Here is a 531,802-nt window from a genome sequence, read left to right on the forward strand (position 1 = left end):
GTGGTGCTGGAGGAAAGTGCTGAGAGTGCCTTGGACTGCGAGAAGATCCAACCAGTCCATCCTCCAGGAAATAAAGCCCAACTGCTCATTGGGGGAAGGATACTAGAGACAAAGTTGAAGTACTTTGGCCACATCATGAGGAGACAGCAAAGCCTAGAGAAGACAATTATGCTGGGGAAAGTGGAAGGAAAAAGGAAGAGGGGCCAACCAAGGGCAAGATGGATGGATGGCATCTTTGAAGTGACTGGACTGATCTTGAAGGAGCTGGGGGTGGTGACGGCCGACAGGGAGCTCTTGCGTGGGCTGGTCCATGAGGTCACAAAGAGTCGGAGATGACTGAACGAATGAACAACAAAACATATTTTGTTGCATCATCACATCTAGGGCTAGTTGAACTTATCCTCTGTTCCTCCCCAATATCATTTTGACAATCTTCTGACCTGGGAAATAAAGCCCGATTGTTCACTGGGGGGAAGGACAAGGTAAAGGTTTTCCCCTGACATTAAGTCCCGGGGAAAGACTCTGGGGTTTGATACTCATCTCCATTTCTAAGCCAAAGAGCTGGCATTTTCCATAGACACCTCCAAGGTCATGTGGCCAGCATGACTGCATGGAGCGCCGTTACCTTCTCACCGGAGCAGTACCTCTTGATCTACTCACATTTGCATGTTTTCAAACTGCTAGGTTGGCATAAGCTGGGGCTAACAGCAGGAGCTCACCCCGCTCCCTGAATTCAAACCTGCAACCTTTCCGTCAACAAGTTTAGCAGCTCAGCAGTTTAACCAACTGCACCATCGGGAGCTCCCAGGGCAAAAATGAAGTACTTTGGCCACATAATGAGAAGACAGGAAAATTTGGAAAAGACAATGATGCTGGGGGAAATTGAAGGAAAAAGGAAGAGGGGCCAACCATGGACAAGTAACCTATGAATGTGAGAGCTGGACCATAAGGAAGAGCAGGTGAAGAAAAATAGACGTTTTTGAACTGTGGTGTTGGAGGAAAATTCTGAGCATGCCTTGGACTTCAAGAAGATCAAACCAATTCATACTCCAGAAATAATGCCCGGCTGCTCACTGGAGGGAAGGATATTAGAGGCAAAGATGAAGTGCTTTGGCCACATAATGAGAAGACAGGAAAGCTTGGAGAAGACAATGATGCTTGGGAAAATGGGAAGGAAAGGGAAGAGGGGCCGACCAAGGGCAAGATGAATGGATGGTAGCCTTGAAGTGACTGGCTTAACTGGGTGACAGCCGACAGGGAGCTCTAGTGTGGGCTGGTCCATGAGAACACAAAGAGTCAGAAGCAACTGAACAAATTAATAACAACAAAAACAGAATTTGTTGGGTGATTGGGCTTAATAACAAAAGACCTTCCCCATAAATGTATATCAGAGCAACGCAGTGGCAGAAGTAGTGTGACCCAGCACCAATAGCCCAAAGTGATAAAAGAACAAATGACACAGACCAATGTTATATCTTCCACGGGAGGCTTTAGCTGCACTATTTACAATAACAATGTTTCCATAACACAGAAGCCTTTATACACTGGAGCTCCCTCACACAAGGCTTCTCTCATAGACTCCATCTCACAGACTGACAAGTTCCCTCACAGAAGCAAAACTAACTCTAACAAGCTTCAGCCTAACTCAGTGTTTAATTCACACTTTTGTAATAAAAAATATTCAGTTATTATTTAACGTTTCTGACAATATACCCACAATAGGCTCTCAAATTCTGCCTTATCTGTTGTCCACAAGTCACAGACATTTATAGGATTATTTTCCTATCAGTCTCTTCATTAATAAAGAATTGTCTAATGTTCTTAACTAATTAGCCGATCGTCACCTTGAGAAGAAAGAAGGAGCTTTGGCGCAACTGATGTCCTTGGGTACATCTACACCAGACATGGGCAAACTTGGGCCCTCCAAGTTGAGGGGGGAAAGGAAAGGGCCTGAAGCTGTTAGGAATGGTGGGAGTTGAAGTTCAAAACACTTGGAGGGCTCAAGTTTGACCATGGCTGATCCACACTGTTGAATTAAACTACAAACTACAACTCCCACAATTCCATAGCATTAAGCCATGGCAGTTAAAGTGGTGTCAAACTGCATTAATTCCACAATGCAGATGCATCACCTGAACATCTTTAGGGGGGAAAGCTCACGCAATACCTAGGGAGTTCCATTATGTCACTACATCATAATATTAATAACTTAATAAGCTTTTCAAAATTCTGATAAACTTTTCAAAAAGCATAACCTTTGAAGAAATATCACTCAGATCTGGTGTGATTGTCACTATTTCCCTTTTTAGATTTCAAAACAGCTCTGACTAACACAGACAGTGTGTGGAATGGTGCTTCGCTCTCCATGGTGCTGAATCTGGCGATGTGGCTCACATTGGCTCACAACATGTTTTTATCACGCAAATTTCAAAAATGGACTGTATCATTGTTTTTAACAGCTTTTTAATTCATTTTTCAATTTTATTTTAACTGGATTGTTTCATAATTGTCCTAGTTTAATTCTATTTTAATATTTACTTTTTATACATTTGAATGGCGCAGTTCTTTTTAAGGCTGTTTTGGGACTCAGTTCCTGAGATAAAAAGGTATAATAATAATAATAATAATAATCATCATCATCATCATCATCATCCCAGGTATTTTCATAGTACCAGAAGATTTTTGTGTACAGGAAGATTAAGACATAAATAAGTGTTCCTCAGATACCTAAGTAACAAAATATATAAGTAGGTGCATGAAATTCCTAGTAAATCTACAGATGTCTGTTCTCTCTCTCTCTCTCTCTCTCTCTATGAGATAGATATTAAAGTACAGGCCTCTGTAGGCTTACTAGAGATGTCACACACACATTTAACGTGCAATGCTGTCTCAACTGCCAATTTTATCCAGACCATTGCCAAAAAGCTAGAAAATAAAAATCTCTTATAACATGATTAAAAGGCAAACAGGGTCAAACTCCGACAAATCTCTAGTGAAGGAAGAAATCCTATAGTTCAGTTCCAACACTGAAATACCTTGTTACATTAATATCTTTGGAAAATGAACTTAGATTGTATCAAACTCCTATACATCTCTGTTTGATCTCAGAGGAAGGGTAGATGAATTTAGTGAAATGGGACAAAAGAAGATGGGCTAAAATGTTAAACTCAGTTCCTAACCTAAGCTAGAGCTAAGCTAAGCTACTTATTACCCCTGAATCTTTGATAGACCAGCACTTGGTTTTGTCAAAAAAGCCAATGTGGGATTAATGAGCAAACCGAATAAGCAATACAACATACTTTCAGTGATCCCATTATCTCAAGAAAAGGAGGGAAAGCCATTTCATAACGGAACATTTTTAAAAAAAACCTTAAATATGAAAGTTACAGGGATGTCACAGTCATAAGTCTAAATCCTGCAATGCCATCACCCAAATCCCTTGAAGCCTTTGAAATGTATGGCGATGCATTGCTGGATATCAACATCAGCTGATTATTCAAATGTAACAAATGGAATTGTGGGGCCACAGTTGCACATATGGTTAAACCCTTGTACTGCTGAACTGCTGACCTAAAGGTTGGCAGTTCAAATCTATGGGATGAGGTGAGCTCCTACTGTTAGCCCCAGCTCCTGCCAACCTAGCAGTTTGAAAACATGCAAATGTGAGTAGAATAGGTACCGCCTCGGTGGGAAAGGCAAAAAGACGCTCTATACAGTTATGAGGAGCCTGCATAGTCTATAGACAATGCAGGCTCCTCAGCTTGGAAATGGAGAAGAGCACCTCTCCCAGAGCTGGAGATGAGCATAGTTTCCAGAGCCAGAAATGAAAGAAGCCTTTGCCATTGTTTATGTATTTGTGTTTCATTGTATTTTACTGTAGCAAGGCATTGAATGTTTGCCTGTATTTGTTTATATGCTGTAATCCACTCTGAGTCTCCTCAGGGAATAGGGTGGAATATAAATAAAGTGTTGTTATTAGTATTATTATCTGTAGTATTGTCCTCACCAATTGATCACATTCCAAAACTCTTTAGACAAAATATACCGATTTAGTAACATTAGCTCTGTTGGTATTCCACCTACCTGTAACACAGCAAGGTGACCTTGACCATCAGAATAGTGGTTCCCATTGTCCTGTTGGCATAGATTCTATCGGTAGTGGTAGTAGTAGCCTGCTTATCTCTCAGGATTGAGACCCAAAGCAGCTCACAATCTTAAACTATACAATGTAAATACCTCATTTTATAAATATTTTTAAAATAATTGTTAGAATTAGTGTTACATAGACTGTCTAGTGGAGCTGTTGTATGTGGTAAAAGGTACCATTTACCTTCACTCAAAATCTTATCTATGTTATAATTGATAGGAATACTGTACCATCTGCTTTGCAGTTGAGAAGACAGAACGTTACAAGCCACAGAAGACATGAGTAGAATTTCTGCATATTTGTTCTGGTTTTAAGAACATATGAAGTTGTTATGTACAAAATCAGATCACTGGGTGTTCCATTCAATTTCTAACAACTTTTATTTAGGATCAGTTCTCTAAGGTTTTAGGCAGAAGTATTTCATGCACACATTTGTATGGATTATTATCTCTAAAAATATTGTCTGTTAATATCATTGTTATAGGCTAATATCCCTAGACATATCTTGTGCAGTAATATAAAAATTAAGTCAATGTAAGGGCAATTCATATTTTATTGGGAACAAAATAGTTACCAGAAATATTTTTCTTTAAATATATGGCACAGTATTCGTGTAATATAAGTTCAGGAAAGAAAAACTTATCCTGGTGCCTTATATATGGGTTTAAACAACTAATTAATGTCAAATATACACCATTAGGCTGTAATTCAATGTCTTTTTACTTGAACATATGTAAGCCTTATTGTACTCAACGCAATTTCTGTCTTGAGTGGACTTGCATAGCCTTGAGAAAGTACACAATGATTCCAAATATATTTACTATATTTACTAGGGAGCAAGCACACTGAATACAATGTAACTGATACATAAATGTTAAGATTTTGTCATTCATTTGCCAATATTAGCTGTTATGTTGTTTGTTTACTATCTTGCCTTTCTCATAATGTGGAACCAAAAGTGACTCTCAAAAGAGCTTTGAATAGAACACAACTAAAATCAGCCATAATATTTTAAAAATACTTAAATTAAAATAACTTTTAAAACACTTAAATACACAGCTAATGGTGAGGAAGTACAGCATAACCCTCATTACAAAAATCCTTTCACAGCAGCTAAGTACAAAAACCTATCTAAATAAGGACTTCGCCCAGCAGTAGGAGGTAGGCAGAAAGCAGGGTAGATTACCTTCCCATATTCCACAGTCTGAGAGAAGCCCAGGTCCTCACTTAATGTATCTGTGATGACAGTAGGACTAAGAGAACACCTTCCCGCAAAGATCTCAAAATTCAAACAGGTTATATGTGCAGATATTCTGGACTCAAGTTGTATAGAGCTTTTTAGGTCATAACCAGCACCTTGGACAGTGCTAGCAAGTGCAATTGCTGAGAACAAGCAAATTATGTGTTCCCTATAACTATAGTCTCTTGCAACTAGCTATTGTGAGGACCTTGCTACAATATTTTGTGCTCACTGATGTTTCAGAACACATCCCCATAGGTTTAACTATGCAAATGCACTCCTGGTCAGCCCTGAAACACGGAGATCTGGGCTCAGGAATGGGAGTGTAAGCGTGCACGCAAGCCATGAATCTGAGAATTCAGGAAAGACTTAGCCACATCCAGCACAGGTTGAACCCCTGTTCTCTGTCTTTTCAGGAAAGACTTAGCCACATCCAGCACAGGTTGAACCCCTGTTCTCTGTCTTTTCACTAACCAGGGGTACCTCTGCATTATCTGGATTAAGCCTCACTTTGTTCACTCTTATCCAGTCCATTACCGACCCAACTTCTATTTCCAGTGTTCTGCAAATCACGGGAAAATGACTCATGAATTGTAAACAATTCTTAATTTTAGTATTCTGGCCATCTGCTATTATTATCAGCCATCCAATATTTGTCATTTCCCCCCACTCAAAACTACACTCCTAGTTACCAGGTGAGAAAAAAAAACTGACAAATGCACTCAGCCTTCATAGACTTTTCCATCTTATATAACTATTGTTTATGAAAAGAGATAATATATATATCCAACAGCCAGGACTATGTAATAGTTTCAGCATTTGACTAGGACATTAGGAGACCATGGTTCAAATTCCTGCTCAGCCACAGAAACTTCCCAGGTGACCTTGGGAAGGTCGCATTCCCTCAGCTCCACAGGGAGCCAAGGACAAACCCTCCCTGAACAAATATTGCCAAGAAACCCATGGTAAGTTTGCCATTAGTCAGAAGTGATGAAGGCATGTGACAATAATCTAAATAGTTGAAACAGATGTTTTATATAGAACACCATCAATTTATCCTGCCTTTAAAGGTAGTCATATTAAATTACATTGACTTCCCTATTAATGTTCATTCAGAGAAAATATGATTTCCATCTCTCACCTCCAACATTTTGAACTGACAACAGAACTAAATATAGAAATCTTTCAAATTCTGGGTTCTTTTTTAAAAAAAAACAACTGCTGAACCGGCTGCCTCATCACATTGCGATCCACAGTGACATAAACCTACATGAGTTTGCATGGATAAAATTGTATGGTTTCAGGGGAATTTTTTTTTATAGATATTTCTGTATAACAGTATGTAGACTGATAGATTGTGAAAGCTACAATATTTTTCGGGGTTGAAAAGTTAATTGGTGCATGTGTGTGTGTGTGTATGAACACTGCTGTGCAACAACTTTTGCAGACAACTATTCTGAGAAACCAACATATAAACCATCCTCCAGACTCTGGAGCTCATCCAGTGTGCAATACTAAAGGATTATAGACAGAGGGCACAATCTACTGGGAACATACCTTGGGCAAAACCCATTGTGACTGGAACACCAAAAAGGGTATAATATCATCAATTAAATGTTACTAAGGGTGCATCCACTTTGCAGAAGTACTGCAGTTTGGACCCCTTTAACTGCCATTGTGCAATGTAATAAAATCCTGAGAGTTGTAGTTCGAGGATGCACCAGCACTCTGCAGAGAAGACTTTGAAAAACCACAATTCTTATGATTCCATATCTTTGAGCTACAGCAAGCTGTGATGGTTCAATGAGTTAAACCCTTGTGCTGCCTGAACTGCTGACCTGAAGGTTGGCGGTTTGAATCTGTGAGATGGGGTGAGCTCCCGTTTGTCAGCTCGAGCTTCCCATGCAGGGACATGAGAGAAGCCTCCCATAGGATAAAACATCTGGGTATTCCCTGGGCAATGTCCTTGCAAATGGCCAATTCTCTCACACCAGAAGTGACTTGCAGTTTCTCAAGTCACTTCTGACATGAAAAAAAAGCTACAGCAGTTGAAGTGGTGTTAAACTTGGAAAAACAAAAGCATTACGAGAACATATATAGTCTAGTTCTGAATAAAGAGGAAATGCTTACTAAAAATATCTTTAAAATGTATTATTCTAAAATATATATAATCAATGTTAAAGGGGACAGTGGAGATTCACTTCCTTTTATGCAGGTGGGGTAAGTTTTAGATGAAAATTATAGATGATAGAAACTAGTAATAAGATATTACGATTAATAAAATGTATATGTATGATGAGGCTTGTATTACAGTAAAAATGTATGTTTTGAGAGCAAAAGTGGATCAAAGTGAATTGTTGCTGAGTCAGGTAAGCAAGGAGAAAAATAATAAGTGGAAGAAACCAAGTAGTATGCAAACACGGAAAGTTTGAATTTTGGATAATGTAGTTCTGACAATCTCATTATTGGAACAGAAAGCTCGGCACACAAATATTTAAATAAGTAAAAATGAAAATAAAAATTGGAAAAATAATTCATTTGTGTAGCATGGACTTTTGATTGCTTTTGGCAGGCTGTCTTGGAATGCCTGTTTAAAAATAATGAAACCTTACAGATCTCCCTATTATTAAGACTCATACACTCAATTTTTCTTCCAAGGGGTTCAAGATTGACTAAATACGTAGTAACATCAGACAACATCTTATGCAGAGCCAGAACATTGATTAACATTACAGACATTACAGAAGATTGGTGAAGATTACAGTCTGATTTAAAGCTTTATTTGGAATGGCAGGAAACTTGAAAAGGTCAAAGTTTATTTGCAAATCTTTTCCAGGATGAGAGTTAGTGACTGTGTGGGTTAAGTTACACAATGAGTACATCTACACTGTAGCATAAATAGTTCGGCATCACATTAACTGCTATGGAGCTGTAGTTTGGAGCAACACCAGCAATCTTTGGCAGGAAACACTTAAGACTATGTAAAATTACAACACAGCAGTGTGAAACCATAGCATTGATCCATGGCAATTAAAGTGTCAAACTGCAGTGGAGCTGTACCCAATATCTCTCGGTAGACATTTTGAGCCTGAATTTCTCTACATCTAATTCAAAACTTTCCACCACACAAAGCCGAAGTTGTGAATAACTTAAAATAATGTACCCTCTCAACCAAAAGAACTGGCTGACTTAGGCGATCCCTCATTGTCTGAGTAAGATTGTCCTCCAAGTTTGGTGTCCTGGCATTGGGTACGTAGGTGACTGTGGAGCCCTATTCTTGACCTGCATGTTCTCCCGCAGTAAGGGCATCGGTTTCCAGGTAGAAGGCAATCCCAGTTGGGGTTGGCTTGACGCGCCTACTTCTTGGCACATTTCTCTCTTTCACCCTCCATTCGTGCCTCTTCAAATTCTACAGCACTGCTGGTCACAGCTGGCCTACAGGTAGAGCGCTCAAGGGCCAGGACTTCCAAGTTTTTAAGGTTGGCTTTGAACCCATCTTTAAATCTCTTTTCCTATCCTCCAACATTCCTTTTTCCATTCTTGAGTTCAGAGTAGAGAAACTGCTTTGGGAGATGGTGATCAGGCATTCAGACACCGTGGCCGGTCCAGCGGACTGCATTTTCCTCCTGCATCCATCTCTTAAAATAACTCTACAGGTGTGTCTACACTACAGAATTAATGCAGTCTGACACCATTTTTAATGGCTTTGGCTCAATTCTGTGGAATCCTGGGAACTAGTTTAGGACCCTTACAGACAGGTCCTAGGAGCACCCAGTAGCGCAGTGAGTTAAACCCTTATGCTGGCAGGACTGAAGACGGGCAGGTCAGAAATTCAAATCTGGGGAGAGCACAGATGAGCTCCCTCTTTCAGCGGGGACATGAGAGAAGCCACCCACAAGGATGGTAAAACATCAAAACATCTGGACGTCCCCTGAGCAACGTCCTTGCAAACAGCCAATTCTCTCACACCAGAAGCAACTCGCAGTTTCGCAAGTCCCTCCTGACACACACACACAAAGACAGGCACTATAGACAGGATCTGATTTTTTATCCCAGATTATCTGGCAGCAGGGATACATATAATCCAGTTTAATGCAGAAAACCTGAGATCAAATCCTGGGATATTGGGCCTATCTGGGGCCCCTTCCACATAGCTGTATAAAATTCACATTAAACTGGATTATATGGCAGTGTTGACTCAGATAACCCAGTTCAAAGCAGATATTGTGGGATTTTCTGCCTTGATATTCTGGGTTATATGGCTATGTGGAAGGGCCCTGGGTTATCTGAGTCCACACTGCCATATTTTGTTGTTGTTCATTCGTCCAGTCGCTTCCGATTCTTCATGATCTCATGGACCAGTCCACACCAGAGCTCCGTCGGCCGTTACCCCTCCCTCCCTCCCCCCAGCTCCTTCAAGGTCAAGCCAGTCACTTCAAGGATACCATCCATCCATCTTGCCCTTGGTTGTCCTCTCTTCCTTTTTCCTTCCATTTCCCCCAGCATCCTTCTCTTCTCTAAGCTTTCCTGTCTTCTCATGATGTGGCCAGAGTACTTCATCTTGGCCTCTAATATCCTTCCCTCCAATGAGCAGTTGGGCTTCATCTCCTGAAGTATGGACTGGTTGGATCTTCTCACGGTTCAAAGCATTCTCTGAACTTTTCTCCAACACCACAGTTCAAAAGCATCTATCTTCCTTCGCTCAGCCTTCCCTAAGATCCAGCTCTCACATCAGTAGGTTACTTCAGGGAATACCATTGCTTTTACTATGCGGATCTTCGTTGCCAGTGTGATGTCTCTACTCTTCACTGTTTTATTGAGATTGGTCATTGCTCTCCTCCCAAGAAGTAAGCATCTCCTGATTTCCTGGCTGCAGTCTCCATCTGCAATAATCTTTGTGCGTAGAAATACAAAGTCTGTCACAGCCTCCACATTTTCTCCCTCTATTTGCCAGTTATCAATCAGTCTGGTTTCCATAATCTTGTTTTTTGATGTTGAACTGCAACCCAGCTTTTGCACTTTCTTCTTTCACCTTGGTTAGAAGGCTCCTCAGCTCTGCCTCGCTTTCGACCATCAAAGTCGTATCATCTGCATATCTAAGGTTGTTAATATTTCTTCCAGCAATTTTTACTCCAGCCTTGCATTCACTGCCATATGTTGTTGTTCATTCGTTCAGTCGCTTCCGACTTTTTGTGACCTCAGCCCACACCAGAGCTCCCTGTCGGCAACCACCACCCCCAGCTCCTTCAAGGTCAATCCAGTCACTTCAAGGATGCCATCCATCCATCTTGCCCTTGGTCGGTCCCTCTTCCTTTTTCCTTCCATTTTCCCTGTTGGCCGTCACCACCCCCAGCTCCTTCAAGGTCAATCCAGTCACTTCAAGGATACCATCCATCCATTTGCCCTTGGTCGGCCCCTCTTCCTTTTTCCTTCCATTTTCCCCATCGGCTGTCACCACCCCCAGCTCCTTCAAGGTCAAGCCAGTCACTTCAAGGATGCCATCCATCCTTCTTGCCCTTGGTCGGCCCCTCTTCCTTTTTCCTTCCATTTTCCCCGTTGGCCGTCACCACCCCCAGCTCCTTCAAGGTCAAGCCAGTCACTTCATGGATACTATCCATCCATCTTCCTTCCCATCACAACTGTCTTCTCTAAGCTTTCCTTTCTTCTCATTTTGTGGCCAAAGTGTCATATGACTTAGTTCAAAGCAGATAAGGTGAACTCAGATAACCCAGGGCCCTTCCACACAGTCATACAACCCAAAATATCAAGGCAGATATTCCTTTGGCTGTGTGGAAGGGGCCAAAGGAAAAGAAACAGGATATGAACCCCGCAAAGAAAGCCTTTCAGCAGAATAGAGAGGGCCTTCTGAGGTCAGCCGACAAGAGGCGCGAGGGAAGGCGGGAGGAATCAACTCGGATCATCATCTCCCGAGTCGCGCTTTTCCCCTCAGGCAGCGGCTTAGACGCCTATTTTGCGCTGAGGACCCCGCCAGAGCGTTGCCGGGCAAAGGAAAGTTGAGGACGCCGGGCCTAGTCGGGAGGGCGGCGGCGTGTGGCTTCTTGTTATTGTGTGTTTGTGTGGCTCCAGCTATGGGGCTGGAAATGGACCCGCTGCTCCACGCCCTGAGCTACTTCAGGCGGAGGAAGTTCCAGCAGTGCTCGGACCTTTGCTCTCAGTTGCTGGAAAAAGAGCCCAGCGACCAGGTAAATCGTCATCCCTTGGAAGAAGGGAGTCCAGGGGCGTCACAGATAGGCCGGATTTGCAGGCCTATCGCGATATAGTGTCGCAGGGGGCATCTACGTTAGGCGTGGGCCAACTTGGGCCCTCCAGGTGTTTTGGACTTCAACTCCCACAATTTCTAACAGCCTACTACAGCTCCCAGAAGCCCCCAGCGAATGCAGGCTGGGGACTTCTGGGAGCTGTAGTAGGCTGTTAGAAATTGTGGGAGTTGAAGTCCAAAACACCTGGAGGGCCCAAGTTAGCCCATTCCTGTCCTATATCCAAACCACTCCGTCATGTTTTTAGTGTTTCAATGGTTTTAGGTGATTTTGAGCACACTTTTTTTCACACTCCTGTGTTTACTTCTGTTTTAATGTTTAGATGTTGTAGGTTATGAATGTTAATTTGTACTGTTTTATTTATTTATTTGTGACATTGATATGCTGCCCTTCTCACCCCGAAGGGGATTCAGAGCGGCTTACAAGTTATATATATATATACATACGGCTCCGGCCCAGTGTACCTGTCCGAATGTATCTCCTTCTACGTCCAACCTCGGAGTTTAAGGTCTGCTGGGGGGGGGGGGGGCTGCTCTCGGCCCCACCTTTATCACAAGCGAGACTGGTGGGGACGAGGGACAGGGCCTTCTCGGTGGTGGCCCCTCGCCTGTGGAATTCACTCCCCGGGGAAATTAGGACATCAACATCCCTCCTCTCCTTCAGGAAGAAGCTAAAAACTTGGATGTGGGACCAAGCGTTCGGGTAAGCTGGCAGATGGACAAAGACAACCAATAATGACCAGAGTAGGAAAGGACAATGACGATGCTAAATGGCTTACGGACTTGGATTTGGTGAACACTGACCACAAGATGTTTTATTGCTGCTAGTATACTGTCTGATGGTTTTAATTAGTTATGTTGTTGTTCATTCGTTCAGTCGTCTCCGACTCTTCGTGACCTCATGGACCAGCCCACGCCAGAGCTCCCTGTCGGCCGTTACCACCCCCAGTTCCCTCAAGGTCAGTCCAGTCACTTCAAGGATGCCATCCATCCATCTTGCCCTTGGTCGGCCCCTCTTCCTTTTGCCTTCCACTTTCCCCAGCATAATTGTCTTCTCTAGACTTTCCTGTCTCCTCATGATGTGGCCAAAGTACTTCAACTTTGTCTCTAGTATCTTTCCCTCCAGTGAGCAGTCAGGTTTTATTTCCTGGAGGATGGACTGGTTGGATCTTCTCGCAGTCCAAGGCACTCTCAGAACCTTCCTCCAACACCACAGCTCAAAAGCATCGATCTTCCTTCGCTCAGCCTTCCCTAAGGTCCAGCTCTCACATCCGTAGGTTACTACAGGGAATACCATGGCTTTGACTAGGCGGATCTTTGTTGCCAGTCTGATGTCTCTACTCTTTACTATTTTATCGAGATTGGACATTGCTCTCCTCCCAAGAAGTAAGCGTCTTCTGATTTCCTGGCCACAGTCTGCATCTGCAGTAATCTTTGCACCTAGAAATACAAAGTCTGTCACGGCCTCCACGGTTTCTCCCTCTATTTTCCAGTTGTCAATCATTCTTGTTGCCATAATCTTGGTTTTTTTGACGTTTAGCTGCAACCCGGCTTTTGCGCTTTCTTCTTTCACCTTGATTAGAAGGCTCCTCAGCTCCTCCTCGCTTTCGGCCATCAGAGTCGTGTCATCTGCTTATCTGAGGTTGTTAATGTTTCTTCCAGCAATTTTCACCCCAGCTTTAATTAGTTATAACTGTGATATTATATGGTAAATTTTGTGTATTGTATAGTGTATTGTATGTTGTAATTGTTAGGCATCGAATTGTGCCTTTTGTAAGCCGCCCTGAGTCCCCCCTAGGGGGTTGAGAAGGGCGGGGTAAAAGCACTCCAAATAAATAAATAAATAAATAAATAAAACAATGAGCACAGTACAATATCATCACTATACATCACTATATTGTATTATACAATTAGAATCATAGAGTTGGAAGAGACCTCATGGGCCATCCAGTCCAACCTGCTGCCAAGAAGCAGGAATATTGCATTCAAATCACCCCTGACAGATGGCCATCCAGCCTCTGTTTAAAATCTTCCAAAGAAGGAGCCTCCACCACACTCCATAGCAGAGAGTTCCACTGCTGAATGGCTCTCACAGTCAGGAAGTTCATCCTCATGTTAAGATGGAATCTACTTTCTTGTAGTTTGAAGCCATTGTTCTGCGTCCTAGTGTCCAGGGAAGCAGAAAACAAGTAATAAAAATATATAATACATATTGTCATTATTAATATTATACTGTATTACATTATAATATTATAAATATTATATGTATATACAATATATTATATTATTATAAATTAGCATAGCACAGGAGACAAGATGGAACTGTCCCCTGGCCTCCCCTGACTTCACTCTAGCTCAGAGCAGCGGTTTGTCCTTAGGGAGGGGTCTCCAACTGATGGGATATGCAGGAGACAAGATGAAACTGTCCCCTGGCCTCCCCCGTCTTCAATCTTTTTTAGTGTTGTGAGCCACTTTTCATAGAATCATAGAGTTGGAAGAGACCTCATGGGCCATCCAGTCCAACCCGCTGCCAAGAAGCAGGAATATTGCATTCAAATCACCCCTGACAGATGGCCATCCAGCCTCTGTTTAAAAGCTTCCAAAGAAGGAGTCTCCACCACACTCCGGGACAGAGAGTTCCACTGCTGGACGGCTCTCACAGTCAGGAAGTTCTTCCTCATGTTAATAAACTTATAATAATAATAAACTTTATTTATACCTCGCCATCATCTCCCCAATGGGGACTCGGGACGGCTTACATGAGGCCAAGCCCAAACAACAGATTACAACAAAATAAAACCAAAAACACAAGCAGCAAGCAACAATATTTTCCGGTCCCAATTCAAGGTGCAGGTGCTCACCTGCAAAGCCCTAAACGGTTTGGGACCTGCCTACCTGCGTGACCACATCTCCGTTTATGAACCCGCACGTTCCCTTTGTTCATCCGGAGAGACCCTGCTCACGATCCCACCTGCGTCGCAAGCACGGTTGGTGGGGACGAGGGACAGGGCCTTCTCTGTGGTAGCCCCCCGACTCTGGAACACCCTCCCCAAGGACATCAGACAAGCCCCTACGTTGGCAGTCTTTAGGAAGAGCTTGAAGACCTGGCTATTCCGGTGTGCCTTTCCAGAATAGGAAACTCCAGCAACACGTCCCAGAAGCACTTTATTAGAGATTAAGATTGTCCGCACATTGCACTTATCCAAAAACCCTTATATCTCACTCAGCATACTCAGCACTTTTTAATATGTACCCATTACATTTGGCCCGGCCTAGTTTTTATTGTGTTACGGTGTACTGTTTTTACTGCTTACTGTTATTGCTTTAATGTTTTGATTTGCTTTTGGTTTATGTATATTTGTTATATTGTTGTTCTATTGAGGCCTTGGCCTTTGTAAGCCACATCGAGTCCTTCGGGAGATTCTAGCGGGGTACAAATAAAGTTAATAATAATAATAACATCATAATTACATAAAAACATATGAATACATTAAGCAATATAAAATTACAATAAACACAATCACAGTGACAATGGGCGGGCCGCATGTGCAGGATAAAATGTTAAAAACTCAGGGTGAGATAAAGGAGGAGCAGGTTATTTGCAAAGGAGAGCTCATAAAAATGGGGTTGTAAAAACCAAACTTTCCCACGAGGGGGGGACGTGTACTCCGGTGACAGAAACATTGAGGGGAGCAATAGTGTGAGGTTGTGTACCTACTCACTAAAGGCGCAGAGGAAGAGACAGGGTGCATATGTAAGCATACAGCAGGTAAAAATGCTAAATAAGTATAAAACAAATCACATTAAATTATAACAAGTACTCCTGTCAACACATATAGCATAAGGGGCCCTTCCACACAGCCCTATATCCCAGAATATCAAAGTAGAAAATCCCACAATATCTGCTTTGAACTGGGTTATCTGAGTCCACACTCAGATAATGTGAGATTTTCTGCCTTGATATTCTGGGATATAGGGCTGTGTGGCCCAAGATCAAAATAATACAATTTTTAAAACAACAGTAGATAAAACTAATTGCCATCAATTCACAAAGTGCCAAGCATCAACTTCATATGAGCCCATTCAGCCTGCTTGAGGTCAAAAGGCTGTTTGAATATCCATGCTTTCAGGTCGGGATGGAAGGATTGAAGGGTGGGAGCTAAACCATCACAGGCGCGATTAGCAGGGACGAGAGAGAGGGCCTTCTCAGTGATCACCCCTCGGCTATGGAACTCCCACTCTGGCGAGATTAGATCAGCCTCTTCCCTCCTATCCTTCAGAAAGATGGTAAAAACTTGACTGTGGGATCAAGCCTTTGGGACAGAGCAAGAACACGACCACAAGATCTGGTATGACTGATCTGAGATGGTTTAAACCAGGGGTCCTCAAACTAAGGCCCGGGGGCCGGATACGGCCTTCCAAGGTCATTTACCTGGCCCTTGCTCAGGATCAACTGAAGTCTGAAATTACTTGAAAGCACACACCAACAAGAACAATCCTATCTCATCAGCCAAAAGCAGCCCCACACTTCCCACTGAAATACTAATAACTTTATATTTGTTAAAATTGTTAGTAATTTTAATTATTGTATTATTTTTAAATGGGTATTTTGCACTACAAATAAGATAAGTGCAGTGTACATAGAAATTCATTCATGATTTTTCAAATTATAATCCGGCCCTCCAACATTTTGAGGGACTGTGACCTGGCCCTCTGTTTAAAAAGTTTGAGGACCCCTGGTTTAAACAATTGTTTTTGAAGTGAATGAATGTTTGCCATACATGTTGTGTTCCGACCTGAGTCCTCTTTGGGGTTAGAAGGGTGGAATATAAATGTTTTAAATAAATAAATAAATAATCTTTTTGGGAGGGTTTTCCAGAGATGGGTGGCCACCACCGAGAACATCTCAAAAAGCAAAGCAGATGCCTTTTACATGCATATATAAATAAAGCTTTTTTTTCCTGTTGGTGTTACTAAAATTAGTGTGCATCCTAGAACCAATGTCATCTTAGAATTGATAAAATATAGTAATAATGCGTTCTCTAGCAATAGCTGCTTCTTTTATACGTCAGAGGTTAAGATAATTGGGGGAGACTCTTCTCACAGACCCATCCGCCTTGCAAGCGTGACTGGTGGGAATGAGAAACAGGGCCTTCTCAGTGGTGGCCCCTCAGCTATGGAACTCCCCAGTGAAGTTTGATGGCCCCCCTCCCTCCTGACCTTCAGGAAGAAACTGAAAGCATGGCTTTGGGACCAAGCTTTTGGTCAGTAAATTGAAGCAATGCAATAAGAGATTAGAAATAACATAGTGGCGACTAGGATCGGCCCTGGAATATGACTTGGATCATGAGATTTTAATTGATGTTTTATCGTTTGATGTTTTAATTGTTTTGGATTTTACTGCATTTGTTTTTTTAATCAATATATGTGGCATCAAATTGTTGCCTTTGTGAGGCCGCTCTGAGTCCCCTTTGGGGTGAGAAGAGCAGGGTACCCAAATTTGACTGCTAAGTGTGCACAAAGCAAAATATTCATATACTGGAGAATATAGTGTGTAATCCTGCAACCAACTGATAGTCTTGTCTAAATGTGGCAGTGCTGGTGCAAATAATAATAAACTAAGCCATACATAAGATAACCATACTCAGACTATCTTAGTTTATTCTTTAATGAAGTTCCCCTAAAGAAAGATACATTTACTCTTGTTAAGTATTGTTTTTGATAATTCTATATATTTTCTTGTATTGAAGCCCTCCAATACAGCAAGTATAATCAGTTCTTTTTAAAAAGGGAGAGGGCTTTTCATTTTCTCACAAACAATAGTAAATGGGTAGTTCAACCTATTAGGCTTGCCTGCTGGTTAGTATCCCTACTGGAATCAGGAGTCACTCACTATACCAGAGTAATTACAATGTGCATGTCTGAATTAGATGATATTCAGCATAGTAAGCTGTGTATGTGCATTCATGGTTGTAATCTACAAAAAGATTATTCTGAGTAAAAAGATGAGCAGGCTATCATAACTTGCTGTAAGAAAAATATTATTTGATAATAAAAATGCTACAGTGTTAACACACAATAGCAAACAGGACATATTGGAATTTATACATACATGTATATAATTCTAAAATATATTTAAGCGAGGGGAGCAGTGAGAGGGTGACAGAGATTAAACTGGCGACTACTGCCAGGAATCCTTTCATCATCTGCAGCAAATGCATTTTGGCTACAGTGTTTATAGCAGTACCATGACCTAGCAAGAACGTGCCTCTGTGCTGCTGTCTTCGTTGATCATCCTGATTAGTTGCCTAATCTGATTATTGTTCTCTGTCTTCCATATGTCATTTTGAAGGCAGGGAGCTAACGCTGGTGTGTATAGAATTGCAGTACACCAAACAAAATAGTGAATTTGCTATTGTTACATTGTTTCATAATGATTTTCATTTATTATTCATATACTGGTAATAATAATTAATTTCCAATGTTTCATTAAAAATACGACTTGAGTATCCCTTAAGTTTGGACCAAAAGTACTTTGATTTTTTGTGTTTTGTAATATCAGTATTTGTATACATGTACATAATCATATATCTTGGAGGTGGGACCCAAGTCTAAACACAAAATTCATCTATTTTCACATATACTTTATATACATAGTTTAGAGATAATTTGTATAATATTTTTCATAATTGTGTTCATGAAATAAATGCACTGAAGTATCAGAAAACAAAGGTGTCTCTATCTCAGCCACTCATGTGGACAATTTCAAATTTTGAGTACAGTTTTTTGGATATTTGAATTCCAGATAAGAGATTTTCAACACATCTTTTGCCTACTACTAGATTTTGTTATTGATATACTTTTCATTTGTTTTAAAAGGAAATGATTAGTGGCAAAGTATTAAGACAGTGATGGAGTGATATTGCCTTCTCAATATGTTTTCCAATTAAAAGGTTTAAATTCACACAAGAGCTTGTAGTATCTCCTAGAGTGGTTACAAATCAGGATATTCCTCTTTTCAGTCTCATCTCTATATATACTCAGACAAGCTACTTGCTTTCATCCCCACTGTAATAGTTGTGTTTACCATTTTAGTAAGGTTATATATGCTATTTTATTTGCAACTATGTAAAGTAGGGGTCTTTAGATGTTGCAGCACTGGAACATCATTGGCTACACTGACTAGGACAGGTGGAAGTTGGGGTCTAGCAACATCTGGAGGGCTGGACCTTGTGCACTCCGATCTATAAGTACTATATTTGGTCAGTATTATTTATCTTTGTTTCTAAGAAACCATAATCAGTTTAATTTTCATTCCCAGAATAGATTATTTCATAACCAATGAAAAGGAATGTGGCATTGTATTGTATTTATTCCTCATGTACTAATTTAATCCATATTCTTTGTTTTAAGAATAAGAGATTATTTCGATATCTTAATAAAATACTGACTGACTTGTATCTGAGACTAAGTATGTTGCATTACATCACAACAGGTGTAACTAAAAGGTTAAGGATCACACTGGGGGCGGTAATGCCAGTCCAAATGTAATTCATGTTTATTCCCTCCCCCAAATCTCAGAATGTAAACTGGATAAAACTTTCATTTGACTCTCCACTAGAGCAGTATTTTTAAGTTGGGTCACTTAATCCTAGCAGCAGACAGATGGCCTGAGAAGGGTGTGGTTCTGTGTTATTGATCCCAGCCAGATGGTATGGACGAGGGCTTTGGCACTGCCATCTCCCGCCAGGCCACAAGAAAAATGAAATGTAACCTGGGGTAAATTTTGGGAACTCCTTGTTTCTTTCTTTTTGCTTCTGACCCTTCACAGCATTTTTTATTGTTCTATAAGGGCTGGGGATCTTTTCTTCTATAATGCTTTGTTTTTTTTATGCTTTGGTCAGGAAAAGCAGTTTCTATAATTATTTACATGAAGTGACCTATATTAAAATGTTCAGATTAATTTTAATTGTAATCAGCTGGGTTGTCCTCAGTAATATAGATGGTCCTCTGTACCTACAGATTCTGCATTCCTGGGTTCAACCATTCTTTACATCCCAAAGGCAGATCTTGATTTTGCCCTTTTATATAAGGAACACACTTTTACGATGCCATTGCATATGTAATGGGAATTGAACATCCATAGATTTCGGGATCTATCTGTAGGTCCTGGAACCAAATACCAAGAGCCCGTTGTGATCATATATTTTGACAGACTATTACTAGAAAACTGCTTTTCTAATTGGGTTCTCATAATTCTGAATCCAGAAGGCTTTCTTTGATACATGTTTGAAATGCTTGGTTTGCAATACTGTAAGATATAACCAAGACAGCAAGGTGTTGTGGTTAATTGCTGAACTATGGCTATAGAGAACAAGGGCAAAACCTTTTTAGCCTTGGAAACCCACTGAATGACCTTAGGCAAGTCACACTCATTCTCAGAGGAAGGCAAATGCAAAGCCCGCTCTGAATAAATCTTACCAGTAAAACCCCATGATAGGGTTACCTTAGGGTTGCTTAGAAATGATTTGAAGGCATACAACAACAACAAAATTATGATGAAGAAGAAACAAATGGGAGAATTAAAAAAAACTTATTTTAATTTTAAGTGTTTTGATTTTAAATGTTTCCAATGTAGTGTTCTATATTGTGTCTGAAAAGGGGTCTCTAATTTGTGCAACAGGTCCATTTTACAATTCTAAATCTATTCCTTTACTTCTCTAATCTCATTACATTTTTGATAAAAATTAAGTTACCAGAAAAATGTTGTTGTTGTTGTGGTTGTCTGCTGAGACACTGGAAGTAGCCCAAGAAAGGAGGAAAGCAAAAGGAAACAGGGATAAGGGGAGATATGCCCAGTTAAATGCGCAATTCCAGAGGTTAGCCAGAAGAGATAAGGAACTATTTTTAAATAAGCAATGCATGGAAGTGGAAGAAGACAACAGAATAGGAAGGACAAGAGACCTCTTCCAGAAAATTAGAAACATTGGAGGTAAATTTCAGGCAAAAATTGGTATGATAAGAAACAAAGATGGCAGGGACCTAACAGAAGCTGAAGAGATCAAGAGAAGGTGGCGAGACTATACAGAAGATCTGTATAGGAAGGATAATAAAATCGAGGATAGTTTTGACGGTGTGGTGAATGAATTAGAACCAGACATCCTGAGGAGTGAGGTTGAATGGGCCTTAAGAAGCATTGCTAACAACAAGGCAGCAGGAGACGACGGGATCCCAGCTGAACTGTTTAAAATCTTAAAAGATGATGCTGTCAAGGTGATGCATGCCATTTGCCAGCAAATATGGAAAACACAGGAATGGCCATCAGACTGGAAAAAATCAACTTATATCCCCATACCAAAAAAGGGAAATGCGAAAGACTGCTCAAACTTCCGTACAGTGGCCCTTATTTCTCATGCCAGTAAGGTAATGCTCAAGATCCTGCAAGGAAGACTCCAGCAATACATGGAGCGAGAGTTGCCAGATGTTCAAGCTGGGTTTAGAAAAGGCAGAGGAACGAGAGACCAGATTGCCAACATCCGCTGGATAATGGAGAAATGCAGGGAGTTTCAGAAAAACATCTACTTCTGCTTCATTGACTATTCTAAAGCCTTTGACTGTGTGGATCATAATAAATTGTGGCAAGTTCTTGGTGAGATGGGCATCCCAAGCCACCTTGTCTCTCTCCTGAGGAATCTGTATAAGGACCAAGTAGCAACAGTCAGAACTGACCACGGAACAACAGACTGGTTCAAGATTGGGAAAGGCGTACGGCAAGGCTGCATCCTCTCACCCAACCTTTTTAACGTGTATGCAGAACACATCATGCGATGTGCGGGGCTGGATGAATGCAAAGCTGGGGTGAAAATTGCTGGAAGAAACATTAACAACCTCAGATATGCAGATGACACCACTCTGATGGCCGAAAGCGAGGAGGAGCTAATCAAGGTGAAAGAAGAAAGCGCAAAAGCCGGGTTGCAGCTAAATGTCAAAAAAACCAAGATTATGGCAACAAGAATGATAGACAACTGGAAAATAGAGGGAGAAACCGTGGAGGCCGTGACAGACTTTGTATTTCTAGGTGCAAAGATTACTGCAGATGCAGACTGTGGCCAGGAAATCAGAAGACGCTTACTTCTTGGGAGGAGAGCAATGTCCAGTCTCGATAAAATAGTAAAGAGCAGAGACATCAGACTGGCAACAAAGATCCGCCTAGTCAAAGCCATGGTATTCCCTGTAGTCACCTACGGATGTGAGAGCTGGACCTTAGGGAAGGCTGAGCGAAGGAAGATCGATGCTTTTGAGCTGTGGTGTTGGAGGAAAGTGCTGAGAGTGCCGTGGACTGCGAGAAGATCCAACCAGTCCATCCTCCAGGAGATAAAGCCCGGCTGCTCACTGGAGGGAAAGATACTAGAGACAAAGTTGAAGTACTTTGGCCACATCATGAGGAGACAGGAAAGCCTAGAGAAGACAATTATGCTGGGGAAAGTGGAAGGCAAAAGGAAGAGGGGCCGACCAAGGGCAAGATGGATGGATGGCATCCTTGAAGTGACTGGACTGACCTTGAGGGAGCTGAGGGTGGTAACGGCCGACAGGGAGCTCTGGCGTGGGCTGGTCCATGAGGTCACGAAGAGTCGGAGACGACTGAACGAATGAACAACAACAACTTCTCTAATCTCATTACATTTTTGATAAAAATTAAGTTACCAGAAAAATAAGTGGAGACAAAAACCTTACCTCAAGTTTTCAGCCATTAGGAAAAAGCTATTTATTATTCCTACGTGAAAAGCTCAGTTATCCTTCCCAAATAGCTTTTCAATCATTTTTGAAGTTTTTAATAAACACAGTGAATTTGTCTTGGTTCACAATATCACAAAAATCAATCTGCCACACAATACAACAGTCAACATATATTTATATTTATCAGATTTGGGTTTTTATCAGAGATGTAGAAAATGTATTAAAAAATCTCAGGATTTGTACCATTTAAAAGAATGTGTTTGGGATTTAGTGAGTATGTGTGTTTAAGATACAATCCTAAATTTTCAGTTTCACATTTTACATACAGCTCTCTTCCTTTGAAGCTGCTATTTAAAAAGTATTGAAACCAAAAGGTGGCATGGGCACCTTTTAAAAAGTCAGGTGAGAGAAGAATACCACACACACACTAACAATGTGTTTATTTTTTGAAGATAAACTGTGAGAAAAGTCAGATATAAAGATGGATTGCTGAATTGCATTTAATGGATATGAAATTATTAATTCAAAATAAAGCAAACATATATATTTGGAATTTTTGAAATTGCCTGTCTATAAAAGCAGTCCCCAAGTTACAAACAGGATAGGTTCTGTAGGTTTGTTTTTAAGTTGAATATGTTTGTAAGGCAGAACAAGTTCATTTTTTAAGTGTAACACCAGTCAAAAATATATGCATTTTAGCTTTGGATAGCAAACCCTGTGGTGTTTGAAAATTTGGCTTGTTGTGGAAACAAGGTTTGGTGAGAAAGCTTCAGTGGAGACACATTTTTCCCGTAATAATTCTTTCAGGAGTGAATTTCCCTTTCAAGGAGTAGGTTTCTCTCACTTCCTGTTGTTTCATCCCTGCTCTTAACTATGAATCAGTTGTAAGGTGGATGTTTATAACTGGGGGGCTGCCTGTATATTACTCGTAGTAGAGAGAGAGAGAGAGAGACTTCCTCCTGAGACTTTTGAGACCTCAGCCTTCTCTTGCCTGAAACAACATATAGAGAATGCCCTTTTTGCTCACATACGTGATTACAGTCATCCCTCCAGATTTGTGGTTTTAACTTTTGGCAGATTTGATTGTACATGGGTTTGATTAAAAAGGTTCTAAAAATGCAATGTCTTTATTCACATTTTTTCAAGTTAATGGGGGTTCTGTGCCTCTAATCATGGTAAATGAGGAGACCTGGCTATGCATACGTTTCTTATTTGCAACCCCCTTAATTCTCCAGTGTTAATGTAGAATCCAGCCAACATTTGCTGAAGGCTTAAAAGTCTACTGTCCCATTTATTTTTCACAGAGAGACAAATTTGCTGATCTGCCTCCATAGTATTTGCTTTTTGTTCAATTTGAAAAAAATGATTGAAGTCTCATGATGTGTGCTATTCTTGCTACTGTTGAATGCTTCAGGTTTCATAAGTATCATTGATCTGTTTTGGATGATGCAGGCCGCCTGGTGCTTGAAAGTACGGGCATTAACAGAAATGGTTTATGTGGATGAAATAGATGTCGATCAGGAAGGCATTGCTGAGATGATGCTTGATGAAAATGCAATTGCACAAGTTGCACGTAAGTGAAGTTCAGATGTTATATAGCATGTTGGACCACACTAGTTCATATTGCCTTTTCCAAAACATGACATTATTTCTTTTACAAGAATAGGAAGCTAAATTGATATTATCAATTGATGTTATCTTCCTGTGTTTTTTTCTGTTTAAATTGTTTTGAAACCTATTATTATTATTATTATTATTATTATTATTATTATTGCCTTACTGTTTGTGAAAAAATATCGAAAACAGTAGATTGTGTATATTATTATTATTATTATTATTATTATTATTATTATTATTATTCCTTACCTGCCTCTCTTCATGGCTTGAGGTAGGTGTCACAGAATAATTAAAACACATAAATATTGTAAAATTCCACAAATACACATATTAAGATGTATTTATATAAAATACATTTTAAAATACACAAAACAGAGATTAAACAAAGAATATCTGTTTAAAATTCATGCTTAAAAACTGGCTGAGTAGGCCTGCCAAAAGAGATAAGTCTTTAGATGTTTTTAAAATGTCAACAACTCACTTAACTGTTGAAGCTCTTCTGACAGGTCGTTCCACAGTCTTGGGGTGGCCAATGAAAAGGTCCTCTGGGTGATGGTTGCCAGTCGGGTTCTGGCTGGTTGGAGTAACCACCCCCCAAAGGACCTAAGTTTGTGGGGTGGAATGTACAGGAGAATGTACAGGAGAAGGCGATCAAAACCAACACCTTGAACTTTACCCAGAAACGAATTGGCAGCCAGTGGAGTGACTTTAGGATAGGTGTAATATGCACACCCCTAGATGTTCCTGTAACCAATTTGACAGCCATATTTTGAACTGACTGGAGTTTCTGCAACTTGGTACAAATATAAGCCCAATGTAAAGCACATTGCAGAAGTCCAACCTTGAGGTTACCAGCACATGCACTATCATCTTTAAGTCCTCCAAGTCTTGGAAGGGACACAGCTGGCGTATCATCTGAAGCTGATAGTATGCACTCCTGACCATCACATTTACCTGGGCTGACATTTGAAAGATAGATGCAGGAGCTCTCCCAAACTGCAAACACAGTCTTTCGGGGTGGGGGTGGGGTGTAACCTCATCCAGAACTGGTTGACACACCTCCATCCAGTTTCAGTTTGTTTTTCTTGATCCAGCCCATTACCTCCTCCAGGCAGTCATTCAGAGAAGACACACTATCATTAGTTGAAGCAGTTTTTGAAGGCATGGAGAAATATATTTGGATGTCATCATACTGATAATACCCTGCCCATGCCTACAGATGATCTCTCTCAGCAGCTTCATGTAAATATTTTAAAAAATAGGGATAGAATGGCACCTTGTGGAATACCACACAACAGCTCCATATTTGAGGAGCAGCTATCCTCAAGTGCCACCATCTGGAACCTTCCTGAGATGAAAGGAGAAAAATGTGAAGAGTAATAAGAACATAAAATGATATAATGTCTTTTTATAGGTCCTGGTACTTCACTGAAAGTCCCTGGAACCGGTCAGGGTGGAGGTCCCAGCCAGGCTGTCAGGTATTAAGTTCCCTAATAAAATTAGCTGGTCATTGTGCTTTATTTTTTTAATTCCAGGATGTGGAACGAACAGTCTTTAGGCTGCATGTAGCTTGCAGGCATCTGCCAAATTTGAAATGTTTGGGGGAAAGAATCACTCATAATTTCCTCAACTGCTGCGGGGAAGAATAATTTGTCTTGAGCAACCCCAAATACTAGAACCTGTTTGTTTGTTTGTTTTCAAAAACTAATGGGGAAAAAATGAAGAAGTAAAAAAAGGATTACTTTGCAAGTTCCTGCCTCAATTTTTAGAATTAAGGAATGGTCTTACCATTTAGAATGAAAATCAACACATTTATTAAAGCAATTAAATTAAAATATTTATACTTCATTACATTTTAGGGGAGGAAATCAAACGCAATCTATAACCTGTTAGTGCTATATAGATAAAGAAGATAGATTATATAGATTCAAGCATACAACTATAAAGAAAGTAAAATAAAATAAAGAACAATGTGACATAAAGGAGATGCTTTATTAAACTTTAGATGCACAATATTTACATTTCATACATTTTAGAACATTTTTGCAGTGTTATATTACAGTTAGTAGCTCTTTAATGAGATCCAGAATTTCATGCAAACTCCATTGAAATGCAGAACTGCTAATGCTGCAACGTAAGATGAAATGAAAGTCAGATTTACCCATGGGAGACATACCTCTTGTAATGTCTCTAGACTACCATATGTAGTATTGACTTGTTTATAACAGTAGAGAATATCATTTGATGCATGTTTTCCGTTTTTGTTGATCATTTCAGGCCAGTGACTCAGACAGGGAGGCCCCTTACAGGATTTGTAAGGCCTAGCACACAGGGTGGAAGACCAGGTACGATCGAACAGGCTATAAAGACTCCAAGAACAGCTCATACAGCCCGTCCAATGACTAGTGCTTCAGGAAGATATGTGAGGCTTGGAACGGTAAGAAACAGGAAAAAAAGAAATGGGAAGTTCTGTTGATACTGTATTTCTTGATTCAAAGATGCCGTTTATTGTAAGACGCATGTGTGTGTGTATATATATATGTGTGTGTGTGTGTGTATATATATACACACACACACATATATACATACTGCCATTCTAAGATGCATCCCATTTTTAGAGATGTTTATATGGGGCAAAAGGTATGTCTTAGAATTGAATAAAACAGTAGATGCCTGTCATTGTAATGTTTGAAAACTTGGAATGTTTAAGAGCATATGTATACATTAATTTCAAACAAGAAGTTGAGCTTTGTATCAGTTTTATTTTTTAATTTATTTTTCTCTTTGCCGTATTAAGGATTTTTAAAAAATCTTTAGAAGATTAGAAAATATAATACAAAATAAAATGTTTAAATAAATAATACGGAATATCTATCAGTTCTTGGTTTTATATTTTGTCCACTTGCAAGTAGACATGCATAAGGTTGCATTGTGAAGATGTAGTCTTAAGTAAACTTGCAAAAAAGTAAGGCAGAAGAAATGAAGGAACAACAAAGAATAGCTTTCCTCAATAGGAGCCTACCTTGTTTGACACAGTCACACACAGTGGCTTTCCTATTTCTTCTAGAAAATTATTGTATGCTGATTACAATCTCCCCTTTTTCTGATGGACCAGAAGCAAAAAAAAAAAACCAAAAAAACCCCCAAAAAAACCCACAAAACACAAGCTTCATAGACTAGAGCAGGAGTTTGAGCAGTTCAGTGACAAAACTCTGACAATTTCAGGTGTCAGGTCACAAAAGGTGAATTGTCATTCAAAACTAGTGTTGGAGGTATCTCAGAGAGCATTTAAAATGTCATTTTTCTTTTGATCATTCAGAGATGTCAGTCAGCACTTTTCTGGTTTCTTTGCTCTTGCAGGCATCTATGCTTACCAATCCTGATGGTCCCTTTATAAATGTTTCTAAACTGAATTTAAATAATTATGCTGAAAAACCAAAGTTGGCAAAGGTACGTGTTTCCTTGATATAATGTTCCTGTATCTTCTGAAATTCTTTATCCTTATAAAAGCAGATTCTTAGTTATTTAGATATTTCAGTTTGAGGAACAGTTACTTTCTAGCTGCTTTTGATTTAAGAGATGTATTTCTCAACTGAATGGGGTGGGAGTGATGATGAAGAAGAAGCTTGCTTTTCCTGAAAACCAGGGCACAGGTTTGTAGAGATGCTATGGATAGGCAAGGAAAAAGGCTTGGTCTTCAAAAAAGAAATGCAAATATGACCATTGCTCCATTGTGGACAATATGGAAAGTCCAGTATGGGCTTTCTGCCCCGTTTTTGTTGTATCCCCTTCACCACTCCAACAAAAGTTGTGGCTGAATTAGTCTTTGCTTTTTCGTGCAAATGAAAAAGGATTGTAAAAAATGAAAACAGGCAATTCTATTCTCCTCTAATAATGTATGCACCACTTTCTGCTCAAAATTCTTCTCATTTAGAATTTTTTCCTGCTGTGGTAAAACCATAGGCAAATGTTCATGTGAATTTTTTACTGCAGCAAACAATTTGTGTAAATGATGTTTGTGATTTTTATGTGGGCTACTTGACTGATTAAATGGCTTTTGTCTGTCTTTTCCTAACAGGCATTATTTGAATATATTTTCCATCATGAGAATGATGTTAAGAATGTAAGTCTGTTTGTCTGTTTTTCACTTATGGATTTTAATGTCACAGTTGTAGTATGATGGCTCCTTAACTTCTGTGAAGCTTTTAAAAATAATGCTGTTATTACCTATGGTTTAGGTTAAGAGATGTTTGCATGAGGCACATCCAGAACACAGTCATTCAGATTTCCCCATTCTTCTCTGTCCCATTTAAGATTCTTTTTGCCTCATGCTATTATTTCAGAAGATCATTAAACTTTCTCAAAACTTTCAGGAATCGGCTATATTGTGGGGTTAATCCAGGAAAGTCTGATTTTCAAGTAGTTCCAGTTGACTGTCTCTAAATCTATCCCTGCAGTGATATGTGTATAGTAGAGTTCACTTAACACTATACAGTAGGGATATTAAAGTTTTCTGTATAGGGAAATCGATATATTAAAAAACTTTCCATGTGTATGTAGTTGCAGTAATAGTTTGATTCTTTACAGTTTTGTGAAAATATTTTTGGATACTGGGTATCGGTACTATAATACAGTATTAAAAGAGGAAACATCTTTAATTGGTACACAACCCCTAAGCAATTTCCAGTGAAAAGGAAAATGATAACATAAAAGATAACACACAAATGATTAGCTGTTTAAAAGTAACAAAACAAAAACAAACCAACTCCAGTATACACACAGAACACAGATCATAATTATTTTGTTCTTGTGGGTTTTTTCGGGCTATATGGCCATGTTCTAGAGGCATTTCTCCTGACGTTTTGCCTGCATCTGTGGCAAGCTTCCTCAGAGGTGAGGTCACCTCACCTCTGAGGAAGCTTGCCATAGATGCCATAGATGCAAGCGAAACGTCAGGAGAAATGCCTCTAGAACAGTGGTTCTCAACCTGTGGGTCCCCAGATGTTTTGGCCTTCAACTCCCAGAAATCCTAACAGCTGATAAACTGGCTGGGATTTCTGGGAGTTGTAGGCCAAAACACCTGGGGACCCACAGGTTGAGAACCACTGCTCTAGAACATGGCCATATAGCCCGAAAAAACCCACAAGAACTGAGTGATTCCGGCCATTAAAGCCTTCATAATTATTTTCATAAATACCTGCATTTCTTCAATTCTAAGACACCATTGATTGTCAGACCCATTGATTTCAGTATCACCAACATATATGAGTCTATATTAAATCTGTGGGCCTGTTGGAGAGGCAACAGAAGGAAGAAGTGTGCATAGGGCAATTAGCAAACATAAAGAACCATCTAGCTGAGGCTGATGGCAAAATAGTGGGGGACTGGCCAAGCTGTTTCGGCTGGGGCCCTTCCTCCTCCTCCTCCACTTTTGGGGGCCAACTCAAAAGCCTCTTTTGGAGGCTTTTGAGTTGGCACTAAAAATACATCTTTGTGTCAGTGGAACTGCCAAAACACGTATCCACTCTATACTTACCCCAATGGCTAATGGTCTCTTTCCCCCCACCCAACTCTCCATGGGTCCTTGTCATTCTCACAGTGAGCTATGGGACTTTTGTGTGCATTTCCCAGGACAAAGAGGCTTATATTCTCTCTCCACTTTGTCCTTTTGGGGGACATCAACCTCGCAGAGGTTGCCAGCTCTTGGTTTCACAGGCTGTCAGAAAAAATGTGATTCTACCCTATTTTTAGAGAATCAAAGAAATATGGTACTTGTTGCACTGTAGCCCTGGAACACCCAACACCACACAATTTTCAGATAATCCAATAAGTAAAAGTTTATTAATAAATATAAAAGGAAAACAGCAAGTCAAAAAAGAAGCTGCAAAAATACAAAATGTATTTCCCAACGAGATCAAAAGTTCATCAGCTGGCATCAAAAGACAATCCATAAAGACTTGAGTTAACACAAAGCAAATGAATACTTAAGGTATTGTTCAAAAGTTATATCCATAAACATGAAAAAAGTAACACAAGAAAGGCAAAACCTCCAAGAACATGAAGTCATCAACAGGAATCAAACCAAGAATCTTGAAATACAGGAACCAGGAACTTAGGACTAGAAACCAGGAGTTGTTTCCCCTTTTTTACAGTGTTGTTCCCACTAAAGGCCTGAGAGCCCCAAAACCACTTAAAAGGCCTCAATCCCTCCCATGACATCACTTCGCACACACCTGCTTTTTCTCTCCTTATCTCTAAGCCTCTGAGAAAAATGAGTTTGTCTTGGTTTTGCATTCTGCCTCCTAATTTCAAAGCGACTTGATCTGGAAAAACCTTTGTCTCCCACATTCTCCTCCAAAGGCCACTCTGGCTTATTTTCATGGGAACTGATATTACTTTCTCCTGTTGCCTGGAAATGGGCTGGAGATTCCAAAACATTTCCCTTCAGGCCCCTGCTGTTTTCCACAGACTCCTCGGAAATTACAGGTTGCAACCCATCATCCCCTTCCTCATCCTCTGAGCACTCAGAAAGCTCATCCAATGCTTGCAAGGCTACAACAGTACTTTAAATAACCTTTGGGAAAGCATGTAAAGCTAGCTTAACATACATCTGATGTGAGCAGGCATCCATTTCTTTCAGAATCTCACTGTTCATACTGGAAATAGTTTTTCTGTCTTTGTTTTTTCTTGGAAATTATTGGAATCGCTTCAAATAGAACGATATATGTGAGTTTAGCTGAATATAAGTTTTCTGCCATAAGCAGCTAATCAGATGGTGGCACAGGCACACTGGAGATAATTGAATTTTAGTGATGTTGAAAATGCAGTCAACAATGAATGAAAGGCTTTGAAATGTCATATTAGAATGCCAGGACATGCGAGATCAAAACTGTTTCTACATTAAGTTGACGCCTTAAGGAAATAGAAATTTTTAACATAATTCCTATCAGAACATTTAGTCCTCGAGTGACAAAGGTTGAATTCTTTGAAACAAATGTTGTGTTCTGGCATCAGCAGCTGATTTCATATATTTCAGGATTTTTTATGAAAACCATGGAATCATAGTGTTAGAAGATACCCCAAGGGCCACCTAGTCCAACCCCAGTCTGCCATGTAGGAAAACACCACCAAAGTACCCCTAACATGATGGCCATCCAGCCTCTGTTTAAAAGCCTCCATAGAAGGAGACTCTCCAAGGCAGCGTATTCCACTGGAGAACAGCTCTAACCATCAGGAACCGTCTATCAATTCAGACTTTAATTGTCCTCACTTCAGTATAGGGAAAGCAAATCGGCATTTCTATGTTGATTTTCTTCTCAGGTTAATCATGAGCATTGGAATTAATGTGGGGGTGTGGAATGGATGTGATTTGTTTATAGTTCTCCACAAAATCCTGAAAGTGAAATTGAACACATCAGTTTGTACATGGATATCATATGCAATTCTTACTCATTCCAATATTATAAAAATGTACTGTCTATGAACCTTTGCTCTTTCACTTATATTAATGGACAAATGAATGCTTGTCAAGGCAGGACATTGTAGAGGGTCAATTCCAATTATATTGTCAACACATTCAATTCCTAGATATACTGTTGCAAAAAGTAATATCATTTTCCATAGAAACAAGTCACAGTTAGAAATAGTGGCCAATTATACAGTCATACTGAGAGCAATTTGGCAGTTACTGCTGGAACAATTGTTTTGGAGAAAATCTGTTTAAATTGGTACCAGCAAAATTGTACCAGCTAATGTTGGAAGCAATAAGATTTTTCAGGCACTGAATTTCAGGAGATGCTTTGGAGAAGAGAGAGACAAAATCACTTTATTTTTCATCAGCAAATGTAAAGGGGCTTTTTAAATTTTACTTCTTTCAAAAATTGTGCTTTGAAATTGAATAGAAACATTGGAATTAGGGTAAAATTTATAATTGTGAATAAAAAATGACAATAATATTCAAACAATGCATAGTGGTTTCTTTCTACTGTTCTACCATTTTGGCTCATTGGTTTGCAAAATGGAACTGCAATGCTGTATCCCAGTGAAGGTTAACTTCAAAAGAGGTTTTCACTCACTGCGTCCTTAATGAATGGGTCACAGAATTTTTCTTCTTTACAAAAATTTATATGGCTTTTAATGTCTTATTCGAAATTAAAACACAGTTGCTTAAGTATGTTTCTAAACTATAGTGAAGGAAGAAAAAACTTATTACAGGCGGATATGTATAATCCATTGTGTATTTCATCTTTCACCTGTAGACTGCTTGTCCCACTCAGAATAAAATGTTGTGTGGTATCAATAGTTCATTACACATCCTTTTTAAAATTAATATAGGTTTACTCTTTCATTGTTCACATAGACAAGCAGAGCTTATAAATGTCTGTATTAATATGGAAAGCTAAAATACAATCTGATTTAGAAATGATTCCATTGAAAATGTGAAAGAGTTGTTTTTGGCCCCTTAACAATTGGTTATATAAGGTAAAGGATGGGAAAGGAGTTGTGTTATTAAAAATGCATTGTCTGCAAGGTCTTACAACAAGAATTTATGACTTCTTCTTTTGCTGTTTTAGCTTACATAATATAATAGAAATAATGCAAAACACTCCTAGATCATTTATGTGATATTTTCTGTGGTTGGGATGGCTCTCTCAAAATTAAAGCTTTGTTTTTCCTCCAAGGCTTTAGATTTGGCAGCATATGCCACACAACATGCCCAGTTCAAGGACTGGTGGTGGAAAGTGCAAATCGGGAAGTGTTATTACAGGTAAACATCTTACTCTTTTTAAAACTTAAGATTTAAGCTCATCTGCATTGGCTTAATACTTGTTCTTATTGGTACCCTTCCTTGGACATAAGATTCCTGCTTCTTACTTCCCCTTACAGCATGGTTTGAGAAACATGATTGCATCTCGCACCTTGCTATCTTTTCAGTTATATCCAAATTGAGTAATACAGTCTATCAGATTTGGGGATAGGAATCTCTTTATCATAACAGTTTAGAACAGTGGTTCTCAACCTGTGAGTCCCCAGATATTTTGGCCTTCAACTCCCAGAAATCCTAACAGCTGGTAAACCAGCTGGGATTTCTTAGAGTTGTAGGGCAAAACATCTGGGGACTCACAGGTTGAGAACCACTGGTTTAGAATATGAGGTGTGGGAGAGGTAAACAGGCTCCATTAAGTCCTGTAAATATTGGTTCATAGCCGTAGTACATACACTGACTGAATTCAACTCCTATGGTAATTCAACCCCTATGGTATAATCTGAAGAAATTATTTGAATTGTTTTTAAACATGGTTCCGCCTCTCTCTGCAGTTGCCCACCCTCTTTTGAGCATGTTGACAACATTTTTCATTGTTTAGCAAAATTGGATCATGGATTATTATTATTATTACTATTATTATTATTATTATTATTTCCAAACTGAATCAACAAAACTATGAGAATATTAAAACCTGAAGCTAGACTGGTAGTTTCTACAAACTATAGGGCTTCTGTCAAAAAGGGCTCTCAATCCAGATGTGGCTGACAAGTAGAAAGTACTCTCGATTCATCTGTTTAGGAAATTGGGGTAGGGAACTATATCTGTTTCTGAAAGAACTGGTAAAACAAGTTGCTGAATGGAATTGTTATTATTTTCATCTCTGTTAAGAGTACTGAAGTGAACGTGGGGTTGGTGGTTGAGGAATGCCACACTTCGAGTTTAACTAATTTATATGCAGATTTAGTCTGGTGAATGAAAGAGAATTGCAATTTTAATAGTGACTTTGTGTGGCTAGTAAAATGATTTTAAAAGTATCTAGCAATGTGTAGTGACAGTAGGGGGGTAATTTCTTACATTTTTGGATGTCCTGGCCTGTTTAAGACTAAGGGGAGAGACTTTTTTTCCAAAACAGAATGACGTCTAGCTTGCGGAAAAGCTTCTCCTGGCTAAGATAATATCAATGGGTCTTCAAAATAATATTAATATTAATAATTATTTTATTAAAATAATAACAATGTATTGAAATCCTCCTCCATAGGGCATCTTATAAGCAAAAAACATAGGGGAATTTCAAACTCTACTTTTCTCTAAGAAATTATATCATAAACATGGGAGGAAGCAACCGATGCACCAAGGTTCAATCCAGGTTCAGTGGAGGCCATGTTCATTTCCTAGATGGCAGAGTAATGGCCTATTCAAATTAAAATATCATTTGCATGTTTTATGTAAACCTAATGAATACATTATGCAGTTTTTAAACCACATCTTTTTGTAATCTCACTGGAATCATTAAGAATTTACCAGTGTGAATATTTTTACTAAAAATATTTGATATGTCCAAAATAATATATATGAAATATTTAACATACAATTTCCTCACTAATGCTCACTTTTGACCTACCTTCCCTTTTGTTCTCTCCAGGCTAGGATTATATCGTGAAGCAGAAACACAATTTAAATCAGCTCTCAGGCAGCAGGATATGGTAGACACAATACTATATTTGGCAAAAGTAAGTGGAAATTATTTCAGATTAAGATTTTGAACTACAGTCTGACATGAGAGAGAGGACATTTTTCAATTTGAATAACTTTTAATTCATCTTTTATAACTTTGTCAAAACCTTTGCTTTTCCTGTTAAATGTTTCATTTGTTACTTCCTGTTTCTATTTCTCTTGTCTGTATTTCTTTTCAAAGACACTTTTTCTTTATCACCCTTATTATAAATGCATAGATTTTGTAATTTTAAGGCTATCTAAGGTTTCCCTGAAACAGTTAGTCATATTTGGCTATTCTGATTGGGCTGTGATTTGGTTTGGCTTGATTCAGACATGACTTGACCCAGCTTGATTTGGACCCAAGTAACAATTCGGAAATGGTTTATCTGCTACTGATTTGCATTCAGTATCTGTAACTTTTGAGGAGGGGGTGTTCAGTAAAGTGCATGAAATCTGGATGCATGTAAGCCACCTTCAGTGAAGATTAACTGCGAAATTACAAACGGGTCCAGAAGTTTTTGTACTAGCTACTTTTAATATGTAATATGTTTAATTTGTAAAGTGGTTAAAAGTTGATAATTTGTCTGCTGATTTGTCCACTGCGGTAATGTATGTAGCATATACTGGTGTTTAATTATTGATGTCATAACTGTTTTTAAATTGCTTTATACTTGTCTTGTGATGTTCTGCATTGATGTTGTTAACCGCTTTGAGTCGCCTGAGGGCTGAGAAAAGTGGTAAAGAAATAAAGTAAATAAATAAATAAATAAATATGTGTGCATCTTGTTCACAAAAACTGTATTTGTGTATATTGGACTCACACACATTAAGTAAAGACAAGGGATAAAGGAAAGAGAATGAATATTTCTACTAAACAACATAAGATGAAATCAAATTTAATCATGACCTAAAAATAACTTAGGCCAAAATTGGGAAGGAATAAAGCAGGTAAGAGAAGTGTCACTGTCTAATAAAACTGCTGCTCAAAGAATACTGTGATCAACATAGATCACAAAGTATTCAAATAAATATAGTATGTGTATTAGACATAAAGCAATCCTTTGAGACTAATGGGGAGGAAGAATTTTCTAGCAGAAGTTTTTGTGAACTATAGTCCACTTCATTCGATGCATGAAGAAAGCCTCTGTGAACAGACATATATTAACTTGTGTGTGTGTGTCAATATATGTGTATGTATGTGTATGTGTGTCAATATATGTGTGTATGTGTGAGAGAGAACCACCCCAAGTCCCTCTGGGGAGAGGGGATGAGATATAAATAAAGTTTATTATTCATAGGTTTGCAATACATAAGTGCTCTATTAGCTGCTTTTCACGGCGATCATTAAATCAGTACTTAACACCATTCTAAGATATGTTTTATTTCTATTACTTTTCATAGATACAATCATTTGTCTGTCCATAGAGACTTTACTCCATTCTCTGAAGTCCATAAAGCTTATGCTAGAATGTTTTTCATCCTAGTTAGTTTTAAAGGTAACACAGGCTTCTTTTTTATGTTTTAACAAATATGGAGAGTAAGGAAGGATTGGACTGGATTGGGATAGGTAAATTCATAGTTGGGTAGTTTTGTATTTACAAGCTCCGGTAAATACAAAGCTACCAATACAAAACTACCAAATTCCTAGAAAACTCTAAAACAAACAAATAATTTCCCCATTTATAAGAATCAACAAAATAATTCTCTGCACCATCCTTTCCCCAATAATAATGATTGGAGAGTGCTTTTGCCTCAAGCCTAGCTTAGCATTTTATTTTTATGATAGTGTTTTACAACCTTTTGGAGACATATTAGCTGACCTTCTTTTATTGTGTGCTGAAATCCAGATTGCAGAATCAAAATGGCAGTTTTGGTTTTGATTTCTCTCTACACCTTTCACTATTACTCTTAAATGCTGTCTGTTATTCTCATCAAGGTACTTACAGTTCTTGTTCATATAATAAGTAGCACATTTCCAAAACCTCACCATCACTGTAGCTACAGCTGTCTGTCCTTTGCCCTTACACCCAATATGCAGTCATACCTGTTGCTTTCCAGCCTTAACCAGCAAGGTACTAACCAGGTGTTAGGTATCTGGCACCATGTTTATCAGTTCTTAAATTAGCTGTTTACAAAACATTTCATTCTGAACTAATTTTGAAGGAACCACATTAGCAAGTCTTCTTAAAAAGTTCAGAGGCTATAATGTAATCTCAATTTATGTATAGATTTGTTACTGAAGCTGTTCATGGAAGGATGTGATTATGAAAATCTGTTGAAAGAATAAGTTCAGATAAAGAAATGAGAACAAGCATGACAGACACAATGAATGTATTCAAGTTTTTATACAAATATTGGTTGAGACAAATCCTTTGGGAATTGCAGTGCAGATTATAAACATTCATCTATAGTTAATGCTTTGAAGCATTCAAAGTCAATATAGTGTTGACGTCTAGGTTAGAACTTATGTGAGTGAATTTGTGCAGTGAAATGGCCTTAAAGCATCATACATTGAAATGGCTTTGATATGGTCAAAACACATCTTAAAAGATGACAGACGCCTAACAAGTCACATTTATTTCTGCTACCAGGAAACGTGTACTTTAAAAGACAGCAGGAATTATTTGGCAAATTTGTTATGAAGATCCTAATGTTCTTATTGCTGTTGTTAATTAATACAAATTTCAAGGTGTTCTGTGGTCTTTTAGTCACATAATTCTCGCTGTAAATATGTTTAAACTGATGCAGTTGTCTTTTCAAGAAAGATTTGCCTTTCAGTGCTAAATTTTACTGCAATTGTCTATAAGAAAGATTTACTATTATAACCAGAGTAATCCATCTCCTTTCTCTTGAAGTTTGGTACAGCTTGTGCCATTTTGTGCTGTGCTTTATTGCCTATCATGTGGATGAGAGCACCAGAGACAGCTGGCTTTCCATTCTCTATCCGATGTTGGCATTGTGTTATTTATTATGCTATTTCACTGGAAGGAATGGTCTTAACAAATTGTGCTCTCACAAAATGTATTTAATACTATGTGAAAAGGCAGTTACAGTGAAGAAATAACTTGAGTACTAAAATCCGTAGATCATTCAGATGCTCTGCCTCTTTTCATTGCTTAAGTGTAACAGAAGGGCCTGGTTTGCATGTGCATGGAAGAGTCAGCAGCATCTCATTCTTTTTTGAGATCGGATATCCTGAAGCTGTGGCAGTTGCCTGGCACAGAATCTGAAAAAAGATGCACATGTTGGAAGAAAAGCAAGCCAGCTTTGCAAAATGTCAGATCACCCACTGACTTTCCTCATATTATAAGTTACTACTGGCCTGGTCTATTTCTCTTTTCTTCAACATTACTATAAAGAGATTATTGGAAGATGTGACTTGTGCCTCATCCTGACCCACAAACTATATCCTGTGAAAACAAGCCGTCTTCATAAAGCATCTCATTTGTGCACACTGAAAATAGTTAAGATTAACTATATGTACCCTACCTCTGTGAATGTTTAACACAGCAAGTTAGAGTTAACTTAAAACAAAAGCAAACACTTCCAGTCTCTCCATAGCCTCACTGGAGAAATAAATCCATTTCATAATGTTAAATTATGATATAATGTTATGGGCAGACCAACTCTGTGAGCATCCCTGTCATTATTTCACATCATGTTTTGGTGGAGGTAAAGAAGCACTCAACATAATAAGGACATCAGAACAGATTGTATTAAACTTTATGGATGACTATGCATGAACACACCTTTTTTGGTAGCATTCCAGTGTGTTACAACATTGAATGCTGCTCTGTGAATGAAGTTATGGATTTCTGAGGTGCATTTGAGTTGCTCTCTGGAAGGTGTGGGGATGCAATGTAAATTTCAGTGTTTCACCTTTGCTTATTATGTGATTGTATAGATATAAGTAGGCAAGGTAAAATGTTTTAGGTGAATAACAAATCCAGATTGATGTAGCTGCACATGTTACTTGTTCGCTCAGGTATATTCCCGTTTGGATCAACCATTGACAGCTCTAAATGTTTTCAAACAAGGATTAGAACGGTTTCCTGGAGAAGTCTCCCTTATTTGTGGTATTGCGAGGATTCATGAGGTATGCAAACCAAGCTTTTGCCTTTTTGAAAAAGACTGATTTTCAGTATGTTCACTGTTGTCCTGAGAAATGAACTGCATTGGTTTCCACTATATAAGGAGAGGAGTAGGGACAAGACCAAGATCAACTTTGCCCTTAATTATAGTGATGTTGGGAGTCAGAACATCCATTCATCTTGTTCAGCGATTTCCAGGCTCTGGTCCTGCAGATATTTTGGACTTCAGCTTCCAGTACTCTCAGCCACTTTGGCCAGTGGTCAGAGATTCGGGAACTGAAATAAAACACACAGAGCACCAGAGTTTGGGAATCACTGATATGATCCAATCTGGGATCTTATACATGTTGTAACTCATTAGTGGGCTATAGATATAATTTTAACTGGAGCAGTGACATCTGCTGGAGTAGCATGCTGTGTGTAATTCAGTGTTTGAGATGAATCCATGTATAATCAAGAGAGCATTACTAGACAGTGACATTTATATGTCATCTGTCTCGAGTTATGTTTCTCTCACCTCCCTCCCCCCAGTTTATCAATGGTATTTTTCAAGCTGAGTAGGAATCATGTGACCTGCCAGAGGATGTTCAGCTTCACCTGTTTAACTTTTCTCACCATTGACTATACTGGCTAGGACAAATGAGAGCTACATCTGGAGGGCTTCTTGATTCCTATCCCTCATTTAAAGCGTGACTGATAAGCTTCAGCTTAAAGAATTTTGACTGTCAATGTCTCATCCCCATCATTGCTTTGGCCTTTGTGGCCAGGCTGTGAGACGGTCTGAATTGTTTAGATTCATTAGGAGGCAGCAATTAGACTGTCCTGTACATTATTTTATCGCAGGTTAACCCTCAGTAGTGAAGATAGTACATTTAAATTCTCAGTTAAGATTGGCTTTCACATGATCATTCCATTTTCCCACACTGAACTCAAGGTGGGCATACATGGCTATCCTCCTGACTTATATTCTTGTGAGATGGGTCTGTCTGTATGACTATACCAAAGTTACCTGATAAATTTCATGGTGAAGTAGACACTCCAAGTGTGTATCTACTCTGTAGAGCAGTGGTTCCAACCTGTGGGTCCCAGATGTTTTAACCTTCAACTCCCAGAAATCCTAACAGCTGGAAAAGTGGCTGGGATTTTTGGGAGTTGTAGACAAAAAACACCAGGGGACCCACAGGTTGAGAACCACTGCTGTAGAATTAATAGTTTGATGCCACTTTAACTGTCATGGATCAATGATATGAAATCCTGGATTTGGAGGTTTGGCAAGGCATTCTTTGGCTCTGGTGGTTAAAATCTTGAAGCCTTCTGCTCTGAAAGAGATCAGTTATAGCTACCTACTGTTAGATGCTACTGCAGGCTACAAACTCATTGTAATCAACCAAATTTGATTTATGACAGCATACCAAAAATACACATTCTCAGAGTTTCCTTGATACATGGAGGTTTGACAGTTTGACATGTGGTAGAGACTGGCAGACACACACACATATATATACACACACACTTTTATTAATATAGAAAGCATTTTATATCTCACTTTTCCTGCTCAAGACAGCAGACCACAATGAGATATATTGACACTGCATTACTTTATTTGTCTTTTCTTTTGTGAAGGCTGTAGGGAATGAGGATAGAGCAGGCATGGGCAAATTTTGGCCCTCTGGGTGTTTTGGACTTCAACTCCCACAATTCCTAACAGCTGACAGGCTGTTGGGATTTGGGGGAGTTGAAGTCCAAAACACCTGGAGGGCGAAAGTTTGCCCATGCCTGGAATAGAGCCTGTTCTTTAAATAACTACCCATGCTGTTTTAAAGCTCAATCTGTATATGCCTACTCAGATTACATTCCACTGAGTTCAATGATGTTTACTTTCAGGTAAATTGGTATATAATTGTTGCCTTGATTGGCCTGTCTGTGACTTCCAGTTCAAGAAACAATTCTTTCAACAGCTCTTTGGAAAGCTTTCAGTCGCAATTGACAGAGTAGATTGGGCCAACAATGAGGAAAGAGTATGTTTTCCATGCTACAGGAAACTGATGCTATTATCTTGTACTGTTTGCCCTGTGGCAGGCTATAAATAGCAAAAGAATCCCCGTGACATATGGTTGTTTACTCTGAGCAGGCTTGAAGAAAATGTCTTGAATCTAAGTTAAAATGGCTGTTTCATGATTACAGTATAAGTCATTAATACATGTGCATGCATTTTCTGCAGTATACTTGGGTTCTGCTAGTAAATGTAAAGCTGAAGAGATAAGTATTTAGATCATAATACATTACATACCATAGTGTCTAATGTAACTGTAAAGTTAGTCTAATACATATTTCAAATAGTCTACTTGTTAATTGATTTCAAAGCTTATTGTTAAAGTTATGCACCAGTCAAATGATTTTACAATTTAAATAAACTTTTTAATTTCTGATAGGAAATGAACAACATTTCTGCAGCTGCAGAATGCTATAGAGATGTTTTAAAGCAAGACAATACTCACGTGGAAGCCATTGCATGCATTGGAAGTAATCACTTTTATTCTGACCAGCCAGAGATAGCATTGCGGTTTTACAGGTAGTGTATCTGTGTGTCATTCTCTGTGCTTATGTAGGCACATAGGTGTTTTACAGCCCTTAATGCTAGTATTTTGAGCTACTCTTACTGGCCATCCATTTCCATATTTGAAGATATGGCAAACAATATTTCTTTTTCTGTTGCTATTTTTGTTCTTGGTATTATAATTGATTCTTTTGTCAGAACACCTTTTTGCTGTTGCACTATACAGTAGTTGCCTCCAGACAGAGAGATCTTCTCCTTATGCTTTGCCTAGCAGCATTTGCCATCCCTACTCTGAGTTTCCTGATTTTCTGACTCCTCAGAACAAAAGCAAGCAAGACTAGCTTTGCTTCTTAAGAAATGACATTTCTCTCAATTCCTTAAAAAAATGACTTAATGTTTGAATGCTGGACAAGATTAGTTGGGTCCAGAGTATTTGAAAAGCCTTATCTCCCAATATGTGCCTCCCATTCTCTAGGACCTGCAGTGAAGGCTCTCTCAGTCCTAACCACTATTCCAGGTATCTCTTGTTCAGACATGAGAGAGAGCCTTCTTGCTTGCTGCTCTCAAGTTATGGAACTCGCTTTCTTGGAAGGTCTAGTTGTATCCCTCTTTGCTGTCTTTCTTCTGGCAGGCAAAGACCTATTATTTAAATGTGTTGTGGAAGATATAACTTTTAATGGGGAAAGGGGATGTGTATTTTTATTCTACTACATTTTAAGGGCCTTTTAATGCTGCTTTTATTTTAAATGTGTTTTGTACTAAGACTTGTTTAACTGTACTGTGCTTCTAAAACATTGTATGCCAACTTGGAACATTGTATGCCATGCTGAGAAAAAGGTGGGATATAAATAAAATAAATAGGTCAAAACCTCATGTGAAAATAGGAGCTTTTAAAATAAACATGTCAGGTAATGAACAAAGTCTTGCTGATGAACTCTTGTCCTATAATAAATATATTAATGCAAGTCCCCCGGGACTTTATGAATAGTAGTTTCCACTACATCAGTAGAGTGTTCCAGAACTGCTGCAGTCACTAGTACTTGATCCTAATGGGGAAAGGTAATGGTGATTACTCCAGAAGACAGTTTTGGTCCATCTCTGTAACAGATTAGAGAGATGGGCCAAAACTAACAAAGTTAACTTCAACAGTGACAAATGCAAGATACTCCACTTAGGCAGAAAAAAATGAAATGTAAAGATACAGAATGGGGGACACCTGGCTTGACAGCAGTATGTGTGAAAAAGATCTTGGAGTTCTCATGGATAACAAGTAAAACATGAGCCAATAATGTGATGTGGCAGCTAAAAAAGCTAATGGGATTTTGACCAGCATCAATAGGAGTATAGTGTCTAGATCCAAGGAAGTCATTCTACTCCTCTATTCTGCCATGGTTAGACCACAGCTGGAATACTGTGTCCGATTCTGGGCACCGCAGTTTAAGGGAGATGTTGACAACCTGGAATTTGTCCAGAGGGGGGAGACTAAAATGTTCAAGGGTCTGGAGAACAAGCCCTATGAAGAGTGGCTTAAAGAGCTGGGCAAGTTTAGCCTGCAAAAGACCAGGCTGAGAAGAGACATGATGGCCATGTATAAATATGTGAGGGGAAGTCAAAGGGAAGCAGGAGCAAGCTTGTTTTCTGCTGCTCTGGAGACTAGGACGTGAACACTGGATTCAAACTACAGGAAAGGAGATTTCACCTGAACATTAGGAAGAATTTCCTGACTATGAGAGCTGCTCAGCAGTAGAACTCTCTACCCCAGACTGTGGTGGAGACGCCTTCTTTGGAAACCTTTAAACAGAGGCTGGATGGCCATCTGTCAGAGGTGCTTTGAGGGTTAGGGTTAAGGTTCTTGGCAGGGGTTTGGACTGGATGTCCCACGAGGTATCTTCCAACTCTATGATTCTATTATTACTGTTATTGGAAAGTTTCTGGTCATCTCTGACAGCTCTGTTTGGGTTACAGAGAATGGATGGAACCTCTTAATATTTATGTGAAATAAATGCTTTGTTGATGTTGACTAAAAATTCTTAGTGTTGATGTGACTGATGTATGAGTAGCGTACCTAGAAGGAGTTGATAAGAACATAGAAATCTGCCACAGTGAGTGGGAGGATTAGCCCATCTAGCCAGTATTGGCAGCAGTAATTGGCATTGAATCTCTAGAAGCTGAGTCAAAGCTTTTCCCAGTCTTATCTGGAGGACATGTTGATGTTCCTTTCAACATTTCCTTTGCCCACCTTCTAAAATATTGGACACATTTATGCCAACACTCTGAATATGGGTTCTTCATGTGTATCAGTGGTTCATAAGTTGATGTGGGAAAGAATCATACTACAACAATTTTCATTGCAGTAAATGTACCACTTGGAATCCTTAATTGATATGCCAGTTACTCAAGTTATATCAGTAGCTTGTATGATCTGTACTGCAAAGGTACAATTTTGAAATGTTTCTGTCTTGAATTAGACGGCTCCTACAAATGGGCATTTATAACTGCCAGCTATTTAACAACCTGGGCCTCTGCTGTTTCTATGCTCAGCAATATGACATGATTCTCACCTCCTTCGAACGTGCACTATCTCTAGCTGAAAGTGAGGAAGAGGCTGCAGATGTCTGGTACAACTTGGGACATGTAGCTGTGGTAAGAGCAATATTTGTTCAGGTTATTTTGTTGAAGTATGTGTGCAGAAAAATGATTTTTTTTTTCTCAGAAGGTTTTTAGGACAGCTGTGAGTACTGGAGAACAAATAATTTGACAAACCCTGTCTGATTGGTTTGAGGGCATTTTAAAGATCAAAAAGACACACACACATCATCTTGAGGAACGCAGAAAAAATCTTATGTAATTCTGCAGTGGCTAGAGGAAAAAAAGTAGTGGTGAAGTATATTTACCTACAGTGACTGCATTAATTCTCTCCCACACTGGTTCAGGTATATTTGGGCTAGTTTTTGTTCATCTGTCAAGAAATAAAAACATTCAGCATGAACAATTCAGTGATTTTGTTTTAGTTATTGCAGTTCTGAGGGCAGCCATTTAAAAAAAATAAATTCTGGGATTAGATTCGGCAGTGGTTAGTTGAGTACATTACATCACTATGACTTCAAAAGTCTTCCTCTTTGAAATTTCCACATCTCCGTAGATTGAAAGATGAACTGTGATTGACCCAAAGCTAAATAATCCCAAACATAAACATCATTCCCCTCTGGTTGTAGTGCCCATTCATGGTGAGATTCTTAATCTTGCTGAAAATCATAATTGCAAAGCCCTAATTCAGTAGAGCACACTTCTAATTCAATATTATAAACATATTTATGTAGAATTACAGTTACAGAACTGGATCTATTCTAAGGTGTCATCAGTTTCCTTTGACATGTTGATCTGAGGAAGAATTCAACCAATGATCTTAAGAAGGAGCATAACTTGCCTGGTTAGGTCCAGGGCGATTTATAACTAGCTGCCAGATGCAAAGGGTTATGAATATTTAAATCTATACACAGTTCTCATAATTTCATTAATGGTGCAAAAGATGCTTCTGAAAGACTGATCTAGTTCCTCCTGCTGCCCAGTGAGGAAAGGGTCACATGACTATGATTTTGGTTTTGTGGTGATCCCAGGCTTTTTTTCTGCCCTTCATTTATCTGTGCCTTAAAGAGGTAAGAACTGAGAGGCCAAGTATCAATAACCGAGAGTGGGTACTTGGCTCTAGCTCTCCCATTAAAAGCTCCTTGGCCCCTAAATGTCCCTGATGCTTGCACTTGCATGACCTGTTAAATGTCTTCCGTGTGGTCTTGTGCAAGCAGAGTGTAAAGACAGCTTAAAACAGGATTAGTTTCCCTTTCAGAAACTGTATTATTAGGCAGAGCCTGCCAGGTGAAATCCGAATAGCTAGTCCTTTGGTGAGGCAGTGTGATATGTCTTAAGGGTCCATAACTCTCCCTAGAACAGTGGTTCTCAACCTGTGGGCCTCCACATACTTTGGCCTTCAACTCCCACAAATCCTAACAGCTGGTGAACTGGCTGGGATTTCTGGGATTTGTTGGCCAAAATGCCTGTGGACCCACAGGTTGAGAACCACTGCCCTAGAGTATAGGGGACACCAAACCAGTGAATTATGGGAATTTTCTTTGCAAATATAACTGCAGTGAAGAGCAGTGTTCATTGCAAGGTTTAGTTCTAGCCTATAAGCCATGGAGAGTACAGAGCACCCAAATGTGTCTGCTTCTTTTCTGTGAAGCCGAGGAAAAACTCGATATATGTTTTGTCTGCATTGCAGTGAGATCTGCTAATGTGGTCCAAACATTTGCTAGAATATATCAGGCTTGTCTCTTATTAGGGGCTAAGGAAAAGCACTCCATCTGTCCCCTAAGTTGTATCTCCTCCCCATTCTCGATCCCTATTCCTAGGCTGGCATGTGTGTTGCCAGTGATCTTGCCTGGCTCGTAGAACAATGTCCTGTTCTGAAGATTTCTGGGATATGAGCCCTTGAGGGGAGCTCAGATTAATCACGCTTCCTTCTTTTTCTTCATTGTGCTGATTGAAATGTAATAGTATTGGCAATGAGCTTTTATTGCACTTGCAAATAATATATATTGGATGATATATTATTTACTTTTGTTTCCTAGGGAATTGGTGATATAAATTTGGCTTACCAGTGTTTCAAGTTAACGTTAGCCAATAACAATGATCATTCAGAGGCTTATAACAATTTGGCAGTACTGGAGATGCAGAAGGGGCGCGTTGAGCAGGTTGGTATTAAGTGCTAAAAGAAATATGGAACACTTGTCACTTGTGTTTCCAGAAAGCTATTACTTTATATAAGTGAAGAGGTAAATAGAATGGGGGACTACATCACAGTCTGTTTAGCAGATTCATTGCTTTGGAATTCCCTGTCCCCCACTCGGAGATTTCATTCTCTCACATCTAACATTCCCTTCTACTTCCGAGAAAGAGCTTTGATGTTAAAAAAAGAAGCAAATTTGCAACATTTTTGAGCATATGTTGTTTAAGAATTGTGAATGAATTAAATTAAATATGTAGCTCAATGAGGATTCCATAGAATCCCTTTGAAACCAAGTGATACTTGCTAGTACAATAGAATCTGGTGTGATTAGCTTTGTTGCATTAAAAAGAAGAGACAGTATTGGAATAATTTGTAAGTTGCTCTTCTTGATTATGTCTTACAGTAGCAAGAATTAAAGGGCATGGGCTTTTCTTAAAATGCTGTTAATATGTATCACTTCTGATGTGCTTTTTGTTAGCTGTGAACAGAGCTGTGGAAGAATTACAATATGAAATACAGCCCTGAGTGAAATCTCTCTAAAAAGCACGTCGCTTCCAGGGCTACCATATAAATATTCTATCAATTACCATGGCAACATTCAAATGAACTTGTGCATGATTTTCTGCTATGACAGATTATCAGTTTTATTGTAAAGCTATATTCATCTGGAATACAGTTAGGCTTCATTTGTACATTAATATATAATAACAGTGAGAGAAGTGATTTATTGAAAGCAATTTAAAAATTATCATTTCCTTTCAGATCTCTTCTTTCAACTTGTAGTTTCTGTTGTGATAATCATGGGGTAAAGTTTACTATCTAGGACTGAACTAGGTAATGTTGCCTTTCTGTGTGACCCATGCTTAGTCCAACACCATTTTCTAAAGTGGTTGGGAGAGCTTCCATCTTACTACAAAAGATGCGTATTCTGAGCAATTTCTTACTATTTCCTTGTAATTCCTTGTCAAATGATGTCAAAAGAGTAGAATCCCAAAGTAGCAGACTTATGATAACAATTATTCAAAATCAGATTTCACCCTACATTTGCCAATTGTCAGTTGGAAATTTCAGGCCACTTATGAACAGGCCAGTTTTGAATAATGTCATTTGCCTGCTGCTTTCCAGCATTGTGTTATTCAATATTACTGTAATAAGAAATTTGTAGACTGATCGGCAATATGCAACAAGCAGTCAGTAGTCTTCAAACCATTCATTCTAATATACCGTAGCTCCATTATTTAATAATAGCCCTGTGTTACTATTGAGGGAACCGACCAAGAAATGCATTTGTTTATCTATATTGACTTTTTGTTCAATGAAAAATTTCAAAAAAATTAGTGTTGTTAGTGTCTCAGAAGAGAACTACAGTGGTTGTAACTACCATACTTCTTAGACTGGGCAAATGAATATTGTACAGCTAGGGTGTAAGACTGCATTTATACACACCATCCACATCACAGCCTCTTTGTGACAACCTACTTTGTGAGCCTTCAAGGGGCCATGAAATAAAATGCTGCTTCCCAAGCACTTCAAAGGATTGAGCACTTGTCAATTTTACTCCCTTGCCATCACACAAAAATAAAGCTGTGGGATCATCAGAGAAGAAAAATAGCACTGTATCATGTTTTTTCATGAGTCCCAGCCCAGGGTTTTGGAATAATGTATAAAATCATTCCCTAATCTGGAGTGGGGTGCATTGCATATCTGTAGGTGTATGTAATGTTGATGCAATGTTATGTCCTTATATAACATGAATACAGCATCTCCTCCTGTGACTGTTGTAAATATTATGGATGTGGACGACTAAAAAAAACTTGCTTGATTTGCCTGTACAAAAAATGTGCAACCTTTATTTTCATTCTAAAATGTTTGGGGGAAATCATAATGGGTAAGTGTTGAAACTGTTACGGAGTTCCAAAAAGATCATTAGTTTTTTGCTGTTATTCACTCATTTGTGCCAATGGGGACATTGATGGGGCTCCTCCCTACCTCTCTCAGTTTTAGGACTATCACGATGAAACTTACTGTAATTGTAGCACACATTTACCACTCTTAAGTCCTCCAGTTGCAGAATGTTTTAAAATATGTTTGCGAACTTTTTTTAAAAAAAAACTACAAGATCTACCCCCTCAAATATCTTTAAAATGACACACCATAAGTTGGGCATCACCCCCCCCCCCCCCCCAGTTTTAGAAAAATATGAACATCCATTGATTTTTAGGGAATTTAAAATGTTTTCTTCTTTCTTTCTCCTAATTCCACAAAACAAAGATGGGAAAATCAAAATAATATAGTACTTCAACTGAAGGATTTTCCTCCTGACTAGTCAGTCCAGCACACATTTACTACTTACTAACAGTCCTCTTTGCAGATTCAATATACTACTTGGAACTTTTTCTTCCATTAAGTTGCTTTTTCCTGATGTGAAAAGAATTCTGTGTAATGTAGTTTAGGAAAACAAGGCCCCCTGTGGCAGAGAATTGAAAAGGCCCTGCCCTAAACTACATTTCCCAGAATTCTATTTGCGTTAAAGCCCCAATATGATGAGTTCGGTACTTCATACCCCTCTCCCTCAGCTCTGATAGGCTGAGGGGTATCATGTTTGGCTTCAACTTGATGTCCCTCATTTTGCTTGCAGAGAAAATATAAAAAGATGTAGGTGAGTGTTTCAAATAGTTAGATTTTTCTGTGGGCACTGCTTACATTTTGAAAATGGCTTTGAATGTACAGAATATTCAAAATACAAATGACATTTGAAGCACATATGACTTTCTGCCCAGCCCTAATAAATAGGTATATTACAATATAGCCATGCCACTTGAGTGAAGGTCTGTAGCTTTGAAGAAAGTCAAGGCTCTTCTGGACTCTTGGACCAGTCCTTAAACACACTTCTGGAATGAGCTTCATATATTCCAAGTAGCCTAGAACGTACTTAGTCCTAATCCCTTTTTATACTGATTTTAAACCACTTCATTGGCTGTGCTGCAATAGCAGATTAGTTTAGTGTTTATACCTTATTTATTTATTTGGTTATTTAATACTAAATGTTTATTTTACAAATGATATTTGTCTTTACTGTTCTAATGTAGCAAAAATCCTATGTAAAATCATACGTATTTTTTAACTATATTTTTATTTTTTCAACTTTACAATACTTTGCTTACACTTAGTTTCCATTGGTGCTCCATATAATTGCTTTTATCTGCACCCTCTCTTTTTATACATTCTTCTCTTTTAAATAAAGGGGAAAGGGAAAAGGGGAAATGAAAAATAGGGGGGGGGGAAGGGTGAAGATGGGTGACCTTACACTTTTCTCATATTACAACATCAACAATAAACTTTAATGTATTCTTCAAAACTCAGAATTGGCAAGACCTTCTCTTCTCTTCTCCTATGTAGCCCAATTCATTGGCTGTCCAAGAAAGGCTGCTATTATCAGTACTGAAAGAGTGATCTTAATTGCTAGTGCAGATCCATGGTTAAGACACGTTAATCTCCATCCCCCATGATGGAGTTCAGATCACTGTTTTCCACATAACTGCTAGAACATTCCTATTCTATACAAACACACAATTCAACTTTTTCTTCATTCTCGTCTTACTCAGGCCAGAGTGCTTCTCCAGACTGCTTCATTGATAGCACCTCATATGTATGAGCCACATTTCAATTTTGCTGTATTGTCTGATAAGGTAATGTAATTTCTCTTCTCTGCAGTATTCAGGTTTGCATTTTTAAATATTTTTATCCCACCCTTGTGCCAAAAAGAATCTTCATATGTGGCTTTTAAAGATCAGTAATATAGCCCGTCTTTGGGTTTACACAGTATAAAAGAAATAAATGAGGTAGAAAGAGGTAAGATAAAAAAGCAAGTTCATACACTGGGCCCTTGCTAGTTTTTATAGCTGTTCTTTCTGACAGGAAGGAGAGAAACAAGTCCCTTATAGCTGTTTTTTTCTGACTAATGGACAACTCCCTTACAGCTTCTAAATGACCCTTGGCAGTATGTTTCTCTGGAAGCCCTTCCATACAGTCATATAACCCAGAATATCAAGGCAGAAAATCCCACAATATCTGCTTTGAACTGGGTTATTTGAGTCCACACTGCCATATAGTCCAGTTCAAAGCAGATAATGTGGGATTTTTTTTTCAGCTGTGTGGAAGGGGCCTCAGATATTCCAGTTCAAAGCAGATAATGTGGGAACTGGATCATTGCTTGTTGGTCTGAAAACAGGGCCAAACTGTAAAGTAAATAAGGGTTATGAGTATTTTTAAGTTATTTATATTTTGTTGGCTGTTTAGAGGTGTTTCTCATGTGCTTGATGCAATCTGTGCAGGGCTAGAAGGCAGTAATAGGCATCTATTGAGAAAATTGGATTCTTTTTTCTTTAGTATGTCTAGGAAGAGTGGGAATCATATGGCCCTGTGGCAGCATGCAGCCCTGAGAGCAATTTTGTGACCCAGCAAGACTATCCTGGCGTCTCTGCCCAACCCTGATGTAAAAGTTTGTTCCTTAAGACTGTTAAGAAAGCTATCTGCCATACTGGAAAGCTATCTGCCATACTGAAATCAGCCAGAAAATGTGTTTGAATTTTCTTGACTCCTACTTACTTATTCAGTTTATGTTGTTATGTGCAATATTCTTCAAAGCTATATTGTCAAAAATACCATCTACATGGAAAAGTGGTGACTACTCTTCTAAAAGCAAATACGCAGTACTAATTCCTTGAGAGCAGAATTCTGTATGTGTTTAAGTATAAGTCTTAAAGACACATAACTGCAGGAGGCATCTAGAAGTGTAAGTTGTAGTCCATTCCCACCTATAAAATCACAATTGTCAGTAACATTTCTTTTCTATCTCTTTGTTTTGTAGGTTGGTGATCTTCAGAGGAGTTACATGGCAGCCCAGAAATCTCAAGAAATATTTCAGGAACATGTGGATACACAACAGCTTATAAATCAGTTAAAACAGCACTTTGCCAGACTTTGATGAAACTCCTTTTGTTCAAAACTGTCTTCTTCAGAGTTGTTAACTAGTGTAGACAAAGGGGATGAGTTGATACTTAATTCTCAGAATATTTTTATAGGAAACTTCCTCTAAAGAAGAGTCATCCACGAAACTTGCGTGTTTCTCTCCAGACTGGTAAGAACTGCTTCCTTAAGCAAAAGTGACTAAAATGGCATAATCTACTTGACGTGTCTACTAGCAGCGTTCTTTTTTCATATATTAAGTGAAGGGTTTGCTTCATCCCATATAAAATAATAGGAGCATTTCATGTAAGAGTTGCTAGAAAATGAAGCCTGCCTTTGTTCCTCTTTGTATATGTTTATTTCTTTTTTGAGGAGGTATTTTCCTTTTTATTCACTCTATGTGAAAATAGTTGCATTGCGTGGCACAATTCTGTTTCAGATAGGAACTGTTAGTTTGTTTTAACCTTTTTCCCACTGTGGCAACCTTAGCATATGATTCTTGTTTAAGAATGGCATTGCTTGCATTTTGTGTGTGTGTGTCAGGATGACAAGAGAAACTGCAAGTTGCTTCTGGTGTGAGAGAACTGATCATCTGCAAGAACATTGCCCAGGGGATGACCTGATGTTTTACCATCCTTGTGGGAGGCTTCTCTCATGTCCCTGCATGAGGAGCTGGAGCTGACAGAGGGAGCTCAACCCACTCTCCCTGGATTCAAACTGCTGACCTGTTGGTCAGCAGTCCTGCCAGCACAAGGGTTTAACCTATTGTACCACCAGGGGCTCCTATCCTTGCATTGAAGTCTCTAGTGATGTATGGTAGACCCTGATGTCTCTTGATGCCACTGCACTCCACAGCTCTTCATGATGATGGCGCTAACATATATTTCACAGCAAGAGTGTTATTTTCTTTGAACCTCAGAGTAGACATAAACCAAGCACAGAATGTGGAAATAATAAACATTGGATATGTAGAATGATATTTTGAGAATGACTATCTTAATGGGGCGAGTTCAGTTGAGCAGGAAAAGGAAGATGGTGGCGGTTGTGACATATCATACTGCCTTTTCTTGAGTTATCCTCATTTGTAAATCCTGGCTAACTTTCATTAGGTAGCTAGTGGAAAGTTGGGTATTGCTTCCAGCCTCAGAACTGAGAAGTCTGAAAATGCTCAGATTTATATACCTCCACTAAATGTTAAATTTTTACTAATTGTGATTTATTTTTCAGTAAAGTTGTTACTAGAACCAGTAGATATCAGCTGAATATGTGACCCTTGGAGCACTACTCAGCTTCATAAAGAATGAATATGTATTTTACATTGTTATTTCTCATACGAATTATCTTAGCAGATCTCAAAAGAATATACTTTTAACAGTGTCAGTGAGGCAGGAGCAGTTGCTAACACTGTTTTCCACACTTTTTCTTCCTGTAGTTCAGTTGTTCACAATCCTGTCCCATCTGCTGAAGCAAGCAGTTCTTTTTGTCACTCATCAGTTGCGGAGCAGAAAGGTTCTGCAAAATTCTTTAAATTGGAAGCAAAAACATTTCTTCCAATGAGCTTAGCAGTTGAAGAAAGAAACACATTTGTATTCTGGTTTCCACTATGCTACACAACAATTTACTGTGTTTCAAGCATTATTAAAATTCCATTTAACTTTACACTGCCATTTATTTAGCTGTGGTGTATATTGTTGAAGTTGTTTATAATAAAATAAAATATAGGTTATAAGTATTTAAGAGAGTGTGTTTTGTTTTGGCTTTTACTGTTTTTGATTGCTCTCAAACTTCAGAAATTCAGAAAGAACAAAAGCTTTAAACTGGAATCATTTCCTTGTTTACAAGGCCTAATGAATTTAAAGAAGGGTTTATGAGCCCATTTGTAGGTTTATGAGCATAGGTGTCAAAAATATCTAGTATTTGCATGTGCTACTTAAGAATTAAGTAACGCATAGTAACCTTTGGATGTGAGAGCTGGACCATAAGGAAGGCTGAGTGAAGGAAGTTAAGACGCTTTTGAACTGTGGTGTTGGAAGAAAATTCTGAGAGTGCCTTGAACCACAAGAAGATCAAACCAGTCCATACTCCAGGAAATAATGCCCAACTGCTCACTGGTGGGAAGGATATCAGAGGCAAAGATGAAGTACTTTGGCCACATCCTGAGAAGTCAGGAAAGCTTGGAAAAGAGAATGATGCTGGGGGAAATGGAAGAAAAAAGGAAGAGGGGACGACCGTGGGCAAGATGGATGGATGGTATCCTTGAAGTGACTGGCTTGATTTTGAAGGAACTGGGGGTGGTGACGGCCAACAGGGAGCTCTGGCGTGGGCTGGTCCATGAGGTCACAAAGATCTGAAGCGACTGAATGAATAAACAACAAACTGAAGAATTAATCGTCTCATCATTATTTTTGTAGTATCTACATATTTAAATGTTTATATCCACATTTTTGCAATCCTAAACATAATTTTCTGTATTTAAAATAGCCTGTGACCCTCGTTATCTCCAGATGCACAATCAATGGTCATGGTACCAGAGGGTGAGCAGGGAAACACATCTAAAGGGTCTCCAGGTTTAAAGGATAACCCACTTTGAAAGACTATATTTTGATGTATAATTAACCATTGAATAAACAAGAAAATAAGATGTGCTTGTTAAGGTTGTAACAGGTATCCTAGAATGAATATTCGAGGACTCAATGATTCATGCTCACAAAACATAAATTTTAACATTTTGAAATATACAATTTTAAAATTGAGTGAAATTAATTTGGTTAGTACTTTACCAGTGACTTCAAGCTGAAGATTTTAAATCAGTCTGGATTTGTTTGCATGCATATTTTGTTTGTTTAACAAGCTAGCTTGCTCTTTTTACCCTTTCCTTTGCCTCAAGCAAGGATATTCCAATATTTGCAGAGAGCTATGTGCTTAGTAATTAAATCAGATGTGGTAATGAGGACATGGCACCACCACTGCAAGAACAGTAGATCAACAAGCCAGGCAGTTAGTCATGGAGAGATGTCTCGGTTTTCCTTTAATTTGCGTGAGCACCAATGAGCAGGCAAATCATCTGGCCCTGAAGCAATCTGCCGTTAGTTAATTTAGTACGACATGGTATTGCACGATGCTTCAGAAACTGTATCCATCTCTGTGGGAGAGTTCTGTTAGGACGATATGACCTCCCCATCTAGTTGCAGCATTCCTGTGTTATAACAGTCTCTGTGCTTGTGTCCCTTTAACTTGAAACAGATCAAGTGTTGTTCAGTCTGTGTTCAACAAGCTACTGATAATTAAATAAGATCTAGTTTTCTCAGCTAGTTCAGGGACATGGCTCCAGTCAGCCCCAAAAAGGCAGAACTTGGACTATAACTTCAGTTTCTGGGTGGAGGGCTGTGTCTTTGTTGTGTCACTTGAATGAAGCTCTGCAACTTCAGAAAGAAAATAAGAAATTTCTACCACTGTAAGAGTATGGTTTTAAAGCTCTTTGTTATGCTGATATTTTGTATGGAAGGAGCTATCCATGCAAAGGAGCAATAAAAATGAGAACTACTTTCTGTCCTGTCTAGAATTTTACTTCCTCTGGTCTCCACCACTTTATTCTACTTTATGTGTAGATCAAGCAGTGCAGAATTACTGTTTATGGGAGCTCTTGGCATATGGCATTCACACTGCAGAATCCACAGCTACAGAGCCCCTTCTTACGATGTACAGATGACATGAGATACCTTTGGTCATATGAAGGGAGCAGATTCTATGCCTCTTTTTAGTCAAGCACTGTTTCATCATTTGAGGGCAGATATTAGAAAAATATAAGGATCAATGGCAATCCTACTCAAAGTCAATTTGTTAAAAGAGAAACATGAAAATAGGCCTGTACTTCCTATGGAGGCCCACCTCTTGCTTCCATCATGGTCACAGGCATGATTGGTGGGGATGAGGGAGAGGGTCTTCATAGTGGTGGCCCCTCAACTTTGTAACACCCTCTGTAGGGAGATCGGGCAAGCCCCCATGCTATCCTCCTTTTGCAGGGATCTGAAAACTTGGTTGTTCCATCAGGCATTTGAGAACGATTCATAAATTCCCAGTCCCTAGGTCACCAGATAGTACTCTGTTCTCTGCACCTTATCTCTGCCCTATCATACATTGTTTTGCACTATCCCATGCCCAACCTTTTTATAGCCTGGTCACATCCATTTTGTAACCATGTTCATTGGTTTTTCATTGAACACAGGCTGGTAGAGCCTCAGTGCTGTTTTCTCATATGTTTAATTGTGTGTATACGGATTATTGTATTTTACAATGTTCTTATTTTATTTTATTTTAGTGGTGGTTTTATTTTAACGGATTGTTTGCTTTTATGTCCATTGGACTTATTGTCCTATATGTACGCTACCCTGAGTCCCTTCAGGAAGGTGGTGGTGGGGTATAAAAATAAAGTTGTTGTTGTTGTTGTTGTTGTTATAATCTACAAGTTAATTTTTGTTGTTGTTATACTCTACAAGTTGCTAAAGCACATCCAAAAGAAAGAGAATATGTGTATGTATAGTACTCTGCAGACAGTCCCAAATATGTTCACTGAAATATTTATATTATAGAACACAACTATGATGCCATGCCTATTTTCCAAAGCCATTGCTTTTATTGGAATTGATATGATTTTTTCTAGAGCTTGAGAAGCCTGTTCACCATACAGGAAACCTTGCTTCTGTGCCATAGCCCTGAGCATCTACAACTCTTTCAAGGAGGGCAGCTTCAAGCATAGGGAGTCAGATAGAGACTTATACCAAAAATCTGTTTGGAAACAAACCCAGACTTGTTTTGTGATTTAAAGAAAAGCCCAGACTACAGCAGTTCTCCAGGACATGAGCCCCCACCGGCAAAAGCCAACAGCCTGGATAATGAAATGGTAAGAAAAGCTGCTTTTCCAGCAGGTGGTCAGGGTAGAAAGGAGAGCGAGCCCACTTACCCTGCCGCTTGACATTTTTATTAAACTGCAGGAGTTCTGCATGCTGCTGGGTCCCTGCAGGCAGATTGTTTTGTTCTTTTAGTTTGCATCCCCTAATTTGTGCGGTGAACTGTACTTTTCCCTTGGTTTTGCTCATTACTGAGAACTTGAGTGTGTATGAGAAAGCAAGAGCGAGTCTCACGATTCCTGTTTGCCTGTGAGCCACTTAACATGTATTATATGAAATGATGCGAAACAGAAATATGAATGAGAGTCTCTAGGTTTTTCCTGCACTTCTGTTGTAAAGTATAAGATTAAATTTGTCTGTCTTCCCTAAAACAAGGTCCACAACCTCCTGGTTGACTCCTGCAACTACAGCCCCCCCCCCCAAAAAAAAAACAAACCAAGCATTACAAATACTGTTTCACCAGTTAAGAACAATTAAGTGGCACTCATATGCTTTTGATATATCCAGTTCTTTTTCATTTACTGTAAGATGCCCACCTCCCCCCCCCCCCCCCCCGGCTCTTTTCTTCCTTTAAAGGAGCTTGATGAGCAGAAACAGGTCGGGTGTATCTTTTCCAAGCAAAGGATATGGCCAAAGTTAAACAGAATACCGTATTTCCTCGCATAATAGATGCCACCGCATAATGATCACACCCTCATTTTTAGGGTAGCAAAATTGGTATTTTGCCATTCCTCACATAATGGTTGCACCCTTTATTCGCTACTGCCACTTCCTGCATTCCCCTTCCCCTTTTTCAGCTACGGGATGAGATGCAGAGCCAATCTTAAGAAATGGGGCTACAGGGTGGAATCCTCGGTATGCGAGTGTGAAGAAGAACAAACCACAGACCACCTGCTGCAATGCAACCTGAGCCCTGCCACATGCACAATGGAGGACCTTCTTGCGGCAACACCAGAGGCACTCCAAGTGGCCAGATACTGGTCAAAGGACATTTAACCAACTACCAAGTTTGCAAAATCTTTGTGTTTTTTTTTTCTTTTTGTTTTTAATCTGTGTGTTTGCTCTGTTCTGTTAGAATTGTAACACAATGGTATGGTTGCTGATGACACGATAAATAAATAAATAAGCTACAGGACTTCATTTGGCTACCTGGAAGTTTTTTCACCATGTTATAGTTGCCACCACATAATAATTGCACCCGCTTTTTTAGCAAAAGGGACGAGTGCAACTATTATATTGTGAAATACATAGTTTTGCTTCATTTTGTAAATCTGCTGACTCACACTTAATTTTAAAAAACCTAGCCATCCCAAATATATGTCCATGGTCTTTAATGCACTTGTGTCGATTATTGAATATGATACAAAATACAGAAAGCTAAATAATGAAATAAAGGAGGCATCTGATGATGCATCTGAGGACTCTACAACTACAATATTAGAATTTTGAAGATGTTGCACGAATCTTTTATTTTTAATTTATTAAATAATTTCGATGCTAATTTTACAAACAAAGTAGCCCCCATTGGAAAATGGTCCAAATTTAGTTTTGTTCCTTTCCAAATGCTGACTCTAAACACACAGTGGCTACTTGATTCTTCCTGGATAATAACTCTTTAAAAAGCCAGCTGTTATAAGATAGATTGCACCAGATTTAATAGGAGAATTTCACTTCCATGTGATAGCTAAAGCGTAAGGAGAGGGTTTTTTTGTTTTTGTTTTGCTGTATTTAGATTCTGTTTATCTGAAGGCTTAAAATGTTTGTCTTGCTCACTTGCTTTTGGAGGGGGGGGGGGGAGTAGTATACTACATTATGCTTAATTTCAGACTGAAGCCTTGAGGGCCATTTGAAACCATGCAGCTTTCTTCAAACAGCAGTTGGAATAATGTATGGTATTACTTAACATATTCCAGTTTTTCTGAGATCATCTTCAGTTGAAAGCAGTCAAGTGAACCTAGAACAATGTTTAAATGAGACTGACCTATATGTAAGACTGACAGTGCTCAGTTTTTATAGGAACTATTATTATGCCAACATGCCTGATAGATTATTGCATTGCCATGCATGGCTTACTTCCACTGCCTCTAATATTTTCCCTCTCGTGTGGTGTGCTGTTACATAAACACTTATTAGCTAAAATGTACATTTCCTGTGAGATGCTGTTTCGGATATCATTTGCAAGTAGAACTGTATTTGTTTTAACAGGGAAAAAAAGAAAGCATAATTTGATGCAAATCACATGCCCACCAGTTTACATTAAAAAACTGATTACATCATTTAAAAACCTGAGTGATGCACTTCAGGTAATAATATCTTCCTACTTTATAGAATTCATCAATAAGAATCATTACATTGTCACTGGGTACCTCTCTGCATGAAATGAAACAAAGCAGTGAGGTGCTGTGAAGAAATATTAAAAGGTCAATTCCATTAATGGGTGTAAAAATCCACTTAGATGTCCTTGGGTGCCAGAAAATATATTTGTTAATAGTAGCTTAGTAAAGAAAAAATTTATGGTTCTGTTTGGAATATGTATTTTTAACATACCCATATTTTTACACAGTTAGCACATTTACTTCATGCCAGGAGTGTTCCCTGAAATGAAATGTTTTTGCTGTGATAATGTATTGAGAACATTAATTAACAAATCATGCAAATACTGATGGTTCAGATCATTCTGTAAATCATATCTAAAAAGTGAATGTACCATTATGTTCTCAAGAAAGCAACAATTTTCTATCAATTACATGGGAGTGAATTGTACAGTTTACATCTTAATCAAAAGTAGCACTCAGCTCCACTGGCTGCCAGTCTGTTTCTGGGCACAATTCAAAGTGCTGGTTGTGAACTTTAAAGCCCTAGACCAGTGATCCTCAACCTGTGGGTCCCCAAAAGTTTTGGCCTACAACTCCCAGACATCCCAGCCAGTTTACCAGCTCTTACAATATCTGGAAGTTGACAGCAAAAACATGTGGGGACCCACAGGTTTAGAACCTCTGCCATAGACAGTTCAGGTCCAAGCTATCTGGCCAATCGCAACCTCTTGTACGATCCTTCACATGCCCTGAGATCTTGGTGGGAACGAGACAGTGGGTCTTCTTTCTTGGTGGCTACCCCTCAACTCTGCAATTCCCTGCCCAGGGAAGCCAGAATGGCCCCCTCCCCGCTGTCATTCCAGTGGCAGGCTAAAGCCTTTTTATTCAATCAGGTTTTAAAGATGAAGGTGTTTAAGATCTAGTCGAGGGGTGCTGTGGTTTTTAACTGAATATGCTTTTGATGGATATTAACTGAATATGCTCTTGATGGATTTTAACTTAATTTTTAGTGCTGTTCGTGTTTAATTCTGTTTTAATATTTGTATATTTTAAACTGTATACCAAGATTTTTGTGTCAAGGCGTATTGTGTCCGCTTTGGGGGAATAAAGCACTTTGGGGCTTGACTTTAGAAATAATCTAACCATATCAATTTTCTGGAGATGATGTGCCCATCACAGGATGTCATTCTCAAACTCTTGAGTTTGAGAATGTCGTCCTGAGTGTGAAAGTTGTACAGCAGAGAAAACTAACAGGAAGAAAATGCATTTGAAATATGGTGCTGGATGAGAGTTCTGCAGATGCCATGGGCTGCTAAAAAGACAGATGATTGGGTCTTAGAGCAAATCAAGCCTGAACTCACTAGGACCCAAGAGGACTAAAATTCAGGCTATCATACTTTGGCCTTATCATGAGATAAGAACAATGCTTAATGAAGTGGAAGGAAATAAAAAAAAGAGGGATACTGCATTCCCCATAGATTGAATCAGTCCGGGAACCCATAACTCTTGGAGAAGCCTCTCATTCTCATAAATCCATGACAAGTAACAATGAAGGGGTAGAAAGAAGAGAAGAAAAGGGAGGGTAATGGAGAATGGAGTAGATTGCAAGTGCAGATGAAGATTCTCAATAAAGGACTCTTCTAGATTTGTCTAAACTAAAGAAAGTATGAGCTCTCACAATACAGCTCGATTTTTGATTAGTTTCAACAGTTCTGAAGAGTGTGACGTAATACTTTCACCAGAAGATTTTCTTATATTAATTACCAGAAAGGGTGTGGGGTGGATTTTTTTACACTTGAAATCAATGAGAAACATTTTTCTGTGTATTAGGCCTGAGGATTTTGATCCTTCCAGATTTTCTTGGACTCCAGTTCAGCCCAGTTGCTTCATTTAATGGTGAGGAATTTTCACTGACATTTGAAGGCCACATGTTTCCCACCCCCATTCTTCAACAAAATGAAGCTTCAGCACTTCTTGTCATATTCTAATGGATTTGTTCTTGAGGTTTAATAACATCAAATGTGCACCCCTATAAATACAATTGTTACTCAAAGATTTATCAGCTGAAAGTTCAAAACAGGTCTTTCATATCAAAGATCGGAAATTTGAAATCCTAGCTGTGATTATGGGCATAGGACCCTTACAAAAGTGGAAAAAACATAGATAAATACGCTACTGTATTTTACCACAGCAAATATATCTCCAGGAATCTCTAAATCTTCTAGTACAACTCTGATCAACATCTACCAGATGTTTGCCATAAAATCATGCTAGAGGACCAACAAATGCCTAGAGAATTATTCTTTCTAGGAATCTCTAGATTCGCTAATGCAGTTCTATGGTGGAAGTTAACTATCAAAACATTTCTAAAGAAAATAATCAAATCTATGAATAATTAAATCCACAAAAGTGAAGCCTGCAAATGTGGAATGGTGACTATACATTACACCAGGCTTAAATGTTGTTTTATATTTAAAGTAGGGGGGGCACTTGCCAACTTTTTGTCAACATAACAGGTAGAAATTTTACAGGTAAAGCACCATCAATACTTTTTGATGAGAGAAACTGACATGTAATGCAGTTATTCTCATTGAAAATCCCTGGCTGCAGATCCAGAAGCAGCAAAGGTTCTGTTAAGGCAGATGTGCTGAAGATAACAGCATCATGAGGGGCTGAAAATGAAGGGGAAAATGTTGGAAGTAATGTGATTTAATTGGATAAGCTTCATATGTGGAATAAAATAGCATGTAAGGAATAATTTCTGTGAGTGGATAAATAGGGATTTTCTGAGTATTAAAAAGCAAAGCCATAGCTCCATCAATTTCTGTCAAGGTTACAGCTGCTCTAGATATTTAATTTGGAGTGCACTTTTAAAGAGGAATGCAACTGTAATATTAAAGGCTGCTTTGTATGCTGTTTTTATTTTGTTCTAGCTTGGGTACTCTGCAATGCCCAGGTTATTTGAAAAAAATCATTTTGTGTTCTAGGGTGTCAGGTAATATCATTTAGTTAATTAGTAACACTATTTATTAGGAAAAAGCCAGAATGTGATTTTGCTTTTTATGAATTCCACATTAGAAAATGCATAATGATGTGGGTGAACTGAAGGTGTTTGGGGATCAATCCTCCCCAAACCAGCCCTGTATGAACAGTTGGGCATGTTGGGTCTGTGTGCCAAGTTAGGTCCAGATGTGTCGTCAACTGGGTTCAGTGCTCTCTGGTGAACGACAACTCTCAGATTACCAGGGCAATCACTGTCTAGGTAAAAGAGGGAAAGATATTAGGCAGGTGATGAAGGCGCCATCTCTATAATGGGACATATTTCATTGTACACTATTTTGCCCTTTATCATACTATCCCAGGGCAGAGTGCAATAAAATCAAATTTAACAGCCAGGGGCAGTAGTGTTTGTTTGGGCTACATGTTTGTGGTGCTTGCTGTAACCTGAAATGTCAGTGGAGGGAGTGCCATTGGAGGCTTCTCAGCACTTGGAACTCAAGCCCATTTGTGGAGGCTGCTTGTATAAGTGGACACTTCTGCCACATACACACGTGTATGTGTATGTGGATAGATAGATAGATAGATAGATAGATAGATAGATAGATAGATAGATAGAAGGCTGTACTGTGTATAGAGAAAGTAGGAAGACAGATCAATGAATTTACTTTAGCTGTTCTGTACACTGTAGAATCAATGCAGCTTGACACCACATTAATTGCCATGGCTCAATGCTATGAAATACACTCTTAGATCTACTACTATCTATCCTAACTAGACCCCTTCTCTATCCAAAGGTGCATCTACCCTGTAGAATTAATGCAGTTTGACACGATTTTAACTGCTATGCCTCAATGCTATGGAATCCTGGGAGGTGTAGTAAACTACCAACTCTCAAGATTGCATAAAACTGAGCCACTGCAGTTAAAGTGGTGTCAAATTGCATTAATTACACAGTGCAGACATGCCTTAAATAATCTTCCTTAAGGAGAAGACATTTTGCCTTATTTTGCAAAGATTAAGTGAAACGTGGCTCTGCATTTCAATTTTAAGTCAGACAGAAGTAGGATTCCTATCCTCTTTCTTGTCACAATGAATTCCATATGATAAATAATGGTTTTCTATGTTTACCTTTTTCTAAGTGAAGAGTCTGAACATGATTTCTTTCCAGGGTAAAGCCTCCTCCAGGGACTTCTAATTCAGAGTGCTGAATCCACTTAACTCTTTTTCAGTCTCTTTTTGTTAATAGAGTGGGATATCTACATGTAAATGCATACCACAATTCCGGGAAAACCAGAGCAGTCAGAATGACTCTCTGCTTCCCTATAAAATCTTCTCTAGCGATGCATGCCTCTTCTGTTGTCTTGGACTGAAATATCAGTCCCTCAGTATCTTCCCAGGTGGGACACAAAGCTAAGATAAGCCCTGAAACTGAGCAGGAAAGCAAATAGACAACCAACAAGAACTTTAGCTGAAAGAACTACCAGCATGGAACTATTGAAGAAAAAGGCAGAATGCACATGAGTAATATATAATGCATACAATGTAATTCTTTTCTTAAATGTATGTGACCTGTACAGAAAACCGAGACTGTTGTTTACGAGTATGTTCTCAGAATCTGGCACTGGGCACATGATATTGCAGTTACAGCATTTCTAGCATTGCACAAATGGCAGAGTTCAGCAAAACAATACAGGCCGCGGGTGAGATGTCAGCTATTCTCAACCTGGAGTTAATTAGGTTAATTACAGCAGGCAAGCTGAGTTTGTAATTCTTATTTTACTTGAACATTTCAAGTCACTAGAAATGTCTTGCAGTTCTAAGTCAACACACAAGTGCTAATGCAAGATAATGGCATTGGAAATAAGGGGAATGATCAAAGCGGTCGCAAGGACTGACCAAAGTGTGTTCAATTTGGGAGCTGTCAAACACAGCTATTGCTATTCCTAACATTTGCTGCCAGAGAACTGGCCCTGTTTTATGGAAGAGGTAATCTTTAGATGGTATCATGTGAACAGTAAGTCTGGCTTGCCATTTTTGAAGTAAGTGTTGGAAGTAAAGTGCAACCACTGCCTCCCAAAGCACACTCTGTCTGCAGATGGGAGAAAGGACTAAGGGTACATATGCATAGAAACTGGTGCTTGGAATGAGCAGTAAATACTCTTTTAAATAAAAATAGTAATGATATTTAATGATAATAATAATAATAATAACTTGGGAACTGCTATTTTTTAATATTTGAAAAGGAAATTGTTAAAATTACTCATTGCTTCCTTTGAGAAGAAAATTAGTGAAGAATTGCATCCCCGCAATTAGGAGAAAGTTGAGACTAGAGACCCCCTGGTATTATCTGTCTAGGTAAAAGAGGGAAAGATATTAGGCAGGTGATGAAGGCGCCATCTCTATAATGGGACATATTTCATTGTACACAATTTTATTTTGCCCTTTATCATACTATCCCAGGGCAGAGTGCAATAAAATCAAATTTAACAATATAAAACAGAAATAATTTAAATAGGTTAAAGGCATATTGAGCAGTCTAACACACTGAAATTCACATAACACAAATTTTAAGGCATTCTTTGTGCAATTGTGGTTGTATTTCACTCCCACACTTACTGTAAAAACAATAAACCCTTCTTGTGCATTTCTGCTCCAGAAAACTAGCTATATATTCAGAGATTGGGTGTATTCTTCATTCTGCTTAGTATATTCTTGGACTTTTGCCCTGACAATCTGCATTACTGTTCCCTTTATTCTGGTTCTGTACTTTTTTGAAGGAAATTTTCATGACCAAGTTAACGGCTACTTTCCTGCTATCGCAGAACTTTTTTGACTCAATTATGTTTTATTTGCAATGACAAGGATATCATTTGCGGCTGAACTGAATCGATCCCCAGTAAAGCGAAGCTTTGTTTCATGCAGGATCAAAGAAGGCCATGGTTTTGAGTGGCCAGCCAGCCCTCTCTTTCTGCTTCTCCAAAGCTTCTGTTTTTATGCTCCCTGCTTTGCTTTTCTCCAAAGTAGGGATTAGCCAGAGGCTCGGCCAAGGTTACAGTGTATTACTGCACTCAGCGATGCAGCTTTTCACAATAGATTCCCAAGCAGGAGCTGGCCTGAAAGGAAATAATCATCATCATGACACTCAAGAAGAGAAATGAGAAAAGTTCCTTCAAAAGAAATGCAAAGAAATAAAAGGAAGCCAACACTGATATAAATGCTTCAAAGTAGCATATCAGGAGCCACAATGTTTGCTGCTTAGGCTCATCTTACTAGGGCTACTGGTCCGCAGTAGTGTTAAAACCAGGGTCAAAAGTTTAGGGCAGACTGCGGCTGTGCCAATGCATTCAAAGAAGTGCATTTGAGCACAACACATGGCAGCACATGAGCTTCAGGAGTCAGAGCCCACGAACATGCAGCCAGTTGAAAAGGAGCTCACAAATAGAGCTGATTAGTGAAGGTAGAGTATAGGTGACAGGACAAGACAGATGCCATAAGCAGAGTTATTCACTGCTGGATGCTTTCTCTGAAAAAGGGAGATGAGCTGTGGATTTGTTCAGTGAAAGGTGCTGGCTGAAAAGCAAGTTGGCTTTTAGAAATTGGAAGGAAGAAGAGAAAGGGAGGTAATCCCAGCTCATAAACAAAATGATCCAGACAGAGCAAAATGCTGAGTAAATAGGAAATTATTGATTGATTGATCACCTATTGATGAATTGATCACCTAGATAGCTAGAGAATAGGTTCAGAACGGCTTAAAAAAATAGTTTGCTGACCTAGTAGTCAAAACCTAAGCAAGAATCTTTTAAATCTTTTAAATTTAGTATCACAATGCACTGTGCAATCAGGGAAAAGACTGGCATATATTGCTCCGCCCTCTAACATACTGCTTCTTAAACTGTGGCTTCATGATGGTGACACGCATATCAGCACCATTTTCAATGACACGTGGCTATATGTGGCTGCATACAGAGAAGTATGGGGCTGCATGCCAAGTGTCCAGGCCTCAGGATATATATTTACACACTTGTGGGAATGGGATGAAATCAATGCCAAATGTGACTAAAAAGGAAGCTGAGATGGAAGCAAAATAGTCTTGATTTTTACCTAGTGTGCTAACATTTTTACTGCCAAGTAGAAAATGTTTGAATAGCTTTTTAGTCTGGCCAGGGCATCCCATTATTTTCTCTACACTTTAGTGTCAGGAAGCACTATCCTTGATTAACCCGCAGCATATTAAGGTAAAATGAGCCACTTATCCAATACTTGTCCTTGAAGAAGAGGGTTGGATTCATCAAAAGCTTCCCATAGCGAGAACTCCTTCCATCAGCAGGAGGTTTTGATCTGCAAGAGAAGTTCCACTGGAAGAACAAGAGAAGAAGCAATTTTTGCAAGTGCTCTCTTCCTCCTGAAGGACCCTGTGTTTTCCCCTCAACTATTATGTGGGGTTGTGGGGCTGGCTGTGTTTCTGGAACCGTGTGAGAAGTGTCACTTGAGGGTACACAGGAATTAGGAAATTGATGATAATAAATTCCTCCATTTTCTTTCAGTAAGAGGGAAGCAGACATTTATTCTGGGATATTGCAGCTAGTGAAGTAAAAATTATGTTCGCTTCACAGAATGTGACAGTAAGGCTGTTCCAGCTGAGCTAGCATCTTGAAAATGTTGCCACTGGTGGTTTTCTTATTTACAGTTAAGGGAGAGATATTGGTAAAACAAGCAATTATTTGGTTTTGAACTGAGTAAATTAGAATATGAGATGCAATTGTATGCTAATGATGAACATTTCATTGCCAAGATGTATAAGATATTCTTGAAATTATAGACAGGCAAATAATGTCTGACAAAGTGGGCACGATATAATGTTTGATCAATGGGAGAAAATGTGGACTAAAGTGTTAAAATTCACATTATAATTTGAAAGAACATTATAATTTGAAAGAGAATTTCTATAAAACAATGTACTGATGGTATATGACTCCTGGAAAGCTTTCTAAAATGTTCAGTCAGGTTTCCAATACTTGCTGGAAATGTAAACATCAGTTAGGATCTTTTTACTGTATGTGATAGACATGTAATTATACCAAGAAATACTGGATTCATATATATAAGTTGATTCAGAAATTTTTCAGGGAAAATATCTAATTAAAACCTGAGAATCTCTTACTTGAACAAACTGATATAATGACTGTGGTAGATGGTTGCAATATATGATCATAACAGCCATATTACTTTATGCGCAGAAATTGAAGAAAGCAGCAGCAGCAACAAATAGGATAATAAAAACAATGGACTTGGCTGAGATGAATAAACTATCCTACCTATTAAAAGAAGGGATTTGGGGGAAATGTTTGAATGATTGGAAATCTTTTCTTGACTTTCTGCATCAGAAGAAAAGGATTTACCCATTTTAAGTTTTGAAGACTAATTTGAAAAGTGTTCTTACTTGAGAAAAAAAGTCAACACTAAGAAACCTGGGGGACGATGCTTATGTTGTTCTTTGTAGCTGGATGAAGATATATTATAAATCTGCTACTTTTCTTTCTTTTTAATCTATTTTTTTCTTTCTTCTTATATATGTTTTCTTTTTCTTGGCACTTTTTGTGTTAACGTTTTATACTTCTTGCCTTAATTCTTTTTTTAAAAAAAAACTTTTAATATAACTTTTAAATTTTTCAATAAAATTTGTCAAAAAGGGGTAAAAAGCTGTGAGTTGAGCACATTCAAAAGGACAATAACAATAGGAAAGGACTAATACTGTCTCCAATCTCCTGAGGGAAACTAGGTGCTGGGATATGCCAGACACAAAACAGCACTTTGATGAAATCTGTATAAATCTGTATGTTTTCAATTGAATTGTTTATGTTTGCATAGCCTCCACCCTGTCTCAGAGGTTTGCTCTTTTGGGTACACAAGGACTTACCTATACTTCTATCTTGGACTGATTACATATTGCCTTAAACTATTTGCCAAGTCCAGCCCTTTCCTCCTGGGAGGACCCTCCAGACAACTCCAGCTTCAAATTGACAAATGACAGCTCTTCATTTTTCCTGCCCAAAGGGAGACTCCATCCACCTCTGACATCACAGGGATTCCCCAGACAACAAGAGTCCAAATCCAAACTTAACCACTTTTCAACCAATCATAGGAAGGCACAGGGACTTTGAATTGCTGTCAAAGGGAATAAAATGTCTTGTACTGTATTGCATGTTATGTCCGATTTCTTTTGAGTGAAGACTCTATATTAGGCATCCTTTCAGGTCTGAAAGTAGTAAACTTCTGTTCCTGTTGCCTTCAAAACATTGGTGGGTAGCTGAGTTTCAGCTTCAAGAGTGTAAGTTCCAATATGTTCCATGGTCCAGGTACCCATGGGAGGTGTGTGTGTGTGTGTGTGTCTTGAAATGACATTCGAGTGGATAGCAGATCGTACTATATTCAGCTGTTTGTGCATTTATTGTGCAGATCGGGGTTAACGAACTATGGGAAATATTTTTTCCTTCCATTAGTTTGGATATATTTTATTGTGTCCTATATATCATGCACCAGCCCCAGTATTTTACTAATTGAGAAGTATAATAAATATGTCCAATGAAATAAGCACTTATTTATGAGAAATGATGACATGGGGAGTCATGATTCTTCCTTATTTAGGAAAGACAGACTTTAGGAGGCAGTAACCTTTCCTCTTTGGAAACAAATGGTGCATTTAAGACTAATTGACAATAATGTACTGCCGTTCTCCACCACAAGCAATATTCAAACCAAACAAGAGCACAGATGAACAGTAATCAAGGAAATGTATGGCCTGAAATACTCCATCCTTAGCCTGTCAAATATAATTGAAGCTCTGCATAGAAATTACTCCAGATGCAATCTCCAACAAGGCTTTGTATTTGTGACTGAAAGACAGACTAATATATTCTTTTCTGTCAGTTTATTCCTTCTCAGTTGTTTACTCCAGAACCAGGACCAGCCCTGCCATTGGGCAGAATAAAGCATCAGCCGGCAGATATTTGGGGGAAACAGTAACACCCACCTGTTCTTTGCTTCTCCCCAAAAAATCTTCTCCAGCTTTGGAGGATGGAGCTGTATGGAGGATAAAGATGTGTATTATTATTATTATTATTATTATTATTATTATTATTATTACTACTATTACTATTATTAACTTTATTTGTATTCCACCCTATCTCCTGATTTAGATAAAGCCCTGCATTATTCATTTCAAAACTAAATAGTATTTGAAATTGAAGGCAGTCCTACACATTGCTCAAAAATATTTCTGAGCCTTGCTTACCTTTAATGGCTCTCACCAAATTTATCCACATAGCATACATAAAACTGATCCTGGATTGGATTTTTCAGATTGAGGAAGGGATGTGTCTCAGAAGACTGAATGCTGCTTCTATATAAGTCTTTAGAAAATTAGAAATGAAGGGTTTTAATTTCTGTACCTAGGGCTAGTTTGCTTCAAAGACGAGCATGTTTTTATTACTGTCTGGAGGGATAAGAGTCAGGTACAGCTTTATTGCTTTTAACATTTATGTCGATGCCTTAGAATGCATAGTGTATTATGCTCAGAACTTTGGGTTTTGTTTTTTTACAAAGAATAATCCAAAGATGCAAGAAGTACCCGAAGTGATTCAAGAAGACAGCCGATCGATTCATTTATTAAAGTACTTGCTGCCACAATTTTGGCGCTACTGCTACAAACTTGATAAATATTGATCAGAGGCTTTTGCTCCACTTCCAACAGCATCCTAATGAGAAATTAAAATACATCCTTGTTTTAAAGCTTCACAGAAACAAATGAAGCTGAGCCTATCTACATCAATCGGAATTCCTTCTTCCTTTTCTCAAATCCCCCTCAAGATACTGAAGCTGTACAAGCACTGGCAGCACAGACTCGTTCTGTCAGTGACAGATAGCCTAGAAAACCAAAGTGGATTTATCTGGCTAACCTACTCTCACTTACTGTGCAAAAAGCATTAACCAAGGAATGACTTAATTAATGCTTCCAGTGCTCCTACTTGCAGGGATACAAGAGTCACGCAACAAATAAATGCATGGAACTCACTAGAATTATTTTTTTATTTTTTATTTTTTAGTACACTTGTATACCGCTAATATCTCAGCCTGTGCGGCGACTCATTGCGGTTTACAACATATTTAAAAATACAATATTCACTTTAAAAATATAAAATAAAATATAAAAATACATACATATACATACATAGTATTGGGCCACCAATACAGACCGGAACATCTCATAGTTAAAGTCGTAATCCAATTCGTTATCCTTGATTGCTAGTCCATGATCAAAACATCATCACATCGGAATTAGTTGAAAACTTGCTCGAACATCCAAGTTTTCAGTTTTTTCCGAAATGCCATTAGCGAGGTGGCTGATCTTATTTCAGTAGGGAGGGCATTCCAAAGCCGGGGGGCCACCACAGAAAAGGCCCTATCTCTCGTTCCCGCAAGCCGCACTTGTGAAGCAGGCGGGATGGAGAGAAGGGCTTCTCCTGAAGATCTTAGGGTCCTGGTGGGCTGATAGGCCGAGATACGTTCGGATAGGTATGTAGGGCCAGAACCGTTTAGGGCTTTAAAGGTCAAAGCCAGCACTTTGAATTGGGCTCGGTAGCTAATCGGTAGCCAGTGGAGCTGGTACAGCAGAGGAGTTGTATGCTCCCTGCGCCCTGCTCCTGTTAATACCATGGCTGCCGCCCGTTGGACTAATTGGAGCTTCCGGGCCGTCTTCAAAGGCAACCCCACGTAGAGAGCGTTGCAGTAGTCAAGGCGGGATGTAACCAGAGCGTGGACTACCGTGGCCAAGTCAGACTTCCCAAGGTACGGTCGCAGTTGGCGCACGAGTCTTAACTGTGCGAATGCTCCCCTGGTCACCGCCGAAACCTGGGGATCCAGGCTCAGCGATGAGTCCAGGATCACACCCAAACTGCGAACCTGTGTCTTCAGGGGGAGTGCGACCCCGTCTAACACAGGCTGTAACCCTATACCCTGTTCGGCCCTGCGACTGACCAGGAGTACCTCTGTCTTGTCTGGATTCAATTTCAATTTGTTCGCCCCCATCCAGACCGTCACAGCGGCCAAGCACCGGTTCAGGACCTCGACAGCCTCCTTAGTAGCGGGTGGGAAGGAGTGACAGAGCTGGACATCATCTGCGTACAGATGACACCGCACCCCGAAACTCCGGATGATCTCGCCCAGCGGCTTCATGTAGATGTTAAACAACATGGGGGACAGTATTGAACCCTGAGGAACCCCACAAAACAAAGGTTGTGGGGTAGAACAGGAGTCCCCCAGTGACACCTTCTGAGACCGACTCTCGAGGAATGACCGGAGCCACTGCAGAGCAGTACCTCCGAGACCCATTCCCGCGAGGCGTCCCAGAAGGATACCGTGGTCGACGGTATCGAAGGCCGCTGAGAGGTCGAGTAGCACCAACAGGGACACACTCCCCCTGTCGAGCTCCCGACGGAGATCATCCACTAAGGCGACCAAGGCTGTCTCGGTACCATGTCCCGGCCTAAAGCCAGACTGTGCCGGGTCTAGATAATCCGTGTCTACCAAGAATGCCTGGAGTTGTGAGGCCACCACACGTTCCATGACTTTGCCCAAAAAGGGAAGATTGGAAACAGGCCGATAGTTTACCAATTGAGTGGGGTCCAGTGATGGTTTCTTCAACAGCGGTTTTATCACAGCTTGCTTTAAGCTGGCTGGAAAAATGCCTTCCCGAAGGGAGGCATTAACCACCACCTTAACCCACTCGGCCAATCCCCCTCTGGCCTCCTTTAGAAGCCAGGATGGGCAGGGGTCTAGGATGCATGTGGTAGCTCTCATTCCTCCAAGCACCTTGTCCACATCCTCGGTTTGAACCAATTGAAATGAATCCATCAAAATCGGACAAGCAGATGCTCGTGTTACATCCTCAGAGACTGCCGTTAATATGGTGTCCAGTCCAGAGCGGATCAAAGCGACTTTGTCTGTAAAGAACCGAGCAAAAGCTTCACAGCGAGCTGCCGCGTCATCAGGGCACCCATCCTGAATGGTGGGTTTTAAAAGGCCTCTGACAACTCGGAACAGTTCAGCCGGACGGTTCTTTGCAGACGCAATAGTGGCCGCAAAGAAAGTTTTCTTTGCGGCTCTTATTGCCGCGGCATATGACCTTAAAAAGGACACAAACCGTGTTCGGTTTGGCTCGCTCGGATCCGAACGCCACACGCTCTCTAGTTCCCTCTTCTTTCGCTTCAACACTGCCAGCTCCTCAGTAAACCAAGGAGCTGGTTTAGTTCGGCTACTTGAGAGGGGACGTTCTGGAGCGATCGTGTCTATTGCCCTGGTCATCTCCCCATTCCAGAGAGCGACCAGGGCATCAACAGGATCACCAACCGAGGTGGCGGGGAAATCCCCAAGAGCCATCAGGAATCCTTCCGGATCCATAAGCCTCCTGGGGCGGACCAATTTAATAGGTCCTCCACCTCTGCGGAGGTTAGGGGGCGCAGTAAGTCTAAAGCTGACCAGGTGGTGGTCGGTCCATGGCAACGGAGAGATGGATAACTCCTCAACACCGCCACCTTCCTCCCATCCCTGGCAGAAAACCAAGTCCAATGTATGTCCAGCACTGTGGGTGGGACCAGATACTTGTTGGGACAGACCCATGGTCGCCATGGTAGACATGAAGTCCTGAGCCGCTCCCGTTAGGGCAGCCTCGGCGTGGACATTGAAGTCCCCCAGCACAAGCAGCCGTTGGGACTCCAATGCCAGGTCCGAGACTACCCCCGCTAGCTCAGGTAGGGAGACTGTAGTGCAGCGAGGTGGACGGTACACTAGCAGAATCCCTAATCTGTCCCGGTCACCCACCCTCAGGTGGACGCATTCAAAATTTGTTGACTGCGGGATGGGGGTCCTGGTCAGAGAAATGGAATCTCTATAGACTACTGCAACCCCGCCTCCCCGTCCTCCGGATCTCGGTTGATGCTGCACAGAGAACCCGGGTGGACAAAGCTGGGTCAAGTTTACACCTCCAGCTTCGTCCAGCCAGGTCTCTGTGATGCACGCCAGATCTGCCCGTTCATCCAGGATTAAATCCTGGATGAAAGTTGTTTTACCATTGACAGATCTGGCGTTCAACAGCACCACTTTCAATCCTGAGGGACCGCCATCCTGGTTACACCTACTTACCGTATCAGGAGACCGATTTGGGATTACTAATGTTGTTCCACGTTCCCTAGGCTGAATTAAAGGTCTCCTTTTCCCGTATCTCCCCTTCCCCACCACGACTTCTATGGGGGCTCCTCGGTTAACGGAAGCCTCTCCCTCCTCCATGACGCATTTGATGCTTATAATAATAAACCAAGGATCATTGCGGTTTGCATGCCATGTTACAGTTTCAGTTTGCCATAGCTTTGCCTTCCAAGTGGTCTTCGGTCCTGTTAGGCTGTATTCGAGTTCCCTCGTGCTATTCCATTTCTTCTTACCCACATATGCAATTAGCAACCAAATTAACAGATGCCAAGAAGTAGATGGTGGCATGAGTAGTAATTGTTAAGCACAGTCAGGGCAGGGTTAAGCTGTTAAAATACAGATGGAAACTTATTTCAGCGCAACACAGTAGAACAACAAATAAATGCGATGGCTTAAATTAACCCAAGGTGTTAACTAAAGTGCGTCATGGAGGCCTGATTCAACACTAGCTGTATCAATCGAATTAAAGTGCTATAGTTGGTTAAGTGCACAAAGAAGTAGTTTAAAGTGCTAATGGCATAAAGTGCAAGATCACAACAATTAATAAAATACACGATGTAACCAACTGGTCATGGAATCAAGATTAGTTAGCAACCATCAGGAACGGTCAGCACAAATTAAGATGGTCAACATAGACTACAATAATAGTCAATAAAAGCAGAGGTAATTGGCACCGTCAAGAATGATTAGCACACTCAAAAATAGATAGCAAGGTTAAGAAAGATTAAGGTGCTAAAGCTCATATAAAATAATAGTCCACTGATGTAATAGGTTAAGGTGCTGATAGTATAAATGCTAGTAACCCACAAAATTGGAGACAATGAGATGCCGGAAGATGGCAATAATTAAACCAAAACAAGGATGGCCCACACGGTTTTCCGGATTTGGTGGGTTGCCCGGCGAGATGATAAAAACTCGAGCAATGGCGGCGGATTACTCCCAGAGGGACGGAGGAGCTGGGGCGCTGGAAAACGGCAGGTCAGCGAACCGGCGCAATGAAGAACTCCCTCGAACGCCAGGCCGGACGTCCTTAATTGTTGGGCCGGAGCCGGAGCCGGAACGCCGGGCTGATGACCGAGCACCGGGTGGGTGACAGGAAGGGACGATCAAGTGTCCGGCAGAGCCGGGGCCAACGCGTCGGGCCACGGCAGGCAGCAAGCACACGGGAGACTGGCGCGCCAGAGATCGATGCGCCGTAGGCCCAACCAAGCGCCAAGTCGAACGGCAGCAACTGGGGCCGCGAAGGGTTGGCGGGGCAGGCGCGCCAAGGACCACAGCAACAGTTCCACAACGGAGGCCCTGCAGGACACCAGGCCAGAGGCACTAGCGGCCGATGGAATCGAGGCCAAACGCCGGCTGGGGTTATTGAAGGGTCGCGTCAATTGCCGCGGTAGCAGCACCGGCCGGGCAGGGGGCTACTCACCCTTCACAGCTCCCTGAGAAGGGGAAGGCTCCCACCGTGGCCTTAGCTGCGATGATGGTGGTGGCAGTGTCAGCAGCAATGGCGGCAGCAGCTCTCACCCGGTTGCTTGTCCCCTCCCGGGGGCAGCTCTGCCGCGGCCCAATCGGATGGCAGAGTGGCGGTAAAGGCCCAGCTGGAACACGCGGCGCTCGCGGCGGCGGCCTCAGAGGCGGCTTTGGCAACAGCACAGGCCCTGACACGTCCCTCCTCAGCACTCTGAGGAGGGGATGGACTCTGGCAGCAATTTCGCTGCGGCAAGGGCGACCGCAGCAGCGGCAACAACAGCGGTCTGTCTGTCTATCTCCTCTCGGTCTCCAGCACTGAGTTCTCAAGAAGTAGCTACACAAATAGATGTCAAAGGAGCAACTTCGTAGGAGTAGCTCCAAGCACTGAGTTCTCCAGAAGCAGCTACACCAATAGATATCGAAGGAGCAACTTCGCAGGAGTAGCTCCAAGCACTGAGTTCTCAAGTTCTCAAGAAGCAGGCAGGATGATAGTAAGGTGCAGCTGGGAGGCAGAGGTTTTAAAGCCTCCTTTCCTGGCTTGCTTATCTCACCAGTGTGGAGGCGAGGCAGCCAGGACGCCGACCCTCTCCTGTTCTTGCAGGCCGAATGATAGTCAATTGTGACCAATGTTGGATCTTGTCAGGACTAGTCTAACATATGTTGTGTATGTTGCAACCATCACTCAAAATATGATATCTTAACTCTGAAGCTACAGTGAACTGCCCCAATCTTTCAGTATACTGAACACTAACAATTTAATACAACTCTCAGAAAGAAAATGTAAATAAATACTATATCCACTATATCCATCACCCATGGGCCGGTTTGTAGCTAGGGGCTTCCAGATTTCACAGCCCTGCCCCTGTCACCACTCACCGATTGCCATGGGACTTTTGTGGGGTTTGCCACTTGGAAGATGCTTGTGCATGAGTTTGTGTGTGTGTGTGTGTGTGTATCGGTGCACAGTGATTAACACACAGTCTTCACAGAAAAACGTTCTAATCCAATGTCATGGGATTATTTTATTTGTTGCAGCCTTTGTCCACTTTCACAGCCATGGTAGCGTGTATAATATTATCATCTGCCTGTTCTGCTGTTGTGGACTTTCCTGAATTATTATTTGTCTGGTTCCTCCCCTGTGACCTTGCCATCCTGAAAGGCCCTGCTGGGAATACATGACTCCAGGCGGCCAATAATAATAATAATAATAATAATAATAATAATAATAATAATAATAACAACTTTATTTTTATACCCTGCCACCATCTCCCCAAAGGGACTTGGGGTGGCTTACATGTGGGACAAATGTCCATAAAACATAAAAGCAAAAACAATCCATAAAATAAAACACATTCAAATAGGAGCAGCATGAAATACAACAACCAAGATAAAACACACTAAACATAACAGAATAAAACAGATTGCATTACAGCTCCTATCAGATCACGTTCAATCCAGCAGATCTTAGAGCTCACTTTGCTTCCCTGAAATGCACATGTCCACTCACTGAAAACTTACTCATCAGCTGTGAGAATTCATGCAGCTCTCCAGATGTGGCTGACTATGACAGTCAGCTTTCCTCAACACTCTCTAGAATACAGGATGGGTGATACCTGGCTTGACAACAGTATATGTAAATAGGATCCAGGAATTTTAGTAGACCACAAGCTGAACATGAGTCAACAATGTGATGGGCAGTTTGGAAATCCAAATATGTTTCTAGGCTACATCAAAAGGAGTATAGAGTCTATATTGAGGGAATTCATAGTTCAACTCTTGCATCGGTCAAACCGCACATTGGATACTGTGTCCAGTTCGGGGCACATCAATTCAAGAAGGATATTGACAAATTGAAAGGTGTCCAGAGAAGGGCAACCAACATGAGCATAGGTTTGAAAGTCAAGTCCCATGAGAAGTAGCTTAGGGAATTGGATATGTTTACCTTGGAGAAAAAAGAAGGGTGAAAGGGGATGTGATTATCATGTTTAAATAAAGGATGACATTAAAGATGGAACAGGCTTGTTTTCTGCTGCTCTAAAGGCTAGGACACAGATCAAACTGAGACGGGGGAAGGGGGGAGAGAAAGATGATTTAATAATAATGATTTTAATCAGGACTGCTCAGACTTGCAGTCCACTAATAGCTGGAGAACCTCATGATTTTCATATCTGCTTTAGATGAAGATAAGGACTGAATCTGGGTTTTTGACATGCAAAGCATAAAGCTCCACCATTATCTGTGGCTGCTTTGGGGTTCTTCTTCAGTGATTCAGAGCAAATGAAACTGTTTAGTACTTTTGTTCTTACTGTATTACTTGTTAAAGAAACAGTTCCCATTTCCATAGGGTACCCAATGGCCTAAATCCAATTGTTAGTTCCAATTAAAGTAGATCCATTGAAACAATGAGATTTGCATAAGTGTTAATTTAGCAGCTTCAGTCTCATTTATTGCTCTACTTTGGGACTAACCGTTAGATTAGGTCTTTAGGCTTATATGTATCCCAGAGGTGTTTATTTGAAACTACCAGAGCCTTTGAAATTATCTTAGAAATAATTTGTTATAGCTTCAAATTAGATGACATTTAAAATTAATTCTGTACTTGCCTTGTTTTTCAAAAGTAACTAAAATGGTCACTTTTAATTATTTCAAAAGTTGAAATGTTCTAAACCTTTGTACTAAGGTACAAAATACACTTGCCCCTGATCGGCCTCATGGTTAGCTCAACACTCACACAGAGGAAAGTACAGCAGAACGGGGCAAACAACAGCCACCTTTTGAACAGAGTAATCTTCTCCTACATTTAGTGTAGTCTGTAAACGATCACAGTTGTACCACGATTGAAATGAAGTCATGCCCTATTGAGTTACAGTCATATTGTAACTTAGTTTTGGAAAACCAGAATCTCTATAACCTTTTGAAGAAAAATGGCATTCACAACCACTTGAAAACCATAACTTTTTATAAAAAAAATGATCTTCCAAAGAAGAGCCAAAAACTCGTTTAAGTAAAATCTTCTCTTTAGTGTTATATAATGTCATGGCTTTCAGTTGTTAGAGTGATAACCTAGTTGTCTCTCATCAGTTAGGAACAAAGATTATGCCAATATACAGAATATAGCAGTTCTTCAGAAGTGTTTTCTTCAGTTGCCCCCAAATACATCTACTTTCCCATAAAATATCTTATTTCTATATCATGCTCTAAAGAGACAAAATAAACTTTGTGAAGAGTAACATATATGGTTTACTCACATTCATGTATTCAGCATACAGGTACATAACTTGTCAATCCAGTTACAGATAGGTTTGAAGCAGTTTCTCTATACAGATAATACAGAGCATCTTTCTTATAATTAACAGCAACATCTTTATATTCTGAGAGTCTAATGGAGTCTGTCCTCTAAAATGGAATCCGAGCTCTGAGCAGTCTCAGATCTGACCATGTGGTCTGCAGCCCCTCCCACAACTTGTCAAGAAAACATAGAGTGAAGGAAAAGCTGCATACCAAAACATACATATATAATACAGAAAGCAAACTGAAAAATATACAAATAAATTACTAGTGGAGGCTTGAAGAAGGTTGCAATTTCCAACACTCACCCTGTAAGAGCTCTGATCACGACACACAACTTCCATGACAATTTGTTTGCAACACATTTCTTTGGTTTAAAATTGTTTCAAAAACAGCTAGCAATTTACATAAAAATTTGAGCTTTTAGATGTGCTGTATTGCTTTTCTGTGTCTTTGGGGGAAGGGATTAGTAGTGGAAGAATTTATTGGTGGGAGGTGAGCATTCTTGCCAGGAAGTGACTTTTCTTCATGATGAATTTTTAAAATTCTTTTAAAAGAAGGTTCGCATATGTTGGCACGACATACCAGTATATTCCGCTCAGTAGAGCAGAAATCCCATTTATTTACCTTCATGGGAAGGGGAAAGCAGAGCATCCACAGACATGTGGCTGAAAACAATGCAAAGAATTTGAAATGCAGATTGCCCTCTAACAGCAAGGGAAGTTCATCAGGGGAAATGCGTTGCCAGTTTAGATTGATTCCACTATGATGTATATGATGTGTGTTGCATTAACATGGTCACTGTAGGTAAAATGAGGTGCCAAACATTTTAAAGTCAGGTTAGACAAGTCCTTAGCATGTACAGTTAGAACTCTTTATTTATTTATTTGGTGCATTTGTTAACCGCCGCTCTCAGCCCTAGGGCGACTCGCGGCGGTGTACAACATATAAAAACACATTTCACAATAAACTACAACTACAAAAACAACATATCCCTAATACACTATCATCTAATTACACTAAATTAATCCGCTTCGTCTTATCATAGAATCATAACCAATCTCGTAGTCTACATTCCGTTCCAGTTGTCATTTCCAGTTACTGTAGCATTTAGTTAAATGCCTTCTCGAATAGCCATGTTTTCAGGCTCTTCCGGAAGGACATAAGGGAGGGCGCCTGTCTGATGTCCACAGGGAGGGTGTTTAACTGTCCTGGCTCTGTCCTATGGAATTCTGGCAGTTGTAGTTTGATGAGACCCTTAGAATTTTTCTCTAGAAAGCTATAGTCTACTTCTCTCAATTATGAAATCCTGCAATTTTACATAAGATGGAACCATGGAAGTTAACATGGCACCAAATTGTTACAAGTGTGTAGCTGGCTTTTGTATTTGATCACACTTCCCAAGTGTTTAGGACTGTGTGATGTATTGGCAAATAATGTCTGCAGATCCAAGTAGGGTGGGCTTTTGCAGCTGACAGATGGTAATTTTCTCAGCACCAATTGTTTTTGAGTGCAGGCCAAGGTCTTCAGGCACTGCACCCAGTGTGCCAATCACCACTGGGACCAACTTTACTAGCTTGTTCCAGAGTCTTTGCAGTTCGATCTTTAAATCCTCATATTGTGTAAACTTTTCCAGTTGCTTCTAATCATCCTGCTATCACCTGGGAATGCAACATCCATGATCCATACTTGTTTTTTTCCCATGATTGTGAGTTCAGGAATATTGTCTTCCAGAATTCTATCAGTCTGAATTTGGAAGTCCCAGAGTAATTTGACATGTTCATTTTCTGTAAGCTTTTCAGGCTTGTGAGCCCACTAGTTCTTTGTCACAGGCAGATGGTATTTGTGGCAGAAGTTCCAATGGATCATCTGAGCAACTGTTTTGTGCCTCTGCTTGCAGTCTGTCTGCACGATCTTCTAGCAGATGAGTATGTGATACATTGTTACATCTGCGTCCTTGCAGAGTCTTGGAATTTGTCGTCTTATTATTATTATCTTATTATTATTATCTTCTTCTTCTTGTTGTTATTTTTAGACCCCGCTTTATCTCCCCAAAGGGGACTCAAAGCAGCTTGACGTAAAATTTAAAATATAATGCATGCAGATATTAAAATCATAATACATTTTTATTTCCTAAAGAAATGCCATTTATTAGTAGAAACTTAAAGGGAACAAAACCCATCAAGAGCATGCAATCAGAGTTTGGAAAAGTATTTTTTAATAACAACTTTCTAAAGTCTCCATGGTGCCAGGAGTTCTGGGAATTGTAGTCTAAAAATTAACTTCCAGACTCTAAAAGTAACATTGAACACCTTGTTTTGGACATTAGTGAGCTCCAACCAGACTGGTTAGTACAGCCCTTTGTTGCCTGGCATTATCAGGGAAACTATCTTATGCTAGTGAATGATGAAAATGACATCCCAGGGGCCCAATCACACTATACAATTATAGTGACATTAATCCATTTTAACTGTCGGGGTTCTGTGCAATGGAAATCCTGGGATTTGTAGTCTGATGGGGCACCAGAGCTTTCTGGCTGCAAATTCTGACTATCCCTCCCTAAATGACCAATTTCATTATTCCATAGGCAGGTGAAGTGGAATAATAGTGCTGCTGATTGCTTCTCATTTCATTGGGAAGAGGAATATTACCCAAATAAATGTTGGGGAATATTCTTATTGATTTCTGATTATATGATTTGGTCAAGTTTCTGGATGCATCACTGCACAAGTCAAAAAAGCAGATGATGTAAAGCTCAAAGAGGATTGCAGGCATTAATGTAGCCACTTTGTCCTGTTACAATGAAAGAGCTTTATAATAGCTGTTCATCAGAGCAATTCCTGATTAACAAACATAACTATGCTTCAGCAGAAAGGATTTGGAGGCTGTTACTGAATGTTGCCTAGTTGAGTTTTATATTAATTGCTGCATTTCCCATCTTCTTCCAAATGGATCAAGCTGTTTTGCCTTCTATTTGGACTCTAAAGATGCTTCAGTAGAAAAACGCTGGAACAAGTGAGTTTATTTTGGGACAGGTTAGAAAGCAGAGTAAACAGCTGCTAAATATGAACATTTTGACATGGAGAAACTAGGCAAACCTCAGGTAATGCGATATTTTGGGAACCGCAGCAATTTCTAACAAGCTAATAATACAAATCTCCCTCGTGCATAGAAGTGACATTGTGTCAGATCCCGTTAAGTTATTCCTCATCATGTTCCACAGTGCCTACTGATGTGTCCTAATACCGTCACATGCAGGACCAGTGTCAAGTTACCAAAGGAAAAGGAAAAGGCCTTTTTGCTTTAGTTCATGGCTATGTTTGGAGTGTATATTACAATTTTTATTCATATAACAAATAAATAAATAGTATCAACTATGTTTGCATGAAGAAAGGAGACACATAATTTCCTAGAGACTATAAGGAGCAGAATTTGGAAAAAATATTTGTGGAGTTACTTCAGCCTCTGAGTTGTGATGATGTGATGCAATGATAAAGAGGAAGGAGACTCATTGATGATTGAAAATATTCCCCTCCCAAAACCAAAACTGAATATTATTTTATATAAGGGACACAATTTTACTACACCATTGTATATACCAGTGGTTTCCAACCTTTTTTTTGACCAGGGACCAGTTTGACCAGAGACCACTCTTCAACATTAGTACCAAAAGTTACGAATCATTTTTTTGGTCAACTTTAGATTTGGTTTGGGGTGTTGATTCAGAAAATTGCATTGGATAGACCACATCAGCTCTAATTTCTGATACAGTATATTTGCCATGGTCAGCAACAGGAAAGGAGTGGCAAGCAGCACGAAAGGAGCGGAAATAAAACAAAATAAAATAAAGAGGAAGGAGGTTCATGGACCAGATTTCATCCTCCCAGCCCCCTGGAGGTCCGTAGCCCACAGGTTAAGAACCACTGGTATATACCATAATAGAACTTGAGCATCCATGGGTTTTGGTATTTATGGAAACCAAACCCCAGGAGATATCAAGGGCACACCATAAAGAGAAGAGGTTCTTTTTAAATCATTGTTGGAACGATTAGGCCAGTTAGCATCATTTGCTAGCCAAAAGCTCTAGCCACTGGCAAACTCCTGCATGACTCAAGAACTGTGGCATCTACAATTACACTTCGTTGTTAACACAACAGTTAACAGTATAAGTTACAGTTGCTGGAAGCGAAGCTAGGAGCAGGAAAAGAATAAGATCCACGTCTATCTGTAACTGAAACTCCTTGCCAGCTAGCAAAGCTGATGTCAAGGCTATGACCTGTGTTTCCCAGCAAATGGAAGGATGGGCAGAAGTCAAGAATGCTCACATGGAGAGCTGGCTGCTGTTCTATACTTTCATGTGGTTTAGCAAGAGAATCAGGAGAAATATATAACCAAGCAGCTCCGATGTGCTGTCCAGTACATTCATCCCTTAGTAGTTAAAAAAAAAAAGATGCTTTGCTTTACATAGTTGCTTGTGACTACTATATAAGAACTGGATTTTGGATGGGCCACCCTACTGAGGTGGCTGTGCATTTCTAGAATGGTCAGTTCTATCTATGCACTTCTTGAGTGCTGTTTTTCTCCTTGAAAAATTTATGGGATGCCTGATTGGAAATCTGGAATAAGAAGATCACTGAAATCTTTTACTGCAGAGAAAGAGGTGCGGGACAATTTAATTTCAAGCATTAGAAACACACTCACACTGCCAAAACAACTGAAAACACTGGAACAAATAAGTCTATATTGTTTTCTACTCAGCCATGTAAGATCTAAACAAATGAAGGCAATAACTAGACAGATAAGAAAACGGCTCCCAACAGGAGAACTGAAGGAGTTTGCCGCAGTTGCCTAAAAATGCTTAACAGCTCACTGACTCAGCAGATCCCCTGTGAAATCATTTCCATACATAGTGTAGTTAGTTTGCCTTGCAAGCTGAGAAGAAAAGACAAAGCAAGGAACCTTCCTTTTCCAAATGATGTATTTGTCACAACTCTTCAATCTGAACATTCCCCAGAAAGAATGAATAGCAAGCCAATCACTGTTTTGATGTTTGACCAGTTCCTTTCAGTAAAGCAATGAATGGGTAGATTTTAAAAAAAGTTTTAATTTTATCATGTCAGAAACAACTTGAGAAACTGCAAGTTGCTTCTGGTGTGAGAGAATTGGCTGCCTGCAGAGATGTTGCCCAGGGGATGCCAAAATATGTCACCATCTTGTGGGAGGCTTCTCTCATGTCCTTGCATGGGAATGTGGAACTGACAGATGGGAGCTCACCCCATCTCACGGATTCAAACCACCAGCCTTCAGGTCAGCAGTTCAGCTGGCACAAGGGTTTAACCGATTGCTCCACTGGGTGGATGGGATGGCATTAATGTACCCATCTCTTGCTTCTGACCTCTGTGAAATCTATGTGACCATCAACATATGTGACCTCACACACAAATAAATTCACAGGATCTTCCTTGGCTATTTGAGACCTGGACTGATGTACCAATGGGCACCCCACCTCTCCTTAAAGATCTTATTTACTTCTTTCATAACTGTTCTCCCAAGTCCTACTCTTCTTCTGATTTCTTAACTAATAATAACTTTATTTTTGTATCCTGTCTCCCTCTTCCCAAAGGGACTTGGGATGTCTTACATGGGGCCAGGCCCAATCAAGACAGTTAAAATGTAACACATTAAAATACATAACAATAGTGTAAAACAAAATAAATAAAGACATTGTAAACAATATAAAACAATAATCAAAATCAACAACCAATAACAAAATTCAATTTATCGTCACAGGTGGGTGGACTGGTTCATCAATAACTTAAAGGATAGGGCTAAATACTAAAGTGCATGAGTCATATGGCAGCTGTAAAGATAGGGGCAACAGTAAAGTGTGAGAACAAGATTAAGGCTCCTAGCTAGGGCCAGCTATCTAAGGAACTGACCACTCAACAGCACAGCAGAACATAGCATATCTTTAACTCTTTGCGGAAAGTGGACAGAGAGGGTGCTAGCCTAATCTCCCTGGGGAGGGAGTTCCAGAGTCAAGGGGCAACAACCGAGAAGACCCCTTTTCTCATCCCCACCAACCGTGCCTGAGACGGTGGCGGGAGTGAGAGGAGAGCCTTTCCAGAAGATCTTAGAGACTACAGTCTCTATTTTGATTTGTGGGTGAGCCAAGATGTTTAACTACTTCAGTGTCTTCATTATTTTTGTAAATCATGTGGTCATTATTTCTCCTTTTAAAATGTTCAACTATAATCCTGCTTTTGTGCTTTTGGCATGCCTGACACCAGAAAATGCACCAGTCAATGAAGCCAACTTTTACCTCCTTACATGTGTAATGTAATACAGTATTTCCAAATAGTATTGCCAAGAATTGGAGAGCTAATCAATGAAGTTTATGTGGAAATGCCTTCATTCTGAAGCTTTTCATGTTTGTGATTTATGCTCTGTGATCACTCATCCTTGCTTCAGAAAGTTGTGTTTCTGCCAGGAATTCTGCATTAGTTTGTTGTATTATTTAAGTCTGCTGTAGTCATCTGTAATGTCACTTGACACTAAGCTGTAGATAAGAAAATGGAACATGGAATACTACTGGGAAATGAGGACAAAGAAAGGCTTTTATGAGGTTGTTTTTCTTATGGTAGAAAAGAGAAAAAGATCAAACAGAATAATGAAGAGGGGGCAGAAAGCAAATGGGATAATATTAGGACGTGGGGGGTCTTGAAGTAGAAAACATCTAAGAACTACACTAAAATAAAGCAACAACAAAATGATGTATCAAAACCTGATGGGCAACTGGACTGATGATGCCTGACTATAAAAAATCTGCAAAGCACATCCCATTTCCATTCCCAGACTAGGCAGACAAGCTGTTTCTTTCCATTCTGGGGACTGTAGTTTGTAGGTGAGGTACTGGATAATTCCCCAGCTGGGAGCTTCAAACGCCTTTCCCTAAATTGCAATTTCCATGATTCCATAGAATGGAAACATGGCATTTAAAGTGGAATCAATGTGCTAAAATTCTATAGTGTGAATGAAGTCTTAAAAGATGAGCGTATCATTTACTGTTCTGCCCCAGGCAGAAACATATCTCAGATTTTTGTGGATGTTGTGTCAAGTCGTTTTCAATCTAGTTTGACTCTAGATAATCCTGTCTTAGTGTTTTCTCATCAAGATTTGTTCAGGGAAGGCTTGCCATTGCTTTCCTCTGAGGCTGAGAAAGTGTGACTTGCCTAAGTGGATTTTCCCAGTGGATTTTCATAGTTGAGTGGCAATTCAAGTCCTGATCTCCAGAGTCATAGTTTATTGAAGGATGTGTCAACCCCATGTAATTGCCACATTCATGGAAATGAGGAGAGGATTATAAATCTAGAACTGAATAATTCAGGTGGGTCATTAAATAAATTTACTCTAAGAGTAAGCTCCACTGAAATCCTACTTCACCCCAATGCCATTTTATTACTTGCTCTTGCTACGTTAGAAACTACAGCAAAAATTATCTCCTCTAACTAGTAGGAATGCAACTCTTAGTCAAGGAATACTCAGAAGTGGTTTTGCCAGTTCCTTCCTCTTAAAACTTAAAACTAAACATCTTAATGGCAAGTGCTGTTTGATAATAGGACGTACTACCTTGAGCAGTGGCTGGTTTGCCTTTGTTGGGGCTTTTAAAGCAGAGGTCAGATGGCCTCCCATTAAGAATGCTTTTGATATGAAATTTAGACCACAATAAAATGAAAGGAAACTGCCTGGCAAGCATTGCTAACCATAATTAATAACCAAAGTTCCAGATTAAAGACTCACCAGGAAGCAAAGACAAAGGACAGAGGAATTTTATGATGTTCTTGGCCAGGAATAGATGCATGTGGGCTCCTGTCCGAAAGTACAAGCATAAAGGTTTGGGTTAGGCAAACAGAGATGTCTACCAAGGTGGGTGTAGCTGAGGTGTTGGGATCTACTGCCTATAAAATAATAGGCTTTTGTTATATTCTTAGCCTAGGGCTGAGAATGCATCCTTGAGCAACAGCCCTTTGGTTTGTCGGACTGTTCAGGTAGTTTCTTATATTTAATGCATTTAAGCATAAGGAAGAATAAAAGTAGTTTATACATTTCAGACTTGGGAAATAGATACATTCTATAAAAGGATAAAAGTTATACAGAAAGATATAGATACAAATATGGTAGATGATGATCTTAATTTTGTCTTTGGATGTCTGGGCATGGAGTTGATGGGATGTTCAGCAGTGGAACTCTCGGTCCCGGAGTGTGGTGGAGCTCCTTCTTTGGAGGCTTTTAAACAGAGGTTGGATGGTCATCTGTCAGGAATGCTTTGAATGCAATTTTCCTGCTTCTGGGCAGGGGATTGGATTGGATGGCCCACGAGGTCTCTTCCAACTCTATGATTCTATGGATTATGTAAATGAAAATAAAATAAACACAATATTTGAAATGAAGAACAATTTTAATCAATATAAACTTAGCAGTATTTCAGTGGAAAACCCCTGGGCCATTCAGTCCAGACTCCTTCTGTCATTCAGAAAAAACACAATCAAAGCACCCAACAGTTGGCCATCTGATCTTTCAAATAGTATTAGTAGCAGCAGCAGCAGCAATAATAATAATAATAATAATAATAATAATAATTATTATTATTATTATTATTATAACAATTATTATTATAACAATAGCAAAAAAAAAAACCCAGGTGCCACCCAGTCCTACCCCATTCTGCCATGGTGGCGGCAGCAGTGCTTGCCCTTGGAACTCTGCGGAGCACAGTTTGAGAACTGCTGCCCTAGAGATTCTTAGAAAGGTGTTTTGTCTAAAAAATCTTTAGGTCACATCTGCAAAAGGCAAATCTACAATCGTGGAGGGTTAGTCAAAAGAATATAACAGCCCTGCATTGTCAGACCAAAGGCCTATATCATCCACTGTTTTCCATGCAGCAGCTCAGATATCTATGGGATGTCTACAAACAATACAAGGATAAAAGAGTTTTCTTGATGGTATTTCCCAACCTTTGGCATCGTGCAGCATGTCGCCTCCAACTGCAAAAACAGAAAATTGTCATCAGGACTAGTGGCCTCACCCTTCATGAATCTGGTTACTTTTCTTGTGAAGCAATTTAGATTGGTGACCACAACCACAACATGTGGCCACAAATCCCCAAAGACAGATTTCTTGTAAGATTGTTTAGTATTTTTTCCCCTCTGGGATGACAAATCTTGAGAGGATTATTTGATGCTGACATTGATGAATATGCAAGATAGCTTTGTATGCAGTGACAACTGAGAAAATAAGACACAAGTGTGTTAAATCTGTTTTTGAATACTTTGTCAAAGTAATCACTTGGGGTAGAGTCATCATATTAAGAATGAAGGGTCTTATTGAAATCTATAGCCTCATTTGTATTCTATAGCTTGTCTTTGTTGTTTCAATCCCACTTGGATTTTTTTACTTAGCTGTGTTAAATTTTCCTTCTTTGCAAAGATCTATCCTTTTGGCAGATGACATGTTGACATATGAAATGCAGATTTTGGAACATAATGTGAAGCAGATATTTTATTTGATCAAGCAACAATCGTAATAGCGTGGGTGGCTGGTATCTCCTGTGACAGAGAGTGGGGAAGCCATCCCATGTTTTAGTTTAAACTTTAAAGGGCTATCCCACCATAAAAGGAGGTATCCAAGGTGCTGCACTCTATTCCCAACATACGAAAAGTTTTGCCTCCTTTGTCATAAAAAAGTTATGAATGAACATATAACAGCAGAAATTGCCACATATCATAGCCTGAGCTGTCCTCTATACAAAACTACAATTCAACATAGACACCATTAATTTGTACACATTTGTGCCATCATTTAAACCAGGCATCAAAATCATTTTGGAACAATTCAGGGTTTTGCTTCATGACCCATGCTTTTAAAGCTGTTTTAATGTCATTCAGGTTGTTGAATCTGAAACCACATACATTTGCTTTCAGAGGTTCAAACAGGTAAAAGTCAGAAGGGGCCAAATCACAAACATTCTTCAAGCAATTATGGATTTCCTTAGGTGCCAGAAATCCTTCTTTTGCCAGAAAATAAATGATGATTCTTTCTTTTAGCTTCAGATTCATGGTTCTAATCAGTCCATCAGAAAAAAGAAAAGACTATATCAGTAGAGTAAGGTTTCCTCTATCATGTCATTCATAAATAGTTCAGCAGCTGTGAAAGAAATAAAAGTTGACCCACTTTTGTATATTCAATATCTTGGATAGATCCTTTAAAGCTTAGAACAAAGCCTGGAATGGATTCAGTGTTTAATTGATCATCAATTGTCACTGTATACTAATGGAGGAAATAATGCTCAGTAGTAGTGCAAACATCCATGTTGGCATTACTATCACGTTTTTGAAGAGTCCCAGGATCTATCGATGGTAATTTGCCATTTCTGACTAATGGATAGGATCCACACTGCAGAATTATAGCAGTTTGACACCACATAAATGCCATGGCTGATATGGAATTCTGAAGATTTTGTTTTGTGAGTTATTTACCCTTCTCTCTCAAAGAGCTCTGGTGCCATAACAAACTACAAAACCTTGGCTCCCATAAGATGGACTATGACAGTTAAAGCGGCATCAAACTGCTGTAATTCTGCAGTGTAGACAAATCTATCACAAGTTTTCTTGGCCAGATTTGTGCAGTGGTTCTCAACCTGTGGGTCCATGGGTGTTTTGGCCTACAACTCTCAAAAAACCCAGTCAGTTTACCAGCTTTTAGGATTTCTAGGAATTTGAGGCCAAAATATCTGGGGACCCACAGGTTGAGAACCATTGTTTCAGAGCAAATGGGCTATTTCCTTTCTTCAAAGATGGGATCATAAGCCTTGGTTGAGGTCACCCAATATGTTTCCATCACAGAATGGGGATTCGAATCCTCATCTGCAGAATCCCTAGTCCAGCATACAAACCACTACAACACATTGGCTCTATCGACAGTAATACTAGAGGTGTATTACAGGGGGGCATGATTTATTGTTAATTTTTTAAAAAGAGGGATGTCATGCTTCAGTCATGTTTGAATACTGTAATTGCAATCTTGAGGTGTCCCCAAGGCAGGAAATCTGTCAACCGATTCAATGATTGTCTCTCCAGATTATTCCAGAGCACAGCTAACCTTATCAGTATAATTTGAACTCTACCCTTCAACAGTGTCAAAAGAACCCTGAAACTTGAAAAAAAGCATCCTTTCAGAATTTGATCTAATGCAATGCATTCACTCCAGGGAGAACACGAAATAATTCTAGGTTGACTCATTTTAATATGTGGAAGCCAATGTGAGGACACATTTAGCATAAAAAGTTGGTTTAGTGCTATAGGTTTTAACTTCATACAGAAACAATGCCTTCCTAGGAGAGAATAGGTAAGAAGAACACGACTTTAATATAAGAAATAATTCACTTAATCCCATTATATATTACATTTTTTACCTTCCACCTGTTTTCTGATAGTGAGATTTTTTCTGTAGAAAAAAAAAAAGATTAAGATTGTCCTTTCCCCTCACCTGATAATTTCTGTCAAATATGTATTCCCTTATTTGACTGTTTACATATATCAGACACTGAATGTTTTTGAGGTTTTTCATTTTTGGACTTAGCTTTTCTTAGCTGATGGCTTCTATCCCAGTACAATAAACATTTTTTTAAAATCCTGATTTAAATAACAAAGGAAGATTATTTATATTTATTGTGTCAGAAGTGAATTGAGGGTACAAGTTATAATGTTTTTATAAACTCAAACAAAATTAAAAACTTGGCATTGTACTAAATGTCCTTTGACCAGAAGCTGGCCACTTGGCATGCCTCTGGTGTTGCTATAGGAAGGTCCTCCATTGTGCATGTGGTAGGGCTTGGTTTGCATTGTAGAAGATGGTCTGTGGTTTGCTCTTCTCCACACTCGCATGTTGCGGACTCAACTTTGTAGCCCCATTTCTTAAGGCTAGCTCTGCATTTCATGGTGCCAGAGTGCAGCCTGTTCAACACCTTCCAGGTCACCCAGTTTTCTGTGTCTCCAGGAGGGAGTCTCTCATCTGGTATCAGCCACTAATTGAGGTTTCAGGTTTTAGCCTATCACTTTTGGACTCTCGCTTGCTGAGGTGTTCCTGCGAGTATCTCTGTAGATCTTAGGAAGCTGTTTCTTGAATTAAGGTTTGGCTTGCTGGCTGATATCCGAACAGAGGATGGGCTGGAGTTATCAATGCCTTGGTCTTTTCAATTTGGTTGCTACTTCCTGACAGATATCAGGTGGTGCAATACCGGCTAAACTGTATACTTTCTCCAGTGGTGTTGGGCGTAGATATCCTGTAATAATGTGGCATGTCTCATTAAGAGCCACATCTACTGTTTTAACATGGTGAGATGTATTCCACTCTGGGCGTGCTTACTCAGCAGCAGAGTAGCAAAGCACAAGGGGAGATGTCTTCACTGTGTCTGGTTGTGATCCCCAGGTTGTGCCAGTCAGTTTTCTTACAATATTATTTAAATTTAAATAATTTTAATAGCTACATCTTTTTGATATAATAGCTTTTCATCCTAAGAACAGACAAGCACCCTGAGCTGTGAGGATTACCTGGGAAGCAATCCCACTGGAGCATTGCAACACACCAAAATACCTGGGAGTTACCCTGGACCGTGCTCTGACTTATAAGAAGCACTGCTTGAATATCAAGCAAAAAGTGGATGCTAGAAATAAAGGAAGATGACAACAAGGTAAAACAGCTCAAAAGAATGTAGCTATTAAAATTATTAAAAAAATTTAAAAAACTTAAAGTACATTAAACTTTACAGATGTTAAAATAGCTCAACTTCCCACTGGAAGTAACCCAGGATTTCCACAATTAGAGTTGTGAAAACAACAAAGAAACATCTCACCCTTTATTGTATTCATAAATATTTTAATAATGAAAATTTTATTTACTTAATATTTATTCATTTGTAATTCTTATTGGGGTAAGAAAGAACCTCACAAATCGCACAGTTTTCAGGTGTGTGTGTGTGTTGTGTTTTTGTTATATTGTAGCGCTTTACCTCTAGAGGGTTAAAGCAAAGGTTTAACATTCCGTTTAAAGCACTGATTCAGCTATTCTCATAAACGTTTTCTTAAATCTAATCATATAGCTTAAATAAAAGGATTGTGAAAGCAGAAAGGGGTTTAATTTTTCTTCTAATGATGAGCCAAAATTAGTCTGCACATCTGGCATCCACAGAATGGACTCTTTTTATAGAAAACCAGTGTTATGATTTATTCAACGAATGTACATTTGGAGCATACATCAAAAGAGGAATTTGTATTGTTCCACTTGGCCTGGATGTCTCAAGATGTCAGTGATGCTTTGGTATACTTCCTCTGTATATTAAACACAATACATGTAATCATCAATAATTGCACATCCAGACAGAAAAAGAAATAATTTCCTTAAAAACAAAAGAGTGATCTGATGACATGAAGCAAATTAGGCACGCATCAGATAAAATGTTTTTTAATTACTGTGACAGCTGTTTATATTAAGAAGAGACAGTTAAATAACCAGAGCTCTGAAAAATTATTTCTGGACTACACTCCCCCAAATCCCTGAACCAAATGGTCATCTGGGCTCAAAGATTGTGGGAACTGTAATTTAGAAAAATAACTTTTCTGAACATGGAGAATAACTGTTTTGGAAACTTTGCAAATACTTTTTTAGAGGTACCAAAATCTCATTCTGACACAAAGAAACATACAAGAGATAGAAAACACACAGAAGAAAGCTACTTATTAAGAACAAGTATCATTAAAATTATTACCGCAAGCAGCTGAGTAATTTTCTTCAAAGAAAATAGTATTAAAGAATTAAAGAACATGGAAACAATGCCAAGCAAACTACAGTATCTTTACTGACTTATGGCCCTTCCACACAGCTGAATAAAATCCCACATTATCTGATTTGAACTGGGATATATGGCAGTGTGGACTAAGGGCACATCCAGACAGCCCCTTTAACGCAATTAAAAGGGGGGCTGTCCAGATGACAACCTAGAAAAACACGAATTAATTTGCCACAAACCAGGAAACCCTGGTTTGTGACAAATTAATTTGTTACTGGGTTTATTCTGCGCCTTCTTGGAAGGTGCGGGATGAACTCCTACTTCTGCTATCTGGACTGCTCCCTCATAAGTTCTGGGTTTTGAAGGGGCAGTCCAGACAGTAGTCTCAAAGTTTTCTGGGCTAAATTAGCCTTGAGAAAAATAGTGAGAACACAAAAACTGTGAGAACACAAACCTCCTTCCCAAAAGCCCCCCAAAGCCCTTTAAAAAATTAAAAAACTTACCTGGCCTGGATTTGCGTGGTGCTGGAGCTCTCCTAGTATGTAGAAATGATGCGCCAGGAGAAGGGTGGGTTCCTTCCCCCCTTTCTCCTGGCACATCTTTCCTAAGTGCCATGAGAGCTCTGGCACCACATGAATGGAGACTGGGTAAGTTATTTTTTAAGGGCTTTTGTGGGCTTTTGGAGAGGCAATTAGAGTGTCCAGGTGTTTTCCTGGAAAGTTCTGGGAGAACATCTGGACACCCACCCCAAAAAGCACGCACTTTCTGAGGTATGTGTGAATGGGGACCCGGGAACATTCATGTGTTAAAGGGCTGCATGGAAGTGCCCTAAGAAAACCCCGTTCAAAGCAGATATTGTGGGATTTTCTGCCTTGATATTCTGGGTTATATGGCTGATTGGAAGGGCCCTTTGGCAAATATCCCATTTGACAAAGAAGTCTATACTGCTTAAAAAACATGCAGAAGTTCTGGTTGCTCCTTTTCTCACAATTCCAAAAAATGCTTGAGGTGACTTCCCCCAAATTTGAATGCTAGATGAATTTCCAATAATACTCCTCCATATTGCTTTTGTCCTCATTTATGAAATTCTACTGTAATGCAAACAAACAAACAAATGAACCAACTTCCAGCTAAATAAAAGACAAGGTAGCTCATGAAAAAGACTTTGTAAAAAGAAACTTCTTTGTTAAAGACTTTGGGCCCTTCCACACAGCCATATAACCCAGAATATCAAGACAGAAAAACCCACATTATCTGCTTTGAACCTGGTTATCTGAGTCCATACTGCCATATATCTCAGTCCAAAGCGGATGATGTGGGATTTTATTCAGCTGTGTGAAAGGGGCCTCTGTTAATTGAGGTATGGGTGAACATGGCACCAATCTTTTTATTATACAGTGGGCTGTTATCCACTGAAATTTGGGACCCTTACACACAGCCCTATATCCCAGAATATCAATGCAGAAAATTCCACAATATCTGAGTATGGTCCTAGGGCCCTTCCATACAGTCATATATCCCAGAATATCAAGGCAGAAAATCCCACAATATCGGCTTTGAAATAGGTTATCTGAGTCCACACTGCCATATATTCCAGTTCAAAACAGATATTGTGGGCTTTTCTGCCTTGATATTCTGGGATATAGGGCTGTATGGAAGGGCCCTGAGTCCACACTGTCATATATTCCACTTCAAAGCAGATAATATGGGATTTTCTGCCTTGATATTCTGGTACATAGGGCTGTGTGGAAGCGCCTTTGGTTCCGGGATCTCCTCTTGCCTGTCATAGATACCAAAATCCATGGATGCTCAAGTCCCATTAAATACAATCATGTAGTAAAACAGTATGCCTTGAATAAAATGGCAAAATCAAGGTTTGCTTTTTGGAATCTTTTTGGGGAGAGGGAAAGCAATTTCATGTTGTGGATAGTTGAATTAGTAGATACAGAATCCATTGATACAGAGGACTAATTGTACATTTATAGTGTAGGTTCATCTCTATTATTTTTTTTCCTTTTCTAGGAAGGGCCTGGATGATAATATAAAAAATCCTGGTTACACACCAGATCTGCAGCCTATTCTATTTTTAAAACACGACAGATGCATTAACGGATCAGTGTTTGAAAGCAGCAGGGAAGAGGGAGAGCAAGAATGTCCAACAAGGCTCCTAATGAACGATTATGAACATCATGGAATTTACTAAAATATAAGCAGAGACTTTTGCTGTTGCGTCTTCCTCGTATTTTGTGTGCAACGAGCCTCTCTTCAGACTCTGCCCTCCCGCGCCTGCTGTGCTGCTGCTCCATACGGCTTTTCAGAACAAACCTGGGTCACTCAGATTATTGCTAAGGAATGAGTTGCTTCTGCTTATCATGGACATCCCTGCGTCATGGTAACTAAGGATGAGCGACTCCTCGCTTTTGCCTTGTGATGCTTTAATCTGTAATAAAGCAAGCATGGTGGGATTCTGAACCACTAATTCCTATCCTTGCAATCATCTCACAACAGAGAGACACTGGGGGGCTTCCTGTGTAACCATGACCTTTGAAAAGTACTAAAAAAAGCAGGAATGAAATCGTGGTCATCCAAGCAGAATAAAAGAAACACAATTTAGTGATAACAGAGAAATCTACCAACGAATCTGCCAGTGATGGATTTTCTCTGTTGCAAAAGAGATTGCGATTTCAAACTGCCTTGTCTCATCAAAGTCTGTGACCAGGAGGGAAGGCTTTGCAACCCTTGAATTTTGTGGAAATATTTTCATATTTTCCTTTGAAAAAAAGCTGTCTTCCTTTTGAAAGAGGCTGACAGATGAAAGAGATATAGAGAGGAGAACCACATTCCTGCATATATAAATGCATCTAAGTGTCTTTGTTTTACGATGAAATCAGTATAGTTTTGTGTATTAGTTTCCCTCCAAAAAATGCAAGCATTGGAAATAAAATCCAGAAAGACCAAGAATGATGGAACAGAGAGATGTACTCAACCTTCCAAAATGCATGTGGAACAGGTTATGAGCAGCATTCCGTCAGCAATATATGCAAGTGTGTCCATCCTGTAGCTGCATATGTCTTTCTTTGGCCATTGTGGAGGTTGTTGTTCTTCCTTACCCAACTACCAAAGCCCTACTAGGACGATGTATCTGCAATAGCATGCCCTTCCCACCCATGCACCTCCATCCCTGGGCCATTCAGTGGCTGCTGGAGAGTTGGGACCTCACTCTGTGAAGACTGTGTGTTGATTGGCTGTGCACTGACCACCACACATTAAAAAAAAAGACCTCACACATACCTTTCTTCAACTCCTGATGCAATTTCATCAGAGTTGCCTCTGAAAAATCCTACAAATATTTGAGGACTGGGACATCCGTAGGGATACCAAGGTGCTTGTTTATAAAGCTATGTCCCTCCCAACCCTGCTATACACTTGCGAGACGTGGACAGTCTACAGACGTCACATGCAACTCCTGGAATGATTCCATCAGCGTTGCCTCCAAAAAATCCTGCAAATCTCTTGGGAAGGCAGGTGGACAAATGTCAGCATGCTGGAAGAAGCAAAGACCACCAGCACTGAAGCGATTCTCTTACACCATCAACTTTGCTGGACTGGCCATATTGTCCAAATGTCTGATCACCGTCTCCCAAAGCACTTACTATATTCCCAATTCAAGAATGGAAAACAGAATGTTGGTGAACAGGAAAAAAAGATTTAAAGATGGACTTAAAGCTAACGTTAAAAACTGTGGCTAGACACCAAGAACTGGGAAGCCCTGACCCTTGAGCACTCTAACTGGAGGTCAGCTGTTACCAGCAGTGCGGCGGAATTCTAAGAGGCACAAATGGTGTGAGAAAGGGAGAAATGTGACTAGAGGAAGGCACATTAAGCCAACACAGGCTGGGATCGCCTTCCATCTGGAAACCATTGCTCTCACCGTGGAAGAGCATACGGATCAAGAATAGGGCTCCACAATCACCTATGGACCCACCGCCAAGACACTACACTTGGGATGCTATCATACTTGGACAACGAGGGATTGCCAAACAAGTAAGTAAGCAAGCTAGAGAATATGGAGGAGAGATGAGAGAAATACCTAGCTATGCCACCATAGTCAGGCATAAAGTGGTTACATTAGCCACAAAGGAACCCAACAGACAGGCATGTAGTCGGGGGGGGGGGGCTTGAGGGGCTTCACCCCCCACCCCAAAATTCTCATGGTGGTTCGCAAAAAGACCTTACTGGTGGATTATTTAAACTGTTATGTTTATTCATATCATGATCTGATCACCATACTCAATATATCCCATATGCACAAGGGTATTGGGGTAACGATACAAAAGATTTGCTAGGGTAGACCCTCTTTCACTCAGACTCAGCCCCCCCCCGAAACAAACTCAGCCCCCCCCCCCCCCAAATCGAAATCCTGGCTACGGGCCTGCCAACAGATCTCAATGAGTGATATTAATGTTTTGCATCTGTACTTTGTACTTTGTATTTTAGCCACATATTGAGAAGCCAGGAAAACTTGGAGAAGATAGTGATGCTGGGGAAAATGGAAGGTTAAAGGAAGAGGGGCAGACCAAGGACAAGATGGATAGATGGTATCCTTAAAGTGACTTGCTTGACTTTAAAGGAGCTGGGGGTGGCCACGGCTGATAGGGAGCTCTGGTGTGGGCTGGTTCATGAGATCACAAAGAGTCAGAAGCGACTGTACAAATAAACAGCAACAATGGGGACATAGCCAAATGTTTCTCTGATTCCACCCTGCTCTCCACCAATTACTAAAAAGTCATGGGGAGTAGCTGAAGCCAGGCCTGTAGCCGGGGTGTGGGTGGGTGGGGGGGAAGGTTAGGGGTTCACCCCCCCCCCCGGCATTTTTCAGGTTAAAAAAAAACCTGGTTTACTCTTGAATTTTAACTGGTTAACCAAATCCCCATGCTAAGTCTATGAGACGCAAAAAATTAAGAGTCCCTCCAGAACTGCAAGCACTATTGACAATTTATTCACATTGTCATTACTTGCAGCAATAGCCAATGTAGCGAAGCAACCAAGTTGGGGGGGGGGGGTGTTGAATGCTCTCATTAAGGAGGCCAGACTTGGTGGAGGTGGTTGACAAGGGCGGAGCTGCAGGCTATTGAAGGCTGCTTTGCCCTCTGCTGTGCTCTTTGCTTCAGCGTGAACTAGGAGGCAGGTTTCAACCCCCCCCCCTCAAAATTTTCAACCCCCCCCCCAATTTTTTTCTGGCTATGGCCCTGGCTGAAGCAGCTGAAGTCTGGAGTGGCAATGAGAGGAGAGCCATAGCATAGTTCTGCCTCTGGAACGCCGATGCTATGTTCTTTTCTAAAATGCAAACTCTTGACTTATATTAGATTCATTGTGCATTACTGGTCTGGATTACAAGGACCTTCCACACTCCGTTTCCTGTCATGCTCAGGGAGAGCATAAATAAACAGAAGGAGGTGGTTGCCTCAGATGCAGGGTCCATTTTTCTCTTTTGAACAACAGAGCTTTATTTTTCAAACAGCATATTAAAAAAACTCCCACCAGATATGGTGGAGAGGTTTGACCAAGTATCAGCATTGAACTAAGGTTCATCAGCCAGTCCAGATGGCTTCTTAAAGGGTGCGTGGCATCTTTTACTTTACCTTGGGCAGCAAAATGTATTGGATTGCCCTGGCCAGCTGCAGCCATTTTCTCAAACTGTCTTCTGATCATTGGTGCTCAAGGATTCTTGAAATCCTATCAATATCCCAGCTTTGTTTCAAATTATTCACTGGCAAAACTACAAAGACTTTGGTGAATTCAACCTCTCTGCTCCATACCCTCCATTTTATTCAGACATCTTAATTCAATTCCTGTTACAGTTAATATAATTGCATACAGATGCCATGCCATTTTTACAGCTGTTTTTTCTTTGTGGGGCAGGTCAATCTCTCTCTCTGTGCAAAGCAAACAGGTAATGAATCCCAAACACCTGTTTGGCACCATTCCACAACATCCAAAAGAGGTCAAGTTATGGCTTTATTAATTCATGGTAATGGGATCATAGGATATCACATAAAAGAAAGCCAGCTACTTTTAGCACCTCACACAGTTCTCTCTGCTGGCAGCACTTCACAAGTAACTGATACCAGCATGGCAGGCCCTTTAAATACAGAAACATTTGTTTGAGTATTAGCATTTCTTGAATACTGTGTCCCAATGTGACCTCCGGGCCCTTTCTTTCATTGCGTTACTACTCATATAAAAACATTTATTTATGGGTAACATGTGTCAGCTGTAGGCTATAAGGTGGAACCTTATCCTGTCTTGATACTGCTACCTCTAAGCTTCACCTTTAAACTCTAAGATCTTCAGGGAGGCCCTTTCCTCCACCTCAAATTCATTTGAAGGAATGTAGATGATGACCTTCCCAGCAGCTGCTCCCGTCCCTAGGAGGCTAGCCTGTCAGCTTAGGAGGGATAGGGGAAATGGTAAATACAGTGAGAAAGAACAGAATGATGTGCTCTATAGTCTACAGAACCGCTTGAGCCAACTTTGAGTACTTCAACTTTGTCTCTAGTATCCTTTCCTCCAATGAGCAGTCGGGCTTTATTTCCTGGAGGATGGACTGGTTGGATCTTCTCGCAGTCCACGGCACTCTCAGAACTTTCCTCCAACACCACAGTTCAAAAGCATCTATCTTCCTTCGCTCAGCCTTCCCTAAGGTCCAGCTCTCACATCCGTAGGTTACTACAGGGAACACCATGGCTTTGACTATGCGGATCTTTGTTGCCAGTCTGATGTCTCTACTCTTTACTATTTTATCAAGACTGGACATTGCTCTCCTCCCAAGAAGTAAGCGTCTTCTGATTTCCTGGCCACAGTCTGCATCCATTGTAACAGCAATGAATTGCTAAAGCAGTGTAAAATTGAATCAATATTTCTTTATTCGAAAAGAAAAATAAAACAAAAGGGCCCATTCCCAGGAATCTATTAAGTAAAGAGGCAGAGGAACAAATTATTCTGAAGGGGGAAAATCTAATAATTCAGCTTTCTGGTGTTACTGTTCCTCTTAAACTAAATCTAGTCCAAATGAATTTTGCCACTGGGATATGGATCTCCACTTTATCCAACCCCTGATGGGTTTAAAATTAAATTGGGCATTGTGCAACTCTAGTTTTTCATCACCGTATTTCACCCAAAGCTTAGAAACAGAAAAAAGATTAAAATTTCATTTTAAAAGAATGTAAAGGGATTTTAAATGACTTACCATGGAGGGTTACAATATACCTAAAAGAAGTATCTCTATCTTTCTATTTTTCTGTCACCCATCTCTCTCATTCTATCTATTTCTGCCAACCTACTTTGAAATTTTATGTGTAGTTCTGTTTTCTTTCTCATTATTCTTTTCTACTATGTTAAAATATCTTGGTATCATTCTGAGTGCTCAGTGTAGGACATGGAAATTCCACATTAATATGTTAACAGGGCATTTCCTTCCACTGATGCTTTATAGGATCTTATCTCATTCTCTTAAGTGCTTTTTGAAAACCCAACAAAAATGTGGGCATATGGTATTCATAGATTTCCTTTAAACAATACCTGTTCCTTACAGATGTCTTATTTCCCATTATCCACATTTTTGTTGTAATTATCTGACACAATCCAGTGCATATGAGCATGTGGATCTCATCAGATGCAGTGAGAGGAGCATCTTCTCTGCTGCCGGAATGGAATCCCAGGGAGCCCATGACATGACGCAGAGCTACTTCCAACGGGACTCTGTGGGGTTCCATGCCAGCAGCATTGCAGCAGTGGAGACCAGAGGAGTCAGGTGCGCACCCAACTCCTTATTTGTTATTTATTTACTGTATTTATATACCGCTTTTCTCACCCGGGGGGGGGGGGGGGCTCAAAGTAGTTTACAACAAATAATGGTAAACTTCAGTGCCTCACATACATATAAACCAAATCATAGATCTAAACAAAACATATACCGTAACTAAGCATTAAAATCAATAAGATAATTAAATATAAGATAAAACAACAATTAGACATGAAGACATATACATTGAAACCACCTAATAAAAACGTTAAAATCACCTGGTCCAAACTCATAGACCGGGTTTGGATTGCACATATTCCATACTTATTTCTTGTACTGAGTTACTTTACTAGCCAAAAGCTTGATTCCATCACTATGTCTTTATTTTCTTTCTGAAGCCCAGAAAGGAGGGTGCTGGGGAGAGAGTTCTCACTGGGGAGAGAGTTCCAGAGCAGAGGAGCCACCACTGAGAAGGCCCTGTCTCTCATCCTCATCAACCGCACTTGCAAAACAGGTGGGACTGAGAGCAGACCCTCCCCAGAAGATCTTAACCTCCATGATGGTTCATTGAAAAAGGCAAAAGGAGCCAAAGAGGAAGCGGTGACAGGTGGGGAAACTACTTGGAAAGAAAGACCACGTACCCTGATGGGAAAGAGCAGAACCTAACGGTTCCACTGCCCCACAATTTCCACACTGTCCCCCACTTTGCCCTTGCCCCTCTCATAAGGTCCAGTTTAATTTTTTAACAGTTTAAAAATTAACTGTTTTGAAACATATGTGTGTTTGTGTGTGGATAGATAGATAGATAGATAGATAGATAGATAGATATAGATATAGAGATAGAGATAGATATATTCATTCATCCATCCATCCTATTAGCTTGATTCCTTTGAGGGCTTGCCTACAACAGCTGCATCTCCCATCTCATTTTGCCTTAATACCCTTGTGTCCTAGAATCCAGAATAAAAACAAATGTTGATATCTTATTCAGTGCACACACTAGATCGCATTATACTATAGGTATGACACATTCATGCATAATTCTCCAGATAAGACATGGTTTGCAAATTTCAAAGGAAAGCCATTAGAAGAGTAGTCTGTGTCTCTATAATCCATGCTGAAAATAATGAAAACTCCACACTGAATACTGACAAATGATCTAAGAAGATCGACTAAGCCTTCTTAATGCCGAACTGCAGAATATTAAAACCCTGCAAAAACTATGACAACTGATTTATCGAACCATTGGGAGAAGGGCAAATGTATGAATATCCCACAACCTTCTCTCTCCCTTTTCCCACCCAAAGGAAGACTCATTGACTTCATTAGGATGCCAATGGGGTGCACTCCCAAGTAAGTCTTAACTTGTGAGTTGTGTATCCAATTTAATATGGATGCTATGGAATCCTGGGATCTGTAGTTGCTCTGTCAATGAGTGCTGGTGCCTCACCAAACTATAACTCCCAGTATTTCCTAGCATTGAACTATGCTAATTGAAGTGGTGTTTTGTCTTTTAGATCCAAGGATGTGGGATCTAAAAGGTTACCATAATTTGTCCTTTTAAAGCTGGCAGGGAAGGGAAGTAGAAGCCCCAATGGAGGTCATGTCCATCCCTTCTCTCCCCCACTCCCCAACCAATATCAGTGCCGTATTGCACAAGTGTTAAAGCTGTATGCAAACAGATTAAGGAGCCAAAAGACGGGTCTTGATTGTTTTCTAAAAACTTCCCTCCACCTATGTTTTGCCAATGAATTTATCACTGATAAAGACGCCATCAGATAACATCCACTTTTACATGTAGCGGAGGAAGCTATAATGCAAGTTAAAAGGCAATATGATAATCTCCTACTTCATGTAAGAAGTTTGAAGCAAAAGCAGGATTAATGCATCACTATAATGGTATAACAGCCTTGTGTGATGATATCCCAGGACTCAATGCCCTGCTTGACTATGATAACCCAATGGGTGATTTTGACAAGTCACATTCTTTGAGCCTTAGAAGAAGGCAATTGCAAATCTCATTTGGAAAAAAAAATGTGTCTAGCCAATCCCATTACAGGTTTGCCCCAGGGTAGCTATACATTGGAAATGACTTGAAGGCACAGAACAAATATTCTAAAGTAAATTTAAAAAGCATCTGATTTGTCAGTCCCAAGGTCCCAGGATTAAAAGGATAAGACCTATAAGTTCAGAGTCTAAAATTGTCTAACTGCACCAGTGATCCTAGTCCTATTTCCACCTCTAGGATAAACAAGACAAAAGCAACAATATTTTTGCCCCTGGGGCTTGTTCTGTTCCTAATAAGAACAGAGCCAGAGCTGTGGTGTTGGAGGAAAGTTCTGAGAGTGCCTTGGACTGCGAGAAGATCCAACCAGTCCGTCCTCCAGGAAATAAAGCCCGGCTGCTCACTGGAGGGAAGGATACTAGAGACAAAGTTGAAGTACTTTGGCCACATCATGAGGAGACAGGAAAGCCTAGAGAAGACAACTATGCTGGGGAAAGTGGAAGGCAAAAGGAAGAGGGGCCGACCAAGGGCAAGATGGATGGATGGCATCCTTGAAGTGACTGGACTGACCTTGAAGGAGCTGGGTGTGGTGACGGCCGACAGGGAGCTCTGGCATGGGCTGGTCCATGAGGTCACGAAGAGTCGGAGACGACTGAACGAATAAACAACAACAACAATCATCTGATTTCTTCTCCTTCTGCAACCTGCTTAGCTTTCATAAAAGAATAGTGAAGCCATCTATCATTGCCTTGAAATCATACTCTTAAGGGACACATGAACTTTGAGCTGCTTTTAAGCATCTGTGGCTTTATTTCATCTCTCATCTTCTTACTTAGCTGAAACCTGGAACGATGAATCCTATAATTGGAATGCAGCAATGGAGGGGCATAGCTTATTTCAGAGAAATAAACCAAGCAGGAGAGAAGAGTGGAGTAGCATTATATGTCAAAAATATTTACACTTGTGAGGAGTTGCCAGACTCCAATCCTGTAAACCAGGTTGAGAGCATCTGTGTAAGAATTAAGGGAATGACAACTGAAAAAGGTGTAGTTTATTATTTATTTATTCTTTATTTACTTCACTTTTATACCGCTCTTCTCAGCCCCCAGGCAACTCAGAGCGGTTAGTTGTGGGGGTCTACTACAGACTTCCAATCAGACTGAAGAACTGAATAAAGCATTCCTTGACCAGATGACTAAACATGCAGAAAGAAGAGATATTGTAGTAATGGGGGATTTCAACTACTCCAACCAGGCCCGTAGCCAGATACAGTATGGGTGAAGCCTAGCTCGACAACAAATACATGCAAAAGACATCTTGGATTCTTTGTGGATAGCAAGTTGAACAAGCAAACAATGAGATGAGGCAGCTAAAAAAGCCAATAGGATTTTGGGCTGCATCAGAAGGAGTATAGTGTCTAGATTGAGGGAAATCACGGTACCCTTCTTTTCTGCTTTGGTCAGACCTCACCTGGAACACTGTGTCCAAATCTGGGCACCACAATAGATATTGACAAGCTGGAAAGTGTTCACAGGAGAGCAATTAAAATGATCAAAGGTCTGGAGTGTCTTAAAGAGCTGGATATGTTTAGCTTGCAGAAGAGAAGATTGAAAAGAGGCGTGATAGCCAGATATAAATGGGTGAAAGGATGTCATAAGGAGGAGAGGGCTAGCTTGTTTTCCATTGCCCTTGGAGCAATGGGTTCAAATTACAGGAAAGGAGATTTCACCTGAACATTAGGAAGAACTTCCTGACTGTAAGTGCTGTTCACCAGTGGAACTCTCTGCCCTGGAGTATAGTAGAGACTCCTTCTTTGGAGGCTTTTAAATAGAGGTTGGATGGCCATCTGTCAGGAGTACTTTGAATGTGCTTTTCCTGCATGGCAGGGTGTTGGACTAGATGACCCATGCAATCTCTTCCAACTCTATGATTCTATGACATGCTCAGGGGCAATGTTTCATATCAAAAGCACCAGGAGCCCCCGGTGGTGCAGTGGGTTTAACCCCTGTGCCGGCAGGACTGAAGACCGACAGGTTGCAGGTTCGAACCCGGGGAGAAGCGGATGAGCTCCCTCTATCAGCTCCAGCTCCTCATGCAGGGACATGAGAGAAGCCTCCCACAAGGATGATAAAACATCAAATCATCCGGGCGTCCCCTGGGCAACATCCTTGCAGACGGCAAATTCTCTCACAACAGGAGCGACTTGCAGTTTCTCAAGTTGCTCCTGACACGACCGAAAAAAAATATATATCAAAAGCAGTAGGACTCTTTGTTTAACCTAAACATTCTCCGCAGCAATACTTTGCTTGCTATATATTTTCCATCTACGAGTGTTTCTACCCCACAGCCATTTTCTTACAGCTGTAATTACTGTATTCCCATTTTCTGCTGTGTGTGTGTTAAAGTTGAAGAAAACAACCAATTTAAATGCAGAAGCCACCTGCTGGCAGAACAATTAGGTTTTGTGTTCGCCTCTTGCAAGATTAAAGTGGTTTCCATGTTTGATCCACAAAGCCCTGTGCTTGCACAAAGCTCATGCACAATTCTCCATGGTGCAAAATAATGAGATGCAATTAAAACACTAAAGCAAACTGAAATAAATGGGGTGTTTAAGAGGCATAATTCACTCCAAAGGAGGTTTATTCAAAAGTTAAATCCCACTGCATATATTTACCAAGCAGAAATTTTCCTTGTAGACGTGCATACTTTCCAATTTTGGGTAATGCATACCATCATATGAATTTTGCTATAACCAGGTTCTAAAATAAGAGTTGGTAATGCACTAATTGGCACACATTAGTGCCTTTGCTCCAAATTCCATGAGATTTGCAATGAATCTCATGCCTAAGGCTACTTCAACACAGCAATTGAACCTGAGTCAGGACATAGATTAAAAAGAACTGTGGACTGCCTACTCGGGCGCCCCACAAAATGGTTCCAAGCTGGAATGGTGGCCACAAAGATCCTCTGATTGGGACTGATTTGATTCAAATAATTTTTCTCCTTATCTCTTCCAGTGGGATGTGCTGAAGCAGCGTGACTAATAAAAATTAGCACTGGAGGGAAGCCGGCAAAGCAAAAAAAAAAAAAAATACTTATCTGGGGATAAGTATTTCTTTGCCTTCTGGCCAAGCTGTGTATCCAGTTTCTTTCTCCGAATGCTTCAGCGTTAGCCCTGTTTTCTCAAGCACTCTGCATTTTGATCTCAGATTTCTGTTCCGCATGGTATATACACTGATTGGCTTAAGTGGTTTTCATGGCATGATCTGATTTTCTGGTGAGTTTTTAAAATATGCTGTTTCTGGCTGAATGTGTGTTGCAGCATGTATTGGGATGTACCTTTTGCAGACATGCTGACCTTAAGCTGGCTCCAAGCCAGTTTTTAGTGCCTATGTAAAAAAACCCTTGGACACCCCCAGACATCCTATTCCGGTTTTTAAATATATTGTACATTTTGAAGGATTTCCTGCTATTTTTTACTGTTCTGCTGGCTACTATAGAGTTTTTACTATTTGGGAAGAGTGATGTTGATGCAATTTGCTCTTTTCAAATAATGGTATTTATTTATTTATTTGTTTATCGAGACATCAGCAACCAGTCAATTATATTACATTTCTAACAGAACAGAACAAAGCAAACAAACAGACAAAATACAAAAATACAAAATACAGAATACAAAATTTGTGAGTTTGGTAGTTGATTAAATGTCCTTTGACCAGTATCTGGCCATCTGGAGTGCTTAAATAATGGTGATTATGTATTTTGTTGGGAATGTGGAGAATTATCATAGTACTGTAGAACTATGATAATTGTGTATAGTATTGTAGAACTGATTTGGCAACAAGAAACAGGAGTAAAACATGTAGTGATGAGAAAGGATGGGAGGTATAATCCAAAAACTTCTGGAAGGTCACATGTTTTACATCCCTGCAGAGCCAAAGCTTAGTGCCTGTGGGTTCTAATGTAAGATGTACAAATACCATGTGTCCCCAAAAATAAGACTTACCCAAAAAATATGTCATAGCAGGATTTCTAAGTTTTTGTGCAATATAAGCCATACCCAGAAAAAAACATATATATATGTAGAGAGAAAGTGAAATACAAGAACTTTCCGCAACAGAGGCGAAGGCAAATCCAGGCCTTCCTCCCTCTCACTTCCTGCCTCCTCTTCTTCCTTTTTCTTCTTCTTTTTCTCTCTCCTTCTGTTCTTTTTTCCCTTTGGACCAGGCCAGGCCAGGCAAAGCTTTCTCCCTGAATGAGTGAGAGAGGGAGTGAGTCACCAACTCCAATGGGGCCATGGTTGGTGGCACTGCTTCCCTTCGGCCCATCCCCTGGGAAGTCTCCTCACAGAATTGAGGAGCAGGACGCTCTGCTTTAGGTACTGTGTGTCCTCGAGGGAAAGAAGTAAAGCTGTGGCTGCCATTTTACTCAGCATTATATTTGAATAAATGTAGATTGTTGTGCCATGCTTAATAAAAACAAGACATCTCCTAAAAATAAGCCATAGTGTGTTTTTTTGAGGAAAAATAAATAAATAAAAACTTACCTTCTTCTGAGATTATGCATTTCATCTCTTTTTTTGGAAAATCAATACCTTACCAAATGTACCTATTTATATTATGAAACTACTTTCTCAAATCTACTTAGAACTCTAATAGACAATTTACTCCAGAATCTAAGTCCATCCCTCAAACAGAAAAAGAACATATAATGGGAAATATTGCAGGATATGTAAAGTAAGCCTGTACATTTTTATTTGCCAGTCATGTCTTGTTGAAGACAGTAGGAGTTATCTCCAAATTGAGCTCAATTTGCAATCTTACATACTGATCCAATAAATGGCTAATCAGATGTAAATTATGCCGTTCAGCATTACTTACTGCAAGATTCATAGGATTGCAGAGATACGCTAAATTTGTGGTCTTCAGAAATGGTTTATGCCATACACACAGAAATTGTAATTAGTACTTTTGGCACTAAACAGATTGCTACTGATAATTCATTTCTTTTCTTCTCTTTGTCACCATTATACAATATGTAAGACAAGATAATAAAAAATAATTTATTGTCGAAGGCTTTCATGGCTGGAATCACTCAGTTCTTGTGGGTTTTTTCGGGCTATATGGCCATGTTCTAGAGGCATTTCTCCTGACGTTTCGCCTGCATCTATGGCAAGCATCCTCAGCATCCTCAGACCTCACCTTTGAGGATGCTTGCCATAGATGCAGGCGAAACGTCAGGAGAAATGCCTCTAGAACATGGCCATATAGCCCGAAAAAACCCACAAGAACTGAAAAATAATTTAATTCAAAGCAGAAGTAGCTCCCAGAAGGAAGTCTTTCTAGTGACTATTGAATTCTTGCTTCTTCTATTTTGGAGTTTGGAATGGTTTCTTAGTCATGTTCTCAGAGATACTTCCTTGTATTTTACATCTTCCTGTGATCAAAAAACTAGTATTATCCAGGTCTGCAGCTCTTAGTCATAAAGTAGGTCTCAAGATAACAAAGTCTCAATATTTTTACACATTACAGTAATTGAAACACCTTATGAAAGAGAAGACTTATGTAACAAAGTTCAGTCAGAAACGCATTGGTTCTTGCTTGGTTGTACTGCAATGAGAAAAGAGCAATTATTTTTCAGAATACTGCCAACCAAATTACTTATTGCCTTTTCATTTATATTAAGTTTGATGGTCATTGCCAAAGTACTGATATAAAAGGCTCTAAATCAGCAATTTGAAAAGTGTTTTTCTTTAAATTTTCCCCCAACAATAATGTAGATGCTAAAAGAACACCTACCAAGAATGCTGACGAGCCCATTGAAAAGCCAGTAAAATGTGGCCTGAACAATGCTACAATTAAGTAGATTTGAAGGTAGCTGGTAGGCCCTACGAGAAGCATACTCATCAATACTTCATCCAACTGAACACAAGTGAGAAGCAAAGTGCCATGGCATTTTCTTCTGTGTCTTGAATGGCCCAGTGTCTTAATAATACTCAGATAAAAGAAGCTAGGGTTGCTCATAGAAATGAGGATCAGGGAATCATTTGCCTATGCCGGAGGTTTAGCACAGCTGGTAAATCATCAGCTGTTTAAGATCTATCAACCAAATATTGCAACTTCAAAACCCCGGGTTGGCATGAGCGGCCAACTGTCAGCCCTAGCTCATTGTTTACCTAAGCAATTCAAAAACAGCTTTAGCTGTGATTAGAGAAATTATGTACAGCTAAAAAAAAAACGGGGGAGGTGTTTTACGATGCCATAAAGAAGAAAGATCAGAGAATGCTGGGCGACCAAAAGGAAGGACGGCTCTTCATCATAGAGGATAGAGCAACAGGACTCCCTGGACTCAAGCCCAACCTTCCATGGCACCTCATTCTGTTCTGTTCTGTCTGCCTGTGCATTGTCTATACAAAGTGGCATTGAATGTTTGCCGTGTATGTGTACTGTATGTGTACTGTGATCCACCCTGAGTCCCCTTCAGGGTGAGAAGGGTGGAATATAAATAAAGTGTTGTTGTTATTGCTGCTGTTATTATTATTTGTGTTGCATCCTTTGAGGCTATCAATACAGTGCAATAATAATAATAATAATAATAATCATAATAATAATAATGCTTTATTTATATTCCGTCCTATCTCCACAAGGGGACTCAGGGCGGATCACGGTACACATACACGGCAAACATTCAATGTTGTTTGGACAGGCAAGGCAGAACAGACAGAAAGGAGGTATGTTGTGCTGACATCCAGCTTCTTAGCGCATTGGAGGTTGTGCTCAAACCCAGCCACAGGGGGGTCCTGTCACTCCATCCTCTATGACAAAGAGCCACCAGGACTTCTGGCTTCCTTTTGGTCACAGCATTTCTGGTCTTTTTCTTTTATGGTGTCATATACCTCCCTCGCTTTTTAACACTACCTAATTTCTCTACTTACAGTTCTAAGCTGTTTTTGAAATGCTTAGGTAAACAGTGAGCTGAGCTGACAGTCAGGTGCTCACACATACCCGGGCTTTGAACTGGCAACCTTTCGGTTGGTAGGGAAAGAGGGTGCATTTTGACATTTCAGGCATTTTAGAAGTATTGGAAAACTAGCAAAAAGTTGGTTGAATCACTAGTATGTCCTGCAGACCATTCTGCTTGCTCTACCACTTTAACTGAGAACTAAACTAAAGACATTTAGGCCCCTGGTGCCAATGCTGAATCTATGGACTTCTTCCCATGAATATGTAAAGCATTTGGGATAGTTGGTTTTCCCTTAAGCTTCACAAAGCCACATTTAGAAATTAAACTGATTATTTCCCTACCCCCATCACACCCTTTTCCTTCTCTGCTTTCTTCAGAATTTATCTGTTTGATTTACCAGCATATAGTTTCCTCCCACTGTCCTTCCCTGTTTTCTTTTTTTAAAAAAACTTCTGTCTCATAATCTTGGGGGTTTATTTACAGTTATTTACAGTATTTGTATACCGCTTTTTTCACCCCGAGGGGGACTCAAAGCGGGTTCAGTTTACAGCCTGAAAAACTCACAACATAGAAGGGTTAATCTTATGTTGCAGAACTGAGAACAGGAGGGAGGATAGAATTGAAACTTTAGCTCTCTTTTGTCTCTCTCTGCTAGCCTTTTGATAGGCAAAACAACAGCCTGGCAGTACAGCAGGAGTTTCAGAGAGGCAATTGAGTTAAAAAATACTTTTATGACACAAGGGAGATAACACAGGAAGGATCACTTAGCTTGTTTGTTCTTCCTCATTTTGATTACACCCTAAAGTTGCCTGATATACCTGTCCCACTTTTCATGCGAATAATGAAAATAGTGTAGGTATAAACAATGCATTAAAAATTCTGTCTTTTTCTATGCAGCAAATTGGGTCATCCCAGTTAACTTACAGCTTATCTTGTCATTGCTTGAACATACATAAGAAAGTTTATACTTTTAAAAAAACTCACAGAGAAAATTTACTTAAAGCAGCTTTAGAAGTCTTCTCTGACAGTGTTTTTTATTCCTCCCCAAGAAAATGCCAGCTGTTTTAAATAACCAAGTAATGCTCCTTCCAGCTTGAAAAATGTCACAGTTGCAAACTGTCAGTTGCATGCAGTTACAAAAGAGTCACAGCTAATTTGAACTCTTACTGAGACACAGAAAGTAAGTTCCTGCACAGGATACCATTGGAGGCTACAGCTGCCCAAGTAAGACATGACGATTGACATCCTCTTCACACAGCGATGAGATGAACTTGTGATCTTGTAATTTTGGACATTCTCATTTATGGTGGTTAACAACCAAACGTATCCTTAACGTTGTCAGGTAGGCAGCAATCATATAGAAGAGTTTCCAAAACATTGCAGGTTGAGGTGCTGGAAAATGACCTCTTCTACACAAATCTTCCCAAAATACCATGTGATAAGTTCACATTGGGGTCACCATAAGTAAGAAATGACTTTAAGGTACACAACAGCAGCAGCAATAACAACAACAGCATCAACAAAGGAATATTAGATTGAGACCAAAGCCATCGGTTTCAGCCAGAAATCTGATCTGAGACTCAACATGGGAAAGGTATCAATGCAACCAACATGGTAACAATTGTCACATCTGGATTTTTTACCAGATGTGCACATTTGTCCATATGATCGTATGCATATTTGAATTTATGATCAGATAATTGTGCAAAGACTTGCTCTGGAAAGAAATCACAACCTGAGTCTCATGGTGCCTGCATAGTCATACACTATGCCTTCCAAAAAGGATGTCTCTCTTTTACAGACTTTTGCTAAGCTATTTATAGTGTGTGATTGTCTAGCTGCATTACATCTTTACCTAGATTCTGCTTTCCAAACCAAACTGAAATCAAACCCTCTGGGGTGCATTAAAAGCCAAATGTAGTAACAAATAGCTATCAGAATACAAGAGGAGCAGGAAAATAAGCAAATGTACTCCAGCTAAAAAGAGAAACTATAAGCCTAATGGCTGGCCCATTTTCAAAATTATTCTTCTGTGAATTATTTATTCTGTAACTTATTTTGTCTACCAAAACTCATACTAAGAAGGAAAAAGCAGTATGTGTTTGCTAGGGAAATAACACTACAATCGAATATCTGGAAAGAAAGCCAAATGCAGATTTTAAAGTAGCTGCGAGGGAAATCTACTAAAGCAGCTATAAGGGTAGGTTTTATTAGACATAAGATTCACAGTGAGTAGTGATGGAAGCCCAAGGTGATGGGTTCATGGGTGAGAGGAAGGAGGAAAGTATTTGTTAGGATGTTGTAATGCATATGATTTGCCAGTTATTGTAAATTTTGTTTTTGCTTCTCACTTATATACAATAAAAGTAAAAAAATCTGGAAATAACACTACAGAGAGATCAAACAGAACATTGTTCTGGAAAAAGATTAAAGAAATGTTTCTCAACGTGGGGGTTGGGACCCCTGGGGGAGTCACGACGGATTGTCAGAGGCGTTTCTGTTGGTCATGGGAGTTCTGTGTGAGAAGTTTGGCCCAGTTCTATCATTGGTGGGGTTCAGAATGCTCTTTGATAGTAGGTGAATTTTAAATCCCAGCAACTACAACTCCCAAATGGCAAGGTCTGTTTTTTCCAAACTCCACCAGTGTTCACATTTGGGCACATTGAATATTCGTGCTCAGATCCATCATTGTTTGAGTCCACAGTGTTCTCTGGATGTATGTGAACTACAACTCCAAACTCAAGGTCAATGCCCACCAAACCCTTCCAGTATTTACTTTGGTCGTGGGAGTTCTGTATGCCAAGATTGGTTCCATTCCATACATTACATTACAATTCATAACAGTAGCAAAAAAGTGATAAAGTAACAATGGAAAAAAATTATGGTTGGGGGTCACCACAACATGAAAAACTATATTAAGGGGTCGCGGCATTAGGAAGGTTGAGAACCACTGGATTAAATCATTACACATTAAAACATTCTAATGTGTTTCAAAATTACATTTTTAAAAATCATGGGAACAGCACCATATTGTTACCCATCAAGCAGGGAAAACAGCTCCCAAATTCAAGGAAGGGTAAACATGATGCAAGTGTTGCTTGGATCAAGACCGAAGAGTTTATTCAGGCTTAAAGAGAAGCAAAAATTAAAAAAAAAAAGAAAAAAAGAAAGAAAGAAAGAAAGGAGGGGAGGGGGAAACGGCACATACATGTCGGTCCTAACCTATCTTGTATAGGAAGGACTCTGGCATCGTTTAGAATAATGGTTTTATAGTTCATCTTATCTCTATCAGCTAGCATAATCACATGACCTTTTTGGCCAATGAGAGGGGAGGGCGTATTGCTTTGCTTGGCCATCATTTATTGTTCTCTACATATGAGCATGTCTTAATAACATTATCTAATAACAAAAATACGCAAACTTGGGATAGCTAGAGCTATCTCCAAGCAGTCCATCCTTTTTGTGTAGTGGATTCATAAGACTCCATTTGTTCTTAATATAGCAGCAACAGCCCAACACCTAGAAGTTTGTAAAGTCCTGGAAAAACTGAAATGTTACCAGAAGGAGAACAAGGACAGGTTCTAATGTATTTTATGGTTTAATTGTTTATTGTTTTAATATGGTTATATTATATGTAATTATTTTTGACTGTATTTTATCTTGTGGGGCATTGATTGCCAAATGTAAACCGCCTCGAGTCGCCTTCAGTCTGAGAGGGGCGGCATACAAATATAGTAAATAAATAAATAAATACTCTCTCTAGGAAGGAAGTTGAAAAGTCTGGGAATAGCCGCCAATAATGTTTCTCCTTTGTTTCTATCAGGACGGCCTGTGAAGATCATAGGACAGAGAGAAGAGTCCCTCTGGACAATCTTAAAGCCTCAATGAGCTCATAAACAGAGATATGGCCCTTTAAATAAGGCTACTTGGATCATTTGACACTATACCATTAGAGAACTTTAACTGCCATGGATGATGGCAGCGTCCAATGAATCCTGGGGTAGTAGTTTGATGAAGAACAGGACCAAGATGGTGGTAAGAATGTTGCAGGAGCTACTGACTGGGAAAACCGTAATGAGGAACAGGATATTCACGGAGAGACAGACCAGCTTTAGGATGAGAACATTTGTTTGCCTGCTTGTATGATAAAGTCCACAACAAAAAAACTAGAGCAAGATCATACATCACATAAATGTCTGTGTGCAATATTATACAATGATTATGCTATGCAGCCTTTGTGCTGAAGGCAACATTTTACAAGTGACTGTACATGACCGAGCATATCAACAAGTTCATGTGCAATATGCAATATGCAAGCCGTTTCTGTAATTTCAAAGAGAATATGGGTGTACAGCATCAAACATATACAACTGCTTCTATAGGGAAATGTATGCATACATAAGACACCAACAATATTATAATCCTAATCTAACTTTCAGGCTGGTGTCCCTAAGCTGTCCATGCTGCTATAATATCAATGAGGAAAGAGCTAAAAAGGTCTTACACAATTTTTCTGAGAGATGTACATGTGATGTTCTTGTCTACACTCTGCACCAACACCTCATACATGCAGAGTCCATGCAATGAACTAGAGAGTCTCTCCGAACAGCTGGCTGCTCTGCCCCTTGTCCAGGCTGGAGGTTTAGATAAATATCACGCTGGCCCTCTGGACAGCCAGGGTGGTTGCCCTTGTGGGACAAAAGAGGAAAAGTCAAAGGACATGCCATTCCCATGTAACGGAGGCCTAAGCCTGAAGCAGGAGATGTTCTCAGATACAGAACCAAAGGGGAGAAGGGTAGCATCCAAACAAAAGTCAATATGCCCTTGAATCTAGCAGCACGCTACCCAGTTGTCAATGTTATAGTAGCCTGGGCAGAATGTCAGAGAGGTGATATAACTCTATGAGGAGTTCAATGGAGATAAAATGTAGAGGTGAACCCTGGTTCTCACAGAGTTCTGTGCATGAACTATTTCTAGCGCCATTGGATCATATCACTTTAAAGATATCAGGTTAGAACACTAGGAGGACCATATTGCATCAGGCAAGCCAGTTGACTATGCGAGGCCTTCAAGAAGGATGTGAATATAGCTGGAACCCCCATCTCTTGTCCCCATGCAACGGATAAATAGAGGCATTCAAATCTCCTGAAAGCACCTTCCAAAAGGTATCCAGGGATAATTTCCTTCTTTCTTCATCCTTCACTTTCTTTATGCTTTTCATTTTTATGGCAGTGTATCACATAGTTAAATTGTCATCCAAGACCCATCATGCAAGCATCACAGTGCCCCACCATATGAACATTTTGATGTTGTGGGAGAGAAGGAGGGTTGTCAGGGATGTATTCAGCTAGTTCCTTGTACTTGGATGTGCCATGACAGCTCTTCAGAGGTCTTTGGAAGGTCCCTGCAGATGATATCTTCCAGGGTTTCCAGGGCGCTTCCAGACAGCAGTTAATCAGGGAATTTAGTGAGGGCCAGGGGCAAAAAATCCCGGGATTTCAGGAGAGGTCCACATACAGACCTGTTGGTCCTGGGGTTGCTACCTCCATTGTCCAGACGTCATGCTTTATTCCAAGGTTTAGCGGCTACCAAGATGGCCACTGGGGGAGTCCTGCTGAAATCAGGCAGGTTTTTTTATTTAAAACCCTCATACATGGGGATGCAGATACGTGGAGATCCATTCTTTTGCCCTCCAGATGTTTCATGAAATATCTCCAACACAAACAAACCTCATGGGGTATGACCACTACTCCCTAAGTCAACAGTACACAAACAGGAATACACACTTTTAAGCCAGGAACAGAATTTTGTGATTATTGTCATTTTTTACAGGTTGCCTGGCCATCTGTCCAGATGGGTTTAGTAGTGTTAACCCTTCCTTATGCTATACAAAGCTACACACACACACACATGTATATTTATTTGATTTTGCTGGAGTTATACTTCAAAAATGTACCTGTTCGGACCTACATACTAATTCAATGTATCCTGTCCATGACGTTGGAACTATCTGTACTATGTGAATTAGTAATGAGAACATAGAGAGCACAGACACATAGATGGAAAGAAAAGATAAATGCTGGTAACCAGATGACTACTAGTGGATGAAGGCAAACATGTATAGTATTCTGGCACTGTAAAATATTTTAACTGGATAAGCAAAAGATACCATGGTACTGGTGGACTAGGGCCAAGAGCAAAATACTTACTTGTTGTAAATGATTAATGTTATGCTTTTGAATTCTTTGATCTACATTCTTATGCGCAAATTCCTCCTCTAAAAAAAATCTGACTCTGCCACACCACCTAGAGCTGTAAGGTAATATTGCTATATATTTTGATCTCTGGCTCTCCAAAAGCATTCAGGCCATATTGTTAACAGTGCTTTGGTGTCATAGCCATAATCCCTATGGGATATAAATATTGCATTCTCTTCTTCAATGCCACAATACATAATTTCTAGAGTTTAGGAAAGTTACTTTTCTAGATTCTGGCAATGGTTAGTCCTAGAGCAGGAGCATACTGTGGATGTCAATTCTAGTGCCTCAATCTTAATGGAAGTACTTCAACCAGGGTGCAAATATACGTAGGTTTTTGGGAGCATGTTGGGCTGTTCATTACAGTAAATATGCATCACAAGGAGTTATGATATCTTGTGCCCAGCATAAGATACCTTAACTGCTTAACAGATTGCCAACCTTCATATTTTTCAAAATTATACTTAGTGAAAATGTAAAATGAAGACATATAGACTGGCACCCTGTTTAGTACTGGATTTCACATTTATCTCATTGCACCATTGCAAAGGCCGAAAGTGCTCTCCAAATCCTGCAGGGTCCCGTTGTTTCCGCTTATTGCACTTGACCTCACTGCCAGGAGAAGACGAGATACTTCATTGCTCAATGCCTTGCTTTGAGCAATAACCCGGAAATCCTTCTGGTGATGGTGGTAGGGAGTTTCTTGGCTTCAAATTTCATTTTTTGGGAGATTTAAATACGATGGCGGAGCTCAATTGTTGTCGCTGTTAAGTCTCCCAATGCAAGATCATAGCCATATTCTTTGATTGTTAATTTATAAGTTATAATCCATTGTTAGAAATATGCTTTGACAAAATATATAAAAATATGCACTAGTCCAGAGTCAAACATGATGCATCAAAATGCACAGTAAAAAAAATAAATCTTGATTTTAAAAATGCACTGACATTGATTTCAGCTGAGTGCTGTCTACTTCAGCCTTAGTTAAGTTCAGCTTGAAAGGCAAAATAATTCAAGTTATGGGAAAAAACAGCATCTATATTTCACTTCTATTAAATCTGTCCCAGAAAGGTAGCATCATGTAAATATGACCCTTTAGATGTTTTTGAGCCACATGCGGACCCACAAGGAAACCCATGATGGAAGACCATCTTACTCGTCCAACGAGGGATCGCCTAAGTAAGTAAGTAATCCCACACCACTGGCTATGCTCGCTAAGGCTAATGGGTAGATGAACTGTTGGGTGAGTGGGCTTAATAACAAAAGACACTCCTCATAAATGTACAGCAGAGTAACTTATTAGCAGCAGCGTGACCCAGCACTAGTAGCCCAAAGTGATAAAGGAACAAAAACACACAGATCAATGTTATCTCTTCCACGTAAGGCTTTTCTTTGTATTAAAATAATATGGTTACACAATTTACAATAACTAGGTTTCCCTAACACAAATTAACAAATACATAGTAGCTTTAAACGAAACAGCCTTCACACTGGAGCTTTCTCATCTGGGGCTTCTCTCACACAGAGGTTTACCTCACACTGCTCAGGACAACACTTGGCTCACTCACTCTAACAGGCTTTGGCCTATTCACTTTCCTCAGGATGACACTAGCTTTGACCCACTGACTCTAACAGGCTTTGGGCTACTAACTCTTTCAGTAATTGACTCACACTTTTGTAATAAAAAAATACCCAGTTAATTTTTAGTATTTCTGACATGAAAGACATCTGCAAGGCCACAGTTGTCCATTCTTGCAGTAAGATAAGGAGAAGAAAATCATACAACAGTGCACACACACACACACATTACCTATATTCTGCTTAATGTAGCATTTTTGTAGCATAGAATGGACATTACATTTTGTAGCATTAGCTTCCATAAAGACAAATAGTCTCTTTTTATAAGAAGTTGTTACTCTACTCCCCAGTTATTTTGGTTGCCCATTTCTTCACTTTTGGGGCCACTTGTTCTTGAAGAGTCAGCTTTGGGAGGAAGGAAGTGACAACTTTCATTCCTCAGGAATCACACAAACCATAGATGTTATTCCTCTTATTTAGTTTAGGCTTTGTTGCAACAGGAGATCTATGATACTTTTCTTATGCCACAATTATAATTTTACCATCAGTTTAACTGGTCAGGTGGTAGAGAAATCAAAATCAAAATTCTGAAAAACTACAAATTCTAGGATTCCCTAAGATGGAACTGTAGCAATCAAAGTGCTAAAGCTATGTAGAGTGAAAAAAGACCTCCAAGCCAGCCAAATGCCAGTTGATGGATTTTACCTTTGTGGCTCATAAACAGTTTTTGTTGTAATCAGCAAGTTCCTCTGGAAGGAAAAGAGAGGCCCTGGGTTAGGGAAGAATTTCTACATTGTAAGGCATCTTTACACTCTTGAGAAAGGCTCTTGGGTAGTCAATGCTCTGGTTCCATAATCTAGGATGCATTTATATTGTAGAATTAATGCAGTTTGATATCACTTGGCTCAACATCTTTAGTCCAGTCTGCCAAAGTAAAGGCTAAAAGATTCCATAGCATTGAGCCATGGTAGCTTTAGTGGTATCACCACATTCAGTCTATGTTGTAGTTGTCCCTTCAGTGGTTAAATAGATCCTTAGGGCCCACTCTAACTGTCTTGGTTGCATCCTATGAAATCCTTGGGCTTGAATTCTGGTGAGGCTTCAGGGCGATTTGAATGAGAAATGTAAATGCCCTTCCCTAAACTCCAATTTTCAGTTTTCCATAGGTTGCTTCCATGGTAGTTAAAGGGAAATCATAGCACTATAATTTGGTATACTTTCCCTCCATGCCAACTGCCGCTGTCCTGGACTCAGAAGGAGAAAAAACTGGATGTATTAGGGGGCCTTAATTCACATGACACTGCCATTCCTTTTTCCTTGGGTACCGTGTCTTATTTAGTGTGTAAACCCGAGGGCACGAAGCAATCACATCAACAATTTGCAAACCTATCTGAGAGCTTTTGTAGCTGAAGAGCAAAATATAATTATATATATGCAGATGACACCCAACTCTATTATTCCCTTCCACCAAAAGCCAAAGATGCCGTCCTGAACCAGTGCTTGTCATCAGTAATGGACTGGATAAGGGCTAATAAATTGATATTTAATCCTAACAAGACAGAAGTGCTCCTGGTCAGTTGGAAGACAGATAAGGGTATAGGGATTCAATCTGTGTTGGAGGAGGTCACACTCCCCCCGAAGACACAGGTATGCAGCTAGGGGGTGATCCTGGATTCATCGCTGACCCTGAAGGCCCAGGTGTTGGCTGTGTCCATAAGTGCCTTTGCGTAATTAAAGCTTGTGCGCCAGCTGCACCCATATCTTGAGATGCCAGATATGGCTATGGTAGTCCATGCCTTAGTTATTTCCCATTTAGATTACTGCAACATACTCTACGTGGGGCTGTCTTTGAAGACTGTTTGGAAATTCTAGCTGGTTCAGAGATAAGCAGCCAGACTATTAGCTGGGGCTCCATACAAGGAGAGAACCACTCCTGTGCTACAGCAGCTCCACTGGCTACCAGTCTGTTTCTGGGCAAAAGTCAAAGTGCTGGTTATTACCTTTAAAGCCCTAAACAGTTCAGGCCCAAACTACTTGGCTGACCGCATCTCCGCATACAAGCCTGCCCAGGTGCTGCAATCAGCAGACGAAGCCCTGCTTTCAGGACCACCCCTGTCTCATGCATGGCTGGTGGGAATGGGAGAGAGGGCCTTCTCTGTGGTTGCCCCCCCCCCCCCCGGCCGCCTCTAGAACTCCCTCCCTTAGAAGAGCAAAACAGCCCCCTCCTTGCTCTCCTTCAAAAAACAACTAAAGACCTGGGATATAGAAAGAAGGATATATAAAACACCTGGCACAAACAAAATGTAATTGAAATCTTGAAATGGTTTGGTACTCTGGTTTTTCAATCTGATGTTTAATTTTAAATTTTATTAATTCCAATGTTAAGTTTTTGTCTCTAAATGTTATTCGTAAAATGTGATTTTATAGTTATTTGATGTCTAACGTATACTAATCTTTCACTGATGCCTGATGTCGATGTCCAATATGTTATTATCTAATTTCCAGTGTTCTTTGTTTTTGTTTGCACTTTAGGGCATTGAATGTTTGCCATTGTTTGTTGAGAACTGCCCGGAGATAGGGCAGGATAGAAATAAAGATTATTATTATTATTATTATTATTATTATTATTATTATTATTATATAATTATTCCAAATATATATATATAATGAAAGTAAAAATATGTATCTATGTATATCTATCTATGTATGTGTGTATCTATGCATATATATTTTTTCCACAGAGCCATGTCAGTCACACTGGTGAGGGATCTGGCCAAACTTGGCACAGATACCCAACTTAAAATATCGGGCAGGTTTGGGGGAGAGGTGCCAGCAAAGGATTATGGGAGTTGTAGTCCACCCACACCTTTAAGAACGTTGCCCAGGGGATGCATGGATGTTTTGATGTTTTACCATCCTTGTGGGATGCTTCTCTCATGTTCCCACATGGGAAGCTGGAGCTGACAGAGGGAGCTCATCCGTGCTCTCTGGAGATTCGACCAATAACTGACCTGTCAGTTATTGGACCTGCCGGCACAAGCGTTTAACACACTACACCACCGGGGGCTCCAGCTATCAAATAAATAAATAAATATGAAAGGGTAACTTAGCTTGTCAAGCACCAAATTCAAAATAGAACAGTTGCCTTCACACACACACACACACACACGCACATGCACACACACACACTGCATACCTGGCTCAGGGGCTGATTCAGACTGAGCCGGGTGTGCACAAATACTTCCCTCTCCCCTCACATGCTGCACTTTCTTTCCCTTGCAAAACCCTTGTGTTACTAAGCAAAGGAGCTTGATGCATCCTCCAAATGCAAGACTGCACTAGAGATTTTCCAGCCCCGAACCCTTGGGGAATGTTCTGACTTTCCAAAGAGGCAAAGAAGCTGATCAACAGGAGTCATTTAAGGTCATTTGCAGGAAAGTTGGTTTCCTTTTCCACCTGCAAATGAATGAGTTTTGAACACTGGAGGGCGCAGCTGTACTGTCACAAGCCTGTGAAAAAGGGATTAGTCCTGTCTGGTGAGTTTTTTCTTATGTGACCGACATAAATTCTCCAGAAATTGTCTGGAAGGTGCATAGCTGTGCGGATGTAATGAGGCCAATGTTAGCCCTGCTGTTTGAATTTAGAAACGTGCCCTGTCTTGATGGCTCTCAAGTTAACTTTGATGTAGGGTTGAGAGATCTCCAAGGCACCCTGTTATCAGCAGCCCTGCCCAGGTCCTCCAAACCTAGGGGATCTGCATTCCTTGATTGAGTTTATCAATCTGAAATGTGCTTTTCATTTTTCCCCAGAGGTCTTCTACTTTGCCAAGTATTATTGCTCATTTTGAGCGAGTCATGTCTTCTTATGACCAAAGTACTACAATCTCAGTTTTGTCACCTTGGCTCCTAGGAAAAATCCAGGCTTCATATTTCCAAAGTATAAGGTTTTCCCCTGACATTAAGTCCAGTCATGTCCGACTCTTGGGGTTGGTGCTCCTCTCCATTTCTAAGCCAAAGAGCCGGCATTGTCCGTAGACACTTCCAAAGTCATGTGGCCAGCATGACATTGGAAGTGTTGATATTTGGGTGTTGATATTTCTAGGACCCATCTATTTGTCTTTTTAACAGTCCCAGCTATTTCACTGAATTTTTCTCCAGCATCACATTTGAAATCAGGAATGGTCCTTTAACAATTTTACACTGTTTTACAGTTTTGCACTGCTTTTTATTTCATTGCATATTCTTATTCTTATTTATTTACATACATTAACAGCTTGCAGTGTAAACAGAACACAAAACAGTGAACATTTTACAAACACATAACCCCACCACCAAGACCTGAACAAGTATCATTTCCTTTGCCATAAATGTCAACCAATAAACAAAATGTCATATCCAAAATTCCTGACCAACAAAGTTGGTCCTTTTTCGCTCTCTGAAACATCTATATAAATAAAAATGTAATGTTCGTTTGTGGGATTAACACAACTAAAAAATCACTGGATGAATTGACATCAAATTTGGACACAATACACCTATCAGGCCAACAAATGACCATCACTCATAAAAACCCTGAAAAATACAGCAGAAGAGACTTAAAAAGCCAAAAAAATAAAAAATGCATTACAACGGATGCACAAACCCACATATATACACATAAACACAAATATATACACATATATACACATATACACAGACTAGGCCACAGCAATGTGTGGCAGGGGACGGGTAGTATTTAATAAAAACAGTATGAATCAAAATCTGATCTATTAGTTTCTCCTCTGAACACCCTCATTTCCATTAATAGTTTATCAGTTAAGGCTACGTTCCATACCTCCCCATACCATGCTTCCAGCATGAGATTGGTTGCTATCTTCCAATTCCTTGCAATTATAAATCTCGCCACTGTCAGTAAAATGCTCACCAATTATTTTCCATTTCTAAACTCAACTTTGTGGCATCCATCAGTAATGTTAACCTTGCATCCAGGGTGATTTTTAGTCCTATAATGTTACCTATTTCCATAAATATGTTACTCCAAAAACTCTTCAACTGGGGTCATTCTCACCATAAATGAAAATATGTCCCTTTGTGTATGCCACATCTCTAGCAGAGGTTACTTTGCTTCCTATCCATCTGGTGTAGGATAGGTGTGGTATACTTATCTTTGTACACATTTTCTTTAATCTTATTGACAGATTCTTAACTACTCTTCACTTTTCCAATTGAGATTCATCAGAGGCCCTAGGTCACCTCCTCCCTAAACCTTTTCTAACAGCTTCAGCCCTATTTCATCTTTCATTGCATATTCAACTGAATTTTTTTAACATTAAAACTTTTAGAAGTTTATCTTCAACTAATTTTATTCTTCTTGTAAACTATTCTGAATTTGAGGCAGTACCTCAGATCTGTACATAAATAAAGACACACACTTCAGTGAATTTATTGCACTCGCTAAAGATGATGGCAAAGTATACTATGTACACAAGGCGCCATAAAATTTTATTACTGACTGTAATAAATGTTGCCACCGATAATATCAAAGTTTTGTTTGTAAAATAATTTCAAAACTATCAACAGGTAATTTTGTTTCCAAGACAATTTACAGCAATTGTTTTCTACCTCTCTCCTTCAAATCTTTTTTGTAGCCAAGACAAAAAGAGTCACTTTGTGTTTCAATAACCATTAATAATAATATAATAATAAAACTTTATACCCCACTACCATCTCCCCGAAGGGACTCGGGGCGGTTTACATGAGGTCAAGCCCGTCAAATACAAATACAACAGTACATCAACAAAACAAGCATGCAAATAAAACAATACAAATGTATAGCTAATATATGCTCCCCAGAGTTGGGGGGCCACCATAGAGAAGGCCCTCTCCCTCGTCCCCACCAATCGCGCCTGCGAAGGGGGCGGGAGTGAGAGCAGGGCCTCTCCAGATGATCGAAGAGATCATGTGGGTTCGTAAACAGAAGAAAGAAGCCAAACAAATTTGGCTAGAGAATCTTTGTTTTATTCTTTTCTCCAAAAAGTAAATACAAAATATGGTCAAACAGTCCTCCTTGGTAGAAGGCAGCTTCTTGTCAATTTGTTTAGTTTTCAGATGTCTACTGAGCAACACAGTTAGGAGCTGTCAGAACAGCTTTGTAACTGTTGCTGTTATGTGCCCCCAAGTCGGCTCTGACTTTTGCTAACTCCAATTTGGGGTTTTCTTCTCCAGATTAATTCAGAGCAGGTTTGCCATTGCCTTCTTTTGCGGATGGGAGAAAATAATATGGCCAAGATCACTCAGTGGGTTTCCATGGCTTGAGTGAGTTTTATGAAATCCTAGTCTAACGACTTTATCACAGGAAAAGAGAGGCAATGGAGCGAATCCATCACCTCGCGTGCAGCTCTCTCTCTGTGACAATTTCACCATCACACATGGGAAGTGTCACCCTTCTAGGAAAGCATCCAATGGAGCCAGCACAACACTGTGTTATGAGGGTAGCGTCCAGGGTTTCGTGCAGGGCCTCTGCCAGAAATTACACAACATTGTGTGATGGCCAGTGTGGAGCTCCATCCCCAAAACAGTCTGGAAGCATTCTAGGATGCTGAATTTGGTGAGTGAGATGAGGTCATTACTCAACCCAATATACTATACTGTGTCTCAGAACATGTTGCATCCTTTATATTATTTATTTATTTACTTACTTACTGTATTTATATATCGCCATTCTCACCCCTGGGGGGACTCAAAGCGGTTTCCAACATACACATGACAAAATTCAATGCCAGACATATATGTATACACAGTAACAATAAAAATTCAAAACATTGGTAAGACAATGGAGAAATTGACAGACCAAATAGGAAAACGGGAAACAGTAGAGTGATAATTTTGAAGCAAACTGTCAATTTCTCAGGTATATATCTCCACAATTGATGTTATGTTAATGATCTAGGTATAATCTATACTGTAGCCTTTATTGTATAAATGCATTGAGGTCCAAAGAGTGTCCAAAGAGTGTGCCCATACCAGCAATATGTGATCTGAGGGCAGGGCTCATATGGGCTATTTTTAAAGACATACTTCTTTGTTGTAATGCATATGCTGTTTTTCTAGAGGAGGAGGAAGATGCAGAAGAGGAGGCAGCAGACCCCTGCAATACAGTATGCCAATATGTGGGATAGGCATATCCAAGATGGGAACGGACTTGGGGAAATATCAGGCTTTGCAGACTCAGATTGTTAGAAGGAAACACGATAGGAGAAGCAAACCTAATAACAGCTCAAGAAAGACTGGCAGATTTGCAAGGTACAAAATGTTGACTTATTCTTGGGAAGGGATCTATAAAACCAGATGAGATGTAAGAAGTAATGGAAATGAAGTCACCAGAGGAAGGGCATGTGTGATGGGCTGCTGTCCTAAACAAATCACTCCAGGCTGCATCACTCTGTTGCAGGCTTCCCTTGTGTAAAAAAATTAAAGAAATACACAACGCTTGCATTTTATATACATTCCAGAGCAAATAAAAACAGGTCACAAAGTGCAAACTTACAAATAATCTGGTACAGTGGTTCTCATGACATCTAATGTGGGAGAATGCCCCCCCCCCCCAGATGTGCTAGGACAGCATTTCTCAATCTGGGAATCAGGACCTCGGGGAGGGGGGGTTGTGAGGAGGGTGTCAGAGAAGTCACCAAAGACCATAAAAACACAGTATTTTCTGTTGGTCATGGGGGTTCCATGCGGGAAGTTTGGCCCAATTCTATAGTTGGTGGGGTTCAGAATGCTCTTTTGATTGTAAGTGAACTATGAACTATAAAACCCAACCTCCACCAGTGTTCACATTTGGGCATATTGAATATTCATGCCAAGTTTGGTCCAGATTCATCATTGTTTGAGTCCACAGGGCTCCCTCGATGTAGGTGAACTACAACTCCAAAGCTCAAGATCAAACCTTTCAAACCCTTCCAGTGTTTTCTATTGGTCATGGGAGTTCTGTGTGCCAATTTGGTCCAATTCCATAGTTGGTGGATGCTTTTTGATTGTAGGTGAATTTTAAGTCCCAGCAACTGTAACTCCCAAATGACAAAATCAATCCCCCCCAGCCTCACCAGTATTCAAATTTGGGCATATTGGGTATTTGGTTCAGTGAATGAAAATGCATCCTGCATTTCGGATATTTACATTACAATTCATAACAACTAAATCTGTCTCACAGTCCGTTCTTTTTGGAAATGATATGAATATCTTCAATTTGAAAGGACATACATGACTACCCTAGAAGCAATTATTGTATATAAGTGGGCTTAGGTTGTCTTTCCCCCATTTTCCAATCTCTTTTGAAATCTTCTTCCTTTTGAAAGGTGAACACCCAGCAGGTCAGGTTGAGGCTATAAAATCTAGTCAGCACAATCCCTGACGCTGCCTCTCAGGCCTTGGTCTCAAAGATCCCATTGGTTTCCCTGAGTACATTAGTATTGACAAGGCAAGTCTCTCAAATGCATTTTTAATGACCTTTTCATATGGTGTAATATCTCTGAAAATCTACTGCATTTATTTTTGTCAGTTCATAATGGTTGCTGGCCTTACGTGCAAGAATTTTCAAAGACGATTTTCCTTCCTCCTATTAAGGCATTTTTAAAGGGTCTTAAACCATTAATGCTGTGAATATTAATTGTCCAGCGGGCTGGAGGTGTTATCTGGCTCTGTGTGCACATTCGACAAAGATGGGAGCATGGCAAATCAAAATGAAGCTTTATACATCAGGAGCCAAGCCAAAACTGCAGACACCTCCGTCCACAATGGATGACTTATCAGTCAGCATTGACCTTTCATGTCATGACGTTAAAACAGAGATTGTGGAGGCTGCTTAAATATTTAGCCCAATGTCATCAAACCATCTGCCTTGAACCTCATGTCAGTGTTTATATATGCGTGTGCTTTCAAGTCATATATTGATTTACGGTGACCCAATGAATTTCGTAGAGTTGTTGTTAGAGGAGTGGCGTCTGGGTATGATCAGATTGCATTCCAGAGACAATTAATTCAAAAGGTTACTGTAAGACAAAAAGTGTGTGCTTCGCTATATGTCTAAGGGTGACGTATTTAATATTTTATGTATTTTATCCTCTTCATACTGGATGAGATACCTTGAGGACTAATTTTCTTACTGGGTTTACTAGTTAATTGCCATTTTTAAATACAAGTATATTGTATTTTTAAAAAGAGAATGGTTGAACTAGCATCTTATAGCCAATCCCCTGATTCATTGGGCAACAACTGCTATGAGCAATAGTGGTCTGTTCATTTCTTTCACATGTCATGGATTCTTCTGTCCTTTGTGCTGGAGATTGTTCAGGTAAAGCAGTGGTTCCCAACCTTGTTTTTATTTTTATTTTTACCAAGGACTACTTGAGCAAGGACCACTTTGACCAGGGACCACTCTCCAACATTAATACCAAAAGGGCTATGAACCAGATTTTGGTCAACTTCAGATTCAGTTTGGTTATTTGGAGTTCTGATTCAGAAATTTGTATTGGATAGACCACATCAGCTCTAGATTCTGATACAGAACATATGCCACCCAGTAGTCACCATCTGCTCACCCATAGAAAACCATATTTAATTATCTAGAGCTGTGGACTTTATTTTGGGTCTCTTGGCCCACCAGTGGGCTGCGGCTCACAGGTTGGAACCACTTAGGTAAACGGTGCAGAAATGTCGGGCTATTGTGTCGTGATAGGAGAACACACTTTCATTGTTCACAGTGGCTGCTGCCCAGTAAATTAGGATCGGAAGACTTTTTAATGGTACCTACATATTCCCAACATTGTTGAATATGTAGTGATAGTGAATACGTATCAGTTATGAATTTGTCACTCTAGAGTACACTCTTGTAATTGCAGTTGCAAATTCCAGCCATGAATTCTCTTTACTCAAATAAAAAACCTTTAACAAACACCGTACTAGGCAGCTGATCAATTTGTGGATCTTAGAAGGTTCTAATAATAGCAGCGCTCTAACAACAACAACAACAACAACAACAACAACAGACATCACAAATGTGGAAAAGAAAAAAGTTTGGATTTTTGACGTCACCATACCAGGTGACAGTCGAATTGGTAAAAAACAACAGGAAAAACTCAGACGTTATCAGGACCTCAAAATTGAATGGCAAAGGCTCTGGCATAAACCTGTACAGGTGGTCCAAAGATGGGAGCATGGCAAATCAGTGGTAATTGGTACACTGGGTGCAGTGCCAAAGATCTCAGCTGGCATTTGAAAACAATACACATTGACAAATCACAATCTGTAAACTGCAAAAGGCCACATCATTTGAAAATACATCACAAAGTATTAAATGCTTGGGAAGTGTTCAACTTGTGATGTTGTGATACGAAATCCAGCATATATATCTTGTTTGCTGTGTCATACTGTGTTTTTGTGTCAGAATAATAATAACAACAACAACAATTCATTGTTGCTATCGAAACACTGTCTACTCTCTTCTGTTATTGTTGGCTTACTGATACATAAATAAATGGGAGGCAAAAATGTTTTGACATTAATTTCAGTAACGACATAAGCCTTTTGCTCTATTAGAGAGTGAGTAAACGAAGTTGAAAAACAAAGCAGGATGATAAAATGAAGCTTGCATAAGAAGACAAGTTAGAGCACGCTCTCCTAGTTATGTCAGTCACTTTGACACACATGCTAGTGACTCAATTATGTAGGAAGTATGGTCAAGAGAGAATTTTAACTTTCTTTCGGCATTTAAATTATGAAGAAGTGTTTGCAAACCACTTACAGGTTACAAGCAGAGAGAGGAAGGATGGAGGCTGCTGATTTTTCATCTTACCTACCTTGTTATTTAAGTATACTCCAGGCTGTATAATTAAGAGGCTGGATTAACAAAAGCTGCTCAATGTGCATTATTCTCACATTCTCAATAGGTGGTTCTTTCTTCTTTTGGCTCACCACCTTATATTGTATATGAGATTGCCAAGAGTCTTCCAGGAGGCCCAATTGCACCTTTTACATCTAGGTAATCCTCCTCCTCCTAGTCTGAAAAGCCAACAATAGGTTAATTATGTGGCCACATTGTATGCCACTATTTGAAACTTTTGGGTTTTCCATATGTTTTAGAATGCAGTATTTATAATTCCTTAACATCAACCATGCTAGGTGGAGTATATGGGAGAACCAAAGTATCTGTGGGTTTGAGTTTTGGATTGCAGGAGACTAGGGTTCAAACCTGTACTTCAACATGGAATTCCACTTGGGCACAGAGGCGGCCCTAGGTAATTTTCAGCGGTAAGCAAACAGTATTTTGTTGCCCCCCCCCCCCCCCAACCACTGATATATATTTTCTGTTCGTTGTGGGAGTTCTGCGTGCCATATTTGGTTCAATTCCATCATTGGTGGAATTCAGAATGAATGTTCAGAATGCTCTTTGATTGTAGGTAAACTATACATCCCAGTAACTACAACTCGCATATGTCAAGGTCTGTTTTCCCCCAAGACTGCCTCAAGAGCGCCCCTGGGCAAAATCAACTATACTGCAAAGGCTTACTTTGCGTAATGGGTTGAGCCGCCCCTGCTTGGGCAAGTTATATTCTCTCATCCTACCACAAAAGTAATGGCAAAAGCTCCCTGACCAAATGTTGCCAAGAAAATGCTGTGATAAGTTTGTCTTTGGGTCACCATGCGAAGAGCTTCAAGCCACACAAGGAAAATACTCTATTATATGATCTCACACATTATATTATGGCTGTGACAGTGGGAGTAACTCTGAACTATGAATTGAGAACAAAATAAATCTGTCCTTCACAATCTTGTACATAATAGAAATGATCACTTCCCTGGTTTGATTGAGTTGTATCCTGATTTTAAGCATATTCTTTCAACAAGATCTAGCATCTACACTTATCTACACGTGTCTAAATTTGGCACATGCTTTTGCAGACTGGAACCCCATTCATTAGATGCATGGAGAATTGTCTCAGTTGGCAGATATTTATACACTCTATGGAGTAAGAGGATGCAGTGACTGGGCCAAGAGGAAATGGAAATGTAAAAAAAAGGAGGCATTTATCATTATCTTACCAACATTAGCATGCTACTATTTGATGGGAGATAGACATCCTCAAATAGACCAGCTGCTTAGCATGTACATTTTGATGAAAAGTCAAATAGCTGAAAGTTAAGAAGCACTGTTTTCTACTTGGACCATTCCTTTTTCCTCCAGTTTATTGCCATTTGTCCTTACATTCTTCTGTATCTTGCACTATGAATCAATTGCCAGTTACTCTCAGGGGCCTCCTATTTTCATAGACCTGTCATTTTTTGCCATCAGGGAAAAATGGATGGCAATAAAATAGCGAAGAGAAAACCACTGTGTGACGATTTGTTATTGTTGTTCTTCCTTTCTTTGTACTGCACTATGAATGAACATGCCCACTATACATGTTTCTCTCTCTCTATTAATGCCAACAGCAAACTTGTAAGGTGGATTTGCTGTGAGGCTCATGTACTCAAAGGCCACATAGTAAATTCCATGACCAAGCAGAGCTTTGAACTTGAGTATTCTTGTTCCCTACCCTACTCAGCACTTCCAACAGAACTCTATAGTTGTTTTCTCAGATCACTTATTATTGTAAAAACAATATGAAGGTTGAAGGTTGAAACAGAGTGGGGAACATGAATCAGTTATTTATTTACAGTATTTACAGTATTGATATTCCGCCATTCTCACCCTGCAGGGGACTCAGGGCGGATTACAATGTACACATATATGGCAAACATTCAATGCCAAAGACACACGACGTAGACAGACAGTCAGAGGCTATTTAACTTTTCTGGCCGCCAGGGGAGCTGTCACTTTCATCGTCCATCTGCAACACTGATGAAGTACTTCCACATTCCCCGCATGCTTTTGCTGGAGTCTTTTTATGGCCTCGTAAATTAATTAAATTAGCCTCCCCACACATAGGTGGTACCTAATTTTCCTACTTGACAGATGCAACTGTCTTTTGGGTTTCAAAGGTCGACAACAAGCTACACAATTGGTCGGACGCTCACTCTGACCCGGGCTGGCTTCAAACTCATGACCTTTTGATCAGAAGTGATCTTAATGCAGCTGACACTCAGCCAGCTACACCACAATCCTGGTGCATGATTAGAATTCAAATTAGAGAGTTTTGCATGGTTGGAATACTTCACATTATATCTAAATTGGTTGCCCAGATTTGAAAAAGTAGACCATGGCAACCCTAACTGGTCATGCATTTAGCATTCTGGTCATTACTCGAAAGGACATTCTTGTGCAGTCCTCAGTTTGAATGTGCATTTTTCTCAGTGCTGACTCTTGACAGCCCTTTGTGATTTAGTGTATCTGCCTTTTACAAAATTAACCATACCCAATTTCCTATGTGCCATTTGCAAGGCAGGATTTTTTTACTCCATTTTCACATTCCCATATTCTCTCCACCACCATGTTCTTGGATCTTATTCTACTTTTTCATTATGCCAAAAAGAAACCAGTGGACTAATACAGTATGAGTTTATGATAGCTAAATATTTCTTTCTGTGGGAAGAACAAAAGTGCCATTAAAGCAGTATTCTGTTTGGCTTGGGTCCAGAAGGCATAAAGCACATCGAACACTAATAGAGAACTACCATTATTGTTGACTTCAGAATGCCAGCAGGAATGTGAGATACTGAGCAAGACAGTCTGAGGCCTTTAGATGCTCTTTTAGAAGTTGCTTTGTAATTGGATAAAAATTCTACCCAATATTCTAAAGGCAGAACAGCCGTTTTTATTTAATCATGTACTCATGCAATTCATTTATATTTTATTTATGACAGCCAAGGAAATCTATTATTTAGGAAAAATACACAGATTCTTCTATTGTATTAGAATTTTGCTAACCTTATTCCAGGATTTTGATTTCATTAGCCAACCTGGTCACCAAACAACGGCCTCACTCCTGAAATAACTGCCGTAATCCTATATAACGCATTACATTCTGTAACTTTACTTCTATTAGCTTCATAGTAGAAGTGCTAAGAAGCTCCTTTACTAAATTGTGAAGATTTGTAACATCGGCAAGAGTGCCCAATGTGCTCATCAATGTATATCAAAGCAAAGGTAATGCGCATTAATGACCAATATTATTTAATTTATTTACAAAATATCTACCCCGCCTTTCTCCACCCCTGATGGGACTCAAAGCATCTTACAATGTCATAAAACAATTTATAATTAAAATAAACATTTAATAGAATTATAAAATACATTAAAACAATTAAAATAATTTAAGACAATATATTAACAATTAATCACGTAATCCGGGCCATTCCAATAGTTATTGCACATCATTCCATATCTATCTATCGTACAAGTTCCCCAAAGGCTTGGTCACAGAGCCACGTTTTCACTCTAGGAGGGAGGGGGTGGATCTAAAATCTCTGGGGAGGGAATTCCACAGCTGAGGGGCCACCACTGAGAAGGCCCTGTCTCTTGTCTCCACCAATCACACCTGTGAAAGAGGCGGGACTTACAAAGACTTAAGTCCACAACGGATTCTGGCCAACATATATTTTAGCAATATTTTATTTGCACCTCTACTAAATATTAAGAGTGAGACGGGGGGGGGGGTGTTGTAGGGTGCTTGATTATTTTAACTGTTTTTATCTGTTTTAAATTATTTTAAATAATTTCTATGTTTTTTTTTATAATTTAATATTTGCATGCTATGGATTTTAAATGGTATTGTCTTTTAATGCTATGAGCCACTTTGAGTCTCAATCAGAAGATAAAAGCCGGATGATGATGATGATCATGATGATGATAATATCTTGAAACTCATTTAATATATTAGGTTTCTGATAAATATACATAAAGAAAAAAACATTGCATTTCTACAAAGTTTATGAAATAATGACAAGGCTAGCACACATTTATACTATCCTAACAATTAGGGATTTACATGAAATGTCCCAGTTTTCTCCCTTTCTCCCACTTCCCGCCTTTGTGCCCAGCTTACTTCAAATGCTACAAACTGAGTTCAAAGTGCAGAGCTGGTTTGCATGTAATTAACCCAACAGAAGGGAAGTAATGTAAGCGCAGGGAAAAGCAAACTGATGGATCCTCTCCTGGTGTTAGAATAAAACACTTTAGGCCAGTGTTTTTTGACCTGGGTGTCAGAACCCCGGAGGGGGGGGGGGTTCATGAGGTGGTTTCAGAGGGGTCACCAAAGACCATCAGAAAACATGTATTTCTGATGGTCTGAGGAACACCTTTGGCAGAGAAGGCTGAAGATCCATTTCCCTGTCCTCTTTCTTTTTGGAAACTGACGGCAAATCCTCCCACCAAAAGCCCTCCTCTGCTGTGATTGGTTGGCCTCTCAGCCAAGGGGAGGGCTGTTTCTGAGACTCCAAGCGGGGAGGGGAGAGCAGGCATGTTCAGCACATGGCAGCATGGTGCGCATGTGCAGGTGAGGGAGAGTGTGTGAGGTGGGAGGGAGGCTCGCACCAGCAAGTCCCTTCAAGGCATGGCGGTTCTGTGTGGGAAGTTTGGCCCAATTCTATCATTGATGGAGTTCAGAATGCTCTTTGATTGTAGGTGAACTATAAATCCCAGGAACTACAACTCCCAAATGTCAAGGTTTATTTTTTCCAAACTCCACCAGTGTTCACATTTGGACATATTGTGTATTCAAGCCAAGTTTGGTCCAAATCTATCATTGTTTGAGTCCACAGCACTCTTTGGATATAGGTGAACTACAATTCCTAAACTCAAGGTCAATGTCCACCAAACCATTTTCCTTTGGTCATGGGAGTTCTGAGTGCTAAGTTTGGTTCAATTCCATCGTTATTGGAGTTCAGAATTCTCTTTGAGTGTAGGTGAACTATATATCCCAAGCAACGACAACTCCCAAATGGCAAAATCAATCCCCCCCCCCCCAACCTCACCAGTATTCAAATTTGGGTGTATCACATATTTGCGCCAAATTTCTTCCAGTGAAAGAAAATACATCCTACATATCAGATATTTATATTACTATTCATAACGGTTGCAAAATTACAGTTACGAAGTAGCAATGAAAGTAATTTTATGGTTGAGGGTACAAAACATCAGGAACTGTATTAAAGGGCCATGGCATTAGGAAAGTTGAGAAGCACTGCTTTAAGCTGTAAGGGTCCATACTGCTTTTTGAAGTAAGCAAGAAGTATGAATGCACCTTTCAAAAAACAAATAAGGGGAGTGCTTTGCAATAGTTAGGAGAAGATTGTACTAGGAGAAGTAGCTTTTGAACTCAATCACCAGCCAGATATCAAAGCCAAATCTTAAATACCAGAACAGAATTTAATCCATTTTTGCAACACCCCCGGCGCCAACCCCCCAAAGAAATGTGTTCATTTGGATTCTAAGAAGCTTTGATGAAGCGAATTGATCCAGAAAATATAGCGCAGAGAGAGTTCAGTGCATCTTCCCCCAGTGTCACTACTCCACTCAAACATGGAGCTACTCAATTCCAACTGCTTTAAAGTTAAAACACATCTTTTGGAGATTTTATCACAGATTGCCTACATCTTATCTGCTTTGGCCCAAGGCCTAGCTAATCCTACCAATGCAGGAAGTTCACTTAAGTGATCCACGACATACCCTCCTGTCATGGAAACAAAGGCAGGCAGGCAGACTTTCCCCTCCTGAGCTCTTGATCCCGTATCAGGAGGAAATCAGCTTTAAATTGAACAGAGAGAAAATATTTCCAGGAGATACAGAGTGACACACAAACATACAGCAGGAAATAAATCAAAATTCCTTGGGCAAATGTCTCTTGACATTCCCTGAGAAAAAGTGTTACTGGGCAAAGTTCATGGAGTAACATGCTTCCAATAATCCTTGTTTCAACATGATTCAGAGGGTTTCAGGATTTGGAGCAAGCACATGGTATTTCTAGTACTTGATTCCCCCTAGAAACTTGCTGGAAGATAAACAAGGAAACTTATTATCGGGTTCTAGCTACAAAACATTGTTTGAATTTCCCTTGAAATGTTGCCAGCTGTTTTGAGACCTGCAATGATTAAAGGGAGGGTGGCAATAAATAAACGGTTTCGATCCAGCTTACCTGTCCAAACGTATCTCTCCTTATGAACCATCTAGGACTCCAAGATCATCTGGGAGACCCTGCTTTCGGTCCCGCATTCTTTGCAGATGCGTCTGGCAGGGATGGGAGACAGGGCCTTCTCAGTGGTGGCCCCTCAGCTGTGGCACACCCTCCCTAGGGATATTAGATCAGCCCCTCTCTCCTGACATTTCGTAAAATGGCTCTTTGTACAAGCTTTTGCAAATGCAGTGTAACAGGTAAATATAGAACTACGAAACCACTGGACGATGTGACAGGAAAGTGATTTTAGTAAGGAGAAGCTGACTATTTATGTTTTTATTGGGCTTGTATGGTTTTTATATTATATGGTAAATGTTTTTAATTGTATTTTATGTTTGTTGGGGCATAAAATTGTTGCCAACTGTAAACCACCTTGAGTCGCCTTTGGGTTGAGAAAGGCGGTATACAAATATGGTAAATAAATAAATAAACCACAAGCAGAAATAATAGTTCAAATGGGATATAGATGGACCCTCTCCACTTTACAAGGGGAGTATAAGTATAGGCTCATAGGTACAGGGTTGATGGGAAACTCAGCAGAAATGTTGCCTGCCAAACTTGTGACTCAAGAGCAGGCATGGGCAAACTTGGGCCCTCCAGGTGTTTTGGACTTCAACTCCCACAATTCCTAACAGCCTCAGGCCCTTTCCCTTTCCCCTTCAGCCACTTAAGCAAAGGTGTTTAGAGTGGCTTGTAGGTCTTCTTCTGAATATGTGCAGACTACACTGTCACCAGCATATTGGAGTTTATTTATTTATTTACCATATTTATACACCCCCCCCCCCTCAACCCGGAGGCGAATTGAGGTGGTTTATAGTCGGCAGTCAATGCCCCCAAACAACTTAAATACAGTTAAAAACATTACATATAATATAAACCATATAAAAGCAATAAAACAATAAAACCATTAAACACAAGTCCTCAGCGTCTCATCACTAAAATCATTTTTCCGTCGTATCGTCCCATCGTTCTGTGGATCTCAATTAGTCTGTTACACTGTGTCTGCAAATGCCTGCTCAAACAGCCAGGTTTTGACTCTCTTTCGAAATGTTAGGAGGGAGGGGGGGCGATCTAATATCCCTAGGGAGGGCGTTCCATAGCCGAGGGGCCACCGCTGAGAAGGCCCTGTCTCTTGTTCCCGCCAATTGCATCTGTGAAGGGGGCGGGATCAAGAGCAGGGCCTCACCGGACGATCATAAGTGCCTAGATTTTTTTTTTGTCATGTCAAGAGCAACTTGAGAAACTGCAAGTCGCTTTTGGTGTGAGAGAATTGGCCATCTGCAAGCACGTTGCCCAGGGAACGCCCGGATGAATTGATGTTTTTTTTAATCATCCTTGTGGGAGGCTTCTCTCATGTCCCCGCATGAGGAGCTGGAGCTGATGGAGGGAGCTAGTGCCTAGATGGTTCATAGGGAGAGATGTGTTTGGACAGGTAAACTGGGCCAGAACTGTTTAGGGAGTTCTATAACAGATGTTGTTGTGACCTTGGATTTGGCTTTTTTTGTTGGACTGTGTTTACATCAGTGCTTCTTAAGCTGCTTGTTTTGGGGGACCAGTAGCTTTTTTCCACAATGTCCCAAGGACTAGCATCAAATTTGTGTTCATTTCTTGCCCACCACAGGCCAGAAGGCAACAGCTTACAGACCAGCACTGATTCATGGAACACCACTTCACATAGCGTTGATTTATATGACCCAAACTTCAGTAAATTTGGTGGTAATTGTAATTCTGGAAACACATCATTTTGACTTAATAATGAAAGACTTTGGAAGAAAATATAAGCTCTCCTTTAATGCATGCCATATATTTTGTCATTCAGCCTCTCCTAGCAAGGTATGAAAAAGTAAAGATCTCGAGCAAATAATTATGACTTTCCATGCACGTGGAGGGTAAGTCTGGCCCGGGAAAGCTTGCTCCATCAATCATATCATGCTCCCCTTTGCTATCAGGTCATCATATTTCCATAACCATTAATCACGTTGCCCAATAAATTCTTGTGCAATTATTTAAACGGCTTTCTTATCAGCGACCCGTTCTGCATACTGCCACCTTGTCTGCACATTTACCCATGCGCCTTTGATCTCGAGGCGGTTCAATCAGATCAACGAACGGAGCCAGGGAGGGAAGGTGCGTCGTCAGGGCTTCAAATAGGAACAAGGCATTACTTTCATGTGAAACCTCTCATTTCAGAATAAGCCTTTCAACTTTGGAGTTGAAAGTTTTTCTCTAGGAAAAAAAAGAGGGAAGAAGTAGTTGGTGATAAAGGGCTTAACCAACTGCAAAGATGCAACCCTGTACATATGCAGTGTGTTTGAAATTAGAGAAAATCAGCAAACAGGAGATGAAAAATAACAGCTGGGGAAAGAGACCGAGCCAGCTTAGCTTAATTCATAGCTGCCAAGTTGCAGTGCCTGCGAGGGGTGTTTTATGTAAATTATATAATTAGCTAATTTGCATGTTCAGAAATTATTTGCATATACACAACCCATTTAAAAAACCACCACTGGGTTTGCTAGCATCAGAAAACACCAGCATGGTGATAAATAAAATCCTCTGGTGGTGGAGGTGTTTTGCAGGTTGCAATGCAGAGACATGCACATTGATGGTAGCCTCTGCTTTGCCAAGCAAGCTGTGTGTCCCCAAAAGGCCCAGAACTATTTCTTTATCTTCAATAAAATATTGGCACCAAATTTTAATAACATGTCTGCTAACAGAGATTGTACGTATCTGGGTTAAGAAGCTTTTGCATCAGCCTCATGTTCTATTTATTTATTGGAGTTAAATGCCTGCACTAAAGTCTTTAGCTACAGAATGAAGCTAAAAAATGCCATCCATGATTGTACCCATCCCCTCTGATGTTAAATTTTGTTTAAAAATTGCTATTTATATGCCGACAATTTCCAACATGAAAATCAGCTAATTATATAATTTACATTAAACATCCTTCCCAGGCATTGCAACATGGCATCTATGAATTAAGCCAACTCTTTCCTCTGCTGTTATTTTTTGTCTATAATTTTGTCCCTGGTTTATGCTTTGGAGAAAAGGGGAAAAAATAGACTCATAGAATCATAGAGTTGGAAGAGACCTCATGGGTCATCCAGTCCAACCTACTGCCAAGAAGCAGGAAAGTCACATTCAAAGCACCCCCGACAGATAGCTATCCTGCCTCTGTTTAAAAGCCTCCAAAGAAGGAGCCTCCGCCACACTCCGGGACAGAAAGTTCCAGTGCTGAACAGCTCTCACAGTCAGGAACGTCTTCCTAATGTTCAGGTGGAATCTCCTTTCTTGTAGTTTGAAGCCATTGTTCTGGATCCTAGTGTCCAGCGCAGCAGAAAACAAGCTTGCTCCCACCTCCCTATGACTTTCCCTCACATATTTATACATGGCTACCATGTCTCCTCTCAGCCTTCTCTTCTGAAGGCTAAATATGCCCGGCTCTTTAAGCCACTCCTCATAGGGCTTGTTCTCCAGACCCTTGATCATTTTAGTCGCCTTCCTCTGGATACATTCCAGCTTGTCAACATCTCCCTACAATTGTGGTGCCCAGAATTGGACACAGTATTCCAGGTGTGGACTGACCAAGGCAGAATAGAGGAGTAGCATGACTTCCCTGGATCTACACACTATTGATGTAGGCCAAAATCCCATTGGCTTTTTTTGCCGCAACATGACATTGTTGATTCATGTTTAACTTGTTGTCCACGAGGACTCCAAGATCTTTTTCACACGTACTGCTCTCGAGCCAGGCGTCCCCCATTTTGTATCTCTCTAATCTGTTTCATGACTTTTTGAAAATCCAATTTTCTGTCCAAAATCCACATAACTGTGGTGGAATGAAAATCATGTGTAGTTAACGTCTTTACCAATCCACACACTGTCTTGCTAGAGAAAAGATATGACATGTGGAAGTTCAGTAAAGAATAAAGTGTTTACTCTTTATTATCCTGAGCAATATATATATACAGTCATGTGAACAGTTGTATTGACTCACACAATGTCCTTTGAGACATTGTCCTTGGAGAGAGTCAAATGTTCCTTGAGAGTCCATGTGAGAGATCTTCTTGCAGCAGCTAAGAAGCAGAAAATTCTACTAACTTGTCTTAGCAAGCTCCTTCACAGAAAACCTAAACATGTAACTGTTGCCAAAACTCCCAGGTTCAGCTAGCATCCCGGGAGTAGCCCAACCAATCAGCTTTGTGTTTTGCATTTTTCAGTTAACACTCTCACCAACTGATTTTTGCATGCTGCAACACTAATCTCATCTTTGTACCTCCCCTTTTTAAAAATCTTATATTGGAACCCTTCACTTTAGCAGGGGAACTAACAAAAAGCCAGAAGTACTGGGTTGCTGTGAGTTTTCCAGGCTGTATGGCCATGTTCAGGAAGCATTCTCTCCCACATCTATAGCACAGCAACCCAGTGATTCCAGCCATGAAAGCCTTCAACAGCAAGAAGTACTCTTTGTGAAAATCCAATGAGCCAGGCATTGGATAAAAAACCAATTGGAAAATGGAAAACATGTTACCTGTCTCTCATTAAATTAGGTTAGTGCTATCTCTCATTCAATTAATTCTGGTATTAAGTTAATGTTGACATTCCAACTTAAGTCAATTACATTTGTTTGAAAATACATTTAATTAAGTTCTACTTAGAAAATTTCCAAATTAATTGATAATTTAATTGATTTTTAACTAATGAATTCTATCTCAGAGCTGCCTGTCATCCTGGCAAATGGTAGAAGATAATGACAGAAATAGTTCATCATCCTCTTGAGGGCCACAGATTTCCCAACCCACATCTAGTTGCTACATTTTATCTTCATCCATGTGTTGGTAATGTCACAAAAATATAATATCCAGATTTGATAAATGTTGATTTGATATGTGTGGGTATGAATGGAATTGAATGGAATAAATGTTTGGATGGTATTAATAATTTTGGAAACGCCAGTAAAATATTAAAGCCTGCAATGACGAACTACCTGCTTGCTGGACTGTAATTAAAAGTTGCTAATAAAAACTGGAAAAGTAAACTATGATAAGAACTGTGACAATGGTTCTTTTAAGTTGAAGAAATGTTTACAACATTCCTTATGTAAAGAAGGAAATCAACACAAGGCTAACACCAACCAAGAATCAACATCTGCCAGGAGGTGAAGACTCAAGATAATTCCAAACAGGACAATTATTTACTACATCAGCAGAAATATTCCTATAAAAAACTCAATCAAATAATTCCCAAGTGTGGCAGAATGCAGGATTCTGTTCCCCCTGCTATGCTATGCTCCATAGGAAGGAGAGGGATAGTGTCCGCATGGAGAGTGGCAGATTTGCACTGGAGCAGTCTGGTCACTTTGACCTTCTTTCTCAATGGAAGGGAAGGATGGAAGGAGAAAGAGGGAGAGAGGGAAGGAGGGAGGAAAGAGGAAAGGAAGGAAAGACAAAAAGGGAAGGAAGGAAGGATGAAAGAGTGGAAGAGAAGGATGGAAGGAAGGGAAGGAAGGAGAAAGGAAAAAGGGAAGGAAGGAAGGAAGGATGGAAGGAAGGAAGGAAAAAAGTGAAGGATGGATGGAAGAAAGGAAGGATAAAGGAAAGAGGGAAGAAAAGGCAAAAGGGAAGGAAGGAAGGAGAAAGAGGGAGAGAGGGAAGAAAGAGGGAGGGAAGGAAGGATGAAAGGGTGGATGGAAGGATGGAAGGAGAAAGAGAAGGAAGGAAAAACAAAAGGGATGGAAGGATGAAAAGGTGGAAGGGAAAGATGAAAGGAAGGGAAGGAGGAAGGAAAGAGAGAAGGAAGGAAAGACAAAAGGGAAGGAACAAAAGACAAAAGGGAAGGAAGGAAGGAAGGAAGGAAGGAAGGAAGGAAGGAAGGAAGGAAGGAGAAAGAAGGAGAGAGGGAGGGAAGGAAGGAAAGGCAAAAGGATGGAAGGGAAGGAGAAAGAGGGAGAGAAGGAGGAAGGAAAGAGAGAAGGAAGGAAGGATAAGATGGTGAGAGAGAGAGGAGGACCTGAGAAAAGAGCCCAAGGGTTGCATCCGGCCCCTGATTGCATACCTGGTGTAGATGCACAAACCTCCAACTTTAAATTTGGCAGAATTATTAAACAGATTTCTTGTTAATCCAAAAGTATGGGGCTATAAGAATTTTTTTTCTGTGCATCTTCCATTTAAACTGGAAAAAAATCAGGCATACTAGAAGCCTGATCCCAAGTACAAACCCTTCTGCTCAAAACACAGATTTTGGATGGTAAAAGGAGAGCTCTGGATAGGAAAAATCTATGGCGTCAGTGGTCTTGCATTGTTGTCATGGATCCAAGCTGCTAAGTTTCCAAATATAGACGTTAGCAAGACTGCCCTCTGAATGGTTCAGGGAGTCCCAAGAGAAGCGGAAAGAAACAAAATATTCCGTTCAGCTTGATGTTTATAGACTAACACCGCTTCTAGGATCAAATTCAAGCCTGAGGATTTAAGAAAAGAAGGGAGACTGAACTTCAGCAGTGATGGATCCTGATCCCTCCTGCAAACCACAAAGCCATAGATGAACTGCTAAGTACAATAGAGACACATTTATGCAGCAGTGCCAATATGGAAAATGCATCTGCAGCCAGAAAATTACAAGTTTGGACTGGGAATTACTATTCCATTGTCTGAAATCCAATTTCCCAGTTTATTACTTAATGCTAAACTGCAAATTAATTTCCAGTAGTTGGGCACACAACAAATGAGTCACACCATATATTCGCATGCTGCTACTAAAAGTGAGGCAGGAATGTGGGCAGAAGGATGGGGAGTGGGGCGACGTTAATTTTAAGAGAGGACAGGACAAGTTTTAGGCTAATAGGTGTTAGTTTCACACTTAATGTGTTGCGCTGGGCCTTTTCAGTTTTCATTCCAACTGCTCTCAAAACACTGATAAAGCAACATGAGATGTGCCTGGTAAGTGACAACATTTCAAACTACACTCATTGCAATCTATATCCCACATTGTAAATAACTCTGGCCTTAATTGTCTTTTGAACCCCCTGCTCTGGAGCCTCCAGTCCCTCGGGTTGTGTAACGCAAGTCATTAATTTTGCCATGCACTGCTCAGCCAATTCTGCCTTGTTCTGCCCCTGAAAAATATCTAAATTTAAAATACATTGCACATAATTGCAGTCCAGTGAAGAGAGGCACTAAGCAATCATATTTTTGCACCAATACTGCAGATTTGCTGCAAACATCTTCTGTATATATTCTGATTGAATTTAATACAACCAAGTGTAAGTTATTCAGCATCTCATTTTTCAGTCAGCAACAACCTTGTAGGATAACTTTTACTATACATACACACGCACACTGCTGTTTTAAATATATTTTCAATCTATGGTTTGTTAAAACTCTACATGTGGAACCTGCATGTAGAGAGGGCCAACTGTAGATGAAGATCTACTGTATCCTTGGAGGTTCTCTATGTGGTCCAGAGTACTGAAAAGATCCCATAAAAATAATGACTCAGTAGGCCTAAGAAAGAATACTCATCATTCCAGTATTCTTTTATGCACATTTTCCCCTACTTGTCATACTTCACAGGCAAAGACAAGAAATGACATATTTGTTACTTTGATATAAAGAGATGATGCCATACTTCATCGGCATCAAAGAAGGAAACTGGTTAGATAATTTCTTTGGTCCAATATGTGTGTGTGTGTGTGTGTGTGTACCTTAAAAACAAGGCATCCCCTCCCCCACAATGAAGCAAATCAATAGCACTATAAATAGGCACAACTTAGATCTTAGAACAGTGGTTCCCAACCAGTGGTCTGTGGACCACCAATGGTCCGCAAGAAAGACAATATGGTCTACCATTACTACACCGTTGTCTTGAAACCACGCAGCAATGACAGCGACTGGTCTCACAAAACCCTCTTATACTGGCGAGATAACTGGGATGTCGGGAGGGGAGAGGCAGACTACCCATGAAAGGTTATTACTACCATATCAGCTCTAGATTATTAAATATGGTTTTCTGTGGGTGAGCAAATGATGAGTACTGGATGGCATATGTTCTGTATCAGAAACTAGAACTGGTAAACTGGCTGGGATTTCTGGGAGTTGTAAGCCAAAACACCTGGGGACCCACAGGTTGAGAACCACTGGTCTAACAGAATGGTTCCGTGGTAATGTCTGGAGAGAGATAATTATCAGATCATTTGATTTCCCAGTATTCAATAGTTTATTCATAGGTATATCATGGGAAGTCACTGTGAAGGACACTGTTGTCAGAGAGTTAACCTATCAGCTTCAGATTACTTTAATTCTAAGATATCTTAGGTTTTGTACTTTGGGAAAGTACTTAGAATTCCATAGGAGTGGCGAGAAGAGAGGTGCAGGGGATTAAATCTGTTTAATTCTGTCAAACAGACAGGCCTTTGAAGAACTTGAATTGTCATTCAAGGGAATAGACTTGAACTTTCTAACAGACAACCCTACTTCGCCAAAATCTCACCTCACATCAAATCCCAAGAATCCAATTAAACTGTATAACAGGGCAATATAGATGCACCACAGCATAGAAAATATATATAGCACAAAGTTATGCATTAATTTGTGCTATCCAAACAGATAGACCTATTGCTATCACTTAGAACACCTGTACTCTGATTTACCATTTTGGCACGAAATTCCCAAAGATTTAAAATGGATGCACCAATACAGCAATAATGTTAGCCCACTCCCTCTGTTTTGAAACTGAATTAGATTTGGAGGACATGGAAACTGATAAGGGTGTTAGCTTTAGAGTAACAACAACAACAACAACAACCACAACAACCACAACCACAACAATAACAACTTTATCTGTATCCCGCCCCATCTCCCTGAGGGGACTCCGAGTGGCTTACAACACAACTATAAAAAATAATTAATTAAGAGAAACTAGATAAACAAAATTAACTTACAACAGCAAAAGCAATGAAAAATAAAATAAAATAAATCAAAATATTAAATTGACATAACAACAACAATCATAAATAAAAGTAAACAGTAGTGATGTTAAATAAACCAATTTAAACATCCCAGCCGCTGATCTGGTTAAAAGTGAAAGTCCAATTAACTTAGTTCCATTTAAGTCCTCCGGGCGTTAGAAAGAATTCTTGTCTATTTGAGGCAAGTATGAATGTTGGAATTGGCCATCTCGATTAGCATTGAATAGCCTTGCAGCTTCAATGCCTGGCTGCTTCCTACATGGGGGAATCCTTTGTTGGAAGGTGTTCAACATTCACACGTACCTCTAGCACACAGGAGTTCTTTCTCCCAACCTGGACATTCCACAGATATATAAACCACACTTGCCTAGTTTCCAACAGACCTCACAACCTCTGAGGATGCCTGCCATAGATGTGGGCAAATCATCAGGAGAGAATGCTTCCCGAACATGGCCATACAGCCCAGAAAACTCACAGCAACCTAGTGATTCTGGCCATGAAAGTATTTGACAAGGGCTTTAATGTTTTCCCCACTTGTTTTTCTGTATTTACATCCTAATGTTAAAAAAATTCAGAAGGCAGTGAAAGTTGGAGCAGGGCTTTAGGAAGCTAAGCTTAACCTTCAGGCAAATTGTTATTGGAATTATTGCACGCGCATAAACAATTACTTGACAATAAGTCACAGAGACTTCTAAGTAAATATGCATAGTTTGAGTTGCTTGACTATGTGTCTGTTAGTGGCTCAACCTGAACTCTGTGGGCAGCACAGCAGCACTCATTAATAATAAATAGAGCTTACTCTTATCCAACATCAAGCCCAACTAGAGCAGATCTATGAAATCAATGGGCCTTAATTGCGATTAATTAGTTACATTAATTTAATGCTCTAAATAGGACTAATATTGATATAGCCCAAGTATCGCCTCCACACCTACAGTACATATGCCATTAGAAAATGTAACATTAGAAAATGTTGACCATTTCTGCTACCTTGGCAGCCACCTCTCCACAAAAGTCAACATTGACACTGAAATACAACACCGCCTGAACTCTGTGAGTGCAGCATTTTTCCGAAAGAAGTAGGGAGTGTTTGTGGACCGGGATATCCATAAGGAGACCAAGGTGCTTGTTTATAAAGCCATTGTCCTCCCAACTCTGCTATATGCTTGCGAAATGTGGACTGTCTACAGACGTCACATGCAACTCCTGGAACGATTCCATCAGTGCTGCCTCCAAAAAATCCTGCATATCACTTGGGAAGACAGGCGGACAAATGTCAGTGTGCTGAAAGAAGCAAAGACCACCAGCACTGAAGTGATGCTCCTCCGCCATCAACTCCACTGGACTGGGCACGTTGTCCGAATGCCCGATCACCGTCTCTCAAAGCAGCTATTCTACTCCCATCTCAAGAATTGGAAATGGAATGTTGGTGGACAGGAAATGAGATTTAAAGATGGGCTTAAAGCGAACCTTAAAAATTGTGGCACGGATACGAAGTCCTGGCCCTTGAGCGCTCTAAGTGGAGGTCAGCTGTGACCAGCAGTTCTGTGGAATTCAAAGAGGCACGAATGGAGGGCGAAAGAGAGAAATGTGCCAAGAGGAAGGCGTGTCAAGCCAACCCTGACCGGGACAGCCTTCCACCTGGAAACCAATACCCTCACTGAGGGAGAAGATACGGATCAAGAATATTTATTTATTTATTTATTTATTTATTTATTTATTTAGTACATTTGCGCCCTGTCCTTCTCACCCCTGGGGGGGGGGGGGGGGGGGGACTCAAGGCAGCTTTACAACAAGCACTCATTTGAGAGCTAACCACAGTCATAGACACATTTAAAACAGATCATTAAAAAACATTTGATCAAAACCACATCAATTTAAAAATCATTGAATAGGGCTCCACAGCCACCTACAGACCCACTGCCAAAGCACTACATCTGGAAGTCTATCATCCTTGAGCTACGAGGGATCGCCTAAGTACATATGCCATCTCTCCAGCGAGCATTTGGGTTCTTTCTTCACACATTTGAGCTTTGCCATGAATTCTCTTCTTTATTTTCATACTTCTGCCTTCTCCTCTGTTTGTTTATTATAATGCAGCCCCTGTAAACATACTCTAAAAGTCACAGTGATATGTCCCCTTCTCCTTAACCTATCTTCCAACTTCTCTTCCCAAAGGTCCATTATTCTGTTACATACCAAGGAACTCTCGTCCGGGCATTGGGTCTTGCAGATTCAATTTAATCAAGTTCTGTACCAAGACTGCTTTTAAGCAAACTATATTGATTGGTGAAGCTTTGGACCCACTTTAATCAAGTAATCTAAACAGGGCTTAAGCTTCAAAAGCCTGGTGAGGCGCCTAGCTTCAAAGCTCTTACTTACGGTGAATTAATTTATCCGGGATGTTCTAATACTCCCAGCAACCCTATAGATTTCAATGTTAGAGGCTGGAATTGCAGCACCGATAGTATTCCCTAAATTGAGCCTCTATTGATTATAATGTAAAGGTGGGGAGAAGGAAAGCCTTCGAAGAAACAAAGGGCTTTGATTTTTATTGAGCAAGACTGATTCATGCACTCCAGTGGTATTACTCTTTCAATATGGGATCATATTAGGAGCTAATTTAGTCTCTTGTTCAATAACGGCTTTATTCAGGGGGCGAGCATTTCATTTTCTGAGTGTTTCTTTCTTGTCTTCTCTATAGGCCAACACCCTTTCTTTTTCATATCAGCAAATTAAAAATGAGTTTTATCTACCTCCACTGAGCCAATCTCCCTCTGTGCCGTTTGAGAAATGGCTTGTCATCTTCTGCAGTTGTGACAAATTGCATTTTTTAAAAGAAGCACAAGAATGTTATTCTCCAGTGTGCCAGTGATAGTACTGGGGGTTAACAAGTCATTTCTGATCCCAATTCAAAGTATCGTTTTTGCTGTTTAAAGCCCTAAACTTTCTCTACTATAGTAGGCTTGGAACCTACTCCACCTATATATGGAGAGGGGTTCTTATTTCTTTCTTTCTTTATTTACAGTATTTATATTCCGTCCTTCTGTGGCTCGACAACAGTACATGTGAAAAAGATCTTGGAGTCCTTTTGGACAACAAGTTAAACATGAGCCAACAATGCAATACTGCAGCGAAAAAAGCCAATGGGATTTTGGCCTGCAACAATAGGAGTATAGTGTCTGGATCCAGGGAAGCCATACTACCCCTCTATTCTGCCTTGGTTAGGCCACACTGGAATATTGTGTCTAATTCTGGGCACCACAATTGAAGAGAGATATTTATTACATACATTTCTATCCTGCCCTTGTCCCCACAAGAGGACTCTTGACAAGCTGGAATGTGTCCAAAGGATAGCGACTAAAATGATCAAGGAGAACAAGCCTTATGAGGAGCAGCTTAAAGAGCTGGGTAAGTTTAGCCTGAACAAGAGAAGCCTGAGAGGAGACATGATAGTCGTGTATAAATACGTGAGAGGAAGTCATAGGGAGGAGGGGGCAAGCTTGTTTTTTTGCAGCCCTGGAGACTAGGATGCAGAACAATAGCTTCAAATTACAAGAAAGGAGATTCCATTTGAATATGAGGAAGAACTTCCTGACTGTGAGAGCCATTCAGCAGTGGAACACCTTGCCCCAGAGTGTGGTGGAGGCTGGGTTGTTGTAGGTTTTTTCGGGCTGTATGACCATGTTCTAGAGGCATTTTCTCCTGACGTTTCGCCTGCATCTATGGCAAGCATCCTCTGAGGTAGTGAGGTCTATTGGAACTAGGAAAGTGAGTTTATATATCTGTGAAATGACCAGGGTGGGGCAAAGAACTATTTCGCTGTGTTTTCCAGTGTTTTTATGAGTGATGGTCACTCATTGGCCTGATAGGTGCATTGTGTCCAAATTTGGTGTCAATTCGTCCCGTGGTTTTGGAGTTATGTTAATCCCACAAACGAACGTTTCATTTTTATTTATATAGATATGTTATGTTTATTGTTATGTGCACAATGCGGCATTGAATTTTTGCCATAATTTGTAAGCCGCCCTGAGTCCTCTTCAGGGTGAGAAGGGCAAGGTATAAATATAGTAAATAAGTAAGTAAGTAAGTAACTAAATAAATAAATGTAGCCTTCAGCAGCTGGTATTCATTTGCAGTCCTTCATCAAAATATTAATCTGGGCTGACCCTGTTTAGCGTCTAAGATCAGGTAGGTATTTAGGCCCTACAAAGAAAGTATGACCACTTGTTCCTTGCCATTACCCATGTCAAAAACATACTGAAGATTGTTTTAATGTTTTGCCACTTATTTTTTTGTCTTTTTTAAAAATAACATTCTTAAAGGAGAGAAAGGTGGAATAGTTGCTCAATGCCTTTTGACTAACAGTCCTGGGAGCGATCCATCTGGATGGCCTCTTTGACCGTGGCTGTCATTAATACAGTGTATATACTCGCATGTGCATCACAACTGGCCAAGATGAATCTGTGCTTACCAGTTCTGTGCTGCCTGTTTGGTCCTTTTATATAACTAGTCTTTTCTGATTCTCCCTTTTGGGACAGAATGTCCCTCTCCAGCCACAAGTCACATTTAATCTCTCAGAGTAAGCACACAGACTACATTCCATTCAGTCACCGCTGTCCTATGACTTCCAGACTCTTGTTTTCTCTCTCTGCTACGGACAGATGCCTAAGTTTCTATACTAGGGCACCTGCTATCCAATATATACTGAAGCACTTCTAACTAGGCTTTATTTAAAAGGTATTTCTACCTGTTACTCATGTTCTTAAAAGGTAAGTCACTGTTGATACTTTGTACAGTATTTGAAAAGATGGTTAATTGGATTTTATTGCCTACTGAGGGGGGAGTAGATTAATAAGAAAGCACCATCAAAATGAAAACATCATATTAAATTATCCCTGAAATGAGAGAAGCCCCCCACAAGGATGGTAAAACATCAAAACATCCTGATGTCAGCTGGGCAACATCATTGCAGACGGCCAATTCTCTCACACCAGAAGCAACTTGCAGTTTCTCAAATTGCTCCTGACACACACACACAAATCCCTGAAATGCCAAAAATCAAGATTAGAAATGGATTGAATTGGAATTTCCCACTATGCATGCCTGACACATACTGAAAGGTCTGCAATGGCTGTCAATCTGCTGTTCAGCCATGTTCCAGATATTATTATTGCTTTATGCAGGAATACAAACCGAAATACCACAAAGGCATCAGATCCTGCTGATCTTGGAAGCTATATGCGCACACATTTCCACATTTTTTGCATGGTTTAAGAGCCTCACACATACATTGTAATTGCATTTCATAAACTAGCCTTAAGTAATTCCATTCCATGGGATATTAACAGAATGAGACCATGTGGAGGTCGTATTATTTGCACATCAACCCCCCCCCCCCCCCCCAGTTGTAACTGTTCCCAACTATCCGGACTTTGGCAAAAGAAATGCATGGCAGAGGATATAATTTCAATTATATTAACAACTTGCAAAGGCAGATACTTTATTTTTTACTAGATGCACTGTCACAGGACATGAATTTCACGGCAGCCAAATTTTAAGAGAGTAAACATAACAGTAAACATTCTGCCCACTTGGGAGAGTTGTATGCCTCAGCAATTAGTTATTTTGTTCATGAAAACATCAGCAAACTGCCGACATTCCCTTATCTTTTCTGTTTTAATGAAGACGCAAACAAGAGCCCCAACATGGCCTGACATTTCAAGAGGTTGGAATCCAGCATCTTGAGATTATGTACAACAATTGTGTTCTAATGTGGGCATTTGAAGGAAATGTACATTCACCATTTGGAGCTGAACAGCTGCACCAGACCTTTGCAGGGTATTTGTGCAGGAATCAAGGCTGCGTACCTCAGTTGGAATGCGTGAGTGGCAGAGCTGTGTACCTACAGACCTTGGAAAATGGAAACAGATGGTTACAGATGTAGCACTCTTTATCAAATCAGCACAGTGTTATTTTTAGCTTCTTGTTTAATCACTATAGGTAGCTGACCACAGAGATCACCAGCTGAATTGTTCCCAATGCTGTTTGCTACTGTGTTCAAAACCAAAAGGTTATTTCTCCTTCTCACCCTGCTCCCCCTTTAAATCTCAGGAATATTATCAGTTTTCCATTATTTCAAGACTACTAACAGTGTCGTAACTGTTTTCTCATCTTTTTTTTACCTATTTGAAGGATTTTAGCAGGAGACCCCTTTCTGGTTTTTTCATCCCTTTTGAAAACTATTTTCTGACAAAGGGTGACTGACCCCCTTGATTTTAGGAAGACCGCTATATCTTAGTGTGTGTGTGTCAACTGTAAAATAAGATGCATGAAGCTGAGAAGTCAGGCTACGCACGGGGAGATGGCTAAGCTTGGGACTTTTGCATACTGTTACGTTTTCAGGCTTGTGCTTTGCAAGTGCTCGCAGAGAAGTACATAGAGAAGAGAAGCAGAGAGAGACAAAGTTTGGAGTAATGTATTGTCGAAGGCTTTCATGGCTGGAATCACTCAGTTCTTGTGGGTTTTTTCGGGCTATATGGCTATGTTCTAGAGGCATTTCTCCTGACGTTTCGCCTGCATCTATGGCAAGCATCCTCAGAGGTGAGGTCTGCTGGAACTGGGAAAAAAGGGGTTTATATATCTGTGGAATGACCAGGGTGAGACAAGGGCTTTTGTAAGTTGGGCTAGGTGTGAATCTTTCAACTGACCACCTTGATTAGCATACAATGGGCTGACTGTGCCTGGAGCAAACTCTTCTTGAAAAGTGATTGGAGTGTTTTCTTGCTTCATGAGCTGCTGAAGGAGTTTCTCTACATGGACAAAGAAATACCATCTTAAATGTCTCATAAAAGGACATTATGTGAGTTCATGCAACTGATCACATGATGGTAAATATGTTGCTTTGAATTATGAAGAGTAAACTACTTGTTCTTTATTGTTTGTTCATCTGCATGGCATATTTCCGTTCTCTGGAAAGGCAGTGTTGAGCTAATCAAACGTGAACTACATGTGGTTTATTTTACATTGTGTCACATGTTTGGTTTGAAATTGTCCACTGCAACTTGGATGACAACCAAAAACATTCTGATTTTGGGATTTCTAACTCATTTCCCTGATGAGTTACAGCTGCCATGAGAGAGATTTCTTTCATTACACTGACCAACACACGTTGTGGTGCCTCAAATGCTAGTCCTGTTTCTCGATATATTTGACCTTCCAATCCCAAAAATAACACCAGTTTGCTCCTATCAGTTCTTGAGATACAGAACATATGGCATATATCAGTCACCATCTGCTTGCCCATAAAAAAATCATGATAATCATATCTAGAGCTGATGTAATCTATCCAATGCAATTTTCTGAATCAGTGCCAGAAATAACCCCAGAAACAGACCTAAAAGAGGAATGGAGTGGACTGTAGTATCTATAGTTCAAGGAGGAAACAACGGAGAAACCAAGCTAGTACAAGACTATTCATAGTGGATCTGTAAAACCGTAAAAGCAATTGAAGCAGTCTGGGGTCTGAGTACAAAAACCAGGAAAAGCATAGTCAAGTGCCTGCTGGGGAGTTTCCAAAGAAAATGGTCAGCAGAGCAAGTAAATTAGGTAACTAGATCAGGTAACTAGAGTGTAGGGAATATCACAATGCCCAAGATGGAATTGGTTTTTTAAAATAAGTACAGGGATGATCTTGGATGCAGTGATTTATATCCAGTTGTCTTCAAAACACTTGGCCTAATTATCTCAGTATTTGCTTTTTAAGGAAGGCTTTATTCTTTCCTATTCTTTTGTTTCTGTTGTTTACTTTGTCATGCCTCAAAGGAGGAAGTAGCTCATCTTCCAGCTTCCTCTCTTTGAAGTCATGGCTACTAGACACTCCCTGGCTCTGAGTTGAATATTTTACCTGGGTCCACAACTTACTCTTTCTCATCTGAGATCTCCTCCAGGTAGGGTATGACAAAAGCAGAGGGTGGCAATTTGTAGTAAAAGCTTAACTTAACTTAACCCAAGTCATATTGCTTTTCTGAAAGTGTGACACACATGCCTCTATTTCCTCCTTTAGGTAGCCGCCTTGAGTCTCCTTTGGGGTAGAGAAAGGCAGGGTATAAATAGAGTAAATAAATAAATAAATAAATAAATAAATTCACAGGTTGGATACTAATGATCTGAATCAAAGCAAATGTTTTACTAGTTTTACAGATTACAAGCCAGAGAGATAAATTGTTAATTGCTGAAGCTTGCTGACCTACTTAAATATTTGAAAGGATGCCATTCTGAGGAAGGAGCAAGCTTATTTTCTGATGCATAGCAATAGATTCTCACTGGAGGGAAAGATACTAGAGACAAAGTTGAAGTACTTTGGTCACATCATGAGGAGACAGGAAAGCCTAGAGAAGACAATTATGCTGGGGAAAGTGGAAGGCAAAAGGAAGAGGGGCCGACCAAGGGCAAGATGGATGGATGGCATCCTTGAAGTGACTGGACTGACCTTGAGGGAGCTGGGAGTGGTGACGGCCGACAGGGAGCTCTGGCGTAGGCTGGTCCATGAGGTCACGAAGAGTCGGAGATGACTGAACGAATGAACAACAACAAGCAATAGATTCAAACTTCAGGAAGAGATTCTACCTAAACATTAACAAGAACTTCTGGAAGTTGAGTAGGGTGCTTCAGAGCATGATGGAATCTCCTTCTCTGGATATTTTTAAACAGGCTGGATGATCATCTATAGTAGTGCTTGCTTTACTGTAGCTGGCTGGGTTCCTGATGCTTGGTTCTGCAAGAAGTGCAGGTATCTGGAGCAGGCAGCATCCCACCAGGTGATTGGGTCTTCCTATATGGCCGAGGGTTGGACTGGATGGCACTTGTGGTCTCTTTCAACTCTATTTTAGGATTCCCTACAAATACCAGACTGATACTTCTGTGGAATGAAATCACAGCTTTACATCATAACTGCCCTGAGTCGCCCGAAAACCACCCTGAGTCGCCTGAGAAGGGCGGTATATAATAAATACAGTAAATAAATATTCCACCCAATGTTTTTGAATATAAACCCATTCAGCACAAGACGGTGAGGATAATGTACTGAAGAATACTATATGAATTTGATAAAATTCCCATTATTGTTTATAGTGAAATATTTTCCTGCTCCAAATAAGCAGTTCTGGGCTTTCTGAAGAATAGCATCCTCCCATGAAAGCCTGCCTGAGTTTTCAATGGAGGCTTTTTCTCCTGGTCCTTCCACCCATAGATACGCATATATGAGGATGCAAGAAAGGCTCTTCTTCGGCCCCATCTGCACTGTTATATAATGCAGTTTGACTACATTGAACCACATTATATGAGTCTACATAGACCATAAGGAGCCCCCGGTGGCGCAGTGGGTTAAAGCACTGAGCTGCCGAACTTGTTGATCGAAAGGTCGCAGGTTCGATTCCGGGGAGCGGCGTGAGCTTCCGCTGTCAGCCCTAGCTTCTGCCAACCTAGCAGTTCGAAAACATGCAAATGTGAGTAGATCAATAGGTATCGCTCCGGCGGGAAGGTAACGGCGCTCCATGCAGTCATGCCGGCCACATGACCTTGGAGGTGTCTACGGACAACGCTGGCTCTTCGGCTTAGAAATGGAGATGAGCACCACACCCCAGAGTCAGACATGACTGGACTTAATGTCAGGGGACTACCTTTACCTTTTACATAGACCATATAATGCATTTTAAGCTACTTTACATGGTAATGTAGATGGAACCTATTGAAAAGGATAACGGGTTTCTTTGGAACTACAAAGACTAGTATCCACTAATTGCAGTGATGCAAAAGCATCTAAACACATCAAAATGCAATGTATACATACAAATTCCGGTTGAATGTTGGACTCCACTCTTGTGTAATAAAGAAAATAGGACATTGACTGTGCAAGGATTTGGAGTCTACTCATCTGTAGTAAAGACACAAGAACCATTGTGAAGAGGATTGTTTTCCCCAAAAGATTACATTCTGTTGAATATGAATGTAACAATCCTGTTTTACTGACATTTGTATTGGTATGTATACATTGAATTTCTATGTGTTTAGATCCTTCTGCATCACTGCAATTAGTGTTTACTTTAGTTCACAGACTCTGGAACCCCTTTTCTAGGGAGCCTGCACTGCCTCCTTCCTTGCTATCCTTCCATTGCAAGGTGAAGTTCTTTTAATTCAAACAGACTTTGGAGAACTATTTTTTCAAGGAAAAGTAGTTTCTTAGTATGATGTCCTTTTTTAAACCTCTGCTTTTACCTGATTATATTTTAAATTCTATAGACAGTTCCAATATAAAGTTTTGTATGATTTAACAGTCTCTTTATGTGAGTTTTTATTTGTTCTTTTGTCTTGTAAGTCATCCTGAGTTGCAGCTCTGGGGAAAGGATGGGATGTTAAAAAGTAGATACAATGTAATGCTATGCTGGCTGGGAAATATGGATATTGTTGTCGGACGTGGGGGGTAGTTGCCACACAGATGCAGGACAGCAGGATTTTAATGTTGTGAGTAGTATTTGGTGAATGGAAATCAGACACATCAGGGTTGAAGAAATATGCCCTCTTGTTACCCACTTAAAAAAAAGAATGGCCCAGCATGGGTTTGCAGTAAATGACTTGTGTCTTGCTTTTGCTTGTTATTAATTTAAGTGGCTCTAGTAGGGAGAATATGTTGCTCTTTGATGAGTCAGAGGGACTGGTGTGCAGTCGAAATCAATGTCAAGAGCAGCAATTGACACCAGGGAGGGGCTTGCTGTAGTCATACCTGTACTGCCTAATCCATGGCAGTGGAAGGATAAGTAACATAATGTTATCAAAGCAGTAGGGGAAAAAAATCATTCAAGGTCCTGTTAGCCACAAGCACAGAAGCACAACTGTGAAAGCAGATGCTAAAAATAAATCCTCAACTTAACTTCCCCGAACTTTAAGTGTCAATTAGGTGCCAGCCGTTTTCAACAAATAGTTACAGAAAGCTTTCTTTTGAACCACTGGCCATCCTCTTGTGTTAAGGGACAATAGTGTTGTAACATTCAACTGTGTCTTTCTATTGATCAGATTATTTCATAGAATCATAGAATTGGAAGAGACCTCATGGGCCATACAGTCAACCCCCTGCTAAGAAATAGGAAAATCATATGCAAAGCACCCCTGACAGATGGCCATCCAGCCTCTGCTTAAAAACCTTCAAAGAAGGAGCCTCCACCACACTCTGGGGCAGAGAGTTCCACTGCTGAACAGTTCTCTCTCACAGTCAGGAAGTTCTTCCTATTGTTTAGGTGGAATCTCCTTACCTGTAATTTGAAGCCATTGTTCCGCATTCTAGTCTCCAGGGCAGCAGAAATCAAGCTTGCTCCCTCCTCCCTATGACTTCCTCTCACATTTTGATACACGGCTGTCATGTCTCCTCTCAGTCATCTCTTCTGCAAGCAAAACACGTCCAGCTCTTTAAGTCGCTCCTTATAGGGCTTGTTCTCCAGACCCTTGTCCATTATTTTTTTAAATCCACAGCCTTTAAAACAGTTCTGACTGGCTTTCTACTATCACCCTACCTTTGAAGTTAGTTTTTTTAACTACAACTCTCAGAAACCCTCCACCAGGATGGCCAGTAGCTGAGATATTAGCTGTAGGAGTTTCTGTCAGGGGTGATTTGAATGCAATATACCTGCTTCTTGGCAGGGGGTTGGACTGGATGGCCCATGAGGTCTCTTCCAACTCTTTGATTCTATGATTCTAATACTCATCTACAGATGTAGATAATCTTAAAGGGTCTCTGAATTTGGGAGAAACAATAGCTCAGTGGTACAGGCCACTGTGATTTTTATAAAGATCTGAACTTCTCCAATTTCTTTTCTCATACAGGATTCTGAAGACCTCAGACTGAGTAGATAGTAGTGGGCTAAAACCAATGGGCAATAGGCTTAGCTGGAATATGTTTCTTCTAACTGATCCATATATTTAAATAGCTACCTCTACATTAGGGCTGTGGTGGCACAGCTGGTTAAACTGCTAAGTTGCAGAACTTGCTGATCGGAAGGTCGGAAGTTCGAATCCATGTATGGGGTGAGCTTCTGTTGTTAGCCCCAGCTTCTGCCAACCTAGCAGTTCAAAAACATGCAAATGTGAGATCAATAGGTACCACTTCAGTGGGAAGGTAACAGCGCTCCATGTAGTCATGCCGGCCACATGACGTAGGAGGTGTCTATGGACGCTGGCTCTTCGGCTTAGAAATGGAGATAAGCACCACCACCCAGAGTTGGACACGACTAGACTTAATGTCAGGGGAAACCTTTACCTTTATCTTTATACCTTTACAATGGGTTTTTAAACAATTTAAATACATGGTCAAAAATGTTCTGATAAAGGACAATTGCTTGGTCATAGCACACAGGTTTTCCATTAAGGGCTTAGGTTCAACCCAAGTTATCTCTAACTTGCATTTAAGAGTTATCTGGTAAACAATACTAAGTTTTAACATACTCATTGTCTTTAAAATAAATGATTAAAGGTTAATATCCATGAGCTTGATCACTTACCTTTGCTGTGCCTTTTTATCCAATGTACCAATTTCCCAATTTTTTTCCTGCTTACCTTTAGTTGGGATTGTATAGAAACTGAAATAGGACGATTTGGTGCAATGATGTTTCATATATTTGCAGGAAAAGGACAAATGTGACAAACAAACCAAATCTAAATCCGACAATATCCTCAAGACATCCTCGCCTGGCTGTTTATTTTGAAAAGGTCCTGAGGTCATTTTTATTTGGCAATAATATTTTTAATTGGGTATCTAATTCAGTAACGTTTCCTGTCTTAAAGCAGGGCTCCGAACATGCTTGAAATAAATGACACAATAAAAGCCACCAGTCAAAAGTGCAATTATTCAATTGATGCAACTCAGTAATTTTTATTGCAACTGGAAGACAATACATCACAGAAACTTTATGGTAGGTTTTGGGAAAGTGTTATTTACAATAATAACTGATGAAAGAGTTTGTCTTTGGCAATATGATTACACATCAAGAAAATGCAAAATGCAAGTATGCCTCTAGATCAACTTTTTTTTTCATATTTCTGGCTGATTGCACTTGCCTTTTTACTGCTCATTTAGGTAAACACAAATACAACTTAATATCACTGTTTATGCCCCCGTCACAGTTCTCGTTGTATGTTAATGAAACTGGCAGTTCCATACACGTAGTACAGCATTTTTTTTAGAAAAAGAATTAAAAACTAAAAAGAGAAGAAGAAAAAAAGAAAAGGAAAAATGGCTTATTGCTGTACTAAATTAACCTATTGGCCAGTGAAGGTCTCATGACCCCTAAAGCATTGATATTGTACTTATTGGTCTTTTGATTGCTTCATCACTTTTTTCTGCAGAACAAAAATATTTCAAAAATATTACAGAAGAGTATAAAAATGTACAAGTTCATAATGCTTTTCATACACATAGAAATAATTCCCTACCCCTCTCCATTCCAACATTTGACACCAAGGCAGAGTGAAGTAGTGAGTGTGTATAATACAGAGGTGAAACCAGAAACAATTTCCCCCACTGGTAAGCTTGCAGTTGGGGGAAGCAGGTCATAAATGAATATTTTTAAAAAATGCATGAAATTCCCATTTTTAATAGGAACCAGTTCACAGGGTGAGGGGACCCAGGTTTCAACACAAAGTCATAAAAGTCCCGATATCTCAGTTATACTAGCTATATTATTTATTATCTTGATATGGAGCAATGAGTTTGTAGAAGGTATTGGTAAAGAGTAATATAAATGACATGCAGATACTAAGTTCAATGGGATGGTATGTAAATAAATTCACAATTCATTTTTCCTGTTCAATAGCAAGGATCTATTTTGTGCTATGTTATTACAAAGATTCGATTTTTACCAATTTGCTGTCTAGGTGGGGACAAGTGGATGGATTCAGCTCCTCCTGCTCCACGAAACAAATATTACCAGTGAACTTAAAACTTAATTCTAAAATTGTTAAATTCTTTTGTGTGTGTCCTTTTGGTCTGAAGACTTTGTAGACCAACTATGCTTATAGCAGTTTAACAGTGTGTTTCACTGCCAAAGCTCCATCCTATGGAACCCTGGGATTTCTATTTTATTGTGGCACCAGAGCTCTCTGATAGAGAAAGGTAAATAACTCACAAAACTACAAATCCCAGAATTGCATAGCATTGACCCATAACAGTGAATGTGTCAAACTGCTATAATTCTGCATTTTGGATACTGTCTTTGTGCGGGGTTCTTAGCATGACACTAGTTGATCAGAATTGCAAGAAAACATTTTCTCCCCTGTACTCCTTTGCAAATACAGTACAGTGAAAATAAATGAGTTTAGATGAGAGAATAGTGGCGAAGAAGAGGAGGATGAGGATGTAGAGCAGTGGTTCTCAACCTGTGGGCCCCCAGGTGTTTTGGCCTACAACTCCCAGAAATCCCAGCCAGTTTACCAGCTGTCAGGATTTGTAAAGACATCATTATGTTATACTTGGAAATAAAATTCCATTTTCAACTTCACGTTAACTCAAAAATACCTTGAGCCTACACAATTGTTAAAATTTCAGAAGTGGCAGAGGTGTTGAAGCAAAAAAACCTACCAAGGCAAAATTGTGACATATATGCACTAATCTGAACAGTTCTGGACAGTTTCTTCTCCCAAGTTCAATGTCACTATATAAAAACGTTGCAGAAAAAAAGGTTTCAAAACTGGGAGTTGAAGGCCAAAACATCTGGGGACCCACAGATTGAGAACCACTGTGGTAGAGGAAGAGAAGGTGGCTTCAACTTTTTATTTTGTAATTTGACTTTTTATTTTGTAATTTGAATTATAGACCTATGATATACAGCACCATAGACAGTTCATTATTTCAAAAAATGAGAGAGTTGGGGCTGGTAAACCAAACTGCTGAGCTGTTGAAAGATTGCGCTGATAGAAATACCATTATAGAGCAACTGCAGGTATGATTCTGTGCTTTAAGATAGTGAGTATCAATAAGGATATCCTACTCCCACCAAGAACAAAAGTAATGAATGGGGAGGGGAGGGTTATAACAGGAACAAGAGCAATGTTCATATAGACAGTGGCACAGAATATTCCGTAGGTACTTATAAAATCCAACTTAAAAAAACCCCAATCAAAACAATAAATCGATTAATACAAGGGAAAAAACAACAAAATGGTGTTGTTCACCACAGCCTTTTATTCTCTACAGTAGAAAGCAAGGAGATGGCCTAAGGTTGGCGGAAGGATATCATTGTAGCAAAGTATTAATGTATGTTACATATTCATATAAACAATAAAGTTATTTAAATTAGATCACAGTGCTGCATTTATGTGCATAACAGTGTTTACAAATTCCAGGGAAAGATTTTTTTTATGTATATATAAAAAACCTCACACACTTAACTACTACTCAACCAAAAGGATGAATGGCTCTGGATCTGGGAATAGAAGAATACTTAAAATAAAAAGTAAATAAACATTTAAACTTAGAAATGACTTACTCGGTGGCCAAGCGAGTATCGCCTTGCTAATCTTCTTATTGAAAACAACTGTTTTATACGCAAAAAATATATTTACTAACCTCAATAACTTTTTAAAGGCAATTCACAGCCGGGTAATGAAATAATTGTGTAAAGGAAGAGCACAGTAGCATTTCACACAGTGAGTTATTTGGCTTCCAAATCACTTTGCTGTTCTCCAATTCAAGGCAGAGAACTTGAATGAGTGAGGAAACAACTACCTGCAAGTGCAAACTGCTCATCTAAAGTTCACCTGCCAGTACTGTCATTCGGTATGGTTTAAGGTTCCCTCTTCTCTATGAAACAAAGGAGTAATAGCAGGATGTGCTCATATCAGCCCAATACAGAAATCTCACTGTATGCATGGCCCTTTGTGAGAAGGAATGCAGAAAACTGAATTCATGCCCCAGTGTTTTGAAAATGGCAGTGGCAGAGAAGTATAGAGAACACCACTCACCAAAGATCGAATGGGAACAACAGCATCAGTGCAGCAGCAGTCTATAAAGAGACTCAACTGGTTTAATTTCAGCCTGGCATCAAGGCAAAGAAATGTAGCACCATGGAACATAATGCTGGAATTACTACCTAGTCCCAACTGGAGTTGATCAAATGAATGACTAGAGTTTACATATTGCTGAATTTCTATTCAATAATTGATTCAGTGGGTCTAATCCAGGCATGGGCAAACTTTGGCCCTCCAGGTGTTTTGGACTTCAACACCCACAATTCCTAACAGCTGGCTGATAGGAATTGTGGGAGTTGAAGTCCAAAACACCTGGAGGGCCAACATTTACCCATGCCTGGTCTAATCTATCTGAGATTAGCAATTGGATTTATACCATTTATTATTGGTGAGTTTAACGTCTTTGCATTTCACAGATTAATATGTTCCCTCCAGGAATCTCTACGTCTATCCGAGCACATCTATGGCCAACTTCCACCAGAAGTGGATCACAAAGTCATGCTCAAGAAGGTAGAGATTCCTAGAGTGAACGTTTTTCTAGGAATATCTAGGTTCGCTAACATGATTCTATGATCAACTTCTGGCAGAAGTTGATCATAGTCACCTTGGAGGACCAAGAGATTCCTAGAGAAGTGTTTTGTCAGGGTAAAAAAAAAGGATTTTAACTTTTTCCTCAACTTTCATGGGGGCCCTGTGCCTCAAAACTCACTAAGTTGGAATGGCAAGGGGATGATGAAATTGGGATTTCTTGAGTGTTTAATCAGATGTGCCTATGATGTGAAGGAACATAAGACAAATATTTGATATTTGGTTCATAGGGATGTTGGGAGGAGTGGGAAATCAGGTCCGCCACTTGAATTGGTTCCCCATCACTTGGGAGAATACTACATAGTTAAAATTATATATTAACCTAAGTTTTTGTGACATCCACAATAGAGCAGTTCTCCCACTCATAAAATGACAATCCCTGCAATGAAATGCATGATGAAATGCATGTACAAATATAATGTGAACTTGGATTCAAATATCTATCTCTATATCACCTGCAAAAAGCCTGCAGGTCTATAACATTCTAATCCTCAATTTAGGCACAGGAATAATGGTGAAACTAACTTGCATAAATTGGTGTTCTTAAAAAATATTTTTTTCTAGGAAGGGGCATAAAGTAAATAAAATATATATATAAAAGAAAATGTCCTGATACATATAAGGATTTTTTCCCCAAAATGTACAGCCCAGTTATATTGTTAAATTTTGTTGTGGGCAGTTCCCTTTGGGGGAAAAGGGGGAAATAATAATAACAACAATAATAACATAAAGCACTACAGTAAAAACAACCCCAAATGAAATAGAATTATTGTGCACAAAGCATTTATGCTAATATAACTGATTATAAATTCAGAAGAAACTACTGAAATCACTTGGATTATTATAGTTTTACACTTGTGTTACGGACAAAACGAACAAATGTGTGCGTCCAGTTAAAGGATTGCAAGGCAAACTAGAATGACACACGAATTGTACTCAAGGTATGAAATACTAAACAGGCAGTAAGGTTTTCCTCTGTAGAAGACTTGTCAATATAATGGCAGTTATGAAAGGGGCTTCTACACTTCCACTTCCTTTTCAGTGGGACAAGGAGAAGATAGTTCTAAGGGAATTGCATATGAGGAATAGACAGGTACAATGGCACCTGAATCTGTAATGTGACTTGATTCAGTAGTGTCCAAGTACATTCCATGGAAGATAGGAAATCAAGATATAGGACTGTATTCTGAATCCACAGCTGCAATTTTAAATTTCTAGTCATTGGGGAAAATCTGGAAATTAAGCAAAGCCAAGTCAATCATGTAGCTCCTGTAGATCAAATTCAACTTGCAATTCAGAAAAGGGTTGGGTCACAATGTAGACTTCAACATGCTGCATTATGCTGTTAATCCCCTGGTGCTCTATATACGCTACAGTACATACTAAGTGCAATAATACTGGTAATTAAGCTACTATAATCAGGGTTCGGAAACCTCCTAGGTGTTAATTTACAAGTCTTGTGGCAGCATAATGTCTTCATTCCCCTAAACAGGCAGCCACATATTTTCATATCTCATAAGATTTGCTTGGCCTTAACCTGTCTCCATGGCAATATGAACAAGGATGTATATATGGCACTCTTGCCCAGAGAAAAAAAAGCTTTGTTAAACTCATTAACATGGTTTCTTTTCTATTTAGTTCTATGAAATGCTAATGTACCTTCTTAGCTGCATGTGTGTGATAAATAGATGTAATTCTTCCTATCTGTGTCTACTAGTCATGGACCCGAAATTTGTCCCATTTGTTTGATTTGTATTTCTGTTTTGTTCTGCCATTGGGATGGCACAAAATGGAAAGGCCCCTCCTGGAACGAAAATGCAAAATGAAAGGCAAGCGGGAGCGGGTACCACATTGATTACCTGGAGCCTGGCAGGACCAGAAGCCAAGCGCCAAATAAGGAGCACTCCTTACTCGGTGCTTGGCTGCAGGTCCTGCCAGGCCTGGGCATGTAGGCCCAACGTCCTCATCGGCAGGTCCAAAGTGTCTGGACCTATGGGTGCAGACTTTGAGCCTATGCACCCGGGCCTGGCAAGGCCTGCAGCCGAGCACGAAGTAAGGAGCACACCTTACGCTACACCCCCCCCCCCAAATGGGCTGAAAATAACCCCGGATCTTTCAGCCCCGAAAAACAAAAAACAAAATGGATTGGGGGGCCCTCCGAAAGCAGGGACATGAAACGGATCAAGGTAAGTCCCGAATGCACATGACTAGTATCTACATGTCAAATGTGTTCATAAAACCATAAACCATTTGTTGAAACTGCTGAAGGACCAAGTCCCATTTGACACTCCGTATTTGACCAATCTGTTAGAAGGAGCTTCCTTAATTCACTCTGTATGCACTCCATGGAACATAATATTTGCATCTGCTACATGATATTCTTTCAAACATGTCTTCAACATTTCTCCTTCCAGTCTAAACATTCCCAAGCAAAATCTCAGCTCTCAAAAACAACATCACTATCGCCACCATTTCCATTGAGAAAAACAGACCCATGCTTGCATACATCTACTGGTTTTCTTAACTCTTCCAATGGCAACCTGCTCTACTGCCTTTGTTTCAGGATGCCTGGTAGGTTGATAAGGGAACGGGGTCTTTGACACAAGCAAATTGCGTACAAACACCTTAGCCACTGAGTCTGAAAGTCATATCACGCTTATGGCATTCAATGCCAGTGTTTTCTAAGAGAAGCAAAGCAAAACAAAAGTAAAATATGGCCTTATTGCAAAGCTTTCAACCCATTTATAGGGTCGTGCAGTGCAAAACTGGTAGGGTTATAAACAGTGAGTCAGTTCTTCCGCATACTTTTGTTAAATTCACCTCATGAACATAAATAAAAGCCCTTTCATTACTTGTTCCCACATGGCAGACGAGCAGAGTAGTTGTGTGGTCATTGTCTCCCCTCAACCGAAATTGTATGTGATCATCCCTCCCCGCCCTTCATACAATTCGGTGTCTCCACGTGGAGCCTTCATCATACACACTCACTACTTGCCTTGCCCTCAAAATTATTGCGTAATGTTAATACATGTAAAGACAAAGAAAGGACAAACGTTTCGAAAAACAGAGAAGTAGGGGAAGGGGGCTGAATGTGCAGACAAGGCAATAAAATTCAACCATCCAAGCCCTACCCGAGCATGAAGTTTTATTTTTAATATTGCAGAGTAAGTTCCCCAACAGTCAGTATTTGTCCCTGAAAAAGGTTAAACCTTAAAAACACCTGCTTCCAAAAAAAGAGGAAAAAAAATCCAAAATGAAAACAAAAACCCGAAAAAACAAACTAAGCCTAAGGGCTTAAAAATTAGAGGCATAGCCTTTTCTCTATTTCTCTATATTTATATGAAAATAATTCATGCTTCATGCTAAATACATTATTTACCTTACAAGAACTTTTGTTATCTTTGAATTAAAAAAGGGGTTTTTATTTTGTACTCCCAAGCCCCTCCCAGAAAGGAATCCATGCATTTGTGGATCAGAGTTTGCTACAGTGGTTACAACTGGAAATATATTGTTATTTTTTGCAGAGATGAATCCTGACATTAACTGGGTACACCATTTTGAGGAGCACATTAAGGAGCTCTATGAGATATTACTTTCTATTTTTTGCCCAACCAACATGGATTTTTTTTGGAAAATAAAAAGTCATATAATACTAGTGGCAGGTTTTGTAGCATGTTTTCCCCTAGTGAGATCAAATATTTGTGACCTATACAAAAGATTTCTTCATTTTGAACCTCCTTAAATATCTACTCATAATTTTCTTTAGACTTGATTGCTTTTCACTCAGGCAGTTAAGAACTCATAGCTTGTTTTCCCATAATATTTTTGCAGGCAGTGCCAATCTTCAGGCTTATGGCTTTTGAAAAAACATTCGTTTAATTTAAATATAGAAGACAGTTAATTGATTAAAGAATATCACTAAACCCTACCCCTCCACCCCTTTCTCCTTATTTCACTGAAACTCATTGCATACACAGTTCAGTTTTCCATAATTTAAAAGTTATTAAGTCTTCACATTATAAGCCATATACAGTACATGAAGTACGAGTAGTTCATTACTGTACAGCAGCTGTCTATAGTGGCTCTTTCAAGATTTCTATGGCACAACTGCAAGCAGAGGCCAGGATACAATTCTCGATTCTGGGGACAATGTCTCGGCCTTCGACTTCCCCCAAATCTCTAGACAGGTTTACCCATAAATCCAATTATATGGCCTTAAAATAAATTTAAGAGCCCGGCCTGAACAATTTCCAAATTAACCAATTTCTTCTAGGTTTAAAACGATTTTCAAGTGCCGAATTTCATTCCGCTTGCATAAGCTGGTGACGTCAGATCATATTCAGCCATGTATTTCTGACCAAGCAGGAGAAAGCAATGGCAAATTTTGGCTTTTACTTTTTTTTTCTTTTTGTCTTCATGTCATGAAAAGCTTTTGTAAAATTAGTTGAGTATCAGTATGAGTTCTATGGCTTCAATCTCCTTTAAAAATAACAACAAAAGAATCTTAAGGGTTTCCGCAAAGAAACAAACACAAAAGAGAAAGAGGGAAAAGGAAAAAAAAAAGGAACAAAGAATATATTTGTTGATATTGCCACAAATCATTAGAATTCACCTGACGTGCTGAAACGAAATTGTTTTCTAAGTTCAATCAATGGATTTGTTCTCATTTTTTGTGGTGTCCTTTTGCTCTTTCTGCCCCTTCGCCGTCCGATTGGTGATGTTGTTCAAACAAGACCGAATCCCCGCCAAATGCAGGAGTGACCCGGCGGCTTCTTTCATTTCCTCGTCGTCACTCTCTGGGGGTTTCTCTGTGCGTCTCTTTTTAAGAGGCAGTGTGTCACTTGGTACTTTTTTTGCCTTCAACAAATGCTGCCGTTTCTTGTGCTGAGAGGCATATCCACTGTCAGCTAAAGAATCCTTGGTCTCTTTTCGGTTTTGTCTTTTGTCCTCCTCCTCCGCCTCACTATGGCTCTCGTGGCTATGGAAGCTGACCTCACTGCCCTCGCTACTGTCCCGGCTGCCTTTCGTAGCAAACTCGTAATGGTCATCGGCAGAGGAAGAGGAAACGGAGTCACTAGTGGGCGATGTGCTCCTGTTGTTGGAAGATTTGGCACTGCTATAGTTGTGGTCCTCCTTCGGATCACCGCTAACTACTGGAGAGCCACACGATGGTTCACTGTCTGTCCGCATGCGGCAGTTTGCTATCCCATTCCTGAAGGAGGGGAGAAGAGAAAACACACACTATCAAACCAACCCCTCTCCAAAAATAAAGCTCTTCCTGAAATGCAAACAAGAAAATTGCAAGAACTAAAACTTACTGTAGCCCATTTACGATTAAAATTCCAATAAACACATTGTATATCTTAGACATTGATTCAAATATCTGTAGAATAACAGTGCTCAAGTTCAATGGGAAGGGCTTTTTATCTCTTTCCCCTTGGCACCTCTTTCCTTCCTAAAGTGATACTAGTGTAGAATGGAGAACATCTTCAAAATAATTATATAGAATTATATGTTCTAGTAGAGTTTTCATGTAAGCAACAATAGACATCAGTTGTTACTTGCATAACATAAATGACAAATGTAATATTTGATCCAACCTTTAAAAATACCGTTCATAATGATGAGTGCATTTTTAGTGGTTCCCATTATTTCTTATGTTTGATTATATAGTATATAAGTTCCAAAATTATTTACTCTTATCTATTTTGTACTGGTCTATACATACGTGTTAACTTTTCCATTATTTATATTTTTCCACCAGCATTCTGCAGTTGCATGTCTTGTTTTTAGTAAATTCTGTTCTAGCCTTATATATCTAAAATGTGATTAATGTGTATGCTCTTGCCTAAATGCATCAGATCTGACTTGATCTCGAAAAGGTGGTTTGGTAAGTAGTTGAGTGAGAGACATTCATTAAATATCAGATGCTGTGGGCTATATTTCAGGTAAGGTATTGCCAAAACCCCTTCATTCCCTATATAAGAACTCTTGGGGTCACTGACAGGCAACTTCAAGCCACATACATAGTTTTGATTTACTCCCGTGAATACTGATAACAGCAGTAATTTTCCACAATATATTAGGTTCTGAATTATAATTTGCATAATTCTTGTAAATTATATTTCCCAGAATTTCTGAATTGCTGAACACTGTAGCCAAAGGTGAACTTAAGTTTCCATATATTATCTAGCACCAAAGAGAAATACGTACTAGTGCGCAATGTCAAATGCTACCTGTGCTGAAATGGATTTCAGGACCAGCTCTTGTCTGTTCCCCTTGGTTATGAGTGTTGTAATATCAACCTCCCATGTTAATTAGTTTATTTATTGAATATGTTTAGATCCTTCCTTTTCTCCCAGTTATGGAACTTGAGGAAGCTAACAACTTACTAAAACAATAAAGATTTAAAACTACACAAAATTATTTAAAGTTATAAAAGTTATTTAACAGTTTCAAACAATTCAAAACAAATGAAATTCATTTAAAGATGTATACAAATCAAGCTGAGGATACTAGAAAAATGCCCATCTAAGTTAGATAAGATTTTTAACTTACTGGCAAAAGGAGAGCAAGGACAAGGCTATATTTGCCTCTTTAGGAAGGGCATTTCAAAGATTGGGAGCAGCCACTAAGAAGGCCCTCTTCTTCGTTTTCACCAAACAAGTCCAAGAAGGTAATAAGACAGAGAGAAGGGCCTCTGATAACAACATATATCAGGCTGTCAAACATTTTTGTTACATCTCTGTATGATTTTGCTAGTAAGCCCATTCTATTTTTATTCATTACTGCATATCTGCTCAGAAATTTGTAAAAACTCAAACATTGGATTATGTGACATTAATATTTATACTAGGATGATTTTAATGCTTTGTCTGAATTTTTAAATTTTGTTTATGTGTTATTCTTAATAGTGTTAATGATTTTAAGTCATAGTTATATGTAGTGATTTGTTCTTTGTTTTACTGTATGTTGGCACTGAATTTTTGCCATTAGTATGTTGTAAACCGCCTTGAGTCCCCTCAGGGGTGAGAAAGATGGTACATAAATACAGTAAATAAATACAGTAAATAAATTATCTGCATGAGGAAAAGATATATGAAAAGAAAGTATGATCATCACTGAAGGGCAGGGGGAAGGCTAGGAGAAGAACACTGTGTGAAAAACTGGTAAACACTTCTGATCTCTTCCTTGGAATCAAGCATAGTAACTGATCAACGCCTCACTCAACTTTCACGAAACCCTGCACCAGGCATACCTGGTTTCATGATAGCTATTTAATTATTATTTTTGGGAATACAGACTCAACCCAATTAAAACCCCCTCCTCAGAAACCTCTTTGAAATCATCTTTATAAGGAAGTGGCATGTGCAAAATTTGGAGGTGTTTGGACTACAATTTCCAAAATCTCCTACTTAGCATGGCCACTGATTCAATATGAACCGTTTAAAGCAAATTAATTGATTTCAATGTTTTACAAAATATACCATCACAGCCCTCTGTAGATACAGATAATGTATCCATGGATTCAGACACCCACAACTTGAAAGTATCCTTTCTAAAAATCTAAAAACCAAACTTTAATTTTGTCATTTTATGTAAGAGACATCATTTTACTACACCACTGTATATAATGGGATTATAACATCCCAAGATGTTATAGCATCTTCTGTATCTTCATCCCAAAGTTAGGAAATGCTCCCTTTTGGTACCACAGCTAACAGAATCCCCAGCCAGCATGGGATTCTGGGAGCGGTTGCTTCATTCCCAAGATTTCAGGCTAGCTTTTCAGGGTGAGATTTTAAGTAGTTAGGAAGTTATTTCAACCCTCAAGATTAAAAGTAAGCGTCTAATAAACTACATATTAACATACTTAACCTAAAACTTGTAAATAACTCACCTATCCTGTAGTTATGAAAATGTGTAGTTGTATTGAAAATGCCTTCAATAATATTTTAAAGACTATTCGTGACTTTAAGAATGCTAGCAACCATTAACTATGGTTTTAATTGTTTTAATACTGATGCCATTCTTTTCTTCCAAGTACTCAAAATGTCATGTTTTTCCTTACACAACTCCAAAGTTATTTACTATGGTATGACTGTTTCCTTTTTACAAGTATAGTAAATAGTAGTATATCTACCTATTTTAGATATCCTACATTTCTAGTTTAAACAATCATACATCTATTCAATTTCATTTTTCATTAAGCAAATTTTGCTTTAAAATGCTCCATACAATTCAAATTCTGTTTAGCAATGCATATGAAAGTATTAAAGGCATATTTTAGTCTGTTTACATTGTTGTAACTGCATTGTATCTACTAGAGAAGTGCAAATTTTGGTAAAGGGCTAAGTGTTGATTTATACAAACCAGGCTTTTCATACAGAAATATGTAAAAATGAATATTCCAAAGTTTCCCTATGGAAAAGTATAATACAGACTGTCCCCAAGTTACAAATGTCCATCTTCCAAATGACTCGTTGTTAAGAAAGTGGCTGAGAAAAAAGGAAGTGAGAGAAATCTACCCCTCGGAAGGGAAAGTCACTCCTGAAAGAGTTATCATGGGGAAAAGGGGTCTCCACTGAAGCTTTATCACCAATCCTTGCAATGGGTTAAACGCTTGTGCTGGCTGAACTGCTGACTTGAAGACCTGAAGGTCGGCGAATTGAATCCGCAAGATGGGGCGAACTCCCAGTCAGCCTGAGCTTCCCATGTGGGGACACGATAGAAGCCTCCCAAAGGATGTAACACATCCGGGTTTCCCCTGGGCAACGTCTCTGTAGACGGCTGATTCTCTCACACCACAAGTGACTTGCAGTACATTGTCAGTTCACTTCTGACACAATAAAAAACCCCAATCCTTGTTTCCACAAGTCACATTTTTCAAAATCCAATTATCGCAGGGACAGAAAGTGAGGTGAAATATTCCGAACAAGGGCACACCAAGGGGGAAAATGTGCCTGTTCTGAATTACATACAAATTAAACTTAAGAACAAATCTACAGAGCCTATCTTGTCTGAAAATTTGGGACTACCTGTAGTGAGTTTTGTAGGGGAAGAACAATTTCTGGTTCCTGCATTTGCAAAAGTTACGAACAGATAATTAAGGATGTGTCAATAATTCAAAAGGTTTTCCTTGAAAAACCTAGAAAGAGATACACTTTCTATTTTGTCAATTTAATAAACCGGGGACCTGTGATTTACAAGTGCCTGTAATTCTGCCTCACTCGATTCTCAGAGTTCAGGACATTATATGATTAATCACTGTAGAGATAAAAATGAAAAACAATTTCTTGCCACTTGAATGGAGGTACTTCAAACTTCAATTCCTTATTACAGAGAGTGGTGTTTAAGTCTATTAGAACTACTGCTCTAGAGAGTACAGTAATGCCAATTCCATTATTCCTATATCTGATAGCAACCATTACCATAGAGAAGGTTTATCCGAACTGAGATTCTCTGAAGTTTTTCAACTACAATCCATAAGCCAAAAATAGCAATTGAAGTCCACAGCATCTGGAATTTGTTAGGTCAAGGAAGGCCATCATAGACAGAGTTATTGGAGAGCCTGGTTTTGTTTATTTTTCAACTTTTCTCTCAAAACCATACACAACATTGACTAAAATAAAATACAGATGCTAACCTTTCATATTAAAGAACATAATATTGCCATGTCTTAGTGGGGTCCTAAACCTGGATTCTCCAAAGTCTGATCTAACCTTCTGACCCCTGCACTTCACCTTCTCTATCAATGTTGCCTTTATTTTTCTTGAAATAAGTTCTAGTTTCAGCCATTGAATGGCCATGAATTGTACTGATTAATGAATTAAAAGAAAACATGTCCCCGGTGACACAGTGGGTTAAACTGCTGAGCTGCTGAACTTGCTCACTGAAAGGTCACAGGTTCAAATCTGGGAAATGGAAAGAGCTCCCATTGTTAGCCCCATCTTCTGCCAACCTAGCAGTTCAAAAACATACAAATGTGAGTAGATCAAAAGGTACTGCTCCAGTGGGAAGGTAACAGTGCTCCATGCAGTCATGCTGGCCACATAACCTTGGAGGTGGCTATGGACAACACCAGCTCTTTGGCTTAGAAATGGAGATGAGCACCAAACCCCAGAGTCGGATACAACTGGACTTACTGTCAGGGGAAAACCTTTACATTTACCTTTACCTTATGCCACCTTAAAAATAAAACCCTGAAATAGGACAAAATAAACCACTTACAGAATTACAGAATAATGTAATTTTATGGTAGAAGACCTCTCCCTTCCTTTGCCTTCAATCTGTTCTTTTTAAATATCACTAGAATTCTTTGCATCAAGGGTAAAACGTTCAACAGTGATATGGTCAGCCTCCTCCCTATTTAGGGAGAATGGAATAAGTACATGGATCGATTTCCTCCAATGAAATGAATATAAAAGCTAATTGATCCAAGGGGACTCCATGGTCCTACACCTGCAAAAGATATTATACTGGGGTGCATACTTATTTCTTTAACAAAAGGATATTCTTCTGTTCTTAAATATAGAAAAATTCATTAATTAAGGAAGTGGCACCTATGACAAAGTGTTATACTGCAGAATGCTTCTGCATATTATTATTATTATTATTTACAGTTTTTATATTCTGCCCTTCTCACCCCGCAGGGGTCTCAGGGCGGATTACAATGTACATATACATGGCAAACATTCAATGCCATAGACACACAACATATATAGACAGACACTCAGAGGCTATTTAACATTCCAGATTCTGGCCACCAGGGGAGCTGTCGCTTCACTGTCCATTTGTTACACTGTTGAAGTACTTCCTCATTCTTTGCACACTTCCTGGGGATTTTATGGCCTTGTAAATAAATTAAATTAGGCTCCCCACATAAGTGGTACCTAAATTTCCTACCTGACAGATGCAACTGTCTTTCAGGCTGCAAAGGTCGACAACAAGCGACACAATTTTGGTCAGAAGCTCACTCTGACCCAGGCTGGCTTCGAACTCATGACCCTCCGGTCAGTAGTGATCTTAATGCAGCTGACTCCCAGCCACCTGTGCCACAGTCCGGGTGAATAGTCTTCTCTCTAAGTCCTCTTTCAGAATTCTCCATAAAGCACCTTCTTCTACCTGGCTTTATGTTCTCTATCTCACAATAATTAGCATCCTGTGGCCATTTAAGATGCTTGACTTTCACTGAACTGTTTCACGGGTCCCTTTAGAATTTTCTGTATTTATACAAACCTTAGGACTCATTTAGTTCTGGTGATACTTCACTCTTATGTAGGGTATATCATGGCTACAGATGTTATGGTATCCATAGCTTCTTAATCTTAACTAGAGGAAATGTTGTAGAGTATTCAAACTGCAGACATTCTAACTGGGCTGTGATCTGTAAGACTCTCCCTACACATTTCTAGAAGCAGAGCACGGTAAGACGCTGCATATGTCATTTATTGACACAGCCCTAATAAACATAGTTATACAGAGTGTTTCAAAACGATGGACCCAATTTCAAAGCAGTATATTTCATGATGGCAACATATTACAACTGCACAAAAACTGCAAACCATTTAATGAGTTATCAAGTTATTATATTTAACTAACCATTTTGAGTGAGAAATAAATTTAAAAAATAACTTTGCAAATGCAGAATATTCCATTAGGCATTATGTTGTGGAGTTGTCATCTTGTGAATGACTGAGTCTAGGGGTTGCTTGTGCACTGGGAGAGGCATCTAGCCATAATTGTTTGAAACCCTATGCCCCACCCTTTCAAGAGACAAGAGTTTCATTTATGGGCAATTCATGGTTGCAGAGATATAGCTATTTCAAATCGGGTCCATCGTTTTGAAACACCAGATAGTTTGGTGTGATTTCATCACTGACATTCCATACTTAAAACCACAATTCATTTGCTAAAGCATGCTTTGCCTTAGAAGGGAAATGGTTTAGGTGTGAGAAACTGAAAGCAATCAACCAAATCAAGGGCTACTGGAGAAGAGCTGAAAACAAATGTGACTAGCACTGTTTCTAATGATGTAAGTTCCGACTCAAGCGGTTCAACTGCTGATGTGTGCAGAGGTGAAAGAAAGGTCTGAACCTGTACAGTGTATGTAGCATGCTTACTAAAGCAGAAGGGGGAGGGGGGTCTAGGAGGTCTCTCATTCATAGGGTTGCCAGAATTTTCCATTGATTGGTTGGCAAAGAATATCAACTTTGCCACAGTAGCCAAATGTGGAAAACTGCAGCTTACGAAACCACGATTCAATGAGTTCTGACACAAGACCACAATATTAATTGCAAGCAAATGCCATAATGTGCAAGTCTTTTGGCTTGCAGCAGATCCTATAAGTCAGCGTTTCTCAACCTGGGAGTCGGGACTCCTGGGGGTGTCAGAAAGGTTGCCAAAGACCATCAGATAACACTGTATTTTCTGTTGGTCATGGGGCTTCGGTGTGGGAAGTTTGGCCCAATTCTATCCTCAGTGCAGTTCAGAATGCTCTTTGATTGTAGGTGAAATATAAATCCCAGCAACTACAATTCCCAAATGTCAAGGTCTATTTTCCCCAAACTCCACCAGTGGTCACATTTGGGCATATTGAGTATTCGAGCCAAGTTTGGTCCAGATCCATCATTGTTTGAGTCCACAGTGCTCTCTTGATGTAGATGAACTACAACTCCCAAACTCAAGGTCAATGCCCACCAAACCCTTCCAGTATTTTCTGTTAGTCAGGGAAAATTTGTGTGCCAAGTTTGGTCCAATTCCATACTTGGTGGAGTTTAGAATGCTCTTTGATTGTAGGTGAACTATAAATCCCAGCAACTCTCCCAAATTACAAAATCAATACCCCCCAACACAACCAGTATTTGAATTTGGGCGTATCAAGCAAATTTTCCTCCTCCTGTACTGTACTGATGGGCGTGGCCTCATGTAAACCGCACCAAGTCCCCCTGGAGGAGATGGAACGGGGTATAAATTATTATTATTATTATTATTATTTGGTCAAGTGAATGAAAATACACCCTGCATATCAGATATTTACATTATGATTTGTAATAGTACAATTTTATGGATGGGGGGGGGGGTCACCACAACATGAGGAACTGTATTAAGGGGGTCATGGCATTAGGAAGGTTGTAACCACTGCTATACATGGTCCAAAATGCAGCTTAGTTTTATGCCTGAAACCAAAACTGCTAAAGAAACCTCTTTCAGTTAATGATCATGTTATACTTCCCCCCCTTCCCCCCCCCCCCCAAATAACAATGTGTGCATATAGGAAGATGGTCATGTTTTCAAGATCAAATGTCTGGTACAGTGACAATTTTCTGGAAAATAGAAATCAACAAAATATTTCAAATTTCCACCAAATCACCATCCCTTCTTGCTCAATAAAATGCAATTTTCTTGGACTTTAGGGGATAGTTTATGATCCATAAATTATATGCAAAACTCAGCAGGAGAAAAAAAGACAAAGACAAAGCACTCTCAATTATTAATAGCTAAACGCACCGCCATTCATGATAGTGCAGCAAGCCAGCTGCATTTGCTCTGTGGTGGTGTCACCACGGCAGGGGTTGTCATTAAGCGGTGCCAAATGCTTAAGAGAAGAAGTCATCCATATTCAAAACAATTGTACAGTGAATTTATAACCAGCTCCTTCAAATCATTCATTATAAAGGAAACAAGAGCTGCCTTTGAAGTGGCAGCTTTCTAAAGCTCAGACTTTTATGTTCTGATGAGAGAGGCTCAAAATTGCCACAATTTAAGAAGAAGCATTGATGACTTATTTATTTTCGTACTTATTTAACTACTTTTGTGATATAGCTAGAGTGATGCGTCTCAGTCAGGAGCACAAGGGGCTACGTTCTTGCATGACACAAGCAAGGGCAAGAACAGTGCTAATATAGGGGGGGGGGGAATGGAGTACAGTGGGTGGAAAGTTGCACAGCAAGGATGGCTCTTTAAGAAAGAATGAAGCATTGCAAGCTTTACAAATTAACCCTCATGTGTGTGTGCATATGTATTTTCCCCCCAAACTTGCTTGGGCAAGAAGTTTTATTTCCTTTATAAAACAACATGCACTGTCTCTTAAATACAAAACTGGACCATATTTTAAATAAGTTTAGAATTGGAGGAGAATGCTTGTTTGCCCTCTACAAAAGATGGAGAACAGCAAATGGAGAAACCAACCTAGATCCAAAAAATTGAGGCAGGAGCGAGCAGCAGGAAGATGCTTCCCTTTTGCCAAGTTCATAGGCGTCCACCTATCATCCCCACTGAGTTAACAGATGAGGAGTGGTGGAAGCAGGATTGCATGTTCAACCATCATGATCTGCCTCCACTTTAAGAGGACAGGTGATTTGCCACATGGCATCCAGCCAAGGTCTAGATATGGGGCATTCCCTGCTGTGTTCTTAACACTGGCAGTTGCTGTCTGCAGATTGCTCTTAGGACCATAGGAAATGGCTTCACACCAAGGGTCAGGCTGCTTTTCCCTGAGGCCAGCATTTTCTACTGTATCTGGCAGCTAGTCCAAAAAGTCTCTAAATGAAGTTGCCTTTTGTATGTTTCCACAGTTTAACTTGGAGACTAAGCAGCCCCAGCCTTCAGGCCTGTCCACTCCGTTCTCTTCTCATGCAACTTCCTTCTACCTGAAATCAATGACAATTCGCAACATGTCCCTGCGTCTGACCACGGCAAACTTTCACTTATCAAAAGGGTCCTAACCAATATTTTGAACAGAAAACGTTGGGGTTGAATCTGGTACTTTCTAAATATAAAGTGTGTGGTTCTGTCACTGAGCTGCAGCACCTTCTAACTGAATCTAAAAGAATATGCTATGTTATAATCTTTTCTTCTGCTTTGAGGAATACCTGATTTTTTTTAAGTGCTGAGATTTTAATTCAATGTAAATATGCTGTCATATGCTAAAAACAATTTAAAATAATTATTGTGAAGATTTTAGATTTAAGAAACTCATTTACCTAATATTTCCTGGTTAAGATGGGCAGCTAAACCAGGAATTCCCAATTGGATGGTCCATCCCGAGGATCTGCCTCCAGGGGCAAACCAAGAATGAGCAACTTGGAAGTCCCTGAACAGACTCAGAAGTGGAGTGGGCAGATCGAAAGACAATCTGGCAAAATGTAACTACAATACCTAAAAGAATCCCCCACCTTGTGCAACTGTGGAGCAGAACAAACAACTTCACAACTGTATGCGGGTCCACAATGCCCTGCCTCATAAACAGAAGAAGAATTGTTTTAAGCAGGGGTCCTCAAACTTTTTAAAGAGAGGGCAAGGTCACAGTCCCTCAAAGTGTTGAAGGGCCGGATTATAATTTGATTTTAAAAAACATGAATTCCTATGCACACTGCACATATCTTATTTGTAGTGCAAAAAAAAACACCCCACTTAAAAACAATACAATAATTAAAATGAAGAACAATGTTAACAAATATAAACTTATTAGTATTTCAATGGGAAGTGTGGGTCTGCTTTTGGCTGATGAGATAGGATTGTTGTTGTTGTGTGCTTTCAAATAATTTCAGACTTCAGTTGACCCTGAGCGAGAGCCGGATAAATGAACTTGGAGGGTCGTATCCGGCCCCCGGGCCTTAGTTTGAGGACCCCTGGTTTAAAGCTATAGACAATGTGGTTGTTGTTGCCCTGTTTTGGTCAAAAACTATTTAGCCGCTTGCATTCCTTCTATTTTTATCAGTTTTATACTTATGTATGCAATGCTTTTGACACGAAATAAAAATAACTTGATATTTTATTGAGCTATTTCTGTACAGAGGTGTGGAAAAGTTTCCATCTCAAAGTAGTAAAAGCATTTCTCAGGTACTTTTGTTAAAAAGGGAGTAAATTAAGAGTAAACAGTGTTCCCTCACATAATGAGGCCCTATCCCATAGGACTGAAACATACGGTCAATTCAACTCAGTTCGTTGTACTCTTGGCAGGAAATATGTACAGCAGGGATTTTAGAACCATAATTATACATGCGCAACCCCACTGCAAATACAGGCTGCTAAAAAAAGGCTTTGTCTTTGATCAGAAGAGATGTAGCATGAATGCAATTGGTGTGTGCTGTCAAGGATGAGAAAAGTTCGAGACAGTACCTTTGTATTATCATGGTGTGTGCTTTTCACATGCTGTAATCCCAAAGCATGTTTCGCATTGCAACCTTGATATGTTTTCACTGAACAAACAAGGTCCTTTTAATTTATTTGATTTATTAGTTAACAAAAAGAAAAAGAATACAAATAATACCAGCTTTCTTGTTTGAGAAGCTCTAGTCACTTACAGAGGATAAAACAAGAAGATGTGCACATGTCTGGAACCTATTCCATGCATTGAAATTGTTAACTGTGCTTTGATGCAGTTGGTTAACAAGACCATTTTTTTAAAAAAAGAAAGAAAATAAGAGAAAATAAATAATTACTTTATTTCTGGAATTATTTAGCTTATCTATAAACTAGTAGGTATGAATCCGGAACATAGAAGACAAGCCTTCTATGTCCTTGGACCAAAATATTCCCTTTTGGCCAGCCCAGAAGTGAAAAGGGAGCCTGGAAAAAGCGGTGTTGAGGAAGCTGTGAGTTTGGCTTACATTATGTAACACGATTTTTTGTTCCTGGGTTATAAATGTCATTTCTTGATACTATCATAAAACAAAAAAAGTTTATTAAACTGCAAAATATTTGTTTTTGTGGGACATCCTGCAGCACATTTTGCTATAGTTTTTCGATGAATATCTCATAGAGTCTCAACCAATACAACATAGTTTGTGGCAGCCATAAAAACAAAGTTTTTGGAGTATAACAACTACTTTCAAAGGAACTACTACACAATTAAACTGGAAATAACACTTTCAAATCAGAAACAGATTTTTTTCCAAATTTTGTTACACATAGTGTTATCAACAGTACCCTGTTCTTCAACTTAGTATTAGCTCTTTTAGAATGTTAGCTTCAGGGCATGAGCTGCCTTACTATGAATATTTTATTTCTTGACTACAGAGATAGATAAAATGGCTTGAATAAAATCAAATAGTACATTAGCCTCTGAACTACAGCAACTCCTAGTCTTATGGGGAATATCAACATGGGGAGAAAAATCCATGCAATTATTCCGTAGGTATTGGGTTTTGGCTTTTTATTCTTCCTGTTTAAAATGGTTTGCATCATTTAAAAGGAAGTGTTGCAAAAGAACAACCAGTCCCATCAAATAAAAAAGATGCAATCACACAAAAGTCTTTCCAACAATAACAACAACAAAAAAGCCAGAGACGCAATCTTCTGGGAAGGTTTTGTACTCAATCCCCAATTAAACAAATGGGAGCTGTACAAAAAAACTTTCCATTGGTAAGTGTTTTTCGTGTGGCTGTAGTTTAATGTCACGACGCAGGATCACATTTTAATCACAGAAAAATGTCAGGGACCTCTCATTTCACTGTAAAAATGTATCTGTAAAAATGGATCAAAATTGACCATGGACCACCATGTCACCCTAAGCGAAATCACTGTTAAAAGACAGGGGATCTTTTTCCTTCTTGTAAAAAACTGCATTCCCCTAGAGGAAATCTGTCTTGAACAAAATGCATATGATGGCGGATTGGAACTGAAATAGACAGGAACAGAATTGGAAGTGAGTGCAAACCTAACTTTTCTTCCTCTTTATGCCACTCTTTCTCTCTTTCTTCCTTACCATATAGAAAGAGGCTTAGGAAGGGGTAGAATATTCTTTACAGAGGCCTCATACAACCTTAAACCACCAACATGGGAGAAAGGTGGGAGGAAATAATAATAATAATAATAATAATAATAATAATAATAATAATAATACAAAGACTCTGGCAGTCAAGGTGGTCCCAGTGGTGATCGGCATACTGGGTGCAGTGCCTAAAAACGTTTGCCTGCACTTAAACACAATCGGCGCTGACAAAATTACCATCTGCCAGCTGCAGAAGGCCACTTACTGGAATCTGTACACATTATACGCCGATACATCACACAGTCCTAGACACTTGGGAAGTGTCCAACATGTTATCCAATACAACAGCCAGCAGAGTGATCTTGTCTGCTGTGTACTAATCTTTTTGTGTTTCAAATAATAATAATATAGCTGGCCTTCTACATTTACAGTTTTGCCTTTTGATTATTCACAGGTTTGATTTGAATGTTTTCTTTAAGTCCTTCAATGTGATTCTACACTCAGCTTCCAGAGTCATGCTGGAGGACGTAGTAATTCCTCAAAGTGTTCTATTCCAGTAAAAGAGGTAATTAAAAAATATGCTTATTGAGATTTATACTTTTTGTTTATATGTCTTTTTGTTGGCTTTGGATGTTTTCCATATATGTTGGAAACTGCCCTGAGTTCCTTTGGGGAGATAGGGTGGTCTATAAATAATAATAATAATAATAATAATAATAATAATAATAATAATAATTCAAAAAACACAATAAAACGACAATATTTTCATTTACAGTTTTACACTTTAACCAGAGTCCTATAGCCTTAACCCCAGTGAATGTGGAGGGCTGACTGCAATTCCAAAGGTTCCCTATTCCTTTTATTGCTTTGTTCATTTCAGCCATGCATTACTTACCACCAGAGTTTCACCTGTTTTTATTCGATTAATATGCCCTTCTTCCCTTGGACTCCCATCACACACACAATTTATCCTGCGATATATACTAGAAGTTTGCCCACACCTACTTTGAAGTAATACCTCATTTGGGTTTTCCAGAATCAACCATGGCTGAAAATAATATTCTAGAATTATTGGAATAATTTGTATGGGCATTTTCTGAAAAGCAACCAAAAGCAACAAAATAATGGCGACAAAGAGTAGTGTGAATACTGCTGTCAATCCCCTACTATATTCTCTTGAGTGGCTTTAGTGAGAGATAAGAATGATTTGTACACTAAAAATAGTGTATTTCCATTTACAGATTAGTCTGAACAAAAGATCTATTTATGTGGTTTAAGCCAAAAGGACAACAGCAGCATAATGACATAATCTCCCATGGCTAATCTCTCCTCATGTCAAGTGGCAAATTTGTCTTGGTTTGAGCATTTCTGAATAACACACATTATCCAAACAATGCCCATCCTGTTGCACCTTGGGCTGGACACCGGAAGGTGAAATGATTGTACAAGATCACTTACTAATTGGCTCAAGGGCCAGCAGCCAAGTGCACTTGTACGGAAACTAGGAAACAATGCAATTCATTCATTCAATTACAGTGTGAAAAGGAAACGGTTTTTAAATGGCTTAAGAGGGATGCAACTGTGAAATGTTATGCATTGGAAAACAAATACCAAAACCGAAAGTGGATTTTAGCATTTCGGTCAAATATTTTGCTAAAATGAAAGAAAAACCCTGCAAGCACGGAATGTAAATAATGTTGTGATCAAGCAGGTTGTCATTAATCTGTCATTAAAGCAATTCACCAATGGTATGTATATAAAGGACAAACAAGATCAAAATCCTAAACAAGAATTCAAACTTTCTAAGATCTGTAAAACGTTGGATGTGGAAGGCTTTGTCTTTTGCCCAAGATAACAGATGGATCCTGCAAGAATAACATGCTAGACTCATCCTATGATAAACAAATATGTACAGTGTATTATCGAAGGCTTTCATGGCTGGAATCACTAGGTTCTTGTGGGTTTTTTTCGGGCTACAGAGCCATGTTCTAGAGGCATTTCTCCTGATGTTTTGCCTGCATCTATGGCAAGCATCCTCACCTCAACTCACTACCTCTGAGGATGCTTGCCATAGATGCAGGCGAAACGTCAGATGAAATGCCTCTAGAACATGGCTCTATAGCCCGAAAAAACCCACAAGAACCTAAATATGTACAGTATAGGCTAGATACATTTGTCTGTTCGCAGGTGAATATTTTCTACGAATCTGATACAATACTTCAGGTTGTGCATATACTTCAGGTCCTTCTAATTGTACAACACTTCAGGTCCTTCTAATGTCAAGATTCTTGGTCACCTCAGGTATCATGACACCCATGACCTTAGAGGTAATGGAAATCCATCAGGGGAGATTCAAGTGAGCATACAGGAGTGGCACAAAGCCTTACCTTACTGCAGCAGCCATGCTTCCAATAGGATTTATTGGCAGTGGTCTAACTCCGGGGAAGATTCCTCTACTCAAAATACGAGCTCCATTCTGTATCACTCCTGGAGGAACTGAAGGCACATAAGTGGGAGAAAGAAAGAGAGGGAGAAAGAAAACATTAGAAGCATGTAAACAGGAACTACTTACTGAACAAATAGTTTTATATTAAAAAGGAAAGAAAGGAAAAAAGGGTTTAGTTTTATAAAAACTTTATGGAACAAATAAACCTGCAAGGAACATTGAATGTGCAAAGTTTAGCAGCATAAAGTCATTGCAAGTTAACCAAAGTAACTAACTGGCCTATGGTAAAAGATAGATTCCTAGTTCAATATACTCACCATGCAATACAATGCATGCAACCATCACCAAGTTAGAAAAAGATGTGCAAAGATGTACATTTGCTTAGAGTTGAAGCTGGAAAGCCATTATCAGTCAAATTATATACTCCTGGGCTACTATAAATCAAAGTAGTCTCATTTAGAAAAAAGTCAATCATGCGTATCTTATCTCATTCTCACTCTCCTAACTTAGCACAAGGAAATAAAAATTCTAGCAAAGCTTACAGGTCTGTTTGAAGGACTAATGGAAAAACAATACAAAAATGTGAGCATATTTGCACCAATACTTCAGCATCCCACTGTGTCACTTCCAGAGTGTCACCATAAGTTTTCATTGTTAATTTGTTAAATCTGTTTTGTTAAATTTTCCAATAAAGGTTTAAAAGTTTGTTATTTTAATTGTTAACCATGAACAGTGTTACATATGAACAATCATCAATCCTTTTATAACTTTAATTCAACAATTGTTGCTTTTGTTGTTGTTAATTTATCAATTTAGTCAACTAAATTAAATTAACATTAATTTATTTAGTTGACTGAATTGTTACATTAAATCTAACATTCAATTGTTACTGAACTACTGATAACACTAATATGACTGATGTTTCAGTCATTTCACATGCTGTTTTCGTTGATATCCTAACCTCTGAAGATTTTTTATCTGGGAACATAGTAGACAGGAGGAATCAGCAGACGTTTCTTCCTGCCTTCTTCCAAATGGACCTGCACTCATAGAAACTCTAGATCTATTCCCATATGTATAAAATATTTTAAATATTTTAGATGTAGTACATAAATGCTAAGTATGTTGTTATGAAGCAAGAAGACGTTATTCCAGCCAGCACAGAAAAGCTTCTGCAAAATACACAAATGGTTTAATCCAGCTCAAAGAGAAGCAATGTAGTGCTTGAGCATGACCCAACAAAACAGAAAAGCTTCCTGTTACTGTATCTTCTAAAAACTTTATCTGATATTGCAATCCCTTTTTTAAAAGCCAGAGACACATGAAGCCATATTAAGCACATAGTATTAGTTAGGCTTGTGCATTTTGGCTGAACCTCGATCCGTTTCTGCTTCCGAATTTTGGCAGACCCGCGGATCCATTTTTTAGTGTCTCCTGAAAACGGGTGGGTATCTATCAAAGCCACTTGCATGATATCCCAGACTGCTCTTTAAGGGTCCCACAGTCTTCATACAGGGTATGTGGGTGTGTAAACTCAAGGGGTCAAAGGAAAATAAAGGTACGCAGATGTGTGACTAGACTTACGTCAGACTATATGTGTAGTAAGATAAAGAATAATACAGATACAAAGCACAGTAATATGATCATAGACATTACAACATACCAAATATTTACTAAACATCCTATTTGAAATAATGGCTAACTTAAAAACCATCACACATTTTTACAGATTCCTTGAAAGACAAGGAACCAAAACTTTTGACCATTACCCAATCCTTTCTCCGAGTATTAATAAAAAAAACAGATAAGCGGAAAAGCAGGATAAGAGGTCTACTAATCACATTGAACTAAAGGACTGATACTTTAGTTGCGGCTGTTAACCAGTGGTACTATCATACATTAACAAACTAGAAGAATGTTTCATTTACTAGGCATCAGTGAGGAAATGCAGCCACATACATCCTATAAAATCTAATCAGGCCATTGGAATTCATTTTCTAGTTGCGATTGCCTCTACTTAATACCAGTGCATCTATGCATTAAATATATGCAATGCAAACAAAGAGTAATCTGTCTTTTGATGCCCCACCATGCTTCAAGTATCAGTTGAGAATCTGGAGATAATTTCTAAAAAAAAAAACCCCTATATGGTGTTCCGATCAAACATCAGGTCAAACTCATAAAAATGTCTTGTTTGGTTTTCTTCTGTGATTTCAGCAGATATTTTCTTGTATACTACCATTGTACAAGGGGAATCATTTGTGTGGGAAAATGGAATTAGGTTAAAGAAAGCCCAGTAAATCTATTCAAGAGCATCCCATTCTTTCATGGTGAAATGTCGCCTCTTGAGGCTCAGGCTTCATGATGCTCCAACTGAAACAGACATCAAACGCCCCAGGGCTGCTGTTGAACTGTGAACCACTTTTGCACTAATGACATTTGCTTTATTCAGGTGCAGATGTAATGTTCCCAACTCATATAACCACAGTGAGACAATTGGGGCACTGCCTGAATTCCTTGCCTTTATTATTACTGCCACCATCACTACTATCCCTCCTTTGTCCCAACAATTAAACTTAAAGTGACTTACACATGATTAAAAACAGATTAAAACATACAAAATATCAGCATTCTATTTTTTAAAAATTCAAATCCATCTATAGAGTTTAAAATTCATTGAAAGACAAATAAAAACACATGGCAGTAAATTCCTGAAAGTGTGTCAAAATATCTGCCAGTGGAAGGAAAGCAATCTGGGAGACATACTTGCTTCCTAGGGAAGGAGTTCCAAAGACTGGCAGCAGCTGCCAAAAATGCCCAACCAAACAAATGCCCAGAGGGCATTTTCATTAAGATCTTAGCATCCAATCAGGCTCATATAGGGAAATACAATCCTCCACATTGGCCAAACTTTAACTGTATTGGGCATTGTAATAATATTAATCACAAAACTTTATTTACATCCCATTCTATTTCCTCAGGGCGGTTACCAACAAAGGCAAACATTCAATGAATACAACAAAGACAATAGATCAGTGTTTCTCAACCTGTGGGTCTCCAGGTGTTTTGGCCTACAACTCCCAGAAATCCCAGCCAGTTTAGCTGCCGTTAGGATTTCTGGGAGTTGAAGGCCAAAACATCTGGGGACCCACAAGTTGAGAACCACTTCAATAGGTCATAACCAGCATTTTGCATTGTGCCAGGAAAAAGATCTGTATATAAGAGCATATATTCCTGCCACATGACCATGATTATAATATTCATATGGGGTATAACAAAGGTTAGAGCTAACCAGAGTTTCCAATTAACACAGAATTTGTAATCCACATTAAGCTATTGTTCTGGTTGCAATTAGTTCACAACCAAAAGAGGAAAACATGGCATCTGGCTGCTAGCTTGTCTAGTAAGTGACCACAGTTTGTGTTAAAATGATGTTTCCCGGGCTGTATATAATGATGCGCCAGGAATCAGAAAAAGCAAAGCTGAATCATACTCATGCATTTTTCCATGTTCCTCATACTACGTAATGCAATATAGGGATACTTTGATATTCATTTTCCTGAAATTGGTGTTGTCTTTTGAAAAACTTCCCTAATATTAGAGACATTCATCACAAATGCTCCCCCATTTTCTTATTTGTGATGCTACATGTTTTGCGGGATATAAATAGCATATATGATATATATGTGGTATATACCCCATAAATGAGAGTAAATTTAGCCTCATTCGGCTAAAAAAGATTGCAATGATTATGCCATAAAGGTGTTCTTTCTTTTCCCTATCTTTCTGTTTCAATATCGGTTAGATCTAACATTTTTGTAGAGATCAAAATGGAACTTCCATGCACTCTCCTTCTTACTTAGCCTTCTAACTGGCTCTGGAGGACTGTACAGTTTCATCATTTTGAGGGTGACAAAGAGGATGCAGTGAGGAAGGGGACTGCCCTTCTTCACAAGCTCCATCAACCTCTAGTGTTCCACCAGCAGATGTCCACTGTTGGATTCTGCCCCATGACTTTTCTCTGTAGTGTCTTTAAGTCCATTTCTAGAGTAACAGATACTGCCAATAAAACCTGGCATATGCACAAGACAAACTTTCTGGTTTTTGGCATGGTAGGTGACATTAAATGACACAAATTGATATTAATCTTTGAAGGCTGTGAACTCTCTGTGGCTTGCACCTCTGTAGTGCTATTATCGTGTTTTCCCGAAAATAAGACACATATTTATTTTTCCTCAAGAAGACACAATGTGGCTTATTTTCAGGGGGTGTTTTATTTTTTATTAAGTATGGTACAATAATTGTATTTATGGGATGGACTCTCTGGGTTCAGTAGCAGACACCTTGCTGAAGCTTTTCCCCTATCCCCTGGTGTTTGTGTGGGGTGAGGGAGACCCACAGACTGTTGCTGGTCAGTGCTAGGGAGCAGCAGCTTTACTGGGTGTGTATGCGAGAGACCCACACTATTGCTGGCTGGTGCTGGGGGAGAAAGTCCTGCAATGCTGAGTAAAATGGCAGACAGCTTTACTTCTTCCCCCTGAGGACACACAATACCTAAAGCAGAGCGTCCTACTCCTCACTGCACTGAGGAGACTTTCACTTTAGCTTTCTATGCCTCAGCTTGCAGCACACACAGAACAACTGAACCAACCTTGTACACTGCATAGCCACGCCCATCACTATGTCTTATTTTTGGGGTATGGCTTATATTGCACAAATGCTTAGATTTCCTGCTACAGCTTATTTTATGGGTATGTCTTATTTTAGAGGAAACAGGGTAGAAATAACAATGGTGATTTTGCTTCATATGCGAATGAAAAGGTGTTATACAAATTTAATAATCCACCAAATGTCTGCCATATGTTGTCCCGAACTACCTGTTCAAAACTAGATTATGTATGTTGCCCACCCTAAAGACATCCCATATAACAGACAGGTGTACCATGCAAAATTACTATCTGATCCTAATTGCTTTTGCTTTCCCTCTTGCTTCTATTCTCTTTTGTATACTTGCATCATGAAATGCTTTCTCAAACCTGCCTCCTCTTCTTATTATTTGCAACATTGCATGCAGTCCCCAAAGAAGCCCTGCATCAGCATGTCTGCACATCTGTATTACGCATCTGCATTTTATATTTATCTTGCCTTTTCTATTCTTATCTTTGTTGTGTTGACTATGAGACTTTGGGCTATTTTAAAAAGCTTGCAGTACTTTCTTGTTCTCTGTGCATTGTGTAGTCTTCATTAAAATCAAAACGAATAAAGTAAAACAAAAAAGATGTTCTTTTAGCAGTGCTTTGCATTCCAGTTAACATTTGACAGAATTTAATATATGAGCAAGTAGCTCCCCACAGTGGAATAAAGAGCAAGTGTCATGGACAACCTACTTCTATGGAGACAACACCCCCAGTGATAATTAAGACTGTCATTCAGAGAAGCAGAAGCAGAGATCTGAGTTTGCAGTAGGTATTTATACATTTCAAAACTGAAGTATCCCACAAAAACAATTTAAAATTGCTTTATGAAATTAATCCTGCTGTTACAACATGACTTACACTCTGAGCCATACAGTCTGGAGGATAATCTACACTGCATAAATGTAAGCCTGTGGAAGGGACTAAGTGGTTTCCTTTCACATAACCATTTAAAAAAGACTTTCAACCGAGCTAGTATATTTGATTATGTGGCAATAATAATCCTGAAGGAATCTTAGATAGATTCAGTGTTAGCGGTATCATCAACTGATTACTGGTATATTGGGTCATTTGCTGGTATCTCTAAGGGATCTAAGTCTCACTCACACTCATGACAGTAAGCATAATATTTTCCATACAGTCATCATAATAGAGAAACAGTTGCTAACGGCAAACATGTTTATTCTGTCTCAGACAAACTCAGACACAATTTTATCTCTAAAAAGTGAAAGCTGGCCAGAAGCAGAAAATACTTCTGGTGTTGTAAACATGATGACATAATCTATGTCTCCAAGTACTTGCTGGGGTGTGTGGGTATGCCTCTGCATTGGATGCCGAAGCCTCTCCCATATCCAGCCATCACAACCAAAATTACTGTGCCGTAAGGCAGATCAGGGTGTGGGATAACAGCCTATGTTGGATGGGGTCACGTTCCCCCTGAAGACACAGGTCCGCAGTCTGGGAGTGATCCTGGACTTATCACTGACCCTGGAACCCCAGGTGTCAGTGGTAGCCAGGAGCATCTTCGCACAGTTAAAACTTGTGCACCAGCTGTGCCGATACCTTGATACGCCTGACATGGCCATGGTAGTCCAGGCCTTAGTCACATCCCGTTTGGACTACTGCAATGCTCTCTACGTGGGACTGCCTTTGAAGATAGTTTGGAAATTTCAAATGGTCCAGAGATTGGCAGCCAGGTTACTAACTGGAGCGCCGTTCAAGGAGAGAACCACTCCCATGTTGCAGCAACTCCACTGGCTGCTAGTCTGCTTCCGAGCTAAATACAAAGTGCTTGTTCTTACCTTTAAAGCCCTAAATGGCTTAGTTCCAGACTATTTGACAAACCGCATCTCCCTCTACAGACCAAATCGGACACTGCGGTCATGTCACCGGAGGAGGTCTTCCTCTCAGTTCCACCCCCGTCCCAAGCACAGCTAGTGAGAACGAGAGAAAGGGCCTTCTCTGTGGCTGCCCCCACCTCTGGAACTCCCTTCCTATGGAGTTACCGATGCCCCCCTCCCTTTTCTCAAAAAACAGTTATAATTCGCGTTTATATGTTGGGTTGTATAAACTTTGTTAGTATGGATGTATTGTTGTTGTATTTGGGCACTGGATGTTTGCCTTTTATGTTTGAAATCTGCCCTGAGCCCCTTTGGGGAGATAGAGCGGAATATAAATAAAGATGATGATGATGATTATTATGATTATTATTATTTTCCAGTACAAATAACAACTTGCAAAGCTGTATGACAGTGCCCTGTGCTTCCCTGCATAAGTCAACTGATGTGGTACTCTGCAGGTCAGGAAAAGGTTGTGGAGTGGTCAAGGGCTCCAGGTAGCCACAGACTGCTCACCCCTGCCCCATCCATCCAAGTTTGGTTTAAAGTTAAGGAACAACCAGAGCTGGAAGTTGCTCATCTGATGTTAGCACCTGAAAGCAGGCAGAGTTGAACACTACAGATCACATACTTCTCAACCACAGCCAGACAGCTTGTACTGCTATTTAACATGCAATAGCAATTTGTAGATGTGTTCTTCACATTTTAGCTGATACAAATTTGATGTAAATTTGCACACTCTTTTTTGGTAATGTACTTCCTCTCTGTTGGGTGTTCACCATATTCTACTCTATTAAGCGTTACTAAGTACCCTCATGGATCATTATAGGTCTTTTATCATCACTAACTGAAAACATGCCACAGGGGCAATGGCCCACCTAACTTTATGATGATATGAGTCAAGATTACACCTTATTAGAGGATTAGCCCCACTATTTTGATTCTGGATTCATTTTAATAACTGTAAATAGAACTTTAAAAGTTGAAAGAGTGGCACTCTTTTGGAACAGGGATGGAGAACATGTAGCCTTCCAGATGCTGCTGGATTGCTACTCTCATGATCCTTCATCCCTGCCTATGTCAGGTAGGACTGATGGAAGTTGCAATCTACCAATATCCAAAGGGTCCTGATTTTCCCATTCCATATGTGCTAGAATGTTCTGTATAAGTACAGTGTATAAAACGGATGATTAAAAGTGTTGCAGTGCATCTGTGTCAAGTGGTTCTATTTTAATTTCATGGCTCTGCTTCCATGGTACACTTTCCCCAAGGAAGTCTGCCTGATGGTGACACTGTTATCTTTCTTGGCACTAGTCAAATATGCACTTACTCTCCCAGGCTTTCTGACACAAGAAATGGTGTTGCTATTATAAGCAAGTAGTTTTGTAGTGTTCATTCTAGGTTGTGGTGTGAAAGGGACACAGCTATTTGAAGTGGGTATTTTGTGGATGGACATCTGTAGCACAACATTGCAAACTATTTAAATAGTTGTTCTTTTTAAATAGGGTTTTTTGTGGCTGTGCATGTTTGCGTTGTTGTCACACAAATTTAATAAAATGAATGTGTGCACTTAAAAATTATTATTTAACTAAACTGTTCTTATCTGGAGATCATACATACTCAGAAGGACGATAGGTACAGGAAGCTTATTTATTTGACCTTGAAATATTTCTTTAAGGACAGTGCAAAAGCCTTTAAAATATATTTATTTGGAGCATACTTTCTTAGGAGACCATCAGAAGGATGAAGGAATAAAGTGCTTTCTCTCTTGCTATATACCTGCGTTTGAACTGAGACCTCTAGCTATCTTGAAACAGCTCCATTGGCATCTATGATGTTCTGGACTTCTGTAAATATGTTTGTAAAACTGTGTGCCTTCAAGTCATTTCTGACTGATGGTGACACTAAGATGAAACTTATCATGAGGGTTTCTCAGCAAGATTCCTCCAGAGCATTGTTTGTCTTTGCCTTTCTCTGAGACTGAGTGTGACTTTCCTAACGTCATCCATTGGGTTGCCATGGCCAAGTGGGGACTTAAATCCTGTTCTCTATGGTTACAGTCCAAAGCTCAAACCACTATACCAAAGCTCAAACCACTACACCTACTTTAGGTCTCATTCCTGGGAGAAACATGGGGTACAAATATATATTATAATTATCATTCAGTAATAAAATCACTACATCCTACTGACTTTCTGTCACCACTAACTGAAACCACAATTGTACATTTTATCTTCTGTTAAATAATTTTGTTTATACATGTGCATTTTCTGGAGTCACTACAGACAAGATTCGGTTATTGGTAAAATCAGGCATAGTGGTAGCAATTGCAGTTGCAACCACTGTAGACGTCTGTTGAGGTGAAAGGGACAGATCCTGCCTGATCTTCGAAGCTAAGCAGAATCAGCCCTGGTTGGTAGTTGGATAAAGGACTGCCAATGAATACCAAGTACTATATACTAAATTTCAGAGGAAGGATCTGGCAAAACTACATTGGAGCATTCCTTGCCTAAGAAAATTCTATGAAATGTATGGAGTTGCCAGAAGTCCACTGGCAACTTGAAGACATACACATACATGAATGTGCACGCACACACTTATTTAAAATATGATTCTGGAGAAGAGTTCCACAGATACGATAGACTGGTGAAAAAAAAACCCAAATACATAGGTCAGGGGTGTGAAAATCATGTTCATCGAGAGCCACATCAGCCTTATGGTTGCCTTCAATGAGCCAGTGAATCCATGAATGGAGAATCTGTGGATACAGAGGGCTGACTATATATAAACGAAGTGGCTCTGTCACCACAGACTGAAAAACGAAGTGGCTCTTCAGTTTTTACCCAGTTTGAGTCCCCAGATGTATTGAACAACAATACATTTTGACTATCTGTGAATAATGGGAATTTCAACCCAACAGCACTTGTGGCTAAGTCTTCGGAAAGGTTAAAGGACATTTTAAAGTCAGACATTACATCCACAAGCCTTCTATATAAATTCAAATCCTCACTAACCAGGATAAACTGAAGCCTTCCAGACGTTACTGTATCCCAAATCCTATCAGCTCTAATCATGATATGTAATGATGACAAACACAGCAGTTGTAGTTAGCATCTGGAGGGCCACATAAAATGACATGGTGGGCTGGATTTGGCCCATGAGCCTTGAGTTCAACATATGTGACATAGGACCTAGAGGAAATCAAACCCTTTCCAAAAGCCAAGATGACTAAACTGAGACTGTCATTCTGTGGTCATGACTCACTAGAAAAAACAACTGTGAAGTAAAGATAGAAAACAGTAGGAAAAAAAGAAAAGCATATTACACATGGATAGATTCATGCAAGGAAGCCACAGTCCTAAATGAGTTTTCCAGGTCTCTCATTCATAGGGTCACCATAAGTCAAAGTCGACAACACACAGATTGTCTATGGAATATACTATTCACAGTTATTCTTGTATTATCGTTAAGCATCAGTTGGGCAAAATCACATTAACATTTGGTGTTATATATATATATATATTAAAGCTGAAGTAATGTGTCATTATTTAGCAAAACATAAAGGTGTGCAGCCTTGATTGTATTTTACTTTGTCGTTTCAATTCACATTAAAAATAATAAGAGGCATGTGACTTCCCCAAAATCTTCTTGAACTGAGTATGTTAATCACAGCTTTAGCCCCTATAAATCATACACAATCACCCCTTAAGGACAGTTTCTTCAAGGACAGTGGTTCTCGTCATTTCACACTCACAAATCACTATCAAAGAAACTGAGTCCCACCACAAATGTAGGAAAATATCATTTCCCCAGAAGAACATTTATATGTTTACAAGGATTCTATTACTGTATCTAACTTTTACAGTACACTGGTGGACAAGGAATAGGAGATCAAAAGAAACATCAATTGTGCAAAATCAGTACTAGTTACAAGGTCAGCCCTGGTTAGTACTTGGATGGACAATATATACTTTGCTATAGGCTATATTTCAGAGGAAGGAATTGGCAAAACGACCTCTGAGTATTCCTTGTCTAAAAAAAAATCTCTATGATATTCATGGGGTTGTCATAAGTCACCCGACAACTTGAAGGTAAACACACGGCAATGTAATTTATGGTAGTCTGTGACACATCAAACTCTTGAGATGACATGGAGATTCAGCAAGAATGAGTTAGTATTAGTTAGCATACTACCGTGTCCCACAACTGATTTAGATGGAATAAGATCACAACCAATATCTTGGTGAAAGGCACTGTCACACATGATGTACCATTTCAAGAATGGTTTATGTGTGTAGAAAACAAAAGAGGAATTGGGGCAAGAATACTACGGTAAACTTTAAGCCAGTCAAAATCACTGATCCACACTGCCAGAAGAGTGCCCTTTATGAGATGGGATACAACTAATACTATGTTTAGGCAACATAGATGGACATTTTGATAGGATACAAAAGACTGGGAATCCTTTAAACATGATGACATGATGAAGAATCCTTTGGACTTTCTTTTCCATAGTATACGTATTTCAGTATGTATCAGGGAAAGTAGAAATTAATGTTTAAAATTAACAGGAATGTTAAGTAATGTCTGAGACATTTAATTATGAGAAACATCAGATAAGGCATTCTTTATTCAAGTGCTTCTATGGAATGATAAATATAAGTTAGTGTTTTCCATTAATAATACAGTTATCCGTATTTGTCTATGAGTCCCTTGTGGTGCAATGGGTTAAACCCTTGTGCCGGCAGAACTGAAGACCTACAGGTCGGAGGTTTGAATCCGGGGAGAACACGGATTAGCTCCCTCTAACAACTCCAGCTCCCCATGTGGGGACATGAGAGAAGCCTCCCACAAGGATGGTAAAACACCAAAACATCCAGGTGTCACCTGGGCAATGTCATAGAATCATAGAGTTGGAAGACACCTCATGGGCCATACAGTCCAACCGCCTGCCAAGAAGCTAGACAACCGCGTTCAAAGCTTCCCAACAGTTGTTCTTGCAGATGGCCAATTCACTCACACCAGAAGCAACTTGCAGTTTCTCAAGTCGCTTTTGACACACACAAAAAATGTCTAATGGTAGCCATAAAGAAAACATTAATCTTCTCTACACCTAGACATGCGAATGCATAGACCTGTACAGCAATGAAGGATGTCTATGTAAGCATTTCAAAGGCACTTGGGATAGATGAGGATGATGAAGTTAGTGCCTACAGGTTCTGACAAAGACATTATATTACCCTGGTCAACTGACTGTGTTTTTCTTCTTTTACAATCTTTCAAAGGAACACCAGAATGCATTCCTATTAAAAACACATATGGAAAAAATATATACAGAAATGAACATATTTTTGCAATCTGAAAAGATTCATGCCATGCAGTGTTTTAAAAGCTCCAGTAAAGTGTACACTAGTGTTTCAAAATGAGATAGCTATTTTTTTTATTTAGCACTGCACAGCAATGAAGAGCATTAGTAGCAGTTATATGCATGGGACTCCATCCCTGACTACCCACATATGCTCCAACCGCCTCATTTCCCATTGTGGCTTTCCACCCTCCATACTTACCAGTTCTTCCTTACACAATTTTGGTTCCTATATATCAAGTCATTCTTCCATTCACTCCCATTTCTCAGTTATTTCCAGACTATATAAACTCTCTGTAAGTTCTTCACTGATGAAGGAACTCTGTATTTTCCACAATGCCTTGGGCATTTTAACAAATATAGTCATTTTGACAATTCTTTCTCTCTTGATACCATTATATTTCTGGTGTCTTCTTTTTAAAAACACATTTATACCACACACAACATAAAGAAAAGTGTGGTTTTTCTCAGAATAATCTACAGCTCAACACACCAAACGTTTTTACACAAATTAACAACGGCCTCCATTAAATAATGTTTCTTTTCTTGAGTTCTGTAGAGGCAAATCGAACATAAAAGACTATGAAAACACTACTTTATTGGCCATTTTATCTAATTTTAAAATCACTTTTATTCTTGGTGCTCTTACTGTCTGATCTGCCACTTACCTGAGTTGATAAAGTCAATGATAAATGCAACACTTGTTTTGGTAATTGTCATTATTCTTTACTGTGGAATTGCACCTTTTAAGAGTCAGAGCACAATGTAAGAACCTCCAAACCAAAAAAAAAGTTCTAATTTGGAAAGCAACAGCTTTAATCTTAATTTTTCCAAGAAAGGCATCTGCTTGTAGATTGTTCCAAATGGTCAGGAAATCACCTGAAAAGACGTGGTGGAGAGTTGGAGCTAAAGATGAAAATCAAGATAAATGAGAAGGCTAGTTTCTGTTCCAGCATTACAGGATCCTAGCCACTGTGTTTTTCTGCCCTGAGCTTAGTTGATGAGGGAAATAAAACTAAGCTGTTTCCCAAGAGATTCCGATGCTACTATAGTATATGAAAGAAATACATACAACTAAAAATGAAATTAAAGAATATTCCTGGTAGAAGGTGGAGGCTCAGACCTGAACAACCCTTTGGAATGGATACCTCTGATGGAGCCCCCTGCTCGTTATCCATTACCCTCCTATTCATTTCTGTAGATGTGTAGATACTTCAGATTACCCAGAGAGACTGAGCAGAAGACGTGGCATACCAGTTTTTATTTCATGTCAGGTGTGACTTGAGAAATTGCAAGTTGCTTCTGATGTGACAGACGGGAGCTCACTCTTCTCCCCGGATTCGAACCACTGATCTTTCAGACAGCAGTCCTGCTGGCAAAAGGATTTAACCCATTGTGCCACCGGGGACTCTTCTGACCTTTTAAGTGTCCGAAGGCTATCGTACAAACTCCCCAGAATGTCCCTGAGCATTGTTTTAGTGAACTGTGCCCAATTACTAGGCAGTTGATAGACTATTTGTAAAGTGAGCTGGAGCACTTTAACATATGTTTGATAACACCTCTCTTACACTAAGAAGGAGGGAGAATAAGAATTGTTAATACTGTATATGTTGATTTCACAAGCCACTTCTATACACAGTAAAAGAAGTTCTTGAAAAACAGAGTGGTTGACCAAAGCCAGTCACAGGGTATTCCTAAGGCTGGGATTGTCCTGGGTTTACTATGTTGAAAGAAGAAGGCATCTACAACCTAGTTTTGCATAATGTATGCAAAAGACTCAACATTCCCTGAACATATGTTCATGGGAATGAGCCAAGTAGAAGACAAAATCCCGCATTTATACAAGTATTTCCCCTTATCATTGATGAAATATACCGAGGACTAGTTAAGTCAAACTGCTTGTAGAATTTACTGAATGAACTGGCACAGATTCTTAAAGATGTTATTGTATTAATTATTATGCATTGGAGCAGGCATGGGCAAACTTTTGAACTGGGGGGGGGGCACATGGTGGGCCAGAGCAGGGTGAGTGGGCCAGGAGGGAGGAAGTTCTCCCCAAGCGCCTTCCCTGCCCTTTCCTCCTCTACCAAAAGGGAAGGAAGAAAGGAAGGAGAAAGAGAGAGGGAGGGAAGGAAGGAGAGAAGGAAGGGATGGATGGAGGGAGGGAGGGAGAGGAAGGAAAGGGTAGAAGGGAAGAAGGGAGGGAGAAAGAGGGAGGTAAGGAAGGAAAAAAGAGAAGGAAGGAAGGATAGGATGGTGAGAGAGAGGAGGACCTGAGAAAGGAGCCCAAGGGGGTCACATCTGGCCCCCGGGCCTGGGTTTGCCCATACCTGTATTAGAGTGATAAAATCCACTCTTAATTCATAAAAATATTCTGAAAAGGAAGAGACAATAATTGGTCTATAATAATGCAGTTTCTCCTGTTATGGAAAAAGTCTGCATGATTCTTTGATGAATCCACCTTTCTGATTTGTTACAGAACAGACCTGATTTAATCATGGAAGCTTAATATTCAGTGTAAAGATTAGACATAACTTTAATTCTTCTTTCTTCTTGTTTCTGGTTCTTAAAGGAGTCTGTTAGTCAGCCACACTTTTAAAAAACCAAAACAAAAACAATTTTTTGATGGTGGCCCTGGGTATACTCCTACCTGTCTTACTGAAGAAAAATACTTAATACTCTATTATGAAAGGGATTACAATTGTATATATCTAAAACATACCAGTATCAATTAGGTATATACAACTGCTGTTATTCACTACTCATAAAATTTAGCATATAGGGACAACCATCAAAAAATTAGACTAACTAAAGAAATTAGCAAGGGTCCAATGGAAAAATCTTTTTTTCCATCAGAGCTGATTTTATTTTTTTAACCCGACAGGCTGCGGGCTAATGAAATAGAAGGTTAGGCTTACATATCTATGGTGCTATAGGCTATAGAAATATCTACTCACAACCTGCTTGTATCTCAGGGGGAGTATTCAAAAGCATCATGGCAGTGGCAGCATCAATGTCAGGATCTGGAAAAATCAACCAATAAATACATTAATTTACAAATGGGCCAATTTCCAACCCCGCTAGTTCATAGAATGAACTGAATTGCTAAAGAAAGATAAATCAAACAAGAATATAGTTGGATAAAGAAAAGAAGCCCTAATGTTTTTTAAACCAGTGGTTCCCAACCTGTGGGCTGCGAGCCAATGTTTGGCCACAAGACCTAAAATCAGGTCGAAGTGACATGTGGATAATAATACAGCCCTACCAAAAAAATATTTTCTTGGTGTCTTTTGTTTTTAGGTCTGTTCCTGGGGTTATTTGGAATGCTGATACAGAAAATGGCATTGGATAGACACCACCAGTTCTAGATTATAAAATATGGCTTTCTGTGGGCAAGTAGATGGCGACCACTAGATGGCATATGTTCTGTATCAGAAACTAGAGCTGATGTGCTCTATACAATGCAATTTTCTGAATCAGCGCCCTAAGTAGCTAAACCGAATCTAAAGTTGACCAAAACTAATTCGTAACCCCTTTGGTACTAATGTTGGAGAGTGGTCCCTGGTCAAAGTGGTCCCTGGTAAAAAAAAAAAGGTTGGGAACTATTGTTTTCAACATGTAAACATGGTCCAAAGGAAAGCAGCCTATACTCTAGTTTGTCACTGTTCTTCCTCCTCTCACTAGGGACAGCTGCATTTGTGATTCTTGTTGTGAGGTTGGCAGCTATTTTCTGGGCTGGTGTTATGATGAGAATGACAAGAACAAAATTACAGCTACAGCAGTGGTGATAGAGGAGGAAGGAAGAGAATGTTTGAGAGAAAAGCTATCCTGTGGGCTCCCAATTGCTTCATTTGCCTTCCTTGTCTCTGCACCTTTGCAAAAAGCACACTACTCCTGTGCAAAACAGACTGTTTATGCCAACATATAGCACCAACAAGACTTCAGCAAAAAGGCATTGGGGATCACCTTGGAGGCTGATGCTGTTAAATCTTTTCACTGCTGCAAAACATATGACTATTCTATATTCTGGGTATATGCTTTATGCTTCTGACAACTGAGATCAACGAATTTGTGAACACAATAGACTTGGCAATGGTCCACTTCCAAAGGCTCATACTGACTCCACATGCAGAGGATTTGGAAGATAGTTCAGATGAACCGTATTACCTCCATCTGAAGATAGTTCAGATGAATCATATTCCTTCTTGGAATGTGTTGAGATGGTTCATCAAGCCATCCTTGAAAAGCCCATTTTTGGAGAAAGACAGGATACAAATTCAATAAATAATTCCAGAGATCACCTCCCCTTTTCATGGATACAAAGTTGCTCCCAGACATTTTGCTGCTGCTACCCACCCAAATGAAGGTGTATCACACTCCTGATCCACCACAGGTTATTCCCATCAAACACAGTTCATTGATAGATGGCAAGTAAGGGATGTTGAAGGGGGACATGGAAAGAGCCTCCTTGAAGACTGAGTAAATACAGTTGGGCGTCCTCTGGGCAACATTTCTTGTAAACGACTAATCTTCCCAACCCAAAAGCACTGCTTTACAACATTTATGCAATGCTTTTAACACAAAATAATAAGAAAAGGGATGCCAAACAAAATACAATCTCTTAATAATTATATTTACATGTCTTTAAAAGTACTCATATCTACCTTTCTACATGGATGCATGCCAGACTGTCCCAAGACATTTTGCTATCCCAGCCAGAGAAGCAAATGGTGATGCTCATGTCCACCCTCTCAAATTAAGGGCCACTATAACAATGAAGTTATTTGGCCAAGTAAGCCACCCCCAAGCATAACTTCTGCTTCCCAGCAGTTAAAATAAAGCAATAAACAAGATAGGATGTTAATTAATCCACTAATTAATAACTAACAATTTTCCATATCTTCAAGACACCAAAGGTCTATTAATTCAAACCAAGTGGTAGAACTAGGTACAACTTGTAAAAAGCTCTATGATGTCATAGAGCTGTTTATGTGATGGGAGATTGATTATGCCCATGAATTATATTCTGAAATCTGTATAACGCCACAAAAACAGAGGAAGGGTATGAAGCCTAGGTAGTAAACTAGACAGTTTATGGAACTGTATGTAAGCTAAATGCAAATATGTAATTGGGACATCACCACTCCCATTTGTGGTGTCAATGAGAATTTAGAAAGTGCACCTGCATATGGAGTGTAAGTATAAAGAGAGAGAGAAAGGGGGAGGGAGGGAGAGAAAGAGAAAGATGGAGAAGGAGGGAGATCCTGGGAAGGCACCAAAGCCATTTGCATTGGATCATTGCTTGTCTGCCATTATCCTTAATCGGTTTCTGAATCCATCACATGCAGTTGGTTGACAGATGGCAAGTAAGGGACACAGAGCAAAATATGATCCTTTTATAACTATATTTACTTGTCTTTGAGAAGAGGCCGCATGGCTGCCATGGAAATAGAGGTAGTCATGACAACAGTAAACAACCAAGAACGGCCAGTGAATAAGCTGAAAAGAACATCTGCCCCGGCAAAGCGTCCCAGCTGCCCTCGGGCGAAACTTGCTAATCGTGTAGCGGTGCTGCGTGACAGAGAAAGCCGCCTATGCCATGTTCAAATAAATGAAGTGTGCAATTGAAGCGGACATAAAAATGCACACCCTTGCTAACTGCTGCCTCTGTGCTCTTAAAACTGAATGACTAATGGGCTCCGTTTTTTGGGGAGGTGGGGTCGAGGAGGAGGAAAATACTTGTCACTATTTATACTAAATTACATGCCACAAAATTCAATTTGCTGCTAATAGCTTCTTGGCACTTTATTTTGGATATTATGTTGGAAAATTACATTTCAGTGTTAAAAATACATATTTTGTATTTGTTATAAATGCAGTTCAATTTCAAGGCTAATAATGTAATGGTATATAAAACCTTAAAATCCGTTCATAAATGCAGACTACAGACAGTGCAAGAGATCAGAATGGCTATTTTTCTCTGTCTCTCTCACAAATAGTTTCCTTCACTTTTTACAGATGTCTTTCTTTGATGTCCATCCAATATATTTTTTTACTGGATGATGCTTTTATGTCCACTTTTAGGAAGCGCAGATAACTTTATGCCAATTAAAATAGAACCAAAATGGAACCACTGAGACAGAGGAGGATGTTATCACATAGTTGGGACATCCCAATATTTGCAAAACTACAAATTATTATGTCACAAAATAGTGTCAGAAAACCAAAAAGGGGGTAGATGGGCATGGGGAAAGTTTAATGAATTGGTTGCCAGAGACTATTTACCAGCCCAGTAAGCCATAGATGGCTGAAATTTTGAACAGGAGCACCACTGATAGCAGCTCAAAATACTGTACTACAATGCTTTCCTGCAGGTCTTACTAGTTGCTGCTGTTGTTGTTTTGTGCCTGCAAGTAATTTCTTAGTGACTCTAAGGTGAATCCAACACAAGATTTTATTGGCAAGATTGGATCAAAGAGATTTTGCCATTACATCCATCTGAGGCAAAGGGCTTGTGGCTAGCCCAAGGTCACCTAGTGAGTTTCCATGACTCCCAGTTCAACATCCAAACCATATACCACACTGGGTCTAGGCTCTCACTCACATAATTCTGATTACCATAACACAACAGAAATACACAAGCGAAGGACTGGCAATAAAAACCATTACAACTAGCCAGCTAATGCACTCTTCTTATGCCAAGGACATACATTTTTTTTCCAGCATGTTTTCACGATGTTATGTTTTATTGTGATATGTTTCTATTTGGTTTGGTTTTTATTTTATTGCACTACGTTTAACTCTGTGCTCTCCGGACTTGTTCCTTTGTAAGCTGCCCCAAGTCCCTTCGGGGAGATGGAGGCGGGGTAAAAAAATTAAGTTATTATTATTATTATTATCATCTGCATATTTTATCTTTTCTCCAAAAATATCCAGAAAGCAAAAAAAAATTGTAACACTCATTGGAAAAGAGCATTTGAGAAAGTTTTGATGGAAACATCACATAACACTAGGTTTTGAAGATCATCCCTATCTGACTACAATGATCATCCTTACTACAATGCAACCCGAGCTATGCCACATGCACAATGGAGGACCTTCTCACAGTGACACCAGAGGCACTCCAAGTAGCCAGTTTCTGGTCTAAGAAAATATAGTATAATGCCAAGTTTTTAAACTTTGTGTTTTTAAATACATTATAACTGTATCCGCAATTTGTTTCTGACATGACAAATAAATAAATAAATAATACCTTTCAAGAGAACAGTAGGAAAAGCTAGATTTTATTTATTTTATTTATTCCCTATATTTATATCCCCCTTCTCACCTCCCCCCCCCCGGAGGAGGGGGACTCAGGGCAGCCTCACAGAAGCACCATATGATGCGAGCATCAGAAAACATTCAGCAATACATTAAAAATTTAAAACAATAATTAAAACAATAGATTAAAACATGCTTATTAAAAATCAGAATCCAAAATAATTTGGATTCTGGATATGCATTTGTGGTATGTGGATGTAAAGGCTGTAGTGCACAGCAATTTTATAGCCTTCTACATTGGGAATGAAACAAAAGCAAAGCTTGCAGGTACCCGTATACAGTTCCATATTAAGATATGATCTTGATGTGAGGTAATGCATGAAACTACTAGCTGCTTTTTTGTTATTTCACTCTCACGCTATCAAAACAGTTGTCTAGAGCTCACTAGGCACAAATGCTCCAATTCCATCTGCTTAGGCAGTCTTAGACATTATCCACAATGACTTTGTGGGAAGGGGTACCATCCCTTCAGGCAGAGGGGATGGGAGGGAGTTACATTAAAATAGATTAAATAGTTTTCCACTGTGAACCAAGCAGTAACTTATAAAGGTAATAAGGCAATCGTTTATCTTTCTTCGGTCTTCCTTTTTGGCCAATGGATCCATCCCAACTCAATCCCTCAATGTTATTTTTTTCTATTGATAATTACCTATAAAGCTGTTCAGGGGTTTTCTGTAGTTCGATAAATCTCAGGGTTCACATTACATAATTATACTACTTCATTAGCACCTTAACTGCACTGAGTGCATGCCACGGACTTCTGAGATTTGTAGTTTGGTGAGGTACTAGAGCTATCTGACAGTATAGGTCCCAGGATAAAGTCATAGACAAAGCAATAGCGAAGTGCTATAACTGTGTAGTGTGAAAGATACTCAAGTTTACCTGTTCCTCCTTCCTGTGTGGAGTAATATAATCTGGGATACATTGCATAGGCATATTACCTTGAGGATTCAGACATAACATATTTGATGAAACCTCTGGGTCACAGAACTATGGTATTCTCTGTGACAGAACTGTTACTGAAGCAAGGGTAATGTCAAAAGGAAATGGTGTGCATGTTTAAAACCAAAAGCACCTGAGAACAGAAAACATGTCACCTGTTAAGATATGCTTAACATGTTTCAGTCTGCAAGAGTTTCCAATTTATATGAATACACCTTCTCCCCCACCCCATCAAAATTATCTATATGAGCATCAAGTTTTAATTTGCCAAATGAAGCAGCAATGTATTAAAAATAACCATCTTGCACAGTATTTTACCATTATGTATGTTTGTAAAAAATACAAACAGTAACAACACTATTTCACATTTCTCTTTTGAAAAGAGCAATCTGTTTGAAATTATTTTAAATGATTCCCAAATGTTGCAGTGCTGATGCAAAACATATTTCACAATTTAAGAGACAAATATATTATTACTGTACAAAATATACCATTACTAAACATAAGATCCCACAATTTCCCTTAGGACTATGAAGTTAGTTTGAAGTATAGATGATGGACATGTTGGAAAAAATCCAGCCTCTTTAATGATAAGTCCATACGGGGAGCATGCTTTTAAATTTTCTATACAGCTAATGCCATGCGCATCTGGATTATCTGGAAAAAAGAAGTCAGAAATCACGAAGTGGCATGACCAGGGCAGTTGCCAAACAACTTGCATGGCCATGATACACAAAGACAATCTAGGTTGATGCCTTCTTTGAAACCTGATCTCTTCCCAACTCCATCTCAGTTTCATGAATCGCAAATCCAAGAAATACAAGCCAACAATGGTAATGCCAAAGACTCTAAGCTATGTGGTTAAACACAAGAACAGCACTTCCAGACCAGAGCAATATATATTTATTCATCAGAGCAGACAAACGAATGCATCTGAGAAGTACATAGCAAAGTATGAAGCCAAAGAGTGTCCTCTTTAGCATGTCCTCTTTAGCACTTAGATATTCAGAGGTATTCTCGCTCCAAAACTGCAAGTTGTACACTGTATGGAGGAAAGATTTCTCAGAGAGGCTAGATATTGTGAATGACAGCCACTCATATACCAGCTCTTTGTATATGTGTCAAATTCCATTTTAAAGGCACTTATGTCCATGTTTATCAATGCATCCTCTGGCAAAAAAAGAACCTTAAATGGATTATGCAATGTCTTTACTATTTAAAAGTACTTTAACACGTAATTGCCTGTTAAAAATACAAAACTTTACAACTTACTTGCTACTTTTGTGTTATCGTTTGTAGGGAGCTTAAAGTAGGTAACAGAAATTTTGGGAAATTCCACACAAAATGTAAAAAATGCACCCCATACAAAACGTTATTTGCAACAACCAATAGCTCATGTCATTCCCACAAGTAGAAATCCTCTACAGGAAATCTGTTTTACTGGATGATCCTGAATTTTAATATTAGCCAGTATATTATTGGGTAAACCTGGGTCAGTTGCTCTCTTCCAGCCTGGCCTCCATCAGCTATGCACAATGTCTTGATCCAGAGAAACAGATATGTGACAAGTAATAATAAATGACCATGGGAGAAGGTAGAAGAAAAATTCTCCAGCCCCCTTTGTATATTAAAAAAGCTATATGTTTACATTGCAATGGACCCTTGGTATCCACTGGCGTTGTATTCCAAAACACTCCCCTTCCCTCTCCATACCAAAATCTGTGAATGCTGAATCCATGGATACGGAGGGTCAACTATAGATAGAAAGCCAACACTTCCATAATGATTTATTAGATTAGTTAAGGATATATATCACAGTATACCTATGTCTCAAACATCATGCTAAGTAACGTAATGCTAAGTAACTTGTCCAGTAATACAGAATAATTCAGGATAAGGTACACTTTTGTCCAAATATCCTTGTTTCTAGAGCAGGATTGTGACACAAACTGACATAAGCCACAATGTATAATAAATATTAAGATGTACACATTGATGTAAGATGTGCAACAAATTATCCTGAGCTGTGCAATGCTTTGACATTTACTAAGCTTTTCAAAGTGACTTAATCAGACAACATCATAACAGTTCTAAATTAAAACTTCATAATATGCTCAATCATTAAAGGATATTAGTTCTAATTGCAATGTATCCATTAGCAAAAAAACATCTAAACCAAACCAAACATTAACATGTAATACACGAAAGGACAAAGGTTATCTAACTACAACAAAGCACAATAGTTTTTCAATTGCCATTAACAACAAGAAAACATTATCTATTCTTCTTTTGTGTACCGCATAATAAAACTGTTGAGAAAGCACAGCAGCTTTTCTACCCTGCTTGTAATTTACCATTAATATTTACTAAAGTGGCAATTCCTAGGTTTGAATGAGACAGATTTAATTCTTTTAGAGCCAACTTTCCTAAAATTCATCATTGAATAATATGAAGTACTGATAACAGAAATCTTTCTTCTAGTTATTTTGTTACGTGTGTAGAAGAATAGCTGGCAAATTACATTTTGTACACAATAATAGAATTTTCATGCGATTTTTAAAAAGGGATGAAATTGCAAAATCTACTGTCTCTCTTCCATCAAGCCGTCTATGCTTTTGCCACAGTAGGTTAGCACTAGTCAAAATCCACATCAGTCAGTCCTTCAATTATCAGATATACCAACTAAAGTGAAAATAATCAGAACATGATCACAGAAGAGGAGATCATTGGTGGGTAGTGAACTGTTGGTAGATATGTCAGTGTTCAGAGGATAACATCTTTACTGAGAAGCAGATTGTTTAAAATGTGACAGATGTACATGGGACAGAGTGCATAATAAGAGGAATATAAGCTACAGGTTTTGAAATAATCTCTGCTATTTCCACCCATTTAATGTACAATATGGTTGTATCTGGCCTATTCCAACAATGACTGAACAGTGTAGCACTCTGTATTTGGGTCAGCAGGCCAGTAAATCCCTGCTGTTCAAAGATCTGTGAGTTCATCTGTATGTGAAAAAGACCTGGTCTTGCCCCTGTAGTTACCTAGAGAAGACTGTCAGGGAAAAGACTCTAACCCTGTTGTTCCCAAAAGTGAAGATGTTAGTTAAACCTAAGGTTTTTGTCAAGATTGGTTCAGCCATCACAGTCAACCAAGGTTATCTAGAATCTTGGCTTTTAAAGATGAGGCAAAGTAATGGTCTATACAACGTGATGGCTCTAACTTAGCTTGTAATGCAAGCAAGAGCTGCTACACAAGTAATGTGATTGGAAGAGACACTATATGTACTTTATAATGGCTTTGAAGCTGAACTAATCACAGCATAATTTGACAACCTCACCTCATTCTAAGTACCTTCCAAAACCTCTCAGATGGGTTGCCAAAGACCATGCCAAATATAGTGGCTATACCACTATGAGCTATTGATAACTCCTACTAACTCTAAGATTCCATAGTATATAGACTGGGCAGTGAAAGTGGAATTATATTCCTAGGACTGAAGAGTGTGAATGGCTCTCAGGTGGTTGCACATAAGCTCACCAATCCTGCCCTTCCATTTCTGCCAAGAGGCAAAACAGTCAATTTGATTGCAGAATGCTCTATCAAATCATGGCTGAGATTTCTTTGGTCTTAGGAGTGACCTGAGAAACTACAAGTTGCTTCTGGTGTGAAAGAATTGGCCATCTTCAAGGACGTTGCCCATGGGACACCCAGATGTTTGACCATCCTGTGGGAGGCTTCTCTCATATCCCCACATGGGAAGCTGAAGCTGACAGATCAGAGCTCACCCCATTCCAGGATTCGAACTGCCAACCTTTCTGTCAGCAGTCCTACTGGCACAATGGTTTAACCCATTGTGTCACCGGGGGCTTCATTATTCCTGGCTCAGATGATCTTAGACAGATCAACCACTATATCAATTCCTCTGTGCTATGATGCTCATAGCTGCTATATGAATGAAGTTGTAAGATAAAGCATGTTTTTGTCCAATATGATGTTGTGACTAGAGCAGACCAACTGACTCAATGGGAATTCATTTAGCCAAATTAAATTTAGGACTTAAAGTGCAATGATTAATACTATTATTTTAAAAAGGCACAAGACATAACTGTGATCCGCTGACAAATGTACCAGCTTGTACTGTGATGACTTATGCAGAAAATATAATACCAAATTCAAAAATGTGTAAAGGAAGTACCTATATATCGTTCTCTTCCTACCTGTAATTAGGAATAACTAATGCCAAGGCAGGTGAGTAACTGCAACGTATGGCCTTCAACCTTTTAAAAATGCTACTTCTTTCTTACACATATACATTAAAAGTTTTTTCATTGCCAAAGAATGTAAGACTCTTATTCAAACTTTTTGTTAAAATAGGACCTATTTGCTTTAAGAAAGATCACTAATACTACAAAAGTTAATTGCAAGTGAAGGTTTCACTCATACATACATCTTGTGAAAAGGTGATTGAACCCCTTTGTAACATATGGAGGGCTTCAGAATGAGATAACAATAGACATAGTTCTGTTATGCCAAGGTCCAGAAGGGGATGACCCCCCCCCCCCCGCTTTATCCCAACTGCTACTGCCCTCACCTTGGAGGGAGAGAAGAAGAAGCCACAGCTCCATCATGGCTAAGCCCAGACTCAGACGAAAGGCTATCCCAATGGTCACTGCCCTAGCTATGGAGAAAAAGAAACAGGCACAGCTCTATGTTGCCTAGGCCCAGAAGCAGATGAAACACCATCCTACTAGCCCAAGTACCTTCCCTAGTCATGGCGAGAGAAATGCAGACACACCATGCCTAGACCCAGTAGCAGTTGAAATGCCCTCCCACTATTCCAACTGCCATGACCCTAGCTATGGAAAGAGATAAGCAGGCATAGCCCTATGTTGCCTAAGCTCAGAAGCAGATGAAACACCCTCCCACTACACCAAGTACCTTAGCCTGGAGGGAGAGAAGAAGGCACAGCTCCATCATGCCTAGGTCCAGAAACAGATGAAAGGTCATACCACCACTATTCCAACTACAATGACCCTAGCCATGGAGAGAGAGAGAGAAGCAGGCACAGCTCTATCATGTCTAGGTCCAGAAGCAGATGACAGCCCCCCCCACTCCCACTATTCCAACTGCCACAACCCTAGCTATGAAGTGAGAGAAGCAGACACAGCTCCATCACACCTAGGTCCAGAAGCAGATGAAAGGCCCTCCCCATTGTTCCAACAGCCACCATCCTAGCCATGGAGAGAAAGAAGCAGTCACAACTCCATTATGCCTAGGTCCAGAAGCAGATGGAAGCTTCTGCCACCAACGGAACTGCCACTGCTCTGGCCTTAGAAGGAGGTAAGAAGAGACAGTATTTTCTGGAGTCTTTTCCTTTTGTGTAATGTGTTCTTGAGATTGAAAACCTTGATGACGGAAGGAAAGTGTTCAGTTCTTTTACTTGTAAAGCACCATGTACAGCAATGGTGCCATATAAATATATAAATAATTCAATACATGACTAATAAGCACCAATAGCCTGAAACACAAAGTCATCAGAACAGGTACTATGAGATCAAAGCCCATTTCCCACTGCAATGCACAATGAGCCTCATCTTGTATAATTGCAGCACTACTGAAGCCTGGAGATGAGGACCATATGCATTCAAATATTTCTTGAGAAGGGCTGCTGAGTGTTCTCTACAGGAATGATACTGGGATGATGGTGTCTCCCCCCCCCCCAAAAAAAAATCTTTTGACGGTGATTAATTGGGGGAAACAGGCTGAGAATCTAAACAGCAGCAACCTTGCATCAATTGAATAGCATCCTGGACTGGTTTTGTGAACATTTGGATATACTCTATCTCCGAAAAATTATTTGAACCAAAAGTTTTGAAAGCTCAAATTATTTCTAATGAAAGTATTGTTCTAAATTGGTAGTTACTATCAAGCCGATTAAAACATGCCACCAGCAAGAAGGGATTGCAACAAAATGTGTAACCTTTTTGGATGGCTGCCATCTAATACATACACGTATTACAGGTTCTACTGACATACAGTTTGCCAAGTTGCATGTATCGTATTGCTCTCTACTTTTACGAGACCATTCTCATAAAAGGCTGGCAAATTTTATAGGGATTTTTATAATGTCAGATTAGAAAATCTGCAACGAAAAACATGTTCGGTTCAGTGCATGTTCAGTTTGCGATTTTCCAGCACAGATCTTAATTTTCCAGTTGGATATCTTCACAATTGTCAGTGATTGGAAGGAAGATCAGTAACACTCCTGCAGATTCAAGCAACAGTTTAGAGGAGAGAGCTGCTCTTTTTAAAGGAGCAAAAGTAATCTAATATTGGATTGATGTAAGTTTTTCGGGCTATATGGCCATGTTCCAGAAGTATTCTCTCCTGACGTCTCGCCTGCATCTATGGCAGGCATCCTCAGAGGTTTTAAAAATCACATACCACAATTTGACAAATTCCCCCTTTCAGACTGTAGATGGAAAATCAGCTAGTTTAAAATGCAGTTTACCCTTCTGAGCCATGTATGACTGAGATAAAACAGAAATAAGAGCACCTTTGTCTACTGGATCCAACCCAAATACTGTTTGATATTAAATAATGATAAAAATGTATTTAACACACAACGGAAAGAATCAAGTGCATTAACCTCACACGCCTAATGCTACCTTTTTGAACCACTTTATCTTCCATGTTCATTCTTCAAACAAAATAAAATGTATCTCCAGAAAATCTTCATGACACAAAGCACACTCCTAGTTACCCTTTCAAAACGATTTTTTAAAAAATTGCCCAAACTAATTTCAAGAGAGAAAAGGCAACTGCCATTCCTAAGAACACAAGTGGCCAGCTCCTTTGTGCGTCCAGTAGGGGGTAGAAAAATCTCAAGTGTGCAATGAAGAACTCTAAAATATTTACATCCAAGCAACCTTCCTTAGATTGTGCTAATTCAGCCTTTTCTTCTATAAAAGAAAACCTAACCTGCGATCAGATGCTTTGGATCAGCAAGATGCTCTCCTCGGCTCCTTGGGGACCTTACTCATCATCTCCTGTGTCCTTTCAGTCCTCCAGAATCACCTTAACTGGCTCAACAAACACACTAAAAGTGAATTTTGTATTATATATCAGATATATAACCTATAACCAAGAACTGGATTCTTTTCTCTAATTAGGAAAATATAATTGATTCCACTGTATATAAAACAAAACGCATGGCAAATTCTGAACAAAATAACAAAGTGATACTGAAAAGTTTATAAAGGTAGATCACAGTGAAGAATTGAAGAATTTCAAGAGCTCAGAGGCTCACTGCAGTCTGCCCTTCTTCTAGAACTGTTATAAATAATAACAATAATAATCATCATCTATATAAATAAAAGTGCTCTGTTTGTTTGTGGGATTAACATCACACAAAAACCACTGGATGAATTGACACTAAATTTGGACACAATACACCATTCAAGCAAAAGAGTGACCATCACTCATTAAAACACTGAAAAACACAGCAGAAGGGACTCCAAAAGCCAAAAAGAGACTAGAGTGCATGCACAAAAACACACGATAGCATATCCACATTCCCTCCCGGACTACAGCTCCCAGCATCCCCTAGACCAGGGCCTTTAGGAGAGGAGGATGATCCAAATGCACTGCTTCCAAGATGTAAGTTTCTTCTCATTGGATTTCTTTAAGAGCATCCCAATACCTACATATTTCCAATTTCCTATTCATGGACTGCAACTCCCAGCAATCCTCCAGATAGATAGATAAGATAGTGATAGCTAGGTAGGTAGATTCATCAGGAGAATGGATGGGAGTTGCAGTCCAAGAATAGGTAGTGAACGAAGAAAGGGGAGAAAGACGAAGGGAAAAAAAGGGGAGAAGGAAGGGAAGAGGAAGAGAAGGAAGGAATGAGAGAAGGAAAGAAAAAAGGGAAGGAAGGAGAGAAAGAAAGGAGAGAAAGAGGGAGGGAAGGTTGGCCACAGCAACACGTGGCAGTTACAGCTAGTAATAATATAAAAAAAACTTTATATTCCGCCACCATCTCCCAAAAAAAGGACTCAGGGCGGCTTACAAAACAGCATATATCATGCCATAACACATAACTACATCAATCTCCATCATAATAACATAATAACAATTACAAAGTCAATGAACAAAAATAACACTTCCAAAAAATTGCTTTTTTACACCAAAACTCCTCCAGAGAATCAGATTCACCAAACCCACTGAACCCCAGATGGGGGGAGCAGGGTTGGAGGGGGCCATGCTTGATGGGGGTTCCTCCTAATCCTCAGGTGGAAGGAGGCAAGGCAAGGCAAAAGAAAGCAAAGGAAGGGAAGAGAAAAAGGAAGAAAGGAAGAGCAAGAGAAAAGAAGGCAAAGGGAAGGGAAGGGGAGAAGAGTGGAGGAGAGGAGAGGGGAGAAGAGGAGAGAAAGAAGGGCAGACAAGAGACAAGAAGGCAAAGGAAAGGATGGAAAAAGAAGGGAAGGGAAGGGCAAGAGAAAAGGCAAAGGAAAGGATGGGAAAGGAACAAAAGAGAAAAAGAAAAGAAAAAAGGGCAAGAGAAAAGAGGACAAAGGGAAGGAAGGGAAGGAAAGAGAAAAGGGAAGGGAAGAAGGGCAAGAGAAAAGAAGGGAAATGAAGGCAAGGGAAACTTATAACCCAGTTTACTTTTGTAATCAAAGGCACAGATTTTGCTACAGATAAATTTATTATTAAAATACAAGCACACAGAGAAACACTCCATCACTTACTCAAGAACTGATAAATTTAACCATGTGGTTGAAAAAATCCATTTTAAAAATGGGGTCATCAACACTGTGAGAGTGTTGTTGCTTCCTATTCAAGTGCTATGGGGCTTGCCAGTGGGAAAACTGGCCTAGTGTAGATTCAAGCTGTAGAATTAATGTAGTTTGACATCACTAGCTCAAAGCAATGGAATCATGGGAGTTATAGTGTGGTGAAGCACCAGCACTCTTTGACAGATAAGACTAATTACCATTTAAAACTACAACTCCCACAATTAAACAGTACTGAATAATCACAGTTGAAGTGGTGTCAAGCTGCATTAACTCTACTGTGTAAATGGTCCTCGGGATTAAATACTTTACAAAGCATCTGAATTATTAGTTTCCTATACTGGCTTTATGGCGTCAATGTGTTTTAATGTACGTAGCACTGGGTACGACTCTGGAGACCAGAGTTTGACACCCCACTCAGCCATAGAAACTCATAGGGTGAATCATGAGCCCAAGAAAACCATGTGATAGTTCCATCTTAAAGTTGTCCTAAATCAGGAATGGCATGAAGGTTTACCAACAACAACAACAACAACAACAACAACAACAACCTGCTTGGAGTTTCTGTCCCATGTAAAGGACGCTTTGGGTGCAAGGGACAATACTTTCTATACCAGGGATCCGCTTGCCTTGTGATTCTTGGGTTATAGGATCGAACTGGAAAGAAATGGCTTATCGAAAAGCTGGCATAAACACTGGTGTACAGGAGAAAGGCAGATTTGTTGAAGATTTCTAGTGCCCACTGAATAAAGCTGGCAATGGTTCGTTTATTAGGAAATGTGGCTTGGTGTTCCCAGGTGAAACTGTATGTTTTTATGGCAAGCCCTGGGAAAACAAATAGTGTTGCTATGCAATTCAAATAAAAGTCAAAGCAAAACAATTGGGCATAAGATATAAACAATGGGCTATGATTTCACCAGCAGGTTTAACAGAATACAGAATTTTCAAGCCACTTCATACATAAAGTACTGCTCTTGTTTGAGAAGTGGTCTCATCTGCTGTAATTTTATTATCCTTGTTACTTGAAATCCTTATGTTTTCAGTACCTGCTTTCTAACAAAGTGTCTCCCCCCCCCCCCCCCAAAAAAAAAACCTCTTCCCGGCACAGGCTGAGAGACAATTAACAAAATAATGATAAGAAAAGAGGTAATAAAGTAAAGATATTTTCCACAGAAGTGTGAAGAACTATTGGCCAAATGCCCTCAAAATACATTCCTTGGTGATGATGGAATTACATATTGCTTTATATTCTCTTTTGAATCTTGACATTGGAGAAAAACTCCTAATATTCTTAAATAACCTAAGAGTGCCCGTTATGATACTCTGAAGATGCCAGCCACTGATGCAGGTGAAATGTCAGGAGAAAATGCTGCTAGAAACCAGTGATACAGTCTGAAAACCATGCAACAGTCCAATGGGCAAGCATCAGTTGAGTGCACAACATTACTCTCGCCTGGTTGCAGACTATTTGGGTTATTGAGCTCGCCACAACTACATCTGTGAAATTCTGTACTTCAATCCTCTTTTCTATCTTTTTTTCTCTTCAGGAAGGAAGACATTCTACTTCCTGGTCTTTATGATGAAGCAATGTGCTGGGACATCCTGCCAAGCCATGCAAGAATCACATATCTGCCACTGAAATTTGGCAGCAACCGTAGTGGTAGCAACTTCAGTGAATCTTGGAGAATTTACTCAAAGAATTGCTAACTCTGGTCTTCAAATACCTTTCTGGACTATATAACTCATAATCCCTCAGTGACAGGTTATACTACCATAGACCAAAAACACCTGGAAGACCATAGTTAGTCATTGCTATTATAACAAAGAATCAAGTGTGTGCCCACCTTCCCAGTCTCCCCATCCTGAAACCCACACAAGGATAGTTTTAGATGTTTTTCTGTTTGTATAAAAGAAAACACTGTTGGTCTTCTCTATTCACCAACAAAAACAAACTGGATTAGTAGCTTATTCTTATTTCAACATTGTCAACAGGAAGGCTTATCCCCTTGACCTGAGAGCAACATGCCAGTTTGAAGGGGCATAGTAGGATGTGAAGGACATAGTGCTCTGCTCCCCAGAACACTTCACCCCACCCCTAGCATGGTTGTCATCTTCCCCTGCCTTGTCACATAACTGCGCACACTCAAAGGCTTTGGGAACCCACCAAGAATAAATAACCTAAAGGCACCAGAACCCATCTGATCTTTGAAGCTACACAGGATTAGCACTGGCTAGCACTTGGATGGAAGACCACCAATTAATACAAGGTGCCATGGGCAATATTTCATAGGAAGGAACTGGTGAAATCACTTTTGAGTATTTCTTGCCTAAGAAAACCCTATAAAATTTATGGGGTCACTATAAGTTGACTGTTCACTTGAAGAAACACACACACAGCTGTGCACTAGTTTCAACTCATGAAGTTCAAATTAACAAGCAGCAGGCAATTTAGGTTTGTTGTTTCACCATGTTTGGAGTTTATTTTGAGTAGAATATACAGAGCTTCGGCGAAAATTTTCAGCAAATATGGAAACATGGATAAATATTAAATCCCTGAAGGGCTGCCTAAAATTACAGCTTGGGTTTAAAAATAATGACTCAAATGCACATTTCAGCACTAACTCAGGCAAGTTCTATTTTGCATAGTGTATCAATTCTTTTTTTAAATTGCCACTGAAGTCGACTGTGTACCTAAATGTAGCACAAAAGGGGAAAGATGCTTCATTTCCATCGAAGTGTGAAAATCACTGCAGTATGCCTGCGCTCTCCTATGTGCCAGGCAGGATGCAACAGCAAATGGTGTTGAACAGTGACAAAGTGACTGATACATCTTCAATTATTTGGCACCTAGAGCCCTTAACGTTCATTTTTTACAACAATTCCCAGAGTAAAACAACCAGCATTCTGAAACATTATGAAGAAAGCCTTGACAAACAATGCCTGACTATTGCAAGAGCTTTGGAAACAATCCAATTTTACTGGCATATTATTGGGTTATATGCACAGGGCAATTCCCTGCTATGTTGGCAAGGTTGGTATCTTTGGGCTGTGAGTGTGGCTCAGTGAACAACACAGTTTGTCCTGGCTAATGACACCAATCAAGTCAACTCTTTCAGTTAGGTAATTGAAAAGAAAACAATAACTTGATCAGGTGATGCAACTAGTCACCAGGCAAGAGTCTCAGACAAATGAAGCAAACAGACATAAAGAATACTATGTGGAGTAAATCAAGAATAGTATATGGTGCAAATTAGCATGTTTTGGTGCCCTCCAGATATTTTGGACTGCCACTCTCACCATTCAAGTTATCCTGTAGGGAAGGACTAGTGAAAATCATTTTAAAAAACCTTTTTACCTCAAGGTTTGTCATGGCTTGCTGCGTATCACCTCTGGTGTTTGCAATGATAAATATTATGGGGATGCTGCTAATTGGACAAGCAAAGCTGGAGTTTGCAAGTTTATGATGAGAAGCAATTCCAGCTGCTAAGCCAATTGTCCTAACATGATTTTGAGTAACATTTGACTGCCTTTGCATTCCTAGGCTTAACTCTCCAGAGTGAGTTTTACCATTTGCCTCTATATCTGGGATTAACAGTGTGGCGTTGTGGTTTGAGTGCTGGACCAGAACACTGGGTGACCAGGGTTCAAATCCCACTGAGCCACAGAAACTCACACTCAAACCCTGGACAATTCACATTCTCTGTCTCAGAGGAAATCAAGGGCAAACCACCTCCTAAGAAATCTTGTCCAGAAAGCCCTGTGATAGGGCCACTTTAGGATGATAACAAGTCAAAAATGATTAGAAAGCTCACAGTAACAATAACCATGAACCTTGTGAAATTTATGGGATCACCATAAAACAACAGGTGACTTGAAGGCATGTGTGTGCATGCATACATACACCATATGCTAGGGAAGCTGTAAGTTTGACAACTCATCACTGATCCTGCACTGAGTTCAGACTTGAGGAGACAAGTTCCTTTCCTTCTTAGTTAATTTATGGTGAGTGAAGCAACAAGGTGAGCTGTGGACAATATGTATGATGCAATCATACCATCCCACAAGGAAGGGTTCTTAGATTCAGTATGTGAGTCCTTCCCTTTTGCTGAAAGCTGCAAGATAACTCTTAAAATAGACAGGGCATGCTCGCTATGTTGGTTCAGAAATTGTGGTAGTTGAAATAAACTTTCAAAACTGTTTAGACCAGGCATGGACAGACCTTGGCAGATGTTTTAGACTTCAATTCCCACAATTCCCAATAGCTTACCAAAACACCTGGAAGGCTAAAGTTTGCACATGCCTGGTCTAGAAGCACACTCAGAAGAGTTCCACAGCAGGTTTGGGAGCCTTTGAAACATACTCTTCAAATAAATTGTACAATGGATCTCAGAACTGAACCATTGCACTGACTGGTGGTGAGGGCACATGGATTTTGAAAGCATCAGCACAAAAGAGGTCTCTTCTTAAATCAATTTCTTTCCCATAAGAAAGCCTCCATAAGACCTCCCAAGTCAAAGGTGTGCACCCTCTTTCAGTTTAAGAACCAGGTTCAACTGAACAGATGTTCCCAAGGCCCATTAGCAAGTGGGTAATGACAAGGCAAAGGGATGGGTTAAAAAATACTGTGATATTTCAATTTAAAGCTGTCAAAATTTCAGTTAAGCCTCAAGAGAGGCACTATGGTCTTTCAGAAAGTGTATGTGTGTAACAGCACAAACGCTGGGAAACCATCAAACAATAGTGTCATAGGAAAGGCAATCTAGTAACTGTAGTGGGTCAAATAGAGCTCCATGGCCTGAAACTCCCTATCTTTGTACCTTAACCATGCATGCTCAAGAGAGAAGGAGGAAACCACAGAAAAAATATGCTATGTATTCCACCATACATAGCATGTTTTTTATCTTTCACACATTTGTCAAAATCTGTCTTCTGTTCAGGTGTTTGTTTCCATGTGCAGACTAAATATGTGGAATCGGGGAGCAGGACCACATTATCTAATCCTAACTCTCCAACTCTACGTCTGTGTCCTGAACAGTCTGTTTCCCTTTCTAGGATAGGGGCTTTATCAAAAACCAGCTGATAGTTATATACTTTCAAACACTGCCTGTTTTGAGGCCATTGTGAGTCCCTTTGGGTGAGAAGGGTGGGATAACAATGTGGGAAATAAATAAACAAGCACTACCACCAGCCAGAACACACTGCCCAGTCTACTTGACAGACAAGCCCACCAGTACAACTGCCTCTGCTCAGAATCATATGATATAACTTTGGCTTCAGAACTCATGGATTTCCAGCAGATGCTCCACAAACTATGATATTCAGCCAGTGAAGATTATAAAATAGCAATAACAAGGCAAGACTGGTACCTAGGGACAATCTACAGCTAGATAGACAAATAAATGGAAAATTATAGAATGACACAAGGCTGTCATCTACAGCCTAGACCACTCAAGTATTTAATGTATTGTCAAAGGCTTTCAAGGCTGGAATCACTCACAACAACTCACTCAAGTATTTCATCAATAAGCTACAACCAATTCTGAGGAATAATAATGATATCTCACAGGCTCTGCATAGTAAATTTAACATTTGTACAGACAGATCCAGCCTTAAACAAGTTGTAACCTACAACAGGCCACATAATATTGATAGAAATATAGGAAAGAGATCCTGTTACAAGACCAGAGATCAACTCTGTCTATACTGGCAGCAACATAAATAGGGCCTAATAACACCACTCACAACACCAGAGTAGTTTGTTCATCCTTCAATGTGATATATGTCATGTGCTGTCAGCAGTGCCTCCTCACTCTCAACACTAGACAAACGGGACACAAATTTGGACAGTCACAGAGTATTCCAATCTTGTTGGACATTCTTACCTGAGCTACTAGTAGGTATTTCAAGACAATTTCAAAAGGAGATTGGAGAGAGAAACAGCTGAACTTGAGAATGTTCAGAAATTGTAATCCATTAGCACAGGGATGCACAGAGATCCTGGTTTCTTGGCACATATGCACACTCATATATGGATTTGCATCATAATTACATATACAAAAATAATTATCCTCCCAAAAATCTCCTATTTCAATAGAACTGACTTTTGGGTAAACAGAATACAATGCTTTAATACCTTGAGAATAGCAGGATAGAAAGTTGACAGACTTAAATACATTTTAATAATTCTTTGAAGGTTTTTGGTCTGTGTTACAATCTGCATAATCCTGTATCCCATTACACTCTGTTCACACTCACATGTGTCTACTTAAGTAACTGTGCCGCTAATAGTGTGCTTCCTCGATGGATCCCTAGAAGTACAATTACATCCACAAAAGCTCATGCTAAAAGAAATCTGTTTTTTTCACAGATGTTGCTAGATTCCTTCTCTCTGCTCACCATTTTCCTTTTCACACATTTTTAGTATCCCCTCAAAGATCTTGCGCCAAACACATGTACATTGGGAGCAAGGCCGCCAAAGGCAAGTCCTTTTTCCTCCTCTACAATTTAGTATATATTTAGAGACAAACATATAAATAGTTCTTTGTTGTGCAGTAGGCCAATCTCTCATTTGGCTTCATATTATCAAAAGAAGCTACAACCTTATCTTTTTTCCTCTTGGCTCCTTCTATTCTTTCTAATACAAGGGCACACCAGAAAAAGGAAAAGCTACTGCATTTTGCTAGCCAACACTAAGTGCTCTTTGGAATTTACATTTCTCACATTATTGCCAGAGGCCTTTTTCGTCCTTACTTTATGCAAGAACCTAAAGGAATAACTACCTAGCAGTGCAATCATTCTACTGCTTTCTCTCCCCTCCTTTTTTTTTTTTTTTTTGCTGGCTTCACTTCATCCATGACATTATTCACTTTGAATATAATACTTCAGCTGTACATTCACTCATATTCAGTGGTTAGATGACAAAGATTGTGTTTTTGCTTTTCCCTCAAGAAAGACTCTTCTAGGGCTCCTGGGAGGTGGAATCCCAAAATGTTCAACTGTAATCAGTTTCCACCCAGTATTTTGGGTGAACCATAGCACTCTCTCTATATATACAACATAGGGATGCTTCTGAAAATGATACTCCCATCCCCACCATAAAATTAAGATCATTATGTCCATATGACAGCCAATATGCGGTAGTGTTTTCAGCACTCAAATTCTGGAAACAAGGGTTTGAATTTCTGCTTGGCCATAGAAACTCCCTGGGTGACCTTGGGCATCTCATATTCTATCAGCCTCAGAGAAAGGCAAGAGCAACCCTCCTCAGAACAAGCTCTGTAAAGAAAAACCCATGATAAGTTCATCGTAAGTTGGAAAATGCTTGTAAGCAAAACAAAAAACACAACACAACAATTCCATATTATCATCATGATGCAAAATTTTCTAGCCAATTCCTACTCCAGTCTCCTGCTTTTTGCATATAGGAAGGTTTACAGTTTTGACATTCTGTGATGAAGTAAAAGCTCCTAAAATAAAAGAGGGACTTTGCAAAATAAACTGTGTCCTATAGCATGGTAATGTGTACCTCAGCCTTATAGTCTTGAAGACCATCCTCATATAAAATAACACTTTTTCCAGGATGAAGAGTACAATTTCATGAAGTCAGAGATGCATAGCAGCAAGTGTGCTCTTTTATTATGTAATAGAATTCAATTTCAAGCTCTGGCATACTGTGCCAAGTGGAAAAAATAACTATCAGGAATGAGAAGATGTGTCTCACAAAAGAAGAAAAACCATGTGTGCATTCTCTCTCCGAACAAAGAGTTTCTAACCATCAAAGTGGTTCCCAACCTTTGGTCTTCCAGGTGTTTTGGACTTCAGCTCTCTCAATTCCTAAGAGCTGGAAAACTGGCTGGGAATTCTTGGAGTTGAAGTCCAAAAGAATTGGAGGACCGAAGGTTGGGAACCATTGAAGAAGAAGACTCTTAGAGGTGAAAGGGGCAGCAAGGGCCCTCTAATCCAATGATCAGCTATGTAAGAATAGTAAGAAAACTAAAGTACACAAGAAAGATGCCCAGTCAACCTCTGTTTAAAGACCTCCTAAGATGGGGAGTCTACTACCCTCCAAGGCAGTCTATTCCATTGACGTATAGCTTCCACAGTAGAAGAAGTTCTAATATTTACATAGTTCTCTTTTATTGTAATTTGAGTCCATTGGTTCATGTTCTAGTCACTGGAGGAAAAGAAAACAAGCTGACTCCGTATTATAATACTTTCCCTTCAAATATTTAAAGATAGCTATCATGTCAATTTGTTAGGGCATCTTTATTCCTCATATTGTTAGACTGAAAAATGTTGTCCATGGCTTAAACAGCAACAAAAGGCTCATTATTTCCACAAAATTATGAAGAAAGACTGATCACCCAGAAGCTTTTATTCCAAATGCTATTATTCTACAAACCTCAGGCACTACTTCTGAACAGCATGAACAAGGCAAGGGTTGGGTTCTTTTGTTTGGCTAAATTTTTACATCCTTTGGTCTTGCTGCCACAACAACTAAACAGAAAATAAGTGACTTGAGCTCATTTAATGGACTCCAAATTGGGAGTCTGCCTGCCTGTGCCATTTCCAACAAAGCAAAAGAGGGAGCAGAATGTGAGGCGACAGAGAGGTTTCTGCTGTACTCATGCCAAGCCATGGCTGTGAAAAGAAAGATACTCTTCAAAGTAGTTTGTGGGTAATCTAGCTTGTCACAAGGTCCTGTTTCTAACACTGCTCTAATAAAGGACTGATACACAAATGTACACCCATCCTTTGACTGCAGAAATAAGAAGCATCTTCAAAAGCACAGTGAAAAGGAATGTTTATATCCCACAATAAAAACTCCAACACAGTAATTTTTCAGTAAAGGCAGTACACTGGGAAGGGTCATCAACTGTTAAAGTAAAGTGATGAAAGATTTAATGAGAATATACATGACCATGATTTAATCTGCCAACAGAATCTATCCCACATATGCATGCAAAAGTCTAAAGATTTTAATAAAACAACACAAAACATTTGGACCAACTTATCAATGTGACTCCTTTACCTTTAACTCTTTATCAAAAAAGGGAACACCTCCTTCTCTCTAAGTAATAGAAGAGAGCTTTGAACCAAATGCCCCATCTCTTTCCGGTATGGTGCCATTTCTGGTCTTTATGAATATAGGCAGTTCATGAGTTACAAACATCTGACTTACAAATGACTCATAGGTAAGAACGAGGGAGAGACAACAGGTAGTGAGAGAAATCCGTCTCCACGTTTTATCTCCAATCTTTTCTTTCCACAACAAGCCATATTCTTCAAAACCCAATTATCACAGGGACAGAAAGTGAGGTAAAATCTTCTAAACAGGGGTACAGACAACAAAACAAACACCACATGGGTATTAACCCTTCCTTATGCTAGCCAAAGTGTGTGTGTGTGTGTGTGTATAGAAGTTGAGTCTTGGCAGTGAATCCATAAATGACTGTGAAGACCTATTCTGGAACCATATGGTTGTTCACATTGAGGACATAGATTTCCAGATGAAAGTGGCTAGGACTCTAAAGAAGTACTCTTATCCTGATCATTTTTTCAATGCATGCATGCATGTATCTTACACACACGTATGCACACTTTGCAACACCAAAACATGTGTTCATATTTACATTTTCATTTTAACGATGAATTTTACACTCATGTCTTGTGTTTACTGTATTTTAATTTTTGTTCTGTGTATTTTAATATATGCATTTCATAGAAATATGAGTTTTTAACTGTGTTGTGCCCTGCCTCGAGGAGAGGCAGGTAAGAAATAATAATAATAATAATAATAATAATAATAATAATAATTATTATTATTATTATTGGTCAGGCCCGTAGCCAGGATTTTGATTTGGGGGGGGGGGCTGAGTTTGTTTCGGGGGGGGGGGGGGTGAGTCTGATCATGATATGAATAAACATAATGGTTTAAATAATGCACCAGTAAGGCCTTTTCGCAAACCACCATGAGAATTTGGGGGGGGGGGGGCTGAAGCCCCTCAAGCCCCCCCCCCCCCCCCGGCTACATGCCTGGTATTGGTATTGATGCCATTTTATTTCTCACAAACATGACATAGTCATATTCCTTTGAGATGACCAATCAGTCCTTCAAATGTCTACAAAAAAATCATTAAAAGACTGCATCACAACAGTTTAGCATCTCCCTGATCCTCAATCCATACATTAAGCTCTTAAAATGGGTATTCAATGTTTCTAGATTAACAAATACTTTTGTTATATTTAAGAAAAAGAAAATCACAAAAAGCATGCTGCTAAGCAAATCCAAGACACATTTTGACAGGAAGCCAATGTAACATCACAGCACGGAAGCAACTATTGTTTAAAAGGTACATGCTGGCATGAACAAGACTTCAACGTTTTATTGATTTCAAACACCAAAAACAACTTTACATCATCATTAAACCCTGGCCTCTTTCTAAATGAGCAGAAATGGAGCAGACACCTACCTGGACTTGTTGTATAAAGAGATTATTCCCAAACGCTCAATTCTAGATACTTAAAACACAGCAAATGCCACTGTTACTCAAAAGGTCTGCTTAAAGCAATTTGCATTTAAAAAATGTCCAGGTTCCAGGAACAGCTCCTTTCCTTATTATATATTCACATAAACATATTGATGCCAATAACATTTTATTTAAAAAAAACCAAAATACATTTTACTCAAGAATCCAAAGGCCTTAAAAGTGATGTACTAAATGCTTACATTGCATATAACTCCCATCAAAGCTCTGATGTATCAAACGTAAATTCCCATCACTCACAATGGGTGAAAAAAAGTTCCTGAGACTGAGGAAAAAGTATAACATAAAACAATACAATTTAAAAATCATTCTTGCATGTTGAAGAAGTCAGTGGGATTCGAAAGGCAACCTGATATATAGCTATCATTACAATGGGTGTTTGGGATTATGTTTTAAGGTCAATATCGCCACCATTACATTTTTTCAAAGACATATCACCCTTATGTTCCCTCCAAAAAAGAAAAGAAAAGAAGGAAGCAAGGAAGGAAGGGGACCACCTTGGTGAAAAGATAAGACTGAAGACACTTTGACCATGACTCTGCTTTGATCAGATATAGAAACCAATTATACCTATATCCTTCAAGGAGCTCAAAGGTAGCATGCATAGCCATTCTCCCAATTTCTATCCTTGTAACAATTCTGAGTGATAAGCTATTTTGTGAGACTGTCATGGCCCCAGTGAGCTTCATGGCTGAGAGGAGATCTGAAAATGGGACTGCTCAATCTTAGTTCGACAAATGGCTGACTCCATGCTCAAATCTTGTTCCTTGTTGAATAGGCTCTAGGGAGAAGGACAAAATATTTGAAACTGCTCAAAAACGCTGAATCCGCCAGAAAGCTAAGAAGTGCCATATTCAACCACTTTAAAGAAGCATTTAATTTAACATTGTATACATACAGCAGCCTACCAATTGCCTTTGGGAAGCTCACCAACAAAACATGAGAGCAGCTATATAGCTGCTATACCCCCGTCTCATCTCACCTTCCTTCGTAATGGATATACAGAGGAACACTGTTTCTGATGAAGGAGATAACATGTAAACATCCTGTCTATTAGCGATATATGGCCGTAATCTTGATGAATATCTTATGCCCTTGTAAAATCATATGAGTTGGCAGCCATTACTGTATATTGCGGTAGTGAATTCCACCACAGTTCAACTATAGATTCAGAGATTCAGGGCGGAAGAGTGAAGCACTCTTCTGCCCCGAATTTCTGCTATTCAGCTGCTGTAGATGACCCTTAGTTTTTATATTATAGAAAAAAGTATCTGCTTTCCACTTTTTCCACCCTCATAACTTTCCATCATCGACATGTGAGTGTGGAGAAAAGTAAACCACAGACCACCTACTGCAATGCAACCTGAGCCCTACTACATGCACAATGGAGGACCTTCTCATAGCAACACCAGAGGCACTTCAAGTGGCCAGCTACTGGTCAAAGGACATTTAATAAACTACCAAGTTTGCAAACTTTGTGTTTTGTTTGTTTGTTTTTAATGCAATACAACTGTTTGGTTCGCTCTTGACAAGATAAATAAAAATACTTTCCATCATTACAAACCTTGCACTCCTAAGCATTTCATAGAATCATAGAGTTGGATGAGACGTTGTGGACCACCCAGTCCAACCCCCTGCCAAGAACCAGGAAAATCAAATTCAAAGCACTCCTGACAGATGGCCATCCATCCAGCCACTGCTTAAAAGCCTCCAAAGAAGGAGGCCCCACCACACTCCAGGGCAGAGAGTTCCACTGCTGAACAGCTGTCAGTCAGGAAGTTCCTCCTAATATTCAGGTGGAATCTCTTTTCCTGTAGTTTGAAGCTGTTATTCCATGTCCTAGTCTCCAGGGCACTGGAAATTAAGCTTGCTCCCATCTCCCTATGACTTCCCCTTACATATTTATGCATGGCCATCAAGTCTCGTTTCACCATTCTCTTCTTCAAGCTAAGCACGCCCAGCTCTTTAAGCCACTCCTCATACATCTAGACTTTAACAGGAGCAGAACTTTTTTAAACAGCCGTTGAACACTTAGAATTACTGTTAAAATAAAACTGGAAAATAAATGCACAGTGTGCAGTTCTCTAGGGAAGCAAATCATGAGATGGTGGCGGTTTCCCTTCCAAGCAGCTTCTCCAGAAAGCACTGCGAATCACACCATGTCTGCTGTCCATTTTGCTAAGTTTCTGTTTTCCAGCACAGGCATGTTTAATGTTCCATATTAGATAGGATCAAATGTTCCATATTGTACAGTCACTCCCCTGAGGTGTTCATGTAAAAGAGTCGGGTAAAATGAACATAGCATCTGCATTCTGTTCACTAATAAGCAATCATCATTTCTACTTTTCTCCAACCAGAAATGTTGTTGCTTGGAATACTAATGCATTTAAAAAAAAACAAAACCCTAAAATGCCTTTTCTTATCCATGTGGAAGTGTAGGCTTGTTTCTGTATATTAGAAGTTGGCAAAACGTAGATTGGGATGTCTCAGAATGATTTATAGCAGTGGTTCCCAACCTGTAGCCCGTGGACCACCATTACTACAACATTACAAAGGGAGTGACTGGTCTTGCAAAACCCTCTTATGGTGCCGAGGCTTATTAAATATGGTTTTCTGTGGGCAAGCAGATGGCAACTACTGGATGGCATATGTTCTGTATCAGAAGCTAGAGCTGATGTTGTCTATCCAATGCAATGCTCTGAATCAGCACCCCAAATAACCAAACTGAAAAAGCTGACCAAAAACTGATTTGTAACCCTTTTGGTACTAATGTTGGAGAGTGTCACCTGGTCAAAAAAGGTTAGGAACCCCTGATTTATAGTCAACCAAAAAGAATTCCTAACTCCAGTTTCAACAACCAGAAAAATGTCCCCCATCCTTCCAAATTCCAAAAACCTTGAAGAAAACTTCCGGGGAGAAACTAGATGTGATTTTTGTGATTAGACTGCAAACTAAGTTTTGGTAGAAAGATATTGACTGGCTCCAACTAAGAACCACTGTAATTACTGAATTTATTTATTTATTAGCTATGTGCTAGTTATATAGTATTCAGTATCCCCCCCCCCCCCTCCCAGCAATTGTTCAATGCAGCATGCTTGTCTGTTCCTCCCCATTTCATCTGCACATCACCAGGATCCATGTTCATAGTAGCAAAAACACATGAGCAGCTTCTCCTTCTCCCCTTCACCCTCTATTTTAGTAAGATTAAGAAAACTTATATTACAAACAATAAAAGAAGAAGCAGCTCAACTCTGGACATAACACCACAGGATTGTGCTTCAGCTTACAACACAACACCAAAAAAAGGCAAATATAAAAGATAGACAATGAATTGAAGGCTTAATGAGCATGAGCGGCTTCAAAAGGGTGAGAAATTAAACCTGAATCAGGCCACAGATCTCTACCTACTCCCCATTACAGCTGCTGAAATCCAATAGTGATGTTAACCTTGTAAACAACCTACTGGAAATTTAACTATCAGGAACAAGATAGTAGATTACGCATTACATTTTTTCTTCTTCTGTGCTCCAGCGCTGTGCAGACATAGCCGCATTGTTTTATATGTGAACAATGGGGACAGACTATGTAGTGGCAAAATGCCAGGTATGTGGTCTATTAAGAATTGCATTTTTCCTCCAGTAAAAGCAGGGAAGTGTAACCTGCAAGCTGTGCAAGTCCTTTAAAAATCTAAAAATAGAACATTTACAGTATGGCTTGCCAGGTTTTAGGCATTACACTGGACTTGCGAGATCTCCTGAGCGGATTCTCCAAAGGGCATTCATGCTGCAGTCCCATAATTCGATGCCTTTCTACAGTTTCAGCCATTTCCCAGTTCAAGACTTCTTGACGGTTGCATTTCCTTCCTCCGTGTAGGCCAGCTCTCTGTTGCCATGGCAGCCGGTAACATTTCACATACCACAAGCACTATATCATGCAAAACCGAGGCCCAACAGGAAATGCCACACTACACTTTTTAAAGCCACCTTCATTTGAAGGAGAAAAAGAAAAAAGATACTTGAGTCCCACTTGTTTATGTGCAATCTGGTACTGATGTGTTTATGGATGTGTTTATCTATAGATTTCAAAACTATGCATTAATCACCTACAAATGTGTCCTTTGCAAAACAAAAAAAAAAGCAATCCCACAAAAACAAAAATAAAAATGCAATAATTTCCCCTTCCAAACAGCAGTTGCCCCTAAGGTTTTGCTCATAAAATATTTACTTCGGTGTTTTAGTTGCATAAAAAACAGAACAGGGAGATTAATTTTCAGGAGCAAAATTGCTGTTCATTCAAGTTCACATCAGAATAGAGTTTTGCATACTATATTAACTGGTTTTTGTAATTTTGTCACCTGGACCTGTGTTTCAGATTAGGTAATTATTTCTAAGTTCTATTCTGTGATCCACTGATGAAAACACATATAAGTGTCTCTCTTCTACAAGAACATAGACATTATTCTGCAACTTGAATGCAGCAGTGAAAGAGATAGGAGATGAACCCATCAGTTAAGTGACGTTATATTTAATACAGATTTTGTAGGTATAAATAGGTACAAACACATTGCAAAACATTCCCATGATTGTTAGTCTCTATAAATGAGAAGGGCAAGTAAGTGTGTGGAGGCAACTCAAGACCACAAAGATATGGCAAATCTGAGCTCCTGAGAGAAGAGAGGGCATCTTCATTTCTTCTTTGCTCCAAGCTAAGTCCAACTCCTCATTCATGGTCTCAACCATCTCCCCATCTTCCTAACAGGTAATTCTGGTTTTGGCAACTTCCAGGGACGGGAGAAGGACACCAAACTGTGCAGGTGGAACTACAGTTGTCCCTTCACATTGGTGTTTTTGACCCTTGCACATTTGATTATTCAATCTAGGAATCCCCCACTCTTCCAGTGTGACTCAATAGTCAACTTATTTTGGACATGGTGGCAGACATAGAGATTTCTATAGGTTTCTGGGTTCTCAAGTGTGATTCAATGGTATGCTACTCATTTTCTCCAGCAGAAGTCTACCGTAGAACTATGCTGGAAGACTAGGAATTCCTGGAAAGGAAAATAGCAATTTTTTAATTCATGTGTTTTTACTTTCACAGGTGTCTTGTGCCCCTAACCCCAGTGAAAGTGGAGAGCTGACTAATGTAGGAACTTGGCTATCATGTGATACCTAATAAAATGCAAGGCTTGTAGCAAAGTTTTTGATGGGTTATGCAGTATATGATATACTTAGCACCTCATCACACTGGTCAATTTGCCTGTCATACATTGCGTACTCTCCATTTTCAGCATGGAGCCCTTCACATGATGCACAGGGACTTCCAGCTTGGCTCCATGCCAAAAGGGGAGACGAAGCGACACACGCCACCACCACAGCAACATGGGAGCCTTCCTATGTTGCCTTCCTAGCCTTCCAGCAATGGGAGAAGCTGGGTGGCAACGCTTCCCCCATGGAATGAGGAGCATGTTAAGGTGGGCGATGCTGGATCTGGAGTGACAGGTTCTCATGGATTGACCCCAATGCAGAGGGAATTAATGGGCCTTTATGATGAGGTCCTTAACTCCACTCTCAGAATGTATTTGGTTAACATGCCTATTCCTATGTGTAAACATCTGCAGCTAAACCAACAACAGCAATAACTCCTTTGACAACACAACCTAATGCAGCAACAAAGCAGATATATCCAGTCAGAACAAAGACATGTAGGGTGATCAAAAATATGTTTAAAAACAAACAAAAAGTAAGCAAGAAAGCACAATTAGGAAGGTTATCTATTCATATGGATCATTATATCAAAGCCCTCTCTATTATGCTGTTTACAATCCAATAACGAGTAAATGTCATAGCTTTAACTAGTATATTGAAAACACTGGAAAAACTGAAGAGATGTATTTCACTAGTAATGTTTCTCAAATGCAAATTCACTTATTTAATTTAGTAATGGAACACAGTTTTCTTTATAGGAAAATATGTATTTTCTCCTCTCTCTCCCCCCCCCCCCCCCCACTCTCTCCCTCTCCCTCCCTCCCTCTCTCTATATATATGAATACTATAACCATGAATTTGGAAAAGGTGCCTGTACAACCGAAATCATTAACCAAGAAGATATGGTATTTTGCAACTGAATATAACCAGTAGAGAAAACAATTTTAAAAACCTTTGGGCATTATATAACATCAAAAGTTTTATAACAGAAATAGTGATGCAATGTGAAGAATGGTATATCATTAACTACTTTGTAATAAAGGGAGTTTCCTTTAATGTGTCATACATCTTGGATGAGCATATATGTTTCCTGTGGATTAATATAAAAGTATTTGCTTTTCAAAAAATTGTGAGGGGAAAAACTATTTGAATATATAATAGATGTGTAGTCCTAAAGTCCAACAGCACAGACTTTTAAAAAGATTCTAGTAGCTTGAAAACTACAAAAAATACTCCCCACAACTCTATGGTTTCTCATATAGGAACAGCTTTTGCTCATTGCATCTGCTAAACTAATTTTTAAAAAGCTGCAGTATTAACTACAGCGCATGTCAACATGGCAGAATGCTGATGACTTGTGACAGGAGGCATTTGTAACTAAGCTGTTTTTTTTATAGAAAGCAGTACAATATTTCTTTGTGTGAAGAAGCTGCGAAGTAATGAAAAAAAAACCCTTCTCTTCTGTGTGTGCTGCCAAGCAAAATGATCCCAAGAACATACTCTCCATTCTTTTACTGAAGGAAATTACATTAAGAGAAATCCAGCACAAAAGATGTTTGGGGTAGTGAGTGCATCTTTTCATTTTATGTTGCACAAAACACCCAGAGAGATACATTTGACTGCCCTACAAATTCATTTCTCCATATACCTGATATTTCTGCTGAAATCAAACAAAACTTTCCACCCACCCCAGACATAACTATGACTGTTAAGAGCTTCTTGTGCACACTCAGTTTTCTCTTTCTCTCTCACAAACATACAAATACACACAGAGGGAAATCTGAGGCCATTTAAAGCCACCATTATCCAATATCCAACTTGACTGAATGTACTGAGTGGAATACTGGCCTCTGCTGTTAAGCGGTTATCATAATAACGTAGACTTTCAATTAACCAGAATTCAAACAACCAGAACTCTTAAGCAACCAGCAAAAGGAAATAATACAGGGTTAGTCAAAATGCATAGGCCAATAAGCCATTCAATTGAATGGCTTATTGGCCTATGCTTTTTGACTAACCCTGTACTTTATTGCACACTGCATTCACAAAGCTGTTTTCATCTTAATTTGATTTTAATTACTATATTTCAATATTAATATCAAGTCAGCACAGAGATTATGGTATGGCATAGTACGAGGTATTGTATTACTTAGACCTATTTTTATAGAAAGTCTCAAACAACAAGAAACTACATTTATCCGGTATCTATCAATCCAGCTGGGTAGACATATGTGTGAAATTAATTCCTACCATTTCATGTAGATTTGAACCTGCCTCTTGCCTTGGAAAGAGCGTGTGTGTCTGTGTGGAGAGGTGTGTAGGCAGGCAGGCAGGCCTGGAGCTCGGCTGCAGGTGTGCTCCAGGCCTGCTTGCATGCTCCAATACACACACACTCTTGGAGAGTATGGTGGGGTATGTGTGGCGAGGCATGAGGTAGGCTCACGCTCAGCTGCAGCCGTGCTCCAGGCCTACCTGCAAGCCCTACCACACACACATTCTCAGAGACTGTGGAGGGGTGTGTATGGAAGGGCAGGAGGAAAGCCCGGAGCTCAGCTACATGCTTGCTTCAGGCCTACTGCAAGTCCCACCACACATGCACTCTCAGAGAGTGTGGTAGGTGTGTGCGTGTGGCAGGGCATGCAGGCAAGCCCAAAGCGTGCCTGCAGCTCTATCCTAGAGTAAGAGGAACTTTGCTGCAGGCACTGGCAGGCACACACACTTTCTGGACCTGCCTGCACAGGTCCAGAAAGTGTGTGCACTCTTTTTCTAAGGAGAGTGTGTGTGTGGCAGGGCATGCAGGCAGGCCCAGAAAGCGTGCCTGTCTGCCAGTGCCTACAGCCGAGTGATTCTTTCTCTAGAGTAGAACAGCAGGTGCCAGGTAAGAAGAACACATGCTGGGAAGAGCAGCCAGTGAGTGGGACCCCCCCCCCTCCCAATAATGGTCTGATTTTTGGGCCCCAAAACAAAAGAACTCAAAACAACCCTCCCAATTTCGAAAGGCTTAAAAAATGGATTGGGGTCCCCAACAAAATCCAGAACATGAAATGGGACAAGGTTTCCCCCGAATGCACATGTCTACCAATGGGTGTTGGGTTAATGGAGAGCCTACTGTATGCAGTGCTTCTTTCAGATATCAGAAAATGAAGTGACTGTCGGAATGTTTTCTTTCACATCATATAGCCAGCACTTGTAAACCCTACAGGATAAGTAAGGATTCCACACCACCCAAATTATATAGTAGCATTATCCTTGTGGCAAATGGCTCACACCAAGAAGTAGGAAATGATCACTCACCTTCTGTAAAATCATTATTTTGGGAACTGGTTGATGCCAATGATTTTATTAAATGTTAGAGGAGAGGATTCTAATAGTCACTAAAAACTTTCCCTTGTTGATACTTCTTTAGCGGGTTCTTTAGCAAACTAGGATTTATTTCAAGCCACAATATCTAGATTGTAAGCAACAATAAATCAGGACTTGAGCAAAGTAAAGCCGAAAACTGGTTTATTCTTCCTTCTCCTGGTCAAATAGTGGGAGATTCATATATAACCATTTACTGGACATGAACATAATGGAAAACTATGTCTTGCTGTTACATAAGGGTGTAGCCACTGAGGTGTCAAATAAATTCAGTGGCCATTTTATTGCTGCAGATCAATTTTGCTGGAATGTAGCTAACATTCTGCTGTTTGCTGTACCCAGATCAGGCATGGGCAAACTTGGGCCCTCCAGGTGTTTTGGACTTTAACTCCCACAATTCCTAACAGCCTCAGGCCCTTTCCTTTTGTCCTTCAGCTGCTTAAGCTAACTTAGTGCACACCCATAAATTAAACAGGCATCCTGAAATGCTAACACCTGTGAGGCTTTCACTTAATCTATAAACATTTTGATCCAATTCTACTTTTATATACATTACCTTGTGTGCATACTCAGGATAAAACAGCTGCCATTATCACATAAATCAACGATCCATTAAATATAATTTTGTAGGAACAATTGACATAATTACATTCCAGTTGGTAGCTTTGTTCTGTGCTGGAAAGCCATGATTTTCTCTTCTTCAGCAATCATGTCAGAACTTTGCTTCAAACACATGTGCCATTTTTACCCATGCCAATACTAATTTGGGAAAGCCTCTATTTGTAAACAAACAAACAGGCACCAACCAATCACCAGGAACAGAACAGAACAGAACATGCTAAATCCATATTCAACTCACAAAGGCCATTAAGCTTTGACTTTAAATTAAGAATTTATCAATCTTTCAGTATAAAATTTCAGTGGAGGAAAACTAAACAGACACTTTCTTTGTGTATATCCAAAAAAACCTGAAAATTCTGCGAATAGACAGAATTCTGGTATATTGTGTACACTTGAGTTGTTGTGAAGTAACATTTAGCATGTGAATGGTTGATACACACAATTAAAAATGCACTATATTTTCCAAATATGAAGAGTATGAAAATAATTTCATTAAGTTACAATAAAGAGCATTATTTCTAGACTTTGTTTCCTTAATGGTTATTGCAAGATTGAACATTTCTAGGCTGAGCAGCTAATATTAGGTGCTGTTGTCCCAACATAGGAGAACAACCACGATCCTTCTACAGCAGAATATAAAATTCTACTAAGTCAATAATATTGACTTGAACAGACTTTGCCCCTATGTGGATACTGTCATTCTATGGTTCAGTCTCTAAGTGCACTGGACTTGCTTGCATCCAGATGGAGTAAATAATTTCTCCTTGATATTTATGCTGGGAAAGAAAAATAAAATCCTTGTCTAGTTTATTGACTGGGGTGTCCTCTAAGCCTTCCATGGGTGCATCTCCATTGTAAAAGTAATGCAATGTGGCACTGCATCATGATCACTATCACCATCATTAACCTTTCCTCCCAAATGACAATCTCAGGCTGGTACTTCTGCATACATTTGTTTGCTGTAGCATTTTCTCTGTTCTCTTTTCTTCAAAAACTAAGGGGAAAATATGTACTGTTGAAGATTTTCATGGCTGGAATCACTGGAGTATTGTGTGGCTGCCGGGTTGTTTGGGAGTGTTCTAGTACTATTTTCTCCTGATGTTTCGCCTGCATCTGTGGTTAGCATCTTCAGAGATTCTGGTGGTGTTAAAGAATGTGGAGATATATACCTATGGAATGTCCAGAGTGGGAGAAAGAACCAATGTCTATCAACTAAATGTGAAGGGTGCAATTAGCAAACCTGATTTGCAAGTGTTTGAGTGGAATCCATCCATTAGCCTGTGAGCAACCGAGAAGATTGCAGTCAATAGTGAGGGCACCTGTCTGGAAGTAGCCAGGCCTTTGTTCCCTTGGAGTGTTTATAGCCTGGAGGCATCCTTTGCCTGAGTGGTGTTCACTGGCCCTTGATAGCTTGCCATCTGAGGGCTTCCTGTATTTGGGTGGTGTTCATTAGTTACTGTCTTGATTCTGGCGTTTCTCAGTATTGGTAGCCAGATTTTATTTATTTCATGGATTCTTTCTTTCTGTTGAAATTGAGCATGTGCTTGTAGATTTCAATACCTTCTCTGCGTAGTCTGTCAAAGTGGTTGTCAGAGTGGGCCACAATTTCTGTGTTTTCAAATAATATTATGTGCCCAGCTTGGTTTATCATGTGTTCTGTTATTGCTGATTTTTCTGGCTGAAATAGTCTGCAGTGCCATTTGTGTTCTTTGATTCATACTTGGGTGCTCCATTTGGTGGTCCCTTTGTAGATTTGTTCACAGCTGTGTGGTTTGCAATAGATTCCTGCAGTGGTCGGAGGATTCCTCTTATCCATGGCTGACCGTAGCACTTGTTGAATTTTATTGGTGCGTTTGTAGATAGTTTGCAGCTTATGTTTCTTCATCAGCTTCTGCATGCAGTCAGTGGTTCCCTTGATGTATGATAAGAACATATTTCCTAGAGGTGGCTCTTTGTCTTTATTCCTGTGGCTTGTTCTAGGTCTTGCAGCTCTTCTGATGTCTGTAGTGGAATATCCACTGGTCTGTAGAGCCTAGTTTAGGTGGTTCAGTTCACCTTGAGGGAGGTGGGGTTCAAAGATACTGTTTGCGCAGTCCACCAGAGTTTCGATTGTGCTCTTTTTTAGTCCTGGATGATGATTGGAGTTTTTATGTAGACATCTAGCACTGTGCATGGGTATTCTGTATACAGTGTAGCCCAATTGTTGGTTTGGTTTGCAGGTGACTAGGACATCTAGAAATGGCATTTCCCTTCATTTTCTATTTCCATCATAAATTGGATGTTTGGGTGGATGTTGTTGATATGGTCCAAGAACTTTAGTTCTTCTCTGCGGCTCCAAATGGTGAACGTATCATCTACATAATGGAATCATATAGTGGGCTTTTGTTGCTGTTTCCAGGGATTGTTTTTCGAAGTGTTCCATATAAAAAATTGCTATTACCAGAAAAGTTCCTAGAAAATTTTAGGAACTTTTCCCCAAGTTTTTCAAGTTAATAGATGTAATTCTAAATAACAAAAACAGACTACTTCAACCTCACAGCTTTTTCCAGAATTTCAGGCAGAATGACAATTGAAAAGGCAAGGAATTCACACAGATTAGTAAGCGATCTGAAAAACAACAGCAAGGTTTGGCACTGATCCTCACATTAATATAACAAAATGGGTGAAATCACTCGTTGCTAGAACAGAGTTGACCCTTGTGCCAGATGTTCCAATTAAATTAAAAAGGTTTCAAAGCTACTATTCACATCCAGCTCAAAAGTTAATTGTTGGACTATATTTAATGAGCAGTTTATTAGATAAGGATCAACCAGTTGACGTCATAATACCGTTAAATCCTTCATCATTACATAACATATAAGGCAGAATTTACCAAGTTCGGTCTTACTGGTGCTGGGGGTAGGGGGACTTCAGCAAATCCTGTAGATACAATTCAGCTATTTTCCTAGCAAAACAGCACTGTTTACCGCATTATGACACCATATGAGAGGCTTTAATACTCCAAAGTGAGGCAAATTCTCAGGTTCAGATCTACCTTGACCTGTCCTTTTACCGACCATAGCTAAAATTTTAACTCGTTGGCAGAAATTATTCTCCTAATATTATGTGAGGGTTTCAAACTGAAATTAGTATTAGATAAGCTGCTCTTGATTTTTAGCCACAGATTTTCTTGCAGTCCATAGACTATTTCACAGTCCAGCACAGCAGCCTCCATGTTGGCAGTCTCAATGGTCTGGCCATACACAAAAGGGCACATTTTTTCAATTTCTTTCTTCAAACAGCCCCCAAGAAACACTAGGTATTGGGAAGTCTTCTAAGAGCATAAAAATTACACCAATGCAACAATCTCCTGCTCATGATTTCAAATAGGTTTAACATGCTGTTTCATTCTTAGGACATCCTGAAATCCTATGATAAAAGACAGGATAGATAGATGGCCAGATAGATGAGGTACAGTCGTATCTACAGTGGTCTGTGTTCCAGACTACTAATTGGAAGGCCTCAGATGATGACGATGACAACAACGATGATTATTAATACCCCGCTTTTTCTCTCCACAGGAGACTCAAGGTTTATGTACTTTCAGAGTCAGTAAATTGACTTAGTGTTTGAACCGATAAAAGCAAAGGATTTTCACATCAAAGTATACAGATGCAGGAAAGACTCTGATTCTGCATGTAAGTAAGTAAAGGAAGAAGCCCAGAATATGAGCTGACAGATTTGATTTCAACACTTACCTCCCTCTCACCGAGTGTATAATAATAGATACAATAGTTGAGAATGAGATCTCTATGTCTCCTGTTTATTTCTGGAATTAACAGTCTAACAGAACAATGGCTAAGACTCCTTTGTCTCAGATGGATCAATGAGCCACTAAGAAAAATATGTGCTAAATAAAGCCAAAAACACAACTGATTGCTGACTCTTCCATCCAATAAAGGTATAAGGCATTCAACAGAAACTCATCCATCTGAAATCCCTCGATTCCTGCAATCCTGAGAGATGCAATGTAACTGGTCAGGATGCAGATGTCAACATACCAACCAAGTTCAGTTTAGCCACTAAATGGTGCTGCAACCAAGAGGGCATTAAAAAGAGTGCAAAGCCCTGCTCCAAAAGGTCCTCTTTTCAAAGCCATGTCCAGTTTAAGTACAGTTTAATAGCACAAGTAAAAGGATTAGAAGGGCTTTGCAATGTCCCATTAACACCTGGATACTAGACTGAACTGGAGCCAAATATGTCTCCTACAGTGAATCTGCACTATAGCATTATATCATTTTGATCTCACTGTAATAAGGATTCTAGTATTTGTAGTTTGGTATGGAGTGTTTTTGCCCAGGAGTTTTCAGACTTTTGCCCTCCAGATGTTTGAGTCTGGTAAGGCTTCTAGGAGAATTAATACATCTGGAGGAGCAAAGATTAGGAATCACTGAACTAGTACATAGCACAGTAGTAGCAATGCTTAGGAAGGGAGGTCTAGAGCACGAAACATTACTATTTTCAATACTTGTTCGGAAAAACCCACATGTCAGACTCAAAAGTAAAATAAACTGAACAGATAGAAATAAAGTATGAAACACACTTTATTTTAATCAACCCTAAGCTTTAAGCAGATACTGTGTTGATAAATGCAATACAAATATCTAAAATGCACCAAAACAGTTTCTTTCAGAAGTGTGGTCGTTGCTCCGGAAAAAAAGATATTGGAACAGAAAGACAACCCAGTATTCGGCAAATGTGACTTGCAGCAGTAGCAAGATATCTGTAATAAAGTCTTGGGGCTCTAATTACAACCTGCTATAATTAAAGGTAAAGTTGTTTAACTGGCATGTTCTTTGGTGGAGAGTGGAGGTGTGGCTGTGTTTTTATAGCATACCCAGGTTTGTAATTCAGGACTCATGGAAACTACTGTAACAAACACCACAATCACCAACCAAGATCTTATGTGAACTTTGTCTGAACTATCTCATGACTGAGTAGAAGCTTGCTTTAACACAAGTTATTTGAATTCATTATGAAGAATGATGTAACTCACGTAACTTCAAATGCTACTGGTACGAAGCTTGATCAGAAAAATAATTTGTTATTATCAATATTATTACCCCATTGTGTTGCTGCTGAGGTTGCCATTACTGCTGAGTTCAGAGGTTCAGTTATGCAAAGTAGACCATGTGCATGATCTAGATCAGTGATTCATAATTTTTATTAGTTGTTTACATTTCCAGAATCGGATGACTGCCATGGACACAGTCTCTTGAAAAAAATGTACTTAAGCACAACTTTTAAAACAATTGGAAGAAAACTGAAGAGGACCCCAATTCTTTTTTCATGGATCCCCTGAAACCTACCTGTGAACCCTTGAAAGTTACAAGGATCACAGATTTAAAAACTCCTGGTCTAGATGAATTTTTGCAACCTTCTCTCTATTGTAAATCATCACAGGGGAAGAGTGAAGATAAAAAGTACAGACACCCCTCCAAACTGGTTGAGGTTAGTGGAACAGGACCTCCAAGAAAGGGGGAAAATACGAATAAAGAAATTGGGATTTTAATATGAGAGAACATCTCTCTATGAATTTCTAGATCTTCTAGCAGGCATTTATTATCAAACTTTATTACTTACTTACTTTTATCTCACTTGTCTCCTATGGATGGGACTCAAACCTTCACTGGAAGCTGATCACAGACTCACACTGAAGGACTTAAGAGTTTTCTAGAGATGTTCTCTCTAGAAATCTAGGGCCTTCAACATGACCAGAGGACATTGACCATAAAGTCATATTAGATCAGTGGTTCTTAACCTGTGGGCCGTGGACCACCAGTGGGCCGCGACGATGAAAATCTGGTCCACGAGCCTCCTTCCACTTTATATTATTTTATTTTATTTCTGCTCCTTTCACACCGCTTGCCACTCCTTCCCTATCACTGACCATGGCATATGTTCTATATCAGAAACTTGAGCTGATGTGGTCTATCCAATGCAATTTTCTGAATCAGCACCCCAAACTGAATCTAAAGTTGACCAAAAACTGTTTCATAAACCTTCTGGTACTAATGTTGGAGAATGGTCCCTAGTAAAGTGGTCCCTGGTTGAAGTGGTCCCTGGTCAAAAAAAGGTTGGGAATCATGGTATCAGATGAACTAGAAAATTCTAGAGAAAACATTTGTATTCAAATTTGTGAATAATCATATTCACAAAAGTCAAAACCGCAAACATGGAGGTACAAGTGTACTTTGGTGGAGATGACCTACTTGGTACAGAGGGATTCAGAACTCGATTTTTCAGGCACTGTTTTATACTAATTCCACAGACTACTCTCATTCTTTATGAATGTCTGTACTTCAATGCTACCTCCAATAATTTAAAACCACACACATACATCCTCCACATTTAACAGGTCACAACTATTAAAACTTTAAGGACATAAAAATGCAGTAGAAAAAACAAGTGGAAGCTCTCATTTATATCTCTAACTGACTGCACCAGCAACTATTTCATTGTTTCTAAATTTATTTTACAATTAAAAGAATACACATGGTAGCATTTCTATCATACAATGATAATTTTCAGAATTTATTTATTATCTTTACCCTAACTCAGTGCCACCCTTAAAATGTGTTGGGGTAAAAAATCCCGATAGGCCAACACATCTGGAGCACAATCAGTTGGGAAAAGCTGCTCAAAATGCACCCCCTGTGTTCCCAAGCAGTTGGTGTTCCAGTGTATACCCATGTAAAAGAGTGATTCCATTTAATGAAAACTAATCACATATTCAACTTATCCTAATTGCTTTGGCAGTTATACTCCTGTGAACAGATGCAGACGAATGAAAAGACAAGGAAAGATCACTTACGTGGAAGAGAACACTGTTGTCTTAATTTTTTTAGCACTGCATGCAGAGTCCACTAAAGACACCTAGGCACCATCTATGCTGTGTCCTTGTACAGCTTGCAGTCTTTTATAAGTGAAAAAGCAGCATTTTTTCTTGTCGAGTAAACTATTCTTTTGTTTCCATCCAATTATCTGTCTACCCTCAACAATAGCATCTGTTTGCCTTAATTGTTGAAGCAGCTCTGTATTCTGCATTCTGCACTCTTGCTCAAGAATTCAAACAGAAGTAAAACTTTTCTGTATCTTAACTGTAAAAAGAAAAACAAGAATGCATTGTTTGCTTAAAAGCAATTTCACAAAAAAGACTTGAAAACACCAGCAACTTGACGCTTTTTTTTGTATGTACTATGCTAGCAAATGAACTCCTAGGATGCTGCCTACTGATAGTGGCAAGTCACATCACATCTCAACCTATTATTAGCAAATCACATCACATCCAAAGCTATTACCAACATTCAACTGCAGCAAATCATAGTATCATACACTGTTAGTGCAAACATGTAAACCTCCAAAAATCTTGGATGACCAAGATCCTATTTAACATTTATGTCGAATCAATACCCACTTAGGCAGGTGTACTAGAATAGCACTACAGCACCAATGATCACGCAGTGAGGATATCAAACTGGTGATTCCTGCTGCACAATGACTTATAGTTAGAGATGCTGCTCAGAGTTTGGAGTGTTAGTGATTGCGCTCAGAGAGATGCAGAACTATTTGTGCAACTTTCTGCATGGAATAAAAGCACTTGTGCAAACACATTTGAGATTCCACCCTTCCAGAGAAAGGGCAATCACTGACACAACTAGAGTTGTGTCAGCAGAATTACACAATAAGGTCCTGGCCTAGAACCAGAAATGTCAAGTTTTCCAATGTTTAAAACTTGCAAGTGATACCTTAAGTCAGTGGTTGCCAACCTTTTTTTTTTTTAACCAGGGACCACTTTGACAAGGGATCACTTTGACCAGGAACCATTCCCCAACATTAGTACCAAAGGGGTTACAAATCGGTTTTTGGTCAACTTTAGATTCAATTGAGTAATTTGGGGTGCTGATTCAGCCAATTGCATTGGATAGACCACATCAGCTCTAATTTCTGATACAGAACATATGCCATCCAGTTGTCACCATCTGCTCGGCACTATAAGTCTCGGCACTATAAGAGGGTTTCACGAGACCAGTCGCTCTCATTGCAATGGTGTTGTAACAGTGAGGCTGCAGATCAACATGTGACCCTGCAAATTTAGTCAGGACTACAAGGCCCATTAGTCTTAGCCACCACAGAAAATGATGCAGGTTGATAGAAATTGCATTATAACATCTGAAGGGTCACAGATATCTCCACATGCATGCTAAGGTTGAACACTAGTAAGCCATAACTAATCGCCCTGTTCCACAATCCCTTCCTAAAATAGTTTTTAAAAAGAATGTCAAACTCCTGAGCTCATATGTGACGAAAAAAAGGAACTGTCAACACAAGAATGCAAGACAAATTGCCAAAACACAGTTCAATGTTTCTATCATTTTTGCCAACAACTAACAAAAAAAAATAGAAGCTAAAGCATACAAATACCATTTTTGTTATATCGGTTATCCACAATACAAATAAAGAGGCATGCTGTGGATATTATAAATCAGAACATTTCAAACACATGTTTAATGCAAGTGAATCCTGTTTAGAAAAGTAGTCATTGTTTATCCCAGCAACTCAGTTATTTTAACGCAATATTTCATATTTTTGTACACATCACTATCCCTTCCACTTTCTCATAATGTAAGTATATAATTTGTTAAGTTTTTCTTTAGATAACTGTAGCTAAGGAGTTGGGCATGGATTCGCAGGGAACAATGTCACTAGCAAAGGTGTTTTTCTTCTGAGCAGTTCACACAGAAGCCCTGGCTTCTGGCAAAGTTCAAAACAAACACAGCTCTACCTAACATTTGTGGTGTACCCTGACCTGCCCTCCTGAGTATTGCACCACTCCCATTGGTTGTCAAGGAAAAGTAAACAAAGGCAGCAAACTTTGCCCAGAAGAATTTACCAGAGGATACTCTATTCATCTGATATGCAAACAAAAGTCAGGTTGTGTTCCGAAAAACATTCTAAAAAGTATTTTGCTTTCTGCACAGAATATCTCTTAAGGTGCTAGTAATTTAAAGGAAACACCATAATAGTGCTGGCGGTTTTCAGTAAGCCACACTATCCTGTTGTTACGTGTGAATATAGAGTTAAGTTTGCACCCACGTATCTGGATATTTGTAGCAATCTGCGCATCTGTCCTACCATCTCTCTCTACTCCAGGGAATTCAAATTGGTGATGCCAAGAACTGGTCGTCTCTTAAATCTCTGGCCTTTGAGGACAGGAACCTGTGGCTCTCCAGATATGACTAAAGTACCCTTCCATTATTTTTCGCCACTGATCAAGCATGCTAAAAAAGCAGGATTGCCACAGAAAATTCCAATCACAACACCAGTTTTTCAAGTAAATCCTTAAGTTTGTTTTTTTTTCTGGAAAAAATGATATAGGACTGAAAAATCCCATTTAGCATAATTAAGGATAAGAAAATGCATTTCTGAGTATCCTCCACATGGAGAACTGGCAGGAGTCTTCATTCTACCAAAGCACTAAGAATGTGATTTCTTTTCGCTTTACAAAGAGGTTGAAACAGAGAAACCCTGCATATACTATCACATAAATTCTGACACAAGGAAGTAAATGCAATGATGTGTGCTTGAACCAAATTGGCATAGCTTTGTCTTTCTCCCTTCTTTGTCAAAGAATTCATTCCCTTCTATGGCATGCTAGATATCCCTTTATTGAGCAATGCCCTTTGTTTTTGTGCAGCCTTACTATAGTTCTCCATTTCACATTAGGCCAATTTCTTCTGTTTTTAATGCAATGTTTACATTATACATGAAAAAATGCAAATGTGTCACTTCCAACTAACACTTGCATCTTTGATAGGCAGCAGGTTCTTACAGTAAACTAACTGGTGTTTGTGTCTGTGCTTGGCTTTCAGGCAGCTGCTTAAGACACATCACTGCAACATGGCCTACCACTTCCTTGGAATGTTATATGAAAATAAAGCAATGCCCATCTTGGACCTGCCATTTAAATGTGTGACAATACTTTGGAGGAATTCTGTATGGGTGTGCTATGAGAAATAGCAGGAACTTTGGATGGTGGTTCCAAACCAACATGCAGTTAAGAGGGCTGAATGTACTACAGTGACATAAACTTCTAACCAAAGTCAACATCAATTGCATTATCAACTTGGGGAAAGGAGTAAAATATTTTACTGGAATCTGGTGGTTTCTTACCTGAAAAGTTGTTTTTAGATCCATGTGATGAATAGTCACTCAAATAGCAACATTTTAATATTCAAATGTGGATAAAAACCTTTGTAGTGAATGCAATACTATATACGTTCTTGCAGGAAATGGTTCCCCTGAAGTCAGTATGATTTATTTGCAGATACGTATCCACATGAATAAAGCTTTAATAAACATTTCTGTGATATTTCAGTGCAGGTTCTCCATCACATCCAGAACACGTGAAACATGTTGATTTCTTTTGAAATAGAAACCAACAACAACAGCAAGACTCCAAGCAGAAGTTTAATCAAGAAGTTGGCAACTACAAACTTTTTTAATCCTCTTCATCAATATTATAAATGTACTGAGCTCTAAGCAGTCAATGTACGGTGCCACTACTAATGAAAGGCAGTTATTTAAGACTCAGCGAATATTTTTCTCTGATCAATAATCTAGAAATCTGTAATATTATTATTTTGTAAGCATGATAACTGACATTACACCAGCAATACACTAGAACAGGGGTCCTCAAACTAAGGCTCAGGGGCCGGATACGGCCCTCCAAGGTCATTCACCCAGCCCTCGCTCAGGGTCAGCCTAAGTCTGAAATGACTTGAAAGCACACAACAATAACAACAATCCTATCTCATCAGCCAAAAGCAGGCCCACACTTCCCATTGAAATACTAATAAGTTTATATATTTTTAAAAATCGTTCTTCATTTTAATTATTCTATTGTTTTTAAGTGGGGTTTTTTTGCACTACAAATAAGGTATGTGCAGTGTGCATAGGAATTCATTCATGCTTTTTCCAAATTATAATCCAACCCTGCAACAGTTTGAGGGACTGTGTCCTGGCCCTCGGCTTAAAATGTTTGAGGACCCTTGCACTAGAAGATAATATAGATTACTGATCATACTATGGTCATATCGGCATTCCATAGAAACCTATTTGTAAGATTTTAAAACCTTCCATATTTTCTTGTTTTCATTTCACCCATTCCTCTTTGCTGTATATCCTGGTGATAGTAATGTACCATCTAGAGTGGTAAATTACACAAGAAAATAAATTATATAAATATAGAGGTAAGGCACTTCCTACTACACTTTGAACAAGAACTTTTTCTCCTCTTTCTGATCCTTCCCACTACTTACAATTAACTCTGGAATGAACCTTTTTGTGCCCAATATGTGAAGGCACAAAAATTGAACCAGAGTGTCAAGAAAATTGCAAAGTAAGTAAAACCAAACATAAGACTAAGGTGGTTTCCCCTTAATGTTGCCCCAAAGTGATAGTCAATTCTTTTTATGTATACGACACTTTGATGGTAGAAAATACCAATGGCTAGAATTCACCCTTTTTTGAACACTAATCCACAAGAACTACAATGTATTGTGGTGTATTTTTGGGCTATGCCACTTTTTCATTGTTTCAATGAGGTTTTGATAGCTGCTTGTTTTAACCTGTCAAGTAACATGAACCTTTGGGAAGAATAATATTATATAAACAATTTAAAATCAAACAACAACCATGGGCGAGTCCTATAAATTTCTATCCTACTCCACAACCATAAAGACTATGCAGAATGATCAAAAGGTAATCTGAGCATCAATTCATTCAAGCATCCTTCTTTCCATAAAGTATTATGTAAACCAGAACGTCAACCATGCATAGCAGATATACGCAAATACGTTTTTAGAAAATGTGACCTCTGAAAAGCACAAAAAGACAAGTCTTTCTGCATACAAATGGCATGGCAGCCAAAGCCAGCTGACAAGAGTTTCCATATTTGTCAATATTTATCATTTATAAATGAATAAATTAGAGAGTAAAGACAGAGATATTTTTGATTTGCAGTTTCATATTTAACACAATAAATCTAGAGTCATCATTGATAACAATAACCAAACAAGATGAAATATATCAAAATGAACTTATAAGTAAGTTTCCACGCATGGAATGCAGCAGGAGACAAGGGAACATGAAAATGCTTCCAAGTTTCATCAGAACTAATTTCAAAGTTATAGTCACACATTATCTAATTATGATTACAGTAGAATCTTGCTTATCCAACATAAACGGGCCAGCAGAATGTTGGATAAGCTAAAATGATCGATAATAAGGAGGAATTAAGGAAAAGCCTATTAAACGTCAAATTACGTTATGATTTTACAAATTAAGCACCGCATCATCAGGTTTGACAACACATATGCAGAGCCATTACCTTGACATTTTTTTTAAAAAAAAAAAACAAATACGATATCTTATTTTTCAATTTTTATTAACATCACCGACAGAGAGAAAATTCAGAGTCAAAATATAAACACAGATTTCAAAACGATGGAAGATGGCAACTTTATATCAACTGCTGTCCATCTTCCCCTCCTTTACAACTGGCAAACAAATGCTGCAAGAGGGATCCTTGCATTGGCACAGCAAAGAACAACGCTATTTTCTTCATCAACATAAAGTGAAAATTACCAAACATGTTGTCCTACAAAAAGTCTGTTAATTTTGCTATAAATGGGAGGAAGCAAAATCAGCAACATGCATGGGGTGGAGGAAAAGAAGAGGAGGAAAACTACATTTGCAGGTGACACAACCTTTTGAACTCACAAGTGGGCTATGAACACGCAGCAGTGAGGAAAAGAAAACAAGTATGTAAAAATAAAAATTCATTACAGCCTCTTCACTCTGGAAAATTTGTGAAAATTACAAGTGTCAAGACAAAAAGACAAGGGAAGAAGGAGATGGAAAAGCAAGAAAATTGAATCTATGACCTACCTTGCAGAAGAGCTCCATTTCTCTTGAAAAAGGTGCTTCCCGGCCAAATTGGTGGACCTGATGTGCTAAATGTAATAAAAGAAAAGAAACTAGTGTTAAAGAAAGCTCATCTACTTTCCTTGGTTCACAAGCTACCATAACTATGCATTTTTCTTTTTAAAGGGCAGTACCAGGTTTTTGATGTCAAGAGCACAACATTTTGCTTTGGAACAGCAGGGCTTTCCTCTTCATTATAAAGAATAATTTAACAATCACGAGAAAGCCGTCAACCTACAAACATTTAAGGAGGAAAGAATAAAAATATTTCTCCCACACAGATTTTTTCAAATTAAACTCATAGTACAACAAGGATACATTAACAGCATGCTTTGAAAAGCCAAATCATTTACTCTCATACACTTTAAACCAGATCTATGTTCCTCAAGGTAGCAGCCGAGGCTATTATCTGCTACTAAAGTGGTCCTGAGCCAGATGCTATTTTATTACATTTTACTCTTAAAACAGCAAAGATCAGGCATCTCATGGGATGTTTTCTTGAATATGAGTTATACAAGTGGTGGAGTCAATTCTGGGGGGTTTGCACATGCACACACACACACAAAAACCAATTCATGGTTGCAATGTCTATAAAGAAAATTGACTATAAATTACAGATAGAGTTTTGCTCACTCTTAAGGATCAGATTCACAGCCTGGGGATAATTTTGCATCAATCTTCATTAATGGAGACCCAATAAATTTCCAGGCACTGATTGTCTCTAGGATGACTACTGCAATGTAATCTATATAGGGTTAGCCTAGGAACTGCAGCTGGTGCAGCTAAGCTTCTGAATGAAGCCTACCTCTGGTTGTTCAAAATACCTCTACTGAAAGAATTGAACTGGGTATACATTTGCTGTGAGGTTAGGTTTAAGGTTTCATTATTATTGATAGTTTATAAGATCCTAAAAAACTTGGCACCTGAACTGCCCTTTCCCTTACAGATCCATTCAGTCTTTGTAGTCATGAGGAGAGGTCCTCCTGGAATTGCCCGTTCAACCATGGCATTCAGTGGAATGGAGTGGCACCAACTATGTGGAATGTTCTTTTATTACAACTGTGATATGCTCCAACCACAGTTAGGTATTCATACACATTAAAAGCATCCAAAGATGCCCAAGATCCTTTGAATTGAAGATCTCAAAATTTTTCATGCCCTTCAAGGTTTCTTCCCAAGTTTACCCAGGGATGACCTTTTCTTTTACCAGTCTCCATTTTCCGTAGCCAAACACAGATATCTATGCTTTTTTAAACATCCTGGGGGTTTCTGGTGAGGCAACTGCAGTTATACCAATAGAACTTCTGTGCACTCTCATTTTGTCTGTGTTTTGTTGTTCACATGTGCTCTGGAAGGGAGTCTGGGAACAGAATTGTTAAGATCAAGAACAGAATTGTAAGTAACTTCTTTGTTTTGTCTCTTCCAACTTTATTATTCTATTATTCAAACACCAATAAAACTAAGATCGTTATTCTGTCTCCCTTAGTCCTCCATGATGCCAAGTAAATGAAGTATTGTTTCTCATAAAAACAACAGAAAAGGAAATAAAGATATTATGTGAAATACCATAAATAGTCTTAGAGCTGTGATTCTTAACCTGTGGGTCCCCAGATGTTTTGGCCTTCAACTCCCAGAAATCCTAACAAGTGGTACACTGGCTGGAATTTCTGTGAGTTGTAGGCCATAACACCAGAGGACCCACAGGTTGGGAATGACTGTCTTAGAGAAATGTCTAGTTACTACACAATTTTTCAAAATAAAATGGAGGGAGTACATATATGAGCACTTCTCTTAAATATATTATCTCTCTCCCCCCCTCTCTCTATCCATTCATATTATAATCATTTTTTGGAAAAGAATGTATTTTAGGGAGGGTTGGGGAAACCCATTCTTTCTGATTTTTTTCAAGATTTTTCTATGCCCTCATGTCTTTTTATAGCTGCATGGTATACACAAATAGTGTGTGTGAGTGTGTGTGTGTGTGTGTGGGGGGGGGGGGGAGATGAGAGCCAAAGATCTAGGAAAGGATTCATAAAAAGAGTGTTCCTAAGGAAAGCTCGAGCTCTTTTGGGGTGACCTTCATGTTGTGTGTTAACCAGACCAGCTCTCAATTTCAATTTCTCTATCTCATGCTTCTTTAAAATCAGAATTGCACAGGGTGCCCTCTACTCTACTCCCTATTAGGATAATTTTTTGGAGCTGCTGAAATTGTTTGATGATTTGCAAGCTCTTTCTCCAGGGTTCCTCTCTTTGGGCTGATATGACCCTGTTCCTTGGTTTTTTCCTTTGAAATATGGGCCACACAAAACGTAAGAGAAGAAGAGGCTCTTCTGCATGACCTATCTATTTCCTGGCATTTTTTGTCTTCTCAAAAAGAATAACTCACAGAAGCTATCATGGAATAGTGGATGGCACTAGAACACAAAGCGCAATATATGCAGCAGAGCATATACCCCCTGATGTTAAATGCTGATGTAAACTCTCCCTGTAAAAGTGAAAGCTGTAACACAATCTATTGTCCTTCTTTTGTCATGCAATAAAATACAGCATAGAAGAATTAAGGCCATAACCCTGAGAGAACTCAAGAAAGATTGGTCAGCAATTCTGTTCCATAATCTCACTCATAAATTTGTCTAATATAATACTAGTGGAGGAGAGGCAGGACATGCAACATCCTTGAGCAGTTATTCAACAATGCATCTTCCTAATATCTATGCTGTCCCCTCTCTTTAACTTAGTCACCCACACTATTCCAATCAGTAACAAGTGGCTGAATCTAGAAAGCATCATTTTAGTTTCCCACGCCATCTAGGGTCCTTCCAGACAGGCCCAATACCCCAGGATCTCATCCCAGATTTTCTATATATCCCAGATTATCTGGCAGTGTGGACTCATATAATCCAGTTTAAAGCAGAAAACCTGGGATCAGATCCTGGGATATAGAGCTTGTCTGGAACGGCCCTAAAAGTGATTCTACACTGAGGACTATTAAATGCCATAACTGCTGGCAGTCACAGAAGTGGTGCTTCAAATATTACCACCACATAAACCCAATTTTTATTTTTATTTTTGATTAAAAATGATAGCTCAAACCCATATACAAAGCTCTCCTCTTCCTGACTTTTATCCTCTCAATAATTCTGTGAGGTGGGACAGAGAGAGAAAGTTGAAGCTCATCCAGAAAGTTTACAGCTGAAAGGAGCCTTGAACCATGAACTCTCACGTCCAAAAAGAAAGCACTCAAAACACCGTGCTGAGTTTTGGAATTATTTTCAAAGGGATTATCTCCTGAATTTTGGAATGAAAAAGAAATTTGGAGAAATCAGGCTTGTGTTTACATATTTATGCTGTTCCTGATCTGCAAAAATGTTAACAAATATGTGCATATATTTTTGGGTTCTACCATTGGAAGAAAACAGCAAATACAAAATTATCTTCACCTCCTTCAAATTATTCATGAACAAATGATCTTACCACAACTTAAGAACAGTATGTCCTCCACTTGCACAGGGGTTATGTGAAGAACCCCCACAAAAGTGGAAAAACCACAGACATACTGAGTGTCAATGGCACAACTGCAGCTAGGAGATCTTTTAACATGTGAGGACTTCAGGCTTGCAGAAAACTATCCATACTAAATCAAGTATCAAAAGACATCTGAGCCAATAGGCAAAGGCAGCCACGACCAGCTATTTTCCCAGCTTCACTACCCCTCTCTCCCTCGGGCTGAGAGGGGCGGTCAATAAATGCAAAAAATAAATAAATAAATAAATAAATAAAGAAATCAGAAAGTTCAACCAGGCGAAGTTTATGATTTGCCACGTTCCTGGTTTGCTTTGTATTAATTAGACAAAATAAACAACATCTAAGGAAATAAATTGAAGAACAATCACCACCTTTTCATTGAATAATAATCTATCTATGATCACTTTGCACAACATTTAGATTGATGATATGAGCCAACTTCCATATGCCCGTTACTGCACGGCTTACAATTATAGTTACATAACATGTACACACACCTCATAGGTAGGACACAACTCCAACAAAAAGGATGCCCTTTCTACATGCTGAGGGCTAATTTTCTCTACATTTTCCCTTCAGTTCCCATGGCTCAGCTGTATACAACTTTGTATTAAATCACTGGGAGGGCACATGATAAGGCTTGGAAATCTTGAGGTTAAGGGGCTGCATTGGCTCTCCAGAGGAACTTGGAGGGCTGCTCCCACAAACTGTTTTTTTTTTTTGTCTGTCCCCATTTTCTCCAGGGGTGGTGGGAAGCCATTCCAACATGTGGTTGGCTTTCTCTGGGCTTTTTTTTGGCCCAAGAGAAACCTTTCTTCCATTCATCTCTCAGTTATTGCTTGTTGAAAATGTTGTTTATTCTAAAATGGCCCGGAGAGGAATATGGTATTATGGTTCTTACAGTATATTTTGGGGGAAATTTCCAAACAATTGCAGGAGTCCTGATGTGTTTATTCCTCCCTCTGAGACTTGTGATATCCCTTAATATCTTTGCTTTTGAGTGGGGGAGACTCTTTAAAAAGGACAAACTAAGCAATGGTATATAGGTCCAAGTGGAGCCCCTAGTGGCGCAATGGGTTAAACCCTTGTGCAGGCAGGATTGCTGACTGACAGGTCAGCGGTTTGAATTCGGGGAGAGCGGGTTGCGCTCCCTCTGTCAGCTCCAGCTCTCCATGCGAGGACATGAGAGAAGCCTCCCACAAGGATGGTAAAGCATCAAATACATCTGGACATCCCCTGGGTAATGCCCTTGCAGACAGCCAATTCTCTCACACCAGAAGCGACTTGCAGTTTCTCAAGTTGCTCCTGACATTAAAAAAAAAAGTCCAGGTGACTTGCATGCCTGAAAGCTGCTTTGTTAACATATTCTTAAGAAGTCATATTCCAGATAATAAAGTTTTAGTTGGTTAACTGTACATTTTGTACAGGCAACTGACTACCTCTGAAACTACCTCTTGTTCAACCTACTGAATAGGAAACGGATTTTCATTTAATTTGAAGGCTGGCTTCATCCAGGAAGTGGGCAACTTGGCAAACATGCTGAGTTCTCTCTTTTTATATAAGCTTAAAGGAAACTGGAAATGAAAGATTCACCTCAAAATTATCTGGCTGTATTTATAATGTGTAGATTTATTTATTTATTGTGTCATCAGCAACCATTGTATTACAATTCTAACAGAGCAAAATAAACACACAGATTAGATAAAGAATGCTAACGAGTGGTAGTAATTAGGCCTGGGTAACAACGCAAAAATTTGTTTCTAAAATCGATTTGTATTTGGGTTTTTTTTTGTTTCGATATTTAAAATAATTACAAAATTTTCCTTTTAAAAAGTTCGATATTTATGAAATTTCGTAAATGGTAAAAAATTAACGAATCAATTTCCGAAACAATAACGAATCAATTCGTTAATGGCGGACGCGACCGCGAAATACGCTAAAAAACCTCCAAAAACTTCTGAAGCTTCCCTCTCCCTCTGTTCTTGACTGTTGGTGTGATATTATAATTTTTTTTCACTAATTAAACCATAAAACTGGCCCAGACATGCGGAAATAATAACGAAACGACCTCAGAACAATAACGAAACGAATACAATAACGAAATACGAAGCATTTACAAAACGTATTTAAAAATTCGTTTTTTTAAATAATTGCTCCAGAATGGTTCGTTATCGTTTTGTAATTGAAAAAATTAACGAATTATTAACGAATTACGAATTAACGAAATGAAACCGCCCAGGCCTAGTAGTAATCCTTCCTCTACTACAATATCCACAAAGGACACCCTGCAGCTTATCACATCTGGCATGGTCCAAGTTGTAAATATGACTTTGTCTCAAGGAATACTGACTTCTACAATGGGCAGGGCTACCTCCAAATGCAGCTGTACCAATACAACTTCTGCGCTCAAGAGTGCATGAACATGAAATATTGAATTCTGCATTGGAGCCGATCAAGGAGGAACGTTCCTGTGCCAAATATATATTCATCTGTTGAAACGCACATTAATTAATAATAATAGCATATGCATAAAATGTAAACACTCCTGCCCTCCAAATACAACTTGCAAAATACAACAGTACATTTGGGTATGAGTTGGTAAATGCAAAGGCTGTACATTTCCTGTGACAGAAGTACAGGAGCATTCTGGCTGTGAATGAGCAGAACAGACATAATGTACATCACATTACTCAAAGGAACCCAAAGTATCAAGGGAGTTGATATCCTTCATTCACTGTAAATACCAGTGAACTTTACTCAAAGCCTGCATCTAGTTCAGTGGTTTTTCACAACCTGTGGATTCCCAGATGTTTTGGCCTTGAACTCCCAGAATAGCTGGTAAACTGGCTGGGATTTCTGGGAGTTGTAGGCCAAAACACCTGGGGACCCACAGGTTGAGAACCACTGATCTATTTAATGCCAAGTTGACAAGGCTTCCCTTCCATAGCAGCCAATCAGTGAAACCACTGTCCCCTCAAACATCTGTTCTTGAATACCAAGTACTGGGGAACACTAATAAAATGGGGCTAGTGCATTCATGACCTAGTTGTGGGCTTTCCATATGCATCAGGATGGCTACCACGAGAACAGAATGCTGCAGTTGTTCTCATCCAGTACAGCATCTCCTTTGTTCGTATGATACAGTCTTTTCTTATGAATTAATTTTGCTGATGTTTCTGCCCGGTACTACATACTAGAACGCTGCCACAATGCCATCTCTCTCTCTGTGTCTCTCCCTCTGTCTCTCTCCCTTCATATATTTCCTCAAAAAAACAACAACTTTGCACCAAAAACCTCTTCTCATCTCCATAAAAAGAAGCCCAACTGAACTAAACATGGATTTGGAGGGGAGGGGGGTACCTTCACTTCCATCTTTTAATGTCATCCTATGTTTACACCTTCACCTCCATCTTTTTATTCATCCTTAGTCCTTAGGCTGTAAAAACTTCAGAGAAAGATCCCTGCCCACCTATTGTTCTATTAGGTGCCACTCCATTAATTATCTCACACCAAAATCAACAAGTAGAGAACATTACTGGAAGAAATCTTATACAATACAAAACATGCTTTTCAAAAATCCTATGATTATTATTCCTTACAATATAATTGTTTTAAGAAAAAGGAATTTATATAACTTCGCTTCTAATCTTTTCTTAGCCTGTCTGATTGAAACACATCAGACATCATCCACATTCAACAGAAACAAGCACCCTCTCAACTGTGAAGGATGTACATATATAAAATGTGATTCATATCATTTAAAAATACTCAGGTGTGAGGGTCTGATGCATGCCCACGTATCACTTCCATGTTATTTTAAGCGGCACGTGTGCTGCCTATGTTAAAATAAAAGCTATTCTGCAGGCTTGATAACTCTGCCAAAATGCTGATGCAATTTTTAAAAAGGCACTCTCACCACACCTCCTTCGCCAATGATTCTGGAGAAATATTGTGATAAGCTGTTCAACATGAACACTCATGTTCTAGCTGGTGACTCAGAGCTCTGATTTTGTCAGAGAGGCAATACATTGTGACAGCCACAATTGTCAGAGAAAGCTTGGAAATGGGAGTTTTTGGCAAAATCACTTCTGTAGTGTAGAGTCAGAAACAAAATGACTATACGGAAGGAATTAAAGAAGGAGAAGCATCTACTTAAAGAAAAGCTGGAGCAAAGTGAAGTGCTATCTTGATCTGTGTCTAGATCGTATGGGATTGGGGAAGGGCTGACTTTCCCACTTAGAGTAGAAGTGATGCCTGACACTTCAAGAAGCCTTGCTTATGAAGCATATGGGAGAAGCAAGACCCAACCTTAAAGATTGTTTACCTAATCTGTAGGGGGGAAAAGGAAAGTAGAAAAGCATGCATGGGGCAGGAGGGGGTGGGACTAAGCAGATATGGCTAGGTTCTCATAGAAGAGTTGGAAGAGACCATCCAGTCCAATCCCCAGCCATGCAGGAATACAGGAATACACAATCAAATTACTCTCTACATCCAGCTGTTGTTTAGAAACCTCAAGAGTAGGAGACTTTACCACCCTCCGAAGCAGCAAATTTTCCTATCGTTTAAATAAATTTTTTTTGCAATGTATTTATTTAAAACATTTATATTCCACCCTTCTCAATCCCGAAGGGGAGTCAGGGTGGAGTGCAACATATAAATGGCAAACACTCAATACTGGACATAAATAGATCTTGTACATACATAAGCATTAAAATCATGTATCTCGACCTTAAACATTGTTTAAATGGACTCAGTCATCCACATCAAATCTAGTTGGCATAAGGTTTCCTATTGCTGCCTTACTGCACTGTTCCAAAGGCTTGGTCCCACAGTCAAGTTTCTATCATCCTTTTGAAGGACAGGAGGGAAGGGGCTGCTCTAATCTCACTGAGAAGGCCCTGTCTCTCATCCCTGCCAGTCGCACCTCTGACAGGGGTGGGACAGAGAGCAGGGCCTCACAGAGGATCTTAATCTCATAGAGGGAGATGCATTCGGACAGATAAATTGGACTGGGGCCATTTGGGGCTTTATAGGCCAAAGCCAGCACTTTGAATTGTGCTCGGTAGCAAACTGGCAAACAGTGGAGCTGACGTAACATGGGAGTTGAGTGCTCCCTTGTATGCCACCCCAGTTATTAGCTTGGCTGCCTCTCTTTGGACTGTTTAAAGCTTCTGAACAGTCTTCAAAAGCAACAACATGTAGAGCGCCTTGCAATAATCTAGCCTAGATGTGACGAGAATGTGGACCACCATGGCCAAGTCTGAGTTCCCAATTTGAATCCGTTGTTCCATGTCCTAGTATTCAGAGCAGCAGAAAACAAGCTTGCCCCTCCACACTGTGACGTCCTTTCAAATATTTAAGCATGGCAACCATGTCCCCTCTCAGCCTTCTTTTCTCGAGGCTAAATATCCCAGCTCCCTCAGCTACTCCTCCTGGGGCTTGGTTTGTAGACTTTTGAGCATTTCGGTCACGCTTCTCTGCACATCTTCCAACTTATCAAAATCTGTCTTGAAATGTGGTGCCCAGAACTGGATACTGTCTTCCAGGTGAGGTCTGACCAAAGCAGAATAAAGAGGTTCTGCTATTGGCTTCAGTATAATTTTGCTGGGACAAATTGGAGTTTTTGAAAAAACAAGGTAGTGTTTTATGCTCGTATGTATGTGTTTTGAAATTCTTTAGAAGAGGTGCTGCCTGCTGTTAATCCATGAAGCCAAATCTAAGAAGATAAATATGCAGTCTGTTTGGAGGACAGGTCAAACAACTTCTGAGATAGAGGCTGGGATTTTGTTGCTAGGCTGGCATTAGCACTTCTTCCCAGTGTCGTATAGCGGTGGCAGAGAAAATGTGCCAATTCAACACAGCCGCTTTCTTGCAGGTCTTGCTTCCTCCACAGAGGCTGCAATAAGGGTCTTTTTCTTTTTGTTGCATCAATGTAATTTACACTGGCATGGAAATACAACAGGTTTCCAGCCAAAAATAGCCAATACGTTATTTGTCTTGCTTCTTGGTGATGGTGCCGGTATTACCTGTGGTCCATGATGGCCAAGTAAACACAAAATGCTTCTTTCATTTAAATGTGTTGTTCAGCATGGAGGGGGGACAGGAAAAGGAATTTCATGGAGGAAAAGAGGAGAAGAGGGCACTAGTTGATATTGCACAAGTAAAGTTGTAAAGTAACACACACACATGAACTGGGTGTCTTACAACACTGGAGTGAGAGACTAAGCTAATATTTAGATAACAGAGTTCTCTTGTACATAAGCCTCCATTTATTCAAGCCATTATGTCATTCTGTATAGGACCTAACTTTAGTTATTATGCTCATACAAATGCACTCAGACAAGTAATCGCAAACAACATTAAAGGCTTTCCTTCTAAAGAAAAGGTCCTGGTTAATTTAATTGTTCTACTTGCAGAACTGCTCTTAATTTCATGTAGGATAGAGGAACAAGCAGCAGAGTGACATTTAAAATATTTGTCATCAATTCCAACTAATGCACATTGTGGGCTATGGATAAACATAACTTTTCCTGGCCATATTCTTGTTTTATACTCAAAGGAAAATGGGAACAGCAAAGCTCAACAGGTGGTTCCTGCAGTTTTTTAATTTGCCACTTTTAAGGCAACAAGAAGAACAGCCACTATGTCAATACATCTTTTTGTGAGTTAAAGGGGTGGAGTAGTAAGTTTAGGTCATCCAAGAAATGACAAAAGTAAATACTGTACTGGCAGCATTCATTTACAACAAGTATTTGTTTGGCTTAGAGGGGAGGAAAGTCATCTGTACAGAATAGCCAACCACTTTCCAAGAAAGCTAAGCTCCACCCATCTGAACCCAAGAGTTCTTCGAATTCCCAGCACAGCTTCAAAGTTACATTATATGTACCAGGAAGCTTCATTACAACACTGAGCAAGTCCAACAAATCACACACTGGACAAGTTCAACAAATTAACCACTTCCATTTGGATTCTGATAACACATCGTACAGAAATATTCAATACATGTGTATCTCACAAGGCTTTTTCTAAAATGTATCCAGGAAATATTGTTTTCTTTCACCAGCTTCCACTTTACTTTTTATTTCAGATTTGCATGCTTTCTTAAACCTACTAGCACTAGGTGGTGAGGCATGTTTATTATATTTATCCAAGGCTGATTCTGATAAAAAGCATGCAGTTAGAGAGGAATGGGCAGAGACAAAAGATTATGGATATAGGAGGTATAGCTAGCTGACTGTCCCTCTTATATATATTGTGCACAATGCTGGAAGAGAGCAACACCCCAACACAGATCAGTCAAACAATAAATGGGTCAGAAAGCTGGTCTCTTGGAACTCTGTCATCCATTCATGAGCTCCAGTCAGCTCTGGGTCTGTGGCAGTGGCACCACCAGTAGCGGCAGCCAGGAACAAGCATCTGTGCTTGCAGGGCGTAAGCTTCATTTAGTTCTCCTATGCACAATGTGATACATGCTGGTGTGACCTAGAAACTGAAATCACTGACTCAGAAGAATGTTATCAAACATTAAGTATTTGTTCAAGAAGAAAACAAAATGGTATGCCAGCAATTCATGATGTAGCTGGAGTCATTTAATTTTTTTTTTTAAAAAAATGCTACATTTGGGCATTATCTTGGAACACGAAGCGTCTCATATGTTGGCAGAGGTCCTGACACAACAAGGCAACAAGAGTCCTTTCTCTTCTCGTAAAACTGTTCCTGAAAGCTGGCAGATCCTATGGCATTTGATGAGACTAAGGATGGGAGGAAATCTTGATGACATTTTAACATGAGATCATGCAATTCAAACCTCTTGAGCATGAATGTACTTTATTTATTTATTTACAGCATTTATATTCTGCCATTCTCACTCTGAAGGGGACTCAGAACAGATTACAGAATACATATAGGGCAAACATTCAATGTCGTTATACACTATCAAGACAGACACTGTACATAGATAGAGGTAGATATAGGCTTTCCCATCTTTGGCGTCTTGGAAGTTGTGCTCAATTCTGGCCCCATTTGGGAGGGGGGTGCTATTGCTCTGTCCTCCATCTTTCTTTCATCCTTGATTGAATCACCAGCATTTTTCCTTATGGGTGCCTTAATATCTCCCCACTTTTAAAAGTGGTACCCGTTTATCTACTCACATCTGTTTTTGGATTACTAGTTAAGCAGAAGCTGGGCTAAAGTTGGTGGTTAACCTGCTGCACAAAATTAAACTGTCCTTTTTGGCATTTTTAACCAAATTTGCAACATATATATAGAGAGAGAAAGAGAGCCTAATTTTTTAAAGATAGCCATTATGTGATATGAGTATCAAACCATTATCAACAAATAGTCTCCTTATTTAGTTTGCATGTCACTTTGTAAAAAATGTTTTTGATGTTTACTTTGCAGCTGAGTTTGCACTACAACTCACAAAACAATGGATTCAGAAAAAATGCATTCCTTCAAAAATGTCTGGTGTGAATCCCAGTTGGAACAATCTACTTGCTGAAGAGAGAGAGACAGAGAGAGAGAGGGAGAGAGGAGGGGGGATGTGGTTGCTGTGGAATTGTAGGGAGGAGTGGGCCATTGGGAAAGGGGTTTACAATCTGGCAGCAGAAGGAGACACTCGCTGGAACACCTCAGCAAGTGAGAGTCTAAAAGTGGCAGGTTCAAATGAGAGACTCCCTCCTGGGCACACAGAAAACTGGGCGACTTGGAAGGCGCTGAACAGACTGCACTCTGGCACCACGAGATGCAGAGTCAACCTTAAGGAATGGGGCCACAAAGTGGAATCCACGCCAAGCAAGTGTGGAGAAGAGCAAACCACAGACAACCTGCTGCAATGCAACCTGAGCCCTGCCACATGCACAATGGAGGACCTTCTTGCAGCAACACCAGAGGCACTCCAAGTGGCCAGATACTGGTCAAAGGACATTTAATCAACTACCAAGCTTGCAAACTTTGTGTTTTGTTGGTTTGTTTTTAATGCAATACAACTGTTTTGGTTCGTTCCTGACACGATAAATAAAAGCAGAAGGAGAGTCTTCATGGTGGGGAGATGAGAAACAGTGGGAAGTTGGTGCTTTTGGTAGGACCTGGAAGGACGGGTAGAGGGACAGTTGGAAGAGTGGGACAAGGAGACGAAATTAGTTAAGCAATAACTACAACCTTCCAAATAATTATATCCACAAGAGAAATCTGCAAAAGTGTGTGTATATGTGTGTGTGTGGTGGGGGGTCAACTGTGTATAAGTATTAGAGCCCTCTCGCTGATGAGGAATTATGTATATTTGCATGCACAATGGTGGGGAGCAGAGTAGGCATGGTCACATGCCTGAAAATAATGCAAAGAACTGAACTTGTGAGCCACAGACCACCAATGGGCTGTGAGGATGAAAATCTGATCCGTGAGCCTCCTTCCTCTTTATTTATTTTATTAATTTTATTTCCACTCCTTTCATGCCACTTGCCACTCTTCTGTTGCTGACAAGCCCTGCCCACTTGGATAGACCATATCAGCTCTAGATTATTAAATAGAGTGTTCTGTGCGCGAGCAGATGGCAGCTACTGGATGGCATATGTTCTGTATCAGAAACTAGAGCTGATGTGGTCTATCCAATGCAATTTTCTGAATCAGCACCCCCAAATAACCAAATCGAATCTAAAGCTGACCAACTGATTTGTAACCCTTTTGGGACTAATATTGGAGAGTGGTCCCTGGTCAAAAAAAAAAAAAAGGTTGGGAACTGCTGCCTTAGACCAAGTTGAGTTTGTTATTAAAATGTGTGGCTGGTTCTGGCAATCTCACCATAATGTGTGTGATATGTGTGGCCTTCACAGCATCACTGGGGACCCGGAAAATGCAGTGGAAAACACAATTATTCTTATCAGTGTAGACAAGCCTTAACTTTTTCACTAGTATGCTTAGCCATACGTACATAATATAGAAATTTGCTAACAAACCCTCTCAAATTCTAGATAGAAGTAGGATTAGAGGGAGTTTCTTAAACAGAAGTGCCAGAAAGAATTGCTAATGTAAAATCTAGTAGCAAGCCATTCTATATTACAGCATTATAATTTTTAAATTAAAGATGGAATATTTATGTATTGCCATCACTTTAGTAAAATTTGTTAACAAGATAAAAGAATTTACCATTCCTTCTGACAGCTGCTGGCAGCTAATATCACAATTAGGAGTTACCTAGCAACAGCTAGCAGTGTTCTTTGCAAGTCAAGGAAAAGAAGAAAAATGGAAAAGTAACTGAACTAATTAAAATGTATTTCAATATTTTAAAGTATTGATGCCAACTCATAGAGGGGAATATCCACCCCGAGTTAAGCACTTTTACAAACTCGAATAATGGGATAGATGTAAAAAATATGCTTGATGGCAACAGTCTTTAAAAGTGTTTGAACTCAGGCAGGATTGCTATTTTAGAGCAATGTGCTCTAGGTCAATTTCTTACTATTTCCAGAATCCTTGTCAACAAAAATATAAACATTAGAAAGAAATGCTTCTTCTATCTATACACTTTCTTAATGAATGTGGTTCTATTAATCGCATTTAACCTTCCGTTTTGCTTTTCCCATTTTCTCACATTTCTGTCCGTCCCTGACCCACAACCTAGAAGCAATTAGTGATGCCTATTCTAATTTCTGTGAAATCCCAACCTCCTTTTCAGTGAACAGAAATTATTATGCTGGTAAATTCTGAGCTCATGTTCCACATGTCAGCCTTGGTTTTGGGAAATGGTGAGGTATAAATAAAGTTTAAGATAAAAATAAAGATGATGATAACGATGTTGATATTCATTTCATGTGTCATCAAGAAATTAGATGGAGATGTTTCAAGTCCCGGTGCCTGTAGAGCAGACATGGTCAAACAGCCAGTAGGCTGTTAAGAATTGTGGGAGTCACTACCTCTGAGGATGCTTGCCATAGATGCAGGCGAAACGTCAAGAGAAAATGCCTCAAGAACATGGCCATATAGCCCGGAAAAACCTACAACAACCAATGATTCCAGCCATGAAAGCCTTCGACAATACATTGTGGGAGTTGAATTACAAAACACCTGGAGGGCTGAAGTTTGCCCATGTTTGCTGTATAGACTCCCACAGGATCATCTCAGGAAAAGAGTGCCAGTTTCCTCTTCCCTCAATGTATATTTTTGTAGATCAGCGTTTCTCAGCCTGGGGGTTGGGATTGCAAGGGGATGTCAGAGGGGTCACCAAACACCATCAGAAAACATAGTCTTTTCTGTTGGTCATGGGGGTTCTGTGTATGAAGTTTGGCCCAATTCTATTGTTGGTGGGGTACTCTTTGATTGTAAGTGAACTATAAATCCCAAAAATTATAACTCCCAAATGTCAGGGTCATTTCCCCCCAAAATCTACTGCTGTTCAAATTTGGGCATATTGAGTATTTGTGCCAAGTTTGGTCCTGATCCCTCATGGTTTGAGTCCACAGTGCTCTCTGGATGTAGGTGAACTAGAACTCCCAAACTCAAGATCAATGCCCACCAAACCCTTCCAGTATTTTCTGTTGGTCATGGGAGTTCTGTGTGCCAAGTTTTGTTCAATTCCATCATTGGTGGAGTTAAGAATGCTCTCTGATTATAGGTGAACCATAAATCCCAGCAACTACAACTCCCAAATGACAAAATCAATACCCCAAAACCCCACCAATATTCAAATTTGGGCGAATCGAGTATTTGTGCCAAACTTGGTCAACTGAATGAAAGCATATTCTACATATCAGATATTTACATTATGATTCACAACAGTCGCAAAATTACAGTTATGAAGTAGCAACAAAAAAAATTGTATGGTTGCAGGTCACCACAACATGAGGAACTGTATTAAGGGGTCACGGCATTAGGAAGGTTGAGAACCATTGCTGTAGATAAAAAAAGAGACGAACACTCCTTTCTTCCACTCTTGTTTCCAATGACTCCTTCTTCCTAATTTCTCCATTTCCTGCTTTCAATATGTCCTTTCCCATGTCCTCAGACATCAACACCTGCCTCTCAGAAATTATATAATCTTCACAGATTTTTTCCTTTCACCAACCAGTTCCAGAAAAAGATGACAACATCAAACAGCAATGTCAGAGATAATGCCAGAAGCAGAGCACATATACTTTTAACTGAGAACAAGGGAGGCAGACCTAAGGGATAATGTCTCCTTAGAAAGCTCCAGGCAATTACTGGAAGAAAATTCCACGTTACTACCACTATGAAACAAACCCTGCAAGTTAACTAACCTTCCTCCCAGCTCATATAACTGTGACCCCAGCTCTCCTCTTCACATCCTCCTCAAAGTGAAGTTCTGGAAAGACTATACAAGATTTTGATCATGGACTGTGAACTCCTTCAGTTGTTGGCAAGTATATCTGCATTGGCATCTTCCGCAAGACCCAACCAGGGAGACCATAACCAAGAATTGAGGTTCCTGATGTCATTGAGATATGTCAATATCACTGTAGCTCCTGTCACAGTTGCTGTGGTAGCTGCTATCCTGGGCCAGAGTTCTTCTAATTATACTACTGCAGCCAACACACTAATGTGTCACAACACAGTTTTGAAAGCTTACAAGCTGTTCTAAATGATGATCAGGAAGGGATGAATTGAACTATTTTTTATTTTTTTATTTATTTTACTTCATTTATATCCCGCCATTCTCCCCCTCAGGGCACTCAAGGAAGCTTACAACTCCGGTACAATTCAACACCGGTAAAATCAACAGTAAAACAACAACATACCCCCTCCATTAAAACAGTTAATAGTTAGTCAATAAACATATTAAACAGTAAACAGATTATAACATATAAAGTGTATAGTTCCATTTGTCCAAGATCCTTGTTCATAATCCATATTCAAACTGTTGAAACCCATAGTCACTCATTCTTCAAATGCTTGTGTGCAAAGCCTTGTTTTTAACTTTTTTCTAAAAACTAGAAGGAATGATACTTGCCTGATATCACTGGGGAGTTCTGAGGTGGAAGGGCCACCATTGAGAAGGTTCTGTCTCTCGTCCCTACCATTCGAGCTTGCAAAGAGAATGTGACCGAGAGCAGAGCCTCTCCAAATGATCTTAAAGTTCATACAAGGAGATAGGCTCCAACAGGTAAGTTGGACCAGAACCGTTTAGGGCTTTATAGGGTTTATTTATTTGTCATGTCAGGAGCAACCAGACAGTTGTACTACATTTTTAACAAAACAAACAAACTAACAGACAAAACACAAAGTTTGCAAGCGTGGTAGTTGATTAAATGTCCTTTGACCAGTAACTGGCCACTTGGAGTGCCTCTGGTGTTGTGCATGTAGCAGGGCTCAGGTTGCATTGCAGCAGGTGGTCAGTGGTTTGCACTTCTCCACACTCGCATGTCGTGGATTCCACTTTGTAGCCCCAGTTCTTAAGTTGGCTCTGCATGTCGTGGTGCCAGAGTGCAGTCTGTTCAGCGCCTTCCAAGTTGCCCAGTTTTCTGTGTGCCCAGGGGCGGGTCTTTCATTTGGTATCAGCCACTGATTGAGGTTCTGGGTTTGAGCCTGCCACTTTTGGACTCTCACTTGCTGGGGTGTTCCAGCGAGTGTCTCTGTAGATCTTAGAAAACTATTTCTTGATTTAAGTCGTTGACGTGCTGCTACTTCCCAGCGGATGTCAGGAGGTTGCAATACCGGCTAGACAGTGTAATTTCTCTAGTGGTGTAGGGCGCAGACACCCCGTGATAATGTGTCATGTCTCATTAAGAGCCACGTCCCCTGTTTTAGCGTGGTGAGATGTGTTTCACACTGGGCATGTGTACTCAGCAGCAGAGTAGCATAGCGCACAGGCAGATGGGTAAGACCATCTTTATAGAGTAAGACCTGCACTTTAAATTGGGCTCGGTAGCAAATCGGCAGCCAGTGGAGCTGACACAACAGGAGAGTTGTATGCTACCTGTACGCCGCTCCCGTTAGAAATCTGACTGCTGCCTGTTGGACTAATTGGAGCTTCTGACCTGTCTTCAAAGGCAACCCCATGTGGAGCACATTACAGTAATCTATGTGAGATGTAACAAGAGCATGGACCACTGTGGCCAAGTCTGACTTCCCAAGGTACGGGCGCAACTGTCACACAAGTTTTAATTGTGCAAAAATTCCCCTGGCCACCACTGAAACCTGGGGCTCCAGGTTTAACACTGAATCCAGCATCACTCCCAAGCTGCAAATCCATTATTCTCCAGCCACTGCAACTTTGCCCGATGTAGTCAAAACATTTCTGGTACGCCCTTGGCTAGAGATAACTGTTCTGCAGGATCTTGCATTTTCAAATGAAGGCAATATTGAGTTTAAAACTAATCAAACCACACTTACAGGTTTGTGAGAGCCTTGGTTATTATATCCAGCAAAGGCAGTGAAAGAACTGTCTGGTTCTTTTGCAAAATTCTGGCCTTTGCCTTTTTTTCTGAAGAGGTTTTTCAGAGAAAGTGAACAGGCTAAAACAAATTGCCGTCATTCTTGGCTTACTCAACTATCTATTGTTATTTGTGAAAAATACAATTTCTAAATCAAGCAACCTTGTTCAAAACAGCATTTGACCTAAAGCTGGCCAATCTTCTCACGCTTGCTTCCTGAAGTAAGGTTAACATTTATCAGAAAGCCTTTTCCTATCCACCCTGCCTGGTTTTACATTCAGCATACAACAGTAGTATTTGTAGGAACATTCAGCCAAGGGAAAATTACAGTGCCAGAAGTGCTTAATAAAGACACAGGTTAATGGCATCATATTGAATACAAAGTTTTTTTCCTGCAGAAAAAGAAATACGAAACTGTAATCCTTACAACGTACACAATGACTGGCTGAGAACAACCAGCATGTTTGTGACAGCAGCTGGATACAGATGGATAAGATACATTCATTGGTTAGAGAAAAAAACAGTAGAATCAGATCCAAAGGGGGAAAATGTATGTCAAAGAAGAATACAACTTGGAAGTTGGGTTGTTGTAGGTTTTTTGGGCTATATGGCCATGTTCTGAGGCAACCTCTGAGGATGCCTGCCATGGATGCAGGCGAAGCATCAGGAAAGAATGCTTCTAGAACATGACCACATAGCCCAAAAAACCTACAACAACCCAGTGATTCCAGCCATGGAAGCCTTCGACAATACAACTTGGAAATTGTTTGGCAAGGGGAAAAATATACTTTCTTGGACTAGAGCTCCCACAAACTCCAATCAGAACAGCCCATACTGGTTTTTTTGAAATACTTTGTGACAATAACAATAACAATAGTTTTATTTCTTGTCTTTCTATCCTTATGGCTCATGGCGGGTTACAGCATTACTAAAACATAGACAAACACATAATCATTTTAAAACACTCTGTAAAATACACATATTAAAACATACCTCCATAAAATATTATCAAAATACACAAAACAAAATCCAGGCGTACAGTGGAGTTTAAAATTCACCATTAAAACTGTCTGGATAGGTTTGCTGGAAGAGATAGGACTTCACTTGTATCTCTATATGCAGGTTTTTCCACAGTCGTGGAGCAGCTGATAAACAAATCTTCTGGATGGTGTTTGCCAGTTGCGTTTTGGCTAGTTGGAGTAACTGCACTCCAGAGGACCTAAGATTGTATTGGAGAAGGTGATCCTGTAGGTAACTTGGACCCAGACCATGTAGGACTTTTTAGGAATTGTTCTTTTAACTAACAGGGAAGGCAGAACTGGACTAAGTGGCCCCATACTTGTAACTGTGGAGTTGATTGCACAGTTCAAAATCAGGCAAGGAACCTAAATGAAGACAGCAAGTTTACCTGAAGTACAGAGAGCTATGGGACAGGTAAGTGGGAAATAGCAGAGAAGACAAAGACCAGTAAGCGCAACTGTTGATGTAAAAGGAACCACATGAGCAATTAATGGCCAAATGGGACTGAAGTTCCTCAACCAGTGATCCCAAGTACAGTTCAGTGCTCAGGAATGAGAATCATGCAATATTCTAGATATTATTGGAATGCAATTCCCAGCATTCCCCATCTCTGGCTATGTAAGTTAAGGCTGCTAAGAGGTGCTATACCAAAATATCTGGAGGATGACATGATCTAACTCCCGGTTTAGGATCTCAGGTTAACACATAGGGGTGACCATTGTGGACTTGTAGTTCACTTACATCCAGAGACACTGTGACCACCATAGACAATGGCTCTTGACCAAACTTGGAATACAGAACCCCTATGACCAACTGAACCTACTGGAGGGATTTGAGGGGACTGACCCACCATGGTGGGAGCTATAGTTTATCATGCATCTAGAGATCACACTGAACCCCACTAATGATGCATCTAGAGCAGTGATTCTCAACCTTGGGTCCCTAGATGTTTTTGGCCTACAACTCCCAGAAATCCCAGCCAGTTTACCAGCTGTTAGGATTTCTGGGAATTGTAGGCCAAAAACATCTGGGGACCCCAGGTTGAGAACCACTGATCTAGAGGAAACTTGCCCAAAATGACAAACTTTAACTACTGATACGAGTTTCAGGGGGTTAACCTGGCATGATGTGAGTTGTAGTTCACCCACAACTTTATGCATTTTGTAAAATAAAAAATGACTTTTTCAAATAACCCGGGCAATGCTGGGTACCCAAGCTTGTGTGTGTGTGTAATTAAGTCAGGTGAAGCACTAATATCTTTGTGGAATTTTAATCTAGTAGCCAAAGTCTAGCTAGTGTATACATACAGTGAGAGCTAGATGTAATTTTTGAAAATAAAAACATTAGCATCAAAAAATATGAAGCACAAAAGATCTCCCCAAAACTGGAGGAGAACAGGCAACAGCACCAGGAGATCCAAGCAACAATGAGCTCTATGCTTGCAAAACTCCCCTCTTAACACACGCATAACTGCACAAACTTACTCTATAATTACACTGATTTATTCTGAATAGGATATAACCAAGCAGAAGAGATTGTCGGAGACATAACAGAATGTTAACTGGAAATGTTAGATCAATAAGCCACAGCATTAAAAAGGCAAATATTTAACATTGGGGATTATAAGAAAGAGGCTGCATTTCTAAAATGTTTTTGTTAATGCTATTATGTCATTCTATGCCCATGTTTGGAATATTATACATGGTTCCAGTCATCTCATCTTAAAAATCATAATCTCAAAAGAAAGAAACATGGAAAAGATCCAGAAAAGCATAGCTAAAATTCCTGGAAAAGAAAGGATAAACAAAGTTGTTCCATTTTTTTTGTTTTGTCTTGTTTTTGTTTTACTTCTGAAAACAATAAAGAATGGCAACCAGTGGGAAGAGGACATGATAGATGTTAACACAATTAAGACTGGTGTGAGAAGATAAATTATCCTTTCTCTCTAGACACCAGAATCAGTGTTGCCCAATTAAATTGACTGACAATAGGCTGGAGTCAAACAAAAGAAGTACCTCATCATATAAGAGGTGAATGGCTGGCTTAATTCAATGTCGTGAGATTTTGCAATGGCTTCATGTGGAGATAGCTTTCAGAAGAGACTTGGACAAATCTACTCATGTCTATTATTTTTATTACACATTCTCCCTCTCCCTGCAACCCCAGAGTGGAATATATGAGCTTATATGTGTTCGTATGTGTCTTCAAACTGCCAATTGATGAGGGGTGACTCCATAAATTTATTTTTTTCTAAGAGTTTTCATAGGAAAGGAATACCTAGAGGTGGGGTTTTTTGTCAGTTCCTACCTCTGAAATAAAGCCTACAGCATCTGATATTCACTGGTGATCTCCCATCTAAGTATTAACCAGAGCTGAACCTGGTTAGCTTCTAAGATCAGGAGACATCTTACCCAATATTTTTCGTATAACAGCACTATGAGGTACTCTTGGCTAATACACAGCAACAAGCTGACCAGGGAGCTCCGTGACAAATGATAGGTTGAATTTAGATCTCCTCTAGTGTAATCCCTATCAACTGTATCCAGAGATACAGAGGAAAAGACAATTCTTGAGAAATAGGTAAATCATGGAACTTGTATCACCCTTGAGACTGAGAGAACGGTGTTTGCAGCATGAGCTTTTGTAGATGCAGTCTACTTCATCAAAGGCTTCTAATGAAGCAGACCGAGTCTACAAAAATTCATGCTACCTACACCTTCCTCTCAATCTCAAAGGTGCCACAAAATCCTTTTCACTGGGAACAAATATTGTGAGATCACTAAGGCCCCTTCTACAATGCCATATAAAATCCAGGTTACCTGCTTTAAACTGGATTATATTTATTTATTTATTTATTTATTAGATGCACTTATTGACCGCCATTCTCAGCCCTTACGGGCGACTCATGGCGGTGTACAGTACACATAAAAAGACAGTTACAGAGGCCAGTATCAACAACATATGACTATACAACAAATACAAACTACATAAAAATCCGCTTCGTCTCTTAGTAGAATCATAGCCAGTCTCATTTTCCTTATACCATTCCAGTTCTCATTACCGTAATGTTGTTGCTTAGCACTTAATTAAATGCCCTCTCGAACAGCCAGGTCTTAAGGCTTTTTCGAAAGGACATGAGGGAGGGCGCCTGTCTGATGTGTGCCGGGAGAGTGTTCCACAGCCGGGGGGCCACCACCGAGAAGGCCCTCTCCCTCGTCCCCGCCAGCCGTGCCTGTGATGCAGGCGGGATCGAGAGAAGGGCCTCCCCAGACGATCTCAAGGTCCTCGTGGGCTCGTAGGCCAAGATGCGGTCAGAAAGGTATTTTGGGCCGGGACCGTTTAGGGCTTTGTAGGCCAAGACCAGCACCTTGAATTGGGTCCGGTAGCAAATCGGCAGCCAGTGAAGCTGGGACAACAAGGGCGTTGTGTGCTCCCTGCTACCCGCTCCAGTTAGTAACATGGCTGCCACACGCTGGACCAGCTGAAGCTTCCGGGCCGTCTTCAAGGGCAGCCCCACGTAGAGAGCGTTGCAGTAATCCAGGCGGGATGTGACAAGAGCGTGTACCACCGTGGCCAAGTCAGACTTCCCGAGATACGGGCGCAGCTGGCGCACGAGCCTAAGCTGTGCAAATGCTCCCCTGGTCACCGCTGAAACCTGGGGATCCAGGCTCAACGATGAGTCCAGGGTCACACCCAAGCTGCGAACCTGCGCCTTCAAGGGGAGTGCGACCCCGTCCAGCACAGGCTGTAACCCTATATCCCGTTCGGCCTTGCGACTGACCAGGAGTACCTCTGTCTTGTCTGGATTTAGTTTCAGTTTGTTCGCCCTCATCCAGACCGTTACAGCGGCCAGGCACCGGTTCAGGACCTCGACAGCCTCCTTAGTAGCAGGTGGGAAGGAGTGACAGAGTTGGACATCATCTGCGTACAGATGACACCGAACCCCGAAACTCCGGATGATCTCACCCAGCGGCTTCATGTAGATGTTAAACAGCATGGGGGACAGTATGGAACCCTGTGGCACCCCACAAGTCAAAGGTTGTGGTGCGGAACAGGAGTCCTCCAAAGACACCTTCTGGGTGCGACCCTCCAGAAATGACCGGAGCCACCGCAAAGCAATGCCTCCAAGACCCATTTCCGCAAGGCGCCCCAGAAGGATACCGTGGTCGACGGTATCGAAGGCCGCTGAGAGGTCCAGGAGCACCAACAGGGACACACTCCCCCTGTCTAGCTCCCGGCGCAGATCATCCACTAAGGCGACCAAGACCGTCTCGGTACCATGCCCCGGTCTGAAACCAGACTGTGCCGGATCCAGATAATCCGTGTCTCTCAAGAATACCTGGAGTTGTGAGGCCACCACGCTTTCCATGACTTTGCCCAAAAAGGGGAGATTGGAAACAGGCCGAAAGTTGTCCAATTTAGTGGGGTCCAGTGATGGCTTCTTCAACAGCGGCTTTATAATAGCCTGTTTTAGGCTCGCTGGAATCTTGCCTTCCCGAAGGGAGGCATTCACCACCACTGTTACCCACTCGGCCAATCCCCCTCTGGCCTCTCTCAGAAGCCAGGATGGGCAGGGGTCTAGGATGGACGTGGTGGGCCTCATTCCTCCAAGTATCTTGTCCACATCCTCGGGTTTCACAAACTGAAAAGAATCCAACAAAATAGGACAAGCAGGTGCTCTCGTTACATCCACAGAGTCTGCATCTAACGCGGCGTCCAGCCCAGAACGGATCAAGGCGACTTTGTCTGCGAAGAACCGAGCAAATGCTTCACAGCGCGCGACCGAATTGTCAGGGCTCCCACCTGCAGAGGCGGGAGTTAAAAGACCTCTGACAATCCGAAACAGCTCTGCCGGACGGTTCTTTGCAGACGCAATAGTGGCCGCAAAGAAAGTTTTCTTTGCGGTCTTTATTGCCGCGGCATATGCCCTAAGAAAGGACACAAACCGTGCTCGGTTTGACTCGCTCGGTTCCGAACGCCACACGCTCTCTAGTTCCCTCTTCCTTCGCTTCATAGCTGCCAGCTCCTCAGTAATGGCAGTGTAGATGCATATAATATATTGTGGATTATCTGTATTGATAATCTGGATTATATGGCAGTGTAGAATGGACCTAGGTCCCATTATCCTGTCCTTCTGTGTCTCCTAAAATATTGGAGTAAACTCCCAGTAAAGATGGGAGCTGAGATTATGGAGCTCATTTTGCGTTCTCAGGTGGGAAAGGATTGACTCTCAAATAGTAATGCAGAAATGGAAAGGGTGCATCTGAGCTTTAGCAAGGCTATGACTTGTGTTTCCCACACTAACATTTAATGAACCACAGCTGAGTGTTATACAGTGATACCTTGATGTAAGAGTTTTATTTGTTCCGTGGGTGAGCTCTTGACTCAAAATGCTCTGATCATAAAGCAAATTTTCTCATTGAAATGGAATTGATCAATTCCAGCCCCCCGAATTCCCCAATTATTTTGTTACATGTTTTTAAATAAGAAATAATTTGTAAATGCACATTCATATGGAACAATTTTTAAAACTTCAACTTTAAATGGTAGAAGCACAAAGTTGTGGCAAGGAAGCATAAAGTGAAGAGGCAGAAGTATCATTTTTTTCATAATGTAACCATTCCAGCTTCCCTCCCTCTGTCTTCATGAAGCCAAACACACCAGTAATAAAAACCACACAAAATCAAGTAACCCAAAGTTCCTCAAAGTAGAAAAGAGGAAAGCAGACCGCAATCTCCCAAAGTGGATAAGAGCACGAGGCACAGAGGCTGTTCCCTTGAAGCCCTAAAGCCCTGCATTCTCATGCTAGCACTCCCTCCGGTGCTAGCTCTTAACTCAAAATGCTGCTCTTATGTCAAAGTTAAACCCAGGCCGACTGACAGCTTTTAACTCAAAATGTTCTTAAATTGGGATCCTCTTAAGTAGAGCTTCCACTGTATATACAAATACAGCAATTAACACATTCATTTATTTATTTATAAAAATTAAAATATATTACTTTTTAAACTACTAATTGTAGAAATACATTCCTATTGCATTAGTATTGAAGACATCCTTCCATAAAAATGATCTGAGCAATCAATATAGAGTGTTAAACCATATTTCTTGATTATTATGGCTGCGCTGCAGTGGAAAAAATGTTTGGGTTTTTTTCCAGCTATTTTTTCTCTCTTCTACTATTATATTGCTTGGGTCCTTCAATCTTCCAGATAGCACACTGGAAAGCAGCTTGTGCTGTTTATATTTCACAGACACATGCTTTGCATCATGTTACAATGATGGTATGCAGAGCCATGATGACAGTAAATTCTGTTAAGTGCTACTGATCCACAGGTCTTCCTCTTCCAGAAGGCCTAGGGTGTGGGCGAACAAACAGTGCCTTAGCCAAATAATTCCAAAATTATCTTAACTGTTTATAAACTAAAACCTATTTATAATATATCATTTAAAAGCACTATCCGTTATATTTTTTAAAAATAATAACTCTAAGGTATGTGCTCCTTAAAGAAATCACAGCAGCATATAATACATACAGGGAAGAGGTGCTTCCTTTGCTCAGCTGTAGAAAGTAAACACTGGAAAAGTTAAGCTTTCAGAACTGGGTCTGTAGAGTTTCAAAACGACTAACACAGTTAACAAGATTGGCAGGCATGTTCTGAACCAGTCACTCTTCAAAAGGATAGCCCAAGCAGAGCTCATTAACCTAGTCTAGAAGTTATTAGGGCATGAATGACGGTGGCCAACCTGTTCCGTTCCAAGAATAATGCATGCAGGTGGCAAACAGGTAAGCTGGGAGGGGGGCATGCTCCAGGACACATCTGCAATCCAACCCTCAAGCACTGTATATACATTGGATAGCTGGCATTTGGTTGAAGCAAGATATAATTAAAATTCTCTGTTTATTTTTGTCTTCTGAACTGCAAAACTAGCAAACTTATGGAATTGTCAGGTCTGTGTCCATGACAAATATCAATATACACACTAAATAACTCTGCAGCAATGTTTGGACAGTGTCAGAGTGGTGCAGGGACCAAAGCCGTCAGATCATAACTTAGGAGATGTAGGTCCAAGCACCTATTAAGCCTTGAAGTTCACTATGTGATCATGGGCCTGATGTATCTCACATGAAGTTCACTGGGTGAAAATCGGCCCAAACAGCCTATCTCACAGGGTGGTTGTAAGGATAAAGTAGGGAGAAAGACAGCCAGGTACAGTGGCTTGAGTTCTTAGAATCATAGACTCGTAGAGCTGGAAGAGACCTCTTGAGCATCCAGTCCAACCTCCTGTCAAGAAGAAGGAAAATTGCATTCAAAGGACCCCCAACAGATGGTCATCCAGCCTCTGTTTAAAAGCATCCAAAGAAGAAGCATTCACCACACTCCAGGCCAGAGAGTTCCACTGCTGAACAGCTCTCACAGTTAGGAAGTTCTTCCTAATGTTCAGGTGGAATCTCCTTTCTTGTAGTTTGGAGCCATTGTTCTGCACCCTAGTCTCCAGGGAAGCAGAAAACAATTTTGCTTCCTCCTCCCTATGACTTCCCCTCACATATTGATACATGGCCATCATGTCTCCTCTCAGCCTTCTTTTCTGCAGGCTAAATATGCCCAGCTCTTTAAGCCGCTCCTCTTGGGCTTGTTCTCTAGACCCATGATCATCTTAATCACCCTCTGGACATATTCCAGCTTGTCAACATTGCGATGCCCAGCACTGGACACAGTATTCCAGATGTGGTATGACCAAGGCAGAATAGAGGGGTAGAAATTTTCTAGGTCTCCACCTCTGTCCTGTGATATTTCTGTGAGTATGTTCTTCATTTCAATACATTTTGCTTTTATTCATGGTATCTAGGCAGGCTCCAGGAATGGGGGCCATACTGTTCTGAGAACACCAGAGCTGGTGAAAGCTTCAAGGGCTCTCTAATGAGAGCCCAGCTTTCACAAATCCAAAAGTTGGCTAATCTGAACATCTCAGTCTCTAAGATGTGGTGGTGAAGGTACTATTCTGTGGGCTTCAGACACTGGCATAGTTTTATCCTACACGCACACTCGATTTCTTATATTGCCTCTGAGAAGGCAGTCTTTCAATGCTTAAAAAAAAGTCAATACCCTACTGGATGGAAATAATCAAGAATTTGCCAAAAGCTGACACTTGTGTTTGATCACCACAGAACAGCAGTAGAATTCACTTATCCTTTGTATTTTAGTAGGAGTGTTTTGGCAAATGGCTTCTTCACTTTGTCCATGATGGCGTCAACTTCCTCCACACCGGCCCCAGTGGGCATCACGGACATTACTGGAGAGCAGTGGAATTGAGAAGACAGAACAAGAGGGATCACTTGAGCCAAGCCAGTGTATTCTTAAAGGAAATTCAGCAAGATTATATGTCTACTTTATTTTAATTGAAAATAGCATTTGGGGTGGTAAAAAGAAGGTCCCCTAGCAGTACATCCAATCTTTCTTATGGGCAGATTCATTCTTATTCACTCTAATTCTAAAATTACTGCCAACCTGCTGAGAATGCTGAAAGTCTATTTCCTCACTAACTTCATAGCACTTTATTACTTTTCTTAAGACAAATGACACTAATCATGCAGGTAAGACAGTAATTCATTAAACAGTAGTGACCTTTCCATAATTTATGCAGAAGAGGTCAACTTTCTCTCTGCTGCCTGAATTTTTTCTGGTGACTGATTAGTAAATTACTGAAAAGGGAGATCGCAAGCATCTTGACTAATCCAGTTCTTTCTCTCTCTCTCTTTCCAAAAAGACTATTATCATGCATGCTACATATTCTCCAAGGCAGCTCCTTGAAAACTTCTTCCACCACCTACATGCAAATCGCATAATTGTACTGCCTTCTTCACCTCAAACCACAGCAAATTGAGACTTCATCATCAAACACTTTCCACATTTTATAGTAAACTGTGCAAATCTATATTTGTGAGTGTATCGCAGAATCTGAATTGCCTAGCTGCAATTCACATCAACAACAACAAAGGAAGGTTTCCTAATTTATTTTATATCCACAAATCTAAAAAGTCATTTTACACTACAAAGCAATACAGTCTTTTGGCTAAAAATGTTCTTTTAAGAGCCAGGTTAGGATTGCCAGGTTGAATATGGGACAAGGCTCCCACTGATTTAATAGTTATCCTCAATCAGGATGATTTGCCATAAAGTCCCATCAAGAAAAACTATAACACCTTTCCTCTTCCAAGCACCCAACGTATACTTTAATTGATACTGCTCCCCTCACAGCTATTTATTGGCCAGTCGAAAACAAGAAGGAAGGGGGAGGGTCAATGGCAAAGCATGCATATCTATTCTTGTAACTAAACACAAAGTGATGGCATTATCCTTCAGAACCTTCCAAAAACTCCAATGAAATCACAAGAGGATGCCTATTACTGTTGACAGGGATGCCAAAATGGCCTTGTAGGTGCTAACTCCCAAAAATGCTTGCATCTCTATTATTTGTGTATCCTGGTGCTAGGGAAACTCTTCCAAAAGAACAAACTGACATTGTGATGGTTACATAGCATATTTTGCTCCCTGCAATGCCAAGAGACTGGGGAATGGCTGTTTACCTTACAGGAGGCTGTATGTGATCAACAGATGCTCGGAAGTTTTGATTTCTATCAACTATGTTAACCTCATGGAATTGCTCAGCACATGTGCTTTGCAGCAGTTACTTGGCAACACTGGCAAACTACTTTAGACTGTAAGAGCTCACAGCTTAGGGCTCCCACTCTCACCAGATTCTGGTTTCTCAAAGTAGGAAACAGAAATGCACTTCTTTCTGTAAATAATGTTGGATTGCCAGGCCTGGTCTTATAATTTCTTGTAGAATCACAGGGGAAAGAAACTCTCTGAGAGTCATAGGAGGGTGAGGGTGGGGTGCTTATACTAGCCAAAACATGGGCTGGATCATGAGACAGAATAGATGTTACAGTTCTCCGTGACATAAATTGGCAGTAAAAAAGCAAGAGTTCCACCAACAAGGACCAACAATTATTCATATAACTTCTTCATATAATTAAATATCCACACAATTGATTGGAGCCATCTTTTCAAACACTTAAAAGGTATTTTACATTTCTTATTACTATGGCCAATATATGCAGAAATATCTAATTCCCGTGCACTCAGACTTTAATATGGATTCTAAAGCCAATTTTACACAAATTCTGCTAGCATTATATAGGCACCAGGTCCTCTCTAATCTTGGATGCAAAACAGGGTCAGCTCTGGGTAGTACCTGGATGGGATTGTCATGTCAGGAGCGACTTGAGAAACTGCAAGTCGCTTCTGGTGTGAGAGAATTGGCTGTCTGCAAGGACATTGCCCAGGGGACGCCCGGATGTTTTGATGTTTTATCATCCTTCTGGGAGGCTTCTCTCATGTCCCCACATGCGGAGCTGGAGCTGATAGAGGGAGCTCATCCGTGCTCTCCCCAGATTTGAACCTGCGACCTGTCGGTCTTCAGTCCTGCACAAGGGTTTAACCCACTGTGCCACCGGGGGTTCCGATGGGACTGTCCATGGATACTAATTGCTGCACACTATATTTCAGAGGAAAGGAACTGGCAAAGTCACCTCTGCTGAGTATTGCTTCCCCAAGAAAACCCATTGGTTCATCATATGGCATATGCTGGCATATGCTATAGAACTAGGGACCTGAAAAACACTGGGACAAATAATGTTATACCTCAGCACATAATAATGAGCCCCCATTGACGCAATGGGTTAAACCCTTGTGCCGGCAGGACTGCTGACCATTAGGTGAGTGGCTGAGCTCCCTCCATCAGCTCCAGCTCCCCATGTGGGGACATGAGAGAAGCCTCCCACAAGGATGGTAAATCATCAAACATCCGGTCATCCCCTGGGCAACATGCAGATGCGTCTCATATCAGAAGCGACTTGCAGTTTCTCATGTCGCTCTGACACAAAAAAACTTACTAATCCACAGCTGATGACCCAAACTACATAGAAGTTAAAAGCTACAACTTTGCAACTCAGGAATTAAATGGCTGTTTCTTCATAGGCTGATCTTTTCCACACCAGCCGGGTCTTCAAGCTCATTTGAACTCCTATAGTCTCTATTGTGAGAAATCCAAGGATATTACTTCCTGCTCCAACACCCTGAGAATTCCCTAATTATAATGTATGTTTGAGTAAAATTTAACTGCAAGGCATCTGGGAATGAAAAGCAAAGTATACAAGTAAATAATTTAAATTGTAATGATTCTGAGGAGTGCCCTTGAGTAACCTCAACAAAGTAAAGATTTGGGCACAGATTATCCAGATAAACACTTTGATTTTCTCATCTGCTGATCCTGATTGTCGGCTGGCTTGGGATTTTGTTTTGAAGACTTGAGCTTGCTTCTGGGATAAGGATTACAGATGCTGTTCAGGAACCAGAAGTGAAAGTGGTCTGACATGGAACTCTTGTTGGGATCAAAGGTACAGAAAAGACCTTTTCGAAAGCATGACGATAGTTGTGGCATTATCCTTTTAAAGCAATTTCTGTGAGACCAAAACAGCCAACCAGGATGCTGCCAGCAATATTAATGGGATGCAACTTCTCTGTTTTTCTCTTTAAAGAAAACACTTTCTTGAAAGAGGCAAAGGCTTCAATGTTCGTTTTTTTAAAAGCTTGCTTGCTTACTTTCCAAGAAAATAAAAGTGTTGAGTTTTAACTGAAACTCACTTCATGACCCAAAGTGGGATCAGCTGCATTAGCAAACTGCAGGACACCGATCGCACACTTACAACTTTTCTAAACAGGATTGTTGCAGCAGCTTGGGACAAAACTGTTGAATTATTACCTTAACAAAAGAAAGGCACTTTTAGGTCCCATAATCCCATTTCAAATCTCTTTTATTCCACTCCCTACTCTTTTGGGCCTTGAAATTGCAATCCTCTTTAAGTAATCTCAAGACTAATTGGTGCCAGAACTCCAGTCTCCTGCCATTTCCACCCTTTTCTTGTTCTTCCCCCTCCCTCCTCCTTTTCTACTTTGTTCAGGTGCTCCTAAATGTCTTGAGCCGACTGACCCTATGTGGCTGCAATGGGGTTGTGATATAATAACAATCAGCAAAAGAAAGTTCTGCCTTTGAGAATTCCATATCTTGAGCACCAAGATTTTATGAAAGCATGCTTCACTGTCAATTAAGGACTTTAAGAGGTGAAGGAATTCAGAAAAGAATATTTTGCTATGTGTATTTTCAATATAGATGGCAACTGCAAATATAGTTGGAAAAGTTATATTTTAGATTATAACTCTCAGGAACACTGAACTAGCCTGGCCAGAATATGGTCATTGTTTGTTAATCTTTGACATTTCTTCTTCTCCAAACCAATTAAGGCTTACACTCTACATCAGTGTTTCTCGACCTTCCTAATGCCGCAACCCCTTAATACTGACTCACAAGCATAAAATTATTTTCATTGCTACTTCATAACTGTAATTTTGCTACTGTTATGAATCGTAATGTAAATATCTGATACGCTGGATGTATTTTCATTCACTGGACCAAATTTGATATCTGATATGCCCACATTTGAAAACTGGTGGGATTGAAGGGGATTGAGTTTGTCGTTTGGGAGTTGTAGTTGCCGGGATTTATAGTTAACCTACAACTAAAGAGCCTTCCGAACCCCAACAACAATGGAATTGGACCAAGCTTGGCACACAGAACTCCCATGACCAACAGAAAATATTGGAAGGGTTTGGTGGACATTGGCCTCGAATTTTGGAGTTGTAGTTCACCATCATCCAAGCAGCACTGTAGACTCAAACAATGATGGATCTGGACCAAACTTGGTACGAATTCTCAATATGCCCAAATGTGAACACTGGTCGAGTTTGGTGAAAATAGACCTTGACATTTGGGAATTTTAGTTTCTGGGATATATAGTTCACATACAATCAAAAAGCATTCTGAACCCCACTGACGATAGAATTGAGCCAAGCTTTCCACACAGAACCCCCAACAACCCAACAAAAAATACTGTGTCTTTGGCAACCCCTCTGAAACCCCCCTCGTGACCCCCCCCCGGGGTCCTGACCCCCAGGTTGAGAAACACTGCTGTACATCAAGGTGCTTTCAAAAGGAAGTAGAGCTACTTTCAACTGATTCTTCTCCCATCTTATTGGTAATTAATCCTCTGCTTCCATCTACTTCTGGAATCTTAAACAAAATAAACGTTCAATCTTGTGGCTACTTCAATTACCTCTATTACAGTTTTAAAGGAGTGCAACTTAGCTGGGAATTCATTTTCGCCTTATGGTAGTGGTATAAATAAAAATAAAGACATACATGACTTTGTAGTTTTCTCCTTTGTATATTTAGCGTTTTAAAGGAAAAAGAAGCATAACTTTTTGTTTCTTCAAAACACACTAGTTACCGTAGAGATGATCTTGGGGGAATATTCTAATAATATCAGTCCCACAGCAACATTTCAAGCAAAGCAGATGTCAGAGATGCCATCCCCTAACTTTACCAATGCCACCAAAACAGTATTTTGAGACAAATGTCCTAAATCTGAAAAGATAATATAAATGCTACAAAGGAGAGGCTAAAATTATAGCCACTTATGAACTGTGAATCACAGCATCGAAACTAGTGCCTCTCTTTGCAGGCTTGACATTATTTTGCTAAGGAAAATTATCACATCCACAAGGCCAAGACTGTCAATTATCCAAATAAAACATTCTCAGGTGCTGACTTTCAAGACAATTAACTGGTAACGTACTCTTAACTGGCTTCTCATTTTCAAATGCTATTTTAAAAAAAGATTCTCAAAAACAATACTGTTTGCTCTTCTACATAACCACTATTATCGCTAATGGATGTTTCAAAAGTTATCTGCAGGAGCAAGCTCCACTTCACCTAAAACAGGTTTGCTTGCAAACATGTCATTTATAGGAAGAAAAACTGTACACACATGGACCCGTGCACACAATAAACGATATATCTATTTCACAGGTGCTTTCCAACACAGAATTGATAGCCACGTAGGAATACAATCTTGCAACAAGAAGTCAAAAGCAATTACTTGATTGAAGCATCACTCCGAGAAGTCTCTTAAAATACTAACTCAGTGCTAATGAAAGTTACTTACTATTTGACAAGTTCCAGAATCTCAGCTAACATATCCAATTACAACCTGTTCAAAAAGTAACTGTTCCCAAATTTAAGTCTTCTAAACTCTTCATCATTTACAAGGTTTGCAAAAAGAGGAAAAGAAAATGAAGCCTTTTCATTCCAAGCTTTTCATTCATGCGGGGACATGAGAGAAGCCTCCCACAAGGATGATAAAACATCAAAACATCCAAGTGTCCCCTTGGCAATGTCTTTGCAGATGGCCAATTCTCTCACACCAGAAGCGACTTGCAGTTTCTCAAGTTGCTCCTGACACGACAAATAAATAAATAAAGCAGCTGGGGGGGAAAGGAAGGGGCCTGAGGCTGTTAGGAATTGTGGGAGTTGAAGTCCAAAACACTTGGAGGGGCCAAGTTTGCCCATGCCAGGCATAGATGCACCCCAGGGTTTTCTTTTCCATTGCTGAAAGCTTTGGTGCTCTAAAACTTTTGTTTTTAAAGAAGGAATTCTAAGCAGGTAATGTGCACTTTTTTGGCCAAATTACAATAGTGCACTTTTTCCCACTGTGCATTACATTCGACAGCAAATACTTCTTTTGGGTTTCAGGGTTTTGAAACTGAGGTGAGCATTAGATTCAGTGGCACATTAGACTCAAGTAAATACAGGTATGTTGTGACTATGAATTAATGCCCGAGATTTCTTCTTCCTTCCCATCTGTTTTCCTTTTAGAACATACCTTTAGGCCAATACCGATTTTCACAAGCCACTTGTAAGTCTCTATTTGGTTTAGAGTGGATTTTAAAAGCTCAGACAATTCTTTGGTTGCCTAGTTTTGCAAAAGAAACACCACTGTACTCACAACAGTAGGCTGGAAGAACTTTGTTTCCTTTTCCAGGTACCATTATTATCTGAATTCAACATTTTATTGATGATACCAATGTGAGAAAATATGACTAGAGTGCACTGCATATGACCATTTATACAGTGGTTCCTTTGTAACTGCTGAGATTTGTAAGAACCCCCATGGAAACCAATATTCATTATGCAGAAGTCCCTTTATCTACAATGGTGTAGGGAAATGGTGTTCTTCATATAAAATGCCAAAAGCAAGGTTTGCTTTCTGGAATTTAAAAAAAAACATTTTCAAGCCATGTATAGTTGAACTCATGGATATGGAGGGCTAGCTGTATACTGATTTTGTTTATTTGCTTTATATAGAGAATTGTAGTACACAATGCTATTTTCTGAAAGTTTTATATGAAAAGTCACATTTCTCCCTTGTTACATACAAGCAGGTTTTTGTTTTTACATGTATCAGTTCTGTGGAAACGAAAATGTTTATTGGGCCATGAGCAAGATGCAAGGTTTGGCTAGTTGTTCAGTAAATTTGCTTTAGCTCTGCAAACATTTTTATAGAAAGGGTGCACATGCTGTGGGACACATTCTGACCCAGTGTAAATAAACTCATTTCCCAGAAGGGAGTGGGCATTAAAAGAAAAGCAAAAGAAAAGTCCAGCAGTTTTATTCGCTGTATACCCAACAAATGGGATTGAAGACAGTTTACAATAAAGTGAATAATGCTTTAGCAGCTTGAAGCATGAAACATTAATTAAAGGAAACAGCTTTCGGGGAGGGGGAGGAAGCAAAAGGCACCACCTACTTAGATTAACTGTCCCTTTGAGAGCAGGCCAGCCTAAATGCCCATGGCTTTTCTAAGTATGCATTTGAGGGTGATGGCACTAAAAATAGGGCCTCCCCCTGAAGATCACAAAGTCTGATGGGGCCTATGTGGGAAAATATGGCCCTTTAGGCAATCTTTTTGAGTACAGACACTTGGAATAAAAGACAACACCAAGGAGAAGGATGTATAGAGAAAATACTTTGCATGTAGAAGTCAACCCTTGGCTATTACTAATAGAGCTGAGAAACTGTGACTGTAATCTTGCTGCAATGCCAAAAGGCAAACTACACAGAATTTGATGGGATCAGCAGTCTGATGCAGTTTGACCCCACTTGAACTGCCATGGCTCAATGCTATGGATTCATGGGAGTTGTAGTTTTACAAGGTATTTATTCTGTTCTGCCGAAGAGTGTTGATGCATCACCAAACTTCAACTCCCATGATCCTATAGCATTGTGCCAAGGCAGTTCAAGTGGTGTCACACTGTTTTTATTCTATTGATTGATTTGCCACATTTATACCCCGCCTTTCTCAACCCCGGAGAAGACTCAAGGTGACTTTACATATAGGCAACTATTTGATGCCTTAAAACAATGTACAATTAAAACAGACATTTTGAACTAGAATTAAAAACTCAGTGAGACATTTAAAAACATCACATTCACTATTAACCACACTATCCACAATTGTAATCTGGGCCATTCCACTAATCACTGTACATAATTCCATATCCATCTATTGCACTACAATTCCACTATGTAGAGCCAACCTTGATCTAAATTCATTTCCTACACTACTGGTTTCCAGACCAGAACTGGAAAAGTTATGTTCTGGACTATAGTTCCCATGCTGGCTGGGATCTTGGGGACTATAGTTCAAAATAGTAATTTCTCCAAGCATTAGCCAATACTCTCCTTGAAAGTCACACCAGACTGCAAGAGAATACATGCCCAGTAACTACAACATTCCAGGGAATAAGCTCTGAATCATTTTGTCTCTAAATTCAATACATTTGTTTCTCTACAAGGTTTGAAAGACACGAACAGTGGGTCAATTTGTCTCTGCGGGATCCTGCCAGCCGAGCCGTATAAACCTTGTAATTCCTTCTGTTAATCCAGCCCCCTAGAGGCATCTTAATATTGGGAGAATTAAAGTCATCTGCATGTAGTTTATTAATTTCAGTCACTGAGCTTTACAGCCAAATCCTTCAGTCTTGCAGCATTTGGGGGGGAAAGCAATGGAATGCTGCCGTGCAACTTTTCTTTAAAGATAACATCTGCACATCTAAACTGGAGTTTCACTTTTCAACATCATAGAGAATGCTGATTTGCAAGTGAAAATCTGCTCTTCCTTAGGTGATCACATTTCTCCACCAAAAAACAAAAACAAAAAACCAACAACCCTAGGTATACAAGTTTTCAGCACAGGGCAATTTGGACACAATGAATGTTTCACAGATATTTCTTACTATTATTACACAGACCAAGGTACCCTTGATTTGAGAAGAGATTGCCAGCACTTGAGAAAACAAGTTGTGTCTTAAAACAGCTACACCGAAAAAGTTTTTATTCAACTCTACAAGTATTTAAAGTCTCAGTAAAGAAGAAATAAAATGTGCTTGCATTCAGAAGGCTACCTAATCTCCAAATAGTGATCTAGCATTTTAAATAATGATACAAGTTTAACTTTTTTCAAACAAAAGGAAGGAAAAATACCTAGTAGCTTACTCTATTTGCCAGGACTTGAGGAAAATTAAAAGCTGCTACCCTCTATACCAAGAGCACAATGGGTTACACTGCTGACCTGCTGAATTTGCTGACCAAAAGGTCACCAGTTTGAATCCAGGGAGCAGGGTGAGTTCCCACTGTTAGCCCCAGCTTCTGCGAAACTAGCAGTTTGAAAGCATACAAATGTGAGTAAATAAATAGATACCACTCCCACGGGAAAATAACGCTCCGTGCAGTCATGCCAGCCACATGACTTGGAGGTGTCTATGGACAATGCTGGCTCTTCAGCTTAGAAATGGAGATGAGCACCAACCCCCAGGTGCAGACACGACTGGACTTAATGTCAGGGGAAAACTTTTACATTTACCTTTACTTACCCTCTATACCAGGCAAGGGCAAACTTCAGACCTCTGGGTGTTTTGTACTGGTAGGTGGTTAGGAATTGTGGAATTTGAAGTCCAAAACACCCAGAGGGCCAAAGTTTGCCCATGCCTGCTGTATACCCTCTATGTGGCATTAATAAAACAACATTGGTTTTAAATCCAATATTAGCCAAAGATAGCCCAATATAAAGTGGTACGAAGATTAGGAGTTGTACAACAATGCAACAATTTAGATAAATGATTTTTTGAACATTGCACAATCAAGACGGGAAATACAAAGAATACCTGTCAATTTACAATGCCATAGTACTTCATATGCTAAATTTAGAGCTGGCCATTTTTTAAAATAATAGCCAAACAACTGTAATTCATCCCAAATGCATAGCAGAAACAAAACAAACCCACAGTCATTTACCTTCAGGTTTAAAAGAGCCATTTCATCTTTAAAGCAATTCACATTGTAATGAAGGTGAAATGTGTCTATATACAACATCTTTTTGCAACACCCTAAAGATTATGGCATATCATTTTGTAAATTAGAGTCCACTTCATCAGACATATTATCTACATACTTTGGCAGCTGAAAACCTCTTACTTTCTAAACAGACTTGTAGCTACAAATGAATACATTTACTCTGACATATGCGTATGTGAACTAGGGTCCATTTCCTGAGATACATAAAGTTACTAAAGTGAAGATACAATTCCCTTCAGTTAGTATTTATATAAGGAAGAAGAAAACTGTACACACAATGAGGATTAAAAGTCAACAAAAGTGCTGAATGTGAAACACTTAAGGAATCCAATTACAACACATGTGACCAGCTCTCACGTTTAATCATATGTTTCTTGATTTAGAAATTTTACATTTAAAGTCGAAATGTTACTTTCTGTAGTGAGAAAGCACCACTCCTATGGTTGTTTGGCTCAGAGTTGCTTATGAGTTCTAACTTGACTCCCAACTGTTTAAAAGTAGTTGAACCAGTTGTTGACATAATGAGGAAATTCTCATTATCTCAGCCCTGGACTAAATCTAATTTTAATTTTTCAACTCTCTGGTTATAAAGAAAGAAATAAAAACAACATGATTCAAACAAATAAGTCATTCTATATTAAATCGGACTATACAATTTAATATAGTAATGATTACACTGTGTAACACTAGTTTTGTTCTTGTGTTATAGATGTCATTTTCTAATTGATCATAAGAAACAAGGAAAAGTTAATTAAACTGCAAAAACTTTGTTTTTGCCAGACATCCTGCATCATATTTTGCGATAACTTTTCAATGAATATCTCATAGAGTCTCAATCACTTCAACATAGTTTGTGGCAGCCACAACAATAAAGTTTCTGGTGTATAACAACTACTTTCAAAGTAAGTACCACACAATTAAACAGGAAATAACATTTTCAAACCAAGAACGGATTTTTTTTTTTGCATGCCTTTATTTTTAAATGCTCTGTTCAGACAGTATCATCTGACCTTCTGGTTGAGGTGGCACATGTAGCAACTGTCAGAATTACCAGAAAATGTACATTATGGAATTCCCATAGCAGCAGATGGACTCAAACATATGCAAAGTTCAAACCTTTAGACACTTTTAGAACATGAATGGTGTCAACTTTAATTGAGGCTGGAAACTTAAATGACCATCAGAGTGACTCCATCACCATCAGTCTAATGTGAGCACAGACAAAATGTGGCCCTGATAATGTTTTTGTGCTCTCTGACTGCCCCAACCATGTGTTTCTCCAAAGAAGGAAAAGAAAAGGGATGACCATTCCTAGAAGTCCTCAGAAACACTAGCTCATAATTTAAAGAGTCACTTGTAAACCTTAAAACATTCCTTCTCTTTTATATGAGAACTGGACTTCTCATTTTGGAGCCTTTTGGTAGTCCAGAGGGTCATAGAAGACTGTCCCATGAATCTACCAAAGTTGTCCAACTTCTAACCATTTGCACGGCAGTCAACAGAAGAAATGAGAAAAAGCTAATTTTTGGATTACATTTTCTAGGCAGCATAGCCACTGCCTCAGATTTTGGGAGCTGTAGTTCAAAATATAAAAATCTTCAATGATTCTCTAGCTGTTTTTGAAGAATCTCACGAAAAGCTCCAAGGAGTTCGTAGGATTATAAAGAGCTAAAAAGCTGTCAGTGCCAAGACATGTATGACATAAATTGGCTCCTATCACTTACACTAATCTCAATTCTCCAAGTGTCAGTCTCTGTGGAGTCAAAATGGCACCATTCACATATGACAGGAATGTACTAGGAGGCTTGGGGGGAATCCAATGCTTGCAGATGTAAAGGCTCCAAGATGGACAGTTAACACACACTGAACACACCTGGTTGAGAATCATTTAAAGTGATGCTTAAAACAACCTAAGAGGTGGACTTGTTAATATCAAAGTTATGTTATAGACTGTTTGTAAGGGAGAAAGGCTGTTTGCCTCAGATAATCTGGGGCTATAACAATATGTATGGTTATCACATGTGTCAAACCCAAGGCCTCTGGGCTGAACAGGGCCCTCCCTCCGTGTCATTTTTTTTTTTTTTGGCCCTCAGATGATGGTCTACAACTCCTGTATTCTTCCTCATTAGATATCATAACTTAAGTTGATGGGAGTTGTGATACAGTAACACTGAGAGGCTGCTATTTGTTCTGTTTAGTCAGGTGAGTGGAGTTTGGATTTAGAGATAAGGCTTGCAGATATGATGTCTGACTTGAAAATGTCCTTCAGCCTTTTCCCAAGCTCAGTCAGAAGTATTGCTAGGTTGCAATTCTCATTATCCCCAGTCCACATGGTGGATGATCAAAGTGATGGGAGTTGTCATTCAATTACACCTGGAGATCCACATTTAGTAAAAGCTAAGGCGCATCAACCACTATGTGTGTGTGTATCTATCTATCTACCTACCTACCTACCCCGCCCGCCCTCTGTTTCTATGAATTCTCCATCCATGGATTCAATGGCCCTTTGTAGGAAACCATAAGGCTGATGTGGCCTTAAGCTATGTAAGGCTTGGTTAATGCTAGAGGAGACACACCGGGAAAAATTAGAGATAGAGACTGAGGAAAGGAATCTGTGTGGAATATTGGAGAACCACTACCAGTTAAGAGTTGAGATTTTATTAGTATTGGTGCTTTAATCTTTGCTCTATGTTTTTAAATATATGCATTGTATGGTCCTTTGTTTTACCTATATATTTTAACTACATTGTATCTTGCTTGGAGCTGTGAAGAGAGGCGAGTAACAAATACTCCTACTCCTTTTTCCCCTACTCCTTTTTGTCTCCTCCTTCCCCACAATTTCTACCCCTGGTGTATACTGCCAAAATGTAAGTAACTCTTTGGGGGTTCAAATAGGTTAGGCCAGGTATGGGCAAACTTTGGCCCTCCAGGTGTTTTGGACTTCAACTCCAACAATACCTAATAGCCTCCGGCCCCTTCCTTTTCCCCTACTTAAGCATCTGGGGGGGGGGGGGGTAGGCTGTTAATTTTGGAGATAGTGATCTTCTCAAGCCTTCTCTATTTAATGTTTTGTCTGTTTATAATGTGTCATTTATTTCCTGAAGTGGTTTGCTGTTTTCTTAGTTCTATGCACTTAAGGCAGTGGGAGGGGCTGCAGACCATGGGATTGATTCAGTCTGGACCTGAACCATCTGGGGCTCTAAATGTCATAACCAGCACTTTGGGCCAGCCCCAGTAGAAGGGGATGCCGTCAGCCTGGACCTGAACCATCTAGGGCTTTAGAAAACTGTTGATGCTTGAGTCCCTTGAAAGTAGACTGTTATGAAAGAGAGCTGTACAGAGCAATATAGTTTTGAAGAGACTGAGAAAGACTATACGTTAAGGATACAAACTGAAATGTTTGAAAATTTAACCTGACAAGAAATGTGCATGTTTAAATACATGAAGTTGTGAGTAAAACATGTCATTTAAAAAAAAAGTCTACTTGAATCTTTGCCTGAATACAAACAAGATATTTACGTGCCCAATTATCATTCATTACCCCAAAAACTAAAGCAGTAGTTCCCAACCTGTGGTCCATGGACCACCGGTGGTCTGCAATAACGAAAATATGGTCCACATCCTCACCATTACTACACTGTTGCAATAAGAATGATTGATCTCACAAAAACCCTCTTATAGTGTCGAGGCTTATTAAATATGGTTTTCTGTGAGCAAGCAGACGGTGACTACTGGATGGAATATGTTCTGTATCAGAAACTGGAGCTGATGTGGTCTATGCAATGAAATTTTCTGAATCGGCACTCCAAATAACCAAACTGAATCAAAACTTGACCAAAAACTGATTCATAACACTTTTGGCACTAATGTTGGAGTGTGGTCCCCAGTCAAAGTGGTCCCTGGTCAAAAAGAAAAGGTTGGGAACCACTCCTCTAGACCTTGGTGCAACTACACTATAGAATGAATGCATTTTGACACAACTTTAGCTCCCATGGCTCAATGCTATGGAATTATGGGATTTGTAGTTTTATAAGGATTTAATGTTCCCTGCAAAAGATGCAGGTGCCATATCAAACTATAGTATCCAACTTGGATACTATAATTGATGCAACCCCAATGGATGTCAATGTGCCTAATCAATTTACTCTGATTTGTGACCTGAGTTTAGGAGAGAGACAGTTTTGTTTGACTCGATGGATAACCAGCAATTACTTTTTAACTAAAGAACTTGCTCATAATAGTTTTCTTGTGTTAATTTTCCTACAGGCTAATGTTGGGGAGTGGTCCCCGGCCAAAGTGGTCCCTGGTCACAAAAAAAAAAAAAAGGTAGGGAACCACTGAATTAAAGGAATGCTTCCAAAACTCTGCTACCCAATAGGTTATGATCCTAATAGGTTATAATCCATATCCCAATAGTTAGGTATTGTGGGAGTTGAAGTCCAAAACACCTGAAGGGCTGAAGTTTGCCCATGCCAGGGCTAGGCAATATATTTTTGGGTCAGGCTTAGCCCCCAGTATTTGGCTGCCTAAGAGAATGACCAAGATGGCTTCCTCTTCCAGTCTAAGTACAGAAGCTCCGCCACCTCTGACGATAGCAGACTAGTTTAGCAGAAGTAGGTCAGTGCATTTGTTGAGGATGTTTCTGTCCTCCAAGAGATGAGGCTGGCCAGGAGAACAGATGCGTCTCAATTGAGATAAAAGGAAGAAATGAAGACATACAATAACAACAATAATAGAGGTGGGGGGGGGGGGGGAGATGCCACCACTGCCACAAAGCATCTGCCACCGGAGGCAGTTGCCTTGCAGTGCCTAATGGCCCTGTCAGAAGTTAATATTGGTATAATAAAACATCAAAACATCACAATTATGGGATTATCTGCGAATAATGCACACTGTTTAACCTCCCATGTTGATACTGCAACTACTGCTAATTCCTTTACGTGCTGTTCTTGATACCTTTCAGTAAATTGTCTATTTTCTGACATCACTATGCCCTTGTACCAAGACTCTCGTTTAAATTAAAAACCCAGGTGGAATGCAACTCCCACCACTTTGTTTTATTTTATTTTCTTTCATCTTAGGTAAAAATGCTTCAAGCCCACTGTAGTTGCTATGTCGGGTTATCCGTCGCCACGGCAACAGCGTATGTCTTAATACTAATGGCCTGTCCTTTTGCCAGGCAACAAACAGCCTTGTGATGCAACTGCACCTGTCTCAGCTATGCGTTGCCATGGCGACGTTCCAGTTGCTATGGTTACCATCACGCTAATCGCCTAGCAAGGGCAGACATACAGCCGTCTCCCGCAAAAGCCCAGCTGTTCCTCCCAATCTCTGCCTGAAGATTGATTGTCTGGCCCATGTGACAGGAGGAGCGCCCGGCACAGCAAAGGCGCACGGACGAGTCACTCATGCTACCATCACGGAAATTACTTCTGCCATGTACCCCCCCCCCCCCTTTCGTTAAAAAGAAGATTATGGAAGTCTTATCATGGGGGTGGGAGGGGGCTACTCACAAACCTCCAATCCAAACCCAAATTAAACACGGCTGACTATCATTCAGGTCTACTAACACTAATCAGTCAGAGAGAGGCAACCGATGCATATGTGTATTTTGTTCAATAGTCTACATCACCATTTCTCAACCTGGGGGTCGGGACCCCGGGGGGGGGGTCACCAGGGGGTATCAGAGGGGTCACCAAAGATGATCAGAAAACACAGTATTTTCTGTATGTCATAGGGGTTCTATGTGGGAAGTCTGGCTCAATTCTATAGTTGATGGGGTTCAGAATGCTCTTTGATTGTAGGTGAACTATAAATCCCAGCAACGACAACTCCCAAATGTCAAGGTCTAATTTCCCCAAACTCCACCAGTGGTCACATTTCAGCATATTAGTATTTGTTCGAAGTTTTGTCCAGATCCATCATGGTTTGAGTCCACAGTGCTCTCTGGAGGTGGGTGAACTACAACTCCAAAACTCAAGGTCAATGCCCACCAAACCCTTCCAGTATTTTCCGTTGGTCGTGGGAGTTCTATGTGTCAAGTTAGTTCAGTTCCATCGTTGGTGGAGTTCAGAATGCTCTTTGATTTTAGGCGAACTATAAATCCCAGAACTACAACTCCAAAATGACAAAAACAATCCCCCGAACCCCACCAGTATTCAAATTTGGGTGTATTGGGTATTTGTACAGTGAATGAAAATACATCCTGCATATCTGAAAGGATTACGATTTGTAACAGAAGCAAAATTACATTTATGAAGTAGCAACTAAAATAATGTTATAGTTGGGGGTCATCACAACATGAGGAACTATAGTAAGGGGTTGCACCATTTGGAAGGTTGAGAACCACTGGTCTACATGGAATTCTCTTATTACTATTTTATAATATTCTGTTACCATATAGGCCAAGCATGAGCCAACTTGGGCCCTCCAGGTATTTTGGATTTCAACTCCTACAATTCCTAACAGCCTCAGGCCCTTTCCTTTCCTTTCCCCCCTCAGTTGCTGAGGCTCTTAGTGTTCGAGATAGCAACCTTCTCAAGCCTGGTTTAGCCTGTTTATAATGCGTCATTTATTTCCTGAAGTAGTTTGCTGTTTTCTTAGCTCTATCTACTTGAGGCAGTGGGAGGGGCTGCAGACCATGGGATTGGTTCAGTGACCAAGGAAGGGGTCTGAGGCTGTTAGGAATTGTGGGAGTTGAACTCCAAAACACCTGGAGAGCCCACGTTGGCCCATACCTGATATAAACCCATGTATGAGACAAGGGAAGGTTTTGCGGTCAGAACAATGGATTTTTTATATGCCCTGTGGATAAAGCAAGGTTTATTCTCTCTTAAGAGTCTCTTTTTTTTTAGAGGAAAAGGCATGCCATAAATAAATATATTAATAATAATAATCTGAGGAAAAGGGGGAAAGACAAGCACTTTTTGGCCTTTTAAAATGACTACTACCAGGTATTCAAAAGGGCCATAAGTGGCTCAGTGGCAGAGATGTTAGAAGGGCTCTGATCTCCCAGAAAGGACCAAGCAGGCCATGATTTTTTGATAAGTAAATGTATAGTATTCACATTGACCCATGCCATGAGTTGACCCAATCTTTTGGGGTGGATATTTTTGGCAAACATTTTTAGACCTATACGTGGGTATTTAGGGCAATTGTTATAGTGCAGTGGTTCCCAACCTTTGGGTCTCCTGGTGTTTTGGACTTCAGCTCCCACAATTACTGGCAGCTGGTAAGCTAGCTAGGATTTCTGGGAGTTGAAGCCAAAAACACCTGGAGGCCCAAAAGTTGGGAACCGCTGACATAGTGACTTGATCCTGAGTTCCTGGAAGAACTCAAGTCTTTCCGTGGTAACTACTCCAAGACACAGCAGACCTGATATCCCATAAGCATCTCTTTGCCCTTGCTTTACATAAACAAAGCAAACCCACTACAGGAGTACAACGTCTAGATCCAGGGAACTCATGCTACCCTCTATTCTGCCTTGGTCAAACCACATCGGGAATACTGTGTCCAATTCTGGGCACCACAATTTAAGGAAGATGTTGACAAGCTGGAATGTGTCCAAAGGAGGGTGAATAAAATGATCAAGGGTTTGGAGAACAAGCCCTATGAGGAGTGGTTTAAAGAGCTGGGCATGTTTAGCCTGCAGAAGAGAAGATTGAGAAGAGACATGATGGCGATGTATAAATATGTGAGGTGAGGTCATAGGGATGAGGGGGCAAGCTTGTTTTCTGCTGTCCTGGAGACTAGGATGCGAAACAATGGTTTCAAACCACAGGAAAGGAGATTCTATCTGAATATTAGGAAAAATTTCCAGAATGTGAGAGCTGTTCAGCAGTGGAACTCTCTGCCCCGGAGTGTGGTGGAAGCTCCTTCTTTGGAGGCATTTAAGCAGAGGCTGGGTGGCCATCTGTTGGGGGTGCTTTGAATGCAATTTTCCTGCATCTTGGCAGGAGGTTGGACTGGATGATCCATGAGGTCTCTTCTAACTCTATGAATCTATGATTCTTTTGAGTTCACCAGTCCTGGTTTGCTCTTTTAAGAAAGTGAACAAGAAGGCACCATGGCAACTGGCATAACCACTCTTGCCTCACAGAGGAGGTAACTACAACAAGAGAGAAAATAACTCAACAACAAAACTAACATTTAGTCACTTGGAAGCAAGAGTTTACAACGGACTTGATAACTGCATTGACAAAGCAATGCTACAAATGCCAAACTGTAAGAGAAAATTCACCAGCACCTTGCTCTCAGAAAGATGCAGATCTATTTGTGGGAGCAAGAAGAGGAAATCCTTGATTCTTTTCGCATATATTTTCTGAAATCAGCCACTGCCATGAGTACAGAAGAACAGATTTTTTTTTCTTCATGAGCACAGAAGCACTGAAAACGTAGAGCAATTATTGCAAACAACACCTGAGTTCTGCCAATAACGGTAAGAAATATTATAGATCTAAGCAAAAACTTAAAACATTGGTCGCATGGGAGTCTATTATACTTTCACAACCATCATATTATTTTAGATCAGGAACAGGAAAAGGATAAACTGAAATCTACTTATCCGTGACTGGAGCAGGTACAAAACTAAGTCGAACTTGATTTCAACTTATTATACTGTGAAGTAAGGTTGAAAATATAGGATCATTTATTACAGACCAATAATGTCTTAACTTTAACAAACCCAAGAAGGCATCTTGGCGAAACAGAGGGACTCTTAAGTAGATTGAAATCAATCCATTTTTTATTTTTATGTCCAACTAAGTATTAAAAAGAGATAGAACAACAACTTACATAATAGTATATTCACATTTTCTTACCTTTGATATGCCTGAGGAGATGCTGGAGGTGTGGTGAATACGTGTGAATAAGGATGATAGGGAGTCTTTTTCAAAGCCTGGATAAGATTTTGTCTGTATTCTGGGTCTATACACCATAAAGACCCCTTCCCAATACTCTGTGAAGTAGAATAAAAAAAGATTTAAAATTTAAAATGACATGCATTCCCTAAATTTCTCAGAAATAATACTACCTAATTTTCATGAACAACCAGGGATCTCACATTACTTTCCACAAATTTTTCGTTTAGATGCTACTTACTGTATTTGGGTTGTGATATTTTGAAGGGATTGGGGAATTCTGAGATGGTGCGAAAAACAAAGAAATGGTTGTTAACTTCGAATATGTTTAGAAGTTTTCCAGAAACCTTTCTCTCTCCGAGACACACAAACACCAAATCAAAATTATTCCTATTATTTTAGCCACATTGAAAAATAAATAAGCCTCTCTGACAGATGCCAAAACTGTTAATTTTCTTTTTGCTGTTGAAAACAAAATCAGAGATGGGCGGTTTTAAACTTCTAGCATCTAATTTTTAAAATACAGCAGTGCTAATCTAGTACCATTCTGCAACAAAAAATTCAGCAAACCAGCTTTTATCCCTGCATGATTAAGACCTCTACCTCCACAATTAATAATAAAAAAAAGTCTGGGGAAAAGACATATTCTGTCCTAAGTTTGTTTTGAAAGAGGAATCATATTAGTTTCTAGATGGAAGATGATAGACAGTGCAATATTAAAATCTCTGTCAAACAAATTATACTTTATATGTCCTAGGCCCAATGGTTTTAACCATTTCTTTGCTCTGGTTTTATAGAAGTAGCCATCATGACTTGTTTCAGGACAGATCACTATATGATGAGCATAAGAACAAACCTCTCTAAGAAGCATAGCTGTGTTTTGCCACTTTGAGTGCATAGTGGCTGGAACCCTGAAACAGGAAAAATAATCAAAAATAAAAACTGAATATAACCAAAACCAAGTGACTGGCTTGAACCTGAAGGAGCTGGGGGGAGTAATGGGCCGACAGGAAGCTCTGGCGAGGGCCAGATTTCTATAGGATGAAGCCAAAGAAGTGAAAATGGAATTATGGTGCTATCATTATATGGTGTGAAAGGACCCAATGTTCCATAAAATATGTGGTCTATAGATGTCCTAAAAATCCACTCTCATATGAGATGATTGCAGCGCCTCAATTCTCTAGCATGTGGAAACAATTTCCAAAAGCCAGCTGTTGGGAATTGTAGGAGTTGAAGTCCAAAACACCTGAAGGACCAAAGTTTGCCCATGCCTGCTCTAGGACTACCATCTTACTGCAAAGGGTTCATGCCAATGTCCTAGAGTTTACCCACGCTGCATGGCTATATTATTTTAACAATTTAGAAATAATTTTCAATACAGACTCAGCATCCCTTATCCATAATTCAAAATCTGAAATATGGTATTTGGACCTTGATCACATCTCGAAGATATTTCAGTATGTGCATATATAAAAATACAGGTATGAAAAAAGGAGCCGTGGTGGTGCAATGGGTTAAACCCTTATGCTAGCTGAACTGCTGCCCTCGCGGTTGGCAGTTCAAATCTGTGAGATGGGGTGAGCTGCAATCTGTCAGCCTCATCTTCCCATGCGGGGACATGAGAGAAGCCTCCCACAGGATGGTAAAACTTCTGGGCGTTCCCTGGGCAACATCTCTGCAGATGGCCAATTCTCTCACACCAGAAGCAAGTTGCAGTTATCTCAAGTCGCTTCTGTCACGACAAAAAGATATTTTAAAAAAACTAAGATCTAAAACATCTCTGATCTCAAGCATTTTGAATAAGGAATAATCAATGTGTACCTCATAAAATTCTATCCCAGGAATTTGGAGGATAGAGCCATGTCACTTAAAGTTGTATTGAAGTGCTATAATTATGTAGTGGGAATACAACCCTGGTCTTGACAAAGGCATGCTTGTAGTTTAGAGAACACTTCATCAATAGCCAGCCAAGACATTTTCCTAACCCTAGGGATATTCCTTATTTTCTATAGAACTGCTGCTTCGTAGGACATGAAGGCTAGGAGACTATTCCAGAATTCATTCGGAGGAAAGAAAGGTAAGACTCCTTTAACAGCATAAGATCAAGGACAATGATAAGAGGTTTGCACTTAAGGGAGGCAGGAGAATCAAAACGATCCGTTTTTGAAGATCTTATAGTTATTAGCTTAAAACGAACTACTGTCAGACCTCTCTATAGACTACTCTGACTTTTGGAAACTTTATTATTAGTGGATTTGATTAAATGTTCCCTCTAGGCATGTCTAGGTTCTCTAGTGGGTCTCTGTGGACAACTTCTGCCAACATTTGACCACAGAGATCGCACTTGATGGCCTAGAGATTTTGAGGTAAGTAGTAGCTAACATGGTAGTATGCAGGTTGTATTCTAATAATTTGCAGCAAATTTAATAGGAGAAATGTAGGAGAGGTGCGCACAGTGGTCACAGGAAATTTTATAATCTGAAGAACTTCCACCTCAAAAGGAAGTTCTCTTGATTTCTCAGTCTCTTTCAATTGAGATAGTCAGAATACTAAGAAGAAAATTCAAGACGGAAAGACACTTACTGCTTTAAGAATTATTTCAGTTGTGAAATATTCAAAGATTTTTTTTACAAAACCCCCCAATACTTTTGGAAAAATGTGAAGTGTATCTCATGTGGTTCTTTAAGAAGATGAAAAAGCCCTTCATTTTTCCAAATCAGTGGAATTCAGACCAATCACTTAGTGATTAATTTCCATCTTCTGGCATTTGGCATGCTGCTCACCAATTCTCCAAAGCCGTAAGTCAATAGTGTCTCTAATCAAAAGCCAGGAGGAGGAAAAAGGTTTGATTACATTTGTCTCCATGGCTACAAGAAGTGACTTTGGAGTGGATTAACGCCTCCCTGATTATTTCTGCAACAGAATGTTTCAACCTCCTTGAACACATCTCTTTCCAACAATTGGGCTAGTCAGCTACTCAGATTCTATAATTAAATCTCAATAATTAATAAACGACAACACATTTAATACATACTTCAACTAAGACTTCAAACTTCTAACTGGCCGAATAGTCCACAAAGTTCCTAATTATTTACTTGTCCATACCACAAATAAAAGCCACGGAACTCCAGGGGTTGAATCCCTACTTAGGCATGGAAACCTAATGAATGGGATTTGGCTCATCACACTCTCTCAGCCTCAGAGGAAAGCAGTGGCCATCATCTATCTGAACAAATATGTCAAGAAAACCCTGTGATAGGTTCACTTTAGACTCATAAAAGTCAGAAATAACAGCGATAACACAGATAAAATTCAACAACTTTTTTTACACTTAGAATTTGGTGAGTCTTAAAAATATAGAATGAAACAACAGATTTCTCCCTTATGTAAACACAGTAGTTAAAACTAAATTAAAAGGAAAATGAGGTATAGTTGCAGAGGTTTTAGGCATAATAATAATAATAATAATAATAGCAACAACAACAACAACAACAACTACTACTACTACTACTTTATTTTTATATCCCACCACCATTTCCATGAAGGGACTTGGGGCAACTTACAAGTGGGACCAAGTCCAGCACAACGAAGTTTACAAACTAAAAACACATTTTAAAAAAATAAAACACCTATAACAATCTGATTAATATAATTTTAAAAAGTAGAATATAAAAACAACAATTAAAACGAAACAAAACAAACTTCCATAACTAGAACCAGAGACAAGGTGGGCAAGTTCAGAAGTTGGAGAGAGCTATGCATGGGCTTGTGCAAAAAGTCGATTATAGGACTAGGGGTGGGATAAAGTGCTAAGTTCACTGTAATGGTCATTTTGGGCTGGACATTCATAGACAGAGGCCTAACTAACTATTATCAAACACACACTGAAACATCCAGGTTTTGAGGCCCCTGTGGAAGGTGGACAGAATGGGTGCTAACTTAATCTTCCTGGGGAGGGAGTTCCAGAGCCAAGGGACCATGACTAAGAAGGCTCTCTCTCTCCTTCCCACCAACTGTGCTTGTGACAGTGGCAAGAGCAAGAAAAGGGCCTCCCAGCAGATCTTAGGTTCCACGCTGGTTCATAGGGAAAATGCGGTTGCGAAGTTAGGCAGGACCTGAACCGTGAATTTGAATTGTGACCAGAAATGTATTGGCAAAATGTGTATTTTGTAGAGATAAAAACGTTCAAAATTAGAGTTTTGGAAAGCCAGCAGTATGGCATTCTAGCGCTGGCCTCATACCCCACCTCCTTTCTCTTTTCTTTTTTTTCTTCCCTTGCTTTACCTCATATACCTCCACCACCTACCTTCCTTCCTTCCTTCCTTCCTTCCTTCCTTCCTTCCTTCCTTGACTTCATTCCACTCCACTTTCTCTTGTTTTTCCCCTTTTCTCTTCCAACTCTTCCTTTAATCTCTTCTTTCTTCCCTTCCCTCCTCATACCTATTCTTCTTTTCATTCTTACTTCCTTCTTTTCCCTCCCTTGCTTCCTTATCCTTTCCTTTCTCTTCTTTCCTTTCCTTCCTTCCTTCTCATATATATGACACCCACCAGCAGCCAAGTCTTTCTTTGCCAGTGACAACACAGGGGGCCACTTCACCTAACCACAGCCAATCCACTTTCATCCTTTTCTTTCCCCCTGCCTTGGGTCCAAAAGGGATGGGTTGTTTTTTGGTTCAAGCCCTTCAAATATTTTAAGTTTGATAATGAAGGGTATGTCTGCCATGCTTGTTCGAGATCCATGAAGCCATGTAGGAATCCTTTGTGGTACAAACCAACAAACCAACATACATATTTTGACATTTATATATATAGACTGTGGTCTGTGCATATATATCTACTCTTTTGAAAACAGTATTTATGTATTTTTGTTACTTGTCCCCACAAAGCAAACATTATAGATACCAAATGCTTTAAAAAAATCACAAGCAAATTGGAACCATAATGTTCTTAATGTAGTAATCTTTAGGGTACAAAACAGGAAGGCTAATTCAGCTATTTATTTGAGACTGAAATTTGATGTCCATTAAATACACATAGGTTAAGTAATGTGGAATTGTATAAAGATACAAGATTGCAAGCAGATTCATGGGTTATGGACTTACACAAATATACACAGCCATAGGCATAAACCTTCATTTATCCAAAGTAATTTTGAGGTAGGAAAAACAAATTCCACTCAATAGTTCTCACTTTCATGGACATACTAAGCCCATAGCTACACTACTTTAGAGGTAACAAAGCTCTTTATACAACACTCATCTCCAATAAGAGCTGCTGTCAACAAGAGGGTAGGAAGATAGTTGGGGGCAACTTACAAACAAGACATTGGATTTGTGGCTCATGAAGGGTTTCTATATACCAAAGTCCTGAAAATTAAAAAAATATATACACACTTTCAGGACTACAAATCTGAGAACTCCCTTTGCAAGCATTGCAAAGTGATCTGAGCACAGAAATCTGGGTTGAATAAAAACCAAAAGGAAAATTAAATCCTTTACTGTGTAATAAAAGATGCAACAGTAATATGACTCTAACAGCAAGTTATTATATATGTAGTGATTTTTTTTTGGTTGCGTAAGTGGCTGGCACAGAATCCAGACATTCAAGAAAATACGCTTTTTACAAAGCAAGTTTTCCAACTATTATGTCTTCAAATTATACAATTGCCCAGTCACTTTCCTAATGAAATCTCTTAAAAGGCTCAACAGTAACTAAGAAACTACAATTATGAAACCCTAAATTGTGAAAAATAAGAGATGTTTAAACCCAATTTACATAATTTACACAGGTCATATTTTTCTTGGGTGACAGTTCCAATTGCCCAAATGGGAGTAGAATTTTAACTTCTTTTACACATTATGATTAAAAGAACACATATAGACTGAACTGTCCATTAATGTATTTCCATTAGTTCAGCATTTCTCAACCTGGGGATTGCAAGGGGGTTTCGGGGGGGTGCCAAAGACCATCAGAAAACACGTATTTCTGATGGTCCTAGGAACCTGCCTATCTTTCTCTTCCTTTTTGGAGGTGAATCCTCCCACCAAAAGCCCTCCTTCGCTGTGGTTGGCCGGCCTCTCAGCTGGCCCCTCAGCAAAGGGGAGGGCTGTTTCTGAGACTCCAAGAGGGGATTTGGGAGGAATTTACAGTGATTTAGGGTAGAACACCTGCTCTCCCCTACATCACTGTCAATTCCTCCCAAATCCCTCCAGTATTTTCTGTTGGTCATAGGGCTTTTGTGTGGGAAGTTTGGCCCAAATCTATAGTTGATGGAGGTTCAAAGTGCTCTTTGATTGTACATTAACTATAAATCCCAGCAAACTACAATTCCCAAATGACAAAATCCAACCCCCCTTCAGCCCCACCAGTGTTCAAATTTGGCCGTATTGGGTTCAGTGAATGAAAACACATCCTGCAATCAGATATTTATATCACAATTCATAACAGTAGCAAAATTACAGTTATGAAGTAACAACAAAAATAATTTTATGGTTGGGGGTCACCACCACATGCGAAACTGTATTAAGGGGTCTTGGCATTAGGAAGGTTGAGAAACACTGCATTAGTTGTCATAGAAGTGGGCAATTAACTTATACATTTAATACTGAATCACACTCTTCCATGTAACTTGTGGTGGCATACATGCTTTCTCTCTTTTTCTCACAGCAATGCTGTGAGATACTTTATACAGAGAGAGACTGACTCAAAGGGAGATAAATGAAGGACATGTCCAAAATATATTTCTCCATCATCAGGGGAATTCACTATCATGTAAATGTGTTCAACACCACGGTGATGGGCTACCCTTTCAATGGTGAATTCCAGGTGCATATTGCAGCACTACGTTCCATAGAAAATTTTGTACGACCATGAAAAACATTTCTGATGTGCTCCTCAATAGTGCTAAAGAAAGTATCTACTGCAAAATTGTGCCGCCTCAAGAAATATGATTATATAGATATACATATCAAGGTCACATACCATTTCCTCTGGCTTTTTTCACAGGTTTACAGAGTTCCCCTGTTAGTTTAGATCTCTACATGATCTCTTTGCTTCTGCAGATTTGGAGCTGGCAAGTTTTAACAATTTGGCACCTTCCATATATTTCTCTTGCCAGTTTGCATATGCTTGGAGAAATAATATTACAAATGTGAAATACCCAGATGGTGCTTTTCATAGGGGGAGGAGAGAGGAGGGGGGATGTCTTACTGCAACAATACATTTCTTTCTTGTACTCTCTCCCCCTCCATCTTGGTTGCCATCCTTCTGAAGTCAAAAGAAATGTGTTATTTGATATTAAATACAGTAAATATTCATGTATAAGTCAGGGTAATATTATGGATTTTGTTATAACTTGTGAATATGTCAAGGACCATCCTTCTTTTCAACCTCCCAGGATGGATTGGCTCTTGCCTTTTGTCACTCCATCTGAAGAAATTGATGGTTCCCTTTTAATAAGGGTTAAGATACTGTACTTACATGAGATAAGTCGACTCAGATTTTTGAAGTTGATTTTTTTTAACTAAAATTTCTAGACTTAAATTTCTAATATCCATTTGTGGTCTTAAATCCTGTTTCACATTTAGGAATTGAATAACAGGTGCAAGTTTTAAACTTCTGTTGTGTATGCTGCAGAACTACACACCAGAAGCCAAAATATAACTATATATACCCTTATATTGTAGGACAGCGTTCCTCAACCTTCCTAATGCTGTGACCCCTTAACACATATGGTTCCACATGTTGTGGTGACCCCCAACCATACAATTATTTTTGTTGCTACTTCACAACTGTAATTTTGCTTCTGTTACAATGTTATGAACTATCTGATACGCAGTATGCAATTTTATTACCCAATGCACCTAAATTTGAATACTGGTGGGGCTGGGGAGATTTATTTTGTCATTTGGGAGTTGTAGTTGCTGGGATTTATAGTCCACCTACAATCGAAGAGCATTCTGAACTCCACCAATGAGGGAATTGAACCAAATTTGGCAAACAGAACTCCGATAAACAACAGAAAATACTGGCTTTGGTGGGCATTGACCTTGAGTGTGGAAGTTGTAATTCACCTACATCCAGAGAGCACTATGGACTCAAACAATGATGGATCTGGACCAAACTTGACACGAATATTCAATGTGCCCAAATGTGAACACTGGTGAAGTTTGGGGAAAACAAACATTGACATTTGTGAGTTGTAGTTGTTGAGGTTTATAGTTCACCTACAATCAAAGAGCATTCTGAACCCCACCAATTATAGAATTGGGCCAAACTCCCCACATAGAACTCCCATGATCAACAGAAATTACTGTGTTTTCTGATGGCCTTTGGTAACCCCTCTGTCACCCCCTTGCGACCCACACAGCAGTCCCGATGCCCAGGTTGAGAAACGCTGTGGTAGGAGAACATACAGACAATGAACACATGAGATACGTAACTGTTTCAAAATGTTATAATTACAGCAAGAAGATAATGCAGATTCGCAAAGAAGATAATGCAGATTCGCAACATTTAAATACTTCAGCTTTTCAGACTGAAAACTGATCTTAGTTCCAAACCTGCTACAGAAGTCACTTTTTCTTTTCTTTCTCCCCACTTTCTGTTCTTTTTAGATTGTTGCTGTTGTGTCTTCAAGTAGTTTCCGAATTATGGCAACTATAAGGACACCATATTATGGGGTTTTCTTTGCAATATTTGTTCAGAGGCAGATTGCCTTTGCTTTGAGCAGTGATTCTCAACCTGTGGGTCCCCCCAGAAATCCTAAGAGCTGGCAAACTGGCTGGGATTTCTGGGAACTGTAGGCCAAAATACCTGGGGACCCACAGATTGAGAATCACTGCTCTAGGATTAGAAAATGTGACTTGGTTAAGGTCATTCAATGGGCTTGATTTATAATCCTGGTCTTCAGAGTTGTAGTCTAACACTCAAACCACTACACCATGCTGGTTGTTTTACATTTTACTTTTACATTATATATAATATATTAATGTAACATATTATATTACATTATATATTATTTATACCTTTAAAAGTATTTTTATTTCACCAGTGGTTTTGAGTGACAAGAGGCAATAAATACTAGTCATTGTATTACATTTTTATTACAGTTATTAATATCACAGTCGGGAGTTTGGGAAAGTGCTGGACTACAACTCCCCAAATGCACACTAAAGACTGATTCTTGTTGGTGAGAGATTCTAGGAATTGAAGTAACATTTCCAAGCTCTCAGGATACCAAAGAGGTTCCTCACAAGGTGCATCAATCATTAATGGCATCACAGCTCTCTTCTGAAAGAAAAAACAACAACACATTTTCAAGATGCCCCCCAATAGGATAGATACTGATAAACAGTATTGCAGGAGGGACAGGGAAATCTAGCATGTTAAAACAGTCACCCCATGACTGCTAAACAAATCACAGAAAGCAACACCAGCAAAATCAATTGAAGAGCAAACTGTACTCTTTTTTCTACACTCAATTACTTTCTAAATATCCATTTCCTCTTTGTTTTAAAAAAGTGAGAATGAACACTATGAATCATAAAAGAGAAGCAATAAGGAGTAATGAATAGAGGGCTGAGGAGAACTTTCTTTACCAGGCTGAACGTGCCCAATTCTCTGAAACCTTTCCTCATATGTTTTTCCCTACACTCCTTGTCATCCTTGTTGCTCTTCTATGAACCTGCAAGCTATCTATAAAGGTAAAGGTTTCCATTGATGTTAAGTCTAGTTGAGTTCGACTCTGTGGGGTGGTGCTCATCTCAATTTGTAAGCCAAAGAACCTGCATTGTCCATAGACGCCTCCAAGGTCATGTGGCTGGCATGACTGTATGGAGCACCGTTACCTTCCCACAGAAGTGGTACCTATTGATCTACGCACATTTACAGGTTTTTGAACTGTTAGGTTGGCAGAAGCTGGAACTAACAGTGGGAGCTCACCCTGCTCCCCGGATTTGAACCACCAACCTTTCAGTCAGCAAGTTCAGCAGCTCAGCGGCTTAATGCATTGTGCCACGAGGGGGGCGTAAGCCTTCTTAAAATGAGGCACCTTGAACTGAACACAGTACTTCAGATGAGGCCTAACTATCACAGATTACATTGGTTCCCTTGACCTGCAAACCACCATTTTATCACTGAAGGCTAAAATAGTATTAGCCTTATTTGCTGCATCATCACACTGCTGGCTCATGTTGAACTTATGATGGTCTAAGGTCAGGGTGAAAAAAGGTCTAACCCAGCTCACTAAGATTCACAACAGATCTCCCCGGCCCTACTCTTTAACCTACTCTTTAACACTGAGACTAGTATGTTACTTTGGGAACATACATGAACTGGGAAGCCCTGGCCCTTGAGCACTCCAGCTGGAGGTCAGCAGTGACTAGCAGTGCTGTAGAATTTGAAAAGGCACGAATGGAGGGCGAAAGAGGGAAATGTGGCAAGAGGAAGGCATGTCAAGCCAACCCCGACCAAGACCGCTTTCCACCTGGAAACCAATGCCCTCACTGTGGGAAAACATGCAAATCAAGCATAGGGCTCCATAGTCACCTACCTACCCACCGCCAGTACCCCAATCTTGGAAGACAATCCTACTCCGACAATGAGGGATCGCCTAAGTATGTATGTATGTATGTATGTATGTATGTATGTATGTAATGTTACTTTGGCTCACAAAACCATGCTGTATTTCAGTCCAAGACATAAACCCATTTTAAAAATACTAGTACACTATATCAGAAGATCAGCTACCCAAATTGACTGCAATGTTCCTTTTTCACTTTTAGTCCCATGTCAAGGCGCCTTTTTTTTGGTTTTGTTTCATCAAACTTCTGATTCTCTCTGTGTTTTGGATATCATCTTGCACAAGTTATTCAGATAAATGAAGCCATACTGCGCCCTGTGATTGACATTTTGGAAACTGAGCACCCAAAACGTTCAAGTTGAATTGTCTGCAGATCTGAAATACACATTTAATCATCAAAACAGAGGAGCCAGATGGATTATTCAGAGACGCTAACCACTTCAGTCTCCCATTGACTTCAGGCATTCAGCTGTGAAAATTTTGGCCATGCATCTGGTGATGGGAGCACTTTAAAGGGTTGCCATGAGAACGTGAATCTACCAGCAAAAGCCTGTTCACCCTTCCGAGATTTTAAAAGAGTGGCAATTTGTGTCTCCTTATTGTTCTATTCATATTGAATCCATTGCAGCTGCCATAAAACTAGCCTTAATGGCCCACCAAACCCAAAAGACATTGAGATTGGGGTTTGCAGACTGAATAGTCCAAAAGTCACCACTGGAGTATGCCAGTATCCATTATTTTACTATTTACTTTCCATCTGTGTTTTTCATTTGAATTATGGATGGACTTTCTAACTGAAGCTGTGTTTCTTTAACGTGTGAAGGCTTTTTTTCCCAATAACGTAGAGATGAATGCAACTCCAGGGGTATTTTTGTTGCTACCTTTATTAAAATGTGCATTTCATATCAACTTAGCCTTCCTGGGCAATGCAGCTTGGAGGAAACTGCAGCTCTTGAATGCTTAAAGAAACATTGCCTTAAGCTTTTTCAGTGCACCTGAGGCATGCAATAATCTCTCAGAAATGCACTTTGGGGAAGGAATGCTGGCTTAAATAATGCATCTGCTTTTCACTAAAGGAGAGGATGTGAAAAGTATATATATTAATGGGTTTAAAAGATGTAGGCTTCTTCCACTAGCATGTGCTTTGAAACGTGGGGAAAAGACCAGCACTCCTGGAAATAAGCGGTTCTACAGAGCAGGAATTCAACAAATCAAGCCTACTGTGACCATTTATGTCTTGTTGAATCAGCAACACAGTGGCCCAGGGGTTGCCAAGGGCAGGGAAGCTTTGCCACACACAAAAGGGAACTTGTGCAGGGATGAACACTCCAATAAAAAGCTAGTTCTGTCCTACTGCTTCTCAAAGAGAGAAAGAAAGAGAGCAAATCATGCTTCCCTTGCAGACATCTCTTCCTCACTTGAGCTCCATCAACTGAGCAAGAAAAAGACCTCTTTCGGGAACTTCCAAATCCTTCAGAGTGGAGATAGCAGGTTGAGAAGCAACTCATCCTACTTCCAAAGTAAAAGAGGTGAAAGTGTAGCCTTAGACATCATTATATGCTGGATATGGATGAATTCACAACCGCTGCATGTGATCCACAAAACAAAACCCGATTTCCGATTGCTTGTAAACTAATATTGAGAAATTGTCAATTTAATTAGAAACAAGTTGCTTCTAAACCAATATGGAGAATTTGGTAATCAAATTAGAAACAAGTTAACTGATCCTTCATTTAATTTCATATCTGGAATATTGAACATTCAAAGTAGTATCAAGATCCATTTCTGTTGCCATAAAATATAAAGCAGGAGACCAACCTACAAAACACTGCACTCTTAAAGCAGTTGATCTTCAACCTATGAACAATGAGGTGGTGATTGTATCCGCAAGAGATACATTCCCAGACTTTGAGTGGATACAGAAAACCATGGACAATAACAAACCCTGTTGAAGTGAAGATCCCTCTGACAAAAGAATATCATAGAATCATAGAATCCTTCAGTTGGAAGAGACCTCGTGGGCCAGCCAGTTCAACCTTCTGCCAAGAAGCAGGAGAATTGCATTCAAAGCACCCCCAACAGATAGTCATCCAGCCTCTGTTTAAAATCCTCCAAAGAAGGAGCCTCCACTACAATCCAGGGCAGAGAGTTCGACTGCTGAACACTCAGCTCTCACAGTCAGGAAGTTCTTCCTAATGTTCAGGTGGAATCTCCTGTCCTGACGTTTGAAGCCATTGTTCCACGTCCTAGTCTCCAGGGCAGCAGAAACAAAGCTTGCTCCCTCCTCCTTTTGACTTCCCCTCACATATTTATACATGGCCATCATGTCTCCTCTCAGCCTTCTCTTCTGAAGACTAAACAAAGGTCATGCTGGAAGACCTATTGTCAGACATGGATGAATGAAATCACAGATACCAGTCCTACAGATACTAGGATCATACTGTATTTATTCCACTGCACTCCCACTGTTCAGATAAATGTGCTACTTGGATTCTACTTCACATAAAGAGGCAACCATAAGGAAAGACATATAGCTGGAGTTAAGACACACTGAAATTAATTGGGCACATTTTTCAAGCAATGTATTTAGGAGCCCTCAGTGATGCAGCGGATTAAACCGCTGAGTTGCTGAACTTGCTACCAAGTTCAGAGGTTGGCAATTCAAATCCAGGGAGTGGGGTGAGCTACCTGCTATTAGCCCCAGCTTCTGTCAACCTAGCTGTTCAAAAACATGCAAATGTGAGTAGATCAATAGGTATCGCTGTGGCGGGAAGGTAAAGATGCTCCATACAGTCATGCCAGCCACATGATCTAGGAATGCGTATAACACAAAGACTGACCCTGCCACGGCTGCTAAATTAACTTAATTTTAAATGAAGCTCATTTAAACTCTACTAAGTGAAGATCTGAAAATTTCCTAACACTGAACAAATAAAACTGATGAAGAATTTTAAACCAAAACAAGCCAAATTCCCATTCATTACTGAAACACCAATTCAACTCCACTATAATCTCCCATAAAAACTAGAAATAACTGTTCAGGGGTCAATAGTTTTTCTATATTCCTCTCCTTTGTGAGCGCTCTAATAAAGGAAGGGCACTGTCTATATATTCCATCACAGTATTATAATAGAAACATTTTAGAAAACGTTACATAACGAGTGAACATGAACATTTTAATGCTTTTCCGTCTAAATCCACAATAATTCTTACATTGAGATAACAGATGTTATAATTCAGGCAGAAAAACAAACAGGAGACCGTGAAACTATTTGTTAACAAACCTAGGACTTTTGTCCTGTCCCCTGATAACACTCTGCATGTTGGGCATATTACCAAGGCAACATGTGACTAGGAATTGCAAGTTGCAAAATATTTGCTTGGCTTCCATTCTTCATGTTCACAAATACATAAAGGAGAACGGTACATTCATTTTTAAATTTCTCTGATTTTTTGCAATCCATTTCTTCACATTATTTTTGTCTGTTTCATTTATATCTTACCAATTTCCACTATAGTCAATGAGTTGGTTAGGGCTGAGAGAGAGTGACTGCCTTAAGGTCACCGGTGAGCTTCATCAGAAAGTGGGATCTTGACTTCAGGTGCCCAAATCTCAGTCCAGCATGCTGCTGCTGACTACTACATGCTTTCCCAATGAATACCCTAATTTTAAAATGATGTTCAAAAGCTCAAAATTAAGGGGAAATGCTTGCAAATAAATGGATATATTAAGGAGGATGGGTAGCAAAATATTGAGACCCTTAGAATTTTAATGAGTTTAAGAAAATACAATCACAATGATAAAGGAGACATATAGATCAAACATGTGCTTTAAAAAAAGTAAAAGTTTAAGAAAGCAAAAGGGATTACCCATTCTTTTATCCATCTCTATATGTGAGAGACTCGGGGTGCCTCTATAGAATTAATGCAGGCTGATACCACCATAACCACTATGGCTCAGCATTATGGAATCATAGAAGTTGAACTTTGGAGAGGTCCTGGCATAAATTGTGACCTCATCACACTAGAGAATGAACCCACTTTAAATCTAGTTTCTGCCTCCTGCAGAATTCTGGAGTTTGTCATTTAATGAGGCTGTTAAAGGCTCCTCCCTAAACTACAAACCCCAGAATTCTGCAGGAGGCAGCAACCGAATTTAAATTGAATTCATTCTCTAATGGGATGAGGTCATTGGAAAAGAAAACCAAATGCCTTGTAAAACTACAAATCCCAGGATTCCATAGCATTGCGCCTTGGCAGTTTAAATGATGTCAAATTGCATTCATTCTACAGTGTAGATGTACCCTTGATCTGAAAAGAGAGTCCTCATTTTGAACGTATTCAGCACAACTTCGCCTGGCTTTGAATAAGGTAATGATAGCAAATTCAAGCACTAAAATGACAGCAAGTTCATAGGAACACAATCAAATGTTGACCTAGGAAATTCAGAACCAGGTATAAGCCAATTGAGGCATCCTTGGAGCTTGTTGGACTAAATTGCACTGTACACACATTGGGGTTTCCCCTTTGCAAGGCAAGCAGACTATTTCAAAGCTTTCCCTTTATCAATAGGAGGGATGGGATCTCAATTTTCAATTCATATATTTGCTGTGTTACAACCGTAAGCAAGTCACACTAATTTCGTTAGAATTTCATGTTTCATCATAAGTCAATTGCAGACAGCTGTTGTTTGTTTTAAAAGAAAGAAAAGCAAATATCTTCATAAATATTAGTATACAACCATACTAATATAATTTCTTATTAAAATATTTGATTAGGCTTGCTTGCCACAAACTGGAGCATAAGAAAAATGCAATTCTATTTAATTCCTCCACAATGCATGGCATGGGAGTTCTGAGACCTGTAGCCCCAAAAAGCAACTTTCCCAAATTCTGTGGCCACAATAGACACAGGGGAAATTAACACAGTCAGATACCATCCAGACTATAATATCAGCCCTACAGAAAATTCAAGCAGAAGTGGGTTGCGTAAAACCTCAACAATGCTGTGTGATGTCCAATGGTAGTATGTTGGAAAATTTAATCCAAAGTATTTTGCTGGATTTTGGATGTAATTTTTAAAAGTTGGTAAGATGCAGGGCTTTTGTGGGTTAGCTACCAAAGGGACTGAAGTAGCAAATTTGCAGCTTTTTCTCACTTGCCCTAAATTCTACTTTGGCCAAGAACTGGGAATCAAAATGTTTCCCATAAAATACACTGAAAAGGAAAAGGGGAAAAGACTAAATTACACCATGTACACATTGGGGCTTATATCTTGATTTGTTTATATCTAGTTCTGAGTTTCCTAAGTCAGCATCTGATTGTGTGTTCCTGTGAATCTATTGTAATTTTTGTGCTTCGATATGCTATCTTTTTCCTATTCAAAGCCAGGTGAAGTTGTTCTGAATACATTCACAAAGACTTTCTTTTGAGGCCAAATCTATCACATGTAGGGATGGGAAACATTGACTAACATGCCTCAAACAATAAACCTGTTTCTGGGAATATTTGAACTGCTTTTTTAAAAAATTGCATCACTTGCCCTCTATCCATTCAAGGTTTTGAGACACCGAACATATGCCATCTACCAGTCGCCACTGTGTTCACCCACAGAAAATCATGATAACTATATCTAAGAAACTAGTACACATTTGTTCTCATAACCTCTGAGGATCCCTGCCATAGATGCAGATGAAATGTCAGGAGAGAATGCTTCTGGAACATGATCATTCAGTCCAGAAAACTCACAACAACCCACGTTCATTCTATCTGTCTTCAGACTTCTCAATGAGAAATATCAATTCTGAACTATGTATTACACGTAGAAGAGAATTTTCATATCCTCTTCTCCCCATTGCAAACCCCTATGTGCGCCTACAAGCTTCTCACAAGTGTCATCAAGGTACCACCAGGAGGGGACTGTGATGTGGAGTGAAAGGTACATGTTCAAGTGACATTTGGGAGGTGTGTATGTTGAGAGGTGATTCTTTTAGTATAACCATATCATGGAATAAATGTAAAGGTAAAGGTTTCCCCTTGACATTAAGTCTAGTCATGTCTGACTCTAAGGGGTGGTGCTCATCTCCATTTCTAACCCGAAGAGCTGGCATTGTCCATAGACACCTCCAAGGTCATGTGGCCGGCATGACTGCAGGGAGGGCTGTTACCTTCCCGCTGGAGCAGTACCTACTGATCTATTCACATTTGCATTTTTTCGAACTGCTGCGTTGGCATAAGCTGGGGCTGACAGCAGAAGCTTATGGAATACAACCCAGAAAATATGCATCAGATTCTAAGCTTTTTGAAAGTAACTTATTAAACTTCTGAAACATAGCAAGAAGCACCAAGATTCTAAATATTAAAGAAAAGAAAAAATGGGCCACTTATATGGTCTTGTTTTCAAAAGCATATCCAGCACAAGCTTTCATCAACAAGCAGCAAATTTTCACAACGTGTGGTGAGAAAACATTAGGCAGCAGCAAAATACCAAGATGCTTCACATCAAGAGGCTGCGTCCTGTCAACACAGAATTTCTTACTCTTCTAACATGCCAACACCATGATAACGTTCCCTCCAACCCTGTAAAAATATATCAAAGATCATGCACTGGCAGCAGAGCAAATTTGTGAGAAAACAATAATCAGCTTGATTGAGCTCTTTTATCGCTGTACAACTTCCAGTGCTTCAGAATCATTGGCCTCTTCTAGGATGCTCTTCTCCCATATAAAGGGTTTCCTTCTTCCCACTTGGGTCCTCAGCCATATATGGGATAATGTTATAATGTTGTCATGGATACCAAGATGCTACATCAATCTTGTAAAAAAAAAAAGGAGGAGATAAAATAGAACATAAGCCTGTATATCTTTCCTCTTGATTCAGTCTATTCCGGACAGAATTAAGTTTCAAAAATTTGGACATTGGTACCCAGAACATAAAATCATTTTGAAATATGAAACATCTAAATGACGATGACCTAGTTCACACACTATTTTTGGTCTAGACTGGGAAGGCTATCTTGGACATACTTGCATGTTTTTATTCCCCATGGGCTTGAAGACAGCATTTTAAAAGGTAGCGCATTTCAAAACCGAGGACAAGTTCCATGCTGTCTTATGCCGACTGCTCTGCTATGGAAATCCTGGGTCATGTTGTCATTACAGTGTGTTCTTAAGCCTAGGAGGACTCAAGTTCAAATCTCTGCTCATTCAAGGAGGTAAATAGGTGGCCTCGGGTCAACTACCCTCTTGGTACCTAAACACTGCCAGGTTGTGGGAACAATACGATTGAAGGAGATGGGAGAATAACTGCCTTGGCTGATTTGGAAGACAGGTAGCATACCATATTTCTTTGGTTTTAAGACACCTCCAATTGTAAGATATACACTAATTTCAATATCCCACCAGAATATATATATATATATATATATATATATACACACACACACACATACATACACACACACACACTAGACTCTAAGATGCACCCTGTTTTTAGAGATGTTTATATTAGAATAATAGAATCATTGAGTTGGAAGAGACCTTGTGGGGCATCCAGTCCAACCCCTTGCCAAGAAGCAGGAAAATCACATTCAAAGCACCCCTGACAGATGGATATCCAGCCTCTGTTTATAAGTTTCCAAAGAAGGAGCCTCCACCACACTCTGGGGCAGGGAGTTCCACTGCTGAACAGCTCTCACAGTTGGGAAGTTTTTCCTAATGGTGGAATCTCCTTTCGTGTAGTTTGAAGCCATTGCTCCGTGTCTTAGTCTCCAGCCCAGCAGAAAACAAGCTTGCTCCCTCCTTCCTATGACTTCCCCTCACATATTTATACATGGCCATCATGTCTGCTCTCAGGATTTGCTTATTTTCAGATTTCATTTCAAATATTATCTCTAGTAATCTCTAGTGTGACTCTACAGTCAATTTACTCCAGTCATACTGGAGGACCCGAGATTTCTAAAGAAACCCCATCTCTAGAAGTCTCAAGGTCTTCCAATGCATTGTCTTGTCGAAGACTTTCATGGCCGGAATCGCTGGGCTGCTGTAGGTTTTTCTGGCTATATGGCCATGTTCTAGAAGCATTATCTCCTGATGTTTCACCTGCATCTGTGGCAGACATCCTAAGAGGTTGTGAGGGTCAATGCGATTCAATGTTCAGCGTCCAGTGGAATGTTCTGGGTCTTGCAACATCGAGTCATGTTGCAAGACCCAGAAAAACCTAAAGGTGTTCTCTCCATTTACAAAATAGTGGTCTTTATTCATGTTTTTCCCCACTTTCATGGAGGGTCCTGTGCCTTTAACCCCAGTAAATGTGGAGGGCTGACAGTCATACTTAAAAAAAAAAAAAGAAATTGGCACTTTGTGCAGGATGCAATGAGCTCCCCCTTATGACAAAGCCTAAAAATTAAGAACTCTGCTACAGCCTGAAGAAAGAATGCCTAACCATTAGTAGCTTGAGGCAAAATTCTATGGCAGCCAGAAGCAATGTTTCTTAACAGGTCGGTTAACAGCAGGCTTGCTTTATTGGAAAATAAACCTTTCTATCTCCAAGATTTAGATCTCAGATTGAAAACCAGCACCTAATACTTTTGTCCTAGGTGAATGAATTGAGCAGTAATGAGCAGCAATACCAGACTATAATCTAACACAGGGGTGGGCAAAAGGTAGATCAGTAACTACGGGTAAAACTCCAGATGATCTGTCATAGACAGGTGAATATTTCTGATTTCCGACAGTTTAACAGCAGCTCAAAAACCCTTCTAAAGAATGCTCCTAAAAATCAGGAAAAGAGAAGTAGGTCTGGGGGAGGGAAGCAAAAGTAAGTATCTGAGAATTCTAGTTCTAATAACAAAACCAAACTGAGCTTGTACCCAGAAACACATTATTCTACGGTTCTATGCTCACCTTCCTGAGCTATTATATTTCACCTGGATCCCATTGGATGACCACAGGGAGCCCCGGTGGCGCAGTGGGTTAAACCCCTATGCCGGCAGGACTGAAGACCAACAGGTCACAGGTTCGAATCCGGGGAGAGACGGATGAGTTCCCTCTATCAGCTCCAGCTCCTCATGCGGGGACATGAGAGAAGCCTCCCACAAGGATGAGAAAAACATCAAATCATCTGGGCATCCCCTGAGCAACGTCCTTGCAGACGGCCAATTCTCTCACACCAGAAGCAACTTGCAGTTTCTCAAGTCACTCCTGACACAACAAAAAAAATCCCACTGGGTTCTAGATTTAAGGAATAAGATCCCAATAATTCTAGAGTATGTCCATCCCTGATCTTGTATCAGGGACTCAGGTAGTGGCAGAGGTCCTCCAAATAAATCATACAATAGTGCCAGCTTTCCCCACCATGGAAGAAAAGAGATGCATAATGGTTGGTGGGTTATTTTAGGGACTTAAACCAGGAAGAAGTGGGTGGCAATTTCAGGAACCAAAGACTCTTCATTGCTGTCAAAAAGTGGACAAGCTCTAGGAAGTAATTATTAATTGGAGTTGTAAAAAACCAGCAAGCCCAGGTGTTACCATTTCTACTAGAGAACCATAGGATGGGATCCGACAGCTCAAATATGTGGGATTAGATTTCATTGGTAAACTGACAGCCCTTTAACACGTATAGTGACCATCTACTAATCCCACTAGTGATATAAATGGTCTACATCCAGGTTCAGTCCCTGGCACCTCTCAATTAAAATGATCAGTGACAAGTAATACAAAATACCTTATTCTTCTCAAACCATGAGGAACCACTGCTAGTTATCTAGATGTAACAGAATTGCAAAATCCAGCCTTTCTCACCACTGGCAAGGCTGGTATGGGCTACTGGAAGCTGTAGTTCAACAGTATCTGGAAGGCTACACACTGAGATAGACAAGCCTACCTGGCTTTTTATTATAGCCCTCCAAAAAAACCTCAAAGTAAAAGAGAACACAACCAGCTACATTTATAATACTTCCAAGAGGTAAAGCATTGTGAAACATGCTATCAAAGAGAAGTTCGGCACACAAGCAGTCTAAGTGCTTATGACCTGCATCACAGGCAGTGTCAGTTTATAAGCAGACGCACCATTTGCCTGGGATTGCACTTGCTCCTTCTTTGACACTGATCTTCCAAGAATTAGGTCATAGGTGATCAAGACAGAACCAGAAATGGAACATGAGTAGAGAAAGGAGAAAGATGTGGATTGGGAGGAAAGGACTCCATTTTAGATTCCAGGGAAAAGAGTGGGAAAACTGTTTCTGAAGTTTCCACCATTCTAGAAGTTCAAATTTAAGACAGACTTTTGAGCACTGCAAACCCTTGTCTTTATCAAATTTTGTTGTTATAATTCTTTGCTTGACTTTATTTGTATAAGGTCTAGAAATTGTATTCAAATAAAAAAAATACCTCCCCCCCCCCCAAATTGGATTGCCTCATCCATAGGTCAGTGTGAGTACGGTACCTTAACTCTAGTCAAAAAGGAACCATCCCCTTCTCCGATCAAGAGTGGTAAAAAGCCAGAGATTAGTTCATCCCAGGGAAACCTAAAAGAAGCACTGAGCTCTTTGACTTTCTCCACCATGATACTGCTTATGACCTTTGTAAATGCCTTTGTGGAGAAAGGGCAGTGGTGGCCAGTGACAGAAGGCCCCCTGAGTCAGCATTGGTGTTTTCCCCCTCTCCATGGTATAATCCTCAACTTATCCACAGGGCATATCACATCTGGCTCCCAAACATGCCCTCGACTTGTACACAAGGTTAATTTATACATTAATATATATGTTATACTCCCTCATGACATAGTAGGTTAAACTGCTGAGCTGCTGAACTTGCTGACCAAAAGGTTAGTGGTTCGAATCAAGGGTGCAGGGTGAGCTCCTGCTGTTAAATCCAGCTTCTGCCAACACAGCAGTTCAAAAACATGTAATTGGTGGGAATGTAACGGCACTCCATGCAGTCATGCTGGCCACATGACCATGGAGATGTCTACAGACAATGCCAGCTCTTTGGATTAGTAATGGAGATGAGCACTATCCCTCAGAGTCAGACACGACTAGATTTAATGTCAGGGGAAACCTTTACTATATATGTTAATCCTTTTTCTTTTTTCTATTATTAACATTTAAAGGTTGTATTAAGGCTCAGGTGCCTGCTATCAGAATATTCAGTTGGACATTAATCAGGACTCCTCTCCTTCACCCGCCTTCCCTAAACTGAAAAAGTCAATGAGTCAATTTTACCTCCTAAGTGGCACATCTTAAATCTATCATTAGATCTACAATTAGAATACTGAGACTGTGAGAACTACGATGTTGTCGCTGTCTTCCTTTTAATTCTTAAGCTCCATAAATAGGATAACAAGTGTGCCTAAAAGCCATTGATTCCAGAAATCTTTTACTTCAACAGAAACTTTAGTTGATGCTACCAGAAAAATACTGTAGTAATCTATTCGTCTCCAGTCTCTTTTTTTGTCCCTGCTGATTTCTTCTTATAATATATACCTCAGCTGTGCAAAATGATGTCTCTTTTACTGACTCCTGAATGGCTCAACTGGCCAGTTGGAACTATTGTTTCTCTGTTTTTCCACCTGAGTATAGACATTTTCCCTTTTACCAGGTTTTTATTGGTTTGGGAGAGATTTGGCCACTTTGAACATTCCTACCATAGTCAATTTTTTGGAAAGCAGCTGACTTCTTGAGTACCAAGGGGGAAAAGGATATTTTTAGACAGATACTGGTCAAATTTTCCTCTGGCTCTCTGAACACAAAGTAACAAAAATAGAGATATTTCTTTTGCTATACAGATATGCCTGTGAAGGCAGTAGGCTTCTTGTCAAGAAAGATGTTGTTCTGGATTTATTTTTTATTGTTGTTTTATTGTTTTATCCAACTCCCACCCTCCCCTCCTTGTACATGCAATGTATACAGTAAATTATACAGCAAGTATTCAAGTTACTTTTGAAATATCAATCTCAGTCTTAATTTTTCCACTCCACATCTTAGCACATTCTCTAAATAATTCCTAACTGGGTTGTTGTGGGTTTTTCGGGCTATATGGCCATGTTCCAGAAGCATTCTCTCCTGATGTTTCACCTGCATCTATGGCAGGCATCCTCAGAGGTTGTGAAGTCCTCTGAGAAGGCCTGCCATAGAAGCAGGCAAAATGTCAGGAGAGAATGCTTCTAGACCATGGCCCTATAGCCCGAAAAACTTTTGTAACATTTTTCTCCTTGCTTCCCTTAATACATTGTACTTTTCTTTTGCTATATTACTTATTTCCCTTTGGATGTCTTCCCTTTCAATTTCCATGTCCATTCTCCATGTTTGGAAAATGTCATCTGTTATTTCTTATTTTACCGTTATGATTTGTTTATACAGATCTCCTGCCACCTTCTTCTCCTCTCTCAAACATTTCCTAATCACCTTCTCAAATGAACTATCCTGTTCTCTAATTTTTCCCCTCCGTCAAAAAACTTCCTGTCGTATAGCCCAGCTTTGAATCCAATTCACTGATCCCATCCAATTCTGAATTTCTTTTTGTTCTACAGGTTTTCCATCTACTGTATATAAGTCCTCCAAATGTGGTTCCGAATACTCTAAGTCAGGGTAGGAAAACCCAGCATACTTTGATGATGTGGACTACAACTCCCACAGCCCTGAGTGGTCCTGTTTGTTGAGGCTTTTAGGAGCTTTATCCAAAAACATGTGGCGAGCAGTAGATTGCTCAAATGACCTTAGAAAATGTGTTGGCGAAGGCTTTCATGGCCAGAATCACTAGGCTGCTGTGAGTTTTCTGGGCTGTATGACCATGTTCCAGAAGCATTCTGTCCTGACATTTTGCCCACATTTGCCAAGCCAAGAAAAAGTCAAGAAAAAGTCAAGGAACAATACATCACTTGACATAGTTACAGCATGATAAACTATACAGAATTCTGTTAACAGAATATTGTTTTCTTTCTCCAAGAATGCAGAAGTATACTTACCAGTATTAACATGACAGTTCCATTAAACTGGTTATCAATTTTACTTATCTGCAAAATACATTTTAAAGAAACACAACCAGTAAATGGCAAAACAACTGCATCTTTTAAACACACATACCTACAAAAATTAGGATTACTATTTTTATCTTGCTTTAAATGATGGATGTGCAAACACATCAAACAGCTTTGAAAAAAATGAGTAAATAGTACTAAGGGCTGTGCAATGAAATATCAGAATCTGGCCACACAACAACAATAAAGACTCCCCTTATAATAAGTTATTATCTTTATACACTACGTATAAAATATGACATTTGCATCTGCGGAACAAGTAGCTATGGTTTCATTTATCTGTATCTAACTAAATATGTGTTCCTTAGGCATTTTCTAGGTCTTCCAATGCAATTCTATGGAATTCTTAGGATGTGCATCTTTCATTTCTATAGGGTCACTATTATCCATGATTTTACACATCCACGCAAAGTCCAGGAGCATATTCTATCATGGATATGGAAGTCATTTAATACATACTGAGTATGCTTAAATTGTGGATAAATTACCAGATATATTCTCAGAAGATATACTTTCTAAAGAAAGAAAGAGACAACATCGTTCTATTAAACTGTACATTCCTTCTATTTCTTGAAAGGAAGTTGCAGAACAAGGGGACACAAATTGCCGAAGAAGAAGAAAAAATCAGTTTTTGAAAGTGGACAATATACTTTAAAGAGTCACACCTTACCATTTCTGTATTTTTTAAAAACTCACAAACCTATTTTTAGAAAGGATGTGAAACCAGAAAAAATGAGTATCAGTGTGTAAAAATATCTGCCAGAGTAGAAGGCCAAGATTAGTCAGAACAACACTGCTGAGTTCTTGTTTCTTTGGTTTTAATAACTGAATCTTCACAGTGATTTAAAGTTCAAGGCATAAAAGTATTCTCAGTATTCCATCTCATAAAATATTTGCATTTAACTGAATTCTAAGTGTGAGCCTCTCAACATAAACAAAATGAATTGTACAAAGTTGCAGACCATAAGAATGGACAATTCTATGGTCTTGGGAGGCTTAATTCTCCTATGCACCTTAAGTGACCCTTTGGAAGATTAAGTCTACAATCTTCACACGCTTTCGAAGAGTGTCTCCTTGAGTTCAGTTTGCAACTGGATAAACAAACACAGGAGTGATTGTTCTGTATTTTGTTTAAATAGGCTAAAATGTTTTTCAATCAGATTTTTGTATTAAGTACTACTGTATATAGCCAGTGACAAATCAAAGTAAGAGGTTTCCATATCTGGAGAAAGATGGTACAAACGTCCAACTGCTTCCATTATCATCTATGGCAATTCTGATCTAGAAACCTCTCTTGTCCATTATTATGTTCTCCTGAGAAGGATTAATTTATAATCAATGTACTTAATTTATCTATTCCTCTGTAGTATAATCTTCAGTCATTTCTAAGGGACTTTATAGAACTATAAAAGAACCGAGAGCTTCCAGAAATTACTAATTTGTTGAAAGGAAGTGTGGAGACTTTGAAACTTTTGGAGGAAAAAAGCTATTGATGGGAATCTAAAAGAAGATGGCAAACCTCTGAGTAAATGTTTCCAAGAAAACCACATGATAGTTTTGCCTTAAGAGTCACTATAAGTAGGAAATGACATGAAGGCACATAAACACGACACAATGCAAGACAGCCACAAGAAGCAAGTTAAAAGGTGCCCAAATAAATAGTAACTTTAATTATTATTTAGTTAGGATACAATATTCTATTGGAAATACAAGCATCACTATGGCCTTATGGCCTTTGAATAATAGTGTCACTAAAGATTAAGAGCAGACATGTCTTAGAATCAAATCAGGTAGCAAAGTAGTGATTCTTTATTTTCAGTTCCTCAGATCAAAACATCTAATTTACAAGGAATTCTGTCCACAGTGGCACACAATAGATTACAATGAGTAAATGCTGTACTTGACAATTTATCAAGGTACTCTCTGCTCCCATCTATGACATATTAAGATCTCATTATGGGTGCAAAGGCCAGGACACTCTGAACTCACCACAGAGACGCAGCAAGTGTTGTCCTTTTTCTAACAGATATGTGAATTGGGATTCGCAGATGTCACTCAAGATGTCTGATAGCTGTAGATGACTGTTGGAACTCACGGTTGGGTGTCTCACTTCACAGATTACAGAAGAAGCCAGAAAAGAACAAACATCTTGCTTCCTTTTGATAACATATCAAACTCTTTGCAAGCTGAATGGGAAATTTATGTTTCATCACAACCTCAAGTACATGCAGAGGGCGAAATGGGATCGTACTATCAGTTTTCACTTCCTCAACCTGCTCAGGCAATGATGTGTTCTGTCCACCAAATCATAGCTCCTTGAAAAGACAGAACCAACCTTAAGAAATAGGGCTACAAAGTGGAGTCCACGACAGGCAAGTGTGAAGAAGGGCAAAAACAGATCACCTATTACAATGCCGTCTGAGCCCTGCCATATGCACAATGGAGGACCTTCTTATAGCAACATCAGAGGTACTCCAAGCGGCCAGCTACTAGTCAAAAGACATTTAGTATATTGACAAGTTTTTAACTTTGTTTGTGTTTTAAATTCACTACAACTGTATCCTCAATTCGCTTCTGACATGCTAAATAGTGCCCTTAAGCCCCAGCATAAATGCTTTCCAAAACAGCTAACCCTACTCTCTCCCATACATGTGTTCAGCTGACATATGTTATTTTGCAAAATATATGTATAACTTAAGAGCATTTGCTCATGCATGCTCATTATATAGAAACTGCTAGTTTTGACTTCATAGTATTGGAAACCACCTTCATCCTTAGAACATTGTGTAGAAAACAAAAGTTTCTACACAAAATCAGCCTTTAAAAGTCTGTAATCACTTTTGTCTTCTTTCCTAAAATGTAACCTCAGGGTATCAGGATTCAGTAGATTGCAATATCCAGTTTTCCAAATTGCTGACAGACTTGGTTGCACCTAATCGTGTCCACTAATATCTAAACTAGGAACAGCGTTAAAAAAAAAATATGTATGTCACAAAGCAACCTGGTAAACTGACTGGGATTTCTGTGAGTTTTAGGCCAAAACACCTAGGGACCCACAGGTTGAGAACCACTAACGTAAAGCTAAAGCAGTGGTTCTCAACCTTTTTTTGACCAGGGTCCACTTGACCAGGGATCACTCTCCAACATTAATACCAAAGGGGTTACGAATCAGTTTTGATCAACTTTAGATTTGGTTTGGGGTGCCGATTCAGAAAATTGCATTAGATAGACAACATCAGCTCTAGTTTCTGACACAGAACATATGCCACCCAGTAGTCACCATCTGCTCACCCACAGAAAACCATGTTTAATAATCTTGAGCCACACACCTTATTTTAGGTCTCGCAGTCCAGCAGTGGGCCATGGTCCACAGGTTTGGGAACCACTGTGCTAAGGCAAAATCTACTGTAGAGTCAAAATTGTTTGCATACTCCTTGGCTGAGGCACACAAACTGTATTAAAATAAAGTTTTCCAACAGGTCAATTTCCATTAAATGTCAAATAGCAAATGCTCAGAAATCATTGATTACACTCCTTTTCCCCTTAGTTAATGATAATTCCATAATATTGCACCACTCTTTGGAAAAGTTACCTTTTTAGCCATTCAGAATTTTGTAGCGAGGCTATCCACTGTAACCATCCTGATTAGGAGATTTCATAAGTTGCTATCCAAAAATCTCACTTTTCCATTCTCAGTCTTTAGCAGTTATTTCCTTCACTTCCTAACATCTTAAATTCTTGAAACAAATAATGGTAAAGCAGGGTAGTAGGGGAAAATGCAATCAAAATGTCATTCAGGGCAGCAAAGTTCATGGAAGCCAAGACAAGAAGTCATGGGAAGGACAGTCGGTAGCAAGCAGGACACGGAGGAGACGACTAAAAACGGCACTATAAATTTATGGCTGGCAGTCCCTGGCCTCATAGGCTCCAAAGGGAACTCCCATCAGTAAGGAAAGGGCTGGGAACAAGTGTCCTCATGGTGAACTCTGTGTCTAACCCACTCAGGCCAACCCACAGGGTCTGAAGCCAAGTCTTTCCTTGCTATCCAAAAGCCCGCAAGGGCAACTGCATCAGTTTGCTGGCCTCCTCCCCCAAAGGGAGAGCTACAACAAAGATGCTTGCAAATCCCCTCCGCTACAGCAGGCATTAGTGGGGGAAGCCATAATTACGGCGGGCCTGCATAATGCAATTGAGCCAGCAGAGTCCTTTCCCCACAAGCAGAGGATCTGCCACATCAGTAACTCTGTTGCTAGGGCAACTGCTTACTTTCCATATCAACTGCACATGCGTTGCCAGGGAGACGTATATACAAGAAAAATTCCTCTCTATAGCCAAGGACCAGATGGCAGGGAAGCCAGTAGAGTCATGGGCTAAAGGGATTGTGCTAAATGGGACACATACTAGGGCATTCATGTCTAGGCACTAGAAAACAGGATGAAATCTAAGCAATTGGATGTGTAGGACTACCAATGAGGAGGGAAATAAAAGGGGGAAGCCTCTCGTGTCACGCTCACAATGCTACCATTAAGATTTAGTTCTTGTATATACTAGTTGACTCTCCCAGCAAGAAGTTTTGCAATGGTGCTAATGTTTCTTTGTCTCCCCTTCAACCACATCAAAGTCTACACTTCTAAAGCTACACTAAAGTTTCTAACATGCACTTTATTACTAGTGCAATCTAGGAATAGTAAAGTCTCAAAAATGCCCTATGCAATGACCCATTGTGATACATTAAGATGCTCTTTGGAAGAGGTTGGAAATAGGCACTCAGTGTTCAAAAATGTGACACAAATCAATGCACTAACCCACAAACCTAACACATGGGCCACGGAGAAATGTCAACACCTCTAGCTTATGGAAGCATTCCTATATTTCAAAGTAATATTGATTTTTCCCCCTCACATTGATTGCACAGACCGTGTAACTTCCTAACCCAGTTTACTCACACCAAAAGGCCAGCATACTGACTGGGATAATGGGAAATGTAGTAGAATATTCTTTGAGGGCCCCAGAGCAGCAGAAAGCTGTTGTAAAGTCATTCCAAAAGCAATACTCAGTTGCAACATTGTTCTTAGGATCACAGCTTTCCTTCCCTTAGAAGCTCTTTTGAAAATAATAGGATTAATTAAAATTAAAAAAGCATAAAAGGCTTGAGTGTTTTGGAATGCTGGCAAAAAAAAAAGATGGCAGTTGCAAAAAGCTTAGGTTTATTGTTTTCTTTGCCTTCATGTTACGTTAGGAGTGCTGCTTTTTGGTCTCTGGCATTTAGATGCGTATTTTGTAATTTGTAATTTTATATGCATGCATGTGATCCTTGATTTCATAAGCATGCCCCACATTCTCTTTTCAAAAAGTGGCAAGTTTTATACCTATCTTTACTAATTGGAGCTACGTTCTGCTGACTTATAATTTAGGACCAAAACAGAATTTGCTTTAACTGAAACAATTCATTTTAACATTGTAAAGCTTAGCTTAAATTTTGAAAACTTTACACTCTGAATATTTTGGACTACAACTACCAAGAGCCCAATGTAGCACCTACTGATTGAAAACCAGTCAAAAATTCAAGAGGCAGAACTCCAAGGCAAATAATGATGGTACAGCCTGTTGCAGGGATAAAAATGTCCCCCACTGCAGTTACTCACATATGCACTATGCCCAGAGAGAGAGAGACATTGCAAAAGAGTTGTTTGCAATACAGGAATAATGGATCAAGCCTGTGGTCCATGTCTCAAATTATGTTAACTTTGAATGGCGCCAAGGCCATTGTGGTTGCCATATAACTAGCAACAAGATCCAACTATGCTTAGCTTCCAAAGCTAGGTGAGATTAGATGTGCTAGTTAGGGCTTCTAGAAGCTGGAGGGTCAATGGTTTAGAATCACTGGGAACCACAACTATCATACATTATTTTAGACAAATCTAAGCATTATCATCTCTGACATGGAGACAGGCAAACATGTATTGTTCATACACAATTGGCAATGCTTACTAATGTGAGGGTGAAACATGAGTGCTGTTAGTCGGAAGCAATGTCTACTAGCCTGGAGGTACTGCACACATTTGTGGTGTTAACCTTGGATATGTGCACCAACCATTTTTTCCCCTTTTTTGTGTCAGGAGCGATTTGAGAAACTGGAAGTTGCTTCTGGTGCGAGAGAACTGGCCGTCTGCAAGGACGCTGCCCAGGAGACACTCTGATGTTTTAATGTGTTACCATCCTTGTGGGAGGCTTCTCTCATGTCCCCGCATGGGGAGCCAGAGCTGACAGAGGGAGCTCATCCGCACTCTCCCCAGAGTCAAACCTATGACCTGTCTGTCTTCAGTCCTGCAGGCACAAGGGTTTAACCTATTGCACCACCGGTGGCTCCTACCAATCCTACGGAGGTCTAGCTTACTTTGGAAGAAAAGTCCAAAGCTCAAGTCAATGTTAATGACTATGGCAACAAAACAAGCAGACATTTTTTCAGTGAACTCTGGGATGATCATATGGTTTTACTCTGGTTTCTACAGGGTCACAACTGAGATGGCCCTACTCTAATCAATCAAATCTTCCTTGTGGATCAAGCAAACTCTTGTATTTTGATAGGCTCATTCAGAGCAGGCTGCAATTACTATTCAAACAACACAGAGAGAAATGCCCCTACTGTGAATTGTAATGAAATCACATACAAAACCTGCATTTGTAACAAGTTAGGCTTATGAAGTTTACAATCTGCCCTCTCCCTCATCAACCCAGCAGGATCTGGGAGCTTGGAGGCTGACCTTAATGCTCTTGACCGAGCACAAACAAAAACTAACCTCCAATTGTCTTTCTCTGCCATCCCTCAGTTCTGTATTTGGTAGCATTTCAGCCACTCCTCCCCCACTGTCATCAAATGAAGATCTGAGGCTGCAAAAAAAAAAAAAAACACACAAAAGAAAACTCCCATGTTTTGACTAAGCTAGCTTTCACGTTTTTAAAGGGGGGGGGGGTGTTGAAGTGCACTTCTGAGCATGCTCAGATAACACTGAATAAACAGTTTATACACGGGTCCTGCAACACTAAGCTCAATGCAATAATTCAGTTTTTCTACCGGTCTGCCTGCCTTCTTTCAGCACAGTCCATTCCATTCCTTCAAGCTATCTATTTCCCCTTCCAGCAAACAGCAAAGTTCTTTGTGGCAGGTGAGCATGCTCCGTTTTCATTCAGCTGTTCGGAGTAAGGAGGAATCAAGACTTTTATCCTTTGGAGTTTTGTACACTTTGTTGTTCCCACAAGCCTGCTATCCTTGCATGCTGCAGCTTGTGCATGGTTCGTGTCATTCCAGCTACACAAGGATCTGAAATGTAAATTTTCAGCTGGCAGAGACTAATGGCATTCTCCTCCTTTGCAAACTTCTGGGTATATTGGAAACAGATTGTTTAGTTGTAAATCTCATTCAGCAGACAGGCATATTAAATGGTAATCTGTGGCAATGCACTGTAACAATGAATCTATACTTTAAAAATGAAATGAATGGAGGGAACATAAATTCAACCTCCACGTTACAGAAGAACTTGTAAATCAACCTTAAATACAAAATACTGTCTGGAAAGGAAGTGGAAAACACACTGCGTTCTTCTGGTTAACTGACTTTATTGGACCATATTTTGCTTTACGCCCAGCTGTTCCGCCATTTCTGGTCTATCAATTGTGTACCATACATCAAGAGGGAGTGATATAAGCTAAAGTTATATGGGAATTGCAGTATCAGGCTGGGATTCTTGGAGCTTATGCAAAGAGTGAGCAACCACATCTTCACTACCATCTTCATCAATGCCTCTGGCATGAATCTCCTCAGATAGGCACACATTCAGCCATGTTGGTTGTGCAGGAGAAGAGCAAATAGCCTTCAACTAAAAGGATCCTTAAGGCAACCAAGATTCTGTGCTGAGACAAGTCACCAGGTTAGTGGAAGACGAATGGATTAGGCTGTCCCTTCTCTAAACCAAACAAAGAAACCAAGCAGGCTGCCAGTGAAAGGAACTCCCCTTCTCCATTCATGGCAGAAAAATTCAACCTTTTGTTCATCCACTATGAAGGCTACAATAGGCTAATAAAATGTAGAGGCTAGTAAGCTTTAGGGCAGGAGGGTTACTTATAAAACTACAATGCATTCCCACAAAATGGAGCACTTTGCCTGGAAGATAAACTAGCTTCCAAACAACCTGACTAGCCTGCAGAAAGCTGTTCCTATCATACATCACTCTACATTGCTACAGAATATCACAAAATGTATTTTAATAGTTATATGCTGAAAATTTTAAATTGGATTGTTTAATTGTGAACCACTTTGCATTGCATCACAAAGATAAAAGTTGGACACATAATAAAAGTATTAACGACAACAATGTGTTGTCAAAGGCTTTCATGGCTGGAATCACTGGGTTGCTGTGAATTTTCCTGGCTATATTATGAAATAGGAAGAATGAACATGGAATGGCTGGATGCTGCTGCTGGATAATGAATTTAACAGGACGATATCGGTGATTATATGTTTTTTAATGGTTTATATATGCTTTTTAAATACTGAGTCGAATATTTTTAACTGTATTTTTATGAATATATGGCACTAAAATTGCTATTTCTGTGAGCCACCTTGAGTTGCCGCAAGACTGAGAAAGGCAGGCTAGAAATGTCTCAAATAAATAAAATAAATAAATATGGCCATTTTTATATATGGCCATACAGCCCGGAAAACTCACAGCAACCCAACACAAAGAACAACAACCCATTAACAAGCTATACTTCTGGACTTTTTTTTTTTTGCATTTTATTTCAAACATATATACACTCTGAACAAGATTAAAGATTCCAATAATAGAGAAGAGTTGTGAAATTACAAGCTTAACTTGAAGTGAGGTTTGCAACTCTCTGTGTCAACAATGCAAACAATGAATTGCTGAGCAGGGGCAACACTTTACATTAAATTGTAATTTAAGTTGGAATTTGTAACTGATTATAGCATTTATTATTTAATACAAATCTATTTACTTAGCCTCAAATAATCAGCATAGCTACTATTAGCTGTTAAATACACCCTTTTGGGACACCTTGTATATAAGCAATACAACAATTCCTTCAGGTTACAAGCAAGGGGAAAAGCAGAGCCTTGCAGTTTCCCGCAGGCAACCCTCTGGCCATAGAGGAACAGAACACTGAACTAAATAGGCCTTTGGTCTGATCCAGCATAGCTCTACCTAGGTTCTTAACTTTCAAAAATTGGTGTCTACACAATGCTCCCCCCCCCCACACACACACACACACTTCTTTCCACCACCACCCTTTCCTGGAGTGCCATGTCTTCTGAGATGTGAAGCTTGAAGGCAGGGGATTTGTTTTTTACTATCAGTCTTTGTAGGTCACCTTTTGGACAAAGGAGAAGGTAAACTGATTTTAATGAGTACTACACCTTTTGTAATGACTGAACAAATGAACAACAACACACCTTTTGAAAGATGTTTCTAAAATCTTCTCCAATGCATCAAAAAGGTGATGGAGGGCTAAATGATACAGCCTGAAATCTCTTCTATCTCACAGCTCTTGGAGTAGGCTGCTGTGTTCTGTTTAGGAAGGGAATCATCCGACCTGCAACTTTGATACTGAATAGACAATTTCTATATAAGTTTGTGTCCTCTTGGTAATAAAATAAAAAGAAGCTTAAGTAAAGCATGTCTTCTACATAGCACTGCCACAAGGAAGAAATGGGGGAGGCCAACTAGAAGTTTCAACATCAATTAACAAATGCCCACAATTCTCAGAGCTGATAGAATTTTAAAACCCTATTTTGCATCCACTTGACTAGAGCTTCTCAAAGATTTTAGGAATATGTCATATGCTGAAACATGGCCCCTTTTATTTATTTAGTGAGTATTAAACATTACATACATCAAACTCAGCAACTTTAGGGAAGTAATGCTGAAGGCGTTTGGGGTCACATGGTTGGTTAAGTGGAATAGTCCAACATGAAACATAGAAATGCCTTTGGTATTCACAGATATATCAAAACACCTCCACTAGGGAGAAACTGCCAGTTGTGGAGGTATGTATTTGAGAGGCCATGCACCATGCCCTTACCATACACACAGTTACTTCCACAGGAACCAAAAAAAAAAAAAAAAACTCCAGCTGAATGAAGGAGGGATGTGCAACAATAGGAAAAATGATATCAAATGCATCCTGAAGAAAGCAAAAATGTGGTTGGTTCAGGAAAAGGAGGCATGAAAATAATGACTCTTTGCATTTCCCATATTTTAATACAGCCACAGTTGCTATGAATACTAAAGGGAGTCGTTTACGTTGTGTAGCATTGGCTTATATGGTATGCTATAGATCAGGGGTCCTCAAACTTTCTAAACAGAGGGCCAAGTCATAGTCTCCAAAATTGTTGGAGGGCCGGATTATAATTTGAAAAAAATGAATGAATTCCTATGCACACTGCACATATCTCATATGTAGTGCAAAAAACCACTTTAAAATACACTAATTAAAATTAAGAACAATTTTAACAAATATAAACTTATAAGTATTGCAGTGGGATGTGTGGGCCTGCTTTTGGCTGATGAGATAGGATTGTTGTTATTGTTGTGTGCTTTCAAGTAGTTTCAGACTTAGGTTGACCCTGAGCGAGGGCCGGGTAAATGCCCTTGGAGGGCCGCATCCGGCCCCCGGGCCTTAGTTTGAGGACCCCTGCTATAGATACTCCCTCCTCTGAACTGAGGCACATAATCAAATATTGCGCAACAGTGTGTCCAATTCCATCCTGTTCTTCCACAACTATCAAACTTAGAATACATTCCCATCTATTCACTGCTTCAACAAAGTTTTAGGGCCCACTAGGTTTTCCCATTAATTTCACATGTAAACTATCTCCCTTGCTATAATGATACTCTATAATGCAACTACGAGCAAATAGACCAAAAAGCCAGCCAGCTAGTATTTTTAGGCTTTACTCATTCTAAAAGACCAGTAGTATTGAAGACTTGGAAGCTGCTTCTTCCTAGCCAAGATGGTGAGTTCCCCAATTTTCAGGATACTCTTCTATTCCAGAGATAACCACCATCTGCAAGAAGAGATGGAGGGAAGCTCTCTTCTGCTAAAAGTATCCTACTCCATTTATGAAATTAAAAATGTTTGGATTCAAACCATTTTATAGTGTTCACTTTTCATTGTATCTCTTAGCTTCTTCCTCAACCTGAACCCAATCATGGTACATGTAACCAAAATCGATGTTAATACAAATAACCAAGGACAAATACATTCAGATACTCAAAGGATCTTGAGTGGTGTTAACTGTAACTTAGTCTCAGCTATGTTTTGTCTCTTTGGGATACTCTGTAAAGGAAGTACACCTCCACCCTGTAGAAAACAAACTTGAGACATCCAGGAAATTATAAGTGTTTGTTTTAGGGAATAACTCCTTCAGGTTTTGAACCAAGACAATCAAAGGCAGAAGAGTAATCTCTTACTTTCCCACAAGAAAGGAGAGAAACGTTCAGTACTAGATGCTGAAGATAAAACACCAAGTTACCATTTAATGGCATGAGAGAGCTATCAATAGTGAAAAAATTGTACTAGTGCAAGAAAGGCTAGATAGACAGACAGACAGATGAATAGATAAACCTTGTGGCTAAACAATGAGCTACATAACATCTGGTTCTTCTCTGCAAGATAAATTTCAGTTGTAAAAAAGAAGTATCCAGGGCATACTGTGGAAAACCAAAGCCATACAACATAAAGAAATGCCATTTCTTAAATATATAGGAATTATGGGCTACAGTTACCCACCCACTTTAGTTGGGGTTAGGGGAACAAGAACCTAGTGAATGTAGAAAAATAATCATCATCATCATTACTATTATCTTTATTTATACTCCTTCTGTCTCCCCATGCGGACTCAAGGTAGCTAACAATCTAAATTAGACAAGTTGAAAAAGTGCAATACAAAGGTTAAAAAGCAATTAAGTAGTAACACTGTGGTAAAAACAGAACTAAAATAAATAAATACACTAAAATGCCCTTTAAAACTTCTAAGCTCCAACATGAATGTTACAGGCTCCTTCTCTGCCAAGAGCCCCAACCACACCACAATAATGCCTCAGCCAGCTTTTCAAGACACTCCCAGTGATTCAGTTCTTGCCCAACTCCTTTTGCTCCAAAATCACCATCCCTTTACTCCCCAGACACCCTGGCAATTTCTAAAACTACTCCAAGCAGATCTAATGGCTCAAACAACTCTTTTTTACTCCAGTTTACACAATCTCCTGCCAGCCAAAAATCAACTTACACTACTCCTAAGACAACCAAGTCATTGGATTCACTGGGAGTAGGTTCAAAAAGTTGCCGAGCTCCCTTAGGAGTAAGAGGCTGATAATTTTGGATCTGCCAGGAGCAGAATTAAAAGGTGGCAAGGGTTTGAGAGTAAAGGTGACCTGGGCCAAGCAGGAGATAGAGAGGGTTAAGAGATTCAGATGTAGCAGCTACAAACTCGAGAATAACCAAACCTGTGAAAGAGAAACCCACAAAAGTGGAGGGTCAACTGTAATTAAGATATATAATATGAAAGGAAAATCAACGTGGTTGTTCTTTCCTGAACCATTCTCAGATAAAACAAAAATTTGAAGACTTTGAAGTTCTAAGAATTCTTTATTAGAAATATTTTCTCTTCAATCACCCCTTACTGCACAAGTATTAACAGGAGGTTGCTAATCCAAAGAGTAATATAACATTAGCACATATACCTGCCAGTGCCAGATTACTGCATTTTTCAACAATTCAATTTTTACCAAATATGTAATTTTAAAATGTCATCTTAAAATTAATTTTAAAATGTCATCTAAAAATTAATGTAAAATTAATGTAAGCATGTTAACACATAGTCTGTATTCATCTCTGAAAACAGAAATAATAACAACCTGGGGATCACAACCAGACATGGTGAAGACATCTGGTCTTGTACTTTGCTTCTCTGCTGCTGAATACACGTGCCCAGTGTGGAATACATCTCACTATGCTAAAACAGTGGATGTGGCTCTTAATTATACATGCCGCATTATCACAGGATGGGAAGTAGCAGCCAATAATGAAAGGACCAAGACATTGACAGCTCCAGACCATCCCCTGTTCGGATATCAGCCAGCAAGCTCAATCCATGACTGATACCAAAAAAGAGACTTGGAAGATGCTGAACAGACTGTACTCTCGCACCATGAGATGTAGAACCAACTTTAAGAAATGGGGCTACAAAGCAGGGTCCACAACATGCAAATGTGGAGGAAAACAAAACAAACACCACCTAATACAATGCAGTTTGAGCCCTGCCACATGCACAATTTAGGAACTTCTTATAGCAACACCAGAGGCACTCCAAGTGGCCAGCTACTGGTCAAAGGACATTTAGTATAATGCCAAGTTTTAAACTTTGTTTGTGTTTTTAAATACATTACAACTGGACCCTCAATTCACTTCTGACACGATAAATAAATAAATCTCTGAAAACTAAATCCATGAACCATTCTCTAATATATTTCCATTTTAAAGGCTGTTTTTTCTAAACAATGGATTCTGGTTAAAATATCTGCTAATTAAACTTACCCATTAATGGCACAGTAAGTCTGCATTTTAAAAATTATTTTGTGGGCTTAAAAGGAGGAAGCATGAGTCCCCCCTGGAGGGGGGGGGGGACCAACCTAGGTATTAGGATTAAACCTCTGTCTTTCGTATTTTTAGATGCAAATTTCTCTGAAATTACATTCCTGTTAAGTTGCAATTTTAAAGGGTCAGCACTCCAGGATCCTATGTGTGGGCATTTTGGAAAATAAACATTCACCATCAATTTTTCAATCATCAAGCATATGCTTTAGATACGCATAACTTTATATTTTATAGATGTCAGTTACAAGATTTTTTAAAGTATGGTGAGTTTATCCTTCAATCTATGTCTACCTTTTTATCTTTTTCTTTTTGAATTTTCATTTCCCTTTTTGTAATCATACTTTGTGGGGGGGGGGGAGGAATGAACCAATCCTTCACTCAACAGGCCTATATGGAACAATCTTGTGGTCATATTTAAGCTCACTAACTAGCTAAAGTTTACAATTTGCTCAGTTTTTGAAGGAAAATACATAATATACACAATATTATTACTATCAATTATCTTTCGAGCAACTACCAGTGCTTCATTTTTGCAAAAATGCTAAATTATTAGTCTACAGGTGAATGCCTTGGTCGTGGTTATTTTATACAGATCTAGAATAGAGGTGTAGAAGTGGCTCAACTGCTACTCAAAGCTGAAGGCAGTATAGACAAGGGTGAAAAAAAACACTAGAAAAAAATATAGTTTAACAACATCTGGATGGCCACACAATTCTCACTTCTGGTCCAAAAAGGGGGGGGGGGGGTCAAGCAGAACTCTACATTTTAAAATAAAAATACACTAATTGAAAATCACATGTAAAAATAAATCATTATGACCTGCTTTATGACCTTCTCGCCATACACACACCGTTGAAAACACTATGAATGAATTAGATTATATCACGCAACAGAAGAAAATAGCCACACTAAATCAGATTGAATACCTATCTAGTATATCAGTCTATCTCATACAGAGACCAGTCATTACCCTATGGGAATTTCCCCAGAAGAATAACACTGCGACTGCACCTCTTTCTTGTATTTCCCAGCAACGAAAACACAAACACACATACATACACCCTCTGATATTGGAGTCAATACACAGCCATCCTGACTCATGGCCACTGGTGACTCTAAACCAGTGGTTCCCCACCTGTGGTCCATGGACCACTAGTGGTCCCCAAGAACTAAAGTATGGTCTGTGGCCCCACCGTTTCTACACTGTTGGAACGAGAGTAACTGGTCTCGCAAAACCCTCTTATAGTGCCAAAGCAATGGGGATGTTGGGAGGGGAGAGAATGACTACCCACAAAAGGCATGACAACAAGCCTCCTGACTGCTGCTTCTCCTCCTCCCTCCCTAAGTGGAGCCATTCCACATCTTGGTGTCTGTATCAGAAACTAGAGCTGATGTGGTCTATCCACCCTAAATCAGCACCCTAAATAACCAAATTGAATCTAAAGTTGACCAAAAACTGATTCATAACTCTTTTAGTACTAATTTTGGAGAGTGGTCCCTGGTCAAAAAAAGCTGGGAACCACTGCTCTAAACTCAATGTCCAGTCCTCCTTTAACACTGGCAGACATCACTGTACACTGAAGCAGAAATTCTAGTTTATCTATATACCAAATGAAGTACTGGCACATCTCAGTTTAAAAGTAGACATGTTCTTGGTCACTACTTTAATAGAAAATTTTGTACAGCATGAGAACAATAAGGATAGGTTCCTATACCACATCAGAGGGGCAGTTTAACCAGTTTCTACAAGAATTTTATTCATAACTAACAATATACACATGAAATAAAACAACCAAAGATGATAAGCCTTGCACAAGTAAATCAAAGTAATTTTTTACCTTCTAGAGACCACTTGAAAGATTTTTTCCCAAAATGTATCTAGGAATGTTTTTTCTCTCCCTTTTATCAGCCTTCACTTCTGGTTGCTTCTGGATCCATTGAGTCATTACTGCTCAAGCAGGGAGCTTTGAGATGGTTGAACAGAAGCTCTCCGAAGCTCTAGGTGCTCTTACTGCCTATTACAGGGAAAACCAACTGATCCCTAATCCATCTAAAACACAGCCTTTCACCTTAAGAACAGACAAGCATCCCGAGCTCTGAGGATTACCTGGGAAGGAATCCCACTGGAGCATTGCAACACACCCAAATACCTGGGAGTCACTTTGGACCGTGCTCTGACCTACAAGAAGCACTGCCTGAACATCAAACAAAAAGTGGGCGCTAGAAACAACATCATACGAAAGCTGACTGGCACAACCTGGGGATCACAACCAGACACAGTGAAGACATCTGCCCTTGCGCTATGCTACTCTGCTGCTGAGTATGCATGCCCAGTGTGGAACACATCTCACCACACCAAAACAGTAAATGTGGCTCTTAATGAGACATGCCGCATTATCACAGGGTGTCTGCGCCCCACACCACTGGAGAAATTACACTGCTTAGCCGGTATTGCACCACCTGACATCCACCGGGAAGTAGCAGCCAATAGTGAAAGGACCAAGGCAGAGACATCTCCAGCTCATCCCCTGTTTGGGTATCAGCCAGCACGTCAACGACTTAAATCAAGACATAGTTTTCTTAGATCTACAGAGACACTCACTGGAACACCCCAGCAAGCGAGAGTCCAAAAGTGGCAGGCCCAAACCCAGCACCTCAATTCATGGGTGATACCAGATGAGACTCCCCCCTGTGCACTCAGAAGACTGGGCGACTTGGAAGGCACTGAACAGACTGCGCTCTGGCACCACGAGATGCAGAGCCAATCTTAAGAAATGGGGCTACAGGGTGGAATCCTCGGCATGCGAGTGTGGAGAAGAGCAAACCACTGACCACCTGCTGCAATGCACCCTGAGCCCTGCCACATGCACAAGGGAGGAATTTCTTGCGGCAACCCCAGAGGCACTCCAAGTGGCCAGATACTGGTCAAAGGACATTTAACCAAATACCAAATTTGCAAAATCTCTGTGTTTTTTTCCTTTTTCTTCTTAATCTGTGTGTTTGTTTTGCTCTGTTAGAATTGTAATACAATGGTTGCTGATGACACGATAAATAAATAAATAAATAGCCTTCACTTTTCTCTACTTATCATTTCCAATTTGGTGGCCAGACTTGTCGATTTGAGCTTTTTAAAAAACATAATGGTGGTATGTTTTGTTGTTTATACATGTCCAGTAAGGAATTTTGGAGTTGGTTGCTGCTTATCTTATAAACCGGCCCACAGAAATATGATAGAATTAGATAGAATATAATCCCACTCTTTCTCGGCTAAAGCTTTATCACATCGTGTACTGCAAGAATGCTATACTGCGACCTCCATTAAGAAATCTGTGTTACTCCCAAGGTAATCTTGGGCAAGCCACAGTCTCTCAGCCTCCATGGAACTGAATCATAGATGCAGAGCTGGAAGTGACCACAATGGCCATTCAAGTTAATACCCTACCATCCAGGAATACACAAACAAATATACAGAAAGGTAAGACCAAACCCCATCTGAGAAAAATTCTGCCAAAAAAACCCTGTTATAGGTTTATTTTATAGTCACCATGACTTGAAGTATACAACCACAATTTAATCACCATCTTGTAACTATTATAGCAATAACTGCTATACATATTTTCCAAGCAATAGCAGAAGTAAGAACATTGCCAATGTGCAACCTGATTTTGTCCCACAATTTAAAAATCAATTCATCCCACTCTACCTGATGTTGCAGCATCCTAAAAACCTTCAGCAGCCACTTTTAGGTGGAATTTTTATTCAAGCTTACTAAAGAAAGAAGATTGCATGGTGCAAATGGATGAAGGAACAGAAGAAAAAACATTGCAATACAAAATCACTCTTCCTTAGCAAGAGCATACATGACACTGTTCAAACTACTACTTTTATATAAAACTCTTCCACCTTAAGCTAAAAGCATTTTTATGGTTATACTGAATACTATGCGAACGAGAGTCATACCTAAAACAGGGTGAAAAATAAACTAAAGAAAATACCACAAGGAAACCCAGCTTGCAGTGTTGCTAAAAAGTGCCTTCATTCCCTGACACAATCCAGCATCCTGAAAGCCAGAGCAGACACAGCACAGTCTCTCGTGTCAGGCCTGCAGAATTATTTGCCAGAATGTCATCTGCTTCTCTCTCCCCCTCTCTCTCTTTTGCAAACACGCCCAAACACATAACATGGCATTTCCAATTTCTACCTTTTTGGAGAAACAGGAAGTGTAAACATGAACCTAGCCAAATAAAAACAAGGCCTGCTGTTTATTATATGACAAGTGCTTTTAGCTACCTTGGATACAAGGACGGTGAGCCTGCCATATCCATGGGATTTGGTTCTGGGACCCCATGCTGACACGAAACTTCATAGATGATCATGTACCATATTTATAAATGGCAATGACATGAATGTGCATGCTTTAGCATGTCTGTGTTGGAAATAGCAACCTTCTCAAGCTTCCGCTAGTTGTTTATTATATATATAATTGCTTACTGTATTCTATGTGTGTATTGGTTTGCAATTTTACCTAAACTCTTTGTTGTGGGAGGGGCTGCAGACCATGTGATCAAGACTGGACAAGTTCAGGACTAAGACTTCATTTTCAGAAGAGTGTTTGCTTTGAGAAGCTATGTAGAGAAGTGTGTGTTTACATCAGAAGCAGTGAGTATAGTTATAAAGTTTAGACTTCAGCAAGATGTATGCTTAAAGACTCTTTTGGACAATGGACTATTGTTTCTAAAGAAGATGCCCTGTGTTGCCTACACAGAGAAACTACTTAAAATCCTATTGCAACTGGATTAATAAGTAAAGTGACTGTATGCTTTATACATGAAGTTTTGTGAGTAAACCAACTTTGTCACTTAAAAAAAGACTATTTTGTCTCTTGAGAGCATGATTTAAAGGCAAATATATTTTAAGAGATAGGAGATGTTTTTGGGCAACTTCAAAGAACACTTCTGAGACTGCTGAATATATGTTTTTGTGCATTGGCATGTCTTTGTCCCTGGCAGTTCAAAGACATATCTAGATACATCACTTTAACAGCTGAGAGACCAAGCTGACTTGCATGAATGCTTGTGAACATCACTTTTCAAAAGGTTGTGACTTCTAACAAGGTCACACCTTTCTTTTGATCAGTGGTTTTCCAAAAAGGTTATGAATCCCATTTCCCAAATGGTTATGGAGATTAACATTTTCCAAAAGGTTATGGCATCATTTTGCCAAAAGTCTGCATTCAAATCCCCACCATTAACAGTTCTTCCAGGTGTTGAGTGTTTAGTATACAGAGTTTTTCCAGGTATTGGGACATATCTACAAGAAAGTTGCATATATTAACTACAATTCTACAAAACAATTTACTCCAACCCCACCTTCATAAATTATACCAATAAAAAATCTATGTAAATGAAAACATTCACCAAAATATTCATCAGAGGTTATCATATGTAGCTTTACAAGGACAGAGCTATGAGGCTGGCATGATAGCAGTACATTTAAATTATCCACAACAGAGTGCCAGGTAAGATGTCCCACTGCACAACAGGGGCTCCCATTGTGCAACAAGACAGATTGTACAACACTTACACTATTGGCTCTGTTTGCACAATGATCTTGATGACTCCCATCCTTAGAAACTGAACACTGTGCAATGACAAGATTCAACTTTATGTCTTTGGACAACGGTTTACAATTATGTAACTTCCCAAAAGCATGCCAGCCATTGTTTCTGAAATCATGTGACTCTCTTGGGAGAAACCACAGAGAGACACCAGGTCATAGAAATAGTCAGAAGAAAGAGCTGAAGTCATCTGATATGAATCAATAGCTAAAGCTATGGGGAAGAATTATAGACCTCAGTGGTAGTGCACATGTTTGCAAGTAGAAAGTCCTACTTTCAATTTTTGGCATCTCTAGATAAAAGGACCAGGTTGTATTTGTCACCCTTAAACTAGAAAGCAGTTGCTACTCTAGAAGTAGAAACTACCAAGTTAGGTGAACTAATTGTAAATCTTTATACAAAAGAGTTTCCAGCATAGGACTAAAAGGTTCTGCATCTCAAGCAATACTAGAATAGCAAACCCATATGAAAAACATTCTGAGCTCCTTGAGGGTATAAATATATTATTACTTCAAGGGGTAGATAAAACAGCTAAGTACTTTAAATGCATTTTCTTTTGCGGGCACTAGACTTTCACCTCATCTCAACTGAAGTATGTGCCCTAATACAAACGTGAAAAAGTGCAATCCAAGCACCTATTCTCCATCTCAGACTTTTCTTCCAGATGCCACGAGACGGAGAGTGGATGGAAAAGGAGGTGCAGAAAGGCAGCTATGCTGTAGATTGAAGAAAGTGTGGACCCAAAGAGCCCCTTGCAGGTGAGAACAGAAAAAGCCCAATGCAATAAATACAAAGCAACAAACAGAAAACTGAAGACAAAGTCTCCAGGTGGCGATAAATGTAACATTAGAAATAAAAAGCTGGGCATGTTTTCAAGAGCTGTCTCCATGTTTCTCTGATACCTTGTGCTGCAAACCAACTATCTAAGGAGGATTTTTTTCAATGTATTGCCTAAGTGAAGCCCTCTGTACAACCCACTCTATGTGATTAAGTCCATCTTCTATCTCTGGAAACCATTAGCAGAGCAGAATAACCACAAAATCATATTCAGTACTGTACATGGAGATACAAGTTGGCATTTAAACGCCTATCCCATACATTTACAAAAAGATCACTGTATTAAAGCTGTCTAGACAAAGATTTCAACGCCATCAAAAATGAACCATGTGAGAGCAAATACTTGCTTTGTGAATGCAATGAAATAAAACTGAGAGAATGGGGAGAGCAGACAGACAGGGCGGCTTGTTTCATTTTGAAAAGAAAGGAAAGAATAAAGGTTGCATGGGTTATACAGACAAGAGGAGTCGCATTATTCCAGTCTCACCTGACTTCTGTCTTTGTCCACCTTCTTAAAACACTTATTCAATGACAGATTATGCCTCACAGAGTTTTTCCATCCAGTAGGGGCATTTGCAAAATAAGGGAAGTGTTCCAAAATCCAGTTGTATATATCCTTAACAGGCAGCCGTTTGGTTGGAGAGTCTTCAATGGCCATAAATATGAGGCAGCTAAAGGAATAAGGTGGTTTGCAGTTGGGATTCTGCTTGGCATCATAGGGCATGTCAGCGTGAGCGGGAGACGGAGGGGTGTCATCATCAACGTCCTGCACTGGGCTAACGCTCCTTAAGACTGAGTCGCCAAAACTTTTCAGCAAGTTCTTGCTTTCGTGCAGCCAGTTCAAATTGGTTAGTTCTTCATCCTCCATAGGACCCTTTTCCGACCGGAGAGCAGGCAAAGCAAAGTCTAAGTCCTCATCATCCTGGAGCGTCTTTGATAAGTCTCCATCCCGGTAACACTGGCTCAGTCCGCTGGAAACACTAATTCCTGAGCCCTCTGGTTTCTTACTGGGAGGCATAACTGGACCCATTTAGACTGAGGCTCCTGGTAAAATAAATCCAAATGTTTAAAAAGAATGTTAGCTGGGAAAGACACAGACAGCATTACAACTCTCTCTGATAGCAGTTCCCCAGTCTGCAAATCTGGCCTTTCACAACATTTACATTAAAAAACAACAAAAAATGCAGAACAATAATAATCTATCCAGACATAGAGAGAGACCATAGGAAAGGAACAGGATTTCAAGCAATGGCATAAGGCTGATGAAATTCCTGATGTGAGGGGAGAATCTGCACATGAAGTGAAGAGAAAATAAGGAAAATGTATGTTCTAGATGTGTTTCTTAAGGCTTAACTGAAGGGCTCATGCTAGTGAAAACAGTGAGACTTAATGTCTAAGCAAGCATACGCAGAGGTTTCGAGGGGAGTTTTGCTGGCCTTGTCACTCTTACAGCTTGTAACAAGCACAAAAATTGAGAGCTTAAGACCAGTTGCTTCAGATTAAGTTCAGCTGTTTCACTTCCAGTATGAACACAGGCACATTATAATTATAGCCTCTCCGGCTCTGGCTGAATGCGCAAGCAGGCAAAACTCCATGTTTACACACATACAACTAAGCAATCATTCTCAGCAGCTACAAGTTCTTTTTGCCTCCAAGAGAATCTCAGAGAGAATTGTGGGTTTAGAATGAGGATCTAGAGATTCAAACAGAAAATTGCAGATGGACGACATGAAAGAAAGAAAGAAAGAAAGAAAGAAAGAAAGAAAGAGTAAGAGAGATTCCACCCTAGTGATGAACATTCAACTGGGAACAGAGCGAGCAATGAATGTGATAAGCGTGACTTAGAAGAAAGCATGCAGAGTGACATCATATACCAAGCAGTAGAAACTTTTGTTGCTATATCGGGCCTCACAGAAGACTACGTTTCAAAAAAGTTAAAGGTGTATTACATTTGAATTATTCCAAAATAATGTTTTCAAAATCTAAAAACACAAAATTAGAGATAACAGACAATGGCTTGAATTCACACAGAACAAAAGTAGCTGCATGGACTGTTTCAAAAACATCAATTAAAGCAGTGTTTCTCAACCTGGGGTTGGGGCCTGTGGGGAAATCAGCGGGGTCGGCAAAGACCACAAAAAACACATATTTCTGAAGGTCTTAGAAACCCTTTTGGCAGAGAAGGTTAAATATCTCTTCGCCTGTCCTTTTCTTTTTTTCTGGTGTTGGTGATCTACAACTTCCAGAATTCAAAAACAGCCCCCCCCCCCAACTCCACCAGTATTCAATGTTGGCCATGTAGGTAGTGTGGCAAGTTTGGTGCAGATCCATTGTGGGCTGGGTTCAGAGTGCTCTTTGATTATAGGTTAACTATAAATCCCAGCAACTGCAACTCCCAAATGACAAAATCAATCCCTCCCCCAACCCTACTAGTATTCAAATTTGGGCATAATAGGTTGAACCATTGTGCTGGCAGGACTGAAGACCGACAGGACGCAGGTTCAAATCTGGACAGAGTGCAGATGAGCTCCCTCTGTCAGCTCCAGCTTCCCATGTGAGAAGCCTCCCACAAGGATGGCAAAACATCAAAATAAAATCCGGACAATGTCCTTGCAGACGGCCAATTCTCTCACACCAGAAGTGACTTGTAATTTCTCAAATCGCTCCTGACACAAAAAAAATACTGGGTATTTCTGCCAAATTTGGTCCAGTGAATGAAAATACATCCTGCATATCAGATATTTACATTACAATTCATAACGGTAGCAAAATTACAGTTATTAAGTAGCAATGAAAATAATTTTATGGTGGGGGGGGGGTCACCACAACATGGGGAACTGTATTAAGGGGTCGCAACATTAGGAAGGCTGAGAACCACTGAATTAAAAGCATCACTGTATCACAATACATATCTGCTCAACACTCCCATTGTGAGCATTAAGCTTCTTGATATTAACCAATCAATTCCATATCAACTTTAAGACTATTTTCCTCTTCAGCAACAGCTTGGCTCACAACAGTTCAGCCTTCTACCAAAGGATAAAGACTTTTCAAGAAAATAATCAGTACTTCTCTAGTGATCACGTTCATTCACTGAAGAACAGATAAGCTGGACACAATTATAAATTTTGTACAACTTTAAAGTTTGCATTATATTAACAATAGTGCCAATGTACTGCATCCATGCTGACTAGGTTACGGAAAGGGTTAACAGGAAGTGAGGGATACTATTCAAAAAAATATACCCCTCCAGAAGAGGAAGGCTTTAGTGTACTTCAAGAAAAAGTATCTGGAAAATGGAGCTTGTTTTTAAAAAGCACGGAAGCAAACTTATACCAGTAATGAGAGGAAAGGTTTTCAGCAGGACTTCTCTAAATTTTAGAAATACAGGACACTGAACACAAAACTTCCTAAGAAACTCGATTGAGACTGTCAAGGAGATACTTAGTAATAACCAGGGAAAGTTGTAATTGCACAAGAGGTCATTGCTGGAAGGGAATGAGCCATAGGATACAACCTGGATAAAAATGGACAATAGTGTGACTGAGTATCCAAAATTTCTGCTGCAGAGCCATTATACAGTGCGGTTGTTTCACTTCAGTGGTAAACACGAGAAGGAAAAATACTGAAAGCTGTAAAACCAAGTTAAACCAAAGGTTGGAAACTGCAAATCTTTACTGTCAGCCACATTCCCATTGTAAGCTGCCTTGGGTCACTACGTTGGAAGAAAAAGAACTCTACCTCCCACATTGGTTTTAAACGAAATGGTTTGGAAACACCACCGTGAAGCTACCATATCCTGGCTGCTCCGTGTGGCTTTTTCAACTCCGTATGAATATTTAAATTGCATTCCATAATTAAAATGTAAAGAGAATTTACATCAGGAAGCGTTCACGATGGAGAGCACTATTAAAAAGGAAGCGATGGAGGGGGAGCTCCGATGCTCTGACTGCATGGAGAGAAGAGTCCTCTGAATGATACATATATATATATTTCCACAACATTGCAGCTATTTCCACTCCTCTTTCAATTGGGAGCACTGCAGCCAAATGAGTTCAGTACAAACAGAACTCCTGTCCCAGGAGCGAGCTTTTAAATAGGAAAATTATATCATGGCTGACAACATAATTTAATTGCTCTGTTGCTATGACGACATGCTGCTCTCTTTCAGTTTAATTTGCTTACTTGCCAGCGTTCTCCCAAAGGACTGTATCACACCATCAATTTTTCACACAAAAACTAGTGACTCTTCTTTGAAAGCTTACGGTAAACTGTTGGAAGGGACAAGAGGATACTGTGGCTCCAACACTGCAACTCAACAGCGCTGGCCAAAGAAGGTTTACAATCCAGCCCTCAGAGTAACACAGGAGTAACTTCAACATATTTGTGGTTTTTTAAAGCATGGATTTTTATAGGCCCCTTCCACAGAGCTGAATAAAACCTCACATTTTCTGCTTTTGAACTGGAATTTATGGCAGCATAGACTCAGATAACCCAGTTCAAAGCAGATACTGTGGGATTTTCTGCCTTGATATTCTGGGTTATATGGCTGGGTGGGTTATATAGGTGTGTGGAAGGACCCAGAGGCACACTATCTAAACATACTGATCAAAGGTAAATGCTACTGAACTCAAAGGGATCGACTTTAGGGATCTATTCTAAATGTCCTGCAAGTTCTAGGGATATTATACCACTTATGGCTGTGTGGAAGGGCCCTTAGGGCTCTTCCACACAGCCACATAACCCAGAATATCAAGGCAGAAAATCCCACACTATCTGTTTTGAACTGGAGCCCATTCCACACAGCTGAATAAAATCCCAAATTATCTGCTTTGAACTGAGATATATGGCAGTGTGGACTCAGATATTCCAGTTCAAAGCAGATATTGTGGGTTATTCTGCATTGATATTCCAGGTTATAAGGCTGTGTGGAAGGACCCTGGGTTATCTGAGTCCATACCGCCATAGATTCAAAGCAGATAATGCGAGATTTTATTCAGCTGTGCTGAATGGATCTTGGGCCCTTCCACACAGCCCTATATCCCAGAATATCAAGGCAGAAAATCCCACATTATCTGAGTGTGGACTCAGATAACCCAGTTCAAAGCAGATATTGTGGGATTTTCTACCTTGATATTCTGGGATATAGGGCTGTGTGGAAGGGGCCAAAATAAGCATGATACAGTAGTCTCTCAGGGCCCTTCCACACAGCCCTATAACCCAGAATATCAAAACAGAAAATGTGGGATTTTATCCAGCTGTGTGAAAGGGGCCTCAGTTAACCGGAACTCAAGCAAATTTAAACTTAAATTGCATATTTTATTCTCAAAGCTGTTTATATAATAATACAGTAAAACTGGGTTATATTAAGAATGCTTATCTTTATTAGTCTTCATTTGTCATTGCTTGATTTTAATGACTGTATTTCAATGCTAATATCAAGTCAATTCAGAGTGTATGATATGGTAAAGTATTTGTTGGGCCTATTTTTAATAGTAATTCTCAAGCAACCAGAAACTACATTGATGTGGCATTTACAAAATCCCCATGCATTATTTAAATAGCGGAGAGTTTACTATACAATTACATTTCAACCACAACTGGCTTATTTTTGAGTGTGTTATTTTATCATAATGTTACTAACAGAGGAAACAGAAATGCTAGAATTCTGGAAACACCATGCTTTTAAAAAGCTGGAAAAGGGATCCAAAACACAGCTGAAAGTCTCACACCTTTCCCTGAAAAACCTTACAATCCAGGAACCTCACATCACAATCCGACGCACTGACGACAGCCAATGTTCCCAGCACTTTAAGAGGAACGGCCAGCAAAACAATCCGGCATCTTAAATTACAGTTACATTACTCAGTACAGAAACCCTGGCCCGGATTTAACAGCTGGGGAAATACAACTGATCCTTACACAACTGGGCTCCAGAGAAGAGTATATTTGCCAAATCGCTTGGCAAAACTTCATGGGGTGCTACAATTCGGCAAATATTTTGCAACCAAGATCTGCTCCATCTGATAGGCCCACGACCGGGTGAGTACGAATGCAAACTTTCTGGCTGCACCCTTTTCTTGCACGTCCCAAACTGATAGGACAAAAAAACACACAGGAAATGGGAGGGGAAGGAGAAGGAAACCAATGACTGACTGACTACTTACTAAAGCCTTCCAGAGAAACTACAATATACATACACAGCGTTACAGATCAGGCTCCAACGAAGACGGGAGGAAGGAGAAAATAAGGCAGATGGTCATTTTGTAGGGAAGACAAGAGCAATCCGGGAAAGGACAGTTTCCTCCTCGCTGCACTTTGCTACACTCCCTGCTCTACTTGTCAAAAACATTTGAAGGGGGAAAGGAGCCTGCTGATTGGTGCAGCGTCCAATCCATCACCCGTGTTGCTAGGAGACTGGCAAACTGCACTTTCTTCCTACACAGGGCCCTTTGCAGCAAGCATACCTTCAATGCTGATTAGATGTCATAAAGCTCGCCTTGGCCTTTCTTCTCCTGAATCGTGCCATAATAAAAGGCGGAAAAAAGGGGAAACGAACCCCACAAGACTGAAGATTGTATTTCAGGAACCAACAACAGGGCTTTTTCTTCCCTATTTCTAATTATAACCCAGTGGGTTTAAAAAAATCAATGTTATGCTGATTCTTTTCTGTCAGGAAATACGGATAGGAAAACAAACAAACAGGTAAACAAACCGCCCTTCAAGGATCTAGTTATAGTGAGGGAAAGGCTTTGTATTTTTTGCAGAAATACTGAAGAAAATGGGAGTTTTCCTCCTCTGGGCACAATCAGTTCCTAACTTTCAAACTGACAGAGTTTGAGCAAAGCAGACAAAACAACAACAACGTTATATATTATATAGTCCAGTTGTGCCAGAAAACTGCATGCTACAGTGTAGATCAGGCATGGGCAATGTTGGGCCCTCCTCCAGCTGTTTTGGACTTCAACTCCCACCATTCCTGACAGCCTGCTACAGCTCCCATAAGCCCCCAGCCTGCATTGGGCCCTCCAGTGTTTTGGACTTCAACTTCCACCATTCCTAAGAGTCTACTACAGCTCCCAGAAGCTCCCAGTTTACATTGGGCCCTCCAGTGTTTTGGACCTCAACTCCAACCATTCCTAAGAGTCTACTACAACTCCCAGAAGCTCCCAGTTTACATTGGGCCCTCCAGGTGTTTTGGACTTTCCTCACAACATTCCTTAGAGTCTACTACAGCTCCCAGAAGCCCCCAGCTTACATTGGGCCCTCCAATGTTCGGGACTTCAATTCCCGCCATTCCCGAGAGCCTACTACAGCTCCCAGAAACCCCCAGCCTGCATGGGGCCCTCCAATGTTTGGGACTTTAACTCTCACCATTCCTAAAAGTCTACTACAGCTCCTAGAAGCCCCCAGCCTGCACGGGGCCCTCCGGTGTTTTGGACTTTCCTCACAACATTCCTTAGAGTCTACTACAGCTCCCAGAAGCCCCAAGCCTCATACTACAGCTCCCATAAGCCCCCAGCCTGCATTGGGTCCTCCAGTGTTTTGGACTTCAACTCCCACCATTCCTATCAGTCTTCTACAGCTCCCAGTAGCTCCTAGTTTACATTGGGCCCTCCAGGTGTTTTGGACTACAACTCCCGCCATTCCTAACAGCCTACTACAGCTCCCAGAAGTCCCCAGCCTACATGGGACTTTCCTCACGACATTCCTTAGAGTCTACTAAGCTCCCAGAAGCTCCCATCTTGCATTGGGCCCTCCAGGTGTTTGGGACTTCAACTCCCGCCATTCCTAACACCCTACTACAGCTCCCAGAAGCCCCCAGCCTGCATTCGCAGGCTGGGGGCTTCTGCGAGCTGTAGTAGGCTGTTAGGAATGGCGGGAGTTGAAGTCCCAAACACCTGGAGGGCCCGAGTTGGCCCATGCCTGGCGTAGTTGCAGACCCCCCTTCTCCCCCTCCCTTTCTCTCTCTCTCCTTGCCCTGCACCGTAGTTCTCCTTTCCCCCTTTCCCTCTCCTTCTTCCAATGCAGGGGAATCTTACGCAATGCTTCCCAGGCCAACGCCACGCAGCCTGCATTCCGCCACTCACTCCTTCCCTCCTTCGCTCACTCACTCACCTGCCTGGGGAGGGCTCTAGATTTCCCTGGTGGCTGCTCCTGCTGCTGCTCCTGCGTCCGCTTTCCTTGCGACCATGACGCCAAACTTTTTCACCCGGAGGAAGGGACGAGGAGGCATCGCTGCTTCCTGGCGCCGGCAACACTGTATCCGGAAGGGGGCGAGGAGGGGCATGGGGACCCTCTCTGGGCTCCGGGTCCGCCTTGGGGGCCCCTTCTTTCCCCCTACTACTAGCCTGGCCCCTCTTTCTTTCCCTCCCTCCTTCCCTCCTTCCTTCCTTCCTCCGTCTAGACCCCTCCCGAGCGAGCAGCGCCGCCGCCAAAGGACGCCGCCGCCAAATTGTTTCCACTGCAAACAACAAAAAAAAGGCAACACATGACCGCGGGAGGGAGGGAAGGAGAGAGGGAGGGACGAGGAGGAGGGGGAGGAAAGAGAGATTGAGAGAGAGAGAGGAAGAGGAGGGACCCTCTCGCTGAGTGGAACTACGCGGCAGGGAAAGCCCGGCAGCTCTCTCCGGCCGCCAACACAGGCCCGAGCAAGGGCACGGGTGTTGCAGCTTCCTTCCTCCCCCTCCTTTCTGAGCCTCTCACTTACTTTGCTCCCTTCTCTCTTTCTTCTCCTCTTCTCTGTCTTTCCTTCCCTCTCTCGTCTTTTTCTCTGTCTTTTTCCCTCGCTTTCTCTGGCTTCTTTCTCTCTTTCCCACTCTTTTTTCCCCTTCTTTCCTTCTTCCTCCCTCTTTCTCTCTCTTTCTTTCCCTATACTCCATTCTTTCCTTCTATACTCCTCTCTCCCTCTTTCTTATCCTATTTCCCACTTTCCTTCTATTTTTCCTTCACTCCCTTTCTCCCTCCCCTCTTTCTTTTTGCCTCCTTCTCACTCTTTCCTTCTCCTTTCCTTCCTTCTCTCTTTCTCTCTCCCTCTTCTCTCTTTCCCTCTACTCCACTATTTCCTTCTATTTTTCCTTCCTTTCTTTCAGTCTTTATTTCTGTCCTTCTGTTTTTCTTCCCCTTTCTCTCTCCCCTCCCTCTTTCCCATTCTTTCTTTCTATTTTTCCTTCCTTTCCTTGCTCTCTTTCTCTCCTTTCCCACTCTTCTATTTTCCTTCCTTCCCTCCTTTCTGATCCTCTCACTTACTTTGCTCCCTTCTCTCTTTCTTCTCCTCTTCTCTGTCTTTCCTTCCCTTTCTCGTCTTTTTCTCTGTCTTTTTCCCTCGCTTTTCTCTGGCTTTGTTGCTTTCCTTCTCTCTCTCTCCTGTCTCTTTCCTTCTCTTTTTTCCTTCTTTCCTTTTTCCTCCTCTCTTTCTCTCTCCCTCTCCCTCTCTCCCTCTTTCTTATCCTAGTTCCCACTTTCCTTCTATTTTTCTTTCACTCCCTTTCTCCCTCCCCTCTTTCTTTTTGCCTCCTTCTCACTCTTCTCCTTTTTTTCCTTACTTCTCTTTCTCTCTCCCTCTTCCTCTCTCTTTCTTTCCTTCTTTCCCACTCTTCTATTTTCCTTCCTTTCTTTCAGTCTTCCTTTCTTTCCTTCTGTTTTTCATTCCCTTCTTCTTTCTTTCTCTCTCCATTCCCTCTTTCCCACTTTCATTCTATTTTTCCTTCCTTTCCACTCTCCCTCCCCTCTTTCTCTTTCCCTCTCCTCTACTCCATTCTTTCCTTCTGTTTTCCTTCCCTCTTCCCCTCTCCCTCTTTCTTATCCTAGTTCCCACTTTCCTTCTATTTTTCTTTCACTCCCTTTCTCCCTCCCCTCTTTCTTTTTGCCTCCTTCTTACTCTTTCCTTCTCCTTTTCTTCCTTCCTTCTCTTTCTCTCTCCCTCTTCTCTCTCTGTCTTTCCCTCTACTCTATTTCCTTCTAATTTATTTTCTTTCCTCTCTCTTTCTTTCCCACTCTTCTATTTTTTCCTTCCTTTCTTTCAGTCTTTCTCTTTCCTTCTGTTTTTCATTCCCTCTTTCTCTCTCTCTCCACTCCCTCTTTCCCACTTTCTTTCTATTTTTCCTTCCTTTCCTTGCTCTTCCTCTCTCTTTCTCTCCTTCTTTTCCACTCTTCTATTTTTCCTTCCTTTCCCCCCATTCTCCCTCCCTTCCTTCCCTTTCCTTCTGTTTTTCTTTCCTTCCCTCTCTTTCACTCTCCTTTCCCTCTTTCTCGCTTTCCTTGTTTTTCCTTCCATCCTTCCCTCTTTCTCTTTCCCACTCTTTCCTTCTATTTTTTCTGCCTTCCCTCTCTCTCTTCCTCTCTCCCTTTCTTTTTCCCCTCTTTCTCAGTCTTTCCTTCTATTTTCCCTCCCTTCTTCTTTCTCACCCTTTCCTTCTGTTTTTCCTTCCTTCCCTCCCTCTTTCTCTCTTCCTCTCCTCTTTCTTTCCCTTTGTCCCACTCTTTCCTGATTTTCCTTCCTTCCCTCCCTCTTCCTCACTCACTCTTACTTTTGCCCCTCTTTCTCACTCTTCTTTTTTTCTTTTCACCCTCTTTCTCTCTCCCTCTCCTCTTTCTTTCCCTTTCCTTCCTTTCCTCCCTCTTCCTTGCTCCTCCTTTCTCTTTCTCACTCTTTCCTTCTATTTTTCCTTCCCTCCCTCTTTCTCTCTTTGTCTCTTTCCCTCTTTCTCACTCTTTTCTCCTATTTTCTATTCTATGTTGCAGTTTTGCAACATTTTTAGTATATCCCATGAGTTGCCAAATTCCCTGGGAAAGACATCCTAATGTGTATTATTCCTTGTTTTCAGTGAAATCCTGTCAATAAATGATGACACACAGTGTCTATAGCAGGAATGAGCAAATTTCGGCTCTGGGTGTTATGAACTTCACTCTCACAATTCCTATCAGCCAGCCTGTTAGGAATTGTGGGAGGTAGAATCCAGAACACCTGTGGGGCCTAAGTTTGCCCATGCCTGGTCTATAGGACTACCATTGTGTCTGCTCTGTTTTCTCACAGTCCTTCATTTTAAAAGAGTGAAAACGGAAACTCTTGTGACCCTTGACACCTATTTCACACATTTGCTTACCCACCCTCCCCCAACTTCCAGCACCAGGATTGATTTCCTTGAAGGAGAAAGCAGATATTTTATGGGAGTGCCTTTTTTGCACAAGGTAAATGGATCTAGAGGATGGTACACTCTAACATTTTGAAAATCTTTGTAACAGTGAAAGAAACAAAGGAGGCGCACTGTGCTGCTAAAATATGATGTTAAAATGTAATTCTACAATCCTATCCATATTCCTGAAGTGTACTTATTTATCATGTCAGAAGCAAATTGATGTTAGAGGAAATGATGCATTGACACTACTTTAACCACACACCCATGTTCTGGAATCACAGGAGCTGTAGTATTACTAGTAGTAGTTGTGTTAGCCACCTTTACTGAAGAATGCTTCTGCTTCACCAAACTACAAATTCCAGCATTCCATAAAATTGAGCCATGGCAGTTCAATGGTGTCTAATTGCATTAATTCTACAGTGTAGATCAGGCATGGGCAAGCTTGAGCCCTCCAGGTTTTTTGGACTTCAACTCCCACCATTCCTAACAGCCTCAGGCCCCTTCCTTTTCCCCTTCAGCCGCTTAAGCGGCTGAGGGGGAAAAGGAAGGGGCCTGAGGCTGTTAGGAATGGTGGGAGTTGAAGTCCAAAAAACCTGGAGGGCTCAAGTTTGCCCATACCTGGTGTAGATGCACCTCAAGTCCTTCCTTCATCTCTCTTCCCATCTACAGGTGCATCTTTATTGAGCAGACATTTCCCACTTAGCTTTGTCATATATCAGTAAAAACAGAAGGCTTTCCCCCTCATTCTTGGACTGATTTCTGATGCTGAAAAGAATCCGTGCTTCCAACCTGAACCTAACATTTCATTTCATATAGAAACTAAAAGTACCAGGACAGATTATTCTATATTTCTTACTTAAAGTTACACAAGAAAGATAATATCTGAGAAACATTCCCTGGATGGTACTGTCAAGAATTTCTCAAAACAGATTTGTACAGATAGTCTGTCTTTTCCCCCTTCACTGACTTTCTCTGCTTAAGAAAAAAAAAAGCAGGCAGAAAGAAAAGGGAAATGCAGGATCCCCCATAGACTTCAAGGAATGGAACAATCTGAATACATGAAAGAAGCGCAATGAAGAAGTTCCCTCCGCAGTGGTTCCTCAGAAGTTCATGAAGTTTTATAGGCGTTGACTAAGTGTTCCTTTCTGAAGACTACAAAAGAGTAGCAGTCAGGTCTCTGATTCACATGTTTGCAAGCTTTCATTGGGAAAAGGAATGCATTAGTTGCGATCAACAAGTTCTAGGCAATGAGAAGCACCTTTGACTGCAATTCACTTGCTGAGAAGCAAATGGCATTGAATTAATAATAACCAGGTCAATTTGCTTAAGGTCAGAGGGTCTAAGATCGCATTCATTGTAATAGGAAAGTCAAGGTCAAGCTCTGAGTTGTTCTCATATACATAAGGCAAGAAAAAAGAATTATGCACTAAGCTAGAATGCTAGATCATGAAGACACAGGCATGTAGCCGGCTTCAGCCCCCCCCCCCCCCCAAATTATCATGGTGGTTTGCGAAAAGGCCTTACTGGTGCATTATTTAAACTGTTATGTTTATTCATATCATGATCTGATCACCCTAATCAATATATCCCATATGCATGGGGGTATTGGGGTAACAATACAAAAGGTTTGCTAGGGTAGACCCTCTTTCACTCAGACACCCCCCCCCCCCCAATCGAAATCCTGGCTACGGGCCTGTGAAGACACCAACTAGAACGTCTTTTAAAGGGGACTGGACTTATTTATACAAATTATACAAATTATATCTGTCTATGGCAGGGGTCCCCAAACTGTTGGAGGGCTGGATTATAATTTGAAAAAAAGAAGGAATTCTTATGCACATTGCACATATTTATGTAGTGCAAAAACAGTTAAAAACAATACAATAATTAAAATGAAGAACAATTTTAACAAGTATAAACTTATTAGTATTTCAGTGGGAAGTGTGGGCCTGCTTTTGGCTGATGAGATAGGATTGCTGTTGCTGTTGTTGTTGTGTGCTTTCAAGTCATTTCAGACAAGTTGACACTGAGCGAGGGCTGGGTAAATGACCTTGGAGGGCCATATCTGGCCCCGGGCCTTAGTTTGAGGACCCCTGGTCTATGGCTATCAATTGAAATAAGTTTATATTACTTCTGTAGGGTTGTGCATTTGGGTAGAATTGCTATCCATTTCTGCTTGTTTGTTTCAGAAGCCCCCATATGCGTTTTCTAGTGCCTCCCGAAAATGAGGCACTCCTGAAAGGGGTTTTCATTCAGCATCCAAAAAACACCGGTTCTTTTTGGCCCATTGGCAGCAACAGGGTTAGGAAAGTACACATTATGGGCAGGATTTCTCACAGGCTCCCCTTCCATATCCTTCATTAAGACCTGGATGTCAAAAAGCATCAGTTACCACTCTTTTTGTATCCTTTCCCTTTTAAGAGAAGGAGATGAGATTTAATGCTTCTTAAAGCTGTTCTACTCTAGAGGAGAGGCAGGACGGAGATTGACTTTGAGGCACCTGTGGCACCCGGTCCATCTCCCCAAGATAGAGGCTGAGGGAGGGATGGGGGAAGCCCTTGGCTGCATGCACTCAGCCTTGATCCCCCCCCCCCTCCTTCCGCCAATGTGAGCTGGAAGCTTGGCTGCTGCTAAAGTTTTCCATATTGGTGGTGGTGGAGGAGGAGGTCACACCTAGGAGGGTTAAAGATACCCTTCTTTCCGGGATTGTTCTAATCCTTCATTAAGAACTGGATTTAAGAAAGCATAAGAGTTATCACTCTTTCTGGATCCTTTCCGTTTGTAGAGAAGGAGACCGGGTTAAATGCTTCTTAAAGCTGTTTCTGCTCTAGATGAGAGGCAAGTGTGCCTGCTTTCTCTCAACAGCACCAGAAGCCATTAAGCTTTCCAAGGGAAGGAGGAGCTGATGACCTGGAGTTCAGTCTTGCTATGAGCACCAAGCAGAGGGAGAACCAGTTATCGGTTCCCGCTTGCTTTTGTGTTGAGCTGACTTTCGTACCGGGAGGAAGCTTCTTGTTACGTGCTCCCGAAAAGAACGAAAGAAGGGATGAAATGGGAGAAAATAATTCCATGCACAACTCTAGTTACTCGTGGCAATATGTGTATCATTTGCTGGGCAACATGAGCAGGATGGTGTTCTTGTACTTAAGTCCTGCTTTGGATATTCTTGCAGGCATCTGATTGGTTACTCTGGCAATAAAATATTACACTAAATAGCTTTTTTCTTTTGATGAAGCATAGTACCATATTTTTCACAGGCTCTATATGGAAGTTACTAACACATAGATACACACACAGAACTGCGTTCTCCAGACCATATGTTACTTATGCATGTTTTTGCCCAGAGTACTATAAAAAAATTCCACATGCATAACAGTGCAAACCAAAGAAAGAAAAACAAGTACCTGCTTTTTATTCCTTCCAATCTGTCACATACATACATATACTGAAATGAATTTTCAAATTTCAGTCCTCCTATCTGCAGATTGTGCATCCATGGATTCAGCCATCCACAACTTGAAAAAATGCGAAATTCCAAAAGGCAAAGCTTGATTTTGTCATTTTATATAAAGGATGCCATTTTACTATACCATTTTATATAATAGGACTTGAGCATCCAATGATTTTGGTATCCATTGGAGGTCCTATAACCAAACTTTAGCAGATACCAAAGGGCCCACTATCTAGACTTGATTTATTAAAAGAAAATTGCACCTCTGGTTGATATCTAAGATTCTGCTATAAAATCGGCCTCCTATAAGAATGTGGATGATCACAATCATGTTCATAACAATGCCAGGAATCACAGCAGCCCTTTTCCTTTTGAAATGGACAGGGGACCAGGACAACGTTACTGGTTTGCCAGGCCTGCAGCAGAGACTAAAAATAGCTTTAATTTCAGTCTTATGGATTGAACATCTCCAAAATGGCACCTTCACAGTTGAATTAACTGCCTGACATTAAGTCTAGTCATGTCCAACCCTTGGGGTGGTGCTCATCTCCATTCCTAAGCCGAAGAGACAGCGTTGTCTGTAGACACCTCCAAGGTCATGTGGCCAGCATGACTGCATGGAGCGCCGGTACCTTCCCGCAGAAGCGGTACCTATTAATCTACTCACATTTGTATGTTTTCAAACTGCTAGGTTGACAGAAGCTGGGCCTAACACCAGGATTTGAATTGCCAACTTTTTGGTCAGCAAGTTCAGCAGCTCAGTGATTTTGAATTGCTGATTGGCAGAAGCTTGGTCTAACAGCAGGAGCTCATCCTGCTCCCCAGATTTGAACCACCAACCTTTCGGTCAGCAAGTTCAGCAGATCAGTGGTTTAACCTGCTGTGCCATAAAGGGGCCATACAATTGAACTACAACTCACATGATCCTTACACAATAGGAAGCATAGGGATTGTGCCATTTGTTGTCCAACGCAAAATGGGGAAAACTAAATTATGGACTAATAGTGCTGCACCTATATGAGAGAGTCCTCTGAAATACAGCTCGGTGTATGCTTTTTTGTCCCTGAATCTTATAGGTTAAGAACAATAGAAGTTTATCTGGAATATTGTGTAACACATTCCCATGCTACACAAGCCAACTTGGTGCTTCTAGCCAATCTTGTATCTTCCCAGTGACAGGATTTAATAATTAAAACAATGGCCCTTGTAGAGCAAAATACCATTGTTCTTTTATCCTTGCTTGCCTTGCAAGCACAGTCTGTTTACTTAAAGCTAAAGCGGAGCTAGAATTATTGAGTCAAACATCTCTTATCTCGTGGCCATTTCGCTGTTTTCAACACACAATCCAAGTTACCAAATACTGACCCCACCCAGAGAAATGCATGCACTCAAAGAGCTCTGAGAGTTACTTCAGAGCGACACAAGTAGGTAAATCAACAAGAGAGGAGACATTCCCTGCCTGTTTGCTACCAGTGTCAAAAGTCAAGTGTCTCAAAAAGAAGCATGTAAGGTAATCTAACAGCCAGTGTTTTCAATGGCAATATAGAAGCACTCCTCTGGGTTGTTTTGATTTCTATTTTTAAAAAAAGGCATAGTCAAGAGAGGGAAACATGGAACTGTCCCATTTATTAAGGGACTGGATCTATGCCACTTGATGTTAACAGAGAAGAGACATTTTAATTTAAAATGAAATTAATTGGCAGTTCTGGAATCTAAATTACAAGAGAGGAGTATGAAATTCACGTGAGATACAAGAATGACTCTCAAGGTCTGCCTGACAAAGATTTACATTCTAACAGCACAATCTCGTGCATGTTTACATAGAAGCCTCATTCTCACTATGTTCATTGGGGCTCGTGGCTTGGATGACAGCATTATCCTAGCAAGTGCTGAGTGAATTAAGTTACACACAGCACCAGGTTTGATTGGATAAAGCAATTACTCTACAAATATCTTACCTCTTGCAAAACATCTCTCACTAGCTCATAGGCAAAGCATTCAATAGGCGTGGACAAAGAGTGAACAACATATGGTCCTCCAGATTATATTGGACCGCATTCCACATCAGCCCTATTTATTTATTATTTGTTTACCACACGTCACATATCAGCAACAATTCAATGGCAGAAAAACAACATACAATTAAATATTTACGTTAAAAACCAAGGAATTCAAACATCTAAAACAATTACATCAATTATTAAAATCACACAGTCCAAGGTCGTAATCCAGAGCCATTTCAGTTGTCATTGCACAGATTTTACATTTATTTATTTTACTGCAGTTATTCTCCAAAAGCTTGATCGCATAGCCCTGTTTTTACTTTCTTTCTGAACGCTAGGAGAGAAGGAGCTGATCAAATATCACTGGAGAGTAAGTTTCACAGCTGAGGGGCCACCACTGAGAAGGCCCTGTCTCTTGTCCCCTCCAACCGCACCTGCGAAGGAGGTGGGACCAAAAGCAGGGCCTCTCCAGATGATCTTAATCTCCAAGATGGTTCATAGAAGGAGATACATTTGGACAGGTAAGCTGGGGCAGAACAATTTAAGACTTTATAGGCTAAATACAGCAATTTGAATTGTTCTTGGTAACAGTCTGGAAGCCAGTAGAGGTGACACAATGGGGGGTTGTGTGCTCTCTGTACACCGTTCCACTGAGGAATTTGGCTGCCGCCCACTGGACCACTTGAAACTTCCAAACAGTCTTCAAAGGCAACCCCACATAGTGTGCATTGCAGTAATCTAGTCAGCACAGCTAATAGTGTAGTAGCCTTAGTCAGCACAGTGCATAGTGTAGGATGATGAGTACCTACAATGCTACATCTGGAGGACCATAACTTGCCTAACATTGTATTCCTAGCAGCCAGCATGGTTCAGTGATTTGAGTGTTGACTACAGTTCTGGAGACCAGGGTCTAAATCCCTGCTTGGACCTTGATTGGCCTTGGGCAGGTCAGTCTCTCAACCTCAGAGGGAGGCAATGGCCAACCTCTTCTGAACAGATCTTGCCAAGAAAACCTGTGATAGGTATGCCTTAGGATGTCATAAGTCAAAAACTATTTGAAGGCACACAACAACAACATGGAAACCTGCTCAACTATGGAAATCCATTGGGAGATGAGTCACATTCTCTCTACCTCAGAGGAAAGCAATGGCAAACTTCCTCTGAATAAATATTGCAAAGGAAGTCCTATGAGAGAGTTGTCATAAGTCAGAGTCGACATGAAGGCATGTAACAACAACCATGTGTATAGATGAATTATGTATTATTTTGTTTATGTCCTGCCATCCTCCCAGTATGGGACACTTTTATAACACTGCATCACTTAAATATGTTTACTAGGGCTGGGCGGTTTCGTTTCGTTAATTCGTAATTCGTTAAAAATTCGTTATTTTTTTTATAACGAAGCGATAACAAACCATTCTGGAGCAACTTAAAAACGAAACGAATTTTTAAATTCATTTCATAAATGCTTTGGATTCGTTATGTATTCGTTTCGTTATCGGTTTGAGGTCGTTTCGTTATTATTTCCGCATGTCTGGGGCAAGTTTTATAGTTGTTTTTTGTTTAATTAGTGAAAAAAATATATAATATCACACCAACAGTCAACAACAGAGGGAAAGGGAAGCTTCAGAATTTCCCCCTGTCCCATTTGGAGGTTTTTTAGCGTATTGCGCGGTCGCGTCCGCCATTAACGAATCGATTCGTTATTGTTTCGTATTTGTTTTGTTAATGTTTCATAATTTTTTTAACATTTACAAAATTTCGTAAATATCAAACTTTTTAAAAGAAAAATTTCGGAATTCTTTTAAATATCGAAACGCAAAACCCCCCCAAAAACGAATCGATTTTAGAAACAATTTTTTCCGTTGTTACCCAGGCCTAATGTTTACAGAGAGAGATAATTTATCCCATTGGCTTATGCACCATTGTCACATAGCCTAAGAATGCCTTCACGCAAAGTTTCTTCAAGAACACGTCAGCTGTCCTTATCTTTGTTACTGATTAATACAGGGTTGACTATAGAACATAAATTGATCGGAAAACCTTCATTAGCTGGAATATACAATTGCATAAAAAGAGACAGAAAAACATACTAGATCTTTCACCCTTCCTTCCTTACTCCAGATTTTCTTAAAGTGAATGAGTGAGAGGAAAGAAAAATACAGAAAATAAAGGAAAAGGAGTATTGACTTTTATAGACAAATCCTGGTTTTGTATTTAAAAAACATATAATAATTACAGTTATTTTTTTTCAGTAATGAAAGATACAACTCGTATCTACTTGCACGGCTGCATCTCTGAAATAGTGGAATTTTTTTTTGTTCAGTTGTGGAAGGAAAGAACTATTGATTGATATCAATTGTGGGAGGAAAGACCCATTGGAAGGGGAAAATTATCTCAATGTAACAAATGCAATTCTCAAGTTAACATCAGGGAGAACAAACTAAGTACCTGTATAACTTTTCAAATATTGGCCATGCAGGAAAAACACAACAAAATCCAAATTGACAAAAGAGTGATACCTATGATCAGCTAACCAAAATGCAGAAAGTACATCATGCACACTTTTGAAGGTTCACGAATTGAGTTCTTTGCTTGATAAAGAACTCAATGAAACGTTAAAAACCTGCAAGATGTGCTTTCTGCATTTTGGTTGGTTAGTAAAGTATGGCCCTTTTTTAGATTTGGTTGTGTTTTCCTAATGTCGGTATGTCCAGGAATAGAGAGCAATGCCAATTTCACATGCTTATTCTGAAAGGAGATGTGAGATTGTAAGAAATAGTAATGTACTCTCCCTTCCTCGCTGCATCCCTTATTGAAAACTCACTTGTTTTCTTTCGCCCTCTGCCCCCAATGAAAAGCACCTTAGAAATTAACTAAGGGCCCTTCCACACCACTGAATAAAATCCCACATTTTCTGCTTTGAACTGGAATATATGTTGTTGCCCCCCCCCCCCCCACCTCCAGTCAATGTTGTACATCTTTTCACAATAATAGAAATCAGGAACAGACATGTATAAACGAGGAACAGCACCCTATCTGCACAGATGGCCCTGCAGCTTATATTACACATGAACGGAACGTATACAATGATTCACATGTTTGCATTTTATTTTATTTTTTTAAAAGCGCACATCAAAATTTCCAGCAGAAGTCCCATGGCAGCCATCTTGGGGGCTGCAGAATCCCGCGACAAAGCAGAAAGTGTGGAGGATGGAGGCAGAAATCCCTGGACCAATAAGTTTGTATGTGGATGTTCTCTCAGGTCCTGGGATTTTTTTTGCCCCTGACTAAAACCTGCAATTTGGTGCTGTCTGGAACCGCCCTGAGAGAACCAAACCGATGGCATAAGACATCAAAGACTGAGGCCCCTTCCACACACAGCTGAATAAAATCCCGCATTTTCTGGGTTGTTGTAGGTTTTTTTCGGGCTATATGGCCATAGTCTAGAGACATTTTCTCCTGACGTTTCACCTGCATCTATGGCAAGCATCCTCAGAGGTAGTGAGGTCTGTTGGAAGTAGGAAAATGGGTTTATATATCTGTGGAATGACCAGGGTGGGACAAAGGACTTTCATCTGCTGCAGCTAGGTGTGAATGTTTCAACTGACCACCTTGATTAGCATTTAATGGCTTGGAAGTGCCTGGGGGAATCTTTTCTTTTTGTTGAGAGGTGATTTGATATGCCTGATTGTTTACTCTCTGTTGTTTTGCTGTTGTAATTTTTGAGTTTTTTAATACTGGTAGCCAGATTTTGTTCATTTTCATGGTTTCTGTCTTTCTGTTTAAATTATCCATATGCTTGTGGATTTCAATGGCTTCTCTGTATAGTCTGACATGGTGGTTGTGAGAGTGGTCCAGCATTTCTGTGTTCTCAAATAATATGCTGTGTCCAGGTTGGTTCATCAGTGCTCTGCTATGGCTGACTTCTCTGGTTGGAGTAGTTTGCAGTGCCTTTCATGTTCCTTGATTTGTGTTTGGGCGCTGTGTTTGGTGGTCTCTATGTAGACTTGTCCACAGCTGCATGGTACATGGTAGACTTCTGCTTTGAACTGGGATATATAACAGTGTGAACTCAGATAACCCAGTTCAAAGCAGATATTGTGGGATTTTCTGCCTTGATATTCGGGGTTATATGTCTGTGTGAAAGGGCCCTGAGTCTACTTCCTTAGGAACATGGTCTAGAAACAGGAAGATAAAGACAGGAGGGAAGATGTTGTCTAAAGGCAAGATGAGTGAATAAGGTGCTTAAAGTTCCCTTTGCATACTGAGATTCCAGACTAAAACAGTCATATCTTTGAATTAAAAAGCATGAACAGCACTCTGACCAGAAGCAGAGGTAGTTCTTCCAATGCAAGCCATTTAACATTGGACTGACAACCCATAAATACATAGCAGCCTTTTCTAATCTGTTGTTCTCCAAATACAGCAATAATATTGAATGGGAATGATGGGAGTTATAGTCCCAACCATAAAGAATCCAAAGTGCTATACTGTATTCTTTGTCACAAAAGAAACAAGCAGTATAATTTCCCCCCCTACAGAGGTTTGAAGACAGTCTATTCAATATCCATTGGAAGTAATTCTAGGAAAAATGTTTGTTCCAAGCGAGAAAGACTGCTTACAATAGTCAGAAAAGTAGTTCCAAGTATTGTCTAAAAGAAATAAATCACATGTAGGAAGATTATCTTTTTACATTTCTATAGCCCTACCTGATGCTTACTGCACCTTAAAGTATGTGAGGGAGAAAAGAAGAGATGAGTTATCTGTATCGAGGCCTGTGCTATATATCATTTTCCCAGAAGAGATGCCTCCTTGTGTTGAAATATATTATGCTCATGGAGTGAGAAATTCCTGAGGTGCCGCATTGGCCTGGTTTGGTTCTCTTTGGAAAGAGGTTATTGTAGCTCTTTGGAGTTCTATCTACAACAGTGCTTCTCAAACGGTGGCTCCTAACTTCAAATGGGTCCTTAGCACAATACTGGTGTCCTGAAAAGATTGGCAACAATAAAGGTTTTCTGAACATCACCTAGTGGCTGTTTTAGAATTTTACACAAATCTGTTGTGCAGTGTTTACAGAAGATGCTTCAGCTGTACTTCATAAAAAGGAAAATCAGCCTGTTTAGCAAGCCTTATGAATGTTGACTTGTAATTAGTAAATTTTTGATTTTTATACCTATTTTATGTACATATATACCCAGGACTCATGAAAATGTCTAGGGCCAAAGGTTTACCCAAGTGGAAACATTTAAGAACCCCTGATCTACAATAACAATATCATTTGATGATATTGAACATATACATACATATATCGGTGATCACTCATGTTCGAGTATGATTGCCTTCCATGTGTAGGGTCTTGGCAGTAGGTCCATAGGTGACAGTAGAGCAGTGGTTCTCATCCTGTGGGTTCCCAGATGTTTTGGCCTCCAACTCCCAGAAATCTCAGTCAGTTTACCAACTGCTAGGATTTCTGGGAGTTGAAGGTCAAAACATCTGGGGACCCACAGGATGAGAACCACTGCAGAGACTTATTTTTGACCTGCATGCAGAGCTGGACATAGATGGATATGAAACGTATATCAGGAGAGGGAAATGGGTGACTATGCAGTTATTTTCGGACTGAAACCATCACTCCTATACAGCAGCACAAATGTGTATGCCATAATGAGAACTGTAGTTCAGAAAGACCTGGAGGTTCTCTGTTACTGGATTAAACAATAGACAAACAAAGCCCACTGCTTCCAGCTATATGGATGCACCTATACTGTAGAATTAATGCAGTATGATACCACTTTAACTGTCATGGCTTAATGCTATAAAATCATGGGAGTTGTAGTTTTACAAAGTCTCTAGCCTTCTCTGTCAAAAAGTCTTGGCACCTCATCAAACTACTACCATCGTTAAAGTGGTGTCAAACTTAATTAATTCTAGAGTGAAGATGAACCCAAGCCAACTCCTGATCTAAATGGACAGCCAACAAGCAATGATTCCTGAGTCCAAACACAGCTCCCCAGCTCTCTGTGTCTGTCTGACTCATCTAACCAGATACAGGCCAGTTTATTGACAAACAACCTTGCATTTGGATCACTTCCATGACATATTAGTGTATAATGAGCATTATACAGTCGCCCTATTGCTTTCCGTTAAGGACTATTCAAGTTCTCATTTACACTTAAGCTACAGCACAGGAAAATCTACAGAGACCAGAATTTATTGAGAAAATGAGCGTCGCAGCAAATCTTTAAACAAGTGCATATGAGGTTAACAACAATCAGTGGAAGTAAATTATATGTCTGGAGTTTCTACATTTTTGAAAATACCATTTTCATGCCATAAAAATGCTGTGAAATATTTTGTGTAACTGTCTGCTGATCATAACTGTGATAGATGTTGCTATTCTAGTTACATGTGCTTCCCACTTATAATGAGACGCTGTATACTTTGCTCTAAAATTATACACTTTAAGCACATTGTCAGTAAACATTGCAAACCTAATCAAGAATACATTGACTCATGAATGATGGGAAACACACACACCAATCCTTGCGGGGCAGAGATAGGAAAAACAGTCAACTTGTCCAGATTTCTTGTCAAAACACAAAAATATTAGCCTGTAGGAAAATTAACACAAGAAAACTATTATGAGCAAGTTCTTTAGTTAAAAATAATTGCTAGTTATCCATCAAGTCAAACCAAACTGTCTCTCTCCTATACTCAGGTCACAGATCAGAGTAAATTGATTAGGCACATTTACATCCACTGGGATTGCATCAACGATAGTATCCAAGTTGGATACCATAGTTTGATGCAACACCTTCATTTTTCGGCAGAGAATGCTAAATCCTTATAAAACTGCAAATCCCATAATTCCATAGTATTGAGCCATGGCAGCTAAAGTGGTGTCAAAATGCATTAATTCTATAGTGTAGATGCACCAAGGTCTGGAGCAATGGTTCCCAACCTTTTTTTGACTGGGGACCACTTTGACCAATAACCACTTTGACCAGGGACCACTCTCCAACATTACGAGGTTACAAATCAGTTTTTGGTCAACTTTAGATTCAGTTTGGTTATTTGGGGTACTGATTCAGAAAATTGCATTGGATAGACTACGTCAGCTCTAGTTTCTGATACAGAATATATGCCATCCAGTAGTCGCCATCTGCTTGCCCATATAAATCCATATTTAATAATCTAGAATCACAGACCTTATTTTAGGTCTTGCAGTACAGCAGTGGGCCGTTGCCCACAGGTTGGGAATCACTGATCTAGATTGTGCACCAGTGGGTCCAGATACTTAGGGCAGACCTACGGTTGCCATAGCAAGCATGAAGTCCTGACAAAACCTCAGCCGCAGATTTCAAAGGGAATCCAACACCAACTCTGAAATCACCCCATCAAGCTCAGGAAAGGAGATTGTTAACAAGCATTGTAGGTGGTATGGCAACAGAATCTCTATTCTGATTCAACTACCCACTTTGAGGTATACACTCTGGAAACCTGCAGACTGTGGGACAGGACACCTAGTCAAGTGGGTGAAATCATGATAGATCATTACAGCTCTATCTCCCAACCCACCCAGGTCTCCCCTGCTGAGTACAGAATAAGATCTGCCAGACAAAGCTCAAAGTGATATTCTCCCCCCTCCCACCTCTCTCTCACACACAGCTTCATCTAGCTGGCTTTCTATGGTTCAAGCTAGGTAAGCGTGTGTTCATTGAGAATCAAGTCCTAAATGGCACCTCTTTTCACCCATTCACCAACTTGGCAACCAACAGCAGCATTTTCAACCCAGTAGTGTTTCTGTTGTGCTGACAGATGTACATTATTTATTGCAACTTTTAGCATTTAAGATTTTTGCTTATTTTTGGATTTGTATTGTCTGGATAGTATAAGGATGCATATATGAAGCATTCATGTCAACAACATTCTTTTAAGTGGCAAGAAAAGGCTCAATTAAATAACTGCTACTTTCTCTAAGGACACTAATAAATGAGTTAGGAAACAAAAAAAAATGTTATTAGGCCAGATCCTGAAATCCTCACCATGAAGAAAGCTAATAGATTTAGGTAGAAATATTGATTTGAAAGAATGGGAACATTTGTGGGAAAGGGGGTTTAAATCTTCAGTGGCCAGCTCAATTAGAGAAAATATGTTAAAATGTTTTATAGAACTTACATAACTCCAGAATTATTGGCTAAAAAACAGGACAAGGGACTTACTGGAGATGTAAGAAAGCAAAGGGATCATTTTTCCATGTATAGTGGACTTGTAATATAGTTAAAGAATTTTGGAAAAAAGTAGTGAAAGAAACAAACAATATGATTAACAAAAAGGTCAAGAAAAACCCAGAAATATGCCTATTAGGACTATTTAGAATGTGTATCAGTGCAGAAGATGAAGAAATTTGTCAATATTCCTTTGTAGCCACAAGACTAATAATAGCCAGAACTTGGAAAGGGGAAAAAGAGTGATCTATTAAAGATTGGAGAGATAAATTAGTAGATTATATCCAAATGACCAAGCTGACAAATAGCAGCAGAGGAGGAAATAATGAAGAATTTGCAAACAAATGGAGGCTGGCACTTGGGTATTTGGAAAAGAAGGCAAAGGTAAACTTGAAGATTGCCATAAAGGGTATTCAGTGAAAGAAGATATTTGGGTAGTTACTGATTAGTTGTGTGATCCTTCTTTGAGGTGCTTCGGAGGTCATGGGGTGGGGTTCACGGGTGGGGGGATAGAGGGTTAAGAAATGTTAAGGTATAATTAATTGAACAGCCAAGTCTGATTGTTCATATCTTTAACGAGCACTCAATGTACACTCTTTTGTAATTTTTTTCTTTTTTTTCTTTTTGTTCATTTGTTTTGTTTCCTATATACACTATAAAACAATTAAAAATTTAAAAAAAGAAGAAAAAGAAAGCTGATAAGAAGAAGATCAACTCATTTGCAATGTGTTGTTGGGGAAAAGTTCTGCGAATATCATAGACCGGGGTACCCAAACTAAGGCCCCAGAGCCGGATATGGCCCTCCAAGGTCATTTACCCGGCCCTCGCTCAGGGTCAACCTAAGTCTGAAATGACTTGATAGCACACAACAACAACAACAACAACAACAACAACAATCATATCTCATCAGACAAAAGCAGGCCTACACTTCCCATTGAAATACTAATAAGTTTCTATTAGTTAAAATTGTTCTTCATTTTAATTATTGTATTGTTTTAAGTGGGGGGTTTTTTGCACTACAAGTAAGAAATGTGCAATGTGCATAGGAATTCATATTTGTTTTCAAACAAACAGTTTGAGGGATTGTGACCTGGCCTTCTGTTTAAAAAGTTTGAGGATCCCTGTCATAGACTGACAAACAGGCAAACAAATGGGTCTCAGAGCTAAACACACTTGAACTTTCCATGTTTCTCAATGAAGACATTGAGATCGTGAAAGATTTCGTAAACCTTGGTTCAGTTATAAATGTGGTCGAGAAATCAGAAGGAAACTAGGAAAACTTGGAAGGGCAGCTCTGAGAGAAATGTCTAAAGCAGTGTGAGAGTGGCCGGACCAGCGTGGGGCAAACAGAAAGGGGAGTTTGAATAGGACACAAAAGCAAATCCAGCTCTGAAAAGAGGCAGCCTTCCCTGCAACAAGCCAGCCAACTGCCAAACTGTCATTTCACCATGCGGCTGAACAGAAGGCTCATGTAATGACAACCACCAAACTCATTTAAACCCTGAAAAGGTGACTAATGAGCTCATTCATAGGGCCTATAAATTATTCACTACAACACTGACCCCACTCCAGGCAAACCGCAAAGTAAACTTTAAACACAGAGATCTAGGGCTCCCAATGAGCAGGAGTGAGGAGAGACGCCTGCAAAGGGTGTTTGCAATGAAACAGATAGTGGGCTTCCTTCTGGCCCTTTGTCCAGAGCCGGTCTTGTGTTTGCACTTTTTTAGGACCTTTAATCAAGTTAAAGCAGACACAGCTGTTACACATTTATTTCTCTATTACAGAGGGCCTTTCCCTTTCGGCCCCATCTCTCTCCCCCCCACGTCCACACAGTCCTTCTTTTTCTCCCTATTAGTTATTACAGGCAATCACAAGGCTCTATAAATAGCTTTAAATTATATTCTCCAGAAATTGAAGGGTGACCTTAAAATGAAATCCAGCTCTACAGATGCAAGAATACCGATACAGACACGTGATTAATGAGAAGCGCTAGGACCAAAAGAGAAAGGACTCAAGCGACCGTCACTTTCAATTATTGCAGCATTTGATTGCCCAATTGTACATGTTCTTCAGCTCTGTGTCGAGTGTTTAGCTGAGAAATAGCCATATCCCTGCCAAAGAAGCACCTTACACTCAATATAAAACAATAGAAGGAGGGTCAGATTAAAATTTTAGATTCAAAATGAGCAACAAACGGAATATTCCTGCAATAATCTTGCCTTTTGTAGATTTCAAGTAGACCCAGAATGCACCTATACTGTAGAATGAATGCACTTTGATGCCATTTTAACTGCCATGGCTCAATGCTATGGACTCATGGGAATTGTAGTTTTACAAGGTCTTAAGCCTTCTCTGCCAAAGCATTTGATTGACATCGCATTGAGCCATGGCAGTTAAAGTGGTGTAAAACTACATTAATTCTACAGAGTAGGTGCACCTCTGATCTATGAAAACTTAGGCTACAAATGTCTTTCTCCCCGTTAGTCTCAAATGTGATACAAAATCCCTTTGCACACTGATACATAGTTATTTCTTTATTACTATCATGAAAAAACCCCTAAATTTGCTAGTTTCCCCCCTGTGATTAAAAATGAGAAGTACTGCAGAGTTTGGAAATGTTACTTTTTTGGATGACAAACCCTAGTGTCCCTAGCCTGTATTGATAGTGTGCTTCTGGGTGGATCCAGACAGGCCTTTATCCCAGGAGAATCTGCATTTTAATAACACAGATTTTCCTGGGAGCCTGTCCACACCCACTCCAGAAAGCGCGCCCTTTCTGGGGTGGTGTCCAGACGTTCTCCTGGAACTAACCTGGGAGAATGTCTGGAGGCCCTACCCCCCTCTCCTGAAGCACCTAGACCTTTTTGAAAAATAATGAAAACTTACCCGGTCTCCATTACAGGCTTCAGCCAGCTCTCCCAGCATGTAGAAATGATGCGCTAGGAGAGCAGGGTGTGTGTGTGTGTGATTTTTCTCCCTTCCCCCCTCTCCTGACATGCCATTTCTATACACCGGGAGAGCTGGCCGAAGCCTGTAATGGAGGCCGGGTAAGTTTTCATTACTTTTCTAAGGGGTCTGGGGGCTTCGGGGAGGGAGTGGGTATTCCCACAGTTTACCGGGCTTATTTAGCCCGATAAACTGTGGGAATGGTGTCTGAACTGTAGTCCAGACACCAGAAATAGTGAATTTATCCCGTGCTTTCCAAGAAGGCGCAGAATAAACCCACTATCTAATTAATTCGCTACAAACCAGGGTTTTCCTGGTTTGTAGCGAATTAATTTGGGACTGTCCAGAACGTTGTCTGGACAGCCCCTCTATTATAAAGGTAGATAATGTAATAATGTAACTGTCTGGATGGGCCCAATATTGAAGCAAAGCTTGAAAACATTTTTCTTGATATATGCTGATTGTAGAATTCTAGAATCTATATCATCATCATCATCATCATCATCATCATCATCATGTCTATTGTTGTTTTTGTTGTTGTTGTTACTATTATCCCCACATAAAAAACCAACAACTCTGATCAATAGCTGTTTTAACCAGGCAGCTGCATCCACTTTGCTTGCGCCTCATGGCCTCATGACAAGCAATTACTTTCCTACCTGCTCGTTAATTGTGTTTTGAAAGCACCAACACAATAGACATCTTTTTTAAGCACTGCAAGCTAAAGTATGTAAAAATTTTATGTAAAAAAAAGACCCTGTCTCAGATATGGCTGGTGGAAAAGAGAGAGAGGGCCTTCTTGGTGGTGGCTCCTCATCTCTGGAATTCCCTCCCTAAGGACATCGGAATGGCTCCCTCTCTGTTGTCCTTCAGAAAGCAAATAAAAACTTATCTCTGAAAGGAAGCTTTTGGGGAAGACAATGAGTAATCATATTAAATGACAATGGATTTTGACTATGTCAATGAGATGGAACGGGTTTTTAATGTAATAGCATGAGTTATGGCAGTTAAAAAGGGTTCCGGTTGCATTAATTCTGCAGTATATATGTGTCCTTCATGCAGAGGTTGATACATGTATGGTCCATCTGCATTGTAGAATCAATGCAGTTTCATACCACTTTAACTGTCATGGCTCACTCCTATGGAATCATAGGAGTTGTAGTTTTATAAGGTCTTTAGCTTTCCCTGCCCAAGACAGCTGGTGCCTCATCAAACTACAAATCCCTGGATTCCATAGGATTGGGCCCTGGCAGTTAAAGTGGTCTCAAACTGCATTAATGCCACAGTACAGTGGCACCCTTAATGTCCACAAAGCAAAATAGCTAAACTGCAAAGGCAGCTGTTTGCTTAACTAGGACTTTGCCCCTCAAGTTGAAAGCTCTTTTGGGAGGCCAAACAGGATTCTCATGTGACTTTCAAAACGTTGGAAGCTTAAACTTTGGGAGGGTAAAGTGAAAAACGAAACTAAACGCTAACTAGTCCTCTACGAAGTCAATAAAACTGGCATCCAGGCTGGAGAGCAGACACTATCCCGAGGAGCAGGAATAAGACTATAAAAGCCACAGAAGTGTTTGCACTTTGGAATTAATACAGTTTGACACCACTTTAACTGCCAGGGCTCCATGCTTTAGAATCCTGGAAGTTGTAGTTTGGTGAGGCACCAGCACCCTTTGACAGAAAAGACTAAAGGCCTTGCAATTCCATAACATTGAGCCATGGCAGTTAAACTGGGGTCCAACTGTGTTAAGTCTACAGTATATGTACTCTTCTTTCCATGCAAAGGGAGAAGCCTTGTCTGATCATTTGGAATGTGTTTTGAAAAGGCACGGATCCCGTCTTACCTATCACCACTTTAATTCCTTCCATCCAGGATTTGGAAGGGAGAGGAATACAACCCTTTGGGAGATTTTAAGTCCCATTTTGTAGGGAGAAAGTGAGGCAGCAATGCAATGTGGCGCAACTTTGGAGCACACGCGAGTCCCAGCATGTCTGAAGCTCTCTGCCTGACATGCGTCTCCTGTCTCCTGAAGCCAAAAGGGTGTGGGCAACTGAGCTGGTGTCCATCACATGCCTTTCCCCATAACCTGTTTAACCAGCAAGGCTTCCCTCCCCATTCAGAGCTAGGAAATGGAGGAGCTTGCTGCTCTACCCTTCCCATAGCTACCTGAAGAATTTCTTAATGTTCCAATCACACTTATTAAGAGTGCATCCACATTGGAGGATCAATGCAGTTTTGCACCATTTTAACTGCCATGACTCAATGCTATGGAATCATTGAAGTTGTAGTGTTACAAGGACTCTCGCCTTCTTTGCCAAAGAGTGCTGATGCCTCGCTAAACTACGAATCTCAGGATTCCATAGCATTCAAGCATGACAGTTAAAGTGATCTCAAACAGCATTAATTCTACAATGTAGATGTGCCCAAAATAGTTTCAAATTGCCTTAATTCTAAACATAAATATAATAATAATACACTTAATTTATATTCCGCTTTATCTCCCTGGAGGGACTCAGAGCGGATTAGAATATACACATATGAGGCACGCATTCAATGCCTTTTACACACAGTGAACAACGACACACAACACAGTCAAAGCTAAAGTCCTTCCTCTTTTTCCATCTTCGGCGTCTGCAGGCAATGCTCAACTCCAGCCATGGGGAGGACCTCTTGTTTCACTTTTCCATGCTGAGTAGCCTGTTGTCCATAAACATCTCTGATTGTGTTGCTGGCATGTCTGCATATCTGCATGGGCTGCCCTTTTACCTTCCTGTTGAGGCGGTACCTATTGATCTACTCACATTGCATGCTTTTGAACTGCTAGGTTGGCAGAAGCTAGGGCTGACAGACAGGAGCTCACTCCAACTCACGGCTTCAAACTACCAACCTTCCAGTCAGCAGATTTTCTGCAGCTAGCAGTTTAACCCACTGTGCTACCACTGCCCAAATGAACTCAAAATAGAGTCAAACTGCCTTAATTCTGAAGTGGGGCAGATGCACCTCTGGCAAAATAAGGGGAATGTGTCTCCTGAAAAATATAGCTGAACTTGAAAGGGCATCTACATTGTAGCATTAATGCAGTTTGACTCCACTTTAACTGCCATGGCTCAATGCTAGAGTCCTGGGATACATAGTTTGATGAGGCACCTGCATCCTTTGGAAGAGAAAGCGAAAGACCCTGTAAAACAACAAATCTCATTGTTACATAGCTGCAGCCAGCCATGCCTGAAACTAGCAAAATTTCATTTTTTTAAAAAATTCTACCGTTGTTGTTTCTGGTAAAACAGATTTTAATAGTTTTTACTTTGCCTCAGAAATCTGTTTGACCCACATCCTGGGGTACAAAACAAGAAATGTACCCCAGCAGAAAGTATCTTTGAAAGGACTTTCAACTTTTAAAAAAAGTTCCAAGACTTTAGCCGCGGTGGCGCAAACATTGAGCTGCTGAGCTGCTGAACTTGCTGACCGAGCACCAGGGCCCCCTGGTGGCAATGCAAATTAAACTGCTAAGCTGTTGAACTTGCTGACCGGAATGCTGGCAGTTCAAATCCGCGGGACGGAGTGAGCTCCCACTGTTAGTCCTAGCTCCTGCCAACCTAGCAGTTCAAATCATGCAAATGTGAGTAGATCAATAGGCACTGCCTCAACGGGAAAGTAAACAGTGCTCCATGCAGTCATGCTGGCCACATGACCTAGGAGATGTCTATGGACAACACAGGCTCTTTGGCTTAGAAATGAAGGGAAGCCTTTACCTTTATCTGTATATTTTATTATCATTTTGAGGCACTGAATGTTTGCTTGTGTCTGTATATGCTGGAATCCTCTCTGAGTCCCCTCAGGGATATAGGGCGGAATACAAATAAAGTGTTGTTGTTTCTATGGGGGGGGGGGGGGGGAGAGAAAAAAGAAAGAAAACTTGCAGCTTCTTGGAATCTATATTTCAGGAAACAAATAAAATGTCGGTGAGGTCACAACATCTGAGGATGCCTCACAACCTCAGAGGTTGCTTTTCATAGATGAGGGAAAACGTCAGGAGAAACTGCTTCTAGAACATGGCCACACAGCCCAAAAAACCTACAACAACCCGGTGATTCTGGCCATGAAAGCCTTCGAAAATCAATCAAATGTCTTCCTGCAAATGTTTATATTCTGATACAAAACCTGTATCTTCATAAAGCAGAAAAATGAATAATGCCCATGTTAGTAGTGACATCCACAGAACATTTTGCCATGTCAAATATTGATTATGGAAATAAGAGCCATCATCAAATCTGTCTTTGATACAACAATATTGTAGTAAATCAAAGCAACGTACACTTTCCTGCTTTTGCCAACCACCTTTTCTGGTCAGGCTTTTCAATTTTCAGACTTGCCTAACAGCTTATACAAAGTTAGCTACTAAGTCACTTCTAACCTACAGCAATGAAAGATGCATGCGCAATGCCAGGGAAGAAGTTGGCAACCTTATGAAGATGATGGAGGTTAAAAGTCCACTGCAATGCAGATGATGCAGATGAGTCAGATGATGTGCCATGGTATATAAAGAACAGATTGCCTTACCGTTAGCAAACTAGCATATATTTCTGTGTCTCTGATTCAACAAAGACACATTGTTCTGTAGGATATATCCAGGGTCAGCTGCCTGTATCACATGGATAATAATATTACCTGATAAAAGGTACTATGTGATATCCAAAATACATTTGGGAAAGGGCCATAAGCCAGGAGGCATATCAAAGGTCCTGTATTCAGTCCTTGGATCTGAACTATGAGAAAGAATACTGTCAGCTCCATATATATAAATACACAAACACACACACACCTTGGTTTGGCCATTTTATATACGGCACACACTTTTACCACATCATTGTACAGGGTTAGTCAAAATGAATAGGCCAGGTTAAGATAAAGATCAATGGGTTATTGGCCTATTCATTTTGACTAACCCTGTATATCATGGGACTTGAGCACCCATGGATTTTGGTGTCTATCGGGAGTCCTGGAACAAAACCACAGCAGATATCAAGAACTTACTGTACTGTTCAAAATACTGATCAATTGATCATTGATCAGTTAGTGTATAAAGCTAGTCCAAATGAATCTGTGGCAGGATTTGTACTCATGTCTTTATACTAACAGCTGCATGGAGGAACTTTTTAATCAAGTCACACAGCATTGTCCAGACTAGGCATCCCACGTTCATGGAATCTCATCTAGACCACTACTATATTCTATTCTGCCAAAATTATTTATCTCTGTACAACTTAGGAAAGACAATTATGAGACTAGAATCTCTTAGCATCCTCAAGCCTAGGGAGGATTGCATGAAGTTGCAGTACAATAAATGGATTTCCCAAGCACGGCTCTCTTGTCATTCTGATCATTTGATGCTTCATGTTAAATGCCTGTTTTGGCTTCCTAATCATGCACAGATATAGTACCTGTGACTTGTCCTTATTTTTATAGCTTTTCATGGCATTATCCCCTCCTCTTTACACCTGTCATTATCATAGAGTAGTAGAGGTGGGAGAAACTTCCAGGGGACATCTAATTATTTATCTAAACATTCTCAAACAAGTGAGACTGGTGGGGACGAGGAGCAGGGCCTTCTCGGTGGTGGCCCCTCACCTGTGGAATTCACTTCCCGGGGAAATTAGATCATCGACATCCCTCCTTTCCTTTAGAAGGAAATGAAAAACATGGATTTGGGACCAGGCGTTTGGTAATCTGACAGATAAATAAAGGACAATGACAACTGATAGGAATGGACAAGGTGGAATGAATTTATGGACTGAGTTGGCGAACGTTGAGCATGAGATTGATTTTTTATTGATTGTGAGTTATAATTTATTGTTTTTAACTGTTATAATTGTTTTAATTGCTGTTTATATATGTTTATCTGTATTATTGTGTAGGCATCGAATTGTGCCTTTTGTAAGGTGCCCTGAGTCCCCCTCGGGGGTTGAGAAGGGCGGGGTAGAAATATGCTAAATAAATAAATAAATACATTTGCATTGTTAAATAGCCATCCAAATTCTATTTGTCATTGAAGGCTTTCATGGCCAGAATCACTGGGTTGCTGTGAGTTTTCTGGGCTGTATGGCCATGTTCCAGAAGCATCCTCTCCTGACATTTCACCCACATCTATGGCAGGCATCCTCAGAAGTTGCAAGGTCTGTTAAAAACTAGGCAAGTGAGGTTTATATATCTGTGGTATGTCCAGGGTGGGAGAAAGAAGTCTTGTCTGCTTGAGGCACAGTTCCAATATTCCAGCAGTCATGTGGTGTGAGGTTCTCCTCTTCTTTCCCTCCCTATTCCCAAATAGAGTCAAGTGACATTGGTTAACTCCATTTTATTTAATTTTATTTAAACATGTATTTTGCCAGGACAGCACAATTGCACTCCATGGGGTGCGGGGTCACCAGCAGACTGTAATTATGCAATTATGGTAACACTGTTCATTTTCAAGAAGCAGTGAAACTGCATAATTGTGGCATAAAATGAAGGGAAATCAAACAAAACACATGTGTTATGTAGGATGGACATAGGTAGGAAGGCGAGGGAAAAGTAAAGTACTATAGAAGACTGCCAGAATGAGCACCATCAACATTAGTGCAATAATGGTATTAGAGAGAAGATATGAAAGTGATTGTTTTCAAACTGACATATTTATATTTGCTTAAACAATACAATTGCTGCAAGACAACATGCTGGTGTGATAAACCCTTGAGTCTATTTCGTCAAAGGCATGGAGTAAAGTGCCTATGGACAGATATTTATACACATGAATGAACCAAATGTGTACATAAATAATAATAATAGGGATGCCTGTGGAAATGGTGATACGTTCAGTTCTAATGATGGTTATGGAACAGGAGGGAGAGGAAAGATATTGCCTACAACCAAGAAGACTTGATGCCCATGTGAACGGAGGAGGAAATTCTTGGAATATAGTATGTTGTAGGCTGGGAAACTGAAAGATGTGATAAAAAGGACAAAAAAAGTCTCAAATGGCATTTGTTTTGAAGGCACTACAATATTCTTTTGCAGACTGAACCAGATTACCACAGTTATGTCTTTGAATCTGCCATTATGGAAAGGACTTAATCAATTGGCTCAGTCAATGAAATTCGGAGTTTGCAAGACCAGAGTGAGGAAGTTCATGATTTGGGCTCTCGAAGGTCTCTCATTCTGAGGGTTGTCATAAGTTGGAGTTGACTTGATCGCAAGCAGCAACAGTATGTCTGAATTTAGATATGATGAATAACAATAATCAGCTGTAAGTAGAACCGAAAAGTTCTCAACCTCCTCCTTGTACTGATGCCAGAAGAGCGGAGGGACAACAAACTCAAATGTTTGCCATACTAGCTCCCAAAACTGGATCCTTAGATATTATACTAAAATCCCTATAATATCTGAGTACTTGGCATGTTGGCTAGGGGTGATGGGAATTGTTGTCCGATATTATCTGGAGTAACTGCATCAAACCTTTGTTGAGCAATATATACAAACCAGACCACAGAATTCGTAACGAGGATCAAGCCTTTTCTGATCTCCTCCAGAAAGCAGGATATAAGCATAGACCATATTGGGGTGCTGTGAGTTTTCCATTCTTTATGGCCATACTCTAACACCACCATGTCAGACTACACAGAGAAGCCATTGGAATCCACAAGCATATGGAAAATTTCAACAGAAAGGAGGAAACAATTAAAATTACCAAAATCTGGCTAGCAGTATTTAAAAAGACTTTAAAATGAGGACAGTAAATAAAGAGGAAAATTAAAAAACGGGAATTCATGACATGAAATAATCAGGGCCTGCTAACACCTCTTAACAAAGGAGTTCCCCAGGCAGGAAGCAGCTAGGCTTTGAAGCTGTAAAGCCATTCAATGCTAATCAAGGTGGCCAATTGCAACATTCACACTTGTCTCAAACAGACAAGAGTTTTTTCTCCCACCCTGGACATTACTTCTCTAGTGTACATATATAATCTCCACTTGCCTAGTTTCCAACAGACCTCACAACCTCTGAGGATGCCTGATAGATGTGGGTGAAATGTCAGGTGAGAATGCTTCTGGAACATGGCCGTACAGCCTGGAAAACTCACAGCAACCCAGTGATTCTGGCCATGAAAGCCTTCAACAACACATTGACCATATTTTTGTACTCAGATCACATTTACTGCTTTGTAACAGAGAAAAGGCCATAGCCTCCAAGAAAAGAACCTGCATGCCCTTTCCCATCAAATACCATGGTGTTAACAGTAAAACACATGTGGCATTTTATGTGTTTGCTCTTTGAAAGTCGCTTTCTTCATTTTTACCCGTACAAATTGAAATGTACTACTTACACCAGTCTTTTTATAGATTCATATGTTGTACAGGTATGCCTGTGTTAACAAAGGGAATGTCTTCCTGGGCATTATGTCTTTTATAGCAAATTTGATACTAGAGGAATAAAATAACATGGAGAGAAAAGGGATAGATTCCTACACCTCCTCATCCCCAAAAGAAGAGGAGTTCACATGTTTCAGCAAACTTTTTATTCAAAACTACCAATATGTGCATGTGAAATGAAACAAACAAGTCAAGAAATACTTGCGGAAGTAAACAAAAACATGTCAAACCTTTTAGGAACCACTTAAATGCTTCTTCTAAGTGCCTCCAAGGATTATTTTTTTTCCTTTTGTCTACCTCCATTTTCATTATTTCCATTGTAGTAGCCATGCTTATAGGTTTTTTGGTATGCTGGGGATAGTTGTGAACCAGGATTATCTGCTCTCCTTCTGTTTTTGTTGTTCACATATTCTTAGTAAGGTATTCTGGAGCCAGCCCCTGTTTACCTTGCCTGTTGTCAGTAGATACACATAACTACAGTACAGTTAATAAGACCAGAATCCATTTTTCCCCAGCTCAAGCCTTTCAAACACTTGTGGCTCTCCAGCCTTTCTTTGCCATCCACCCAGTGTCAAAGCTGATTTAAAAACCCATCTAGACAAATGACAAGGACGATATCATGGGCCTGGGAGAACATAAAAAGAATCAGATGCTTTGTTAACTTGGGTATGCCTATATGTGTGTGTGTGTGCTTTCAGGTCATCTGTCAGTTTCTGGTGACCTCATAAATTTCATTGAGTTTTCGTAGGCAAGGAATACTCAGAAGCTATTTTGCAAGTTTCTTCCTCTGGATATAGCCTGTATCACCTGATATTTGTTGGTCGTAACCATCCAAATACTATCCAGAGTTCACCTGGCATAGCATGCAAGATCAGACAATATCTTTATGGTATTTAGGCCATGCCTATATATAACAAAACAAAAAGACATGTCTCTCTGAATTTCAATAGGACTTGCTTGAAAAGTAAGTAGGGTTAGTAATTCAGCCTAAAGCAAAAACTGACAATCAGAGGCCAATGTGTCATATGCTTAATATGACATATGTTCAGAGAGAAGCATGTCCATCACATTATTTAAATCAAGTAATTACATTTCCAGAAGCTATTAGTTGCATTTGCATTGCAAAAGGCAGCTTGCCATACCATACACAAGTGTCCATGGAAATGGTTCCAAGGTAATGGTGATTAAGAGTTGGAAAGATCTGGGACAAATGGATGCAAACGGATAAGAAAATAATAACAAAAATATACAATAAACTAATTGGATGGTCCACTGAAACAGAAGGGATTAAGAACTGTATGACAAAATGGACAACGAATATTGGCAGACCTATTAAATTAACTGAATGGGAGCAAATATAGATTAAGAAATTAAGAAATCTGCCTATACGTCAGTTTTGAAATAAAATTGGCTTAAAATGATGCATCGGTGGCATATGACCCCCCCCCCCCAAATCTAGGAATAATGTATAAAAACATAGAAAATAAATGATGGAAATGTAGGACACAAGGAGGTTCCTATTACCATATGTGGTGGACCTGCAACAAAACAACTAGATATTGGAAAATGATACATGAAGAATGCTAAAGGGTTTTAAAAGTAAAATTTTCAATAAAACCTGAATATTATTTATTAAGAATGATTGACACGGAATCAGACTTTGGCATAAATAAAGACATATTATTTACATATTTACCCACTGCAGCATTTAACAACATTATATCTTCTCTAGTGACTCACGTCAGGATCTACTCAGAAATAGGACAATGGGTCCCAGAACATCCTTAGCTTTTATTACTTTTCAAATTGTTGTCAGCCACTTTTTATTATGAAGCATAATACTCCTCAAACACTTAAATTCTTAACTGCATAAAGATTCCTTTTGAAACTGGATCTATTGGATTTGGTTGCCTGTTTCTAAAATGATTTCTACCTTGCCAGGTTGTTAACAGGAGCATTGCTCCGGGAGCGCACCACTCCTCTGCTAGGCCAACTCCACTGGCTGCCAGTCTGCTACCGGGCGCAATTCAAAGTGCTGGCTTCAGCCTATAAAGCCCAAAACGTTTCTGGCCCAGCTTACCTGTCCGAACATATCTCTCCTTATGAACCATCTAGGAATCTAAGATCGTCTGGGGAGGCCCTTCCCTCAGTCCTGCCTTCTTCGCAGGTTCGGTTGGCGGGGACGAGAGATAGGTTTCTTCTCAGTGGTGGCCCCTCGGCTGTGGAATGCTCTTCCTAAGGATAGCAGATCGGTCCTCTCCCTCCTAACATTTCACAAAAAAGTTAAAACCTGGCTTTTTGAGCAAGCACTCACAAACCCAGTGTAACAGACAAATCTAGATCTACGGAACGACTGCACAATGTGACTGGATAATGATTTCACTAATGAGATGCTGAGGATTTGTGGTTTTATTGGTTTTGTATGGTTTTATATTTATGCTAAATGTTTTTAACTTTATTTTGTGTTGTTGGGGGCATTGAATTGTGCCAACTGTAAACCACCTTGAGTCGTCTTTGGTCTGAGAAAGGCATTATATAAATATGGTAAATAAATAAATAAATAAATAAATAAATAAATAAAGGTGAAACTAATCTCTGGTAAAAGATATAGCCACACACATAAACTGTAATAACAAAATGTATGGGGACACAGCATATCTTATGAAATCTTTTCATTTATATATATTTAAAATATATGATTAATTGCTTATTTCACATGGACTCAGAGGTTTCTCCTTATGCTCATGTGACAAAATGACAGAGTGCAACCAACACACTAACATATCATGACACACAATTTGAAAAGTTCTTCACTAGAGCTTGTAGTTCCCACATCAGTGGGACCATGAATCTGCTCCAGGTTTTAATCCAAATAAAGGAACTGTCCAAAGTGCTGAGATCATGTGTGTGTGTGTGTGTGTGTGTGTGTGTGTGTGTATGTGTGTAAAATTGGATTGAATTAAAACTTGGAATAAATCCCCTATCCCCCTCAATATCAGAGTCACCATTCTCCATTGATTTCAGTACAGACTATAGTCAAATAGGGCCCCTTTCACACTACCAAATTATAGTACTACCATTCCTGTTTACTTGCCATGGTTCCACTTCCAGGAGCCAACCGTCAGCCCTAGCTTCTTCCATCCTAGCAGTTCAAAAACATGCAATGCAAGATCAATAGGTACTGCCTCAGCGGGAAGGTGAAAAGGCAGCCCATGCAAATATGTAGACATGCCATAAACACAGTCAGAGATGTCTCTGGACAACAGACTCCTCAGCATGGAAAAATGGAACAAGAGCACCTCCCCATGGCAAGAGTTGAGCATCACCTTCAGACACCAGAGATGGAAAAAAGGGGAAGGCCTTTACCTTCGTCTGTGTTGTATGCCATTGTTCACTGTGTGTAAAAGGCACTGAATGTTTGCCTCATATATTGCAATCTATTCTGAGTCCCTCCAGGGAGATAAAATGGAATATAAATAAAAAGTATTATTATTATTGTCCTGGGATTTGCAGTTTCGAGAAGACTGAGAAATGTTGTGCTTCCCCTAACAAAAAAACTGCAGGGCTCCTTAAGAAGCATCATGTTTTATCAAAGCAGTTTAGTTCTGACAAGGGCTTGAAGATTTTTTAAAAACTATACATTCTCCCAGCCAGTATTGGAAATGACTATGCTGGCTGGGTGATACTGGAAGTTGCAATCCAAAAAAAGGTAATTTCCTAAAGCTTTGGCCGTAACACCCACTTACATCAAGAGAGAGTTGCATCTCCCACAGGAAAGGGAGAAATGTCTCCTCATATGCAAGTATGTTCTTTCTTAACATTGCAAATTTAATCGACACACAGTAGTGCATGTTTAAAATTAAATGTTATTCTTAACCTTGGGGAACATCTACACTGTAAAATTGATGTAAAATTAAACTAATCAATCAGGGCTAGCTAACACTTCCCAACAAAGGATTCCCCCAGCAGCAACCAGCCAGTCTTTGAAGCTGCAAGACATTTCAGTGCTAATAAAGGTGGCCAATTGCAGCATTCACACTTACCTCAAAAGGACAAGAGTTGTTTCTCCCACTCTGGACATTCCACAGATATATAAACCCCAACTGCCTAGTTTCTAGCAGACCTCACAACCTCTGAGGACACCTGCCATAGTTGTGGGAGAAACATCAGAAGAGAATGCTTCTGGAACATGGCCTTACATCCCGGAAAACTCACAGCAACCCAAAATTAATGTTATTTTGACACCACTTTAACTACCACATCCCTTAGCTATGGAATCATGGGAGTTGTAGTTTTACACGGGCTTTCACTTTTCTTTGCTAGATGGTGTTGGTGACTTCAGAGCCCTGGATTCCATAGCATTCAGGCATGGCAGTTAAATTGATATCAAACTGCATTAATTTTACAATGTAGATTCATCCTATGTCAAACATTTCATGACGGAGTTTTAAAGGTATAAATATCCAACATCCATAGCACATAACATATACAGAGCTTGTTTTTCAAACAAGGTTGGGTGGATATTTGTGCTATTGATATTCATTCAGTCATTCAATGGGAACTGGGAGGAAAAAGCATCCATGAAACACGGGAAACCAACAAGAATGAGCAACTGAGTTTTCAGCCTTCTGAACAAAGTGTGAAGTCACACTTCAGAAACACAGCTCAACCAAACATATCAATGTATATTTGAATACTGTGAGCAAAAGCATATCAGCCCAAAAGAACAACAGAGCACCTGTGACAGATGAGCCATCAGTGGAAGCACTGAACTTTGGAGTCATTTCTTTGCATCAAAGGATTTGTTTCTGAACATCTGGAGGAAGAAACAAAATGCTGGAAGAGTGAAATGTGGCAAGAACATCTTCCACGTAAAAATGTGTAATAAAAAAATGAATATAGCAGATTTGTGAGCTCATTAGGAAGAGAAATACTATGATCTTTATTATTAAATAAGCAATGCTTTCTCCAATGAAGGGAAGCCATTGCTATTACTTTGACGAAGAAGGTCAGGGATAGGTCAGTCCCAATTCAAGGAGCAGGTTATCACCTACAAAGCCTTGAACAGTTTGGGACCCACCTACCTTCGTGATCACATTCCCTTCTATGAACCTGTGCAATCTCTTTGATCTTCGGTGGAGGCCCTCCTCTTTCTCCCACCTCCATCACAAGCATGGTTGGTGGGGACAAGGGAGAGGGCCTTTTCCGTGGTGGCCCCTTGGCTCTGGAACTCACTACCCAGGGAGATCAATCAAGCACCTACCCTGGCATCCTTTAGGAAAAGTCTAAAAACTTGGCTTTTCCGGTGTGCTTTTGAGGAATGAACAACAAATATCCAATTCCTCATACCATGTCTGTCCCAGTACAAATTTGTCCTTCTGATGCACTTTATTGCATCCCTCAGTTTTTCCCACTGAGTCTCCCACTAGACTTACCACTCTATTTATCTATCTCACCCAGGGGTTTTATACTTTTATCTTTTACATTTGGCCCAGCTCACTGTGTTTAATTCTTTTATCACTTTATATTTTGTGTCATTATGTTATTGTTATTATTTTGTTACCATTCAGCATTATTTGATGTTATTGTCTGCTGTATGTATTTTATTTTGCCTTATTATAATTCTTGGACTTGGCCTCATATTAGCCGCCCCAAGTCCCTTTGAGGAGATGATGGCGGGGTATAAATAAAGTTTATTGTTATTGTTGTTGTTGTTGTTGTTGTTATTATTATTATTAGTAGTAGTAGTAGTAGTAGTACTGACCAAAATATTCTGCAATTATGCCTATGGGAAAAAGAGGGAATATATTATTTGGATGTACAGATATTAGCACCTTTCCTCTCTAATTTTTCCAAAAGGATAGTATAACATATTTGACATTTTCTGTGAATAAGTGTGAACAAATATATGAAAAATATCTCATTAGATGGTTTCTTCCTCTTATAGGAAGAGTGTAAAGACATATCGAGAGATCAAAAACAGAATGAGCTAGGGCCCAGTACTTCTAATTAATGGATATGGATATGAAAGCTGGACAGTGAAGAACGTTGGTATGAAGAAATCAGCTCATCTGAAATGTGATGCTGGAAACAACTTCTCCAGACACAATGGATAGCTAAAGAGACAATGAGTAGATCCTACAGCAACTCAAGCCTGATCTCTCAGAAGACAAAGTGACTAAATGCAGGTCGGTGTTCTTTGGACTTCCCATGAGATGATGTGACTCATGGAAAAGGCAATCATCTATCTATACACATATCTATACACATAATAAAAGTGAAAATGTGTATGTGTGTATGTGACGGAGGGACCCACTTACACAGACAGCCTCCTGCCTCCACAAACAACTATAACCCACAGCGCTGAAGAGCCACCGAAAGCACTCCACTATAAAACAACAGGTTATAGCGAGCTCTACATCCCAGTGTTCCTTTCTCTCTCCATTGGTGTGGAATTTGCATGACCCTTAACACTTTCCTACCCTTTCCTATGGCACACAGCAAACAGAGGAACTGATCAGCAACTGAACAAGAGGTTTGGGGAGAATTCACCATGATTTATAGTTGTAGTTTACTTAGATCCAGAGAGCACAGTGAACCCAACCAACGATGGATCTGGACCAACCTATGGGACTTGCAGTCCCTTTACTCACTTCCAGAGACCACTACGGCCCCCACAAATGATGGATCTGGACCAAACTTGGCACACAGACACCCCCCCCCCCATGACCAACAGAAGAGAGGGCCTTCTCGGTGGTGGCCCCCCGGCTGTGGAACACTCTCCCTGCAGACATCAGACAGGCGCCCTCCCTTATGTCCTTCCGAAAAAACCTTAAGACATGGCTGTTCGAGAAGGCATTTAATTAAGTGCTATAATAATGTGGTAAAGATGACTGGAATGGAACACGGAATATGAGATTGGTTATGATTCTACTATGAGACGAAGCGGATTATTTAGTGTAATTTTGTAATTGTTATATTGCTACATGTTGTTTTGTAATTGCCTTTTGTAAATTGCCTTTTTACATGTTGTACACCGCCATGAGTCGCCCAAAGGGCTGAGAATGGCGGTTAACAAATGCATCAAATAAATAAAATAAATAAATAAACATGCTGGACACATTTGGGGGAAATTTACCTTGATGGGAAATATAGTTCACCTGCATCCAGAGAACCTGTGACCCCCACTGACAGTGGACTGGGACCAAACTTGGCACAGAGAAGCCCCATGACCAGCTGAACACACTGGAGAGGTTTGTGGGAATGGACCTTGATTTGGGGAGTTGTAGTTCACTTGCATCCAGTGATACCATGACCCAATGAAAACTACACTCACACAGATGATGTCTTCTACAGTTAGAAGAGCTGTGTTCTCTGGGCCTCTTTATTGATAGAGAAACCACACTGCTAGCCCAAATGACTATGCTATAATACAATACAAAACTGACCCAGGTAGTACAATGTGATAATCATTCACAAAGAATAACAATGAATGAATTAGGAAGCCAACATGAACAAAGAAATTATAATAATGTGATGAAGATGTGGATTGAAGCAAAACATTGAAAAAGGAGTGAAAATAATCTCGGAGACTTTGTCTCGTTACTAATGAAAGTTCCATTGGATTATCTAGGTTAAGGCGAACTTACAGTAGATGCATCCTTAAGTTTCATAAGTCCCACTGATTTCAATAGATTTTACTTTCAAGAAGTCATGAAGATAGGTTTGTACTCTGTTTTCCTGGTCTTCTAACTGAGCAGATAACATTTTGGGAATAAATTCATAGCTATAAAACCCACAGAGGGAATCTGTGCTTTCAAGGATGTAGAAGAGGAACAGCAAAACAGAACAAAAACACCGCAAGGGAGTTGGAATGGAAAACAAAACAAGAACGATAGGGAGGTGGAAAAGGTGAAGACGAAGGGCAGCCAAAGTGCTACATCTAGCCTTTGGTAGTGATCTGCAATCGGACCACCAGCCATTGTTCTTGTAATGGAAATGAACAAAGATGTGGAGACTAGAACTCCCCCCGCTTAGACATATTCAATATTTTTAAAGAGGGTTAACCTTTGCCATTTACCCCCACTTTCCATTGTCATGCAGCCACAGCAATACATTTCATATCAGCATTTTTCCCCAAACAACCAAGTATGTTATGACTTCATAATGTGCTCTGCTGCCTGTTGATTGTCTCCTTAACCTCTTACCATGTGCCGTTTTTCTTATTTTTATCATCAAACCAGGAGCCAAGGTCTCACACTCACTTCGTTTCAGCAAACTTTATAAAATGAACTTTGGACAGAGCTGGGTTTTTCCATTAGACCCATCCACTGCAGTCCACCGTGGCTGTCCTGTTGTCTGCTTTCTTATTATTGGCCACATTAAGACTACTGGGACATACAATACAAATTTGTGAACATCCTGTGGCTCCTCCATGATGACATGATGACAACAGTCTTGGACAGCAATGTCTCCCAAAGTGTCCCATTTAAGGTGGATTAAGGTGTCAAACAGGGATGTGTTGTTGCCCCAATCTTATTTCCCATCTTCATCACTATGATACTTCATCATGTTGATGGGAAACTTTCCACTGGAGTGGAAATCATCTATTGGGCAGATGGCAAGCTATTTAACCTCAGCACACTGAAAACCAAGGTCACAACAATATCTGTTATAGAACTCCAATATGCTGATGATAACATAGTCTGTGCGCATCCAGAAGACTTACAAGCCACTCTTGGCAGAAGCACACGAGAAACTCGACCTCTCATTGAACATCGAGAAAATCAAAGTGCTTTTCCAGCAGTCACCAGCCAATCCCTCTGCAATGCAGAAATACAGCATAATTATACAGCTATTGTCTTCCCAACCCTGCTATACGCCTGCGAAACATAGACTGTCTACAGATGTCACACTCAACTCCTGAAACAATTCCATCAGCATTGCCTCTGAAAAATCCTGCAAATCTCTTGGGAAGCCAGACAGACAAATGTCAGCATGTGGGAAGAAGCAAAGACCACCAGCATTGAAGTGATGCTCCTATGCCATCAACTCCGCTGGACTGGCCACATTGTCCAAATGCCCGACCACCATCTCCCAAAGCAGTTACTATACTCCCAACTCAAGAACAGAGATGTAATATTGGTGGACAGGAAAGAGATTTAAAGATGAGCTTAAAGCCAACCTTAAAAACTGTGCATTGACATTGAGAACTAGAAAACCCTGACCCTTGATCACTCTAACTGGAGGTCAGCTGTGACCACCAGTGCTGCAGAATTCAAAGAGGCATGAATGGAGGGCGAAAGGAAAAAACATGCCAAGAGGAAGGTGCATCAAGGCAATCTTGACTGAGACTGCCTTCCACCTGGAAACCGATGTCCTCCCTGCAGAAGAACTTGTGCATCAAGAATAGGGCTCCACAGCCACCTACAGACTCACCAGCAGCACACTACACTTGGAGGACCATCATCCTTGGGCTACAAGGGATCGCTGAAGTAAAAGTACAATACTACAAGTTAAAGTAGTACAATAATTTTTCGGTTCTTCCACATGTGAGTAATTTTGACAGGTTTTCCTGCTTTTTGTCACCTTCATATCCCCTTCTTCCCTTCCAGTGATCATTGCCCCATTCATCTGTTGGGTCTGTTGGCTGCTGGATGTAGTGATGTCTTGTATTTTAAACTGGGAATGTTCTTTTCAGAAGTTGGAATGCGGTCTTATATTTTGAAAATTCCCTGATTTTCCCCCCTTTCGCACAACGGTGTAGTGGTCTTTTTAGTGCAATAAAAAACAGTTTGTATATTTTCAAAAACAGCAAATATACTTTCAAATAACACAGCCTCCAGTAACAAATACATTTTCAAATAACATAGCCTTAAGTGCCTTCATATATGCTTTCCAGTGGCATCCGAGTAGATGTTTTGTTCTCACCGAGCACAACTCTTCTTAAGTACCGAAACTGACATACACAGTGATCACATTAACACAGTGTGAAGAAGAGATGTGCATTTTCAACTGCGGACGAGTGACTGCAACCAATCACAGATCTCCAGCATCTGTCCATCACACAGTCCAACCTGTTTAGAAAGTTTCTCTTTCACACTTCACAAGTTCCCTCCAGGAAACACTGTATTAAAATGCAGTCAGTCCATCTGCTACCCTCCTAGTTTTACACTGTAGTCATACTTCATCCTTCTACTGATGCACCTTCTGTATTGCTGTTTACTATCTGAGCTTTATACCAAGCCCAGCTGCCATGCAGAGAAGGAAACAATTCTACATGTGGAAATTTTCAGATGAAAACTTAATCTAAATCATTCTCAAGCACATTAGCTGAGTGGAAAATCTAATCTCCATCCTTTATGAAAGAAAGAAGAAAGTTCCGGGCATTTCAGAGATTACATTTTATAGATCTGTTTTCAAAAGATGCACAGATTTTTACTACTCATCTTGGTTGCACAGTCTATTCAATATTACTGACAGGTGTTGATATCATTTTATTATTTTACTACCCAATCTATCTATACAGTGTTCCCTCGCAACTTCGCGGTTCGCTTTTAGCAGACTCACTGATTTGCAGGTTTTTGAAAATATTAATATAAAATATAAAATATTTATGTCCAGTGGAGGCCAGGGACCTCAGAAGTGTGGTGGCCTGAGGTGCGGATGGAAGGCCTGTCTTGCATGGCTCCGAAGGCTCTGCAGAGGCCAGAAAGGCAAGCAGGTGCCCTTGGGATGGGCTGGGGGGTGGGTAAGGAAGTGTGGTAAGAAAATAATATATAATATATATAAATTAATGCATAAATATTAAAATTAATATGGCGTCTCTACTTTGCGGATTTTCACTTATTGCAAGTGATTCTGGAACGGAATCCCCGCAATAAGTGAGGGAACACTGTACATGTAATAGAAGTGAAAATATGAATGTGTGTGGCTGAAGTCTTCACTTACACAGGCAAGTTCCCACCTTCACAGCTATAGCTCCTACTCCTCAGGAGACATCAAAGGCCCTCCCTCCAATGACACTGCAGGTTATAGTGCGTGCCGTAAACATGTACAAGAACTCTGCCAATGTCCTCCACAAACACCATCCTGCCCACCAGCTATGTGAAAGCTTTCATTCAGGGACAATCTCATCCTAGATTTTATGTGTTTCCTCCACCACAGACATCCCAGTGTTTCTGACTTTCTCCATTTGTGTGGAATTTACATAGTCCCGCCCACTGCCTCTCTGTTAACCCTTTCGTATTCTTTCCATGGCACAGAGCAAACCAAACAGAGGAATTGATCAGCAAAAGTTAGGATATGTATAAGCAAATAAATAATAACTTTTTTAAAAAGTCAGTCCACTGAATCTCTTTCTCTCCATAACACAGACATGGCTGTGTAGGGAGGCTATGAGTTGTGATGGTAGTATCAGAAGATATAGCTATGGAGATGTAGCTGTGAGCTGTGCATGATGTTGGGCACAGTGGGACAATGGGTTAAACCCTTGTGCCATTGAACTGCTGATCTGAAGGTTGGCAGTTCAAATCTGCGAAACGGGGTGAGCTCCCGACTGTAAGCTCCAACTCCTGTCAACCTAACAGTTCGAAAACATGTAAACGTGAGTAGATAAATAGGTACCACTTTGGTGGGAAAAGGCAAAGAGACACTCCAAGCAGTCTTGCTGGCCACACAACCATGAAGTAACAATGCAGGTTCCTCAGCTTGAAAAAGGAGAGAGAGAGAAACACTTCCCCAGAGCGAGAGATGAGTTCCACCTCCAGAAGCCGGAAATGAAAGGAGAAGCCTCTGCCTTTGTTTATGTTTATGTTTGTTTGTCTCATTGTATATGATTGTAAAGGCATTTAATGTTTGCCTATGTACGTAAATGCTGTTATCCGGTCTGAGTCCCTTAGGGGAAAAGGGTGGAATATAAATAAAGTGTATTATTATTATCACATCTATAAACAGAAAAGCTATACTACACCAATATCAATATTGAGTTTTAGTCATATAGACAATAGTAATTTTGTAAAAACTCTCCCTACAAGGGCTTTCAAGAGTATGACATTTTAATATACTCTATTATGAATCGACATAATAATCATCTTCAGCTTTATATGCAACTTCGTACTTTTCAGGTTTAGGCCAATTGTGTTTATCAGCATCATAACTCAGAAGCAGAGCACGTATTTCCTCTGAAGAACCTGAGGTATTATTCATGCAAATGATCCAAACACCCCATTCTTCGTGCACCTCTTGTGTAACACTTTCCCATTGGGCCCTGGACACGTTGCACTTTATAGGCTGATGCTTAAAAGCACATGACCTCATTGAAGGCATAGATAATGTATCTCCTGATGCACTTTGCTAGTTTATTTAACAAGGGCAGATTAGCTTTAATTATTCATAGTAATACTTGACACAAAGTAAGTTAATGTGGTTTAGTATATTTCAGAAAAGTGATGAAAGTTTTACCACAGCAAGCAACAACATTAAATCATAAATGCTCCTCTGGTGTTCCTGTTTAACAGATATTTCTTACAAAATTATTTCTCAAAATTAGGGCCATCCCCAAAACCTCTTGTGGTCACATCTCTAAGGGTGCATCTATACTACAGAATAAACTCAGTTTGACACCACTTCAATTGCCATGGCTCAATGCTATGGAATCATGAGATTTGTAGTTTGGTGAGGTACCAAAACTCTGTGACAAAGAAAGCTAATGATCTTGTAAAACAACAACTCCCCTGACTCCATGACAGTTAAAGTGGTGCCAAACCGCATTAATTCTGTAGTGTGGATGGATCCGGTGTGTGGAATAAATGCACAGACATGGGAAATAGCATTAATACTGAGGCTCCACGGAGCTCACAACTTGCTATTTTTCACACGGCTTTGCTATGTTTTTCTCATTTCTCTGCAACTGTAACTGAACTGAGCTGATTTTGAGCTTATTTTCTTCAATGGAGTGGTACAAAATTGGAAGACATGCACATTTCAGGGATCATTAAAAATTATAGAATTTGGAACATATAAGGAGCTTAGTGGTTGTAGGAATATTTGATATTTATACCAACAGAATCCAGCACGTTAGTACAATGTGAATTTATGGTGGAAGCATGGATGGTGTAGTATGATAAAATGTATGTTTATTGTCTCAGAAAAGCTATCCAAAGATAGGAAAGGATATACAAAATGAGTTAATCTATACTTAACAAGAGGAAACTCTAATGCTGAATCCTATACTCTTTAACTGTTGTGATTTGACAATCCTAATTCATCCTTTGCCGTCTTGTTTTTTAAAATGTTCAAATTTTGCTCTCTCTTCCACACTTTGCCCCTTTGTCCCACCAGCTAACTTTAGTGGCCACACACTAAACTGAAAGTGCAAAAGTAGATTTTATTAAGTTACTTTAGCAGAGGAGAAAATAGAGGGCAAAATCTTATCCTTCCCAGTAGACCCAGGCAAAAGCAAACTGCTGCAGCTTCTCCCAACTTGTGTGTTCTCCCTTTACCATGCTATGATGTTGCTTGGTGAGACATGTCCTGTTTTTTATCTGTGAAAAAAGTTACTAGCCATAATAGGGATGTTGACACCAAACAATAAACAAGAATGCCAATGAACATAGATTTCTGAAATCCTTGCTGACAAATGGAAGTGAGAACTTCCTAGAAAAATTGGTTCAGTTTTTTTTTAGTGATTCCTGTTGTAGATCAGCCTGAGGCTGCTCCTCAGGCTGATGGATTCACTGGTGTTTTAGAGAGGATTGTGGGATTTCCTGGGGCATGGCATGAAGTGATGAAGATTCAGGTCAGGTAATTGATACTTCTCTCTGTGAGAAGTCTGACTCAGAAAGTGTAGGGCCTCAAGGTCAGCCAGAGGAGCCAAAAACTGCAACATTAGATAAGAAGTCAAGCAGAGAACTAAGTTATACAGAAGGCTCCCAGGAAAAAAAAATACCTGGAGCTACAGAAATCAACACATGTCTTCATTTACAGTTCAGAGCAAAAGATAGGCATCGCAAGTCAGAGCAATTACATGGGAAAGTTGGGGATAGAATTCATGGGAATCGAAATGCTTTCATGACTGGCTATTAATTAAGAAGTTGTTTACCTAAGGGTTAGTTCAGGCAATGTAGTGTTTGAGTGAGAAGCTAGGCCTGAGTTCTCTGATTCTTGCTTCAAGTCAAGCCTTTGGTTTTGGATTCAAGTATTCTGGAAGATTCTATGCTCCTGTTTTTGTATTCATGATCAAATTTTTACTAAGTATACCTTGTCCTTGTGGTCTTAAGTTGTTCTTGAGATTTTTTTTGCTATTCCTGGACTGAATCACCTTTGAATCTGTTTGAGACATTTGGATTCTTGTTGGGATTATTGCTTATTGCTAAACCTTTTTGGATAAACATCTTCTTTCTTTATTCCTTATTTTTCCCCCTATACATTTGTTGTGTTTTTACAATAAACTATTTGCTTATATTTTGGATTCTTGAGTGGTCCTGTGGTCATAGGTGTTTCCAGACCTAGGGTGCATCAATTCCAATGATTCTGTAACACACAAAGTGGCCCTCTTTAGCTCTACAGAAAAGGAGAGCTAGATAAAATTGCCACAGAGGGCTAACTTGATTTTCATGTTGGCAACTTAGACATTTATTTATAAACTGAAATTTCTTGTATATATAAGAGCTTGGTAAAAACTGTGTCATTACTGTTTTGTGTGTTTTTAAAATTTTGAATGCTCTATATATTTCAGGCAGCTTTGTGAAGCCCTTTGCCTGGCACAATAAAGATGCTGAGCTTGACCTTGAAAATAAACATAGATTGGAGAAAATGACAGTAAGAACATCAATGGACAGCAGCACCACATTCTCCTAGACAGCCACACGATGAAGGTGGCTATATTTTGTCACAATTTCAAGTGAGACAACCTGATTGCTACTTTGGCCTGGAAGAATAATATTCCCACGATTTTCTTTGGCTAGTGATCTGATTACATTGTTAAATCTGAGCATGGAAACAACTCTAGATCCACCTGCAAGAAGATGTGGCGAGCAACTCCATCTTGAGGCTGTGTCAATAAGCCACAATACTCTAGTAGTAAAAAAAAATGAAGTCTTTATCAGTGCATCAGAGAATGAAAAATGCTGCTGTTGAGATCAATGCTAAAGCCACTGACCTTGCATTCTTGATTACTGCTTGTGTTGCATAGAGAAAGAGCATTGACAAAATACCCAGGCCTTGATTAGCACTTGCTGTCAAAAGACCAAGTTACATACACTGTCCCCACTGGTGCACTTTAGACAGTGTATTTTTGTTTAGTCATGCAACCAGTTTACTCAGATTTTGGATGAATGAGTGAGTAGCACATCTGCAGGTGCTGACATCTCACTCAAAACTGTCGCAAATGATAAACATGCAGCAAAGAGACTTTAACCCTACTGGACAGCTGCACACTACCAATGCAATGCCCTTGTGCCTTGCCAAATTGGGCCTGCAACTTGCTTGGGGAATGTGAAACAAAGTTCAGCACTTACCTGGAAACAAGTCAGGGCCTTTTTTAGAGAAGGAAAAATAGATAGATACTAGATAGAAATAACAGAGAGAAGACAGATAATTAGAAAGATAGATATGTAGATAATAGATTATAGATATTTGTATATGTATTTGTATGAATACACAAGTGTGTGTCTATACACACAGATTATATACCATATGTGTGTGTGTGTGTATGAGAGGAAGAGAGAGTTGTATAACTAGACAGACTGACAGATCAATCTAAGGACCAGTGAACAGACTGATAGACAGACAGACAGATCAATTGACTGGCTGAATAAAGAGCTTCAGTTGAATCCAAATAACTCATAAGGTTTGTTTCACATTCCTTAAGCTAGTTACTTGTATGTGCTTGAAGAATGTGTCTGTGTATACCAGGTATCGTGAAACCCAAACCTGGGGCCTGGCTGTGGCCCCTTGGGCTCAGGCCCTCCTCTCACCATCCTATCCTTCCTTCCTTCCTTCCCTCTTTCTTCTTTCCTTCCACCCTTTCGTCTTTACTCTCTTTCCTTCCTTCCTTCCTTCCTTCCTTCCTTCCTTCCTTCCTCCTTCCCTCCCTCCCTCCTCTTCCTTACTTCCCTATTTCTCCCTCCTTCCACCTTTTTGTCTTTCCTTCCTTCCCTCACACCCTTTCTCCTTCCTTCCTTCCTTCCTTCCTTCCTTCCTTCCTTCCTTCCTTCCTTCCCTTTCGTCTTTCCTTCCTTCTCTCTGTCCTCCCTCCCATCCCTTTCTCCCTCCCTCCATTACCTTCTACCTTTTTGTACTTCCTTCCATTCTTCTCTCTTCCCTTCCTCCTTCCTTTCCTTCCATCCTTCCATTCCTTCCCTTCCACTCTTTTCTTTCCCTCCTTCCCTATGTTTTGTCTTTTCTTCCTTCTCTCTATCCTTCCCTTCCTCCCTTCCCTCCCTCTTTCTCCTCCCTCCACTTCCACCATTTCATCCTTCCTTCCCTCTTTCCTCCTCCTCTCCCTCTTTCTCCTTCCTTCCTTCCCTTTCTTCCCTTTTGTCTTTCCTTCCTTCCTTCTTTCTTTTATCCTTCCCTTCCTTCCCATTCCTTCCATCCTTCTCTTCATCCCTGTCTTCCTTCCCTTCCCTCCCTCCCTCCCTTCCTTCCCTCTCTCCTTCCCTTGCTCCCTATTTCTCTTTCCATCCTTCTCTTCCTCCCTTTCGCCCTTCCTTCCTTCTCCCTTTCCTTCCTTCTTTCCATCACTGGGCAGCCAGTTCTCCTAGCAAGGAGTGCTAGCATGCAGCCCCTGAGTGAAAAAGTTTGCCCATGTCTAGTGTATACATATACACTTTGTTTTTCACAATGAAAAAGAGAGTATCACTCATTCTACTTTTAGTTTCTCTTTTTCAACCTTGACTATCCTTGTCTGTGTTTAATTGTATCAATCCTGTAGTGAAATGATCTGAAAAGGTCAAAACAAATGTAAGAGCCAAAGCCATCCCTGGCTCAACTCACTCAACATCAGACCACTGTGCTGGAGGTAGTCCTGGCCGAAAACGTTTCCATTAAGTTAAGTGGGAAAAGTGTACTTGCTTTCTTGACTTTATTTTTCAATTGATCTACTCCACTCTGTTTGGTGTAGTTGACTGCAATCAATAGAAATATATCTATTAGGAAACGTTAAAGTAAAAAACAGCTAAACAGCATACATAACCAGAAAGCTGTGGAGTTGTGTATCTTCTGAAACACGGTAATGCAAGTGGATAACAGCAAATAGAAATACAGTATATGGCAGTGTGTGCGATGGATGTCTGTAAAAGTCCTTAAGTTGTACAATTATCAAATATGGCCTCAGCATGATGGAACAGCTCAAAGCAACGTTAAGTGCAAAGACCACATTTAAGCAACCTCCAAACTGTGGGGAATCTAATTAGATTATAGAATCTCATTAGATTATGAGCCGTGGTGGCACATTGGGTTAAACCCCTGAGCTGGTGAACTGCTGACCTGAAGGTTGGTTGAACTGCCAACCTGAAGGCCAGCAGTTTGAATTTGCAAGACATGGTGAGCTCCCATCTGTCAGCTCCAACTCCTGCCAACCTAGCAGTTTGAAAACATGCCCATGTAAGTAGATAAATAGGTACCACTTTAGTGAGAAAAGGCAAAGAGATGTTCCAAGCAATCTTGCTGACCACACAACCAGGAGGTGAAAATTTCTCGGCTTGAAAATGGAGAAAACTAGAAATGACAACCACCCCCAGAAGCTGGAAATGAAAAGAGAAGCCTCTGCCCTTGTTTGTGTTGTGTGTCTCATTGTATTGTAAAGGCATTGAATGTTTGCATATGTAATTTATTTATTTACTTACTATATTTATATCCCGCCGTTCCCAACCCCGAAGGGGACTCAAGGCAGCTTACAGCAGAGGCAAAATTCAATGCCTTACACATAAATCCAAGTCATCTATTGCATTAGTTGCTGAAGGCTTAGCTGCATTGTATTAGTTGCTGAAGGCTTGCTCACAAAGCCATGTTTACACCTTTTTTCTGAAAGTCAGGAGAGAAGGAACTGATCTAATATCACTGGAAATGGAGTTCCATGGCTGAGGAGCCACCACTGAAAAGGCCCTGTCTCTCGTCCCCACCAACCACGCCTGCAAAGGTGGTGGGACTGAGAACAGGGCCTCTCCAGATGATCTCAATCTCTAAGATGGTTCATAGGGGGAGATACATTCAGACAGGTAAACTGGGCCAGACCATTTAGGGCTTTATAGGCTAAAACCAGCACTTTGAATTCTGCTCGGTAGCAGATTGGCAGCTAGTAGAGCTGATACAACAGGGGGGTTGCAATGCTGTAATCAGCGCTGAGTCCCCTAGGGCTTATTGTTATTATTATTATTAAAGTGAATTAGAATCATACAATTTGGGTTGGAAGCAGCCACTGAAGAAATATTTGTTATCTATATTAAGCAGATTGCAACAGAACTATATAAGCTTGCGGTAAGAACAAGAGAAGTGACTGAAGATTCTCTTGTAAGGAAAAAAAATACATTTATCCATCTTAGGAGACAAAATAAGTAATTGCGAATGGATCTTCTTAGATGCTCCTCCCAGATAAGGGAAATATAGAGACTAAAGCCCCATCTGTGCTGCCATACAATGCAGTTTCATAATGCAGTTCAGTTACATTGAACTGCATTATGTGAATCTACACTGCCACTTTGTGCAGTGCAATGCAGTTAAAAGTGCATTATGAAATTGCATTATATGGCCATGTAGATGGGACCTAAATAACTTATTGAGAGAAAAGGCTAAGTGATGTCTGCAGGTACGAAGGCGACATCGAAATATTTGATAGATAAGTCAAAGCAAAGGGCAGGCATTATCTTGAGTTCCTTCTTCCAGTAGGCACTTTGGCAATTACCTTATAGATGTTTCCTGGCTTCCAACAACCAGAAGGGTCATCTAGTCCAATCTCCTGCTAAGCAGGAATGCACAGCTGAAGCATTTCTGAAAGTTGTCCATTCAATCTGTTAAATGGCTTTTCAGAGGTGGTAACCTATTCAACTGTTAAATAGCTCTCAGCTGTGAAAAAAAAAAGATTTTGCTCATGTTTAGGTGGAATCTCTTTTCTTTTGATTTGCATTTATTTGTTTCTCTTTCTAGTCTTTGGAGCAGCAGAAAACAATGTGGCCCAATTTTCTACATGGCATCTTTTCAGGTATTTAAATATAGTATCACGTGGCAAGCTTCCTTCTGTAGTCAGTAGTCTCCCAAACAGGAAGAAATGTGATTTTCAGTTATTTTCCCATTTCCTCCTATAATCTTAGTGTCCACTTTTTCCCAGTTTGCTGGACTGTCTCCCAACAGCCTGAAGCTGATTTTGAGACAGGTACAGGGAAGATGGAGAACTGCTGGAATCAAGTCTTTACCTGTTTTGCAAATCAAAGCCTTCCATCTGAAGAAGAAAACCCATAGGTTTCTTTCTACCCATGGTCTTGAGAATGTGAAACAAGGAACAAGTTTGGGTTCCCTCCCCTTTCCCTTTTCAGCCAAAAAACCTTGCTTTTAGACACCATTAAGAGTATTTGTGTCCAAATGGCCATCTCTAGATTAAGATCCAGCAAATGGGTCTCCTTACTATTTGTATTATCCTGTGTGGGTCTAAAGCAGACCATTAAACAATGCACCAGCTCATGTTATGTCAGCAAGAAAATTGTATTCTGAAAATAGAAACCAATCTCCACTGCCACATTTTTCAACAGTACATTGGGCAAAATACTGCAGACCCATTTACTCCTCACTAAAATGTCATGCTCGGGGATTTATGTCTCCCATTAACAATGTTTCTGTAGCAACATCTCAGGATACTTGTACAAGAGATGGTTGAATTATTCTTGGAATCACTGTGATGACATCACACTGACAGCCGCTACAGATGCTCAGAAGTGGTTTCCGGCATTCTGGAAGCTAAACTACACATGCTGCTTCAATGTCTGTATTTTTTTCTCTTCCAAGGCAAAAAGCTTTTGTTGAAGCATGATTTTTAGCAGAGGGAAGTCTATTCCATATTGATCTTCTGCTTAAGCTTGTAGTAGCAACAGCAGCAACAAAAACTACCACCTGCTGGGAGCAAATGCTACTAAGTGTCTTCCAATGTGGTTTGGCCCTTAGTCAACTTTGCTACCTAGGAGAGGTTTGGGTAAGTTACTGACCACGCTGGCTTGGGGATTCTGGAAGCTACAGTCCAAAAACAACTGCTCCAAGCTTTGCAATCAAGAGCAGGAAGAAGCTAGATTTTAATTCTATTCTCCAGAAAAATGCAATGAACATTGGAAGTGTCTTAATAAAATGGGTCCAATTTACAACCAATCAAATACCCTTCTTATAAACTATACAAATGAAAATCAGTTATATATGCTTAGAATGCAATTTTCCTGCTTCTTGGCAGAGGATTGGACTAGATGACCCACAAAGTCTCTTTCAACTCTGATTCCATGATTCCATATCAGGACAGGATCTGATTTTTTTTTCTTAACTCCATACCTTGCACTTTTTTGTTTTTAATTTTAATCCATATTACTTTTCACTTTGGAGACCAATTTCCATTCCTTCTATCACAGTTAATGGTAACATAGTATTATATATTTTTCTTTAGTTACTTGAACATTCAAGAATTGCCTTTGGTGTGAACAAAAATGGAGACATTAATAAATTAAACTAGTAGTCCAGCTGACCCAACTTAGTCTGATGCAAATAGTGGTATCAAGACATTGTGAATGGGGCATTGTAAATCCTCATGGAAGAGATTACAAGGGCCACTCGGAGGAATTTATGACTCCCTTTATTTATGAAATGAAGGAGAGTTGGGATGAACAGTTTGCTTCTGCCATTCTACTGCCCCAAGCTATTCTCCATAGTTTTGACAGCAACTTTTTGAGGTGGGGAATAATTATGTTCTTTATGCGACCACATCTCCTACCATAAACCTGCACAACCTCTTTGATCTTGTGGAGAGGCTCTCCTCTCACCCCTTCCCCTTTCACAAGCACAACTTGTGGGCACAAGGGAGAGAGCCTTCTCTGCTGTGGCCCCTTGACTCTGGAACTCATTACCTGGTGAGATTAGGCAGGCTCCCAACCTAGAAGCTTTTAAGAAAGTGTTAATAATTTGCCTTTTCCAATGTGCCTTCGGAGAGTGACCACCCAACCCTTTTGTTAGTTTCCTTCTACAGTTTGTTTACATGATGCACTTTCCCCCACCCCAATGAAGCCCAAAATCCCACTGCTCCCCCGTCTCAGGCTCCTCCTTTACAATATACTTCCTCTACTTCCTACCTCACCCAGGGTTTAATTTTTAATTGTGTTTAATTTTTAATTTTTTAAAATTGTTTTGTATTGTTCTGGTGTATTATCCTTGGGCATGGCCTCATGTTAGCTGCCCCAAGTCCTCATTGAGGAGATGGTGGCGGGGTATAAATAATTATGATGGCGATGATGATGATTATTATTGAAACACTGTGTCCAGGAATTGCTAAGGGTAACCCCTACAAGCTTCTGCCCAACCAGTGTGGAAGAGAAGCAGGAGAAAATGATTCTTTTGCATTTAGGGTGCTGTGGAGGCAGCACCACCAGCAATTGCAAGAGACCACAGAGGATGATCTATCCCAACATGTTCTGCATCTTTTGACAGTCTGGATTCATGCTCTCCTTCATCCAGTACTATTTGCAGAAAGGAAAAGGACACCTGGACTCATGACTGCCCAAAATCTGAATGTGAATCTGTCATAGCCCTTCTTATGATCTGCTTTCCTATCTGGCAGTGCCAGGGTTTGAGAATATTTTTTGCACAAAATTGGACTCCACCAGTGAACTGTACTAGACAATTGCTCTTCAGAAATCAATGCCATTCCAAGGACGTGTGCCTCCTCCTTATACATAAGAAATAATCAGGTTCATTTCTTCTCATTCTCACTCTAGGTTGAGTGGTTCTCAACTTTCCTGATGCCGATGACCCCTTAATACAGTTTCTCCTGTTGTGGTGACCCCAAACCATAACATTATTTTCGTTGCTACTTCATAACTGTAATTGTGCTACTGTTATGAAACGTAATGTAAATATCTGATATGCAGGATGTATTTTCAATCACTGGACAACATTTGGAACAAATACCCAAAATGCCCAAATTTGAATACTGGTAGGGTTGGGAGGGGTTGATTTTGTCATTTGGGAGTTGTAGTTGCTTTGATTTATAGTTTGCCTACAATCAAAGAGCATTCTGAACTCCACCAACGATGAAATTTGGCTAAACATCCCACACAGAACTCCCATGACCAACAGAAAATACTGTGTTTTCTGATGGTATTTGGCGACCTCTCTGACACCCTCTCACGACCCCCTCAGGGGCATCATGCTGTCAACATAACTGACCCCCAAGTTGAGAAACACTGCTAGGGGTCTTTAAAGATCCTAAGTCTATCTGTTATTCAGTATTATTTTTCAAATTGCAAAGTCTTTAAATACAGCAACTTCTATCTGGTAGTCAGAGTGGACGTCTAATAGATAAAGCTAATCTCAAAGAAGGTCTATTACACTCAAATTTGTCAGGTTTCATTACTTTCAGTACTCATCTTCAATGACAGTAATTTGCAAGATCATTTCATTATTTGCCATATAATGATGCTGTGCTGCTTACGCTCCTGTTTCTTCAACAACAAAGCCCACATTTTGCTTAACTCGTAATTGACCTAAAATCCAAATAACTGATTTTCCTCCATCCCCAGTTCCAATGGGGATACCTCCCATGAATTATAGTAATAGAAACTGGCAATATGGCTCATTTCTGTGTTTGGAATCTGAAAAGTCATTCCTGATTCTACTCAGGTAGCCAGACTCTATATTTTCCTTTTATCTGGGGAAGATGGTGAGCCTATGGATATAGTGAAATCCTTGCAGACATCTTCATTCTTGCTTTTTTAAAAAGTGTCTGCAAGGGTTTCCCTTTCTGGATTGAAACTATAATGGGACAAAATAGTTAAGTTTGCAAACAAGAAACAAGTGTGCAAGAACAAGTCATGAATGAATGTTATTATTATGGTCACAGACAGGAGTAACAAGTCATGTAATCATGTGCTCAATGTCATGCCTACTATGTCCTTGACTCTCAGAAACACACAGCTCTTGATTCTGAGAACAGCAAAGTTTATACTAGTGTTTTCTTGTCTTGTCCTGAGAGAGTTTGAAAACTGAGTAAAAGCAATTTGCTTTTGGAGAACAGATATTTGCCTAGGCAGTTCTTAGCTATGTCTCAGGATAAAGCAGGAATACTAATCAGTTTGGGAAATGGAACATTAGTCATAATTTCCTCGTGGTCTGTGACCCGTAGTCAACCTTGCTACACCAGAGCTTGATATCATCCTACATGTGAAGGACAACAGAAATTAAGAGAGTTAGACCATAGTTATCATCCTTCACCTCCGATACAATTGTTAGAACATCTGGGTAGGGTTTATTTTTCATGCAACCATGTCATGAATCAAGAACAAATTTGCTTAGACCTAGTGGCATCATGCTGTCAACAAAACTGATTCTGTCTGTGGGGGCGGCAGGGTGGGGGCCCAATGCATGTTCTCAAAATACCACCTCCATATCAGCCTGCCTGAGGTTTATGGTCTTTGAAAGGGGGGTTTCTTTCACTCTTGCCACTCTTACAAACACATCTGGTAAGGCTATTTCTAGCCTTCAGAACTTTCTTCCAAGAAAGGTTCAATTAGCCTTCTTTCAGCTAATGAGTTTAACATCTTGCTGGGCCTGGCAAGAGCAAACAGTATCCTCAGACAGACAGCCATATCCAGGTCCTCAGGGCACTAGCTGGACCCAGATCTATACCATTCCTGTTCTGCAGTATCAGTAGATATTTCACCTAATGATACCAGAGTGTATCATTATTATGGATTATTGCAGAAAATTGAAAAAGTGACTTGAAGCTTCTCAAGGCTGCTGTTTATCAGTACTACCAATAAAGCTACCAGATCCAACATTGTAGGAAGGAGGATCTGATAGTTCATGCTGGTCCTCTTAGAAACTGATCTGGAGGCAGTACTATCATTCCAAATAGAAAATTTCCTTCTCAGAGAAAAGATTTGAGCATAGACACCTCAAATGCATCCTATCTTATGCTCAAACTACTTCTCTGAGCAGTGTGAAATTCAAGGGCTGCAGGGTTATCCTGGGTTTGTTTTGTTTTGGTAGGAGCATGTTGGAAACTTACCAGTGTTTGGTGCCTTTTGTGTCCATAGGTTGTTGTGTGCCTTCAAATCATTACCAAAACATGGTGACCCTAAAGTGAACCTGTCACTAGATTTTCTTGGCAAGATTTGTTCAGAAAGACTTGCAATTGCCTTCTTCTGAGGCTGAAAGGGTGTGACTTACCCAAAATGGTTTCATGGCTGAGTGGAGATTTGAACCCTGGTTGTAGTCCAATGTCAAACCACTGTACCATGCTAAGTGGAGGCTATGCTGCTTTTGTTGACATCTGCATCTCCAGCAAGGAGCGCGTACATGAAGGATATTGTCCCATTTAGATGTTTTCTAGCTGTTCAGAGGGGCGGCTCTTGACAAAAATCAGCCAAGCTCTTTATCATGAAATAGGGACTTAAGATGTTTGCCAGAACTATAAACAAACAGTAGGTACGAGCTGTGCTCCTAACCTCACTAACTTTTCTAACTAACCACTAATTTGAAAACAATATTCAGGAGATTTTGTTGAAAAATATGTGATCTTTCGATCTCTGCACCTACAGTCTGAAGTGCTACTATCCAAATGCCCCCCTCATGTTTTCAGTTATGCATTAACCAGCCTTGTAAAGAGGGAAATGGTACTTCCTAATCCCATTGCACTTGTGGGCACCCTCATTTTCAGCGAATATTCTCTCATGGCTTTCCCATGGGGAGGCCCTCCTCTTGGTCCTGCCACCATCACAAGCGCAGTTGGTGGGGACAAGGGAGAGGGCTTTCTTGGTGGTGGGCACCCAGCTTTGGATCTCCCTCCCCAGGGGGATTAGACAGGCCCCCACACTGTCCTACCATTGCAGGGACTTGAAGACATAGTTCTTCAATCAAGCCTTTGAGAAATTTTAGCCCTTAGTTGTCCTATGTTGTAGTCGCACATCCTGCACTTTATCCCATGCCCTCTCTTCATTACTGCAGTTGGCACTTATTTTATTCCAATGTTTACAGCCCAGCCACAGTTAGAGGATACCAGCTTGATTGAGTCTGGATTGATGTTTTTATATGTGCATGTGTTTTATTTTATTGTATTTTATATTGTGTTCACTTTTATGTTTGTTTTTAGACACTTCATGCTTTATGCAAGCCGCCACGTATCCCTTCGGGGAGATGGTGGTGGGATATAAGAATAAAGTTATTATTATTATTATTATTATTATTATTATTATTATTTCCTGCATGGCTCCTCATTTGTATAAAAGAACTGTAATTTTACCTATCTGGGATCTTAATTGTAGACTGGACATGTGATTTATTTTGATACTTAATGCCATTATCAGCACAGAAATTGCTATAGTGACACCTAGTGACAGAAAAGAAGCATTAACATTACAACATCAATTTAGCAAACAGCCCTTAAAATGTTTTCTACTCAGTTTAGCAAAATAGAAAAAGGCAGCCTCTTGTTTCAATCACACTCATTATCTTCAAGAAATATACTATTTCTCCTCTCTACTCAAGGTAGCTATTGCAAACCACCAAGAGATGGAAAGATGGAAAGAGTAGTTTATATTGTCGAACAGATTCAATCCAAACAGATTGCATAAACATCCACAGCAAATCAGTTTAAGAACCTGAACCAAAATAAAATATGCTATAAATATTTTGAAATGAACCAAAATTTGAGGCTCATTTGTTATCAGACGCTGAACAATCTGTTAAATTGGCTTTCACACTTACTAAACATGGCATCAAACTTCGGTTTTGAATGCTGAATTATGCAAGCTTGAGTTAACTCCTCCTGTCGGTTATCAAAAATAATGAATTCGTAAATGCTATTTCCACATTCTAACAAATTTCCTAAATAAAACTGCACCAGTACCATGACTCTATATACATAAATGGACAACAACACCAAGAGCAATAGCAATGGGATTGTTTTTTGCAAGATCATTTTCCTCCTGGATAAAACCTGGATCCTACCTTTAAAGCTGAATATCAGGACATTGGGTTGTTGTTGTTGTTGTACAACAATCCGCTCAAAGCATTCTTTTCTAAGTGATTACAAACTGCATAATTATATGCTCCAGAATCTTTCCTAGTAATGATGTTAAATTGACTGGACAGTAATTGTTTGAGTCCTCTTTTTTCCCTTCTTGAAGATAGGGACCACATTTGCCCTCCTCCATTCTGCTGGGACTTCTCATGTTCTCCAAGAATTCTCAAAGATGATTGCCAGTGGTTCTGAAATGACTTCTGCTAGTTCCTTCAGTACTCCTGGATGTAGTTCATCTGGTCCAGGTGACTTGAACTCACTTAGAGTAGCCAGGTATTCCTGGACTACTTCTTTAACTATTTTGGGTTGCATTTCCCATATTACTTTATCCGCTCCATTTTGTTCAGGTTGAACACTGATACCCTTTTGAGAGAAGACTGAGGCAAATAAGGTGTTTGACAATTTTCTTCTGAAAATTACAATACCAATAGTTCAAGTCCAGGCCCTGGCAGGAAAGTCTGGTGGGTATCCATTGTTCCTTCCCATAAGTGCCAAGTCCTTCAGACAGAGGAGTATTGCTAGATTGATATTTGACTCAATTCTGCTTGTGAGCCTTCAGAGCAAGGGTACTTTGAATTCTGCTCAGGAATGGATCAATAGCCACTGGAACTGTTTCCATAAGACATTTATATGTTCTCTATAACCAGACTCCTTCATTGTTATTGTATTTTTTTAATACTAGAGATGGAGAGAGGTGCTTGTGAGATGTTTTGATTCATGTGTCAAAATAACTTGGCTGCTTTTAGGTATGAATCACATCTTGAGTTGGGTGATTGTAATTTGGATGGCTTGCTTTACCTCAGGCAGCAAAATGTTTTGGTTGGGGTCTGACATCAAAAAATCATTAAATGCTGTAAAGGTGTTTGCAAGTAAATAATGCCCATGCATGATGCTGAGGCAATGACAAGAAAGCAAAGTCCCTCACATAGCCTCATCCAAGCCAACCAGAATTCCTTAAATTTGGGAGAGAAATGGTGTGGGAATTTGAGTACTGATCTATTAAAAATTCAATCTTCGCTATCACTTTTACAGCTCTCTATAACTTGGCTTCAGACTATCTGAAAGACTATCTCAATGTATGAGCCTACACCCATTTTAGGACCGGTGGAGAAGGTTTTTCTCTTTGTCCTACAATTGTCACAAGTACCTTTGATGAAGATAGGTTTTGAAAGTTTAATTTTGGCTGTACTTTGTTTTATAAATAGCTGTATGTCACCTGGGATTTGTAGTTTGGGGAGGCATCAGCATTCTTTGGCAGAGAAGGCTCAAGACCTTATAACACTACAGCCCCCATGACTCCATAGCATTGAACAAAGGCAACTGAAGTGGACTCATACTCGAGCACAGATGCACTCCAAGGTTTTCTTTTCCATTGCTGAAAGCTTTGGTGTTCTCAGTTACAAATAATGCATTTTTTTGCTTTAGTGTCCTAAGACTTTTGTTTTAAAAGAAGGAATTCTAAGCATACAGGCACTGTAATGCATATTTTTGGGGCGAATTACAAAGAGTGCACTTTTTAGTATTGTGCATTCCATTAGACAGCAAATACTTTTTTTGTTTGTTTCTGGGTTGTGAAAATTGAGGTGTGCATTAGATTTGATGGCTCATTAGACTCTAGTAACTATGGTAATATTTTAAATGGTTTTAACTATTTTAAGCATATTTTTAAATAACAATGACCTTTAATCCCCTTTTTAAATTTTGGTAAATTAATGTTTCAGGGGCATGTCTTTTGGAAATTATTGTAAGACACCTTGGAACGCCATTTCAGGAGAAAGCTAGGGTATTCATTCCATAACATAAAAATAAATAAACAATAGAAAATAGCTTTCAAGTCTCAGAAATTGAAACACTGCCTTCCTTCCAGAACCATGGAGATTTCATGTGATCAGCTTTTCAGCAAGAACGGAAGAACCCACTGATGCTTCAGTAATACAGCCATGGAAGATGGCAATAATTTATCATCTCTGCAGTAGTTCAGTCCCAGATGGAACATTTGCTAATTTATTTCCATATGCACCTGGCAGACAGATTAATCAGGTATCCCTTTCTGAAACCTGGGCTGCACTTTACCCCTTTATCAGGCAAAAGGACAATAAGTGTACACAGAAAAACAAGAATTCCAGTTAAAAGGTACTCTGTCAATTTAGCTTCTACTTAAAAACTAATGAAACCCTCTCCGAAAAGCACAGTAAAATCTGCTTTCAGTTCTGCATGTACTGCTGCTATCAGCTGTGGGACTCCAAATTTCAGAAAATGGAAATGGGTTTATTAGGGGTGGATGAAGTCTTTCTGGCAAATCTTGGGTAATGTACACGGTTGTGCCCCCAGTTGGTTGGTTGATTTTCAAATGAAAGGGGTGGGGGGCTCTTCTGTGAAAGGGGTAGACCAGTGGTTCCCAGCTTTTTTTGACCAGGGACCACATTGACCAGGGACCAACATTAGTACCAAAAGGGTTACGAACAAGTTTTTGGTCAAATTTAGATTCAATTTGGTTATTTGGAGTGCTGATTCAAAAAGTTGCATTGGATAGACCACATCAGCTCTAGTTTCTGATACAGAACATATGCCATCCAGTAGTCGCCATCTGCTCACCCACAGAAAACCATATTTAATAATCTAGAGCTGATGTGGTAGTAGTAATCTTTCGTGGGTAGTCAGTCTCTTCCCTCACAACATCCCCATTGCCTTGGCACTATAAGAGGGTTTCACAAGACCTGTCACCTTCTTTATCATGTGGTTTTGGGGCAACGGTGTAGTAGTGGTGAGGCCACAAACCATATTTTCATTCTTGGGAACCACTAGTGGTCCATGGACCACAGGCTGGGAACCATTGGGACAAAATGAGCAACTACTCCGCATTATCATTAGAGAGGTCATTGTGAATCTCCCTTTCATGTTTCAAGGAATAATTTCAAGACTGTTGGTGTTTTCAAATTTTGTATCATTGAGATTGGTATAACATTTTGTCAGATATTTTTAGGTTGCATTGAATGTTTAAAACAGTGGTTCTCAACTTCCTAATGCTGTGACCCCTTAATATAGTTCCTCATGTTGTGGTGACCTCAACCATAAAATTATTTCCGTTGCTACTTCGTAACTGTAATTTTGCTACTGTTACAAATAGTAATGTAAATATATGATATACAGGATACATTTTCATTCACGGGATCAAATTTGGCACAAATACCTGATATGCCCAAATTTGAATACAGGTGGGGTTGGGGGGATTGATTTTGTCATTTGGGAGTTGTACTTGCTGGGATTTATACTTAACCTACTGTCAAAGAGCATTCTGAACTCCACCAACGATGGAATTGAACCAAACTTGGCACAAAGAACTCCCATGACCAACAGAAAATGCTGGAAGGGTTTGATGGGCATTGACCTTGAGTTCTGGAGTTGTAGTTCACTTACATCCAGAGATCACTGTGGACTCAAACAGTGATGGATCTGGACCAAACTTGGCATAAATCCTCAATATGCCCCAATGTGAACACTGGTGGAGTTGGGGGAGATAGACCTTGGCATTTGGAAGTTGTAGTTGCTGGAATTTATAGTTCACCTACAATCAAAGAGCATTCTGAATTCCATCAGTGATAAAATTGGGTCAAACTTCCCACAAAGAACCAGCATGACCAACAAAAATACTCATGGAGGTCCTCTGAGGAAATACCTAAATGTCTCTCAGAGGATAACTTCCTCCTATTCCTTCTCTCTGCTTTCCATGCCTTCTCTTAAATAATTGTCAAAAGGAGAGAGTGGAAGTTCTCAGGGATTAAAATGTTTGTGTTTTCCTACCACTTCATACATTAAATTACTTCCAAATGTTTGGATATAGTGAAATTAAAAGTGAACCAGGCAGATGTGGGATAAGTAGAAAAGTTTTTCCTATGCTACATTAAGCTATTTGTCTATCTACAGTAGTCCACAAAAGCTCAGTGTAGTTTAAGATAATTGTGCTTTAGGAGTTGAATAAATGGGAATGATTCAGGACCTGAGCTGCAATTTATGGGATTGTGAATGAATGTTTCATGAACAAGCCATTCCAATTAAATTCCTAAATTTCAAAACAAGAAATCAATCCAAAAGTAATTCTATATTCTATTTTTTTCCTTCAGGAATGTGTTTTACCAACCAAGAGAAAAGTACCACAGCAAAAGTACTATTAGAACACAAATTAAATTTAGCAAAACATTCCCAAGTGGTTCACAAGTTAAAATTGTGTAAGTCAGTAGAGATACAATTGTCATGAATCAGCATGACTTAATGACTCTGTTTGCAACTGGGAAATTTGAGGTTTTTTAGCCAGTGTAAAGCTAAAGGTAAAGGTTTCTCCTCAACATTAAGTCTAGTTGAGTCCGACTCTGAGGGGTGGTGCCCATCTCCATTTCTAAGCCAAAGAGCCAGCAATGTCCACCGATGCCTCCTAGGTCATGTGGTCAGTACGATTGCATAGGGTGCTGTTACCTTCCCACCTATTGATTTACTCACATTTGCATGTTTTTGAACTGCTACGCTGAAGCTGGGGTAACAGCGGGAGCTCACCCCATCCTGTGGATTCAAACCACCAATTTTCTGGTCAGCAAATTCTGCAGCTTAGCGGTTTAACCCAGTGTGCCACCACGGCCCCCTTTCAGTCAGTGACAAGATCCATAATGGCGGACAAGTATCTCAAAAATGTACTTCTGTGGTCTATCATTCTTTTTATGCAATGAATTTTCCAGAATCAATGCAAGCAATTTCAGAAACGTATTCAGAACACTGATTTGTACTTTTATTGGATGGCTTTCATTTGTTGGCACTCAAGGACATGGTCAAATTCACTCATTCAGCTGTCTCTGACCTTTGCCTTTCTTGGTTTATTACATCAAATAGAGAAGGGAAATCCAGTTTCTATCAAGAGATTGCAAATTACCACTTGAGAGAATGGTTGGTAGTAGACATATATAAGTTTATTAAGCTCAGGGGCAAGCCTCTAAGGTTACAAGGGCTGGAATTAATTTCTTTACAAGAGATGATAAATAAATCACTTTTGAAGGAACTTGGAAAATACCAACAACTATAGTTCAGTTGCCAACATTGCCTTTCTAAGCAAAACTATGGCTAATTGCAGAGATTCTTGTGTTTATTGAATCTTTATTAACTGTAATGGAGGGGGTATGTTATTGTTTTTACTATTGATTTTACCAGTATTTAATTGTACCGGAGTTGTAAGCCACCTTGAGTTCCCTGAGGGGGAGAAAGGTGGGGTATAAATGAAGTAAATGAATAAATAAATAAATAATGATTATATGATTCCATTTCAGATTAATTTCAGGCCTGTCACTATGTGGGTGATTTTGTTTGGCACCTGCATTGGTTATTATTATTATTATTATTATTATTATTATTTTGATTCTCTTGGTACTCCCAGTAGCTTTTAGCACATTTGTCTTCTCTGCATAGGCTATATGGGTCGAGAGTATTAAGAAGCACCATATAATACTACTTCTGCTCCCACTTGGAAGCTTGTTATTGCTAGGTTTACCATTGCTGAAGAAACACTGTCTCGATTATTTCACATAATACGAGGGTTGAATGAAAAGTAATACCTCCACCTTTGTTACTTAGGTGGGAATATATTAATAAATCAAACACAGAAATAATCCTTAGAATGTGCTCTTTAACTACCACTATTCACTTTTCCACATAATCACCAGACAATTGGATATATTTCTGCCAATGATGAACAAGTTTTCTGAAGCCGTCGCGGAAGAAGTCAACACTCTGTTTCCGCAACCAGCGTCTCACAGTTCTCTCAATGTCTTCATCAGAAGCATAACAATGTCCCCACAGATCTTCTTTCATTATTGGGAACAGATGGAAGTCAGATGGTGCTAAATCTGGACTGTATGGAGGATGTCGTACGGTGGTGAGATCCAGTCTCTGAAGTTTCAAGTCTGTGCGCTTTCATTTCAGGCGTCAGCATCCTGGGTACCCATCGTGCACAGATCTTCTGATAGCCAAGCATAGCAATAATGTGGCTCACACGTTCTTGTGAAATGCTGATTATGCTTGAAATTTCTCTCTGAGTGATACGACGATCATCCTGAATTAATCTGTCAACATTTTGCTTGTGAAACTCAGTGGTTGCTGTCACAGGACATCCAACTCTTTGTTTGTCATGCAAGTCAGATGTTCACAACTCAACCTCTTTAAACTCACTTGCCCAATGGTGCACAGTACTCAGATCAACACAATCACAATAAACAGCTTGCATTCTCTGATGAATCTCCTTTGGGGTGACACCTTCTGCTATCAATAATTCAATGACTACACATTGCTTAAGTCACATTGACTGACCTTCTGTGCAGGGTTCCATACTTCACACTTTAACAACACAACCGTTCAATGCTAAGGCTTCCTGCCAAAATGGAACTGTACAGGAGGGTCTACTGAACAAGCCAGTACCTGCCGCATACCAGTACTGCCATCTGTTGAGGTGTTACGAAGGTGGAGGCATTACTTTTCATTCAACCCTTATACTTCCCATGAGTTTGGAATCAAACCATAGTGAGCTAACTGTAGGTACAGATTCTAGGCACAGGGGTCCACAAACTTTTTAAACAGAGGGCCAGGTCACAGTCCCTCAAACTGTTGGAGGGCCGGATTATAATTTGGAAAAAAAAAACCAACCATGAATGAATCCCTATGCACACTGCACATATCTTATTTGTAGTGCAAAAAACCACTTTAAAACAATACAATAATTAAAATGAAGAACAATTTTAACAAATGTACATTTATTTCAATGGGAAGTATGGACCTCTTTTGGATGATGAGATAGGATTGTGTTGTTGTTGTGTGCTTTCAAGTCATTTCAGACTTAGGTTGACCCTGAGTGAGGGCCGGGTAGGGCTGTATCTGGCCCCCGGGCCTTAGTTTGAGGACCCCTGCTCTGGACTCTCACATCTACTCTAAAAACAAAATTGAAAACCTAGGACAGGGGGGGGCTCAAACTTTTTAAACAGACGGATGCTTCACAGTCCCTCAGGCTGTTGGGAGGCTAGACTATAGTTTGAAACAAACATGAACAAATTCCTATCTATGCACGCTGCACATATCTTATTTGTAGTGCAAATATGATATGAACAATACAATACTTTAAATTTGAAAGAACAATACAATACTTAAAATGAAGAACAATTTCAACCAACATAAATTTACCAGTATTTCAAAAAAAAATGTGGGCTTGCTTCTGGCTGATGAGATAGTCCATTAGGATTGTTGTTGTTGTGTGCCTTCAAGTTGTTTCAAACTTAGGGTGACTCTAAGTCTAAAGTTTAGGGTTGAGGCTTGGTAAATGGCCTTGGAAGGCTGCATCTGGCCTGTGGGCCCGAGTTTGGGGATCCCTGACTTAGAACCTAAAGTTCCACACCAACATGAGTCAGAGACAAAAGACTAAGAACCTCTTCATACTGGGCAAAATAGACCTGTTTTGCTGCTTTCGTTCACAACTTCGACAGGGCCTGCTGAACGCCATCAGATGACAAAATGGAGGGGAAGCACCAGAAGGTATTCCCTCCTGCACCACAGGGAGAATAGCTCTGACTGAGCTACCCACATTTTCCTCCCCTTTCCGCTATATGATGGTAGAAAGAGTGGCAGGGCAATGCACATCTGATGGGGACAGGGACAGTTGCCGCTCTTTCCCCCATCTAATGGGGACAGGGATAGGGTGCCAATGCTGCATGATGGGGGAAGGAGGGAGAGCACGTGGGGCACCATGAGCCGCCCCATATGCCTTCCCATTTGCCAGTGACTGCCAGTAAAATGTCACAGCCTGAAAGGACCTGGTGAAGTAGGCTTGGTTGATTTGATTTTAAAAATGGTTCAAAACAGCACTCCCTTCCTATATCCACACAAACGGAGGGTCATTTTTATCCCACTGACATGTGGAAAATCGGATTCTTGCTTTATTTAATTCACATTTTCAAATGGCAGCCTAAGATTAAGAAAATGTGAGTATTTAGCCTTGATTGTGTTTTAATCTTTTTGCTTTTTAAAGTTCAGTTTAGACACCGCTGATTTAAACAGGCAAAACACATCCCTGCTTATTAGTGCCTGTTTGCTGCTGCATGGTTAATGAAAAGTGGCCATTCTCCAAGAAAAAGTTTTATTTTCTGCATACCTTCCCTTCAGGTTGCAACATAGGAGACCCACATCCAGATGGTGTTCTGGACCCCAGACACTTTGTTTCAGCACCTCTGATCTTTACGCCCTATGGTCTCGCTGCATATCGACTCCTTGTAACTACTAGACTAAATCCACTGTTGTCCATCTGCCAGAAAAATGAAAATAGCAGACAAAGTCCAATATTCCAGGAGTTCACTATGTAACTCCTAACTTATTCTGATACTGTGGAGGAGATCTGATGCTACGAACCTGCTTTGAGTCTCCTTTGGCAGAGAAGCCAAATATAAACACCACCACCACCACCAAGAACAACTACAATAACAATGCAGGAGTGGACACTCCATAGTCCATGCTGGTGACATTCCATGTTGAGTATTACATCCATGGCAGCCTATCCCAGAGTATCCAACCAAATCATTTTCTGAAAGTAAAGGAAAAAGAACATAGGTGTGCCTAAATCATCTGAAATGAATATGGGAAGTGTCATTACATTTGCTTCATGCTTGCCTGCCTTGTATTTTGATGTCTTTTGAAAGCTATGCGAATTATATTCTTATTCTAACTACAACAGAGAAAAATAATCAGACTCTCTTCTAAACAGAACACACACACAATATTCAACCATGATTATAGTAGTATTTGAAGTTTGATACTAGTCAAAGCATATGAATATTTGGATATGTAGCTGACAGGTAATTTACACTAGAATAGTTAACAATACATCAGAGGACTCAGATCCTAGCATATCTTCTTATAAAGGATTCCCTTTGCCAGAATACATATTTATCTAATAGTCTTAGAAGGGCTGGCCCTTTCGAGAGGCCTGATGAGGCAGTTGCATCAGGTGGCAAAAGGAGTGGATCCAAACATACCACTGCTGCAGAGTAGCCAGTTTCCAGGAAGACTCAACAATGTCATTGTAGAACATGGCTCAAAATTACAGGTCTAATCCTTTGGCAGAGAAATTATTTTCTTGCAGGGCTGAGAAGGGAAGTCCAACCTTATATGGCATCCCATATAAGTTACTGATTGCCACCAAAGCAATACTCTGAGAATGCTTTTCCTGACCTTTTCATTTGGTCCAGGATCTTCATGCTTTGACAGTCCACCAGCTTCAACTTGCACTCATTGACCTACATTGTCTGCTCTTCATTGCCACCTGTCTGCGACCAGCTGTACCCATCCATTGCCAGGACAGAAAGACATCTCCTTGCCAGAACTTGCAGGCAATGGCTCCTCTACTGTGAACTGTGAAAGCTGTTCAGTAGTGGAACTCTCTGCCTCGGAGTGTGGTGGAAGCTCCTTCTTTGGAGGCTTTTAAATAGAGGCTGGATGGCCATCTGTCGGGGATGCTTTGAATTAGATTTTCCTGCTTCTTGGCAGGGAGTTAGACTGGATGCTCCATGAGGTCTCTTTCAACTCTATGATTCCATGAAATTAATGTTTTGTTGTACATCAGACTGGATCCAAATTTTCGCATGCACCACTGGGAGGTGAAAATAGATTCTTCTTAATTGTCTTTTATGATAGCTCCTTCATTATCATAAAAATGTTACATAGAGGGATCTTGCTGAAGGAGACTAGTTGTTGTATATAGTGGGAAGAGGGACCATCCCAAATCAAGCAGAAAGGTCTTCCCTAAGGAAGGCCAATCCTGGATCCAAATGTCTACTGGTTTAAATTTGGAGGAAACTAATATGGACGAAAATAGTATTTCCAAAACACAAAGGATAACTTATTTATCTCAAGGTTATGCACACACAGGCATTACAAGTTGAACATCAAATAGGTTTTAGCTACTCTTTGTTTTTAATTTGTTAAAAACTGTCTTGGATCCCATACCAGCATAATAAGTGATTGAATTAATGTATGAATTGATGATCCACAATTACTCTGTCAATCCCTGTCAACCCTTAATGATTGTAATAACAATCTAAACATCATTCCTATTCATCTATGATTCACATTATTCACATTTTAAATGGTCTCTATAAGCAATATACATAAGTGCATTTAAATTATGTAACACAAAGGTGGCCCTCCACATTTTTGCCTCCAAATGCCCAACACTTCTGTCTAGTATGATAATGAAAGTTGTAGCTCAAAGCATCTGGATAGTCAAATATTCCTAACCTTACTACAGCACTTAGCCTGAACCACATTATGAAACAAGCAACAAGTTAAAAATGTAGAACACTGCAACATTTCCCAGCAATACATCAGTTCCCAATATACCATAGGAATCATTCAACAAGAGTAGCAGTCTTCTGAAAATCCGCAGAAACATTTCATGCTACGCCTTGTATTGAGCCATGGTAGCATCAGATAGAACAGGACAGATTGCCTTTGTGATGGTTCAGCCTACAGACATTAATTACACGTGCAGGGAAAAGTTTGGGTTAGATGATATGTTGCACTATGAAAGGCAGAGATACTCACAAGTTCTCTTTCAATCCTCAGGAATATCTCTACTCTCCACTGTTGCCAGAGACCTCTCCTCTTATTGTAAAAGCCCACCACAAACTTAATATCTTTAATTCTTTGCAATTTTTGTGTTGTTCATGCAGATGCCAAATAATTTGTCCTGCATGTGAAGCACAATTTACTCATGTGTACATTATGAACATCATTAACAGGCCTTTGTATGCTGATCACCTTTGGGATAGGTCAATGAATAGTCATTGATCAAGATATTATTTTCACATTTTCATTTGTTTTGACCAAGATCTAATATTAGGGTTGCACAATGTAAATCTCTATAGCATGGAGTTGCACATTTATTCTGCTATGTATCCTATGTGTTGAATGGCAACATTGTACAAAAAATACTAAATGAAGACTTGAAGGTGGAACACATCTATACACAGAAGAATCCATAAGTAATAAACATCCATCGCAATGGCACTGCATGTGCAACTCCTCTTTCACAACTTTGAACTGAATGTGGCCATTCTGCATCACATAAAAAAATTCCACTACCTCATAAGAGAACATACTCATACATAAGACACCAACAGGATTCCAGCAAAAGGCCTTTTACTACCTCCCACAATGATATACACAGGTTACATCTTTCTATCGATATAGTATAAATCATCTAGTTAATGGCTGACTTGGTAAACTGCTTTCTTGACCTGTGGGTCGGGATCCTGGGGGGGGGGGGTTACGAGGGGGTTTCAGAGGGGTCTCCAAAGACCATCAGAAAACATATATTTCTGCTGGTCTTAGGAACCTCTTCGGCAGAGGAGGCTGAAGATCTCTCTGCCTGTTCTTCTCTTTCTTTTTAGAAACAGACGGCGAATGCTCCCACCAAAAGCCCTTATCTGCAGTGATGCGCTGGCTTCTCAGATGGCCTCTCAGCCAATGAAAGGGCTGCTTCTGAGACTCCAAGCAGAGAGGGGAGATCAGGCATGCCCGGCGCATAGCAGTGTGGCGCGCATGAGCAGGCGGGGGTGAGCGTGTGAGGCTGGAGGGAGGTTCGCACTAGCGAGTCCCTTCTGTGTGGGAAATTTGATCCAATTCTATTGTTGGTGGGGTTCAGAATGCTCTTTGATTGTAGTTGAACTATAAATCCTAGCAACTACAGCTCCCAAATGTCAAGGTCTATTTTCCCCCAAACTCCACTAGTGTTCACATTTGGGCATACTGAGTATTTGAGCCAAGTTTGGTCCAGATCCATCATTGTGTGAGTCCACAGTCCTCTGGATATAGGTGAATTACAACTTCAAAACTCAAGATAAATGCCCACCAAACCCTTCGGGGATTTGGTCCAGTGCCAAGTTTGGTCCAATGAATGAAAATGCATTCTGCATATCAGATACTTACATTACAATTCACAACAGTACCAAATTTAGAGTTATGAAGTAGCAACAAAAATGATTTTATGGTTGGGGGTCACCACAACATGAGGAACTATATTGCGGGGTCATACCATAAGGAAGGTTGAGAAACACTGCCCTATGTAGTTGCCTACCTAGCTTTACCAGCTACTGGTGACAGCCACGAATGAGGAAAAGCCACACACTGAGTGCACATTACTAAATAAGTGGCACTAACTATGCAACAAGTCATCTATACAAAAGGAAACTCTCCAGAGGTGAAATTGACAGTGGAACTTGTAGTATATTAGATGCCAAATAGATGTTCATGAGCATATGGAATACCCCTTTCAACTCTGTTACAGACTACCCAGCTCCCTCAACACAACAACCCTGGAGAAGTTCTACTTCTGATCAAACTAGGGATCCACTTTAAAAGAGGATAGGTCACCAAAAATGTGGATGAAGTCTAATGTTCTAGTGAATGCTCAACATTTGGTGAAATTAGTCAACACTCATATATAGTTGCAGATAATTTCTGATTCATTTTGTAGACTCTTGGAAATATATATATATATAATGTATGTGAAGGAAAACTGCTAATCACACCTGAATTTTTGAATATTTATATAGGTTTAAAATTGTTATCATTCATATAATAATTGAAGGGCAAAGTCCTAGTTGTGTTCTATGAAGGGACTAGTTTGAGAAAAGGTGGAAACAGGGGGATAGGTTGGAATTCAGGGAATTATGAAGCAGTTTGCATGGAAAGGGAGGAGGGAAAAAAGCACAGAAAGATCAGATTGTATGTTTGACTTAACTGCATCTCAAGACATCAAAATGGCAAAACATGAGCAACACATTCAGCACATTCTCTCATCCCAAGAACCACTCATTAAGACACTGAATCTGCTGAGACTCAGTTTAACAGCTAGAATCATTAGAGCTCAAATATAAGCTACTGTTTATATCCCTTTGTGCATTTTCTTCTCCTTAGTTCATGTACAGTTATCAGATAAGTATCCTGTCCCTTCCAAGTGTGCATTTGTTGCTGGAAATATTGCAACAGTTTTTCATTGAAGCAATATTTCCACCGTCATCGCATTCTTGATTCAGGTGCCCATAGAAAAAAAAAGTCACAGCAAAATGTCAAAGACAAATCAGGGTCAGACGACAAAAGATGTGCGATTTACAAACGCAGTCCAAGAACACAAAGCAACACCAAATCTTCCCAAATTGAGGCAGCGGTCAACAGGCGCAGTCAAGTCATTCTAATCTGCAAGGAGCTTTGTGAATGAAACATCCTCGGTCTCGGCGACAATGAAGTCTAAAGTCTTGCAAGATTCAGTAGCCAGCGTGCGAAGGCAAATAAAGCAATCTGTCTATACCGTTAAAGAGAAAAGAAGAAAAGGAGAGGGAGGGAGAGAGACATGGGAGAGAAGAAAGACAGAAAATGTCCCGCACAATCTTGCCGTGACCATGCGCATCTTAAACAACCCCATCCAAAAGCTCCTGCCCTCATCTACATGCGGCGGCATTCAGCCCCGTTTCACCATCATTGTGCCCAAATCAATGCCGACGACTTGGACTGCCTTCTGCAACTTTCAACTTTCAACTTTGACCACGAACGCCCGGTCCAAAGCCTTAGCCTAGCTTGCTCAAAACAAATCCATTCCCCAAAAAAGACATTTGAATGTAGATTGGTAAAATTCTTTGACACTTACTTAAGAGAGTGTATGTGCTGCTTTGCCCACTGATGCGATATCAGAAACCTGCAAGCTACTATTTCTGCAACTGTGTCACTGTAGATAGTCTGAAACATGTACGTAGCTGTTGCCATGGAAACAAACACAGCTAGGGTAGAGTGCCAAGCTGTGTTAATTCCTTCAGCCATGAACCCCAGGGGAACACTCACATTCATCTTCATTCTCCTTTTGTCTCTGACTTGCTTTCATTTTGTATCAACCCCCCCCCCCCCCCCGGCAACCCCGACATTATCAAATGGATCAGGTAGGTAAGTAGGAAGGTAGGTAGGCAGGTAAGTGGCTGAGAGGGATGGAAATGGCCAAACCTGGAAATGCCCACAGATGGAACAATGCAAGGCTTATGCATTGGTTGGAATGAAAAGAAACATCTCTTGCTGCACTTTGTTAAAACTTAACTTGGCGAGACGGTGGAAACGCCTTCAGTTTCTGTGGGTGCATCCACACTGTAGAATTAATGCAGTTTGGCACCACATCAATTGCCATGGCTCAATGCAATGGAATGTGGGCTAGGCAAAACTACGGTGAGGTGGATCTGTAATTGGTTAAATGGACGAACCCAGAGGGTGCTCACCAATGCTTCCTCTTCATCTTGGAAAGAAGTGACAAGTGGAGTGCCGCAGGGTTCCGTCCTGGGCCCGGTCCTGTTCAACATCTTTATTAATGACTTAGATGAAGGGTTAGAAGGCATGATCATCAAGTTTGCAGACGACACCAAATTGGGAGGGATAGCCAATACTCCAGAGGACAGGAGCAGGATTCAAAACGATCTTGACAGATTAGAGAGATGGGCCAAAACTATCAAAATGAAGTTGAACAGTGACAAATGCAAGATACTCCACTTAGGCAGAAAAAACGAAATACAAAGATACAGAATGGGGGACAATGCCTGGCTCGAGAGCAGTACATGTGAAAAAGATCTTGGAGTCCTCGTGGACAACAAGTTAAACATGAGCCAACAATGTGATGTGGCGGTAAAAAAAAGCCAATGGGATTTTGGCCTGCATCAATAGGAGCATAGTGTCTAGGTCCAGGGAAGTCATGCTACCCCTCTATTCCGTCTTGGTTAGACCACACCTGGAATATTGTGTCCAATTCTGGGCACCACAATTCAAGAGAGATGTTGACAAGCTGGAATGTGTCTAGAGGAGGGCAACTAAAACGATCAAGGGTCTGGAGAAAAAGCCCTGAACCCAGGGGTTATTTGTGCACTGAAAGAGGCATCTAGTGGTAATCCTTTGAATCTCCATGTCCCACTCTTTCTAGTGGTAAGTTTAATTCATGGGTGGTTTGTGGCTGCAGAGATATAGCAATTTCAAATCAGGTCTATCTGAAACAGAATGAAAGGGTGCAAGAAAAGTATGGTTAGTGGTAGGACTTTACACACTGGAGGTCCAAGGTTCAGCTGCTGGCTTATCTACCTAAACTCTATTTTTAACATAATTATACTCTCTTTCCATTGAGATCTAGGTGGACAAACATAGTTCTGCAATATCACCCTCACCTTTGCAACAATGTCATGAAAGAGGTTAAGCTGGAGAATAGTGACTGGACCTGGCTCACCAAATAAATGTCATGGTTGAACAGGATCTGAATCTGTCCTCAACATTCTATAATAATAATAATAATAATAATAATAATAATAATAATAATAATAATAATAATAAACTAAAACTTTATTTATATTCTGCTCTATCTCCCTGAGAGGATTCAGGGTGGTCTAATCATTGCATCACATTAGCTGGAGCTCCCAGTGGCACAATGGGTTAAACCCTTGTGCCTGCAGTACTGCTGACCAAAAGGTCGGCGGTTCAAATCCAGGGAGCAGGGTGAGCTCCCATCTACCAGCTCCAGCTTCCCATGCGGGGACATGAGAGAAGCCTCCCACAGGATAGTAAAACATCTGGGCGTCCCCAGGGCAACATCCTTGCAAACGGCCAATTCTCTCACACCAGAACCGACTTGCAGTTTCTCGTGTCCTGATACAGAAAAAAAAAATCACAATACCACTCAAAAATGAACCAAGGAATGCATCAATGCTAACAGAAGTCCTTGCCTGAGACTTTCTTTCAGGCTAAATGGATGAATGGCCTGACTGAAAACATTACCTTCATTTGTTGAATGTGACATGAGTCCAAAAAATGGTCAAGTTCAAGAAAATCCATCTTCTTTATCCAGAATTTGGAAGCAACTAATTACAAAAGACTAGTTTGTACTCGTCGATCCCTTTTTCTAATAGCAAAAGCATGCCTAAGTTGTATTACAAACGTAACTTAATATTGAATAATGTTACTCCTTTTGTAGTGTAAGTATAACTTCTAGTTACTTTTGTACAGGTTATTAGCAAATCAACCATACATCCTTTTCAAACTCTTCTCTGAATTTATTCTATCTATTTTGCAATATCAACATGCACACCATTCAGGCTAGATTTTGAGTCTTTGTTTCCTCCTCAATTCCAACATTTTGGATCGTTTTGCCTGGTGATGAGTTAAGGGGACCCTTCACACTATACACTTATAGTACACTGATTCCACTTTAGCTGCAATTGCAACATCCTCTGAAATATTGAGAGTTCTTAAGCAGAGAGCTCTAGTACCTCCCCCCAAAATAACCATAGGATTGCATAGGATGTTGCCACAGCAGTTAAAATAGAATCAGGGTGATATAATGTGCTGTGTGAAATGGCTCCTGGAGAAGTCAAATACACCATTTATATGCCATATTTGTAATATTTTAATCTTTCACAAAAAAATAATAAGCCAAGGTGCATTTACACAGTTGAATTAATGCAGTCTGACACCACTTTAACTGCCATAGCTCAGAGCTACGGAATCATGGAAGTTGAAGTTTTATAAGTTACGGAATTACAGGAGTTGTAGTTTTGCAAGTTTTGCAAGGTCTTCAGCCTTCTCTGCCAGAGTGCTGTTACCTCACCAAACTACACATCCTACGATCCCATAGCATTGAGGCATGGTAGTTAAAGTAGTGTCGATCTGCATCAATGCTACAGTGAAGATGCACTCCCACTCTAAAAGATAAATGACCCAATTACCCAACTTTGGTCTTACTTTTAGACCTCATGGCTACTTTATATTTTGTTTGGGCTTTTTCTACAAATGATATAGCAACTACTGTACAAGGTAAGTTGAATTACACCAAGGATACAACTTGTAAGAACTCTGGAAACCAACAGAAGCAGGATGGCCAGATAGCATAGTAGACTGAAGCCCTATTGAGACATCCTTCTGAATGCACAGAGGGCTATAACTGGAGATGGAAATGTGAGCATGTATGTAAACCCCATTGCCACTCATCTCTAAGCACATGGAAGAGTTACATCTTCAAGCCCTAAATACAAATGTCTGAAAAAGACTTTGTAGCCATGTTCCCCTGCATGAGAGGACAAAAGTCCTATATTTGGAAGCCCTACCTTATCAAGTTTCTCCGGCCCCATCTACACTGGCATATAATTGAACTGGATTATATGGCAGTGTAGACTCATATAATCAAAGTAGGTAATCTGGATTCAGCAACTGGATTATGTGGCAGTGTGGATCCAGCCTCAGCCATGGGTCCCTGTGGCTGTGTTTAATCTAACATGGCTACAGATCTTCATGCTCAATACCCCAAAGTCTGCGATACCACCTGATGTGTTGGTGTGACTGTTAAGATCTTCTGGGAAGAGCCTGCTCTTGGTCCTGCCCTCATCACAGGTGCAGTTGGCAAGTATGAGAGACAGGGCCTTCTTGGTGGTGGCCCCACAGCTGTGAAATTCCCTCCCCAGTGATATCAAAACAGCCCCCACACTCTTGAGCTTTAGGAACAATCTCAAGATTTGGCTATTTCAGCAAACCTTTTGGGATTAATATGACCTATAAGTATGATGAAAGAACGGCAAAACAATTGGTTTAATGTTTACAAAACTTAGTGGTGCTAGACTTTTGATATGTTCAATATGTTTTAATCATTTGAAAGACTATTTTAATTGATATGTATATCAATTACACAATATTGTGTTTTACAGTAAAACACAATATTGTGTTTTACTGACATTGTTATTGTCTGAATCTGGCACTGAATTATTGCCATAGTTTGTAAGCCACCCTGAGTCCCCCTTCAGGGGTGAGAAGGGCAGGGTATAAGTACAATAAATAAATAAATAAATAAATAAATAAATAAATAAATAAATCCCAGTTTAAATGTGTGTTTATTTTCTTACCATCCATTTAACTTTCTATGAGTTCAGAAATATTCTTGAAGCATGTTCAAATGCTTCTGTTCAAAACCGGTCTGTGGTGCAGCTAGTTAGTAGCCAGCTGCATTAAATCACTAATTTAACTAATTTACGACATCATAAAACCTTCCAGCAGTGTGAGTTAGAATGAGAAAGAACTCCATCAAGGACTCGGTGCCACAAGTGGACAGTGAAGCGGCAGGTCCTCCTGTGGCCGAAATTGAGCATACCCACATGAAGCCAGAAAGCTGTAATGTGTCTGTCTATATATGTTGTATATCTAATGGCATTGAATGTTTGCCCTGTATATGTGCATTGCAATCTGCCCTGAGTCCCCTGCGGGGTGAGAAGGGTGGAATATAAAAACTGTAAATAAATAACAGTAATAAATTAATTCTGAAATATGTGTTTGAGGTCCCATCTACACTGATAATATAATATAGTTTTGAAGCTAACTTCAAACTGCAGCTGCCAGACAACAACCTCTCACAAAAGTGCACAAAAGAAAGCTCTTAATGCGCATCAGTGTTCTGTGGTTTATGTGATTACCATCCAGGCCTCAATCTGGTTCCAGGATTTCCTATGTAATCATCTACATGACAAATCCACATTTTTCAATTCTGGTTTGAAACTGCATTAAATTGCCCATCTAGATGGGACCTGAGAGAGAAAGAGCAATAGGAAAAATTACACTCAGGATTCATGAATGGAAAGAATGGATAAACACCTGCTAATAATACTGTGCAGTAATATTTGAAATGGTCATGTTGAGGGCAAGCAAAACACACACACACACACACAAAACCATATCAGGAATATACATTCATTAAATAGTACTTTTACTTCCATCAAATGGCCCCCCAAGGTGTTTAGAATAACACACCTAATAAAAGATAAAAACACAGTGTTAAAAATTATTTACAAAGCAGCAGCAGCAAGATCCACTCATAGCAGGGGGTACAATAAAACTCAAATCAGCCCAAAGGCTCAATGAAATAAAACTGTCTTTGCAATCATTAAGGAGTCAGTTGAAGAGAGGGATTTCTGCGGTGTAGGCATCTCCCAACCGTGCACTGCAGCACCCAAACTTTTAACTATCATCATAAAAAGCAGAGATTAACATTAAAGCCGTGGAAAGCATCACCAGCAAACACAGAAGCCTATGAGATGAGGAGACAATATTCAATCAGGTCAAAGTTGTTGTCCAACAAAGTAGAAAAACAGATATATAATATCTTGTATTAAAAATCTAGGTACAGTATGTCAATATGCGTCTTGACTTTGTATTTGACATTTCTGTTAATTGAGGAAACAGAGAAAGTGGATCCCATGTACAGAAGGAGCTCTACATCTATTAGTATACAGACTGAGAATCCCTTGCAAAGTCTGAAATGTTAGAAGTGTTTTGGACTTCAATGTTTTTAATTATTTTTGAACATTTGCCTATGCATAATGAGATATCTTGGAGATGGGACCCAAATCTAACATTAATTTCATATATACTTCATATAAATTTCCTGTATGGTCCTAATTTTGTGCACTAAACAAAGTTTGTGTACACTGAACCATCGGAAAGTGAAGGTGGTATTATCTCAGCTACGTATGTGAACAATTTCAGATTTTGAAGTGTTTCACATTTCCAGATAAAGGATACTCAACCCTGCATCTCTTTTGCTTTTTCGGTTTTCAAGATATTGGTAGAACATGAGACATATGCTTTGAATATGGGAAACAGAAGTAAACAGAGATGCCTACACTCATAGAATCATAGAGTTGGAAGAGATACAGGGCCATCCAGTTAAATCCTCTGCCATACAGAAAAACACAATCAAAGCACTCCCAACAGATGGCTATCCTGCATCTGCTTAAAAACCTCTAAAGAAGACTCCTCCACTCTCCAAGGCAGCTCCTCTCATCAGGATGTGCTGAATCTTCCTAATGTTTAGGTTTAAATCCATTTCTCCATGTCCAATCTTCCAAGCCTCTTCCCTGTTCAATGTGACATCCTTTCAAATAATTAAACATGGTTCTCATATCCTTTCTCAATTTTCCTGTCTCCAGACTCAACTTATTCAGCTCCTTATTCTGATCTTCATAGGCCTTGGTTACCAGTCCTTTGACCATTTTAGTTGCCCCTTTCTGGACATATTATAGAATAATAGAATCATAGAGTTGGAAGAGACCTCATGAGCCATCCAGTCCAATTCCCTGCCAAGAAGCAGGAAAATCACATTCAAAACACCCCCAACAGATGGCCTCCATAGAAGCTTATCAATATCCTTCTTCTCAATATCCTTCTGGTACCTAGAACTAGATACAATGTTATTCCAGGTGAGATCTGACCAAAGCAGAATAGAGTGGATTGACAATCACATTGGCTTTTTAAGCTACTGCATGACTTATGTTCAGTCTGTGATTTCCTAAGACTCCTAGATCTTCTTCACATTTATCAACATCTCCTTTAACATAGCTTGGGTGTGATCCTGGACTCATCTCGGAGCCTGGAACCTCAGGTTTCGGAGGTGACCAGGGGAGCATTTGCATAGTTAAAACTTGTGCGCCAGCTGTGCCCATACCTTAGGAAGTCTGAATAGGCCATGGTAGTCCAGGCTCTGATTACATCCCGTATAGACTACTGCAACACACTCTATGTGGGGTTGCCTTTGAAGACTGTCTGGAAGCTTCAAATGGTCCAACGGATGGCGGCCAGATTCCTAACAGGAGCAGCGTTCAGGGAGCATACAACTCCTCTGCTGCGCCAGCTCCACAGGCTGCCAGTCTGCTACTGGGCACAATTCAAAGTGCTGGCTTTACCTATAAACGGTTCTGGCCCAACTTACCTGTCCGAACGCATCTCTCCTTATGAAACTTCCAGGATTTTAAGCTCGTCTGGGGAGGCCCTGCTCTCGATCCCGCCTTTGTCACAAGTATGTCTGGCAGGGATGAGAGACAGGCCCTTCTCAGTGTGGTCCCTCAGCTATGGAACACCCTCCCTAGGGATATCAGATTGGTCCCCTCCCTTTTAACATTCCGGAAAAGAGTCAAGACTTGGCTTTTTGAGCAGGCATTTGCAAACACAGAGTAACAGACATAGGAAAATGGAATAGTTGGACGATGTGATTGGACAATGTTTTAACAAGGAGAGACCCTAATGAGATATATTTTATTGACTTTGCTATTTTTTTATATTATCTGAATGTTTTAATTGTATTGTAATTGTATTTTATGGTCTTGGTACTGACTATAAACCGCTCCGAGTCACCTGCGGGCTGAGAGGGACGATATATAAATATAGTAAATAAATAAATAAATATTAGGCAGTCTAGAATGGCATCAGGAAAAATGATCTTCAGATTGAGCCCCCATACACACTGAAAATATCATTGCTACAATATCTAAGTTCTCATTTAGGCCAACAATTTGTGTCATATGGTGGCACACAATTTATTTTTAAACATTTTGTTTTATTAATGAATAAAATGGCAGCTCATGATATGGGATAAAACAATAGACAACACAAAAGTTTTTTTAAAAAAATGAAACAATTATATTAAAAACATTAGCCTGAGATAGTTTTTTAAATGTCATTTCATGACCATCATTTAACACAACACACCCCAATTTAAAGACCTTTGGCAATGGATACAGTCATCCCTAAATGCCTGGATAAACAGAAACTTTTTCAGCTTTAATTTGTTTGCATATCTTCTCATGTTTCAACTTCTCCTGACTTTAAAAAAAGGCACTTCACTAGGAAGGCAGCATATTTTGATTCATCTTTGAGTGCTCTGTTTGCGATGTGGGTTGTGATTTTAGATATGGGTGTCTCTAGCGAATCCCCATTCTGCATCCTGATAGGTTTTCAGATGTGTTGCAAGTTTCACATGGTCTTCTCTGCCTTTGAATACTACCAAATGGGAAACCCTCTCAAGAACTTTAGTGCTTTTGTTATAAATTGCTATTAATAGTATTTCCATTGGAAAGTATCACCCCCCTCATGTACACATACAGACACCAAACCCCCCAACTGCCCCAATTCCTGATTAATCCTTGGCTGCCCCACTTTTTAAGCTATCTATAGATATATTATATCTATACTTGATAGATCACAGCATCTGTCCAGGACTGACATTTGGTGATGATAATTCTACCATGCAAAACATACCACAGGTCTGCCTAAATCACCTTAAGGCACCAAATCTTGTCTGATTTTAGAAGTTAAACAGGGTCAGTCCTGGTTAGCTCTTGGAAGGAAGACTACCAATGAATAGCAAGTGCTGTCAGTTTATTTCAGACGAAGGAACTGGCAACACCACCTCTGGGGATTCCTCACCTAAAACTCCCCTATGTAAAAGTTGAAGGGACACCCAAAAACACAATGACACAAAATTTGTCACAGAGGTGAGGTCCGATCCCAGATTTCCCCAGTACTAGTTTGACACTGACTACAGTGATTAACAATAACTATATTCCCAGCCACCTTCTTATTCCACCTTCAGCAAAGCTTAATATAAATATGAGGTAAAATTGGACCAATTCACATGAAGATCCATCACGTGATTCAGTCATTTTTATCCCTCTATATGGGAAGGGGAGATAAGGAGGAGAGGCAAACATATGAGGAATTGATGTATCATTTTGTCTTTACCACTTAAAGAAACTATGATTGCCATAAACCAGACAGAGACATGGACGAAAGTGAAAACTAAAATGACTAAAACCAGAAGTACTTAAAATTACTCTCCCAAACTGTAATTCACTCTCACTTGCAAGACTGCAAGCATTAACAATGTGGAACTGAACATCCTTCATCTCAATCATTTTTGTCATATTTTGCCAACAGAAACATCTTATGTGGTTCTAAATGTCTAGACACAAAGGACTCCATATAGAGCGTGCACACATATGCAACCACACACACGCTTTGACAAGACAGCACTAAAGAATTGAATAATAGGAGGAGAAATCTGAAAGATCTTGGATGTTCATCACAAAACCATGCATTTCTGAATAAACCTCCCTTTCTCCACACTTTTATATGAACTCTTCAGAATGCTTTCAAAGATGATGATGATAATGATGATGCTGATGCTGATGCTGCTGATGATTATTCATTTGTAGACTGCCCTACCTCCCCGAAGAGACTCAGGGCGGTTTCCAGCATATATGGCAAACATTCAATGCCAAAAAGGAAAAACATACAAACAAATTACATCAAAACAGGTCACATCAAGCAATATATAAGCAGCCTAACTTTAAACTTTTTACAAACATAAACACATAGTATAAATTTATCACTAGGTAAAAAAACATCTAGAAACTAATTACCAAAACCTTATAGAGAGATGAGGTGATTTGCAGCAACCAACAGGCTGAAGTCAATTCCAGTATCTAGACAAGATTTAACTTATCTAGGTGAGGATATAAGTCAAGATGTGTTAGTCTTTCTCCTCTCCATATGCCATAGTGTGTAGATGGGTTTTAGCAACTTTATGAAGGCAAGGAGAGAGGGGATAGTTTTAAGTTCTTTTGGGAAGGAGTTCCAGAGGTGAGGAGTGATCATGGAGAAGGCCCCCTCTCTCGTTCCCACTATCCATGCTCGAGACGGGGGTGAGACTGAGAGCAGGACCTCCTTTGCAGATTGCACCACTCAAGCTGGTTTGTATATGGAGATGCAGTTCTGCAAATAGTATGAGCCTGAATCCATACTTTAATGGCTGTAAACTGAGTTCAAAGTGCAAAAGTAATTTTCATTCATTTGATTTATCAACAGAGGAAGGAGAGGAAGAAAAGTTTATCCTTTCAAAGAGGTTTAAATAAATGCAAACTGTTACAGCCTTGTCTATCTTGTACATTCTTCCTCAGTGATAGCTTTTGACATCTTGATGTTTTTTGGCCACCTATGCCCCAATTTTCACATTGGAGGGTATAAATCATGTCATTGTACTACTTGTAGTAGCTGTTGCATCCTACCCTATATCAGTGCAGTGCATAAGCAAAATCCATTTAATACTTCAGAAAAGTTCAAAACTGAAAGCATTCCAAATTATTAAAAGAGATGGAAAGTTAAACAAGTTTTAAAAGATTAAAAGAGTTTAAAACAGTGGTTCCCAACCTGTTTTTGACCAGGGGTAAGATTTAAGTTACTACCAAATACAAACCAAAGGGGTACTTTGGGACTAGGTAATTTGAAAGTATAATATGTGTTTGTTTGTTTAAAATTGGCTTAAAGACTAGATTGTGTTTTTAAAGCAAATAATACCTCAATTAGGTTTGACTTGAGATGGCATAGATTTTTATGGTATAAACAAGAGGTGAGGATTTTAGTAACCACTATGTAAGGAGGTTATTGTTAAGAGTGTAGAACAGATAACAAAGAGAGATTTTATTCTGCAATGCTTTTCTAGATTTCACTGCACAAAGCATTGTTTGGAAGATAAATTTTCCTAAGAAATAAATGAATATTGCACAAAGAGATACTTGTGTCAGAAAATGGACAATACAGAATAAAAACAAGAGGGTTTCACACTTCATCCATTTTCTTATAAATGATTGCAGGAGACATATAAGATGGATAAAAAGTTACATGGTTTTGAAATTGTCATGGCCAAGTTTGAAGTACCACTCTATTCAAATGATGAAAAAAATAGCTGCAAATATGTTATTGGGAACTGAAATAGAGGAAGATGTGGTGAAAGGTTGTATGATAAAATGCATAGAATATCAGTTCTCAATTGCTTTTAGAACAGTGGGAAAAGTTATAGTTGAAAAGTTTGAAGTTTACTTTGTGTAATAATTTCAAAGACAATTTTTACAAAATGATAACCAGGTAGTATTAAAAATGGTTAAAGATGTATAAAAATAATAGTTGGAAAAATAATTAAAAACTGTGGTGGGCATGTGAAAAAACCAAGAGATATTGGACTTAAGTCCACACAATGATCAGAAGAAACCAGAGTTGCCATCACTGAAGAATTCTTCAATATATGATCACAGCTGCAAGAATTGTGCTTGTCCAGATGTGGAAGAATATAGATTCACAGGGGGGACTCAAAGCGGTTCACAACATAATCAATGGTAAAATTCAATGCCTCATATGTATAAAACATCATATATCAAATCAACGACATGACAATAGAGTAAAATCATTAAAACTATAAAACTGTAACAACAATCACAGACACAACATTCAATCCTGGGTGTCTTTGGCTACTTCCATATTTTCAGAATTCTCTCATTCACTGAATGCCTGCTTAAATAATCAAGTCTTAAGTTGTTTTCTAAATGCTAGGAGGGAGGGGACCAATCTAATCCCACTGGAAAGGGAGTTCCACAGCCAAGGGGCTACCACTGAGAAGGCTCTGTCTCTTGTCCCCACCAATTGCACTTGTGAAGGCTGTAGGACCTCCCCGACAGATCTTAGTATTCTAGCTGGCTCATAAACTGAGATGCATTCGGACAGGTAAGCTGGGCCAGAACTGTTTAGGGATTTATAGGCCAAAGCCAGCACTTTGAATTCTGCTTGGTAGCAGATTGGCTGCCAGTGGAGCTGATGCAAAAGGGGGGTGATATGCTCTCTGTACATCACTCCAGTGAGCAACCTGTCTGCTGCCCATTGGACTACTTGAAGCTTCAAAACAGTCTTCAAAGGCAATTGCACGAAGAGTGCATTGCAGTAGACTATTCAAGATCTATTTAAAGAAAGATTTGTATCTTTTTACTAACTTTATGAAAAATAAATGGGAAATGTATCAATGTTTGGATCTGAATGGTTTTAGATTATTTATTTGTTTATTTGCTGCATTTGTATACCCCCCTTTCTCAGCCAGAAGCGACTCAAGGTGGTTCACAGTCTAATAAATAGAAATATTTATATTCTAATACACTTCTAATAAATAGAAGTGTATTAGAATACATTTACAAGAATTTTTGTTACATCAGTTTCTCCACACATTGATACTTCCAACATAGTTTATTTCAAAAACTGCATTTTAGGATTCTTTTAACAGTTCTTTCATCTTAGAATTGTAGTGGAACATTTGTCAACTAATACTGAGTCTGCACATCAGTCTGGGAAATTGTGGATCAGGTCAACATTCTTGGATATCTCTAACTCCCACTAGTTTTTTTTAGCTAAGGTCATCTCATGAATGCTTATTCCACAGAAATGCCTCTCTCTCATCAATCTCATAATCTAGACCGCAAAACAACTTATTTGCCATTTCCCAACCATTCTAGCTTTGTTACAATAACAATGGCACTACATTTGATTCCAATTAAACTTTCAGGGGATGATTCATAACAATCTGAACTGTGTTTAATTTTGGTTCATTATCATCACACATTCAACATGTGCTTTCGAGGGATTTTTATAGTCTGTGTTCCATCTGTAGCCCTCACAGTGCTCACACAATGACACTTGCTGCACTAAGCAACACAGAGAGAATACCCTCTCGGCATTTGTTTCTGAACTGCCTGACAAAATAAACTTTCAAAACATTTACATCAGGAATAAGTAGGTAGACCAGACTTCACTTCAATCAGCCCAATGGCAGATGAGAATTTGCTACAAAGGAAACATCTTAAGCATTAGTCAAAACAAAGCATTTTTGACTAATTTCCACCTTATTATTTGTACACCTACAGTATTTGCATTGAGATGAGGTGTGGGAGAAGACTTTTACAGATACCATGGGCTTCTAAAAAGAGAACTGAACAGATCTTAGACCAAATGAAGCCTGAACTCTCTCTAGAAGTAAAGGTGACCACAATGAGGTTCCTATAGTTTAGACATACCCTTCCTGGAACTTTTGGTCATTTCTGTTGTTTATCCCTATATGTTTTTTGGACACACAGCACGTCACATTTCTTATCTTGACACAGTTCATAAAACAGCTGTTCTTTGGTAGTGGACATACCTTCAATGTTGATTGAGATGGTTGCGGTTGGTCATGAAAAGGTCCATTTGTTTGTTTGGTTACATGCTGCAAGTTGCTCCTGTTGTGAGAGAATCAGCCATCTACAAAGATGTTGCCCAGGGGACGCCCGGATGTGTTACGATTTTGTGAGAGGGCTTCTCTCACGTCCCCTGGACATACCATGAGATGATGGGACTCACTGAAAAATATGATAATGCTTGGTAAAGTAGAAGACAAGATACTGAGATGAACACAAGATGGAAAGGAAGAAGGTACATGTTGTGCCAGAGGTCAAAATCATGTGGTATTCAAATTTCTAGGTAATTAAAAGGGAACTATTTTAATTTCTTTCCAATAAATAATTTCTTAAAATTTTATAAAATATCTGTCTATTGGGGCAGGTGGGTTAGGATCTACAGTAGGTCCTCTACTTTTGAGAGGATTAGGGGCACAATTCCCAGCAAAATGTCCTCAGAAGCACCTTAACTATTCATTGGATTGTGCTCCCTCATTTCTTTCAAAACCCTCCTACCAGATATATCCTACCTTTGTTCATGCCCAGCGTTTATTTTTTAATCTTAAACTATTGCATTCAGCCCAGCCATAGGTTTTTAAATCTTTGTGTTTTATTGTTTATATATTACTTATATTAAGTGTATTGTTTTTTGTTTTTTGTTTATTGCTTTTTTTTGTTTATTGATGTGTTGGCCCCATGTAAGCCGCTCCGAATCCCATGGGGAGATGGTGGCGGGGTATAAATAAAGTATTATTATTATTATTATTATTAAGACCACATTAAAAATAACATTTATTTTTATTGAAGAGAATACCTCTCTAGAAATCTCTATGACCTGAAGAGTGACTTTAGGTCCTTCCACACAGCCCTATACCCCAGAATATCAAAGCAGAAAATCCCACATTATCTGAATGTGGACTCAAATAACCCAGTTCAAAGCAGATATTGTGGGATTTTCTGTCTTGATATTCTGGGATATAGAGCTGTGTGGAAGGGCCCTCTGTGTGGAAAATGACCACAGAATTGTGTAAAGGACCTAGAGATTTTTTGACAGAACATATTAATCAAATCAGTGAATGATCACATCTGCAAAAGTCGAACCCGCAAATGTGGAGGGCTGTGTCTATTACCAATTACAGTGATGGCTAAATTAACTTCCCAAGCGCTGATAGAACTTCCATCATTACTGAAAAAGAAATCCCAGTGAGTAGGAGGATCCAAAGCAGGCTCAGTGCCAAAGTGATCTTGAAGGGCAAGTCAGAAAGTGTGATAAGACAGACTGGATGACTCATGCAAGGAACCTACATCCTGCAGGGAAATTAAAGTAACAACTGTCCCCAGGTAATCCAGTCGGCAGGAAAATTCCTTTCCTAACTTTTGAGAAACATTTTTTCCTGCAAATCTCCAAGCTTCTACTCCTCTGTTGCCAGATATTTTGGCTTATTAATAATGAATAAAAATGCCTAAGCGAGGCCCTAAAAATGGATACGTACATGCGGTCTGCAATAGTACCAAAACAAAACTACATTCTTATCCAGACTGCTTGAAAGCCCAAATCTTAACAAATGGCAAAATGATACAATTAAACCCAAGATTTCTGGTTTTGATAATACACAACCATTACAGAGATGCCTGATTGTGTGGGAATGGATTCTTAAGTACATTTAAAAGATTGCAGCCGTTAAAGCCCAATTGCCACTGGGACAAAGAAGCAGGTGCACACATCCACTAAACAAGAGCCTCGGAGAAACCAGCTCAAGTTAAATAGACAAAGGCATTATCTTAATTTGAATAGGGCTTATTGGTAATAGTGAAATATGTCCTTAAATCTGAAATAATGGTAGATGAGTCTGTCTGGGGCATAGCTCAATGACTATAAAAATGAGACACCTGGAACGCAATACATAGACACATGGAACTCTATGGGTGCGCACTTGAGACTTGCTTAGTGCCTAAAACACATGAATAATTTGCATGGGAGAGGTATTTGAAGTCTGCAATACCATCTTCAGTCAGTATGTGGCAGACATTCCAAAGCAATGCACAGGTTTGCTATCAATAGTGTTTTTGTGTCAGGAACGACTTGAGAAACTGCAAGTCACTTCTGTTGTGAGAGAATTGGCCATCGGGGATGCCCAGATGTTTTATGTTTTATCATCCTTGTGGGAGGCTTCTTTCATGCCCCTGCATGGAGAGCTGGAGCTGACAGAGAGAGCTTATCTATGCTTGCCCCAGATTCAAACCTCCGACCTGTAGGTCTTCAGTCCTGCCGGCACAAGGGTTTAACCCATTGCGTACTCCAGGGGACAGTTGTAGAGCTTCCCACTCCTGACTACCATGACTCTCTTCCTATAGAACAGGGAGTCCTATCTTTCTAGAGACTACAGTAGTGCATCATGGCACTGGGACCCCAGCAGCTGTGACTTCTCTCAGATGGAATAGGCCCAGTGTATCAAGCTGAGAGCTGTGAAGCCCTGCTCAAAGGCTTCACTGTTTTAAGACAACATGTTTCATTTCCAGATAAACAAAGGTCATTTTGGTCTAATTTTAAGAGTAAAAGTGGACCTCATGGAGAAGCTCTGAATCACTGGAACATTGTACACACCTTATATTAAAAATCTATGCAGATTTTCTAGAGTCTTGATGGTCTTCTACCAGGAAGAAGTTCAAAAGAATAATGACTGAAAGCCAAGGCTACCTCTTTCTTAAGGTTAAGTGAGGCAGAATGATGGTAAGAAGAAGTGGTGAAAGGATGTGGGTTGGGTTAGCCATGTGCACTACATGGTCTGCCTTTATTTATTTATTTATTTATTTATTTATCACTTTTCTCCTAGAATGTGTTCTCTTCTCATGTATCCTCTAAGGCACTGCTTCTTAAATCGTGGGCCTGACCACAAATGGGACCACAATGATTTGTTTGAGAACCACAAACAGATCAGTGGTTCTCAACCTGATCACCCTCAGCGGTGCAGTGGGTTAAACCCTTGTGCTGGCAGGACTGAAGACCAACAGGTCGCAAGTTCGAATCTGGGGAGAGCACGGATGAACTCCCTCTGTCAGCTCTGGCTCCCCATGCAGGGACATTAGAGAAGCCTCCCACAAGGATAGCTAAATGTTAAAACATCTGGGCGTCCTTTGGGCAATGTCCTTGCAGACGGCCAATTCTCTCACATCAGAAGCGACTTACAGTTTCTCAAGTCGCTCCTAATACGGAAAATAAAAACTCTGGGCCCCCAGGTGTTTTGGCCTACAACTACCAGAAATCCCAGCCAGTTTGCCAGCTGTTAGGGTTTCTGGGAGTTGAAGGTCAAAACATCTGGGGATCCACAGGTTGAGAACCACTGCTTTAGCTAAATGCTGGGGTTCCAAAATATTTGGCAATAGAAAAAAATTCTGAATGTCACCTAGTGGCTGTTTTAGACATTTACACAAAGCTGTTGTTTGTTTACTGTGGACTCTGCAGAAGATGCTTCATCTGTACTTCATGAAAAGGAAAATCACCCTGTCTAGCAAACCTTGCAGATACTTATTTGTTATCAGTAAATCTTTGATCGTTATAACTATTTTATATATCTATATACCTGAGGTCATTTAAGGTTAAAAGGGTTCTCAAGTGGCAAAATTTAAGAAGCCCAGCTCTAAGGTTTAGGAGAGGATGTTCTCCTTTCTCAAATGTTGATATAAGTTTTAGCTACCACCTTTATCAGCTTCTGTACATGAATTGGGAAAGGAATATCACCTTGTCCTTTCCTGCAGGCAGAAAGATGTCTTAGGCCAATTAGCAAGGCAATTTTGGGGGAAGAACAGATTGGTTTCAAAGCAGACCATGCCATAGTTCTGGCTCACCTGGCACATGCATCCACTGCACTGAAAGGAGTCAAGCTTTTTAGTGCATTTATTGATTTATAAATCAGCATTTGATTCAATTCCATATGATCATTTCTGAAATAAATTGGAATACAACTGTACTGATACTAAGGAATAGAATAGATTTCTATTTCTAATTCAATCCCTGTATTATAGCACATCTACCCTGTATCAGCCAAGGGTAAAATAGGGATGTGTTCTTTCCCCTCATTTTATTTAATTTATATTTGGCTGACCTTCTCCACATTCTGGTGCTTTTATCATCTCATCCACCAAAGATTGACTCAACAGAAGTTTCCATCCTTGTTTATGCTGCCAAGGCAGTACTGATTTCCCAAATTCATTTGAGTCATAGGAGACTACTGAGGGGGCAGGAATCTCCTGACAATTAACTATTCAAAAACAAATGTTGGGTTTTTGCCGAGGAAGAGCAGCTACTTATGGCCTGTTGGGAGTAACAGAATTAAAAAAAATGGACTCATATAAATAAATATCTGGGTATATGGTTTCATGAGGCAATAAGCTGGAGGGTCTGGGGAAAAATGTTAGATCCAAAGTGGAACAGTGTGGAAATAGCCAAGCACCTACTCACTTTCACCAGGAGTGGAAAATTTCTATCCTGGTTTCTAAAGCTACAGTTGTCCCACAGATACCTTTCAAAGGCCTGATTTGGTTTCCTTTCTGTAGGCACTCACTTGAAGGAATCCAATCTCTTGTGGAAAGCTTTCATGGCCAGAATTACTGGGTTGTTGTGAGTTTTCCAGGCTGTAAGGCCATGATCCAGAAGCATTCTCTCCAGACATTTCACCTGCATCTATAGCAGGCATCCTCAGAGGTTGTGAGGTCTGTTGGAAACGAGGAAAATTGGGTTTATATATCTGTGGAATTTCCAAGGTTTGAGGTAGATGTCAGTATTTCAGATGGCCATCTTGATTAGCATTTAATGGCTTAGCAGTTTTAAGGTTTGCCTTCTTACTGCCTGGAGGAATCCTTTATTGGAAGGTGATTAGCTGGCTCTGATTGCTTCTTGTCTGGAATTCCCCTGTTTTTGTGTGTTGTTATTTACTGTTATGATTTTTATACCTATTTTATATATCTATATACCTCAGGTCATGTAAACATTTCTCAGGCCAAAGGGGCTCTCAAGTGGCAGAGTTTAAGAAGCCTTGCTCTAAGGTTTAGGGAAGTTTCCAACAGACCTCACAACCTCTGAGGATGCCTAGCATAGATGCAGGTGAAACCTCAGGAGAGAATGCTTCTGGAACATGGCCATACAGCCCAGAAAACTCACAACAACACAGAATCTCCTTTTCTTAGTTTAATATTTGGTGCCCTCCAGAGTGTTGCTGGTTCTGCTGTTTACTTGGTGTCAGGCTTGAAGTCGGTAAAATGTTCATCCATTCCTGGCACCATTCTTGGCTCACATTTAATTCCAGCTCCTTTGTCTCTAGGACATTGTCAGACTCCTTCCAGTCACCTTGGATGGCATGTGAAATTGCTTCAGTAGGCTTATCTCCCTCCTGTTTCTTATCCATGAATCTAGATGGACCCAAATCAATTGTCAAACAGAGGTTAGCAGACATTGATTGTCAAGAGCTACAAAATGCTGCAAAGGATCTTGTTTCCCACAGTCGCTGGGTTTACCATCCTGTCCTTGCCAGGTTTGGTTCACTGTCCCAAAATACAGAAAGTTTTTTTTTCCTTTGCAAGGTTAAATGTTATTTGTTCTAACCTATCAACTGACAGATTTAATAAAACTCCATTGAATAAGAGATGCTGCTCCTGTGATAATTATGGAATTGAAAACGTATCGCACTCGCTTTTCCCCTGAGGTCTTTGCCAAGGGACTAACGGAGATCCTTTTTTCCCCATCATGCAATGTTTCCCCAGATGCTCCCATGCGTGTCTTGTGGTTATTGTGCTCCAGGGTTCTGACAAATCACTTACTCAGCAAGTGGCAAAATGTTTAAACCTAGCAGTGACAACCAGAATATCCTTATCTCTGCAATATTAATGTATTTTACACATATTTTTTCAATCAATTGATTTGCTTTAACAGTATGTATACTCCTGATCTGATTTTCTCAAGGCTCTGTTTTAAAAATGTATTTAACATGCTGTTTTAATTGTCTGTTGATTGTAATAATGTATTATAATGGTAGTGAAAGCTGGGCAATAAAAAAAGGCTGATAGAACAAGAGCTCATTTGAGATGTGGGGCTAGCTAGAGAATAGTTTTACAGATATCCTAAACTACAAAAAAGACATATAAAGATTTCCTAGAGCAAATCAGGTCTGTGACTCCTACTTGCCTAGATCAAGTATTAATTTGTTCAACCAGAAATAGGGACAGAAACAGCTTCCTTGGACTCGAATGGAAAGATGTTCTAACATTCCCCAAGTTCTGGATGACTTTTCTTAGTGGTTTTATATAAATATATAAAACAGATGGGGGACAGAACCATTCTAAAACAGTGTCCTGAGCCCAATCCTAGAGAGGCAACTCAGAAGGATACCATGATTTATGGTAAAATAAGCTCATGAGAGGTCTAAGCAGAACCAACAGGGCCACATTGCCCATCTAGTTCCCTGTATAGGTTATCTACCAACATAGCCAAAGCTGCTTCTGTGTCATCAAATCATGGAATCATTGAGTTGGAAGAGATCTCATGGATCATCCAGTCCACCCCCCTGCCAAGAAGCAGGAATATAGCATTCAAAGCACCCCTGACAGATGGCCACCCAGCCTCTGCTTAAAAGCCTCCAAAGAAGGAGCCTCCACCACAGTCTGGGGGAGAGAGCTCTACTGATGAAAAGCTCTCACAGTCAGCAAGTTCTCCCTAATGTTCAGATGGAATCTCCTTTCCTGTAGTTTGAAACTATTGTTCTGTGTCCTAGTTTCCAGGGCAGCGAAAACAAGCTTGCTCCCTCCTCCCTATGACTCCCCCTCATATATTTATACATGGCCCTCATGTCTCCTCTCAGCCTTCTCTTCTTCAAGCTAAATGTGCCCAGCTCTTAAGCCACTCTTCATATGACTTGTTCTCCAGATCATTTGAGTCGCCCTCATCGGGACACATTCCAACCTGTCAACATCTCTCTTTAGTTGCAGTGCCCAAAATTGGACACAGTATTCCAGGTGTCGTCTGACCAAAGCAGGATAGAGGGTAGCGTGACTTCCCTGGTTCTAGGCACTTTACTCCTACTTATTATGCAGGCCCAAATTCCATTGACTTATTTTGCCACCACATGACATTGTTGGCTCATGTTTAACTTGTTGTCCACAAAGACTCCAAGATCTTTTTCACATGTAGTGCTGCCGAGCCAGGTGTCCCTCATTCTGTATCCTTGCATTTCATTTATTCTGCCTAAGCGAAGTATCTTGCATTTGTCCCCATTGAAATTAATTAGTTTTGGCCCATCTCTCTATTCTGTTAAGATTGTTTTGAATTCTGCTGCTGTCTTCTGGAATATTTGCTATCCCTCCCAATTTGGTGTCATCTGCAAACTTGATGATCATGTCTTCTAACCTTTCATCTAAGTCATTAATAAAGATGTTTAACAGGTTCAACATCTCTCATGGTTAGGTCTTAAGACAACTTGAAAATGATCAAAATAATCATTCAGAAACCACCACATGCCCCAGAACCTTGCCCCCAAAGGTATACTGAAGACCAGCCAATAGTTCTCCAGCATAATAGCATACAATGAGAGGTTGTTATTTTTTTTTTTAGATTGGCCTCACCATAGCCTATTTTGATCAATGAAAACCTGCCTTGTCACAATAAGGCTTTTACAGCTCCTCTTGCCCAATCTGTCAGCCTCCCTTGGACTGCTTTGAACTGCTAAGAAGGACATGGATCCAAAATGTACATGGAGGATTTCTCCAAGGATCCTGTCCAGATTTCAGGTGGCATAAACTGAAATGTATACAATAACATCAGGGACCATGTTTTCATCCATCAGACCTGTATTCAAGTCAGTGCAGATCTAAGTTATTTTATCCACAAGGTGCTATGCAAATTCCTCTCATTGGGCTTTTGAGTAGTTTACATACTGCTCTTGTGGAGCAGGATGTTAAAGGCCCCAATCATTTAAGACATCTCCACTGAATGACAGTATGTGGATCCAAGACTGGCAGTGAAAAAGGATTTTAGTGAGCTCTAGTCTGTTTTCAGTTGGATTCTTTCTGAGTTTCTGCACTAGTCATCCTAATTACCATCCCACTCATTTTATCACCTTCAGCTCCCTAGCAAACTTTAATGCTTTAATGTATATTATTTGAAAAAGTAAAATAGCTCTGCCTATTCAGGAGCCCCCGGTGGGGCAGTGGGTTAATGCACTGAGCTGCTGAACTTGCTGACCGAAAGGCTGCAGGTTCGAATCCAGGGAGCAGTGTGAGTTCCTGCTGTTAGGCCCAGCTTCTGCCAACCTAGCAGTTTGAAAACATGCAAATGTGAGTAGATCAATAGGCACTGCTCCGGTAACGGCGCTCCATGCACTCATGCCGGCCATATGACTTCTACGCACAATGCCAGCTCTTCGGCTTAGAAATGGAGATGAGCACCAGCCCCCAGAGTCGGACACAACTAGACTTAATGTCAGGGGAAAATGTTCACCTTCACCAGTGCTGATGTCATGGAAGGACCACCAGCCCTTCCCTACTCCAATAGGAACCCATCATCCTGGCTTTCATCATCCCTTTCTTCATCTGAAGAGGCTTCTTCCAAGTAAGGCATAATAAGAACACCATAAAATATAAAGTAAGGATAAAGTAAAGTAAGAACACCATGGCTCACTCCTTTAAAATTGATATAAGGAACTTATCCCATGTAAGTTTCTCCCCATTTTCTCTCTGTTTTCACATGCTGGCAAAACAGAGTCCCACAGAGGCCATCCAATGACACATGACCACTTCTGGTGGCTGTCCATGGGAATCCGTCTTGCCAGCATGCAAAAATGGAGAGAAGACACCGTTTTCAGGAGTCAGGTGTTACCTGACTTTTGATTGAAGAAAGAGGGGGGAAGTGGGTCAAAGTGGGAAGATGATGGGAAAAGGTTGTGAGATGTCTGGCTGACCATGCCCGAAGATGAACCTTACCAGGGTAAGGCAAGTTCCCACTGTTCCAAATACTTTCCCTCACTTTCCTCCCACCTGTGGAATAATGTCCAAATGTCCCGAAGTGGGTTCTTTGCCTCAACCACATGTAAGTCACCAGACACAACTACCTATAAGTATTTCATCAAACTCCTCTGTCCTTCTCTCCCTCTCTCCCTCTTGGCTATCATCCACCTGGAAAGAAAGAAAGAAAAGAAAAGAAAGAAAGCAACAAGAATTCTCAGCCTAAGCCACTTGTGTCTGTTTTGCAACATTTTAGTGACCTTTGGAATAGTTTCCCACTATTTCCAAGGCTTTGATAATGCAGAAGATCTCTATAAATGCAGGCCTTTCCGATTATTTCTAGGCCAACAATACTCAGAAATGAGTACAAATCTGGCAAGGCCCTCAGAACTAAATTAGAACAAGAAAGTTAATCAAAACAGATGCAATTTACTGGAATCTGCTTGCATTGTAAACTGGGAATTAGCTCAGTAGCGCATCTCATGGTTTTCATGGAAAAATTGTGTGTTTCATGTCTGCATTATTAGGCAAGACTGGGGAGATTACCTGTCTGTCTTCAAGACATGCCTAAAACAATTTGATATCTGAGGCAGAGGAGCAAATGGCACAGACTCACAGCACATAATAATCTGAGTAAATAATGCCAGAGCACGGAAAGTTACCCTTACAAGTAATTAGCTGCTGTTATAGTCCCAAGACCAACTCAAAGAAGTTAGGTATGATAGTGCTATGTAAAAAAAAACTTTCTTTGTATATTTTTCATTTTTTTAAAAAGCTATGGTGGGGTAATGGCTTGAGTATTAGCCTGGGCCTCCAGGAGACCAGGGTCCAAATTCCTGCTCAACTGTGACTGCCTATTGTGTGACCTTGAGGTAATCATAGTCTCTCACAAGAAGGCAATAGGAAGCCTCCTCCTCCTCTTCCTCCAAAGAAGAAATTGAGCCAAGAATATCCTAGGATAGAATGACTATAGTAGTTGAGTTGAAGACGCACACAGTAAAAAAAACCCCAGCATTTCTTTTAATCTTTCACAAGAACAATTGCAGTAGCTCTCCCAATTTTTTAGGGATTAGCAGCAGAAGTCCCTGTAAAACTGGAAAAACTATAATTTTTGCCCAAGAGAACACCTGTCTAGAAATAACTAGGTTCTCCAGGGTGAGGCTACAGTCAACCTCTGCCAGAAGGTTACCATACAAACACAGTGGAGGACCTACAGATTCTTAGACATGTGTTTTTTCTACAAATTTGTAGGTCTCCCAGAATGATTCTGTGGTCAAGCTCTGGTAGACGTTGACCATAAAGTTGACAGCAGGATCTAGAAAGCATATTAACCAAATCTGCAAAGAATCAAATCCACAAAAGTTGAACCAATGAATGTCTAGGGCTGACTGCAATTAATTACAATTAGCTAGTTATTCATAGTAAGTTCCAAGTTGATAATATCTAAAGTTAACCATGTTATTTTGGCATGTGAGATAGAAAATCCCATATAAGCTTCATGTAGAAATGCCATAATAATAACACAAATAATAACAAATAGCAATTTGCTGCCTCTTCTTGACACTCCAACACAACAGCACTTTGTTTTAAAACAAGTGGTTCCCAACCTGTGGTCCGTAGACTACCAGTGGTCCATAAGAATGAAAATATGGTCCATGGCTTCACCATTACTACATCATTGCCTCAAAACCACGTGGCAACAAGAGCGACTAGTCTTGTGAAACCCTCTTATAGTGCCGGGGCAACAGGGATTTTGGGAGGGGAGTTGCTGACTACACACAAAAGATTACTACTACCACATCAGTTCTAGGTTATTAAATATGGTTTTCTGTGGGCCAGCAGATGGAGACTACTGGACGGGATATGTTCTCTATCAGAAACTACAGCTGATGTGATCTATCCAATACAATTTTCTGAATCAGCATGCCAAATGACCAAACCAAATCTGAAGTTGACCAAAAACCAATTTGCAATCCTTTTGGTACTAATGTTGGAGAGTGGTCCCTAGTCAAAGTGGTCCCTGGTCAAAGTGGTCCCTGGTCAAAGTGGTCCCTGGTCAAAGTGTTCCTTGGTCAAAGTGTTCCTTGGTCAAAGTGGTCCCTGGTTAAAAAAAAGGTTGGGAACCACTGGACTGACCCAGTTGACATGAAACCTGAAGAGTTGCTGCCAAACACTGCAAACAGTACAGAGCTAAAGGAAGAAATGGTCCAACTTAGTATAAGGCAGTCTTCTGACTGAAGACGCCACACAAAATGGCACTGATCCATCCTCTCCAACCAGAACACAGTGCAGCCATTAGGGGCGTTCGTTCTTTCCTTCACTTCAAAGCGTCAATTCCCTTCATGAATACATGCCTTCATTCCCCTACTCCCCTTTGGCATTTTTCATTAATCTCCCTTTTTTATTAAGTCAACAATGAGTGAGTGATTACACTGGGGGAAAGGTGTAAAAGCAAAGGCCAGCAGCTTTAGATGGTGGTGGCATTTTCTTTCATCCTTCTGTATAAATTCTGTTGCACAAGGGCAGAAAATCATTGATGCCTCATCATTTATTTAGTGAGGTGTGGGTGTTTCTTTTAGCTTAAGGGACATCCCAGCAGGACAGCTACTGTAAGGATCTACTCTTTAATATATCAAAGCAGGGGGCGGGGATATGGGATCACAGAGAGGAGCATTCAAGTTCTGAAAAATAGCAGTTTTAGAACCAAATGTTGGAATCCTATATGACTTATTACATTATGTAGATTTATATATTACCTATATTAGTGGCAGAGGCACTAAGAAATCCCTTTACTTGAATTGCAAAGATGTGTAAAAGCAATACTGGTAAGACTGCCTGGTGCTTGATGTGCTTCAGCATCGTATTGTGCACTAGCCATCCCCTGCCATGCATTGCTGTGGCCCAGTCCGTGTATATGTGTTTTGTGTGAATATATGTGTGTATATGTGCATGTATATATTTGTCTATATATGTGTGTTTGCATATATATATATATATATATATATATATATATGGTTTTACACATGCGTTGTAATGTATTTTTATTTTTTGGCTTCTAAAGTCACTTCTGCTGTGTTTTTCAGTGTTTTCATGAGTGATGGTCACTCGTTGGTCTGATATGTGTAGTGTGTCCAAATTTGGTGTCAATTTGTCCAGTGGTTTTGAGTTATGTTAATCCCACAAATGAACATTTCATTTTTATTTATATAGATTGGTCCCACTACAAATTGATCACTTTACACAGTAATATAATGGCAGCCTTCTGCTGGATGCGAACATTATGGAACTGTCCAATTCTAAGTCCATTAGGCTCAAGTCCACTTAAAAAGATTTAAGACCCCAGCATTTTTTTATTTCTTCACTAATGCTTGATGGATCAGAATTCTACATAACCCTTATAAATCCTATGGAAGCATGGCAGTCAAGGTAGGGCCAAATCTCTATAACTGTGGAGTGTCAAAGGGTCCATGGCATCTGGTAGCCTTGCAGACCTTAGGCACCACTTCTTGTTATACAACCAGAAAACAAGCAACATCTGCTGATTTGTTAAAGGTATAGGAGCCCTCTCCAGTTGTCCTTCTGGCAACCCTATACCTTTTGGCACCTATACCTTGGTATCGGTGCCAAAATTCTGGTTAATGGCCTTACAAAAATATCCTTTGTACCATCCTGTCTAAATTTTTTGGGAGCTCTTCACTGTTTCTTTTTCATTTTTAACAAATTTAAATACTTTTTACCACTCCCTTTGTTTTTGAAAGTGTCATCTCCTGAAGTCAAATGTGACAGTGATGGATTTCATTGGCAATTTTCCACTTACATATAAAGTCATTTTGAGAGCACTGATGTTACTGCCTCTCATTGTCTCAGCAACACTTTCATCTCACACAAGGTCCTGAGAACCACTTAAGCTTAACCCGAGGGTCATCTCTAGTCATTTCTATGGCCAATTCTTCTAGGGTAGAGTTGTGTAGGATTTTCTAGTAATGTTACTCTCTCACTGTGTGATTATCCTGTATATGTGTGTGGTGGGGTGTAACACAAATGGATGGGACAATGGGACTTGCATTAAAACGCAAGATGATTCAAGAATATGTCCCTCACATTGATCCATACTACCATTGTATAGTGATTCAGAATGCATCTACACAGTAGAATAATGCAGTTTGATGCCAGTTTAACTGCCATGGCTCAAAGCTATAGAATCATGGGAGTTGTAATGTTACATGATGTAGTTTGATGAGTACTGGTGCCTCATCAAAAATACAACTCCTAGAATTCCATTGCATTGAACCAGGGCTGTTAAAGTGGGCTCAAACTGCATTAATTTACAGTATAGATGCACCCACTGAGAGATCCATTTGATACTACACCATTCTTGATGAAGCAATACTAGATCCAGTACAATCAGCTCTCTGTATCCAATAATATTACATTCAACCCTCCACACCTTGAAAATAGTTTTACAAAATCCAAAAAACACACCTTGATTTTGACATTTTACATAAGAGACACAATTTTACTAAACCATTGTATATAATGGGATTTGAACATCCACAGTGTTGATCTCCATTTGGGGTCCAGGAAACAAATCTCAGTGGGTACCAAGGGGTCACTGTGTATATCATTTCCTGCCCTTCCTACAGAGTTTATATCCAGGGATTACTTGCATTCTGTCCATTCCACTAGTTTTCCTTGAACTAAATCTAAATGTAAATCCCAGGTAAAATACAGCAGATCCATTGAATTGATGACAGTTTATTTCCGTGTTGTCAGCTAAATACAATTCGTCTACTAAAAATTGCACATAGAACCAAATTTTCTTAATTAGCAGAGAAACACCCATATAGATTATCCTTTGCAAATGTCTTTGGTATCTCTAAATTGAAGTTCTATTGGTCAATATGAGAGACATTCAATTAGATTGCTGTTGTGGCTTTTAAAAAACAAAATGTTTTTGTCAAATTTTAAAAAATCCCCTGAAATCAGTAGATGTATAAATATTTCTGAAAGTTGAGGAAATGATCCCCTGTTATATTGTGTCATTTATAGAAAATTCACAGAGATAGCTTTTGTAGTTTTTTTTAAAAAAATGTTGTTTATAAAATCTTTGAAAATTCCCCAAACATCAGTGGATAAATGAAACATTCTGAAACTTGATGGGCTAACAGTGGTAAATGTGTTATATCATTGTAGACAGTTTCACCTTGATAGATGTACAAATGGGTGAGAAAGGAGCCTCTGAAGTTTCCCCACTTGCACAATTACTATAACAAAAAAGTAATGAAATGTTATTATTCTCTTTTACTAACAATACTTTAGAACAAGCATGGGCAAACTTTGGCCCTCCAGATGTTTTGTACTTCAAACAATTCCTAATAGCCTACTGGCCAGGCATGTAGGCGGGGGGGGGGGGGGGGCTTGAGGGGCTTCAGCCCCCCCCCCCCCCCTGAAATTCTCATGGTGGACCGCGAGAAGGCCTTACTGGTACATTGTTTAAACTGTTATGTTTATTCATATCATGATCTGATCACCATACTCAATATATCCCATATGCATGGGGGTATTGGGGTAACAATACAAAAGGTTTGCTAGGGTAGACCCTCTTTCACTCAGACCCCCCCCCCCCCAAATCAAACTCAGCCCCTCCCCCCAAAATCAAAATCCTGGCTATGGGCCTGCTACTGGCTGTTAGGAATTGTGGGGGTTGAAGTCCAAAACACCTGGAGGGCCAAAGTTTGCCCATGCCTGCTTTAGAAACACTTTAGAAACTAAATGCCAATACTCCCTAATTCTGCAATGGCTTTTTAATCACACAGCCTTAATCTCCACTACTACTTCTACTCTATCCTGCATAGATGAACACTTAATATAGTAAAATTAAGTTACCTTTTGGACTACAACTCCCCCAGTCCATTAAGTGTCATGGACAACATGGTGGCTGGGATATCCTGGGAAATGTAATGCAAAACCCCTTTTTGCTTCCAAATTCTGTCCTTATTACACAGGAAGGTATCCTCTTTTTTTTTTTTTTTTTTTTTTTTGACAAAAATAGGCTCTTGTGACAATCTTTAGACTATGCCATATGCAACAGTTGTATGTCTGGAATAACTTCAGCAGTAGAACTTAAAGAATGTAAGTGAAATTTCACAGCATCTAATTCATCGCATTGATACAGAAATGCAAGTAATTGAAGAAATTCTGTGTAATATGCAGCACTTTGTAAAAGACTTTGACAGAGAAGCATTATTCACTCATACTCCATTCCATTCGCTACCTTAAATTTTTAAACACATTATCATAGCCATCATAATATTATAAATATTACATTAAACTTTTGAAATGATAATTAATGCTCCCTCCAATTCTACCTTATGGCCCATGCCATGATCTTGTTGACTATGGAAGGAGGTTCACTGCTGACTGGGGACTGCTAATGCTTTGTTTCAAAAGCTATTAACTTCATTTTTTTAGTGTCTCAGAAAAGGGTCTGGCTACCAACATAAAATGGCACATCATCTCTTTTTTTCCACATTCAATTCACCAGTTATCTGCTAAAGTTATAGGAGATGAAGAATGTACAATTCAGATGTATAGAACACTGCAACTCCAAAATGCAGCTTTTCAGTTTTGCATGGATGTGATTTTGAATCATGGAAACCAAAGGTGATTCAGCAAATAATAATGATGATGATGATGATGATGATGATTGCAGAGAAACAACTGGAAAAGTTGACATGATATGAGGATTTAAAGATGGAACTGCAAAGACTCTGGCACAAGTCAGTCAACGTGGTCCCAGTGGTGATCGGCACACTGGGTGCAGTGCCTAAAGTCCACAGCAAACAAGATCATTCCTCTGGCTATTGTATTGAATCACACGTCAGACATTTCCCAAGTGTCTAGGACTGTTTCCTTCAATTTTCCCCAGCATCATTATTTTGTCCAAACTTTCCTGTCTTCTCTTTATGTAGCCGAAGTGCTTCATCTTTGACTCTAATATCCTTCCCTCCAGTGAGCAGCCAGGCATTATTTCCTAGAGTATGGACTGGTTGGTTCTTCTTGTAGTCCGAGGCACTCTCAGAATTTTCCTCCAACACCAGTTTAAAAATGTCTATCTTCCTTCACTCAGCCTTCCTTATGGTCCAGCTCTCGCATCCATAGGTTACTATGGGGAATCCCATTGTTTTAACTCTGCGGATCTTTGTTGTCAGTGTGATGTCTCTATTCTTCACTATTTTGTTGAGATTGGTGATTGCTCTCCTTCCAAGAAGTAAACGTCTTCTGATTTCCTGGCTGCAGTCTGCGTCTGCAGTAATCTTTGCACCTAAAAATACAAAGTCTGTCACTGCCTTCATGTTTTCTCCCTCTTTTTGCCAATTATCAGTCAGTCTGGTTGCCATAATCTTGGTTTTTTGGATGTTTAACTGCAACCCAGCTTTTTCACTTTGATCTTGGTTAGAAAGCTCCTCAGCCCCTCCTCGCTTTCAGCCATCCACGTGGTATTTATCTGCACATCTAAGGTTGTTAATGTTTTATCCAGCAATTTTAACTCCAGCCTTGGATTCATTAAGCCCTGCACATCACATAAGGTGTTCTACATACAAGTTGAATAGGTAGGGTGAGAGTATACAACCTTGCCATACTTCTTTCCCAATATTTAAAATAAATGTGTTTATACAAGTTAGCTTGTGAGAAAAATACAATTAAATATGCATTGAAATGCACATTTTAATCTGGAAGCTACAGAAGTTTTTACATGATGTTTGATCAGATTGCATGTTCAATTTGTCTGCAAAAGAGACAAAACTTGCAGAGAATATAAAATTTTTATCTGAATTGTATTCTATACCAGAAATAATCACATATGGCACAGGTGTCAGGAAACGTAAGTTGAAAGAGTGCTTTTTAGCAGTTCCAATGATAACATACTGTAATAAAACTTTTATTGTGGCAAGAGGTTTAATTGACAATCCAGTATGACTCCTATATCTGAGGATACACTCCCAGACTTTACATAAATATGCAAATGAGGGATTTGTGTCCTAAGAATACCATAAAGAACCTAGCAAATGCCTGGTATATTTTGTCAGATATGAAGAAATGAAACCACAAATACTGGTCCTGCAGATACACGGGTCATAGTCATGAAAATAACTCTTCTATCCTGTCTTTACTCTCTGAAGGTGTGTCAATATGGCACACATAAAATTCTTTGTGACAGGAGAAGTCAGTGATCATGACTAGGTTTTGATTTAAGTTTAGGGTTTGTTTACTCTCAGGATTTTTTTTGATAGTGCTAAATCAATTTAATTGTTCTTAAATTGTTTTAAAACTAGATCTTCAGATCTTGAGCATTGGGACCAAATCACAAGATCTATGCACAATAGGACATTGGTTAGGGAGTGACCATGTACATTGAGACACCTTGCTACTGTCTCATTATGTAATCTTTGCAATTCAGTATCAGTTTCTTAGGGACCATCCAGACAGGCCCTAAAATGTGCGCCCTCCTACTTCTTCAAGTGGGGCGTCCAGATGACACCCCTCAAAAACATGAATGCTTTCAGCAAAGAGCTGGAAAACTCTGCTTTGTGCCAAGATTATTTGACTGCTGGAAAGACATGTGTCTTTCAGAAGACCCATGTCTTTCCAGCTGTGGGGGCTGTGTAGATGGGACCAGGGATTGAACTGCACAACTTCCAGTGCCCATCTACACAATTTGTCTCGGGTTTCTTGGGCTCCTGGAGCCCAAGAAACCCAAGACAGCCCCCACCACCTCCCGAAACCCCTTAAAATAGTAAAATAACTCGCTCGGCAGCCATTTCCTCTACTCCGGAGTTATCCTGGTTCATACCAATGATTAACCATGAGAAGGTGGGGGAAGAAGAAAATCACTCCTGCCCCCCCCCCCCCGTGTGTCATTGTTATGACCCAGGAAAATGTGTTTTCGGCGGGGGGGGGGGGAGGTGGACTTCAATGCAAGTGCAATCGCATTTTTAAAACTCAATTGTGTTCGTACTAAAGTTCTGTCTGGAACCACACTTAGCACCTCTGCTACATAGCTGAGTATATGTAAACTTATGTAATAGATGCCATGATCAAGGCCACTACTCTTAAGAATGCCACAAGACACCCCTCTTCTATTCCGCAGTAGAATATTGCAGATTAGCATCAAAAACACTCAGATCCTGAAATATGCTCAAATACATAACATAATGTTCTGTTTATCAGTTACTTAATTCAGCTGGCAACCCATGACTGCTGGTTAACAGTGTTAACAGTGATAAATCCGCTCTGAACTTCAGCCCAAACTTTAAACAAACTATTCAGGGTATAAATGCTACTGGAAAAATATGTTCCGTATTCTATCAAGTTCAGACTAAAACCTGGGATGCATTCACTGCCTCATTGACATGCAAGTCACTAGCCACCACTGCTGAAAGATCTTTCCCAATTGATATGTCTCTTTGGTTGCTCTGGAAAGGCAAAATCCTAAGAACTCGTTCCTAAAATATAACACTTATATCCAGGTGCCCCACATCTTCTTTTCCATCTTTCGATTGGCTGGTGGTGTTCCTACCTGCCCCAGCTACCAATTATCTCACTTTCTGGATCACATCATAGAAACAAGGAAGCTGGAGCAGGTTTCGCTCTCCGTCTTTGTTTGCCTGGGGAATTTCTATTGCTCCTCTCCAAGACTTGCTGTTTGCACGCCATCTGAAGATACACTGCTTTTGAGTTACTGAAGCTATGTGAGAGAATGTTATATTTTAGGTTAGTTAGAGAGCATGCATGCTCTTTTTTTCCTTTCCTTTTTCTGATTTTCCCTTGCTTCCTTTAAGTGTTTTCACACAATCTTCATTATTTAAAACCTAGCGCAGACGGAAGCCGTTGCTAGCTTACTAGTTTAGTGTCACTTAGATATTGAGCTTCTCTTCCTTCCTACTTCAAAAGGAGTTCAAATGAGCCACCTAAATAGTCTGTCCTTTTCCATTATGAAAATAGTGCACATCTGAATTCCAACATGTTCAGATTAAGGCAAAGTGATATAAGAACAGGTAGTTTATTTCTGAAGATGGAGACTTCAGCCTGCTTAGGTCCAGCACACTCATAGTTTTCATAAAATTCATAGAATTGTATAGTTGGAAGAGACCACAGGGGCCATCCAGTCCATCTGCTTTCTTTCATAGAGAAAAACATATTCAAAAGACTTCTGAAAGATGTCATCCAGCCTCTGTTTGGACAACTTCAAAGACAGAAACTCCACCAGATTATGCCAGGATATTCTGCTATCAATAGCTCTTACTCCCAGGAAATATTCCTAATATTCAGGTAATATCTTTTCCTGTAGATTGAATCCATTGCTCCAGAAGAAAACACACTTGCTCCATCTTCAATATGAAATCAATATTCAGTTTAGTCTTTCCTTCCTCGAAGATTGAGAGGGTGGGAATGGGGTCCTGGGATTTGCTGTTTGTGGTGGCACCAGAGTTTTCTGATAGAGAGGGTAAATACAAGGGGTCTTTAAAAAGATTCCTCGCTTTTAAAAACTATATTTATTAAAAATTTCAAAAACAAATTAAATCCCTTTTTTACGAAGTCACCTTCATTTGTGATGCATTTTTATCAGCACTGTACCAACTTTTTAATGCCATCAGCAAAATAATATTTGTAGCCAACAATTCACTGACGCTTTCACATCATCTACTTGCTGCTTGTTATTGAACTTAAGGCTGTCATGAATAATTGGCAGATCCAAAACTCACATTCAGCTTTCCTGCATCCTCTTCAGCTGTTATTCTTCTGTTTCACGAATCAGTTCCAGGGGTCTTCCTTCATTCCTTATGGTCATGGCTGTAACTCAATGGTTCCCAACCTTGACCAGGGATCACTTTGATTTTGTTGTTGTTGTTGTTGTTGTTGTTGTTGTTAGCAGGGTCCACAAGGTTCAAGAATAATAGACTGTGTTAATCTAAAAATAAACTTCAATCAAAACGTTTAACATAATCATTAAATAGTAACATGAATTAAGCGAAATATTATAATATGAAAAAGAACATTTAAATGTAAAATTAAATTTGGTTCACATCAATGTGATTTTTGAGCTTGCATCTTCTTTACAAATTGGGTAATCATGGGGCTAATATTATTGTTCAAGGAAGCAGGAAGGGAGGGAGAAAGGAAGGGAGAGGGAGGGAAGGAAGGAAGGACCAAGGTAGGAGGGAGAGAAGCAAGAAGGAATGGAGGGCTGGAGGGAGAGAGAGAGGGAAGAAAGGAAGGAAGCGAGGGAGGAAGGAGGAAGAGGAGGAAGAAAGAAGGAAGGAGGGAAGCAAGGAGGGGGAAAGGAAGAAAGGGAGGAGGGGATGGGATTGAGGGAGGAAGGGAGAGAGGGGGGAGGGAGGGAAGGAAAGAAGGATGCGAGCAAGCAAGGAAGGGGGGAAGAGGAGGCAGAAAAGAAGGAAGAAGGGAAGCTAGGAGAATGTGGAGGGAATGGGAGGGAGGATGGGGCCAAGGAAGGAAGGAGAGCAGGAAGAAAAAAAGAAAGAAGGGCTGGAGGGAGGAAAGGAGGAAGAGCGGGAAGGAAGGAAGGAGGACGGAAGGAAGGAAGGAAGGAAGGAAGGAAGGAAGGAAGGAAGGAAGGAAGGAGAGGAGGGCAGTAAGAAAATAAGGAGGGAGAGAAGGAAGGAAGGAAGGAAGGAGAGAGAGAGAGAAGGAGAGTGCTCCTGCAGCTCCCTCTGGTTGGCCTTTTCATCTCCTGTGTTTTGTGGAGGAGATACATGGTGAGTTCAGGCAGGAAGAGGGAAGCTCCACACAAATGGCTCCTCTTCCTCCTTTTTCCCCCTCTGGTCTCCTTCCTGCTCTTTCCCCTTCCCACCTTTCCTGGCACGGAGCTGCTGCTGGATTTGCTCTAAAAGTCAGACATGCACTATGAAATTGAACTGTCCTCGCTCACTGCAATGACATCTGGGAGTTGTATTTTACAAAGTCTTTGCTTTGCAGAACACTAGTTTAGTTTTCAGGGCCCATTTAGTTTAACTCTCAGGGCCCACTAGTGGTCTGTGGACCACAGGTTGGGAACCACTGCTGTAGCTGGACATTTGTCACACCAATATGGCCATTTTCGAATATTTCAATCCACTCATAGATTATTCTACAAGAGAGAACTCTATTCCCATAATGAGTACAGATGCGAAAATTAATTTGTACTCCCGGCACATCTTCTACCCACAAAAAGCTTTTGACAGAATGCTATTCCTCTTTGATGCAATTTATATGTTTTGTATACTTTTATACAAAACCGCAAGGCCATCCAGCTGGCCAGAGAGACTGGTCACATGTCACTCTCAAACATGACCAGTTACTACCACTCCTGCCCTCACCATTTCCAACAAAATTTTTGAAAACCCCTTGCATATTGCAATACAGCAGATTTCAGAATTAAACACAATGTCACAATGCTATAATTCTGCAGTGTGGGTATAGCCATAATCAAGGAAACCCATTACTTAATGGACCCAACTCATGCAACATCTTGTGCTTCATATTATGGCAGAAGGTAGAAAACCGGTCTTAAAAGCATCTAAACCAGGTTTACTCCGATAGATCAGAATACAGAGTAAAAGTGGGGAAAAGCCAAATGGAGGACAATTAAGATAAGGCAGGTTTCAAACCAGCATTTATGGGCTTAGAGAAGATGCTGGGAAGGAAAGTTTGAGAAGCTTATGATATCCCCCATCTATTTTCAAAACTATCTATCTCGAAATAGGTATTGCCATTTTGGAAAAGGCTCTATTTATCATTTCAGCTTCACCAAGGCAGCTAGAATTCTCTGCTGCATGCAAGTACTCATGTCTTGTCTTGTCTTGTCTTGTCTGCAAGACAATGTTCAGACACTCCATAAATAGCACCAAGAATAGTATTGTCATTGAACAGAACTCTGGTATCTGTTTGATGGAAGTTATCAATCCTGCCACTGAAAGATTTAACAAAACAAGGGGAAGAGAATGTGTGTAACAGTGAAGGATAAGGAGCTTGAACAGCAGCTTTTCAATCAGGGATGACATGCGGCATGCTTTAGGAAGTAACACATTCAATGGCAAATTGATAAACAGCTTGACACCAAAAAGTACGTTTCAAAAATGTAGAGTTGCTGCCATTTATATGTGGATGTGGAGCAAGTTAGCAGTTGTTTAACAGCTCCATATTCCTGTGCAAAGTCTTCTTTCCTAAGCAATATGGCTATAATCTGAAAGTATTCAGATCATCCTTATTTGATTGATAGATGCTGTAGCTTTATAAATGGATGTCTAGCCCACAAGTGCTAATTTCTTTGTTCATCTATCCATCTGTAAGACAGCTTGGGTTCCTTTAGATCATCCATGGGAAAAATATGGACTGCCAACCAAAGGTGACCCATAACCCTTTTTTGCAGCCCCCAGTCCTTCCGAGAGGACCCCCCCCCCAATTCTTCAGATTCCCCTTTTAAAAACTGGATAGTTTTCATACTCCCAAGTCCCTCTAAATGCAACTAAACTGTCCTAAAGATAGCAGATTGCCATTTTCTTTGCCCACATTTCTCCTTCAAACCTCCAAAATTCACAAAAAAGCTGAAAATGAAACATGAAGTTGTATGAGATCTCTTCTGATTTATTGGGAATGCACCCATGCAGCCTGTCAAGAGGCTATGAAGGTGAAAATTGCCCACCCCCTATACTGTTGCCCACGACTGCTCTGAATTTAAATAATTTGACTGATGGATGCACATTATATTGGCCACTGTTCAATCAAACAGAAAAGCCTCTTCAAATAATCAAATACAGGAGGAGGTGGAGAAATGTAACAATAGAACAAACTCCATCAAAATGATAGGGTAGCTCAAGAATATACCCCTCACACATGGATTCATACTACCGCTTTATAGAGACTTGGGGTGCACCTACATTGCACTCTTTGGCAGAAAAGACTAAAAACCTTACGCAACTACAGTTCCCATGAGTTCATAACATTGAGCCATGGCAATTAAAATGGTTTCAAACTACATTAATTCTACAGTGCATCTCAGTGACAGACCAATCCTGTGTTTAAGTCCTTTGCCATTAAAATCAAGTCTACCCTGAAGTTAAATGGAGATGATGTTATAATATAGTAACACATCCGGTGGAAAAGAGGGTAAATCTGCAAGGAAGACCATAGCAAGATACTGTAACACCTTTTACTTAATGTAACTTTACATATACTTAGCAAATAGCAGAGGTGTTAAGAAAACCTGCTAGTGAATTGTAAATACGCATGTTGTGATACTGGAAAGAGTCTCTCCATACACCTCAGAACCATTGCACATCAGTGCTTAATGCACATTGGGCACTTTGCTGGCTCTGCTACATAGTGATGTAACAGCAGCACTCTGATGGATATACAGATGTTATGAAACTGAGCAATTCTAATTCCCACATATGTTAGTCCACTTAGGAAGATCAAATACTCCCTTATAAAATTCAAGCCATGAAAACTAAAGACAAACTGTAAGGAAGCAAAGAAGCAATCTAGGCAAAGGGGAAGTTAAGTTTGAATTTACACTGTTATCCAGACATTAGGGGGAATTATTTTCCTTACACCTGATTCATTTCCCCTCCTGGAATTGAAATAAATGTTTCCGCAATGAGACACACAATGTCTGTAATGTCACCTTCCAGAGACCAACTGCAGCATGCTAAATGCAAGACACATAGGTGAAGAAAACCATGTGTTGTGACAAATTGACATCTGTTACCACTGGAAGAACATATCTTCTAAAAATGTGCAAAACACATAATGTAATTTGATTCTTGTCTACACTCTATCAAAAACTGGACTGCTGGCTGTTCCCGTGATACACAGCAGTTTGCAGTGAGTATTGTGGGGTGTTTTTTTTCTGGCTTAAACTGATTTGGCCCTGCTTTTAGGGGAAACTCCAGAGTATCTCGGGGCTTCAGTGCAATCTGGACAGCAGGATCAGGTTTGATTTGGCCGTCCACTATCCAGATTTGACAATGACATCATCACTCTTCCCCTGTATTGATGTACAAGGAAGGGGAATGGATCATGCTCAGGTTGCCGTCACTGCTCCTCCTAGCCAACCACAAAGCTACATCCAATCCCTTGGCTGCTGTGGGCACCTCTGCTGATATCAAAACTGAATGGCTGCAAAACCACCTAGTTCTGACATTAGCAAGGACACTTGTGATGGCCAGGAGCCCAGATGACTCTCCATTGCCAACTAGGAGTAGGAGTAGGAAGAAGAAGGAGGAGGATTAGGAGGAGGAGGAGGAGGAGGAGGAGGAGGAGGAGGAGGAGGAGATCAGACTGCACAGGCCAGTAATGGTGGTCCTAGTGGTGACTGGCACACTGGGTGAAGTACCCAAAGACCTTGGCCTGCACTTAAAAACAATCAGCAATGAAAAAAAAACCATCTGACAGTTGCAAATGGCCACTCTACTCGGATCTGCATGCATTATTCACCGACACATCACACAGTCCTAGACATTTGGGAAGTGTCCAATGTGTGATAGAATGCAAAAGTCATATAGTGATCTTGTTTGCTGTGTACTCATCTTGTTATGTATCAAATAATAATAATAACAACAACAATAACAACAACAACAACACTTTATTTATATTCCACTCTTCTCCCTGAGTGGACTCAGAGTGGATTACAGCATATAAATAGAAACAGGCAAACATTCAATGCCTTGTTACAGTGAAATACAATGAGACACACAAACAAAGGCAAAGGCAAGGGCTTCTCCTTTCATTTCTGCCCTGGAAGTAGTGCTCATCTATGACTCAGGTGGGGTGTGTGTGTGTGATCATTTCCATTTCCAAGCCAAGGAGCCTGCGTTGTCCGTAGAAACCTCCTGATCATGTGGCCAGTTTGACTGCATGGAGTGTCTTTTTGCCGTTCCCACCGAAGTGGTATTTATTAATCTATTCACATTTGCATGTTTTTGAACTGCTAGGTTGGCAGGAGCTAGGTCTAACAGTGAGACTTCACCCCAGCGTGTGGATTCGAACTGCCAACCTTCAGGCCCCACAAGTAGTAGGAATACAGTGGTGGTGGCTCTGTTCCCCAGCCATATGGACAACATCCAGTGCTGTTCCAGGGCAGATTTACACTGAGCTAAACTGCTCAGTGTAGATAGCCCCTCTGTCATGAAAGGAAATGAGCTGAAACAGAGTAACATATAAACATTCACCTTAGGCTGCCTTAGTGCGTATTAACCACTGTGGGCCACCTATAACCCAAATGTAACCCCTTCTAAGTTGAAGCAAAGAACAGAGAAACCTTTCAAACACAACACAGAGGCTCATGACGGAAAAGGTGAAGGAAGACTATGGGAAGATTAAAAGTTTACTTTAAATTATGTTGCATCCAGATACATATGAACAGAACTGCAGCCAAAGGTTGGGATCTTATCCATCATAAAGTCTCATCAAAGTGAGTTGGATGTCCTTCTGAACTTTCCTTTGAAGGACTAGTGATATTCCAAGCTTTTTCATCCTACTAACTGCACTTAATGAGAGTGATTTTTTAAAAAATGTGTTCTTTGTTGAACACCCAATGATGTCGACTAGTCATGGGCAAACTTTGGCCCTCCAGGTATTTTGGACTTGAACTCCCACAATTCCTAACAGCCTCAGACCCTTTCCTTTTCCCCTCACCCATTTAAGGAAGGGGCCTGACGCTGTTATGAATTGTGGGAGTTCAAATCCAAAACACCTGGAGGGCCAAAGTTTGCCCATGCCTGATGTAGACCCGGAAAAAGGGATTCTGTGTGTTTGCACAAGTTTCTGGGATAAGGCTGGAAACAGAGGAGACAGGAGCCATATCAAGTTGTGTGACATGACAGCATCCCCACATCTATATAAATAAAAATGTAATGTTCGTTTGTGGTATTAACATAACTCAAAAACCACTGGACAAATTGCCACCAAATTTGGGCACAAGACACCTACCAACCCAAGGGGTGACCATCACTCAAAAAATTTGATTTTGTCATTTGGGAGTTGTAGTTGCTGGGATTTATAGTTCACCTATAATCAAAGAGCATTCTAAGCTCCACCAACGATGGAATTGAACCAAATGTGGCACACAGAACTCCCATGAACAACATAAAACCCTAGAAGGGTTTGGTGGACATTGACCTTGAGTTTGGGAGTTGTAGTTCATCTACACCCAGATAGCACTGTGGACTCAAACAATGATGGATCTGGATCAAACTTGGCATAAATATTCCATATGCCCAAATATAAACACAGATGGCGTTTGGGGAAAATAGACCTTGACAATTGGGAGTTGTAGTTGCTGGGATTTATAGTTCACCTACAATCAAAGAGCATTCTGAACCCCACTAACGGCAGAATTGGGGCAAACTTCCCACACAGAACCCCCATGACTGACAGAAAATACTTAAGGCCATCCAGTCCAACTCCCTTCACCAGGGCAAGAAAACGTAATCAAAGCCCTCCTGACAAAGAGCCATCCAGCCATAGATATAGATAGATATATCTATGATTCACATAGAGAGAGAGAGATAATATCATAGATTTGAAAGGGACCCCTAAAGAAAGACAATTATATGTTGCATGTTCCAGAGCAGGCAAACCAGGCAATCTCCACATCAACTCTGACAAAGAAACAGCAAGAAATACTGCTTACTCACAAGCATAAAGACATTACACATATTAAAAACCAACACTTTCTCATTACTTTATTTTCCAGATCACCAGACTGGGCCCCAGCAATGCGTGGCAGGGGATGGCTAGTTTAAAATAAAACTTCTGCTGTTATACGGGCATTTGTTTTTGTTTTATTTTTAAAATAAAATATATTCTGAATCAGAGTGCACTTAAAAGCCTCCATTTCCCTGAAGGGTAGCCGACTCCACCTAAGTGATATGAATAAGGTTTAAGTCATTGTTAGCACACTGGCATTATGAAGTCAAGTAAATTAACAGCTTTGAGAAGGACAGAATAAAAAACCAATTTCATCTAATCCTGGAACTGGAGGCAACTATTGAGCAAGGCCTGGAAGCTAAGCCCAGGCTGCTGCTTCCCTTTGTCTGGGATGGAAGAGCAGTGCTAATGTATTCTGCCTCAGCTAAAAAAGGAACCAATGGCAGGACATCTATCTTCCCTCTGAGGATGTTGCCAGGCAACGGGCAAACTTTCGGATGGGAGCTGACGTCTCCGAGCACAACAGCAAGATCGCCTCCATCAGTCGCAACTAACTTGATTTTGATGGATTAAAATATGACAAAAATCCACTGTGCCCCTCTCTTCCAAGTGCAGGGATCATTAAGATAACAAACGAAGACGCCATAAAACACAGATGCGATTCATTCCAAAGACAACTGGTAGGAAGAGGCGGTCATTAATGAGATTAATGGTCCAAAACAATCCCTTGTTCTGCCATGCACAAGAGCAGTTAGGGAAATCTCAAGGAAGGAGAAGGGAGGGCAACAAATATACCACTTCTTGATGTGGAAATAAGGCCATTTAACCTTTTGCGGTGACTTATCCAATACCTAGGGTTGCCTGAATACTGTGTTGATGAAGAGGCCCTTATGTGCCTCATCTAGATAGACAATTGGGTCACCGTCAGTACTCATGGGATGATGCTCATGATGATGAGCCGTACTGCCTGATCAAAACAATCATTTGTTTATATTGATAATCTTAAGAATTTAAAATACAATACAATTCACAGGGTCCCCATAAATAGATAGGTGACTTATTGTTGTAGTTCAACCTGTGATTGTGTTTGATGTTCATGATGGGAATGGGGATGAAGGGTTTTCTGGGCCTGAGTTAATGGGGATGAGGATTTACCTGGGCCTGAGTTAAGCCCAGACAAGAGGCCCGAGGTGTCTCATGAAGATTCACAAGGTCACATTCCTGGGAGAGGCACTCAGTAGCCTTTCTCTGAGAAACTGTCTTCTGAAGATGATTTCTCAGGTGCATAATTTCTTGAGAGTGAAGATAGAAGGCAAGATTTTTTGTAAACAGAGATAAAGTTCTCAGACACAACGAAAGTCAATTCATCTGCAGGAAAAGAGAGATAAGAAACCCTTATCTGGTTGTAAGGGCAAGAGAAGTGCTTTCCTTTCGGTTCTGGGGTCAGGAAAAGCTTTATATTGATACAAGGGAAAGAGTTGTCCGAACATATCTCCCTCTACATCCCGCCTTACGGTTTAAGAGGGAGGCCCTGCTCTCAGTCCCGCCAGCCTCACAAATGCGTTTGGTGGGGACGAGAGACAGGGTCTTCTCAGTGATGGTCCCCCACCTGTGGAACTCACTTCCCAGTGAGATAAGGTCAATCCCATCCCTCCTGTCTTTCAGGAAGAAATTGAAATCATAATTCTGAGACCAGGCTTTTGGACAGCAAGCATAACAGCACTTTGGATGTGGAACTGGACTGGAATGGTTATATGGCTGATAATAATGTTTTAAAATTGTTTTTAATTAATGTTTTGTTGATTGTTTTAAATTTTTGTTATATTGTTGTATTTACTATATATTGCGGTATCAAATTGTTGCGAAGTGTAAGTCGTCCTGAGTCCCCCTCCGGGGGTTGAGAAGTATGGGATAGAAATGCTGGAAATAATAAATAAATAATTTTCCTGATCTGTTTTGGCTGCCCTGCATACTGTGTCAAACTAGCCATACATTGTGGACTCAAAGTTTTTGTGTGTAGAAGTTGTTACACATGGTCTAAGCTTGTTTACAGTTTGTTGATAGAGCTCTAGATGGTTTGTTGACTTGTCGCAGAGTTGATGATGTATGCCCATCAAATAGTCACTGTATAATTTCTCATTGATAGAACTGCTTGCTTACGTCAATTGACCACTTCACCCGCCTTTCTCCCAACAATCCTCCAGTTAATTTTTCTGTTTTGGTTAATTTCACCTGTTCAAAAATTAGACCTAAGGGCACTGCTAAAGGAAAATGGTCGCTTTCTATGCATTCCAGGATATCATTAAAAAGCCAATGTGATTTTGGGCTGCATCAATAAGCGTATAATGTCAACATCAAGGAAAATAATAGCACCAGATCCAGCTTTTTTCAGATCTCACCTGGTCCTTGTAAGGAGTTTCCAACAAAGTGGCATTTGTGGGATCTGCTCTATGTGTGCAAGTCAATGGTGTGCAAGATTTATTCCTCGGAGTCCTGTGTGTACTTTTTGAGCCATACCAGGCCAGTTGACCTTGGGGAAGTCACTCTCTTTAAAAGAGAGCTCATGTCAGCCTACCTAATATGGTTGTTTGGAGGGCGGACGGGCGGAAGGCTGTAAATCCCTTTGAATGCTAGACTTGCTACGTAAGTGCTAAAACAATGCACTAAACTATTGCAACACATTGCGAAGGTCCCTGCCAATTTGGGGAACTCTCTGGATTGAGTACAGGGTAAACAGTACTCTTAAAAATAACACTGACAGAACAGTCCCTGGCTTTAAAAACAATTAAATAATCTTCTTGTTTTTAGTGCAATACACAAGACATGACTCTCATAGGAGAGAACAACCAGTGGATTTAGAGCCCTATTTATTTATTTATTTACTCACAAACACACAAGCCTCCTCTGCTTCAAATCCCCCCAGCCAAATCTAGTTTCCAAAAAATATAACTACAAAGCAAACTTTGGTAGATCTGGTAAGCCATTTATTTGGTAAACATTTCACAATCTAATAATAATGAAAGATATGGGTCCAGGAGGAGGAGAAAAAAAACTGCAAAAAGGGCTTATAAATGAATGGAAACACAGGTTGAGCATCCTTTATCCAGAATTCTGAAATCCAAAATCCTCCAAAATCCAAAATTACCCACATGGATGGCTCCGATAGTGACACTTTTGCTTTCTGGTGGTTCAATGTACACAAAATTATTGAAAATATTGTTTACAAAATTACTTTCAGGCTATGTTTACTGTTTTACTGTTATTGTTTGTATCTGGCATTGAATTATTGCCATAGTTTATAAACTGCCCTGAGTCCTCCTGTGGGGGTGAGAAGGGTGGAGTATAAGTACAGTAAATACTAAATAAATAAATATGTGCATAAAGTGTATATGAAACGTATTTGAATGTCATGTTTAGACTTGGGTCTTATCCCCAAGACGGCTCATGATCTACATATATATGAAAGTATTTGAAGACTCACATGTTTTTTTCCAAATTATTATTCTTATTATGTTTATTTATACCTCACATTTTCTCTCCACCAAGAGACTCAAAGCGACAAACTTGAAATTCTGAAGCTAAAATAAAATTTTGATTAAAAACATAGAATGACCCGTAGAATTTAAATTATTTTGTATTATGAACCTGTAAGCCGCCTTGAGTCCCCCTCTGGGGTAGATCATCAGCACTGCCTCCGAAAAATCCTGCAATTCTCTTGGGAAGATAGGCAGACAAATGTCAGCGTGCTGGAAGAAGCAAAGACCACCAGCATTGCAGCAATGCTCCTACACCATCAACTCCGCAAGACTGGCCATGTTGTCCAAATGCCCGATCACCATCTCCCAAAGCAGTTACTCTACTCTGAACTCAAGAATGGAAAACGGAATGTTGATGGCCAGGAAAAGAGATTTAAAGATGGGCTTAAAGCCAACCTCAAAAACTGTGGCGTAGACACTGAGAACTGGGAAGCCCTGGCCTTGAGTGCTCCAGCTGGAGGTCAGCTGTGACCAGCAGTGTTGCAGAATTTGAAGAGGCACAAATGGAGGCTTAAAGGGAGAAATGTGACAAGAGGAAGGTGGGTCAAGCCAACCCTGACCGGGATCATCTTCCACCTGGAAACCAATGCCCTCACTGTTGGAGGACATGCTGATCAAGAATAGGCTTCCACAGCCACCTGTGGACCCACCGCCAAGACACCACATCCAGAGGACCATCATCCTCGAGCTAAAAGGGATCACCTAAGTAAGATAAAGGCGGGGTAAAAATGCCGTTAATAAAATAATAATAATAATACTCTTTATGGTTTGCTTAAAATATAACAATTGTTTCAAAAGTATTGTTGTACTTTTGTGATGATTGTTTTGTGTGGCAGGCATCTTAGTGTGCCTTGCTGTTGTAAGCCGCCCTGGGTCCCCTTCGGGGTGAGAAGGGCGGGGTACAAGAACCCCAAATAAATAAAATTCCCACGCAAAAAAAATTCTGACTACAGGCCTGGTAGCAAGGATAAACACTCACCATCTGTTGCTCAATGGTCAGAAGAGTTTATGGCTTCAGCTATTCATGGATGAGTACTTTATACACATCAACATTACGAAGGCATGTTTGGTAATTTTATGTCAACTTATGTCAATGTGTGTACCTAGGTGCCCTTGTTCATATCCTATGTGCTTCCTTTTTCCTTCCTTGTCCCCGTATCATCCATTATTTTCTGTTTCCTTTCATTCTTTTAATATTCCGTTTTTAAAAAGCTGTTGTGAGAGCCCTAGCCAGCAAATTGCAGTATGGTCTATGCTGAATTTGGGGGGAGGGGGACCAGTGTAGCCCTCTCCCCACAAGAGGTATCCACCCTGATCCAGTATGTAACCCTTTAGAAAGGATTTTTTCTCCTTTGGATTAACCCCCCCCCCCAAGAGCCCCCTCCCTCCCTAGCATGGACACTAGCCATACCTGATGGGAGACTCTGGGAATTAAAGTCAAAAATCAACTTTCCTAAGATCTGAAACAACTGACTGCTACAGTGAAAGCCGTCAGTTCCAGACAGACACCAATTGCCCGTTCTACTACAAATATGTTTTTCCAGCTTATCAGCAGAGCAATGATCCATTCTATATGCACTGGAGGCCCTCATTGACTTTGATGAGCTCACATCAAGCCCTGAAGCCATGGCTGCTAATACACAAATGGGTCTTTAGGAAAGCCTGGAATTTGTTATTAATTAATTTAAAATTGTAGTAATTGCAGAGGTGTTCAACACATCATCAGTTACATGCCTGAACCGTGTTCCCCTGCTTCTATTGATCTCTTCCAGTATTTCATTTTGTCCTTTTGTTCTTTCCAAGAGAAATAAATGAAACATTTGGAACAGAAATGTTTCCGGGGAGGGGATTCTTACAGTAACCTGTGGTATTTCAAAATGAGAACCATTGCTGCATAGACACCATTTCTGGGATATTATTTTATTGATTTATTGGGTTTTGTTTAGAAAGCTTACACCTGAGTGCAATTCAGTGTATGCTTTCTCAGAAGCAAATCTCATTAAACTCTCTGGGCATTACTCCCATGAAAGTGGGTATAAAGACTGTAAATTAGGCAACTTTATTAAAACACAGAGAGGATCAACACATTTGGTGAAGAATACTGTTATTCTAGTTGTGCTGTTGTGTTCTTCATGGTTTATCATTATAACTGGTTTTATTTGTGTATACTTTAATCACTTATTAAACTTTTGTATTATATTGAGTCTTAACTATGTTTTCATCTGTCATAAACTGACATGAGTCCCAAACTAAGTAGGATGATGATGATAGTAATAGTTGTTGCTGTGAATGGAGTTCCTTCACTTCTATGTTTAAATTCATTTTATTTACATATTTATACAACAACAACAACAACAACTTTGAAAAACTTTGAAAAAAGAGATGGAGGGCCTGATACTGGCAGCCCAAGAATAAGCCGTTAGAACCAATGCCATCAAAGCCAAAATTGAAAAGTCAATGACAGATCCCAAGTGTAGACCCTGCAAGGAAGCAGATGAAACAATAGATGACATCCTCAGCTGCTGCAAGAAGATCATGCAAACAGACTACAAGCAGAGGCATAATACCATTGCTCAGATGATTCATTGGAACTTGCGCCACAAATACCATCTTCCTGCGACAGAAGAACTGGTGGGATCACAAGCCTGAAAAAGCTACGGGAAATGAAAACATCAAACTATTCTGGGACTTCCCAATTTAGACTGACAGAGCTTTGGAGTACAATACTCCTGACCTCACAATCCTGTTAAATGTTGCAATCCCAGGCGAGAGCAGGATTGGAGAGAAACAACTGGAAAAGCTGACACAATATTTAAAGATCTTTAATATTTAAAGATCAAACTGCAAAGACTCTGGCACAAGCTAGTAAAGGTGATCCCAGTGGTGATTGGCACACTGGATACAGTGCCTAAAGACCTTGGCCTGCACTTAAACACAATTGGCACTGACGGAATTGCCATCTGTCAACTGCAGAAGGCCACTGTACTGGGTTCTGCGCGCATTATTCACCAATACATCACACAGTCCTAGACACTTGGGAAGTGTCCAGCGTGTGATCCAATACAACAGCCAGCAGAGTTACCTTGTTTGCTGTGTACTAATATTGTTGTGTTTCAAATAATAACTTTATTTATATTCCGCTCTATCTCCCCGAAAAAAAGGCAAACATTCAATGCCTCAGTGCAACAACAGATACAAACGTAATAGCCCAAAATAATACCACTTATGACAGCAACTTAAAACATGGCATCTATAAAACTAAATAAAATGCAACTTATAAAAAAAATATATCTAACATAACCCAAGGCAGCAAATCAGATACAAGTGTAATCTAGTAATGCAATAATATATTATAACAATAGTTTCATGAAAACCAAAATTACATTAATATATTAACGAGTATAAAAGTCATTGGAAGAAACTTTTATACTGCAGTTGAACATGACCAAATTAAAAAATCAACTAAGGGCAATTCTACATGGACACTTTATTATTGGGTCAATCTAGAGTGTCAAATTCTGCCCTGGGATTGTTTTGATCGCCAACACCACAGCTGCTGCAGAAGTGGGAGGGAGCCCTGATTGTACAGTGGTGCTGAACCCTGCTTCTTTGGAAAATTCAGAGCAACCCACCACTTATTTTAACATGGTTCAAGGCAGTGTTTACCTGAATTCAGTCATTCCATCATGCAGTTGCTATTGAGCTGATTTGTCCTCCCCTTTAGGAATAAAATTTCAATGTGGCTGTGCCCTTTAGAACAGTTAGATTTGTAACATCTGTTGAAATACTGCAGCTACACATCTCAGGGGAAGGGGATCTATATAGTAGGGGCCATTGTGAAGAAGGCCCTGCTGTAGTGTTCTCTGTGTGGCACCTCTCATACAATATGTCTAAGCCACTGTAGATCAGCATAACTATTCCAGAAAACCTACATATGGAAATCCATCACAAACTTCAAAGTGGAGATGTTGTCTAAAACTGGGACCCCTAAAATTTTTGAGGTTCAGAATGACTTCTAGTTACCTTACTCAGCTTTGGAAGCCAGGAAATAAACCCCAGCTGAACACCAACAACACTTCCCTGTCTTCTCACCATTGGATGAATTCACAGATGTAGCATTCTGACCCCACATCCAAACACAATAGGCTCTTCTCCAAAACCATCATCTGGAATAACCTTCCATTGCTTAATCAAGGAAACCTTCCCCTCTGCCAACCGATATCAATCAACAAACATTGTTTTTCCTGAAACAATCACTTTCTATGTTAATGAGCTCCCATGGGCAGAAAGGGGCAGTGCAGATACAGAAGGCAGACTCAAGAATTCTTCCAATGGAGGGCTTCGTTAAGTTTCCCATCACACACTTTACAGTAGTAAGACTGTGGATCATAATTTGTACCAATCAGAGTGATGGCTATTATTTCAACCATGAATGCACTGTGAACCAATAAGACTGTGGATCATAATTCATAACAGTCACAACAATGTCTCTTCTTTCAAATGTCTATAAAATTGTCCATGTCTGTAACTGGGCTACATCGGATCTGGACAACTTTCCCCGGATATCCTTTCTTGATCAACAGAAGAATTAACAATCTCTGATCTTCTTCCTTTTTCCTTCCCTTTTCCCCAGCATCATTGTCTTCTCCAAGCTTTCAAACCTATCATAACACTAGTTAACACCTCTACATCATGACGATCCCCCTGACCAGTTTATAAGATCTCCTTTCTGATTCCCAACCAGCATTCCACTACATTCCAGTAACTCCCTCTACTATTCAAATGGTTGTGTACTCATCTTGCATTTAGGCAACATTTTTCCTCCTGTCTTTGTCCCTCAACTTTTCAGCTCATCACCATAACCACAAGTTTTGCATTCCTATGGCTATTCACTCTTTGAGTTTACTCATAAAGGTCTGTCCCTACGCATATCATTCCATGCATCTGAAAAAATGTAATTAATCTGCCAAGTTCATTTTCTCAGTTAGTCTCTAAGAGGCTAAAGATCCCTTTGCATAGTGATATTCCACACTGATGTCTTTCATTTCTACTTGCAACATGGATTATTGTGGTGAGAAATGCAATCTAGCTATGAGGAGACCACTGAAAGGATATTTTTCATTGATGTACTTATTTCACTAGGAAAAAAAACATAAGTAAATTAGCAATGGGTGTCAGCATGGTGTAGTGGTTTGAACATTGGACTATAACTCTGGAGAACAGGTTGAAATCTCCACTCAGCTATGGAAACCCATCGGTCACATTCCCTCAGCATCAGAGGAAGGCAAAAACTAACCCTCTCTGAACAAATCTCACCAAGAAAACTCCATGATAGGTTTTCCTTAGGGTCAGGATAGCAATGACCTCTCAAACATACTTTTCAAAATTCAATCTTAGATCCAAATTAATCTTGGATATCATTTCTGTGAAGTTCTCCAACCCCAACTTGATATTCTTACATGGAAAGGTGATCATAGAATAAAATGTTAAGTCGCCTTTCCCATGTCTACTTATATTATTTGAGATTCATTTTCAAGGTTCCTTGTACTTGGATCTAAAAGAGATGAGCTATTAATGACTCACTGAGCCAAAGAAAACAAGAGCCAACAGTCCATAGGAAAAGTCTTCAATTTGCAGACAATTAGCTGGAAATCTTCCACCCATTCTGTTAAGTAGGGAGGATGGCTGCTGAGCCAATCTGTTGAAAGGGGAATATTGCTTACTTAAGCCACAAAAATAGAAGTAGAATTCAACAATTACTGATTAGCCTTTTGGGAGAGTAGAGTTGCCCTTGACAAAGGTGAAATGCTTGTTTATGGAAACAAATTTCTAACTATACATGCACTCATGCTTGCATGGAGACATACTGACCAATGTTTTTTTTAAAATGCACACCATTTTAGCTATTCTATCTATAAAATAATAATTATTTCACACATCAGGGAAGCTTCTGAAGATACTGTGTGTCTGTGTGCCTTCAAGGTTGCCTGCTGAGTTATGGCAACCCCATATATTTCACAGGGTTTTCTTAAGCTCAAGAAGCAGTTTTGCCAGTTTCTTCCTTTGAAATATAGTCTATAGCACTTAGGCATTTGTTGGAGATCTTCCATCCAAATATCAACCAGAGTTGGCCAAACTTAGCTTCCAGGATCAGATGGGATCTAGTGCCTTTATAGTATCTAAGTAAGTAGTTCCCAACTTTTTTTGACCAGGGACCACTTTGACCAGGGACCATTTTGGGGGACTACTCTCCAATATTAGTGTCAAAAGGGTTACGAATCGGTTTTTGGTCAACTTTAGATTCATTTTGGTTATTTGGGGTGCTGATTCAAAACAATTGCATTGGCTAGACCACATCAGCTCTAGTTTCTGATACAGAACATATGGTATCCAGTCATCACCATCTGCTCGCTCACAGAAAACCATATTTAATAACCTAGAGCTGATGTGGTCTATCCAATGCGATTTGCTGAATCAGCACCCCAAATAACCCCAGGAACAGGCCTAAAAATGAAGACACCAAGGTGCCCCTGCTTCCAGGTGCCACATGGAATGGCTCCTCTCAGAGGGAAGGAGGGAGGAGGAGAAGCATAGTCAGGAGGCTTGTTGTCATGACTTTCATGGGTAGTCAGCCTCTCCCCTCCCGACATCCCCTTTGCCTCGGCACTATAAGATGGTTTAGTAAAACCAGTCACTCTCGTTGCAATGGTGTAGTAACAATGAAGCCGTGGACCATATTTTAGTTCTTGGGGACCAATGGTGGTCAAAGGAAAATACGTTGGGAACCACTGGTTTAAGTCCACAGTGGATATTAGACTGTGGGTGGAAAACCTCTGGTTGACAAACTAACATCAATGAAACATCTAACATGGCACTAAACAGAACACCATACCATCCAAAATCCCATGGATAAAAGCAGGGATATATTTGCCCAAGCAACATCAGAGTGTGGTCAATATGGCAAAAGTTATTAATGGGGGGAAACACCCAGGTTAGGAGAGGAAGATTTCGCCGGCTCCTGTCCACTCCAAGCTATTGAGTTAATTGAGGTTGAACTACCTTTGCACTTTGAACTCAGTTTGCTATATGTAATGAAAGTAAGCAAGGAATTAAAGGGGAAAGTGGGGGGGGGGGGGGAGAAGCTGGGACATTGTAAGGCAGCTGAAAAAATGGGACAGAGAACTAATTAAGACTGTGCCTGTCAAATTAGATAGTGAAGGAATACTTAAAACATTTGTTTGCCGCAAGCTGAGGGGGCAATTGAGGAGCACAGCTAAGGGATCTGAATGTACAGACAACATACACAATTATGGAATTGACCTACCCTTCTTACCAAGAAAAATAGTCTCTAAAAGTCAATCCAAACTTTACATTATATATATAAGGATGGAGCGAGGGCAAAACTTAAAGCAAACTTGCTCTACATTATATAGCCCACTTTTGAAAGCCTTTACAACAGTTCTGTAGGCAGTTGGATTGGAAGTTTGGGTTGGTTTGTGTTTTTAATCTGTCCAGTGTTGTATTAAAAGATTAAAGTTAGATAGCAGCATTTGGGGATTAGCCTTGGCTTCTTTGTGGAGAAAATGAGGATATACCACAGATTATCCCCTACAGTCTCCTCCTCCACCCACAGAACCGATAGGAGACTTCCTCTTCTGGTAATATAGCACTCATTTTAGCTACTATCTGATTTTGTCAAATATTTGACCACAAATGCAGGGCTCTCTTTTATATCCACATCTTCTCTCCATGTCTTCCTCAATGTCATTGATGTATTACACATATACTCCAAAAAGAGGAAATGAATCCCTGGATAAAACGATCAGAGGTACAAATCTGGAAATAAGCAGAAGAAAACAATTTGTAAGATATAAAGTGGAAGGAAAAAAAACCCTAAAACATAAAGAAACCAAAAAAAGCGAAACAGGAAATCAACTTTTAAAATTAAATAATGTGCTTATGTTTGTAGTTTAGATTTTTATATGTAACTAGCTTGGCTACCTGGGGTTGCCCGGGTTAAGAATTTTCTAATGCTATTTATTAAAAATACCGCATTTCATGGCATAATTAATGGTCACCACCACATAATATTTGCAGCCCTTTTTGGGGATACACAAATTAGTATTTTTATTATTCATCATGTAATAGTCATAACCTTGAAGTGAAAAAGAGGGCTCGGCTGTTAGATGGTGAAATACAGTAGTTATTTCTGGTTTTGAATTTTAGAAAACAAATAACAGTGTAATAGAAACATTTATAAAATCACAGAGGTGATGCAAGGCAACTTCCATCTGCCCAAGACCTGGTCAGGCTGTGACTATGATGTGGGATAAGGACCATATGATAAGGACCTGAGTTGGGATCTGGCTGTAACCCCCAGTGGCATTCACAGATGTGTGTGGTCTACAACTCCCATCATCCTCTGTCAGTGCCCCTAAACCTGTTCAGTATTTTAAGTTGGTCGTCATGGGTGTGTGTGTGACACATTTGGTTCAGATATATTGTTGGTGGAATTCACAGTGCTCTCTGGATGTGGGTGGACTACAACTCTCTTAATCCTGAGTCAATCCCCTTCCGCCCAACCCTTCCAGTATTTTAAGATGATCATGGCGGGTATATGTGCCTGTTTGGTCCAGATTCATCATCCATGGGATAGACATTGTTCTCTGGATGTGGGTGTCATCTTGTAAAACAGATAGGTGATAGATAGATAGATAGATAGATAGATAGATAGATAGATAGATAGATAGATAGACATATACATACATATATACTTACATTTTTTTACTTTTATTATATACAACAATTAGAAAAGTATACTGTGTACTTTGATATGAAATTTCTTGCTAAGTATATGTGTTTATGTATACATAAGTATTGTTTTTGTTTGTGTGTGTATTTTTTCTGTCAAAAGGTCAATTAAAAACACTGTTTCAAAAAAGGAAGTATCTAGAATAGTCTCAAGGCAATACACGTAGGAGAAATACCTCTAGAACATGGCCCTATAGCCCGAAAAAACCCCACAAGAACCTAATACACATAGTTCTTCTCCTTCCCACTGTTTTTGTAGCAGTTCTGATTTGTAGGTCAAACTGAAGGTACATCCAAACTTTAGAACTAATGCAGTTTGACACCATTTTAACAGCTGTGGCAAAGCTTTAGAATCACAGGAGTTGTAGCTTGGTGAGGCACCAAGACCTTGTGAAACTACAACTCCCAGGAATCCTTGCCTGCAATCGATTCTACCTAAGTGTTATTTTTCAATGCTCTCTTGGCATGAACCTCTTTTCTGAGCAATGCCCCAACTGCTGTTGCTCTGCAACTCTCAGCAACCCTGTCCAACATAGTGTGTTAACTGTAGTGTGTAGGTATGTCACACGAAGATAGGTTAGTCAGTTATTGTAATACTTTCTAGTTAATATAAATCATTTAATTTACCTTGATTAACTTGAGTACCTTCAGGCTTGTTGTATCCCCATAGATTTCTTTATTACCAATATATGTGTGCATCCGTGTCTGTTATAAGGGGTTGGTTTGACCTCTGGCTTGCTAGTAAAACCAAATTACTGTGTCATAAAATGATGCGTGTCTAAAAAGTGTCTAAAAACCGATTTGAAATGTTTGGAAAGCTCTGCTCTAACATTTCATCGATGAAACCCAGGACATGTATGATCAAATGAAAACAAGAGTGTGGCCAAGATGCCAAAAGGTATGAATGATAGAAAACAAACAAGCTGGGAAAGGTTGTGGTAGTTTGCTTTTTCTTGAACCTCCTGGGAAGAGTAAGGGCCCTTCCAGACAGGGCCCAAAATGTGGGTCCTGTTGGACTTTCACTGGAGGCATCCAAACAATGCCTCCAGTAAAAAGAGGATTAATTCAATACAAAGGAGGTAAACCCTGCTTTGTCCCAAATTAATTTGATACCCCATTAGACCCAGCCTTCCAGAAAGCCCTGGCTCTAATGGGGGATGGGCCCTGTGGGGACTGACCCACAGACATTCTCGTGACTACCCAGGGGTCCGTCCTCACAGACCAACCCGATTCTTTAGGCCCTATGGACCCGGAGAACTAAGGAGGACGCCCCCCCTTCTCACCCCCCCTTCCCAAAGCTTTAAAAATAAAGAAAAACTTAACGGGCCACCATTACAAGGTACAAGAAGGCGACCGGGGGGAGGGTGGCCCGATACCATCCTGAAAGTTTTTGGGATAGCATGGGGACACCCACCAAGGAAAGCCTGGGTTTCGGAGGGAAGTGTGGGGACTTAACCCTGCCTTGGAGAGGGTTTCTTCAACCCGATCCAAAGTGGGGGTTTAAGCCCTGTCTGGAAGTGCTGTTTCATCTCCTCTTCTGCCTGTTAACAAACACTTTTTGCATTTTGAATTCCATGTATAGCCATAAAAGTAATCTCAGGACAAGGGGGGGAGGGAAGATAAGAGAGGAACTGGTGCATTTTAAAAGCAGCTGAAAATGTGGGACAACAGAGGATTAATCAGGACTGTTCCTGCAAACCAGAACGATTGAAGGGTATATCTTCATTGTGTTACAACCACACCTAGAGGGCCCCATTCCAAGCGAAAGACATCTTCTGTTCCACATCTACTCATCAGCACTGAGGTGTTGATGGTTGACATAACCAGGATGGGGACGTCTTATTGAAATGTCTGCCATTTGCCAGAGGAGTTACCCTGCAGAAACTGTCCTCTGAATCTACTCTTATCTGGTTCATTAAAATATATTTTAGAAAGGAGAGCCAACCACAGCCTTGGAGGTTCTTGTCAGTATGTCCCTGGGTGTTTGGCTCTGATGAGAGACAGCAGGAAATTGGTAATTTCATGTTGTACTGTTTGAAAAATAATATGTCATCTATGCACACAACTCTTCAGCCCTGTCCAATTGAGGAACAGACGATAGATAATGTAGCAGCTTTTATCCTTTGAACAGGGTGGGGGACTGGGAGAATCCAGATAATCTGGAGATTAAGCAGACAGGACTGTCCCTGAGAAATTGCTTTCTGTACTGCCTAGTGATCAAGAATATATATATATTTGTATTATGCAGTTCCCTGTGGAAAGGCAAATGTTCTAGTTGCCCTTGGAAGATCCTAATAACAAAAGTAAAAACTCAGGGAACCATATCTGTGTCCCCTCCTTTCTCTCCATCCCCCTGCGAGTTAGCTGAAATGACATTGATAAGAAACAGCCCAGATTCTAGATTTGAGCAAAAAGGTATCAATGGTAGAGTATATTAACTCTGAAAAATCATTATCGACATGAAGTAATATCACAATCCATGTAAGAATCCTTTTATGTAAAAGTGCTCATTCTTGGCACATGACCCATTCCCTTTACTTCAGGCATAGCAAAATGGTTTGGCTTTGTGTGGAATATCTTAAAATATTTCAGACGCATTTCAAATACATAAAGTGGAATAGAAGCGCAGATTTTTGAGAATCACTCCACACTGGGTATGAATGTTTTAAATCAGTGTTTCTCAACCTTCCTAATGCTGCGACCCCTTAATACAGTTCTTTATGTTGTGGTGACCCCCAACCATAATATTATCATTGCTACTTCATAACTGTAATTTTGCTTTTCTTACGATGTTATGAAATATGAAATATCTGATATGCAGGATGTATTTTTATTCATGGGACCAAATTTGGCAAAGATACCTGATACGCCCAAATTTGGGGATGGAGGCGGGATTGATTTTGTCTTTTGGGGGTTGTAGTTGCTGGGATTTATAGTTTACCTACAATCAAAGAGCATTCTGAACTCCACCAATGATGGAATTGAACCAAACTTGGCACCCAGAACTTCCATGAGCAACAGAAAATACTGGAAGGGTTTGGTGGGCATTGACCTTGGGTTTTGGAGTTGTAGTTCACCTACATCCAGAGAGCACTGTGGACTCAAACAATGATGGATCTGGACCAAACTTGACACGAATACTCAATATGCCCAAATGTGAACACTGGTGGAATATGGGGGAAACAGACCTTGACATTTCGGAGTTGTAGTTGTTGCGATGTATAGTTCACCTACAATCAAAGAGCATTCTGAACCTCACCAATGATAGAATTGGGCCAAACTTCCCACACAGAACCCCCATGACCAACAGAAAATACTGATGGTCTTTGGAGACCCCTCTGACACCCTCTCATGACACCCCCGCTGGGGTCCCGATCCCCAGGTTGAGAAATGCTGTTTTAAATGGTTGCAAATGAAGAGTGAGACTAGACTTGACTGAAAAAAGAAAAATATTTGGAATAACAGCAAACTGAAAAATATCAGAGCAATCTGCAAGAGTAATGGCAGAAGATCAAACCAACTAAACTTGAAAATGGGGAGGAACTAAATAATTAGTGGAAGAGCACAACACTTTACATCCACCCTGCAGTTCTTTTGATACACCTTCTTAATGTCTTCAGCAGATCAGTATGTTGATGCAAAAGGGAAGGGAGGAAAGCACTGGCCAATTCTGATGTCGTTTCTACAACCAGATGCGATCTTGCCAAGTTACAACACAATAACCTTATAGAAAAAGAATTGGTGCCAAGTTCAAGTGTATTTTCAGTTTCTGTCTTGTCATCTACTCACATCAATTAGCCATCACTGTAATAAATATTCATATTGCTACTGTTACCATATGTTTAATGTATGCCCCAGTTATCTATCAAAAAGTACTAAAATGGAGAATTAAAAATAGGATTTCCCTATTTCAGAACCTGACCTTGATTTTCAAAACTTGAACCCTCTTTTCAATGGTAGGATTGGCCCAGAAATAAGTCACACCGTGTAAACAACAAGAATAATCTGATATCAGTAGACTTCTGAGGATGCTAGCTGTCGTTAAATACATATCTCATCTGGAAGAAATAGTCCTCAGGATGGGGAATGTGTGGCCCTCCAGTTATTGCTTGATGATTTTTTAAAAAATAATGAATGTTTTTCAGTTGGGAAATATTTAAAGGTTGTAAGGATATTTTTTTTAAAAAATGCGCCTCTGCTTTTGTATCACTTACTTGTTAATGCAAAGTAGTAGCCTTCTGAAGAGGGAGCAGAAAGTATTTATTTGGAACCACAGTTGTCATACTATTTCATCGGAAAGCAAGCCACATAATCCACACCCATTTTAAACTCTCTGCTTCTCATTCCCATGCAAATACACACACATAATATAATTTTCGTATTTTACCCTTCCTTACAAAGCCAATTGCTGCTGTCAAGTCTACCCCTTTATTACCACAACCCATTCTGGAAGGAACAGCTAATCAGTAAAGTCTACCTAGGTATTTAATCAGACTTTTAAAAAATGACCTAATGTTTTGGTTTTGTAACTGTTGGCAGCTCCTGCTGGGTAGAAATTTAGTGCTGTTGGCATTTAATTATTATTTTATCAGAGATTTCTTTCCTTTCCAACAGTGAAGAAATAGCTAGGATTAAAAAATGCAGCACTGCAGAGCTTTTTAACTCGTAAGATAGTGTCTTCATTAGTCACCTCTATAGAAATATATTACTTTCAGGGATACAGATTTTTCTTTTACAAGCATTTATTATTATGCCACATTTTTGGTCACATCTGTGTAGCTTCACTGCTGCCAAGTGTCTTGTTCGAACTATATGATGCAAATATATTGAGAAAACAAACTACAGCCGTCCTTCCACATTTGCAAGTTATGTGCTCATGGTTTTAATTATTTGTGGATTGCTCTATTTACCACCGCCTCTGCTGCTACTGCTGCCCTACACATGACCCCTTCCCCAAATGTTCCCTCTAGACATTTGTAGGTCCTCCTGCTCAATTATATGGCCAACCTTTGCTGGAAGTTGATGAGGCATAAAACTGCTTCATGGCCTTCAATTGCCCTGATTAGACAAGGACAGTCCCAATTAATCCCATTATCCCACTTTTTCATCTGCTTTTAAAATATCCCAGTTTCTCTTTTTTCCTCTTTGTCTTTCCTCTTTGGTCTTCAGATTAGTTCAGTTGTTGCAAACTGAGTTCAAGGTGCAGAAGTAGTTTGGACTAAGTCAACTCAGCAGGGGAGTAAAGGGGCAAAATCGTGCCCTTCCCAGTAGATTCAGGAAAAAGCAAACTGCTGCACCCTTTATAGCTTATATGTTGTTCATAATCAAAAGCTTTTGCCATCCTAATCACATTCTGATGTTGCTTGGCCAGATATGTCCAGCAGTGGAACTCTCTGCCCGGTGTGCGGTGGAGGTTCCTTCTTTGGATAGCCATCTGTCAGGGGTGCTTTGAATGCAATATTCCTGTTTCTTGGCAGAGGGTTGGACTGGATGGGCTATGAGGTCTCTTCCAACTCTATGATTCTATGATTCTATGATTCTGATTTATGAAATACTGGAGAGCAGATTGCCTAGCTTTAGCAAGAAACTTTGGATGTCCTCAGATCTCACCCTTTCATGTTAACATATGATTGTTCCCCTTTTTCATTTCCTTTTACTCCATCAGTAAGTATACCTTGAAGTAAGGATGCTCTTAATAACAGCCCTTGAAAGCTAGAGCACAAATAATGTCCAAAAATACAGGTAGATCTGTCATCACTGTTCAGATTTAGCCATTTTCTACTCCAACAGGAGCAGGGGTTTGTACAATTAATCCTTCTTAAATTCCCATTCAAGACCATCATGACCCATCTGTTGCACCCCAACCAGAATTCACCTTGCATTCAACGCCAATCAGAAATCCAAAAGCAATAGTAAAATGGTTTATTGAGAAAAGCACATATAAAAAGGAAAAATCACCATAGGAAATAAGAAAGGCAAAATCCAGTAGGTAATGGGGAAAAGTAATAAGCCAAACCAAAACTGCCAATGAGAAAAACATTCAAAAGTAAGAATCCATAAAACAAGATACAGGAAAAACCAGAATCAAAACATGTTCATAAATCCAGGAAAACTAATCAAAACATAGACATGAATTCAAAACCAAGACTACTTTTTAAAAACATGAATCCAAACTCTCAGGATCTTAGACTAAAACATGAACTGAAAACAAGACTCAAGATCTTCACTGTAATGCAGCGTTGCCTGATCTGAATTTTAAAGGAAACAATTCTTTGCTTTAAGGACAGTGAGCCATGAAGTCATGTCTGTGACCTTGACTTCCTTGCCTGTGAGATTTCTCACACTGTTGTTTCTCACCGAGTCTCTGTGACCTCTTTAGTTTGCTTGCTTCTTCCCTAAAATGAAGCCTGAAATTCCTGCTGACCGCAGGTGTGTTTTCAAGTGAACTTTCTCACCCATTCAACTCCTTATCTGGGGTTGCTATGAGACGACTAGGCAAAAAATCTTCGCCAGCCACTGTATCTCCCTGTCTGCTGGACTCCAAGGCAGTTTTACTTTCAAGCCCATTCTCATAGGATCTAAACTCCCCTCATTTCCCTCATTGAAAAACCCATCCACTCTCCCAGGCTCTGAAATAACAATCCCCTCATTCTCATCTGCTGGCTGAACCACAACACCATCTACATTGATCACTTAGGTTGGTTTGGAAACAGTTTAGCTGAAATTGATTTCACTGTGTGGATAATTAGATTGACATTTCTGGAACATGTTCAAGACCAAGATGGTGATTGTATTAACCATGAAGGTGGCCTCAACCCTATTCCAAAATCTGCAGTGTCTGTGGTTGGACAGTCAGCAGAGAATGAGGGTTTTTTTCCCCATTTTGAAGTGAAAGTTGCAACGGTGCTCTGGAGACAAATGAGGAGGAAACAGGAATTTCAGCAGCCCTCCATCCCATGTTCCCAGTTTTACAAAGCTCTTCAATAGCAAGAGTGTACAATGCACTTTGAACTCTGCAGAGGCAAATTTACATCTGGGGCTCACTGATGTGCATTCAGGGGCTTCTTTCGAACTTCCTCCACAACTTTGCTTGATGCACTTTATTTAGAGCTTTTATAACCCGGTCTTCTCGACTTCCGAGGAGGGACTTAAACTCTTTAACCTGCACTGCAGTGCGCTTTGGCAGAATGCATTATCTAGCCACTACATTATAGTGTAGCTTCATCTCTTCTGGAATTATGAACCAGAAATCCACTAAATGATTACACATTAAGAAATATTACTATCCTTGAGCCGTCCTTGGAATAACAAAGGCCACCTGCAATCTGTCCTATGCACATTACTTCAGAGTAAGATAATAGATGGGGAAAGTAATTTGCCCTCCCTTTGCAAATCCCTGCAAGAGGACAAAAATCAAAACAATCTGCCTAGCAGTGCTTCACCCCTCTCTTCCATCAACAATGTTGGGGTACCTACTCTATTTAGATCTGCACCTCCCTTTTACTGTGATGTCTGCAGCTTAAAGTGAGAGGGAACAGGAATGCCAGGTGACCACATACCAATGTCCATTGTCCTTATACCTTCTGCTTCTACTATGCAAGCTCTGGCTCCAATTCAACACTGTAGGTAAGCTCATATACACAATAACTTAAGGGTAAATGTAATTAGTATAAAATCAAGGGCTTTTCATTGCATGGCATTTTGCATACCTTTTTACAGTGTACAGAGCATAGAAAAAAATCTCATTTCTGACCTTCTGTAGCTAGTGCTTTATTTAGAACAATTAAACAACTGAGATTAGGATGATGGAAGTGACAAACTGCATTTCTATAATGACAAGTTGGAAACCTTCTTGCCAGTTGGCAGGAAATGTTGTTCTTATCCAGCCTATGAGAAAAAGATTCCAGTAAGGAAGAGAATGCATGCATTAAGATTCCAGACCACAATAAAGAGAGTTTTCAGTTGCTAGAGAGAAGAAAACAATTACAGGCAATCCCCAGGTTACAAACATTTGACTTACAATGACTCATAGTTAAGAACGGGGTGAGACAACAGGAAGTGAGAAAAATCTGCACCTAGGAAGAGTTATTATCATGGGGAAAAGGTGTCTCCAATGAAGCTTTATCTCCAATCCTTGTTTCCACAGCAAGCCATTTTTTTTTCAAAATCCAATTATCACAGGGACAGAAAGTAAAGTGAAATCTGCTGAACAGTGGCACAGCCAGCAAAACAAACACCACAGAAGTGTTAATCCTTCCCTATGCAATCCAAAGTGAAATATATAGTTGGAACAGGTACATTTTTAAAGTGTAGCTCCAGCCACACACACACTTTAAAAATGTACCTGTTCCAACTTTCATAGAAATTTGATTTAAGAACAAACCTACAGAACCTATCTTGTTCGTAACTTAGGGGCCGACTGTCCTTTAATTGAATTTTCTAAGTTGATTTTAGCACCTTTTTAAAACAACAGGTTTGCAATTTTTTTTCAAGTTCTCACTCTTCCCAGTACTCAGAAATGCAACTAGAAAAAAAGCATGTAAGGAGTCTCTTTTATTTAAAAATCTGCAAATTAAGAGCCTATCTATCTGGGACAAATGAGCTATCACAGGGGTGAATGGACTCTGCAACATCCACATGACATATGGGTCCATTCACCTTACTGAGGAGTTGTCAAGTTTTTAAAGTTACAGGATGTGAGTTTGTCCACACTTTGTGCCATGTGGACAGCTTGGCAAAAGGCGATGGCACTGACCTTCCCCCTGTTGATCTGGCCTCAGCAGCAGCCACTGAGCATAAAAGTAGTGGTGGTCATTACTAAGAAGTTATAGTGAGACTAGCCAGAGCAATCAATGAAGTCAGGACTGGGGGAGGATGTAGCAATTCCTCCTTTCCACCCTCTCATCTCTCATGATCCCTCATCGCTTTGGTTAGCATCAGTACAGGTGACAAGGGGCTGGATGGCCATCTGTCAGGGGTGATTTGAATGCAATATTCCTGCTTCTTGGCAGGGGGTTGGACTGGATGGCCAATGAGGTTTCTTCCAACTCTTTGATTCTATGATTCTATGACAAGTGATAACCATCACCAGTTTCATGCTAAAATCAGATCAACAATGAGACGGTAAAGATGGTGGTCCAGCGTCACCAAACTGGTTCCGGCACTGCTGGTCCATGGGGACATCATCCAGGCAGTGTGAGCTGGCTCAGTCCTGCACAGTGTGGATATCCACCAGCCCCCATATGGACTTTGGTGGCTCTGATCTGGAGTACCCCACTCTGGATCAGCACCATGGATTCTGACACATGTGCATAGCCCCTAGATCATTCATGTACACATGCCTAGAGCTACTGGAAGAAATCTCTATGTGGGGTTGCCTTTGAAGACTGTTTGAAAACTTCAAATGGTCCAATGGGCAGCAGCCAGATTCCTCACCAGAGTGGGGTACGGGAGCACACAAGTCCCCTGTTACGTCAGATCCACTAGCTGCCTGTCTGCTATCGAGGACATTTCAAAGTGCTGGCTTTAGCCTATAAAGCCCTAAATTGTTCTGGCCCAGTTTATCTGTCCAAACGTATCTCCCTCTATGAACAATCTTGAAGATTAAGATTGTCTGGGGAGGCCCTGCACATGGTTCCATTTCCTATACAGGTGCGGTCAGTGGGGACAAGGAACAGGACCTTGACTAAGAACTCCCTTCCCAGCAAAATCAGGTCAGCCCCTCCCTCCTGACCTTCAGGAAGCATATAAAAGCATGGCTCCGGGATCAAGCCTTTGGCCAATAGTGCTGTACAATAAGTGAAGTAGAATAATGTGCAATAATGAATGGAACAGCCTTTGACTATGTCCTCAGGTTGCGTGATTTAAAAAATGTGTTTTTAACGTTTATATTGTTTTTTCAATTTTTGTTTTAATGTACATGTTTAATTTTTTTTATTGTTTGTTGATGGTATCGAATTGCTGGCAATTGTAAGGCCGCTCGCTCTAAGTCCCCTTTGGGGTTGAGAAGGGCAGGATATAAATATAGTAAATAAATAAAAATTACAATTAATTATGTAGAATATGCTAACAGCAGAATCAGTTTAGGAAAGGTGCTGTTGCAGTGTGATTTCAGTCAATTTTTATTTTTTGAAAAATAGTTATACTCTCTGTTAATCTGTTTTAAACATCCTTGGATCCCTGGTTGGGAGAGAGGTGGGATAGAAATGGAATAAATAAAATACAGCAAGAATAAGATTTATGCCAAGTCTACCCAAAAGCAGGCACAGTTTGAATTGAAAACAAATAGATTTTGCAGTCAGGTTTTAAGTTTAATACAATATATTAACACCAAGCTCAGAACTGTCCAGAGGTATGAAGGTTTCTTGCCTGAATCCAAAGACAAAATGACACCACATCAAAGTGGGTTAAACTGGAAGAGGAATGTTAGCTCAACCGCATTGACCTCACAGAATCTGCTCACATATCTGAAGGAAGCAGGTTCACTAGGTTAGTATAATTTATTTTATTGAACTTTAATTAGAGTTTACAGCATGTCTAATATTTGTGGTTTTAACTTGGGTTTAACTTTTATGTTGTATGTTTTCTTGGCTGTAAGCTGCCTTTGAGTAGGGAAAGGCAGGATATACATTTCTTACATAAACAAACAAACAAAAAAACAAATAGGAGGTGTGGACAGACCTTGTGGTACACATATCTTAGTCTTCTGATGGGTTGGTTGGTTAGAATCATAGAATCTTAGAGTTGGAAGAGACCTCAAGGGCCATCTAGTCCAACCCCATTCTGCCATTCAGGAACACAAAAGACTTCTGACAGATGGCCATCCAGCCTCTGTTTCAAAACCTCCAGAGAAGAAGACTCCATCACACATTGAAGCAGTATATTCCACTGTCAAGCAGCTCTTACACTGGTTGATTGAATTTATACGCAACCTTTCTCCTGGGATAGCATTCAAGGTGGCTTGTGTGAGTGTATATGTATATGTCTTCATGTCGCCTGTCAGTGAATTTCATAGGGTTTTCTTTAGCAAGGAATACTCAGAGGTGTTTTTGCTATTTCCTTCCCCTGAAATATAGCCTAGAGCACCTGGTATTCCTTGGCAGTCTCCCATTCAATAGCGTAAAACAAAATTGCATGAAAACCTTATTTCACAAAAGTTTTTTTTCAAAAGAAGTAAACAGCAATGTTATGAAAGGTACAGTGAAAATACACACTTAAAACATAATGCCCAATAAAAAATAAAGACACACCACTTCACACAAGCTGCTACTGCATAATTTAAATCTCAAAGGTCCTTCCCTGCTTCTGCTCACCCTGCAGCGTCTGGTGCCTGAAGTATAGGAGAAGTGGATGACTTTCATATCAGTGTGCGCAGCTGATCTGCTCTGGGTTCTCGGTCTGTTAAATTGATACTCTATGGCCTCCTGCAAATTTCCACAGCAGTGAAGCATAGTATGCCCTAGTGATCATGGTACCCTTTGCTAGGAAATCCATCAATGCTACTCTGTGCTGGTCTCAAAATACTGTGAGCGTGACCTTGCCTGCCGAGAGTTGGGCACGTGCCTTCTTTGGAGGCTATGAGTCATGATGCTTCCATTGCATTGACTGGACTTTAGTCTCAGGATCATAGTGATGGACCCAGCTTTCAACCTGTGTCATCAGTCTGTTGAAAAAGTCCTTCTGGTTTCCATGGTACATCATCAATAGAGCCTGAGAGCATTTGACTCATTCCTGCTTCTGGAAAGGTGTGAGCAGCCAGAGGACCAGCGAATGGATAACTTATGCATGTGAAGATGGTCTTGGATTATTTTTTCCACTGACCCCACAGTAACCTTGACATTTTGGGCTAGATGGCGAATGGTTCCACGACAATTTTCCAAAATGGTGACCTCCACTTACTGGATGTGTTCATCAATAGCAGAGTGGGGTTGCCCTGGAATTGGACCTGTTTGCACTGAAGTCCCACCACATTCGAACTGATGATGCCAGTTCTTGACTACATCATATGATGAGGAATCATCACCGCAGACCTCTTTCATCATATCAAATGTCTCCTTTGGTGTACACCTTTCAAGTAAAGCACCTGTAAAATCAAGACTGTTATCAGTTTTGAGTTGTAAATAGGCACGTAACCTGTATAGACTTATATCATTACACACGTGCAGTTTCAGCATCCTGTGATAAATAGAAGTGGGTCACGGGAAATCTTTAATGAACCCCCCTCGTAACATGGCCTTGACCCACATTAATCAAAGTCACTGGTTGCTCCAAATTCTGGCCTAGAATTCAGAAGAACCCATGACTTGGACTCATGTAATCGGTTGGGTTGGTTCTGAGATCGAATCAGCTACAACTGTTTATATGGCTATGCTGTGTTTGATGGACCAGTGTAACCCAGGATTTTCTTCCATTCTCCTTATAGTGATGATATCTGGGTGTAACATGGATCTTGTAAAAAAAAAGAGTGGTCAAGGGAGTAGTAAATATCCACTAGTATTCATGCAAGGCAATTAGGTTTTTCAGCTGTTAGACTGGTATACCTAGATAACTCTTTGAACTGTTAGGAACAAAGATATGCCAATGCACAAAAAACAGCAGAGTCTCAGAAATGTTGTTTCAGTTCCCCCCAAAAATCTACTCTCTCTTAAAACATCTTGGTTTAAACCATGCTCTCAAGAGACCAAAATGAAATAGTCTTCGTTAAAATAACATAGTTGGTTTACTTACAAACTTCATGTATTCAGCATACAGGTTACATTGCTTATCAATCCAGTTACAGATAGGATTTAAAGTAGTTTCTCTGTGCAGATAACACATGACATCTTTCTTAGAATCAACAGTCCAAAGTCTAAAGCACCTCTCTTTTCTGATAGACTAATAGAGTCTCTGTACAGTCTGTTTCTACAGACTTCTAAAAGCATACTGTGAAGTCTGAGATCTGAACAATCCCAGTTCTGATCACATGTCTGCAGCCCCTCCCACAACACAGAGTTAAGGAAAACTGCATACCAAAACACACATATACAAAACAGTAAGCAATCTTAATTACATACATAGTGAATAACTAGTATAGGAGGCTTGTAGAAGGTTGCTATTTCCAACACATACTTGGAGCAGGTGTGGTTGACGATTAATACATTATGTTTGAAAATATAAAGAAGCATTCCTAAATCTCAGTTTCTCCACATAATAAATGTGGGGATGTATATTTCTGCCAACCGCCCAAATTCCCACAGGTAACAATACTGGGTGAGAAAATTCCAGGAGGTGTAGTACAAAAACATTTCTATACTCTGAACAAGATTGGAACAAGAAGTCAACAACTATGAGGCAGGCTATGTGTGAAAATCATACCAAGCTATTGTGGGGTGCATCTACACTGTAGAATTAATGTAGTTTGGGACCACTTTGGCTGCCATAGCTCGATACTATGGAATCATGGGGTTTAGAAAATCTAGCCTTTTCTGCCAAGGAGTGCTGGTACCTCACCAAACCACAACTCCCAAGAGCCATGGCAGTTAAAGTGGTGTCAAACTGCTACTAATTTGTATCCCTAAATATGTCAAGAAGACAGTTTCTATCAAATAGCTTTAAAATACTTTTCCCTGACTCCTTAATGCAGCTTGTGTGGAGATTCTGTTACTAATAGGACTTGTTAATGTGATTCCTTCTTGTTTTTCCCCAGTAGCAAAGCTATTCTCATATGTTTCCCTGCTCAATATTTTTTATTCTGCTCAATACTTTTGTGTGCTCTTGCGAAAGTCATGGCTCCAAATAGGATTTGAATATCTTGCTGCTATCTAATTAAGGTGTATAATGTTTTTATGGGAATGTTTTTAGTAAACTTTTTGTTCTATACCATCTTTAAATATCTGAAAGGATCTCATGAGGAAGATAGAGAGAATTTGTTTTTTGTTGGTACAGAGATTAAAACAAAGCAATGGGTTCAAATGACAAGAAAAGAGACTTATAAATATTAGATACACACACACACACACACACACACACACACACACACACACACACTATGAGACCTGTTTGTCAATGAAATAGACTTCTTTGGGTGGTGCTGGACTCTCCTTCTTTGGCGGTCTTTAAACAGAGGTTGGGTAAGCATCTTTCAGGCATGCTTTACTTACGTATTCCTGAATGGCCTTTGTCACCTTTTCCAGCTCTCAGGTTTTATGGTTCGATGAGTAATGTATGGAAGGAAGTACTCCCTAAGGCAGTGGTTCTTAGCTTTTGGTACTCAAGAAGTTTTGGACTTGATCTTCCAGAATTCCTGACCATTGGCTCTACTGTTTTGAATCTTTTTGGAGATGAAGTTTAAGAAACAGTGCCCTGGGTGTGAACCACTAAGAGCTTTAAGGATGTTCTCACACAGATACCAAAATTAATGCATCTTGCCTGGAATGAACTTCAGTTTATTCATTCTCACCCAATCCATTACTGAGGAAGAGGCTGCCAGACTTTGTACTTAGAGCAAGAGGAAATATAACCAGACACAAGCAACAGCTGGCGGTGGGAAGCAAAACTGTGTGGAAACAATATCTTCATTGCAGTGGGCCTTCAACTACTGTAGATCAGGTATAGTCAATCCGAGGCCTGGGGGCCGGATGCGGCCCCTTGGGCTCTTTTCTCAGGCTCTCTTCTCTCTCAATGTCCCATCCTTTCTTCCTTCTCTCCTCCCTTCCTCCTTCCCCTCCCTTCCTTCCTTTCCTCTCCTTTCTTGCCTCTTTCCCAATCTTCTCTCCTTCCTTCCTTCCTTCCCTCCCTTTTGCCTTTCCTTCCTTCTCTCTTTCCTCTCTCCCCCTCCTTCCATTCTCTTCCATCCTTCCTTCCATCATTTTCTTCCTTCCTTCTCTTTTTCCTTCCTCCTGGGGGATGTTTAGCTGGGAGACGAGAAGGTTGAGAAGGAACATGAGAACCATGTTTCAAGATTTGAAATGGTGCCCCATTGAGGAGGAGGAGGGGGGGGGGGAGGATTTGACTTTCTGCTGCTCTAGAGACCAGGGCACAAGGGAGCAATGGTTTCAAATTCCAGGGAAAGAGATTTGACTGAAAAAAATGAGGAAGAACTTCCTGAAGAGTGGCATAGGCCTCCTCAGAATGTGGTCTCCACAGAGGCTGTCTATTGGGAGTGCTTTGATTGTGCCTTCTTACATGGCAGGGGGTTGGACTTGATAAACCTTGGGGGTCTCTTCCAGCTCTAGGATTCTATATCAGGAATAGGCAACATGAGGTCTAATGGGGTCATTTTTTCTCTCCCGTCCACCATCTCATCCTGACCCAGGATAACCCTTTTGGGATCCAGATGTTTACCATCTTTCCTTCACTTTCTGCCTCCGAAAGAAGAGGAAGTGGGGGAAAGAGAAGGGACGGAGAGGAAAGGGCAGGGAGAGGGCTTGGGGAGAACCCCTTCCTCCCAGACCACCCACCCTGCTCCAGCCCACCATGCAGCCCCCAAGTTAGAAAGTTTGCCCATGCCTGAACTAGACTTTCGGCAATTTCACCAGAGTTTACCTCTGCTTGGTGGACCCACATGCAGCCTTGTATGTCATGTTCTCCTAAAATTTGTGGTTTGTGCCCATCCACTTCCAGGGTTTTTAAAATCCTCTTTTCAAGTTGTCATTGAAGAACACTGGTGTTTTTCAGTTCAATAGTGCAAGTAATGAAATAACTTGAGAACTATTCTACTTTCCATGCTGCCCTTAAAGAAGTTTTACAAATTATAGGCACAATGAAGAGAAAGCTCACTTCTCAGGAAACTTTGAAGACAATGGACTCCTAGAGAGAATGTTTTAGCAGGAAGAGCTGGTGGAAAAAGTGAGACAGCGAACAAGTGAAAATGATACCAGTCACTTTTTTGTTAAAGTAATTTTATGTTAGGGAAATCACAGAGGGGTTGAGAAACCCTGGTAGTGAATTGCAAAGAAGCATATCAAAGCACTAGCTGGAGAGGCTGATGTACATTGGTGCATAATGTGCATTGGTCAATATGCCAATACGCCAGCTCTATTATATAGTTATGTAACAGCAGCCCCCTACTGAATAGAGATGTTACGAAAATTACCTATTCAAATCGCCACATATGTAAATCCACTTGTGGAGATGTGAACTCCAGGATTCCAGCCAATGTATTTTAGTGTCATGGATATTGTTCTTATTGAAATAAACAGGAGATTTTTTCAAAAGGATGGAAATAGCCACATCAGTGGTATCTATTGAGATCTTGCTTGAATTCTGAATAAGTAAAGCCACTTAACTCTCTCTGAATCACAGCCCTCACAAAATAAGAGATTTCTATGAGTAATCTAAAAAATAAACAAACACAAATGTGTTTTGGAAAAAGATGATCAGTAAAGAGTTATATTTGCAGCATTGTAACCCAATTTTGTTGTGGAGGAAGAATTATTTATCAACCAACCACACAACCCATCACCTCAACCTACCTTTTAAGTGGTGCACACATACACCCCAACACTCCATTTCAGTGTTGCTTGAGAGCAGAGAAAACAGTGGAGTTGTTTTCCTTTAGCTTGATGTGCAGCAAAATCATAATTTGCAGGGACGTCCTGGTGTCCTCAGAAGGTCCCTGGGGCCACAGTGTCCCAGGGGCCGCAGTGGTGCAATGAGTTAAACCGTTGAGCTGCTGAACTTGCTGACTGGAAGGTTGGAGGTTCGAATCCGTGGGATGGGGTGAGCTCTCACTGTTAGCCCCAGCTCCTGCTAACCTAGCAGTTAGAAAACATGCAAATAGGGGGTACCTATGGAGTAGATCCATAGGTACCCCCTTGGTAGGAACGTAAAACTGCTCTCTATGCAGCCATGCCGGCCACATGATCAGGAGGTGTCTATGGCCAATGCAAGCTGTTTGGCTTAGAAATTGAGCACCACCCCCAGAACTGGAAATAAAGTGAAAGCCTTTACCTTTATCTGTGTGTCTGTATTTCATTGTTTTGAAGCATTGAATGTTTGCCTTCTGTCTCTGTATATGCTGGAATCCACCCTGAGTCCCCTCGGGGAGATAGGGCAGAATACAAATAAAGTGTTGTTGTTGTTGTTGTTGTTAGAAGGTTCCTCCCTAAAACTACAAGCCATGGGATTTCAAATGGGATGTAGTCTCTTTGCCTATTCTTTACACTCTAGTGTGATAAGGCCCGATATCTTTGCAGCACATCCAGCTACTGGAAATAGCTAGACCCATCCCCACTGACTTCTCTGCTCTCCCGCTACACAAAAATGGATATGGGGTTTGGGAGGCAGAGCAGGGAGAGATGTATCACTTAAAAGATGAGCTCTGGGAGGAAGGTAGGATACAGAGATATAGCTAGAGATTTAGCTAATTGTGGGGATGTGCATTTCCAGATGCAGGATTTCAACTAATGTAAGGTAATACAACCTCTGAATTGAAGAATGAGAGGGAAGGGTGATGGTTTTTCCTTTTGGCCAGGGAAGAAGGATTTGTTGATGCTATACATCACCTTCGTAATGCCTCGGCTTAAATAAAAAGCAGATACAAGCTTGGAAAATGGCTTACTTAGATTCTACGAAGCCCAATATTCTCCTTCAAATATTCTGAATCCTCTCCAGAAATCTTTTAGCATCTCGCAAGGTCCTCAGAGACAAAACATGGAACCTTACCAATAAATAAATAAATCCCATAATTTGTACTCAGACATTCATGTCTTTAACACTGGAAATGACATTGATTGGAAATTACAATGAAGAATGAAAAAAACATAGTCCATAGCACTCGGTTATAGCTTTGTGAATCTATGATAAACAGATATTTTCAGCAGACAGAGCAGTGTATGTGGCTGAAGGAAGCACAATTTCTAAAGTAACTGTGCCATCAACCTGGGCAGCAGAGTGTACTTTTACATATAGAAGGATTTATTCCTGCATTACTTCCAACAGGATAAATGCATTTGTCACGCAAACGATATAATGGGATTTACTGTGTAGTCCTGTGCAGTGAGAAGCCAACAGTATTCAATCTGAAGTCAAAACCATAACAACACTACTGTTCACAGTCTGCTTCTGAGGTTTCGAGGCATATTTTGCTGCTCTTGTTGCTGATACCAATGTAGTTAGCTGAAGTTTGTTGATCAGTCCAGACATGGTGTATTTTCTGTTGCTTATCACAAATGACTTCAAAACAGAGTGGTAAAAAGAGCATCATGACGGCTTGAGGCTTTCAGAGATTGGAAAAAGTACTGGTTTGGGCATCTGTGGTTGTGAGCAGGCAAGTGAATCCACTTGGGATTTTTGCCATTACTCCTCTCAACATGCTCATGTTGAACAGGAGCTCTATCTGTACTGCACAGTGTTAGCAGAACACACATGTATGTACATATTATTTCATTTATATCTCACCTTTCTCCCAGTATGGGGACCAAGGCAGATTGTAGCACAAAAGAAAACATAGCCAAATATAATACAAAATATTAAAGAGCAATCCAGTGAAAACATTTCATCACATTCAACACATAGTATTTTTTTAAGACACACTCTATTAGAAGACCAATTAAAAGCTGAGACCCAGTTGAAATAACAAGATTTAGGGCCCTTCCACACAGCCCTATATCCCAGAATATCAAGGCAGGAAATCCCACATTATGAGTGTGGGCTCAGATAACCCAGTTCAAAGCAGATATTGTGGGATTTTCTACCTTGATATTCTGTGATACAGGACTGTGTGGAAGGGCCCACAATTAGTTCTTCACATTTGTGGGTTTAACTTTTCCAGATTTGATTATTTTTACATTTCATTAATATATTCTCTCTAGGAATCTCTAGGTCTGTCAGTTGACTCTAATGTCAACTTTCATTAACATGTGGTTACCTAGAGATTCCTAGAGACAACACTTCTCTGGGGCTGGACCTACACTGCTATATAATCCAGATTATCAAAACAGATAATCCAGATTGTATATGGCAATGTAGATAGGGCTTTGGTATTTGTAGTTTTCCAGTGCAATTCTATGGTCAATCTCTGGCAGAAGTCATCTGGAGGACCTGGAGATTCTTGGAGAGATGTTAACACTACAGTTTTAAAAATGAACCCTATGTCTCTAATTCCTGAAAAACAGGGGGATTTACTGTAGTTACCTGCTGTTACAAAAATGGCAGAGAACACAATAGTCTAGACTCCTGTGGAAAGGAATTCCATAGCTGGGGAGTACAGTGAAACAGAGAAAGCTCTTCTCCAAACATCATGAGCCTTGGGAAGATCAGAGCAGATGCAGAAGAAGGAGCATTGGAAAAATCCATTGGGAATCCACCACCACCACAACAGCAGGAGATCCATAAAGCACCCTAAATCGTATGGGTCACATTGGATCAGAATGTGTAAAGTTTCTTTTTAAAAGCGATCCATTCATTTACTCTTTGCATTGTTGGGAAATTTTCACAATGATGAAGACAAGTAAGGTGAAACATTACTTGCACTGCTTGCTAGTTTTCCAGTGGTTTCTCTTGCTGTGTCCAATTCTGGGCACCACAATTAAAGGGAGATGTTCACAAGCTGAAATGTGTCCTGAGGAAGGTGACTAAAATAATCAAGGGTCTGGAAAACAATTCCTATGGGGAGCGGCTTAAAGAGCTGGGCAGGTTTAGCCTGAAGAAGAGACGGTTGAGAGAAGACATGATAGCCATATATAAATATGTGAGAGGAAGTCATAAGGAGGAGAGAACAAGCTTGTTTTCTGCTGCCCTGGAGACTAGGACATGGAACAATGGCTTCGAACTACAGGAAAGGAGATTCCATCAGAACATTAGAAAGAACTTCTTGACTGTGAGAGCTGTTCATCAGTGGAACTCTCCGCCCCAGAGTGTGGTGGAGGCTCCTTCTTTGGAGGCTTTTAAACAGAGGCTGGATGGCCATCTGTCAGGGGTGCTTTGAATGTGATTTTCCTGCTTCTTGGCAGGGGTTGGACTGGCTGGCCCACGAGGTCTCTTCCAACTCTGTGATTCTATGATTCTATGTTTTTAGGAAGCATTCCCTCTAGGAATTAGTCTTGTAATGTTACTCTACAGCCAATTTCCAAAGGAGCTTAGAAAACATACCATTATGGAGTACCATTCCAATATCCTTTAGCTCGCACAACCACGAACTATACTAGATGGAGGATTCTGTAAACTGTAATCCAGAACGTCACTTTGCTAAGCTATTATCAGAACCTTAAACAAGATCATACATACTTAAATTACCTGATAGAAAGAGTTTCTTCTATTTGCAAATCACCATCTTCTTACAAGAGCAAGAGGACACTTGATGAGCTAAATTATATTTCAAAGGTAGCCCAAGTCCTTGTTCATTTCTGAGCTGCTCAATGCATTAATCAAGTCACACATGTAGCAACTTGTACCACTCCATCAGCCTTTTCTAATGATCACCAACACCCTCCTCTTGTCACATGTGCTTTAAAACAAAGAAGCATATTTAATACAGCTTCTGCTTGCTGCATGAAGTGCAGCACTGGTATACAGCTGGCATGCCAGTAAAGAATATGTGTCTAGAGAGGTGCCATTTCAGAACCAAACCAAAGCATTTAAGATGTGCCTTCAATACTGGACATATGTCCAATAGCTTACCATCATGTCAAAATGTCTTCTGTACATTTAAAGAAATGAACGAGAAGTGAATATTAAGCTAATACCATTGGAGCCATTGGTCCCTTTCCATGGCGGTCTGTTGTCCCCAGATCAAGCTGAGAATCATAGTATAGCCCACACAATTACACTTCCTAGCATCAGTACAATGTTTATACTACCTATAGGAGACCAATAGGATTTCACTGAAAGAGTAATTCATTTCAACAGCCCCATTCTCGACAGAACTAACAGAAATGGCCCTGTATTTTGTCACACTTTTCTGCACATTTGTTTGAAGCATTTAGCCCAGGAATTACAATAAAGAATTGTCTCCTCCTTAACATGCTCTAAAGGTGCATCTACAGTATAGAATTAATGCAGTTTGGCACCACTTTAAGTGGCATGACTCCAAGCTATGGAATCATGACAGTTATAGTTTTATAAGGTTTCTGCCAAAGAGTTTTGGTGCCTCACCAAATTACCCCCGATGGCACAATGGGTTAAACCCTTGCTTTGGCAGGACTGCTGACCGACAGTGGTCAGTGGTTCGAATCCGGGGAGAGCAGGATGAGCTCCCTCTGTCCAGCTCCCTATGCGGGGACATGAGAGAAGCCTCCCACAAGGATGGGCATCCCCTGGGCAACATCCTTGCAGACAGTCAATTCTCTCACACTAGAAGCAATTTAAAGTTTTTTGTTCCTGATACACACAAAAAAACAAAAACAAATGACCACTCCCAGGATTCCATAAAATAGCATTAAGTTACGGCAGTTAAAGCGATGTCAAACAGCATTAATTCTATAGTGCAGATGCAACCTTAGCAGAAAACAACCTTGCTCCACCTTCAATATGTCTGTCTCCACATAAAGACCTTCCCAAACTGCAAACCCCAGGATTCCATGAGGGAGCAATGGCAGCCAAAGCGTTCACAAGCTATGCAGACCTTTGTTCCTCTGCTAACAACTTATTTAGCTTTTTAAGAATATTTTTCTCTCTTCTTGGCCCATCTAATGTAGCAAGAACAGGTACTGAAAAGTGCATATTATAATTCACAAGCAGAGAAGAGATGGTCTATATTTTACCTTTTAAAAGCTTTAACGAGTATTCTATTCTGTGAAGAGCCCATTCAAGTTACATTCATGTAAGCTACACTGATAAATCACATTAATTGTACTTAATATTTTTTTAAAAAAACGCATGTAGCTTGATGATGAGATGAGTTGGCCATATCACTATGTATTAAGTAAATCTCCTTTCCAGCAATTTCAGCATCGTTCAAATTTGCTGAAGTCACTTTCTAAAAGCACATATATTATCAGTATGAGTACTGTGCCTTCACTCTTATTTTGAAAAAAAGAACCACCCCATTCTCTGTGTAGAGTGCAGTCCATGCAGTAACGGTGCTCCATGCAGTCATGGCAGCCACATGACCTTGGAGGAGTCTATGGACAACGTCGGCTCTTCAGCTTAGAAATGGAGATGAGCACCACACCCCAGAGTCTGACATGACTGGACTTAATGTCAGGGGACAACCTTTACCTTTTACTGTGCCTTCACTCTTATTTTGAAAAAAAAAAAAACCCATTCCATTCTCTGTGTAGAGTGGCAAAAAGCAGGAGCTTAATCTATCTGGGAGAACCTACATGACACTGACCCCCCCCCCTCTTTTCCACTGTAGCACTGTGTCTCGACTTTTTGAAGGATTATTTGAGAAATGGTGGCAGTGGCCGAAAGTAGATGTCTCCCTGTGCTTTCCCCTCTCTGTGGAATGACCCCCAATTTATCAATTTGTCATATAAAAATCCATAATTTTAACCCTGAAAACTGTTGGAGCACGCAACCAATCTGTGTATGTGTGTGTGTGTGTGTGTGTCAACTGTAAAATAAGATGCATGAAGCTGATTGGTCAGGCAATGCATGGAATGATGGCTGAGCCTGGAACTTTTGGATATTGTTGCATTTTTGTTCAGGCTCAAGCTATGCAGGTGCAAAGAGAAGAAGAGAGAAGCAGAGAGCGAGAGAGTCTGATTTGCTTCTTGGCTGCTGAAAAAAGGTTTCATCATATAGACAAAGAAATACCATTTTAAATCCCTCTGAAAGGACATTTAATGAGTTGATACAACTGATCATATTGTACATTTGTTGTTCTGTATCTAAGAAGAGTAAACTTCTTGTTTATTGTTCATCTGTGTGGCATATTTTCTTTCCCTGGGCTGACCAAACATGAACTACACATGGTTTATTTTACATTCTACCACAAAATCTCTTGTGAAATGGCCTTTTGCAAAGGAGGAGTTTTCACGTGAAGCCAGATTAGTTTTGAGAATGGAAAGCGTGAAAAATAGACAAATTGAACATTCTGAGAGAATCTGTGAGAAAGTCCTTGAAGTCCAGGAGCCTTAGACATGATCTCATGACTACTTGGTTAGGTTTAAATGAAGTGATGTTGACTTCATGCCTCTCAGAGGTGCCAACGTTGGTTAAGGATGATATTCCTGTCTTTTCTCTCAAGTTCAAGATTCAAGTTTCCTGTTCTGTTTATGTTTTGTTCCTGTAAGGGTTTGCCTTGGGAAAAGCTCATGTTTTCTGGCTTATGGATTCATGTTGGAATAACTGTTGTGGATTTTGGTTATCTTGGCTTTATGTTCTTTACCATTTCTGGATTACTGCTATTTTGGATTTTGAATTCTACTGACCCTTTTCCTTTTGTACCTGCTTACTTTAATAAACATTTATAGGTAGTATTACTAGACTCTGGTGTGGTGCTGGGTGAAAAGGTGTTCCAGTGCTGAAGCGCAACACATATATGTATACATTGACTTTGACACATATAGAAGATAGAGCTGTAGTATGGCCACCTTATCCACAGATTTGATATTCATGGTTTCCCTTAGACATGCTTCAAAAAGCAAATGCCCGGGGAAGTGAGTCACAGAATAGCAAATCTGAGGTAGACTTCCAACTCAAGTATCATCAAAATATAAGGATCTATGGTTCCAGGTATCCATGCGGGACCTACCCTCCGCAAATATGGTGGGGGTGTGATTATAGTTATTTCCATTAACTCACCGGGTCTAATTATCATGAACAAAATGGAGATTGTCCCAGTCTTACATTTTTCTGGTGGTTGACAGGTGACTGAAGGATAGAAATAGTAAATAGAAAGGGTGTCTAATCCTTTCCCCACCCTACTACTTTCCCCCCTGATGCTCTCATCCCCTAATGGATTTTTCAGTCCCCCATCACAAAAAGGCTTTGACATCTGAAAAATAAACCATCATGTGTTCAAGTGCAGAGAATCAAGAGGTGGAAGATAGTTTCAAGAATGCCTCCTGGCTGCCCATTCTCACCTGCAAGTCACTCCCCAATCCTCATTCAGTATAGCAATATCACAATCAAGGACAAGGCACTCAACCTGTTTAAGTTGAATCTGTGTGCTACATGTGTGTATTGATACATAATTTTTCCATTTAGCTGTCAGGTTTCATATCATTCACCGAATGCTGCCTAAGTTGGCAATTATAATGATCCTTATGTAGCTGTCTAGCTCCGAAATGCTCTTCTCTTGGAGACTCCCTGGCTTTCGTGACATCACATGATTTGACTTTATGATGTGTTAACTTCAACTTTTTAAACTATGCAGGAGTTTAAAATATTTAAATGATTTTGTTGTCTTACTATTCTACATTTTAGAGTTGTTTTTATGGAAGTGCTCAGAGATCTTACAATATGGGGCAGGGTAAAAATATTGCAAATAAATAAATAAGCTTCTCAACGGTACTGCTTGCCTATAGATGAAAAAGGGCTCTCCTACAAGCCAACATCTGATTCTCTATAGACAATAATTGGTTTGTTTAAAAACATAAGGACTTGTGGGAGGAAAGGATGCTATTATCAGCTCAGCCCTTTAGAACAGGTGGAGGAATTGTGTGCCTCCAAAAGAACATTTTTTTACTCCATTTCCTAGCATTCCTCATCAATAATTATGCTGACTTTGGCTTTTGGGAACTGCAGTAGAGGGTCCTATGATTCCCACCCATACCGTGCCATGCTTACTTAGGGTGTATCTACACTGTAGAATTCATTCAGTTTGAAATTATATTAACTGTTAGGAATGCTAGGAATCATGGGATTTGTTTCACAAGATTTTTAGCATTCTCTGCCAAAAAGTGCTGGTGCCTCACCAAACTAGGAATCCCAATATTCCATAGTACTGAGCTATAATAATTAAAATACATTAATTCTACAGTGTAGATGCACCCCGAGATATACACTCCAGATCATTCATTGGATTGCATCTTAAATTTACATCAAGTTAAATGAATGCTGTATTTCATTGGGGTTATGTGGCTAATTTAGTCACTGCTTCACTGTGAACTTTTTAACCATAGCTATAATTGCTAGATTTTGGCAAATCCTAATTAGACATAGGCAAAGGAGTCAAATTATGATTAAGAAATGACACATTGAAGGTGCTCAATCCAGTATGCAACCACTATCAATGAGAACGAGATTAAGGATCTCATCAGATGCATCAAGATAAACATTTTCTCCCCTCTTTTCTCTGTTGCCAGAAGAGTCCCCCATAGCCCATCAGCAAGCGACAGGAGATTTTCCTGACATGTCAGAGGATGAGGGGTCTGATTGGTTTCAAAGTGATGAGTCTGTCAGTGATAGGCAGGGGAGGCCAATGTTTGAAATTCCAATGTTGGTTCCCAGGCAACAGGTGAAAATGAAACTGGTGAAAGGTCAATTTCTCTTGGAAAACAGCCTTTTCATGAATTTTCACGAGAAGCCAGATTAGGTTTGAGAATGGAGGGAGTGAAAACTAGAGTAAATAGATGTTCTGAAAGAATCCATGAGAAGCCCTTGAAGCCCAAGTGCATTCGGCATGATCTCATGGCTACTTGGTCAGGTTTAAATTTAGTGATGCCTCTTAGAGGAGACATCGTTATCATTGAGGATGGTTCTGTCTGTCTCTGTTCTCAAGTTCATGTTTCAAGTTTCCTGTTATGGTTCATGTCTTTGTTCCTGTAATGGTTTGCCTTGGAAGAAGGTCCTGTTTTCTGGTTTATGGATTAATGTTTGAACAACTGCTGTGGATTTTGGCTCTCTTGACTGTATTACTTTGCCATTTTTGGATTACTGCTATTTTATATTTTCTACTGTATTGACCCTTTTGGAAAAGCCCTTTTTCCCTTTGTACATGCTTCCTTTAATAAACATTTCTAGATAGTGTTGCTGGACTCTGGTGTGATGCTGGGTGAAAAGGTGTTTCAGTGCTAGACTGCAACAGCTACTTCCAGAGTGACTCCATGGGGCTCCGTGCTGGAAGCGTTGCCTCATTGAACAAGGCAACTCAAGATGAAGAGGAAGCAGGGAAAGATGGAGAAACACCATCTTACCACAAGAAAGCAGAGGATGGACCCCGGCAGTAGGGAGCAGAGTATGACAGATCCCTCTGCTGCCCCACAATTCCCCCCACTTTACCCCTGGCCATCCAATAAGGTGCTATGGCGGAATAATGGATTCATGCAATAAAGTCCTTAAAGGGTATATACTCTGTTATCCGCTGGCATCATCACTGAAGAAGTTGCAGGTGTCTGAGCCATGAGAAAAAGGTGGGTGGGTTGCTGGCTATATTAAGCCCTTATTCTTCTATAACAACCAGAAATAGTGCCTCATATCCATTTCCCCAGATTTTTACATAAAGGACCACAGAGGATGGCCTAAGAGCTCTTGGGTTGACTCCATGCATTTATTTAATGCCATCATTGTTATTTCTGGCTCTTTTCAATTTGTATTTATCAACAGCTGGACTCATTTGATTACATGGATTTTATGAACCGGAACATACAGAATGAACGCTACACAATTTCGTTTCCCAGTATGTATTCTAGTTAAAAGATGGAGAGCCTGAAATGAAACCTTTTCAGGTCCAACTATGTAGGAATGGATTCACTTTTGGAATCCTGGCATACTCCAGTTAAGCAAAGCCTCTGTCAAAGAAGCATCTTTTTACAAAGCCCTCTTATGTATCTCTGTCCCAACTCTTTTTCTAGTCACCTGAATGATTATTAGCATTATAAGAATGGTGAAGAAGGCTTAAAGAAATAGACTTTCAATGGCCAGATTCTGGGCATCATAATTCAAGAAGGATATTGATAAGCTAGAACTGTCCAGAAAAGCAAGACCAAAAGGATCTAAAAGGTTTGACGAGCAAGCCCTATAGTGAACGGCTGAGGTATGCTGAGCTTGGAGAAAAGAAGACTGAGAAGGAATAAGATAGCCACGTTTAAATACTTGAAAGGACGTCACATTGAGAAGGCCATGGTAGTCCATGCTCTTGTTACATCCCAAATAGATTACTGTAACACACTCTACGTGGGGTTGCCTTTGAAAACTGCTTGGAAGCTTCAATTAGTCCAATGGGGGGCAGCCAGATTGTTCACCGGAGCAAGGTACGAGAACCACACAACCCCCCTGTTTCGCCAGCTCCACTGGCTATCAGTCTGCTACCAAGCACAATTCAAAAGGCTGGCTTTAGCCTATGAAGTCCTAAAATGGTTCTGGCCCAGCTTACCTGTCCAAATGCATCTCCCTCTATGAACCATCTTGGAGGTTAAGATCATCAGGGGAGGCCCTGCTCTCAGTCCCAACATCCTCACAAGCGTAACTGGTGGCAATGACAGACAGGACCTTCTCAATGGTGGCCCCTCATCTGTGGAACTTCCTCCCAAATGACATCAGATCAGCCCCCTCCCTCCTGTCCTTCGGGGGGGGGACTAAAAACATGGGGAAAACATTCGAACAGTAGATGCAGCAACAAGAATGAGAGTGATTTTATGTGACCAAATAATGTATTGACCTTGGATTATGATTTTTAATAATTGATATTTTAACTGTTTAACTGTAATTGATATATATATAATGTGTTGGCATCTAATGGTTGTCTGTTGAGAAGCTGCCCTGAGTCCATCTCCAGGGGTGAGAAAGATGGGATACAAATGTGTGAAATAAATAATAAATATTATTAATTAGAGGAAAAGATGAAGTAGTTTGTCCACATAATGAGAAGGCAGGAAAGCTTGGAGAAGGCAATGATGCTGGGGAAAATAGAAGGAAAAAGAAAGAGGGGCAGACCAAGGGCAAGATGGATTGATGGTATCCTTGAAGTGACTGGATTGACTTTGAAGGAACTGGGGTGGCCACAGCCAACAGGGAACTCTGGCGTGGGCTGGTCCACTAGGTCACGAAGAGTCAGAAGTAACTGAATGAATAAACAACAACAAATAATAAATAAGGGGGCAAAGCTTGTTTGCTGTTGCTCTGGAGCCTGGGACATGGAACAATGGATTCAAATTGCAGGCAAAGAGATTCCACCTAAACATTAGGAAGAACTTCCTAACCATGAGAGTTGTTAGGCAGTGAAATATGCAACCTACTTGGTGAGTTTCCTTTCTGTTAGGAAAACAAAGCAGTGAAAAAGTTCCTCACTGTGAATGACCCTCCAGATAAGAAAAGCCCACTGACAATGAGAAGCTTGTGCCAGTTGAGGTTTTTGCTGTCAGAGCTGTATTTGCCACTTAGCATTACAAATAAGATTTTTTTAAATAATCCATTCAGCTCAATTAATGCAAACTACATAACTTTCTGGATCTCATTAACTTTTCCCAAGCAATGCATTAACCTCCCTTAGCAAAGTTAAATATATTTGCACACGTGGCACCTGCAAGGAAATATTACATTAAAAATGTAATATTTTGTTCACGTCCCAGCTATGTTCTTTTCTTGCATATCCCATTCCATCTCCTTCTATAGCAGGCATGGGCAAACTTCACCCCTCGGAATTGTGGGAGTTGAAGTCCAAAACACCTGGAGGGCCGAAGTTTGCCCATGCCTGTTCTATATAATTTCATTCTCCATCTTTCAATTTTCATCCCTGCACACACATTGCCACTGCTAGGAAACCGAGGAGGAGGAGGAGGAGGAGGAGGAGGAGGAGGAGGAGGAGGAGGAGGAGGAGGAGGAGGAGCCGCCGCCACCGCCACCGCCCAAGGCAACATACAATTAAAAACAATACAGTAAAATATGAAAACAACATAAGAACAGCATCATAAACAATGATAACCAAGCATCATAAGCAACAACATAGATAACCCAGAATCCTTCTAGAATCGTGGCTGGTAGTGACCTAAATCCAATATCCAATTGTTAGTCTCAACCTATTCAACTGAAGGAATTTACAGAAGTCTTGACCTATGTTCCCATCAGTTCAATAAACATTTTATCTCAAAGGGGAAGTGATCAGCAGTTGGATTAAGTCTATTTAGAGGAAGGAATCTAACTGCACCCAAATCTTGCCGCATGTTACCATGAATTGAAGGTTTAGGTGAGCCATGATTCTCTCGCATATATATCAACTTTTTAGTATAAGTATATGTTGGTTTGTATTGTCGTGATTCATTGTACACTGTCTTTCTTTGTTGCTGTTCACCGCCCCGAGTCGCCCTCGGGCTGAGAGGGGCGGTCAATAAATGCAAGAAATAAAATAATAAATAAATAAATATCCTATAGAATTACTAAGAAATGCACATAAACATTTTGAGACGTGTGATTGTGGGGTGACACCTTATGTAAATGGGTCTTCATTTTGCTTTATTAGCTTTGCCTGGTGGTGACTATAGATCATGTAAACCACAAGCTCAACACTAGTCAACTCTGTGCTGCAGCAGCTAAAAAAGCCAATGCAATTCGATGGCATCTGGATCAAGGGAAGTACTTACTTACTTACTAAGGCGATCCCTCATTGTCCAAGTAAGATGGTCTTGCAAGTGCAGTGTCCTCACGGTGGATACGTAGGTGATTGTGGAGCCCTATTCTTGATCTGCATGTTCTCCCGAAGTGAGGGCATTCCAGGTGGAAGGTGGTCCTGGTCAGGGTTGGCTTGACGTGCCTTCCTCTTGGCACGTTTCTCTCTTTCGCCCTCCATTCATGCTTCTTTAAATTCTAAAGCACTGCTGGTCATAGCTGACCTCCACCTAGAGTGCTCAAGGGCCAGGACTTCCAAGTTCTCGGTGACTATGCCACAGTTTTGAAGGTTGGCTTTGAGCCCATCTTTAAATCTCTTTTCCTAGCTTATGAAGTCTATGTGCAGGTGTAGGTTTAAGATACCCTGTGATTATTCTACATGTTTCATTCAGTGCTATATTCACCTGCTTTGTGTGATTATATTTATGCCAAACAGGGTAGGCATACTCAACAGTTGAGTAAGACAAGGTCAGGACTTTTTTTTTCCGTGTCAGGAGCAACTTGAGAAACTGCAAGTCACTTCTGGTGTGAGAGAATTGGCCATCTGCAAGGACGTTGCCTAGGGGATGCCCAGATGTTTTTTTTGATGTTTTACCATCCTTGTTGGAGGCTTCTGTCATGTCCCCGCATGGGGAGCTGGAGCTGACAGAGGGAGCTCATCCACGCTCTCCCTAGATTCGAACCTTTGACCTGTCGGCCTTCAGTCCTGCTGGCACAAGGGTTTAACCCACTGCATCACCGGGGGCTCTGTGGCGGGACTTATGTTTTTATTAATTTTGGGTCTGCACCCCATGCACTATTAGTAAATTTTCCCAGGACATTATTGCGTGCAGCTACTTTTTGCTTGGTGTTCATAGAGTGTTTCCTAAATGTTAGTGTTCAATCTAAGGTGATGCAGATAAATTTAGGGTGGGGATACTATTCAAGCTCTTGGCCTTCCCAGATAACCTTCAGCTTCCTGTTGGCTTCACAATTATGTAGGTGAACCATCATTGAGTCTATTGAGACGTATAAGAGTAAAAATACCCAGGAGTGTCACATCTATTGCATTTCATTTTTATTTTAAAAAGCAATAAAGACATTTAAAGTGTGACTGCCACCAGATTTGGCCAATGCTCTCTTGTACTTTGCTTAGAATCATAGAATCATAGAGTTGGAAGAGACCCCGTGGGTCATCCAGTCCAACCCCCTGCCAAGAAGCAGGAAAATTGCATTCAAAATTCTCTCCTGATGTTTCACCAACATCTATGGCAGGCATCCTCAGAGGTTGTGAGGTTAGACCTCACAACCTCTGAGGATGCCTTGCCATAGATGCAGGCAAAACGTTAGGAGAGCATGCTTCTGGAACATGGCCAGACAGCCTGAAAAACTTACAACAACCCAGTGATTCCGGACATAAAAGCCTTCGACAATGCATAATATAAAAGATTTTGCACCAAAGTCCATAATAAGAAGAATTGAATTCCTAAAATGAAAAGAAGCGTGTGTGCAGAAAAGGCACACAATGTGTGTGTCTACACTGCAGAATTAACACAGTTTGACACCACTTTGCTATGGAATCATGGGAGTTGTAGTTTCTCAAGGACTTTAGCCTTCTCTGCCATAGAGTCCCAACCTACAACTTGCATAGCATTGGCCTGTGGCAGCTGAAGTGGTGCCAAAACTGCATTAATTCTACAGTGTGGATGCATCTCACAATGGGTTCAGAGGAACCTCAGGTTTTGAACTACCTTCAAACTAATATCCAACATTGTTTAATCAAAAAAATAATATCACCCTTCCCCCACTCTCTCCCTAATTAAACACAAAATCCCTTTTAAGGCTTTTTGGGTCTCTCCTTGTAACACGTCACTAGTATACAAAGGGAGGGAGGGAGGGAGGGGGGAATGTCCCTAGAAACCGGTGAAGGCAACAAAGCCGCCTCTGATTGGCTCAGAAGCGTAGAGACAGGAAGAGCGGGTGGTACCTAGAGTCGGAGACATTCAGTTGCCATGGCAACGGGAGAGAGTGCTTTCCCATCCCGTTTGGCGCGTGGGTGGGCGGGGCGGTGGGCGGAGTTATGCAAAACGGATGCACGTCATTGGCGCTTTGGCTGCCTTTTGTGCTATGGCATCTCCTGAAAGATGAGGAGGTGCCTGTTGGGAAGAACCAAGAGCTGTGCACTTAAAAGAGATCCCCAAAGGTCATCTAGTCCAGCCCAGTTCTGCCATTCCTCCCGCTGCATATTGCTAATGCCAGCATCTCTTCCAGGATGCTGCACATAGTCCAAGAGTCTGCATATTGAAGCTGGAAGAGGCCCTGAAGGCCATCTAGTCCAACCCCGACCCTAATGCAAAATTGCTTTCTTACAAAGTTTGTGTCACTTATGCATTTGGTACTTCAAAAGGAGTTTTGAAAAGCCGCCTCAATCATCTGTCCTTTGCAATTATGGAAATAGCACAGATCTGAATTCCAATGTGCTCATATTAAGTTAAAGTTTAGAGCATGTTTAGCCTGAAGAAGAGAAGGCTGAGAGGAGATATGATAGCCATGTATAAATATGTGAGAGGAAGCCACAGGGAGGAGGGAGCAAGCTTGTTTTCTGCTTCCTTGGAGACTAGGACGCAATGGAACAATGGCTTCAAACTACAAGAGAGGAGATTCCATCTGAACATGAGGAAGAACTTCCTGACTGTGAGAGCCGTTCAGCAGTGGAACTCTCTGCCCCGGAGTGTGGTGGAGGCTCCTTCTTTGGAAGATTTTAAACAGGGGCTGGATGGCCATCTGTCAGGGGTGATTTGAATGCAATATTCCTGCTTCTTGGCAGGGGGTTGGACTGGATGGCCCATGAGGTCTCTTCCAACTCTATGATTCTATGAAAGTTGTATTTCCGAAAGCGGTGGCTCAGCCTGTTTGCAGTTTTGACTACAAATGTTTCCTTATCAACCATTAACTAGAGAAATAAAAGTCTTAATTCTAACAGTCATTATTGGTATTAATTGGTGCCAAATTGGATTCCACTTATGATGGTAAGTGTGGTCATCCAGCACCACCAAACTGGACACTGGATGTCAAATTGTCTTAATTCTCCTCTATCAGTAATAATAAATAATAATAAAGCTTTATTTATATACCGCTCTATCTCCCCGAGGAGGACTCAGGGCAGTTTCCAAGTAACATCACCGAAACATACAAAGTAAAGAGCATAACATCAAATTAACAAAACAACATAAGCATAAAATTATCACAATAACACATGTATATTAAAAATAATCCTGCTTATTCAGAGCAATTAAAAAGCCGAGCCAAGGCGACTGGAATAGGAAAGGTTACGATAATGCTGGATGGACTACGGATTTGTGAATTGGCGAACATTGACCACAAGATTGGCTTGTTATTGCTGTTATTGCTGTTAGTGTATTAACTTGATTGTTTTAATCAGTTATAAGTGTTGTTGTTATATTGCAAATTGTATATTGTATTCTGTGAATGTTTGGCATCGAATTGTGCCTTTTTGTAAGCCGCCCTGAGTCCCCCCAGGGGGTTGAGAAGGGCGGGGTAGAAGTACTTTAAATAAATAAATAAATAAATAAATAGGGCTAGTGCAAACTCAAAATATGAGGGGGCTGGGAATTAAGTACAGTGCTATAACAGGCTAATGGTAATAGCAGGTACGGGTCTGTGGCTGCTCATTTCCAGGGCCTATTAGAGGGATGACCGGGGTAATAGGTAAGAGTGCAAGGTCATATCAACAATGTTTGGGCTGGACTAGAACTGGTAATTCCCTGTTAAGCAAGCACCACAATTGAAGGGAGATGTTGTCTCCAGAGGAGGGCGACTAAAATGATCAAGGGTCTGGAGAACAAGCCCTATGAGGAGCGGATTAAAGAGCTGGCCGCTTTTAGCCTGAAGAAGAGAAGGCTGAGAGGAGGCATGATAGCCATGGATAAATATGTGAGGGGAAGTCACAGGGAGGAGGGAGCAAGCTTGTTTTCTGCTGCCCTGGAGATTAGGACTCGGAGCAATGGCTTCGAACTACAAGAAAGGAAATTCCATCTGAACATGAGGAAGAACTTCCTGACTGTAAGAGCTGTTCAGCAGCCCCGAAATGTGGTGGAGGCTCCTTCAGCCATCTGTCAGGGGTGCTTTGAATGTGATTTTCTGGCTTCTTGCCAAGAGGTTGGATTGGATGGCACACAACGTCTCTTCCAACTCTATGATTCCATGAAAGTGGTATCAAACTGCATTCATTCTAGTGTAGACGTGTCCTACTTTATGGTGGATTAATCATAACTACAATAATTTATTCATCACCAGTGTTGCAGCACTAGTAAAAAAAAAGAACCAAGACAGCATGATAAAATACCTTGTGATTGTTTAGTTCATGAATAATCAAACCCTTTGATTATATTAGTACTATTGTTTGATCAATGTTCTCTCCTTATTATCTTCAAAAGCTAGTATGTGTCAGCTAACCGCAGACATTTGCACAGTTGTTGTTGTTTTCTAGGACAAATGAAGGTCTTTAACAAAACAACTGACATTTCCCCACAAAGTAGCTAGGTCACCAAAAGTTGGGCTCTTGCGGAGATTAATGCTCCTCCTACAATTAGATACAGGGCAGGAAAACAGGCGCGAAACTTCAGGATCCAAGTGTGTCCCAATGCAGCTGCTTGGCTGTTTTATAAGCTTCTAATGACCATACTAAATCCTGAGCCAAAGATTAGAAGACAGGAAATGAGAACCAATTTAGTTACCTTTTAATCTTTAGGTGTGTTGGGTTTCCCCCCTTCTTCCTCCCTCCTGCATTAGTTGCTTTTGCCGTCTTTTTTATTGTTATTATATTCACACAGCTAATCCCATCATTCTGTTCAAGTTCAGCATTTGGAAATGATCCCTACAGACAGGCTGCAGTCCTAACCCAGACTCCATGCAAGCGGATAGAGTTATTCTTGTGTCAGATGTCCTGTTCAAATCCCCCCAAAGTGGAAATTGTCCTACTGGGTCCTAGTGCTCATTTGGACAGGAGAATCCTACAAAGCATTTCATCATAATACATCAACTCTTATTTATGTGAATTAAAGAATAGCTACACTGTAGAATTAATGCAGTTTGACATCACTACAAGTCCCATGGCTCAATGCTATGGAGTTCTGAGAGGTGTAGTTTGGTGAGGCAAAAGCACTCTTTGGCAGAGAAGGTTGAAGAAGGTTCATGGTTTCATAGCATTGAGCCATAGCAATTAACGTGGCATCAAACTGTATTCATTCCACAGTGTAGATTCAACCCTAGCTCCTCCAATGCCTGTGCCAAGGAAACCCCTTGAAAATTTTAGCATTATGCTCATTGTAGCTCATTGTGAGCACAACCCAGTTACTTTCGTAGTCCAAGGATGATGGTCCTCCAAGGTTGGTGTTCTGTTGGTGGGTCCGTAGGTGACTGTGGAGCCCTATTCTTAATCTGCATCTTCTCCTGCAGTGAGGGCATTGGTTTCCAGGTGGAAGGCGGTCCCGGTCGGGGTTGGCTTGACGCGCCTTCCTCTTGGCACGTTTCTCTCTTTCGCCCTCAATTCATGCCTCCTCAAACTCCACAGCACTGCTGGTTACAGCTGACCTCCAGCTGGAGCGCTCATGGCCAGGGCTTCCCAGTTTTCAGAGTCTATGCCACAGTTTTTAAGGTTGGCTTTGAGCCCATCTTTAAATCTCTTTTCCTGTCCTCCAACAACCCAGTTAAGGATTGTTGAAGACCCACTCATTTTTAAAGAGAAGGTTAAATTATATTATTTATTTTTTCCCAATGAAATTGACTGAAATTTCAGGCTGCAAACCTACAGTGCACTCTTTGGGGAGCAAGAAACTCATTGAATTCAGAGGGCCTTGAATAAATATCCAGGTGACAAGGCTGAAATGTCCTTAACTGTGATTATTTGACTGTGAAAGTTAAATTTAGTGCACTGGAATGGAAGTCGCTGGCTGAAATGTAACCTTAGACATAAATTTTGCTAGGCAGCGGAGGAAAGCCATTCAGTCTGCCTGCCTGCCCCCAAATTTTGCCTTTTGAAAATGTGGAGATAAAACAAAATTCTCTTAAGACAGTTATGAGGTTCCCATAACCCTGTATTGCTGTTCTGGGGTGTGGATTGGGGGAGGGGGTGCTTAGCAATGTAATCACTTCTGAAAGAACTTCAAGGACTGCTAGCTGAGGGATGGGGAAGATGATTTTGTTTGATTTTTCACAGAGAAACTTGATCTGTACAAATGGTCATCATCTCGCCATCTACAGTGGAAAGATTTGGATGGAGAGAAGGAAGCAGGTTGTCAGAACTTTGCATCCCCTGATAATAAAGGTCCTTCTGAGTCCAAGGAGCCTGGAGCTGAGCCAGAGGACGGCCCTACTCCCAGCAGGAGGCTACAGATGCTGGAGACCTGTTGCCATCATTCATTGAGGAATGAAAGGAAGAAACTGTGCCAGTCCCAGCTCCCTTTAAGTAGGAGACACTGGCCCAATTAGGCACCTGAAGTCTTAGAACAGCTGGCTATAAATTTTCCAGCCACAGCCAGGCAGCTTTGTTTTTTTCAACCTTAATTCTTGGCATCTAACTATTTTTTGGCAATCATTTTTTCTGGACTGTGGACTGGTTATGATTTACAGCTCTGTTTTATTTCTTGCTGGCTTTGTTTACCTGGATAACAACCATTGCTTCTCTCTTTATCCTGCTGGGTACTCTGTGACTAACCTGGACTAAATTACCTCCATGACAGCTCTTGTTTTCCAACCACATAAGAAAGCAATTGGCATTTGAAGTTCAGGGCCAGCTCTCCCATTAGGCAGAGTAAAATGGCAGAACAAAAAGGGACAGCAAATCACCTGCACACACCCCATCCCACCATGAGAGCTCCCACTAATGCTGTGGCTCTGGAGAATGGCGACTATTACATTCCTGTTGTGGCAGAACATCACCCAGCTAAGCTTACCAGTCATTCTACCAGGATACCTATATGATAACACCATGTTCTGAGGACTCCCCAGAGCCAAGGCAGCTGGGGTCTGACCAGATCCATGCTGAACAGTATCAGATTTTACATAAAAAGCCAGCACAGAGTCCATTTGTATTCTTCTCTGCTGAAAGAAAAAGAGACAGAATGTGGATGTTAGCAATGATGGGTATATGCTAGTGACTCTCCTCCATTGATTTAGAATGATAGAATCTTAAAACTGGGACCACAGAAGTCATCTAGTTCTAGCCCAACCCCCTGCTATGCCATATAAAATCCAGATTGTCTGCTTTGAATATATGGCAGTATAGACTAATGTAATTAATTTCAAAGCAGATACTCTGGATTTTATATAGCAGTGTAGATGGGGCCTATCCACTCTCTGCTTAAAGACCACCAAAGTCAGAGAGTGCATCACCATCTTAACCAATCTATTGCATTGTCAAACTGTTCTTGCAGTTTAAAAAGTTCTTCCTAATGTTTAGGTAGAATCTCTCTTCTTGTAGTTTGACTCCATTGGTTTGTGGTCTAGTTTCTGGCTCTGCGGAAAAGAAACTTCTATATGACATTGTTCAGGTGATGGGAGAGTTTAGGCAGGTGCTGGCAATGCCTTACATATCCCAGCAGAGATATCAACATTAACATCTGTTAAATTCTGCTTTCTGTTGTGTATCTTCAAGTTGTTTCCAGCTTAGGGTAACCTTAAGGCAAGTCTACTATAGGATTTTCTTGACAAAATTTATTCATAGGAGGTTAAGAAAGTGTGACATGCCGAAAGTGTTTCCATGTGAGAAGTGAAACCCTTGTATCCCAGACTCCTAGACCAACTCTGAAATCAATACACCACACTGGCTGGTAGTATACTTAACAGTAGGGCTATACAACTGATATTTGTGCACCCCATACCTCTTGACCTTGATTTCTTTAGTGTTATCCCCTTTACTGGGTAAAGAATTTTTTTTCTATAGTTGTTTTACTTATTAATGCAAGCAGGCAGTTTTAGCATGCTATTACTACCTCACCAGTTTCTCATCATGTCTATGTGATGACCCACTCCATCAATGTCTGCATATCTTGACAGGCAAGGTGGATATCAAGTGCTTTAAAAACATCCAAAGTATAATGTAAATGGTGATGAGCTGTTTCACTGACTCTAAGATGAATACTGACAAATCATGGGCCTTCATTACCCAGATACTTTTTTCCAACTTTTGGATTGCCTTATGCAATATTTAAACAAATCAGAGGTAGAAGGAAAATGCATTGCAAGAGAATTGGCCCCCTGTGATCTACGTGCCTATGGAATAGCTATAAAAGTTTATTCAGTGTTTCTGTTGTGTCTCAGAATAGATTCACCTTGCTTTCTCTGACAAAACCAGCCAATCTTGAGAAGTAGGAAGTTTATTGAAACAATCAAAGTAAAAGCAGTAAAAATTCAGTGGTTACAAGATAAAAAGTTCATTATAATCCTTTGGAGTTTAAGCCGGAGACATGAAGCAAAGCAAGAAGCCAAGACCAGGAAGCAGCTTAAGGTTACATGAAGCAGGCCGTTTCTAAATCCCTAGCCCCCGGACTGGAGCTACTGCAAGCCATATTGCAACGTTGAAACTAACACAGGATCCATGTCCAGGCAGATTACTTATACGTTACACATCAAAACAGCAAACATCAAACAAGCCTTAACTAGCAGTTTTCCCACAGATGAGGTCAACACTTCTCTGCCAGCCGCGCACTCCTTCGCACCACCTGTCCTGTGCGGCCTTGCAACCCAGGAACCGTCTGACCTTACTTCCCAGCAACTGTCTTATCACCCACATTCCAATCTTGTGAAAACATTGAAGACACAGACCTGTCTCTAAATTGCCTGTCTCTAAATTCATGGGAAGAAAACTGAGAGCCCACATCTGCACTATCATTCCCAGCACTCTCCTCACTCCCATTCCCATCAAGTTGGTGCTGAACCACAACAGTTTCCTCTAGACCAGGGCTTCTTAAACTTTTTCTCTCACATGACCCCTTTCTGCTTGAGAATTTTTTATGTGACTCTGGATATATAGATATATAAAAGTCAACATTTACCAATAACAAATTGGCATTTGCAAGACTTGCTAAACAGATTTGTTTCCTTTTGTATGAAGTATAGCAGAAGCATTTTCAGTCTACTGTAAAGACTTATTATTGTTGCTAATAGATGTGGGCCAATGTCTAAAACAGCCACTAGGTGGCATTCAGAAACCATTTTTTTCATGTCTCCAACACTGAAGTAAGGGGACCTCATTTGGGATCAGGACCCGCAGTTTAAGGAGCAGTGCTCTAGACTACAGACAGCCAGAGTAGTGTAGTGGTTTGAGCCCTGAACCATGACTCTAGAAGCCAGAATTTGAATCCCCACTGAGGTATGAAGCCCACTGGATGACTTAGGCAAGTCGCAGTCCCCTCAGCTTTAAAAGAAGGCAACGGGAAACCTCTTGAAAAATCTTGCCAAGAAAAGCCTGTCATAGGGTTGCTAAAGGTCAGAAACAATATGAAGCCACACAACAGCTAGACTATGACTAAGATTAATTCCTATAGAAATTCACTTTTTGGAAGAAGAAAAAGCACCACAAATCATGCATACACAATAGAAAATGACCAAAATGTCCAAGGGCCTGCTCACATTCAGGTGAAGCTTTCTGAATCTACACTAGGGGTGCTTGAAAATGTTCTGCTAAGTGATCTCAAAAGAAGTTGAAATATTCTATTAGGAACTGAAGCAAGATTGCTCATTGTCTGACTTTAGGCCAGTGAATATCTCTCACTGTAGTCCATCTCATCCAGTTGTTATGGGGATAAGTGGGTGCCATCTTGAATACCTCCTCATTATCAGCCCAACTTTTCCCCAATATTGGGACTCAAAGAGGCTTACTGAATTTTAAAAACAGATCTGATCCACATTTGTGTCTTTTGTCGATGTTTTCTTAGAACAACCTTCCTCATCCTAATGTTCTGTTGGATTAGGACTCCCACTTTGCAGCCACCCTGCTAAGTGATATAATATGTAGTCCAACACTTCTAGAGAGATACCAGATTGACGAAAGCTGGGTTGCAGTCATTCTGTTAACAATTTCAAATATCAAGAAGAAATATTTCCATTAAATAAGCAATGGAAACAATGAAATCATATTTGAAAATTAAATTGTCTGCGCAGGCCAGTGTTGTAAAAACGGAGGATAATGAATTCTCTCCAAGTCCTTAAAAGACTGCCTCAAAAGGCATCATTCCACAATCTCTATAAATCATGGAAGAAGAGGTCAGCTGGGGGAGACATAAATAATCCTTTCAGGAAAATGTTTTGCATTCAGAGTGGCATCAGAAGCACTGCCAGGCTCCTATAAAGTCAGAAAATGGTGGGCTTTGCAATGGGGATTGGAAATGCTTTTATTTCTCCAAGTGGCTTTTATTTAAAAGTCAGAAGCTGTGTCATGCAGAAAAGAAGTAGATGGGCTGTATAAATTCAAATAGGACTGAAGACTTAGACTAGATCAATGGTTCTCAACCTTGGGTGCTCAGGTGTTTTGGCCTACAACTCCCAGAAATCCCCGCCAGTTTACCAGCTGTTAGGATTTCTGGGAGTTGAAAGCCAAAACATCTGTGGATCCACAGGTTGAGAATCACTGGTAGATTGTCACATTTCCAGAAACCCAAGGGTCCTCAGAAAAGGCGCTTCTATTCACCTACCCCTTTAAATCCTCTGGTGAACAGGCTTTGCAGGATTCTGTATTGATTCTAAAGTCTGTGAGACCTACCAGCGCTGGTCAACTGTCTCCATTAGAGATCGAGCCAAACTGAATTACAATAATGTCTTGAGAACCACACATTCAGCACATTTGCATCTGGGACTTACCTTGACAAAGGTAGATGTCCCATCCTCCTGGTCAATTCAATCCAAACTTAGTCTGCAATAAGGCAGGTTCAGTAATGGTAATGGTATATCAGAAAACTGGGAGGAGGAAGAGGCTTTATCTGAGGCCCCATCTAATGCAGTTTAACAGCACTGAACTGTATTACAGTTAGTACCCAACCTACGAACAAGATAGGTTCTCTACATGTGATCTTAAATTGAACTTGTATGTAAGTTGGAACAGGTACACTTTCTTCGTGTAACTCAGAGATTGCCTGTATATGGCAGTGTAGATTCTTATTAGGCAGTTTAACATCATTATGAAACTGCATCATATGACAGTGTAGATGAGAACTCAGTCCCATCACCATCACAACCCCAGTTGATGGGGATGTGAGACTAAGGCTGGATCTACACTGGCAGATAATGAAGTTATACTACATTATTTGACAGTGAGGGTGGGGTAACAGTCTTTTCAGTGGCTGCCCCTAGATTATGGGATACCCATGGAGGGCTGGTCTGTTCTCCTATCTGTTTTCTTTTCATGATAGACCAGTGGGTCCCCAGATATTTTCATAGAATCATAGAATTGTGGGTTCAGCCTTAACATTAAGCCATCATGACTTGTAGACAATAATAGTCCTTTTTTTGGTAAAATTATGCATATTTAACTAGTGTAGACATTGAAATATTTAGATATGCCAAACAGTGTTACCTGCCTGAGGAAATGAGTGGAAAATGTAGATGTTATTAAGGGGGAAAGGGTTAGTAAATGGCAAAGTTTAACAATATAACAATTACTGCTTTTTCTTTTACACATACTGAAATATATGTTCCATCCCTTTAATCCAACATTAGATATTTATATTTTCAGAATTTCACATTTATTTCAATTTTATTCTTATTAAAATTCAACAGACAATTTTAGTAGAAATAGTTTAAAAAGGAAACACAGTGAAGGGAAGTGCTCTTTTTAAAGAAATCGCTGTAATTTTTTATGTCCAATTATCCCTCAAGAAATAAATACTGATAGTTTTTGATTTGTTTATTCCATTGAAACTAACTAAACTACTTGGAAAAGTAGGTGTAGGACTACCTCATTAATAATGTCTACTTTATTGCATGATTAATTAGAAACCAAATTGTTCCCTATAGATGTTTTCACAACACACACACATACATACCCCATGTTAATCCTAATAAAGCTGCAGTGAAGTGAGAAGTCATTAAAAGGCATAGAAGTGATTTTCCTTCCCTTAAGAAACAACACTCCTTAAATGGGAGGGAACAGAGCTAAACAATGGAAATTTGACATGAGGTAATAATAATAATAATAATAATAATAATAATAATAATAATAATAATACAGTTGCTTAAGTGATCCACTGGAACTTGTGTGACAGATACCATCTGCCTGTGACAAAGAATGGGTGGGATCACAAACCTGAAAAAGTTACGGAAAATAAATATGTCAAACTACTCTGGGACTTCCAAATTCATACTGACAAAGATAGAGCTGCAAAGACTCTGGCCTAAGCCAGTAAAGGTGGTCCCAGTGGTGATCGGCACACTGGGTGCAGTGCCTAAAGACCTTGGCCTGCACTTGAACACAATCAGTGCTGACAAAATTACCATCTGCCAGCTGCAAAAGGCCACCCTACTTGGATCTGTGATATCGAGGAATTCATAGTTTGTTAAGGTAGTTACAATTTTCTGTTACAGCACTTTAATGTTGTAAACTAAATGACAGCATTAGAACACTTTGGGATAGAAGTCCCTCACCAAAATATAAATCCCAAAACTGTTAGTGTCTACTAGTTTGCTTTAAGTGTGTTACTTAGGCGATCCCTCATAGTCCGAGGATAATGGTCCTCCTTCTGGCGGTGGGTCCGTAGGTGACTGTGGAGCCCTATTCTTGATCTGCATCTTCTTCCACAGTGAGGGCATTGGTTTCCAGGTGGAAGGTGGTCCCGGCCGGGGTTGGCTTGACGTGCCTTCCTCTTGGCACACTTCTCTCTTTCGTCCTCCATTTGTGCCTCTTCAAATTCTACAGTGCTGCTGGTCACAGTTGACCTCCAGCTGGAGCGCTCAAGGGCCAGGGCTTCCTAGTTCTCAGTGTCTATGCCAGAGTTTTAAAGGTTGGTTTTAAGCCCATCTTTAAATCTCTTTTCCTGCCCACCAACATTACGTTTTCCATTCTTGAGTTCGGAGAAGAGCAGCTGCTTTGGGAGACGGTGGTCAGGCATACGGATGACATGGCCAGTCCAGTGGAGTTGATGGCGGAGGAGCATTGCTTCAATGCTGGTGGTCTTTACTTCTTCCAGCATGCTGACATTTGTCCTCTTGTCTTCCCAAGAAATTTGCAGGATTTTTCGGAGGCAGCGCTGATGGAATCATTCCAGGAATTGCATGTGACATCTGTAGATAGTCCACGTCTTGCAAGCGTATAGCAGGGTTGGGAGGACAATAGCTTTATAAACAAGCACCTTGGTATCCCTACAGATGTCCCGGTCCTCAAACACTCTCTGCTTCATTTGGAAAAATGTTGCACTCACAGAGCTCAGGTGGTGTTGAATTTCAGTGTCAATGTTGACTTTTGTGGAGAGGTGGCTGCCAAGGTAGTGGCAATGGTCAACATTTTCTAATGTTACACCATTAAGCTGTATTTCTGGCATTGGAGAGGGAATGGCTGGTGAGTGCTGGAAAAGCACTTTGGTTTTTTCGATGTTTAATGACAAGTCGAGCTGCTCTTATGCTTCTGCAAAGGTGTTTAGAGTGGCTTGTAGGTCTTCTTCTGAATGCGTGTGTAGTGTGTAGTATTGATACAGATACAACTAGAAATCAGGAAGAGTACTTTTAGACTACAGTTCCCACAATTCCCCTTCTAGAAGAGTAGCAAAATTGGCTGGAGAATTCTTAGACATACTGGCTGGAGAATATTTGGATATACAGTAGATTTCCATCCTGTGGACACAATGACTGAGAACATGCCATTAGCTTATAATAATAGATGGTAATACAAAGAATCTTGGTATTTTTGGATTTCCCGTCTACTCATATGCGGCAACTTTTTCATTAGGAATGTCTACATGGGCTTTGAAATCCAGACAAGGCTTCATACTTGTACCAGTCAATGATGAAAGAGCCTCATAATTTGCACTAAGATGGCTGATAACAAGAGCTCGCTGTAAAGCAGTTTTGGCCAGCATCGGTTCTGTCACTCATCTGGTCCCAATAATAAGACTGTGGGCTTAATTCAACAACATACAAATGTCAGCCTCTATCTTTTATCTCTGCCCTGTCAAAAGCAATTTTTCCAGGCCTTTTAAGATAAATTATTCCTGCACCCTACCTGAGTATGTTATTAAAGGCATGAGCATATTTATTATTGCCAAGTTTAGGTGATGAAAGGCTAATGCCAGAAAGACGGACCTTCGCATGCCTTTTGCTTGTTCATGTTTTGGGTTTTGTTTTTGTTTTTTTAATATTATGGGAACTTTTAATAAAAAGTAGTGGAGCTACCTCAGCTCTCAAAACCAATATCCTAATTAAAACAGAGTGAACACTTCATATTCATACTCTTCATAGAAAATGGATTTCTCTTTGGTGTTTAGCCCGGATAAAATTTTGCCATTTAGGGATGCTTAGCCATGACTAGAGACATTTGTAGGTTGCCTTTTGCAGTTGTTATGGTCTCTGGCACCAGACAGATAATTTCTACAGCAGCATTTCAGGGTTTCAGAGGAATCACCAAAGACCACCAGAAAACATATATTTCTGATGGTCTTAGGAACCCCTTTGATATAGAAGGGTGAAGATCTCTCCACCTGTCCTTCTCTTCATTTTTGGAAATGGACGGCAAATCGTCTCACCAAAAGGCCTCCTCTGCTGTGATTGGCCAGCCTCTCTGCCGGCCTCTAAGCCAAGGGGAGGGCTGTTTATGAGACTCCAAACAGGGAGGAGAGAGCAGGCGTGCTCAGTACATGGTGTGCATGTTGTGGGGCGAGGGAGGGTTGGAGGGAGGCTCATGCCAACGTGTCCCTTCTACCATTGGTGTGGTTCAGAATGCTCTTGCCTGTAATGAACTATAAATCCCAACAACTAAAACTCCCAAATTTTCCCCAAATGCAATCAATGTTCAAATTTGGGCATATTGGGTATTCGTGCCAAGTTTGGTCCAGAGCCATCATTGTTTGAGTCCACAGTGATCTCTGAATATAAGTGAATTACAACTCCAAAATTCAAGGTCAATACTCACCAAACCCTTCCAGTATTTTCTGTTGGTCATGGGAGATCTGTGTGCCAAGTTTGGTTCAATTCCATCATTGGTGGAGTTCAGAATGCTCTTTGATTGTAGGTGAACTATAAATCCCAGCAACTATAACTCCCAAATGGCAAAATCAATCCCCACCCCCAACCCCACCAGTTTTCAAATTTGGGCATATCGGATATTTGTGCCAAATTTTGTCCAGTGAATGAAACACATCCTGCACAGGCCTGTAGCCAGGGGGGCGGCTGAGTTTGATTTGTGGGGGGGGGGGGGGGTGAGGATCTACACTAGCAAATCTTTTGTATCGTTATCCCAATACCCCCATGCATATGGAATATATTGAGCATGGTGATCAGATCATGATATGAATAAACGTAACAGTTTAAATAATGTACCAGTAATGCCTTCTCGTGGACCACCACCCCCCCCCCCCCCCCCCCCGGCTACATGCCTGACCCTGCATATCAGATATTTACATTATGATTCATAAAAGTAGCAAAATTACAGTTATGAAGTAGCAACTAAAATAATGTTATGGTTGGGGGTCACCACAACTGTATTAAGGGGTCACAGCATTAGGAAGGTTGAGAAACACTGTGCTACAGTCTTGTTAGCATCATGGCCAAATGCTAACACAGTTGTCCAGTGGCATTGAAAGGGTCAATTTGTGTCCAGTTGGCTCTTTGAGATAGCTTCATTTTGTCAGCACAGTTCAATACTGAGTAGGAACCTGTGGCTGGGAAAAGGCTAGGAGGCTAGACTTCACTGGTAGCAATGGGGCTGTACAGTTCTTGCAGCAATTACTGTGGAAGATGGGTCATTCCAGCACAGTTCATTTTCTTTTATGGAGGTCTGCCCTCTATGGCCCCAGGAGCCATCTTCCATTTGCTGCACTGGGGGAAAAGTGTACGCCAGCCCAGGGGACCTGTTATCCAACCCCAGAGATTGGAAGTACTGGCTGTGCAATAGTCTGAGTAAAATTGATTGTTTTGAGGACCAATTCTATCTCTTGCTGCGAGGGGATGTGGAATGGTGATAGTGAGGCTTCTCCTGTGATAGACCACCTGCTGCATCCTTTACCACCAATAAAGCTTATTTTATAGCAGTGACATGTGTCAGTTTCCAGCATGAAACAAAATCTTGGGCAGATCTGGAACTGCAAGCTTATTCCAGCACAGAGCAGCTTAACTCGCTAAATAATGTGAAAATTGGAAGCTGCCTAGTACTGAAACAGGCAAATTTGCTTATCTTATTCTAACTTTTTTTCAAATCTGGTTTAGCTTTATCACCAGCTACATCTTATAGAGCAGAAAAACAAACCTTTCAGCATAAACAAACAAATAAAATGCATTTCAAAAAGAAAAAGAACACAATTATGCTCAGCAACTTCCATTAGCTTTGTGAGCATTGGCGCTTGAGGGGGGAAAAGTGCATGACTAGTCAAGGTGAAAGAGCAGCAGCATCTCTTTTGGTTTTTGTGAACGACCAAAGAGTAAATTAACACGGCGCTACTGTATATTCTTAGCTCTTTCTGCTGGGAATTATGCACTTAACTCCCATTAAGGCTCTTCAACATGGAGATGATACTATACCCCTTCGTCTCAATCACTGTCAGCGGAGTCCCTGCGGGGAGATGATCGTTTGGAATAAAAGAAAGCAGGAATCTGAAGAGGGGAAGCCTTTTTTGTATCAAGAGAGAGAAATGAAAGGCAAAGTGGGAGCGAAGCACTTCAGAGTGGGCGTCAGAGCATCCTTGGCTATAGAGAAGAACACAGAGAAGTAGCACTTGTCATGCCACTACACTAAACACATTACGCATCTTTATTTCTGAAGCAACAGAGGAGAAGGCTTCCAAGTAATACCATCAAAGGGAAATGGAGAGGATCAAATCTATTTCAGGGGTCAAGGAACTGCAGCAGGGATGCGCTTGACTGCTGGGGCTTCCCTGATTTTCCCTCTTTCTTTCTTCAAAGCTCTTGGGGCGTTTCTCCAGATCCAGAAAGTCACCTATACATTGTCAGTGTGTAATCCCAATGGCCTCTGTTATGACAGGACAGCGGGAGTCATATTCATATGGAGATGGATGGCACTATAAGTATCTTCAAGGCCTGGTTCATGTCTGTGTATATCCCCCCGGGGAATTGGAGGTAGTATGACTATATCCTTTATTGTGGAGTGCAAATGGAAAGGGTGCTGTCAGTTATGTTTTTGAGCTTCTTTTAGATGACTGTCTCTTCAGCTGTGGGTCCCAAGCCCAAAGAAACCTATTGCTGTTGCCAACATTTTTAGAGCCCCTTAACTCAATGTTGGGGTTCTAAAATTGTTGGCAACAGCAATAGGTTTCTGAACATAGACATTCTGAACACGTAGACATTTACAAATCTGTTAGCAACAATGTGCAATGTTTACAGTGGGCTTTGCAGAAATTGCTTCAGCTGTACTTCATAAAAAGAAAAATCAGCCTGTTTAGCAAGCCTTGTGGGTACAGATTTATTATCAATAAATGTTTCATTTTTATACCTGTTTTATATATATATCTATCTATATACTGGAGGTCTTGTAAACATTTCTGGGCAGAAAGCCATAACAGGGCCATCTCTAGCTGCTCCAGACCTCTATGGCAACTAGTATGATGTAGTGGTTTAAGTGTTGGACTCAGACTTTGGGAAACTGTGTTTTGAAACTCTGCTCAGCTATGGAAACCCATTCTTCAAAGTTGAGAATCTTTTCTAACTCATTTGAAATTCAGATTGGAGTAGATCATGAGACAAATTTTCAGTGTGTTTTCTTCTGACTGAAACTTCCAGAAAAACTGAAAAGGGACATATAATCTGACAGTACTTCACTACTCAATTGAAAACCAAAAATTATTCTTCCACCTTCCATTTCACGGCCATAGGCAAATTGTATGGATCTGAGGCTTTACAACAAAGACATTTAGGTGGAAATGTTTTGAAGGTGTGGAATGTAAAAAATCAGACATGTCGTACACCCATAAGACTGTGCAAAATGTCTTGAAAAATCTATTTCTAGAATGAACCAGATAGATTATCTCAGAGGTTCCCTCTTCTAACAGCAGTAAATGTTTTTAATTTTATTATTTATTTATTTACCACATTTATATCCCACCTTTATCAACACCGAAGGGGACTCAGGGCAGCCTTGCAAAGGCAACAATTCAATGCCATATATTAATTCATTGGTAAACAAACAAAAACGTTAAGACCAAACCCATCAAAACATAACCGCATTGAGTCGCCGAATTAGGCAGAAAAATGCGGTATAAAAATAAAGCAAATAAATAAATAGCATTAAAACATAAGTTAAAATCACATGATCCAAATCTTATTCCAAGGTCTGTCAGCATCATCATTATATTAATTTGTAGTCTCATATTACTCTTGTTACTGGCCGAAAGCCTGATCACAGAGCCATGTTTTCAGTCTTTTCCTGAAGGTTGGGAGGGATGGGGCAGGTCTAATTTCACTGGGGAGGGAGTTCCATAAGCAAGGGGCCACCTCTGAGAAGGCACTGTCTCTCATCCCCTCTATCATGCTTGCAAAGAGGGTGGGACCAAGAGCAGGGCCTCCCCAACGATCTTAACCTCTGAGGTGGTTCATAGAGATAAGTTCAGACAGGCAAGCTGGACCATTTTAGGATGGTTGGGTACTGAACCTTGGCAACTGAGTATAGTGAGAGTAGGAGAAAGGAAGATGTGACAAAGCAGAATTTCATTGTCAAGCAGAAACCCTCATCTAGTTTGATCCCACAGGTCCAAGCCTTAGGCTTCTCCTTTGCCCTTATATACTTAAGATCCCTCTCTGGATCTGGAACTTAGAATCATGGAATCATAGAGTTGGAAGAGACTTCGTGGGCCATCCAGTCCAACCCCCTGTTTCCGTTATCACTTCCCACTATGGCCAAAGGTGAGGGATTGCAGATACTGTAATCCAAAATGATTTGAGGGCCAAAAGTTCCCTGCCCCTCTTAAAGGTTATTCTCAGTGATGTAATTCTAAGTCAAGATCGTACATCATTATTATGTCACATATATTTCTGCATGTAGAGTTGTTCACTAATTGTGTTATGCAACTCTTGAGTTGCAGAACTAAATCCAGTGCACACCAACATGTGCAATCAAATACAATGACAATGTCACTACAACCAAAACCTTTCTGTAACCTTGACCTGACTGTGGCTGCTGTGCATTGTAAAGATGTCCAGTTGTCTCTTTAAGGAAACTCACAAATGTTTTTTAAAAAAGAAAGAAAACCACACCAGAATCCATCCATGGTGTCCCCAGGCTCCAAAATGGAAACTCCAGTTTGGGAAGGAAGCTCTGATTGTGGTATTTCAACACTTACCAGCAGGTATTTGGCTTCTAAGGGGGACAAGCACTTGGCTGCTATATTTGCATCATTAAAAAGAACCATCTCTGAAGCACTAATTCTAAGATCCTTGGCAGTTCGCAACAGCATGTCACGCATTCTCTTTGTTTTGTGTTTTTCTTTAGCCTCGCTGCAGAGGAAATGGGAGGCGGGAGTTTGAGGTTGACTCGGCAGGAGAAATTGTGTTGCCAGGATGCCAGGGAGGAACAGATGCCGCTCACCTAGCTTTGCCACACACCCCACGCCTCCCACTCCTGCAACAAGAACATACTGTATCAGCCCAAATAAACACCTACACAAATCAAGCTTCTTGGGGATTGAAGATTGCTATGTGAGGAAACTTAATAACTAGTTTGGCTTTTATAGTTCAGTGCCACACACACATATACACATATGCTGAAACAGGTTTCCTCAGATAGAGATAGAATTAACACAGGAGATGATTTTGTACATTTATATTCCTGATTTTAACACTACACATGCCCAAATCTGAGCTTATGCAAGAAAAGCTTGTAAATCTAAACACAATTTAAGTGAAGGATGTTGGAGCATGCAAGAAATTAGTTAATGTGTGTATGTCAACTATAAAATAAGATGCATGAAGCTGATTGATCAGGCAATGCCCGGGGAGATAGCTGAGTCTGGGACTTTTGCATACTGTTGCATTTTTGTTCAGGCTTGAGCTATGCAGGTGCAGAGAGAGACAATTTGATGAGAGAACTAGACAGAGAGACAGTTTGGAGTGTGCTTTTGTTTCATGAGCTGCTGGTGGGAATTGCTCCACATGGACAAAGAAAGACCATTTTAAATCTCTCTAAAAGGACATTATATGAGTCAGGCCCGTAGCCAGGATTTCGTTTCGGGGGGGGGGGGGGTAAAATTTTCAGGGGGGGTTTCGGGGGGGCTGAGTTTCGGGGGTGGGGGGGCTGAGTCTGAGTGAAAGAGGGTCTAGCCTAGCAAACCTTTTGTATCATTACCCCAATACCCCCATGCATATGGGATATATTGATTATGGTGATCAGATCATGATATGAATAAACATAACAGTTTAAATAATGCGCCAGTAAGCCCTTTTCGCGAACCACCATGAGAATTTCGGGGGAGGGGGGGCTGAAGCCCCTCAAGCCCCCCCCCCCCCCCCCGGCTACATGCCTGATGTGAGTAGATGCAACTGATCACATGATTGTAAATATGTTGTTCGGAATTACAAAGAGTAAACTACTTGTTCTTTGTTGATCCTCTGCGTGGCATATTTTCTTTCTCTGGCAAGACAGTGTGTGGGCTGATCAAACATGAACAACACATGGTTTATTTTACATTACACCACAAAGGATCTATATTTCATAGAATCATAAAGTTGGAAGAGATCACAAGGGCCATCTAGTCTAACCCTCTGCCATGCAAGAAAATACAATTATTATGTAAAATATTTTAAACCTGCCTTTTTAGGATTCTCAAACGCTAGGATACGGAAAGACTACACACACAAATTACCAAATCTTATAAATTAAAATATCATATTGCTACTGCTTATTATTTATTTATTTTTGACATTTATATGCCGCCCTTCTCACCCCAAAGGGGATTCAGAGCAGCTTACAAGATAGATATACATACAATATATTATATTATTAGCATAGTACAATATCAGTATTATATATTACTATGTTGTACTATACCATTATATTGCAATATTATTAGTAATATTACATGTAATATGAAATATATAATTAATATTATTATTAGTAGTAGTATATTGTATTACATTATGATATTATAAATATTATATGTATATACAACATATTACATTTCATTATATTATATTATTATATTATATTATATTATATTATATTATATTATATTATTAGCCTAGCGCAGAAGACAAGGTGGAACTGTCTTCTGGCCCCCTATCTCTTCACTCTGGCCTGGATAATGATAAGCAGCAGCAATATGATTTTTTAATTTATGAGAAGCAGGAATACGGTAGTTTAAAGGCAGAACATATTAAAATCTGTCAAACGCAGCAATAAATGGCCATTAGTCTGTATCCGCTACTTTGTTAACTGCTACAATTGCCAGCAGAATGCTTTTCTTCCTCCCCATGTGGATGCATCCAGTGAAGTAGGCTGGCCGGACTCAACAGTGATGCCAATAGGGTCGCAATCATGACTAAATTACAATCAAGAATACAAAGCAATTAAGGATGTGGGTTATTGTCCCGTATTCACATTCCCAACCTGTTTTACTGGGCATCAGTTTCATGGGAGGAATGAAGTCCATTCTGCCGGCAACCAGAGAACAAGTGAAATGACGATTTTCATGTTTCAAGGAGACGAGTCGGAAGATTAGTTACTCAGTTAAGTCTACTCAATTAAGTAAGTAATTGATACAGAACAATGACCAATGTCTTTAAACAGAGTAGCCCAATTGAAAACTGGAGATGACTTCTATATATGGGTGTATAAAAGTGGGGATTTTAGCAGGTGTCGCTTGTCATGCAACCAAGTAACAAGCAATACCTTCTAAAATTCTCTGTTCTATGTAACCTTGGAAGATAAACACTCACCTGCTTTTACGCTGGCAAACTTGGATCTTTTAAATACCAGCAATAATGAGGCTATATATATCTTCCTTGGATGTAATCATAAAATATATGGGGTAATCAACATTGAAAAGGTGCCATACTCACAACGCTCAGAGCTTTTCCTAGATCTTCTCTGGACATAGACTTCATATTACCATTGAAGGTGTTAAGCTTAAATATTTTTATTTGATTCTGTACTTGGAAGTTAAGATCTTTTATGGAGGCCCTGCTCTCGGTCCAACCTCCTTCACAGGTACGGTTGGTGGGGATGAGAGATAGGGCCTTCTCTGTGGTGGCCCCTCGACTATGAGACTCCCTCCCCAGCAATATCAGATCAGCTCCCTCCCTCCTGGCCTTTAGAAAGAATGTTAAAACGTGGCTATGGGACCAAGACAGTAATCTAGCGCAATAAGTGGATATGGAATATGTGCAATTACAACTGGAATGGCTCCTGGACTTCGATTTTGGATTGGGTGGTTTTAATAATTGGTTTAATGTTTAGATGCTTTTAATTCTATGTTTTAATGTAAATTTTTATTTTATTATGATGTCTGTTTATGCGGCTGCAGTAAGAAGGGCAGGGTCTAAATATAGTAATTAATTAATTAAAATATTTTTATGCTTTTAAATGTTTTCTACTGTGATCCTTGATTATTTTATTGAGATTTATAAAGCATTTTAAAAGTATTTTAATGATTTCTTTAATACTCTCTTTTTGAAACCACTTTAAATATTTGTTTATTTATTTAATGGCTAGCTGAGAACAGAAATGGCTGTTGGACTATGTAAAAATCGGTTGGTGAGTGTGTTAACTGAAAAATGCAAGGCACGAAGCTGATTGGTTGGGCTATGATCAAGAAGCTAGCTGAGCCTGGGAGTTTTGGCAACAGTTACATTTTTAGGTTTTCTGTGCAGGAGCTTAGCAAGACAGTATTTCTGCTTCTGGGCTGCTGGAAGAAGATCCTTCACATGGACACCTAAGGGCCATTTGAATCTCTCTCAAAGGACATTGTGTGAGCCAATGCAACTGTTCACGTGACTGTATATATGTTGCTCTGCATAATAAAGAGTAAACAACTTATTCTTTACTGATCATCTACGTGGCATATCTTTTCTCTAGCAAGCCAGTGTGTGGATTGGTAAAGATGTGAACTATGTGTGATTTTAATTCCGCCACACTGGCTATATCAAAGAACAGAGTTCAGATATTGTGCGTGGCATTTGGAGGTGGTTGAAGGACATTTCTCCAGACACTCTAGTTATTGGTTATCATAATTTTGATTATCTTCTTGGTTTTCTTATTCTTGTTTGGTTGGTGTTTAGTATTCTGTCAATCTTATGTTCATGTTATGAGTTGCTGTCAGCAGAAATATATTACATACATTTAAAAATGGTTTATTGCGCACATTTTAAATAAAAAATGAAATAAGAAAGTTTGGTGTTAACACATAAAGTTGGGAAGATTTGGAATGAAGAAGCAAAACTGAACATTTTTAAAAATGTCATTGGACAACACTGGAGTCTTAACTGTTGCAACATATGTCAATTTCATTGTTTTTCTGCATAAATTTCCACTTATTTGTGAACAATAGCTGAAAAGCACCTTTCTTTAAAGTGATTGTTGTTTCCATCTGAAGTAATGTAGAATTAATACTCTTCTGGGCTTCTGATTTTAATACTTAATAGTGATTTACCTGCTAAAACAAGCTCCTCCTTTGTAATTTGAATTTGCTCAGCTTTGCATCCCAGATCATGCTTCTTGTTATGCTCCCCCTCCACTCTGGATTAAAGAGTTGGTTGTCGCCTAATATTTTCTCCCTTTGAAATCTCTTACACTGTATAATCAAGCCACTTCTTAACTTCCTTTTTGTAAGTTAAACAGATTGAACTCTTTAATTCTCTTGGCGTGTGATTCTTCCCACCTCTCACTCCCAGCCCAATCATGGAAGGTTTGCCTTGAAATGGCTCCATTTTTATCAGGCTAAACTCTCTTTTCATCACTAGCCTTTCAAAGATTGGTTGTGGCAGAAAAACATAACAAAACTTTTAAAAATAGATATGTATTCCCAAACTTTTCAACAGTATATTAATCAGGCATACTAATTGGGCACATTAGGAAGGGGCTGTCTTTGAGTAGCACAACTCAGCATCTGCCCTAACCTTGGTTTGTTGTCAACTCATTCTTGCGGGCATCCAGTAAGATACTGCTACCAGAAGTACATGTAATTCAACCAGAGAAGTCAGCCATAGCAGAGCACTTGATGTACCAACCTGGACACAGCATATTATTTGAGAACACAGAAATGCTGGATCACTCTAACAACCACCATGCCAGACTACACAGAGAAGCCACTGAAATCCACAAGCATGTGGACAATTTCAACAGAAAGGAAAACAAACTATGAAAATGAACATAATCTGGCTATCAGTATTTAAAAATTCTAAAATCATAACAATAAATAAAGAATAACACTAAAAAACAGGGGAATTCCAGACAAGAAATCATCAGGGACAGCTAAGCACTTCCCAACAAAGGATTTCCCTCAGGCAGTAAGAAGCCAGACCTTGAAAACTGCCAGGCTGTTAACTTCTAATCAAGGTGGCCGATTGCAACAGTCACACTTGCCTCAAGCAGAGAAGAGTTCTTTCTCCCACCCTGGACATTCCACAGATATATAAACTTTACTTGCCTAGTTTCCAACAGACCTCACAACCTCTGAGGATGCCGGCTATAGATGTGGGCAAAACATCAGGAGAGAATGTTTCTGGAACATGGCCATACAGCCCAGAAAAGCTCACAGCAACCCAGTGATTCTGGCCATGAAAGACTTCGGCAATACAGAAAAAAAACATTTGTTGCTTAAGTCTTCTTTCAGGGAACACTACTACCTCAGGGCAGTTTGCTGTTGTTACTTGCCATCCAACCGATGACACAATGGATGAGAGATCTAACCAACCACACTTCCAAACTCAAGCCTGTGACTCAAGCCTATCTATAGTGCAGCCTTCCTCTTTTCCTGTTGTCTTGTATGTTACCCAGCATTATCGCCTTTTCCAATGAAGCATATCATCTCATGATGTGTTTGCCATTTTGTTTGTTTGTTTAATATATATCACTCTTTTTACCCAGGATGGGACCCAAAGTACATTGGCTCAGCGTAGACACTTGACTTCTAGTGAGAATTCTAGTAAAAGTATGGTTGATTTGCTCTTATCACCTTTTATTTGTATTTTTAGAGATCTATGGGATCTATTGGACTCTCTTCCAGCATCAAATTTCAAATGGCAGCTTTCTTCACAGCTGCTTTCACACTTGTACATAGAAATAAAAAATACTGTGGTATGGATGATTCTGACTTTGGTAATTATGTTATATTATATGTGTGAAACTTAGCTAGTTCCTATCTGCCCTCCAAGTTCTAGTCTTCTGATTTCTTTTATACATTTTCATTCTGGCAACCCTACTATTGAGTACCTTTCCTAACATTTTTCTCCACGTATTCCTTAGGATTGTGCATATTTAGGAGAAGGTTGAATCAATGGTTGCTGAGTAGGACTGTTAGCATGCAGGACTCCATTGGTGGAAATGCAATTCCAAATGCATGGAAGTCATCAGCAGGATTGGTATAGTCATGGGAGATTCCATCCCTTCTGCATCAGTTATTCCCTCGATTCATGAGATGATTAGAGTGACATGCCATGTATCATTCTGACTGTGAGAGCTGTTCCGCAGTGGAACTCTCTGCCCCAGAGTGTGGTGGAGGCTCCTTCTTTAGAGGTTTTTAAACAGAGTCTGGATGGCCATCTGTCAGGGGTGCTTTGAATGTAATATTTCTGCTTCTTGGCAGGGGGTTGGACTGGATGGCCCATGAGGTCTCTTCCAACTCTATGATTCTATGATCCACTGCCTTTCCAAAGCATTCATGAGATTGTTATAGTGTGTTCTGCGAGGAACTTACTAAAAGCAGTGCTTGTTATCAATGTTTCCATGCTATGAATTCTGAAAATGATTATGATCCTGTCAAATCCAGTCTCTATGCCATGGGTGGACAAAGCTGAATTCTGTGACCTGGATGAGCACTGAATAATACTTTTACATTATTTATAATCCAATATTATAAATTTTATAATGTTATAAATGATTTATAATAAAGTTGTATAAAATTATGCATAATTTAAAGTCGATAGAAAAGAAAAAAAAATCCCTCCATTTTCAAAATACTCTTGTAATATCATCTACTGAAGTTGAATGAAGTCAAATTCAGGAGAGATAAAAGGCCATGCAGTCACCCCTCCAACTTGGTCGTTTTGACTTTTACACCTTGGATTATTCAGGATTTATTTTAAAATATCATCACTAAAATATATATAAGTCCTCCAGTGTGACTCTGTGGTCAACTTCCTCCAGTAATACAGGAAGACCTAGAGATTTCTCTAAGAATTTCTAGGTCCCCCAGTGTGGTTCTATGTTCAGCTTCCAGTGGAAGTTAACCATAGAGTCACGCTGTAAGAACTAAACATTCCTTAAAAGATGCTCTTTCAGATTAAAAAAGAATGATTTTGTTATTTCCAATTTTTCATATTTATGGAAATCCTGTGCCTCTAACCCCAGTGAATGTGGAGGGCTAGTTGTACTTTTTCACACAGTAAACAGTCAAACCTGAATTCACTTCTTCAAGATATAGTGAATAGCTGCCAACATGGAAAACATTAAAGAGTGGTTATATGAATTTCAGGAGGTTATGCCTATCAATGGCTACTAATCAGTATGGCTATAGATCTCCTCCAGCATCAGAGGCAAAATGTTTCTATCAGTTACTCCTGAGCATGAAGAAGGAAGGTGCTATTGGAGTCCTATCCTGCTTTGATAGCTTTCCATAAGCAACTCAGTTGTGGCCCTCCCATTAGAAGTACAAGCCCCATCTATAATGCCATATAATCCAGTTTCTGAATCCAGATTATCTTTGTTGAACTAGATTATATGGCAGTGTAGACTCATATAAACCAATTGGATTATATGGCAATGTAGATCCAGCATACAAAGTAATAAAGTATGTATACTCATAGATCTTTGTGCATTACTAAAGTAGATCCAGCCCCAATTGGCACTGTTTTCTGTTGAAGATTTTGGTGTTTGCATGGGTTTCTCCAGTGCATTCATATACATGGCTTTAACTATTTCGGTTTTAATTAGCTAGATGGTTTAGTATATTTGCAGAATGTAAATTGTTTTTAATGCTTCATATTTTTAATTGATTTACTTTAAGAAATCTGATGTATTGAATTGAGACTCTTTGATATAAGGTAGGATAAAAGCATGATGAGATAGAGGTTGACCATTATTTGGTTGGAAGGTTGGATAACACCAGTCTTTGATCTAACCAGGAATAGCTTTTCTCATATTCTCACCTGTGGTGGTTCTCACAACAGTATCACTCCTTCTTGAGTCCCCTCTATGGGAAAGACTTCACTGGCAGAGACAAGAAAAAGATGACTGTTATCCTCTACTCGCTAGTGAAGATTCCCCTCTACCCCTGCAAACTATTGTCTAGTCAGCTAGCATGAAAAAAATTGTATTTACTTTTTGAAAGTTTATCCTTCTTTGTTTTATCTGTCTCTATGGTATATAGTGCTCAGGAAAAGCAGTGTACAATACTTGGCATGTCACAGAGCCAAACCAAGCTGTAAGTTCAGGAAGGGATTCTGATGCCCATTGGGATGGAACTAATAGCCGAACTCTCCAGCTATGCAGAAAATTGGCTTCCCACTTGATCCTAGTAACTAGCCACATACTTTGCTCCTTTTCCTGGAAACCTCAAGGTAGGAATGAGAATCCGAAGCTTTAGATCAGAAACTGAAACTTGGCCACCTTCTGTGCTGTGACTTGAGAGCCAACCAGTAAAATGGATGGCAGCAAGTTCATCTGCAATGCAGAGACACCCTGGAAAAATGCAACAAAAATCACAAAAATGTTTTTGTATGTGCCCAGAGACATTATCTGAATAAAATTAGAGAAGTGGAAAATAAGCCTATTAGTCAAACGAAGCAATGCAATGTGGCCCAGATGTAATTTTCATAATGCCAAGTAAGTGTGTGCGTGCATGTGTAGACCTAGCATCGGATGACCAGCTGAATTATATGAAATCATTCCTCAATTTGTGATTATCCCAAGAGAAAGCACTTTGTCTGCCAAACCGTCTTCCCAAACTCTTTTAATGCTGACTTATTAATCAAGTCTTGTGCAGAGTGCATAATCTTAGCTTGTAAAGCTTGTAATATACTCCTGGAAATGAATCAAATTCTCTCCAGAAGCAGGAGGCAGAGGAGAAAATAAAAGGAGCTGTCAGACCATCGCTGCAAACAAATCTGACATTGTCTTTAAAAGACAAATGCTCTGACTTGGTATCAAATTGGCAACTATTTCACTATTTGCTTTGGGAAATGGAAAATACAGATTGGTAAACCAGAGAGTGCTTGGCAAAAGCTTAAGAAACTGTAGAGCTAGATGACAGAGATTCAAAAATATGTCTGCTATTGCTGAGAAACATTCTGTCCAAAGATGAATCTATGCTGTAGAATTAATGCAATTTGACACCACTTTAACTGCCATGACTTAATTCTATGGAATATGACAGCTACAGTTTTACAAGGTCTTTAGTCTTCTATGCCAAAGAGTTGCCAAACTACAACTCTCAGGATTTCATAGCATTGAGCCATGGCAATTTAAATGGTGTCAAGCTGCATTAATTTCGCAGTGTAGATTCACCCCAAAAGGAGCCCCCGGTGGCACAATGGGTTAAACTCTTGTGCCAGCAGGACTGAAGACCGACAGGTCGGAGGTTCAAATCCAGGGAGAGTGCAGATGAGCTCCCTGTGTCAGCTCCATCTCATGTGGGGACATAAGAGAAGCCTTCCACAAGGATGGTAAAACATCAAAACATCCGGGTGTCCCCAGGGCAACGTCCTTGCAGACAGCCAATTCTCTCACATCAGAAGTGACTTACCATTTCTCAAGTTGCTCCTGACATGAAAAAACGCCTCAAAAATCCAAAATTGTTTTAATCATAGAATGCTTCTACACTGCCATGTAATCTGGATCAGAATATGGATTCGAGAGATCTGGTTTGTTTTGGAGTGCCCAGACAAGCAATTCATGAATTGTCTGGATGCTGGGATAATGACCACAAAGATCCACTGAGTGCAGATAGATCTGAACCAAGGATTTCCCCCTTACCTCTTTCATCGAGGTATACTGGTGAAAATGGTTCTCAGTGCTTTACTGCAGCATGGCAAAGCAAAAGACATTGGTCAAGCATACCCATGGAAATGTTGTGGTTTCCATTCCATAGAGGAGGTATTTGTTTAACTTCACATTGAGTTGTATATCTGGGTTCTTTCTCTGACTGCTGCAGTATTAGCCCTGTCTACAAAAGTGGTTTGCATTTGGCATTTGCCTTCTTGTTGTACAGTGTTCATATGCAAATGAGCTTCAGCAGACTTTATAGCTTCATCCGTAATTCCCTATTATTCGCCATGCTGATTGGGGATTGAAAACCAAACTGTCTGAAGGACCAAAGTTCCTCCACCTTATGTAATTTTTTTGGGTGGAAAGAGTATAAGACATTTCCTCTTTCATCAGAACCTTATTTGAACTCTGATGCTCTCCTCTCTACTTTGTTGATATTTGTTTCTGTTCCTGGTTATATTCTGGTTTCCTCCTAGCTGCTGGTTCACCCCAGAGCTCTCAGCTCATTTCAGATTCCTAACCATGACCTGGGTCTGAATCTTTCCCAATCTAATGACACCCAGATTCATTGGACTACGATTCTCAGGTAGTGCAACACCTAAATAGGTTACCAGATTGAGGAAAACTGCAGTGGAATGCAAAAGTGGGACTATGTTGCTTTTAAGTTTTTACCAATCCTGCAGGTTTAGAAGTTTTACATAAAGCTTATGTGCCTAACTCACAAGTAGACAACTTGATGTTGCAGATGCTGGTGAACTACAACTACTGTATCTTTGTACCTAGCCAGCATAAGCAACTGGGAGAGATCCATGGGAACAACAGAGCAGCAATATCTGGAGGGTCACAAGTTGCTCATCCCTTGTCTAAGTAGTGCCAGATTTTGACATTTATTTCCAAATAAGAATATGGCCAGATAGGACCTACAACTCAACCCTATATATCAGCCAAAAAAAGACTGCAAACTATATTCCATTGTGTAATTTCAGTGTTAAAAATATGCAAAATGTATGTTGTGTTTATTTATTAGTATATCATAATTACGATCTTTGATCCTGCATTCTGATTCATGTTCTGGTTAGTCCTGACTAGAGAATCATTAGATCAATTGTTGAATGGTGAGTCAATGCATAAGAAAATTCAACTGATTCAATGATTTTACTCTAGTTAGGACTAACAATGTTATACTTTTGAGACTAACTGAAAAAAATAGAATCATAACCTTTCGTTGACTGTTGTCCACTTCATTGGATATATGGAGAGCCAGACATTTATTTATTGACATGGACTGGGGTACGTAAAATATTGTTCCTATTGATCCTAGAAATTCTTTTTCCTCATTCTTGCTGGTGCCATAGGATTTTTTTAAAAAATCAAACCAATTATTTTGCAGTGCTATAAGCCATGACTTTTATCTAAATCCAATTGTTAGTCTCAACTAGACTCATTGAATGAGTCAAATCTACCTGAGTGTTGATTTACCAGCTTCCATTTGATTCAGTGGGTCTAATCGAATTGGGCCAAAAATTGAGTTTAGGCCTGTCAAATCCTGACGGAAGATTCTTTTTCCTACTTCACATTAAAATGGCTGAAAACGTATACACTATGGTGTTTTAATTATATATTGGAATATAGTCTGGGATCTTTGGTGTTCGTTACAGAGTATCCCTCTATTTTGTATTCCAGTATGGTGAAACAGATTGTTGCCTTACATAGCAAAGTCCACATTCATTTTAAAGCTGGTAACCAGGAATATATCACATTTAAAAAATGTGTTTCCCACACATCAGTTTGGAAAGTTGCAGCCACCTGTTGTGGTTTGGGTTGAAAACCTGGCTGGCTTTCAAAATTGGGATTTATGTGTGAAATTGGTTCTCTCTTCTTCAAGAAGGGAAGCATCATTTACTGACTCAAACCCAGCTTGAACTTTCAAGAATTGGTTATCAAAGAAATTAAAAGGCTTTTTGTATTTCACCAAATACTGAGGTTAAGTGGCCTCTAATCCCAAAGGAGAAACTCCCACCTAAGTAGTATTGCCTCCTAATTTACGTGTATGTTATAAAGAATGAATTTACAAAGATACCACAAGTATCCAGCATGCATGAGGATCTCACTAGTATACAACCACACACTGTGTATGAAGCAATATGTTGGAGGGTTGGCTTGGAGTGACTCAAGGAAAGGAAACGAGTGAAAATGATCTCCCCTCATGGCATGTTGCTACTGTTGATATAATGTCAGCTGAATCTCGCATCCTCTCCTGAACACACCATTGGGAGACCCTGTGTTTATTGTTCAGCTGAAAAGGGAGGGGAGATTACAGTTTGCGGTGCCATCTGCGATTGTCACACTTCAGCCAAAACAATCTCCGCAGCCGAACCCACCAGCAGTGACACCTCGCTCATGCTTTGGCAATGAGGAGGGAAGGGGAAAAAAGGCTCTTTCATTCTACCATATGAGAAGAGCTTGTTGCAAAGTAAAACTATTAGTGGAGTACTATTCTCTTGGTTGTAAGAGCACAGAGTTTTCCCATATTTTGAAGTGCTCAAAATTGCAAAAGCAAGGCATGTAAGCCAGGGGAAGAATGGGTTTTTAAATTACTTCTGTCATAACACACTGTTACATAACTGCAATTCACCTGAAGGGACATTTTGTTTCATGTTGATTGAAAATTAAATTGCAAAAGGAAAAAGCCTCAATCCAAATACAACACTGGCTCTTTTATAACATGTTGCAGCAAACGAAATACTCAGGTAGTCGGCGATATTAAGATACAACTGAATTTTAGTACAGTTCTGTTACACTTCAGTTTAGCACAATGAAATCCGGTGCTTCAGTCGATTACCAAGACCTAGGGCGAAAAATTAAATGGACATGTTATTGTGTTCCACACATGTCCTTGCATTATTTTCTTATTAGCAACTATTACTCAATGAGGCAATGTTAGGGTGTAACTTGACAATTTGCTCAGCAAGTTTGTATTACAAATGGAATTTTCTACCTACATATTTTCCACACCAACATACTGTTGTCAAAACCAGTTACCCCCATACCTAATATAATACATGCTAGGGATGGGATCTATAGTTGTCCAAGGGCAAGGGACCAGAATGAATTGCCAAGGCGCCTTTCCCTACACATGAGCTCTCCACACAACCCTGATCACCAGCAGCCCACACTCCTTTGCCCTCAAGCCCCCACACATAGACAACCCCCACCCCCACCTCTGAGCTGATTTGCAGTGGCAAATCTCCAGAGCTTCAATGGAGATTGCCTCATGGTCTTCCCCTTTACTTTCTCTTCCCCAACATGCTACATTGTAACCCAACACTTCCATTCTCCAAAGCCCAACTGCTATGTATCCCTTTCTCCTTTCCCTTGATTTCTTATTATTTTTCCTACTGCGGACCTGTGAATGTGTGCACCAGTGGAGGGGATAAAATATAAAAGAACAAGGAAAAGAATAACCCTTTCCATCTCATACTCAGCCATGGTGAGACTCTCTCCCTTCACCCCCTCTTCTGCTCTTTCCCTACAAACCTACACCAAGCAACACATAAACCCCCTTTTCATATTTATATGTTATTATTATTATTTGAAACACAACAAGATGAGTCCACAGCAAACTGCTGGCTGTTGTATTGGATCACACGTTGGACACTTCCCAAGTTTATTATTATTATTTATTTATTACATGCATTTCTACCCCGCCCTTCTCCCCCCAAAGGGGGACTCAGGGCAGCCTCATATAAGCATCATGTGATGCTGTCAACATATAAACAACAAAGTTTACAATTAAAATGGTAAAAATCATTAAAATACATTATACAACAAAGTTTACAATTAAAACTGTAAAAATCATTAAATCACATTATATCAGCAAATAATGTGTGCAGATCTTAGTAAGGTGGCCTTTTGCAGCTAGCAGATGGTAATTTTGTCACTGCAGGTTGTGTTTAAGTGCAGGCCAAGGTCTTTAGGCACTGCACCCAGTGTGCTGATCACCACTGGGAACACCTTGACTGGCTTTAATAATAATAATAATAATAATAATAATAATAATAATAATAATAATAATATATTTTATTGTTTTATAGTGTATGTAGAAAACAAAACAGATGAACAAAATGAAAAAATGAAAAAAGAAAAAATATGCAAAAGATTTACAAAAGAGTGAATATTCAGTGCTCGTTAAACATATGAACAATCAGATTTGGTTGTACAATTATTTATACCTTAACATTTCTTAACCCTCTATCCCCCCCACCCGTGAACCTCATGACCTCCGAAGCCCTTCAAAAAAGGATCACACTACTAAACAACAACTACCCAAATATCTTCTTTCATTGAATCCCCTTTATGGCAATCTGCAAGTTTACCTTTGACTTCCAAAAACCCAAGTGCCAGCCTCTATTTTTTTGCCTCTATTTGTTTGGAAATTCTTCATTATTTCCTCCTCTGCTGCTATTTGTCAGCTTTGCCATTTGGATATAATCTACTAATTTATATCTCCAATCTTAAATAGATAACTATTTTTCCCCTTTCCAAGTTTTGGCTATTCTTAAACTTGCTGCAACAAAGCAATATTGACAAATTTCTACATTTCCTGCACTGATACACATTCTAAATAGTCCTCCTAATAGGCACATTTCCGGGTTTATTATTGAACTCTATAAAATGAAGCCAAATGTACATGAACTCATGAACTCCAATAACCTTTCTTGAGCAACTCCAGATATCTCATTCCATTTCCTGTGTGAGAACCAGAAATGGAACATAATCTGTGGGAGAAAGGATCTTCCTAGATCTCAGCGGGAGTCCAGCTGCCAGCTTCCCAGCAGTTCCCTTTCAGTGATCTCTATTTGGAAGACAAAGATCCAGGATGAAACTTTGATTGCAATCCCATCAACAAATATACATATTTGAGACTCTTCCTTTGTCTCCTGGCATGGGGAGATGTCTGGGACAACAACGCCTATTGTGTTCTCCAGAAGGGTCATATCACCTTTTTCACTTCTCTTTGTTTCCCACATTCCAATGCTACCCCTGGAGATCCCTCTCTCTCCTAGACCACCTCTGCCAGCCCATTGGATGCCTTAGGACCTCCCTGCTCAGCTGGGAGAAGATCCCCAGCTACATCACTGCTGCCACCTCTAATTAGGGCACTCACTGACTTGGACCCACCTTCTGACCAATCAGAGGCTTGGAGGACACCGGCTGGATTCTCGGGCTGGCCAATTGGGAAAGGGAGGGAAGTTTCAAACTGGACAGTGGTGGTGAATGGAAACTTATGAGTATAAAAATGTCTGTTTATTATTATGTTTTTACACTTGTACTCTTCAAACATCCATACTGTATGAATCTCCCTTTTGCACAAATTGAATAAAGCCTCTGTCGTTTGCCTTCATCCTGGTGAGATTACTGGTTCCTGATTTCTGTTTCGTGTCATCTGAGGTCAGAGAAGCTTGCCAGGCATCCCTCAGCTATTCACGGGATTTAGAAAAACCTCCAAATTTCGGCATCAATGTATTTCATGTAGCATGCTTCGTTTGATGATTTGTTCTTGTTTTGTGCCTTAGTAGTTGGAGACTTGACTAGGATTCTGAGATATCACGGTGCACCTAGACAGTATAATGAATGTGTTGCTCAATGCCGTGGAATCATGGGAGTTGTAGTCTTGTGAGGTCTTTCACCTTGGTTGCGAAAGAGTGCTGGTACCCTACTAAATTACAGATCACATGACTCCATAGCATTGATCCATAGTAAAGTGGTGTCTGTGTGTATTCATTCTACAGTGTAGATGCCCCCAAGATTTGAATCCCTTTGCAGGACCGGGTGACCTTGAGCAAGTCACACTCTCTCAGCTACAGGGGAAGGCAAAAGCAAACCCACTCTCTGAACAAATCTTGCCAAGAAAGTATCCTATGATAGGTTACCAAAACAAGGTGCATAACAATAAACATTTATTGTAAACTGCATTGAGTGTTGTGCATGGAAGAAAGCCAAAAGAAAAATAGAAATAAACAAGTAACTGTATGAGAATGTAGGGAATGCACTTACAGAAGCTTCTGGGTAGTTATGGGTGCTGTGCTTCAACCCGTGGGGTGAGGTGGAGTGGGCACAGGTTGCGTATTCCTGCCCAACAAATATCCCTTTACACACTAGAGTTGTATTACAATACATGCATGTGGATTTAGCTTTTAGTCACTTGAGTTTTCAGAGATCCTTTGTTCTGTCTAAATATATTGTTGCTATTTAAATGCAAGAACTAGACTAGGCTGCAGTCACATTGACTGAGTGATTCCTTTTTAAATTTCCTTTTCCTGCTGTAGCAGAGGCTCTGTACAAGTTGGAAGTGGTCTTCATCTGTAGGCAACCCTTTCCTACAGATTAAAACATGCTGAATGACATGCCATCTTTGCACAAGGGCTCCTAAAAAACCAACAGAGGCAAAGAAGCTCCACGATAGTTGCCTGTTTTATGCATTTTACTGTGCAAGGCTGTTTTCAACATGTGCCAATAAAACGTGGCAGGAACACGGATAGCAGGTGCACATGAAAGCTGGTCAAAACGTCTACCAGTGCACCTAACGAATGACAGGCGGGAAATGGCTTTGTTAGAGTTTTGTTTACAGCTAATAGAGAGACTGTCTATGAGACATTCTGGTCTGCTGCTGCTTCATTGTGAGCACTCTAGTTGTGTATATTAATACAAAAGTAGGCTGGACTTGCTGTTCAAAATAGCTGGAGTGTTGAACTTTAATCAAAGGAGGTCTGAGTTCAAATCTTTGTTTTCCAGAAGATTTGATGGCGGGAACATTTGTAGCAGAATGGGGGAATTGGATTCCATTGTGTGCTTTGGTTCCTGCTTGTCCAGTGTTGGTGGATACCTTTCAATTGGTGCAGCCTGAGCACATGGGCACCTCTCCTTGGAGAGGTGAGAGCTACCACATGTATTTTAGATCCTTGCCCTTCCTGGTTGATCAGAAGGGGACTGGCAGAGTGGGTAAAGGTGGTGGTCAATGCCTCCTTTAGACAAGTTCCAACTTGCCTAAAGGAGGCAGTTGTGAAGCCTATATTTTAAAAGACATCCCTGAACCCCTCTATAATTGATAATTATTATCGAGTGTCCAACCTCCCCTTTCTGAGTAAGGTCTTGGAGTGTGTGGTGGCCTCCCAACTCCATGGATTTCTGGAGGATAAGGATTATCTAGATCCATTTCAACCTGGTTTCTGGCCTGGCTATGGAACAGAGACATCTTTGGTCACTTTGGTGGATGACTGATGCAGAGAGGTAGACTGGGGGAGTGTGTCCCTGTTGGTTCTCCTGGATCTCTCAGTGGCTTTTGATACCATTGGCCATGGTATCAAATTGAAATTGAATCCAGACAAGACAGAGGTACTCCTGGTTAGTCGTAAGGCCGAACAGGGTATAGGGTTACAGCCTGTGTTGGATGGGGTCGCACTCCCCCTGAAGACGCAGGTTCGCAGTTTGGGTGTGATCCTGGACTCATCGCTGAGCCTGGAACCTCAGGTTTCGGCGGTGACCAGGTGAGCATTTGCACAGTTAAAACTTGTGCGCCAACTGCGCCCATACCTTGGGAAGTCTGACTTGGCCACGGTAGTCCACGCTCTGGTTACATCCTGTCTAGACTACTGCAATGCTCTCTACATGGGGTTGCCTTTGAAGATGGCTCGGAAGCTCCAGCTAGTCCAACGCTCGGCAGCCATGATACTAACAGGAGCGGAGCGCAGGGAGCATACAACTCCTCTGCTGCACCAGCTCCACTGGCTGCCGATTTGCTACCAGGCTCAATTCAAAGTGCTGGCGTGGGCCTATAAAGCCCTAAACGGTTCTGGCCCAAGTTACCTATCCGAACGTATCTCTGCCTATCAGCCCGCCAGGACCCTAAGATCTTCTGGGAGGCCCTGCTCTCTATCCCGCCTGCTTCACAGGTGCGGCTGGCGGGGACGAGAGACAGGGCCTTTTCTGTGGTGGCCCCCCGGCTGTGGAACACCCTTCCTATGGAGGTAAGATCAGCCCCCTCGCTAATGGTGTTCCGAAGAAGATTAAAAACTTGGATGTTTGAACGGGCATTCGGTTAAACAGTGCAATGAATGTGATGATTACAGGAATGGAAATTTGGACGACGGATTGGATCACGACTCTAGTTATGAGATGCATTGTGTTGTCTATTGTTGTGTCAATATTGTATATTATGCTTTTATGGTTTTAAATTGTATATCGTTGATTGATTCTTATCCTTGTTGTAAACCGCGTTGAGTCGCCTGTTGGGCTGAGAAACTGCGGTATACAAGTAAAGTAAATAAATAAATAAATAAATGGTATTCTCCTGGGTCGTCTCACTGGGATGCGACTGGTAGGCACTGTTTAACAGTGGTTCCCTTCTTCCTGTTTGAACCTCCGGCCATTGTCCTGTAGGGTTCCTCAGGGTTCTGTTTTGTCCCCCAGGTCATCTGGAGTTTTGGTGTATGGTGCTGACCACATTCCCTTTTATGAACCTGCCCAGGCCCTGAGCTCTTCCGGGGAGGCCCTTCTCTCAGTCCCACCTCCATCTCAGAGAATGGGCCTTCTCTCTGAGTTTTGTCCCTCAACTCTGGAACTCCCTGCCCAAGGAAGCCAGAATGGTAGTTATAAATGTTAACAATGTTTCTTCTTTTATAGGGGAGTTGATCCAGATTCTGATGGTCACATTACTAAATGATGATTCAGCCTCTTAGTGACACAACTGCACCATATAAATTGTATTGGTAGCCACACATTTCCCATGTCCAAAATCAGGTTATTATAAAAAGGCTGCATTTTTATACACACACACACACACACGCATGGTACAAAACAAGGAGAGAATCAAGGTGGCTAGTGGAAATGGTGGGGACTGCAGGAAGGGGCTAAAGGCTGCTGGCGGCTGTTCCTGTGGCAGCAGATTAGGGATTTCACTGGGGAATTTGTATTAAGCAGTTTTGGTAACCTTATGCAATACTTTGGACTTGCTTTTGTGTCAGTGTCGCAAAATTCAGGCTCTGGTCCTACACATGCAATTTATTCTTCACATTTGTGTCTGTGCATTTATTCCAAAGAACTCAGGGCGTTGAATGTATCCATCTGGCTCTCAAGTGGTGGTGGTGGAGGAATAAACAGCCCAAACAGCTTCTGCCCTCCTTCACCTTGCCATGGCGCTAACAGGGGTAAAACCTAGCAGAAGAGCCAACGTACCATGGCTGACTCTTTTCGAGGATTTGTCACGGCAAAGCACCTCAGCCACAAACAACTTCTGTCCTCTGAGTGTGAACAAAGAACAAGGCATTGTGGTTGTTGTTGTTGACTCCCAGACAAAGGGCATGGCAACCTTGCAGTTGCGTCGGCTGTGTTATTTTCAAACTTATATTGGAAATACATAAGGCTTTCAACACAGTAATTCCTTGAGTTTCCCTACTCCTTCCAGTCAATGAAAGAGACATTCCACAGGCACAAATCATATCATAAAACCACTTCGCAGAACAAACATACTGTACACTGAATGTTATAAAAGGGCAACAACACAATTGCTGCATGGAGGATAAACAAATTGTTTTGTTTATCCGTTCAGTTAATTCTGACTCTTCGTGACCTCATAGACCAGCCCATACCAGAGTTCCCTGTTGGCTGTTGCCATCCCCAGCTCCTTCAAGGTCAAGTCAGTCACTTCAAGGATACCATCCATCCATCTTGCCCTTGGTCGGCCCCTCTTCCTTTTTCCTTCCTTTTTCCCCAGCATTATTATCTTTTCCGAGCTATTATGTCTTTTCATTATATGGCCAGAGTACTTCATCTTTGCCTCTAATATCCTTCCCTCCAGTGAGCAGTCGGGCATTATTTCCTGGAGTATGGAATTGTTTGTTCTTCTTGTGGTCCAAGAGGACCAAACCACAAGAAGAGGTTGGAGGATGCCACCCATCAATCTGTCCCGTCTGTAACAATTCATTTCATCTCTCAATGTCACACTGATCTAGCAGGACACACATTTTTTCCTGGAAACTCCAGGGTAAAAAGTGAGTTTTTCTAAATACAAGTAACGCCTGAAAGAAGCAGTTTCATTGTGAAAATTGTCATATGTTCTGCCAGCACCAGAAGTGAAGAGAGTAGATCCATTTTTCCTAGTGTAGACAAGGGGAAAAAGTTGGCTAAAGTTATCTTTGAAATAAGGTTGCTTACAAGAAAATCAGGTGGGGCAAAAATGATCAGAGATGCCATTTCCTTTTCAGAATATCAGTCTCCAATGTGGAGAAGGAGGAACTTCAACCAGATACTAGCAGGAGTATTTGAGGTCAGTGGGGCAATGAGCAGCAGGGACAAGGAGGGCTGCTTTCATCCACCATTTTCCACCCTACATTATCCATTCTCCCTCATCCTTTGCAGCAAAGAAGCAGACCACTGAAGTTTTGCTGCAGGTATTTCTAAATAACATGTAGGCAGAGCCTGAATCTCATGCATCTTGTTGGTGCACCACTGCTCCAGGGAGAATAGCAAATGTTATTGGCTTGTCCTATTTATTTCAGAAAATCAAGTCTTGAAATGCATATTTCTCTTCCTGAACTTTGCTGAGAAACAACAGCGCTTCAAGGTTCATTTTTAGCTAGAAAAAATCATAACAACCAGGACACACTTTCCTTCAGAGGAACCAAAAGGAATTTCTAAAACATTTGTAATCTGCTAAAAGTGTCAGACTGGAGCTCCACCTAACCTTTTTTTATATATCAACTTCCATTACGGTTAGGGTTGGAATGTGCAGATCTGAAGGATTAATGCATTTCCCTTCCATAATTTATGTGATGGGAAACTATACCATCAAGCATGCCCACTATTGTTTCTGGGAAATTCCAGTGTTGTGAATATATCATATGTGTGGATAAAAGTCAGATAAATGTCTGAGTATGCCAACTGGTATTAGAAATTAAGGCCTGAGTCCAGTGGTAGGTTCGATCTGTAGCCAACTCACTGAATCAATGGGAATTTGTTAAATAAATAATTCTGTAAGTTCCATTGATTCAATGACTCCAGTTGAGAGGGAAAGTGGATATAGACCTAATAGCACAACCCTTGGCCGTGCTATTCAGAAGCAAATCCCATGAGTCTTCGTCCCTCACAGATATTTTTAGGACCATAGTGGTCTTTTGATATATTTGCTTTAAGCAAAATGCCATATTCATAATTCTTCCATGGAATCAGGAGATTTTTAGTAGATTGTTTATTAGGGTTTTTTTAAAGGAATTATTTGCCTCTACTGGTGCCAAAAGACCTTTATTCTGAAAGCAAGAGATTACCATAACCCTCATCCCAAGTCTCTCATACATTGGATTTCCAGATGTCATGGCCTGGATCACAAGTGAGGGGCAAATAAGAGTTTTGCCCTCTGAGAAATTTTTACATTAAATTTCCCAAATGTCCTGCATTTATTAACACTGTTCAGGACCCATATATTTGCAGTGTCTCTAATTCTTTAAGAATTTTGCCTTCCCCTTTTCTTTGGATGCCCAAATTAATCTCAAAATCCTCAGGTAAAGAGTTAACATTATGACAATGCTGAAAATTTGGGGGCTGGAGGCAAATAAGATGACTTCATTTTGCCCACCCTTACAGCTACACTCCTGGCCTGGATGCTTTCCTTTAGTTCTCAGGGCAGAGAAAGGGATTTCAGGTTAAGAAATTATTTTCGCTGTCTTGAAAAGTCTGCATACATGTATACATTTGCGTATGTGTGTGTGTTCCTCATTCCAAAACCAACTATCCTGTTTTAGCAGGGACAGTTCCAATTAATCCTCTGTAATCCTACTTATTCAACCGTATTTGAAATGTATCAGTTTTTCTCTCCTTTTTCCACTTCCCCACTTTGTCCTCAGTTTACTTCGATTACTGTAAACTGAGTTCAAATTGCACAAGTAATTTGAACTCAATGAACACAGTAGAAAGGGGAAGATGAGAGGAGAGGAGAGGAAAGGAAAAGTTGGAGTTTTCCTATTTTCTTCATCAGACTAGCAAGGGGAAAGTGGAGGAAAGCATTAATTAATTAATTAATACCCTGCCTTTCTCTACCCTGAGGGGGACTCAAGACGGCTTAACCTGTTCCCTACCATCTTTTCCTGTCTTCTGGATTGCCCAACCATCCAATGTTCTTTCTGTGCCTTTCCCCATCTCCCCGCTCTTCCCAAGATGGTCTTTGGGTTCAATTTCCATGCACTAAGGAAATGGAGCACCACAGAATCCCATCAGAAGTGTCCTTACATCATGTGATGGCCTCCGTGGGGCACCATTTTCTATGTGCATAGAAACAGAGCCTGCATATCATCTAATGAAGTCCTTAGCTTGTCTGTTCTTCCACAGTAATGAGGAATTTTAGCCACCTTGACCACACTGTAATGTTGCTTGACCTCATGTATCCCAGTTTTCTTCTGTGAGGTGTTTTAGAGCAGAAGTCCTCAAACATTTTAAATAGAGGGCCAGTTCTCGGTCCCTCAGATTGTTGGGGGACCAGACTATAGTTTGAAAAAATATATGAGGAATTCCTGGGTATACTGCACATATCCCATTTGTAATGCAAAAAAAAAAAAAGCCCATGAAAGAAAAGTACAATAGTTTAAACGAAGAACAAATTTAACCAATATAAACTTACCAGTATTTCAGTGGGGTGGGCGGGCCTGCATTTGGCTGATGAGATAGTCAAGTTAATTAGGACTGTTGTTGTTGTGTGTCTTCAAGACATTTCCGACTTCAGACAACCCTAAGTCTAAATTTAGGGCAGGGACCTGGAAAATGACCTTGGAGGGTTGCATCCAACCTGTGAACCTTAGTTTGGGGACCCCCTGTTTTAGAGTATTCAATATGCATACTCATCTAAAATGATTATTTTTGTGTGTATTTTAACCCCACTCTGAATGGGGTTGATGCTTAATTCCCCTTATACCACCCCCCTGAGAATATCACCAGGGGCAGCCCATGTTGATATCACAAAAGGTCGTCCCTGATGGTGTAGCTACACTGTAGAATTGATTCAGTTTGACACTACTTCTACTGTCATGGTTCATGGCTTTGGAATCCTGGGATTTGTAGTTTGGTGAGGCATGAGAACTCTGGCGGAGAAGGCTAAAGACCATGCAAAACTACAGCGACCATTATTCTAAGGCATTGAGATATGGGATTTAAAGTCGTGTCAGGCTGTATTAACTCTACATTTAGATCAGTGGCTCTCAATCTGTGGGTCCCCAGGTGTTCTGGCCTACAACTCCCAGAAATCCCAGCCAGTTTACCAGCTGTTAGGATTTCTGGAAGTTGAAGGCCAAAACATCTGGGGACCCACAGGTTGAGAACCACTGGTGTAGATGCAGCCTAGGTCACAAGGCTTGACCCTGTAATTTCAGGGTCTGCAATAGTCTTGACCTGACAAACCTGCACACATGGATATACACACTTGGGTTAGAATCACAAGTGGTACAAAGAGTTGAAAACCCTATCCGTAGTGCATTGTATCATATGCTATGTGACTACCCTCCTTATGTAGGAGATACACATACACATGAGATGATTAAAGATGTATATGAGATCACATCTAACTTGGCCTTGAAATGGTTAAATGACTACAGTACAAATCTGAGGCCAATTATCTCTTGTCTCAAAAATTAAGAGATCAGAATGAACAATTGAGGATTCAACTTTCTCATTCTGGGATTCAGCTTCTGGAAAAAAACCCTCTTAGTCAGTGTTTGTGTCTATTGAGAAAAACAAGAATAACATTTGGTTCTACTTTTTTTCCCTGCTAATCGACAGATTTCATGGCATTTTTCTAAGCCTGAATCTCTAAAGAATCAATTCAAATTAGCATTATGATTATCCCCCAAGAAATCTGCTTCATTATAATACTGAACTGGAGCACGCAACTTTGTAAGCAGAACATGCAAGTGAACTGATGTGAAGGAAAACCTCTTTTAATCAAAAGACAAATAAAGCTCAGGTGCAGTTTTGCAAATGACAAGTCTAAAAATAGTTTGTCCTTGCTGCCAGATTAGGAATGGGCAAGTTGTGTTTTGTGCAGTTAGAACATTATCTAAAGACTGTTGATCCTACTACAAAAGAGAAGACATTACAAGAACTGAGTTTAGCACTGTAAAGGATATCTTAAACATTTGATTCACTTACTCCAGATGTGTTGGTTTCCTATAATTCCAGCCAGTTTGCTTGTGATAAAGTCATGCTTATCTTTGAGAAGAGAAGGTTGAGATGGGACACCATAGCTATGTTTCAGTATTTGAAAGAATTTGAAAGAATGCCATATTGCGTAAGGGGAAAGCTTGTTTTCTGGTGCTCTAGAGCAGTGGTTCTCAACCTAGGGTCCCCAGATGTTTTTGGCCTACAACTCCCAGAAATCCCAGCCAGTTTACCAGCTGTTAGGATTTCTGGGAGTTGAAGGCGAAAAACATCTGGGGACCCACAAGTTGAGAACCACTGCTCTAGAGACTGGGACATGGTAAGAGCTGTATGATAGTGGAAAAGTGTGGTGGAGT

At 40.1% G+C, this 531,802-nt stretch overlaps 2 protein-coding genes across 8 annotated transcripts; one reads left to right on the forward strand and one right to left on the reverse strand.

Annotated features, from left to right (window-relative positions):
- The first annotated feature begins 11,325 nt into the window (after positions 1-11,325).
- On the forward strand, positions 11,326-52,637 carry TTC8 (tetratricopeptide repeat domain 8). Its single transcript, XM_060756910.2, has 14 exons — positions 11,326-11,590; positions 23,854-23,974; positions 25,433-25,496; positions 26,296-26,455; positions 27,379-27,468; positions 28,097-28,141; positions 32,700-32,785; positions 34,428-34,515; positions 38,487-38,597; positions 41,025-41,164; positions 43,618-43,792; positions 45,775-45,897; positions 49,538-49,621; positions 50,803-52,637. Exons 1-14 carry the CDS (start codon positions 11,477-11,479, stop codon positions 50,917-50,919), a joined length of 1,518 nt encoding a protein of 505 aa, XP_060612893.2. The 5' UTR covers positions 11,326-11,476; the 3' UTR covers positions 50,920-52,637.
- A 101,961-nt stretch (positions 52,638-154,598) lies between these two features.
- FOXN3 (forkhead box N3) lies at positions 154,599-406,308 on the reverse strand. Of its 7 annotated transcripts, none has more exons than XM_067462955.1 (7): positions 406,244-406,308; positions 330,582-331,138; positions 286,312-286,448; positions 240,156-240,220; positions 193,328-193,393; positions 178,415-178,523; positions 154,599-163,523 (listed from the first exon to the last, which is right to left on the reverse strand). In XM_067462955.1, the coding sequence occupies exons 2-7, from the start codon at positions 331,122-331,124 to the stop codon at positions 162,956-162,958; spliced, it is 1,488 nt and encodes a 495-aa protein (XP_067319056.1). In that variant the 5' UTR covers positions 331,125-331,138; positions 406,244-406,308; the 3' UTR covers positions 154,599-162,955. The 7 variants fall into 7 exon arrangements, with proteins under 7 accessions (XP_067319056.1, XP_067319059.1, XP_060612914.2 ...); XM_067462958.1 differs by lacking the exon at positions 406,244-406,308 and adding an exon at positions 338,213-338,600 and having other exon boundaries at positions 193,331-193,393; XM_060756931.2 differs by lacking the exon at positions 406,244-406,308 and adding an exon at positions 338,213-338,600.
- Positions 406,309-531,802: the final 125,494 nt, after the last annotated feature.

Source organism: Anolis sagrei, chromosome 1 (genome assembly GCF_037176765.1).
Source record: "Anolis sagrei isolate rAnoSag1 chromosome 1, rAnoSag1.mat, whole genome shotgun sequence".
Taxonomy (NCBI): Eukaryota; Metazoa; Chordata; class Lepidosauria; order Squamata; family Dactyloidae; genus Anolis; species Anolis sagrei.

Bases quoted from the DNA above. Each gene is read 5' to 3' on its own strand.
- TTC8 (XM_060756910.2), top strand. From the start codon at position 11,477: ATGGGGCTGGAAATGGACCCGCTGCTCCACGCCCTGAGCTACTTCAGG. The intron at 26,456-27,378 runs GTAAGAAACAGG...TTGCTCTTGCAG, and splicing joins GATATGTGAGGCTTGGAACG to GCATCTATGCTTACCAATCC. The intron at 49,622-50,802 runs GTAATGTAATTT...TTTGTTTTGTAG, and splicing joins TTGCTGTATTGTCTGATAAG to GTTGGTGATCTTCAGAGGAG.
- FOXN3 (XM_067462955.1), bottom strand. From the start codon at position 331,124: ATGGGTCCAGTTATGCCTCCCAGTAAGAAACCAGAGGGCTCAGGAATT. The intron at 286,449-330,581 runs GTGAGACTGGAA...TCTACTTCACAG, and splicing joins TGGACAAAGACAGAAGTCAG to AGTATTGGGAAGGGGTCTTT. The intron at 240,221-286,311 runs GTAAGAAAATGT...TATTACATTTAG, and splicing joins TCTCCTCAGGCATATCAAAG to CACATCAGGTCCACCAATTT.